This window comes from Cynocephalus volans, chromosome 6 (genome assembly GCF_027409185.1).
Source record: "Cynocephalus volans isolate mCynVol1 chromosome 6, mCynVol1.pri, whole genome shotgun sequence".
Taxonomy (NCBI): Eukaryota; Metazoa; Chordata; class Mammalia; order Dermoptera; family Cynocephalidae; genus Cynocephalus; species Cynocephalus volans.
The window spans coordinates 71,419,962-71,960,964 of record NC_084465.1 but is presented as its reverse complement, the minus strand read 5'-3'; the positions used below and the strand labels follow the sequence as shown (position 1 = coordinate 71,960,964).

The window sequence follows — 541,003 nt, the reverse complement described above, 5'->3', positions numbered from 1 at the left end:
GGAGCTGGCAGCCTTGGGAGCCCTCAGTTGTCAGTGGGCATGTAGGCTGGGCCCATTTATAGTGCATTCTACAATGGTGGGAGGGCCAGGGATGAGGCCCCTGCAGGTGGGCCACGTGAGGCCACCCAGCCACCTGGGTCAAGATGGCACCTGCCAGGCCTCTCTCACCATCTGCCTATGCTGCAGCTCCTGCAGCCAGCTAACTGAACCCCACACTTCTGTCTCTCAAGGAGACCTCTCCCCATGGGGACACCCCGGCAATGGCTCAGGGCTAAATATTAGGACTATTTGATTTTGCCAATATATCAAAGTTGCACCTGTCTTTGTGATCAATAGTGTCCTCCAGACAGGCTATGGCAGTTAATCCTCTGCCTTCATTTAAACCACCTTCCCAGTCCTCTGACTGGCACCACTCACAGTGCAGGGATGTGGGTCTCTCCAGATTTGTTGGAAAAGGACTTCAGGTTGGAGCCAACTCCACATGACTGGCAATGGCTGCCAAGAATTCTGCATTCAGAAGGATTCTGATAATTGAGCGATGTCTGTGATGGGTGTGGAGCAATGAGTGGCAGCAACCAATGCTGTATTAGACCTTGCCTTTCACGGTGCTTTTAGCATTAACTTTTTTTTCTTTTTCCATGAAAAGTAACTAGGATTCTGGAACCTTGAGAAAGGGGCATGTATGGAGGAGAAAAGCAAAAAGTTGAAAGAGCACATCATTACTGAAACCTAACCCAACTCAAACTGACTTCAACAACAACAGAAACACGGGTGTGAATCTATTTGCTCAGGTAACCGAAAAGTCGAAGTGTAGGCTTCGGGCACAACTGAGCTCCGTTGTCCTCAGCAACTATCCCCTCTTCAGCTCTCAGCTCTGGTCCCCTCTGTTGCTTCATTCCAACAGGCTTTTCTCACAAGGAGGCAAAATGGCCACCAGCATCTCCAGCCAAAGTCTCAGAATTGAGCCTGCTTCGGGTCCCGGATCCACTCTTCAATCACTGGGACCAAGGGGTGGGGTGGGGCGGGGTGGGAAATAGTCTGTTTGCCCAGCTTTTCGTGTGCTTATTCCTGGAATCTGACCCTCAGGGACTGAAAATAGAGTAAAGGATAGTTCCTCAAGGCAAAATTGGGCAAAAATGCTGTTCCTAGAGGAAGAAGGCAGGGATGCTGGGCAGGAAAATGCAACAGAGATACACTCAGTTTCCACTGGGATGACTTTGTGGAGACACTTGTCCACCACTCCCAGGCAGGCACTGGGGTGGGAAGCTTGGAGCTCTCGGTGGCCTGTTGAGGACGCCAACCTTGCAGACGACTTCAAGGAATCACAAAAGGGCTCGCAGAGCTTTTTGCATCAGGCCCGCTCATGCCCAGATGAGGAAACAGAAGGACCAAAGGGATGTCAAAAAACAAATTCACTGTTAATGGAAAACCCAGGCTGCCTGACTCCTGGGCCAAGGCTTCTTTTACATCAAGCCGTTGGCTAGAAATTGAGAGCCGTAGAAAAGAATTCAAAGCCAGGTGAAACTCCTTCTTATTCTTTTTTTAGAGGTCAGTTATTAAATATAACCTTAGGGGACAGAATCTAGGTGAGCTGTTTAAATCAGTAATTTAAAAAAAAACAAAAAGAGTTTGCTCTGAAGCCAGGCAAAGCTGTGGTCAAACCCAGGCTCCACCAGCTATAAGTCATATACCCTCTCTGATCTTCAGTTTTCTCATCCACAAAACAGGGATAGAAACATTCCCTGCCTCGTGGAGTTATTACAAGGATTAAGTGAGTTGATGCCCCAAAGACTTTAGCACTATACTTGCACACAGCAGAGCAAAAGCATAGCCACAAGTGTCACCGAAGTTTACTCTCTTGGTAAAACGCTATTGAAGTAGGAGGCAGAAGCTGCTGCTTCTCCCAATGACCTTCCATAAGACTCTCCAAGCCCCATTTTCTCTCCCCACCATTTACTAACTCACTCCTAAATACCATGGGAATGGGGTGGGGAAGAGGACAAGACTTGAAAGTCTAATGAACAAGTTGCCCCTGATTTTTCTATAAAGCTGAACAAGATTCTGTGCTGAGTCTGGGAGAAATGAAGTGGGTTCTCTGCCAGACAAAAGGGACACACTGCAAAACTCGCCAATGTTAAAGGTATTTTTAAAACATGTCACAAACCAGGACGTTGATCAAAAGAAATAAGGATACAGAGCAACTGGAACTCTCATATGTTGTTGATGGGAATGCAAAATGCAAATGTGGGTTAAATGTGTCCCTAAAAGTTCATGTACCGGAAACCTAATCTTCACTGTAAGTGTTAAGAGAGTAGGAAATCCAATTATGGTCATTGAAAGGTGGGACCTTTGAAAGGTGATTAGATTGTGAAGACCTTGCTCTAGTGAATGGATTGAGCCATTTATGGAGTAATGCAGTGATGGTTTAATGGGTGCTCATGGGTGTGGTTTTGATGACTTTAAAAGGAGAGAGAGCAAGCGAGGAGGTTAGGTCTCTTGCTCAGCCCATTCTTCCCATGTGAGGCCCTGCTCTGCAGCAGAAGGCCCTCATCAGATGCACCCCCTAGACTGTGGACTTCCAGCCTCCGTACTATAAGAAATACATTTCATTTTCTTATAAATTACCTAGTTTCAGATATTCTGTGGTAAGCAACAGAAACAGACTAATACAGCCGCTTCAGAAAACAGTTTGGCAGTTTCAAAGAAAGTTAAACACACACTTAACATACAACCCAGCAATCCCACACCTAGGATTTACCCTAGAGAAAAAAGAATTATGTTCACACAAAAACCTGTTTGTGAATGTGTGTAGCAGCGTTACTCATAATCTCCAAAAACTGTAAATCACCCAAATGTCCTTCAACTGATGAAAGGATAAAAATACTGTGGTACATGCATACAGTGGAATTTTATTTAGCAGTGAACATGAACTATTGATATACACAACAACATGTTAATTCACACTGGTAGCATGTGCCCCCTGATATTGGAAGGACACTTCACCTTTGTGGTATTCTTTCCCCAAACTTATAACCCAGTCTAGTCATAAGAACAATATCAAACAAACTTAAATTGAGGGGCAATTCTACAAAATACCTGACCAGTACCCTTCAAAAGTGTCAAGGTCATGAAAAACAAAAGGCCGAGAAACCATCACAGATGGGTGGAAAGTAAGGAGCCAGGGCAACTAAATGCCACATGGGATTCTGGATTGGATTCTGGAACACAAAAAGAACATTATCGGAAAAAGTGGTGAAATCCAAATAAAGTCTATGAGTTGTTTAGTTAACAGTATTATACCAGGGTTAATTTTGACAACTGTCCCATACCTATATGAGATGTTAACAATAGGGAAAGCTGGGTAAAGGGTACACTGAAAGTGTTCTAAAATAAAAGGTTGTTTGATGTTCTTTTTAAAAAGGCTTCACACTGTGTGATTCCATTTGTATGACATTTTGGGAAAGGCAAACCTATAAGGACAGATATCAGATCAGTGGTTGCCAGGGGCTGAATTGGAGAAGGGGTTGACTCTAAAGGGGCACAATTTTTGGAGGGTGATGGAACTCACCAATTTACAGAAAATTTATAGAACATTTAATTTACAATTTATACAAAAATTGGTGGTGGTTACATGACTATATGTGTTTGTCAAAACCCATAGAACTGTACACTAAAAAGGATGAGTGGTACTGTATGTAAATTGTGCCTCAATAATATGCCTCTAGAAAAAGAGAAAAGAAATCAGATTGTGGACCCTGCAGAACCGGATGCCAGCACTACGGGAAAGGAGAGCCCCTGAGATATCCCTGAAGCAGAGAGACAGCCTCAGTTGCAGATCAGGGTGTCTGATCGGCCTCAGGCTCCAGGGAAGATAACTCTGTTCAGAGTGTTTTTCTCCTGCGATGTCGACCAAAATCGGTCTGTGTAGGAGTCAGGACACGGCCGATTGTGCTTCAGCAACAATCACCACAGCATCCCAGTGGCTTAAAACAAAGAAGTTTGCTTCCTTTGAGAAGTTTTCTCATGCTCTATTTCCAAGGAGGGTCAGCAGGCTCTGCCCCACAAATCCTCAGGGGCTCATGCTGATGACGTGTCACCAGCCCACTGCTGATCACAGGAAGCCCGTGAGCTTCTCAGTCACTGCAGGAAGGAAAGGCAGAGCTGGAGGATCAGGCATTGGCTGTTTTAGGCTTTGTCCTAGGAGTGGCACACTCCTCCTCCCTCCATTACCCAGGAACGGTCACGTGGCCCTGCCTAACCCAAGGAGCTGGGAAATAGGACAGGGTAGCCAGAATATTTCATGAGCAATACTATCTTTTATAAATGTTCTTGGTCTTTAAAGTCGATTTTGAAAAGCTTGCAACAATAAAGTCTACTTTGTTCAAAGGTAAGAAGAAAATGTACATGTACTTCTTAAAGGATTTTGTGTTTTGTTTTTAGTAGACCATGGTCTTGTATTACACGAAGTTGTGTTTTCACAGGAGATTGGAAATTCTGTGTGAATGCACTGTTATTGACAAACATTCAGGATGCCCGCCACACCTGTATCCCCCCTTCTAAGCAATCCTAGCTCCCACTGGGCCAGGAGAGACACAGTCTTAGGGTAGGAAGTCATGCTCTCAGCCTTGGGACCTCCCGGTCTCAGCTGACTAGCTCAGGAAGCCAGTGTGGTAGGCCTCCTAGCAGAATAACTTTTCACCCAGAGAAGAGTCGGAGTTATCAGATTCTCCCTGCTGTGATTCTGAGCTGGTGATAACGTAAAATAATTTGTCAATTATAAAAGCAACAGACACCAAAATTCACAGAAACAATGCGCAGTTACTACAAAGCAATAAGAGCCTTGAGCAATCAGAAAAACACAAGCAAGCAGAGTACAGGGGTACAGAAAAGATTCCCAGTGGGGGGATGAGATGGCTGGCAGTGGCTGAGTCCCCACCAGGACTGAGTATCACCACACTCCTGCTGCTGATCCAAGCTTCTTTCATCAATTGCATCTCTTTGTATTCTCTCCTCTAAAAAGAGGATCTCTGGCCTTAACACAAAATAAACACCTATGTCCTCCTCTCTGATAATCAGTAAGAAACTGACCTGAGGGCCCTAATGTTCTCAGCATGCCCCAGTGCTTGCTCTAGAGTTCTCAAACATTTCACTCTAGTCATTGGACTAGTGTTCATTCTCCCTGAGCACATGATTAAACTCAAATTCTGGAGCCCTCCAGCTCTCTATGAACCTCTTCCTTCTTCCACCCTGCTCCTGTTGCCCAACTCTTGGAGCATTTCAGTAGAATGTCCAGGCCCACCAGGATGCCCCTTCCTCAGTTGCTGGGATACATCCCCAAGAACAATCTCAATGCTGGATAACTAATGGCCTCAGCCTTAGGGTGGGCAACTACTTCATGACTTCCTCTAGTAGACAGCTGATCAGCAGTGCTCAGGAAACCTCTGAAATTAGGTGGGGTCCTACACCCAAGTCCCCTCTGCCAGCCAGTGAGGAGGTGATTACTTTTAGAAATGCCACATCAGTAGAGGCTGGATTACGTATCAGCTCTCTGAGGCTTCATTCTCCAGCCACTTCTCAGGGAGCTGGTTTATTGACTTCGACCTGAAGTGTCTCTTGAACTGCGGAGCCCTGCAGGTCTATTCCACATTTAGAGAGCATCCTCCACTGTCTCCCATCCCCAGCACAAACAGAAGACATTCTTAGGACCAGCACAGCACTTCACAGATCACCCTTGCTTTCACTCTCTTCCGGTAATTCATTGCTACTTCTGATGGCTGGTTATCAAGTCTTTCTGCCCTCTTACAAACTACATTCTGACCCAGGGATTTACGGACTCTTGAGGGTTCTGTACATCCTCTGAAATCATGTCATTTTTTTGTGAAAATGCACCTATGTGGATTTTTAACCCAAGGAAATGGTCTAGAGCTTCCACAAATCCTCAAAGGGGTTGATGAACAATACGGGTCAGGAACATTCCTCCTCACTTTAGGCGCAGGCTGATGCAGAGGGCACCAGTGCTTGTTGCTTCCCGTGAGCACCGATAGCCACAGCACGCATGCGTCAGCAAGCTGGAGGTACCCAGCCCCCGTTCCTTGCAGGGAGGTCACGGCCACTCCGCACTCCTCTCTTCTTGCCCTTAATGGCTGAGTTGGTCAAGCATAGGCCTCAGCAGTCAAAATGAGGTGTGTTTCTATCTTGTCAATAGGAGCTACCATCCTGGTGAGCTGTGACTTGGGCTGGAAAGGAAGCAGTTAATAGGGAGAGAACAAATCCTGACACCACAGCAGCCTGAGCTCCAGCTGCCTACAGTCTGCCACCCATGTTACCTGCCCTCACAGCCAGCCCCAAGGAGAGCCCATGCTTCCTGATCTTGGACTTAGATGGTGAGCCTGTGGTGAGAAGCTCAAAGCTGAGCAGGCTAGTTTTTCTGCCCTATAAACCAGATCCATGGTTAAACAGAAAGCACCTTGAAAAGACAGAGGAGTGTACCCAGGCTGAAGCTGGAAGAGCCCTGGTCTCCTGGCCTTGCTTCCCGGGGCTGGGCGGTGAGGAGACGCAGCACACAGGATCCCGAGGAGCAGGCAAGACGTGGAAAAGGTCTGTTGGAGAATCACGTGAGCACATTCCGGCCTTTTCCACAGGCAGCCAAGCAGGGGCAGGGTGCCTGACCGCCCCCCCTACTGAAACTGAGGAAAGGTCCAAACCACAGACAGTAGAGAGCACAGGAGGAAGTCTGCCACCCACCTGTTGGGTGAATGCCCTTGAGCTATTAACCATGTTTATGTGTTTATTCCCTTTAGTCTTTCTGAGCCTCCATAGACTATGGAAAATAAAAACAGCTATTGTCCGTGGATTAGTTACTTTATGCCAGGCACCATGCTATGTGCACTCAAGCCCAATTCATCTTCTAAACTGTCCTATGGTGTAGGATTTTCTTGTATGCATTTTTTAAAAATTAAGATGTACTCCACATACCATAAAATTCACTATTTTACATGTATAATTCAGTGTTTTTTAGTGTGTTCACAAGGTCATGCAACCATCACCATTATATAATTCCAGAACATTTTTCAGTATCCCCAAAAGAAACTCTGTACCCATGGGTAGTGACTCTCTATTCCCCTCTACTCCAGACTCTGGCATCTACAGATCTACTTTCTGTTTCTATGGATTTTTCTGTAATGGACATTTTATATCAATGGGATTACACAGTATGTGGTCTTCTGTGACTGGCTTCTTTCACTTAGCGTAATGTGTTTAAGGTTCATCCATGTTGTGGCTTGTACTGGTACTTCATTCCTTTTTGATTCTGAATAATACTCAACTGTATGGATATGATGCATTTTATTTATGCAGTCACCAACTAAAGGACATTTGAATTGTTTACACTTTTTGGCTGTTACGAATAATACTAATATGAACAATTGTGTGTAAGTTTTTGTGTGGACATGTTTTAATTTCCTTGAGTATATACCTTGGAGTGAAAATGCTAGGTCATATGGTAACTCTGTGTTTAACCTTTTGAGGAACTGCCAGACTTTTCCAAAGGGATTACACCATTTTACATTCCCACCACCAGTGTGTGAAGCCTCCTATTTTCCCACATTCTCACCAACACTTGCAATTATCTGTCTTTTTGATTACAGTCATCCTAGTGGGTGTGAAGTGGTATCTCACTGAGGTTTTAATTTGCATTTCCCTATCAGAAGTAGGTATTTGCTGTGGACTGAATTATGTACTCCCAAAATTCGTATGTTGAAGTCCTAACCTCTAATGTGACTGTATTTGGAAATAGGGTCTTTGGGAAGAAATTACGGTAAAATGAGGTTATAAAGTTGGAGCCCTGATCCTATAGAATTAGTGTGTCCACATAAGAGAGACACCAGAGAGCTTCCTCATTCTCTCTCTTCATTATTATAATCGTGGGATGGAATTATCTCCATCTTACAAATAAAAGCTCCCAGGCTCACAGGAGCATCCCTCAAGGCATACACTGCTGACTGTACAATGTTGTTATTACCAATCTTCTCAAATACAAATTCTAGAGTAATAACCTTCATGACCAAAGGGTCAATGTCCATCTCACATGTACCCACTTCAGGCAATCTCTATAAAAGTAGATCAAACAACTCTCAACAAAAAGTGTACTTAGAAATATGAATCAGAGTCAAGAACATTATCTCAGCCACTTTCAGGCTTCTATAGCCTGCTTGGGGCAGGGGGTCCTTTTCAATTTTCTAGATGAGGCGGTTCAAGATGTATAAATGAGAGATCACATTTCTGGGCCCCTGGTGCCTACTTCACAAATCCATCTCAACTGAGTGGAAGGCTCTTGGTATGGGCCACACTTTGGAAAACTCTGGACTTCCACAAAGGCACTTTCAACACCATTCCAGGCTTAGATAATTTAATCTTGTCTACCTTAGACTGTGAGGGTGTTGAGACCATTTTTTCCTGGGAAAGGGGAGATAGCCTGAAACTATAGGTCATATTCGGATTCTCCAGCTAAGCCAAAATTCACTCTTCCAACCATTCTCTCAAGCTGCCTTGATTTTTAGAGATCTGCCACTCATTTCCATTAAAACTAAACTTTTTCCATTTAAACTAAACTTTTGCTACCATTTCTTTCCTTTCTCCCCTTTTTCCCTTCCTTGATACTCAGAAATTAACCTATTCTCCCAAATTATGAGGTTAATAGGTTCCACTAGAGAAAACTTAGAAAAACAGAAAAGCAAATGTTAAAGAATTATCCCCCCAAACTTAATTGCTATTACGTTTTTGTAAATTCTTCCTGTCTTTTTACTCATACACGCATTTTTACATAACAAAGGATCACACTGATCATGACCTGCTTTTTGCTACTTAGCATAAGTGCTGCCACACTTGTTCAGAAAGGATGTGCCAGTTTATAGACAGTGACCATATCCCTGCCCTCCTTTATTTAGCACTAAATATCATTTTTATTCTTTGCCGATTTAAAGGCAACGAATTGTTGTTTTAATTTGCATTGCTTTACTAGTGAATTTAAACATTTATTTTCATGTGATCACTTCCCTGAATTTCACCTTGCTTTTATATTAGGAATATGTAGAGCAATAAGCTAAGTCATACCCCACTTTTTGCTGCAAACTGGATGATGGATGGATGGTGAGAAGGTGGTGCAGGCAGAGGAGAGGACTGTCAACATTCTGCATAATGAAGGTCATGTTGCTTCTTTGTCTTTTCCCAAACATTAGAAAAAGAATACATATTCCATTGTAAGAAAAAAGAAAAAATCAAGTAATTCAAAAGGGCATGAGTATTATGAAAAAATCACTTCAACATTTTCCTCTCTCTGCTCACCAGATCCTATTTCTCAGATGTAACCATTTTTAGCCACCTCCTCCTACCTCCTCATTATCTTCCCACAGGACATGCGCATTGACCATGGATTTAGGTGAGCAATCAAGAGAAAAGTTTAGAGATTTGAAGAGGAATAGCTTCTCTATTCCAAATACAAATGCAATGCTCCTAGGGCTTGCTCCAGGGTGGTCATTGGGAAGGAAAGCAGGAGAGACAACATCAGGTGTTTGTAATCAAAGAGGCAGATGAATGGAGAGTAAGATAAGATTACTTTGTCTGCCTTGATACTAGTCCATATGAAAAATGACAGGCTGTTTATTGCAGCATATGAATAGTGTCCTTTGTTAACTCCTGACCCTTGAGTGTAACCCTTTTCCTTTACAGAGTGGAATAGAAAACCTAGGAAAAGGTTTGCCTTTCCAGCATGAACCCTTCTCCCCATTTGGCAGGTCCTTGGGTATTCCTACATCCACCTTTTATCCATCTTGCTTCGAGACAGTGGTTTGAAATAACATCCATTGCCCACAGGGCCATCCCCAATTCTGGCTAAAGAAATGTCATCAAAGTCATGCTTAAAACAGCTGCCAAGACTTGAGTAAAATTTGTAGTGTGAACGGAGTCCCATTTCTAGTTATCAGAAAATCTTTTGGAGGAAAAGTGATCTAATTGTTCAGATTCTTAGTGTTAAGAAAATGGTTGGTATGAATGAGAGAGACCATCACCAAACTGATCTGGAACCTTTGAAAAAATTTATTTTCACTTTGTGAGATGCAAATGCTTTGTGGAATGAAATAGGATATTTTAGAATCAGTGGGTCACCAGTATCCTGCTAACTGAAGGGAAAAAAGCAAAGACATTGAAGGTGGAAATAGTTTGTACTTTCTTTTTTTTTTTTTTAATTGGTTTTGAGTTTGCATTTTCTTGAGAAATTCTACCTTTTCTTTTCAGCTTTAAAAACTGATCAGCTAACTCACCCCTTCTTACATCATTTTCCAAAGAAAATCCTCTTCTCCAAGGGTTTTAGTCCCTTACACAATAGAGAATAAATATCAGGTAAGCTGTTCAAATAAAATTTTGTATGAGAAAGCTTTTTCTTGGATCCAGTCCAAAAGGGCTTTTTTCAAGAAGTATCCATTTTTAAAAAGTGGGCTTCATATTGTGCACCCAAAGAACAGCAAGACTCTAGGTGATGAAGGTGGTAATAATAGGTAAATGTGGGGGCAGGGGGCAACTGCTGTATTGTATTACTTCTCTAACTCTATGTTACAAATTACCCTAAAACTAGTACCTTAAAGAACGTTTATTATCTCACAGTTGCTGAGCATCAGGAACGCAGGAGAAGTGTAACTGGGTAGTTCTGGCTCAAGGTGTCTCACAAGGTTGCAGCCATCTCAAGGCTTGACTGGACTGGAGGATCTCCTTCCACATGGTTGTTGGCAGGAGGCCTCAGTTCCTCGCAAGCTGGTAGCCAGAGGCCTCCGCTACTCATCACTGGGTCTCTCCATAGACTTCCTAAGTATCTTCACAATATAGCTTCCCCCATAGTAAGTGATCTGATACTGCAAGTACACCCAAGACAAAGCCAGTCTTTATATAACCTAATCTCAGAAGTGACATCCCGTCACTCCTGCTGTATTCTATTCATAAGAAGCAAGTCCAGCCCACACTTGAGAGGAAAATTAAGCTCTACTATTTGAAGGGAGGAGTATCAAAGAATTTATGGACTTATTTATAAAACAACAACATGTATGATACAAGTAACCTACATCTAGTCTCTTGTGAGCTCTTTGGTCTACAGGAGAGATCACCAAATTTTTTTCTCTAAAGGACGAGATAGTAAATATTTTAGGCTTTGTTGGACAGACTCTCTCTGTTGCAACTATTTAACTCTCGTCATTGTACTGCAAAATAGCTATATATAGTACATAAATAAATGATTGTTCCAGTAAAGCTTTGCTTACAAAGATAAGCAGCAGGCTGGATTTGGCCTATGGGCAGTAGTTTGTTGACCCTTGGTGTATAGCTAAAGAAGTTACTGGAAATCTAGCATACTCAATGGTTTTGTTTCCTTGCTATCAGAATCTTATAAAAGAAATTCATCTAGATGGCATGGCTGTCTGGTCTGCCACCATCAGTTCTCTGAAGCTTGAAACTTAGTGGTGAGATGATAGGAAAACAGAAAGGCAAATCTGAGAAATTTAGGTGAAGAAATGTCAGGACACAGACAGCCCTTGTTTTCAAATATAGTGAGAATAAGAGTGTAAAAAAAAGACTATTAAAAAAAAGAGCTGGCTTGGGTACGACAGTGTTTTCATTCCATTTAATCACTGAGGTTGAGATGAGGCAAGAAGTCTGAGAGGAGATGCTCTTTAAACAACTGGAATCGTGGGGCTAGACTACAGCAGTGAGATTTTGAATCAAGGTGTAAATTAAGAGATCCATCTTCATAAAGCTTCTGCAGTTCCGAAGAACCCTGAGTTCACCAAAAGAGTGCACAGGGGGGAAACAAGACTGGTAAGTATCAAAGCGGGGATGGAAGGTAGAAGCTGCCCACAGAGCAGTAGGAAATAGGTAGGGAATAATGAAGCTTCAGATCTAGATGGGACCTCACATTATGGGATGGGAGGTGGACGGTGGGGGTAATCACCGAGTTCGTAATATTCATAAATTAACTTCAAGTGATTATTTTTAGTTAGTATAAGATTAGAATATAAAAGTTCTTAGGCCTAATTTCCCCCTCCTGTTCCTGAGGTTTGATTTTGCAAATACTGACTTGTTTCTCCGGGCTGTTTATATTAAGCTTATTATATGATCTGGTCAAACAGAGATGGGGCTGAGAATTTCGCTTTCCTTCACATTTGCTTGTGACGAAATTTTTTAATTGTTTAAGTTACGTAATTTTGTGCCTAAATTACATATTATCTTCAAGTAGATAGCTGATAAATTCGGCTGGTAAATATAAAGAAGTTATATTTTACTTTTCTCAGCCAAAAATACAGCTACTAAACAGTCATATTTAAGCCTAATTTAAAGGTCAAATCTTATCAATCTCCTTGATGAAATGAACTTTCAAAATGATCAACACTCTGCTGGTAAATTATTTCTCACAGTAGTTTTTGTTTTCATGCCACCATATGGCCTACCATGACCCTATCTGGACAACTGGGCATAACATCAACTCTCCTTTGTTTTATAAAGCTTTTCTTCCTCTTATTCTGAATCAACACAAATGAAAATGAGTAAAAAATTAAATTTTATTGCCACAGCTTCCTTTGCAAAAAATATGCAACTTCCTTTGAGATGATTTCAATAAATTTAAACTCATTTTCATAAATTCTTTAGGTATAAAATGTGGGAACAATGTTTTCTCTATTTAAGATGCTCATAGCTGGGAGCAGTACAAAAACTTGGAACTTTACACAACTAGTTGCTTTCCCTGTGATGGAAAGTGTATAAATTAAATGTCAAGAAGAAACCAGGTTGTAGAAATCTAATCCAGTTAGACACCCACAGCTCCAGAGATGCAGGTCAGGAACTCAATGAGCACCGAATACTGCCATTACCCTGAGCTGAATTCATCTCTGTCAGGTATTGTGCCAACAATCCCAGTTTTTCTAAAAACATATATGAACTATTCCAATTTTACTAATAACTTTATTTAAATAAGACACAGGAACTTCTATACTGAAAAAGTACAAAACAAAAGCCATACACTTCCTTGTATAAAGCCATATTGTATGGTAACTCAAATACTGTTCAGCGCCATGGCTAGAATCAAACAGTACAACTATATACAAAATTTAAACAATTTCTGACAAATTTCTATAGCTGGATGTAGGATACATTTGAGCTCAACAACTTCTGGGAAATTTACATGGCAAAGCATAAGCTTTAACACATTTGGTTCAAAACTTTAATATATGCTAAGAACAAATATACAACACAATATTTAATTTTTCATGAGAAAATAAAAGCACATGTCACTATAAATATCGTACATTAGACTTCATCACCAAAAAAGCATATTCAGTTCATCTTTCTGAAATTGAAATTGATTCTATTGCATCTTATTTGGACAAAAGCAGAGCATAAGATTAACACATTATGTAATGCTAAACCAGATATCAGAAGTTAAATGGAGCTCATATTTATCTTACGGAACTAGTAATTTTCTCCCTTTAACCATAATCTACAAAATATAGTATTTTCATCAAGGCCTGAGATTATTAGGGTTAAAGGTGTCTGCTGCTGAAAAAATTGTTTTAAAAGGTTCCCCTGTGAAAATGGCAAAAGTAAACTGAGTCCTTTTCTCCATGACAGTCTCCTACAATATAACACTGACTAATTTAAAGGAGCCAGAATGCACCTTTAAGAGAGAATATTACTGCAAACTTTGGTGGAAAGAAGAGAACTGTGATCATAACAAAACAATACACAGAATACACACATACATACACACACACTAACATATACATATATATAATTTCTTTAAAAAAAAATAAATGGTGTTGCTTTCTTCTTTATCATTTAATCCTTCTTTGACCTCCTTAGAAAATAAACAAAACAAAGAAAAACCCAGGAATGATTGAAGGGAACTGAAACGTTCCTTTAACCATAGGCACCTAACTGTTCCCCTAATCCTTAAGAAAATTGTGCCATACACTTTAGGTGCAGATGAAACAACTCTAGGCTTCACTGAACTGAAAGGAATGGAATAAAAATACAAAAGCTTTCCTTTGCTTGTGGATACTTTTTGTGCTGCAGAGAACAATGTCTGAAAATTGGGCTCTCCCACTGACCAATCAGGAATATCTAGGGCTCTGTTCACACTTTGTGGAGAACTTATATCAAGTTTGCAAGTTCAAGGCTATTTACCTGAATTTATGCTCTACTTCACACATCCAAAATCTTAAAACTATTCATGACAGTAATATGAGAGGTTTAAACGAGACAGCTTCAAACTACTGCTTTTGTAAGTCACTGAATAACCTGCTTACTTATGCTGCATCAATTCTGAGACCCATGTGTTCTCTCTACATGAATGCAACTTACACACCTAAACTACTTGAGTAAAACAATAACCAAGTATGTCACTTTTTAACCTGCAAATTAAAGAATTTCCAAAAGAGAAACTAAACACAACTATGCCTTTAGATAAAATGGTAGCATTTATGACCCTGATGGACAACTTAAAAAGAAAATCTCAATCATCCCCTGTGAAACTTCACTGTTTTGAAATTAAACCTAGACATTTTGTCTTTAAATTCATCACACATAATGTGGAATGTTTATGTAGTCTATTACTGAACATTTGCAACATTGTAACAGTCATGAACTGTTAAAAAAGCCACATTTACACATGTTGAAACAGTGAGTGCAACAGTTGTTTTACTTGTAACCACATGACAAAAGTGATGTCAAACACCATAGATTTGCTGGTTCTCCTCATGTTCACCCATGCCCAGGATTATCATTCTCCTAGGGTTGAATGCACTTCTTATTCTAAGAATGTGGAATGTAATGAGGAAAGGGAAATGCATAAAATAAGGAAAGGCAAAAGAGTGATGTTCCCTCTTTAGCTTTTAGCTGTGAAATATTTAATATCCCAGTATTATATACATTCCAAGTTACCTGAGTTTAGACTTCAACTGAAGTACCTGAATCTAGGCCATAGGGTGGGCACTGTGCAACTGTTGTGGCCATTTTTTTGTGGTTTTTTTGCATTGTATGTATTACAGAAGTTAGAAACAAACACCTGGATCAATTGTAAACATAATCCTGAAGTACAGTATTTTCCATAGGACAAAACACAGCAAGACATTTTCTATTTAGACAGGCAACTTTTTGATATAGAGCTTATTCATACTGAAGAATTTGGAACAAAACACAGCACACAGTACTAATCTGTCAAACATACTATGAAATGCATAGTCTCCACTTAAAATGCTGAATGATACACACATTTTGCAAGCATTACTGCTTTCTAGAAAAACTGAATAGGAGTTCCGTCCCTGCCAAGATCAGTGTTAAGAGATACTTATGATGCTGATAGCATTTTCTTGGTGGTGGTGGTGGTGGTGGTGGTGGTGGTGTTTGGAAAGTTTGTCACTCCATGCAGATAGATGTCTGAGATATCATTCCTAATCCATGGAACATAGGGTAGAGGCCAGCTCCCCCTTTGCTTTAGATGATTATAAAGTTCTGAGCAGAGATGTGTTCCTCACCCTGCAATTCCTGCACGAGCTGCTGCTGCTGGGATGGCTGTTGGACAGAGGCTTCTGTGGAGCCTGCTGTGCTGGTGTCATCAGAAAGAGATGTAAAGGAAACCCGAGATGAGAGCTGCTCAACGGTCAGAGTTGCCAGAGCTGAGCTCTGGCCAGAGTTAGGAGAATTCTTGAGCATCAGGTCAGAGGCAGGTAGGAGAGGGCCTAGAAGTTTTACAGGACAGAAAGCTGATCCGGTTGGGATGAAATTAACCTTGTTTTTGTCAGGACATGAAAAGAGAGGGGCCGAGATAGGCTGACGGGACCTAAAACCACAAAACAAAATTAGGTTTACAATCACTAAAAAGTTAAGCACTTTCTGAATTTGAGTTCTCTAAAACGGCTAAAATGTGAATGGCAGGGAATGGGGAAGTGTACACAGAGGGGTAAACATCTTCCATAGCACAAGTCAGCTACAAGACTATTCATGTACACAGCACTGAAGAAATATTTGACACAAAAGGATTTTCAAAAGAACAAATTTTTATAGAGATCATCAGTTTGCCTTTAGTCATTTAGGAACATGGAAACATCTCCTACATTATAGTTGAAGATTATGCAGGGTTAGAATAACTTTATCCCATCATGTATTTGGTTTTAAGCATTCCTCCTTTTTCTGTATCTCTAGACTTCTACTAGCTCGGATGGGGATGGGGGACGGGGCGCACGTTCAGTAGTTTCTTGAAGAGCCAGTCAGCCCAACAAAGCAGGATGCACAAACCCTTCCTCTCTTTCCTGTTCCGGGAAGCTAAGCCATCAATTCCCACCAGTCTCTGTCCCCTTCTAGGTTGCTAGAGTACAGCAGCCTCCACTAGGCACCTGCACTACAACAAAAGGATCAGTGAATCCACAGGTCAATCTTCTGAGAGATTCTGCCGAGTGTTTACAGCATGAACCTCATTTACTAACTTAATTTCTAAACTATACATATTGAAATTTCAAAAAGGAAAGAAATCTATAAACAAAATCTGAATTCATGATTAAACATGCTAGATGTGTCTATAGGGAAGGAGACTAATTTCCCTCCAGCTTGTGGAATACACTGTCTTTAGGCTAGTCACACATAGATGTTAACGTTGCTCCTAAATGTCTTTTTGTTAACCATCTATATTAACAGAGTTCTTGAAAGGAAAAGTGTTAAAGATTAAAAAAATAGACCTTTTAGGTAATCAGGATGAACTTCCAAGTTTCTTTGTATTGCCTTATATATTTTCAGCATACAGACTTCAATTCTCATTCAGTAAGATCTCTTTTGCCTATTCAATTCTCTTTTCATAATTTGCTTTTGAAACACATTATCAGCTGGATGGAGTAGTTGATTCATCTGTAATCAACTGGTCTCAATAAAAAGCTTTACAGCTTTGCAGATCCCAGCTGATAGAAAAGACATTACTTACGCCATTTCCTCAAAGACCTTCACTCGCTCACATCCCTCTGGGGGCTCCCGTTTGAACATGTAGCTGTTGTTTGGTTTGGGAGATGAAGCATACTTGGGTAACGGTGAGCTACTCCCACTGTCTGTAAATTTAAAGCAGTTATATTAACTAGTGATTGAAAGCTCTTTTAAATTAAATTTGATTTCCAAACAGCCTTTTGCACAATTTATCCACTATTGCCGTTTCTGCTTCCACCACAGAGCCTCCTTTATTGCAAAGCTACTTTTAACACCCTTATGTAGTACATTTCTTCTAAATAAAAACTTCAATGCAAAAGTGATCTGCCATACCTAGAACATAAAAGGAGAATATTTTAATCCAGAAAACTGCATTTTGAATAAAGCAGAGCTGTAATACTGAAAACAAATGTTATTTACTATGTATTTCAAAAATGTAAATGAATGTGGTAATTTGCACAAGTCATACAGAAAAATTACAACAGATTATAATAACACAAAGTTGTTTATATGTTTTCTCACTTTCCAACTAATTTAACTGAAAATTTTAGTATGTATAATGATCACATTACAAAAGTTCTTAGCAGAAATGTTACTTTTACTAAACACCATGAATAACATGTATGCAGGAAGGAAAAAAACAGGTTTATAACACACGTCTTTCTCCATCTGCCCACCATAAAAAAGGTAATTTGCTCAGAATTTTGCCTTTAAAATATCTATATAAAAGGGCTTTTTCATACTAGAAAAAGCAGTATTTTGTATTTTTGCTACTACAAGACATGAGAAATCCAAAAATATCTCAACCTAATATGTTTTCCTCATATTTTTGACCAAAAAAGAAAATGGTCTATTCATAAAAAGCCATAAAACCTATATGCAATTTCTTCCTTTCCTACCTGGCAAAGGATTTTGGAAATTCAAATCCACCAAAATGTGTCATTATCTTTGTAAGATGCCAAGTTGTAAAGTAAGTAACATATTTGTATAAATACAACAGTCCTATTTAAACAAATTCTGATTTAATGAAAACAATCCCCATTGCTAAAATACTAAGCACACGATCTATTGAGATGTATCATTTTCATCTATTTTGAAAGATGGCATTAGTGCCGTAATTGTTTGTCACAATTTTGATAAATTGTTTTAGTTTAAGATACAGAACACAGTCCAACATTCAGAAACTGAGTAATAGAAATGTTTTCAATCATCATTAATGAAGTATATAATACATGCTTAGAAAGCAGACCCTTGATGCACACTAACTTTATTTTGTAAATGATTCAAAGAGCATCTGTGTTAGTCTTGCAAATGTAGATCTGTGCTTATACTTGAATATAGCTGTATTTCTGGCTGGGAAATCATCTTCTGCAAAATAACAAGGCCACACTATTAGGAAAGCTAGAAAACCACATAGCTTCTCTATCACTATTATGCGTGTCCCTAGAATGGTCTCTTGGAAGGAATAAGTCTTAGAATGAAGTTTGATTTCCTCATACACCATTCAGACATGAGGATTTTCTTACATTCAACATTTATCCTGTATCTTTCTTATTAAACAAATGGGAAGAAGGGAAGACATACTTTTCTCTCTTAGGATAGTGCAAAACATTAATAGCCTGATTAGAGATCTGAATTTGCTGCTTTTTGAGCTAGGTTAGTCCACAATAAAAAAAAAAAAAAATGATGAAATGAGAATGGGGGGCTGGCCAGTTAGCCGAGTTGGTTAGAGCACAGCTTTGTAACACCAAGGTCAAGTGCTTGGTTCCCCTTACCAGGCAGCCACCAAAAAAAAAAAAAAAAAGAAAAAAAAATTGGTGAGAATGAGGCCTTGAACTCCATGTAATAACAAAAATACAGCTTGACCTCACTTTACTATCCAAACAACAACAAGACATGCAAAGAAAATACATGGAATAAAGAAAACAAGTAAGTAAATATGGCATGAGATGTCTCCACAGAGATTACTGCTGGGCACAACACAGCCCACATGGCATGCAGAATCAACCTAAAATGACAGGCTCAATTCCTTTAACAAGTCTTTTATGCCAACAGCAGGAGTGTGACCATGTCAGCAGTCAAATATCTACTCTATTATCATGTAAGAAAAGTCCTCTTGGCCATAGTTCAGTTTTCTATGTTCTATTTCTTACTACGTCATCAGACCTACCTCATTATTTCTCTCACATTTTCATTGATGGTTTCAAGGGACTTTCCCAGAGCTGAAAGCTAGATGTGAGTTGGATAACTTGCAAAACTCATTATCTTCCCATTAATAATCTAGAATTAATTAGATGGTTTTTCTTAAAATTTTTCTAATTTCAGAGGCCATAAATGTATGTTTTGGTTTTCTGTTGAATTTATATTTATATTTAATGTTTGGTGACCTAGAAAGACGAAGCTTGAAAGAAAAAGTTTTCAAACTATAAACAAATATTTGTTAAATCTTGAGTGCCTTCCTCATGTAAATATGCAATCTGATAGACTGGCAAGGAGGAAAAGGGAACAGAAACATCTAGTCTGTGACTTCAGCTCTTGTTGTACAGTTTTGTTACCTTGAACACATCTGCCCCCCTGGGTTTCTATATAATTAAAGGAACTGCCTCTCCTGAACTCTAAAATTCTGTGATTTTTTGTTGAGTTCTAAAATATAAAGAAGGAACACTGTACCAATATATTTTTTTCCTTTACAAAGTGGCATGTTTTAAATGCAACCCATATACGACCAATCTATCCTACCCATCCCAGACTTGAACGTGTACTGAATCACTTATTCATTTAAAACTGTGTTGAATAACCGCATTTCAATAACAGAACATTATAAATATGAGGTGAGCATGCCTGTCTAGGAGATGCAAGATGAAAAGTCTCATAGTAATCTTAATTAAATTCCTTTTGTTCACAAGTATGGAAAGTTTTCTCATTCTGTTATCCCACAGGGGAATAATGTAGGATCATAACTGGAAATATAGTTAAGGTTAAGTTAAATTTACTTTATGGTTTTATAACATCATGGCCAATGTCAATTAATAAAATGAAATGCAATGTATATAATAATTTACATATCTTTTGTACTCAGAATAGTCTCATCTACATCTATATTTACAACAGAATCACTCAACTTTGAGAATCAAGAGTATAGAAAATTTGATTGGCCATTTTATTGTAACAGATCACACTTATGCATGTATATCATATTTACCATTAAAATACAAGTAGCTTGTCAAATATTTTTAAGCACATAATGAATTGAAGCTTAGAAAAATTAGAGAAGTTATTAAAGTTTGGAATTCCATACAGAAACAGTTATTCATTAAACTATGTATACTTTTACAATCTTTGCCATAGTTCTAGTCTAGCTCTAAGTCTTCGGATGTGCTTTATCTCCTTCTATCAGATTACTTTACTAAATTAAGTAAAATTAAACAAGCAGTAATAATTATAGAGTAGTGGTTCTTAACCCTACTTTCACATTAGACTCATCATGAGATGTTTTAAAAATACCAGTGTCCAGACCTCATCCATAAAAGATATTGGCTTAGTCTGGGGAGGAGCCAGGCATTGCCTTCCCACACCCCACACTCCCTTTTTTTTTCTGGTAAAGTTACCAAGTGCATCTGAAGTGCAGCCAAATTTGAGTACCAGTAGCAAAAAGGTTAAGATCACTGGTTTGGAGTCAGGCTACCTGGCTTCCTCCTAGGCCTAGATGCACGATCTAGGGTAAGTCTGATCCCTCTGTTGTTTGATCTGTTAAATGGGAATAATTACTAGTATCGCAGCTGTGAAAAACGTGTGTAAAGGATTAAGATACTGCCTTAAACACAGTAAAGCTCTCAATAATATGATAATAGTAGAAAGAGCACATTATTTCCAATTTACAATTTCAGAAAGGTGAACCATTCAGAAATTAAGTACCTATCCCACCTTCTTGGAGAATTCAGAAAATTTTAATACTTTTGCACACTCTAACTCTATTCAGGTACATAAAGATGGCAGGGAAGCAGACACATTTGGAGTACTGGATTCTCCAGATTTGTGACTGCTTAGCATGAACTCTTGCCAGTTCATGATGATGACATCTTTTAGAGATCATTGTGAAATTAAAATCAATGCCTAAAGCACACAGATTCTATAGACTACTGTGTAAAGAAAATATTTTTAGAGCATATGCAGCAATAAACAGTAGAATGTAATTCTTATTCTTTTTTTCCCAGGTAGATATCTGACTGTGAAAGTGAATACAGCCTTCAACTAACACTATACCCAATGACATACTAAAAGCATAATTAAAGCACAAGCTAGCCAAGAGAGTTAGATTAAAAATATAATTGACTAAATAGGACCTAAATAGAGTTACTACTCTAGTGTTAAAATTACTTCTTTTGCTTCAGAAAATAAAATTATCAACTGTAGTGTTGTTTGATGGCCTAATGAAATCAGGAAAAACATAATTATATAGCATCTCTTGACAATAAACTTTCAGGACCAGGTCACATTACCAATTGTATTGAAAGCCTGAATTTTCTGTTAACTCCAAGACCAAACTGGAACCTTACAAGTAAAGAGAACATTTGGCTTTTACAAACAGCCTCTAAGGTTTCTCTAAAATTTCAAAGCTAACCCTTTAGCTAAAGAATTTTAATACAAGACATTAGCCATAGCTAAGATCTCCTTTAGATCAGCATTCAACAAAGGGTTAGGGAAAAATGACATCATAACCTTTTGCTACTTATATTTTTGAACTCTACTTCAAATCAGATTATTTTCTGAATCACTGGGACTGAACTTATATTCTAAATGTTAGGCCCATTAATTAAATAGTTGTCATATGTAGGAGGTATTTTATATTTTAATCACTTAATATTCCATAAGTATTAGCTGAATTGATAATCAAATTAAGCAAGCAAATTATAGTTGCTCCTTGTTTCTGTGTACTTACAGTAAATACAATGCCTCTTCTATAACATAATCTTGATGTGCAGAACAACACTGCTGATTGTCTCCAAATCTAACTTAGAGTCATTGATATGTTAACTACTCACTCTGAATCAGACATGATAGTTAAAAATGAAAGCAAATCACTTTATTGAAGACAGACCTCAAACCAATTTATAGATTAACACCATGCCTCATAAATATAAATCACAATGGTAAAACTAAACTGAAAATAAATTACAGATTACACAAAACATTTTATGTCTTTAAAAGTAACATATTTAAAGATCTCAGGAAAATCCCTGTGATATAATTTTAGTTTTTATAGTCTCAAGATTTTTAATGAAAAAATTTCCAGGAACATCAAAAACGGAAACACACTGTTCATATTAAACTTCTTCTAAAGTATCCTACAGGGAAAAAAAGAATACTTGAACTTCTAATAAGTTTCACTACAGTTTTAAGTGTTCACTTAAATATTTACTGTGTACTTACTGTGTGCAAAATAGAAGACAAAGCAAAATGCTATAAATGTTGTCTCAGTGCAACAATAGATAAAACACAATACTTTTTAAAAAAAATTCTTGCTAAAGGGAAATAGTATTATAACATCTTTAGGCAGAAACCAATGTGGAACCTTAAATTTACTATATTTCCCTTAAAGCCTGTTCCTTTTCCAATACGGACTACCTTACTAAGGGTGGTAATCATTTTCCACATCTCCCAGTCTAGAACTTTGTTAGAACTTTTATCGTTATCCTCACCACCTCCTCCTCCTTCACCTCATACATCTAATCAGCCACCAAATGCTGTTGATTTTTCTTCAGCCCCTTTTCTTCCAATTCCTCTGGTCTTGCTAACCCTCCTCATCTTTGCCCTACACCTGTGGTCTCCAAATCAAGGTGCACAAAGCAACCTGTTGACTTGCAGGAAGAAAATATTGGATCATCTATACATATTTACTTTTTATCTTTAAAAACAAGTAAACTTTACTTACATTTAATTTGTAGAATGAATTATACACATATATAACTTAGACAAATATAAACTTATATTAGGAGCACAGATTCAAAATTGCTGACAAGGGTGTGTAATAAAGTTTGAAAACCACAGGACTAGACTATTAAAATAGCATCTTATCTTGTCCTACTACTTTCTCTCCCCACTTTCATATTTCTACCTGTGTTATGGCTCTTAAATATTAAGCTTATCATATCCTTTTGCTGACAAAAGATCTTTGCTTGCTCTTCACTTCTCTTAGCAAGGCCTACAAGGCCCTTTATGAAATACTGGTCTTTCTCTCTCTCCACTCTCACTGCTTTCTACTTCCCACCATTCACCCCTATGCTCCAACCACACAATTTCTTTCTGTTCTCCACACACCAGGTCTTTTCACAGCTGAATGCCTATATAAAGACTATTTCTTCTGCAAAGGCAGCAAGATGTTGTATAAAGTTCCTACAGACGATGCTTGTTGGCATCTGAAATCCACAGAAGTTAGAAAAGTTATTTAATTTCTCTAACCCTCAGACTCCCCATCCTTTAAATAACAACAATGCCACCTACCCATAGGATTGTGGTAATATCACAGGAAGTAACAAAAGTAAAATCACCTCAGCAAATTTAATCATCATAGGAATCACCCGAGGCAACTATCTCCAATTTACAGGTGAGGACATTGAGATAGAGAAGTGGGGTAACTTGTCCAAGGACACATACTTAGTGGCAGAGCAGGGATTCAACCTGGCTGCCCCAGAGTCAGAGTTCATTACCGTTATGCTATCTGCTTCACTAAGTTTTGATCTATCTCAGCTCTAGGGTCTTCATTAGAGATATGGGGAGGTGACTAGATGATCAAGTTCCTTCCAATCTAACATTCTATGTTTCTAATTAAAGGCTTAGAGCTCAGGTAACAGCTTCATTGGGTCTGCCTTCTGTTAGTCTCACAAGGAAATAGAGTGTAAGAAGTATCCCCTATGAGTCTAAATTTCTTCTTAAAGGAACACAAAAAGATAATAGGGAAGAAAAATCCAATAGATTCCTTTTCCTCTAACCTAGTTGATACACTACTATTTTCTCCCCAAGCATAATCAGAGTTACCTTAAAGCATGACCAACTGAGAGAAGAGGAAGTTTTTAGCAAAGTTCCTCTCCTCTAATCTCAACAGGAAATTTGAACTTCATGGCTTCTTTCCCACCAAAAGCCTATCACTAAATTAGCACAATCTTAGTTTGCTACTCTTTATCGTTTTTTTGTTTTTGAAAAATGATTATATACATTTCTGGGGTAGAGCTGAATATCAATACCTGTGTACAATGTGTGATGATCAAATCAGGATAAGTAATATCTTTATCATTACAAAATGTCATCATTCCTTGTGTCCATTAACCAATTTCTTGCTATCTCCCCCTCCCTCACCTCTAGTAACCACAGTTCTGTTCTCTGTTTCTGAAAGTTCAACACATTATTTTGATTGTTCTCTCTTTCTCCTCTCTCTCTCTCTACTTCTTTTTAAGTTCCCACTTATGAGTGAGGACATGGAAGTATTTCTCTTTGTGTGCCTGGTTTGTTTCACTTAACATAATTTTCTCCAAGCTCATCCATGTTGCTGCGAATGGCAGATTTCCATTCTTTTCTACGGCAGAGTAGTAGTCCATTGTGTAAATATACCATATTTTCCTTATCCAGTCATCCATCAATGGACATTTAGGTTGATTCCATATCTTGGCTATTGTAAACAGAGCTGCGATAAACGCGGGAGTGCAGGCATGCCTTTGACCTGATGACTTCCATTCCTTTGGGTATGTATCCAGTAGTGGGATGGCTGGATTTTTTTTTTTTTTTTTTTTTTTTGGTGACTGGCTGGCACATGGACCTGAACCCTTGACCTTGGTATTATAACCATGTGAGCTAACCAGCCAGCCTCCTATTTTTTTTTTTCCTGAAGAGTATCACACTCTTCATGAACATTAAAAAGTTGAACACATAGTTTAACAACTTAAAAAGACACTAATGTTTGCAACATAGCTATAAAAGCTATAAAAAGACATCCTCTAAAAAAAAAAGGGACATACCATGAAGAAAGGTCTTAAAGGAATATTCAAAAAATCTCCACTAAGCACTATACCATACTAGGCACTACACTACTACGCTATACACTGAGGATAAAGCAATGAGCAAAATTAGGTTATCCACTCTTGCTGGAGCTTATATTCTGATAAACAGAGAAGAGGAGATTAAGTGAAATATATATGCAGGCATGCTAAAAAATTTTGGTTTGCTTATATTCAAGACTAAGCAGTAACAGAACTGAGTTGTACACTTATTAAGCATTTTTGAATTATGAAGATAATTCTCAGAGAGAGCTATCACAGTATCTGCCATTGGGGCAATTGTCAACATTTTCAGAAAGAGGGTAAAGAGGCATTTACTGGTTGCTTATTATGTGGTGTCAGACACTGTGAATGTATGTAACTTTAGATGTTGTCTTGAAAAAGTGAAATGGAAAATAACCTCAGGGACATAATCCTAGAATAGGTCAGTTTTAACCTATTTCCTTTGTGGAAACAATATCTTCACACTCTGTAATTTTACCACCAAGATGTTGTTCTACGATAATAAGCATCCTAGAACCATATAGAGAGAATCTTTTGATAAACAGATCCAGGTTCAAAAACCAGTGATTTTCAAGGTGTAGTGGCTAAAAGAAGTATATTCATCATATATGGTTTCACAATATAAACCACAAAAAGAAAAGCACTACAAAATCTTGGCTGATTAGGCTACCTAGAAGACAGAGTGTTAAAGTACAGTCAGGGCAAAGGTTAAAAAAAAAGATTAAGAAGTAAAGTCCTAGAGATAAATACAAGTAGAATTAAAATGTATGGAGAAAGAAATAGAAAGATACCAAAAACAGTCTATTTCAAAAGTTTGCCTAAGGTCAGCCCTAAACCCTGAAAAGACAAGATAATACTTTTTGCTTTCCTGGGACCAAGGGCTGCTCGATCCTAACACCCAAAGTCTAGCAGTGTTAACATTTAGGAGTTAAATCACAGTATGAGTTAAATAGGCTTATATGCTTTGGCTTGGGAAAACCATCCACATAGTAATCAATTTATAGATTCTTGGTATACAACTTTCAGTAGTTGACCTGGGTAAAATGGTTCCATTTACTTCATGATTACAACAACCAATGTTTCCACAACATCTTGCAAAATTGCAGAATTTTATAAAAACTGCCCCAGTGAATTGTACCAAAGATCAATGATAAGTGGCAGACTGAAGTCTAGATTTTGTGGCTTGCCCAGCACCAGTTTGGCTACCATCAAGGAACACTGGCAGAGCTCCTAAAAGAACTAATATTTTGATGCTGCAATCTGTATTATATAAATGACTATTCTTCTCCCTTTGCATTTTGGGCATGATAACATGAAAGGATTTAGGTTAACTCTTAGGGTATATTCTGATAATATCATGATGAGAGCTCTTATTCTAGATCCCTGAATTCTCCACACAGAACTGTAGGAACTATGGCTGTTTTCAGGTTAGTTAGCCTCGCAACACATGTGACCAGACTGCCTTCAGTCTTTAGATCCTTGAAAAAACCTAGCAAAAAATCAAAACCAAAATAATCCACCTGAAAAAAGTCTCTCAATAGCTAGAACTTCCTTAATAGCCACACTGTTTATGTCTCGGCATTGCAATCAATACAAAGTGTACTATTCAACTAAAATTATTTTATAGGTCTCAAATTATACATGATTCATGGAGAACGGGTGTTAGAAACATGCAGAAATACTCATAACGTTAGCAAAATCAGGAAAAGGATAAATAAAAGGGTACTTCAAAAAGTTAGTGGAAAGATAGCATTAAAACATAATACAAATTTTTCCATGAACTTTTTGAAGTACCTCATATAAAACAAATAAATACTAGAAAAATAATCTGCTCACCAGCACATCCCTCATTAGAGCATACTCATTTTGTTCACCACAGCTGTCCCTATCCCCTCTTGTGCATGTCTATCCAGGCTCCTAAGGATGTCTGAACTAGCTATTCTACCACAGAACAAATTTCTCTACAGCAATGACAGAATATACAGGTAATCCAGACCAATATTAGTTGACTACAAAATTATAGTATTCATTCTGTTTTCATTGTTAATGATGAAAACCGTTAAAAAGCTATATAAGCCTTTTTTTTTCATTATTGAAAATAAAGATAACTGAACAGAAGACCAGTGGGTTTATTGTGGGAAATGCAAATTATAAGACGGAATTAGCATCTAAAAAAAACAAAAACAAAAACCCAGAATTTGGACTTTACTTAGAAAAGTAATGACTCAGAGACTATTCTACAGTTTGAATGACATAACATATATAAGTTCCAGAAATCATAAAATTGATAACTTCCTCCTTTGTACTTTCAGTATTCTAAACATAGTTGTATAATAGTGGATTGTTTACATTCTTACTACTCCCTATTAGACTATAAATTCCTTAAAACAGGTATCACGTTTTATTCATCTTTATTTCTCCACTCTCTAGTACAGTACCTGACACACAGTAAATGCTCAAAAACGATAGGTATAAACTTACTTGAAAACATAAACCTCTACTCCCAATCCTAAACTACATATGCCTGTATACATGGATACATATATACATTCACAAAAGGGATAGATAATATGTTAATTTTCTCTTCACAAAGATGGCATTTGACTTGAGAACTAGAAACTTCACATAGTAATAGAAAGCCACACATTTTTCTAGGGAACAGTAACATCAACTTGTGGTAGATAAGTTAAGAAACTGATATCATGAGACCTTAATTCCCAAACTCAGGTGGTCTTGTAGAAAATAGAAAAATGTCTTAAATGATTATGCAATCCCTTCCACCTCCATAATTTCTAAAGAGATTTTTGAAAAATTACTATTAGCAACATCACCATTTAGTGAGTGTTTACTATGTACCAAGGGCTGTGCTAAGTACTCTGTTGCAATCTCACTTAACCTAGTAATGATATGAAATACATCACTGTATTTTTACTAAGAAATATTTTTTAAATATTAGGAAAAAAACAGTTGGCCGTAGAAATGATCTGGGCCAATATTCTCATTTTACATATTAAACAAACAAAACAAACAAGAAGAAGAGTAACAAGAAAAGAAATTAGTGTTATGCAGATGAATGTTTGCTATAGAAGAATAAAAGGACATAGAGGAAAACACAAACAAATGCAAAGTCTTAGGAAAAGGTCTAACCTATCTAAGAAATGGTCAGAATTCAGATTGTTAGATAACTTGCAGTAATTAGGCAAGACAGGGAGGTTTTGGATAAGCTGTGGAGGAAAAGTAAACAGTTTATTTTTCCTAAAGGCATTAGGGAAACTAACAGTGATAATAATGAGGATTTTTTTTTCTAAATAGCAGCAGCTATCACTTATTGAATCCTTGAGAATTAATGCAGGTTTTATGTCCAAAACTTCACAGGATTCAAATGCATTCCTGTGTTGTCCCAAAGATGGTCCTTCTCCTAACTTCTTGTCTCCTGCAAGAGACCCTGGCAGGAGAGTGACATAATTACACCTTCTCCTAATAAAACAGATTATAAATCTTCAGGAAAAAGTTATTAAAGAACATATACTGTTTGAAACTTATGATCTAAGTGAAGACCTCTTTTGAGCTGCAGAAATCACTTATTTATCTGCCTCACAGATATCCTCACTTGGAGGCCCTGAAGGCAATCTCACAACCAGTCAACCAAAATGGAACTCATCTATCATCTTCCTAATGTATTTCTTTTTTGTTTCAGCATCTCAATTATCTACAATACCAAACTGAAAAAGAAGAAAACAAAACTCCAGAATTAATTGCCTAGCCCTACTACTACCATTATTCTTACTTTTCATTTTACCCCAACTACAAGTGTTAATAAGTAGCAAAAGTGGCCAACTTGAACTGTACTTATCCTTTCTACAGATAAAACAAAAAATATGAGCTTTGGAGTCAATTAGACAGACCTGTTTCACCGTTTACCACCTGTGTGGCTTAAAACAAGAACTATTATTTAACATTTCCATCTGCCTTCAAAGCAAACACTCCTACTAAAAGCAAGGTGTTTTCTTCTTTATTTTACAATAAAACATCCACTGTAAAATGGTTATGAGGAATTGATTAAAGATGTGTGCTCTAGTAGGATGCCTCAGTGAAATGAAAGCTTCCTAGTCTGACATTCTAAGTGGACACTTCACACTTGAAGCAAAAAGATGCCTGAGGCACTACCTTCAATATATCCTTAATGGAGGAAGGGAGTCAGCAAGTCCTTCAATAATGAAAGAGTCAACAAGAAAGGGGAGATCCACCCATAAATGTGAAAGCAGAGGACAAAGACCAAAGTAGCTTCCATTTAACATCTCGGAAGAATTAGATATAATGATGAGTGAAAGAAATAAAACACAAAAGAATACATATACCATTCCTATGAAATTCAGTTACACAGAAAAACTAAATTACAATGATGAAACTCAGAATAGAGGGGAAGGATACTTACTACCTGGGAAAGGAACCTAGGAAGCCTCATGGGATGATAAAAATGTTCTATATCAATACTTTAATCTAGGTAATTAATATACCTTGATCTTTGTTTTATAAGTGCACACATATGTAAAAATTCACTGGGCTGAGCACTTAAGATATGGGCACTTTACATATAATACCACCTCAGAACAAAACATTATGGCTGGGGGTGACCCTGTGGCTCACTCGGGAGAGTGTGGCGCTGGGAGCGCCGAGGCTGCGGGTTCGGATCCTATGTAGGGATGGCCGGTGCGCTCACTGGCTGAGCGCAGTGCGGGCGACACCAAGCCAAGGGTTCTGATCCCCTTACCAGTCACACACACCAAAAAAAAAAACATTATGGCTGGGGGGGGGGGTGTCAAATCAGAACAAGGACCATTAAAATCCTGTAAGATTCGGTAAACTTTAACTCTTGTATGTTTTTAAATTTTTGTTGCCATTGATCTATTTCTCTATTGTCAGAAGCAGTAAATGTGTTATACAAATAAGTTCAGTGTTTCTTTGAAAGTAGCTAGGAAGGTGGAAGCTGAGCAGTCTATGTTGCTTTCTGTAGTTGGGTCTCAGGGGGACAGAAACGGAAAGAACCAAGTGGTGATAGACAAGTGCCAGACACAAGGACAAGAGAACATGGGAAGACAGTTTGGCCCTAATGGGCAGTAAGAAATCCCAGTAGTCCCTAATAGTTAATAATCCACCTATATACCATAATATCATCCCTGACGTCCTGAAGGTACTTACTGAACTTTATCTGCTTGGCTAAAAATACACTCATTCTTCCAACAGAATTTTTAGAAATTATTTCCCTCCAAATCAATCTGCTTATAAAATCTAACTTCGGGCATGAAAAATATAAACTCTACCATAACCATTATCAGCTCTAGACAATACCAAGGAAAAGACCTGTGTATTATTTGATGTGAAGTTGTACACATTCCATTTCATAGCTTTCATTAGTTGTCAGAACCATGCGCTGTGCTTCTCTGACATATTTATGGAAGATGTTTGTGAGAGTCACAAAGAAGGGGGTATGAGAAACCAATGAACAAACAAACCTAGATTAACCAATCTTTTACAGTCTCACCATTCAACAAAAGAAAAAAATGATGTAATGGTCTAAAACAAAGAGTATAATGAGCAAGGCCCTACAACAAACTCTCTAAGTGGATGATTCCTTCTCACCTTTATCACGATCATAGAGCAAATCTTCTGTTGAGCAAGGACTACCATCCTGGGATTCCGGGGCACAAAAGGGAGAGATGCAAGGTGAATGACTGCTGCAGCTACTGCTGCGCTCCTGGACAGAAGGAGTCTGAGTGTCAATGCTGCGAGTACTACTGCTCCGGTAGTGAGCAGGGAGTGGTGCTCGTCGACCATCTGGTATGTCCAAAGGCTGCAAGAGGAACACCATTAAACATGCAAACGACAATGCGTACATTCTACTCATATAGAAAGCATGTGGTATTTCCTTTGATTTCATATTCCATGACTATTACCACCATAATTTCTTCTTCAGAAACTAAAGATAACAAGCTTGTATCTTAAGTTAATTTCTGGGCGTGACACCTTTACTGAACTAAAAATTTTTTTCAAATGGCTCGCCTTAAAAATTCCACAGCTCCCTGAATATATTCATAGGCATAGGTTAGCACTTCTCACAACACTCCTGAAGGATAGCAGGAGTTTAACATTGCCCATAATACCTAGCACTGTGCTTGGCACATAGCATTCAATAAACATTTGCTGAATGAATTAACTAAATTGCTAAACAAAACATCACTTAGACCTACTAGTAAGAAAAGGTAAAATCTCATATTCACAGGTATAGATTTTTTTGTTTGTTCATTCTTTCATATTTTAATTTTTTAGAGGCCAGGAACACCACACTTTTCTCACTTCTTTTGCAAATTACCCAAAATTTCTAATAAAGAGATTTATTCTATTACTACTCAATAAAGGATATTAATATAGCTCAGAATAATTCTACTAATTTGGTACGCAACTAAGTAGGACTATCCATAATTTTGCTTAACTCTACTGCATTGTTCTTACTGGCAAAAAGAAGAAGTAAAAAGTATAATCATAGAATCATATATTTTAGACTAGAGGGCACCTTAGAGCTCATTAGTCTAATGTCTTGTTTTTACAAATAAGAAACCTGTAGCTCAGAGCTCCTGATGCAGTGGACTCTACTCTACTATTCTGCTTCTATTGTACAAATAAATCTTTATTTTCCTCATTTGTGTGCTAACAAACTAAGGTCGACAAATAAAACTACATATTAAATTCTTTCTTAAATAATTTTAAATATCTTTTGTTATAATACAGACAGAATTGCAATGCTAGGAAAAACAACAAATATACTGTTAATTTACTATTTATTTTCACTATTTCGTGTGTCTACTCTTATTCTGAGCTTTGTCATTGCAGAGATTTCAGAAACATTGTCAGGGGGGAAATGGAGGAACGTAAAGTTAGGCAACATTAGAAATGTATCAATATTTTCTATAACAAACAATTTAAGTGAAGGCCGAAACCTGTTAACAACTAAAACTTCATTTATCTATGCCACACTACTAAACCAAAACTGTACCAACTTGATAACCTGACAGTGACTACTTTACTATAAAGATAATTCTCAATTTTTAAAATATCAATTAATTTTGTAGACAAAAAAGTAAAACTTTCCAATTTAGTAATGAAACAAAGTAATGTTACTTGGTCAAACTCTGACTAAGAAAATGTTACTTTAACAATACTGGTAATCAGTAAAAGAATAATGTATTAATCTGTAGCTAAAAAAAATGAGTTGAAGAATGAGTTCTATTTCATTTATGTCCTATTTGATAAATACACAATCTCTGTATTTCCATTTCTTACTCTATAACTGGATAATATATATATATATATCAGTTTCCTTAAACAACTTTTGTTTTCCTGAAGTAGAAGAATTACAATAACAAAACAGATTTTAGGAATCTACATATTTACACAAAAGAACAATGGGAAATATGAAGGTTTGGAATACTGATATAGTTAACATGACAATTTTCTTTTTGTTAGCTATGGCAGATTCATGGTGACATTTTGATTAAAACTTTGAAGCACACTTAATCATAAATCTAAAATGTCTAAAAACTAATATTTTAGTTATAAGTTTATATTATCCCAGAATTCCAAGATGGCTACTATTAAAGTGTGACATTTAAAAGCAAAACTATTTTAGCAAATTTTATATTTTAGTATTGCTTTGCTTTGACAAAACTATTCTTAAGGAGTCAGCAAATATGTGAATGATTGTCCATCTCATCCTCCAAAAATCAGACCATCTTCACTTCCTTACATAACTGTACTTAATGTATAAACATTTTAATGGTAAGCAGAGGAGGCATGATTTCCAAAAGGTTCCTTTATGGGATGATATATAACATAAAAACAACATGAAATCCTAAAGAGAGTAAAATGGCATAATCTTTTGGAAGGGTAAATTTGGCAATATTCATCAAAATTTTAAATGTACAAACGCTTTGATCCAGCAACTTCACTGCCAGGAAATTATGTGCAAGAGTTCACAATGTTTTCTGAAGTACCGCCTGTGATGACAAAAACTGGAAACATGTTTATCAACAGGGGATTTATAAATTATAGTATATTCATACAATGATTCACTGTATACTAACATGCATGCACACACACACAAGAAGTATCAGGAAGGATATACAAGAATTTATAAATAATGCTCATATCTACTGAGCAATACTGAGAGTCGGAAGAAAGTTTTAATTTTTTTTTAATAAAAATAACCTAACTCTAAATCAGTTTTAAAAGCTACATATTTGAATGAACCAGATACACATTTGATATTTTTAAATCCTATTTTAGTTTTTAGAAAAATCAGAGATAACCAAGCCAAAGGTTACACTGTGGTTTTTTCAGCTGAGTATACCTTTAAAAATTTGGTCAAATATAGGTTCACATGCAGTTGTATCCAGATTTCTTTTCTGGGACTGAGATAATTTACAAAGTGTTTTTGATTAATTAAAAATGGATCAAAGACCTAAATGTAAGAGAGAGCTAAAACTGTAAAACTCACAGGAGTAAACCATTGTGATGCTGGGTTAGGCAATGTTTTCTTAGATATGACACCAAAAGTACAAGCAACTGGACTTCATCAAAATTAAAAAGAACATCAAAGTGAAAGACATCTGACAGAATGGGAGATATATTTTTAATCGATATTTCTAATAAGTAACTTGCATCTAGAAAATAAAGAACTTTTTAAAAGAACATTTACTATTAAATAATAAAAAGACAACCCAATTTTAAAATGGGGCAAAGATCAAAATAAACACTTCTCCAAAGATATATAAATGGCCAATAGCACATGAAAAGATGCTGAACGTCATTAGCTGTTAGGAAATGCAAACCATCACCACAATGAGGAACCACTTAACAACCACTATGGCCATAATAAAAACAGGCAGAAAATTAATTACAAGTGTTGGTGAAGATGTAGTGAAATAGGAACCCTCATGCATTGCTGCTGGGAATGTAAAATGGTGCAGACGCTTTGGAAAATAGTCTGGAAGTTCCTCAAAAGGTGAAACACAGTTACCATATTAGCAATTTCACTCCCAGGTATACACCCAAGAAAAATGAAAAAATGATATTCGCCTGAAAATTTCTATACAAATTCATAACAGCATTATTTATAATAGCCAAAATGTGGAAGCAAGCCAAATGTCCATCCATTGATGGCTGGATAAATAAAATCCATATGATTGTTATTTGGCAATAAAAAGGAAGTACTGATACATGCTACAACATGGGTGAACCTTAAACACATTATGCTAAGTGAAAAAGGATAGTTACCAAAAGCCACATATTGTATGATCCCACTTGATGAAATGTCTAGGATAGGAAAATCCATAGACTTAGAGCAGATTAGCAGTTTCCTAGGGCTGAGAGTGTTAAAGGGAAAGAAGGGATGACTGCTAAAGGGCACAAAGTTTTTTTTCATGGTGATGAAAATGGTACAAAATTGTTTGTTGTGATGGTTCCACAATTCTGAATATGCTGAAAACCACTGAATTGTATACTAAATTAGTAAACTTTACGGTATGTGAATTATATCTCAATAAAGCTGTTACCCAAAACAAGTACTTTTGAGACAGTTTGCAATATAAAGAATTCAAACATTCTATGTAACCTTACCTTGGATACTTCCTCCTTCCCATTATTTTCCTTAATGAATACCTTTTCTAATTCAGGACTTATTCCTTCTACATTGCAGGGAACACGTGAAACAGATGATTTTGGCACCGATATATTTGACAGTGGCATAGGGACTGATCTTGATCCAGTAGCCTGTGAGGCAGAGGATAAAGGGATGTCAAATTTTTTGCGGTCAAAGCAATCAAGAACTAAAGAACATGTTAAATCTTAAAATAGAAACTCAACAGAGTAATTTTTGACATTTCAAATACACAATGTAAGAATTCAAATATACAAACAGAAATTTAGTTTCTGAAGTAAGGAAGTAAAGTAAAAATTACATAGAGTCAAAATAATACTTGAAAATCTCTTTATGTAAGTGTAAAGATATGATTGTATAATGTATACACTTGTTCAGCAGAATGGTAGACAGAATATTCTACACCATTTAGTTTTTTTTCCTTTTTCTCTTTTGCTGGAAAAGCACAGTTGAAATCATGTAAATGTATCATTTGACTCCACTGTACAGTTCTGTGAATATGTTTAAAAGATTTGTCTGTTTCCTGTACAGTGACAATTACCTTCTAGTATTTTTCATTTCCATTTTGTCAACCATTTAAGAAAATCTACTGGATTATTAAATAATGTGGCAGTAATATAATGTTAAATTCAACAACACTCAACAACTTTAAGGTTGTTTTCTAAAGTCCTTTGCAGAAGCTCTCAAAAATTAACCACCTCTTTTTCTTTTTTTTTCATCAACAAGACAGCAGAATGGACAATCTCCAATCTCGCTCCCTCCTCAACAAATCAATCTACAACTATTAAAATGCAAAAACTTCCTTCCTGAAATCACTGGAGTTTGGGGAAAGAGGAGGAGAGACTCAGAGAGTTGGTGATTTTGTGAAAGGCCATGGTCAGATGAAGGACGTTACCACTCTGACCATTCCAAGCCCTGGCTGCTTCTGGGCCAACTGTGATAACAAGGCAAGTTGGCAGCACATGGAGCAGCTACCAGGAGATGGCAAAGCCTCAGCAGTGCCCTTTACATGAAGCTACATGGAGTCTGCAGGAGAGAAGGGTACCTCAAAGTACACCATTCCCAGGCCAGCAAAGCCACTAGCAAGCTTTCCCTGGACCCACATAGGAGTGAGGAGCCACAGCTGACAGGAGGAACCACCCAGAGGTTGGTAAGTCTTTGTGAGTGACTTGTACACAGCTTGCACCATGGGAAACATTTGGAATGCTTGGGGGGCGGCTGACCTACTAGGGGAACACCTTGTTACAGTGCATACAGTTGATCTACCTTTAGATCAGCACAGGCACCACAGTGAAGACCACTCAAGGTGAGGGAACTGTAGGGGGTGCAGTTTGTAGGAAAGACTCAGTCCTGGGCCAGAATTTCCACACAGCCAGTTGGGTCCATGGTGACCCCCCCAAGACCCAGAAGTGACTAAAAGGCTGACAATTAAAATCCAATCTGCACAAAAATCTTTCCCCAGTTTGAGAAAGAGCAGCAAAAGCATCAATCTAGCTTAGGCACAGAGCTCAAGTTCTGGTCCCACAGAAAGTTTTCCCCAATTTGGGAAGTAACCAGAGAACAGCATATCAGTTCCAGTACAGAGTTTAAGTAGTGGTGGTACCTACTGATCCACCACAGAACAGAAAAACAAACAAACAAACAAACAAAAACCCTACACAGATCAAAGACAAAGCTCTGATATTAAGAATTATAGGTCTAACACCATCAAATAACCCCTATAAAACCTGTAAGATGTAGCTGTTTCCTCAAATGCCAAGGCATCAGAAAAGACACAAAGATAAAGAACAGAGAAATATACCACCACCAAAGGAAACAAAGAAAGTGCCAGCAATGGACCCAGAAGAATGGCTGATTTATGAAATGTCTGACAGAATTCAGAATAACCCTATAAATGATGCTCAGGGAGCCACAAGAAAATACAGATAGAAAATTAAATAACTGGAAAATAATTTAGAAGACAAATGAGAAACATGACAAAGGAACAGAATCAACTAAAAAACAAAAATAGAAACTCTAGAAAAAAAGATTATTTGCACCAAAAAACTTGATAGAAAGCTCCAACAGCAGACTTAATCAAACACAGGAAAGAATTAGTGAGCTGTAAGACAGAACACATGAAATTATCCAATCAGAGGAGCAAAAAGAAAAAAGAATAAGAAAAACATGAAACAAATACAGCAATTATGGAACTCCCTCAGGCAAGATAATTTTTACTTAATTGGTGTATCTGAAGAAAACTACAAAGAAAGAGCCCTAAAAAGCATATCCCAGGAAATAACGACTAAAAATTTCCTAAGTATAGAGAAAATTGACAAAGCCCAGGTACAGAAAGCTCAGAGGTCACCAATCAAATTCAATACAAAGAGGAACACCCCAAGGCACATCATAATCAAATTATTAAAAATCTAAGACAAACCAAAAACAGCAAGAGAAAAGAATCACATAACATTCAATGGAACCACAATACATCTCTCAGCAGATTTTACAGTAGAAACTCTATTTGAAGTGCTGAAGGAAAAAAACTGTCAACCAAGAATTCTGTACCCAGCAAAATTAACCTTCAAATATGAAGGACAAATAAAGTCTCTCCCAGACAAACAAAAGCTAAGGGAATTCATCAATACGAGTCCTGCCTTACAAGGAAGGCTTAAGGGAGTTCTTCAGCCTGAAAGAAGATGATGCTGTAGAGTAGCAAGAAAACACTTGAGGACAGATAAATCACTAGTAAAGTAAGTACAAAGACAACCTCAGAATATACCAACACTGTAAGTAAGGGTGGTGAATACAACACTTATATCCTTAGTATAAAAACTAATGCACAAACCTAGTAAGAGAATAACAAATACAACAACCATATAAGAGATAGGCAATATTAAAAGATGTAACTCGAAACAACAAAATGTTAAAAGGGGGGGATGATGTCAAAGGGTAGAGTTGGCTTTGGTTTTTCTTTCTTTTTTCTTACTGATCAAAGTTGTTATCAGTTTAAAATAATCTGTTATAACTATAACATGTTTTTTGTAAGCCTCATGTTAACCATAACACAAAAACTCTTAAAAGACATACTAAAAAATATAGCAACTTAAAATACACTGCTAGAGAAAACCACTGAACCACAACGATAGTAAGAATGAAAAAAAATCCACAAAACAGAAAAAAAGCAACAAAATGGAAGTAACAACTCTCTATATATCAATAACTCTAAATGTAAATGGACTAAATTCCCCAATTAAAAGATACATAGTGGCTCAATGGATTATAAAACAAGAACCAACAACATGCTGCCTACGAGAAACTCATTTCACCTATGAAGACACACATCGACGGAAAATGAATGTTTTTGGTTTTTTCCTTTGACCAATTTGTTGTTTAGGAGCATGTTGTTTAATTTCCATGTACTTCTACAGTTTCTAGCATCCCGTTTGTTGTTGATTTCTAGTTTTATTCTGTTGTGGTCCGACAAGATCACTGATTTGATTTGCATTTTTAAAATATGAATGAAAAACATATTTCATGAAAATGAAAATGAAAAAAGAGCAGGAATAGCTATACTTATATTAGATAAAATAGGCTTCAAACCTTGGAAAGTAAAAAAAGATAAGGAAGGCCATTACATAATGATAAAGGGATTGATAGAACAAGAGGGTATATAACAATTCTAAATATATATGAACCCAACACCAGAGCACCCAATTTTATAAAGCAATTACTATTAGAGCTAATGGGAAAGAGAGACTCCAACACAGTAATAGTTGGTGACTTTAATATCCCGCTTTAAACAAAGGACAGATTATCCAGAGAGAAAATTAACCAAGAGTCATCAGAATAAATCTCTAGGCAGATTGGATCTAATAGACATTTACAGAACATTTCATCTAATACATGTAGAATACACATTCTTCTCAACAGCACATGGAACCTTCTCTAGAACAGACCACATGTTAGGTCAGAAAACAAGACTCAACAAAGTCAAAAAAAATGCAGATCATATCAACTATCTTGTTTGACCACAACAGAATAAGACCAGCAATCAAAAACAAAAGGGTCACTAGAAACTGTACAAATACATGGAAATTAAACAACATGCTCCTAAACAACGAATAGGTCAAAGAAGAAATCAAAAAGGAAATTAAAACATTCCTGGAGACAAATGAAAATGAAAACACAACATACCAGAACCTATGGGATACAGCAAAAACAGTTCTAAGAGGAAAGTTTATAGTAATAAATGCTTACATCAAAAAAGAAGAAAGACTTCAAATAAACAACCTAATGTTACACCTCAAGGAACTAGAAAAACAACAACAAACCAAACCCAAAATCAGTAGAAGGAGAGAAATAACAAAGATCACAGCAGAAATAAATGAATTAGAGTTTAGGGCCTGCCCCATGGCTCATTCGGGAGAGTGCAGTGCTGATAGTGCTGAGGCCGTGGGTTCGGATCCTATATAGGGATTGCTGGTGTGCTCACTGGCTGAGCGTGGTGTGGACCACACTGTGCCAAAGGTTACAATCCCCTTACCAGTCAAAAAAAAAAAGAATTAGAGGTTAAAAAAACAACAACAACAAAAGAGATCCATGAAACAAAGAGCTGGTTTTCAGAAGAGATAAAATCAATAAATCTTTAGCTAAACTAACACAAAAAAAGAGAAGACAAATAAATAAAATTAAAAATGAAAAAGTAAACATTACAACTGATACTTCAGAAATATAAAGGATCATAAGATACTACTACAAACAACTGTATGCAAACAAACTGGAAAACCTAGAAGAAATTGATAAATTCCTGGATACATACAACTTACCAAAGTTGAATCATGAAAAACTAGGAAAACTAAACAGACCAATAGCAAGTAATCATATTGAAGCAGTAATAAAGAGTCTTCCAACAAAGGAAATTCCAGGACCAGAGGGCTTCATTGATGAATTTTCCAAACAGTTAAGAAAAACTAATATTAATTCTTCTCAAACTCTTCCAAAAACTTGAAGAGGAGGAAATACTTCCAAACTCATTCTAAGAGGCCAGGCATTACCCTCATACCAAAACTGAAAGAAAACACAACCAAAAAAAGAAAACTACAGACTGATATTCCTAATGAACATAGATGCAAAGATCCTCAACAAAATACTAGGACACAGACTCCAACAATACATTAAAAAGATCATACACCATGATCAAGTAGGATTCATCACAGGGATGCAAGGATGGTCTGAAGTATGCAAATCTATAAACACGTTACATCACATCAAGAGAATAAAATAAAGCCATACAATCATTTCAACAGAAGCAGAAAAAGCATCTGATAAAATCCAAAACCCATTCATGATAAAACCATTCAAAAACTTAGGTGTAGAAGGAATGTACCTCAATACAATAAAGGCCATATATGACAAACCCATAGCTAATATCATACTGAACGGACAACAATTGGAAGCTTTTCCTCCAAGATCTGGACGGAGCAAGACAAGGATGCCCACTTTCCTCACTCATATTCAACATAGTACTAGAAGTTCTAGCCAGTGCAATAAGGCAAGAGAAAGCAATAAAGGATATTCAAATTGGAAAGGAGGAAGTCAAACTATACCTATTTGATGACATGATCATATATATGTATATAAAATTCTAAAGACTCCACCAAAAAATTACTAGACCTAATAAATGAATTTAGTATTGTGGCAGGATACAAAATCAACATACAAAAATCAATAGCTTTCCTATATGCCAATAATGAAATAACTGAAGAAGATATTAAAAAAAATCCTATTCACAATAGCTACCAAAAATTAAAATACCTAGGAGTAAATTTAACCAAGGAGGTCAAAGACCTCTACAATGAAAACTATAAAACATTAGTTGAAAAAAATTGAACAGGACACAAATAAATGGAAAGATATCCCATGTTCATGGGTTGGAAGAATTCATATCATCAAAATGTCCATATTACCCAAAGCAATCTACACATTCAATGCAATCCCTATCAAAATACCAATGACATTCCTAACAGAAATGGAAAAAATTATCTTAAAATTTGTATGGAACCTGAAAAGACTCCATATAGCCAAAGCTATCATGAACAAAAAGAACAAAGCTGGGGGCATCACACTTTCTGACTTCAAAGCTATAAAATTATAGTAACACAACAGCATAGTACTGGTATAAAAATAGGCAAATAGACCAATGGAACAGAGATAGAGAGCATCGAAATAAACCCACCCATTTACAGTCAACTAGTTTTCAACAAAGGTGCCAAAAATATACAATGGTGAAGGGACAGCCTCTTCAATAAATAGTGCTCGGAAAACTGGCTATCCATATGCAGAAGGTTAAAACTAGACATCTATCTCTCATCATCCACAATAATCAACTCAAAATGGATCAGACATCTAAATTTATGACCTGAAACTATGAAACTACTAGAAGAAAACATAGGAGAAATGCTACATGAAATGGGAATAGGCAGTGTTTTGAGTGAGACTACAAAGGCACAGGCAACTAAAATAAAAATACACAAATGGGACTACATCAAACTAAAAGCTTCACAGCAAGAGACACTACCAATAATGTGAAGAGACAACTTACAGAATGGGTGAAAGAGTTTGCAAAGTACACATCAGACAAAGGGCTAATATTGAGAATATATGAGGAACTCAAACAATCTAACAGCAAAAAATCAAATAACCCAATTTAAAAATGGGCAAAGGACCTGAAAAGACATTTTTCAAAAGAAGACATACATACAAATGGCCAATAGGCACATGAAATGCTCAACATCACCAATCATCAGGTAAATGCAAATTAAAACCACAATGAGATATCATATCACTCTTATCAACAAGACAAAAAATAACAAATGCTGGGTAGGACGCGGAAAAAAAAGGAAATCTCCTGCATTGCTGATGGGAATGTAAATTGGTACAGCCATTGTGGAAAACAGTATGGAAGTTCTTCAGACAACTAAAAATTGATCTACCTTATGACTCAGATATCCCAGTACCAGGTATAAAACCAAAGGAAATGAAATCAATATACAGAAAAGACACCTGTATCCCCATGTTTATTGCAGCACCGTTCACAATAGTAAAAAGATGGAATCGACCTAAATGCCCATCAAAGGATACATGGAAAAAACAAACTGTGGTATACATACACAATGGAATACCATTCAGCTATTTAAAAAAAAAAAAACAACAAACCTATCATCTACAGCAACATGGATGGAAATGTTAAGTGAAGTAAGCCAGGCACAGAAAGACAAATAACTCACTCATACGTGGCATCTGAAAAAAAAGGGGAGGAGGATTTCTGATAGAAGCAGAGAATAGAATAATGGGTATCAGAGGCCAGGAGGGGACGGAGGGCATGCAGGAAGGGGGAAAAGGAGAAACAATGGGTACAAAACTATGTTATCTATCCTAAGTGAATCATATACATGTATTGAAACAACCCACTGTATTCCACCAGTATGTACAAGTAAATGTTAACATAAAAAATTTATTTAAAAAACTAAAAAAAAAAAATTAACCATCTCTGAGAACTGTTGTGGGGGATACCAAGAAGTTTAAGACAAGCTTTTTGATGCTCAAGGGACTTGTACAACAATAAGAAAGAAATAAGAAAAAGAAGATTAGCACAGTAAAAATTAAAACAATATATGATATCTCTATCTTACACTAAATGATTAATGTTGATGTTTATGATTCATACTGAGGTGCACTGTTAATCATCAGTTAACACATTAATATTTCCATATTCAGTGCTGTGTTCCTGCCATCTGTGAATTGCTGCCCATTAATGTTGTCTCTTACTGATGCATGAACTTTTTCCATATGAAGTTTTAACTCTTTATCATACATTTGCTGTTTCTTAAGTATCAAATATTTTTCTTTCAGAACTTTTATGATTTTTCATATTTAATACTTTAACCTGTCATGATTTATTTTTCTCTACTGTGTAAGTAAGAGGTCTTAATATTGTTTTCCCACATAGTAATCCAACTGTCCCAACATTTCTGTATAGAGTCTATGTTTGATTTCTTTGAATTGCTATCTGATAATCCCTATATGGACCTGCACTTTAATTGCTGTAATTTTATAGTACATTTTGGTATGCTGTAGGAAAAGTCTTTTCGGACTTTCTTTTCTACTAATGGGACTTGCTTGTCCATATGTCCTTTGAAGACAACTTTTCAAGTAATAAAAACAATTCCTTTTAAATTTCCACTGAAACTCAAAACTCAAACAATTTGTACATGAATTTGGGGGTAAACTCTATTTGAAAAATATTGAGACTTCCTATCCATTAATGTGTTAAGACTTTCCATTTATGTCTCTATTTTATATTTCATATCCTCAGTAAAGATGTATAGTTTGCATATGGAAGTTTAATTCTAAGCATTTTATATTTTTCATTATATTTCCTAAAATAATTGCTAGTATGAGAAAAAACTACTGAATTTTTGTTTTTATTTTTTCTAATCATCTCATTAAATTTGTTTTTTTCCTTTTATTACAGAAAATTCCAACCATAAACATAATTAGACATAATAGAATAATGAACTCTCAGGTGCATCAGCCAAATTCAAGAATTACCAACATTTGCCAATTTATTTCATCTAAACTCCCATTATTTTTGTTCTTGGAGTATTTTAAAGCACATTTTAGACTTCATATTTCACCTACAAATATTTTGATATGTATAGCAAAAGATAATTATTTTTAAGCATAACTGCATGCCAAAAAATTCTATGTAAATTTGAACTGCATAAGTCTTTTTCTGTTAAGTCAAACCAATCGATCTAGTGTTAAGTGCATTGGACTCGTAGAGAAAGAGCACTTGAAACAAACAGAATAAGAATAATATATTAATTCCATCAGAATTCTTTTAAGAAGAAAAAGGAAGGCATATTTGAATTTGCACTTTTAATGTCTGAACCTTGCCAGTTTGTTTTACAGCTTTGATGAGGTATAATCAGCATACAATAAAATCCTCCCATGTTAAGTGTGCAGTTAGCTGAGCTTTGTTAAACATATACTACCATCCAATTATCAGTACAGTCACATTTAGAACCTTCTATCACCCGAAAAAATTCCCTAGGGCCTCTCCGCAGTCAATCCCCACCCTCAGTACTTTGTTTCTATAATTTTGCCTTTGCAAGAATTTAATATAATGAATCATACAGGATATAGCCTTTCACTCACTTCTTTCACTTAGCATGATGTTTCTGAGATTCAATCATGTTGTCATATGTATCAGTAGTTCCTTCCATTTTACTGCTGAATCGTATTACATTGAATATGACATGTTGTTTATCCATTCACCGGTTGGTGGATATTTGTTTCCCTTTTTTTACTCTTATGAATAATGCCTCCAAGAACACTCATGTACAAGTCTTTGTGTGGACAAATGCTTTTACTTCTTGTGGACAGATATAAAAAGGCAGAAATTCTGGGTTGAATGGTCAATGTATGTTTAACTTAAGAAAAAGACAAGCTGTTTGCCAAAATAGGTGTACCATTTTGTTTCCACTAGCAAAGTGAGGCTGTTCTAGTTGTTCCACATCCTCATCAACACTTGATATTGTCAGTAATTTTCATTCTAGTAATCCTATCATTAGCTTTAATGTCATATGCAAAGTGATAATTCTTTTTCTTACTGCTCTGTCTAGAACCTCTAAACTAATACAGCAAATAATGTCAATAATTACAGACATCTGTGACTTGATTTTTATTTTAACAGTAATGCTGATAATATTTGATTGTTAGGGTCTCACTACATTTGCAGTTAGTCGCATTAGGAAGTGTCCTATTTTTAGTTTAATAAGAGTCTTTTTTTCAATCACAAATAGTTTTTATCAGCTATTATTCAGCATCTAGAAAGGCAAATGGTTTTTTTTCCTGCTTTAACTTTCTGATGCAACAAACTAAATTAATATATTTCCTAATGTTGAATCATCCTTATCTTTGTGAAACAAACCTAGACTACTTGGGTTTCCTCTGCTATACTACATTTGATTTACTAATATTTACAGCAACATTTGTAAGGGAATTTGGTCTAGGGTAGCATTTCCCAAATTTTGTTCCATGGGATATATTGTACACTTTTCAGGTGGGAAAATAAAAACTCTAATCCTCATACATAAAATAGGAATAAAATACAGAGAGAAATACAGAGATAGATGTACTAAAGAACTATTAGGAAGACTAAATGAGATAATGCCCATATAGTTGCTCAATAAGTGAATGAGCTAGGATATTAGCCCAGACCAGTATCATCCTTGAGACCACTATACTCTGTTATGTCTGTTATTAAATGCAGATTAGATATAATGGTTTTAAAAAATCTTACAACAATTTAACAAACAGTAGTATTAGTAAAGCTAAAGATTTATGTGACTTTTTTTTAAATCTTAAAATGACGAATTCTCCCTTAGTAATGAACTAAAATGAAATATTCAAATAAAAACAAGAAGAAGTTAGCCTACCTGAGTGTGACTGATTGTTATATGGTTGCCATGGAGAGGTGACTGCCGATCTTTCTCCTTACTGTGACGACTACTCTGTTTACTGCGTTGTAGTTGCTGCCTCAGTTTGGCAATCTGCTTTGTAGGGAGGGAAGGAGAAGCAAGAAGAGAACAAAGTGAAAACCAAATTTTGTATTTATTTCTTCAGTTTTTGGATATTGATGACTTTTTTTCTCAAAGCTTTCAACAAGATATAGTATTTCACCACAATGATTTATTCTTCTAGGTTTTTTATGATTAAGACTACTGAAAATGAGAAATAAATATATATTACAAATGCTTCATTTCTACAAATTTAAATAGTGACATTGGCAACTAAGTAGACTAAATTTCCCCAGATTATTTCAGATTTTACCTATGTGACACCAGAAATATCTTCCTTTTATAAAGAAACTTTTGTAAGGAGAAAAAGATTTCAGATGCCTACTGATTAAAATCAAACCTGATCTCTTAATATAGGGATCACATTAGTTTCTAAGTTCCTGTCTTATATAAACAAAATGGATCTGGTTTATTAATTACTAAACACTTTAAAATTGTAAATCCCACTGTGGTAAGGAGATTCAGAGCTATTTAGTAATTTATTCATATTTAATATCTTACTATATATTACTCTTTAGTCATAAAACCTTTAAAAACAAATATAATTTAGGGTGTATTCTCCAAACAGGAAGGGTCACACACCCAAGTTTAATAGAAAAGTCATTTACTACAAGATGGCCTGGAATTAATTAAACTACTAACATATTTTAGGTGATTAATAATCTGCTTTAAGTATGATAGACAAGAAGTAAAACAAAATTCTGAGCACTTTAAAGGGAACCATTAGCAATTTGGGGGAAGTCATTTAATATTAGTATTATTTTCCTTGTAGAAAAGATGCAAACATTTATCAATCAATAATTATTTATTGAATACCTACAGTGAACCCAGTTTTATGTTATCTACTAGGTAAAATGCAATTACAAAGTACAGTCTGTGAAATATATTGATTTTCTCAGAGAGATATAACAAAAATATAATGTATTATAAAATTATCTAAATAGTCACCTTGAATAGTCATAGGAATAAAAAGCACAATAGACAATTACTATCAAAGACTATAAATGCTCAAGGAAAAAAGTACATACGTTGTTGGGAAATCTAATTTTTACCTATGGCAAACAGTAGAAGCAAAACAATATGGAAGGAAATAAAGCACCCTAACATAGGAATAATTTATTTCCTTTCCTTTATATTAAAGTCTTTAGATCCCTTTAGTATTTTAAAGCTCTTTGTAGCTTACGGATCCTCTCATATAATGTCCTTGGCAAAAGACGTACAAATAAGATTATGTTAATATTTGTGTTCTCTGCTCTGTTGCGATGACAATTTTCTAATATAGAACATTAATTTTCATGAGAAAAGGAATCAAAATTAGTAGGTAATCATCATAAATCAAGACAGAGTCCTTTCCATGATAAAAATACATAGTATTTCAAATTGTACAAGTCATTTAATTAGGATAGAGGTATAAAATTGTTTTCTGAATATTAATGATGTTTTAGTAGTGTTTCAAAACTGACAATAGATTGTACAGAAAAGCCCACAATGCCTAGAGATTAATCAAGGCAATCTGTACTTATTCATTTTTAAAATAATCTTTGAAAATAAACAAACAGAAACAACCTTAAAATTGATCCATCTTAATTTTTCAAGGACTCTGAGACATCAAAATAAGCCAGAAGTTTTATTCTAAGCAGGTTTAACAAACCCCTCAAACAAAAAGCTTACATCATGCTAGTATCCTACTTTGCTTGGAATACCAATTTAAACAATGCAACCTTATAGCTTTTCACAGAACACTTCATTCTTTGAAATATAAAAGTCATGCTCTTATTTACAATTCAGTAGGGATTAAGGTAAAAGGTAAGCCAACCTTCCTAAATATATATACACTGTACTCAGAACATTACAAATTCCAGAAGTATATGAAACAGAAGCAAGACTACTATGCCATAAAGTTCTCCTTTGCTTCGAAATACAGAAGGTTCCTGTGCTATTTACACCACATTCAAAGAGGGGCAGAGCTACATAAAAACAGGGCAACTGCAAATACTCTCACTTTCCACAGCCTTTGCTTAGAATTTCCCTTATCTTTTCCCTTTGATGCTAAAGAACCCCCATGGCTATCCCTAGCCACCTCTTCTCCCCAATCTCAGTACTAGTGGAGAGCAAACACAAAGGTGTCTCTTGGAGGAAGAGGCAGAAGAAAGGGGTAATTTGCCCCTGCCATCTGATCCATAGTTCTGAACCTCTGCCTAAAATAGCCTCTCTAAGCCAACATTCCATCATATCACACAGAAGCTCTCGGTCCTCACTTCAGCGGGCCTACCCACCTTCGTTACTATGATGAAATGTCCAACATAACCTTCTTTTAAAAAAAGAACATGAAATTATACTGACTGGATTTTTTTAAACTAAACTATACATGAAGCTTACTTTATGCTTTTAAATATTCATTAACTACTCTGTGGCCTTAAGAAAAAAATAAAGAGGGAAGGAGAGAGAAGTCTTCTTTAAACATGAAAGGAGTACCAAGTACACCATCTCCAAGGTTTAAAAAAGTTAGGGAGTAAGTGACCCTGGTTCACAAAGAAGAAAAAGCAATTGTAGAGAGAACACAATATAAAGAGTCACAAAGAAAAAACTAAAACATTTGTGGAATTAGATGAAGGAAAATCAGGAACTGGCCTCACAAAATATGAGAACCAGGAATACATTTTTTTGGAAACTTGATAATACCTTTGTTTATTTGCTATTTTTGTCATGTTTGTTTCCTCCACTACTGTTAATATCTGAAAACAAAATAAAACAAACCAAAACTCTTAGTGTCAATGGACTGACTGACCATTTTTGCTTCAGGGACTGAGGGGAGGGAAATATTTCTCAGAATGAATTCTATTCTACATTAGGCCAGGGAAATGAGAAATTCTAATTTAACAGGACTAAGTGGTAGCAGTGAGAAGCAAAGCAGGATCCTGGGGCTTTGGGAAGAGAAGAAAATAAAATAAAGAGAGCTAGTCTAAAACCAGGAAAAATTTAATAGGTTATTACTAGAAGAGACCTGGTATCCTCAGCTAATCCTTCTTACCAACAGACACCACTACACCAAGATGCAAGGACACCCATCAGAGGTAGCTGGGAGCTCCAGATGTTAGGACAAGATGGGAAGTACATTGTTGTTATCCTAAGACAGAACTCTGAACAGTATCTGCTACAGAAAGCCTGCTACACACAGTGGTTAGGGTTTATACCACTATTACAGGTTGGTTTAGAAGGGAGATTCCACAGAACATTTCAGCGGGAAAAATATATCCTGGGTGTCAGACATCTAACTTACAGCCAGACTTTTATTACATAATGCACTCAAAACTGGGCAATTAATTGTAGAGCTCAGTTCCCCCAACTTAACAAAAACAACATTCTGAAAAGAGAAAATGTGATGTATAACTAAAGTATATGATCTAGGCAACAAATCAACAAAGAAACCATTACTCTTTCAGAAGGAGAGAAGAAATCTAGGGTAATTAGAGGGGGGAGGAGGGAAGGGGATGGGGAGAGATTGGACAAGGGGCATAAAGAATAAGTACAATTTGCAACAGTATATATGCTAGCAATATTGATTTGATCAACATATGTCAACATTGAACCCCAAAGATATGTATAATCAATTATGATTCAATAAAAAAAAATTTTTTTTTTAAATCTAAATAATTTGTATTCAACAGTTAGAAACTTTGAATATTTAATGATAATCTGCCCTGCGCTGCCATTTTCAGTTGTACAGTTTGAGTACTGAGCAAGTATTAAGGCACCAGGCGGGGGGGGGGGGGGGGGGGGGGGGTTGGGGGGGCGGTGGTAAGTATGTACTAAAATGCAGGCCAGACCGAGCTCCACTCAGCAAGCTATAAGCCTTGGCAGAGTACTGTGACTTTCTAGAAGAAATCTTTTCCTTCATGGGCCGAGCCCGTGGCGCACTCAATAGAGTGCTGCGCTGGGAGCGCGGCGACGCTCCCGCCGCGGGTTAGGATACTATATAGGAATGACCGGTGCACTCACTGGCTGAGTGCCGGTCACGAAAAAACAACAAAAAAAAAAAGAAAGAAATCTTTTCCTTCATTAAAGGGCACTGTCCCTTTAAAAATCTTATACTAATGGGGCTGCATCCACTCAGAGGGGTTGCTTTTTTCTAATGCACACAATGATGCCCTATAGGGTAGTACCCATCTAGAGCATGGTGACTATAAGCTAAAATCCTATTTAAATAAGAATGAAAACTAATAGCTACAATTTTTTCCTTTTGTAAAAATAAAGTAGAGACACCATAAGAAAGTGAAAAGGCAGACCATACACTGGTAAAAGATACACACAATACATATATCCAACAAAGGACTCATATCCAGAATATGTAAAGAACTCCTACAAAGTAATAAGGGGGAAAAGAGCCAAACTATTTAAAGTGTATGCAAAAGACCTGAACAGGGACTTAGCCAAAGAATATCTAAATGGCCAGAAAGCAGAAGAAAAGGTGATCAACATTATTCTCATCAGGAAAATGTAAATTAACACCCATCAGAATAACTAAGCTTAGAAGATGTCAACACCAAATTCTAGCAAAAACATGAAACAACTAGAACTCTCCATACATTGCTAGAGAAAATGTTCTTTTATTTTAACACAGTAGCCTTGATTACAGATTTTCTGGAGGAATTGCTAATATCTTCAATACCAGGTCAGTGAAGGTAATAGCTTAAGAGTAGAAAGGCAGTGACCTGGTTCAAATGAGGCAAGAATTCTTAGTTCAGTTACCTGGATGGAGAGAAATGACATACCCAAAGCTGTTCTTAGGTTCTAAGGTGTGGTGGAAAACAGTGCTGAGTAAAGAGAGAATCCTACTGGTAAGTCAAGAGGGCTGGGGAGCTATGCTTCCAGTCTTGCACAGGGAAGAGGAATGAGCTACTGGAAAACAGAAGACCTCTGCAAATACACAACTATGATATCTATTTCTGTTAATGAGGTTTCCAACTGAGATATTAGAACAAACACTCTTAGTGTAAAGAGGTATTCCTGTAATGGAAATTTATCCTTTGACAAATGCAGGAAACACAATTTTAAACTAATTATAATTCAGCATGCAGAAAATACTCTAAAGATGTACATTCTGATTAGTAACATATTATTTCTAACAATTATTCAAAGAGTAACTTGTAGACCCGTTTGGTGACTCTGGCAACCACCAACAGAAAAGCATCATTGAAATTTGCCTAAGTAATAACTATATGTTGAGCACTAGAAACATAGAAGGCACACTGCCACTTGCTTTTATGTGAATTATCTCATTTGTTTTTCAACAAAAACATATGATATATATATTTTTATCCCCATTTTAGAAATGAGAAAATAGAGGTAGAAAAGTTAAAAGGCTTGCTTATAGTCACCAAGTTAAATGGTGAAACAAGCGTCTGAACTGAGGAAGTGGAATTCAGACTCTGCTCTCTCAACCATCATTCTATACTGCTTGAAGAATCAAGTTAATAACTCACCAGGAGATAAAAAAAAAAAATCTTACATGGAACAAAGACAGATCAAGATGGCGGAATAGACAGTCCTCAGTATCACTCTATCCCACATCTAATCAATTAACAACTATTAAAAAGCAAAGACTGCCAACCTGGGACAGCTGGAACTTGGGGAAAGAGGAGGAGAGACCCAGGGAATTCGTGAAGCAGGGAGAAGTTGTAGTGAGAGAAGGAAGGGACTGCTCTGACAAACTGGAGCCCTGGCTGCTCCAGGGCTGGCCCCAGTGAGCACACGAACAGGAGCCAGGAAAAGCTAAAGCTGAGCCCTTTGCATGAAGTTGCCTGGAATCCACAAGGGAAAAGAGGGCCTTCACACACACCATACCAGCCCCCAGGCCAGCAAGACCACTGACAGACTTCCCATAAACCCACATAGGAGTAAGGGGCAACAGCTGACCCAAAAAAAGGAACCACCCAGAGGCAGGTGAGTCATCGCAAGGGAATGGTGCATGGCCCACCGCATACGAAGCATTTGGAATGCAGGGGAGGGCTGGCTCAGCAGGGGAATACTGGGACAAAGAGCGGGCAGCTAATCTGCTTTCCAAATGACATGGGCCCACTCAATGGAGACTGGTAAGGGAGACAAAACTGCAAGGGGTGCAATTTGCTGGAAAAACTCAGTCCAGGCCAGAATTACCACACAGTCCAGGTGTACCTGACCTCATGAGACCTGGAAGTGATTAAAAGATCAACAATTAAAATCTGAGCTGCAAAAAAAGCCTCCCCCAGAGTATCAGCAGCAAAGCAGCAATTTAAATAAACCACAGTGCTCAAGTGCTGGTCCCCACATGAAGTTCCCCCATTTTGGAATTAACCAACAAATTAGTTTCAGTGCAGAGTTTAAGTGTTAGTGGTAGATAATAATCCAACATAGAACTAAAAGGAAAAAAAACAACCCACAGATTAGAGACAAAGCTCTGATATTAATGAGTAAAGGTCTAACACCACCAAAGAATACCTATAAAACCTAGAAGAGAGAGCAGTCTCTGCAAATGCGAGGCATCAACACAAAGACACAAAGATCAAGAAAGAACAGAGAAATGCAACACCATTAGAGGAAACAAACCAAGCAACAGCAATAAACCCAGAAAAATGGTGGATTTATGAAATGTATGACAGAGAATTCAGAATAACACCCTTAAGGATGTTCAGTGAATGACAAGAAAATAGAGATAGAAAATTAAATGATATAAAGTCCAGGAGCAGAATGAGAAACTTGACAGAGGAACTGAATCAATTAAAAAAAAAAAAAAGAAATTCTAGAAATAAAGAATACATTATCTGAACTGAAAAACTCGAAAGAAAGCTCCAACAGCAGGCTTAATCAAACAGAGGAAAGAATCAGTGACCTCAAATATAAAACATGAAATTATCAAATAAGAAGAGCAAAAGAAAAAGAATAAAAAATGAAACAGAAATACAGCAAATACAGGATTCCCTCAAGCGAAATAACCTACCCATAATTGGCAAACCCAAAGGGGGGAAAAAAAGGAAGAGGCATTGAAAGAATATTCAAGGAAATAACGTCTAAAAATTTCCCAAGTAAGGAGACAGATGACAGCACTCAGGTACAGGAAGCTCAGAGGTCACCAATCAAATACAATCCAAGGAGAAACACCCTAAGGCACATCATATTACAATTATCAAAAACCAAAGACAAAGAAAGGATACTAAAAGCAGCAAGAGAAAAAAAACATAACATTCAATGGTGCCCCAATACATCTCTCAGCAGATTTCTCAGTAGAAACCAAAAAGGCCAGAAGAGAATGGAATGATACATTCAGGGTGCTGAAGGAAAAAGACCTTCGGCCAAGAATTCTCTATCCAGCAAAACTAACTTCCAAATATGAAGGAGAAATAAAGTCTCTTCCAGACAAACAAAAGCTAAGGGAATTCATCAACAACAGACTGGCCTTACAAGAAATGCTAAAGGGAATTCTTCAATCTGAAAGATGATGATGCTAAGAAACAGCAAGAAAGCATTTGAAGGTACAAAACTCATTAGTAAAGTTAGTTCACAGACAACCTCACGATACTCCAGTGTCATAAGGAAGGTTAATAAACTGCTTAATCCTTAATATGGAGACTAAAATACAAACCTAAGAAGACACTAACATATACAACAACCATAGAAGAGACAGGCAATATTAAAAGATGTAACTTGAAACAACAAAATGTCAAAAAGTGGGGGGGTTGGGGATGATGTCAAAGCACAAAATTGGCTTTCATTCTTTCTTTATTCTTATATATCAAAATTTAGTTGTTATTAGTCTAAAATAATCTGTTGGAACTGTAACATGTTTTTTATAAGCCTCATGGTAACCATAACACAAAAACTTATAAGAGACACATTAAACATAAATAGTGAGAAATCAAAATACACTGCTAAAGAAAACCATCAATCACAAAGTGAGACAGTAAGACTAGAAAAAAGGATTTAAAAAAAGAAAAAAAAAAACAAAATGGCAAGAACAAGTCCCTACATATCATTAATAACTCAAAATGTAAATGGATTACATACCCCAATTAAAAGACACAGAGTGGCTCAATGGATTATAAAACAAGAACTAACAATAAGCTGCCTACAAGAAACTCACTTCACCTGTAAAGACACACAATGACTGAAAGTGAAGGGATAGAAAGATATTTCATGCAAATGGAAACCAAGAAAGAGCAGGAGTAGCTACTATATCAGATAAAAAAGACTTCAAGCCACAGAAAATTAAAAAAGATAAGGAAGGTCATTATATAGAGGGATCAATTCAACAAGAGGATATAACAAGTCTAAACAAATATGCATTGAACTCTGGAACACTCAATTATATAAAGCAATTACTGTTAGACCTAATGGGAGAAATAGACTCCAGTACAATAGTAGCTGGGGACTTCAACAGCCCACTTTCAGCAAAGGACAGATCATCCAGACAGAAAATTAGCCAGGAAACATCATAATTAATCTCTATTCTAGGCTGATTGGACCTAATGAACATATATAGAATATTACGTCTAACAGCTATAGAATCCACATTCTTTCTGTAGCACATGGAACATTCTCTAGAATAGACCATATATTAGGTCAGAAAATGAGACTCAAAAAAATTTTAAAAACTGAAATTATATCAACTACCTTTCCAACTACAAAGGAATAAAACTAGCCATCAACAACAAAAAGGACACTAGAAACTGTACAAATACATGGAAATTAAACAACATTCTCCTAAACAACAAATGGGTCAAAGAAGAAAGCAAAAGGAAATTCATTCCTGTAGACAAATGAAAATGAAAACACAACATACCAGAATGTATGGGGATATAGCAAAAGCAGTTCTAATAGAGAAGTTTATAGCAATAAATGCCGACATCAAAAAAGAAGAAAGACTTCAAATAATCATCCCAATGTTATACCTCAAGGAACTAGAAAAACAACAAACCAAACCCCAAATCAGTAGAAGGAGAGAAATAACAAAAATCACAGCAGAAATAAATGAATCAGAGATTGAAAAATAATACAAAAGATTGATGGACTGAAGAGTTGGTTTTTAGAAAATATAAACAAAATCAATATATCTTTAGCTAGACTAACGAAGAAAAAAGAAGACTCAAAGAAAATCAGAAATGAATAAAGTGACATTACAATGATACCACAGAAATACAAAGGATCCTAAGAGACCACTACAAAGAACTATATGTGAACAAACTGGGAAACCTAGAAGAAATGGATAACTACCTGCACACATACAGCTTATCAAGGTTGAATCATGAAACCTAAACAGACCAATAACAAGTAACGAGTCTGAAGCAGTAATAAAAAGTCTCCCAACAAAGGAAATTCCAGGAGTAGATGGCTTTACTGCTGAATTCTACCAAACAATTAAAAAAGAACTAATACCAACTCTTCTCAAACTCTTTCAATAAACTGAAGAGGAGGGAATACTTCCAAACTCATTCTACGAGGCCAGCATTATAACATCCTTATTTTATATGCCATAAACCCAACAAAACAGTGTTATAAACTCTTTCACCTTTACCCGCATACCTATTCCCTGCACTCTTCAATTCTTCCTGTGCATTGAAATTAATATCTGATGTCAGTTTCTTCCAGCCCAAAGGATTTCCTTTAGTATTTCTTGTAAAGCAATTGGTTAGCAAGATATTGTCTCAATCTTTGTCCGGGAACATCTTTTTTTCATTTTGGAAGACTAGTTTTGCTGGATATAGAATACTTGGTTGATGATTTTTTTTTTCTTTTAGCACTTTCAATATGTCATGCCTTATGGTCTTCATTGTTTCAAATGAAAAGTCAGCTGATTAACAGTATTATTAGTCTCCTATGTATGACGACTCATTTGATTCTTCCATCTTTCAAGATTTTAAGTATAACACGTCTCCCCGTGGCTCTCTGTATTTTTCTATTTGAGGTTAGTTGAGCTTGAATCCGTAGATCGTTTTATCACCAAATTTGGAAAGTTTTTTGCCATTATTTCTTCAATTTTTTTCTCTGCTCTGTCTCTTCTCTCCTGGGTCTCCCATTAAGTGTATGCGGCTGTACTTCTGTATGTTGTCTCACAGATCTCTGAGGCTCTTTTTTCTTTGTTCTTCAGGGAATATAAATTCCATTGACTTACCTTCAAATTCACTGATTGTTCTGCCATCTCAAATCTGCCATCAAACTCATCTAATGAATTTTTAATTTTAGTTACCATCCTTTTTAACCCTAGAATTGTTTGCATCTTTTTTAGAATGACTGTATCTTTGTGGACATTCTTTATTCATTGAGTCCCTATATTCCTACTTCCCTTCAATTCTTGGAACACACTTTCCTTTAGTTCTTTGAATATACTTTTAAGAGCTGCTTTGATATCTTTTCATGCTAAATAAAACATACGGACAGTGTTTCTACTGACTGCTTTTTCTCCCTGAGTATGTGCCATACTTTGTTTCTTTGCATATTTCTAAATTTTTTGTTGAATGCTAGACATTTTAAATAATCTATTGCAGCAACTCCAGATTCTGATTTTTCCCTCTGAGGGTGGCTGCTGTCTTGTTTGTCTGTTGTTCTAGTAACTTGATGGCCTGAAAATCTGTTCCCACACAATGTATGGCCACTGACATCTCTAAACCATTATTTTAATCTGAGCTTTTTAAGCCCTTTTTAAGCTGGTCTCCAGTATTCATCTTTGTATTCAGCCAAAGATTGATCAGAATTTTATTTTATTTTATTTTTTTTTTTAATTTTATTTTGTCGATATACATTGTAGCTGATTAATGCTCCCCATCACCAAAACCTCCCTCCCTTCTCCCTCCCCCCCTCCCCCCCAACCATGTCCTGTTTGTTTGTTGTATCAACTTCAAATAATTGTGGTTGTTATATCTTCTTCCCCCCCCCCCCCGGTTTGTGTGTGTATGTGTGTATGTGTGTGTGAATTTATATATTAATTTTTAGCTCCCTCCAATAAGTGAGAACATGTGGTATTTCTCTTTCTGTGCCTGACTTGTTTCACTTAATATAATTCTCTCGAGGTCCATCCATGTTGTTGCAAATGGCAGTATTTCATTCGTTTTTATAGCTGAGTAGTATTCCATTGTGTAGATGTACCACATTTTCCGTATCCACTCATCTGATGATGGGCATTTGGGCTGGTTCCAACTCTTGGCTATTGTAAAGAGTGCTGCGATGAACATTGGGGAACAGGTATACCTTCGACTTGATGATTTCCATTCCTCTGGGTATATTCCCAACAGTGGGATGGCTGAGTCGTATGGTAGATCTATTTGCAATTGTTTAAGGAACCTCCATACCATTTTCCATAGAGGCTGCACCATTTTGCAGTCCCACCAACAATGTATGAGAGTTCCTTTTTCTCCGCAGCCTCGCCAGCATTTATCGTTCATAGTCTTTTGGATTTTAGCCATCCTAACTGGGGTTAGATGGTATCTCAATGTGGTTTTGATTTGCATTTCCCGGATGCTGAGTGATGTTGAGCATTTTTTCATATGTCTGTTGGCCATTTGGATATCTTCCTTAGAGAAATGCCTACTTAGCTCTTTTGCCCATTTTTTAATTGGGTTGCTTGTTTTCTTCTTGTAAAGTTGTTTGAGTTCCTTATATATTCTGGATATTAATCCTTTGTCAGATGTATATTTTGCAAATATTTTCTCCCACCCTGTTGGTTGTCTTTTAACTCTTTTAATTGTTTCTTTTGCTGTGCAGAAGCTTTTTAGTTTGATATAATCCCATTTGTTTATTTTTCCTTTGGTTGCCCGTGCTTTTGGTTTTTGATCAGAATTTTAGCTCAAGTTAGTAAGGCTTCCACTCCCCACTGAAGGGATTTACATGTGAACACAGGAGGGCATTCGAAGTTCAGGTCTTTTAGAAGTTTGCCCCAGGTTTTACTACCACTGGCCCTCTTGAATCTCCTCTTCACCTATTCTTGGGTAGGGATGCATGGGTGGCTTGGGACCACTTTGTCCGCTGGTGTGCATGTCCACAGTCTCTAGTCAACCTGGGACATGTGGGGAATTTATCAAACCCACATGACTGTCTTACCTCCCAGAACTCTCTAGTAAATTTCATTAGTTCCCAAGTGTGTTCTTTGCCCCAAATTGGACTGCCTTCTCAGAATAGCACAATTGTTGATCCTCCCTGTTCACATGCCACCAAGACCTCTATTTTATCTTACAATGCTTCATATCAAGTGCTCTCTCTCCAGCAGGGGTAGCAAAGCTGCTCGTTTTAAAGGCCTGTCCCTTGCTGATTAAAATGCCACACCAACAGAGCTGGGGATGAGGAAGAGGAGGAGTAAACACTAGACAAAACACCACATACTTGTGCTATTCTTACCCTGTTAGTTTTCATGAACAAAGCTTCTCAATTTTTTCTTTCTTTCTTTTTTTTTTTTTTTTTTGGTTAATTTCCAGAGCAGTGAAACTGTTGTTTTGACAGTTTTTTTCCAGCTTTATGATTGGTTTCTGGGGAGAGAAATCAAATCTTCTCACTCAGTCATGTTAGTCATTCTTTTTTAATAGGGTATATCTTGTGTTGCTGTAGTGCAGTTAGAGTTCAACTATACCATATCTTGTCGGTGACTTTCAGATTGTATCTAACTCCGAGATAAAACTTCGTTTGCTTTTTTGTTATTCATATTCTATGCATAGATATGTAGCTATTTTAGACTATATATTAGACTCAGTCGCTTTTTTGTTGTTACTGGGAAAAACTGATTTTGTGCATATGTGTTTGTATGTAAAGTAGATAGAAGGAACTGAGGATTTCTCTACATTCATAACATAAAGAAGCTACTAAAAATGTAATAACATCATAGGCAAAATCATGCTAATAGAATTTATGCAGTCCAGATACCACAGTATATGAGAAACAGTGATAACCAATAGCATATGTAAATGATATTGAGAGGTCTGGAAACTATGGTATATAAGAAACATTTGAGAGAAATGTCGATGTTTACTCTGGAGAAAAAAATGACTAATTGTTAGCCTTTCAAATATTTAATAGACTTACTATATATCAATCCAGAAGGCAGAGAAGAAACTAAGTGGTTTAATTCTGAGTTATAATAAGAGAAGATATTTAACAACTTAAGTTTAAACAATTAAACTCGTTCTCTTATAAAGTAATGCGTTCTTCTCTGAGAATGATCAAAACAGATTAGATGACCACCTTTTTAAGGAGTGTTTGTGAAAGATGGACTAGATGACCTTTCAACTATAAGTTTCTGTAATTTTATAAAAACAAATAGATAAGAACTAAGATGGATAAAAGATAAAACTATCAGGAAAAATAATCCAAAATATACATAAAGATATTATACTTCATAAATAAGGGAATGAGTCATAGAAACTATTTCTAAAAGACATGCATTCCACTGTATTATTGGGTTCCAAAGCGCAACAATATGTTGGATATCATAAACAGGCTATTAGAAACAGAAAACACTATCCTATCATTGTGCAAAGATATGATCTATAGTTCTGGTTGCTATGACTTAAGACCAAGCATTCTGAAGGGGGAACAAAAGATAACTAAAGTGAACAAGATATAGAGATTATTATGTAAATTCAGACCTCATTCTGGAAAGGCTAAAGCTGATTGAGTACATAAAAATATTTAAAAAGGGCATGAAGGACACAAATAAGGTAAACTCAGACTTTACTGAAATGTAGACTGCAACCCTTAAACTCTGAAAGAAGTAAGGCTAGGACAAACAAAAGAAATACCATTATGTTCAGGAAATAGTGAGATAATCTGCTAGTACCAAATAGGTTATATACTAAAAACAGAAATAATTTACCTCTTTTAGTTGATCAGCACTCCCCCATGATGCAGAACGTTGGTGTGACCTCTTTTCTGCTCCCTCTTCTGCCCAACAGCTAGGTGTCTTTAAAAAAAAAAGAAAGAAAGAAAGAAAAGGGAATATAAAAAATAAGAAATTTTGTCTCTACTCCTTAATCTCAAGCAACTAAAACATATTTCAAATTCTTAGCACATGCCAGTTAGGGAGCTATACTAAAATTCTTTAAATGCTAAGATTTTTATGACCATGTGAAAGGTATAAAACATTGTCATATTCTGAATTAGACGTGATCTAAGTTGTCTCTGAGTCACCTACTTAAAACACTCACATCAACAATATTAATAACTGCAAGTTATCAAATTGAAAGAGAATTGTAAAGATTTGCATATTGGAACAGCCAAATAATATTTCTACTAAATACTATGGACAGAAGTAAGATGAATAGAACTAGCTCAGAAGCAGTGGTATTATACAGACGGCCAACATATCAAATATCTAGCTAGCTAGAGGGCTGATTGTACTACTCTTCCTATACTCAGGAAAGAGAATTAGCAATAGTATCTTTTATTGAAAAATATCAGGTATCTTCATATAAAAAATATAAAGTTATAAAATTGAAAAAGGAAAAGATTAAGTACAATATAAGCTAAATAAACTGACTGTAAACTGAAGTAATGCATCTTAAAAAAACAAAACTGAGCTACACGTCAGAAAATGAAACCTTTTTTGTTACTTAAAATATCATTTTCAGTTATTTGACCATTAATAGACACTACACCCAAACACATAATACACTAAAAATAATGCCATAAAGTTGTAAGACCATTTAATAGTTGTACTAAAAATCAAGCAATATTAAAATATCACCCCCAACACATGAAAAGACTCTTAGTGTAATGTAAATTAGGGAAAGTAAAAAAATACTATTTAAAGACAAAGGGTAACAATTATTACAATAAGTATATATGACTTTAAAGTTCTTTTTCATTATATATTGAAAAAAACAGCATTTATGTAAAGGCCACACTGTGAATCCATATAATATATAAGCTCTTATGAAGAAGTCATCGGTTCTACTTTATACAGCTCAAAATGCTTGTGGACAACTTTTTAAATAATTACCATCTCTTAGCAGCAATGATACTCCAAAATAAAACTAGTAACAATTGAATGCTAGCTGAATGAATATGGAAATAAATTGCCTGAACAGTTCACAACTAAAACAAAGCCATTTAGTCAATTGAGAGAGTAAATTATTTTATTCAATTTGCAAATGCAAGGATAAGAGGTATCAACATATTAAATAAGCTGCTTGCAAAAAAAAATCATTAAAATTTCCTATGTTCAATCCCAGATAAGACAAACTAATTTGAAAATAATTTAGCCCCCCAAATAATCATGTCTTTAATAATTTATTCTAAAATTATTTATGACAGTTTTTTAGTCAAACTTTTGAGAATTTATATGATTTACTGCTTTTATCTTTCTACCAAGTGAGCATTACTCTTGCCAAAAATCAAATGATTAAGGATCACACTCTTTATAACTCAAAAGTATAGGGCCAAGCCCGTGGCGCACTCGGGAGATTGTGGCGCTGGGAGCGCAACGACGCTCCCGCCGCGGGTTCGGATCCTACATAGGAATGGCCGGTGCACTCACTGGCTGAGTGCCAGTCACGAAAAAAAAAAAAAAAGAAAAGACAAAAGTATATTCACAGAAAATGAACAAAATTTTTGGCATGTTTCATAATTATTTAACAATAATAATTATTTTCATTTTGTACAGTTCTAACTTCTTCAAAGGACATTTAGATATACTGCATCTCCAACTTACAGATAAATCAATAGCCACAAATAATTTGCAACTGCTTTAATATCACCAAGCATACCAATGGGAAATGGAACTAAATCTGAGGTCTGTTATCTCATGGATTATCTTCTTTCTTCATATTAGCATTCTTTTCTTAAAAATGAATATGAAAACTAACTCGGTTATTTCAGAATGTAATTATTAGTTATAATAAGAAAAAAACCTAACTACAAAAGAATATTTATGTTCATGAAATCAAGCTAATAACATACGCATTTTTTTTTAAGTGAAAAACCACTGGAAGAGTTCCCTCAGTCATTTGGCTATAGAGTTACATGGACACAAATTAGTTAAGCATATTCATCATAGTCTCAGCTTTCCAAAAATACTCCCTAAAGAGTAATTTAATTTTAATCACATTAATTTAAAACAAATACTGTAGCATGAAAAATGGTCTGGTCTACAAATATATTGTAGAGTGCATTGTCCAACATAATAGCTAATAGCCACATGTAGCTATTTAAAGAAAATTAAATAAATTTAAAAATTCAGTTCCTCAGTTGTACTTGCACATTTTAAATGCTCGATATACCATACTTGTAGTTATTGGCTAGTAGGCACCATATAGGACAGCACAGATGTGGAACATTTCCATCACTGCCTGCAGAAAGTTCTATTGGAGAGTAGTGTTTTATACATTTGATCACTGATTTTTAACGGGTTACTTTAGCCAATGCAAAACCAGAAAATGGCTACTTTATTTATTACATCTATTTAAAGCTAATGCTTGAGAAATCATAGAAGGTGAACTAATTTGAATCCAATTTATTAAATCTGAGTACTTGAGAAATGTTTTACCATTTGAATTGGGAAAATAAACAACACAAACTTATTGTTAAAGTTCTTAAAGCAAAAGTTCTTTCCTTTCACATTAGCAAGTAGCCTCTTTCAACTGGCCTGTTACTCTGTCCACTAATCTAGACTGGAATTTTTAAAACAGTGCTACTTATAACATTGCTTCTGGTTGTTAGTAAGAATGTATGACAAAAGAGTTTCATGGTCAAATAAACTTGGGAAAACCTCTACCTAAGGTACTATGTAATCGACATTTCAAAAAAAAGTACACGTACACACTTTTTTCAAAACCTGCTTATCTTTCTCATACTTGTATGATCCCAGAACACTTATTTTATAAGTATGCTTATTAACATCCTGCAAAACACTTCTCCATAGACAGCTTAGGAAGAAATATAGTCCTCAATTATATGTATTGTATATAATAGCTTGCTCTTCAGCCACCACATTTTAGGGGATTCTTCCTTTCTAGCTGTTTTCACTTAGACTAACAGGGAAGAAAAATGAAACTTTTGTACACTTGAGCAATACAGAACTAAATAAAGCTTATCTATAAGACTGTTGACCAAAAGGTGTTGGCTTTAAAAAAAAAAAAAAAAAAATACTCTCTGTGTGAAAAGGAAACCTACAGGTAGAAGAGGCCATTTTTTATTCTTACTCCCCCAAATTCTCCAAAGTCTAGCCCATGACACTTTCTCTCCAACCCCTAAGTCTATCCTCCCAGCTCTAGTTTCCTGTGTGAGCACCACTTCTCTGAAATATACAGAGAATGATCCCACTGCACAGGCTTCAAAATGGATACATATTAGAAAAATTATTTTTAACTATGTCAAACAAGAAGCTAACATACAGGGTACTTTTGTTAATTATATTTTTATCTTTATTTACAAACTAGTAAGGGCAAATAAGTTTTTCCGCTTTTTCAAAACAGTTCAAACTAACTCTTAGCAAGAAAATATTCTCTTTCAATATGCAAAAGTCTAAAGCCACTTCCAAAAAACTCCAAAGTAGTCACTTCACAGAATTCTCTTAATCTTATTTAAAACTAATTTAAATCTTATTTAAAACTAATTTAAATCTTATTTAAAACTTTGAAATTTATTTTTTGTATGGTTTATCCTTGGCCTTGTAATTTACTAGAGTGTATAACTTATTATGGAAATATGATTATTGACTGCTAATTATTCTATAGTTATTATAGCACCGATAAAACTGGCATGAAATAAGATGGAATTAGTTGGAAATCAATGGTATTTAAATTAAGAATTAATTATGATTACAGACTGATCTTAAATTATAAAAAAAAATTTTTAAATACGCAATGACAAACTCTTCATCATTTCCAAATATATCCATTAGAGATTTGGTTTTCTTTTGACTAATCAACATTTTTAAACATTTTTTTATTTAAAAGATCATTTTGAAAAGTCCATCCTGATGAAGCATTACAAAGGAACACAAAAGAATAAAATTCTAATATAATAATTCTTTGCTTTTTTGGTAACAGAGGTAAATAGATATAAATAGTTATTTTGGTTAACAAAGAATGTAGAAAAAGGCAGGTTTCAGCTGGAAAAAAGACACTGAGAGGGTTAAAACTGCATTTTATGCATTCTTGGAGGGTTTTAAAAAGCTTTAATAATTAAACTGGCTGGCCGGTCAAGGGTTCAGATTCCCATAGCAGCTAGCTGCCAAAAAATGAAAAAAAAAAATGGAATTCAGTGATAGTAGCAGTTATATGCTTGATTTTTTTTTTTTTTTTAAATCAAGCTCAACTATATATCAAGTTATGTGTTCATTAAATTAGACCAGTTTCAAAGTGTATTCTCTGGATGAACAGCACCATCCTCAAAGGGGAACCTGTCCGAAATGCAAATTCACAGGCTTAATCCCAGACGTACTAGATCTGGAGCTCTTAGATAAGGCCCAACAATCTGTGGTGGTGTTTTTGGTTTCTGTTTTTTAATAAGTCTCCAGATGATTCTGATGAAAGCTTAAGTTTAAAAACCAGTGTTAGACTAAGGAAGTAAAAATGAATAAGATGTAAATTCTGCATTAAAGGTGTCATGCTGACCATATACCTACTCATTTTTCTCTCTAGCTTTTAAAATATTATTGTTTTGAAATCTCATATTAACAGAGAATCAGCAAGATAGGTGATAATACTAGATACTGAGAAAAATATTTTCATACCATTCTAAAAAAAACCTACTGAAATCATAAAAACTAATGGTGCTCAGATGATGGTGTAAATATCACCAATGTGTACCTAAGTAACAGGAGAGGGAGTAATTTTCATAATACAAATCCACTCTCCCGCACTTGGTCCTATAAATCTGATGTACCATTTCTTATTTGTAAGATTGCACAGTGGACACACAATAGCCACTTTTGACGGAATTGATTCTGACCTACCAAAAATCATTTATTGAATTCCAGAGCCCTCTCATGCTCTGTAGTTATATCATTTCTATGCTATTTCCTACCAGTCTAGACTTCATTATCATAATTGCACGATCAATTGTTAACACTAGTAATGATGACTTTTTCTGTCCACTTAATTCAATATTACATTTAAATATGCTAACAGCAAAATATAACATATTCTAATACAAAGGCAGCTAACATTTATCAGCATCTATTATGTCCTACATACTGCGCTAGAAGCATAATATGGATTATTTTATGCAACCCTCATTGCAAAAGGCACCTGAGTTATCCTCCAAAAGCTATGAGAATTTCAACAGCATAGAAAACTTTCCACTTGGTTTATACTATTTCCCAACAATATAATACCTCCTACATAATTCATTTATATAAGATAATTATTAATACTTTGAGCAGTATTCTGCTTTCTCATACTACACCCTAAACTACGACCTAATTCTAAACTATGATCTTAATTCTATGACCTTAATTCTTATAGTATAATGTCTCTAACATACAAATGTCTTTCTCAGTAAATGCTGTTTAATCCTATTACAGGATTTTCAACAGAAAATTGATAGGTTATAAGACATAAAATGTTGAGAACCAATGTAGTACCAGACAACAAAGGTCAGGAAACCAGAGTGAGAGGGTTATTCCAAATAAATATTATCTATTTCACAATTTTACCTAGAGCTAGCTTAGGGGCAAAGATATGGGAAAGTGATGAAGAAAAACAGGTTAATTCTGTTACCAGTTAAATGTTTCCAGTAAAGGGAGGGAAACTGAGTATGTGGGTAACAGGAGTACAGGTAAGGCCCTTCAATATGTAACTTTTACTTTTGACGAATGAACCCATTACCTATTAAAAACTAAGTAGAATTTTGAGTTTCTGGTAATTTTAGAGACAGTTATTTAAAACTGATGAATAAAATATTAAATAGTTTAGCCATGGATTAAATTTTTTCATCAACGCAGCTGAGTATATTCCTTTATCAACCAAAAACATTACTCCCTGAAACCAGGAACATGACTACTTTGTTGTGAACTGTTCAACTCCAGGATTCTACAACCCTCTGTCTCCTAATTAAATGATGGTTGAAAGAGAAAAAAAAAAGTAAAGGTGATCTTATATAGAAATTAATCCTTATGCATTTACTCAACAGCCAGTTAGGGACCAGCTCCATTAAAATAAGTATTTGTGAAAGGAAGTCTCCCTCACTTGGCATAGATTTTTTCTGGCCTCTGACACTCTAAATTGTGATAGTTAGATTAAACCTCCATGAAATTTTGGGATCCTTCAACATAGTATATCCATGCCTTGATGGTGACTTGATCATCAACTTCCTTTTCACACTTTGAGTGGCTGCCTTTAGCCATGACCAGCCTTTGAGAATTAGGGACAGAGGAGAAGTTTGCCATGATAAATGGTTGGATCTGGGCAGGCCAGCATTATGGGAGAAATAGTTTTCAGCTGTAGAACTCTGTTCTGTATAACTCTTTCCTTTTCTGGACAAGTAATTTAATGGAAGAGTCATTATGAAAGGATGATGAAGAAACTACCAATAATTATCCAGCAAGTCCAGAATTGATCAGCTTTCATGATTATCTGAAGGGCTTCTCAGAATAGAACTTTTGAGATTTTCTCTGGAATCATGTGGATGCCCTGGGTCAACAAACTCCTCTTTTAGTTTAAGAACTCCTCTTTCAGGCTCTTTAAAGCAAATTTCTCAAGGGTGATCTACAGCTGGTAATGTTGTACTTGTTCTAACATCAAGGGTGTCATTTACTTTCAACACAGACGTAACTCAGAGCTTCCCCTTCCTTGGGAATTTAGGTCAAAGTAGCTTGAATACTTAATTTCACAATCTGTGCAAGTCCAGCATCCTTCTCATGATTTCTGTGAATGTTTAATCCTACATCTTCATATATGCCTCTTTGATATTTAAAGACAGAAAGTACGTATTATTGGTCGCCTAGGGCTAGAGGTGAGGGGAGTTGTGAGGTGAAATGAGGACTGACTGCTAATGCAAATGAAGTTTCTTTAGAGGGTAATGAAAATGTTCTAAAATTGACTGTGGTGATGGTTACACAACTCTCTGAATTTACAAAAAAAATCACTGAATTGTATACTTTAAATGTGTGAATTGTATGGTATGTGAATTATATCTCAATAAAACTTTAAAAAAATACACACACAATTTGGGTCCTTAGAATGCAATCTAAGAGGCTAAAATAGGCAAACATTCACACTTGCTTCCATTTCATGAAGAATCCCCCATGTCCCAAAATGTTTCAGCAACTGCTGCTTCTTAAATTTCAACAGCAAACTCTTCAACAAGGGCACAGGAAACCTAAACAGCTGTATCAAGTGTGACTTTTGGTCAGGAAATGAGTTTCTGATCAGAGTGGTAAAACTGAAAGTTCTTTTTTATATCTACTACTATTTGAGGTACATCATCTATTTCTTTGATTAAAGTCCTCTCCAACCAAGCTTCTTTTAGGAACGGAGGGAAAAAGGTAGATATTTTAATATAATTTTGATATCAAAGAATTTATATATTTTAGGTCAGAGTTAGTTTGACTTTATCAGATGTTGGCTAAAGCCAGATGCTAAGTACTTATTCCAGATGTTTCTTAAAAAATAAATAAAAATTAACAGATTTCTAGGGAAAGATGCTGGCATAGAGATAGGATTATAAAACTCCCTACAAAAGCCTAATGAGAATAAGAAAAATAAATTACAATGCTATTTCTGGCATTTCCAATGTTTTACAGTTTAAATTATGAAAACTAATTTTAAACCAAATACCAAAAATAACATTACCTGGAGAAAGGGAAGCATAAGTATGAATATCATTTAAGATCTAACCATCTCATCTCTCAACCTTCAAAAACTACAAGTTTTGAAGTCTCTCTCTGACATCAACCAAAAGAGATCAAGAGCCATGAAAGAAATTGAGATTTTTTATTGAGCAACAATCGAAAAACATACTAGGTTAGTTAAGTTTCATAGGTAAAATTCTTTCAGACCCAAGTGACAGATAACTCAGATGCTCTTCCCATCATGCTAGAGCACAGAGGAAGGAAATCTTGCAGAAACCTTTTTATGAAGCAAGAATAACACTAACCTATGGATTACATCATGAAAAAGAAAAAATTTCAGACCTAGTTTCTGAACATTAAACAAATGTCATATGTTAACAAACACTTCATTTGCCACCATATATTTTTTAAAATCCTCCATAAATTAATACCATGCTATCCAGAAACATATGCACAGACCAAATATTAGGTAATCGATTAAAGAAATTCAATATATTATAGGATGAGTCAGAACAATATATTCAATGATGAAATAGCATTGAATCACTCCTGATTAAAAGAAGAAAAACTATTAGTAAAATAAGCATGTGTTCTTGATATATTCAAAGCACACATGCCTCATAGCAAAAGTCAGTATATCGTGTCCAGTGAGTAAACTAGATGCATTACCATTAGAGTCAAGGACAAGGGCACGGCATTCACTACCATAACCATTATGTTACATGGTCCTGGGAGCATTAACAAATGCAATTCCAAGAGAGGACTTTACAAGGAATATATGGAAAGGAGGCAGAATTGCTATTTGTATGATCATATATCTGCAAAACCAGAGAGAATTACCTGAAAAATTACTAGAAACAAGAAAATTCAAATTAAAAAGTCACATAAACAAATTAGAAAGTAAACAAAGATCCTAATCTCAACAGCAACCAAAAAAGACAAAATACTTAAGTATAAGTTTAACAAGAACTGTGTTGATCCTACAAGAAGAAAGCTTTAAAATGTAATGAAGGACAAAATAATTGAATAAATAAAAAGACATACCCTTTATTGAATAAGACTCAATATGGTAAAGTTGACAATTATACTTAAATTAATAATTATTGCAATATAAAACTTTCTAAGAGAAATCTGACAAAATGTTCTAAAGTTAACCAAGAAAATGAAATATGTAAGACTAGCCATACGAGCTATTAAAATGAATTACCAAGCAACAAAAATTAAAATCTTTCAGTGTTAAGCAGGCACAAAACGACATTAATGGCATGTAACACAGAGAGTCCAGAAAGAGACCCAAATAGGAATGGCGATTTATTATATGACGAGAGTGACATCTCAAATCAGTAGGGAAAAAATAAACTATTCATCAACTGGTTAGCCACTTGGAAACATAAGTAAATAAAGCTAGATCTCATATCTTTCCTTCCATCAAAATAAACTCCAGAAATAAAGATAAAAGTATAAAAAATTAAACATACAAATACTAGAAGAAAACATGGTTTAAAAAATTTTTTTAACTTTGAATGGGGAAAATTCTTCTCAATTACAGCATAATGCAAAAAGCCACAGATACAGACCAATGGAATAGAAAATAGAGAGCCCAGAAATAAACACTCACATATATGGTCAATTTTGATTTTTGACAAGGGTGCCAAAGGACATTCAGTGGAAAAGGACAGACTTTTCAACAAATGGTGCTGAGAAAACTGGATATCCACATCCAAAAGAATGAAGTTGAGCCCTTATCTTATACCATACACAAAAATTAACTCAAATGTATCAAAGACCTAAATTTAAAAGTTAAAACTACAAAAATTTTAGAAGAAATCGTCATGACATTGGACTCAGCAATGATTTCTTGAACATGCTACCAAAAGCACAGGCAATGAAAGGAAAAACAGATAAACTGAACTTTATCAAAATTAAAAACTAGGACACTATCAAAAGAGTGAAAAGACAACCCACAGAACAAAAGAAAATATTTGCAAATCATATATCTAATGAGATTAATATCCAGAAAATATAAAGAACTCCTAAAGCTCAACAACAACAACAACAAAACAACCCAATTCAAAAATGGGCAAAGGGCATAAACAGACCTTTCTCCAAAGAAGATATACAGGTGGCCAAAACATGAAAAGATGCTCAATATCACTAATCATTTAAGAAATGCAAATTGAAACCACATTAAGGTATTACTTCTCAACAATTAGGATGGCTATTATTTTTTTTAAAAGCAGAAAACAACAACTGTTGGCAAGGATGTAGAGAACTTGTTCATTGCTGATGGAAAGTAAAATAATACAGCCACTGGGGAAAACAGTATGGTGGTTCCTCTAAAATTTTAAACACAGAATTACCCTATGATCCAGCAGTTCTACTTTTGGGTATTTATCCAAAATTGGAATCAGCTTTAGTAGAGCAACACCATCAAGTTTTCTAGTTTAATCAACATTTCAGAAGTGGCAAATTATTGAGGCTGAGGTAGTAATAGCCTGTTCCAGGAGCTGCTTTGGATGGACTACTCACAGAGAAAATTCCTTCTAACTATACCAGACAAAAAGAGATTAAGTTCTGTAGAACTCAAAGAAAGTTGTAACAGGACTGTACTAGTCCATTTCTGTTGCTTATAACAAAATACCTGAAACAGGTAACTTATATTGAAACAATATTTACTGCTTACAGTTTCAAAGGCTGGGAAGTCCAAAGTCCAGGGAACACATCTGCTGAGGAACTAGTTGGTAGTGACTCTACACAGCAATGTAGTCTCACATGGTGGATGGCAGCTCTGAGAGACTAACCTCTTCACTGAATCTCCTTTTAAAGACATCAGAGCCATGCCCATGACCACTATTAAACCATCAATGGATTAATCCATCAATGGTCCTCACAATCTAATTACTTTTTCAAGGTCCCACCCTTTCAAATATCATAATAGGATTTCCCACCCTCAACAGTTTACAGTAGGGATTAAGCTTCAATGAGTTTGGGGGGACATTGAATAAATAGCAAGGACAATAAACTATTAAGACTTTGTTTTTAAAAAAGGTTCAATAAGCTTAAGAAAGAAAATTAAGCAAATGACAAAACTCTGGAGGAAAAACAAACTACTTAAAATATTCAGTTTTTTTCTTTCATTCTATTTTGATACGAATTCTATGTCCACATTGAATCTTTTGAAAGTTTTTAATTAAGAAAAATAATATACTATGCTCCAAAAAGCCAACAAAAATTTGTTAAAGTTTTGCATATTAATCAGTAGAGACTAGATTATGATAATAACCACTCAACCTCCCAATTCCAATGGCTTAAAACTACAAAGGTTAATTTCTTGCCCATATTACATGCATGAGTCAGTAAAAAGGATATGCTTGTCACTGTCACTCAGTGACCCAGATGGACAGTGTAGGAATGAACAATGTTACTTCCCCTTGTCAGAGGGAATGCACCATCTCTTTAAAGCTTCTTCCCAAAGAAAGTCTCATGGCCACACTTAACTTCAAGTCACAGAGAAATATAAACCTCACCATGTACCAAGAGAGAATGCCAGTATTTGTGAACAGACTTAATGGCTCCTATACCTAGGAGGTGGAAGGAAACACCTTTGGTTATAGCCATACATACTATTTTTACTGTCTGACCTCTTTACAAAGAATATGTATTACTTTTGCATTTAAAAACACACTCAAACACAGAATTCAGACTATGATACTACTGAGGAACTATAACTATCTGATACAGTAACCTTAACCACAAGGTCAATTTTAAGAGTAGGTAATAAATTTTTGTTTAAAAAAAGGTTTTATCTGCAAAGCTAAAGCAAGAAAGTAACATTAAATTCCACACACGTTTTTTAGTTTTTCTTTCTACTAAAATAAACAGATTAATTCTAATAAGCTGGCAATGATCCATTTCTTCAGTGGCCTTAAAAATGTGAAGCTATATCTTTTAATCCTCAAGATAAATGTGTGAATGTGTAAATTGGGTATTATTAGCTTCAATTTAGAGAAAAGGAAACTGAAGCCTGGGTCACACAGCAGTTAATTCAGTAGGCCATGACTTTTCTTTAACATTTTAAGGAAAATTTCAAATAAAACAGTTTTTAAAAAACTGCTCAGTGAATACCCATAAAGCCAAAGCTTAGATTCTATACATAACATTTTGCTATCCAAGGGTACTCCAAAGATAAAATAGAAAAATAGAATTAAAAGATAATATGAATCTTTCCACGGACTTTTTGAAGTACCCTTGTATTTGCTTTATCACAAATCTACCCATCAATCAATCTTACTTTTGATTCACTTCAGTGTAAGTTGCAGACAGCAGTATACTTCACCCCTAAACATCTCAAAGTTCAGTACCTGTTTTTTGTTTATATTCTGTATTTTTAAATTTAAAAGTTATAGAGTAAACTGCACAAGTGTACACTTGGATAAATTCTGATAAATGTACTCACCCACGTAAACCAAAACTCTCATCAAGCTATACAACATTTAACTCATAGAAATAGAGTAAACTGGACCAGAGGCTGGGGGGAGGGGATTTGGGGAGATGTTGATCAAAGAACACAAAATTTGTTAGACAGGAGGAATAGCTTCAGGGTATAGTACATCATTGTGATTATAGTTAATAATAACACAATGTATATTACGAAATTACTAAGAGAGTAGATTTTAAGTGTCCTCATCTCAAAAAAAATGATAGGTGAGGCAATATATATGCTAAATAGCTTGATTTAGTCATTTCACAATGTGTTCATACATCAAAACATGTTGTACACAATATATACAATTTTTGCTTGTCATTTAAAATTAATCAATTATTTTGAAAAGATACACAACATTTCTATCACCTCAGAAAGTTTCCTCATAGTGGGCCTTGATGTAAATACAAGATCTGTCTCCCAAGTCCACAATCTTTTCACAACGTATGCTACTTCTTTTCAAAGGCCCAAATACGAATATACTAAACAATATTAAAAAATTTATTTTTAGCCTTCAACACTTAAGGTAGTGGAAACATGGAAATACAAAAGGAAGAAGATACTAGAGACACCTTCCACCAAAGCTAGACAGCTCAGGTGTTTAATATCTGTAGCAAGCTCAGTATACCACTTCCCTTCCACCAACACTCACCAAATAAACAAAAACTACTTCTTCCCTCCTCAAGAGTTCAAGAGTTAATCCAGGAGGAATGGATGTGGCCATAAAAACCATCTCATACTGTACCTTTAGTTAAGCTAACAGATGTTTGGGGGCAAGACCAATTCTTATGCTTGTGAGACAAGCACTAGGTTAAGTGGTATGTGCACTGGTGGTTGCTGTGAGAGGCAGTAGGGAGCTGGAGAAAAAGCAAAAGCTTTGGAATCAGTCAGTTCTGGGTTCAAATTTCTTCATATTTAACTAGCTATGTTACCATGTATAAATCACTTAACTTCTCTAAGCCTCAGGTTCTAAGGCCTGGCCTATATTTTGCCTTCCTTTCAACGTTAACTTTCTCTGATAAACGACCTACATCCAGAACTAGACAGGACAAGTTCCTATCCTCAAGATTTAGGGGAAACTGCTCTGGCCCTCTTTCAGACATGCCACTCCACAAAGAGTGAAGAGACCTTGGGACAAAGGACATGCACACAATGAGCCCATGCCTTGCCACAGACTATGGTCTGGGTAATCCATAGCCAGGGATTCTCTGCCCTAACAACAGTAAGTCTAGCTTCCACGATCAACAAGGACCTATTCCCTGGGTCTCACTTCCTGAGGGGGTATGAATAGAACTTGAATGTGAGGACTGAGGAGTCCAAGCATACGTATAAAACCACCTCAAAGTAAAGGATAGAGTGTGGGGTAGAAAGAGAATGGTGTTGAGGCTCAGAATAAAGAATAAAGATGCTTTCAGATTTTTTTTCTGACATGCAAAGAAAAGCTTTTCAAATCAAAAGCTTGAGAATCCTTCCACAAATAGGGAAAGTATGAAAAACAGTATGTTTTCTATTTCTCTCTCAAGGTTTTTAGTATTGGCTTTAAACAGAAAAAAATAAATCCATCCTTCAACATAAATTTTTTTAGCCACATGTTATTACTTTATAAATTATTTTCAAGAAGTGTGCAAAGTTTCCTTCAAAAATATTTGTATTTTCTAATATGGTTACTAGTCATTGTTTTAATTTCTCCTGGAAAGCAATTCTTAAAACTACAACTAAGTCTCTAAAATCATGTAATATACACTGATGTGCTATTTATTAAGTATTAAATCATTTAAAAACCTCTACAACCAGATGACAAAAACCAATTATTACAGAGTTTATTTAAAGCAATGAATTTCTTCTTTGGTTGAATATATTTCATTTTTGGGAAAATCTGATTATATTACATTTTCTTTATTTATTAAAACAGAAGAACTGCAGGCTAATAAAGCTGATTTTGATTGCTTATTTTACCTGAGTAGCTTTATCTTTCATGCATGAAGGATAGTGAACATGAGGATCCCGTGGCCACTGTCCTGTGAGGTAAGGTCCTGTTATCGTATCCAAAGAGGAGGTTCGCCTTATCGTACTACAGGTTCGAATTTGCTGAGATTTTGGCCTGTCCACTATAAAAAGTGGGAAAAAAAAAATTTGTTAGCAAATAAAGCAATTTTTAAAAGATTTAAATTTCACAGTTTATATGATGTCATTCTTGTCAATTTTCCCTACAATACATATTTACCCTAATAGCCCTGTTTTATGATCTGATGAAATTTACAAACTCTCTCCCAAGGAAAATACATTCATATATTAAATCTTACACTTTCAGGGCTTTCACAAATCCTACGAAGCCCATCCATTTTAGGGACCTGTAATAAAATCTACATATCATTTCCACTGCCATGACTTAGGACTACATCATGTCTCACCTGAACTGCCAGTTTTCTAACTGTTCTCTCTGCACCCATATCAACTAAATCTTAGAACACCATCCCCCACCCCTGCTAAAAAATATTTCCATGGTTAGTCACTACCTTTAACTTACAGCCCACATTATTTAGTATGACATAAAAAGCTTTTACAATTTGGTTTCCATACACCTCAATACTTTATATCTTCCACTCCTCCATAAGCCCATGCTAAGTGTCACAAAAATAACTTGTATTTTTCAAAATATAAAATGCACCCTCTCTGCCTCTGCACATTCTGTTGTCTGACCCTAGAATGTTCTCCTTCCTTATTCACTTGTCAAACTCTTATTCATCTCGAGACCAGCTCAGATGTCACACTGCCTCTGTGAAAGCTTCCCTAGTGCCCTTCCCTCTCTTTCCTTTTCTAAGATCACCTCACCCTCCTCTGCTTTCTTAAGGTGCACCTTAAGCTTGTCCCCACCACAGCATAAGTTCAATACCTACAGACTGAAAATGAACTGATGTTCATTAAGTATTCAATTAAGAATACTGCACAAAAATAACATGTATAAAGAAATTTACATTTTAATTCAAGTTCTTCATTTATAGATGAAGAATCTGAAGCATAAAGGAATACAATTGAATTATACAATGAAATAAAGCTGCTAATAGGGGACAGAAATAAAAAGGAACCAAGATCTCCAAACATTCTACACAATTCAATCTACTTCTCCTCCCCATGTGGGTACAATAAATATCTCTACTGAAAATTAGAACTATCACACTGAACACCAAGCATATAAAGAAACTATAGTTGATCCTTGAACAATGCAGGGATTAGGGGTACCAACCCTCTGCACAGTCAAAAATCCACATATAACTCTTGATTACCCCAAAACTTAACTACTTAACTACTATACTACTTCAGCCTAATAGCTTACTAACAGCCTACTGTTAGGCAGACTACTTAACTGCTTGGTTAGGTATGTCATGCATTCATAACACACCTAAACAAAAATTTTCCAATATATTTACTAAAAAGTCCACCATATAAGTGGACCCACGCAGTTTAAACCCATGTTAAGGGTCAACTGCATAGAGGATTTTCCATATATCCAACCCAAATAATTTACTATTAAATGTACATTCTATAATAAAGTCCAGTGAATTACAAGTTCCCAACGCTCACAGTCTTAGAGTTATGTCTCACATCACAGTCCCTTGCACATTTTTCAGAGGGTCAAAAAACATTTGTTATTGAATGCCATCCTTTAACTAACTTCCTTAAACCAAAACACACATTTAGTTTATCAGAAAAACAAAAAGTGCAGTATATTCTAATGCTATCATATTACCTAGATAATATCTTACAACTGCAGTTTTGATCTCTTCTTTGACCAAAGAATTGTTAGAAAAGATTTGAAAATTATCAAACTTCCTCCTTATCTTTATTATTTAGCTCTTATTTTATTGCACTGAAGGCAAAGAATCTTAGTGTGACCTATTTCTACTCTCTGGAATTACCTGAAATTTTCTTTGCAACTAAAAAATACGGTAGATTTTTTTAAAGATTTCATGAGTCATGGAGAATATACATTTTTTTAAAGAATATATAGTTCCTTTCTCCTGTATATCAACTGAATTAAAATATAGAATACAGGGATAATATAATTATCAGCTTAATCTTCACAGACTTAGAATTCTAAAATCTCTAAACTTCTGAGTTCTAAAAATTCTCTTTATCTTTACAATTTCTTTACATTTATATTTTAGTTCTGTGTAATCTGGTACATATAGATTCTTGACATCACCATTATGGCTTGTATGCATCATCATTATAATCTGTCCTATTTATTACTTTTTACTTTTAAGCTGTTTCAAACTGAACATAACGCCCTTCTGCTTTCTTTCTCTTATAATTTGCCTAAGTATGCCTAACTTTTTGTTTTCAAGTTCTTTGAATCACTTTGTTTTAAGCACACCTCTTGTATACAGTATGTAATTATGCTTTTTGTAAAAAGCTTTGCAGCAAGTCTTGTAAAAGGTGAGTTTATACCACTTATATTTATTGTTATAATAAATTTGATTTAACTTGTGCAATTTTTTTTCCTACTTTGTAATGCTCCCTTGCTGCTTGTTTTCTGTTTCTCTATTTGTTTCTTCTCCTTTCTCCTTACCTTCTCAGCCCATCATAGGTAGTATGGAAGATAATTCTATTACTAGAAGTTGCTTCCATTAATTCTTTTAAATATTTTTCTTGGTTACAAAAGCAACACATATTAATTTTAGCAACTTTAGGAAATAGAAAATTAACACGTCCCTCATAATCTGATTTGTAATGATTTGTTTAAAATTTTAGAAAGTTACTTCACATTCCTTCCACTAAGAAAAAACAAAAGGCAAAAAAAAATTGTCACTTGAAAGACAGAGCCAACATTTATAGAAGATGACCATTACATAAAAGAAGGCTGCATAAAGGTTTACTATAACCAGAAAATGAAAAGCCATAATATGTGAAAAATTTGTGCCTATACTTAAACTCCAAACTATTTGAAAAGTTGAATGTAGACTACTTAGCCATTAAAATTCCTCTTAATTTGGTAAACAATAGAGACCATTTTTATGTTTTATAAAGAGTTAAATATATGAACAATCTGTAAATGAGCCCCTTGATCTGAAAAATATAATCTAAATTTACCAATTTTCTTTTTATTGCATTTTTAATCATTGTTCATTACTTTAAAACAATCACATGCTCTCCCCTTAGTGTCCACTCTCTATTCTTAGTTACTTTGTTAGAATATGGTCTTCAATTTATTTTGACTAAGTATTCCTATTACTTAGATAAATATGTAGGTATGCAGCAACATCTGAATTTATTTATTTATAAACTGGATATGTATGATATAACTAATGTTTTATATATTTATATATATATATAAATATATAAAATAAAACAGACACAATAAAAATTTATAAAAAAAAATTTAAATAGAGAAATTATATTTTCTTCCTGTACCTCAATGAGTGATCTTACTTCAATGTGAAGACCACTGGGATAAGGCACCTGAAATACAGCGCTAAATTCAATCTTCAGATTAGCCAGTTAGCTCCGTCTAACTCTGTGGCTATAATCCTACTCCCTAACTGCATAAGAATGTGAAGACAAGCACCACACATCACCAACAGGAATAAAACCTAAAATTTCTTAGAAAGAATAAGTTAGGACAGCACAGTGTTCATATCTTTGAATAAAATTCACTCTACCAGTCATTGTTAAAAAAAAAAAATTAAAGTAAGCAACGCAAATATGAGCATATACTTGAAACGCTATATTTCAAACATACTTAAAATTCTCACCATCTTCTTACATCAGGAAAATTTCAAAGATATGGAGTAGTAACCAACTTCCACGTAAATTATTTGAAGGGTAAAAATTCTGAGTAGGTTTAAAAGTTGACAATGATAGTACTCGTCCAAGATATAATTAGCCATAATAATCCTATTTATCAAATACCATGAGGGCCTGAGACTTATCAAAACATTTATCATAAATAGTGAATTCTATTTCTGCAAGTTGACTTGTTCATATTATCTAAACTGTCATGCCAATAAGTTAGGTTTTTGACTGCCTCAACACCTAAGCCTTGATGCCCCCATTTTATTTATTGGATTTGTGGTATTATCTCCCACCAATTCAGATTTTACAATTCAGTAGATAAGGAAAATCAACATGTTTTTGCATTATTTATACACACAATAAATTGTTTCTTGTTTTATTATTACAGATGTGGTTATAATATACATTTAGTTTTGAATTTAGCGAGCACAATATTTTTCTACTAATTAATACAAAATCACCTCAACTTAAGTAAATCAAACAAGAAGATTCCTTATGAACCAGAACATACATTTAGTGTAGTCAAACAATCTTTGGATTAAGTTATAATAGCTTGAATAACTTAATAAAATTGCTAAAATAAATGTTCAACCATATGTGTAAAGCATGAAAGCAAGTCAATTAAACAAACACCTATCATTACTTAAACTAAACATGGAGCAGGAAAATAGTACTTCGTAAGTGGCAAAATCAGTTAACTATCACTAAACAAAACTTGCTGAATGCCTACTGTATGAAAAGCACTGTTCTAGGCACCAAGGGGATCTGCAAAAGTTTCAGACTCTTCTGTCCACAAAGTGTTTACACTTTGGTTAGGGGAGATATGATATTGTATAATTAAACTATAAAGCACTATATGTATGGCACATACACGCCAATGAAGAATAGGAAGGCAACCAAGTGAAAAAATAAACTAGGCAACAGATAGTAAGAATGATGTTCTATAAATTCACCAAGGGAACGTCCAAGAAGTAGAAAGAGTCCTGCCATGTCACTTAACAGTCCTGTTGCTAACACCTCCCCCTCTTAAATATTTGAGGTAAAATACAGAAAACTATATAAATTCAGCAATAAAATACAATGGTTAAAAAAAAAAAATCACACCTATTATAAAACAGATGACCCTTTTTCACATCCCAGTACTATCATGACTGTCATTACCTGAAAACGACCATTCATAGCAGAGGTCTCTAAAAAGTGCAACCCATTACATTCACTTACAGGTTGTACTTTCCCTCCTCTCTTATCCCCAAATAGAGAGCCACGTGGCTGTAGCAGTTAGTAGCTCCAGGACTCCTCTGAGGTACCTACTGAGGACTATACAAAATAAGTCTTGCTCTCTAGCAGCCAACTGGAAATTCAACTTTAAAGTAATGATAGTAACATAGTTTGAAAAATAAGAAACCACATCAGATAACTCTGGATCTGAATAGTAAACCAGGCATTGTTCTAAACAGGAAAAAAAAAAAATGCTTAAAATCTAACTGCCAGAGCAATGTAATATGATATCAAGTTAATTAATTTGTTCCCAACAATTTTTACTTTAGTGGCAATTATTTCAGATTGATGAATTAGTGAGTCTGAAAATCTTAAAATGTTCATCTCCGGTAAAAAGTTAACCAAGTTAAGTGGAATTAGAGAAATTAAAAAGTTAAAAAATAAAGCTAAAAAATAAAGTTAGAGAATGTTAGAAACTTTAAGAGCTTTAGCTACAGAATAATACAATACAAACCACCACACCCTCCAAACTACATTTACCAAGTGGTCAAGAGGGTGTAATATTTTTGAGTACTATAATGTAAACCAACACATACAATAAAGTGCTCACATTCTTTTCTTGGACTTTGACTCACTCCAACCTTGTTATCCTTCATTCAATCTGCATAAGCAAATAAAAATTATCAGTTCTCTGTTTTTAGCTCTTAATCAATTTATGATTATTAAGCCAAAGCTTTCCATTAACATTAATTACACAAACAAATATTATCTAAACTTAGAGAAAGCATTCAAATAACAATTTATTTAAACCTTTGAAGTTCCTTCAACTACCATGTAAGGACTGTAACTCCATGTAGCTTAATTGTTATAACACCATGTAGCTTAATTGTTATAACACCACCAAAAATCAAATGCTTCTTACTTTACTCAAAATCCATCATTGAAAACAACTGTAAATAATCCTAATTGTGAAAAGCTGTACAGTTCTACAAAATGCTTAAGATAACTAAGTACTAAAACCATTTTTTCCAGTTCTTTACTATGCAGAATAAACTATCTTTTATACAAAAAAATCACATTAATAATACTGGCCAATAGTATCAAAGTAAACATATATAAAAACATTGTCTTGAATGAATTCATTCAATTGGACTGAACTTCTTAAAGTGTGTGAAAACGTTTTATCCCACAACAGTCAACACAGCAAATACACAAGGGTACTTCAAAAAGTTCGTGGAAAAAACAGTTAAAAGATAATATGAATCTTTTCCATGAACTTTTAAAAGTCCCTCGTATATGTGTACATAAGTATGTGTAAATTATCTATTATTGATAAGAAAAATGTTAAAGAATGTATTAAAAATTTGGCAATGCTTTTTAGCCACTACAATGTCAACGTCTAGGCATGTCTGAGGAGTAACAAAAACATCTTGTCTAATATTTCACCCAGAAACTAGACCTTGGGAGATCCTAGAACATAAATGCACAAGGCCCTCAGGCAACTAACAGGTGGACTAAGTAATGAATCTCAGGGATGGGATCCTGAGATGTGGTTTTCTGTATAAGGACCACCAGGCAGCTTGTTAAAAACGCACGGTGCTGGGCCTCCACTCCCAGAGATTCTGATTAAGTAGTTATAGGGTGGGACCAGGAATAAATAATTTTTTAAAGCAAACTAGACAGATTCAGATGCATCATCAGGTCTGGGAACCACTGAGGTTTTAAAGCAATGTCTCTCAAAGTGTGGAACACTTGTTAAAAATGCTGATTTATGGGCTGGCTGGTTAGCTCAGTTGGTTAGAGCATAGTGCTGATAACACAAAGATCTAGGGTTCAATCCCTGTACTGGTCAGCTGCTAAAAAAACTTTTTTAAAAGACGCTGATTTCTGGGCCCAATTTCAAACCAATGATGTGAGACTCTCAGGAGGTGAGACTAAGAAATGTGAATTTTTAATAAGCATCTCAGCTGACCCTAATGCTACTAAAAAAAATCTTAAGAACCAATGTCTGGAGGATTGGGACTAGGTGCTCAAAAAAAATTATTTTTGACAATAACTACTCCATTTAGAGGCACTGAAAGTTTGACTACACACTCTAGAAAACATCTTGTTGCAAAAAAAAAAAAATCAACCAATTCTTTGAAATCTGCAACTAGTAGCTAAACTTCTAGATTTAATAAATTTAAACATTTAGTCAGCTTCTTCAAAAGTTCACTTTCTAAAGTAAGTGCTGGCTATGGCAATAAGAACCTTAAAACCTAGATAATAAAGACAAAGTTCAGTATAGCTTCTTTTGAAAAAGACCCACCCACCCAAACAGGGTATTTTGCATGCAAATAAGTTACTTCCTGAAAAATATATGGAAGTCTGAAAAAATATATTAAGTAGGTTCGCTTATAAAATGAAAGTGTCAGGGCAAAATCAAATAAAAGCTGCTCTAATATACAAGCAAAGACAAATTTAGATTTTAGTAATTTAATTTAAAAATTTTAAGCTTGAGTCTGAAATTATTACAATATTCTATAGCTAGTTTATAATATAATCTTTATAGGCAGTGAGTTTTTCATGATGTTTAACAACTCATTCATATTATTATTTCAATCTTCATCAAAATCAAAATGAACTCATTGAGAAGAGAATGAATATAAGATACAGTTGCTTTTCTTCACCTTCAAAATATTCTCAAATGATACACACAGGTGAAGAATTCTCCTGCTATTGGTTCAATGAGGTTAAGCATAAATTTGCTAAAGCTCTATTTTGTTAATGGAGGTTTGCTTCAGTATTTCTGTAATGAGAGCTACTACCTTGAAAGCTACAGTTTAAAGCTACCAACTCCTTGCTCTACATTTATAGAGATTGATTTTCAAAATAAATTTCAAAAAAAAAAGTTATGAACTGGATAGCAGAGAATAAAAAATGTGGAAAGGAGACGCGTATGACTCTCTACCCAATCTAATGTACATTGATATTGTTCATCTAATGCAATTATTACTAGATTTAGTTTTCCAAAGTCAACATAATCTAGGCACTTAAACAGTCTTTACTGGTCTTTCTTCCCTGGCATATAAAATGATGAAAAGTTATCCAAACACATGATGCACATAAAATAAAATCACCAAATTCAAATGAACTTCAGATAAGAGACAGGAGGGACATTAGATCTGAATATGCTATCTGAAGTAAGGGCAAAAACTGAAGCCCTCTCAGTATGAGTAGATTCTGAAACACTAATCAACCAGACGTGCAATCCTGCCACAGAAGCAATCTAGAAAACATGCAGAAATGACCATATGGCTGCCCGGCAGAAATCTGGAAAGGAAACAATCAAGAAACTGACAAGAGAAACAAATATGCTTCTGACCAAATAAGGCCTGACACAGCCCTGTAACCCGAGGTCCATCAAGAAAAACAAAACAAAAATGTAAGTCAGGCAGCCATTTAGGCATGATTCTCTAGGTTACATACAGCTCACTCAATCAAACTTATGTCAAATGACACACAAGTGGAGATAAGACATTTGAAGAAAGGCCACAGTCTGTTTTCAAAGAAATCCCAAGAGAGTATCTTTGTATCAACATTGTAAAGAAAACTTCACATTAAGATGGCCATGAGAAGCCTGGTGACAAGTGCTGAAAGAATACACAACAAATTAAGATAGAGCTCTGATACTTGGAATACATCTACAAAAAATTATATATATGGCAGATGAGACACCAAAGATTTTTTTTAAGTGCATTTTTTTTTCCGGTGGCAGAATGACAGACCATCAAGGAACTTCAGTAAAGTAGTAATTAGTAGAAGGCGGTTCACTAGCTTTATAAATTTTCAATGAATTTTATTATTAGAAATTCCAAACATCTAAAATCCATTATAGCTAATGACCTCAAACAGTAAAGAAATAATCACAAAGTATTAGCAACCATAAATATAACCAAAATAATCCACAAAGTTGGAAAGCCATATTGTAAGCAAATATGCCTTAATCAGAAGACTGAACATTTCACAAAATTTTGTTTTCGAGCCCTTAACTTCTAGTTAAAACACTGGTAGAACTTGGAAATTTTTTGATCAAATAAGACAGACCCACTCTTATCTCCCAATTTAAAAAAACAAAACAAAACAAAAAAAAGGTACAATAATGGTTACAGAACAGGCTATATCTAGACCACAGTATGATCACCAATATTGGTCAAACTTCTTGATATTTAAAGTAGAGAATACTTTACCCAAGATCATTTATAGAAAAAGGGCCCAATTAAAAAATGGGCAAAGGAACTGAATAGACATTTTTCAAAGGAAGACATACAAATGGCCAATAGGTACGTGAAAAAATGCTCAACATCACCAGTCATCAGGGAAATGAAAATTAAAACCACAATGAGATACCACCTCACCCCAGTTAGACTGGCTATAATCAAAAAGATGGAGAACAACAAATGCTGGCAAGGGTGTGGAGAGAAGGGAATGCTCCTACACTGCTGGTGGAACTGTAAATTAGTACAACCACTACAGAAAACAGTATGGAGGTTTCTCAAACAACTACAGATAGATCTTCCATATGACCCAGCAATCCCACTTCTAGGTATATATACCCAGAGGAATGGAAGTCATCATATTGAAGGGATACCTGCACTCCAATGTTCATCACAGTTCTGTTTACAACAGTCAAGATATAGAACCAGCCTAAATGTCCATCGATGGATGACTGGATAAGGAAACTGTGGTATATACACACCATGGAACACTACTCTGCCATAAAAACTAATGAAATTCTCCCACTTGCAACAACATGGATGAGCTTGCAGAAACTTATGTTGAGCAGAATAAGCAAAGCACAGAGGGATAAATACTGCACATACTCACTCATAAGTGGGACCTAAGAGAGAAAGAAGGAAGGAAAGAAAGACCACAGTAGTGTGTTGGACTTGCAGAGGGAGAGAATATACCTAGGGATATAAAGTGGAGTAGCAGAAAGGGGGAGGGAGGTTGGGGATAATTGTGGGGATAATTGGGTGGAGGACACAGGGTACAATCAGAATTTGTGGTAATGGGCATGTTGCCAGTATAGATCTGGCCTTCACATCTTGGGCATGAGGGGTGACAATCAGCTTTGTATCTCATGAATATTCATAACCAATTTTTTAAAAAAGAATAAAAGAGATAAAAAGATTTCAAGAGAAAATGACTGATGTGTAATAAGCAAAGGTCCAATATATGCATAATAGGAGTCCCTGAAGAAGATGATCAAAACAACAAAACAAAAAATAGTAAAAACTATAATTTTAGAAACTTTCCTAAAAGAAAAGAAAAGTTGAAACTACATACTGAAAAACATGCATGTATCTGAGGAAAATAACCTATAGCAGCCTACATCAAACATTTTTTAATAAAGCTAAAGTGACCTTCAAGTATAAAGGCCAGAATAAAAACTACAATTTATATAGCAAGAACTCAGGTATAGTTTTTATAGCCAGAACTAGTTTATATAGCAAGAACTCAAGGAATATTGTTCCTATAAGTCTTTCCTGAAGAATCTACCAGAAACTAAACTTCAACAAAAAGCCTGCAAAAGAATTAACATCAGGACTGATGGAAGGAGTGAGCAATCAGCTAGTACCTTTGAAAGAAGAAGAGAGAAACAGCAACATGGTCAGTATCTCTAAGGCAAGTCTTCCATCACTAAATGAAAGAAATGACCAGAGTAGGACAGTAAAATGATATGCTTTTCCTCTCAGCACATTTGAATTTAAGGCTATGAATTTCCAGAATATCTGATAACTAAATGTTAGTTATTATTATAACTACATATATTTGGTTCTAGAAGGAATTTTATTTATATAGGACATAATTTACATATTTATGTGTGTGTATATAAATTCACTCCATTAATAGGATTGTTGCCTATTTCCTCCCACAAGTGCTCACAATCACAAAGTTAATTTCCAAAGTGCATCCTATAGCAAGAACCAGGAAAGGATCAAGGGACAGGAATTCCTAATATGGGGAAAGTAGTTTGCGATTGGAAATGGTGGGGCAATAGCTTAAGGGCCTTAAAGAGAGCGCCATGTGGAAAAGAAAAAATGGTAGAAACCTTGAGGAAGACCTTCTCCCTGCAATAGGGTAAACCTAGAAGGGCCTTTTAAAGGACAAAGAGAATAACCAGGCTCCTCCTCCACCACCCCTCCATCTACTGGACAAGTCAATAAATAAAGAGTCCCTAAAATTATTTTCAAGGCCAAGAAAAAATTTGATTATAATTATTAACATTATGGGATCTCTATAAAAGGACAATAAAATTATACCACGTAAAATGAGCTTAGATATCTGTATGACTGTAGTTCCTCTGATTCTGAAAAACAATCTGGAAAATGACACTCTTTCCTTGGAAAATTATCAGCTTTCTTATGTACTATTTAAATAAGAACAATGACTTAATATGACATAGAATACACAACAGTCTCCTAGACAAGTGAATAGATCTTCTCATGATAGCTGAACAAAATATTTGTAGAATTCTAAATCCAAATATATTTTAACAACATACAATTTATAAATGAAAGTAAGATTCAAGCACTTAAACTCTTTGCCTATGTAATAATAACTACAAATTAGCTCATAACAGCCTAATAACAGGGTGAACAGTAAATCTACAGTTAATAAGTATACACACAGGGCCGAGCACGTGGCGCACTTGGTAGAGTGCTGCGCTGGCAGCGCGGCGACGCTCCCGCCGCGGGTTCGGATCCTATATAGGACTGACCGGTGCACTCACTGGCTGAGTGCCGGTCACGAAAAAAACAACAACAACAACAAAAAAAAAGTATACACGACATTAAGAAGAAAGACTTAGGAAAAGAACAACTGCTTAACCTCAGTAAGATATGATTAACCAGTCAAGCTAATCTACTGGTACTAGGCAAATGATAAACAGAAATCTGTCCTGAAATATGTCTCAAAACCACTGATTTGCTAAATCCAAAATAATCTAGTACATTAAATCTAGACTACAGACTATATTTCCCCCCTCATTGTGTGCCCAAATCTAGCAATGGAGAACATATTGTTGACTGGGAAATACACAACTAACTATACTTCTCTAGAGTAAATACAATATAAATAGGCTCAAGAGAATAAAGACTGCAGAAATAAGGAAACACAGATGTTTATTCTAGCATTTACTTTTATAAATATTGACACCAAAGAATCAAATATTTGGCTGTGAAGCAGTAGTTTATCCAAAATTGAATGCTTCATTAAAGCTGGAAATGGCCAAAAGCTGCAGGAAACATCCCAAAGGAAAATATCTTATACAAATGACACCTTTGTAGAGGCCATGGAGTAAAACGGAACATGGTAAAACACCAGTCTGTGTTTACATACACAGAACACCTTCCACCTCAACAATTCTACAAATATTGAACATAAAAGATTGCCAGGAAGCATTGCCAAAGACTGAGAGCAACTTAAGAAATAAAATAAAACTACCAATGGCATGACTAAGTGTAGGGGAAAAGTGTCATGAAAATTTTAGAACAGCATCATACTTTATTCCTCTAGAATAGCCATAAAACCATCCAAAGATAATCTTAGTCAAAAATAGTCTATTGATACTATTGACTGAACTGTGTTTCAGTCAAAATGGCATAGCTCAGGGGATACAAATGGACTAAAGTAACAAAGTTCCAGAGTTTATTTGTCAGCATCTAAGTTAATTTTTTTTCCTTACCAAACAATGAAAGAACATTGCTAACCTAAGTGCCCAAGAAATGAGTGAATTAATCTCAGGCTATAGTTTTGGATACAGCTTGAGTCATTAACAGCAACCTAGATTAGTTGGGGCATTTGGAATAAAAAACTGAACACCTCCAGATGCACTGCAAAGACTCATATCAATGTGGGAAGAAAACAAAACCATACTAAACAAAGCTAATACTCACAAACAAATATGGCTCGATGGATTTTTCATCCCCTTTCTCACCCTCTTCACCTCTGATTAGATTTTTTAATTCTTTCTATGTAGTGCTGAGTCAGGACAAGAACTGATCAATATAGGCTCACAGCATTATAATGAAACTCACTTATTTTTCAAGGAAGCGTGCCATCACTCACTCGTTTCTGTCTCTCTTCCCACCTATATTTTAGTTATTTTACTTTCAGTCAAGAATGAGAGAGGAAAGGAAAAAAATATTGAGAAAACTAGTTTACCTTGCACTTATATGATTAATGCAAGACTTATCTACCAAGAGGGTAGGTTCCTTAAAAGCAAGGCTTTTGTCATATGTTTGTTTCCCTAACACCTGAGACATCTACTCAAGAAACATTTGCTGAACTTGTGGATATCATTTACCTATTCTCTTAGCCCTTATGAAATAAATATTCAAAAACTAAAAATCACCTGGCATATATTCTGGACCTTTTTACCAAAGCAGACTTTTGGGGAAACCCTCAAATAGAATAGTTCCCTATTTCTCTTTAGTCTTTATGTGGGGCTCATCTAAAATCATTGCAAATAAAGTACAAGATGGTAAAAAAAACTTGAATTCAGGTCCTACTGTCGTTCTATTTTTCTCATTTATATAAAAGGCTATGATTTCTATGCTCAAATATTTCACAAACTGGTAATTAGGATAGGTTCATATAATATAGAATTCTTCATACAGTGCATACCCAATAAACATAACATGTTTCTATAAAATAACAAGATCATTTAACAAATACACTAAACTTCTTGTCCTTACCAGGCACTTTGGGAGAACATGAACTTATTTCCAAAAGGCTGATATTGCTTAAAACATCTTTGAACTTTTTAAAAAATGGTCTTCTAAAATTTTAATCAAAAAGTGTTATAGGAGCTTTAGTTAGTGAGAATAGCTAATCATATCAAAATAAATACATTCCACCAAGATCCCACAATTGAACTTGATGGAATGTCTCTTTCATGCTGACAGAAGCACTGGCAACACACAATGAACAACACTTGCCAATATGACATCAGATGAAGAAAGGGTAGGATTCCCAAGGTGAATTTTCAAAGTGACTCCTCTAGCAGCTGGTGGTGGATCACCTTTCTTTAAACTGTAAGGTTGGTAATGCCAGTAGCTACACTTTTTAAAAATTAGTGGCTTATCACAATAAAAGTCCAGTGTGTATCTTCCCAGCTGACAGATAGCCTTCCACATGATCATTCAGGGATTCAGACTTCCTTCAATTTACAGCTTCACTATTTCCCTATGGCCTTGGTCAGAGTCCTCTGCAAAATTCTCTGCATCCAGCTGACAAATGAGGGAAAAGAAAGAATGAGGAGGATATAAAACTAGCATTTTTTATTGGACAAGGATGAAAATGTTGTATATAATTTAGCCTTATCTAACTTCAAGGAGGGCTAGGAGTTATAGTCTAGAAGTAGGCTCAAGAGGGAAAGAAAACAGGATTTGGTGAACACATCGAAGTCTCTACTATAGAAGGGCTTAACACCATTTGTTTGAATTACCTTTGGAGATAGTTTGAGCCAATTTTTAAAGTGAGTCTCTCACCACAAATAGGATAATCTAACTTAATCATTTACCTTACTCGCCCACATTATGCTCTTAATGACTTCTGGTTATTTTCACAAGTTATATCTACCCCTAAAAGAGAGGTTCACTCCCATTGAGAGTATTCTAAATGAAATGCTCTAGTTATAGAGACATTTCTAAGAAAAGACTTTTAAAAAGGCTGTAATACAGCTATAATACTCCAAGGTGATCTCTCTGATTAGGTTTGAAGACTAGTGTGCACTGTTTTTCTTGAGGGATTGGTCAGGACTCTCATTATTTACTGGAAAATTCTTACGGTTTGTTAAAGGTGGTATGTGATTTCAAAGTGATGATAAGTATACATCAATAACAATATACCTGATAGAAAATAAAAACCTCTGCTCATCAACATTAAAACAAATATACAATAAAGTCAAACTTTCTAAATCCTTTTAACACTAGATGTAACCATAGAAAACTTTTTGTAAACTGTAAATAAATTCTTGTCAACAGAGACTCCAGTGCTAGCCAGATTTATAGATTTCAGGATTAGGAACCATATGGATGAGGGGCTGTATTTTCATATTTCCATCATCAGGTCTTATTGAAAGACAGCACTTTCTCTCAAAAAAAGCATTTATGTCCATCTTTCCTTTCCCACCTTCAAGAAAATTCTCATTCTCTTGTTACTGCTATTTCTCAGCCAAATATCACAAGGAAAATAATCTAACTGAACTAATTTATACAAAAAGAGTGAGCTCAAGGATATCCTCTCAGTGAGATCCGCACTTAAAAAAAAAAAGATAACTGTCAACTCAAAATAAGCAAAATTCAGCAAAGTGATAAAGTGAAATCAAAACATTCAGGTAAAGAAATATATTTGGTAAGCAGTTAGATCCTAAACAGACAAGAATTCCCGCCCTGAAGAAGCTGACATTTTAGGTAAGAAGACATACCTTAAATAGCTATAATACAGGCAAAGGTACAAATATACTGCTTTGAATATTAAGAGAAAGTCACACCTGTCTCCACCTGGGAAAGTTAGAAATATTTTGAGCAGAGAAGCATTAGCTTTGTTTAGCATGGTTTTGTTTTCTTCCCACATTGAGATAAGTCTTTGCAGTGCATCTGGAGGTGTTCAGTTTTTTATCCCAAATGCCCCAACTAATCTAGGTGCTGTTAATGACTCAAGCTGTATCCAAAACTATAGCCTGAGATTAATTCACTCATTTTTTGGGCACTTAGGTTAGCAATGTTCTTTCACTGTTTGGTAAGGAAAAAAAATTAACTTAGATGCTGACAAATAAACTCTGGAACTTTGTTACTTTAGTCCATTTGTATCCCCTGAGCTATGCCATTTTGACTTAAGCACAGTTCAGTAAATAGTATCAATAGCTGTTTGCAAAGAACCATTAGGTATTTTCAGGCAAAGAAGCATTAGCAGCTTCTTAGGTTATTAGTTAATTTTGCTAAATGTCAGTAGTACATTTTGTTTAGCAATGAGAAATTATACTATTCGTTAATATGTTTTTACAACCTCAGATGAACCTCAACCTTGTGTAACTGACTTCCTAAAAAGTTTGTGTAAATAACTTTTTGATAAATTAAACCATTTTACTTGCACATAAGTTAGACATTCTGTAAAGCAAATAACCAAAATCTGCTTTACAGTTTAAATTTTTTACATTATGATGAAGTGCAAATTAATTTGTAATTCACATTGTCCTTACTTAGAGCTTAGTATAATCATGGTTCTTAAAAGGAACTATAAAAACATTTAAAATTTTCAATTGACAGAGCCCATCAAATTTGAGGCATGATGGTTTGAAGTTTCTCTGAGTAAAAGAGATTCAGAAGCTGATTCCATGGATTCTCACAAGATCAATATTCACTTCACAGAATTCTACATGTAAATTAGAAACACACTCTGTAGAAGCCTATATTCCATCTTTCAGTGTGTGGATTATCTTAATATCACCTATCTTTGTCCCACCTATCTTTACCAACAAGAGCACCCAGCTCCTATTTTACATGAAGGACTGAATAAGTGCTTTTCCAAGTGTAAACACCATCACTGAATGACAAGCCCGAACTGACGATAAAAGGCATTAGCTAACTAAACCATTAGGCATTTTAGAAAATGGGCAACACATTTAGAAAGTGGGCACAACGAATCTATCAATTTTAATTTTTGTCACATATTTATAGAACTGCATGTCCTAACAATCACCACTCAGTGATTTGAACCCAGCTACATATATAGCTAAAACAGAAATCTATATGTAAATCCTATGTAAAGATTTAACAAATATGTATTTACTGCAGGGCTTTCTAAGCACCAGAAACCATGCTAGATGCCAGCATGTTAAAAATGACATAGATGCTATCTAGTGAAACATATCCACCAAAATTACCTTGATTATGGAGTAATAGAAACATTAAGACAACTTAAGATAGATGAAAAAGTATAAACAAACTGTTAAAGTTTCCAGAATCACTACATTAATTATGGAATAATACAGTAGGTCAAATAAAGATTCAGCTACTCTACTATATATTAACTTTCTTCTATATTTTGAGCCATTTAATTCAAGAGTGAGATAATTTATAAAGATGAAAATGAATATGAATGATAGTTTATTTCATTAAAACTGTATCTTCCTATTTCCTAAAATTCTTACATGCAATTTTACTTATTTATTTATTTATTTACTTTTTGTGGAGACTGGCTGATACAAGGATCGAACCCTAGACCTTGGTGTTATCAGCACCATGTTCTAATCAACTGAGCTAATTGGCCAGATGTATGTAATTTTAGATGGTTTATTACATGATTATATTCAGGGGCCATAAGCTTTTCTTCAGTGTTCCATATGCAATGTAAATAAAAAAAAAAAAACCACAAAATATGATTTATCTAACATCTATTCATTTTACCATGAGGTTAAATGTAACACATTTCATTAAATAGGAATCATCTGTATAAAGATGTTATTTTTCAACCGCGTGGCTTATGGCTTAGTACAAAGTAAACCAGGACAACTGCCCTAAAGATTAACTAACATAACAAATAGTAATACTAAAGGCTATAATGTTAATCCTTCTTTTAAGTAAAAACTAAAAGTGGATAAAAATTGAAAATAGGTAAATTTTGAGTATAATTTTTAAAAAATAGGTCATTTTGCATTCCATCAAGATATCAAGTAAATGGTAATACAACACATGAAAAGCTTATCACTTTCCATTCTAGCTCAGTAACAGCAGATATTTAGTCAAAGCCAAGTCCTACTCATCTCAATAGCCTCACAGGACATCGCTGCCCAGGTATTACTACACAACTTTCTTACTACATATTACTCACTCCACCACTACGCAAGAAGCCACATCTAACAATACAATTCAGACTTCTTCGAGGATATGTGAGTATATATGTGTATAGAATAAGAAAGGGCTAGTGACATCATCCTAGGCCAAACTATAGTAGATTATTATTATGAGGGTACTTCAAAAAGTTCATGAAAAAATAGAATTAAAAGAAAATCGACTCTTTCCATGAGCTTTTTGAAGTACCTTGGTATAGGGCCGAGCCCGTGGCGCACTCGGGAGAGTGCGGCGCTGGGAGCGCGGCGACGCTCCCGCCGCGGGTTCGGATCCTATATAGGACTGGCTGGTGCACTCACTGGCTGAGTGCCGGTCACAAAAAAGACAAAAAAAAAAAAAAAAAATGAAGTACCTTGGTATACCTTGTTATACAGGCAGTGATATACATTAGATCAAAATATATCACAAAAACCATAGGGTAAAGCTATTCTAATCTTCATCTAATGAAAGAAAAATACACACAAACAGTGTGGCAACTTCAAAACAGAACACCAAAAAAGGCTAAGCTAACTTAGAAAGGTAGGTATAAGACCACAGTAATTCATCCAAAACTCAAAGAGAATAGCAGATGAAATTATTGGCAGATTCTAGATTAATTAACCCTGTTGAGAAATACAAACGTGAGTATACCAACTGCACCTAGAATACGTATTTTGTAAGGGTCAAATAGTTTCTCACACACAGTAGGTGTTTAATAAATATTTGTTGTGTGAAAAAGGAAGAAAAGTCCATTAGTTTTACTCTCCACTGTACAGCTAACTAGCACAATACTTAATACAGACATTTCCTGAATAAATTTATCACAGATATTACATTAAAGCTACACTAATCTTTACGTGTGTGTAACATATGGCCATATGTTACCCAAAAAGACAAAAAGTGGGCCAAGCCCGTGGCGCACTTGGCGCACTTGGCAGCGCTGGCAGCGCGGCGACGCTCCCGCCGCGGGTTCGGATCCTATATAGGACTGACCGGTGCACTCACTGGCTGAGTGCCGGTCACGAAAAAACGACAAAAAAAAAAAAAAAAAAAAGACAAAAAGTGAGTGCAATTGATTGAACCTGGTGTTTTTTAATAATGGGTCACCCTGCCATATAAAATACTGATACAAGTTTAAAATAAGTTTTTCTAAGCTACCTGATCAAAATATTGCAGGATATTGTAGGTTTTTCAAAAAACTAATTTATGAGCACAGTCTATAAATCCCCAGTTTTGCAATAGTAATGAAACTGCATTTAGCAATATTTGCTAACCCCTGTTTAGTAATTACTGGATGCTTAAATGATCTGTCTTAAAGCAGGAAAAGGGCAGTTGATTCTTTTTAGGGGTGATATGTCAGAGTAACCAAAAAATACCTTAGACGAAAATGACATTGTCACAGAACTTTCAAAGATATCATGAACATATTTTGTTTACAATCAGCTAATATATTTTAAAAGTCTATATTTTACTGTGATCTTTTTGTATCTTCATGAAATTATCACTTCGAAGTTTTACATGAGAATAGCAAAGTTTCTGTATGGCTAGACTTGACGTAACCCTGAGCAATTGAGCCCTACTAGTTTCTATTATCTTCTAAGATACAAATATTAACTTTAGTAATCAACTTATAAAATGATGTATTTAACTAGAAAAGTAAATATAATTACACAAAAAACATTATGAGAGACTTCATCACAAAGGCTCTATATAAAACTTTCAATCTCATAACAACAAAAATACAATTTCTAATGTCACTTATGAAATGACTCATTTCCACATTGACTATTAAGGAGAGCTTACAGTAAACACAAATGAAATCCAAATAAAAAATGCCCAAACACTCCAGAAGAAATTATTAAAATGGAGATTGAAATTTCTTTTCTACATCACATCAGTAAACCTAGAACAGTGAAAGAGCCAAGTAGATATAAATCATTTTTCAAGGTAGTGTGCCTTGCTTTGCCATGACACTGATATATAAAAGAATACTATTTAAAATTCTGCTAAAATATCAAAGCATGATAATAGTAAAGACTCATAATGTTGAGGATGAATGGAACCTTACAATAGTTTATTATAAATGGGCAGATTTTTAAAGCTTACATTGCCAAATATGAAAAAACAAAAGAAAGACATTATTCTTCTCAGATTTTGAGATTTCATGTGAAAGGAAGTTTTTAAAAATTAAAAGCTAAATTCCTGTGTTAAAGTAATAGGTCCTTTAAGGATCATGGGGAAGGCCCAATGATGGGATAACAAGATTTCAAAATGCTACAACATTCTTATATGCATACCTGGGGCCTGAATCATGAGGATATGTGCACCAATTTAAGTTCTGTGGACTCTAGAGTCTAGTTCCATTTAGCTTTCTCTTCACCCAACCCCTCCAAGCTATTCTCAGCCTTTCTATGATTTAAATGTATAAGCAGTAGGATAATCCACTGTGCATGCTCTCCTGCTCCCATAACTAACTGGGTTCCAAAATCAACTAACAGAAGTCAGGACGTAAGAGTGTTACAAGGGACCTCTGGGCCCTCTGTGCATGCTGTCTGACCTTGAGCAAATTACTTAACTACTCAGTACCTCACTTCTTCATCTGTGAAAAGAGGTTAATAAAAGTACTCTATATTAAATTATAGTGAAGATTAGGGGCCGGCATAAAAGTTCAATAAACAATAATTAATTTTAGTAAGAATCATCTAGTCTAATCAACTTTCTTTTCCTTTCAACAGTGGGATCCAACTAAAATCCTTACCTGGCTAAAAGCTTAAAAATCCCACCCCCTTCATTTATTTATTTTTTCAATTTTATTCATTTTTGAGGAGTACAGTGTGTTGTTTCAATACATGCGTATACTGCACAATGATTCACTTAGGATAGACAGTATAATATTGTACCTATTAGTCCAACCCTTCTCCTCTCCCCCAGCCCCCTCCCCTCCTGGTAACCATGATCATTTTTCTATTCTCTACTTCTGCGAGAACCACTTTTGTTTTTTGTTGTTGTCTTTTTTAGATTCCACATGAGTGAGGATAAAGAAAATAAGGTACAAAGAATTATTGACTTGTTTTAAGTCAAATATTAAAACTGAAAATAGAACCTAAGTCTCTTGACTCCAAACCTAATATTTCCCAGTATACCTTTCTGTCCTAAGACATTTTTATGGACCCATTTGGAAAATAATTACTGTGGCCTTTCATTTTATAATTAATTCTAGAGAAGAGAGCCAAGTTATACTATCAAGGAATAATGTAGGTACACATGCTTCATCCCACCTTCATCAGAAAAACAGCAAATAACCCCAAAAGCAAATTTATAGAATCACTTATAGCACAACTCTATATTGTGTGAGTCAATACTCATTCTACTTTATATTTGAAACCATCTATAGTAATCATTTTATTAGGCATATAATAGTTAGAATGCTAATTAAGCCACAAAGAGTTCATTTTATGTCTTGTTCACTCTGCTTAAGAAAACAATTAAGTGTATAATAACTTTAGAAAATGTTTCATTGGAACACCAAGGTCAAGGGTTTAGATTCCTGAATGGGCCAGCCACCAAAAAAAAAAAAAGAAAATGTTTCATCAGAAAGTTAACGTTAATTGTTTTGGTAATGTAAAAGTGAAAATTAACTATGTGGACTATTCACAAAAGTTCTCCCTATGGCTATAATGGATAAATAAGGGACTATTATTGTCAGTAGTTGATAGGTAATTGATCTTCAGTAACACTAGGCAGCAAATTATATAAGTTTTTGCCTTTTCATTATGAAACACATCTGAATTTTGGTAGATTGGGGGGAGGGGGCAGCTGGCTGATAAGGGACTCCAAACCCTTGATGGTGGTGTCATAACACCATGCTCTAGACAACTGAGTTAACTGGCCAGCCTTGATTTTTTTTTTTTAACTGAAACATAGTTGATTGTACGAATCAGTGTGGTACAGCATCAAATACCAATACATGTGTGCAATATGTGATGTTCAACTCAAGATAATTAGTATATTCAACTTCATATAATGTACTCGATTTCTTAACAATTCTAATAAGTAGGCAGACAATTTTGGACACTGACCTTGCCACATAACCATGCATTCCACTACTTTCTTTAACTTACCCTTATTTTTGGTGAGCCATCATTAAGGTACATCATGGTAGCACTTCACCAAGTTACATATAGAGAGAGCTCAAACCCACAAATTGCAGAGATAACTGTTGGCTTTTGGGAGAGCTGTATCAACCTAGCATCAGTTGCTGGGACAATCACTTGAGACCAGTCTCTGCTTAGCGATTCCTGGAGCATTAATCAGTTAACCACCATATATAACTAACTTAACATTTATGAAGGGAGAAAAACACTTCTGCTTACTATAATGTGATTCAAGGAGAGCAAAGATTCTGGTTACTTGTAAGAAGGGCCAGACACGATCAAGTTTACATCCCTAAGCCCTCAGAACAAGGCACACTCTCACACATACACACCAGCACACGTACACACACACATGCACACACTTTATGTAAGAAACAAATGGAGAAAAATGGCCATCCATATTCATACCTTTAGACATTCTGAAAATGTCAGAGCATATCCCAACATAGCATAATAGTGTCATAAAAACAAAAGAAAACCCGTTCTTTTGTCATTTTTTTAGCTCAGAAATCACAGCTAATCCTCGACGAGAATTTTTAGTTAGGAGCAACAGAATAGTCTTATGGAATGGACATTGGATCTGGAATCAGAAGATCTGCATTATAAATCTACTTGCGTACTAAATGAAAGCATGTACTGCTTGGTATATAGTTAACACTCAAATAAATGTTTTCTTCTTTTTTACCTGCAACTAGAGAGACAGCGGAATACAAGGGAAGTCACTGAGGTATTCACAAACTTGCCTCCTTCCGGTATTTGCCTCAATAACATTCACTAGGAATAAACAACACTGCTCGAAGGAATCTGCCATGTTTGTTCCTACTAAAATGAAATACTTTTCCATAATTTTTTATGATATAAGAAAATCCTTATATTTTTCAGAATTACTGCTAATCCACTGTAATGTGTTTTGCAGCATAAGCACAAATATTCTTCTAGAACTGCTGGATAATAAATGAAGTTATGATCACTTCCAGGAATCCAGATGAGTGGTAGGGGGCAAGACAGGTGGCTTCTGACTCTTTTATCAGTTCCCTCGGACTTCTATATCAAAAGATGAGTAGTGTTCTCTTATCTCCACTTACTTTTGGCAAACCAATTAGAGACCACAGTAAAGTCGATAAGCTCAACCTCTTCTTAAAATAATTAAAGAGTATATAGCACAGGAAGAGTGTCAGTGATTTGATTTCCTAGACATCTAATAATAGAACGAAATTATATAATGAAAACAAAAGACAGCAGCGTCAGGCACAGACCCAGGACAGGTGCTTCAGAGAAACCTGTCTTGGTGCTATCTCTGAATTTCAAGCTCTGGAGAAAAGAACGAACTAAAATTAAGAATAGCAAAGTTATCAGTATATACTCCTTAGCAGATTATCAGCTACATGTGAAAGTTTTAATAAAACAGGCTTTTAGAACTTTTTAAAATTTCAGAGTTAAGGAACTCTCTCCTATTAGCCATTTGCTGAACATTGTCATTTATTTCCATTTTATTCACTGCCATGGAGCCCAGTTATTCCTTTGTTTTCTTATTCACATGTAGTCCACATTATCACAAATAAAAGTCACAAGGATGCCATTATCCTTCAACATTTCTCTCAATATACAAATCCTAACTTGCATTCTTTGGAGAAATGTACACTGCAGTGGATGAAATGTCCTTCTATAAAAAGAACTATAAGTGATTTTCAGTTCAATATATATGCACAAAACTTTACAAGTTAAAAACTAAAGTGCTTTTATACACCTTAAGTATTCAATATTCAGCATGCTTAGAATAATAGCTGATATTCAATATGCTTAGAGCAATAGTTATTAGAGAAAAATATATCTTTAAGGGAGGACCTTAATTTCTAAGAATATCAGCCTAAGAATGAACTTTATAGGAAGACAATGTCTGAGTATCTCTAAAAAGTAAGAGAAAACAGTTCTTTAAAAAATTTGCATTCCACAAACTGAGCACAGCATATAAATGACTCAAAAAGAGAAATTTAATGAAAAAATAAAAACCAAAAGCAATGAATTGACTAAAACACACAGACATACACATATTGCATGCAGTCATTCCACATTATATAATGGCTGGCTTTGCATTATCTTTTAAAATAGAATCATAACTTCTTTATGTATAAAACAATGAGGCTCTCAAGATACTCATGAAAAATTCTAATCGAATTTCCCTATAGAGTTAGCAATTTGTTAGAGTATTAGGCCTAGATAAATCTGATATGTTAAATCAGAAACCAACACATGCTGTTTTTCACAGTAGTAGTTTTATAAATTACAAGCTCTTCCATGTTTTGGTTACTAGATTTGGTACACATAAAAATAAAGAGTATTCTCCATCAGAGTACTCTACTGCGACTGTTTTTACATCTTTTAGAACTTATAATTCATCCTAATGCTTAATCTTTAGGGCAAAAAAAAACCAAGAGGATTTGCATTTGCTACTTACTATCTCGCACAATAAAATTTAGTATTTGTTCTGTTTAAATCCATGGGTTTTGCTCTATGGGGTTACAGAAAGAAGCAATTTCATTATATTTTCTTTTGGTTATTACTAATTTTAGCTTAAAAATCATTAATTTTAACAATAATATCCTGCTATATTCTCATTTCAGTTGTTCTATTTATCACAAAGGTAGATTTTATGTATTACCATTACAAAAAATAACTATTTGCATAATACTTTATGATTTTACATCTATTACAAACACATCACAGGGAGTCTGACGATGCATTCAGCAGCTTGTCATTCACTACTTCAAGACCCTTCAGAACCAAACAAGGGGGAGGGTGACATTTCACTAATGGCAGAAGAACAGAAGTGAATATAAATAACAAACTTTGAAGTTTTAAAAATACAAAAGAAAGAAAAAAAAGACAAACAAAAAGAGGATGATCCATGAGCACAAACAAAACAGTTTCAATTTGTAAAACTCCATGTCCTCTATATAGAGCAAGGTGTTTGAAGATTTATGCATCTTCTGTTATGGTAATCATTTAAGTTATCCTAAACTATACTACAAAAATAAAGAAAATTGCCATCTTTTTTCTGGGTTTTATAAATTATTATCATAATATTAAAATTGATTGCTCCTATTTACAGACTACAGCTTTTCCCCAACCTTGCAAAATAATTTGAATATCAATTCTCTATTAGTCTAGCTTTAACCCTATAAATATGAATAGTAAGAATGTTTAAGGAGATAATAATGATGTGTTTAGAAATTATGTTGTTTCATCATTTCTTCTTGGTAAAAAGGATTACAAAGAAAAAAATTAAAGCTTCTATATTTTCTTCCTTAACCATCACTCCACATAAAAGGCGTAAAATACAGAATGCTCAGTTATGTCACCTCTAGTCCAAATGCCCATAGCACTTGAAGCCTTTTGTAAACAATATGCCTCTATACTAAGTACATATCTTTTGAGCCACCATCTACTTAATTTTAAATGTAGTTTCAAATGCAGTATACTACCACCATCTTCAAACACACACACACACACACACACACACACACACACACACACACACACACACACACACTGAGGTATGAAGAAAGGAAGGAGGTGGAGAGCAGAGGAAGAAATGGAGCACGCTGTTGTTTTTCATTCATGCAGTATAGTGATGTCAGTGTCTGCAGCAGCAGTGGCAGCGGCAGGAGCCTTGACCAGTGGAGACTAAAATCCACTGAAGTCAGAACCTTGCAAAATTCAAAAGAAACTGAGTAATTATTTGAAAACTACATCAACTGTTCATAGCATGAATTTTAAATGGCTAAGTAGAATAGATTAGTTGTATAGTTTTAATTTGGGTAGGGGAGAACAAGGCGGGATGTGGAGAAGTAACACAGGGGTAATATAATCACGGAACTAGGGGCACAAGAGCCTGCATTCAAAATTACTTCAATGTAAGAAACTGACAAAACCACCAGGTGTTAAAAACAGTAGAAAAACATCTGAAGCAGAGAGAGCCCTTCCATTCCCAGCACAAGCTCTCTGACACTGCAAATCCGTCTGCTGCTCAACCAGACTCAGAAGTATTTTCATCATGATTGCATTAAAATTGCATTAAACTAGAATGTGCCATACTACAACAAAGAGGATAGTTTAAACCTGATCACAAATTTCATTGAAACTACTTGATGATAGAGCATGCAATTCCTAAGCAATTAAGGCTTTTGAAGAATGCAGAAAAACAAGTTGTACTATTATCTGTTGTAAGATGTTAGTGTTTATCAACAAAAGGGGAGGAGGTACTAGATGGCCATTATATTGTTGCAGCAATTGCCTGAACTTCTCTTACTCTGCCCACAAAACCCTACGTACACAATCTGCAATGCTTATGTCTCTCACATTTGAGCCTAAAAGAAAATCCCAAAACTCAATTTATGCACTGTTGAAGCTAAATCACTAAAAAAATTAACGTAACTGCTGCCTTTTCATTCTGTTACCTCTCATTTCGTATGGCTCTAGAAAACGTGCAAAGGAGTTGCATATGGCATTAATCTGTTAGAAAATGGTGGCCTTTTCTGTAAAACACAGCCAAAGATGTGCGTTCAGTTGTGGTCATTATTAGGGCGATCACGTTGTTTTCATTCATTCATTCATTCAGGATTTGCTGGAGAATGTCAGTTTCTGCAGCAGCTGGCTTGACCTGGGGGAGGAGTGGGGGAGCAAATTCCTCCTGGTGCATACAGATTACAGGGTGTATTTCTTGGTGCTCATGTACTCATCCCACTGCACTACATCCTACACTGGTTTACCATCAAGTGGTCTGAAAGCAAGTGCCTTAGAAATATGCTAATTACAGGTCTGAAATATTAAAACAAAAACACCCAAACTTCAATCTATCATAACGCAATCGCTTTCTCCAACTCTAACACCTTCATCAAAAAAATCCATTAAAAACTTCCACATACCACATAAACACTGTAGAGCTTGACAGTGCTTCCCTTCCAAGCAGAGATTTTTCCACTCAATATGATCGGTTCCCTCCACAATGCAGCAGCAGCAGCGGCAGCCTCTGTAGCGCTAGGCTGGTATCTAATAATATTAGCTACTCCACTCTCCCTTATGAGTTTTTAGTCCCTGTTTTGGCTAATCTTTCTTTTCTCCCCCAGGACTCAACTAGATCATGCACCGTGTCGCTAGACATAAACAAAACCAAGCCATAACACAAAACATTAAGGGACACCCACAGCATCCACCAGCTCACCATTACCTTTGACACCTAACAAAAAAGAAACTTGAGATCCTTGAACAGCTCAACTGAACAGTTAAGTGTACTTAAAAATGGAAGAAGAAAGTGAACACACTCCACAGACAGGTTTTTAGAAATTTACCATGAAAATCTTGAACTAGGCATAAACTGTTTCTAGTGCAGTACTTCTCAGTGCATGACTATATAGAGAAGACTGAAAAAAAAAAAGCCGTATACATTTCAATTGCACATTCAAAACTGTCCCCATCACACATCCAGCAGATATTCTTACATCATAACTAACGCCACTAGCCCTGCAAAAAAAGGGAAAAAAATATGTATATATCCCAGTAGTTACAGGCACGTTAGGAACTTTGCAGGAAAGCACAAAGAGGCTGCAGAGATTACAACTACCACCTTATCCGCTGCTGGAGAGTTTGTGTGCGTGTTTAAATGTTTCGCCCAGCTCCTCCTTCCCCGGCTACAAACAGCAAGCACACGAGTGAGCTAATCGGCTCTTAAACTGAAACCTTTCGATGCAGGCGAGTGATGGAAGATAAAATCTGAGGGGCGGCATGAGGGTCAAATAAAAGTTGCTTTTCAGTTCGCTCCTCCAAGCCCCGCAGCGACCGCAGGGGGGCTGAGATTCCCAAGGCCACTTTCACACCTTCGATACTGCACTAGTAAAGAGAAGCCCGGAGAGGCTGAAGTTTCCACGGAGGGCACTGTCGGGGAGACGCAGCCCGGGAGAACGGGAGGGTTGGGCTCGCTACCTCTGCACACGGGCGAGCCGGGGCTCCGTCTCTCAGGTGAGCTGCTCCTCCGGTGGCTCTCAGGGGACCGTCTCGGGCGGCCCTTGGCCCGCGGCGCCTGTTCGGCCGGGGCTGCGGCCGCCGGCGGCGTCGGGCTGGGCGGGCTGGGGCCGCGGGCCGCGCCGGGCCCCGTGAGGCTGCCCAGCGAAGCGGCGGCGGCAGCGGCGGGCGGGCGTGTGGGACTGTGCTGGCTGCCCCGCAGGAGCTGGTAGGGCACCGTGGCGCGGATGGGCTGCAGCAGCCGGCCGGCTCCTGCAGCCGGGGCGCAGCCCACGCCGCCGCCGCCCGCACCGTTCCCGCTCCCGGCGGCGGCCGGCGGGGAGCCCGCGGCGCTGCGCCGCATCCTCTGCGGCGGGGGATGAGGGGTCTGAGAAGAACTGGAGGAGGAGGCGGCAGTGGACATGGTGGCTCCGCGGGCCCTGAACGCCGGCCGCCACTGAGGCGCGGAGCTGGAGGCGCGCGAGCGTGTGGGAGCCGGCGCGATAGTGCGTGCGAGTGTGTAAGGGGGAGGGGCGGGGGTATAGGGGAGGGGGAGGAGTCTCTGGGCTCCCCCTGCCCAACGCGCACCCCCGCCGCCTCGCGAGGGGGGAGGGGAAGGCTGCGAAAACAAACGTCCAACGGCCCCAACCGCTCGACTGGGCTCGGCGTGGCGGTCACGGCCGGCGCGGCGAGGAGCCCGAAGCCGCCGCCGCCCCGGGCATCGCGCTGACAGGGCAACTGCCCGGATCACGCAGCCTCGGGGGCCGCTCGCAGCCTTCTCCTCAGCGCTCGCGGGGTTTCACGCGCGGGAGAAGCCGCCAGCTGCACGGAGGGCCGGGACCCCTGCTTCTGGGAATCGGGGTGGGAGAAAAGGGCCCCGAGGTGCCTGGCGCTCCACGGAGCCCGCGCCACCGCAAACGACGCCGCCGCTGCCTGTACCCGCTCCTCACTGCGAATGGCAACTAATTCCCCCCCGGCACCGCCTCCCGGCGCTCGGGACCCGGCAGCTGCCGCAACGAGCATTTTCATTGGCTCTGCCGCTCACCACCAGGACTCGAGTGATTGGTTCTCGAAGAGGAGTGAGAGGAGCGCTCGCCAGTGACAGTGATGCATCCTACTTTGAGGGCGGGGCGTGAGGGGTGGAAGAGTGTGGAGGGGGCCGTGAGCGCAGGGAGGAGCGTAAGAGTTGACAGCCTTTGAGGTGAGAACGAGACTAGGAAAGCGGGTCCATGTGTGTCCTGCGCGTGCCCCAACACCCACAGACACGCATACGCCCCGGTAAACAGCTTGCAAGGGCTCCACCCTCCTGGGCCGTCTGTACAACTTGAGACTTAGAAGACACTTAAGGCAAACTTTACTTTGCAAGTACGCCTGCATCCGGTGGGATGTTACAGCGTTTTAGAACCAGAAGAATCACTTCCCCTCTAATTTTAGTAATTTGAGTTTTCGTGACCAGTAGACTTATGAGTTAAAAGAACTTCAGGTGATCAAGAGTAATGTCTGGAAGCTGGATTGAACAAAGGGCCCACACTTTTACAGCCTATTCTAACATTTGTAGTTATGCAAAGGGAAGAGGTAATCACATTCTGTGCTCCAAGACAATAACTCTGAATTGCAGGGGTCAACAAGGAATTTTACGTCATTACAACGTCAGTTAGATATATTAATGAAGGGCACCCCGTTGCCTTTCCCAAAGCAGATGGCCTCTTGGGAGAAATAAATACCAGATGTAATATAACAATCCTCTGTGGTAAATTTGTTTTTTACTCTGCAGTGAAACTGAGGAGGTATAAAGACTTTGGATGACTATCAAACACCTAAATTTACCCCACAGTATACCAAGGTTTTAAACCTTAAGCAGGAACAATTAATTTAAAAGTCTCCATCAGATACCTTCCATTAATTTCTTGAGGTTAGGAAAAGAGAAGTGGAATGTCAGATTGTCTTCTCCGGGTGTCTGTCCACACTGCAAGCTTCCTCTGATCTCAGGCTCTATGTGCAGGGGTCAGTTTCACTTAGAAGAGCCATTACTCTCTGTTTCCTTGTGTGTTCAGACCAGAAAACTTACTAGGTTCTGTAAAAAACTGATGAAACCCAATAAAAATACAAAAATTGCATTCAGCACTTTAGCCCATTAAGACTAGTGATAGTTCCTCACTTTATCACATATTAGAATAGCTAACATTTATAGAACATTCATCATGCACCAGCCACTGTACTAAGAACGATATGTGTTAACTCGTTCAGCCCTCATACAAATGTACTCCACAAGGTAGATACTATTACTCATATTATCCCCACTGTGTACTCCGCTGAGGCACAAAGAAGCTAAATGTCTTGCCTGAGATCACTCAGCTGGTAAGTGGGGAGCTAAGAATCTAACCCATCTAATCGTGATGGACTGGCTCGAGAGCCTAAGTAAGCCCTCCACTCTAGTGCCTCACAGCTTAAAGCTGTGGAATAAATGATCAGTAGAGTATTTACAATAGTACACAAATTTCATCTGTGAAACGAATTCCCATTAGTTCAAAAGGAATTTAAGTTAAGACCACTATTTCTTTTCACTTTCCAGAAAAACATTTTAATTGCAAATAGGGTAAAAACCTTACTCTTTCAAATTTGATATAGTTGACCTATTGTGTTACTTTTTTTTTCCGTCTTCATTAATTAAGAAATTGCATTCTTTTGCGAGTAAAAAGAATGATAAATGGATTCTTTCTGGTGACTTTTTTCAGAAAAGCAAGGACAAAAAATTTTACAGATTAAAAATACATAACGTTAAAAAATGCTGGTATATTTCTAAGTTGTTGATTTGATTAGAGCATGGTTTCATTATAGAAATGTCATCTCTGGCCACTCCTAAATATAAGTATGGAACAACCTCAACACATAAGACTATAATAATTCTAATCAACACATTAGATTATAATAATTCTAAATTTATACTAAGCCACGGCCACAATGATCAATACTTGATTTGGATCTAAAACAACATACCTAATCATATTTTAAAGGCTTTCTGTGTTTGTTCAAATTTACCATAGCCAACTTAAATCAGAGATCTAGCAAATCTAAATGGCCCACACAGAGAATTAGTATCATCTTAAAATATTATTTCCAGTGACTGTTAAGTCATTATGACCTGTTTGGAAGTTCAATCACCTCTTTGCTAAAGAAATCTTGGTTGTCGTTAAACCTTTGTTCTCATGAAATAAGTACTGATCTTCAAACAAATCAAAGGTGAGCTTAGATAAAATAAACTCAGTGCCTACTTTCAAATATCTATTTGTTGAGTTCTTGATAATATTTTATTCTTATTGAGGATGGTAGTAGGCTCCAGGGGTATGTAGAAGCTTTAGGAAAATGTTCTCTTCTGCGAATTGGAAACCTCCTAGAAGGGGGTGTGAATTGCTGAGCTGGAAGAGCATTGTTATGCTACTATGCTAGCTATGGGGTAGATAGGCCCAGTGCATATTTGTTGAATATAAGTGTAACAATCTCTGAAAATTCTATATAAGGCCTAATGTTAATAATGACTTCTTTACTATGTTGTCCTGACTGGAAGAAGACAAAACTGAAAGCATAATTCGGTGGCATGAGAAATACCTCTGTTCTTAGTAGTCCCAGACCTTGGTTGTCTATGGGACAAAAATCCACCATTAGCTAGTCTGAGGTAGAACTCTATTACACTTACTATTTAGTTCAAATATGGTAATGGACTATATTTTAGGTTAAATTAAAACTTGGAATCATTGGCTTCATATGATTAATATATAGCCCATGTGCAGAGATACTGAAATAAAGAACATGGGACCTACAGAGCTACCAAAATCTTCTTCTACTTCTGCCCTGGTTTGCCAGGCATAGCATCCATCCAAATCTAAGAAGCAGTCCAAGCTGTCAGTACTAGCAATGAGGTCATGGCTGGGACAGAACACTAAACAGATCTGCTCTGATGTTCATCTTAAGCTGATTAAACCCTCTTGTAGGTGGATTCCTAATAGCAACAGCAGAATAAGCCTTGCCTGAATTTTTATCCCTGGTAGATGCTGAAAGTAAAACTCCTCACTGCTTGTGACAGCCTACGTGCACCTTTGCAGTAGGTGTTCCCTTTCCCTGAAAGGTTCTTGCCCCAGACATCCACATGGCTTGCTCCCTCATTTACACCAGGTCTTTACTCAAATAACACCACCTTCATAATAAAAGCTTTCCTGAACACCTTTTTTTAAAAATTGCAATAACCCCCTAGCTTTCCCTACTCTCTATCTGACTGTTTTTTTCCAGAGTACCTATCACCATCCAATCTATTATATGTATAACGATTATTTTTTATTGTGTCTAGAAGAGTCATGAAGGCAAGACTTTTCATCAGTTTTACAACTGCTGAATCTCCACAACAGTGCTTGGTACAAGGTAATCAGTAAATATTTATTCAATGTTTTTGAAAGCAAATTTTAGACAGTGCTTGTCTCATGAACTAAAAAAATGTACCTTTCATCGGGAAAAAATAATATAAAAACAGGTGTATCTCTGCTGCGAAAGCATTGTCACAGAGTAGAAAAATATTCTATGTGCTGCTATAGTGCATATAGATATTTGCATTGGAGCTGGCACACAAAACAAAGCATACCTTGTATTATGGTCCTCACACAGACAAAGTGAAAAATATTAGTCTTAGTGACTCCTGGAGGCTCATTGGAGGTTAAAATGAAAAGTGGAAATGGTAATGGAAAAAATTCAGTTGAAATTCACAGAAAAAAAGGACAAGTGAAATTGACAGAAATAGACAATTGAGGAGGATCAGTTAAGGAGTGACATCTGCTGATTGGTAGGTAGTTCTAACAGCTATTCTCAAGAGGCCTGTGTACAGGAACTGAAAAATGAATGATATTTAATTAAGTACAAAGGCCATTATATATAAATAATGAAAAATTTGTTTCTAAAAGAAGTTCTGTAAAAGCAATAGAAGTTGGAGATATTTTATTTTTAACGGGTAATGTCACCAAAAGAATAAGTATCCTATAAGGAGCGAAAACAGTGATGAAGACCACCAGTTTTTCAGCTTTCACCTCTACAGCAACTCCAGTTGCCAACTATGATGCCAGTGGCACACCCCCTAAGCTGATACATAAATAGATTTTTATCATTTAAACTAAAAGACTATCATGTATAAATCCAGCATATTCACAAGTTAAGATGTCGGGACTAAAGAACTGTAAATATTCTCTTTCCATTCTGTTACATTCCATGTGTTAGTCCCTGCTATAGTTTGAATATCCCCCAAACTCATATTGGAGCTTAATCCCCAATATGGTATTTGAAAGGAGGAGCCTTTAAAAAATGATTGGATCATGAGGACTATGCCCTCATGAGTGGATTAATACATTCATGAAGTAATGGGTTAATGGTTTAATGGGGTTATCAGGGAGTAGACTGGTGGCTTTATAAAGAGAGCAAGTGAGCATGCAGAAACACTCTTGCCCTTTGCCATGTGATGTTCTATACTGCTTCTGGACTCTGCTTAGAGATTCCACCAAGAAGAAGGCCTTCACCAGATGTGCCTCCCTGGACTTTGGACATCCCAGCCTCTATCAGAAATAAATTCTGATTCTTCATACTTTACTCAGTTTTGGGTATTCTGTTTTCAGCAAGAAAAAACTAATATAGTCCCAAACATAGTGTTACAATAGATGAAAAGCAATAGTAGTCCTGTGAAGGAAATATGCTTGATTATCATAGTGAGTTTAAAGTGATTAAAGTGTGCCATAGGTTAATTTCTTCCTGTGTAGCTGAATCTACTTAGCACCATATGAGTATGTTGAGGGATTGTTTTAGGGTGCAATTAATTCATCAGCAGTGCTCAACTAGAGTGATTTCTTTTTATTAAACTTTTTATAGCACACAATTTTCAGTGTCCTACTCAGCATCTCATCGAAAAGGTCCATATTTATGCATCTAATAAGCCTCTATGAGGACATAGTAGCAACAATACTAGCATCAAGCCATAGTAATTCCTCATCAAGTTACTTATTAAATGTGTTAAAAATGTCAGACACTGTCTACACTCTGTAGGGCATACCTGTTCTCATACTTTGGTAAATAGGAGTAAAAAGATATGCCTACAAATTATAAGTTAAAAACCACGTCTAAACATATGCCTTCCATAAAAGAAATAAAATAATGTATTATATAAACGATGGCAAAGAAAGCTCACTTTTGAGGAAAGCTTTCAGGAAGAAGACTATGAAGAGGTCATTTAGAAACCTGGGCAATATTCTTGATTTTTCACTCTCCTTCTCTACCCACCTCCAACCCATCAGCGGGTCCTCTCATTTGTCCCTTATAAATAGATGTCCAATCCATCCACTTCTCTCCATTGCTTCTACTACTACATTAATCCAAGCTGCTGTCATGCTTACCTAAACTGTTGCTATAGCTGCCCAACTGGTCTCCCAGCTTCTACTCTTGCCTTCTTGAATCTAGTTTCTATTTACCACTCAGGGTAAACTTGGGAATATATTGGACAATGTTGTTTCCTACTTAAAACTGTTCAATGTCTTCCAATTTCTTTACAATGACATCCAAAGTCCATAAAATAGCTTAAAAGGCCTTGCCTGTTCAGACTCCTGCCTCCCTCCCCACCTAATCTTGCTCTGCTCTCCCCGTCACCCTCCTTTCACTTCCTCTGAAACTCTACTGCAGGACCTTCACACAGGTGTATCCTCAGCCTAAAACATGCCTTCCATCTCCCTACTTGTCAGTTCCCCTGAAAGGTTCCCTCACATTTTTCAGTTCTCAGCTTAAATGTCATGTCTTGTAGTGTTCATTCTGAGTCTTCACCAATTGCTAATAACCTATAGTAATATATCATTGTCAGGTTGTCTCAGCTATAGTGCTCATTACAAGTTGTAAATATACATTTGTTTACTCCCTTATAGTAAGCCTTCCCCACTAGATTGTAAAGTCTCTAAGGGCAGGGACCTTGTCTCTTCTGTTCACTCCTTTTTAAAAATTTTTTAAAATTTTGTCTTTTAATTGATATGTAACAATTGTACAAAGTATTTCAGTACATGTATAAATTGTGTGATAATCAAATCAGGCCCATTAGCGTATCCATCACCATAAACATCTATCATTTTTTAAATGTTCAAATGATGAGAACATTTGAACTCCCCTCTTTTAGCCATTTGAAAATATACAATAAATTACTAGCACTACTATAAAATACTAGGACTTATTCTTCCTATCTAGCTGTAATTCTGTATCCATTAACCAACCTCTCGCAATCCCTCCTCCCACCCTCCCCCTCCCCCTACCCTTTCCCAGCCTCTAGTAACTTTAATTCTACTCTATGAGCTCACTATTTTTTAGCTCCCACACATGAGTGAGATCTGTTCACTACTTGATCATTTAACACCTACTCAGTACTTAGAATATAGCAGGTGCTCAATAATTATTTGTTATAACTTTACCGGTTGTTAATGGCTTCCTAGTTCTTTATCCCAATCCTGTACAGCCGTACTACATTTTCTGTGGAAGAGTTTCCTGTGATCTTACATTAAAATCCCCCTTGTTTCAATTATTTGAGTAGGTTTCTGCTATTACATCAAATGATCACTAATTGATGAAGTCTTAAAAAGGAGGAGAAGGTGGGCAATGTCACATGCTGTTGAACAGGCAAGAAGGTTAAGAGCTCAGCAAAAGCCACCAGATCTCATGACTGGTAATCTTCAAGCCAACAGTGTCCATAAAATGTAGCCCCATGGAAGCCAGATTACAACTGCATTAATAAGGGTGAGAACGTGGATGCACCATGTAGAATGCTCTTTTTGAGAAGTTTGGCAGTAAAAATGAGGCATGAAGTAAAATGGAATCTTGGTGTTCAGCAGAATCAAAGAAAATATATGTTGGTATAGTTTAACAATTACAAAAATTCCTTGAACTTTTTAACTCAAGTGAACAGATATGATGTTCGGGGGAGGAGAGGGTGGAGAGGAACGGATAAAGGGGCATGAAAATCAACTACAATGTATATTAAGAAGTAAAAAAAAAAAAAAGAACAGGAAAGAAATGGCTATTGATATGCCCATAACCCAAAGAAGACAAAGGAGAAAAAATGAAAAAGGAAGTTTTGAATGGGGAGGAGGACTAATAGATTTAACTTCCATGAGTTAGTAGAGGATTTGGTCAAGAGCCTAAGGTTGACAAAAAGGTACAACTTGTTTCCCCTTCTACTCTAGGAAGGAAGGATGATAAGAGGGTGAAGATGAAGACAAAGTTCTGGATAGAGAAAAGAGAGGTTGAGCGTGGCCTCTTCAGGAGGTAGCAAAGTCATCTGCAAACTGGTCATCAGGGTGAAGATCAGAACCTCTCGCAAGACTTTTCCAAACCATACCTTCAGCCCTTCACTTCATCCCTCATGTCCCTGCCCAAGACTGTAGTTGATTTCTTCCCCCACTATTGCAGAGACCATTGCTTCAGAAGGCCATGGTGGTTGATGTGTGCCTTATTTTTAGGTGGTGCTATAGTTTAAATGTTTGTCCCCTCCAAAACTCATGTTGAAATTTAATTGCTGTTGTAACAGTATTAAGAGGTGGATAATTTAAGAGGTGTTTAGGTCATAATGGCTCCACCCTCAGGAATGGACTAATGCCATCATCACAGGAGTGGGGTCATTACTGTGTGAGTGGGTTCACCACCCCCCCTTTGCATGCATTCTTTTCTCTCTTTGCCATTCCTCCAGGTAATACCTTCCACCATGGGATGATGCAGCAGGAAGGCTTTTGACAGATGCCAGCACCTTGATCTTGGAATTCCCAGCCCCCAGAACTGTGAGCCAGTAAGTTTCTGTTCATTATAAATTACCCAGGATGTGGCATTTTGTTATAGCAGCACAAACGGACTAAGACAGGTGAGATGGAGCAGAAAACTGCAATCAGTGAGGAGTATAGTCAGAAGGAAATAGGAGGGTTGGAGAGCTCTGGCATCATGAGGAATATGACAAGGAAACAGAACTATATTTTCCAAACATGTCAGATCATCAAGCAACCTGGCAATCTTGCTAAAAATACAGATTTCAGTCCCCTTCCCTGGAGAGTCTAATTCAGCAGGTCAGGTAGTAGGAGGAGTAGAATTGTATAATTTTTAACAAGTTCCCCAGGTGATCTTTATGATCAGGCAAATTAGAAAAAACAGTGGATAAGAAATAAATAAAAGTTCACCAAGTATAATTGCAGGCCGAAAATATTATCTCTGTTTTTAGGCAAATAAAAAGAAACATTGATACCTGATATCAATTCATGGAAATTACCCAAACAATATAGCTTTCAAAATTCTACCTGGGTTAGTAAAAAATAATCTAAGAGGTCTATTCATTTTACATAATTGGTATCTAATTCTATGGTTCCAAATAATCTATAGTGATATTTAAAATGTAAAACTAGATTACAGATATTCCTTTATCTTAGAGAATTTCACTGAGGAAAAGGTAAATGAACCTGACTGGCTAACAGTTATTATTTATAACATAATAATGAGTCAGATATAAAATATCTTTAGAAAGTCTGCTCTGCTCCCAGTTTGCTTAGTGCTCAAATTAATATACTAAACATAATAAAATCTAAGAATGTAACCTGATGTTATCTATTCCTAACATTCTTAAATGAAATCTTTAGCACACTAGCAGTAGAGCCACTGAGAGTAGATTTAGGCCGTAGAAAAAAAGATTTCCAACCTCCTCAACAGTGATTTATATTAATATACAACAGTCACAGCCCAGACCACTTTCTGGGACCTCAGAGCCCCACTAATTTGTACCAGTTTCCCTCCATTCTAGTTGGCCCTGACCATCAGGTATAAATTAGTGCTAAATCAATATTAGCTGATACTTCCCCAGGTATGGGAAGTGAGGAAACCTGATCACATGAGCAAACACAGCCCTTCCTAGGTACATTTAAAATAAGGTGGTTATTATTATACTGTATGGGAAAAGACTTTTTCTGGTTTTTCAATAAACCTTATGGCACCTGAATTTGCATTAACTTGGTATACTGATATCAGTAGTCAGTCAGAATCAATTTTCAGTTATTATAGATTCTCTACACCCCTTCGCACTTTTTTCATTCTTTCATGGAGACTTCTCCTGTCCCTCCTATTTTTTCTCACCCCCAGCCATGCTATATGCCCCACATCCTTTTTCATTTCCAGTACTACTTATGGGGTTGAGTGTTGTTAGCCAAGGGGACTGAGTTTGCACACCTGCTTTAATTGCTCGCCTTGGGTGGAGCAGCCGCCTAAATAAACTTTAGTTTTGCCACAGCACCATTACTCAACAAAGTATTTATACAAGTGTCACTTAATAACACAAAAATAAACAAGGCACTTAAACTTGTTATTGAGGAAAGAAGCTTTAGCTGCCTACTTTCCTTACTCAAAGGCCGATCTTACTTCACTTGTTCTTAGAAAACTCTTAAGGAGTTTTTTTTAAAGAAAATCAAGCAGAGCACAAGTATTGTGAGCCAGGTCTAAGCTACCTTTACCTTTGAAACGATTAATTTTGTTAATTATCCAGGATGAGGAATCTTGTCATTTCTGTCAATACTTCCCAGACATAGTTATTCATAGTGTAGCTATGCATTCAATGCTTTTATAAACATCAAAAACATAGATGTTCAGGACTTACCGTAGATGGAAACAGAAACAAATGTTCAGAGTTTCAAGCGAATGGTGTGACTCTGTGATTTTTTTTTTACCTTCTATTTCCTGGGTTTTATAGAAACTTCATAGTGCTTTTAAAGTACTTTCATATCTCTGACCTTTTTGTGTCACCACAATAATCCTGTGAAGTGGTTAGAACATGTATATTATCTCCATTTTATGGATGGGGAAATGGAGGCCCACCACCTTGGTTGGGGTCCAGCACATGAGAGATTCAGAAGGAGAAACCAGATCTTCTGATTCCTAGCCCAGTATTTCTCCTATGTTATGAAAATTGCCTTTGTAGCAAGTGTCAGGGATGTGATCACTCTGTAATAGAGAGGCATGGATCTTTTCCACCCTGCTCTTTGATGGACCTGTGAGCTAATAGTGTATGTGAGAGAGGACACTTACTGCCTGAGAGATTGATTACCTACATTCACTGTAACCTGATGATGCACCCTGATAGGAGAAGGGTCTCTCTAAAGGTCCTAATTTGCTATAAGCATCCAGAGTTCCTGATAGGAAGGCAGGGTGTGGTAATTACATATCTCGCTTTTGGCTTATCTTCTCTATATCCTCACCCTCACAGATGTCTTTCAAACATTGGTAATGACAGCTTTCAGAGCCAAAGCCTACAAACACGTAATCCACACAGATGACATACTAAAATCTAATCAAACTTGTAAGTCTGAAGAAAATTTCAGCCCTACTGGACTCACATAAAAAGAAAACTGTTTTCAAAAGCGGTAGCCTTTATTTCTGGATCACAGCTCTTTGTACTCTCCTACATGATGTGTCATGGCTTCAAGTTGATCTGAGGAGGTGCGTATACACTCATGTGCCTCTAAATTTAATCAATAACTTAAAAAGTAAAGTACGTGTGTAGATAAGTTCATAGGATTAAAATCAAATAGTTTGACATTGGAAAACTGATGCAAATTAATGAAATTACCTCAAAACAACAGATGGAACTACTTCTGAACAAGATAAACAATTAGTATCTAGAAATCAGTCCAGTAGAAAAGCAACTGTCCTTATCATAGTAGCCTATACATGGAACCTGGGTTAATTACATCATAACTTCTTTTTGAGGATTCAGCAAGTTCTTGCTACAGTGGCATTAACATAACAATATAAAAGTGTAGTGGGATTTCCCATAATCTGTATTACCAGCTAGATCAGTCATCATATATCTTGTCTAATATGGGGTCCCACAATTTAGGAGGATCTGAGTGTTTAAAGAATTATGAAAGTAGACTTTTGAAAAAGTCAAATGAATTAGCTTCATTTAGTTTGGAGAAGCAGTTCAAAGAGGGCTTAGTAATGGCTGCTATGGGTTGAATGTGTCCCTCAAAATTTCATGTGTTAGAACTCTTTTCCCCATTATAATAGTTAAGAGGGTGGGAAATCCAACTACGGTGTTTGAAAGGTGGGCCCTTTAGAAGATGATTGGATCATGAGGACTATGCTCTTATGAGTGGATTAATCCATTTACGGAGTAATGGCTGTGGCGTGGTGGCTATATGAAGAGAGCACATGAAAGTGTTCTTCCCATTCTCACCATGCTATTGCCTATTTTGCCATGGGACTCAGTAGAGAGTTCCCACCAAGAAGAAGGCCCTCACCAGATGTGTTCCCTGGGCCTTGGAGTTCCCAGAGTTCAAAACTGTAAGAAACAAATTTTATTTTCTTATAAATTACCCAGTTTCATGTATTCTGTTATAAGCAACAGAAAATTGACTAATATAATGGCCTTCAAGTATATTTAGTGCCATAGATATTGGTGTTTGGTGATTTTTCATTGTAGAAGGAAAGCAGGGAAATGCTATAGATTTAAGAGGGACAGGGTAAATAAAAGGAATGTTCAGCACCTACACTGTATTAGGCACTCTATGTACATTAGCTCATGAAATTCTTATAGAAACCCTGCAAGAAAGATAGAAACCAAAAATGAGAGAGGATAGCAAAGTCAAGGTCACAAAGGTTAAAGTCTTTTTACCTGGTATTTGGTCCTATCGTCTTTTTACTTCTCTTTAAAGCCTATGCTATGACACCATGTCACTGTAATACTACATTGGGCAGGGTTATGGAAATCTTCTTCCTTCATTAAATTCAAGGATAGTTTCTAGAGACATGTATATATGTGACAGACACACATATATACATACAGATATATATCTATTTATATGTCTATATCTATGTATATGTCATATATCTCATATATATGACATGTATGATATATATACATATATCATATCATATATATATATGATAGTGATATATTCCTATCTGGAAATAGGAAAATGGGCTACATTCTTCTGAGGTTGCCTTCAGTTCTGTAATTTTAGATTAAACTTCAGATCAATAAAGATTTAGTGTAAGGATTTTACTGGGCACACTTTCTTTTTTTAATCATTGAGTATCTGCAGCCCATACCATGAGTAAAACTTTAGGTGTTTAAAGTTTCCTCCATCTACTTAAATACCCGACAATAAGAAATTAGTACAATAAATTACAGTATATCCATACAATGGAATTCTGTGTTATTGTTAGAATTATATGGAAGTAATTTTAATTACATAAGAAAATATTTATATTCTCAAGTGAATTGAAAAAAAACAAACTATAAAGTATGTTTCAAATTGAATTTAAATATATATTTAAAAATTTATAAATACATATTTATACATGCATACATATCAAAGATATATGCATGTATAAAAACAACTGAAAGCATACATACCAAAATATTAACAGTGGTTCTCTGTGGGTATTGGGATAATGTGTGACTTTCATTTTCATCTCTGGGCTTCTCTACATTTTTCTAAAATGAACATGTCCTATGTATACTACTAGAAAAAGTGCTTTACTTATACCACACACACATAAAACAATTTTCTGCAAAAATTTAGAAATAGAATAACAATGTATTATGAATGCAATTATGTATAGGATGAGAGAAATTTATTAAATAGCATAGAGTCCACTGTTGTCAACAAACTGTCACTCTTCCCAACACTGGAAATATAATTGCTCCTTCATGTAATTTCTTATTATGCTAAAATTATCCAATATAACTATCAGAGTTCTTTTAGTTCCTGCCTAAACCCCCCTACTCCGAAGACACACAGAAAATACACTGCTAAGCATATGGTACTGTGTGTGTAAAATGGAGATAAAAATCATACCTAGCTCATGGGATTCTCAAAAGATGTAAATAAAATACTTCTAAAGTGCCTAGCACGGTGCCTGGAACATAGTAAGTACTCAATAAATGTTAACTATCTTGGTAGTTACATTCTTACTGATAAGCTAAAGAACAGAAAAACTCTACAGAAAAAGACGGTTTTTGATCTAAGAAGTCCTATAAGCCATGTGGCACATATACTTCATTTTAAAGTAGCCTTACGATTAATGTAGGTGGTGTGTCTAAAGGAATCTTTGGCACATTGTAATTATATTGTTCGTTTCATTCTCCATACTTATCAAGGTTTTGTTGAGTAATGAAAAACAGGAAATGAAGCTATGATATAATTCAATTTTTCTCTAATTATTTTTCTTAGGTTTATATCACCAAAAGTGATTGAAATATAAAGAAAATGTTAGGACTTTATATTATACTATCTGAATATTTTTATTTTTGTTTGTGATTAAAAACAGCTTTGAATTTAAATGTCCTTTACTATAATACAAACACAAAGCACATCTAAGATGATTCGTTGAAAATATTATTGTCCATTTGAAGACATACACACTTATTTAAATGTATTTTAATCATCTACATTTGGTAAAATTGGAACGGTTAAATATCCCACATTCCTTAAAGGAAATCATTTTAGTAGGGGTCACATATGAAGGCACATTAATCCAGTGATTTCAAAGAATATGGTTTGGGATTGGCATCACATTTCAGGATGAGCAATAAAAGCCTCAGTTACCTGGTAAGTGAAAGATGCTACAATTATAACTGATTAGAAGATGGTTTAGAAATCTGAGTGGGATTTTCAACATTTAAACTTAGACTTGTTTCCCACTCTGATTGAGAGCAGAAGAATTTGTTTGGGGGAGCAAAAAAAATCCAGGTGACTTTATGGCAAATGTTTTTGTTAGTTGGAAAATATGGATGTCTTCTGCCAAAAGTAGCCATTTCAAAAATGCTATGACATATCAGCCCTTCTCCTTTCTATCTCATTCTCTGACCACGTTCTCAGAAGCCTTTGTATATTTCCCTCCAGAACCATTGCTAATTATTGCCTTCTGGGGTCCCCTATCCTTATAGCTATTCAGGCTTTTTCTGCCTTTTCAGGAAGAAGTTTATCAGCCTTGCCCAGTCTCATCTAGCTTATGTTCCAACTAACAGGTTTATTTTTGGCCCCAAGAGGCAGAATAAGGGGGAGAAGGGGAGGGGCCTAGAGATGGCTCAGTGTACGATCACCACTCAGTATACCATCACCACTCAGTACATTACTGGGTAAACTGATTCCCCCACATATGACAGGTTTCTGTATTTCCTTGCACATCCTCATAGTGATTTTTTTAACTTCATCAAAATTTTACATTTTAAACATTTATTTTTATGTTTCCTTCTGTTTCTATCACATGCTTTTAAGATAATTTTAAAGCACAAAAACAAGAGAATTCAAGGTAAAATTCAAAGGGGAAAGGATGGGAACCTAGGAAAAGTTCCCTTACTCTCTCCCATTTGTAGCTAATCTATATTTGACTGAGTAGTGGTTCTATGTTTATATTCCAAGTAGCAGATTACTCTTGTGGATAAATTGGGGATATCCCTTTCTCTTCCCTAGGGCAAAACACGTGACTCTACAAGGTTTGGAAACCAGACAGTATCTGCCAATGTGGAACAGAATAGATAAAAAAGAGGATGGATTTTCATTTCAGAAGATTTGGAAGAGAACATATTTCTCAGGCAACTGAGAGAACATATTTGATTAAACATATAAGATTAAAGAAGTCTTCAGGAGGATTGCACTTTGTGTTGGACAGACATCCTTGAACAGGAAAAAATCCCTTCTGAGTGATGAAGGACAAATCAGTTAACTGGTCTGTTTCACTTTCTTATCTGTAAAATCCCGTGATTAAACTGGCCCAGCAAAAGATTTAATACACATACACTGGAATGAATTTGCATTTTCCAGGCCCGATGAATTTTTTAAAACTAAATTGAGTGACTAACTGGAAGCTTGAAGATGAAAGGAAAAAGCCCAGTCATGCTTCTTGAGGTAAAAGGGGAATGTGAGAATTCTGTTGTCTCAGGACAAATTACAAGGAGATAAAGACACTCAGTATCACATGGATGGCTTCTGCTCCTACTCTGAGACTGCAATGTAAGATGTGGAAAAGGAATATTTTCTATGGAAACATAAATGTTAAATATGAGCATTTTGCTTTTATTTTAATTCAAAAATAAATGAATTAAATGTCAAAGATGTCCACTCTAATTTGAACTTCTGTAAACATAATCTAATATGTAATGGGGGCTAAAAATCTGTTCATGGTATATGACTGAATATTTTCTATGCAACATATAGGTGTTAAATAAAAGCCATAGTTTATTTATTATAAAATACTTTTTCACATTTTAACACCTCTGAAATGTGGATAAAATTTAAAATGAATGGCATGTCATACTTTAATTGGCAGCATCTTTTTTCTTAGCACCGCTCAAAATAATGGTAAAATTTATGATGATATTTTAGATTTGATGAAGTATTTCATCAAACGATTAAGTCTTTGATTAACTGTATTAAACACAGTTTAAAAATAAAAACTCTGTCTAGAGTCCTAAGGAACTCATAGATGTTTTAGCATTTGTGGTTTATCTTAAGAGTAAGCTGCAAAATGCTAAAGAAATGCTCCCAGGAGGATCTGGTCTTAGGAGCAAAGATGATAAGAATTGTCAGGAGCATGTTGGTGAATAAAGACAATAAGTCTAATGATGTCATCAGTGACGAGTCTGGTGTCAAACTCCATTAGGTCTCTTCTGCCTCACTCTCTAAGCTCCTAAATCTGGGTCTAGTCCATTTCAGTCCCTTCGCATTACGTTGGAGGTCACGGATACACTGCAACCCCTGGGAAATATTCATTTACTTTACTAATGACCAGAATAAGTGGGTATAATGTATTTTCTAGGTATTATAATTATCCAAGGTAGAAGCTGTCTTGTACTTTTAAAAGATCTAGAACTTTGCCACAATGTATATCGACAAAATAAAACTTAAAAAAAATAAAATAAAAAATAAAAGATCTAGAACTTCATAAGACTCATATAATGTGTTTTTTAAAAATTTTTAATTAAAGCATTTTGTCATCCTATTTCTATCAGCCCCAAAACAGCGTCAGTTCTTCAATAAGGACTTCGGAGATCTTAAAGGAACAAAGTTGCCTATTGGTCAGTATTATGGAAGATTGAAATCAACAACTTCTTGTTTTAAAAAGATGAATGTATACACACGTGTCATTTATAGATATGTAGATAAGACGTGAAAGGATGTGTCAAAAGTAATTACTTCTGAATGAAAACTATCAGTTTGTTATTTCCTCATCTGTATTTCTAAACTTTACCCCAGTAAACATGTATTGCATTTGCAGTAATTAAAAAAAGCTATAAGAGTTTTTCTTTTTTACATTTTAACAGTGGGTACTATAAAGCACAGCTGGCATCTTTAAGATGCATCTTCACAGATGCATTTGCTTACTAATTTCATCCTACAAAGTTACAGGCACCATCTAGTGCAGCAACAAAGTCCAATATCAAGTTAGCCACACGTGAGACAGCAGGGGCCCACACACAAGCTGATGTAAAAGGAATCATTCTGCCCTCCACGCTGATAGAGATGGAGACAGTACATGTGTGCATGTGCAATCTGCTTTCTCTGGCTAGGCCACAGAAGGGAGCAATTCACTTAAAAGCATAATTTTCTTGATCTGGATTTTGCTCAAAATGCTGGAGCTGAAGAGCCTGTTATTTTTAGATGTTACTTCAATCCTTTAAAGCATCAAACCCCTTTAGTACAGGCCTTTCTCCTACTGTAACCACATTTGTTCCAAATTAAAAATATTGATAAGCACTATTTGAAAATAAGCGATGCCAGAAATAAAATGTCCTCATTTGCTTAGCTGTTAGCACAATTTGGGGATGCTGTGTCTCCTTCACCATGTTTTGGGTAGAAAATTATATTTCAGCTTTTTATATGACTCAAAAGTCAATATTTTTCAGGTTCTTTGTTTCCTCAAATCATGTTATTAATATTTATTGAAATATAGCTCTTTCCTCTCTTATCTTTGGTGTATATAATCTCATCAACTTTTCAGGAAAAGCAGATACCCTTGGGGTCTGAATTGGTATTTGAAGAGATAAGCTCACTTTTAGTCCATGCCTAATAATATTACATTATCGTTTAGAAAAAGATAGCAGGCTATGTCTTATAAATTTTTATATACTCTTTCTGTCATCGAATAACAACTAAATTACCCTACTGATAAACAATAGAACTCATCTCAAACTGTAGATGTCTAGTTACTCTACCTTTGTCAACTAGGAGCACTGAAAAACATTATGCCATGGCCAGCATATCAGTGACTTTAGAAACCTATATGCAGTTAGCACCTCTTCATATCTCGCTCAGGAAGCATTTTTTCCCAATGATTTCAGAGGAAGAACAAGAGGGACTCAAAAGGAGAATTTACTGGATGTTTGTGAAATTGTGCAACAGAACCTCTCTAAGCCTCAGTTTCCTCCCTAGTAACATAAAGATGATCATTTCTTCCTCACAGGGTCATTATAACTATCAAGTGGGATGATGTAGTTAGATGAAAACACTTTGTAAAGCACTATGTTGGTATGATAATTAATGCATAAATATGAACACTGAGCACAGTAGATCAGACCTTACTAAATTCAGAGCTTTCAACAGGGCTTTGGCACTCAGGGTAGCCAGAAGATTGCCTCTGGAGAGGGGTGCAGAGGGGACAGGCTGAACACTGTTGACCCTGGCATCACAAAACCTACTGCAGAATTTCCTTGTTTGCAGTGCCATTCATGCTCATTCAAGGTAAAAGGGCACATTCTCCCTCTCTCATAGCGAAGAAACTCCCTCTCCGGCAAAGGTGTCTGATGCTGATGTCATACAGTTTAACATCATTAAACATGGGAGTGTTAATGGAAAGAAGGAGGTTAGCATTCTCTTCAGGGAGTTCTGGGGGGCTTTTCCAACTGGGAATTGAGATGAGCAGAGAAATGATTTAAACAGCTGACGGGCATTAACTAACTATGCCACAACAAAGGCTGGCCACATGAAATACAGATCAACTATTCCTGTCTCCACATGCACACCTAACTCCTGTTAACACAGCAATTCCACAGCCCAAGGAAGAGAGTTAAAGATAACTGACTAGATGACGCCATCGTCCTGGGGTAAGATGATGCATGGTGGCTGGAGAGTTCTGCTGTTTTCCATAAGCACGATTCTACTACCATCATCTTACTTTGCAGTAAAGGAGACAAACAAAGGGGATTTTCCTGAGCAGTGTGAGTGACAAAGAAATGCGGCAAATTACTGAGAAACTGATGGGCATTCATTGAAGAGCAGCAAATATGATTTATAAGTCTGAAGGGACTGCCTTCAGAGGGAAGATGAAAGAGACAAGTCTCCCAGCATGACCACCCGGCTCTAACTAACGGGACTGACTCATTGGCCACACATACTGGAAGAGTGTAAATACCAGGGATGGAGAGAAATTATTTACTGTGGTCCAAGGGGACAGCAGGAGGAGTGATGGAAATGAAAGTCAAAACAAAGACGATTTAGGCGGCTGGGCAAGTCACATGCCCTAATGAAGAGATCAATTATAGACTGTGCAGCCCATCTCCCTGGAGGGGTGGAAGTCCCATCACTTGAACCATTTACAACTGGAAAAGGCACTAAAAAGTAGATCAGCATACTGGAGAGGGAAAAACCCACCACATACTCTCAGAGAATCAGCAGGATGACTAAGTACATCTTTTCCATCTCAAATTACTGTGATTTGACTTGTGTGCATGCGGACCTGAGTAGCTACAATAATTTTTTCACCATCGTGTTTCTTTACTGTTACTACAAGGTCTCAGCAAAGAAATGATAATAGTTAATAGGAAGCAGTTTCTGCATTTTAAATAGAAGCTTACCGTGTACTGATGCTTTAGTATTAAGGGAGAACTGACTATGAGATGTTTCATATTGTGATATCAGTGTAAGTAAATACATATACCAACTAAGACCCAAAACAACATACAGATATTGATTGAGACCCAAAACAAAGGAAAAGAAGCTTTGCCACATTTGAATGGTAGCTGCATAAATGAAAGTTCAAGTAGTTTGCTCTCTAATCTAGAAAAATAAATGTCCAAGTACTTAAAGCCTATCTTTAAAAAAAAAAATTTAAAAATGGTCTTAAAGCTATCAAGAAACATTTACTGTGTAGGAACTTCAGGAGCCACGTGTTGAATGTGTTTATACTGTATTTCTGTCCCAGCTGCAGTTGTAATTAGCCATTGACATTCTGAATCCTGTGGTGGCCTGGAAGGGCACACGTGGGTACGAGGCAGTGCCAACCTGAGGCAACAACTGCAACTGAAAGGAACGGGCACAGCTTGGTCAGATGGAAACTGGGGCAGGCAGTGAAGGGCTGGTGTTACTGTGATTGCTAGAAGGAACACAGCTGTGACCATCACAACACCTCTCAGCTAGAGGATGACACAGAAGCAGGGGACAAAAATGATAAGAGGGTGACAGGAGGGAGAGGCAGCGAGAAAGAATGCAAAAGAATCTAGAGGGAGAAACCCACAACTGTAAGCTCTTTGCAGGTGGAAGATATCACGGTTTCTGATAAAAATATTGTATGTGGTTAGGCGTAAGTTAAACTTGGCGTTCTGGAAGACTGAAGTTTGCTACAAACAAATTCAGGGTTTGACCTACACTCAACAGATATAGGTCAACCCTCATCCTGCTGCTCTCAGCAGCTGTAGCCAATGGGAGATGGAGCTGCCCAGCACACGGGTTTAAGCTGCTGCTAATAGATGAATATCAACCCAACCCCATTTCCTGCCTCTCTGCTGTCCTCACTTGTCTATTCATGGCCAATTTAGGCCCAGGCTGAGCTGCCAGCTTACTGTAACTGCTGGAAGACTGATGAGTGGAATCTGTTGCTGGCATGTATATTCCCATCTCATCTAGGTGAAAGATGTTTTTAAGCCTTTAAATGAAAGACCATGTAAAATACAATACTTCCTCATTAGCCTAAGTGCTATCCTAAATTCATAGAACCAGAAGAGACTTTGCTTATCCTTTACTTCTACAAAACTTTAGAGATGTTTAGGCAGAGGGGAATCCATGACAGAGGCCTGTTTTCAGAAAGGAAACAGCAGAGGTTAAATGATTTATCCCAGGTTACTCAGAGAGTTGCTGGTTAAGGCAGAACTGAGGGAGTGGTCTGAGAATAAAAGAGCAAATTATGAAATCAAATCTGAAGAAAGAACATCATCACCAAATTACACTGAGTTAACCATCCATTGGAAATCCCAGTTCAGTAAACACATTCCTTAACCCTAGGTGTTCAGACTAGTCTTAAAATGAGTTCAGATATTTTCCTATGCTGATATTTTTTTAAAATGTCCAACCCATTCTCCCCAGTAAACGTAATATCACATCAAGCTGAGTCTGGTCATATGGTCTTAATTCTCTGTTCACTAGGGCCAGCAGACAAGGACCTATTGAGTTGAACTAGGGCTTGAATTAGATGAACAAGCAATAAAATGCTAAAAGTTCTATTGTAACTACATATCTTTCTGTTCGATTTTATGCCTTGTATCTTTTTTTCCTTAAATTCCAGACCAATCAGGCTAAACTAGAACCCCAGAAGCAGAGTGTTCTGTAACGCAGAATCTTCGATTCATATATTTTCTTTTCATCACCTTAAGAGAGCAAATGAATCCCCCAACTACTTTTCCCATTACTCAACCTTCTCAAGGATATTCTTGACTAGAAGTTGTGCATATTCTGAAATAATGGGTTACTTCACATTCTTTGTGTTTAAATAAACATAATTAGGCCTGTTAAAAATTTGGAAAATATTGAAAAGAAAATATTGAAAATCACCTATAATCAGTGATAACCACATGAACATTTTTTTGTTTCCCTCTTATTTCTACACACACATATAGTTTCTAAAATCTGTTACAAATGTTTTAAAGGTTTTTCGTATATTGCTAAATTGCTCTTCAGAAAGGTTAAATCAATTTACAATCCATTTTCAGTGAGCAGTATAATATTTAAAAAGAAAACTTTCAATTTGACAGTTGAAAACGATGCTTCCCTGCTGTCTTTATTTTCTTGTATTTTTCTCACTCCTAACGTTGACCATTTCCTCTCTAAAGTTATGACCAATTGGAGTGGACATTGTATGTGACTCCTCAACAACAGTGCGGTTTCTCGACTTGTCCCAGCTCTAGTAATGGGTCCTGGTTAATATAAACCAAGCATGGTAACCCAATCTCTCTTGCTAGTGAATGGTTCAAAATCAGAACGTGGCATTCGTCTGACTGGGAAGGTGATCCAGGTTGCTCCTAAATTGAGTCAATAAGGCTGAGAAGTACATGTATTTCGCTGCTGGGAAAGAGACTCCGCCTCTCCTCTGACAGACATAAACAAGAAAGTATGTTGCCCTCAGTTGCTGCTGGGCGCCGTCTTGTGATCCTGAGGGAAGCCAACCTGGCTTTCTGGTTACATGAGAGAATATATTTACTTAGTGTTTAGGTCAGTTTGATTTGGAGTTCCAATTTTTACAGTGAGAAGTTGTCATAACCCTTTTTGTTCTATGGGACTTTTTTTTTTTTTTTGTCTTGTTTTTGCCAATACCTATTGGGCATTAGTATTTTTATTGTTGATGTGGCAAGAACTCTATTGAGGATATAAGCTTATTTGTCTTTACATTATGAATGTGTCTCCAAGTTTATCCCATGTTTATCATTTACTCTTACTCTTATTTAACGTAGAGAAGATTGTAATCTTAGTCGAATTGAATCTATCAGTATTTTTCTTTGTGATATATTCCACTGCTTTTACTCTTATTCATTCACTAAAGAGTGTGTGTCTCTGTGTGTGCGTAGCAACTACAAGGTGCCAGGCACTAAGAATACATAACTGAGCCAAAAAAGACACAGTCTCTGTCCTCATGGAATTTCTATCCTAGTGGGGAATTGAGGATATATCGGGCAGACACTAACTGGAAAGCCACACAAATGTGTGAGAACTGCTCGTGGATTGATACTACGCGATATATGAGAGCTTTTCTGGGAGAATTAGACCTTATTAGGGAAGTTAGGTGAAACTTCCCTGGGCAAATAGTGATTGAACTTGTGAATAATAAAAAAGAATTAGGTAGCAGGGTAAGCACACTACAGGCAGTGGAAACAGCAGGTGCAAAGGTCTTGCTGAGAAGCAAGCACAAGAAATATTAAGTACCGAAAGAATGTAAATGTAGCCCAGATCCTGAGAGGGGCTTGGATAAGATGAAGCTGCAAAGGCTGGGAGGTGAGGGGATGCAGGTGGGGGATGCTGACCATGCAGGGCCAGTAAGTCCTTGTTAAAGAGTTGTGTCACCTTCCTAAAAACTATGGGAAACCACTAAAGGTGTCATCATTGCCAACCACATCCAAACAAATACTAACTCGTATCAATTTTGCTTTCTAAATATCTCTTTAACTTGTCTACTTCAATCCATCCACTTTCCTCCATCTTTACCAACACTGCCTTAGTTCACTCTATCATCATTTCTGCCTGGACTAATGAAACAGCTTTCTGCATAATGTATTTGTACCTACTCCTGCCCTACTCCAATCCATTCCTACATTGGTTATGAGAATACAGACATGACACTGACACCATTTGATGGCAAAGAAAACACTGAAAGATTTAATGTACAGCCTGAAGGCTATACTAAATAATATTATACTGTACTTGAGATTTTTGCTAAAAGAGTAGATTTTACGTGCTCTCGACACACAAAAAAATAGGCAATCATGTGAGATGATGGATATGTAAATTTGCTTGATTATAGTAACCTTTTTGCTATCTATATGTATATCAAAACATCATGTTGAACACCTTAAATATATACTATAAAATTGTTTTACAAAGAAATTCAAGAAAATAAATTTGTGTTGTTTAAAAAAGAAAGAGAATTATGCGTCAATTAAGAAAAAATAAAAAGAGATAAAAAGAAAGAAATAGTAGAATAGTGGTTACCCGGAGGCAGGGAAAGGGAAGGGGGGTGCAGAGGAAAGGTTGGTAGAAGGGTACAAATTTACAAGGTTACAGTTAGATAGGAATAATAAGTTGTGGTGCCCTAGGGTGACAATAGATAATAGAATAGAATTGTATATGTCAAGATAGCCAGAAAAGAGGATCTTAAATGCTATAATGACAAAGAAATGATATTTAGGTGATAGATATACTAACCATTCTGATGAGATCATTGTACAATATATGTATGTATTGAAACAGCAAACTGTACCCCATAATCATGTACAATGAAAAAAAATTAAAATGAAAGAAAAAAAGAAAACACTGAAAGAAGACCAGTTTGATTTTTGTTAGTTCTTTTTTTTTTTTTTTTTTTTTTTTTTTTCAGAAGAGAGGGTATACAGTGGACAGTTTAGGAATTCAATTTTGGACCTGTTGAGTTTGAAATGCCCTTGGGATGTCCTAGAGAAGGATCCAAGTAGGAGGCCAATGCTAGGTAGATATTTTCTGCTTGCCTGTCTATAGCCACTCTCCGACCTTCTGTATTCTGCTGTGTTCAGAGAGACTGACATATATGGAATGAATCAACAGCCCATGTATCCCCACATCTGGCTCCCATGTCCTCTGGCTTCTATAAGTTCAGCCAATGGGAGGTACAAGCAAAAGACTGAAGGAAGAGACTGGTGAGCGAGTATTTCTTTCTTATTATCTTCATACTACATTCTCTTTTCGCTTCTCTCCTGTTCCCCTTCCCCACCGCCTCCTCTTTCCACCTGTCCTCCTTCAAACCTTCCTCCATTGCCTCCTCCTTCACATGCACTTTTTCCCCCCACCTCCTTCTCTCCCCCCCGCTCTCATCCAGTAATCATTTCCACCTCCTTACTCCTCTAGGCCTAAGGCAGCAATGGTTCCCTGAGATACTGTACCATTATCCTTTGTTGCTTTCCCTAAATCCTTTGAAATTGATGTCTTAACTAAAATCTCCTTAATTACCCATTTTGAGTGTGCCACCTCTTTCCTGCATGGATCCTGATGAATCCTGATAAGTTAGAAATGGCTGGGCTGTAGTTAAATTTTTGAGTCACCTGAGTAGAGATGGTAATTGGAGCCATGGGTATGAATGAGAATACCTTGGGAGAGAGTGTAGAGAAGGAATGGGCCCTGAGGAACTGAAAGATAACAATGGCCTCCAGAGGAGCATAATCCTGCAAAGACACCAGAGAAGTACTTGTCAAAGAAGTAGGAGAAAAATCAGGGGAGTGTATTATGAAAGCCAAAGGAAGCAAAGGCAAGAAAAAGAGGGTGGGTGGTCAAGGCTATCAACTGATTCTACAGAGTCACTGGCTTAAGTGGCTTACACCATCCTGAATCTGTTACGTATTCTCTGTGTTCCCTTCCAGTTTATAATCCTTTTAATTTTTTTACATTTCTTTAACTTATCTATAACTTATTTTGGAATATAGTTTAAGATTAAAAATTACCCTTCTTTAGCCATTATTGCGATACCATTTATTAAATGATTCATCACTTTCTCTATTATAGTTATTTCATCATATACTGTTTTTAAAAGTACAAAGAGATATTTAAGTACTTTCTATTACATGCTAAAGAGCTTCCTATTTGACTGTGTCATAGTGGTCAATGGTTGTTGCTTATCATACACTTTAATATCCATTATAGAAAGTCTAAACTCTTAATTCTTAATTTTCAGAATTCTATTATCTTTTTTTTTAGTTTAATATAATTATTTATTTATTTATTTATTTAATTTATTTATTTTTTTAAATTTTATTTTGTCGATATACAATGTGGTTGATTATTGTGGCCCATCCGAAACCTCCCTCCCCCCTCCCTCTCCCCCCCTCCCACCCAACAATGTCCTTTCTGTTTGCTTGTCATGTCAACTTCAAGGAATTGTAATTGTTGTGTCTTCCCCCCGGTTTGTGTGTGTGTGTGTGTGTGTGTGTGAATTTATTTATTTATTTTTATCTCCCACCAATAAGTGAGAACATGTGGTATTTCTCTTTCTGTGCCTGACTTGTTTCACTTAATATAATTCTCTCAAGGTCCATCCATGTTGTTGCAAATGGCAGTATTTCATTCGTTTTTATAGCTGAGTAGTATTCCATTGTGTAGATGTACCACATTTTCCGTATCCACTCATCTGATGATGGACATTTGGGCTGGTTCCAACTCTTGGCTATTGTAAAGAGTGCTGCGATGAACATTGGGGAACAGGTATACCTTCGACTCAATAATTCTATTATCAATAGCCCCATTCATTCTCCCAGACAAGCCTGAGAAGCATGTTCTCAGTTTTTTAAAAATCCATTAGTATTTTATTTGGGATTGTTTTAATTCTGTAAGTTAAATAGGGAAGAATTTAACTTTATTATATTTAGTCTTTTTAGCCAGAAACTTGATACACACACACGCACACATTCACATATCTTCAAATCTTATTTTGTAGCTCAAAGAAGAATATAGTCATTTTCTTCAAATAACAAGTATATTTTGTGAAGTTCATTTCTATTTTATATTTATATTCTTTCTGATTGTTTTAGATGTGCTTTATAATTTTTTTTTTTTTTTTTTTGTCTTTTGGTGTAAGAGTAATACACGTTTGTGGAAGAAAAAATAGGAGAAATTAGGAAGAAAAAACCAATTCATATATAATCCTAACAGACAACAGCCAGATACCAACACTGTTAACTTTTTGGTGTACCTACTAAACGCTTTTTATGTTCTTACATATGTGTATTTTTATTTGTTCCTTATACTAATGAGATACCATATTATTCTGTACCTTTCTTCCTTCACCTACTATACAAGGAACCACTTCTCATATCAGTACATGCATGCTGTTTTGTTGTATAGATGTACCTTAATTTATTTAACCAGTCTCTCAAGGGACCTTTGCTGTTTCCAACTTTCCAGCATGAAATAATGCTGTGGTGAACCTCATTCACCTCCTCAACTCTAAAGAGCTTTGGCATTTTATTTTTATTAAATACTGAATACATACAAAACAATATTTACAAAATAAATGTTTGAGTATTAAAAATAACAATACAATGATTGCTTATGAACCCATTATTCTGTTTAAGGAATAAAAGATTTAAGCCCCTGTGTGTCCTTCTCCAATCCCTTCCTTCTTTCCTCATCATTCCCTTTATTCTGTTTCCATTTTACCACATGCACATATATGCACAAACAAACATAACATGTAATTTTGCATGTTTTTGAACTTCATATCATTGGAATTTTATTGTATGGATCTGTGACTTGCTTTCTCCATTTAATATGTTCCTGAGATTTATCCATGTTGTGAATAAGTACAATTTACTCATTTTTACTGCTGTAAAGTATTCAATTATATAAATATATCATAATTTGTAATCCTTTCTACAGTTGATGAACAGTTCTTGCTATTACAAATAGTGCTATTATGAACATCCTTGTACCTGTGTCATAGTACATGTGTACAGGAGTTTCTCAAGGCCAAATATCAAAAAGTAGAATTGCTGGGTCAAAGGACATGCACATTTTGACCTAATAGAAAATGCTAAATTATTATCCAAAATGGTAGAAATAATTTACCCTCCTACCAACAGTGTATAAGAATTCAGTGGCTCTACATCTTTTCTAATTCGTGTTATTTCACATTTAAAAATTTTTGTCAAACTCATGAGAGATTGAAATAATATGCCACTGTGGTTTTAATTTGCATTTCTTTGATTATGAATGGAGTTGTGCATATTTTCACATGTTTTGAATGGTGAATCTATTCGTGCTCTCTCTTCATTGAAGTGCCCATTTAAAATAAATTTGGTTTCTTTTTCTTATGGGCTTACAGTTTTTATGTAATCTGGATATTAATTCTTTGTCATGTAGGTACTGCAAATACCCTCTCCCAGCTTATGACTGATCTTTTTCATCTTTTTATAATATCTCTTGATGGACAGAAGTTCTTAATTTTAATGTAGTTGACTTTAATAATATTTTACTTTACTGTCTGTGCTTTTCTGTCTAGCTTCAGAAACGCTCCTCTTCCTTTAATTGAAAAGGGCTGTCTGATATTATCTTCCAAAAGTTTTAAAGCTCTAACTAATATTATGTCTTTACCTAATTGATTTGGGCCATGTGGTGAGAGAAAAGGATTCAAATTCATTTTTTCTATATGAATAACCAGTTGTCTCAGCATATTTATTTAAAGCTCATACTTTCCCAACTAATTGTCAACGCCTGCTCTGATAGATACACTTAAAAATCAACCTGCCAGATTTCACCATCTACTCGTCAACCCCTCCTCCTGAAAAAATATCATCTGTAAATGGTGACTCCCTAGTTTCCGCCCCTTAATCCTTGTAAATTGTATATAAATTTTGCACCATCTGATATTTCCAATACCTGACTCAAATTTTTGTGTGCGATATTCAGTTGCTCGTTATTTGTGTTGGGTGTCGCTCACAGAGCTTTTGTTTTTTTAACTGTGGATTCATATTTCTATGGGAATTCTTTGAAGCCTAGACTGAAGGGAGTTCATTTAAAGAGGATTTGCATTTGTTTTTGCCAGATGCCCATGGGTACTACTAAAGGAGGGCCACTTTAAACTAAATTCTCAGATTGAAGTTTTTCCAGACCACCCAGGTAGTGAAACTCAGGCCGCAAAACTTACACATAAGGGCTGGCTTGTACTTAACAAACTTTCAGGGAAGATTTTTCTTCCCCTTTACCCAGTGCCAAATTTTAAGATAAGCAGAAGTCCTTGTTGTCTGCATTGGGGGCAATTTTATTTCTACTACACTCTTTAAAGCTTTATATAGGATGCTGTCTTTTCGACTGCCTTCTTTGGGTGACCTGGGCTTTGTGACCTATTGTCCATATCTCACAAGGCTGTGAAAACTGGAGCTCAAGATCCCATGGATCTGTCAAAAGTCATCAGTACAGAAGCCAGCATCAGTCCCCGATCATCTTCCTAGGGCCTTGCTTTGAATTACTTTATTACAAGTTCATTGATGCATTTGAAAATATATTTCTATATTTTATCCATCATTTTCAATTATTTTTCAATGAGAGGATCGGTAAGGGTAACTAGTTTGCCATTGGTCTTTCACCCACCCCATTTCAGCTACATGTTCATATTATCATAGTCTAGAACTTTTCATTTCAAATATGTTTCACTTCCTAAATCTCAATTTCAAAAATATAGGCTATGGCCATCAACTTTTCTCTTTGAGCACCTCTACATTATCAGTTCCACTTTAACAATTCTTTGACCTCATTAGGACTGCCAATTTTATCATCCCCCAATGTTTACCATCCATCTTCCCAAATTCAACCTTATTCAGATTAGAATCTATGCAGAGTCACTGTGTTGTGAAAGACCATGTAAATAGTGCCTTCCGGAATTGTGCCATGCTGCGGTGCTGATTCTGTGTTCCATCATCACAATCACCCCCTGACACACACCCTCTATGTCCTTATTCCTCTACCCTTCTAATATCTAACCTGGCAAGAGTTATTGATTAAGCCCAAATCTATCTGCTTACTCTGTACCTAGTTCTGGAGGCAAACAAGCAACTATGCTGCCTAGTTTCCTTTAAAATTTATGTGGCTTCCATATGCTCAGCAATCCTACTCTATTTCTCTAGTCAGTTCACTCTTCCACCCTTCAAAGCAACTGACTCACCCCTTCTACTCTCTGCACATCCCCAGTCGTCCCTGGCTCTCTCCTTTCTCAGCTGATGGATTCCCTTATTTCACCAAAACAATAGACTCCAACACTAGAGAGCTTCCTCATCCACCCACCACCATATCCAACAAACTCCCTAAATTTGTGGTATATTCTCAGCTTTCCCTCTGGTGACTTCAGGTGAACTGTCCACTTGTGCATGGATCCCACCCCTTTCCTTCCCCTCTTTCCATCACTATAAATCATTCTCTGTCATCTGCTCCTCTTCCTGCTCTGAGGATGTGCACATGCTGTCAGAATTTTTTTTCTACTTAAAACAGCAGACTTCTGCTTCTGGGAAGATGGAGTAGACATACTTTTCCCTATTCCTCGAGCTAAGTAAAACAAAATCCTCTGGACATTACTTATAAAAGAAACATAAGAAGACTGAAAGATGGAGAGACAAAGGCAGACTAACTAGGGCCTTTGGGACCTGAGGAACAACACAATGGTTAGTTCCCTGTGCTTTTTATTTGTTTGTTTCTTTGTTTGTTTGCCTCATATTTCCCAGACTTTGAGATGAATAAGCTGACAACCCACAAACACCAGCAAGCACAGACAAAAAAAAAACCAAAAAAACCCTCAACAGAAGCCTGCTCTGTCTAGCCAAAGAACCAGGAAAAGAGTCAGTCTAGCAAAATAGAAAACTTTTAGACAATAACCACTCTCCTCCAGCCGAAAATCACAGGGGAAAAAACCAATTGTGTCCTCACTCCCACCCACACCAGCAAAGTCCTAGTAGGGAGCCTAGACTTCAGTCTTCCACTAAGCTGTACCAAGGTGCCCCAACACACCTGAAAAGGTGGTGTGCCAGAATACTGAGCAGGGAGCCAGGATTTTCAGTACCACCAGGGAGTAATGATGCACACTCCCCTCCCACCTCCTCCTCTCCAATGTCAGAGGCCACCACCTAGGGAGCCCGGATGTCCACCCCCACCTGGCAGTGAAGAAGCGCCTCTTCCCTCTCTGCTGGAGTACATCAGAGGAGGCCCATGGAGCTTCAGGGCTTTCACCATGACCCAGAGGTAAGGAGGCCACCTCCCCATCCCCATATCAGTGGAGGCCATATGTGGAGCAGCAATGAGGCACTTCTAGCTTTCCTTGCCAGGAAGGTCTCAGTGGAGGACTAGTGGGGAGCAGGAATGCCCATTCCTGTCCAGCAGTAGTGAGGAGCTGTAAGGGAACATGGACTTTGCCTGCTGAGGTCGCTGTTGTAACCCTAGTGCCGGGAACATTGCTTGGCATGTGACAGGGGCTAGCTATATGATCTGCAAATCACTCATCTCATCTGTGCCTCAATTTCCTCCTCAGTAAAATGAGAATGAACATAATAGTATCTACCCATCATAGGCTGTTGTGAGGATTAAATGAATCAATACATGTGAAGCTCCTAGACCAGTGCCTGACACATGAAGGGTCAGCCATTGCTGCTGCTGGTGGTGGTGTCATTACTCATTCCTTATTGATTTATATGACTCTTAAATACAGCTTTAGCCATATGCCATGACTTTTGATTTGTAGTGTTTTCAATATTCTTATTTTCTACATATTCGGTAATTGCAATCATCTTTCCCTCTTTATGCCCAAGAGATATGTGGAAAAGTATTTTTATATTTTCAACTGGGTGGGAAATTTTTGTTTAAATGTTTGTTCCTAATTTTGTAGTTTTATTATTCTGTGGTCAGAGAATATGTCTGTGCACTTTGTGCTTTCAGAGATTTATTGTTTTCTTTATAGTCTACACATGATCTATTTAAAAAATAATTTCTTCAATTAAAATAATTTCTCCCTTTTTTCTCATTGTGAAGGCTTTTATGCTAGGAATATATGCTATAAACATACTTTCCAATACACCAAACTAGACAGTTAAATGAAATAAAAGCTTCAATCATGTTGAGTTAAAATGCTTTATTCCTGTTCAATTTGCAGTAAGCACAGATTGCAAAGATCCCCAGAGGGAGAGAAATGTGAGCCGCACACTCAGGCTTCAGGTGTGATTTGTTAGTTGTTCTGCTGCTGCCTCTTTTCGCCTTCCAGCTCTTTTTTCTTGCAAAGAATGCCTTTAATTCTAACTGTAGCAGATTGTAATTTCCAAAAGTGGTCACAGCAATATTTCTGATCCCATATGCTCTTCCAGGACCTTGCTACATCAAGAGGTGAAGTCTATTCCCCTCCCCTTGAACTGGGGTGGACCTTTATGACTGACTCATCAAAAAAAGACTAGGATGGAAGTCATGTTGTATAACTTCCAAGATGGGTCATAAAAGGCAATATGGCCTCAGTCTGGCTCTCTCTCTTGTGATGCTCACTCTTGGAAGCCAGTCACCATGCTATGAGGAAGCTCGGGCTATGTGGAGAGGCTACTTGTAGGTTTCTGGCCTACAGACCCAGTTGAGGTCCCAGCAATAGCCACCATCAATCAGCAGACATGCGTGAGTGAGGCTTCAATGATCCCAGCCCCCAGCCTTGGAGTGAAGACCAGAGCCCAGCCATCCCTCTCATGCCTGCTTGAGTCTGTGGCACACAGACTCAGGGAGCATAAGAAATGGTTGTTTTACATCACTGAGTTACGGGGTTTAAATTAATTCTCAGCTACAATAACAAGATCGCTAAGGATGGATCATAAAATTATCATAAGATTTATGATAAACTTATCATAAAATTCCAACTTATCATAAAATCCCGTGTTGAAGGAGGGTGTTACAATGAGAAAAACATTAGACTGGGACCTGTGAGACTTGTGTTGTAAGCTGGATTGGCTCGTAACTGGCCTTGGGTCATCGAACAAATCAGGGAACATTTCTGGGTCTTAATATTCACATCTGCCAAAGAAGGCATTTGGACCTTTCAGGCCCCTTCAACTTCTATCATTAATGTCTCAAAGTAGAATATTTACTATAAAAGTTTTCATATTGGAAATATTGTCTTTTTTCTTGAGATACTGCATATTTATTTTTAATCGATGATATTCTGGATTTTACAGTTAACTCTCACGGGGATATTTTGTTTCCCTCATTTCCAAGCTATTGGAAATAACTTTCCAAAATATAGACAGTAGGGAATAGGGTCATTTTTATTTTTATTTTTTGGCAGCTGGCCAGCATGGGGAACCAAACCTTTGACCTTGGTGTTATAAGGCCACACTCTAACCAACTGAGCTAACCAGCCAGCCAGGAACAGGATCATTTTTATCAGCCCAATTTTAGCATAAAATAAGTTAGAAAGCTAGGCATCTGCTGTAGAACAGAGGGCTCTCCAGTCTCTTTTCACAGAAATATATTAACCACTGCCTTGATTCCTGACTTTTATATTGTTCAGTGATCTTTGCCTGCTATTTTGGGTGTTCTTTGTTAGTTACCAAGTGACATGCTGTCAGAATAAGCTTACTGAGATTTTACTGTTTCTGTCTAGATCCAGCAGTTTGAGAATTTTAAGTATGCCTTATAAAGCTAAATCTGTTATGGCCGTATACGTAAGGCCAGTTTCTCATCAGTTGCAATTCTCTGAAAGTTGCGTTGTTAGAAAAAAACATCTATTATTCCACATACTACATTCCAGAAGAAGCTAAAGCAAGCACTTAATACATGCTTTCCAAGACACAATATTTTAGGGTCCCTCAAGTGGGATGGCTTGGGACAGCTGCCCCAAGTCAATATTCAGGGGACCCAGCCACGCTGGCAGCTTGTCAGCAACTCAAGGAGCACCAGCTGGGGCCCATAACATGCTTGTACCACCCTCGTCGAAACATATTCTTAACCTGCCTCCCCTTCCCAGACTCACCAGTATTGTATCCCCCCGTATCGTAATGCTCCCACACACAGAACACAATTAGTATCTTACTCTCTGATACGAATTTTATGCTCCCTGAGAAGCAGTTGTTATTTCCTAAATCTGTTTATGACAGTTTTATTTTGTTTTTTATAATGATGTGATTTCATTAAATATTACATAAGTAGAGGAAATATGAAGACAAAGAAAAGAACTATTTCTATGAAGACAAGTTGAAAGCAGCGCAAAGTGTGATATAGCTGCAAAAAGTTGTGGGGAAAAAAATCTAGAAGGATTCTGTGCTCAGACTGCTTCCCATTTATTAGTAAGTTCTCATTGTCCTTTAAAGAATCCACACTTTAAATCTTGGTTAATATGTTCAAGGTGTGCTTTATTCAAGAGAGATGTTTTGTGCTCAAAGAAAAGAGACTGCCCTTATGCCAAAAATTGGTCAATTGATATATACTTATTTGTTTTCAATTAAAATGTTTGTGGAAAATACCATTTTTTGATTTGTTGCTTTAACCTACTTTTAAACAGACCAACTCTTGGTCCTGCTCCTGAGGGATAAGTTGGCTTGGGCTGTACATAAATTCAGTTCATCTACACTTTCTGTTTCATCACAACAAATGAAGAGCTGTTGGGATGTCCCTTCCTGCTGCCAAGCTACAAACTACCTCTTTGTGACTTCGTTTTCACATCAAGGATACCTTTGATGTGAGCGTTAGCCCCATCTCCCCAACTTGTCCCCCCTCACCTCTCAAATTAATTCTGGAGGAACGCTATTTATTCCAGGCTCCACAAATGTCACTGGGATGGTTCCATATAAGCTCATTTACCCAGGGAATCCTCTGCTATCTGCCCATATCCAAAAAAGATCCCCTATCTCTTTTGCCCCAGGCGATTCTCTAGTCCAGCACCTGGTTCCTTTCCTTCCTTGCTTCAACCAATATGTATTGGATACCTGTCATGTGTCAAGCTCCGTACCAGGAACTGGGTATGTAGGGTGAATAAAATGTGCTTATTTGTATTGTCAACAACAGACATACATTATCAGCAGAAGAGCAATAGCTAAGTCTTTTTGTCTTTTTTCCTAATAAATTGTTAAACTGACGAGAGAATTTCCATAGCATTTTTGCCTCGGGAAATAGATTCATTTGTTTGGTTTACGTATTTGTGGATGTATTTATGTATGTATGTATGTATGTATGTATTTGGGTTCTTGGGGAAATTGAGTGGTCTAGGGCATATGATACTTTAGCTTAATCCAGGAGACAGCAAACTTCTATAAAGGGCAAGACAGTAAATATTTTTGTGTGGGAGCCATAGGTCTTTGTCACTACTTCTCAACTACAAAGGCAGCCATAGATGATACATAAATGAAGGGGAGTAGTTATGCTCCAATACCATTTAATTTACAAAAACAGGTAGGAGCCCTAGTTTGCTGGCCCCTGAAATCTTACCTGCTCCCCCACTTGCAATTAAACTTGCTCAACTCCCTTCCCTAAAAAAAAAAAAAAAAAAAAAAAAAAAAAAAATCAAAGAAGTCCTGCATCATTGCAAAAGCTGTCTGTATTCACCAGCTCCCTCTCTTCACTTCTCATTTACCTTTGGTGCTAGACAATCTGACCTCTGCGCTCACCTCCCACTAAAATTGCCCTTATCAAGGTCACTAGCAATCTCCATGTTGCTAAATCCCTTAAAGATTCCAGTTCTCTTTTTCTTGCTCAATCTTTCCACAGCTTTCAACACAGCCAACCACTCCCTCCTCCTTCTGGAAACACTCTCCACTTCCGGTTTTCTCCTGCAGCAGCAGCTACTCCTGCTGTCATCAAAGCCTTCTCTTCTTTGCAAACTCTAAATGTTGGACTTGCTCAGAGCTCTGTCCTGGTTCTACTGCTTCTCTCCCTACTGTTTCCCTAGAGAACCTCCTCTATTCTGTAGCTTTGAATAACATCTTTATGCTGAAAACTCCCAAATTAATTTCTTCAGCTCATCTTTTCCCCAGTTCCTTATTCATATATGCAATTGCTCATTTGACATTTCAAGTCTCTCAGGTGTTTTAAACTTAAAGTGCTGAGTAAATATGATTGAATAAATAAAGTTTATTGAGTTGCCCAAGCAGAAACCAGAGCCTAATCACTAACTCCTCCCTTTCATTCCTTTTGCATCACCAAACTGTAAGGCTTCTGTTTCCTAATTATCTCCTGAATCTTTCCCTGGCTTTCTGTATCTAATTCGCAGGCTGGTACATCTGTACCTGTTGCTAAAATATTGAAATACTTCCGTACTGGTTGTAAAGAGCTGCTGGCCTAAGCCTGTGTCTGCTGGCTCCATCTCTGGGATCCACCTGCCCCATCCAGCCTGGCCCTGCAGAGGCCTGCAGACTGCTCTAGTGGTGAGGCTAGCATCCATTCTGATGGGTCAATGCTCATGCCAAAATGGTTGTTAAGTATTTTAATATGATAGCTGCCTAATATCACTTACTAAGATAGTCTAGCACTAGGTAATTCTCTCTCACCTGGATTACAGGAAAAGCCATCCAACTGGTCTCCCTACCTCCTGCCTTATTCATCTCCAGACTCTGCATAGCAGCCAGAGTGATTTGTCTAAAAGACAAGCTGATTGCATCTCTCCCCTGCTTAAAACCTTTAAGCATAGATAACCCTCAAAATAAAGCCCCAGCTCCCTAACGAGGTTCACCTAGCCTTTGTGATTTGACCCCTTCTCATTCTTCAGATCTCACCTCCTCAGAGATGTCATTATGAACCCATTTGAAGTAGATTGTTCCTGTCATTCTCTCCTAGCACCTTGTTTGTTTTCTCCATCACATTGACCACTATTTGACATTAATATGTTGATAATTTTTGTCTGTTTCTCCTACTAAGCTATAAGCTGAAGGCAGAAACCATGACTATCCTGTACGCCAATATATCCCTAGCCCTTGAATATTTAAGTGAATAAATCTGGGCCCCTGAATACCTTCTAGCTTCATATCTTGCTATATTTTTTCTTGGAATCTATGGTTCAGCTGTACACATTCAGCATCTATTCAGTAACTATTTGATAGTGAACTCTTCTCAGTTCCTTAAACATTCCACATAAACTACTACCCTTTGCCTGGAATACTTTGTCTGCACCATTGTGCCCTTTCATCTGGCGAACTCCAGCTTAACTTCCAGGTATCAACACCGTCATTACATCAGGAAGCCTTGCCTGCTAGTTCCTCCATGACAGACCTCTTTATACCATCATTTAAATGTCTGTTTCCTTTTCTGCTCTCCTTACTAGATGGTAAGCCCTACAAAGGCAAGGACAGTGTTTGTCATTTTTCACAGTTGCACCCAAAGCACCTTGCTCCGTGCCTGACACTCAACTAATATTTAGCAGACGAATTCAGTCCTAAAACAAACATCCCAATGTCCTGAGAGGGAACCGGTGAACTCACATCCATTTGGATAGTAAGATTTTTTATTTGTAAGTGGCTACAAAAACACAAAACAAAACAGTGTTTTTTGTTTTTTCCCCTAAGAATAAGTTTTCCCTTAGCTATGTGCTTCTGTGATATGCAATAACCACCTGCAACTCATTGTTTGGCTTTAAGGACAGAAACTGGTTCATAAATTGCTAAATTTACTTACAGCCTAAGTGGGAAGCGTGACGTGTAAATTACTAAAAAAATCTATAATGAAACTGGGTTTTGTAATGTCCTAAGAAGACATAGCAGGATAGCAGTATCCCTTCCTTGAAGTGATTTTTTTGTACATATTCATCAGGAATTCATATTATTTAGTTAAAAACAGAACCTCTTTCCACTACTAGCTAATGGCAGTTTTATGATTTAATTCTGCTGGGCACATAAATATGTTATAATATAAACAAGCCAAATGGTGTAATGAGTCATTTCAGTCTTATTGTGGGTATGGTTTTACTACAAATCTTGGGGAAAAAAGCTATTCATGCTCTGCATTTTAAAATTATGCTAGTGTGATTAGTCATTATGGTCCTACTTACTTTTTATGTTGGATGCAAGATGTTTAAGCCTCTGATAGTACTCATGAGGGGCCTGATTAGTGCTTGAGATCCAATCAAGAAGTTGTTGATGAAGTTCAGATAACACATTAAAAAGTTATGTATGACAGAAGAGTTGATCATTGCTCATAGGACATTAATAAACTAATAAAATAAGTGTAAATTGTATTCATGTACATTTTTATTCTTCCATGAAAATTTTAGCTGCTACCATAACCTTGGAATGTATTTTGCCAGGATCTGTCCAGGACACTATTTTTGCAATGAAAGTGTAAAAATGACAGAGTAAGCTGCTATTAATGTTAATTATGAAAATTCACACACGTCTACATTAGTAAACAGGTGTTTTCAAAACACAGACTTCAAAACAATTCGCCCATTCTTGCATTTTGATGTTGTTGTGATCAAACAAAATGAAAAACAGAAGAGACACGTTTTGGTGGATTATCACGCTGACAAATCAGATTGTCCCTGTTACTGCCTTGCACAAATCCCAAGGTCAGAGAGAGATGTGGGGAACAGGGAGAAGAATATGGATGTGTGTGAAGAAAGCAAAAGAATAGTTTAGAATTTTAAATGAGTCTAATAATTTAAAAACTTGATTAGCAATCTAAGAAATAAAATTCAGGAGAAATAAATGTAGTATAATATACTTTACACTCAGTGTTTTAAAAACTTTTTTAGAAGTAGGGCCCTCTTTTCCGAAAAAATCTTCAGAATCACAATCCATGTAATGTGGGATATATAAAATAAATAATAATGCTTACAGTAAACATTTTGTTAATTCAAATTTATCACATTTATGCAAATTCAATGAGTTGGAAAAGTATGGTTATTTTGATGAACATCAAAAGTTAAAATTAAACTTAAGGGCTTAGATGACGTGTGCTACCTTATGTGAGCCTCAGCAGCCAATTTATTTCTGCAATTTCCCATTGGTTGCAAGGTATCAAGAGCTTCTTGATTATAAAGATAAGTTGTTGAAAATGGTAAAAAGTAAGAGTTTTAAAACAAGTTTCCTTGTAATCTCAGAATACTCTCCCATTTATAAGTAATGAGAGGGAGCTTCATTTGTCCTGAGGGCTTCGCTCAGAGAGTTCACCTGGTAAGACAAGTTCGTGTGTTGTTGGTCTCTATCATATTAACATTTGATATATGACACACTTGCCTGTGCTTCTCTTTCTAATAGAGTTCTGTAATAGTTAAAAATTCAGGAAAATTCTAATTGAATGTTTTTCGACCCCTCGAGTCTTCTCACAAACACAATGGCAGGGGGTGGCTTCTGTTCTAAGACACAGATTTGGTCGGTCCATTGCCTCATTTTCACGCTGGTAACATTCCCTTTCACTTCACTGATGAAAGCCAAACCCTCAGCAAGTGCAGAAGGCCCTCACGGTCTGACCTGGCCATCCTCCAGCCTCACCTCCTGCTGACTCCCCAAACCCACGCACCCTGAATTCATCACACTGTACGCACCTTAATCTTTGTGCCTGGAGAACTCTTATTCATCCTTCAAGACCCACCTCAAACACTACATTCTTTTCAAAGTATTTCTTGATTTTCTAGGAAAAGTGAGTTGCGGCTCTTCAGCTTCCCTTGTATTTCACATCCTGTAGCATCTGCTCCAGTGTTTTACTGTGATCTTTTGCTCGTGTGTCTCTCTTTTCTCCAAAATACTATAAACACTTAGACAGCAGGGATTGTATACAATACGATTGGATACAATCTCATCCATCTTTTTAATTCCAAGCACCTACCATCATGCTTGAAACAGAGTACACACTCAAGTGCATATTTTTGAACTTATGATAGCATTTCATGTCGAGTTTGTTCTTGATTCTTTACAGTGATACACAAACAGGATGCCACAATGGCATCCTGTGGACTCCCTGTTACAAAGAGCACACAGCTAATTGTCAGTTTCTTTTCTCCTTACTTCAGTTTCTCCATGCCGTTGAGGACCTAAATCTTTTATCTTCCTCGGAGTGCATTAACATATGTTTCAGAATTGAATTTCAAATCATCTCTTCTTTATGGTGTTTTCTTTCCCAAATTTACTTTACCCTGTCCCCTGCCAGGTTATATGATACTTCCCTAGTGTTTGGAACCTCAAACAGAACTAATTTCTCCCTCTGATTTCAGAAGGTCAGATTTTGGGGAATGTGTTCACTTATCCTGATTGAAGATGGAGCTTCCCTTTCATTTTCTTCTTACATTTTATAATCCACCCCAAGAAATTTCATATTCAAGTCATTTGCAAATCTCAACTCCTCTGCCCACATAGTCCTTGAAACCTGAAGACGCTAAAGTGAAGGTGGAATCTTGTTCTGTGTATTAATGTGTACATGCTATATCTATTATATTCTCTTCCTACTCATTTTTATAATTTATGATATTCCATGAATTATATCCCATAATATCATTACTTCTTTACAAACTCAGTTGTTTATTATTCCTGGTCATTTGGATATCTTACAGATTTTATCATCTTTTATTTGCTTCATGATTTTACTTGAAGAGAATTTAATAACACTTACTAGGATGGTTATTCTTCCTCATCCACTCAACTGTTCCCATCCCTTTTCAAGGCATAACATTTCCTATTTCCAATCCTCACTGGGTTTGGAAAAAAATAGCTTGGCAATGGTTCACTAAGAATGGTAATTTTATCCTTTGGAATAACAGGCTTTTCATCTGTGCTCCCTGCAATGATCCGACGATCTGCCACACAATCAGTTCCTTAGAAAAAAACCAATGCAACTTAAAAGAAAACATAGTGGTGGCAACATGGTCAAGAATATGAGGCCTTTTGTAAAATTTGTAAATATAAGTTAACCTTGATAGTAAACAGCATCAAAATATGAATTATTGCTCCTTTTCAAAAGAAGAATCAGGACATTTTTGGCAGCAAATGCAAATGAACCTGAATGAGTGTCTGTGCTTTTGATCCGGACTGTGTAAACACAGGCTCATAACTAGGTAGTTTCGTGTTTATATTGGTGGAGTCTCTAAGTTATGCTCACAGACCCAGGAACAATGCAACATTCAAGAAAGCTCAAACAGAACCTTAATTCTTACCTCCCATGGCCCTTGACCTCAGGAGTGTTTGTCCAAGTTCTTTGGTGTCCCTTTACTTTATGGAGCAGGTTATTGTAAAAAATTTACAGATACAGTTCTATATGTCTATAATGCTACGTACATATTTATTTAAATGGGATTCATCTATTATGAAATGTCCTCCTTTTGAGACAAGTATAGGCCATCAACAATCTGCATAGTAATTTATCACCTCGTTTTCAGTCATTATCACTGTTAGTCACCCACGTGTTCCACAGCCTCAGCATCACAGAGAGTTCACTGGGATTAGTTAGGGGTTTTAAGATTCATTATCATCATCATTATTACTATGAATCTCACCATTTATTTAGCACTAACAATCTGCGTAAGGAAGCAGGTTGGCACAATTTAACGTAAAAGAAATAGGCCCCCACGCATAAGAGGAATGATGGGAGTGAGCCTGAGGCAAGGATGATGAGGAAAGACAATTTAGTGGACTTTTAGGAAAGGTTAAGAAGGTTATATATTTTCATACCTGAAGTGCAGTCTCCTGGAAGGACAAATACTTTGCAAAAATCCTTTTATTTCTCCCAGCGGCCTGATCAATACAGAGTAAAGAGAGTTGACCAGAAGACATATTTAAGATGAAAGGATTTGGAAAAACTGCCCATATGTATGGCATAAAATGATTTTTTTTTTAACAAAGTCCATTGAGTCTAGAACCCTCTAGAGTGTCTGATCCTAAAGTCGGCATAGGAGTTCACTGTCTCAGAGATCCCCATTCCACCAGCACAGGCTGCTGATGTAACCTCCAGAGGACTGGTTCATCCCGTTAGCTCTAGCAGGGTAGGGAGGTGTTGGCAGTCTGAGTTTAGCCAACAGAATACTATATAATATGAAAAGATGCCTTTTCTTCTCAACCAAGTATTATGGAAAGCAATTGGACACTCTACTATGCCTTATTTGGAGTCTAAAGGAAACCAATACTAATATTCCTTCCCCACCCCCCCATAAAATGTAAACACTAAAAGTTGAGTGACCCGAAATGTGATTATAAGTTTTTTTTTAAAAAAGCAGAGGAAGTTTTTCTTTGGTCTTTCATAGAATTACACAAAATTTTGAACAAAGCTTAAGAATGAAAGGAGTCATTTGGATAAAATGTTTGTGTTCCTTCTTTATATTTTTATTTAATTATTTTGAAAATTTGGAGTAAAGCAATAATTCACATCAATAAACGTTTAAATTATTTTATATGTGTTGAGAAACAATAAGTTCAAAATCATCTTATATTGGTGGTGAGTGAAATCTAAATAATTAATGAATTCTTAGTTTGGGTGAAAATCACACTTTTTTATATGAGGTGTGATATTATTTTTCACATTTTAAAAGAACTGTAAGGATAAATTCTCAATTATTATTAGGGTCTGACTTGCACATAGGATAAGAATTTGATCTTTATACATCCTTAGGACTTCTGGTTACAATAAATTCAAATTAAGGCTAAAGACTCTCCACATTTTAACAAGCCCAGATATTCTATAATGTCTAAAAGTTCATGTACCTTTGTTTTATCCCACTTAGCATTTGTGCACATAAATGTAACTGAGGAAAAAAGAAAAATTTTTTCCACCTGAGTATTTCAGTTTGGTCTTCTTGGTTTGAGACAAGGGCATTTTATAGAAAATGGCTGCAGGAGAAAAAAGTAATGCTTGAGAATATATGGAGTCCAATAATTCTTAAGTATCTGGGAAGATTTTAAAAGTAAATATAAAAAAGGAATTTGATGGGCTTTTTCAGAAAGCAAAGTGAGCCAATACATTTCATTACTTATTTATGGCTTTGGAAAAAGTTTTTTTCTATAAACTTATACCAGCTAGAAAAATAATTGCCAACCCTTCCCACAATGATTGGTGCCATTTGTGAGGTTGCTACCGGTAGGAAGAAGACTTTCAGATGACTGAAAAAAATAATCAAGTACAAATATTGTGGTTTTCTATTGGCTTTATGAAAAATTAATTTTTTCAGACCTTGGACCTAGGGGGTAATCTACATGGCTGATGATGAGAGCTCTCACGGAACGATTGCACACCTGCGTTTGGTGAAACAAAGAAAAACTCTCTTGTTCAGTAATGCACCAAATGCAAATTGGGGGATCAGAGGAGCACAACAGCTGGCATGCAAAGAATATTTTACAGATTCTTAGGGAGCTCTAGTCTAGAGGCATTGAGAACCTCCATGAGGCTGGCAAAATTGCACTGTGCAACTTGGGTAACCTCAACTCCAGGATGAAAGAAAACGGCTTTGGGAGAAACAGATAAATGTTATGGCCAAAGTCCAAAACACTGGCATTGATAACTGGGCACTGAGAAAAGTGGGAAGAGCCATTAACAAATCCATTAATTAAGGACTTCTTTATATTCCTGCCATTAACTGAAAACATATGTTTAATCTGCATTGTGCTTATTTTATTTCAATCTTTATTGCTAGAAAAGGTAGACTGCTTGAATTCCACAAAGATATATCAGTGGCACACTTCTTGTATTTTCAGGTGAAGGTAGACACATCTTCAGTCAACATTTATATTATGTGACATTGCCTTCAAAGGCCCAGATTTACTTGAACAAAGTGCTTACTTATTCATGACAAATGGACTGCAAACAGGATCTTAGAGGCAGTGTTGTCTATGAAAAGAGCATCAACTTGCTCATCTGTTAAATGGGGCTAATAACACCTGCATTGCCCACTTAACACTTGTGAACGTCGAACCAAGTCATAACAGGTGAAAGCACTTTGTAATCTATAAGATCCCATATAAATGCAAAGAACTATTATTAATGAACGAATTCACTAATAGTTATTCTTGACTTATAAATATTAGAGAAGTCCCAAATCCACAGAGTTTAATGCGATTATAATTCTTTTACCCTTATATTTATTTTGATTTATACTCACATGCATCTCTTATTTAGGCAAGAAAGCTGAATTTCTTCTTCAGGCCACCCTTCTGTCTGTATTCAAGCATGCTTTTTATGTGTTTGCAAAACTCACTGAGCTCAGCCAAGACTTCAACAAGGAAGTCCCAATGTTGATTAAAAAGGAATATTTGGGCACTTATGTCCTAAAACTAATCACCAAAGACAAGACAAAACAAAACAAAAAAAAAAAAACAGTGTCCCATTCCATGCAATCTCCAAACCCTGAGCTACTCTAATTCTTGGTCCACGGACCAAAAAACTACCATTTTAGGCAAGAATTACACAGACCATCACTCTTCTATATAAGCTTTATAATAACACATTCATAATACATTAGGAAGCATCATCAAAAATAATCAAGCTTTAATTGAGCTTACAGAGCACAATTTATTGTTGCAGTTTTTATTTTTCTCTTTCTAGAGAAATTTACAATTGGGTGTCTGGTCACAGGATTCTCAGAAGCCCTTAACCTCGCAAGGAAGCTTTGAGGATTAGAACTGGATAAGCCCTTGAACGGAACTGCTTTGCCTCAGCTTTACATGCTTATCATGTAACTAATTTTTCTTGCCCTTTTCTTTTTTTTTTTTTCTTACATATGTTGCCTCTTTCTTTGAAGGAGGAGAGGCCTAGTATGTTTTGCAAAGACTTGGTGGCCTTTTTAACAATAAACCTGAGTAATAATAATGACCATGCACAATGCCATCTCTCTCCCCCCTTCTCTGGCACTGGCCTCTAGACAAAGTCCTGGGAGTCCGTGACCCCCCTCATGTGCTGTCTTCAGGTCACTGGGCTTTCTCAGTTTATAAGCTTAAGGCAAAAGACCCAGCTGGGCCACTATGGGGCCAGTTTTTTCATTTGTAAAATAAGCACCTTTGAGTTAAGTATCTCAAGGCTCCTTTCAGCTTTGAAACACTGATGACTTGTTGAGCTACATCTCCAAAGATGATCCAATTGACTCAATGTACGAGCCTGATAAACACACTCACAAAACCTAAGACCTACTCCCAACATCTGTTACAAAGACTTCCTATCTCCTTCATTGACTTGGGTTTTCATTTATATTTTGTAACAAAAGCCACAACTAAAATAATGTTTTTGCAAAAGACCATTCAAGTCAATCTTATTGGAACCACTTGTCTACTCCATGGGAATGTATATGCATAGTAGTTGACTGTGACCAATTACATTTTGAATGACAAACATTTACTGAAATGATCACTGGGATATCTATTGGTATCAGAGCAGAAACACTAATTATTAGCTAGCTGTTTTAGCAGGCTAACATCTAATCTAAGCTCTGTCATTAACTGTCCAAGTGGCCTAGAATAAACTTCAGTTTCTTTATCTGTAGAGCGAAAATTGGGCCACCGACCCAGCTCTTGAAAAGCACTTGTTATCACCCCAAGTCTCAGAGAGCAAATGACCACCTGGGACCATCTGAGACTCTTTGGGGGATGCATTTACTCGTTGGGGCCATTGGGGAACCATTTCGTACTGTAGCAATGATTTACTAATGCTGCCCCAATGGCCCCAAAGAGTCAATGCGCTTTCCATATACCTCCTGCCTTCTCTGTGTAAATCAGCTAATCTATCAGATAGTGCTTTTGACAAATCAATTTGCTTGACACAGGTGGGCATTTTATTCTCAGATTGTACTCGCCTCTTTTTGGATCATAAAAGACTCAGGGGCCAAACCCCAAGAGGCACATACACAGCACTCTGCATCACAGAGTTGTTTGGGATTATTTATGACACATGGAGTCAACTGCTGTAACCTCCCACTGCCATTATTGTAGTCTCTGATCTTTAGAAGAACAATGCTGAATGGCGGTGTTGGAGTTACTCGGTAGAGTCTCGATTTTAACATTTCATTATTAGTAATAGCTATAGGGTGTGAACATCTATCCACCACCTATCCTTCCCTCCTCCTGTCTGGACTTTCTTTTTAAAGACAGATTTTTAAAAAGATGAATCCTGCTTATGTTCTGAATCCCATCTTATCTGCTTGTCCCCTCAAGCAGCATTTTGATTGAATATTCCTACTCTTTCCTGAATCGTCAACCTTTTTTTCCCTACCTTTTCCTTTCAGTTCACGTGAATAGCTCTTATCTTAAATAAATCATATGCTCCCTGGATGTTATGACCCTCTTTGCCTCTCTCCCTGTCTTTCCCTTCTTTTCTGGTTATTTTGCAAAAGAGAAGTCCACACTTACTGTTTTTGTTTCATCTCTCATTTACCCCATAACCCACTGCAGCTTTCTCTGCATGTGGTCACTATTGAGAAGAGTCTAGGTCCTCTGGATTTTAAAGAACCTACAAAATGTTTGATATCTAAAGAAAAATCAATTAGCTTAAATACAAAAAAAAAGCAAGAAAATTTTAATTAGTAATAATTTCAAAGGGAAAAATTTTAATCTCCTAAATTTTTATTTCCACAAATTTAATGTTGAATTTGTGAATTTGATGCATTTTAATGTTTGCTGTATTATGGGGTAGAATCGCCAGAAACCAGCACGTTCAGGATCTAGGAGAATTTTAGATGACCCTGATCAGAGATCTCCTAAAACCTAAATTTAGAGATCCACTAAATCCAGTGGACCATTTTCAGTCCTTATTAAAAAATGAAGCAGCATTTGACAATATCGACCTCCTTTCTCTTCCTTCCTCCTCCTTCGGTTTCTATGACATCACCATCTCCTTGTCTTTAACCAACTTCTTTGGCCACTCCTGCTCAGTCTTCTCCAGGTTCCTCTTCTACCCCCAGAGTTCCTTCTTGGTTGTCTTCTCACTTTTACACACCTTCCTTGGCGATCTCATCCATGCCAGGTACCACACTCATTTATATTCCGAGCTCCATTGCCGTCCATGTCGGCACCTCAACTTCACTGCTCTCATCGTTGCCTCTCAAAGTCTGCTCTTTCTCTTGTCATCTTATCTGAGAAAATGACACACTATCCATTCAGTGATTCAATCTAGAAATCTGGGAGACATCTTACACTGTTCTTTGTCTCACAGCTTATAGCCAGTCACCAATTCCTGTCAGTTCACCTCCTGTAATCTCTTGGATCTGACCACATCTCCCCATCTTTTAAAAACAAAACCCTGATTTTGTCTTTCCCATGCATAATTCCTTCAGTGGTTCCAACTGACCTTGAGACAAAGTCCCAAATCTTACAGTGACTCACATGACCCTCCATGAGCTGGCTTCTCCCTCCTCTCCAGCCTCAGTTCCACCCACTCTCCTACTAGACAGGCCTTCCTTGAATCTCCGAATCTTGTCAGCTGCCGACCACCATCGGCCACCACTACAATTTCATTGCACTCTGGGCCTCACCTTCTGTAACTGTCCATCACACTTTTAATTACTTGTTCAATGAATGTTTTCCCCAATAATAAGTGTGCCTAATATTTATTGAGAACTTCCTGTGTGCCCAGCAGTTTTACATAGATTATCTCATTTTAATCATCACATGACTGATTCACAATGAAGTTGGCTCTATCATTACTCCAGCATTACAGGTCAGGAAACTGAAGCACTGAGAAACCGAAGACCGCACAGCTAGTGGGGAGTAAATAAAAACTGGAACCCAGGCAGTCTGCATTCAGAGCCCGTGCTGTATCCAGATTAATATGGCTTTAGTAAAACAGTAAGCTCCACAAGGGAAGGAGCTGAATCTTGCTCTATCTCTAGAGCCCAGTACAGAACTGGCACATAGTAGGGCTCAACATGGAATTGCTGAAATAATTAATAATATAAAATTCCTAGGGTAGTATACAGGGTCCTCCTGACCATAATCTTACCTGACCTACCTCTCCAGCCTCATCTCCCAGTATGTCTGTCCCTTCTTCCCCTTGCCCTGTCTTCTAGCCATATAAGCAGTTCCCTGAACAGACCGTAGTGGTTCACACCTCTGCCTTTCTATGTTCATTAACTCACTCACTCACTCACCCATTCATTTACCCACTCATCATTCATTCATTTACGGAATACCTACTGAAGGCCAGGTAGAGAGAAGTCCTGTGATAGATATGTGCTACAGGTACACAGAAGAGGGATATCCAAATAAGACTAAGGGGTCAGGAAAATGTCCCAAGAAGAGAAACACTGAAGTTAAGTTTTCAATTCCCTGGAATGTGCATTTTTGCATGGCAAGCCCCTATTTATCTTCCAAGGCTTGGCTCAAATGTCTCTTCCAGTGCCCTCTCCATGGCAGAGCTTGCAGACATTGTACTACATGTCTTTAGATGATGAACTCCTCCATCAGACTGAGAGATCCTCCTAGTCTCTTTGTGTCTATCACTCTCACACAGTGGGTTCCTGGCACACAGGAGATACCCAATAAAGGGCTGATGAATGAAAAAATAAAATAATGATCTTTTTGGTGAAAATATTCCTTTTCAATTAATTATAAAACTCTGTGCACTTATCTGAAACCACAGAATGTGGGTTCCTGTCCATTTACAGAATAGATATATTTTCCTTAACATGCAAATAAGATATTGAGGGACACCTAGCATTATTGTGTCATTTTATTTAGATGCAGATATATAAATTACGTAAAAACACTAACATAAATATGCATACATATACACTCACTCATATGCTTTTGTCAACTTGGTGAATCTAATAATTTGAAAAATAAGAATCCATACAACCATGCACGTTCTCCTGAAAGCTCTGGACATTCTGGAGAATGCTACGTAACAGAATGTTAGCATATCTTCTGAAAGTCAAGATGAACCTAATGATTCTCTCATCAATGAAAAATGGCTTTTTCATTATTAAAAACAAGCTGCAAATGTTAGGCTGCTAATGTGCTTTACACATGTGTGAAAAAAATGCCATATATACATGTGGACTAACATCAGAGCATGCTTCTGCCTCACTACTGTTCTTTTTGGTTTTGTCATTTGCAGGGGCTCTTCAAAAGTTGTCATGAGATGCAAACTTATCCCAATGTCTCTTTCTCTACTAATACATGAAGAGCAGCTCTGACCCTTTCTCAGGGTTATGCTGGCACTTTGTAATGCTGTTTCTGTGTGAATGTGTAAACCTGAGCTACCTCTTTCTCTCTCGGGACAGGTTTCTCACTTGCCAAGTGAGTAGGTTGGACTAGAGCAGGAGTCAGCAAACTTTTTTGGTAAAGAGTGAGATAGTAAATATTTTCAGCTTTGAACCATATGGTCCGTGTTGCAACTGCTTAACTCTGCCATTACAGTGTGAAAGCAGCCACCCAGAACATGTAAACAAACAGGCACGGCTGTTTTCCAATAAAAACGAAAATAAAATAAAATTTTATTTACAAAAACAGGCAGTGGGCCAGATTTGGCCAGTGGGTCATAGTTACAGACTCCCAGACTAGAAGAATTCTAGGATCCCTGTTAGCTTTTCTCTGCTGTGGCATTCAGTTTCAATGATTCTGTGAGAGTTCACAATTGGGGGACAGCTGGGAAAAAAAAGAGGAGTACATTTTTAAAATCATTGGCTGGATGAAATTATTATATTTGACTCATCTTTTCACTTGGAATCTTTTAACTTTGTAGTATAATGCCCCTATTATATTTAGCAATTAGAGTGCTATCACAAAGTAAAATGTTAAGCCATTATTCCTTGAAAAGAGAAAAGGCTTGTGGTATGAAATGATGCATGCAAGGAGTGTGGGTGACAATTTACTCATATAATCATTTCTATTTCAGTTCTATGGCAAGTATTTCTGGAGATGGCTCACACGGCAAGGAGATCTTTAAGATGTGCATGCCATAATTAACATTTTTATATACTCTGATAGAAATGTCAATAGTCTTTCCTCCTTTACCAGTTTCAACTTTACTTATGGTCTATGAAAATGATTTGAATTAAAGAATGACAATTATAAGAATGAAGCCTTTATACCTTGGGTCTAAAACATGTATATTCTTCCTGTTATTTTATTTTATGGCTAGGTTCTAGACACTGAACATCTTCATTTCTTTTTTCCCCTGGCACAGACGATTAGACACCCAGTAGGGCTCCTGTAGTGTCTAGGTCAGCGATTCACAAGGTGTGGTCCCTGGGCAAGCAGCATCAGTCTGAGCTTCAGCATCACCCACAAACTTGTTAGAAATGCAAAGTCTCCAGCCCCACCACACACCTATAAATAAGAAACTCCGGGGGTGGGCCCTTAGTCTGGTTTAATAAGCCCTCCAGGTGATTCTAATGCCAGCTAAACTTTGAGAACCGCTGGTATAAATGATTACTTTATAAAACACAAAGACCCTGCCTCATGCAAATGCCCCTAGAGTTTGCACATTTAGAAGATGCAGAATAAAGGCAATATGCTTCTAATTATGTTATAAGAAGAAAAAAGGCTGAGAAAGAAAAATATAGAAGAGGAGAGACATAGAACTTCAATGAGTTGGAGGAACTAGAAAACCCCAGAGTTTTCATTTACAGCTGTAGCTAAGCTCATAGCCACACGTCCAGTATCAAAGACATTCATTCAACAATCTTCCATGATGGATGGACGAGGACTATGCTAGGCAACAGGGACACAGAAATGATGAAGCTTTTGTTTCCATCTGCAAAGTGTTCACAGTCTTGTCGTGAAAGAAGAAAAGAAAAGCCTCCCTGGAAAATTTACAATGTACCTAATAGTTAAAGTTAAAACTTTTAATTCTTCCAATTGCTCAGTGGCAAGCTCTGCTTCGATTTGGAGATACAAATCCCTGACAGTTCTTTATTCCCTCAGTGCTCCACTGGATAGAACCACAGGGGAACTGCAACCTTTCCTTTCCTTATGATACATACAGCTGGCAAAAGGCAAAAGTAACTCAGAAACATAGACCATTAAGCTATGTACAGGGTCAGTGCTATAGACTGAATGTTTGTGACACCCCTCCCCCCACCCATTCATATGTTGAAATCCTAACCCCCCTCTCCATGTGATGGTATTAGGAGGTGTGGCCTTTGGGAGGTGATTATGTCATAAGGGTGAAACCCGCATGAATAGGATTAGTGTCCTTACAAAAGAGGCCCCAGAGAGTTGATTCCCTTGCCCCTTCTGTCATGTGAGGACACAAGGAAAAGACAGCCATCTATAATCCAGGAAGTGGCCCTCACCAGACACTGAGTCTGCTGGTGCCTCAGTCTTGTACTTCCCAGCCTCAAGACGTTGAGAAATAAATTTCTGTTGTTTACAAGCCAGCTAGTTTATAGTATTCTGTTACAGCAGCCTGAATGAACTTAGACAGTCAGGAACAACATATTGTTATACTAACACGACCTGGTCATTTTTCTAGTACTATGGCATAGTTTTAATCTTGGAGCCTCATTATAAAATCATCATTGGGTCCATAAGGACAGTGCTATAGGTGAGACCATACTAGTAAAAACTAACATCAACTCAAACATCGTAGTGTTTTAGAGTCTGGATAATTTTTAGAAGTCCCTCGTCAAATAGCCTCAACTGTTTTAAAGAATGACTTCATTGTTTTAGTAAAATGATATGTTCATTATTTTTCTTAAAAAATTCAAGCAATACTGAACAGTACAAAGAAAGAAGTAAATAATTTCCCAAAGTACAGATTACTGACATTTGGTGAACAGAATGCATAAATACAGAGAGAAGGAGAGATTTAGAAGCGGTTTCAGAAACTGGGCTCATATGGGACATGCTATTTTTTAAAAACAAAGTTTTAATTTTGGAATAATTTTAGACTTTCAGAAACATTGCAAAGATAATACAAAGTGTTTTTATATACTCCTCACTGAGCTTCCTCTATTTTTAACATATTATACATATAATTAAAAAAATACACATAATGTAAAAAGTATGTATATAATATGAAGAGATTTATTATAAGGAACTGGCTAACAAGATTATGAAGGCTGAGAAGTCCCAAAAACTGTAGTCAGCAGGCTGGAGACCCAAGAAAAGCTGATGTTTCAGTTCAAGTCCAAAAGCCAGGGAAAAAACTTTGTCCTCGCTCAAAGCAGTCAGGCAAGCGGAGTTCTCCCTTAACTCAGCCTTTTTGTTCTACTCTTGCCTTCCATTGATTGGATGAGGCCCACCCATATTCGGGAGGGCAATCTGCTTTACTCAGTCTATTCGTTCAAACATTAACCTCATCAAGAAACACCCTCACACAAACACCCAGGACAATGTTTGATCAAATGTCCGAGCACACCCCGTGACCTAGTCAAGTTGACATGTAAAATTAATTTTCACAGGTATACATGCTATTTTTAATCCACTAATTTAATGTAATATCTGGCTTTCCAGATCATTTTGTGAGTGGCAGCCTTCACTTGAAATGCTCACAGCCAGCAGGCAGCTCTCTAGATGCCCTCATACTTATGTTCTGTCAGTTCAGCTGGATGCTTTCCATGAATCAGCCGTGTTTGAACCCAAACTTTTTAAAAAATCATATAACTTAACTGAATGTATAAAAACTGATAAAATACAAACGCAAAAAAACACATTTTTGTGTTTTTTAAAAACTAGGTTGAGAATGTTATAAAGTCTTGATAAATGCAGGTTATTCAACGTTTGCTTTCAAAATAGGTATGACCTTGACAATAGTAAAATATTGGGAGGTAGGAGGGGAATCTGAGAAGAGTGTGCACTCAGATTTCTTCCCAAGCATCTTTCAGTTCTTGTTTCATTTTAAATGAATTGAAACTGAAAATCTAGAGAGTGCATTATTGGTGTAGTTCATGCAAAAAAGATGGCCAGGGGGAATTACAATCAGGTGATCACTCTCAAAGAAAAAATCTTGGCCCCAAATTACAAGATTGGCAAACAGCAAATGACCGTATTCATATATATGGCTTATGCTAAAATAAATAAAATATGTGGTTGGGGAAGACGAAAAAGTTCTGGAGGTGCAAAATGGTGGTGGTTGCACAGCAATGTGAATGAAATTAAAGCCACAGAACTGTATACTGAAAAATGGTTAAAATGGTAAATTTTATATTATGTATATATTATCACAATAAAAAATATGCAAAGTAACTATATATTTTTTTTCAGATTCCCTGTTTCGATAAATATTTTTAGTAATACAAATGGTTGCATCAGATAAGAGAGCTTATTCTGTATTAAATTTATTTTTATTTTAGTTTAATAGAAGATAAACTATTTCACCAACATGAAACTGAATGAATTTCAGGTAAATGATTCCTTTTTGAGATTTTTTAAATCAAGAGACTTTAATTCTCTAACATTGCTCTACATTCAAGAACAAAGATATGAAAAACGTTAAGAGGTTAGGACAGTGGTTCTCAACCCAAGGCAGTGCCAATCCCCTAGGGTACATTTAGAAAAGTATGGACATGATTTTGGTCTTCACAATTACAGGGATCCTGGCATTCTCCAGAGATGATAAACCTCTTAGAATGCACATAACAGAACTCAACATAAGTAACATACCCTAATTGTCATGAACTCCCCCCATCCAGTGGAAAACATTGAGGAAGAGTCAATATTTATTTTTTATTTTTCTAATAAAATCCAATTTGGAACAATAAATACACAGTTTGTAATAAAAATACATGTACAGTATCCAACATTAAAATCATGTTGCACCACATGTAAGTTTTTCTTCATTAGTTTTTTTAATGCTTTTAAAGTCTATGGTTTACGTATTTTGCATATCTGTAACCAAATCTTGAATTACCAAAAATGCAATATATCTATTATATATTGAACATCAAAATTTAGGAGTGGGAATTAATAGTTATATCCTATTGCAATAAATATTTCTGTAAAATTTTGGAAAGAGAGGAAAAAGATTAAACGAATTCACTTGAAATGAAAAATGTGGAACATTTCACAAACGTGTGTGTCATCCTTGCACAGGAGCGATGTTAATCTTCTCTGTATCATTTCAATTTTAGTACACGAGCTGCCGAAGCAAGCAGTCAACATATTTTTAAGTTATGTTTCAGTTTTGCCTAGTATCTATCGACTTCTTTAAGAAATTTGAGAAAAAAGACACCGTTTTATTTTCTTTCACCTCTCTCCCCCATCCTACCCCATTTTTTGTCAGTTATATTATTCTTCATAATGACTGGGTTTTTAACATTTACAACTTGTTCTGAAAGCATAATTTGAACAGTTGTTTACTCTTGATTCTATTTTAAATGATTTTGTGCTTACCATCAGAACTTTTCATGCCCTGGCTTCTCCATTTCTGAACTCTTCATTTACTTGGTTGCTTCGATTTTGTCATATAATAGTTTTAAATTTACTTATTTTTATTCCAAGAAAAGTTCATAGATTTTGATTTCTTTACTTTCTTTCATGCTTACTATCTATCTGTTGCATATAACCCTGGAGGATAATTTGACTGGGCTGAAAAATTTCAATTCATTCACTGCAGATCTTCGTAGACGTTGCTGCACTGTCTTTGGCTTTGAGGCTGGTGTGGGGAGGTCTGGGGTTAATCTTATTTCCTCTTTCATAAGTGACTTGCTTTGTGCTGGTATACCCACATCTTCTTATGATTTCAAGAGTATTTTTCTTTTATTGCCTTTTTAAATGTAATATTTGATACATATAAAGGGTTAAATATAAAATATGTAAATGTTAATCAAAATAGAATTTAAACTTTTAAATAATCACTCAACTCAAGAACTAAATCAACAATACCATTGCATCTACCTATGGGTTCCTCTCCTGTTCTATGTCCCTTTCTTTACCCTGAGGTAGCAACTCTCCTATATGTTTATTCTTCCCTTGCAATATTCAAATAGTTTCATCATGAATGTATGTATCCCTAAACAATATATTATTTCATTTTGCTTAGTTTTGGGTTATGTAGAAATGTAAGCTATTATACTTTTGGAACTTCCTTTTTTCATTCTGCCTAATATTTTAAAAGATTCATTCATGTTGCATTGTGTTATTACAGAGCACTCATTTTTGAGTAGCATTACTGATGTATAACTTACATACTGTAAATTTCACCTGTCTAAAGTACAGGTTCAATGGCTTTCAGCATATTTGTGGAGTTGTGCAACCATTGCTGTCTTTTAATTTTAGAGTACTTTCATCACCTCAAAAAGAGACCTTGTATCGATTAGCATTCACTCCCAATCCCCCTCTCCCTTGTTTCCCCTTCCGCTAGCTTGACTTTCTGTCTCTATAGATTTGCCTATTCTCTGCATTTCATATAAATGGAATCATAAAATATGTGGTTTCTTGTGACCGGCTTCTTTCACTTGGCACAACATTTTTGAGGTTCATCCATGTGTCAGTACTTCATCACTTTTTATTGGTGAACAGTATGTCATTGTATGGCTATACCACATTTTGTTTATTCATTCATCAGGAACATTCATTTTTACTACTATATAATATTCCACCAAGTCAATATACTACAATTTATTTATTTGGTCTCCTATCAAAGGATGGATATTTCAGTCATAACCAGCTTTTGCTACTGTGAATTGTGCTGCTCTAAATAAGTCTAACCACGAGCAACCATGAGTAACACTTTCTCTACAATATATACCTAAGGCTAAAGTGTGCACATACTCAGATTTATTGGATAATGCTACATTTTTTTCGAAAGTAGTTTTGTATAAGTTTATATTTCCAACAAGGGTATATGAAACATCTTGTTGACCCACTTTTTCCTAATATTTGACACTGCCTGATTTCTTAATTTTTGCCAATTCAGTGTGTATAAAATGGTGCTTCAATTCAGTTTTAATGTGTAGGAGGGTACTTCAAAAAGTTCATGGACAGATTTGTATTATCTTTCAATTCTATTTTCCCATGAATTTTTTGAAGTATCCTCCTATTTCCCTTATTACTGATGAGAACTAGCACCCTTTCATATACTGTCCATTCACTTTTCCCCTTCTGTGATATGCCTATTACTGTCTTTTGTTCATTTTCTATTGGTTTTTGTCATTTGATGTGTAGACGTTCTTTGCATATTCTGGAATCTAATGCTTTGTCAGTTACATGTATTGCAAGTATCTTCTCCCAGTTTGTGGCTTGTCTCTTCACGTTCTTAAGTGGTTTCTTTTGTTGAACAGAAGTTTGGTTGCTATGTAGTCAAAATTAGCACTCTTTTCTTTGCTGCCTTTGTTTCTTGTTTAAGACATCCTTCCCTCCTTTGAAATCATAAAGATATTTATTTTCTTCTACAAGTTGCTTTATTTAAAAAAAAAGTTTGACTTCACATTTAGTTTCTCAATCCAGCTAAAATTGACTTTGTTTTGTTTTTGCCCCATACGATCTCACCACTACTGATCTGCAATCTCACCTCTATTGTTTATCAAGTTTTCACATATATTTGGGTCCATTCTCTATTCCATTCTGTCACTCTCCATTTGTCAATTTTTCTAACTCTCTGTCAAAATTACACTGTCTTAATTACTACAGAATGATAAAAAGTCTTCATACCTGGTATAACTTGTCATACTCAATCTTGAAGGAGACATAATTTTTCTTAAACCTTTGCTCTTCCACACAAATTTTAAAATTAACTTGCCTGCTCCATAAAAAACCCTGCTGTGATTTTAAATCAATAGATCAATTTGAAAGAACTGACATCTTTACAATATAAAATATTGCTATCCATAAACATGGTACATCTTTTTAAGTCTTTAATAACTTTCAATCAAGTTTTATTATTTTTCTCTACACAGATTTTACATACCTTTTGTTAGATTTATTCCAAGATACCTTGTGTTTTTGTTGAAACTACAAATTGTACCTTTCTTATACTACATTTTAAAATTGTTTATGACCACTGTTTAGAAAGGCAATTGATTTCTGTGCATTGGTTTTACAGCCAGCCACGAACTCTCTTATCACCAAGTCGTTCTTAGAGTCTTTGTAGTTTTCCATGTATATAATCATATTATCTGCATCATATTATTCATGGGTGGGTTTGTTTTTTTCTAATCTTCATGACTTTATTTTTCTCATCTTACTGTCTGGCTGAAAACTGTAGTTTTAATGGCAATTAAAAACATGATGGTGGGCAAACTTATGCTGTTTGTGATTTAAAATGGGATGTTTCTAACTGTTCATTATTAAAAATGATGTTTACTGAGGTTTGGTAGATACCTTAATTCATGTAAAGAGAATTCTCTATTCATAGTTAGCTAAGAGTTTCTTTAAAAAACTTATTTATTAATATTATTATTTTTTTACATTCTAAGATGTTGTTGCAGAGCAGTTGGAGGGTAGGGGAAGAAGGAAAGGGGGATGGAAATAGAGTGGGAGGAGGAGTAAGGAGGGGGTGTGTGTTCGAGGCCCATGGCACCCCTCTCATTCCAGCAGGGGAGACAGGGGGCTCCCAGTGGCAGCTTGGTAGTTGCTGGGGTGGATGCAGATGTCGGGGGTGTGTGGCTGAAGCTCTTGGCCCCCCACCACCTCAGTTTGGGAGCCTGGGGCACTTTCTGTGGTGGTTCAGTGGTTGTCACTGAGCTGGTTGCAGATGTCAGGAGGACATGGATGAGGCCCTTGCCTCCCTACCACCATGGCTCAGGAGCCCAGTGAGCTTCTGGAAGCAGCTTGGTGGTTGTTGCTGTGCTGGTTGCGGATGTTGCGGGGGAATGGCTAAGGCCCTTGGCCCCCCCACCACCCTGGCTTGGCAGCCCAGAGTGTTTCCTGTGGCAACTTGGTGGTCATTGCTGGGCTGGGTGTTGTCATCAGTGGGGCGTGGCTGAGGCCCCTGGCCCTCCCCCACTCCCATGCTTGGGATCTCAGGGGCTTCCCGTCCTTGTAGGTTTTATAGGTATTCTTTGGTGGTGTTAGACCCTTGCTGGTTAATATCAGAACTTTGTCTCTGATCTGTGGGTGTTTTGAGTTTTCTTTCAGTTCTGTGTTGGATTATTAGCTACCCCCATCACTTAAACTCTACACTAGAACTAATTTGTTGCCCTTTGTTTACTTCTAATAGGGGGGAACTTCCTGTGAGGAATAGTCCTTGATCCCTGTGGTTGAGCTAAATTGCTGCTTTGCTGCTGATTCTCTGGGAAAGGCTTTTTGTGCAGCTTGGGTTTTAATTATTGACGTTGTAATCACTTCCAGGTCTTGTGAGGTCTGGTACACCTGGGTTATTTGGATACTCTGGTCTCGTTCTGAGACTCTTCAGCAAACTGCCACCCCCACAGTTCTTTATTCCTGACCAATCTCCACTGAGTAGGCCTATGCTGATTAGAGGCCAGATCGGCTATTCTTGCTGTACTCCAGTGTTGCCCCACTGGACTGTCTCCCCCACCTCCTGCACTCCACACACTTCCCATGGGATGGGCTATGTGCCGGTCCCTTTCAAAGACTCACTGGCCTCTGAATGGCTCTTCTTTTCAGTTGTCTGTGGCTCTTTGCTACTATATGGGTCCACAGGAACCCTGTTAGTGGTCTTGCTGGCCTGGGGGCCACCAAGGCCCTCTTCTTCTCTCCAAGCAAGTTCAGGTTTTTGCCAGCTTTTGCTCCATGTGCTAACCATGGCCAGCCTTAAAGAGGCCAAGACTTGAAATGATAGGAGTAGTCCTTTCTTTCTCTCAACATGGCTTCTCCTGCCTTCATGAACTCTGTGGCCCCTGAGCTCTAGTGGCCCCAGCTTGGCTGTCATTGCTTTTTAATAGTTATAAATTGACTTGTGGGAGAGCATGACACCAGGGACTTTTTATTCCACCACCTTGACTGGAAGCACAGTGCTAAGACTTTTTATGTTGAATCAATGTTTAACTTTATCCAAAGCTATTTCTGCATCTATTGAAATTATATGTAGTTTTTCCCTTTTAATCTACTATGGTGGATCACAATTCCAGATTTTCTAATGTTAGATTACCCTTGCATTCCTGGAATAAACCTGACTTGGTTAAGACAAATAAACTATTTTTCTTAACTCCTCTGGATTCCATTTGGTAATAGTTTGTTTAGATTCTTGAATGAATTTAGGCCTATAATTTCTTTTCTCAAATTGTGCTTGACTATTTTTGGTGCTCAGGTTATGCAGAATGATTTAGGGGGTATTTCTTCATTTTCTAATTGCTGTAAAATTATATGGGCTTGATCTTTCCTGTAGGAAGATTTTAAACTACTGATTCAATTGCATTAATAGTTAGTTATAGGATTATTCAAATTTTCTAATTCTTAAGTCAGTTTTGGTAAGATATATTTTTCTAAGAATTACTTCATTTCATCTAGGTTTTCAAATTTATTGGCATAAAACTACTCACAGTATTCTTTTTTTAATCTGTGCTATATGTATATTTATGTTCCCATTTTAGTCCTTACATTATTTCACTCTTTTTTCTTAATCAGACTTACCAAAGAATTATTTATATTATTAGTTTTTTCAGAAAGCTAACTTTTACCTTTTTTTAATCTTTCTGTTGTAGTTTTGTTTTCAGTTTATGAAATTCTGCTATTTTCATTGTTTCTCTCCTATTTTTTGTTTTACTTATTCTTTTCTAAATAGTTAAGATGTGTGCTCAGTTAATATTCAGACTTTTCTAATGTAAGCATTAGCATGGATGACATATTTCCCTCAAAACTATTGGTTTTGACATATGTGAGGAAAATAGAATAGTTTAGTCAGGCCCCCTTGCCACAGGTCTGGTTGGGGGTGGTGCAGCACATTGTTTGTAAACCAGTTGTGTGTGAGTGGAGTTAGTGCGCATGTGCACCCATGTATCTTTTTAGTTTGTTGCTATTCTTGTGTGTTCTTGAGTTTGTGAAGCAGCAGCTGGCCAGCAGAGAGCTTGCCACTAAAAATACGACATGTTTACTTTGCTGGCAGCTGCTTGGTTTGTCTTTGTACTTTGCTGGTAGCAGTTGAGTTGCAGAGTTTCTCTTTGGACTGCTTAGCTCTTAAATGTGTGTGTGCTGAATAAAGACTACTCTTCCTTCAACCAAGGCTCCAAGGACCTTTTTCCTGTTACCCGGCTCGTAGAGCTGCATGTGAGGTGTTTGTGACCCAGTCTGGACAACAGGCTTGAGGGGTCTGTGAGCTCCAGACCTAGCCCTAGCTCTGCAACATATTATATTTTCATTATAATTTAAGCATCTAAAAAATTCATTATGATTTCTTAATTGATGTACGAATGACGAAGAACTCTCTTTCCAAAGATGCAAGAATTTTTAAAATATCTTTTTGCTATTGATTCTGATTTTAATTGAAATGTCATCAAAGAATACCATCTTTCTAAGGAGTAAGTTTTATTTTTTTATTTTATTTATTTATTTATTTATTTTTATTATTTTTTTTTTTATTATGTTTTTTTGTTTTTTTCTTTTCTTTTTTTTTTTTTAATTTTATTTTGTCGATATACATTGTAGCTGATTAATGCTCCCCATCACCAAAACCTCCCTCCCTTCTCCCTCCCCCCTTCCCCCCAACAATGTCCTTTCTGTTTGTTTGTTGTATCAACTTCAAATAATTGTGGTTGTTATATCTTCTTCCCCCCCCCGTTTGTGTGTGTGTGTGTGTGTGTGTGTGTGTATGTGTGTGTGTGAATTTATATATTAATTTTTAGCTCCCACCAATAAGTGAGAACATGTGGTATTTCTCTTTCTGTGCCTGACTTGTTTCACTTAATATAATTCTCTCAAGGTCCATCCATGTTGTTGCAAATGGCAGTATTTCATTCGTTTTTATAGCTGAGTAGTATTCCATTGTGTAGATGTACCACATTTTCCGTATCCACTCATCTGATGATGGGCATTTGGGCTGGTTCCAACTCTTGGCTATTGTAAAGAGTGCTGCGATGAACATTGGGGAACAGGTATACCTTCGACTTGATGATTTCCATTCCTCTGGGTATATTCCCAACAGTGGGATGGCTGGGTCGTATGGTAGATCTATCTGCAATTGTTTGAGGAACCTCCATACCATTTTCCATAGAGGCTGCACCATTTTGCAGTCCCACCAACAATGTATGAGAGTTAAGGAGTAAGTTTTAGATTCAACATTCTTATAGTGGGAATCTATTGATGATAAACTCAGTTTTTGTTTAACTGAAAAATGTCTTTCTTTCCCTCTCATGCTTGATAAACAGTAGCTATTTGCTCTCAACACCTTAAATATGCTATTTTGTTGCCTTCTGTTTTCTGTTATCACTGTTGTGCAGACTGCTGTTCACGAAATGATCATTTCTTTGTAAATGATGTTTTTCCTCTCTGGCTGCTTTAAAAACTTTTTTTGTCTTTGTTGCTCTACAGAGCCACTACTGTGTAATAGCTAGGCATTTGTTTTGTTTTTATTCATCCTGGTTGGGAATTTGTGCTTTCTAAAACTGTGGATTCATAGCTTTTGCATTTCTGAAAAATTTTCAGCTATTATCACTCCTTGATTAACTTTATTCTCTCCTTCTGATACTCTGATTTGATATATGTTAGACCTTCTTATTTTATGCTCGATATTTTAAATTATTCTAATATTTCCCAGCCCTTTTTTTTCTGGATTATATTTTGGTGAACTTATTTACTTCAGTCCTCAAGCTCATTAATTCTCTTTCATATGTGACTAATCTGCTTTTTAATGATTTGATTTTTCTTTCAACATTTACATATTTTGTATGTGGACATTCCATTTAGATATTTTTAATAACTGCCTGACCATTCCTGATAGTTTTCTCTTGCTTGCTCATTTTTTTGATTCTATATTTTACTTCTTTAAGTGCTTCATAAACAGCAACACTATATCTGACAGTTCTAATACAGAGATGGCTTACTTCCTCATGTGTTAGTAGTCTTTGATTGTGAACTAATATTTGCCTGATTATACACTGTGGAAATCTGATGGGATATCCTATAAGATGCTTTCCTATGGAGAGTTTGTTTCTGCCAGGAGTTGGGAGGACTACCAACCTGGGCCCACTATGGCTCCCTTTGAGAGTCCTGGCTTAATGTTAAATCATGTTCAGCTCCTTTTCCTTGCTGTTGACCCATGCTCAGTATCCAAATTGCAATTTACAGTACTCCTACCAGCATTTTCCCTCAGCATAACACAGTTTCTCTCCTTTGCTTCTTACTCAGCACATTTATCTGCTCACAGCTCCAAGCTTCAACACTGACTCAGCTTGCTCCTTTTTATTTTGGGGGTGGGGGGGTTGGACTTGGAGATTATTTTACCCACTTCCAGGGAGTCTAGTAACAAGCTAAAATGTTTTATTTAGAATCTAATTGGTTTCCAGCAGAGTGTCTTGTCTGCCATTGCTGCTGGAAGTGGAAGTCCTAATCTGTGAAGTTCAATAAATAAAATGCACATGCTGACCATTCTGCCTCAGTTTTCCCAGCACATAGTGCCCTTCCATGATTTAAAGGTTCAAGTATCTGTAATTATTTTCAATTTCTATGTATTTTCAATTTACAAATAGGTAAACTGGGGCTCAAAAAGGCTAAATGACTTACCCAATTCATGTCAACGGGGGACTAGACACCATATTTTATATCCAGTCTAGTAATTTTTTCAAAAAATCCTTCCAATACTCTTTAGATCTGATTTTAAAAGACATGTCATGTTAAATACCACCTGTGATTGTTTATGTATGACAAGGTCTACAATTTTATTTTTATGTCTATACATACCCAAACAGATACATATATCCATATATAATCACATACACATATAAATAAATCCAAGCCTATATAGAAACTGTTATAAATATATAATATATAGATAAACATGACTATAAGAAAGATACCTTGAGACCACTAAGGGGAACTACAGAATCCTAATCTTGCCTTTCTCTAATAAGCATGGTTTTTAAGATCAAAATAATTCTTAATTTGTTTTTACTAATAACAAGAGCAAATAACTTCTGGTAAAGATTATAATGACCTAGATTGGATTAGCTATATACTATGTCTCTAGTAGACTTTAAAATAATCTCTCCATTGAACTAACTTATAGATTAAAATTATAAATTACATGAATAGGCCAATGAGGAGAAAAAGTGAGATTCTTTGTGGGCAGTATTCATCAACAGTCCTCTAGGAAATCTGTCAACATGCACAGTCACTAACATAGCACAAAATTAATAATACAGTCCAAGGAGAGTAAGGGGGAAAATGAGAGGCAATCAGAAAAGCAGTCAATTCAACTTAGGGAATCAGAGAACCTGAGAAAAGGACTGCAAACATATCCTCTGGTATGCCAGCATTCCATAAAGTTATGAATAGCTGCTAGTAGCCACCTTGGGTTTTCTTAAGTACTGCCTGATAGTTTCTATTTTATTAGTTTTGTTTAAGACCTGTGTTTATTTATTTATTTTAATTGACAAAACTGTATATATTTACCATGTAAACATGTTTTGAAATATATATACATTGTGGAATGGCCAAACCTAGCTAATTAACATACACATGACCTCACATAAGGACTTATCATTTTTTTGTGGTGAGAACTCTTAAAATTTACACTTTAAATCTAGGAGACGTGTTTTTAAAGTTAAAGTAATTAGGTTAATGTCCTAAACTTCATTTTAATATTTTGAGGCTGGGTTAGAGAGAGATGCTCCTCAAGTTCTTCTTAGGTGTCTTGCCATAGATGTTCCTTTTGAAACATTTTCATGGATTTTCTTTTCCCCTCAGATTCCCCATTTTACTGTCTTTAATTTTTATTTCCATGTTAACATGCAAGAGAAGATAATGTACTTACTTTTTTTCCCTCTGATTTGCTCTCCCATTCAGTTTTTGATTACCCACTCTCTTCTTTCTAACCCCTACTTCCAAAAAACCTCCAGCATGCAGCTCTACTTTTCACAAGCAGGTATTATAGTTTTAGTCCAATGTGACACTAGTTTGAATATAGTTGTGCTTAGGCATTTTCTATTGGGAGGAACTGTGAACATTTTAAAAAAATCTGTATTGCTAAGATTGTTTACAGCATGGTCCACATATGCAACTACTCTTGAAAACCACTAACAGATGAGGATATTTAGGAATTCTATAGGTGAAGATTGAGGTTTGGAGCTTGGAGTTGCAGAGCCTGTATCACCCTTTAAAGGAAAACAATAAGAGAAGTCAATTTGGGTGGAAGGGGACATGGAAGAAGGTGATTTCAACAAGCCAGATCTGTAAAATGTCATTCTCTTAGTCAACTTCCAAGTTTTCAGTAAACGATTAGCCATTTTAGGGATTGCTGAGGACCTTTGTCTGTTCTTTTCAACTTCTAGCTTTTATATAATAATGTGGAACGTGATAGAAGATGAATTTAAATTATTGATATTACACATACTTTCAAATTTGCTATGAAGAATGAAATTATTGATATACTTCATTGTCCCGGGATGAGCTCTGAAATTTCCAACAAACCCATCCCCTGGGAGATGGGTCTCTGTATCTGAGTGTGAACGGGTGCTTACTCCATCATATTTACTGCCCCCAGAGGGTTGTAAAACATGGCAGTATCAACTTAAACATCCTCTGCATTCCTAATTGCCATGCAGTATTATTATTATTTTAATAGCAATGGCAGGTTCACTTATTAGAGAAATTGGCTAATTCCGAGTGACTTAACAATGGGAGAAGTTGGTGTCCAATAACACAATCAGCTATTTCTAATTGCTTGAAAAAATGCTCTTCTTAAAATTCTCCTGACACAGAGTCAAGTTAGGGGCAGGGAGAGAGGCTTGTTACACCGGAGCCCAGTGGAGACAGTGGTGTTTTCTCAGGGGAGCCAGTTTACTCATTATTTTAGTGTTTGTGCTAGTGAATGCCTTCAAAGTGAAAATTAATTTCCCTTTTGGGTTGCTTAGGACATTATTTTTAATGCTGAAGTTTTCCACATCATACTTGAACACATTTTTTTTTCCAGAATGAGTAAAAAAAAATTCACATGATTGTTTCCAACAGCATATAAAAATAGACTTTGAGAGATTTTATTTCCCATGATTTTCTTGTAGACATTCTTAATGGCAATCTTTCCTTAAAGGAAGAGAAAGAAAGAGACAAAAGCATTTAGTTTTATGTATTAAAATGAAAGCTGAGTGTTTTTTTTTTTTTTTTTTTTGGGGGGGGGGGAAGCTCTCCTTAAAACATCCAAAGAATGAAATCCCATCTACTTCTGTCTAAAAATTCTAAACAATTAAAACATGAAGCTTGCTAACCAAGAATAAGCTTCAGGATATTAAGACCATTCTGGACCTGTCTGAAGTCATGCCTGTCCATTTTGCATCTGTCACCCCAAATATGGTCTGTTAAGAGAATGGCAGGGACAAAAGGCCTTTCTTAATCTACCCAGCTGCCTTCCACCCTTGCCAGAGCATATCTGGGCTGTGCCTAGAGTACAAGAGGCAGGCCAGAGGAGCATGAAATCAACCACAGATTCTGCTTCCTCTTCTCAATGCTTGGCCCCTCCACCGATCCCATCCATTAAGACCTCCAATTCTGAGTGGCTGGAGAAGCTTCTAATGCCTGTCCATGTCCCTCTCTGCTAACTGAATATGGGACAGCCTCTAGAAAGTAGCAAATTCCAAATTGAGAAATATTCAATGTCAGCTTCCTTAGCACTAAACTTTTAGGTGACTTTGCAAGCAGGCAATATTTGGGGGAATTTTGCTGTCACTTCTCTTGGAAGGGCTTACTGGGATAGGTTTTAACGGCCTTACTAGGAGCTGTATTTAAGATTATAGTAACATTATTAAATTACTCTGGTAGATAAAATGCACCAAAAGCATGGCAGTACACAGTGAAAAAAATTCTCACATTTCTACTTTAATACTATGTAATGCTGCTTATGTGTGAGTTTTTGGTTTGTTTTAACTAGGTTCTGAGAAAGAGATGAATCTTAATTATAAGGCAGACTGAATCTAGAGCAGATACAGGGAAGTTGTAGGGATTTAAGAAGTGGCAGTAAAATTCTTTTTTTGATTAGGTTTAGTGGTATCATCCTTTTTTGACTTTTTCTGTATGTTTTAGGTTAGATGAGAGAAGACAGCAAATGTTTCTTTATTCTTGGAATGGCAAATAGGCTTCTTCTCCCTTTCAAATCAAAGTCTAGCAGGCAAAGATCATTGTTACTAGAGAGAAATGAAAGGCTCACTAGAAACATCCTCAAAGAGCTTCAACTGGACAAGCCCTAGAAGGCAATTAACTACACCTACATACACGAATTTCTTTAGCCCTAGCTCTACATTATGTCTCTTACTTAAACAAAATGTTCCTTTACATTTATACTTATGTGCTTCAATAAAATTCTATTTTATAGGAGAAGATAATAATTGCTCTTTGGCTCAGTTGATAACATGCCTATAGGAAGTTCTAACCAGAATGATAACCACCTAGACACTGGCATCCATCATGAAGAACCCAAATTGCATGGTTGTGTCAAATAATATAAGACATGGGAATAAAATAAACACTTTAAGGAGCATTTAGTATTACATTCACCTAAGAGACATATACTGAACATCTCGATTTATTCTACTGGATCCCAAAGGCCAGTATCAAGGATGTAAGAATTCTTTACATAGCCACAAAATGAAAAGGGATGGATAAATTGAGACAGAGTTTCATCCCTGGATCTAAAGAAAACTATTTTAAATCCTAGAGAATTTCAGTTTGGAACTAAGTTTTTCTGTTTTACCTCCTCAATATATACCATCTCCAACCTCACTCTGCCTTAGAATAAAGGGAATAAGGTAGAAAGAAAAAAATGAACCAGACATCCCAAAGTGAAAGAAACACTTGAACACAATGTTGTAAAAGCCAGCAAACCAAAAATTAATGTTTTCCTACAAAAGATGGAGGACCACCAGCTGGGCTTTTACATGAGTACTAGGGTATGCAGAAAAGGCCATAAGGGAGTTTTATTGTTGTTAGAAGAGACTTAGCTTAGCATTTCATGACTTTTGTGCTTTTAACTTTATAGTCAATTTCAATCCTACAGTTAAAAAAAAAAAAAGCCAACATAATAAAATTAATACTACAAAGGATTAGGGAAAGAGATGAATTTAGTTGATTTGAAGAAAAATGATGTTTTGGAATAAATGAATATACATATTCAATTACATTTTCAGAGGATGGCTAAAAGGTAGTAAGATTTCCAAGTCAAATAGTTGGGACCAGCAGCAATTTCAAGTTAAATGTTGCAAGCCTCCATAACAGCCACATCTAAGCAAGGAGGAATTCTTTATGGAATTTGGTACCGTGTTAGAGAAGACAAAATCCAATGCTTAGCTATAAACATTTTGTAAAATTATCCTGTGACTGTTCATGTATTTGAATTAATAACAGTTCCCTAGGCCAAAATTTAGTCTAGAATATGTGCCTTCCTAGCAAAGAAAGTAGTTGTTAGTAGTTGTTATAGTGATTTTAAACCAGAGCCATCAATATAAAAGTGACTGCTATATTCCATGAGCCATTTGCTTCACAGCCAGATGAAGTCATAAATATAAAATAAAAGCTATAGACCATTTTCTTGTATCTTCTTAACGTTAATATCTCACAAATATTTTAAGAACTGGAAAAAGTGTCAAAAAGATAGGGTCCAGAAAGAATTATTATCCCTTCTCCCAACCCCCAACTACAGCTTTAGTAACTCAAAGAAATCTTAAGTAAACAGTAAAGTCACTTTCAGATAAAAGACTTAAAAAACAGAAACAACAGTTTCAAAAGTGATCTAGTGTCCATGTCTACCTGATCCAATATAAAAAGCAAGTATTCTCTGAACACTTTCTGACCCAAAATCAATAGGCAACTGAATTGTGTACCCAGGAGTAAAGATAGTTCTTAATCCAAACTACTCACTTCAGATACCCAGGCAACAATGGATATTCACTTTCCTAAGGTCATAAATGAGTGTTACATTTAAAGTGCATTTTAAATTGACATATTTTGGAGAACAGCCAAAAAAATAAAAAATAAAACCCAAATAATTGTTATTTTTCAAGTTAAGCATAAGCAAATGATTTTAAATAAATAAGAAATGCCAGAATATAATCTCTGTGTGAGTAGGGACTGTGTCTTATTCCACTTTGCACAGAAAAGGTATAAATATATGGATTTGAGATCTTGAAAAATGATCTCATGAGGTGGGAAAGAAATGATCTCACGCTCCTAATTTGTTAAAGTAGGATGTTGATAAACAGATGTTAAGTGATTTGACAAAAGAGGTGGACAGCGTCAGCTCTAGGGAGGAATATCAGGGAGGCAGACAAGGTCCAGTGTTGTTTGTCTCCTAGATGGACTTAAGCATCTTGTCTTTGTGCTGGAAAGAACCATCATGGTTTGGTTCAGAATGGGTACAGTAATCCTGCCCTTCTCTTCCAAGCCAACCACGAATTAAAGAGAGACCTTTCAGATCACTTTGATTTGGGCCAGTCCGTTCTCACAATACTGGTTCTAGATCAGAAAAAGATTGCTTTACTAAATATTGTTTACAGACACAATTGCCAGTAGCTGCCACATATTGGTCACTAAGTGCTAGGCTCTCTGTTAAGCAGTTGACATATAATAATTCTCATCTCAACACTATAAAGTAAACATTACCCCATTTCAAAGAGTAGAAAACTGATGCCCAATGAGTTTACATAACTTGTCCAAATTCTAGAAATTAAACTTAACTCTATTGAATTTTATGGCTCCTAAACTTGCCTCACTATAATTATTTATTCTTCTATGATGTGAGTAATCAGTTGATAATGCAAGGATATTTTAATACTGAGTGTATTTCTAGGCAAATTTTATTTCTTAAAGAAAACATTAGGCTGGCCAGTTAGCGCAGACGGTTAGAGTGCAGAGATATAAAAACAAGGTCAAGGGTTGGATCCCCATACTGGCCAGCTGCCAAAAAACAAAACCAAAACCCAAAACAACCAAAAACATTAAAGAGCATGCCTCTTTGAATAATAAAGATATGAAAAAGGACAGGTGAATTCCCTTCTTGGATGGTATATTCCAAAGAAACTAATGTGATGACAAAAAGAGACAGTTAAAAAAATTTATTACATTCATAAATAGAGAGAATAAAAGTGAATTAACTGGAATAACTAGTGACTGGAATAATAGCTAAAGGGATGAATCTAATGAAAACTCCCAGCAGGACTCTAAAAATTCATTTACCACTCATATTCCAGAGATCCCACATCAACTCATTTTAGGAAATAGTATTTTTTACCTTCTCTGGAATACACTCCTTGCTCCACCTAGTTCCTTAGGCTACAGCAGTGTTTCTCAGTGAATCTAAGTTTTTTGTTTGTTTTTATTATTGCTCTATCAAAGTGGAAAAAAAGTTAATTTAAATACTCTCTTATGAGACAAATTAAATACTAAGAGATAAGATTTGTTGGGTAGGGGTGAGTTTTGGAGGGCCACAAACCATTTAACATTTAAGATATTTTTGCTCTCCCAAGAACTAATGTTCCCCATTGAGAATGCTTGGGTTACAGCTACTTAATCCCCGCTCTTCCATCATATACTCTCTACTCCTTATAAACTGTAAGGGGTTATGGCTAAATAATAAGCACTCAGGAGAAGCATATGGATAGTCAGCATAGTATATCATGGGTACCTCACTAACTCAGTCAACAGCAAGTTAGTTCAGTTGATCTGTGGCTCCTGCTTGCTTAAAGGCCATTTGTTTGACTGCACAGTCTGATCAGAGAATGGCTAAGAGGAGAGGTTCTAAAGTCAGATGTCCTGGGTTCAAACTGCAGCTTCACCACTTACCAGCAGTGAGACTTCAGCTAATCATCTAACCCAGTGGTTCTCATTTGGGGGCGATTCCCCCTCTCTCCTCCCACACATTTGACAACGTCTGTAGACATTTTTGATTGTCACACTGGGGAAGTGGAAGTTTACTGGCATCTAGTACATAGAGGCCAGAGATGCTGCTAAACATCCTACAATGCACAAGACAGCCCCTCATGATAAAGAATCGTCCAGCCCCAAATGTCAACTCTCAGGCTGAGAAACTCTGATTTAATCTCTCTGTTCCCCTTTTTTGTCACTGTGCAAGATGGTGTTCAATCCTTATCAGACATTTCCAACCCATTTCCTTGCTGCCTCCACTGTAGAGAATAGAAAAGCTAAATACACATTGCCAGTCTCCCTTGCCTTACAGCTTGGGGTAGCCCTGCTCAGTGGAAATGTATTAAAGGCTTGAGGAATGTGTGTGTGTGTGTGTGTGTGTGTGTGTGTGTGTGTGTGTGTGTGTGTGTGTGTGTGTGTGTGTGTGTGTTAGAGATAAAGATTTGACTGGTGTCATCCCTTCTTCTCCTCTTCCTACCTTGAACATGGATGCAGTATGTAGAGCTATAGCAGTCATCTTGCTGTCACCAGGGAAAGCCAGGAAGTTCAGGGAGAGGATGACCCTGAACCAATGCCACAGCACCTCCTAGACTCCTCTTCAAGTTAGAATATATAACTTCTATTTGCTTAAACATTCCAGATATACCCAAACTTAAAATTAGGTTAATAGGATGCTTTTACTCTTTTTTTTATTGTAAAATATATATAACTTAAAGTTTGCCATTTTAACCGTTTTTAAGAGTATAACTTAGTGGCATTAATCACATTCACAATGATGTACAATTACCATGATACAGTTGCAAAATTTTTCATCAACCCAAACAGAAACTCTGTCCCCATTAAGCAATAACTGCCACCGCCACCCCCTACTCAAATCTCTGGTAACATCTAATCTACTTGCCATCTCTATGAATTTGCCTATTCTAGATATTTCTTATAAGAGGAATGCAATATTTGTCCATTTATTTCTGGCTTATTTCACTTAGTACAATGGTTTTAAAATTCATCCATATTGTAGCATGTATCAGAACTTTACTCCTTTTTGTGGTTGAATAATATTCCATTGATGTATCTTCTACATTTGGTTTATACATTCATCAGTTGATGGACACAAGTTGTTTCCACTTTTTGGTAATAATAGGGTTTAAAATGATAAATTAAATATTATATGTAAAGCACGTAGAATGGTGTTTGATACCTAGGAAGAAGTAAGCAAATATAAGCTAAAATTATTACTGCTGAGAGGCAGGGCAGCATGGTGAACTAGAGGTGCCCAAAACATGATACTCCCATAGAAAGGGACCAGAGCAAGGAAAGGACAACTAAGTATGGGGTACAGCATTGGTAGGAGAGTGTGGGAGGGCAGCAGGAACCTGGCAGGGACCCTGTGGAGCTTGAAAAACAATCAGAGGAGAAAGGCATGTGGCTTCGGCCACCGTCATGCCTCCAATAACCAGGATCAGCCAGGAGGAATTCTCCCATGCAGCGGAAAGAATCTGCTTGGCTATGAGCATTTTTCAGAGGTAACTCTCCTCCTGCTTCTGCTCCAGCCTGCCCCCACCACCATCTTGGTTGCCCGTGACACTGTCTAATCCCAGAGCCATGGCCCTTCTCCCCACACAGGAGTTCATCCTGCACAGCTGGGTGCCTACACAGCTCCAGCCTTCCAGCCCCCTGCATGGGCCTGGCCGCCCACGTGATCCCAACCACCCAGTGGCCAGCATGGCCCCACCTGCCTGCCTGGGTCTGGCTGTTCAGCTGCCCATGTGGCCCCACCCACCTGCCTGGGCCTAGCCATTCAGCTGCCTGTGCAGCCCCACCTGCCATGTGGGCCCTGTCATCCAGCTGCCTGTGTGGCACCATCCATCCACATGGGCCCAGCCATCAAACTATTCATGCAGTTCCAACCATCCTGGCTACCCACAGGCCCCAGACATCCAGCCACCTGTGTGGCCCCACCTGGACACACGGGCCCAGCCTTCCAGCTGCCCTGGCTGCCTACCTGGCCCCCACCCATCCATATGGGCCCAGCTATGTGCACAGCCCCAGCCACAGACACAGCTGCTAGCATCTCCTGGAAATACTGTGTCTACCCAGCACTACTGAGTCTACCCAGAACAAATGAGTCTACCTGAAACTACTGAAACTATTAAATCTACCTGGAACCCAAACTAGAAAACCCCACCTAATGGGCAAAATCTACAGAGGGGATTCTCTTTCCTTAAAAGCCACCCCAGAGTAGTAGAAGAAGCAACCACCAGATGACTAGGCATCAATGTAGGGATACTAGAAATATGAAAAAACAAGAAAATATGACACCACCAAAGGAACACCATAATTCTTAAATACAGACCCCACACAACAGGAAACCCTTGATATGTCTGAAAGGGAATTCTGAGTAACAATCTTAAAGAAACTCAGTGAGATACAAGAAGATTCAGACAACACAATGAAATGAGAAAATCAATCCAGGACATGAAGGAGGAAATTTACAAAGAGATAAATATCATGAAAAAGAATGCAGTAGAACTCCTAGAACTGAAAAACAAATTCATTGAAATAAAAACTACAATTAAGAGCATAAGCAGCAGGCTACAGCAAGCAGAAGAAAGAATTTCTGATGTTGGAGAAAGTCTTTTTGAAATAGCTCAAGCAGACAAAAAGAAAAAAAGAATTTTAAAAATGAAGAAAATCTAAGAGTTGGCAGACCACCTAAGTGCCAAATATCCAAATCATGGGTGTTCCAGAAGGGGAGGAGAAAGGAAAAGGCATTGAAAACATATTCAATGAAATAATCGCAGAAAACTTCCCAGATATTGGTAGAGATATGAACTTCCAGATCCAATGGGGTCAAAGATTCACAGATTCAAACCAAAATGGTCCTCTCCAAGACACATTGTAGTCAAACTGTCAAAAGTCAAAGACAAAGAGAGAATCCTAAAAACAGAAAGAGAAAAGTGTAAAGTCACCTTTAAGGGAGTTCCCATCAACTAACAGCAGACTTCTCAGCAGAAATGCTACAGGCCAGAAGAGAATGGGATGATATATTCAAAGTACTAAAAGACAACCCTGCCAGCCAAGAATACTATAGCCATCAAGGCTATCCTTCAGAAAGAGGAAATAGTGTACTTCCCAAACAAAAGCTGCAGGAGTTCACCACTACACGACCAGCTCTACAAGAAATCAGTAAGGGAGTCCTGCACCTGGACTCTAAAAACCAATATTCACCACCATGAATACACGGGAAAGAACAAACACCACTGGTAGAGCAGATATGCAAATGAGAAAGAAAAAGAAACTATACCATACCACGTCAAAAAAAGCAATGAACACCAAAGACAAACAGTAAAAGGGAAAGAAAGTAACAAAAGATATGTAAATCAACCATAAAAAAAGCAATTTAATGTCAGAAATAAAACAACACCATTCAATAACAACCATAAATGTAAACAGATCAAATTCCCCATTCAAAAGACACAGATTGACTGATTGGAAAAAAATATACCACACAAATGGAAAGCAAAAATGAGCAGGAGAAGCTATTCTTATATCAGATAAAATAGACTTTACACCAAAAACCATAAAACGAGGCAAAGAAGGCAATTATATAATAATAAAGGGATCTACCCAGCAAGAAACCATGATAATCATAAATATATATGCACACAACACTGCAGTACTCAGATATATAAAGAAAACAATATTAGACCTAAAGAGAGAGATAGACCCTAATATGATAATAGTTGGGGACCTGAACACACATCTCTCAACACTGGACAGATCATCTAGGCAACAAAGCAACAAAGAAACACATGATTTAAATTACACTTTAAACCAATTGGACTTGGCAGATATCTGTAGAACTTTTCATCCAATGACTACAGAATATACACTCTTCTCATCAGTACATGGAACATTCTCCAGGATAGACCACATGCCAGGTCACAAATCACGTCTCAGCAAATTTGAAAAAACTGAAATCATTTCAAGTTTCTTTTCAGACCACAATGGATTAAAAGTGGAAATCAATAACAAGCAAAATTCTGGAAACCATACAAACACATGGAAATTAAACAACATGCTCCTTAACAACCTATGGGTCCAAGAAGAAATAAAACAGAAAATCAAAAAATGAACTGAAAGTAATGAAAATAAATACAAGTCATACTAAAACCTGTAGGATACAGCAAAAGCAGTACTAAGAGGGAAGTCTGTTGCAATGAATGCTTACATCAAAAGAACAGAAAAATTTCAAACGACTTAACACTACAGCTGAAAGAACTATAAAAACAAGAACAATCCAATCCCCAAATTAGTAGATGGAAAGAAATAATTAAGATCAGAGAAGAACTAAATGAAATAGAGATCCCCCAAATGACACAAAAGGTCAACGAAACAAAAAGTTGGTTTTGGAGAAGATAAACAAAATAAGTAAACCATTAGTTAGGCTAACAAAAGAAGAAGAGAGAAGACCCGAATAATGGATATGGATAAGCTTGGAGGAAATGGATAAATTTCTGGACACATACAAACCAAGACTAAACCAAAAAGAAATAGAAAATCTGAACAGACCAATAATAAACAATGAGATGGAAGCAGTAATCAGCAGTGTCCCCAAAACGAAAAGCCCAGGACCAGACGGATTTACTGCTAAATTCTACCAATACTTTAAAGAGGAATTAATACCAATTTTCTTCAAACTATCCCAAAACATTGAAACAGAGGCCATCCCCCGAAACTCATTCTATGAGACCAGCATCAACCTGATACCCAAACCAGACAAAGAAACAACAAAGAAAGAAAACCACAGGCCAACATTTTTGATGCACATAGATGCAAAAGTCCTCAAATAGAAGTCTAGCAAATAGAATACAGCAATACACAAAAAGATTATACAGCATGATCAAGTGGGATTCATCCCAGGAATGCAAGGACAGTTTGACATACAGAAGTCGATAAATGTGATACACCACATCAACAAAATCAAGGACAAAAACCATATGATTATCTCAGCAGAAGCAGAAAAATCATTTGACAAAATCCAGCATCACTCTGTGATAAAGAATCTCAGTAAATTAAGTACATAAGCAAAGTTTCTCAACACAATAAAACTGAATATGACAAGCCCACTGCCAATATCATCTAGAATGGGGAAAAGCTGAAAGTTTCCCATCAAGAATGGCAATGAGAAAAGGATGCTCACTCTCAGCACTCCTATTTAACAGTATTGGAAGTATTAGCCAGAGCAATCGGGCAAGAGAAAGAAATAAAGGGTATCCAGATTGGAAAAGATGAAGTCAAACTGTCTCTGTTTGCAAATAACACGATCCTACATATAAAAAAATCTAAAGATGCTACCAAAAAACTCTTATAGCTCAGAAATGATTCCAGAAAAGTTGCATGATACAAAATCAACACACAAATATCGGTAGCACTTTTATACTCCAACAATGAACTAGCAGAAAAAGAAATCAAGAAAGCAAGCCCATTTACAATAGTCATCAAAAAAATAAAATACCTAGGAATCAATTTAACCAAGGAGGTGAAAGATCGCTACAATGAGAACTAAATCACTGATGAAAGAAATTAAAGAAGGCACAAAAGATGGAAAGATATTCCATGCTCTTGTATTGGAAGTATCAACTGCTGGAGACCAGCTCCAGTCGAGTTGTGGGTCTTTGAAAGAGGGATGGAAAGGCGGCAAAAATAAAAAACACAGGTAGAGACCTTGGTTCCTTTGAAGCACGTTCTCACCCTGCAGGCTGTCAGCGCTGTAGCAGCCAAAGCAGCTAAAGCAGCTGAAGCAGCCTTTAGACTGAAAACAGCATTTTTATTTGTTACACAACACGAGGGGGTTAATATGGGCATTTTAACTACATAAACCTTTAAAATTATTAAACCAATAGTTAAATGGAAATTTTTCTTAAAATTACGTCAGTTCTCATAAAATTAATAATCTACAAAGTTAAATAAAACTCGGTGGTCAGCCAATTCTTTCTGGTGATTGTATCTGTTGTGTGGTCGATTAGTCCGTGACTCGCTGTTCTTGACGTTTTTCACCATTGTGTTTTTTTCTTCTTGTCCTTGTATTAACCTTAAACTTATTACTACCAGCAAGCATAAATTAGTTAAACAAACCTTATATATATTTTTAACTTTTAAATACTATAAAAAAAATTTTAACAATTATATTTAAAACTTATAAATCTAACAATTAAACTTATAATCAACTAAAAATTTAATGATTCTCATATTTCTATAGGCATGAACCTATTGTTTATTAGGAAAAAGAATAAAGGATATTTGAACAGCTTTATCATGCATGTACTTAATATAGCAAGCTGTGTGGCCTAATGTAAAGTGTCAAAGTGCACAGCACCATCCCTCACAAAACCAGGTGCATTCTAAATTCCATCTATAATCTTTATTTTTAGGAGGGAAAGTTGTGCATCATATGTTTTTGTCCCAATATCTTACTAAGATGTTTTTATTTAACTTAGGACACCAATGAGTAACAGGGTTTCTATGCATTTTTTCTCAGAAACTTAATTCTTTTTATAGTATCTTTTTCCATTAATTCCAACCATTCTCTTACCATTAATATAATCCCCTGTAAATGACGTTTGCCAACTTAAGTCATATTTAGAACATCCCCTAGGAGGGTGCCAAATTTTTCCTTTTCCCATTTTATAACCCATATAATTATTTACCCAGATGGTGGGAAGAGGATGGGGATTTCTATTGTTTATTAATTTTTTCGGTAAAAACAATTGTTCATGGCTATTCATAAGGTGTTTTTAAAACATCCATTGGTGTAATAAATGGACTCAAAAGGGACAATTTGGAATTGTTCAATCTTCCCAGATCTTTCGTGGGATAATCTAATTTTATGACAACAACTGTTTGTGTGTCATTTTCTGCATCTTTTGGAAACTCAGGAAACTGCCACGCTGACCAAAACATCAAAAGAGAAAGCAAAAGCCGCACCACTATGCCAAGGCAGAGATCTTTAAGTGAAAGCAAGTGCTGGTAGCTGTGGCCCTGCCAGCAGCTCTCCCTCCGGGGCCTTGCCAACTCAGAAAGGGCAGCCCAAGTTATTCTTTTCAAGACCCTGCCATGGCGTGGACCGCACCAATCAACATTGTGAAAATGTCCACACTACCGAAAGCAATCTACAGATTCACTGCAATACCCATCAAAATACCAATGAAATTCTTCACAGAATTTTTTTAAAAAATCCTAACATTCATATGGAACAACAAAAGACCCTGAATAGCCAAAACAATCCTGAGCAAAAAAATAAAGTCAGAGGCATTACACTACCTGACTTCAAATTATACTACAAAGCTATAGTAACCAAGACGGCATGGTACTGGCAAAACGACACTCAGACCAATGGAACAGAATACAGAACGCAAAAATCAATCCACATACATACAGCCAACTGATCTCTGACAAAGGCACCAAGAACATACCATGGGGAAAAGACTGCTTCTTCAATAAATGGTGCTGAAAAAACTGGACATCCATAAATAGAAGAATGAAACTAGACCTGCACCTTTTACCTTATACCAAAACCAACTCAAAATGAATTAAAGACTTAAATATAAGACCTGAACTATAAAACTCCTAAAAGAAAACATAAGGGAAACACTTCAGGGAGTAGGACTGGGCATAGGCTTTATGAATAAGACCCCAAAAACACAGGCAAAAAAAGAGAATAAACAAATGCGATTACATCAAACTAAAGAGCTTCTGCACAGCAAAAGAAACAATTAACAGAGTGAAAAGACAACTTACCGAATGAGAAATTATTTGTAAACCATGCATCTGACAAGGGATTAATATTCAGAATATACAAGGAACTCAAACAACTTAAACAGTAAAAAAACAAGTAAGCCAATTTAAAAAATGGACAAAGGAGCTGAATAGGTATTTCTCAAAGAAGATAAAGAAATGACCAACAGACACATGAAAAAATGCTCAACATCACTAATCATCAGGTAAATGAAAGCCAAAACCACATTGAGATATCATCTCACCACAGTTACACTAGCTATTATCAAAAAGACAGAGAATAACAATGCAGGCAAGGATATGGAGAAAGAAGAACCTCCTACACTGATGGTGGGATTGTAAATTAGTGCAGCCATTATGGAAAACAGTATGGAAGTTCCTCAAACAACTATAGATAGAAGTGTCATATGATCCAGCAATCCCACTGTGGGTATATACACAAATGAGTGGAAATCATCATGTTAAAGGGATACCTGCACTCTCATGTTTATCACAGCTCTGTTCACAATAGCCAAGAGTTAGAACCAACCTAAATGTCCATACACAGATGACTGGTCAAGGAAAATGTGGTATTTATACACATTGGAATACTACTCTGCTATAAAAAAGAATGAAATTCTGCCATTCACAGCAACATGGACAAACTTAGAGAAAATTATGTTAAGTGAAATGAGGCAAGCACAGAAAGAGAAATAATGCGTTGTCCTCACTCTTAGTGAGAGCTAAAAAAATTTTAAAATTTAAAAAAGAAAAAGAGAAAGATACAACAATCACAGTAGTACATGGACCTCTCAAAAAGAGAGAACAGAACTGAGGCTACCAGAGGTGGAAACGCGGGGTGGTGGGGTTAGCGAGAAATTGGTAAAGGGCTACAAAAAATGATTACATTGTGTAATGCTGAATATACTAATTATCCTGATTTGAGCAGGCCATATTGCACACATGTATTGATATTCAACATGGCACCCCACAGATATGTACAATTAATCATCTTTCAAAAAATAAATAAATAAAATAATTACTGCTATTGCTAAATACCAACCCACCACATCCACTTCATCAATTATCTCTCATACCAAGGGGAAATGAAATAGTACCTGGGTGCACTGGCTTAAAAGTCTCATCAGAACCTCCTGCATAATTCAAAGTTAACAATACTCTAATGGGTCTATAGCCATCTGCAGGTATAATGGACACAACCCCACTTTCATTTATCCATCCATTCAGAATTTATAAAGCACCTTCTATGGGAAAAATACTATGCGTCAAACCTAAGCTAAAGTGACACATGATTAAATTGTTGAAAATAAAAAAGAAGAAAAGGGGGGCACGGCACTTAATAAACATTTCCAATGGCGATGAAACAGTTCTATAATCAGGCACGAGCTTCAAAAATTTTTCTAGGACTGGGCTATGCTATTTCTACAAAGTTATCAAGAAACCAAGCACCTGCTTTATGAACTCATGCTGCTAAGTACTTTTAAATTCATACATAACTGTTGTTGACTTTTGTCCCTTGCACCTGTTTGATTCACAAGGGTATAAAACAAAAGCTCTGTATACTGACAGTCATGTCTGGTACCAAGAGTGCCATTTTTTAAGTGAGAAAAACAAAATTCTACTTCCCAGTAAAAAGGATAGCAAAGAGTAGAGGGAAAATGTCTGTCCATAGTAGAGAAGCACAGTAGGTCAACTTTTTAGCGGGCAGGAGGTATATCTTTGGAAGAGGATCAGATGTGGGAAAGGGAGCATATATTAAAGAACACATTGAAATGGGGAGTGGGAACGAAGTGGAGAGGCAGAAAGGTCATTACCCTCTGATGACAGTGGTGATAACAAACCTTACTTTGGCAGTAAAGACCTTTTAAACTAATGTGGATGGTCAGTCATTTGAGAGCCAATAATTGGAATAATGTTTGGACGTTGGGTATTCCTTGAATGCCTGCTGTGTGCAATGTGTTTTATAATCTAAAAAAATTATCAGCTTGCCCTTAAGTGTCTTACAATTTATTTAGAGACTTAAGATTCATCACACAATATTGTCAGAAAATAAGTGGAAGAAGCAGTGAGAAAATCCAAATGCCATAAGGGTTCTGAGGTGATATGTGAACGCCATTCCCAGAGAACATTCATGAGGGTGCTAGAACTCAGCTGCACTGAGCAGTGGGTAGGATGTGCATAGGCAGAACAGGAGACCAAAAGAGGGAGAAACACCGTCAGTGGAGGAATGACATGGCACCAGAAAGGAGGTGGGGGCTGAGCAGGCAGGAAAGAGATGGGTCTGACTGGGGCCCGTGGGAAATAAGCTTCCACAGGGAGAGTGGTGCCAAAAAGGAGACCAATCCTAAGTAGGTCATTATTTCCAGGGTAGCCACAAGAGAATGTGGCTCCATTTCTAGGTGTTGTAGCTTTTCATTCTGTTCCCCCACCACCCCTGCCCATTCTTTTCATATCTTGTTGCATTTCAAATCACACACTCTAGTCAAGGAGACTTTTTTTCCAAAAAAATAAACTAGCCTAGCGAATTTTCTCTGTTCTCTGAATAACTACAGTTTGACCTCCAAATCACTTCCTTACAAGAATTTCATTTAAATTGGCTCACTTACCTGGCATTTCATGATGATCAAACATGTCTTTGGTGGTCAAGCTGATACTGTTACTGCTACCTGCAATTTTATACTCTGGAATGAAAAGTGCTAAGGAATAGAGACCTCTCCTTTTGTGTTTTATGTTTTGTCAATCGCAGGGTACATTTCTGGCACTTTGTACCTAACAAGCATAACAAAGCACACCCAAGCTGAAGGATATCACATCTGCTGTCCTTCCACACAACAAAAGCAGCAAGCCCAGTGGTCTCCGACCTCTAGGGTGGTTACAGATTACAGCGGGAAATGAGGACCTTATCACAATCCACATGAAAAGAGAAATAGTGCCTCAAGTGTATCTCCACAAACACTAGAAAAGTCTGAATGGAAGTAACCTGCACCCAGAAGACAATCACTTTGCTTAAAAAGAGTTTTATTCCTATAGTCAATCTTTGATAGCTGTATATCACCAAGTGTAGAAACTCGGAGTCACTTAAAATTACTAGAGTGGTAAACCTAAGATGGGTAGAGATAGTTTCAGCAGATAGTCTTTCAATTAGAAATAAAAGAAAGTATTGACCCGATACTCATTTAACATAATGTTTTAATCAAGAGTAGGAAGGTAATAAAGATTAAGAACTTGCTTTTAAGTTTATTTCTGGAGAATATTTTTGTTGCAAATCTTGTCTAATGAAAGATTTTATGACTTCTTGATATTATAGAGCATCTGCAAACTGTTATTTAGATAGCAGAAATGAGAATTTTGTTAACCAATGCAGCAGGGTTTTTTCTTTTTTCTTTTTAATAGACACAATGAAAGTTTAAGAGATTGGCTACTATTGTTTTCTCCATTTGTTGAAAATGATGTGTATTTGTATCTTTGCATCTATGTGGAAGAGAGGAACCATGAAAATGGGTAACCACAATGGTTAGAAATTCAATTGACTACTATTTAATAAAATCATTATAAACCATTACAGAAATCAAAAAGTTGAATTCATTCAATAAACTGGCTACCAAATGAATAGGCCAGTTAAAGAATATTTTAGAACCTGCTTTGATTGCATGAAAAATCAAAATGATCATCTTCCTTCCTCAGATAATTACTTGTATTTCCTCAAAAGTAAATTTAGTTTATCCTTTAAGAATGTGAACCACCATCAAAAGGTTAATTTTTCCAAATCCTTTGGTAAGGTTAGATTACATAGAAACAAAATGCCAAAGCCCATTAAAACATCAGGCACTCCATTTTATGGTCTGTATGTAAATCTACACAAATCCATGATTTAAAAAGAGCCATATAATTTAATTAGCATCAATCAATGTGGATTTAATAGAAGGCAGAAGAAAGTTCCTTCCAGGTGGACATTAAAGAAAACCCAAAAAATAAAACCCAAGTTATAATACATAGATTCCTAGTTGCTTACATCCAAAAAATTTAACCTAAAGAGTTAACACTATCTGAAAGGCTATAATAAATATAAAACATTTTTATTGTGTTCGTGCTGCTACAGGTAACCAAACTAAAGGTAAATTTCTACTTTAAAAAAATTTAAGATGCTAAAATATTTAGGATACAAGATAAATTTGAGAGCACTAAGGAAATGTAGCATGTTCTAGTGTGGACATCTAAAAGCTTGTCTAAAGTCTTCTAATGCAGACTCTAGGGCAAATTCTAATGTAGATGGGATATGAACCTCATACATTTCCTTGAATCAATAGTGATTCAATCCCTTGCCTATTCAACAAACTTTTACTGAGCACACACTATATGTCAGGCATCATGTTAAGTATGGAAGTGTATGTTAGAATCCATTCAGAGTTATGAAGCAGACAAGTAAACAAACAATTACAATATGGTGATCAAGAATGTTAAAAGAGGAGAGCACAGGACAGTATAGAAACATGGAAAGACATCCTACCCAGCTTAGGAGGAATAAGGGAAGGCTTCCCAGAGGAGGTGATACTTGAAAAAATCTTGTAATAGGAGTTAGCCAGGTGAAGAAAGGAAGGCCAGAGCAATCCAGGCAGAGGGAATAAAATTTAAGGACGGTGAGAAAAATATGGCAGATTAAACAGTGCAGTGCATCACTCAATAGGGAAAGAACACAGAATATGAGAGTAGGAATATTATGTGGTGAGGCTGGAGAGGCAGGTGGGGAATCCCTGTTTGCCTTAAGATGATTCAGTTCTCCAGAGATGCCACAAAGCCCTTGAGTGATTTAATCCATATTTTTTAGTAAGTTCCATCTGACTTTAGTGTGGAGGACGAATGGGATGGAGGCTTAACTGGATGTTAAGAAGATCAGTTAGGACAAATGACTAAGGCCTGAAGTAGTGGCAGTGGGTCTGTAGTACACATTTGAGAGACAGAACTTTAAGATGTATAATTAACAAAAGTTTATCATCAATTGATTAGGGAGGTAAGAAGAAAGAATGCATAGATTCATAGATTTCTTGCTTGGGTAACCAGGGCCTCAAATAATATGGTCAGGACTTTAAAACGTGAATGGGAAAATGGCTATCAGCAATAACCCACCAAAAGAGAGGTTTCTTTCTCCTAAAAATCTATGTTATCAATTGATGGAGGTATGCTGATCGGACCAGGCCAGGTTATGTGTCTGTCACCTTGAGGTACAGGAATGATAACAAGTTCCCACCAGGACTACATAAAGTAGGGAAAGAATTCCTCAACAACAACAACAAAAAAGTGAAGCCAAGGAAAAGAGATGAAAAAGAGTGTTGAGCAAATAAAAATAGCAGCTACCATGGTCTGCTATAGAAGTTGAAAGTTGGGAGTCAAGAGAGAGATTTGATAGCAAATTATGGTTATGGAACAAGAGAATTCTGAGCTGGATTTCGATGATTTGGTTTGGACGTCAATAGTGGCAGATAAAGCATGAATATGATTTTGCAGGGAGAAGACAGAAAAGGGTAGAGAGCCAAAGATGGAATTCTGGGGAACACCCACATATTAAAGGTGGAGTGAGGTAAAGAAGTACTCAAAGGTCTAAGGAATGGTTACAGAGATGGAAGGAAAAGCAGAAAAACAGTGTTATAAACATCAAAGGTCGAAGACAATTTCAAGAGAGTGGGATTAATCAATAGTGATAACAGCCTCAAAGTAACAGAGTAGCTCTTCAGTTCAGTTCAGTGGAGTTCATGTATCTATGAACTAGGGATGGGAAAGCAGATGGCAGAGGTTGATGAGTGAATTGAAAGTAAGGAAGTGGAGACACAAATATAGACCTCTCTCTCTCAAGACTCTAAAGAGAAGGAAAAAGTATATAATTGGAGTTGGATGGGATAGATCTAAACGTATTTATAAGATGAAGAAATAGAATTGGTTGAGTAGGAAATTCAAAACCAAGATATAGAAGAGTACTAAAAGAAAGGTACACTACTGTTCCCAGAAAACTTTTTCTAAAACAAGGTCATTTGAAATACCTGAATGTGCTTGGAGGAAAGCATATGAAAAAAGAAAACATTTTTCAAGGATGGATCAGATAGGATTAATAAATTCTGAGACAGGAATACATGCAAACATAACCAAGAACACACAAGGGAAACTTGGAAGCTAGAAGAAATCTCAAGTGAGTTAATTCACAGCAGCAATATATATTGTATTATCTAGAATCAGCTCTTACTCCTCATGAGGACATACACAGTTATTATGAGCAGAGAAACACAACCTGAAAACATGGAAAACACCCAAAATAGACAAAAGACACAATTTGTAGAGTCTTGGTAAACTAAGCATTATTTTCAGCTGCGCAAACACAGCTCTCATTGAGACCAGAGAAACTACAAAAGTTTTGAAATTCCATTCCTTTGTTTTTGGGAAATCTCATTTACAGAGAACTTAATGATTTATTTCATTGGTTCTCTCATTAATTCGACAAATTCTGACTGAGGATTTATTATGCGCTAAGCACAAACCCAATAGAACATCAATGAGAGCCCATAGATGCTTAAATGAAATGGGGAATGGGGGTAATGCTTCAAAAAAGCATGTTCAATTTACCTATTATCTCTGTAACAGAAAATACAGAATAAAATCTGTCAATAGTTCTCTTGGCCAGTGAGATATATGGAAGATATAGTGAAAATCATTGTAGGATACATTGGTTTTAAGAGAGGGAGAGACATTGTCCTAAGGGCTCAAGCATTTCTCTTTAGAAGAGATTCAAAATGAAGATGAAATGTGAAGATTCCTTCCTCTTCCATTAAATTCAATTTTTAATTTCAGGCTATAGGGTAGGCAAAACAAGTATATTTAATTATGAAGGTATAGACATATATTCTTTTTTAATCCTACTACTGGTTCTTTACAATTCTTACCAGTGTCATTCCCTTCTCTTGATCACCTTTATTTCTTCTACTGCTGCCTACATCTTTAGGGTTAGGAAACTCAAATACCTACCTGAAGTAGAAACTTCCAGATTTTCCTCAGAAACAGGAGCTAAGTTTCCTGAGAGAGGGAGAAGAGATTTTAGTGTTCCTGTTTTAAGCTGTGTTAATTGATGGCTACAGCTGGTATGGTATGAGATAGAAGAATACACACAGTCTGTTTCAGGCTCAAAAATATGTATGCATAAACAAAAATTCTCCTGAACCTCCAAAACAGGGATGGGGATGGGAAGACTGTAGGGAGAGAAGGAGTATCTAAGCTTTATCTTAGACCGATTGCCTGTTTGCTTTGTGGCATCCACTTATTTCTTTTTCTGTCCCAAGAAAGTCTAGTCAAATGACTAAGCTAACAATGTCACACACAGCATGTTAGTGTACATTGTACCCTGCAGGTTTAAGAACTCAGCTTTGTTTTGCCCTTTTTTTTGAACAAAAGCTTCTTTGCTAGCCTCCCAAATGTTCCTAGCCATTATGTAGAAAAACATTACTGTTAAAACAAAATAAATAATGTACCTTTTGAAAACCAAAATTAAAAGAAAAACCAGACACATAAACACACATACACACAATGATTGAAATTACACTGTTACTTCTTCCATGCACTTCAGTTATAGTCAACACCTGTGGCTACACAAAGGGCAGACTTGCCAGCTGCACAACCCAGATGTCAGACATTGGATTGTACATCCCTGGCAGCAGTCCTAAATTGGAGCCTGTCTGCTTAACTGACCTCTGCAACGGTCTATTCTCTGACTCCTTTTCTGGCCTGGGTAGTTAACTAACAAGCTGTCTGTCGGGGCTGGTTCACCATTAGTCTACTTACGGGTTTTCTGGATGTAATTATCCTTTGCTTTACCTTTGATTGTAAGGAATCTATTTCTTCTGTGAGGGTGAAAATTGGGACTGGACAAATTCTTGACAAAGAACTATATTCAGGTTTCTTCCAAGGACAAAATAAGATGCTTTTTGCTTTGATTGATTTTTTTGTTTCCCAAATGAAATTGGATGAGATCAGCTTTATGTTTTAGTACACAGTGAGTTTTCATTAATTGGAAGTAAAATTAAGAGCTTCTTGGGCACCTCCCACCTCCAAAAGAAGACTGAGTTTCCTTTTACTGCTTCTTAAAGCAACTATTTTTTTTTTTTTTTTTTTTGGTGGCTGGCCGGTATGCGGATCAAAACTCTTGACCCTGGTGTTATAACACTGCACTCTTACCAACTGAGCTAACTAGCCAGCCCTTAAACAACTTCTTACAGGTTGAAAATGAAATCCATCTTTCCTTAGAAAATTAAGGAGTTAATTTTTTGCATTTTTTGGTATTACTAAAAAAATGCCTTATCTATTATAGAGATGAGCTCTTTATATCATGAGTTTTCTTGGTTCTTTAAAGAGGAAAATGATGACACTATAATCTCATTTCCACACCATTTGCTGAAGAATGACATGTGTAAGATGCAACCGTCGTGGGAATGAGATAGGAAAAGGCCAAGTATCTAACGGGGCTCCACTTGCAATGCAACACTCGCAGCCCTACAAGGAAGGTCTACTGTGCATACAGTTATAGTCAGAGCAAGTAAGGAGAAACATACTTGATGTTTACAGGAAGGTGCATTCTGAGGAAAATATAAAATATATTATCATATCTAAGATCAAATGGTATTTATTTGTACCATGTAAAATGTACTGATTTTTCTTTATTAACTTTTATGAAAATGTAAATACATCTCATGGCTCCCACTTATTTGGACATGGCAAAGAGACTGAATATTCATGCATTCATACTAATATGAATAAGTAACTGATAAATAAATAAATTGGGGAGAAGAGATAAATCTATCATGCAGAAGAATTCCAAATAATTTATGTGATACTTGCCCTTCAAGGATGTGGAGTGTAATCCCCCATCCCGAGTATGGGCAGTGCTTTGTGATTTAATACGAAAGAGTAGAGTATAAAAAGGCTGAGAAGAATAACTTCACATTGGAGAAACCTGGCAAATATTACCTTGGCCAGGTGGTCAAAGTTAACACCAGCAGTATGTCATGTTTAGAACGTGTACTCTTAATATGATATGATCTCACCAAAGAGCACTTCACACTTACAATATTCCTCCAAGAACCCATAACCCCAGTCTAACCATGTGAAAACATCAGATAAACTCCACTTGAGGTACATTCTACAAAGTACCTGACCAGTACTCCCCACAACTGTTAAGGTCATCAAAAACAAGAAAAGTCCGTGAGAAACCATCGAAGTCAAGAGGAGCCTAAGGAAATAAGATGACTAAATGTAATGTGGTATACTGAAAGGAATGCTAGAAGAGAAACAGAACATTAAAGAAAAACTATGAAATCTGTATAGAGTGTGGAGTTTAGTTAATACTAATGTACCAATTTTGGTTCCTTAGTTGTGACAAATGTAGCATGGTAATGTAAGATGTCAACAAGAAGGGAAACTGGGTGAGAGGTATATGGGAACTCTCTGTACTATCTTCTTAACTTTTCTGTGAATCTAAAACTATTCTAAAATAAAAATTTTATTTAAATAAAAAAAGATTAACACATTGCTATATTGATTGTAACAGAGTCCCTATGCGTCAATCAATATATCTCTTTCTTTCTCACACACACCTATCCACCAAACCACATGGCATAAAGAGTCTCTTTCCTGAAACATAAGACTACTTCATCTTTCAAGCCAAAGTAGTATGAATGGAGTCAGACTTATACTGAGAATTTTAGATTTCCCAATAATATTTAGGTCACGCCCTCAGAACATCTTTCAATCATCTAGCCACTACATTTCTATTCCATGTGACTGTTACTAATGACACAATTAATAAGACAATGCATCAATCTCTGAAAGTAACATATTCTTTGCAAAATTACTGAGGACAGTGTTCATTTATTGTTCAGTTGCTATCCTGGGAAGTAAGTGGGTAAAGTCCAATTTACCACTGTTTCAGAACATTAATGAGATTATTTCTTTGCTATTCCTCACTTGTCCTTTAGAATTATAAAAAATGAAGTCTTTTTTTAAATACTGTTTTCAATTTATCACTTACTTTTAAAAAGTGAAAAAAATGTTGGTGTCAATGAATGTTTACCTAAAAAAACTATTGTGGGTTTCTAGAATTGTTAATAGGAATTATGCCTTTGTTAACATTTTAATGGTATAATTTCAAAAGTTCAATTAATCAAAATTTAATTAACCAGAATAATAAATTACTCAGAATTGCCTAATTCTATTTTTAGGAAAGGATGCAAATGCTTTTAAAGAAAGCTAGAAAAAAATTACATGCAACTTCCTGAATGTATTTTAGGGCTAAAAATAAGATTCAGTAAAATTACTTGCACATTCTATACCTACAGTGCTTTACAATAATATATTAGGGAAAGGACCATCCTTGATAATAAGGGGGGGGGAAAGGTTCGCTGTGGAATTCTTAGTTAAGGCAGAAGAGTCAACAAACATACTTTAGGACACAGTGAGGTATTTAGTATGTTAAAAATACTGGGTGGAGAGGATCTACAATTATTAAGGTTGCAATTTTTTATATTATTCTTTAAGTAGTTCAATTAACATGTATTTTGCACTTCATTAGATTATTGTGTGTGTGGTTAGTAATGAGAATTATAACAATCCCTTTCCCATAACACCAATGATGTATCAGGCTTTAGGCTGCCAGGCATTTGACATATTCCACTTATAACCTAACAAAACTCTGCAAGGTACGGACAATCACTATGGAGCAATCAAGGGAACTGAGGACACCAGAAGTCAGAGGACTGATTCAAAGCCCCATAGCTTGTAAGTGAGGAAGCCACCACAAACTCTGTCTGGCTGCCCCGAATGCCTGAACTCCTTCCCACCATTTCATACCGCTTTGTTATAATTTATAATTATTAACACTATTAAAGTAAACATTTATTTATCACTACTAGGTGATTTAAGTCATTTAACCTTTCTAGGCTTCCTTTTCTCCTGAAAAAATGGAGTTGGCTCGTTGATTTATAATGTTTTTCTCGGTTTGAAAATAGTAACATTGATTTATATACAAGATAAGAAAATTTAAATGGCCATTTTCACAATATTTTTGTTAAAAATAGGTAATTAAAAATGGCCCTTACAAAATTTTGTGATGATGGGATCTATTTGGAGATGTTCATGTCATTTCTCTCAAATCCCTCTGTTCCTATCTTAAGCTAGGACTAGTGATCTTACCATTTTCAATGTTATTCCTTAAAACTTACATATAAGAAGAAATTGCATACTTTTCTCCGACTGCACAAACTAGATATTAAATCTTTGCCTTCTAAAGAATCAGTAACTTGTGTTCAGATATGAATAATGCAAAGAAAACCATTTTTCTGGATCTGAAAACAATCAAAATATTTGTTTATTTTTAATTCATATTTATTTAAATATAACAATTTTTATAGACAAATGAAAGTATTTATAAGCATATTTATAACATGGTAGACATAAATATAAATGAAATGTGTATTTTAGACAAAATTTAACAAATATACGAGTGTTAGACAAATTGACTACGTACTTACATTTAGTTTTATGGGTATATTAACATGGAAAAACGATGTGCTTTCACAAAACCTACTACAAAGTGTTCACATTTGCATCAGTAATAAGTCATATTTCCTAGACTGATGTTTCACGAAAACTATGTAAAGATCTAATTTAAACATTAACCTCACATGGTAACATTACTTGTAAATGAAGCATATTTTTATCAATATAAATGTTTAACTTTTAAATAATATAGCATTTTTATCAAGACCATGCCACATTTATTAAACAAACATGCATAATACAGTAAAACTTGAATAATTTATGTACCTTTACACATGGTATTTAGTTTTTCTATGGCACTCTATCTCTGTGAAAAAATATACTTAAAATTTGGCACAGAATTAATAAATCATATTGCTACCAATCAAAACAAATGTCATTTAAATTTTCCATGGCATAGAAAATTCTTTATCACAATTTACCTCTTCCCTTTACAGTTTATTGAGCAATGGCAGTTCTCTTCTGTTTTAGTTGGAAAAAATAATGGATATTCAAGAACTAAAAGTTGTATCTAGGTGCTTTGCCTACACTCTAATGAGTTGATTTCAGTTGTTCTAACAGGAAAACTTTTCCATCTGTATTGGGGCCAACAAGTTTCTAAATAAGGGTGTTATCAGCAATAATATGTATCACCATGAGATGTTTTTCTTAGGAGGCAGAGAGGTTGAAAGGGAAATAGTGGAGCTCCTCATAAACTGGGAACATATGTGGTAAGGAGAGCAAATGCCAACAGAGGCAGAAGCAGCGCAAGTTCTGTAGAAAGGTGGTCGGAGAGCACACTCCGAAATAGCAAAAAGGCAGAGAACAAAGGTTGGAAAGCAGGAATCACTCAAGGTGGAAAGGACTGCCACAGGTTTAATAAAAAGGACACGTACCACTCAAGAAGCTGCATGCCCAGCAGTAAGAGCATACTAGTATCAGCAAACTACCACTGCCATTTAGGAAAAGTTAGAAATTTCCACACCAATATATATCTACATTGAGACTGAAGAAATTAAGTTAACTGGCAACTTTTTTTTTTCTGAATTCATTCAAAACATTGTGGAAGAAGAAAGGGAATAACGTTCATTCAAGCTTCCTCTGAAGGACTTCAGAGTTGTGGTTACTAAGAAAAATGCCACGGTTCTTTTTCACAGTTCTTCTAAGATAAATTTGAGGTGTTACATTTTGAGAGACTGGCTGAAGGAATCTACTCCTTTCATAAGACCTTCATAACCTAATGTTTATGTCTACTATTTGAAGAAAGGAAGTAGAACTTAAGTTCCATTTTTATACAAATATACTTTATTCTAAAAAACAGAAGGATGACCATAATGCTATTTTCTTTGCTTTATGATCCTTGCTTTGCTGAGGGCCTTTAAACAGTGAAATGGCAGAGAACATCAAACACGTTAAATAAAATAGGCAAACTTTTTTTTTAAAGCTGTTACGGTGCAAACACACATAAAGATTATGAATCACAGAGCACTGAATTTTCAAGAGTGAAATCATACCAAAACCGGGATAAGTTTTCGTTGACATCATAGGAGAGTAAGTGGTCAGGAAGGTCGCTGATGGTGCCCTGCACTGCCAGCACATGAGGGGCCAAGGTGAAGGGCACGTCGCTCAGGAGCTCGGTCATTAATGAGCTGTTCTCCAGAGTGTGGCCTGCCTTATTTTCCGTCTCAGGGCCTGCTACATTCACACTGGATGAGTTTTCTTTGCCAGTCTAAAAATACATATATATTTAAAACATTTAGACCTTATGAACTTGGAGATTTAGTAACGGTAAATGTGGCATTAATACATCAAAGTGACTGAGAAATGTGGAATATATACATATTCCCAGATTTGAATGCAGCTCTTTACCTCACTTGAGAAATATATCCACCTAAATCTCTGCTGGGCATTAAAATGAATCCTAAACCTACTCTTACTCAAATTGGCCACCCACGGCCCCCTTAAATACAAACTGGCCTTCTTGCTATTTCCCTAGCCCAGATAATATCTACAAAGTCCATCTTTGCTTTTCCAAATCCTATGTATGCTTTCAGGCTCTATCACTAGAGTCAAAGTGATCTTGCCTACTTCAGAATGCTCATGGGGCAAATTGCCTAGGACATTACCTGGCGTCTCCTATGTGTATTCTTGCCACTTGCTGTTCCATATGCATATATCTTATCTCCAACTAAACTCTAGGGACCTTGAGGGAAAGCAATCAATTTGACATATTTTTGTATTCCCCACCTTGCATATTTTACTGCATTTACTTACCCTAATATATTTGAGAATTTACCTCTAATGTGTACTATGAGTATTGATTGCCTGACTCTCTGAAACTAACATGCTATATCACAAAAGTTATTCAAATAAGAAAAATCTCATTCGATTTTTTAAAAATTGGTATCACTTGCAAACACTAGTTTACCAAAAGACATGCACTATGATGTCCACAGCTGCCCCCATCGTAAGCCCCACCCATACTGGGAACTCTAATATGCATCAATAGTAGAAAGGATAATAAACTGAAGTCTATTTGCAGCAATGAAAATGAATGACCTGCCACTACAAGTAGCTGAAATCTAACTCAAACCAACTTAGGCAAAAACATGACTCCCTCTCCACACCCCAATTTCATGCAGAATAAAACTCCCAGTCTTTACAGAGCCCCTACACAATCTGGTCCTGGGTAGGTCTCTGACCTTATCCCTAACTAGTCTGCCCTTGCTCACTCCTCTCCAGTCCTCCTGTCTCATGGCTGTGACTGGTACACACCCAACCTGATTCAGCCCCAGGCCCTTTGCTCCCCACATCCTCTGCCCAGACATACACAGGGCTCCTTCCCTTGCCTCCTTCCAGTGTTGGCCCAGACACCACCTTCTCAGTGAGGCCTCTCCTGACCACCTTATTGAAAACCATATACTGCCCCCTTGCCGCCTCCATGCCACACTCCTTATCTCCCTTTCCTGCTTTCTGCCTCTCCATGGCCTTTAGCACCTTACTATAATGCTACATAATTTATTCTGATTATCGTCTCTCAGAAGTTTATGGAGATTTTATCTGTCATGTTCACTGCTGTTATCCCATATATGCCTAGATCAGGGCCTAGTGCTCAGTAAATATTTGTTGACTGAATGAAAGCAGACAAGATTTTTGCCTACATGGAACTTTTATTCTAAGTGTTATAAATGCTGACAGATTCTTTGTCTCTAAGACTCCAAGAGAATGATTTCCTGTGTGAGAAATAACAATTCTGTAAAACTTTTCACTGAAGTCTAAAATACATACAAAAAAGGGTATGTCATAAGTGTATAAACTCCTAAATTTTCACAAACTGAACACACAAGAGCAAACAGCATCCAGATGAAGAAACAGAAAAGACCACCCCCCAGAAGCCCTCCTAGTGTTCTCTTCCAGTCACAATCAACTCCCTGCCCCCTCAATCACCACCCTGACTTCTAACAGCATAGATTGGTTTTACCTGTTTTTATATTTTAATCATACAGTATGAACTCTTTTGTTTCTGCTTTCTTTCACTCAACATTATGTGTATGAGATTTATCCACATCATTGCATGTTGAATGAAAACATATTGTTGAAGAACATATTGTTGCAGAAGAGATATATTCTGGCTGATGTCTTAAAAGAATCACTCTGGTTGCTGGGTGGACAGTAGACAGTGGGGGTTGGGTGCCCAGTGAAGAAAGCAGGAAGATAGCTGGGATGATTGTAATGTGGATTAGGGTTGTGATTGCAAAGGTGAGATGAAATGATTGGATTTTGGATAGACTTTGAAGGTAAAACCAACAGGATATGCTGATGGAATGGATGATGGGACATGAGAACACGAGCACGGCCAAGGATGAAGCCAAAGTTCTTGGCCTGAACAATGAGAAGGTTGGAGTCACCATTTATAAGATGGGAGTGTGCTGGGGAGCAGGCTTGGGCAGGAAGATCAAGAGTTCAGTTTTGGACATTTGAAGTGTCTAACAGAGATCGAGTGGAGCTGTTAACAGGCAGGGGGATATCATTTGAATCTGGAGCCAAATGAGATCTGGAGGAGAATGTGGAGACAAACATGAGAACAAATTTTTCTAGGCAGTATGCTGTAAATGGGAAAAGAGATGCAGGCCCATAGCTGAAAAGGGATGTGGAGTCAAGAGATATTTCTTTTGATTTTAGGTTTGAGTTGGGAGAAATAATGACAGTTTACAAGCTAATGAGAAAAAGCTCATAAGAAAGGAAAAATCCATGAAGAATTTGTAGAGAAGGAACTAATTCTTCACAAAGCCTTCCCAACACCTAGAACAGGGACCCTCAGGAAATTTTGTTTAGTGAATGTCCTCAAATTAATAAATTTAGCAAGCACACACCTATCAAGAGTGGTCTTATAATTTCATGTGAAAATAACACCAGAGTACTTTCTTAGGACTGCCACTAAAAAAATGTAATCATACCCTGTTGTGACAAAGTTTATCATAAAGATCCATATCTGTAGTGGACAAATCCCATCTCCTGAAATCTAACTGGGACTTACAATGCTAAGTGCCCTAGTGTCAACCAAGAATGTAGGTATCAGTGAGTAAGGACGCTACCATTCCAGCCTCTTTAGATGGCTTCACTAGACACTGGTTTGTACAGAAAAATTGAAAAGGAAGCAACATTTTGGGTGCACCATAAAACCTCAAGATTACTTATGCACAGGGGCTATGATTACCCATGAGCAACACAGCATAGAGGTTAACAGCACAGATTCTAGAACCACATCTCTTGGGTACAAATCCCAGATCTCTTGTTTACTAATAAGCAAATGGCCTTGGGCAAATTATTTAACCTCTCTGTGTCTCAGTTTCCTTAGCTATATTATGAGATCAATAATAGTACCTAATTCATAGCATTATTATGAGGATAAATGAAGTGAGGTTTGTAAGTAAGAACAGTGTTTGGCACGTGTTAAATAAAGTGAATAAATAAAAACTTTAGGAATGTCAGGTCCCATGTGTCTTTATAAGTCTAGAATCACTCATCCCTTTTGTTTTTGACATTCACTGGTAGTTCAAATAATCTTACCTTCCCCTCTCCTTTTATCTCTTGTCTTCTCTTTTAATCTCATATGCAAATGCTCCCTAGATCTATTAGTCTCATCCCACACTCAAACTTTCTTCTCTTTTTTGCTTGTGTACAGAATGTTCTCCAGTTTCATTAGCCAAATCATCTCCTTTCTTAAACAAAAGCATTCCTGAAATCGTACCTCTTCCACTAAAGAGGAGGTATATTACCCATAGCACTTTGCTTTCTAAACACTCCTAAGGCTTAACTCTCAGACAACAATATTTATTCTTTCGTGCTTTTATTAATCCTCTTTCCTTTCCTTTACAAACCATTCTTATCTGTCAGAGCATAATTCCTTGAGGACAAGACTATACCAAACTATATCTAGTACAATAAAGAAATTGAGAAATGTTCTCTTGTTCAAGTTCTCCTGATAGAACTACCATCTGATCTGAAGGAGGCTGCTTCACCCATCTGGGCTTCAGCCCTCTATTTTGTAAAATAAGTGGTGAGGGATAAAAGATGATGATGATGATGGTGGTGGTGGTAGTGGTGGTGGTGGTGGTTGTGGTGATGATGATTGATGATGATTGATGATGGTGATGATGGTGATGATGTTGACAGCAAAGACAGAAACTAGGATATACTGGAAACTTACTTTGTACCAGGCTCTATCTAAGCTGTTTAAATGTATCCACTCATTTAAGTCTTATAACAGCTCTGTGGTATGTGTACTATTACAGTCCCATGTTAAAGACAAGAGGACAGTGAAGCACAGAATGGTTAAAAAAGTTGTCCCAGGTTATACAGCTAGTCAGTGATGAAACTGAGAATCAAACCCAATGATCTTTAAAACTCTATATACTAAGATCCTGTACATTTCAGACATGCTTTGGTTGACTGAATGAATGAATGAACAAAGCCTTAAAAATTTAGGGTAGAGGATTAGAAAATATGGTAGTTACTAACGTAGCATATCTTGGCCTGATCTAGAAGGAAAAAAGACTCTAATATCTTTTACCTTTAGGAAGAAAAGACTGAAAAAATCATTAAGGTGACAGATCTTACAGACAGACTGAAGAAGGATGGAATAGTAACTGTAATGTAAGATATATTTATCCCTGAAAATGAATCTACCAGCAGTCTGGATAAAACCATGGGAAAAACACCATGGACAGTGAAACAAGATTTTCTATGAGTTGATAATTGTTGAAACAGATAGGAAGGTATATGAGAAAGCTCTATAATATTCTCTTTACTGTTACCCGAGCTTAAAATTTTTTCACAATTGGAAGTTTAGAAAAATTAATTTAGTTTAAAAAAAATACCACGGACAAATTGTTCCACCAAATGCCTCCAAGGATGATGTGAATTTCAGCTGTGTTGTATGTATTACTCCAGCATCTATCTCTTAACAGTTGGCTAAAGTGCAACATTACAGTCTCCAAGGAGGCTGTCTGCCCTCTTGGCAGCAGGGTGAGTGCCATGATGCTGCTGCTGTTGGCATGCTGAGTGCTAGAAGGGGAGAAATTATAAGGCAAACAAGAGTAAGTCACAAAGAAAATGTGAATCAAAATTCAAGGACCCCACACCCGCTAACCCTGATCACTAAGTCTATAGCTTGGCAGCCAATAGAAGTGGAGGTGGGGGCAGAGGGCCTTAACAGGTGCATAGTTCCACTGCAAAAGGCAGCTCTCTCCCTTAGACACAAAGTCCTGTAAATTTTTTTTTTTCATTTGTATAATAAAATGGGTCTTTAATGGGGAAGAATTAGTATGTTAACCACAATGGAGCAAGAAGAAAAGAATCAATTAACCTCTTGGTTAACAGCCAAACTTTTTAAAAAATTACTTCAAATATTGTGTTCATAAGGCATATTCATTATTTCTGTGATTAAGCCTGTTCACAGAAATGCTGCTATGATAATGTTTTTGAGTATAAGTTCTTTCATATAATCTAACATTAATACTTCTTTTTCAAATTAGTGTTTGCCCTTACATGATTTAAATATCATGTCAAAATTTTTTTTAATCTTAAGGAGAAAATAAATTTTCTTACCTATATCATTACAACAAATAAAGTTTACGATAAGCTGTTTTCATATGTTTGTGTAAAATTATTTCTTGTTCATCAGCTAACCTGTTAAAAAATAGACTGGCCAAATTTATTTTGAGTTCCTTACATTCTATTATATTTCTTTCAAATAATTCAAAAAGATTTATAGGCACTATTCCTCTCTTTCTTGCAAAGGGGCTGTAAAGATTCATGAGGTTAACCTGTAAAATCTTCTAAGAGCTTAGGAAAAAACACACTCCAAGAATACAAGGCATATAACACTTTTCAATAAAGGCTGAGAAAAATGAAGTCACTTCCCCAGAGAAACAGAAGGTTAGTGGCATCCTTGTGAAACTCACTCCTGGGTGTCTGAAAGCAAGGAAATTCAGGTTTAAGAACAGACAACTACATTCTTCCTGGCACAAAAGCCCAGTAACCACCATGGAATCTATTAGGAGGCGCCAACTTTGCAAACCTGCTAGCAACTGGAGACCTCATCTACTTGGCCATACCTGACTAAATTATGAAAATTTTATTAATATGAAAACCACCTCTATTTGGCATCTTATAAAACCACCTGCTTTATTTCTGCAACCCATGCCTCAGTTAAATAGAGATAAAATACTGTCCTGTAAAAGCAAAATATTGATGCATTAAAATCTAGAAACCAGCCTTAACCAAAACAGCAACAGAATCTACTAAAAGAACATGAAACCAGGTATAAAACACCCATCTAGCACATTCAATTTATATGCAAAGAAGGTAGCTTTATCAAGTATGTATCTAGGAAATGAGTTATAGAACGAAGAGGTAATATCAAACTCTGGCTGTCTATGCCTTTAAATTGTAATGTCTATAAATAAAAGACATGCTTCTTTGAATAATAGCCTGAACAAGCAATACTGTCACTTTATCTCCCCAGATAACTATCCATTCTATTTTGGCTTCAGCTGGTATCTGCTTGCATTACATCAGCTTCTTGATGGGGGGTGAGGTGAAGGGGTAAATCTGAGTTGGAAGCATCAGGGAACAGAGGTTAGGAGAAGGTGATACAAGCTACGGCATACTTAAGCTTTTTATTTTTTCAAAGAAACTGGTTGTTAATAAATGTCTGGCTTGCTGTTAAAAGCCAGAGGATTAGTCTCTTGCACCTATGTAAGTCCTAAGCAATAGTCTCCTTTTACTTGGGAGAAATTATGTAGCAAAGGCACAGACTCTTTTCTATTTTTCTCCAATTTCCCAGTACCCAGAACAGTACCTACACATACTAAGTGCTCATTAAATATTTTTGAATGGCACTGAATCTGGTCTCCTTGTTTCTCAGATACTCTAGACACCCAGACTTGATTTTAAAATTGAGGGGTTAGGCCAAAGAAATAAACAAAAGCCCAGAACACTTTGTCACTGATACAGATAAATTAGGAAGGAGAAGCTTAATTTCACAGAAGACCTCTGTTTTCCATGTGTCCTGGGTGTTACTTTCCCCTAAGAGTGAGGACTTCTAGTTCAAGGATGCTATATTTGAGTAACAAATGAAGAGACAAGGTTAGAAACTAGATATTTTCTTTACTTCTTTTCCTTTTCTAGTCTCTGACATCATTTCAGTTTACATTCTGGCTCATTATTTTTTTTCCTCAGTATTTGTGTTTGTTCCCTTTTCTCTTCTTTCTTTTTCCTTCAGTATTTCCACCTGCTTGTGCTTCCTACTTCTCCTATCTTTTTACAAAAAAAAAAAAAAAAAAAAGTTCTCCTGACTTCCTCTTTTCAAAACTCCAGCTGAATGTATACCAGTGAAGAAGAGGAAGTAAGCAGGCTGTCACTTGCTTCTATAATCTGTTCCATATATTCTTGGAAAAGTGCCTTGTCTGAAGCTGGAAAATCTGTACCAGCCAATTAAAACGGGGTGCAGTGGAAAGAGGAAAGAGATGCATTGCAGGAAAGAAACCAGGCAAGAAACAATGTGTTCAGTGTGGGATCTTGTTTAACACTGGTTTTGAAAATACAAAAGGCTGTTCCAATGATTTTTTTTTTTAAGTTTTGAAGTTAATTTGTAGAAGTTCCTGATCTCTAACCTGAAGCTGTCCAGACATCTATTTTTCCAGTAGGGCTTCCCCCTCATTCTTCACAGCATATATGTCACTTTTCTTTTCTCTTCTCTAGCTCTATATCACCACCTTCCTCCTCAATGCAGGCAGGGCCAGCCTCCTTCACAGAGAAAATAGGAACCATCAGGTGAGATCTGTATTTGTACCCGTGCCCCTACCCAAAGCTCACTGGTGCTGCACATACATCTTGTCTTCACTCTTTAAGGACATGTCTTCATTAAAGGTGTCTCCTAATTGCTAATCTCCTGTATGCAATTAACCATTTAAAATAATCCTCTTCAGGTCTATATTGTCCACTGGCAAGCATATCACCTATGTAACTTCCTATCTTGCTGGGGTTTTTTCACAGCCAGGCTGGGACCACTGTTGACACTCGCTGTCTGCCATTCAACCCTCACCCACTGCAATCTGCCTTCTATTGCTGCCTCTCTACTGACTCTGCTTTCACAGAGGTTACTAATATTCACTCTCTTGCTAAACTTGGAATATGTTTGGAAGTGCTAATCTTATACGACCTCTTTGTTGCACTTAACTCTAGGAACTCCCTCGCTGAGTTTTTATTTCTTAGCTTCTGTGCCACTTCTTAGTTTTGCGTTCTGCCTGTATAGCTGCCTTTTTTTTTTTTTTTTTTTTTGGTCTATTTCTGAAACGATGGTATACTCTGGGGTTTCATTTCTATCCCTTCACTCTTCTTAATCTCAACACTCTTCTTTGGATGACCTTATCCATATCCATGGTGCCTACTGTCCTACTCCTCCACTCCCCAAAAAGTAGATATGTATGTAGATTCGTGCATGCCTGTACACACACACACACACACACACACACACACACACACACACACACACACACACACACACACACACACACACACACACCAATCTTGAACTCAGATTTCTAGAGTTTCTGACCTATATGTTTAACTCCTATTATATACTTCCTCTTGAATATTCTAGAAGCCATCATAAAACTAACACCTAAATTTGGCTTACTCCTTCCCTACATTCAACCCCACCCCAAACTTAATGCTCTTCCAATATTTTCTGTATCGGTGGAGAGTACCTACATAGTTGCCCAACAAGGAAACTTTGACTTTTCCCTGTCTCTCACTTCCTCCATCCAGGAAATCACCAATTCCCATTGATTTTGATGTTTTTAATATCTCCTCCAATCCATCTGTTTCTCATCAGGCCCACTGACATTCTCTTAATTCGGGCCACTATAGTCTTCAGCCTTGAGCACTGCCAGAGTTTCCTGCATGCATCCTTACTCCCCACATACTATTTTCTCCTCATCTAAAACACATTCGCTTCCTCACTTAAAACTCCTCAATGCCTTTGGAGAAAAGACCAAACTCCTTACCATGTCATATAAGGTACAGTCTGGCCTTCCTTACTCCTCCAATTTCTTTTATTACCATTCCCTAAACCCTTTACTGCATTCACACCAAGCTATTTTTTTGTTGTCCAACATGCCAGGCTCTCTTTAGCTCTGAGTCTTGGCTCATTCAATTACTTTAGCTTAAGTTAAGACTTCCTTCTGTCCTACTCTCCTTCATCTTCCCTATTTCAACTTGTCCTTCAGGTGGCTAACTCCCCAAACCTGTGACAAGGGCCTGTCCATGTGTTCCCGTAACAGCCTGTGCATACCTCTCTCACAGTACATACCACACTGGACTAGAATTATCTGTCTTTCACCCCCACAAAAGCATGGGAAGCTCCAAGCCAGGGACCATAGCTTTCATCTCCATTTCCCTAGCAATCAGCACAACGCACGGCTCATAACAGGCGTTTAACACATGTTTATTGAATGACTGAATAATCTAAATATCTTCATAAACTTTATATGAAAATTCATTCAGAATAAGCTAAGAATTATGCTGGGCATTGATTTCTGCATTTTTTTTCTAAAAAGATTTTACCAAATCTGTTTTTCATATTATCAACAACATGGTGAACTATGGATGCTATTAAATGTAGGTATAACTTAAATTGTTTTGAGACCCTAGCCACATCTATTTCCTGAAGAATGAGATAGGTTGTTCTTTGACTTGCGAAATGAACAACTTCACAAATATGTCCCCCAAAGGAAGTTTAATGAGGTCCTGCTGCAATGCAGATGAAACCGTTCAGGAAACAAACCCAACTTCTCACTGAGAGAGGGGAACAAGCTGGTGGCATCTAATCCAAATTCCCTTTAACCAACCTGCATTACCTAGATCCTCTCTCCCAGGAACCAGTGTTTCTCCCATCTATGTGGTACAGTCTTGAAGGGCTGCAGTGTAGCCTAGGCTTGGGAGAAGGAGTACAGGAGACAGGACCAGCAACAGGGTTCCAGGACTGGTGACCATTTGAAGGGAAGGAAAGCCTCAGAGATGAGAGCTATATGAGAGGGCAGGCAAGGAGATGGGTGGGTAAACCATTTTTTCAATTCCTATTCAACTCTGTTATAGGGAAAAGCCCCTTTTCTACTTTTCTGGTTTCCATAAAAGGGAATTTTTCTATAAGCATCTCTGGTATCTTGCTCCACCCCTTATTCTACCTCAAGGAGGTAGACTGAGTTACCTGGTTGGTGAGTCTGCATTGTTTTTATTCACAACACTTCTGGCACCAAATATGTGCATTTTTTCCTCTTACCAATCAATTCTGAAACTCTCTGGACAGGAACTGGATGCCCCATAATTCAATTAAATTCTGACACTAACTATCTGGACTTAGTGCAGACCCCACAGTTTCAGGGCTCAGTACCACAAGATTATGCAGATGCCAATCACAAGTCTAGGACACCCATACTTCTGACCAACCAGCTATAAAGTTGGAGTCCCCACAGCCCCCTCCTCAGGTTCAATAATTTGCTAGAAAAGCCCACAAAACCCAACCCAGGAAAGTGCTTGGCTTAATATTACCAGTTTATTATAAAGAACATAAATCATAACAGCTAAATAGAAAAGATGCATAGGGCAAAGTCTGGGAAAGGGGTGCAGAGCTTCCATGCCCTCTCCAAGAGCATTACGCTCTCAGCACCTCCATGTGTTCTTCAACCAGGAAGCTTTTCAGACCTTCTCATTTAGGGGTTTTTACAGAGGTTTCCTTATGAATGAAATCACTGGCCATTGGTGATTAATTCAACCTGCAGCTCCTCTCCCTTTTCCAGAGGTCCAGGGGTGAAGCCGAAAGTTCCAAACCTCTAACCACATGACTGGTTCCTCTGGCAAATGGCCCCCCATCCTGAAGCCATCTAGGAGCCCACCAAGTCACCTTATTAGTATAAATTCAGCAATGGTTGAAAAGGACTTGTTATGAAAAACAGAAGATGCTACTCTCGCCCCTATCGCTTAAGAAATTTCAAGTTTTTTAGAAGCTCTGTGTCAAGACCAAATACAGGGACAAAGACCAAATATATATTTCTTATTATCATAGTGGGTGACAGCCACAGATAGGTCCAGGTTTCCAGATGGGGGAAGCTAAGCAATCCACGGCCCTGAGGCCCAAGGAAAGTCTCTTTCTCCTTCTCTCTCTCCTTGGACTAGGAAAGACAAGTGACGGGGGGAAGAATTCCTGCTGTTTTAACTTAAACTTTTCCTACAGATCTAGACATGGGGCACTGGGAATGTATAAGTCCATTTTAGCTACTACATTAAGCTGCCTCCTTCAGCTGAGGCAGTGATCTGTCAAAAGGGGGCTATCTTGTTTCTCTGTGGGCCGGCCATTTGGTCTTATTTCTCCACTGGCTCAGGAGGCAGGGGAGCAAGAAGGGGTACCCTTTATTAGTACCTGAGACCCCACCAATTTCTACTTCCCACAGCAACTCCATTTACACCAAAAAAGGAGGCATATTAACCACACCAAAACAAAACAAAAAACAACATCATGCAGATGTTAAATGATCTGGAAATTAAAAATACAACAAAAGAAAAGCTTTTTAAAACTTACATGCCCTGTAATACTCTATGGAACAACTTATTGGTATGGTTTTATCAAAGTTTCATGATAATTCAGTTAAGTCTGAGGGATCAGAAAAGTTCTAATCTGAACCTTGGAAAAATGACACCTCACATTTGCATAGTGCTTATACAGTTTTCAAGGAATTTTCACATAAATTATTTCACTTGAGCTTCAACCCACTAAATTAGCTACTGTTTCTATTTTCATCTTCTGAGGCTCAAAAGTTTGGTGACTATTTAAGGTTGCACCATTACTAACCGGCAAAGACTTATATTTTGAGTCTCCTGATTTACAATCCAATGTTCTCCTTCCCATGATCTGCATTAGTGACAGCCACATATAGAAAACAAGTATGTATCCCTTGTGTCCAGACTGTAACGATGTCAACTCAACCTACCTAAGCAATCTATAACAATATCAATCTTAAATGACTGCTAATGGGTATGAGATTTCTTTTGGGGGTAGTGAAAATGTTTTGGAATTAGTGGTGATGATTGCACAGCTCTGTGAATATACTACAACCACTGAATTGTATACTTCAAAAGGGTAAAATTATGTTATGTGAATTATATCTCAACAAAAAAAGGCGAGGGGGGGAAAAGAACAATATCAATCTACCTTGGCCAGTGCAACAATTTTTTTTGAATCAGCCATATTTCAATTTTTGCATTATAGTACAATTACACAAAAAAATATTTTACTGATGTTTAACTAGAAATTATGATAATTTTCTTTATGAGCCTAAGTGAGCAGAATTGATTTTTAAAAAAAGTCTTCCAGAAAAGACTATCATCAAAGGAAATAATTTTAAAGGTTACTTGTCCGGTTTTCTTTTAAAGGACTTAAGTTAACAATTTCTCTATGGACAAGTGTTATCTGGGGTGGAGGATGAAGGTCCAAAAATACAGACTGCCACCGTAGAAACAGAATTTAAAGTAACAGTTCAACTAAGTAAGCATTTATTACTAGGTTAAATAGATCAAGCTGGCTACAAAATGTAATAGCTTGGAAAACTACAGCATCTGATCACAATCAAGGTCACAAAACAGCTTAGGCTTTTGTGCATGAATTCTTCAAGCTTATTATGTACACCACAGGTCTGAAGAATTTGATATCCCTTATTAGTCACACTGGATTGTACTTAACTTCCCATTTATATAGCCTTATTAATTTTAAATATCTATTCAGCTTCTTTAGAATGTAATGCAACAAGATCATATTTTTTCCAGATAATTTCAAAAGAAAACAATGAAAAATTATCTTGCCTGTCTCCTCAGTGTGCTGAATATTAATTTCACTCAAATGATATCATTTTGTAAAAAAATTAAGTACTTCAATTGTCTACATATACAATAAGACAGAAAATGGAATTCTTTCTATTTTTAAAGCTGGTCAGAAAATATAAATATTTATCTTATACTAATTTGTTTCTATACAGTTAAACAGACATCACTTATATAACATTGATTGAAGGGAAATAAATAGCATAGGATATAGTTGGAAATACAAAAAGAAAGTAAATTGAAAAATATTAAGTAATAGCTACATAGTTGGTTTTTTGATCTGTGCTTTGATAGAATGAACATTAGACATTCTCATAACCTAAGGATAATATATATTTTCAAGAACAAACACCTAAATGTTTCAACAGAAAGCAATGAGTGTAATTATTTCATGCTAAGGCTATTGTTTGGGACAAAAAAGCTAATTCTGTTTTGCTGCTCTTAATTTATACTGAAAGGTTTACACTTTGTCATTGTTTTTACCATTATCATGCAAAAACATAAATATATAATTTTTAGTATGTAGTTAGAATCGTCATGTCCATAGCCAGAATTCAAAGAATTATCAGTAGGATCTCATGTTCACTCTGCATATAAACATCTCTCTTATCTCAGAAAACAAATAATTCTTCAAAAAATGACAAAATATTGGAGAACAAAAACCTAATTTTCTTTGTAATTTGAATTTGATATGTGGAATCATCCACACACTTGGAAATACTACAGTTGGTGAATACACAACTGCATTTTCATATACAGATGAAAGTGAAAGGAAATAAGTCATACCAAATTGAGTGCAGAAATTATGAAGGTACTAATTAATTAAATTCCACTCAGAGAGCATATGAGTGATAGTATTACCCACACTTGCTGCACCTAACCCAGAACTCCACTAGAAAAACAATGTTTGGCAAATTGAAGAGGTGAGCAGAAAGCTTTGTCACTCGACCTTGGCTCTCATTTGCAAAGAGGTTATATTTCAAAATAGAAGATGGGGTTGGAAAAGTAAACACAGCTGTGTTTTCTCCTCCCCAGTATGAGAATGAAGGGGCCATTCAGAATAGCAGGAGGCTGAGTCCCTTCCTGGTGTACTCTCAGAGACCAAAAGAGTGTGCTATTATTTCATTTCATGGATAGCTCAGAACAGCATTTTCTTTTATTGTGGTAAAATATACATAACATAAAATTTACCATCTTCACCATTTTTAAGTGTATAATTCAGTGGCATAAGTACAATCACAGTGTTGTGCAACCATCACCACCAGCCAACTCCAGAACTTTTTCATCATCTCAAACAGACTCTCTGTACCCATTAAACAACAACTCCCTTTTCCTCCTTTCTCTAAGCCCCTGGTAATCTTTTTAATACTTTTTTTCTCTATCAATTTGCCCATTCTAGGTAAGTAGCATGTACTAGAATTTTATTACTTTTGAAGACCGAATAGTATTCTATTGTATATACATATACACACAACACATTTTGTTTATCCATTCATCAGTTAATGGACGTTTGGGTTGTTTCCAATTTTTGGCTATTGTAGGACAATATTTTTAAGCTAGAGTAAAATCAACCAGGTAGAAAAGCTGGGAAACAATTCTAATAAGATTGCCAAGAATCAATGACAATAAAGTATGTGGAGGACAGTTAGCAAGTGCCTGAAGTAAGAGGAACACAAACTATGGTTCCTGGTTATTTTGAATTATAAATTTATTTAGGCATAATAAATTTATTTGTAGACTTTTACAATAAACTCTTTCTTTGACTTTAAAAATGAGAATTAAATTGTCAATTTAATATTTTATGAATTAAAATCTGAGTATAATTGATACTATTTTAAAATTTTTCAAACAGCTTCATAATCCCTAAGACCTTCCACCCACACTGGACCTCTACATCAGAATTCTTTTGTATGTTGTTATAAGGGTACAAGATGTCATTACCTGCTCTTGAGGAAAATCTACCCACTAAAATAGTAAATAATGCTAAGAAATGATTAAAAATAAGAAGACACAACCGTGTCCAAAAAATGAGAGGAAAATTTAAAGTTTAATAAATTTTAAAAATTATAATGCCTCAACAGAGTAACAAACTTTATGTAAGTAACCTGGAATTTCTCTAAGGAAAATACACAGCATAGTGGAAAAACGATTTCAGATCAACAACAGAAAAGTTGATTAATATATATCGTATAATCAATTCTTAGGGTCATCCATCCTTTTCTAGGATTGAATTTGCAGTTTTTAGGGAGAAAGAAGGTAATTATAAGAATATATATTGTTACCTGTACATTGAGTTGAAAATTAATCTGCAAGACTTAGTAGAAAGGGCACTAGACCCAAGTCCCAATGACCCCTGCCTCCACCTAAATTGTGTGACCTTAAGCAAATCATTTAACTTTTCTGGTTTTTGATATACTCCTCTGAAACATGAGATCATTGGACCAGATGATCCAGCTCTAAAGTGCCATGATTCCAAGTAAATTTAGACCCCAAATCTTCTGTACTAATAAAATTCTTAAGGACATAGCACTTAAGTCAATGTAAATGATAATTATAGAAAGAAAGTAACGACTGAGAGGTATATATCTTGAGAAGATATTCATAACTCAAAAAGATACTCCAAAGGTTATGAACAGGATTGATACAATGAAAGAATACCTTACTTCACACTGCTCTTGATTACAATAACAAACAAAAACTCAGGAGTCAAGTCAGAAAAATACAGGTAGGTGCCAATCTTCTCACAAGTTATGGCCTAAAAGTCACCTTTATAATTATTAAGAACTCAGTGTATTTTCTCAGGCTACTGAGTCCTCAACAGAGATGAAAATTATATATCTGCAATAAATAAATGTAGAAAAATTATTATAATATTAGAATTACACTCAGAGTAACAATAAATTAGATTAAATAGATTAAAATTATCTTGAATTCCAGTGCTTGAAAATAGCAAATTTAGTCTGGAGCAGCTGAACTTTGGTAGAGAATCTGAAAGGAACTTAGAAGTACTTTCAAGATTGCTAGCCTCGATTCATTGTGGGTATTCCCATTAGAAATACCTCTATGAAATCTTGAGAGTTGTGTTCTTTAAGATTTTTTTGTTCTATTCCCATAAATAGCAAGGTAATAAAGTAGAATTTCCCTGAGGTTAGTGACAAACTCTGGAGAGAGAAGGGGAGTAAGCAAAATGCATGTGTGTGAAAGAAAGCAATTGGCTAAAGGAGGAAATGCAGGGTTATGAGAAGTGAGGGTGTGAGCACAGTCCATCCCCTAACTGACAGAGACGGAAGATGGGATGTGATAGGGAAGAGCCTCACGCATATACTTTCTGGCCACCAGGTGACAGCTCAGTTTTCATAATGGCCAAACCAGGGAACAGAGAGGCCTCAAGAAGGGTGGGGTAAGAAGTAGCATCACACAACTCTCTAGGACCCAGATGTTTACCTGGCAGTTTTTGGTAAACCTGAAAGCTAGTTTTTAAAGCTCTGGTATTTCACCAAAGTTTTTAGGTAGTAGATTTTCAGAACTCAGCACAGATTTTCCTTTAGCCTTCTAGAAATAATTGCTATGGTTTCAACTGCCAATGTCACCTAAAAGTGAACACCTGTAATTTTCAAAAGTGTTCTTAAATGTATGGAAACTACACTTAAAGAGTCCAACAGAGCTGTTTTTCCCTGCCTACCCTCTTTTCAGGTGAGTTGATAATAAGAATTCTCTAAAGAAATGAAATAATATATGGTCCACCCATGAGGGTGGAAATAAGGTGGTTCAGAAAATAAACCCTGATACATATTAATAAGTAAATTAAGTTAGCTGTTACTGATTCTACTTTCATTAACTTCAGTTTGAATCAGTCTTAAGGTTCCAATAGTGTGCCTATTTCTGCTACCACAGATATCAGTTCACATTGAATGAGCACTTTTTTGCCAGTCACTGTTCTAAGCTCTTTACCTGTATTACCTCATTTAATTTTTCCTTTATTATGTAGGTATAATATTAATCTCCGTTTAACACATGGGGAATACTGAAGTACAGAGAAGTTACACAGTTTAACTCTGGAATCTTAAGCTTAACCACTATTCTATGCTTCTTCCCAAAACGGACACAGTCTAAGGAATCTTCACCTCAAAATGCAGTGCAATTATTTCTAAAGACCAAAGTTATCTTCTTTTTCAGAAAGAGTTGTAGAATACTTTTGTAATGATCAAACTCTCTTTTTTTTCTCAAACAAACAAAGCACATGGCATGCAGGGATACCAATTTTGGGGGGAAAAAACTTTGGATGCTGTATTATGTGTCATTTTTATATCCAGTTGGATATGCTAATTCTATGCAGATCTTAGAAACCCTGAAATTACAGACTTTTTAGACTATTTCAATCCCTAAAAGCACTGTTGTGATCCCAGAATAATATATTTTAAAAATAACTGTTTTACCTTAACCACATATATTCCAGCTAAATTTAAAAACTTAAAGTAACACACTGTCCTTTGTTCATGAGGAAAACACTTCCTGAGACTAGCACTCTGTGGCCAATTGTCCAGTAACAGGGACTGACTGCATTCAACTGCCCACATTCTCTAGCTCATAGCACGTGGTAAGCAATGGTAAGAAGGTGCCAGATGGCTGGGACCTAGGTTGCAATCTGTTCTCAGGAAACAAAAAGATACCTTGTCTTTAATGGGATCAAACACATGATCTGGCCCACTTATGATTCCTGAACTAACTATGCTAAGAGATTATATCAGAGGCTAGGAAAGAGAATGAGAACATTTCCGGGACTCAATATAGTTGCAAACTTCTGGGTGGACCCTTAAATGTGGAAAAAAAGAGGAAGTACATCATCACTATTTATGCCCTTAGTAGCACAAATGAAAGTGGTACTTTCATGCTCAAAGAGTACAGAGTTGATTTTTTAAAAGACCCATGAGTACATTTTACTTCCTATTCAATTGCTTTCAACTAAAACCTAAATAAAAACTGATTAAAGTGATATAGTTCAAAATAGAAATTTCATGGTGTTTGCTTGAAAAAACATAAAAAGTATCTAGGAAAATCAACTAGAAGAAGTAAAGCAAATCGCAAATTAAAAACAATTTTAAAATTCTGCGTAGACAATCACTGAGAGGAAAACACAAAAAATATTTTCACTTTTGGTACAATTGTACCCAAATGATACTATTCCTTCAGTTTTCCTTTTCATAATCCATAAGTCAATTCGTTTTTGAAAAGAGATCTGTATGGACAATATATATAAAGTACATTTTTTTTTTTTTGTAGCATGAGCTTTGTATTGTCCACTAGCATGGTTACATAAGGTTAGGGAAATCAACTCATGTAATATATCACATCAATAGAATAAGAAATAAAAACCACATGATCATTTCAAATGATCATCTCAGGTTCAGAAAGAAACATTTGAAAAAATAAAATACCCTTTCATGATAAAAACACTCAGCAAACTAGGAATAGAAGAAAACTTTCTGAGCCTGATAAAATGCTCTATAGAAAACCTAAGCTGGGCCAAGCCCGTGGCGCACTCGGTAGAGTGTGAAGCTGGGAGCGCGGCGACACTCCCACCGCGGGTTCGGATCCTATATAGGAATGACTGGTGCACTCACTGGCTGAGTGCCGGTCATGAAAACGACAAAAAAAAAAAAAAAGAAAAAGAAAACCTAAGCTAACAACATACTTAATGGTGAAAGACTAGATGCTTTCCCCACAAGATCAGGAATAATACAAGGATATTTACTCTTGCCACTTCCATTCAACACCGTACTAGAGGTTTTAGTGAGAGCAATTAGGCAAAAAATAAAATAATAAAATGAAAGCAATCCACATTGGAAAGGAAGAAGTAAAATTATCTCTACATGTCAATGACATGACTTTCTGTATAGAAAATCCTAATGAATCCATAAAAATACTATTATATTAGAACTAGTAAGTTCAGCAAGACTGAAGTATACAAAATCAATATATAAAAACCAGTTGTATTTTTATACAGTTGAAATGAATAATCCAAAAATGAAATTAAGATAACAATCCCATTTACAATAGCATCAAAAAGAATAAAATATTTAGGAATAAATTTAATGAAAGAAGCACAAAACTCGTACTCTGAAAACAACAAAGGGTTACTGAAAGAAATTAAAGAAGATCTAAATAAATGGAAAAATATCCCATGTTTACGGTCAGAAGACAATATTGTTAAGATGGCAATCAATACTCCTCAAATTGAGCTACAGAATCAATGCAATCCCTATCAGCATTCTAGCTGACTTCTTGGTAGAAACTGACAAGCTGATTCTAAAATTCATATGGAATTGTCAAGGACCCAGAATTGCCAAATTAATATTGAGAAAGAAGAACAAAGTTGGAGGACTCACTTTCTGATTTCAAAACTTACTACAAAGCAATAGTAATTAGAGTGTGGTGTTGATATGAGGACAGATATACAGATCAATGGAATAGAATTGAAAGTACAGAAATAAACCCACATGTCCATGGTCAACTGATTTTTGACAAGGATGCCAAAACCATCCAATGGGGAAAGAACAGCCTTTTCAACAAACAGTGCTGAGAGAAATGGCTAGTCATATGCAAAATAATTAAATTGGAGCCTTATATCACAATATACAAAAATTAACTCATAATGGATCAAAAGCCTATAAGAGCTAAACTAAAGAACTCTTAGAAGAAAACTTGGATTCTTAGATATGACAGCACAAAACATAAGCAACAAAAGAAGAAATTGGTTAAGCGTCATCAAAATTATAAACTTCTGGGCCGACCCAGTGGCTCACTCGGGAGAGTGCGGCGCTGGGAGTGCAGTGGCGCTCCCACCGCGGGTTCGGATCCTATATGGGGATGGCAGGTGTGCTCACTGGCTGAACGCAACACCAAGCCAAGGGTTGCGATCCCCTTACCAGTCACAAAAATGAAAAAAAAAAAAAAAATATATATATATATATATATATATATATATATATATAAACTTCTACGCTTCAAAGGACACTATCAAGAAAGTAAAAAGGCAATGCACAGAAAGAAAATGTTTGTAAATCATATATTTGATAAAGGACTTGCATCTACAATATACAAAAAAAAGTCATAACTTAATAATAAAAAGACAACCCATTTAAATTACAGGCAAAGGATATGAGTAGACATTTCTGCAAATCATCTAGATATACAGAAGGCCAATAAGCACATGAAAAGATGCCTGACATCACTAGTCATCAAGGAAATGCAAATCAAAACCACAATGAGATGACACTTCACAGCCAATAGGATGGCTACAATCAAAAAGTCAGATAATAACAACTGCTGGCCAGGATGTGAAGAAATTAGGAACCCTTACTGCCCCTCCCCCATGCCACTGCTGTGGGAATGTAAATGGTGCAGTCACTTTGGTAGTTTCTTAAACAGTTAAACAGAGAGTTATAGAAGACCCAGCAATTCTATTTCTAGGTATATATGCAAAAGAATTGAAAACAGCTATTCAAACAAATGCTTGTACACAAACGTTCACAGCAATATTATTCACAATAGGCAAAAGGTGAAAACAATCTTTCATCACTGATCCATTCATCAGGATCCATCAACTGATGAATGGATAAACAAAATGTGGTATATCCACACAATGGAATATTATACAGCAATAAAAGAAATGAAAAGGAATGAAATATTGCTTCAGCATGGATAATCCTTGAAAACATTATACTAAGTGAAAGAAGCCAGACACAAGAGTACATACTACATGATTACATTTATACAAATATTTAGAATAGGTAAATCTATAGAGACAGAAAGCAGATTAGTTGTGAAAATTTCACTTTTACTTCCAACAGATTAAAGCTACACATTCAAGTAAAAGGAATACATATTGGTTGTAAGTGTTTTATATTTTCTTGAATACTTAATCAAACTCATAAAAGAAACATTTCCATTTTTTTGCCAAAATATTTTTGAATATTATAAATCTACATTCATTCTTTAATCTATCTATAAACTTTAGATGAACTTAAAAGGAATGTTATAGATTCTACTATATATAATGAACTTAATCACTAATACACCTTTGTAAGCCCCCTCCTATCCTATAATTATTAGTAACTCAATTCCTTCTCTTCGTTTTATTGTTAGGTTCATTCTAGTAATAATCATTCTCAGATACATAAACTAACTGAAAAAAAAAAAAAACCAAGCTCCGCCATCATATTGACATGCTCTTCTAAAAAAATTACTTTTCATGTTTAATAATTAATAATTCTTAATAATAAGAATTTGGGATATATTTATATGGTTTTGATTGATTATATACTAATAATTAAAATAATAATTCAGAAGAAATTTTCTAATTCTTAGTCTTATGGTCATGGTAAATATATTTTTTGAAACAACTAATTTATACCAATTTTTTTGTTGTCAAGAAATATGATACGTTGATCAATAAAAGACTTTCAAGATAAAGGATAAAATTCTTTGGGGGAAAGTGGATGGAAATCTGAGCTCAAGCAAAAAAAGGAATGATATCAAATTTCTGATAAAGAGCATGTTCTTGTATTTTTTATATGGATGATGTCATGCATCAAATTGCTATGAAATCTCAATTTCATTGGATATATTTGAAAGAATGATGTAAAAGTTTCATGTTTATTTACAATATGTGGAAAATACCATCCTTTGCAACTATTAAACTTATGGAAAATTTTTATGATACCTTAAAAATGTGTAAGGGAGTACATAATTTTTAAGACTTTTAAGAATAATTGCTCTAGGATTTATATACAAAATTGTATCTTTACATTTACTAGATATTGCCAAATTGCTCTCTAGAATAGCTCTTTCAATTTATACTGGGCATGAGCATTTTCTTTTCCCTACAACACCACCAAAACTTGGTGTCTCTAGGCTTTTTAATCTTTGCAAATCTGAATGTGAAAAGGTATCATATTTTAATTTGCCTTTGCGCCATAATTTAATCTAACACTCCTTGCTTCACTCTGGGCATATACTCCTAACTCTTTAAGTCTCAGCTTAAACGCCACTCAGAGACGCCTGCTCTGTCCATGGCATCTTAAAGTAGATCCTCCCCATTCCATGCACTGTTCTCCAGCTCACTCTATAGGTTATTTCCTTTGCTCTGCTTACTATGGTCTGATGTAATTTTACGTGTTTGCCTATTTTCATTTGAGTTTAGTTTTTGGTCCATCTCTCCCACTAAAAGGTAAGCTCCACGAGGCAAGGTCCCTGCCCAGTCCATTATATGTGCAATATACAGAATATCTTGCACACAGTAGAAACTCAGTAAATACTGTTGAATGAATGACTGTTGCAGGGTTGGGTCATTGTGTGGTGTCAGCCTTTACCCTTCATTCAGAAGACCTCCCATTATTCACTCAGACCATGGTACCTTGTAGTCTTCCTCTTGGTATGCCCCTTAACTTTATTCTGGGTAAGGCTCTATGAGCACACACCCCCACCCCAAATACTTTTGCAATGAACTGTGTTAAACTGTAGGAAAGACAACATAAACATACTGGTTAAAGGCTCTTCAGCTGTGTGACTGTAGAAAAGCTGCCTTATGTTTCTGTACTTTTGTTACTTGATCCTCATATGCTTCTGTTTCCTCATCTGTAAAATGAGTATAAATGAACCTTTTTTGTAAGATGTTGTGAGGACTGAATGAGATAATGCTGGTAAAGCTCCCTAATGCAATTTCTGGAATACAGTAAGTACTCAATAAATGTTAGTTATTATTTCCTTGCCATCTATAATGAAATTTGAAAATGTCAGTCAAGTCCACCATGCTAAGCATTATCACAAATTTCAACATAAAGGAAATATTTCATTCTAATAATTCCAAGTAATATAAAATCTAATCATAACTTAAATACAAGTAAACTAATATTGTTGTAAGAATCTGGGATACAGAGTTTTTTAAAGAACAAGAGAAATTATTTTATTATCCTTGTAAATTGAGAAAGTAGTTTAAACAAAGCTGGCAGTAAAATATGACAGAATTGCCAGAGTATATATAGCTTTTTAAAAAAATCCTTTCCTTCAAAAATACTGATAATTGACCCAATAATACTGAAAGCACACTTGACTTTCTACTTGTCTTTTCCTTTAAGTTTGATGACTGAATAGTAAAAGAGCCCATTACAATTTTTATAATGATTTCCTGGATTCCAAACCCAGGTGGTATGGATCAAAGCAGCATTCCAGGCAAGATTTCACAAATCTCTCCCTTTCTCTTCCTTTAACAATACTCAGAAAAATAACTTTTCCTAACAAGCATTTCACTAATAGTAAGCTTTATTCAGCAAATCCTCTATTGTCATTTTTGAGGGCACCAGAAGTATCATTTGACTCTGCCCTCCATGATGGATGTACTATATTTGATATTAAGCATAATTTTCTTAAGGTTATAGAAAAAATATTTTTTATTTTAATTTATCAATATACAATGTATTCGATTTTCGTGTCCCTTTACCAATTCCTCCTTTTCCTCCCTCCCTCTCTCTGCTCTCCCTTCCCCCTATTAACATCATATCTGTTCACTTGTCTTAACAAGTTCGAGGAATTGTGATTGTTATGTCTTCTTCCTCCCCAACTCATTTGTTTGTATATTTATTTATTTTTATTAGCTCCCACAAATAAGAACATGCAGTATTTCTCTTTCTATGCATGGCTTATTTCACTTAATATAATTTTCTCTAAGTCCACCCATGTTGATATTAAGCATAATTTTAACCAAGCTGTTAATAATACCTTGGACACTACGCCGACTGTTGATATAGGAACTGGAGACTATCTGCATGAAACCACACACTTGTGTAACTTCGACCCAATTACCAATTTCACTGCAATGTATTAAAAACTGCTAAAATGTGTTCACTTTTTGAAAATAATTATATGTCATTTTATTTTGAGACGGCAAACTAAAACAAGTATCGGTTATAATGTGTATCTTGATACACTGAATATCATAACAGATTCTTTAAAAAGCAGTTATTGTGAAAAAAAAAGACTATCAAGTTGAAGTAGGCTATACAATTTAGTCAATAATAATGGTAACAAATGCTAACAATTATCACTTTTTAAATGTTATACCAGATAATACACATCACTGGTTAAAAAGTGCTTCTACAGGTATATGAAACTTTCAACAATTCCTTTCTTTCTTTAGTAATAAATTTTAAAATTCCTCATTGGCTTAAATCATATTGGCTCAAATACATCAAAACATGATTGTTAACAGAAAACATCTTAAGGATTTTGTAACTACATGTAAAGAAACTAAACGGCATTAAAAAATTTGGCCAAATGGGTATAAATAAAGACCTTTATTTCTGCAGTTAAAAAATGTGCATCCTAGTAATAAAATAGAGGACATATAGTGCAGAGGAAAGAAATGAATTAGGAATCAGAAGATCAACTGCATTCATCTATTCAAAAAATATTTGAGTCCCTATAATGTGCCTGGCACCAGACAGAGGGGGAATAAACAGTCAAGGTGCTGGATTATAGTTCAGTGTGGGAGCTGGAAAAAACACAATGAAACCAACTGTGGGAAGTGTTATGAGGAAGGAGCAGCACTCGGTGGCAGTGGGAGTGGCAGGGGAGCAAGACAACTAATGTAGACTGTACATTCAGAGAACGCCTCACTGGGAAGGTGAGGTTTCAACTGAGATCAGGAGGAAAGGAGACTGTGCCATAAAAAATGGGACCTGAAGCTAACTGTGTGACCCAGGTAACTGTGCATGTGGCCTCACCAATGAAATGGCAATGACAGTACTGTCATTCCTATCTCACAGTGGTGCAGTAAGAGCAGATACATAAAAAATGTTCTGTAAGCTGTGAAGCATCAGCTGGAGTGAAAACCATCTTAGTTTGCTCAGAAATTGAATTGTTCCCTGGAACACAGAACTTTCAGTGCTAAAATCGGACAGTCCCAGGCAAACCAGAATGATTAGTCACCCTAAATTGTATCACTTTAAAGCAATTATTATCATGAAATATACTTTTAAGATAAAATAAAAAACCTTTTAAGTAAACTTACGTGATTCAATTTCTATACCGTTAAAAAATTTGAAATCTTAGAGCTATTATTATTGAAAAATATTTGTTTTAATAATCAACTCTCAATATACATCATTTTAAAATCCAGTTCAATGTTATAACAACAATATTTGGAATAGTTATCAAAGCATATCAAAATTTACCTGGATTTTGAAAAGCCAATTTAAAAAAGTACTACTATTCAGAAGACTTTTCTAACATAGTATCATCTATTTATATTTTATAAATGTGATATTTTATAGTTTATATTTGTAATGAGAGTATCTCTAGCTATTACTGTTATATGCATTGTGATATCTCCCTCATCTAATAATTAAGAAAATTTATATATCTATGGAAAATAAAATTTACTTATAACCAGATTTGACCAAGAACTCTTAGTTCAATGGTAGAGCATTTCTCAGGGAGAAAAGAAGGCTAAAAGCATTTTAAAGAGAAGAACAAACACTGGCTCTTTAATTTTTGATGTAGTAAGATAAATTGGATACTATGAGATAGTATGGAAATTATGCCATACACATATACTTTACATATGTGTCATTTAAATATGAACAACTATGCTACAGGTAAGTAGTATTATCCCCAATTTACAGATAAGGAAAGTGAGGCACAGAGATATTACATAACTGGCCCAAGTCATAGTTCATATACCACAGAGCACTACTATATATTACTCTTAAAAACTGAACTCTGGATTACTTTTCTATGTGTAAGTGATTCCGTAGCTCAAATATAGGGTGTTCTCACAATACTAACACAGGGAGTGTTAAAGGTTAGCAAGAGAAAATAACTAGGTGCCTAGTAATTTACCAAGGATATATATAGCCTGGAGGTCTCACTCTTACTAGCATCATTTCCCAGTTGTATGCTTACATGATAGCTGTTACTGGAACATACTCAATAAAAATTTGCAGTTTGACATATTTGTATTAAACGAATGCAAAGAGATCTGAAAAGTCTACTATGGTGTTCACTGGACCTATTTTTACAATATTTCTGCCACCATAAGGGTTCTGTGTGCAAGGTTTTCATAGGGAAAAAAACACCATTTTAAGAAATTTTAAATTTGTATAACAAACTAAAAGGAATGTTTACTTACAGAGAAAATCTTTGCTTTAAAGAGTTCAGTAATGAAGTGCTTCTCTTATAGGTAGCAAAAAAAAAGTTCAGTGAAGAATTCTGAAGAACAAACATTTACTCTTATAATAAAACTAGTATCATTGAAAAGGACACTGGTCTTAAAATCTGAGAGAAATTTCTAGTCTGAAGCTTTACTACTATACTATAATCCTATATAACCTATAGTAAGTCACCTAAATTCTCCACATTCCATTTGGTTTCCTTAACTCTAAAATGAAGGGGTTGGATTAGAGATTCTTTAACCATATATAGAGCAGTCCTGTTAAACAATGTAATGAGAGCCACACACAAGGGGACTTCAAAGAGTTCATATAAAAATGGAATTAAAAGATAAAAATGAAAAATATATTTTATTTCACAACATAAGCTCCATCAAGTTCAAGACACTTTTGTAAGCAATGATACCAGCCATTTAGTCCATCTGTAAAGCAGTGAGGGTCCTAGGAATTTAACCATGTCAATGCAGTTTTTTTTACCTTATTAACTGAAGAAAAGTGGGTGCCCTTTAAAGATATTTTTTAAGGTTAGGAAACAAAAACAAATAAGAAGGAGCCAAATAAGGACTGTAAGGTGGATACCTGATGACTTCCCACAGAAACTCTCTCAAAATTGTCCTTATTTGATGAGAGAAATGGGCAGGAGCATTGTCATGGTGGAGAAGGACTCCAGTGAAGCATTCCTGGACATTTTTCTGCTAAAGCTTTGGCTAAGTTTCTCAAAACAGTCTCAGAATAAGCAAATGTTATTGTTCTTTGGCCCTCTAAAAAGTCAACATGCAAAATGCCTTCAGAATTCCAAAAAACTGTTGCCACAATCTTTGCTCTTGACTGGACAGCTTCCACCTCTTGGTAGCCATTGCTTTGATTGTGCTTTGTCTTTAGGATCATACTGGTAAAGCCATGTTTTATATACTGTTACAAATACTTCAGGATCTTCATCCTACTTGTTGAAAATTTCCATTGAAAGGTCTGCCCTTGTCGGCAGCTGATATGGACACATCGGCTTTAGCAACTGAGTGGAAAGTTTGCTCAACTGTAATTTTTCAGTCAGAATTGTGTAAACTAAACCAATTGAGATGTCTGTGGTGTTGGCTATTATTTCTGCTGTGAATCATGGCTCCTTTTCAATTAGGGCATGAACAAGATTAATTTTCCTAGCAAACTGATGAGGACAGTCTGCCACTGTGGGCTTCACCTTCAACATGGTCTTGTCCATTCCTAAAACGAGTTATTCGTTTGTAAACTGCTGATTTCTTTGGGGCATTGTTCCCATAAACTTTCTGTAAAGGATCAGTGATTTTACCATTCTTCCACCGAAGCTTCACCATAAATATGATGTTTCTTCTTGTGTAAATTTTAGCAGAATTTATGTTGCTCTGATAGGGGCTTTTTCACACTAATGTATTATCCTTCTTAGTGCCTCAAATTAGATCCTGTTTAGATATGTTATAACAAGTTAGCATGAGTTTATTTTAGTGCCAAAAAATTGTGCAATCTATGCATAGTTTTTTCATAATATGCACTTTCCATGAACTTTTTTTGTGTGTGTGACCGGAAGGGGATCGTAACCCTTGGCTTGGTGTTGCCCACACCGCGCTCAGCCAGTGAGCGCACCGGCCATCCCTATATAGGATCCAAACCTGCGGCCTCAGTGCTCCCAGCGCTGCACTCTCCCGAGTGAGCCACGGGTTTGGCCCTTCCATGAACTTTTTGAAGACTCCTTGTATGTAATTTAAAATTTTCCATTAGCCACAGTAAAAAAAGAAAAAGAAAACAGCTGAAATTAATTTTTAGTAATATATTTAATTTAACCCAATACATCTAAAATGTCAGTTCAACAGGTAATCAATAAAAAAAAATTACTAATGAAATATTTTGGATTCCTTTTTTCATACTAAGTCTTTGAAATCCAGTATGTATTTTATACTCACAGTATGTTTCAATTCAGACTACAACATTTCACGTGTTCAGCAGACAGGTGTGTGTGGTGGCTACTATAAATTAAGGGGCCCCTAATACTTGATGTGGGTATGTTTGAGTTCATCATATTACTTGGATCACTAGCATCTTACATGGCATTGGAGGGTAAGGATCAGAAACCTCTGGACGGTAGATAGCTAAAAAATTTTTACCTACTTAGTGATTCAACCTTGCATTCTTAAAGTCTAACTTTGAACTAAAACGAAGGGCTGCCATTCTGACCTCAACATCAGTTAATGCCAGGTGCAACAGACTGATGTCAGGGAAGTAATTACCACCGCCAGTCACTGTTGTAAAATGCACCTAGGCTCCTCTAAGAGGAGGTATTAATAAAAATAAAATAAAGTTATTAGCAGAAGTATAATTAGGCATACATTTGAAAACAATCAGGTCCTATATGATAGATGAAATTCAAACTGCTGGCTGCACCTTGAAAGGTGAAACAGTAAGACTGTGGCATGGAGCTTGTTAAAAGCAAAAATGAAATTCTGCACTGTGTAATTTGTACCCTCTTGTCAACCAGTTACCACTTTGAGATACAGATGAAGGTTCTGCAGTAATCACACCTGCAAGTGACCACGTAATGGATATGTGAGAAGGGCTGTGCCAACCTCTTATTAAGAGAAAGGAGGATGACCTTTATTTCTCTCTCTTGCCTAACTGCTCTGGCTAGAACTTCCAGTACTATGTTAAATAGAAGTAGTGAGAGTGGGCATCCTTGTCTTGTTCCTGTTCACAGAGGAACAGCTTTTAACTTTTCCCCAATCAAGATGATGTTAACTGTGAGTTTGAGATATATGGCCTTTATTGTGCTGAGATACTTTCCTTTTATACCTAATTTGTTAAATTTGTTGAGAATTTTCATCATGAAGGGATGTTGAACTTTATCAAATGCTTTTTCTGCATCTATTAGGATGATCATTTTTTTTGTCTGTTTTGTTAATGTGGTTTATCACATTTACTGAGTTGCATATTATGAACCATCCTTGCATCCCTGATATGAATTCCACTTGATCATGGTGTATAATCTTTTTGATGCGCTGTTGAATTTGGTTTGCTATAGAATTTTGTATCTGTTTTCATTAGAGATATTGACCTGTAGGTTTTCTGTTGTTGTTGTGTCCTTGTCTGATTTTGGTATCAGGGTAATGTTGGCCTCATAAAACTCTCTGCTTTGATTTTTTGGAATAGTTTGAGAGAATTGGTATTAATTTTTTTAAAAGTTTGGCAGAATTCAGCAGTTAAGCCATCCAGTCCTGTACTTTTCTTTGTTGAGAGACTGCTGATTACCGATTCAATCTCATGACTACTGGTCTGCTCAGGTTTTCTGTTTCTTCTTGGCTCAGTTTCAGTAGGTTGTATGTGACCAGAAATTCATCCATTTCCTCCAGATTTTCCAATTTGTTGATGTATAGTTGTTTACAGTAGTCCGTAACTAATGATTCTTTGTATTTCTGTGGTATCAATTGTAATGTCTCCTTTTTCATTTCTCCTTTTTGTTACTTGGGTCTTTTTTTTTCTTAGTTACTCTAGCTAATGGTTTGTCAATTTTGTTTGTCTCCTCAAAAACCCAACTTTTTGTTTCACTGATCTTTTATATTGTTTTTATGTTTTCTATTTCAGTTAGTTCTGCTCTGATCTTTATTATTTCTTTTTGTCTACTAATTTTGGGGCTGAGTTGTTCTTGCTTTTCTAGTTTCTTAAGGTACAACATTAGGTTATTTGAAATCTTTCTATTTTTTTAATGTAAGCAGTTATTGCAATAAACTTTTCTCTTAGTATGGCTTTTGCAGTATCCCATAGGTTTTGGTATGACATGCTTCTATTTTTATTTGATTAAAGAAAATTTTTAATTTTCTGCTTAATTTCTTCTTTGAGCCATTGGCCATTCAGGAGCATGTTGTTTAATTTCCATATATTTGTACAGTTTCCAAAATTTTGCTTGTTATTGACTTCTAGTTTTATTCCATTGTGGTCTAAAAAGACATCTGACATGAGTTCAATCTTTTAAAAATTTGTTGAGACTTGATTTGTGGCCTAACATGTGGTCTATCGTGGAGAATGATCCGTATGCTCATGAGAAAAATGTATATTCTGCAACTGCTGGATGAATATTCTGTAAATGTCTGTCAAGTCCATTTGGTGCAGTTTACATCCAATGGTTCTTTGTTGATTTTTTGTCTAGAGTATCTGTCCAATGCTGAAAGAGGGGTGTTATGTCTCCAAATATTACTGTATTGGGGTTTATCTCTCCCTTTAGATCCAATAGTGTTTGCTTTATATATCTGGGTACTCTGATGGTGGTGCATATATATTTACAATTGTTATATCCTCTTGCTGAACTGATCCCTCTATCACTATATAATATACTTCTTTGTCTCTTTTTACAGTTTTCGGTTTAAAGTCTATTTTATCTGAGATAAGCATAGCTACTCCTGCTCCTCTTTGGTTTCCATTTGCACTGAGTACCTTTTCCCATCCTTTCACTATTAGTCTATATGTGTCTTTACAGATGAAGTGAGTTTCTTGTAGGCAGCATATAGTTAGGTATTGTTTTTTCATCCATTCAGGCAGCCTATATGTTTTAAATGGAGAATTTAATACATTTCCATTCAAGGTTGTTATTGAAAGGTATTGACTTACTCCTGGTATTTTATTAAGTTTTTATGGTTGTTTTTATATATTTTGTTCCTTTCCTTTTCTTGTATTATTTGTCTTTGTTGTTTGGTGATACAGTTTCCTTCTATTTCCCTGCACTACCAGTGAGTTTTATTCTCTCGCATGTTATCATGATGTTAATTATCATTCTTTTGCTTCCAGATGTAAGACTCCCTTAAGGATTTCTTGTAGGGCCAGTCCTGTGGTGGTGAATTTGCAGTTTTTGTCAGAGAAAGACACTATTTCTCCTTCATTTATGAAGGATAACTTTGCTGGGTATAGTATTCTTAGCTGGCAAGATTTTTTTTTTAGCACTTTGAATATATCATCCTAATCCCTCCTGGCTGGTAAGGTCTCTATTGAAAAATCTGCTGTTAATCTAATGAGGATTCCCTCTGGGGGAATCTTTAGCTATCCCTCCCAGTCATGGCTGTGCATCACCTCCCTGGCAGTGAGCAGAAGTGGCACTTTGCCCCCTGGAGAATTGCTGTCTTGGCTGAGAAGCTGCCTGGCAAAGAAGCTACTCCACTGAGCTAAGCAACAGTGCATCCCAGGGCTGAACTAACGTGGCATCTCGTGTCCCAGGGAAACACAGCACTGGCTGAGCTGAGACACCCTGCCCTAGGGGCTGAACAACTCTAGTACTTTGCTTCCCTGGAGCTGAACTAATCCCCTAGTGACTGAGCTGCTGAGACACCCCTCCCTCAGGGAGCAAAGTCAGCACTGTGTGGCTCCCTGCCCCTTAAAGCCCAAATGACAGCTACGCCCTGCCATTCTGGGTTCTTGATGCTGCACCTGGCCCCACAGAGACTGAGATATTTCCAGGTCCCACCATTCCAGGGACTAGAGTCACCACTACAAAGTGCCTCACCCCCTGGGATCTAAATGACAACCCATTAACTCTGGTTCCCAAATTGTAGCTGTACTTTGTTTCCCAGGCCCAAACCTCCACAGTACCTCTTTTCCCCCAGAGTCAGGCCAGGGCTGTGCTCAGCCCCTCAGGGTCAGAGTCACAGCTATAAACCAGCCAGCAGAGCCCATGCTGCCAGGGTTGAGGGGTGCTCAGAGCCAAAGATCCTGACACTATGGGCCTTCGACATCGAACCCTGCTTCAGAGAGTAAACCTGCATCCCAAGACCTACAAGCCACAACAGGTTTGTGAGACACTGAGACCAGGATCCTGCCTCCACAGCCACTCCAAGCACCTGAACTGGAACCCAGCACCACAAAGAAAGAAAACTACAGGCCAATATCCCTGATGAACATTGATGCAAAAATTCTCAACAAAATACTAGTAAACCAAATTTAGCAGCATATTAAAAAATAATTATTTGCAAAGATCAAGTGGATTTATCCCAGGGATGCAAGGTTGGTTCAACATAGCAAAATCAATAAATGTGACATGTTCTGTCAAGAGAATAAAGGACAAAACAATATGATCATCTCAACTGACATATAAAAAGCATTTGATACATTTCAACACCCGTTCATGATAAAAATCCTCAACAAATTAGGCATAGAAGAAACATACTTCAACACAATGAAGGCCATATATGACATACCAACTGCTAATATCATACTGAATGAGGAAAAGCCAAAAACTCTTCCCTCTAAGAACTGTAACAAGACAACAATGCCTCCTCCTTCCACTCCTATTCAACATAGTACTGAAGTCCTAGCCAGAGCAATTCAGCAAAAGAAAGAAGTAAATGACATCCACATTGGGAAAGAAGGAAGTCAAATTGTCCCTGTCAATGTAACATAATCATATTTTTGTGTGGTTACTAGAGGCTGGGAATGGGAGGGGCAAATGGGGGGATAGTGAGAAGTTGGTAAATGAACACAAAATTACAGCTAGATAGGAAAAAATAAGTTCTAGGGGTGTACAGTAGTACTAAAGGCATCTATAATTAACAGGAATTTATTGTATGTTCTCAAACGGCTAGAAGACAGGAGCTTAAATGTTCTCATCATAAAAAAATGATAAATTTTTACAGTAATGAATTTGCTAACTACCCTGATTTGTTCACTACACATTGTACACATGTACTGAAACATAACTCTGTACCCCATAAATATGTGCCATCAATACATTTCAATTAAAAAATAAATTTAAAAATTTTATTTTATTTTAATTTCTCAATATACATTGTAGTTGATTTTTGTGACCCTTTACTCGCTCCTCTTTCCCTCCTCCCTCTCCCCCCCCATCATATCTGTTCACTTTTCTTAACAAATTCAAGGAATTGTTGTGATTGTTATGTCTTCTTCCCAAAATCAAATAAAAACTTTTTTAAAAAGAGGAAGGAGAGGGGACAAGAGTGGTTTCCAAGTCAACTTCAGCCATATGTTTGTATTTAACATTTAATTCCTTCTCACTGGCAAGCCAGAAAGGAACACTTTGTCATAAACCAAGAATTAGTATCTCACTCAGTTTACCCTTGCAAACAAACCTCAATTTTAAACGTATAAAACTTTGTGTGGGGGGTAGGGGGGTAAAAGAATTCATGCTAGTTTTTGAGATTGGTGGTAAGAATGATTTGGGGGAATTATAGAATTGGCATTTCTGGGCCTGGGGCATGTTATCTGCTCTGTTAATTTGGTAAATCGTAAAAGTAGGATTGTAACCTAGGTCAGTCTGGCTCCAAAGCTAGAACTTTTTTTCTTGGATGGAAAGGTTTTACCTGAGAACCACAAAGTGGTAAGGAATTTCCACTGCAGAAAACATGGTATACTTTTCATTAAGCCTTCTCCTCTACAGGCTCTTAAGTTTATCTCCAGCCTCCTTGTCCCATATTCATGAACAGGATTGAACTCAATCCAAATATATAGCAAAATAAAATGTTAGAAAATGTTAAATACCACAACTATAAATAGTTTACTTGATCTCCTTTCACGTATTTTCTGCATGTAAGAACAGGAATACCATTCATCATTGCCAATCCACACAGGGTCTGGTTCAAATAAATAGGGATGTATATAAAGCTCCAGAAGCAAAAAGAACAGTCCTCTAAGTTCTGAGGATCTTTCACTTTAAAACATGGTTTACTCTTCTTCACAAGAGAATTTACCAGCCCTTTTTTTTTTTTTTTTTTTTTTTTTGTCTTTTTCATGACTGGTACTCAGCCAGTGAGTGCACTGGCCATTCCTATATAGGATCTGAACCTGCGGCGGGAGCGTCACTGCACTCCCAGCGCCGCAGTCTCCCAAGTGCGCCACGGGCTCAGCCCGAATTTACCAGTCTTTAGCAATCATTTTACTTCTAAAACCACACAATGAGCAACTGATTAAGCCACAACAGAGGTTTGTCTTGGCAGTGAATCTCAGAATAGAGAAGCGTGGGCTCTGGAAGGGACACCTACGTGCCAAAGCAATTGACCTTTTACACACTTTGCAGTCATGTGCTCAACTCTATAAAGCAGTGGGTTTAAAAAGGCATCTTGTGTTTTTCTTTCTTAAAGTGGCAGGGAGACTTTATTTAGTTTCTGCAAAATTGATTCACTAAATAGATTCCTAAATTTGTGTGTCCAGAATTCTGTTTGAAGGGCTGGGAATAGGGAATGGGCCATTTCAAACAGAATCATATTTAAGAAATGGTGAAATTCTCCACTTGGCCCACGGCATCCCCTTTCAATGTCACAGGATAGACTACTGGGTTTGTGTAACTATTTTTATCCCCTACAGACTGAGAGCTCTAAGAGGGCATGTACAGTGTCCACCTTTTCATAACTATATTCTATCTTCATCCCTAAGCACCATGCCTTGCATATCACAGGTAATTAGTAAATATTTGTTGAATGGGGAGTAAAAGAATTTTCACAGGAGAGGCTAAAAGAAACAAGGATGAACCAATAGCAATCAAGATTCTGAAGAATATACACTGAGTAAGGAATGTACTTTTTATTTTCCCCCTTGAGTAATAACAGCTTTCTTTAGATAATGAACTTTCTCCTTGGTGAAATATATGTAGAATAGCAGACCAAAAAAGGGGGGGAAACAATTTGCCTTGCCATATTTTACTCAATACCATCAGGAAACTACCCACAGGTTATGTTATCAGAAAATACAATTTTTCTTTTAGGCCTTAATAAATCATTCTAAATTTTTTTATGGATCACAATAACAAGTTTTAAATGTCCAAAGTCCTTATGCTCCATACTGGTAATGCCAAATCAGGTTTTAAACCTATCTAGGTCCTGGTAGTCCACCTTTAAAATTAGAAATATAGCAATGACAACAAAATAAACGTTGACAATGACAAAAACCATTATGTGTAGCAATTTCTAATTTACAAAGTATTTCTACATCCATAACCTCATTTGCTTTTAATAACACCCCTGTGAAGAATGAAAAGAAAGTTAATTCCACAGAGGCAGAACTGGAGCTCACAGAGCTAAGTCACTCAGTGTCATGCAATTTGTAAATGAATAGTTGAGAATTTCAAGTATAAAATGAGGGTAAAGACACAGCTGAAGGCATTTTAAAAATGACTAGTTTATAAAAATATAAACTTTAATTTACTGTTTTTGCTTATCTAACATACACAACAGAGACACTATACAGAAATTACATTCTTTACTGTTAAGTATCATTATCTATTCTTGTCATCATTATTTTCATTTCATACAGAGCCATGGAAAAAAGTGTATGCCATCTTATATCAGATGATAGATTTTTAAATTAGCTCTTTTATTCATTTATAATACAAGTTGACAAGAACTATTATGGAGGGCAGAAAGGATTGGGAATAAAACATAGGAGGTTACATCATTTTTCAGAAAACTAAAATCTGCTTAAATATATATAGAGAGAGATGTATCTCATTCCTCTTCAACTTAGAATAGAACTATTCTGGAATGTACCAGATGGGAATGTTTCCTAATTCTTTCTTTGACACTGTCTTTTCTAAGCTCCTTGCCTGCCAAGTGATACAGCTTTCCAGCTTTTCCAGTAATTCAGTGAACCTATATAAAAATATATTTTTGTATGCAATGACACAAAAATAAGATTATGTTACATTGAGAGTTTGTACCATGTAGAATTCCTTGCATTCTGGTGAGACTATATCTCTAGGAGTCACTAAACTACCTCCAAGTACACATTAGCTTTAAATAGTACTGTTCACCGTAACACTCCTCCTTTGGTATGGGGTGGGAGACGGTGGCTGGGGGAGAAGGGAGCAACAGTGTATAAATGCACACAAAGTAATTTGGGAATGTAAAATAAAGTATTAGAATGTTATATGTTTAATGTCAGTCTCCTCTCCCCACTCCTGACCCCATCACAGGTACACTGAAACATAACTAAAAGCTTCTTAGTTTCTTCTTAGTGGGAAAATATCCATCAGCTGTCTTAGCCTTTAGGTTTTGACAAGAGAAGAGAAAGTCTGTTAGGCAACTATTGGGCTCCCAAAGGCAAGTAGTTGCATCCAACTTCACACCTGCTAGCTTCTGATGTCTGTAGACTGCCAAACCAGGATATGACAGGATGGAGCTTTCTCCCTGCTTTAGAACTACTCTGGAAGGTCAGTTAAGAGTACTGCCACTTTCTAGTTTTTTACCAAACTGTTGGGAACCCTCCTTGATGATCATCTAAAATTAGTGGTTTTTAGCCTTCTGTAAGGATCCCTTGATAAAGGATCTGCACTCTTTTCCCAGGATAATGCTGAAGCTGTTGCCACTGTCAATAATAATGATAATGATGACAATAATAATAAAATAAAAACAGCTACCATTTATTGAGTGCATACATTATATGCAATGAATTGTGTGTGCATTCAAAGAGTCACTGATCCTCTGAATCATTCCTCCTTCCTCCCATATTCCCCTAGCTCACCATAGTTTTCTCCACCACTTCTCCTTTTATCATTCTTAGCAATACCAACAAATATGCAGACCCATAGTTCTCAGCCTGAATGCATATTACAATCATATGGGGAGCTTGTAAAAAATATCAATTCCGGGCTGGCCCCGTGACTCACTCAGGAGAGTGCGGTGCTGATAGTGCCGAGGCCGTGGGTTTGGATCCTATATAGGGATGGCCAGTGCACTCACTGGCTGAGCGTGGTGCAGACCACACCAAGCCAAGGGTTGCGATCCTCTTACCAGTCAAAGAAAAAAAAACATCAATTCCCTAGAAACCACACACAGAGATCCTGATTTAATTGTTCTGGGGTAGGGCCTGGGATTATTTCTCAGATTATTCTGATATGCAGCCAGGGCTGAAAATCACAAGAATATAGAACCCATCAAACACTCTGTCCTGTCAGTTCCAGGTCATACAAAATCCTTTTCTTTCAACCCACAACGGCTCTGTCCCTGCATGGCCATTTTAGACCTTGACATTAATAACTCTACTAACCCCAGAGCTCTATGTACCTAACAGTCTACCTCACACACTCCAAAAGCAACACTCTGGCAATTCTGTGACTCCCACAAAGATGGCCAATCATTGTCCAGGACACCATAATAACTTTTCTTTCTTTATCTAACTTTAATTTTGTATTTCATCATTATAATTACTTCATCACATACACTTCCAATACCATTGCCTTGTTTGCTCCTACTTCGTTTTCTGCTAGCAAAACCTCAAGCCCACTCAAACCCGATTTTCTGCAAACTCCAAACCTGCACGCACTTGAGTAGCTAAACGTGAATTGGGTGAAACCACAGAATCATGACGACTAGTTTCATTTTAAACTTGTGGCCATAAATCTTTAGAGATAGTCTTCTTCTCACAAACAAATCTACTAACCTTCCTACAACTATACCATATATTCTCCCCCAACTCCCACTAAATTGGACAAACTGTCCCTAAGGCCAAACCATTCATTTGTACTCTGCACTGCTTCTCAAGAACTTTGTTCTAGAAACTACTCCTTCTTTCTCCTCATTATGACTTTCCTCCTTTCTACCAGATCATTCCTACGAGCACTAAAACATGTTATAGCATCTCCTATTTAAAGAAAAAAAATCTTTTTATTCATATCTCCCTCCTCCCACTGCTCTACTGTTCTGTTCTTCTGTATAGTAAAAGGCCTCAAAAATGTGTCCATTCTTGCTGTTTCCAAACCTCCTTACCCCATCCCCATTGTGTATTTTATTTCATTTATTAAGCAATAAAGAGATAATACAATAAAATACGTGTAAGGCATAAAATACAATGAACGCCTGTGTTTTACCACCCAATTTATGGAATAGAACATAATCAGGAACTCTGAAGTCTACTCTCTGTCCACATACCCCCACCCCATTGATTCCCTTCCCTTCCCTCCTCTACTAGAAAGTAAATGTTATTCTACATTTTTTATCTATCCTTGCTTTGCTTTTCTTTACAGCTGCATCACAAATAAATATATATGTGTGTATATATGTATATCCCTAAACAATATATTGTATAGCTTTGCATATTCTGAATGTCACAATTGTATTTACTCTTCTGTGGCTTGCTTTATTCTCTTAACACTATGTTAAGATTCATCCATACAGCCTTGTGAAGCAGTTTTAAATCCATTTTCACTTCCTTAGAGTATTCCATTTGTGAACAAGCACTATTTATTTATTCATTCTGTAGATGATGGATATTTGTGTTGTTTCTAGTTCTTACTATCACAAATAGTGCTACTGTGATTATTCTCATACAAGTCTACTGGTACATTCAAGTTTTTCTAGGAGTGGAATTGTTAGGTCATAAAGAAATCACATGTTCAATGAAGAAATGCCAAATTATTGTTAAAAGCACTTTTTATTAATTTTATTAGTTGACTGAATAATGTTGATTGATCAGAAGATAACAATCTTTTAAATTTATTGATATTTACTCTATGGTCCAGTATGGGACTTTTTTTGTAAATGTTCCTCACATTCTTGAGAAGAATGTCTCTTCTACATACGTATATGGTCAATATCAACCTTGATAATTCTGTTGCTAAAATCATTTATGCCCTCCCTGATTTTTACTATCTATTTCAGAGGTCAGCAAACTACAGTCCATTGGCTAAACTGGCCCAAAGCCTGTTGCTGTATGGCCCAGTAAACATGGTACTAAGAGGAATATGTGACAGAGGCCTTGAGGTTATTGTCAAACACTCTGGCTTCTACTTGAAGTCATCTACCTTATGTTGAAAAGAATCACTATGTCCTTTGTGTAGTTGAGAATAGACTACTGAAAGGCAAGGATGGGAGGAGAAAGTTAGACACTACTGTAGTAATCCAGGCAAGATATAATGATGGCTTGAGGACCTGGTGGCAGTGAAGGGGGCAAGAAGTGATGGAATTTGGATGAATCTGAAGGTGTAGCCTGAAGAATTTCTGATGGATTGGAGAGGTAGAGAGGAGTCAGCATAATTCTAAAGGTATTGGCCTGAACAACTACAAGTATAAAGTTTTGTTGTTTGCATTTTTCAAAAAAGGTAACTAGGTATTATTCCAAAGATCACAGTCTTTCCATAATGCCTCATTACCTTAGGGAAAGGGCAACCAAAATTATATGCATATGGCATCTATCATATGGATGATAGACTCTTCATTCTACAAATGAAGGTTAAGATGACGTTTTCTTTTAATAAGTGGTAAAACCTCATTCAATTATGAGATTTATTGTCTACTATGGACTGAATTGTGTCTCTCTCCCTACCACAACCCCAAAAATTCGTATGTTGAAGTCCTAACTCCCAATGTGAGGGTATTTGGAGATGAGGCCTTTGAGAGGTAATTGGGGTTAGATGAGGTCATAAGGATGGGGCCCTCAGGAGGAGATTAGTGGTTTTATAAGAAGAGGTAGTAAGATGCTCACTCTCTGGCAGGTGAGGACACAGGAAGAACACAGGCAAACACTGGAAGCCAGAAAGATGGCCCTCACCAGGAACCAAATTAGCCACCACTTTGATCTTGGACTTCCCAGCCTCCAGAACCGTGAGAAAAAAATGTCTGTTGCTTAAGCCACCCAGTCTGTTATTTTGTTACAGCAGCTCAGGCAGACTAAGACACTGTACGATGACATGATGCAGCCTGAAAATATAAAAAGGCTGGAAAGAGTATAGGACATTTATGGATGACAGAATCATATCAGGTTACCTAGAAATGTTAGAGATACTTGTGTTATCTCCACATTCTTGAGGCTGATGGCATGATAAAGTATCTACAGAATTGCCTTGGAAACCAGTGTCTGAAGGAATGAGATAGAGAACAGACTTTGGTAAGATTAAGTATGAGGATACCATTTTGCTCTGACCTCTTCATTTCAGATGTTTCAAACAGAAACTTCAGAAAGTAACCACCATGTTCTAGCTGTTATTTAGTGACTAAAGAAAGATATTTTTAAGAGTATACACTGTGCTTCTGTATAGCTAAATGTATGTATAGTTTTCCAATTAGTTTCTCATAGCATAAAAGTTAATAGGCTCCAAGAAATGTAATTTTCTATACTATCTTTGTCTGTTTGTGTGAGTGTGCCATAGCATGGTAATTCCCAAGGGCTAGTTCTCTTAAATCTGCCCCCTTCCTGACATTTCTATTTCTTCCCAGTCATCTTCACCCAGCTCCATCCTGTCCTTCATCTCTGTCAGGATAGTTCCCAATATTAAGAAATACTAACTCCACAGTATGCCTCATGTGTGTAATAACTCTTTGTCATTCCCAACACTAACAGTCCAGAGATGACTCTGGTCTTAATTTTGGTAACATTTCTGAATGCATGTCCTCTCCTGTAATCTGTCCCACTGCAGTTCATCTGGCATGCTGGGGCCTGCTTAATTTCACAGCATGGCTCTGGTCACACCACTCTCTATCAAAACCATACAGTAGCTCCACACTGATAGCTGAATTAAGTATATATTTTTTCTACCTAAATTTCAGGGCCCTCCATATTTTGGCCCCCAGCTGCCTTTTCAGTCTAATCTACCACTTCCTTTACAAGGTAACTACAACTCTAGCAAAACCAATCACTCTTCTCTGAACCTGCCTACATTTTAGTTGTTTTGAACATTTGCTCACAAAAAAACCTTTCCCTCTTTTCTATCAAACTTTCCCTCTTATCTCTCTAAAGTTGACCTATCCTTTAGGGACTATCTCAAATGTTATTTCTTCTAAGAAGGTTCTCACTACCTCCATTGACCCCCTCCAGCACTGTGAATAGTACTTACTGCAGTTGCAGACAAAGGTGCCTTTCTTACCGTCAGCACTTTATTCTAAGCTCCTAGAAGGTAACAACTGTACTTTGCTCATCTCTGAATCCCCCTTGGTGGTAGGTAGCACCAAGTACACAAAGTAGAGCTCAATGATTATCAGTGAAGAGAACTGTTAAAGAGCAGACATCTTAAAAGAGGCTGTTACTAAACTTACCATTAAAAGTCACAACTTTCACTTAGGATATCACCAGAGACAAATGGCTACAACACCTTCCTGGTCTCTATTTTTCTTTCCACTCTTCTATACAAGTAGAAGTTACATTATAGTGATATAGTCCCCTGTAATAAATGGTGGTGTCACCAGGCATATCTGGGAAGAGAGGATCAGTACTAATTTGTTCCTTACTCTCTCTTTAGTGAGTAAGGGGAATATGAGATGACATGTTTGAATTAGAGATAGAAAGGAAATGGAGTTTGCAAGGGAGAAATAAATTTTTTAAAAAGCCTGTTTCACAAAATGCAGTCTGTGGAAAATCTTTCAGCTGAATGTCAAGATTAAGAAAAATCAATAAAACCTTTGCAAATAGAACCATGTGAAAGGCCTTTTAGGCTTGACAGCAAAATATAAAGTTATAGTTTCAAGAACTTAAAATCTTTCTTGAGTAACCACAAAAGCAATTCTTCAATATTCAGGAGCCTCCATGGCCTCAAAATATGCTTAGCACAAATTGCTTATTACACAGATAGGGACTCTCAAGATTCAAAGGGCTAGTGCTTTCAAAAGGACTTTTACCAAGGCTGTACTTAGTTGTTCAGGCAAACTGCGTACACGTCCAGTTGCATGAACAATTGGCTAATTGTATCTTCAAAATAAAGGGTAATGGGTTAATTGTATCCACATCTGTCCACAAAGAAAGAGCCTTGTCTTTTGAAAATATGACACTACACTTGAAGAAAATTTGCATTAAACAACCATCCCTATTACTAGTAATAATTATACCACATGCTTACAAATTAATACCTTTCACCATGATCCTGAAAACACTTTACAAACATTAATTAATCTCACAATACTCCTATACTCCTATAAGGTAGGAAAGGCTATTATCCTAACGGTGTCAATGAGAAAATATAGCAAAGTTAGGTAGTTGTCAAAAAGCCACAAAGGGAATCAGAGCTCCCAGCCCCCGGCTCTCAACACGGCTCAGTTCACCAGGGAGGTTCAACTGGGAGCTTGGTTCACATAATCAGCAAAAATGAGCCTAAAAACAACACAAAGCTAAGTAAACCAATTTCAGAATAGTGAAAACCGGCCTGTGATTCAGAGACCACTTTGACTGCTTTTATTCAAAGGCACACAGACAAACAGCATCAAGAACGGAGTAGCTGGCCAGTTAGCTCAGGTGGTTAGTGTGTGGTGCTGATGACACAAAGGTCCGGGATTCAATCCCTATGCTGGCCAGCCAAAAATAAAAGAATGGAGCTAACAAGTAGAAGTACTTTGTTCCTTACTTTGATTTTATAATCAAATATTTCAGATAATAAAAAAAAGTACAAAGAATTATATGATGCATCACCAATGAATGACAGTTTCAAAAATATGTAAGAATAAGTTTTGTAAAAGATTGATACTTTCAACGTTCTTCCTACAACACCTCTGAGGTGAGTACATGCTGGATATAAAGATATGAGGTGAGGGACTAAAAAAGAGTAAAACTAATGTTACCTTAATTCTAATTGTTATGGGTTTACATCAAATGACTAGTCAGGAACATCCAATTTCTCCTAGCCAAAAATATCTAACTTAATACAAAGAATTTTCTTTATAAATGCATAAGTATATTGTCAGCATTTGGTGTACACTTAATATCTTCTTTAAGAATCAGATATGAGGGTTGATTTTTAACAACAAAATACACATTTTAAGGATTTATTTTTTATAATTTAAAAGAATATTCTGGTAGCCACATCAGTAAATATTTGGGTGATTTGCTTATTGATCAGAACTAATGATAAATTCTCTGCAGATACTTGTAAAGATGTAGAGTTATAAACATGCTTCAATCCAATTCAATTCAGTTCTCTAGTGAAGACATAGGACTGGAAGGTAAAAGATGAGGATGGAATTTACTGTCTATGTATTTATTTACATCACTCAAGCCCTATTGTATCTCTTCCTACAAAGGTTTTGGAGGCAATATCTGACAGAAAAATAGAGAGAACATTGAAATAGAAAGTCAGGGACAAGGAAAACAGAAACAAAACATGCTGAAGATAAAAATAAATATGACTGTGATTTCTATGCTTCAAAGCTGGCTCAAAGTTACTGGGCACCCAGAGCAAAAAAAAAGACATACGTTAAAAGAAGAAAAGAAAAAGAAAAAAATGGAAAGAAAAAGAGAGACACTAGAACATATAATAGAATTTTTTTAAATGTCTAACAGAGGTAAAAATCAATATAGTATGGGATTGCTTAAAACAGAGAACTGACTTCTGATGGGAAGAACCTGGGGAAAACAGTCACATTCTGGGCTGGGCTTGAAGGCCCCGGCTGACCGCTACAGAGGCTGCTGAAGTGGTATTCCACACTCAATAGGCAGCAAGCAAAGGCAGAGAGCTGTGCAAGTCTAAGACATCCTTAGGAAATGGTGAGTACATTCTAGCACAGTGTACCAGGCAGAATGCAGGCCTACAGGGGTCTGGCAAGAGCTGCAGGCCCATTTGCAAATGTCTGTTAAGTAGTGCTTAACACTGTAGATTTCTGAGGGAGTGGGGATGAGGTAATGCAACTTTTTCCCCTTTTCATTTTAAAGTAGAAAACTCTAGCACCGTATAAAGAATAGACCAGAAAGGCAAAAGTCAGGAGGAAGAAGGATCATTCAGGAGGCTCTGCAATAAATCAGATGAGAAATGATAAGGGCCTGATCTCTGGTCCTGGCACAGCAGAGGTAAAGGAGAGGACAAATAAGAGACTCTGACAGGACCTAGTGAATAATTAAATGTGAGGAAAAGGATGAGTCGCACATGATTCGAGGGTGCCTCACCTCTAAATCCTGCATGACCAAGGAGATCCAGAAGGCTGATACTACATGGTTTTTCTAATGCTTTACTGGATCTAGCATCAAGAAAATTAACATATACCTTTGTATCATAAAGATTTTCCATCAATGAAAAGTACACAAAATTATTTCTTTAAATTCTCATGCATTGTGTTTAAAATTGTATCAGAATCAGAAAAATATCTTTCTTTAAAACAAAAACAAAATGTGCTATTTCAGACAGCTCCATGATCTGAGACTTAAAGCACTAGATTATAGTTCTATCTCAGGTTTCAGCACTTTCTTTTTGCTGTTCAGTGACATGTACAAAAAGGAAAATGAGCTTTAATTGTCTTCTCAGAGAGATTCAAGTGATTTGCGTTCACTAAGTGTCTTATATCTCCCTCCCGCATTGCCAGAGATAACACAAAACTATGATCAAAGTAGATGCTGAAAAATTACTTAATGAATAAATTCGAAAATTAAAGTCATACAGAAATAATCTGTTCCCCAAACCTGTAGACAGTTATTGCTGTTTTCTTGGGACTATCTGTTGAATGCAGGGGTGCAAGTGCTGCTGGTTCATACAACAATTTAAAATGTTGATCAGGAAAGATCTATTTCCTAAATAATTTACCCTTATCATAAAATTTGTTATTATGAAAAATTGCTAGATGCCCTGTCTAAGGCCAAACTCTTATTAATGGTAGATCTAATAAATGCTAGAGAAATAGTAGTGACCAAAAAATACTTGGGAAATAGTGCAATGCACTTACATTTCCTTAGAAAGTGAGATAACTATATGGTCAATATTATATAATTAAACATTTTACCCCTATTATAATAGTGTTCCATCTTTGTGTTTTGAAGAAAAACCACTGATTTCTATCTACCCTAATTTAAAGGTAACATTATTGTCACTGACCTCCTAATCACATATGAAATAGGGTTCAAACTTTTAAATCTTCCATTCAAAGCCCTACATAATCTGGGCCAAATGATTTTGTAGTCATAATTCCCTCTAATCTCCTGGTTGGTGATTCCCAAGAAGTAGAGGGAGTAACATTGGCTATGCAAACAAGGAGAAGGAGGAGCAGGAGGAGGAGCAGCAGCAGCAGCAGAAGGAGCAGCAGGAGCAGGAGGAACAGCAGCACCAGGGAGCCAGAGTTAAGGAGGGCTTCACGGGCAAAAACAAGGGGAAGGAAAAAAGAAAGGAAAGAAGGATGGGGGGCAAGACAGGTCAGGGGCTATCTCTTTTCTTTTTCTGGATCAAAGCCTTTAGTGGCAACCCCTTAGCCCCTGCACATGGGAACATGTGTGCGTACACACAGAGGTCAGCAAGGATGGGGTCCCTAAAGACTGACCTAGCGGCAGGAAGCCCAGGACCAAGGGCCTTGAGAAGCCTGAGGCAAAGCTGTATTCCCCAATTCTGATTCAGTGAGTTGGCAGTTAAGTTTTTGGTTGAGGTCAATAGCCCTGAATTCGAGTTTCAGCAACATACTAGGTATGTGACCTGGGCAATCATTTCATTTTTCTGAGTGTCAGTTTCCTCAACTGTAAAATGGGAGAACTAAGTAATATACATGCATACACTACAATCAGCATAGTACCTAACCATAGTAGAAGATCAATAAATACCTTTTATTATTATTACTGAATGCCAGATCCAGAACACCAGAGATTCTAACTTCATTCACCCATTCATACAGCCAACAAAAATACCTTTGCTTTGGAAAACATTGGGCTGTAAACGCAAATTAATTCAGTGAAAATATTTGAACTTGATGAAAGGTTTTCATAAGTATTTTCTCAAATAAGATGGCAGTGGTAAACGGCAAGTATCTCTTATTTCTACAACTTTTCGACATTATTCAAAAATCTGACATATTCAAAAGAAGAAAAAAGACTCTGAAAATGGCCCTAAAGTGGCTTTTTGAACACAGTTTTGCCAAACAAAAGTCATCTACACCATGTTAAAAACTGATTCTATTGCCCATTTTTTAATTGGGTTGCTTGTTTTCTTCTTGTAAAGTTGTTTGAGTTCCTTATATATTCTGGATATTAATCCTTTGTCAGATGTATATTTTGCAAATATTTTCTCCCACTCTGTTGGTTGTCTTTTAACTCTTTTAATTGTTTCTTTTGCTGTGCAGAAGCTTTTGAAAAAATGCTCAACATCACTCAGCATCCAGGAAATGCAAATCAAAACCACATTGAGATACCATCTAACCCCAGTTAGGATGGCTAAAATCCAAAAGACTCTGAACGATAAATGCTGGCGAGGCTGCGGAGAAAAAGGAACTCTCATACATTGTTGGTGGGACTGCAAAATGGTGCAGCCTCTATGGAAAATGGTATGGAGGTTCCTTAAACAATTGCAAATAGATCTACCATACGACCCAGCCATCCCACTGTTGGGAATATACCCAGAGGAATGGAAATCATCAAGTCGAAGGTATACCTGTTCCCCAATGTTCATCGCAGCACTCTTTACAATAGCCAAGAGTTGGAACCAGCCCAAATGCCCATCATCAGATGAGTGGATACGGAAAATGTGGTACATCTACACAATGGAATACTACTCAGCTATAAAAACAAATGAAATACTGCCATTTGCAACAACATGGATGGACCTCGAGAGAATTATATTAAGTGAAACAAGTCAGGCACAGAAAGAGAAATACCACATGTTCTCACTTATTGGTGGGAGCTAAAAATTAATATATAAATTCACACACACACATACACACATACACACACAAACCGGGGGGGGGGGGGAAGAAGATATAACAACCACAATTATTTGAAGTTGATACAACAAGCAAACAGAAAGGACATTGTTGGGGGGGAGGGGGGGAGGGAGAAGGGAGGGAGGTTTTGGTGATGGGGAGCATTAATCAGCTACAATGTATATCAACAAAATAAAATTTAAAAAAAAAAAAAAAAAAAAAAAAAAAAAACTGATTCTACAAACAACCTACAAGAGAAGGTGTTAAAACTCTTCAAAAAGGTCTTCAAAAAGTTCATGGAAAATGCATATTATGAAAAACCTATGCATGAATTACAAAATGTTTATGAACCAACATAAACTCGTACTAACTTGCTTTAACATGTCTGGAACAGGGTATAGTTTGAGACACTAAGAAGAATACGATATAAGTTTGAAAAGAGCACCTATCTGAGCAACATGAGTTCTGCTAAAATTGAAGCAGGAACAAATATATTTACGGTGAGGGTTGGGTGGAAGAATGGTGAAATCACTAATACTTTTTGAAAAGTTTATGGGAACAATGCCCCAAAGAAATCAGCAGTTTATAACTTATTTTAAGAAGAGATGAGATGATGTTGAAGATAAAGCCTGCTGTGGCAGACCATCCACATCAATTTGTGAGGAAAAAAATGGATGTTTATGCTCTAATTAAAGAGGACCAGTGATTAACAGCAGAAACAATAGCCAACACCACAGATCTTTCAACTGGTTCAGCTTACACAATTCTGACTGATAAATTACAGTTGAGCAAAGTTCCCACTTGATGGGTGCCAAAAGTGTTGCTCTCAGATCAGCTGCATATGAGAGCAGAGATTGCAATGGAAATTTTCAACAATTGGGATCAAGATCCTGAAGCATTTCTTCAAAGACTTGTAACAAAAGATAAAACATCTTTACCAGGATGATCCTAAAGACAAAGCACAATCAAAACAATGGTTACCAGGAGGCAGAAGTGGTCTGGTTAAAGCAAAAGCAGACCAGTAGAGAGCAAAGGTCATGCCAACAGTTTTGGGAGATGCTCAAAGCATTCTACATGTGGAAGCATTCTAGAAGGCCAAAGAATGATAACATCTGCTTATTATGAGAGTCCTTTGAGAAAGTTAGCTAAAACTTCAGCAGGAAATCACCCAGAAAACCTTCACCAGAGAGTCCCTCTCCAGCATGACAATGTTCCCACTTATTCCTTTTTTTAAATAAAGGCAATTTTGCAAGAGTTTCAATGGGAAATCACTCGGCATCCATCTTACAGTTCTTATTTGGCTCCTTCTGACTTATTTTTCTTTCCTAACCTTAAAAAAATCTTTAAAGGGTAACCACTTTTCTTCAGTTAATAATGTACAAAAGACTGCATTGACATGGTTAAATTCCCAGGACACTCAGTTCTTTAGGGATGGACTAAAAGGCTGGTATCATTGCTTGCAAAATTGTCTTGAACTTGATGGAGATTATGTTGAGAAAGAAAGTTTATATTTTTTATCTTTTATTTCCATTTTTCCACAAACTTTTTGAAGTCCCCTCATACATGTGAATTTTTGATGCTGGTTAACATTAATATTAAAAGCCATAATTGTCTTATTGAATGTAGAACCTCATCTTTGTCTTAAACAACATGCTATTGAGCCATATATCCCGTCACTACTGACTAACCACAAAGTGTTCTATTTTCCTCACTAAAGGATTTAATTTGGTTTAAGTTTACTATTGCTTCTAGTTCATTATTCATTTAACAATTTTGGGGCTGGCCAGTTAGTTCAGTTGCTTAGAGCACAGCCTTCTAACACCAAGGTTACAGGTTCAGTTCTCCATACCGGCCGGCCACCAAAAAAATTTTAAAAATAAACATTTTCATATTACTGTATTTTTTTAAAAGTCACCTTTTAGTTGGCAAGCAAAGTCAGTTTTACATGCTTAATAATGCCATGAAATTTTATCTTAAAATATATGTATTAAATTAAAACAAATATATTTAAATATTATAAATATATCAATATAAATATTCTAAAATAACAGGTGATATAAGTCCAGTGTGGGGACTGCCCTCTGCTATTCTTGTTTGCCTGTCAAATCTATTAATCACCTGCTTTTTGCAGAAGATCTTCGTTGGCTACTGCAACCACAGCATCACTGTCTATATTCTGAACTTCTCCTATAGAATTTATTCTGTACTGTATAGTTTTTATAATATGGTAAACACATAATTATATGCTATAATATTCCATCATTTAAACTTTCATGTGTATGTATCCTAACTATTAGACTGATAAAACACTCGAGGGTAAAAAGAATTCCTCCATTTACTTTGGCACTGAGCATAGCACTATACAAACAACAGGCATGCTATAAAAGTTTTGATTAGTCTTATAATTCCTTATAACTCATTAAAATAAACGCATCTTAAGGAACATTCTGTTAAGCTATATTAAAATAAGCTAAATTTTTGTTCAAATATTTTTTAATTGAATGATTCCATAAAGACAAAAGATAACAGATTATTTGCCATAATTGGAATTGTCATAAGATTACTAGTTGAATATTAGTGGGCTTTTTCCCTTCTTCCTTAATTACAGATAAGTATCGTTGTGGGGTGGCAACGTGCTTACCTAACAACACTTCCCAGTCTTCCTTGCTGAGAGACATAGCCAATAAGATATAAATGAAAGCTGTTGAATGCAGCTTTCAGAAATATTACTTAAAGAGGGATGACTTTTGCCCCAATCCCCTCCTGCTATGGCTGGAGATGCAGTGGCCATCTTGAACATCTAGGACATTGATAGTATCATGGAGTCATTATATTGGCCCTCAACTGGCTAACTTGGGACATTTTTAGGTGAAGAAAAATAAACCTCTGATCTGTTTACGCCACTAGTTCGGAAGTATCCATCAGTCACAGTCAAACGCAATTCCTGATTCATCCATATACATGCACATTACAGGCAGCACCTAGGTTACTGTTTGAGGGGTTTTTAAAAGGTCCTCAGCTTTTTCAAAAGCACTTTTTCCTAACGGGGGTGGGGGGTAGAAAGCACAACAATCACAACAATCCCTTGAAATTGTTAAGACAAATAAACAGCTATGATGTTGATGCAGCGGGAGGGGGGAGAGAGAGGGAAGAAAGGAGGAATTGGTAAAGGGACACAAAAATCAACTATATTGAATACTGATAAAATAAAAAAATAAAGTTAGTTGTACTGAAAAAAACAAAAACAAAAACACCTTTTTCTTGGCAATATAGAGTATATGCTTCCTATAAAGCACATCATGCCCATATTATTCATTCTTTGGAGATAGGGACTGAAAGCTTCTGTTAAAATGCAAATGTAGGAGAAGAGTTACAATTTCAGCTACCAATATAACTGAATATCTCCTTGTGAATTAATTTATTAATTAACTTGAATGACTGGGTAGGCCCTGAGGGGATGGAACACAAGACAGATTATACGCCCCCATCCCATCCATACTCCATTCCTATCCCAAAGAGACTGATGGGCAGTCTTAGGGGTGGAGGGTACAAAAAATGAAAGGAGAGATATAGGACCCAAAGGGAAAAGGTGCCAAAGCAAACTTACATCTCTTTATTATATAATGCTACCCACAACCACCCCTTTACTTACAAAAAATTTCCAGTTAACTAGTAACAGCACTGATAGGTTAACTATTCAGTTGAAAATTAAGAGTCATTTTTCTATTCACCAACTGATATGAAAGAAAAGACAAACCACGGTAGTGAGCAGCTAAAGCACAGGACCAGATTAACAGGATTAAATTTACCCAAAGTTTTACCAAGTGGACAGTTGATCCATTCAGGCACTCAACATTTCTCAAGTGCTTGTTATTTGTGAGACATTGTGCTAAATAATAGAGACTGGAAATGATAATGATGATAATGTCCTATCTTCAAAAATCTTCCAGACTTCTAGAGGAGACAGATATGTAAATAAACCATGACAATAAATTGTGTTATACGTGATACCACAACAGTATACAAAAGCTGAAACAGGACAGCAGAATCAACTCTAAGGATAATGAAGGGTGGTCAGGAAAAGCCTCACAGAAGAAATGATTTTCAAGGGAGAATAGGATTTTGCTAGGGAGATGAAAGGGATGTGCATTCCAGTCAGAGGGAACTATGTACAAAAAGCTGAAGATATGGATGTTTGAGGTACTACACAAATATCTGTTACTGCTGTAGCATCAAGCATTGAGAAAGAAGTAAAAGAAGACAGAATTAAGTAGAACCCTTATTAGGAAGGGCACTGAATGCCATGCTAATCAGCTCGAACTTTATCTAATAATAGTTACTGAAGGTAAGCTAGCGGTATGGTAAGATTTATGTTTTACGAAAATCACTGCTGGCTGTAGATTTGGAAGGGAGTGAGGCTGGTGGAAGGACTGTCACCTGGGAAACCTTAGTAATAATGTGGATGTGGATGTGCAAGTTACAAGTGGTTCTTCTTCGGTTCTGTGGATTCAAAGAAGAGGGATGAGGGGAAGGAGAGGGAAGGGAAGTTAAAATCTTTTACCTGGACTGCAGTTTTTTGAATGAGTCACTTTTTACCACCTTGCCCTCAATATTGTTCATAAAGCACACAAGAAATGCATGCTCTCTCTGAACTCACTCTTTTATAGTGATTTTATTTAGGAATTTCATACTAAATGAACCCAAAACAAAGACAGGTGAGAGGGAGAAAAAGAAGCTTTTTATTGTAAGCTTTTAGCTTTAAGAATCAGTTTCTCATATAATAAAAAAGCATTTTCTTCTTCTTTAAAAATAAAAAGTAGGCAAGATGAGAATAGAATCTGCTCCTTCCTATCTCCCAAAAAATATGTGGACAAATGAGAAGGCATACTTGAAGCACTTTGAGCTTCAAAGAATTGTACCTGTATTATGCTATTATCTCTAAGCATTGGATTGGGACAGGGTGAGCAGACAGCAGTGTGCAAGAGGGCCAAGTAGAAAAATTGCCAGACTCAGGAGTTCTTTGAGTTAATGAGAGAGCTAAGTTACAGCTAGGGGTGCCAGATCAAATATAGATTTTTGTGGGGGAGGGTATGATTATAACCTATATTAATCTGTTTTTGTGTTGCTATAAGAGAACACTTGAGACTGGGTAATTTATAAAGAAAAGACGTTTATTTGGCTCGTGATTCTGGGACAGCTGCATCTGGCCTCAGGCTGCTTCTATTCATGGTGGAAACTGGCAGGCAGCCAGCAGTAGCAAAGAGATCACAGGGCAAGAGGAAGTGGGAAGGGAGGGAGAGGGGAAGAGGGAGAGAGAGAAGGAGAGAGAGGGAGAGGGAAGGAGATTGACAGGAAGACAGAGGAAGAGAGAGGGAGAGAAGAAGAGAGGGAGAAAGAGGGAATGGAGGTGCCAGACTCCTTCTAACAACCAACTCCTGCAGGAACTAACAGAGGACACTCACTCCCCCCCCCCCCCGCCCCCCGCATTTATCTATTCATGAGAGATCTGTCCTATGACCCAACACCTCTCAACACTGCTACAATGGGGATCTGATTTCAACATGAGCTGTGGGGGGACAAACATATTCAAACTATACATATCATGACCCAAATATTGCATGGGACAAACTTACACTAAAAAATTATCACTCATTTATCTGAAATCCAAATTTAACCGGGCATCTAGTATTTTTACTTGCTAAATCTGGCAATACTAGTTATGGTGGTAACTTAAGGAGAAAAAGTTAATCACCTATTTATCTTCTTCTGTGGCATTTTGGCTTCCTTTATGCAATAGGAAATGTTATTAGCTACACTGAGAGGAAATTATGAAAAAACAATAACATTAAAAGGTGAGCTTAGATGACTAGTAAGTTATAAAAACTTTCCCAACAATATTGGGATCTCATCTTTTAAACACTGTGCCCTATTTAAAACATCAAGGAAAGGGGGGCCAATCCTAATTAATAAAACACATTACTAACACTTTAAAGAAAGAATCATGTTAATTGACATAAATGCTACAAACTCAGAGGCAAATATTTCCAAAAAGCAAACAGACCACAGGAATATAGAGGCATAAAAACTTTTCAAAAGATATTCCACTTAAAAAAACTTTTTTAATAAAGCAAAGTTTCATGATAAATGACAGAAAAGATAACCAAAAAACAGTTTTTCATGTTCACGGAGGTTTTACTAATATGTCCTCAATTGATTGCCAGTAAAAGAGGGTAACGGGCATCTTTGGAATCCAGGGCAAGGTGGAAAGCCCAATTGTCCAAATCTGGGAATTTTGCTGCATTTACACTAAAGCATTGTGGCCAATTTTTGTGCACTTTAAGCTTACTTTTATTACCTCCACAACCCTTTCCTCATTAAGGCATGGACATAAACTGTGAGCTACTTATGGGGTAGATACCAAATAGTCTGTCTGCTGGTGGAATACAGACCTCAAGCTTGCATGCATATCAGCTGAAGAAAAAAGAGCCTTTATTCATCAAATTTAAAAAGCTCTCTCTCATTTCATGCTAATTGTATGGCCCTTTGCATGATATACAAAAGATTGCATAAGATGAAAGGCATTAAAAAGAAAACTACCAGTCTCGGGTGGTTTTGTGGTGGTGGGGGGGCACGACAAGATTAACTTTATTACTTTGTTAGAGAAAATAGATGACTAATTCAAGTATTACATTTATTTTCATGGAATGACCTCTAAACATTTCATTATCAGCAACCCAACTGCCTCTCTCAGCCTAACATAATGTGACTTCATTCTACTAATCTCAGTGCTCCAAAACCTTTTAAGTTGGTGTCAAACAATTCATAAATTAAAGAATTTAAAATTAAGTACACACAGATTTTATCTAATTTTTTTTCACAAAGGAAACAGTTAAACCCAACTGGAAAAGAGGGGCTGATTATTAAAAATACTTGCTTCCCAGTTCCTACAATATGTATGTTTTGTTTTGGTGGATATCTTATAAAAGCACAATATCAAAAACTCATTTTTGGTTATTGATATTATTATCAGTAATAATGTATAATAATATAAGTGACAGATTATTCAAGGATTGTAAATAAGATGATAAACCATGAATATTTATGACATATCATAACTTACGATACGTGGTAACATTTGAGTTGGGTCTCTAAAAAGCTGTTTTAATTTATATTTATGTTACCATAAACGTCAACTGAATATTCACAACCACATAAAAGCCATCAGAAGAAGAGGTAGGAAATAGAGAAATAGGGACAGTTCATTCATTCAGCTGCACAACAACCAAACGGCACATAACTATCTATTGGTTGCTATCAGTCAACTGAACCAGGGCTGGCAATTCCAAAGGACAGCTGCTTCAACCTGGAGCCCTTGAAGAGAGCAAAAGAATAATTGAGCTTTTCAGACTTCCAAAAGAATTGATTGTTCAAAAGGTTAAAAACTGAATCAAAGATGCTGTTAATATTTAATATTTACTATACATACTAAGAATATTTTAATCTATTAGACTGGCATTGTGAATAAAACTATAAGGCATGTAATTTTAAATTTTCCAGTAAGAACATTAAAAAAAACAGGTGTCATTAATTTTAATACTTTTTTTTTCTTTTTACCAAATCTATCAAAAATATTATCATGGAAAAATGTAATTAATGTAAAATACTGAGAAATTTTACAACTATTTTTCATAACAAGTTTTGAAACATAGTACATATTTAACATTTAAATTCAGACTAATCACATTTCAAGTGCTCAACAGCCACATGTGGCAAGAGGCCACTGAATTAGGCAGCTTAGTTAAAATTTCACAAACTAAAAAAAAGCCGTTTTAATCACTACCTAATGTTTTCCTGTGAGTCAGATCTCAAGATACTACTGAGGTTACTTGTTCTTTCATGTTAATGAACACTGCAGGATACAAAACACAAAAAAGCTATACCACTAAAAATAGGGATTGAATCCTAAAATGGTCATGCTTAATCTTCATTAATAACAAGTATTTATATATTAAACTACTTGTTTTCCCTAGCCACTTTTCTGATTTTGCCAAATTTCAGGAGTTTTAGTTTTTCTCTGAGGATCTAATATCATGCACATCACCCAACATTCAGTGAAATATTCACATCATTACCATTTGCTATTTGAATAAAACAATTTTTCAACGTAGTAAATTATTTAATTCCTAAATCCAAACTGGTTTATAACTAATTGGTAAGCATTGTGGATTTTCCTCATGAAAAAAAGTTTGAAAAAAATCCATAAAAAAGTAACTAAAAACAAATGAGTACCAAAATACAGGCTAACAAGCTGTTTGGCCCTCATGAAACTACAAAAGACAGCTTAAGGGCTTGCCTGCTAAACTGAGACCCAACAGGCCATTTTGAACAGCTGAAGCAGAGATGATCATTAGTAGAAAAATAAGTGACAAAGAGATGCCAGTATTTAATCTTCAAATATAAATATTCAAAATGTAAAAGACATAACGTTTTTTAAAACATAAATGTTAGTTCATTTTTTTCCTTCTCATTATTATTAGAAAATTGTAATTTCAAGTTTGGATTTTAACTGACTGACATTTCCAGGCAATATATTAGAAACCAAAACAATAGTGGAAGTATACATTCCATAATCAACTCTTAAAAAGATCTTGAGATACAAACAGGATATTCATCTTAATCACTTATAATGAGATTAAGTAATATAGTTAAATATGTCAGAAAAACTAAACATTCCCCTATTATGCTTTACTTTATAATTTATCTATTATTTAATCTATAATCCTGATAAGATAGCATCCTCATGCCTCACACCATCCTGTACTATCATCTTTCTGCATTAGTAACTTCTTAACACTTAACTTGATTGCAGAAAGCATTTGGTATGGTTAACTGATTCATTTGGTTAATTTATGGTTAGCCCTATGATGCCCTCAAATTTGCCTGAGTGACAATTACTTCTAAAAGACATAGTTACAGACTTCAATCCTGGATTTCAGTTATAATCAATTGTCTTGCTTGATCTTCATATGGTTTGCTTTTAGAAGCATAATGCCATTTTTTTTAACCACAAATCTTTTGGCAGAGTAATAACACAGAAAGTTTCAGATATGGAGAACAATGTTTAACAGAGCCTTGTACAAAGCAGGTGTTTGAGAAATATTTGTTGAAATAAATGTAACAGTCTAATATTTCAAAGATGTACTTCGATGAGAAGCTAGAAAACTATAATTTATTAACCAAGCTAAACAGGTTGTAGTTAGGCAATGATAAAAATGCAAATGTAAATTACCCATTGGATCTTCTTGTGACAAAATAACCTTATATCAGAATCTGAACCCATTTTACTATCAGAGCTAAACTATAGGTATTTAAGTAGAAAGCACAGAACACTGGTTTTGGTTCTGAAGGGCAACAGGCATGGATAAACAAACAAATAACAAACATAGAGATTTATCCAACTAAAAATGGCCCTCCTCTTTCTGATCTGATTCAGTGGCCCTTTTAAGTGTGATTTCTGCAGGATCCCAACACTTGCACCCCATACCTAGAAAGACTCTACAGAAATCACACTTAATGCAGCTCTCAAGAATCTTACATTCTTCGAGTAATTATCTGTAACTTGTATGATATAGCATTAATATAAACAACTGTTGACTGTAAATATTATTTAATTAAAAATTAAAAATTGGGGGTTAAAAATCTGAGAAGCAGCAATAAATTCACATATGAAGAAAATCTTCAGATGCTTATCATTTACTTATTTTGTCAACATCTTAATTTCTGTGCAAGGAAGTCCTGTACTATGGGGGAGGGGGGGCAAGGCACATACAAGAAGACCCTTAGGAATCACTGCTTAAAACTAAGAGAAAAAAATTTTTGAATCATTTAAAAAATACAATTTAAAATGTGTCTTCAGTCAGAAATGAATGCCAAAACTGTCAACAAACAAACAAAATCTAAAATATATCTCAGTTTTGAGGAAAGTCATAATACATAATGAATATAAAGTCAATGTGGCAGATTAAATTGGACAAGAGAGGCAAGAGTCACTTTAGGATTTGGGAATTAGAATCGTTATTCAGCTGGGATAATGGAAATGGTTAAAGATAAAACTTGTGAAGAATCTGGTGAGAATAATTCAGTTCAGAGAGATGGAGCAATTTTACAAATATACTCCCATTACTTTAGCACTGAAAAGTAAGGAACTTGTCCAAAGTTATAGTTTTTCAGTGCTAGGAGTTATGAACTAGACAACAAATTATTCTGTCTTTGGTCTAATCTAAGTGTTCCTGAACAGTGACACAGAATAGATCTGGATGTCTATACAGAGGGGCAGGACCAGATCATAAAGGGCCACGCACATTAGACAAAACTTAACTGGATTTTATCCTACAGGCAGCTGAAGAGCCTCTGATGTTATCAAGTAAGACAGCTATATGGTCAGATCTATGGTCAAATGGACTGAATAAAGGTGAGACTGGGGATCAGGAGCCAGTATGAAACGCTTTGCAATAGGGCATGTGAACAATAATAATGTCTGACCTACTGTAGTTGCAGTGGGAGGCGTAGGGTAAGGACAGATAAGTAAGGCAGGCAAAGGAGATAGGAACAGTGACTTGGTGATTAAGCGGGTTGAGAGTGGAGGAAGAGGAAGTAAAGGATAATTCCCCGGCTTCTGACTTGAGAGGATATGTCTCCATGCCAAGTCATTCCATCAGCCTTCAGTTTTTGATTTTGGCTCCCTGAGATTGGTCACTGTTGCTTGGCCACATTCCCTTTGTCTTAAAGAATGTCCCTGATTGCTCCTGACTCTGGAGGCAGAAATCCCAAGGCAGCCCATGTCAGAGTGGTGGTGATGAGAGAGAAGCACCACTTGTGCCTCTCCCAACCTTGTCTCTACAGCCTTCAGCAACCAATAGCAGCAATCTTCTATGTAATGCTTACTTTAATTCTGCACACAAATCACTGAAGTTAAAATGTAATTATTATGATCTCAGTAGTACAAGGTACTATGGAAAACAGAAGCAAAGTGCAATAGCAGGTTTCTGCAGGATTTTTTATTCAGTGGAGGCAGGAAAGTAGTACCTTGCAAAGCAAAGATTTTGTCGTCAGTCATGCGCAAGTCTGAATTCTGGCTCCATTAGTGTTGCTGGTTTTGCAACCTTGGGAAATTGATATTCTTGAGCCTTGGCTTCCTCCTCTACAAAATATATAGATAATATCGCCTACCTCATCTGTGAAAATTAATGAGATAATATATGTAAAAGTCCTACCAGCACCACACCTAGCTTATTGAACAATTTTTAAAAATAAATGTCTTTATTTCCCATCCCCCTTTCACTACTCAAAGACTTCCTGCCTCCAAATAGAATCTAATCATCACTAATAGATGCTTCTCTCTACTTGCCCTCCCACCCCCACTGATGTCTATTGTTGGAAAAATGAAGATTCAAAAAGAAAATATCTGTATCAGACATCTATATCAGAGACTGCTTGTAGTCTCCCTTTTGTCCTTATTAGTAGGACCTTGATTTTGCTAGGGGTAGCAAAGTATTGAGCTAAAAAATATTTCCTGGGCTCCCTTGCCTTCCTTTACAAAATGAATCTGAAGCAGCTAACAAGATTCACAATAAATTTTTTAAAATCATGTCCAGGAAAAATAAAGACCAGGAACATCAGGTAAGAGAAAAATAAAGTATGCAGATGCATGTCTCATAAGGTTCTAAATAATTACTAAAACTCAGCTGTAAGTTTAGGTCTGAGCTTCCTCCTAGCCAAAAAAAAAAAAAAGAAGAAAAAATGATTATGTACAAAATTCTCAATGGCCTGAGAAAAAGAGACTATTACCACCTCAAGAGAAACCAAATATTTTCAGTTAGTATAAAAGCAATAAGAAATCAGAAGACATAAGTGGGACTTCACACGGGAGAAACTATGTAATGCGGTAGACAACATCTTAGTAATATCTCCATAATAAATGTCAAAGTGTATTTCATACAACAGTTTCTCACAGAGTTATTCAATCAAGCTGAAAACCAGTTCAGGGCAGGCAATCTGTGCAGGGCTAAGGAAATGAGGTAGAAACAGACAGCTCTCTGATGGGCCAGCGTAAGCTAGTGATAAATCCCAGAATATCTAGATGAACAAATAAATAGCATGTTCTTCAAATTATTCTCCAAGAGAAATCAACGTAAGAAGTAGGGTTATGCAACCTTCTACTGACTCTTCCAGTTAAGAAGTTCTGAGAGAGTTTTCATAGGCTTTTTATTATGTAAATGGTAATTCAGTCCATTATTACTGTGCTCTTATATCTAGTATACGCCAGTCTTTTCTCCATCTCCAAGTAGCATAAAAAAGCAGAGAAAAATGTGGGTTGCCATTAATTAAAAAAAAAAATAAACATATATATATATATGGCTTTTAACTTTTATATTAGGAGGTTCTAGTACACACATCCATAACATAACTGGTGTCAGAGAAAATTTATGAATCACACACAATGATTTAACTAATTTAAAAGGTGATGTGTGAAAGCTATGTTCCTAAGAATATGACATCCCAATAGTAGACATTAAATAGTTCTTGTATGGGTAAAAATTAATCTCAATTATTGAACAGAGTAGGTAGAACACAAAAGCTCATAAACAAACAAAAACTGGGCACAAAGTAAGGAATAGGGCATGTTAGGTGTGGAAAAAAAGGTTAAATCTATGTAAACTTAGCTGAGCTTAACTAAAGTATAATAGTTTTCCTATATATTCATGCTGGTGTACTCATAGCATATTCACAGAAAAAATCTTCAGTAAGTTACCAAGTGGAATAGTCAGATAACATCAATTAGACCAGGTACATACCTGCATGCTACTTCTCCACTGCCTGAAGATTCAGATGAAATTTATCCTTTAAAGAGGAATCTCTAGTTGTGTGAAGATACCATAAACATGCTTGCACTTTAATTTAAACTCTCTACATAGTCTCAAGCAGTTACCACTGTCACATGAACCAGAGGAGGACAAAATAAGGACCATTTGCTACTAATTAAAAAACAGGGGATTAGAAAAAATATGGCTGTGGGAAATAGAGAACAGTTGTTCTCCCAACATGGACCTCTCACCCTGCTGATTATGTGGTTTTTAAACCTACAAAAGTGAAAACTGAAAACAACAACAATCTGACTACCAAAATATAAACAGAATATTGTATATCATTTAAAAAAATAATTTCTAAATTGAAGATAGAAAACTAGATTTGGTAAGCAAAAAACTAGCATTTCCATATTTTGGTTCCTCTTTTTAAACATATATAACTAACACATATATTGGATCTAATGTAGCTCCATGCAATGCAGTTTCCAGTTCTTTGACTCTAATTGCAATCATTTGCAATCAATCAACAGATAAGACAGGCAGGTAAAGTTATATAATTTTAACATACTAAGATTGCTAAAGTTAAACAAATATCATTGTGGTCATTTTAAGGTATTTAGCTTCATCAAGCAGAGTTCCAAAAGAAGCAGGTTAGCTGGTTCCTGGCAGGGAATAATTTGTGCTGATCAACAGACTGTGTACATGAGCAGAAACACTGCGTAAAACTCACATTACTGGCTTACCCACACCATATGTGCATTTTGGATGGAAACAGGGGCAGCTCTCATACACCTCACATGGTTTGGCCTCACTAGCTAGGACGAATGAACATTATGTTTCAGTGTGCTGGTTAACCCTAATGGAAGCCAGAAGAAAGCACCAGAATTATGACCTTTCAATTATAATTTTTTCCAGCAAAACTGAAATTAGGACACAGATGCAGTGGCTAACAAAAATGTACAAATTTGAAGTTACAGAAAAGACCCTTACAAACTTTGATAAGCAGGTCTTATGTAAATTCATCTTGGCAGTGTCTTGGGCAAACAACCTATGCTAATCTGATTGTCAAATATAAAAGTCAAGAGTCTACAGACTTAAATAATAACAAAGTGGGTGTTTTAAATTGTTCCTTACCAGTGGCTGAAGTTACTTCCCAAAACAGACTTTGTTAACGAGAACAAGGATCTTTGAAGTGATTTTCTCAGTCTGACAATTTACCTGCAAGGACTGTTGAACTATTCCTTCCTAACAAGCACAAAGCTTGATTAACCAATGCCTAAAATCTCTTCATTATGCAACAGACCTCCATCAAAGCAGCAGTATAAAGGTTGGCATTTGATGGCAAGACCCCAATTCACTTTCCAAAGAGGTAAAGAGCCATGACTTCTGGAGAGAAAGAGATCTCAGACACTGCATCTAATCCACCTACTTCACAGACTAAGAACTAAAGTTTAAGGGATGCTTAGCAACATGTCCTAAATCATACTTAGTGAGCAGAGGAGTCCAGCATAAGTGTACTTTCTACCCTATTGTACAGCCCAGCAATTCAGATGAAAATAAAGATTGGAGAAATGCATTCTACAAAATCTTCTTCCCAAAAGATATCTTGCATAAGAGGATAAACACATCAAAGAATTAAATTTACTGTTACAGTACAATAATCTGTGCTTCACCTCCTGAAGATATTAGAAGTTTGAAAAGGTTTTATATTAGGAGAAACAAAGAAGGAACAAAGATCCTGGCATTTCTCTGATAAAATTATATTCTCATAAACTAATTATTAGAAAGGCAGAAATTAAAATCTTCAAATTAAAGAGTCTCAGCATCATAGATTTAAAGGAAGAAGTAAGATTTTTAAACAAATACATGTTCAAAACAGTAGCTCACAAATTTTGGGGGGGGGGGGGGAATATGCCTTTTTAAGTGTTACAATGACACTGACAATCAGGTTAATTAATGAGAAAAGTTTGGACCATGTGATTTCATTGAGATATAAAGAATAACCTCCAAGTTACCTCACTCTTCTTCCTGCTGGACAGGTCCCTGGGTGACAGGCGACAGATGCTTTGACAAATAGTGATTAGATGTGTGCTCTGTGATCAACTACTTAAGATATCTTAAATCTAAATAAGCCAAATAAGTGCCAATATATCTCCTTAAAGATTATCCTCAATAGATTGATTGTTCCACTGTTTTATTATCATACAAAATAGTTCTTCTATTAAGGAAAGACTGTCTGAGTGAATACATTGTTCCCTCACCACCAACAGTATATCATTTAAAATATAAGACACACTCATTATAGACAAATTGGAAGATGAGAACACTGGAAAGGATGATTTAACCTATACATCTATCATCCCAAATGCAAATACTCATAACATTTTTATGTATTACATCATCTTTTTCTGAAAAGTATATTGTATATACAATTTTGTATATCATATTTAACCAAGTATCTTTGTATTTTATTGAAACTCATCATCAATGTCATTTACGAAAACTAAAAAATATTCCACTGAGTGAATATGCCATCTTTTTTGCATACAAAACTTGTGGATTTAAATTTTCTTAGAATAGAATCCTAAAAGTAGAATTACTGTCAAAGTATATTAACATCTTTACGACTCTTAATACTTATTGCCAAAATGCTTTCCAAAAATGGTTGTGCCAATTTAAACTGGCTTCAATATCAATATCCGTTATATCTGTATTTGGACTACAAATATTTTGTGAGAATAACAGTTTCATAATCATTTTTGTACCCCAAGCACGTTAAATGCATATACTTATATACCATGTTATACTAAAAAGAATTCTTAAAACTGAAATCCTGACACCCAGTATATTAATGTTTGTTACATTTGAAGTTTCTGTTGAGAGTCACCCTCTCTAGTCTCCTTTTTCCTATACCACGCAACCCCAATTCTTTTCCACACAGAACCCAGTTTTTAGTGGACTAATCTTATTCCCCCTTTTACAGAGTGATAACCAAAGTCCACATCATATGGAATTCACGAAGCTCATGGATATTTTCATTGACTTTAATAACTATCAGAAATAAAAGCAACAAGGAACTTAGTCCCTACAGAGTATAAGGCTCCTACAGCTCTGTGAAAATATGAAGTATGAAAAGGGAAGGATGAAACCACATCAGAAGAAAAGTGAACATGTTTCATTAATATGTGAATTCCATATCTTTTTCAAAAAATCAAATTTTAGGTGGGGGAGGGGGAGAACGGGGAAAGTGAAGATGTCGATCAAAGGGTACAGTTTCAGTTAGAAAGGAGGAATAAGCTTTAGTGATCTACTGCACAGAATGGAGACTATAAGAAACAATAATGCATTGTATATTTCAAAATTGCTAAAAGAGTAGATTTTATATGTTTCCATGACAAAAAATGATACGTATGTGAGGCAACAGATTTGTTAATTAGCCTGATTTAATCATTCCACATTATAAACATATATCAAAACATCACATTGTACCCCATAAATATATACGATTTTTATTTATCAATTAAAAATAAAATTTAAGAAGAGAATTGAGCAAAAAATATCAAATTTTGTTCCTTAAACTACTGAACTATAAATTCCACATGTAACTGAACTATTTACAAATACACAATGCAGTTTTCATACCTAGTTAAAAGAACTCATCATCTTGTTGACAATTTGTATTTGAAAGTGACCACTGTGTGCTAGATTGAAAAGCATACTTAAAATGACCTGAATAAACAGAGAAAAATCCCCCATATCCTTACTTTACCTTCCAGGGAATTTAGTGTCATGCACTTAACATTTTAGTAGAACAGTTTTTGTTTTTGCTACTACCTTAATTACTGTTTTTGCAACTACTGTCTATTAAATTTCCTAGTACAAATTGTCCATAAGATTACTTTAGGTTTTTATTAAGAATTTATATTAAATATGCAATAAGCTACATTGGTTAACAGAAGTTAAGGGGGATATTAGTGCCATAGTTTATTATTATAAATAATTTTGTGTTTTCTGTCAGTATAACCACTGGAGTATCTCAGTGCCACCAGCTGATAATAATCTTCATAAATCCTACTTTGCAGCTACACCATCTGTTATTATTTTATATGTGTCTCCATATGCATATGTGAATTAGTTATCACTGAAGACACACAAATGGAATTATAGTTTTGTGGGGAGTTTTTTACTGGCTTTTTTTTTTTTGTATTTTAATGTCTTTAGTCAAGTAGGTAAATAAAAATAAGTAAGTAAATAAAAATATTCCTCAGTCTTGAAAATTCAAAAATAAGTACAAATTTTTAAAATTTTTGCAATTAAAAATATAAGAAATTTAAGTTCAATTAAACACTGAAACAATTTTAAAATATCTGCTAAAACTATGTTAAAATTCAGTCACCAAAACTGGATATAGCTATATTAAAAAAACTGAAATTTACATATTCACAGCTCCCAAAATATACCTACAAAAACAAAAAGAACAGGTCCACTAGTAAACTAGCAGCTAACATGGTTCCAGTTTTCACTATATAAAATACTTTCCAAGACTGGAAATTAGAAAAATATGATTACTTGCTTACTTGTAATGTTTATTCTCTTAAGAGATGGGTCATTATGGCAAAGACTCAAAACTGGGACTCCTATGAATCTGTGGGTTTATCCCCAAGCTGTAACAGGCTCCTAGCAGAATGCAATAAGTAGCTGCAATGTTATTTCAACAATATTAAATTATACCTAGAAGAGCAACAAGAAAAAAAGAAGAAACAGAAGAATGTGGATAATCCTCTAAGTGTATAATTAGTTCAAACTTTAACTTTTTCTCCAAGTACTATATAGTCTAATGACTTTAATTTTAATAAGCCCAAATATGGGTTTATAGGAACTCAGAGTCTACATACCAAAAACGTGGTGAGTTCTGTTAAAAGTTACCAATGGCTTTTAAAACATGGACTAAAGCACAACTTCAGAAAAATCACATCTTGAGGACTAGATAGGTCAACACTGTTTCCTTAAGTTACACTGTTTTAGGTGATGATGCCTTTGGATCATATATAGGGAACTAACTATAAGGCAGAAACAGTATTAACTAATTAAGTCACCACTGAGAGAAATCCAAACTATGTGAAGAGAGGGACTGAAGAAGATACTAATCCTTCAGGAACTACTGAGAAATTGTAATTTTCTAGAATAATGAGTGCTATATTACTCTCAGTTTCACAAAATACAAAGTCCCTCTAATTACTTACTGCAAATAAATATGCTTTCATAGACAGTATTTTATGTAAATGTATTAAAATATCTCATAATCCAACTCCGTAAAAATTAATTTATCTGATGCTCAAATCAGATTTTCTTTTTCAAATTCTATTCTGTCTAGATGTTAGAGTTTTTATGATGTTGAGAAAGGTACTTGGATAAGGAATACAGTTTTGAAATATACTTGGGCTATAAAGTGTAAGGAAAAATATCACAGACTACTACTTAACAAAATATTTTAACTGCCATTAAAACTACACTGTAGCATAGGCCAAGTTACAATTATTTCATTTTTTTTATTCATTTCATTTTTTAACCCTTTATTATCTATCATTGAGATTCATGTGTATAAGTAGTTTCATACTCTAATTTGCTTCTGTATTTCTTTCTTGACTCCCCCTAATGATATTTCTTCCTCCATTGAAATCTCATAGCAGTATTTGTAGTTATGGAACTTAAGGAACTTATTTTATTCTACTTAACATTATAGTGACTTGTTGAATTTTCTTATTTTCTACAAATAGAATGAGAATTCCTGCATCTATAAGTCAGAGTCACTGAGACCTCCATATCTTTATATCCTCCCCACCTCCTTGTCTAACACGATTCCTTGAAAATACTAGGCTGTCTGTATGTTTATCTGAATTCACCAAAAATCCTATTTTGATATACTAAAAGCCACTTTCTCCAAAGGTCCTTAGAAAAATGAGTTATATTTTGGCAAATACAAATGTTATTTTTAAGCTTCACAGAACCCATACTAATTTACTATGTTCTCATTACAAATAATACTTCAACATTTCGTGTATAGTTATTAAAAATTAAAATGACACTCTTTCCTGCTAGTACAATAGTTATGATTTCTTAGTCGAACATGTATATATATTTAAAACTAACAGAAATCATTAAAGTTTTTCTTGTTAATGTAGTAAGAGTGCCAAAAATAATGTAAATTAACATATTTTTTATGGGTAACTCCCAAGAAATGTAAGAAAAACTTCTTTTACAGTAAGAAAAGATATAACTGTGTATTTATAATGCAAAGTGGAAGACAGAATTTAATGAAGAGATTTATTCATAAGAGGATCATTTATTTTATTCATTATCCACCCAGAAATCATTGACAGGGCATTTGTGCCACACCACATGTGTCTAACAGGATGATAGCTGCTAAGGCCATAAAGCTAATTAAGGAGTAGTTTCTGCCTTCTAGGAACTCATACTACAGTGAAGTTATAAAAGACAATGTAAGTAGTAAGAGGACACTGGGGTTATCTCTGGCTAGGGGAGCAGAGAAAAGAGTTCACAAAGGAGGTGACATTTGAATAGGGTTTGGGGCTTAAGATGTAGGTTTCAAGGCATCTTTTGGATGTGGAGAAACAAAACCTACTGTTCTTTTTTAGAAAGGGATTTGGGAAAGAAACTGCTTGTCTAATGTATAACAAACAGGTGAGGACCAAGTTGGGGTAGGAGAAACCAGATTTGGAAGATATTTGGTAGGTAGAATCAAGAGGACTTGATGATAGATCTAATAAGGGGATAAGAAGAACTAGTCAAAATGACATAGGACTTCAACTTGGCAGATGGATGATGACATTAAACGTTATCAATTAACAAGTATTTATTGAGTACCTTCTATGTACCAGACACTATTCTAGGCAAAGTCTGTTTTCATTCTAGTCAGGAGAGGCAGACAGCAAACAAATGAATAATCTGAGATAGTGATAAGTGTGATGAAGAAAATAAAACAGGGTTCTGTGATAGTGATTGGGGAAAGGAGGGTTTAGCTAAGCTAGTCATGAAAAGTGATATTTGAATGATAAGGAGGGAGTCCAGTGAAGCTCTGGTAAAAAAAAAAAAAAAAAAGTGATAGCAATTACAAAGGGTGAGATGGGAAAGACCTTAACATCATCAAGGGACAGAAAGGCAGCTGGTGGGTGGAAATGGGGATTGGGCGTATGGAGAGAAATGAGTCTGGAGAGACCATGGAGTTCCTGGTAGCCCACTGTAAGGAGCTTAGCAATTATTCCAGTTACAGCAGGTAGTCACAGATTTTAAGCCAAGGAGTGATGTGATCTGATTTACATTTCTGTCTGCTATGTGGAGAATGGGCATAAGGGGGAAGAATAGAGGCAGAGTCCTGGTAAAAGCAGTGGCTTAGATTGTTCTAACAGTGATGATGTTGAGAAGCAGTGAGATTCTGGATACACAGGTCAAGATGAAAGGCCTTGCTGATGGACTGGATGTGGAGGGTGAGGGAAAGAGAGGAGCCAAAAGTATCTCAGGGATTTTGGTTGTAATCCATCACATAGAGGATGATGATATTAAAGAGAAATGATGAAAATATGTGCAGAGAGAAGTTTCAGGGTGGTGGGGTCAGGAATCCATAATCCTTCTATGATCAAGTAAAGCTGAACTGTCTTGGAAACTTGTAAGTGAAATGTCATGTAGGCAGTCAGACATTAATTTTAGAACTCAGGGAGAGTATACTTTGGGAGTGATCAGACTACACAGAATTTAAAGGCATGAGACTGGATAAGACTCATCTTGACTGCATCAGCGTAGGGTATGGGGGTAGGGAGTGTGCAGCAAAATGTTTTTGTTTTGGTTTTTAAAGGACAGGAATAATGAATTCTATTTTAGATCCTTAAGGATGAGGTAAACATTCATTTCACTTTTCTGTGGTAAAACATATATAGCCTCTAAAAGTATTTTATTATCCTCTTGCACTGTAATTTAACTCTGTGGTCTCAGTTACAGTCTCCCTGATTCTTTTTTCCTACATCAGTGAGCTCTCTGATAGCAAACACTGTCCTCCCACTGGCTGGCAGCTAGTCAGATAGAAGGCACTTTTGAAATATCTGTTATAGCATGAGTATATACATTCAGCCTTAAGGATTAACAATTGATCATATTTATGGAGAGACCATAAAGTAACACAATAATGAGCAAGTTTCATTATTTCAATTCTCTGAGGGTTGTAATCATATAAGTTTCTTTCCTTAAGAATTAATCTTGGAACTGAAAAATAATCAAGTTCAGCAGACATGTCCAATAAATCATATAACTAAGTGCTATGGTCTGAATGTTTGTGTCCCCCCAAAATTCACATATTGAAACCTAATCCCCAAGGTGATAGTCTTAGGAGGTGGGGCCTCTGGGAGGTGGTTAGGTCATGAGAGCGGAGCCCTCATGAATGGAATTAGTGCCTGTATAAGGGGCTTAAGAGACCAGAGTTATCCTTTTACCATATGAGGACACGGTGAGAAGGTGCCATCTATGAACCAAAAAGCAGGCCTCACCAACTACCAAATCTGCCAGCAGCTCAATATTGGGCTTTCCAGCTTCCAGAACTGTGAGAGATAAATATATGCTGTTTATAAGCCACTTAGTTTGTTTATAGCAGCCCAAACTCAAGACACTATGGAATTAAACTCAAGTAATAATGGATGATTTTAGAACCATCCTGGATGTTATTTCCTAAATCCTATATACATCAACCTTTATTTCCCATCAAAGATGCTACTCATAATCAGCACTCACTAAATGTTTGAATAAATGAAAGAGATCAGGTTGCTTCGGTGTATGAGCTGGACATTTTTCTTTGTCGTTATATGTTTCTTTCACTGATACATACTCACCTCCTTGCACCGTGCCTTGAGTATATCATAGCTTAATAAATACTTGTTGCATGCATGAACAAAAGAATGAATACACAGTTTTATGGGAAAGATGATTCTTTTCTTCTTCATGAATTTACTCCCTATATCATATCTTTAAAGAAGTTTTCCCTTGATTATAAAGTATTTGCTCACTGTAAAAAACATGAATATATAAAATAAAAATCTGTCTTCTTAAACATTACTCTCTACTTATAACTCATGCTTGTATTAATTTATTCATTTAACAAATCTTTTGACTGCCAACTCGGTGCTAGGCACAGGGAATACTGTGGTGAATCAAACATGACCTCTCTCTAGTCATATGCAGCAATACCCACAACATGCCACAAGTAGAACATAAGTAGAAGTGTGTCACCGTGGAGAAGGCTTCCAAATTCATGGATATCTCTTCTACCCTCATAGTTAACATTCTACTTAAGTCTTAAAGATGATTATTTCAGTGACTAAATAATGTTAGCATATTCCTACAAAGTATACATAAGTATCCTAACTACATTTTCAAGTACCTTCAAGGAGCAAATTGTTTTCTCATGTAAAAAAGAACTAATACTCTAGTCTTTCTACAGGACACTTTCAAGAGGGTAGTTCTGAATAGGTTATTTTCAAAACTTTCTCTACAGGTTCATATACTATTTATTCAAATGTATTAGAAAATAATCACCCAATTAAAAATAGTTCAAATGTTTTAACTTAAGGGCAGTATTCCTCTTTTTTTTCCTTTTTTTTTTTTTTTTAACATAAAGTTTCCATTTCCAGCACTAGGAAAAGCTCAGCACTTAGGAAGTCACTCCCTGTACTGCTGTCCACTGACTTTCTGCAGATCACCTGTTTCCTGGTATCTAGGCACCTGTCTGCACAGCAAGAGCAGAAGTTACTATTTATCCTCAAAGGTATATGTAACTACAGTGACTTGTTCAGTTTCAACCCTAAAGGACTCATCATATTTCACTTACCTCCAAAGGTTGGTTGCCTTCTACTCCTGAGGTTTTAACTCTTGCCGCCATTCTTTGCTCATCTGCTGTATCCTCTATGAAGCAAAAGAAAATTAAAAAACTGAACTTGACTATACTATTGAAGACAACTATTCATCTATTTGTTTAAAATGTCTATTGCTATTATGTTTCACATCCTAGAAACAACCCCTATTTCTTTTGTTACAAAGTAAACAAGTTAATTTTTAAGAATTGTAATTTTATAGTTTTCATAAATCATCTGTAAATACATACACATGCAACCTAATCCAGAAATGTATCCTGTTTTATACAGCTTTACCCTGGAAAAATCAAATGAATTTGCACTCTGTAAATCAAGTCATATCTCAAATAAAATAAGAAAGTGTATGACTTAAGGTTAATTATTTTGAAATAAAAACTCTTTATGATATAAATTAGTTTTTCAAAAGGTTTACTCTTTATAAGTATTTATTTATGTCTCTGTGGATTTGCCTTAGAGTAGATATAGATGTTTGTATATAATGATTAACCAAATGCTGGACAATCTTTACACCAGGAAAGAACAATGAACAAATGCATAAATTAGTCTTCAGTAAATATTTTGATTCCTACAGCTGGTGCCTGGGTGGGTTATACTGCTAAATGAAGTTGGTGACTAGACTGACTCAAAGGACATAGGACTGACACAAACATAGTTGGGTAAGTATAAGTGTAATTTAATTTATTAATGGCCTATTTTAATTTATTATCACTAATGGTCTATGATTAACACATAATAGGTAGAGATTGCCAAGTAGCCTACTTCTTTGAAGCATAACCAGAGGTTAATTTAGCAGTTTGTAAATTGTTCTTCACATAACATTAAGCCATTTTAGAAATGTCCACAACAGAGAAGATTACCATATTCATGAATGACGGCTTGGCTGACACTAAAGGTTAGGAATTTATTAACATAAGGAAAGTCATGAATCTTGATTGGAGATAAAGTATGAAAATCTTGGCTGAGCTTAACTTTTCCATATGCAACACAAAAGTTTAGCTTACCAAAGGCTACAATCAAGGAAGAGTCTCATGAAAATTTTTAAAGGATTAAATGCAATGCTGTTAAATTCTAAAATCATGAAGCAAGAACTAAATTGGTAATTTATTTACTTAAGATAAATTAACTATCCAAAATGTTTATAATTCAAGGACATCAATGCATATTTCTATCAGCTTTGCTCTCCGTTGTGTGCAACCTTATTATTGTTGGGCAGGGCCCAATAAGCATTCAATACTTATTAGTTGAATAAATTTGTAAACTTCTCTTTGTAGTTTCTCATCTATAAAACTGTGAGAAAATAAGACATAATGGTATTTAATAAAAACTGTATTTGAGCATACAGTAGTATCTTTCTTGTAAAGCATCTATGAAACTTAAAAGGCAAATTTTAAATACCACTTTGATAAATTGTTACTAGTAATCCATAATTGTGGCATAATTTATTAGATTTTAAAAAGAAACTGATTTTTTAAAAAAATCATACCGAAACAAAAGCATTGGGAAGTTTGGGGTTATATCTATAGGACAATAAAGTTAATCAATGTTAAGTGAAAAATTAAATCAACCTATTTTTATGACCTAGGATGTCAAACAACTATTTTGATTAATTTTTTTAAGTGATTGTTTACATTGACCATTTACTGGCACATCAAGAAGAGCCTTATTTTCAGAAACCCCCTTTTCTCTCTGAAAGTTAGGGATGAGGTAATCAACCCCAATTTACCAACAGAGAAACCAATGAACATCGAGTTTAGTTTGCTTAGTTATAGGCATGAGATGACAGCAACATGAGTAGCCCAGGTAATACATACAAATCTCTGTATAATGAGGTCATGGCTATGTTTAATAACACACATGTATGATGTTTATAAGAAAATATGCATAACCCACTATGAAAAGTCATTTACTCCAAGAAAGATTATTTATCTTTTAAAATGATTCTGCCCATCCATGGCCACGTGAACACTGTATTTGGCTAAAATCATCCAGCACAGTCTGTGCTTCCTTTGCCATTTTCTGATTTAAAGGTGTGTATCTATAGAAAACTTTCTTCATTTCTCCCTACTGCTTAAAAAACCAGAAAGGTTATCAGCCACTGTTCCTGACATCACACAATACATTTGCCTAGAAGCAAGTGTAGAACCACTATTTACTGAAATGCCACGTCTGGCGATGACTCAGAGAGGACAATAACTGATTACAAGGAAAATTCTCATCTGCAAGATTATTTTTCTATAAACAAAGGCACGAAATGAAAGCCAAACAAACTACAAACAGAAAAAAACAGGCCACAGTGAAATATCATTTTGAAGTTTTTTCTCTCCCATTGAAGAATTATCCTATCATGGTAAAAATTCAGTTATTTTCTATAATCCATATAAAAGTTAGATACTTTAACAATAAATAAATTGGATGTTAGAAATGTGAAATAAGCCATTTTAGTTTCCAAATACCAGTTAACTCTAACTTACATGTTGGACAGATTCAACAATTTCATTTGCAAGTCAGCCATTCAAAAAAAAAGAACAAAAACAATTGGTATTTTTACAGTACTTTACCTTTCATAAAGCATTTTTAAAACATCACATTTGATTATTGCTGAGAAAAAACACAGTAAGATAATCTCCCCTATCCCCTCTAGTTTACAGTGAATGAACCCGAAGGGGCAGAGTCACTTAGTGACCTGCCCAAGGTCTCCCAAGTAGAAGGCAGTCACAGTGGGAGCAGAACTGGTCTCCTGATATCTTTGGTGACTCTGTGGTCTGGTAGAAGGTTCCAACAGATGGGGACTGAGTTGAGAGGACTCAAGTTTCTGAGTTAAGGAATAGGGTGTGAAGAGAAGAGCCAAGAGTTCCAAAGGGGAGCTCTGAAGCCAGGATCCCATGCTGGTCCAAGCCCTGGGCCCCCAGATACTTCTCTCTACTCCTTTTTGCTTCCGTAGGCTCCACAGATTATCTGTTTCTTCCCTTTCCAATGGTGATATCAAATACTTCGGAGTAGAGCAAGCTTCTGTCATTCCTCTGATCCTTTAAAGCAAACACTCAATCCCCTTGATATTTTTCTAGAAGCTTGTAAGGCTAGAAAAAATTTCACGATAGGCAAAAATTCCTCTTATACCACAACCATGCAATTTTCTTTGTTTAAATGCTGTTTTTGGGTCTGCCCCGTGGCTCACTCGGGAGTGTGCGGTGCTGGTAGTGCCGAGGCCGCGGGTTTGGATCCTATATAGGTATGGGCTGGTGCATGCTCTGGCTGAGCGTGGTGCGGACGACACCAAGCCAAGGGTTGCGATCCCCTTACCAGTCAAAAAATAAAAAAATAAATAAAATAAATAAATAAAATGTAGTTTTTATTTAGAGTGAGTAAATGATAAAGGCTACATACATATACTAATGAAGCTCTTTCAGAACTTAAAGGACTGAATTGGAAATTCATTTACATTTTAAATTGGGGTTGGCAAAATTTTTTCTGTAAAAGGCCAGATAGTAAACATTTCAGGCTTTGCAAGCCATATGGTCTCTGTCACAACTTTGCAACTCTACCAGTGTAGCCCAGGGTAGCCATAGACAATATGTAAACTAATAAGTAAAGCTGTGTTCCAATAAAATTTTATTTACAACAGGTGGCAGGCCGTTTTTCCAATCCCTGTTTGTCCCAGTCCCTGTTTTAAAGGAATGTATGTACTCCACCTTTTGTGGAATAACAAGTTAAATGATGTTTGAGCTATATAAGGAGATGAGAAAGGAATGGTCATTAGAGTAGGATCATGACTCCATTCTACTGGGTGAAATGGGTCAAGGGAGAGGGGAAATGGTGATGATGAGTGAGCACTAGATATAAGGAAAGGTGGATGGTACAGAAATTTCCAGGATGCGAGGGGAACCCAAATGCCCAGTTGGGTCACCCAGAGGAGGCTTATCTGGAGAGGTTGGTAAGTGGGTGGGTGAAGGAACAGATACTTGGCTCCCACTCCTTATACTTCCTCCAATGTGGAGAAAGCTCCATTAACATTCACCCAGGCCCCTCTCCACTCTCCTGTCTGTGGATGGTGAGTTTGGGAAGAGTTGGCTGCATGTGGTTCTGCCCCTTCTGCTTCCCCTTCTCTTGAGAATGGAAGGACCACAGACAGCATGTTGCTCTGTCTGCTGTCATCCTCTGCAAGGATGTCCATCCACTTGAAGAAGGCTGCCCCAGCGCAGCACATTCTGTAACTAAATGGAATTCAATCAAATTCTGGGATTCAGATTAGATGTGTCCCGATATAAGCAACATTCTTCAACACCAGGTTTATAGGCCATAAAGATGAGAATCTGGACACCATTTGTTCCTTTTTTTCCACCCTCAATTGGCCAGATCTCATCCAGAGAAGAGAGCTGTTATTACTGGCACACCCTTGAGCCCAACAGGACTGGGAATGGGCTGGTGTGAACTGGGTTAGAGCCTGCCTACATACAAAAAACTGTGAACACAGAAAACTATTTTCTTTTTCATTTCTTCAATTAGACAGGATTATCTAGAACTCCATATCTAAGAAGGCAATCTACAAAATACTGATTCCAAGGGGTACACATAAAAAAAATATTTCTATGGTCAAAAGTTTAAGAAAAACTTGCAGAGTAAGAGTTCTCTTCTGGTTGATTTACAATGCATTTTAGCACCTGAGAAATTCTGCAGTGAAGAAAGTTTTAAAATTGTTTCACAATGTATTTGACTGTGGAGCCATTTTATTCACCTGATACCTATTAAACATCTTGCAGAGGTCCATTAATACAATCTGAGAAATGCTGATATAACATTTCTGAAGTTAAAACTGATTATAAAATATATTATTTTTACCTGACTCTTCAGAAGACCTTCAATATGGTCAAATTTATTCACTTTTGAATATTCATTTTACACAATGTTAACCAATACTATTTTCCTTTTAATGATTTTTTTCATTATTCCCTATTCACTCAATTGCATTTGGGGCAGAGTAGCAGTATGTGATAACTGCATTCTCTACGTATTTCTGATTCCAGAATTGTTGATAATCCCCAGAAGAGAAAAGGATAGCCAGGCACCTTGAAGACGAAGGAGAAAGTCCCAGGTCTCAAAAGTATCTCCCCCACAAATTTCACCAATTAGAGATTCATTGGGGTTAGTTAGCTCCTCTTTTAAAATGCAAATACCCTCAGGGAGTGTTTGCCTGTTAGTCCTGTTCACCAAGTGAAGTAGTGGAGTGGAATGGCCATGCCATTACCTCCTTTTCTTTCTTCTGACACACTCATTACATAAGGCAGCCTGGTACTATGGAAAGAGAATGCCTTCAAAATCTGAAAGACCTCAACCCAAATCCTTTATCAAATCTATGACCTTTATAAAATTTTCTCATCTGAAAAATGGGAATAATGTTACATAATAAAGCTGTTATAGAGATTAGTGAAAAACTTGTTTTTTTTCTTTTTTTTAAATTTTATTTTGTCGATATACATTGTAGCTGATTAATGCTCCCCATCACCAAAACCTCCCTCCCTTCTCCCTCCCCCCCTCCCCCCCAACAATGTCCTTTCTGTTTGTTTGTTGTATCAACTTCAAATAATTGTGGTTGTTATATCTTCTTCCCCCCCCCCCGGTTTGTGTGTGTGTGTGTGTATGTGTGTGTGTGAATTTATATATTAATTTTTAGCTCCCTCCAATAAGTGAGAACATGTGGTATTTCTCTTTCTGTGCCTGACTTGTTTCACTTAATATAATTCTCTCAAGGTCCATCCATGTTGTTGCAAATGGCAGTATTTCATTTGTTTTTATAGCTGAGTAGTATTCCATTGTGTAGATGTACCACATTTTCCGTATCCACTCATCTGATGATGGGCATTTGGGCTGGTTCCAACTCTTGGCTATTGTAAAGAGTGCTGCGATGAACATTGGGGAACAGGTATACCTTCGACTTGATGATTTCCATTCCTCTGGGTATATTCCCAACAGTGGGATGGCTGGGTCGTATGCTAGATCTATTTGCAATTGTTTAAGGAACCTCCATACCATTTTCCATAGAGGCTGCACCATTTTGCAGTCCCACCAACAATGTATGAGAGTTCCTTTTTCTCCGCAGCCTCGCCAGCATTTATCGTTCATAGTCTTTTGGATTTTAGCCATCCTAACTGGGGTTAGATGGTATCTCAATGTGGTTTTGATTTGCATTTCCCGGATGCTGAGTGATGTTGAGCATTTTTTCATATGTCTGTTGGCCATTTGGATATCTTCCTTAGAGAAATGCCTACTTAGCTCTTTTGCCCATTTTTTAATTGGGTTGCTTGTTTTCTTCTTGTAAAGTTGTTTGAGTTCCTTATATATTCTGGATATTAATCCTTTGTCAGATGTATATTTTGCAAATATTTTCTCCCACTCTGTTGGTTGTCTTTTAACTCTTTTAATTGTTTCTTTTGCTGTGCAGAAGCTTTTTAGTTTGATATAATCCCATTTGTTTATTTTTCCTTTGGTTGCCCGTGCTTTTGGGGTCGTATTCATGAAGTCTGTGCCCAGTCCTATTTCCTGAAGTGTTTCCCCTATGTTTTCTTTAAGAAGTTTTATTGTCTCAGGGTGTATATTTAAATCCTTAATCCATTTTGAGTTGATTTTAGTATACGGTGAGAGGTATGGATCTAGTTTCATTCTCCTGCATATCGATATCCAGTTATCCCAGCACCACTTGCTGAAGAGGCAATCCCTTCCCCAGTGAATAGGCTTGGTGCCTTTGTCAAAGATCAGATGGCAGTAAGTGTGTGCATTGATTTCTGGATTCTCTATTCTATTCCATTGGTCAGTGTGTCTGTTTTTATGCCAGTACCATACTGTTTTGGTTATTATAGCTTTGTAGTATAGCTTAAAGTCAGGTAGTGTTATGCCTCCAGCTTTATTTTTTTTGCTGAGCATTGCTTTGGCTATGCGTGGTCTTTTATTGTTCCATATAAATGTCTGAATAGTTTTTTCCATTTCTGAGAAAAATGTCTTTGGAATTTGAAAAACTTGTTAAACACTAATTGCAGAGAAGGGAAGGCAGTTAGGGCAAGATAAATGTTTTGTCACATGTCTTGGTGTCAACCACTGTTCTGTCTTTATCATGTAGTTAGTTGTTGCCATATCTTTGGCACCAGAGAATTTACAGATTGAATGTTTGTGTACCCCCAAAATTCACATGTTAAAACCTAATCCCAATGTGATGATATTAGGAGGTAGGGCCTTTGGGAAGTGATTAGGTCATGAGCATGGAGCCCTCATGAGTGGGATTAGTGCCCTTATAAGGGGCTGAAGAGACCAGAGTTGTCTCCTTTTGCCATGTGAGAATGCAGCAAGAAGACGACTTCTATGAACCATTAGTGCCCTTATAAGGGGCTGAAGAGACCAGAGTTGTCTCCTTTTGCCATGTGAGAATGCAGCAAGAAGATGACTTCTATGAACCAGGAAGTGAGCCCTCACCAAACTCCAAACCTGTTGGCACCCTGATCTTCAACTTAGCCTACAGAAATGTGAGAAATAAATTTCAGCTGTTGATAAGCCATCCAGTTTATGGTATTTTGTTATAGCAGCCTGCACAAACTAAGACAGAGAAGCTAAAGGAGAGGCCCTTACATGTATAGTAGTCCCCCCTCCATCTGCAGGAATATATTCCAAGACTCCCAGTGGACACCTGAAACTGTGGATAGTACAGAGCCCTGTATATACTGTTTTTTCCTACACATACATACATACATACGTTAAAGTTTAATTTATAATTTAGACACAGTAAAAGATTAACAATAACTAATAATAAAACAGAACACTTATAACAATATACTATAATAAAACTTTTGTTTGGTTCAAATGTGGTGTTATAATATCAAGGTCAAGGGTTCAGATCCCTATACTGGCCAGCCACAAAAAAATAAATAAATAAAAATAAAATTTACATGAATGTGGGGGGTTCCAGTCAAGATGGCAGAATAGATGGTCCCCAGCATCACTCTCTTCCACAAATCAACCAATTTACAACTATAAAAATGTAAAAATAGCTAAGCTGGGGCCACTGGAGCTCAGAGGAAGAAGAGGAGAAATCTATGGAGTTCATGAAGGCGTAGAAGCCAGGATGAGAGAAAGAAAACCTGCTCAGAGCATTTGGGGCCCTGGCCACTTTAAGGCTGGAGCTGCTGAGTGCACAGAGCAGAAGCCAGCAGAAACTGCAGCTGTGCCCTTCCAATGGAGTTGCTTGGAGGTGGCAGGGGAGAAGAGGGCCTTGGTGGCCCCCAGGACAGCAAGACCACTAATAGGGTTCCTGTGGACCCACACAGGAGTGAGGAGCCAGAACAGCTGAAAAAGGGGAGCCACTCAGAAGCCAGTGAATCATTGCAAGGGACCAGCACAGGGCCCGTCCCATGGGAAGTGTTTGGAGCATGGGCAGTGGAGGAGATGGGCCCACTGGGAGAACACTGGGGCACATCAAGTACAGCCCATCTGCCCCCCAATCAGTACAGGACGACTCAAAGGAGACTGGTCAGGAATACAGAATTGCATGGGGTGCAGTTTGAAGAAAAAACTCAGGCCCAGATCAGAGTTTCTAGACAACCCAGGTGCACCTGGTCTCTGGAGAGTTGGAAGTACCTTTAAGGTCAGCCATTAAACCCTGAGCTGCACAAAAAGCCTTCCCTAGGGAAACAGCAGCAAAGCAGCGATTTAGCTCAACCACACAGCTCAAGTACTGGTTCCCACAGGAAGTGGGATGCTCAATTAAGAGAGGGACAGTAAGAAAGATAATTCTACATACATATTCACTAAGGGCTTCTAAAAAGAATTATCCACAGTTGCTAAAATATGAAGAAAATTTTAAACTGAGTGTTTAACAGAACACACAATCTACTTTAAAGGATATCCATGTGAATTTTAATTTCAATACATATTTCTACACAACTTTTAAGCATCATGTTAGATTTTAACTTTGTGACTACTATTAAAATCATACAGCTAAAACCTTGCTTACGACTTTAAAAGCTTAGGGTCGCACTGGATACTTAAAGGCACTTACTCTGGGAAGTGAGAATACTAGCAAATCTGAGGTCAGACCCATTGATCAATCCTATATGCCTGCTCTTAATTAACTTGTCCTGGGATTCCACAGTTGTCATTAGATCTGAGTATTGATACTTTGTAACTCTGGGGCAATAATTTTTCTGAAAGATCTTTAAGCAACCCGCAAACATCAATTAAGCCATTTAACACTATGTTAAAAAACAGTTAAGCCTAGGCATTCCTACTTTTGGGCTGGAGGACTAAAACTGAAGAGCCCAAATTAACTTTGTACATGTACATTTGCACAATATTGTATCATACTGTACAAATCTGCCTTGAAAGGTCTGTTGTTGCTATTAATATCTTTCCTAAATCAGAGTAAATTTAAACCCAGAGAGTACATTGGTCTGACTATTCCTGAGCCTGGTCCCCAAAATGCTGCTAACAGAGAGCTCCTCAAGGGGCTGTGCTGAGCAGTCCACTGATAATAGACCCTAGAGGCTCTGCTGAGAACACACAGAAATGACACACACACACACACAAGATTTTTTTAGAAAAAGGCTCACTCATCTCTACCAGGTTCTCTGCTGCCCATACTGGGCAAAGAGATATACTGAGCCACCACCAGTAATGCAAATTCAAGTTGGAGCTACACTGGCATCATGTCACTCACACTCAAAGACTGTTCAGTCATCTTCTTTCCAACCAAGAGAATAAACTTGGGAAATTATGGGTTGATGTCAGGAGTTCTGCTCAGAGTAATCAAAAATAATAGAAAAATAAGATATCCATGAGATCAAATGTGCGTTTCAAACTTTTTTTTTGCAGCATCAATTGGTCCAATCAGAGATATTAATTAGGTGAACTTCTTGATCTCTTAAAACTGAGTTCTTAGATGGATAAAAGAGTTGCACTATAACAAAATTACAGAAAAATTTTCAGCAGAAATAATAAAAACAGTATATGAAACATATTATGATCAGGTTAAATTTCATTCATTCAAATATTTATTGAACACTTTCTATGTCCCATGTACCATGCTGCGCACCATGTGAACAAGAGTGACACCATCCCTGCCCTCACAGAGCTTACATTCCAGAGGAGATTTCAACCAAGCAAACGGGAAATCAGAGAAAGTGGTTCTAAAAATGAGCCAAAAACTGAAAATTATGAGAGTATCAAATAGGTTAAGGAATGAAAATTTATATGGAACACACTATGAAAAAAAGTAGCCGGCCATAATAAGAACAAGCTTCCGTATTAGGCCCCCTGCCCCAACTCCTATCATTAAAAAATAAAGAATATATATCATTAATCAGTATCATTACTTTTAATGAAAGTCAAATATTAAATGTGCATCTGTATCACATGAAAGTTAGAAGAGAATATTTTCTGAAAATATACCAACACTGAAGAAAAGTTGATATGAAAAAAAGTCATTTGCAAATCACAGATGAGTCAGAAGCAAACCATACATGTTAGATATGAGATGGCATGATGTGATAACTAGATGAAGAGAGAGAGTTCAATTTCGAAATACAAAAGAAGCTGGCTGGTTTTAGTAAAGATGTTACACTTGTCATTCATTTATACAATATGAATGTGTGAAATTACCATCCAGAGGATCACAATATGTTAGGTCAGACTTAAAGTGTTCATGTAAGGAAAGAGATTTGGTCCCTTAGGAACTCTGGTAAGCCTAAACACCACAGGCCTGAAGGAGGAAGTTGTAACCTGTTCACTTGCCCACTGACTAGAAGCAGACAGCAACACTGAATCCCCAACTAGCAGCCTGAGGAAGAAGGACCTGAATAGGTTCAGATCAAGGTTTAGGGTTACAGACGCAGGCCTGCCCTCCTTGGCTATATTTATGGGACTTTTAGTTGGACTTTATATGCAGGCAAGGCGGAAAAGAGAGTGAAAGTCATCAGCTAGTCTGGGATGGATTTTCCCCCAAAGGAAAGCAAGGAGCTGAAAGTAGCAGGGAGCAGGGCTTTCACGTGCATAAACAGAGGGAAATCCTAAGATGTGACAGTCGGGTAGCGCATCTCACACTTCAGTAAACCATAAGAGTCACTTGGGGTGCAAACTACTGAGTCTCACAAGAGATTTTGACTTGAGAAGTCTGGTGAAGGGCTTATGAATCTGAATTTTCAATGAGCATTCCAGGAGATTTTAATACAGGTGGTTCATGGATGATACTTTGAGAAACATTGAAGCAGACTGATATATCCATAAATAGCTGACAAATATCATCTGTCTAATTTTTAGAGTGACTGTCCCCTCCCTCCCTCCATTGCTCCCTTCCTCATTTTTCAAATATTTAGAGTACTAAGGTTGGGGCTCAATAAGGTAAGTGTTCCTCAAGGAATTTAAAGCAGGGTCTCAAAGAGATATTTGCACACTCATGTTCACAGAAGCACTATTCACAATAGCCAAATGGTAGGAGCAACCCTAGTGTCCATAAACAAAAGAATAAACAAAATGTGGTATACACATACAATGGAATATTTGTTGGCTGTAAAAGGAAATTCTGACACATGCTACAACAAGGATGAATCTTGAAGACATCAGAGAAATACTGTATGACTCCACTTATATGAGACAGCTATAGTAGTCAGATTTATAGAGACAGAGAGTAGGATGGTGGTTGCCAGTGGTTGGGGGGAAGGGAAGCATGGGGAATTTTTTGTTTAATGGATACAGAGTTTAAGTTTTGCAAGATGAAAAAACTGTAGAGATCTGTCACGCAACAATGTGAGTATACTTAACACTACTAAACTATACACTTAAAAATGGTTTAAGATGGTAAACCTGGCATTATGTATATTTTACTACATGTAAACATAAAAATTTAAAAAGTGTTTTCCTCTACTTAAATGGTCAAAGTTAAGTCTACTACTAGTCAATACTTGTATTTTCCAATTTACTTAAGTTTTATTTTAATAATGGTTTACATAGAGATGTTATAATTAGTCTATTCCATATTCATATTTCATTTTTTTTAAAATTTTTTTTTAAAATTTTTATTTTGTCGATATACATTGTGGCTGATTATTGCTCCCCATCACCAAAACCTCCCTCCCTCCCCCCCTCCCCCCCAACAATGTCTTTTCTGTTTGCTTGTCATATCAACTTCAAGTAATTGTGGTTGTTATATCTTCTCCCCCCCCCCCCCCGGTTTTTGTGTGTGTGTGTGTGTGTGTGGATTTATATATTAATTTTTAGCTCCCACCAATAAGTGAGAACATGTGGTATTTCTCTTTCTGTGCCTGACTCGTTTCACTAAATATAATTCTCTCAAGGTCCATCCATGTTGTTGCAAATGGCAGTATTTCATTCGTTTTTATAGCTGAGTAGTATTCCATTGTGTAGATGTACCACATATTCCATATCCACTCATCTGATGATGGACATTTGGGCTGGTTCCAACTCTTGGCTATTGTAAAGAGTGCTGCGATGGACATTGGGGAACAGGTATACCTTCGACTTGATGATTTCCATTCCTCTGGGTATATTCCCAACAGTGGGATGGCTGGGTCGTATGGTAGATCTATCTGCAATTGTTTGAGGAACCTCCATACCATTTTCCATAGAGGCTGCACCATTTTGCAGTCCCACCAACAATGTATGAGAGTTCCTTTTTCTCCGCAACCTCGCCAGCATTTATCGTTCAGAGTCTTTTGGATTTTAGCCATCCTAACTGGAGTGAGATGGTATCTCAGTGTGGTTTTGATTTGCATTTCCCGGATGCTGAGTGATGTTGAGCATTTTTTCATATGTCTATTGGCCATTTGTATATCTTCCTTAGAGAAATGCCTACTTAGCTCTTTTGCCCATTTTTTAATTGGGTTGCTTGTTTTCTTCTTGTAAAGTTGTTTGAGTTCCTTATATATTCTGGATATTAATCCTTTGTCAGATGTATATTTTGAAAATATTTTCTCCCACTCTGTTGGTTGTCTTTTAGCTCTGTTAATTGTTTCTTTTGCTGTGCAGAAGCTTTTTAGTTTGATATAATCCCATTTGTTTATTTTTCCTTTGGTTGCCCGTGCTTTTGGGGTCGTATTCATGAAGTCTGTGTCCAGTCCTATTTCCTGAAGTGTTTCTCCTATGTTTTCTTTAAGAAGTTTTATTGTTTCAGGGTGTATATTTAAATCCTTAATCCATTTTGAGTTGATTTTAGTATATGGTGAGACGTATGGATCTAGTTTCATTCTCCTGCATATGGATATCCAATTATCCCAGCACCATTTGCTGAAGAGGCAGTCCCTTCCCCAGTGAATAGGCTTGGTGCCTTTGTCAAAGATCAGATGGCAGTAAGTGTGTGGGTTGATTTCTGGATTCTCTATTCTATTCCATTGATCAGTGTGTCTGATTTTATGCCAGTACCATACTCTTGGTTATTATAGCTTTGTAGTACAGCTTAAAGTCAGGTAGTGTTATGCCTCCAGCTTTATTTTTTTTGCTCAGCATTGCTTTGGCTATGCGTGGTCTTTTATTGTTCCATATAAATGTCTTGATAGTTCTTTCCATTTCTGAGAAAAATGTCTTTGGAATTTTGATGGGGATTGCATTGAATTTGTATATCACTTTGGGTAGTATGGACATTTTCACTATGTTGATTCTTCCAATCCAAGAGCATGGGATATCTTTCCATCTTCTTGTATCCTCTCTAATTTCTCTCAGCAGTGGTTTGTAGTTCTCATTATAGAGATTTTTCACCTCCTTGGTTAATTCAATTCTTAAGTATTTTATTTTTTTGGTGGCTATTGTAAATGGGCAGGCTTTCTTGATTTCTCGTTCTGCATGTTCACTGTTTGAGAAAAGAAATGCTACTGATTTTTGTGTGTTGATTTTGTATCCTGCTACTGTGCTGAAATCATTTATCAATTCCAAGAGTTTTTTTGTAGAGGTTTTAGGCTGTTCGATATATAGGATCATGTCATCTGCAAACAGGGACAGTTTGACTTCATCTTTTCCAATCTGGATGCCCTTTATTTCCTTCTCTTCTCTGATTGCTCTGGCTAGTACTTCCAACACTATGTTGAATAGGAGTGGTGAGAGTGGGCATCCTTGTCTAGTGCCTGTTCTTAAAGGAAAAGCTTTCAGCTTTTCCCCATTCAGGATGATATTGGCTGTGGGTTTGGCATATATGGCTTTAATTATGTTGAGATACTTTCCCTCTATACCTAACTTATAGAGGGTCTTTGTCATGAATGAGTGCTGAACTTTATCAAATGCTTTTTCAGCATCTATAGAGATGATCATATGGTCCTTGTGTTTGAGTTTATTAATATGGTGTATCACATTTATTGATTTGCGTATGTTGAACCAACCTTGCATCCCTGGGATGAATCCCACTTGATCATGGTGAATAATTTTACATATGTGTTGCTGTATTCTGTTTGCTAGTATTTTAGTGAGGATTTTTGCATCTATATTCATCAAGGATATCGGCCTGTAGTTTTCTTCTTTGGTTATATCTTTACCTGGTTTTGGTATCAGGATGATGTTTGCTTCATAGAATGAGTTTGGGAGATTTGCGTCCATTTCAATCTTTTGGAATAGTTTGTAAAGAATCGGTGTCAATTCCTCTTTGAATGTTTGGTAAAATTCTGCTGTGAATCCATCTGGTCCTGGGCTTTTCTTTGTTGGGAGCCTTCTGATAACAGCTTCAATCTCCTTTATTGTTATTGGTCTGTTCAAATTTTCTACGTCTTCATGGTTCAGTTTTGGGAGCTTGTGTGTGTCCAGAAATTTATCCATTTCCTCCAGATTTTCAAATTTGTTGGCGTATAGTTGTTTATACTAGTCTCGAATGATTTCTTGTATTTCAGATGAATCAGTTGTAATATCGCCTTTTTCATTTCTAATTTTGGTTATTTGAGTCTTCTCTCTTCTTTTTTTTTTTGTTAGCCATGCTAATGGTTTGTCAATTTTATTTATATTTTCAAAAAACCAACCTTTTGATTCATTGATCTTTTGAATTGTTTTTTGGATTTCAATTTCATTCAGTTCTGCTCTGATCTTAATGATTTCTTTCCGTCTGCTAACTTTAGGTTTGGATTATTCTTGTTTTTCTAGTTCTTTAAGGTGAAGTGTTAGGTTGTTCATTTGCCATCTTTCCATTCTTCTGAAGTGAGCATTTAATGCAATAAATTTCCCCCTTAATACTGCTTTTGCAGTATCCCACAGGTTTTGGTATGATGTATCATTGTTTTCATTAGTTTCAATAAATTTTTTGATTTCCTGCTTGATTTCTTCTTGGACCCATATGTCATTAAGTAGAATACTCTTTTATTTCCATGTGTTTGTATAGTTTCTAGAGTTTTGTTTGTTATTGATTTCTAGTTTTAATCCATTGTGGTCTGAGAAAATACATGGGATAATTCCAATTTTTTTGAATTTATTGAGACTTGATTTGTGACCTAATATGTGATCTATTCTGGAGAATGATCCATGTGCTGATGAGAAGAATGAATATTCTCAGGTTGTTGGATGGCATGTTCTGTAGATATCTGCCAATTCCAATTGGTCTAGAGTCTTGTTTAGATCTTGTGTTTCTCTACTGATTCTTTGCCTAGATGATCTGTCTAATATTGACAGTGGGGTGTTCAGGTCCCCTGCTATTATGGTATTAGTGTCTATTTCCTTCTTTAGGTCTAATAGAGTTTGTTTTATAAATCTGGCTGCTCCAACATTGGGTATGTACATTTTTATGATTGTTATGTCTTCTTGATGGATCAGTCCTTTTATCATTAAGTAGTGTCCCTCATTGTCTCTTTTTATGGTTTTTAGTTTAAAGTCTATTTTGTCAGATATAAGAATAGCTACTCCAGCTCGTTTTTCTTTTCTGTTTGCATGGTAAATCTTTTTCCATCCTTTCACTCTTAGTCTATGTGAATCTTTATGGGTGAGGTGGGTCTCTTGTAGGCAGCATATAGTTGGGTCCTCCTTTTTGATCCAGTCAGCCAGTCTGTGTCTTTTGATTGGGGAATTTAAGCCTTTTACATTAAGAGTTGTTATTGAAAGGTGTTGATTTATTCCTAGCATTTTATTGGTTGTTTGGTTGTCTTAGGACTTTGTTCCTTGCTTTCTGATTTACTGTTTGGTTTCTGTGTTTGTTGGTTCCTTAGGTTGTAGATAGCGTTTTTGTTTGCTTGTTTTCTCTTCATGAATGCCATTTTTATTATACTAGTGGGTTTTGATTTTTCTTGGGTTTTTATGGCAGTGGTAGTTATTTTTCAGGAACCAAGCCCAGTACTCCCTTGAGGATTTCTTGTAAGGGTGGTCATGTGGTAGTGAACTCCCGCAGTTTTTGTTTGTCTGAGAAATATACTATTTGCCCCTCATTTCGGAAGGATAGCCTTGCAGGGTAGAGTATTCTTGGCTGGCAATCTTTGTCTTTTAGTATTTTGAATATATCATCCCATTCCTTTCTAGCTTTTAGGGTTTGTGATGAAAAGTCTGATGTTAGCCTGATTGGGGCTCCCTTATAGGTGATTTGACGCTTCTCTCTTGCAGCTTTTAAGATTCTCTCTTTGTCTCTGAGTTTTGCCAATTTGACTATGACATGTCTTGGAGAAGGCCTTTTTGGGTTGAATTTGTTTGGAGATCGTTGAACTTCCTGGATCTGAAGATCTGTGATTTTTCCTATACCTGGGAAGTTTTCTGCCACTATTTTGTTGAATATATTTTCAATGGAATGTCCATTTTCCTCCCCTTCTGGAATACCCATGACTCGGATATTTGAGCATTTAAGGTTGTCTGATATCTCTCTCAGATTTTCTTCAATGTCTTTGATTCTTTTTTCTTTCTTTTTGTCTGCTTGTGTTATTTCAAATAGCCCATCTTCAAGTTCGGAGGTTCTCTCTTCAACTTCGACAAGCCTGCTGGTTAAACTCTCCGTTGTGTTTTTTATTTCACTGAATAACTTCTTCAGTTCAGCAAGTTCTGCTACATTTTTTTTTCCAGGACATTGATTTCCTTGTACATTTCCTCTTTCAGATCCTGTATACTTTTCCTCACTTCATCATGATGTCTAGCTGAGTTTTCTTGTATCTCATTCAGTTTCCTTAGAATTATCACTCAAAATTCCTTGTCAGTCATTTCAAGGGCTTCTTGTTCTATAGGATCTAGAGTTTGAGATTTATTAACTTTTGGTGGTGTACTTTCTTGATTTTTTTGTATTTCTCATATCTTTTTTTTTATGTTTATTCATTGTGGCAGGGGGTTTCACAGTCCACCAGTTTGAGACTATTGACTAACTAAGATGTTGCTGTGGTTGCCAATTTCGTATGGCTACCTCCGTGACTGCTCAGTTGGCCTCTAGTGCCTTGTGTGTATGGTTTCCTCGGGTCTTGGGCCTCTCTGGAGAGCCACCTTTCTGGTCAGCTTGGACTCTGCTGGGCTGCTGGATCACGTACCACAGGGTGTGTGATCTCTGTTGAGCTTTCACTTCTCGTGCAGGACTTCTCCCTGTTCCGTGTGCTCTGGCCCAGGCTGTTGGGTCGTGCAGTGGCGACCCCACAGGGTGTGTGGTTTCTGTCGAGTCTCCACCTCCTTGGCCGCACATCTCCCCACTCTGTGCACACTGGGCTGGGCTGGGACGTGTCTTCTGCAACCCTTGTCTATCAGCTGGGCCTTCAAGACCCTACTCGGCACCGCCTCGCCCAGGAAGTCTACCAGGTTTCTGGTAGCACAGACAACCGGTCACTCTGGGTGCCTTTGTAGCACTGTGTAGATCTTTCTCGGGACTTGTTCACCTTTGTATCCCCCCAGTATGGACCGAGTCTAGCGCCCGCCTGCAGCCAGCTCTCCGGCAGGTTCAAGTGGACTTGGGAACTCTCCTACCAAACTGTTCCCAACCAGAAATTGGTTAGGCGTTTTTCCGAACAGGTGGCCGCAGAGATGGTATCTGCCTCCCAGTAACAGGGAGTTTACCGGGGCCGGAGTCCAGGGTGTGGTGGAGTGACAGTCGGGCCCGCCCGTACTTCCTTGCCCTCCCAACACTGGCCGGGACGCCCCACGCAACCAGCCCCACCAGAGAGCCGCGGAGGGAGTGGGAGATGGGGCCAGCTCGCAGGCCCCGGGAAGCCCCGCGCCGGGCCAAGCAAGTGGGAAAGCTCAGTGAGGAACCGAGCGGAGCCGGGCCGGAGCTGCCAGCACCTGGGAAAATGGACATATTTTATTTTAAGAAAGATCTTTCCAGAGAAAAGGAAAAGTCAAGTGAAGGGAAATATTTTTTCTTTCTCTCTGCTACAGAATTGGTTCTCACTCAATAAGGGGACTTACCAGCCGGCTACAAGAAATAGTTTGACCAGCTGCCCAACTACTATGCATTGTAGTTAAAAAATAATAACCAATATCAGGGGAGTATACTTTGACCACTCTATATTAGTACATTAATGTTTCTGTTGATATATATCTACCTGCAAGCTTGTTTGTATTAACACTGCCAGTAACAACACAGTATTAGTGATACTGAACATCAATACGATGTACTTAAAAAATTTTTTTCAGTTACTGGTTACAAAAATGGAAATGTTTTAGTAACTTAAACCAAGAAATCTAAAATGTAAGATATTGGATATACAGATGAAGCATGATGATAGATTATGCAAAACTCCAGAGCTAATACGCACATCCTTTAATGATCTAAAGCAAAATACCTGAATTTCCTCTGAAGAAGAGACATTTTTCAATCATTTTAAGTCTTGATGTCACTCGGATGGGGAGGATAGGTTGCTGACAAGGAAATTCAAGTGTTTGAGGAGAGGGGTTCAATATTAGCAAATATTCAAATGTTCTAAGGTCCCCACTGCTGGCTTGTACTTCTTCCCTGCAGAAATCACAGAAAATCTGAGTGGAAGGAAAGAAAAGAGAGGAGAGTAACAGGGTAGGAGGCAATGGGCAAATTAGACTTGAGAGCCTGCTACTGATGGATTCTAATCTAACAACTTGGAAATTTTGACCTCGCAAGCTCCAAAATAGGTTGATAGCACAAAATCAGCATTATGGAAAGGCAAAATCTTGTTAAGAAGAAAGAAGCACCTTGGCAAGAGTGAGCAGGTGATATGACAAAATAGTATGAGAATTTGTTTGATTACAGAATGAAAAGTGATAGTGGACAGAGCAAGGACCACTCTTAGCAGAAAATGTTCCTTACTGCAGATTTCAACCAGCTAATACATGTCATGTCTCAATCTGCATGTCTCAGTTTCAACACCACTGCCTCAAGATTCCCCCAACAGAATCCAGGCTCCCTTTATATGTTCCTGTACATTGTCATTCTTTTCCAAAGCACTTCAAATATTTGCAGTCATTTAATTATATGCACTTACTTAATAGCTGTTGTTCCCACTACATTATCAGTTCAATAAGGACAATGACATGTTTACTTTATTTGCACAATATGCCCAGCATCTGGTACAGTGGCCGGCACCAAGTAGGACATGGTAGGCCCTTACTAAATGGCTATCGTCTAAATGATGCATTGCAGCAAATGTGGCATGGTCAAGAGGAGGGTGGCAGATAGTCTCAGAAAAATAAAAGTTCATGATGAAACCCTGGGTTTAAATGAAGGAAGCTGAAGAGGATACACTATGATTGGTAAACGGAAATAAGTTTATTAATAGCACTTTGAACTGGCTGAAAGGCAGAGACTGAACAAAAGGCTTAAGGAGAGATCAATAAACACAACTCTAATGTAAAGTTTGGACAGGATTTCTGCAATAAGGAAGGACAGGGCAGCCCAGGTGTAAAGATACTAGGAAACACTTGCCAGCAGTTTGTAAGGCTGGAAGAAAAAGGTCAAGGAATCAATAGTGACTTTGAAATTGCATTAAGAAAATTGATAGGTCTCTAAAAATGTGAGAGAAATGAGACAGAGAAGAGATTTTACTGGGTTCTACGTAGTTATAGGGAGCTTAAGATAATTACATGAAATACAAAAGGTGACAGACGCCAAAAGAATTCTGATAAAGGTTTTTTTTTTAGCATTTTAAAATTTATTTATTTATGTATTTATTTATTTATGGCCACAAAACAAGTCTTAATATATTTTAAAAGACTCAGATCATAGAAAATATGTTCTCTGACTACGACAACAGAAGGAAATTTAGAAAATTCATAAATGTGTAGAAATTAAACAACACTCTCCTAAACAAACAAAGGGTAAAAATAAAAGTTATTGGGATATTAGAAAGTACTTTGAGATAAAAGTCAAAACTGACAAAGCATTTTCATGTACCTTATTGTATTCAGAGCTTAAGTGTACTGATATGTATTTGACTAATTTAAAAATCCCCCTTTTTGGGAGGTGGGGGTGGACTGCTGGCCAGTACAAGGATCTGAACTCTTTACCTTGGTGTTACAAGGCAGTATTATAACCAACTGAGCTAACCAGCCAGCCCCCAAATACCCATTTTTAAAAAAACATGGTACTACATTTGGAATACATGAAAACAAATTTGTGATACTTTTTAAATTCTTCTAAAAATAATTGTACTGTTCAAAAAAAATCTACAGTTATTTCAGTTTGTAAAGAAGGAATTGCTGATTCCAAGACTGGTTAAACAGTAAAAACATTTACTATTTTAAAGTTATAAAAATCATATATGTTTTCCGTACTTTAAACTCATATTTTTAATTTACTACCACCAAATTTTACAGTATTGCTTGGTTTCATAAATTATACATTCTTGAATTTAGACTTCTTTTATTAAATTCCCATTATATATTTATATCATCATAACTTAGCGATTTCAAATGAATTCAGCAGTTTTTTAGGGGGCAGGTTTAGCGGTTAGAATTCAACTGGCCATGTGCCTAAGTGCAAAACAAAAAAATTCCAATCTCCAATAACTTTTTTTTAAGGCTTAGAGGGCTAGGATAGAAAAAGAGAAATATATTAACCAACCAGCTCTGTTATGCAAAGTTGTCTAAGAGCAGCTGCTTCAGTCAAATCAACTTGGCTCAGTCAAATTTGTTCTCTTCTCCCACTCACACAATTTAACCACATCTAGCAAACCTCTCTCCAATGGCTGTCATGTTCTCTTTCTTCACCCTATGAGAAAGTACATCAACCCTAGTTGAGAGCAAGGAACCTGGAAACTAGAGTACAATGGAAACAAAGAAATCTTCCCAATCTAAAAAAAAGTATTTCTCCCAGTAAGGCTTCCAGAGGCGGAAATACTGAATGTTTATTTCTCTGTACAGAGTTACTTCTCTGTAACTGATATGTAACAATGCATCTACCTACCCATCTCATAGCAAAAGAAATTGGGAGGAAAAGGATAAAGAATATGGTTCCTTGTTAAGCCTCTAATTCTAAGATTATAGCAAACAGTGTGAACAGTAAAAAATTTCTCAGATTGAGAGACAGTACATAGCAGTAGTGGGATTAAGAGCTGGGGAACTTAGGTGGGGTTGGGCTCTGAGTTCTCAGAACAGTAAATGAACCTAAAATTAAATGTCAATAGAAAACAAAAACATTCCAAAAATTCAAATAAACAAATTATTTGGGGCTTATCCATTATTTCTGATTATTCAAATATGTGTTTCCCTTTAAGACAGAAGAGCTAGTCTTTATTTCCTAATTTCCGTGGGCAGAAAACTAAAAAAAAAAAAAAAAAAAGGTCTGTCTATCTATGATGTCCTTTGTCCTCCCTCCTTCACTCTCTTCCTCAATAATTCAGTCCCAGCAAGGCAGGCAGTGGCAGGATGTTGGAGCCTGAGTGGAGAGAAGAGGGTATGAAGGAGGCAGTGGCAGCAATAGGCTGGTCCAGGCTTAAAAATGGGCCTGTATCATTTCATTGTGCCAGAAAGTGCTCAAAGAATGAGGCGGGTAGTTTGAAGGGGCTCCCACTGGCCAAACCTGGAACACTTTAAGCATCAAAATAAATGAGAGTAACAGAGTATAATCCATTAAAAATAGAAATCCATCCACCATACTGCTATAAATAAAAGAATGAATAAATAAGTGAGAAGAGAAGGAAACTTTTCCTTGTAGTGGAATACCAACTAATGAATGGAGAAAGAATGAAAAGATTAGAAAATCACCATCTGGCAACTACATAGTAATAATTAATTCAGCCAAGAAACATAACTAGATGCTAGAACTAGTGGGTGAGAGGTTAATGAGAAAGAATATCATATGCCCAGATCTGTATTTAAGAAAGAGCAGGAAAATGAACTGAAGGAAAGAGAACAAGACTAGAGGAAGGAAGACTAATTGTGTTGCCAATTGTGGGAATCACAGCAGGAGGTGATGGCAGTCTGAACTTGAGAAGGGTCATTGGCAATGGAAAGCTGAAAGCACCATCCCCCAAATACTGATCATAAAAAAGAGAATGGATAATTTTACAGTGCAGAGATCTGATAGATATGACCTTACGTAGTGATCATGGCTAACATCTCTGATAGTGTAACAAACAGGAGTTGTGCACCACCTGATAGGATGCAATGAAAAGAACATATCGTTTCTGTGATATTCCCAACAAAAATTCCTGAATCATAATCTAAATCTAATTGCAAGAACATGTCAAACAAACCCAACTTGAGGGACATTTTGCAAAATAATTGGCCTGTAATCTTCAAAAATGTCTAAATATTGAAGGTCAACAAAACACTGAGGAACTGTTCCAGATGGAAGGAGTTAAAGAGACATGACAAATAAATGCAACACGTGATTCTGAACTGGATCCTTTTGCTATAAAGAACATCACTGGGACAAAACATAAATGGGGTCCATGGCTTTGATGATTAATTTCCTGATTTTGATGGTTGATGTAAGAGATGTCCTTGCTTTTAGGAAATACACACTAAAGTAATTGGAAGTAATGACATATCATATTACTAATTTTGAACAATTCTGGAAAAACAAAAAGCTCTTTGTACTGTTTTTGCAACATTTCTTAAAGTTCAAAATTATTTCAAAATAAACAAAAATGAATAAATGAGAGGAATAATTAGTATGGCTAGAACATATATGTATGATATAGATATAGATAGGTATAGTGAAGATATATTGATAGATATAGATATATCTCATGGGGTCCTTTAACTCACCAACCAAAACTGAACTAGTCTTTTACCTCCTTCACCTCCTAGGTGCTCTAGGAAAGAAAAGTACCACCAAACTTTTCTGTTCCCTCGTACCTCTTCCTCCCTCACTCCCAATATCTGGACAGCCAGCTAGCCAGTCATTTTGTGTCCTGGCCTCCATTTTCAGCTTTTCAGTGCCACGTACCCTACTCAAGTTCAGCCACCATCATCTCTTGCTATAATTTCTATAATTAACCATAGAATCACTCTCCCTTCCTCTAGTCCTGTCTCTTTTCTTCAGTCCATTCCCTGCTGTTTCTTAACACAAAGTAAGAATTTTCCCCACCCCCAACTATTTTATAGCCCCAGTTGTGCTTAGGATAAAAGGCAAATTCCTTTACGTAGCTTACAAGTCTAGGATGATCTGCCCCCTGATTAACTCATCCCTTTTCACCCCTTCCTCTCCAACTCCACATTCCAGCCATAAAACAACTTTAAGATCCTCAAATGTTCTGTCTCTCAGGTGTGCTAGTCTCTCTACCTTGCATACTTTCCCCCATTCCATCTCACCCCCTTCAACGGAACAAACAATAAATGCTCAAGAAATATTCAACAATGAGTGAATGAGTAAATGAATTTTTTTATTGAAACATAATTGATTTTACATATATGTGAGCTATAGCGTTGAATATCAATACCTGTGTGCAATATGTGATGCTCAAATCAGGATAATTACTATATTTATCATTGTACAATGTAATCATTTTTTGTGGCCCTTTACCCATTTCTTGCTAACCCCCCGCCCCCTCCTCTGGTAGCCTCAGTTCGTTTTCTCCTTTTGAAAGTTCAACGAATTACTGTGATTGTAGTATCTTTCTTTCTTTTCTTTTTATTTATTTACTTACTTATTTTTAGCTCCCACTGATGAGTGAGGACATGTATTTCTCTTTCTGTGCCTGGCTTACTCATTTAACATAATTTTCTCTAAGTGGATCCATGTTGCTGCGAATGGCAGAATTTCATTCTTTTTAATGGCAGAGTAGTATTCCATTATGTATATAAACCACATTGTGATTAAATGAGTTCTTAAAAGTCTTTATTGCATTCCCCAAACCATTGCTCAAAAATTTGTAATTCTATCTACCACAACTTTGTACCATACCTGGATTCAATTCTTATTTAAATATTACGACTACTTGATTCTTTAGGATCTTTCTTTCCTCTTTACCTACTGAAACCTGAAGGACTGATATCAGATTCTTCAGACACTTGTAAATAACTGTACAGGAAATTAGCAGCCTCAGTTTCCCAAGGATGTTTCACAATCAACAGAAACTCCAACACAGTTCAGATAATTAGAGAATATTTCTGAGAAGGGCAGAAACTAATTAAAAATGTATTCAGATGATATGATAATGAGTAACCAGGATGGTCTTGTTTATTTTCTATTATAGGACCTTTCCTCAAAAGATTTTAAGCAAATATTTTTTTCTACTTTTCAAGGAAATTGCGACAATTTCATGAAAGGGAACGAGTTCCTTACAACAATCTACTTATAACAACTTTATGAACATTTTGTTCATTTAACAATTTTATGTTCATTTTGCTTAACATCTGAAGAAAATAATGAGAGAGGTTTAAAAAGTTCCAAGCATCACAAAATTCCTAAGTGGTAGAGCCATATTCAAACTAAAACCTGTCGGAGTTCAAGACCGATGGTCTTTCCAACATAATTATAAAAGGAAACAGTTCACTTAGAATTCTCTTCATAAACAATATTCACCTTCAGAATGGCATACTGTCATAAGCAAACTGAATTCATTTATCATCTTAAATTTCTTTTTTATTCCACCTCTTTTTTGTGAATGTTTACTTTAGAGCAGGCAGTGTACAGTGTCTACTTCTAGTTTCATTTCACTTGACCAGAAGTACATTGATCAGTTTTTAACACTGCAAAACAAATGGAATTGCTACATGTAACAGGACACCCGTTGAAGCAGTTTTATTGTTAGTTTTTAAGTATGCTCTTGTAATTATTTCCAGCTCTGGTGTTTCATTTCTATTTTACTTTAAGGACCTGGAATCATTTTTACATTTCTCTAATATAAAAATGACTTTACCTCTACAGTCAACAATATAGTTTGTTCTTAAGCTAATAATCTTAATAGTTAAGACCAGAAGCAACCTTTGAACTTATCTTGGCTACTGTCCCTCATGTCCACTTCCAAACACGTTTTATAAGTGAGATCTGGAACACAGTGTCCTAACTGTCCATTTTGATTCTCACCTCCCAGCCCCAAAGCTCAACAAATACCCACAGAAACAAACCCTTGCATCTGGCTTCTTAAAAATATATATAAGTATCTTCTATTCTACAAAAGATAGGATTCTTTGGTTATCATACTCCAATTCTAGTGTCACTAGAGACAGTGAATTATTTTTATTTTGACTTTGAAAAATGTATTTTAACAACCATCAGCCATAGCTTCCAGACCACTTAGAGCAAGTTACAACTATTTGTAATTGATCTGACCTAGTTTCATTTTACAAATTAGACAAGAAGGGTGCAACCAGCCTGTCTCTTACAAGGATTAAATGAGACCCTAGATAGTCTCTTCCTAAAAATCAGCAAAACTACCATCTCAAAAGAGGATAATTAATCTCTGGATAAGACTTTGTGAGTGAGTATGTGGGTCCACACAAGAGATTATACACTAGACATTCTGCTATTGTTGTTGCAGTAGGCACAGAAGGTCAATAATATGGATTAAGTAGGATTAAAGTATTACTTTCTGATGACATTTGTGGTTCAAGTTTCTAGGTACTTAAACCTATCCTTAGGATTAAACAAAAAACCTACCATTTAAATTGAATAAAACAGAAATTAATAAATCAAATTTAAAAGTGTTGCATTAGTATTAAAAAATTTCTTTCCAAACTACTGTATTCCTGAAAAACAGAGAGAGAGAGAGAGAGAGAGAGAGAGAGAGAGAGAGAGAGAGAAGCAAAATAAAGAACAGATAAGAAAGAGGAAGTTTAAAAAATGAGAGAATGGAAAAAAATAAATTTAGAATAACGTAAATGATAAATGATGTGGTTATCATAACTACTTTGCCTAATATAATGATAGATTATTTCCACATTTTAAAATTTGACCATTAATTTTACATTTAACTTTGTGACTTGCTTCTTCATTCAAAATGTAAGGATAGAAAAAATAGGTGGTATTTGACAAAGTTGAGTACACCTCAATGCATAAAAAAAATGAAGTTTTGCAAATGATCAGAATTCTGTACTTTTATTTTTAATATTTTCAAGTTAGTTTTTCTATTTATTCCAGATATCAATGTCTCTCTTTCTGAACTTTGAAATTAAACAGTCCCAACCCCAAAGCATTATGGGGAAAAAGAGCCTGTTAACATTAATAAGAGCTCAGTAAGGAGGATTAATACAAAATTAATATATAAAACTCAATAGCTTTCATAAAGCTCATTTTAAAATATAATGGAAATTATCCAACTCCCCACAAAATATAAAAATTCAGAAGTAAAATTTTTAAAAATACAAGTCCTATGTAATAAACCAATAAAACCGTACTTAGTGGCATTTAATAAAAATATTTGAATAAATAGGGAATAATTTCTGGATAGGATTATAAACATATAAATGTCAATTCTTCCCACGTTAATGTACAGAAATGCCAGTAATGAAAGTCCAAAAATACCCAGTGACTATTTTTCAGAATGTAGCAATGAATTTTAAAGTTCTACCAGAAAAAAAAAAAAAATAGAAAAAGCAAGAACAACCAAATAATTTTGAAAAAGAATAAAGGGGAGGAAGCTGTGCCCTATACACTATTAAATTTTTTAAATCAAAATTAATTAAAACAATAATAACTGGAAAATAGAAGATCAATGACACAGAAAACTCAGAAATGGTTTCTAGAATATAAAAGAATTGAGTACATCTAGTTCATGTCAATAAAATTTTACTGAACACTTATGTGTCAGGTACTGTACTAGCAGGAAAGCAAACTAGCATAAGCTTTCTAGAAAGCAATTTGGCAATATGTATCAAGAACTTTTGAATACTTGATAACCTTTTAGCCAATAAATCCACTTCTTGAATTTATTCTAAGAAACAGTCAATCAGAAATTTAAGTATTTACACAAAGATGTTCATTACAGGATTATTATATAGCCATTAACATTATGTTTAAAAATGAATGTACACTCACAAAATACAATATTATTTAACAATGAGAATAATGAACTATAACTGCATGGAACAATATGGAGAAATCTCACAAACCACAATTTTTAGTAAAAGAAGCCAGACACAAAAAAGTACACACTGTATGATCTATTTACATAATTTCATACACATAAAACAATCTATGCTGTTAGAAATCAGAAAGTTGGATGAAGGGGGCTAAAAGGACTGGGTTGGGAAGATATTCTAGGATTCTGTACTTTCGGTTTCTTGATTTAGATGCTAATGACATTTTGTGAAGAGTGAACTTATTTGTGCATACTTCTGTATGGACGATTTTCATCAATAAAAATGTTAAAAAATTAATGACATAAAAAAAGTCCTTAAAATTAAAGTAGAAAAAATCAAATTATAAAATTGTACATAAAATAAAGTCCCAATTTTGTAAGTAGAAGAATAGCATAGAAAAATTGCAAGAAGGAAAACAGGTAGTTGGGGGCATTTGTTGGGGGATGGGTGAGAGGATTAGAGGAGTTAGTGGGAGATGAAGAAAATACCCCTATGCTTTCTTATAAGAGTCATTTGTTAGGAAAGCTTCATTTCAAGAAGAGAGATGGAAGTGGCTAGAGGGGATGTGGAGCAATGGTTATAAGATGAAAATTTGAATCTGTTTTAAGTTCTAATGGAAAAGAGTCAACAAAGAGGGAAAGATACAGGAAATATACAGAAAATGAGCAATAATGCCCCTTAGCAAGGTGGTAAGTGTATAAAAAAGAAGCAAACTGAGGAAAGGGACAGGCAAGTTTTGACTACTAATGTTAACAAAGCAGTTCTCCTTCCTAGAGCTGTGCAAATTCATGTGTCAAGAAACTTGTCAATTTTCTCTTCCATTTATATCAATTTGTACTCTTTCATGAGGCCTTCAAATTATCATAATACCTGGATTAGGTTAATTGTCTTAAAAGTTTAAGCCAGAAGATAACCTGTCACTTCAAAATACTTCAGGCCAAAATAAAGACCAGGTCAAATGAAGCCTAGGTGAAGTACGATGATAGTTCTGGTGACAAACTTATGTTAGCTGTGTGATTTTAGGCAAGTTATTTAACCTTGCTGTGCTTGAGTGGTCCCATCTGAAAAGTGATGAAGATAATAACAGGTTGATAAAAGTCTTAAATGAGATCACCCATATAAAATGCCTAACTTGCGGCACACAGGAAACCCTTAATAAGTGTAAACTGCTATCACAATTTATTATTTTTATCTGGGGGCAGAGTTTCTAAGATGCCTTCAGACCTAAAAACATCAAAACAAAAAACAAGAACATAATAGGTAATGAGGCAGCAGCCCCAAATTAAATAATATCAGCAAAGAATATGTTTTCTCTCAACTTATTTAGAAAAAATTTTTAACCTAAAGAAAATTTGAAAGAATAGTACAATGAACACCCTAGATTGTTCACCTAAACATAATATATTCACAATTGTTAAAATTTTGTCATATTCTCTCTCTCTCTCTCTCTCTCTCTCTCTCTCTCTCACACACACACACACACACACACACACACACGTGTGACCAGTGAGGCAAAAACAAGGGTTGGTTGACTCTGTGTAGAATGAGCCAACCAACCTACTTATCATGTGTACAAAAAGTCAGCCTTTTCAATGAATCTAATTTTGCATGAGACATACAATCTTGTAACATTAAAGCTGCAATAACTGTGAGGCCCAATGTAGTATAACACTGATAGTAGATAAGACATTTTTTGCAATGTCTCCCTCAGGAAAGATAAAGGGTCTCAGAGCTCTATTTTTAGGTCTTTTAATAAGGAGAAAGCAAAGGCTTTCATTAACAGGCAAGGAAGCTTCACAGCTGGATCAGGGTTAGACTGTTACTGAACGAAGTTACTAGCAAAGGTTTTTTAAAAAAGAAACTTATTTTGAGATGATTATAGATTCATCAGTTATATATTGTATAGATGCAAAAATAGTACTGAAAATTCCCCTGTACCCTTCAACTAGCTTTCCTCATGGTTAACATCCCTAACCCTGGCAATTACTAATCTGTTCTCTATCTCTATAACTTAGTCATCTGAGAATATTATATAAATGAAATCACACAGTATATAATACTTTGAAATTGGATTTTAATAATTCTTTTTTGCAACCTAAATCCCCATATTTCATTTTCCCATATGCTTTTTTAAAAAAGTCAGGTTTACTGAGGGATAATTTACTTAATTGTGAAATATATCCTTTTCAGTGTGCAGTTCTATAAATTGTTTATAGTTTTATTGTGGTACAATTAATGTATAATAAAATGCACATTTTCAAGTATCAGATTCAATCAGTTTTTATACATTTGTAAAGGCATCATCACAACCAACAGAAGGAATATATCTATAACCCCCAAGAGTTTCTTTGTGTTACTTTGCAATCCATTCGTCCTACCCCACAGTCATCCCCAAGTAACCACTTTGCTTTCCATCAGGACAGTTCTTGCATTCTCCAGATTTTTATAAATATGGAATCATTCAGCACATTCTTTCATTTCTCCTGGGTAAATACCTAGGAGTGGAAAGGATGAATCATATGGTAGGTATACGTTTACCATTTTTAAAAACTGCCAAACTTCCAAAATGGCTGCACCATTTTATATTCCAATCAGTAATATATGAAAATTCCAGACTAATGATTCCCAGGGGTTAAGGAGAGGGTGAGGGTGGTAGGGATGTGGGGGTAACCATAACAGGGCAACATAAGGGAGCCTCACGGTGATGGAAATATTCTGTATCTTGACTGTATCAACATTAACATCCTCATTGTGATATGGTACTACAGTCTTGTGAGATGTTACCATTGGGGGACTGGATAAAGGGTACATGGGATTTTACTATATTATTTCTTAAAACTGCAAGCAAATCTATAAGCTAATCTGTAACTATCTCAAAATTAAAAGTGTAATTAAAAATAACAAAATATATATGCACACATATATTTAGCACATTCTCACTAACATTTGGTATGGTCAGTCTCTCTGTAATTTTAGCCATTCTACAGGATATGGTAGTTTTGCATTATGGGATTAATTTACATTTACCTAGTAACTAATGAAGTTGAGCATCTTTTCATGTGCTTATTTGCCATCTTTATATCTTCTTTGATTAAAGTGTCTATTCAAATCTTTTGTCCTTTTTTAAAAACTGGCCTGTTTTCTTATTATTGAGGTTTGAGAGTTCTTTATATTCTGGATACAAGTCATTTTATCAGATACATTTTTATACAGATAACATTTTGCAAACATTTTCTCCCAATCTGAGGCTTTTTTCATTTTCTTAAGAATGTCTAAGAATAAATTTTTAATTTTGATAAAGTCCAACTTATCAATTTTTTCTTTTATGGCTCATGCTTTTTATGGTGCATCTAAGAAATCTTTGTGTACTACAAAGCCGCAGAGATTTTCTTCTATGTTTTTATTTATCAGTTTTATAGATTTAGATTTTATACTTAGGTGTATTACCCAATTTGAGTTAAATTTTGTATACTATGTGAGCCTTGGACCGAATCCTAAGGAACATCTACTCTCAGGGGCTAAGGGAAGGAGAAGTTAGGGACAGAGCTGGAAGAGAACAAACAATCTACTGACACACAGATGCCAAGAGGGAGAGGGTTTTGACTAGGGGAGCTTTTAGACTGTCAGTGTGTGCATGGAGACCAATGGAAGCAAGAACACAGCAATAGTCACTTGGTTTGACAACGAGGCCAGTGGTAGCCTTTGAGACGGGAATTTCAATAAAATGAAACAGACAGAAGCCAGATTGAAATGGATCAAAAGAAAACATGGAAGGTGAAGAAAGAGAGAGCTCAAAGCACTCGTTAGAGAATTTTGTCAATGAAAATGAAAGAAACACATATTACAGTGAACTCAAAGAGGGCTTCTCGCCTATGCAGAAGGAACAAGTAGAGGAGATTCAAAGAATGACAGAAAGACATGAAATAATTGATGAAACAAGATTGGAGATGAGGTAAGATGAGAACGTGTCAAGAACACACTTCACCTTTCGCAAGGAGGAGACAGAAAGTGAGAAGGAAACTGGGTGAAGAAAGACATTTTGAGAAGGTAGCCAGGTCTTTCTCAACCTTCCTGTCAAAGTTGGTGAGGAGTTTTTCTACTGAGACGAAGAAAGAGAAACTGGGGCTGGGGCATGAGAAGGGTGAAAGGGTTTGGAATTGGTGGTATAGGAAAGTGGTGGGCTGGGAATCAAATATAGATAAATAATGGGATTATGAAGGAGTTTTGAGAGCACTCATAGACAAAGAATCTATGCTTGTAAAATTTAATATTTGTTGCATTTGTTCCTTGGCTGCCAAGAGTTCTAAAAAAAAGACACAAATGGGCCAAGTGGTTCCATAACTACACAGTAGGTTCCGTAACTATACCACCTACCTCACAAAACTTTTATATTCTCACTCTCTCTTTCTGTTGTTTTTAAGACTCAAAACCTGTTGAGTATGTAGAACAGGTTCCACACTATACATGAAGAAACAGAAGCTGAGAGACTTTCCCAGAATGCTTGGCTAGCTGGGACTTGAATCCAGATCTTTCAATTCTAATTCTAGCAGTAATTAAAATTTCCAGTAATTCCCTCATTGAACCATGCTGCTGTCTTCAATGTTCTTCATTGCTGTTCTTACCTTAAAACCTGGCCTGTTTCTTAGCTGCTATTTTTCCTTTCCAATCCACCCCATAAGCTGCTCCATTTGCCTTTCTAAACAACCTTGCTCATGCTGTACAGATGCAGGAGTCTGTGGAGAAGTCACAGAACTGCAGCTAAGTCTGCAGAGCTCCTCGGAGAAATGGGAAGATTTTGACATGAAGGCTTAGTCTGCAAACAGAAAAAGAACCAACTATCAAGCCGCAGCCGTAAATTGCCATTTAATATAAACTAAGGTCTGAGAATCAGTGTTTTTTGGGGGGTCTGTGATGAGGAAACTCAAAAGGAATAAGATGGAGAGAGGAGCCACCAGAGAACCAGAGGGAAATGGCAGCCAGTGTTTCTCTCTAAAACATCAAATCCAATGTACAGTCCTCCTCCCATAATACCTCCCACAGGCAAGGGCTGCAAGACTGGAAACAGCCAGAGAATTTGGGCTGCAACTCCCCAGTCATCTCCCTTCATCCAGCTTTCAAATTCCCCTAACTTAAATATAAGCCTAAGAGTCTCCTCTAGAAAATCATCAACACATGATAAAGTCTTAAAGCAAAATTGAAGCTGGTATCTTAATTATGCCTTGGATGAAAATTCTGTTTTTTATTGTATTGGGCAATCAGTATAAACACTTACAATGGATGAGTGTCTAGTGTGAATCTTGGTTATTTGTGAACCCAACAGTTTTTCGATTTTTGCTTTTAATTCAGCTCCCTCTGACATTGAAACAGTTATTTCACTACTGTAGACTGTGGTGCAAATTAAGGCATTTCTGTTCTTATATCAAAGTCTCCTGCATAAAATAAGTGTATGCTTTTCAAAGTCAATTGACAGCCTACTGTTGTACATTTAACTACAACAAATCAATAGTTTCCCAGCTTATTTCATTATTATTTAACTAGTTGATCTAAAACTTCATCAAGAAAAATGTAATTTTTACCTCTCATAGTTTCTGGTATTAAAAAAAAAGATAATACCCTAACACTTAAGTTCCCCTAAAGTTGCAACTTGTGCACAAAGTGGGTCTAAAAAGCAGCCTCACAAATTTTTTTCAATAAAAGCATACCACTAACTTTTTTAATGCACTAAGGTTAACATAAATATAACTGTGCAATTCCTTATTTTAAACATTATTTTGAAAGCCGATCTCTCACAAGCTAAATCATCTTAAAACCTGTACTTTTCGGTTTGTACTTGTTACAAAAACAAGCAATTATTCTGTAGTAGGCCATCTCATGTTTCTTAGAGCTAAATGATATTGTGAAACAGCAAAATCATGCAGATCAGAATTATAACAAGCAATATTTCTGCTTTTAAGCATTAAAGAAAAAAATGAATACGTTTAAGGTGAGAACCCCCCCCCCTTTTTTTTAAGGCTTCTTCTGTTATATTTAATCCACTTTCACACAGTTTTTCTTAATTACTCTACAGCTGTCTGGTAAGGCACAAACTGACCATTTCCATCATGAAAACAAACTGTACCCAACCATCTAAAGTTTTCGATTAAAAAGCAAATGTTTTTGTGAGCCCAGAGAAAACCGGTGCAGCTGCTCCATTTCACAAGGCAGGCACCTCTCCTCCATTCAGCTGTGAAGAATGGCAATGACTGTAAATTGTTCTTCCTGATCAGTTCCACAATAAAAACAAACCACACTACTTACAATTTTTCAAAGCCAATTTTTTTAAGCCTCCAGTACACTGGAAACAAGAGTTGTGTTCTTCTGATTCATGGCCTTTGATTTCTACATAAACGTCCCTGTATGCATGTAAAAACAGGTCCCTGCAGGATACTCAAAGACTGTATATATTAACTTACCAGATGTACCAGAAGAGAGAAACGCCATCAGCCTACCTTTTAAAGCAAGATACTATTTAAGAGCTTAAACTGCCTGTGACTAAAGGATGACTGCAAGGAGCATACCGTATGTGGAGAAGCATTAGGTAGTTCATGAGAAAACTGCAACATGTTCACAAAAAGTTCAACAAATGGTTTTGAACTTGTGTTTTAACACTCTCCGTTAAAATCTAAAGTAAGGAATTAAGGTCAAGTCAAAGATCTGCATTTTGCAACTAAAACACTTGAAATCTGATAATAGCTAAAATGATTGGCACCATTTTTTTTAAGAAACTTCTAAATGTGCCCAATTTACCTACAACACTCAAAAGGTAAATACGATTTAAACCTGAGGTCTCCAAAGTATTTTTTTAATCAAACACACACTTACCAATTTAAAAATGTTAGAACATGTCTCCACCATATTTATATAAATCATATATAATTTACTTATTTACAAACATGGAAGCACTGTACTAATATCTAGTGCACATTTAAAAACATATACAAAAATAGTGAAGGATGGGATAAAAATAATTTATAAATAGAAGTTCAACACTTTCTTTGCACACTTCCCATGAATACTCACTCTTGCACAGCTCCTGGGGCGCCACCCTCCTCCACGCCTACCCCTCCACTCCCGCTCATGGAGACCCTAAGTGAGCATGGCTAATGTGAAACCAAGCTACGTCCTTAGTGGCTTTGGATGAATTATTTGATTGTTGTAAATTTCTAACCCTGGCCTCAAGATTTTTTGTGTGTGTGGATATAGTCTAGCTCAGAATGCCTTTTAATTCTAATTCATGACTGGAGTGTTGCAATGGAACTTAAATGCAATCAAATATTATGGAGATAAAAAAAAAAAAATGTTCAGATCTGTGAACCCACCACTTCAGTGGCAAAATTGCTGGCATGAAGCTACCAATGACTCTTCTCACACAAGACAGCAATCAAAATTACCTAAACTGGCAAACAGGTTTCTATTGAAAATAGCATCCTGCAGTGACTATGCCCCCTAACCACGCTGGTCAACCAGCCTTTCCATCTGTCTCCTATAGATACTTTACCTTTCCAAACTCTTATTTACAAACCCATTCTTTCCAGAAAGCCTAGTTATATGTAATTTCAGGCAAAGGAAGCCTCATCAAGTGATGCCTCTCTGTTTTAATTGAACCCTGTCAATAATGCAATGTAAATAGATATCTATTGAGCATATACAATTTTGCCAGGTTTTGCTAGAGGCTTGGCAATACAACTATCCTTGTCCTCAAGGAGCTTAAAAAGAAAGAAAGAAACTAACAAAAACTACACACACACACACACACACACATACTCACAAGTATACCTCTTATTTGCCTGCTTTCTCTCTGGTCTTTTGTCCTCAGGCTCCTTCACAGATTCCTCCTCTTCTATCTCCTATGTTTATTTCCCAGGGATATTCTCTTCTCACTACATCTCTAGGGGATCTTATCCAAGACTATAACTCAAGATATACCAAGATGTCTTTGACTGCCAGAGCTGTTCCTAAGGAACAAATATTTTTCTTGAGCTATGGACCACACATCCCATACTCCCAACTGCCTACCTGATTTCTCCAACTGGACGTCCCAAGAGCAGTTCACCTCAACACTTCCATAAAACTTGTTCCTCTTTCTGTAGTCACTCTCTCAATTCATGGGAATGATCATGGATTTCTCCCTCTCCCTCAACTCTCATATCCATTCAATTGCAAAGTCTGGTCAATTTTAACTCCTTGTTGACTCTCACACTTCTCAGCTCCTTTCCATTGCCACCACCCCAATTAAACATCCTCCTAACTGGCCTTTCTCCTTTAATTTCTGCCTTCTCTGACTTCCACCTTAAGATCATAGCCAAGGTAATCATTCTAAGTACTTAGACCACCTCTCTCACTTAAATAAGGAGAAACAGGAAATAATCTCAAGGAAAAAGAAAGGTCAAAGAGTGGAGCTTTTAGACTGGGGGAGATTTGAAAATGTTCATAAGCTGAAAGGAAAAAGTCTGTGGTAAGGAAGAAATAAAGAGTAGATGATAAATAGAGCGAGGTCCCAGAGCATAAGGCAGGCTCTAGAGCCCTGGAGGAGAGGTCAGCTCTCGTAAAGATACACACTTCTCTCTGGAGCAGAAAGACTGTAAGGATGGATGGAAATGAAGGTAAGTTTGGATGTGATGGGGAGGCAAGGTGAGGGAGAATATGCCACATATTATCTATTTCCTTGGAAAAATAACAAGGGAGATAGATTATTACTTTAAAACGAGGGGGTCAGGGGGGTTGAGTTCCTGAAAATGGTTCCAGTTGGGAACAGTCACCACGCATAATGAAAAAAGCAGCTGATTAGGAATAAGTCTGGAAAAAAAATTTTTAAAGGAGGGAGGAAAGTTATCCTACACATTGAACTAAGGCTAGAAATCATAAATCTGTATCAGAGTCAATCAGCACAGTAAGATGAAAGTTGATTGCAATAGTGTTGGGTAGGAGAAGGGGGAAGAGTGTGATTATGGTGCTAATGGGTTTTAAATAACCAATGGCTCTCAATACCCACCTTTGTCCATTTAGCTCGGTTTCCCCCAGGAAATTGCAATTTAGTTCCTACTGCTCTCCTGGAATCTATGTTCCAACTATAATGAACATGCTGTACAATTTCCAGAACATACCATGCTGTCAGGACTCTGTCTTAGGATATACTGTTTCCTCTACATAAATGCGCTTCCCTCTCTCCCTCTACTTCCCTTTACCTTACTCCACTCTATGGAATACTTCAAAAAGAAACACTCCAAAATAAATTTGATTGGCCTGGGTTAGCAGGCCACCACGTCAGTAAGCTGGGTACACAGTAGGCACTCTACATGCTTTTGCTTGGGGAAGGAATCATATGACATGTAGCAAAAACCCATCCTGCGAGTGAAGGAGGTTCTCTAAGGCATATGAAGAGGAGGGAATACTGGGAATCTTCAAGTATCCCTCGCCCCCAGTGTGTAATAAAGTCATACAATTATTCCAGAGGTCCTGGTTTCCATAACCAATTCAATCTAGAAATATGATCCTCTAAAGTTCGCTATGACTTAAAAACAAACAAACAAAAATATTAAACGGCACTTGTTTTTTATATTTTCATGGAAGTTAAAGCCGATTCAGTCTCCCCAAGAGACAGAAGCAGATTTACGGAGTTTTCACGAAGGAGCCTATCTCTAGAACTACTTCCCTTACCGTGTGACCTTAGAGAAATGCGTACCTGGTATTCAGTCTGAGTGGTATGCCCAAATGTGCAAATTACAGACACACAAAAACACAACTTCAGGACAGATGAATGAGAGGGGACATCTTGTCTTGGTGTTTCTGCTCTTCCTTTCTTAACTCAGAGTTCAGAAATTCACAATGCACTTGTAGGCACTACTCATTCTCGCCCACTCCTTTTAATTATCTCCATCCAGTACCACAGATATGTAAAGGTATTAATTAGTCATTCGTTCATTAATTCAATAAACATTTACTGATTACCTAATATGTTATAGACATTGAGGGAAAAACAAAGATGAATAAGTGAGAAACTTACAGTCTGGGTAAGGAGAAAAACATGTATGAAATTATTAAATACAATACAGGAAGTGCTATAATATAGGTATGTACTAGGGTACTTCAAAAAGTTCATGGAAAAATAGAATTGAAAGATAACATCAATCTTTCCACGAACTTTTTGAAGACCACTCATATACCTGGCATTGTTTTGGATGCTGAGGATTTAGCAGTGAAAGAAAAAGGAGAAAGAAACTCCAAAACTTGTCCTCCAGGAGTTGAATTAATAAACAAACAAGCAAACAAAATGAAGTAGGCACCATGAAGGCAGCAACTTCTCCAGTCCAGCAGCTCCCAAGCCTGGTCAGAGAAGCTGACATCAGTTCAACCTTGGGGGATGAACAAAAATACCCAGGCAGCAGGGCAGCAGGGTCCAGGAATGTGGTACAGGAAGCAAACAGCATAGCCGTGTGAGAGCACAGCATGTGCAGTTCAGAAACACCGCTCTAGCACGAAGCCCAATGAGAGGGAAGCAAGCCAAAATATCCTTCTCTTTGATTGCAGTGAGAAAAGAGGAAACCCTCTCAAAATGTGAGCTTGGTGAAATTGTGCTCATTCTCTTTATGGCTGCTTTTCTCTTTCCATTATTTTTCAGAGGTACAGAAAAATAAAATGTTTAAGCAATGAGTTTTGGTCAAATTTTTACTTTAAATTTGATAAATCTGCCAGGGTACAAGGTATACAGAAAAAATAAAAATATTAATTAACAAACAAGTAAGCAAACAAAATTAAGAACCAAAACAAATAAATTTCCAGGTTATTAAGTGCTGGAATTACAATTTAAAAAAAAAGCCTTTCTAAGATAGGATAGTTATGAATAAGGAAAAAAATCATAATAAAAAAGCCAGCATGTTCACTTTCACAGAATACCACATGTATGCTACACAAATTAATATTTACATAGCTGACAGCAAATTACTAGAACATGACAAAACAAGAAAGCATACGAGCGTACTTCAAAAAGTTTATGGAAAAACAGATTTAAAAGATATGAATCTTTCCATGAACTTTTTAAAGTACCCTCATATATTTGAGTATGAGAGGTGGTAGAGCATAGAGGCTGAATGCCAAATAGCGTGGGATCTCATCTTGGCCTTGCCTCTTACTAGCTTTGTAACCTTGGGCAAGTTACTTAGTCTCAGCTCCTTTGTCTGTCATACAGAGGTATTAAAATAGTATCCATCTCAAAGAATTATTTTGAGGATCAAACTAGTAAATACACGTAAATCTCTTAAAAGCAGTACTTGACCCCTAAGTATAAACTGTTATCATTGTGAGGTGGTAGTGGTTAGTGTTGCTATTATGATCTGGAGCTGAGTACTGTACTGTAGAATCCGTATTAGCCACTGATGATCTCCTGGAAAAATGTTTATCCTCTTATTAAACTGTATGAAAATGCTGCCTTCCAGCTACTACTACTTTAGAGTTGAAACCTAAAATAAGCATGCTTAGCAATGTAGATTGTTTAATCCTACTTTTGGTTAAGAGCTTAATTTCTTGGATTGTTCACTATTCACAATAAGTAGTAATGATCATCTTTGAAGCAACATATTCGTGCCATCTTTTTCAAGTGAAAGGATTTTTAAGAGATAGAACTCGAAACATTTGCCTAGATTTCATCACTCTGGAGGTTCTATGAAAGTAGAATAGGCAAGAATACCTATAAAATCCACCAGAATACAAATTCCACTAAACCATAAGCTTCCATGAAGGCAAGGACTTTTGTTGTGTTCACCAATGGTCACCAATATCTAGACCTGTGCCTAGAACATGGCAGGATCTTCGTATTTTTAAACTAATAAAAAATATGGTTTGAATAATCTTAGATAAATGATCAAATACACATTTATAAGAAATCACACATATATTTAAGTAATAAAAAATACTAAGTAAGTTTTTAAAGCAATCACATCTTTGAGCTCTAAATGAAGTGATGAGTTTATCCTCAACACTAACCAGCTCACAATATAAGAAAGGAAAAAATTAAGCATATTGGAGAACCTGTAGATTGCCTAAAAGAACTGCATGTTTTAAACCCAAACAACACCTGTACCATTTAGATGAATAAATTCAACAAGAAGCAGTCATGAATATATAAATTATAAGGCTTTAGGGGTTCTTTTATTATGTGAGTAACAGCAAGTATTTTCTGGACTTGCAGCTGAAGTGCTGTTTCTAAACTACATGAGGACCTATTTTATTCACAGGTTTCAAACCTGAGGCAATATCAGTTTATTAATCAGATGACCTTTAATGTTAAACAGTAAAAGCTTTACTTCCTAATATAAATTGTTGGCCTGCAGATATTTGTAACAAATAGTATGTCATTGGGCATGCTTGGTAGATAAGCAATAACTTGTAGTAAAATATATTTTTCAAAATTGATTGAATTAACCACATACGTACCTGGGAGAAAAACAGACAAGTAAATTTTACTACTTATTGGCAAAGCTGCTCTATTATAATCTTTTTTTTTCCCCCCAGTCTTTAGGATTTCATATGCACAGGTAAGGAAATCAGTTTAAAAATTTAGTCTGATAAAGTATGATCATTAGACTGACTCCATTTAGCCAGGCAGAGAATATGGACGTCTGAATAAGAACAGTGTTCAAAAAGTTCATGGAAAATGCATATTATAAAAAAGCTGTGCATGGATTTCAAAAATTCTTTGCACCAAAATAAACTCATACTAACTTGTTATAACATGTATGAACAGGTTCTAGTTTGAGGCATTCAACTAGATTTGGAAAAAGTTCAAACTAAAGCAACATGAATTCTGCTACAATTGAGGCTAAAACAGACCTCAAATTTATGGTGAAGCTTGGGTGGAAGAATCATGAAATCTTTAATGCTTAATGAAAAGTTTATGGGAACAAAGCCCTAAAAAAAATCACAGTTTACAGATGGATAACTTGTTTTAAGAAGGGATGAGATGAAGTTGAAGATGAAGCCTACAGGGCAGAAGCCTATAGGGCAGATCATCCACATCAATTTGCAAGGAAAAAATTAATTTTGTTTGTACCCTAATTGAAGAGGACGGACAATTAACAGCAGAAACAATAGCCAACACCACAGATATCTCAATTGGTTCAGCTTACACAATACTGACTGAAAAATTACAGTTGAGCAAACTTTCTCCTCCATGGGTGCCAAAATTATTGTGCCCAGCTCAGCTGCACACAAGAGCAAAGTTTTCAATGGCCATTTTAAGCAAGTGGGATCAAGATCCTGAAGCATTTCTTTGAAGAATTGTAACAGGAGATGGAATATGGCTTCACCAGTACCATCCTGAAGACAAACCACAATCAAAGCAATGGCTATCAAGAGGCAGAAGTGGTCCAGTCAAAGCAAAGCAGATCAGTCAAAAGCAAAGGTCATGACAACAGTCTTTTCGGATGCTCAATGCATTTTGTTTGCTGACTTTCTGAAGGGCCAAAGAACAGTAACATCTGCTTATTATGAGAATTTTTTTTGAGAAAGTTAGCTAAAGCTTCAGCAGAAAAATGCCGAGAAAGCTTCATGAGAGAATCGTTCTCCACCACGATAATGCTCCTGCTCATTCCTCTCATCAAACAAGGGCAATTTTGTAAGGATTTTGATGGAAAATCATTAGGTATCCACCTTATAGTCCTGATTTGGCTAATTCTGACTTCATGTTTCCTAATGTTAAAGAATCTTTAAGAGAACCCCCCCTTTTTTTTTAGTTAATAATATAAAAAAGACTGCATTGATATGGTTAACTTTCCAAAAATCTCAATTCTCTGAGGGTAGACTAACTGGCTGGTATCATCACTTGCAAAAGTGCCTTGAACTTGATGGAGATTATGTTGAGAAATAAAGTTTAAATTTTTTATCTTTTAATTCCATTATTCCACAAACTTTCTGAAGTCCCCTCATACAGTTTATTATGATTACTTCAAGTAGAAATCCTCCATCTAAATCCTAGTCACATTTTATGAGGACAGGCTCTTTAAGATCCTTAAGACCTTCTGGACTGACCTGTTTTTGAAAACATAAGCAGGTACAGGTAGGAACTGTAGCCAACAATGTATTGCAGGACAACTGATGTAAATTTTTGTGGAATCTTTCTTGTGCAGTTGTACATGGACAAAGGCCAGTCATCCTAAATAACACTGATAACACCTTACACTTGAGAAGGCTGAGACTGCTGCAGGACTGGAGGCTGTTAGGTCTGCCTTGGAGCTCATGCTGAGCTAGTCAGTACCAGACTCCTTCCACTTCTCATTTTGCTGTGTTTCCATCTACGTTTCCAAGGTATAAAAGCAATTTGTTTAGTTGTGCTGTTTTCTTAAAATGCTCTCTAACCATAATTTATTTATTAGAAAACTGAAAGACTACTTTAGTGTTTCTGATTATATTTTGTTTTGTTTTAAAGACAAAAGAACAAGATATTTTTCACAGAAGTATACTTGAGCACATTTTACCTGAAGCAATGTTTTGTTACTTCATTATGAACCTGAAAAGCTTTCTAAGACCTTTCCTAGGAGAATTTGATACTCCAGAAGCAATCTGGACCAGTGAAATTAATAATTAGTTGATTGCATATTTTTTGTTGGTTTTGGTTTTTTTTTTATGATTTTAAAAATTGAAACATAATTGATTATAAATATTTGCAGGGTACAGAGTTGAATATCCATACCTATGTACAATATGTGATAAAGTCAGAGTAATTAATATATTCATCATTACAAAACATAATCATTCTATGAAACCCTTTACCAATATCTCACTAGTCCCCTCTCCCTCCCCTTTTCCCACCTCTAGTAACCACAGTTGTTTTCTCCTTTTGAAAGTTCAACATATTATTGTGATTGTTGTATCTTTTTCTTTTTTTTTGTTTGAGGAACCTCCATACTGTTTTCCATAATGGCTGTACAAATTTACAATCCCACTAACAGTGTAGGAGGGTTTTCCTATCCCCCACATCCTTGCCACCATTTATCATTTTCTGTCTTTTTGATACTTGCCAGTCTAACTAAGGTTAGATGATATTTCAGTGTGGTTTTGATTTGCATTTCCCCTGATGCTTAGTGATGTTGAGCATTTTTTCCTGTGTCTGTTGGCCATTTGTATATCTTCCTTTGAGAAATGCCTATTCAGCTCTTCTGACATTTTTAAATCAGGTTACTTGTTTTTTCAGTATTAAGTTGTTTGAATTCCTTGTTTATTTTGGATATTTATCCCTTGTCAGACGCATAGTTTGCAAATATATTCTCCCATTCTATAGGTTGCCTTTACACTCCACTGATTGCTTCCTTTGCTGTGCAGAAGCTTTTTAATTTGATATAATCCCATTTGTATTTTTCTTTTGTTGTCTGTGCTTTTGGGGTCTTATTCATAAAGTCTTTGCCCAGTCTTACTCCCTTAAGTGTTTCCCCTATGTTTTCTTTCTGGAGTTTCATAGTTTCAGGTCTTATATTTAAGTCTTTAATCTACTTAGGGTTGATTTTGGCATATGGTGAAAGGTACAGGTCTAGTTTCATTCTTCTACACATGGATGTCCAGTTTCCCCAGCACTATTTATTGAAGAGGCTGTCCTTTCCCCAACGTATGTTCTTGGTGCATTTGTTGAAGATCAGTTGGCTCTAAGTATGTGGGTTGATTTCTGTGTTCTCTATTCTGTTCTATTGGTCAGTGTGTTTGTTTTTATGCCAGTACCATGCTGTTTCAGTTACTATAGCTTTGTAATACAATTTGAAATCAGGTAGTGTAATGCCTCTGGATTTATTTTTTTTTGCTCAGGATTGCTTTGGCTATTCAGGGTTTTTTGTTGTTCCACATGAAATGCTCAAACAAATGCAGGATGCGATTGAACCTCTCTGTGGGAAGGTGGGCAACCATCCTGGGTCCAGGCAATGGCACCGGCCATTGGGACAGTGGTAGCAATAGCCTGCTCTGTTATTCTGTGGGAGGAACATGCTAGTCTGCCATCCTCCCACGATTCCCCTCTATTATAATTTTATGCCCTTGCGTAATCACTGTCACAATTTTATTAAAATAACAAAATTTCTACATTTGGGTTCTAACTGTCATATTTGGATTCTAACATAAAAGTCTATCCCAAACATATAACTAGAAGGCTAAATCTGATTAAAAATTATTATTCCATTATTAGAATGACATGGAACTGAGGAGAACCATTCTACCATTTATAATATATAGGAAAACTACATCCTTGGCCAAGAATTTAACACATATTCAGAAAAATATAGCAAAGATACTTAATGGGGTGGGAGTAACTATTTCTAAAATTTCAAGAAGGATATTTTATTTCTAAAACTTCATATACATATGTGCTTATTAAATAAGCATGTAAGAATCCCACATTCTCCTCTAGCTACCAGCCCCATTCTCTCTTCTTCTTATCAGTCAAACTTGCTATTCCCTGACCAAATCTACAGTAAATTTACACCAACCTTTTTCTCTTCTACAAGTACCCTATGCTCTGCAGCACTCTTCCCCAATGTCACTCCTGACTACCATCTTCTCCTGGTTCCCACTCACTCTTCTGTTAAGTGCCCCGGAGTGTATACCATCTCTGGACTTCCACTGTATTAACTGCTAACCATCAGTCTCCTCAGCTGACTGAAAGCCATGTGGGCAGGGTTCTTATCTTTCTTGCTTATCATTCTGTATCCCCAGATTCCAGCACAGTACTAAGCACAGAGTCAGAGCTCAATCCATATTTATCGAACATCCAAATGATTTCTTAATAAATCAAAATTATTGCCCATAACAAGAATGTGAGGTTCTTAAAGCCAAAGACTACTCCTCTTTCTTTATCCTCAGTGCAAGCCTAGCTCAATCCCTGACACAGCCATAAACTCAAGAAATGGGTCAATAAAAGTAAAAAAATTCAATAACCTAAACAGTTTTAAATTTTTTATTTTTTTGTTTTGGCAGCTAACGAGTACAGGGATCCGAACCCTTGACTTTGCTGTTCTTACACCAAGCTCTAACAGTTTTCAGTTTTAAAAGGCAAATTTTAGCTACAAAAATTATTGAATTTGCTTAATATAATTACTTTCATTTTTGTAAGATTTTAAATAAGAAAGTTAGTAGCATAAAATAGAAATTTAATCTAGATTAGAACTTTTTGTAAGTCACCAGTAGCTTCTGAGAAAATGGTATGATGTTATTAAATATTATTATCAAGCACTAGAGTATTAGAAACAAAAGGAATATTTTGAGAGGAAGAGCTCAAGACCAGATTAAGAATTTGGTTACAAGAAAAAAAGGAACAGACACAGAAGGGACAGAGATAAAAAATGAAATGGTGAGAGATGGGATTTAAGTGAGGGCTAAAAGGAATTCAGGCTTTTTTGATCAGTGAGATGTTAGTCCCCAGTGGCCTAAGTGGAAAGCTGTGTATTTGCTGAATTTGAGAAGAACAGACTAGGAACAGAATTACAATAATTTAAGTGTGAGAAGCCAAGACAACATCTAATTAGATCTGTCCTTATTAAAAAAAAAAAAAAAAAAGAATGATATTAAGAATTAGAGCAGTCATCAGTAGTAGGCAATGACAGCTCAAGTACAAATATGAACAGAGGTAAGACAGGATAGTAGGTATATAAAAGAAAGACGTGCTTTCAAAAAGATAGCAGGCCAGTTGCAGAGAAAAAAGGTACAGCAGTCAAAGAAATTCTAGAAGTCAAGACCAAAAAGGTTGCTAAGAGAAAGGGCAGGGAATCGTGGCAAAGACATCTGAATAGTTCTTAAGCATATGCACTGAACCACAGATTGTAAACAATGAGGTAGAGTAATCTGACCAGTATAGACAACAGTAGAAATATGACCTCATTGTTAAAACGTGCTGTTTCTAATCAATTCTGGCACTGTTACCTAATGGAGTTCTTCATGAAGTCCAAACTTACCTCAACTGATCCAGCTCCCATCACTGCCTAAAGATGCTGTATCACAATCTGCATAATTGGCTTACGTACTGAGAATTGCCTGGAAAGAGTGCACACTATGCCCACCTTCCACTGTCTCAAGTTAATCTAAATAAATTTGTCTTCCAACAAGTTGTTTATATCTGCTACAAAACTTCATATTGTGTTATTACTTAACAAAAGAGACGTTTTATTTTTTTTAAATCTTTTTTATTAGGTCAATTTTTCCCTATTCTAAACACTACAATTTCTATTTTCCAAATTACTCAAAATATTGATAGTTACTGTTTTGGAAGTTCTTCAGTTGGTATAAGACATATGTGGTCTTAATAACTACAATTTGTAAGCAATTTCTGCTTTTCTACTTTATTGTAATGAGTTTGCAGGATGAATCCCCCAGTAGCAATGGCTCTTTGTGAATACAATATCCCATTGCAACCTCATATCTACTTTATATCCTTGCTTGTTTATTTAATATTACTGTAGTTTTCTCTACTTTCTTTAATAGTGCCATCTTGAAAGCATTTTAAAATCAAACTTGCTAAAATCAATGTTATTCAACATATTTTAAATTAGATTCTACTAAATCGTTGTTATACATAGTATGCTTTTTACTCAAGAAGCCTTTAAAGAAAACACATTCTAATCAAACCTGAGAAAGGTAAGAGTTAAACATTTGCAATTTAGGAAAGAAATATGGCAAATCCACATATGTGGCTCAGTCTTAGAATGATGTTTATACCGGGAATCCTGTCTTTGTCTGCACTATATTATGGCCCTTGTCATCCCCTGCCCTGCAGCAGTTACATATGTGTCTACTTCTTCCACTAAACACATCTCTCCTGAAGGGCAAAAGCAAACTGAAATCTTTGTATCTTCCATGAGGCTTCCCATAGCACTCTACACAAAGCAGCTATACAATAAATGTTTGTCAAATTATCAGAGGAGCAAAGTTCTTGAGTCAATCTTGATACACAAGCTCCAAGAAAAATGAAAGGAAAAGTAACTTACATGAATGGGTAAGAATGTTAGCAAGTAACCTAAAATGAAAATATTTAAATGTAATAGGACTTAACCAGTCACTCATGTACTTGAACAAGAGTCAAAATCTTTTTTTTTAAAGTAACGTTTCATTATTCCCAAGTGGAGGCTGGGAAAGCTTCATTATTTTGTTTGAAAGTATTTTCTAAATAAGACACACCCATATGGCATAGCCAATGTAAATAATTTATTCTCCTGGTGTTGCTATTGCTGAACAATGCTGAACAGATCAACAGTACAGGAATTCCCCAACAGAGTGACCCATTGTGTAGAAAATATATCTGAACACAAGAAACTGTATTTAGTATAGGTTTCTACTTTCTGAATCCTGGCACACCCTTAGTCTCTAACTGCCTATGTGTCAGTCTCCTAGAAAACCTGAAACTGATCTTTGAAATGCAATGTAATTCGACAAACATTTATTGAGTACCCATTGTATACAAAAGCACAAGAATAGAAACCTGAGGGAAAAAAAGCCTGCAAAGGATACTGAAAAGAAGCAATGTTCAAAGAAGGAAAAGATATGGGAGAGAGGGGTGTACAGAACACACAAAAAAAGAGGGATTGGTCAACACTCTCAGGTGTCACAAGGGGTGGAAAGCTGAGATTTTAGAAAAAAAGATAACAAAAGCCTTACTGAGTACATGCAAACCACTGGGATCAACCAAATTATGAACTTCTTGAATTTTCCATGTTTATAAGTTTAGAGTAATTCTGTTTTGTGAATCTATTCCCTAAGAATAGGTTCCAGTTCTGTTAATGTTGCTACCAACTTCCCTACCACTTGAAATTTCTTCCTTTTCCCTCCGATAACAAATGTGATCAGTTACCATGTCTTATCACTCACACCTTATAATCACGGTCACATGGTAGTGAGAGCTGTATACTGCACAAGGGTGCCACATCTGAGGGAAAGGGCATTCACACCATAGATATGTGTATATTTATCTTAACAATTTTCCAGCAGATGGCATTCAAGTGTCTTATTGTAATAAAATAAACATATTACAACAATTCTCTGACAGATGGAAGTAAAATATCTTGAAGAAAGGCAACTTTTTAAATTCACAGAATGCACTGAGTGGGTTTAGTGGTAGTCCTGCCCACAGCATTTCCCACCTATTTTCTAGTCTTCATTCTGACTATAGCCACCACAAATCAGACTCATATAACATCTTGCAATAGCTTCCAAACTGACCTGCTAATTTCTCCCCACATCAGTCTATCCCACAAACATCTGAAAATAAATTTCCTGAAGAGTTCTACTAGTATAAATTCCCTTTTCAAAAACTCTTCATTGGTTCTATGTTGTACAATTTCTTCAACCTCACATGCAAGCTCCTTCATACCATGTCTTTAACCTTCTCTTTTAGTGTAATCTTTCAGTCTTCCCCAAGAGGTGTCCTACTCCAAGTCAAACCTAATTATTCTCTGCCTTACATATACCTTGTCCTTTCCTACCTTGCTATCTTTGTTCATGCCATTTCCTCTGCCTAGAATTCTCTTCAAACTGAGTCTTCCTGCAAGATATTCTAAATTACATTCAGTAGTACATTCTGAGGAAAAGTTTTAGATGACTGAATACAGACTTCAGCAAGCATGGGTGGGGGGGAATCCCCCTTATGGCTTTGGTTGGTGTTTCAGTTATATATATTGATATATAACAAACGACTTCAAACTTACTTATAACTTAAAATAATGACTATTTTTATTAAACCTCACAAATTTGTGGGTCAGAAATTCAGGCAGAGCCAAGCTCTTCTGTTCTGTATAGTGATGTTAGAGATCTCTCTGAAGTATTAGTTTTCAGCTAACATATGGGCTTGTCTGAAGCATCTAAGACAACACCACTCATCTTGGTAGAGTGACTGAAAGGTTGGGCTCAGCTGGGACTGTGAACCAGATCATCTACACACATGGCCTCTAGAATATGATGGCCTCAAGCTGGTTGGACCTCTTAAGTGGTGGCTCTGGGCTCCAAGAGCAAGTGTTCCAGAAAAAGAGCAGGAGCTGCACAGCCTTTAATAGACTAAAGGCTGACACTGTTGTAACCCACACTGTCTCTTCTGCCATGCTCTATTGGCTGAAGCAGTCATAAGCCTCTCCAGATTCAACAGGAGGGAACATAGACCACTTTTCAATGGGAGAGCATCAAAGAATATGCAGCCATGTTTTAGCACTGACACAGTTAGGATATAAAAAGTGGAAAGGGGAGAGTATGGGAAACTTTCACCCAGAAAGGTCTGAGCCACTTCTCTTACTCACTGTTCCCTGAGTATGTCACTGTCTTACACTTTTTCCACTCCTGTATCTTTGTGCAATCTGTTTACTCTGCATGGAAAGCCTCCCATTCCTCCTTCTTCCCCACAAGCTTTAATTCCTCTTCCTCCAAGAATCCTTTCTAGGTCCTTCCAGTCAGGTCTAATCTCTCAGTGCTTCAGGTTCCCTAATACTTTTTTCTTCATTACAGCATTTCTCCTATTCATAATCTTATATTAAGTTTGCTTTTATGTAAGAAGCAAAAGAGAGAGAAAGGCAAAGGGAACAAGAGAATGCTGTGAGCCTATGACCTTGTACATTCTCATTCGAGTTTAAAGAAGACACAATATGCTCAATGTGACTGGAACTCTCATGGAATCAAGCAAACGGACTGAGTTCTGTGTCCAGAGTGATGCTCAGTGAAGCTGATCCAGCACACGTACACAGTTTAAATACGTATATAATCATGTTGATTCTAAATTATTGGCATTTATAATTACTACAGATTCCAGGAAAGATAAACAAAATTGGGAGAGGAAGAAAGTTTAGTGTCTTGTGTCATGCTTAATGATTATTTCTAATCTTACACATACTTTTGTCCTCAAAAATGTTCAAAATGGAACTTTCCCTTGCAAGAGTAAAATCTATATCCTACATAACGTTCTGAAGAGACACACTAATGAGACTGTGAAGTTATACTAACAAAATCCAATAATTCAAACTATCCAGTTTAAAAACCATATAAGAAGTGTAAATAAGTGTAATTTTGAGCTAGAAAAGATCTAGTTCAATCTTATTATGATGAAAAAACTGAGCCCCAAAGAATGTAACTAGTCCAAAAAGAATTCATTTCCCACATAAAAACAAACAAAAAAAACCTCAAAGCTACAAAGATCTGTGAAGCAAGACTTACGCAAAAACATGTGTGGCAGTACTGTGTGTAATATCAAGAGAGAGAGACCAAGACTGTAAATGCCCACTAACAGGAGAAGGGATAAACAAATTGTGGTATCTTCATGCAAAGAAATACACACTAGTTAAAATTAACGAAACAGAGCTACAAATACCAGCATGGATGAATCTGAAAACTGCAAAGAAAGCAAACTGCAACAAATTCAAAGAAAATGACAGCACATATAAAATGAAAACAAGCAAAACAATATTGTATATAGCTTGGAATTACACACCATATGTGGTAAAAGTGTAAGAAAATGGCTTGGGAATGAGTGGCTACTTGTATGGGGGTGGAAAGGGTACACAGGCAGTTTCACAGTACCCATCCATTATGTTTTATTTCTAAAGTTAGGTGGTAGGCACCTGGATGCTTGTTGCAGTATACTTTGTAACTTTTGTAAAGCTTAATTATTGTATAATAAAGTTTCAAGATAAAAAAAAGATCTACAAAACAGCTTTTACACTTTTGTCTTTTGAGATTCACTATGAAAATTCAGAATTAACAGAGAGAAATAAAGATTAGACAGTCACTAGGGAATGGTTCTAGACGACTGGGATAGGCTTTGAGAGTGAGAGGAAGCAAAGAAGCCTCTGGTTCTCAAAGTCAGGTAACAAAAACAAACAAAAAACCCAGTGAAGCAAACATTTTTTAAAAAGTTAAATGAATCAAATCTCAGATCCATCTCTCAACTTCTGCATTTCTATTTTATGGGTGCTCCCTCTCTGCCCCTCTGCCCCCACCCACCCACCCCCGCCAAAGCCCCTACACTAGATGGACCATAAGGAGATCAAATACCACACAGAACTCTGCTGCAGCTTCTGGAATGGCGGCAGCATTTAAATCAACAGCATAGCTAAGATTTAGTGAACACATACTGTGTACCACGCATTGATAGCATTGAGCTTTATCTACATTCTCTACTTAATCTACACAACATCCCCAGGAGATGGGAATTGCTATCATGGTCATTTCAGAGATGCTAAAGGACTTGCAAAGGCCACACAACTAGCAAGTAGTGGAACCAAGATTCTAGCCAGAGCCAGACATGTAATCAATGTTATCCTGTCTTTCTGGCTATCCAAAAGTAGAATTACCAAATATCTGTAGATTAACTTATCTTTTAGAAAGTTGCCTCATTTACATCTGGCTCTAAAACGTATTTAATTAGCTTAAAGCAGCTTTAAGTATTTCCCCTTCTGCAACACAGCACCAAAAACCTTATAGATCTCTCTCTTAAAAAACCACCTGTACTATGGTCATGTGGTTGTCAGGGTTTAAAAACAAATACAAATAAGAACAGAAGCAATTCATGGGGAATTTTTCTTTTGAGGGAGAATATTAAATGGAAACATTCTAAAAAATGAAAAAAAGGAATACCATCTGGAATAATTTTATTTTCTCACATCTTGGCTACCTCACAGGGCTCAACAATATGAACAGTAAAAAATCAGATAGTCCTGAAGTTGAAGGGTCTCAAGATTTCAGAATCCAAGATGACACCTTAAACACATAATATAATCGATAGTTACTTATGAATAGTTACCATCTCTGGATTTTTCTCCTTTTACTAACCACTAACATCATTCATCTCTTAACAAAAGTAGTAACTCATCTCCCAAAGAAAAGCAAAATCCCATTCATTTAAAACAAAGAAGCTGCATAATAGTTTACCGCAAAACAGATCGACGTGCAGGTATGCTGTCAACCTGGTCATTTCCTCTGGGGTGAGCAAGTACATGTACTGTGGCAGTACCCAAAAATCTCAGGAAAATTTCCAGCATCATCAAGGCCAGAGGTCCTCAACCCTAACTACATGGTAAAATAACTCAGAAACGTTAAATGAATTCCTAGCAGACTGTAACTCTAAATGTGATTTGTAAAACAGTAAAATGTCTAGAAGATTATACATAAGGGAATGTTTTCTTGATCTTGGTGCTGGCAAAGACTACTTGCACAGAACCCAGAAAGTGCTATCCAAAAGGGAAAAAGATGGATAAATTCAACATTAAAATAAAAAACCTTTCTATCAATAGACTTTCCTTTCCCAAGTAGAGGGGGAACCCAGTGTGGGAGACAATAGTGACCAATACGTATGTCAAAAAACAGTCATTAACAGGCTTGGAGCTGCTGCAGCCATCCTGTCACCAGAAGTGGGCTGCTGGTGTGAAGATGAGGTCTACACACAAAGTAGAAAAGAAGTGCAGACAAAATGATCATGGGCCACCTCTAGAACTTAATTCAGGGCACACCTAAAGTCAGCCCAACACATGGACTGTTTGGTTATATGAGCCAATAGATGCCCCAGGATATGTTAGATTTCCTGTCACTTTCTTCATAAATTAGTGTTTACTGCTACTCTAACATGACTTCATCTTCCTTTCTTTCTGCTTAATCCTTCATTATTTCTTTAGTCCCCTGCTCCCAGGGGACAAAGTCTAATAAACACGACTTACTGAAAGCAACATGGTTTGCTTGTTTATTCATTTGTTCATCCAATTCATTTATTCAGTGATAAATATGTGCCAATCCACATATTTATAACTATCACCACATCTTGCATAATAATCCCTCTAGCTTTCAAATAATCATAACTCTTCTAAAATTCCACATTCTTCAATTTTAAAAATTTAAATAGATCACAGAGAGTCTGCCTTACACTAGTGGCAATGGGACAAAAACATTACATACACACTTAGTCAACATGTTTTTAGTTGTCATTGTTTACTTTTAAAAATAGTTTCTTACCTTGTACAACCCCAATTTTTTAAAAAAGTTCTTAAATTTTTCTGCAAAACTTTCCTTTACTTTTAATATGTTTGGAAACCATTTTGGAGTTTCTTTGCCAATGCAAAAGCCTTCTCCTTATGCCTGGCATAGTGGGCTCATCTGTAGAGAGGCATGAAGAGGAGGTGGACAGATTTTTCTCCTTTTTGCACACTGATTTTTAAAAAGTGCCACCAGATGTGAAAGGGAAAATTTAGACTCTGAATTCTGAAATTCAATCTAGCAATAAAGAAGCACCAAATTCTTTAGACACTATACAGTTCAGCTATCTGCCATAACACTATTTCCTCCTTTAAATGTCCTCTTGACTAGAGAGGGCCTGCATCATTTTTCACTCTGGTTAACAAGGCTTATATAACTTCACTGAGTGCTATTTATGAGGGAAAATAGGATGTCTTTACTTAAAATAAGCTAGCGGTGGTCAGATAAATGAGAAACTAAACAAGACTTTAAATTTTATAAATGGTAAACCAGGAATATTTCCGACAGATTATTTTAAAAAGAATGAAGTACCTGTGTCTAATCCTCACATTGTAGCTCAATAGATGCCCACTGTACCCTGAACTGAGCAGAACAGCAGTGACAGATTAGATTATGTAAGGCCTTAGATGCATACTGAAGTCTTGGGATTTGATTTTGAGATACATTTAGAGCTACTGGAGGATTTTGAACACAACAGATATATGATCTCACCTATGCTTTAAAAGAAAAATCACTCTGGCAGCTGTGTGAAAAAAAGGATTGCACAAATAGAACACAAAATTATGCAGCTGATAAATTAATGAGATAAATCTATAAGTTGCTGTGGAAAGATGTGCAAAATATACAGTTAAGAGCTAAGATACAGAACAGTATATGCAGAGTATGATCTTATTTGTGGAAAAAATGTGTATAGACATACATACAAATGAACACACAGACACAGACACACACACCCTTGTCCTTTGGATTCACAAAATTTACAGCTAGCAAAGTAAATTCACATACACCGAAGCTGTTTTAAACACACTTACAAGTTTTCTCATTATGAATTGAGTATTTTAAATTTAAATGATATTTAAGTAAAATTAAAAACTCGGTACCTTAGTCACTTTTCAAGTTCTCCAGAGCTGCGTGTGGTTAGTGCCCACCTTACTGGACAAAGCAGATATAAACAATTATAGAAAATACATAAGAAAGGTTGTTTTCTTCTGAGGCTTAGAAATGAGGGTGAAGGAAGAGTCTTCTACTTCTTGCTTTATGCCTTCTGGACTATGTATACCATATTTTTTCACATTAAGAACTATTAACTACATAATAATGTATTGCATATTTTAAAACAGCTAGAAAACAGGATCTTGAACAGTATCACCACAAAGAAGTGATAAATGTTTAGCTGATGAATATGCTAACTACCCAGAGGGGACCATTATACAATATATACATGTATTGAAATAACACACTGTACTCCATAAACATATACAATTAAAATAAATTTTTAAAATTTAAAAATAAAAACTTAACTACAGACAAAGACTGTAGGGGATCTGAAGCCTATGCGACTTTTTGAGACCATTTAAAGGAAAATAATATAAAATTATTACTATAAAACTAGTCAAGAAAATGAAAATATATTTAGGATAAGAAAAATTACCAAAATTTACAAATTTTAAACAGCTGAAATACTATAAACATCATGAAATCCAGAAAAATACCATCCTATTTTTATTAATCTGGCAAACCTCTATAATATTTTTTCCTAATGTTGATTATGCATATTTTGACAAATGACAACTTTACTATATAATTTTCCGTAAATAAAATTGAAGAACAATTTGGTGTTTCTTCTAATTATGGTATAGACAAAATTTTTAGAAATATATGTTTAGGAAAGCTTCTTTTGACTTCACAACTCATGTCAGATCAATTTTTAGGATCATTGTCAAATTTGGAAAACTTCCATAAAGTTTTTTTCATATATGAGCTGTAAAATTTCAGAGCACTTCCAAAGTTTCTTATGTGGAAACTAATTCTAAATACTCTTTAAATTAAAGATACTTGTTAATTATAAAGCTCAGTATAGTTACATACCATGAAGTTTCGTTATGTTTCTCCATGTTAGTATTTTGTTGGCCAAACCAGCAAGAAACATAAATCTTTTCCCAATGTATGCATATGATTCACTCCTCTTTATTAACTAGATTTTCAAGCAATCCATTGAGCCTATTTATTAATTCTATTCAAAATTTACCTCTTCTTTTCAATTATTACTGCTTTTGGTATAATCTGATTTTCTTTTACAATATACTCTTTGATGTCAGGATAATTTATATTTATTTTATCACTCATCTTTATGGCATTAGTTTTAAGTTCCATTATCTGAGTTCTCTCCGCTCTTCAGTAAATAAATGCAAAGGTAAGAAAAGAATTAACCCTTTATTTATACCTAAATTAGGAATCTGTAATTTCTCACTTGTCTTATTGAAACATTCCAAAATATCTTTCAAACTGCTATTAAAGTTATGTATTCCCAACTTAACTTCCATTTAGCCAGATCTGAAAAATACCTCTGATCACTCCGAAGCAATCATTTGTGAGGAAATATGATGGAAGGAGGGTCAGAGTAGAAAAGAGACAGTAGTCTTATTAACTAATTGTGCTTTAAATGTCGAAATTCTTCAAATTTTGTGAAACCATATGACCATGTGAACATGTTGCTAGACGTCCTCCCAGGGCTTTGGAGGGGGCCTGTGCAAGTCAGGGGCCCTGAAACCTAAATCCCAGTAAATTAGTTCCTGGTAAACTTGCCTCTGATTACAGGTAAACAGAATAGTTACAAGATCCAGCTTAAGCCAAAGTACTTAGCCCAAACCCCAAAGGAGTAGGGTGTTTCTCCCCACCTGTCCCTCCACCCCCATGTAGAATATTCAATTTCAGGTTGAAGTACACTTACAGGAAGTGTTATTGCAAAGTCTAATTTACTTTCCCTGACTTACCCACATTGCGGGGCTGGAATTGCTTAAACTCAGTTTTTGCCAAAACTGAGATTCACACAAGTTGAAATAATAATTAACCAAAAATTTCTGACTTTTCAGAAACTTCTTCAGTTTCAGTTCAATCAATCCATTGTTTTGATTGGCACTTCCAACCTCTCTCTCTCTGAAGTTCTGTAAACTTCAGCCCTGTTTTGACCTAACAACTCTAAAAGTCTCCTCATTTGCCCCACACATCTATAAAAAATAATATCGCTCATTTATATCATGTGGACTAAAAACAATGCATATAATCGGGGACAGAAATATTCATCACAGAGCTCAATACTTCATAAGTTGAAGTAAAATGAGTAGTGGTGCAACATAGGAAACAATAATGATGACATGATATTCACATTGCTCAGCTGTATACACAAAGAGAAGTGTGCATAACATCAAACAGATCTATAAAGTAGGAATCTCAACTAGCTTTTAACACAGTTAAAGCTGGTTTTCAGTTTCTCTTTTACAATTCATCTTGTAATTTTAACATAGAGAATTTCAAGGTCTTTTGGAGGGTTATTACTTCTCAGAAAACATTTTGTTGACACTATATTTACTATCTCCATTTACCCTTCACACTTGTAAGTCCAACAACAGCATTAGAATAATAATTGCTTTCACTACATTGTGTAAAATCTGAAAAATACAGTTAAGAGCACAAACTCTGGAATCACACTGATGGGGTTCATATCCCAGCTCGGCCACATTCTAGCTGTAGGATCTTGAGCAAATCACTTAACTTCTCTTGCTTCAGTTATTTTATTTATAAAATGGGAATAAAATTATACCTACCTCACAGGGATACTGTGAGGATTAAATGAATTCGTTTGTAAATAGTTAGAGCAAGCAGTGCCTGATACACAGTAGGACTACATATATTTTTGTTAAATATAAGAAAAATATGTATCCATGTGCAATATCAAATAGGGAGCAATCGGATGAACTATAATCAAGAAATAAGGTATTCATACCAATTTGAGTGAAGTTTTATTATTTTCTGTCAAGTGTTACAAAGTCCAAATTGACAAAGACAGTTAATTCGAATTAAAAAGCACAAACACATCTCTAAGCCAAATAAACAATTTATACATTATCATTATCTCTGATCATGAGGTAGCCAAACACTGACAGTTTGGTCTAGTGGAGTCTGATGTATGCAAAACGGACTCTAGCTGGGCAGCTTTAGGCAAGTCATTCAATTTCTCGGAAACTGAGTTTCCAGATATGGACAAATGGGTATAATACTATCTGAACTTTTTAAGATTTTTGCTAAAATAACTTTATATAAAACATACATGAATAGCTAGTATGTCAATTAACAGTAGTTACTCATAATTGTAATTGACTATTATCATTCTATTCTGTTAGTATTCCTCTTTATGTATTATACAATATATTATAGACTGCTGCCCCTTACCATTCTAGCAGTGTAATTAAGAACATTTATCTTCCCTATTCACTTTTGTTAACACTGCCAAATATAATCAATGTCTGACCTTGTCCTGGACTAAGATTAAATAACACTGGTAAAAAAGATTCTTCATGGATATTTATGAATGCAAATGGGACACAAAAGGTCTTTTCATTAATACTTACATTATAAAATTTTTTATAGGACTTAGATAAACTATCATGGAAAGAACAATTTTATCTTAGACGTTTTTTGCATAATCACAGTTTTAGCTTACAGCACCTTTTGTGAGAATTTTCAGAAATCTCAATATATATTACTTTATAAATCTTTTCATCATATCTGCATATTAGATCACAGCAAATATCAATGCCCAGTTTTATTTTAGAAAAATATGAAACTAAAGATTTATGACTTGCCCTCCTAAGCATGCCAAGATGGGAATTCACATAATTTCTCACTTTTCTGGAGGAAGCCTTTGCCACAAGTACTGAGAATGCTATAAAATTAAGTATTAGAAGCTAAAATTGCTAAATATTCTATAAGCTATGGAAAAAAAAAAAACTTACCCACTCCCATTCCTGGAAAATACATTAACTAATGTCCCTCAAATATTTTCCTTGGATTAGGTGGAAACAGTTCAAAACCAGAGAAGACACATAGCTTTAACTTGGAATGTTGGCTACTAGAGTGTGCACTGCTGGAAACCACACTGTATACTCACTTAGGTGAGATTATGAAAACCCAGAAAGAGTCCTTCAAGGAAAAAGTGTCAAAAACATTTAAATTAATTAAGCACATTAAATTTAACTGTATTTATTCTGGAATTGTTGCAGTTATTATGACTTTAAAAATAAGTACCTGATAAATTTAATTCATCTTGGAATCCACACAATTTTTCTTAAAATCTGTTATAAAATACCAATACCACGTATGGAAAGGTCACAGGCTAGGATTTTGAAAATACTATCGAGAGATATCTTTGAAAAAAAGAAATAAAAAAGCAAATGCGGAAATCAATGCAGTCACAATGAGATAGGTGAAGAAGAGCCCAGGGCAGAAGACGATCATGTGTAATGAGATGTCTCTAACACTGCAATAAAAGGCAATAAAAGGGGGCATTAAGAGTGTGGGAAGTTTGGTAGTTCTTAAGTGTTACTGATGACCATGCCTGGTTCGAGGCTGACAGAGCTAAATCCCAAAATATTCTGACAATTGTTACACTCTTTTCCTCAAGTTTTTCCTTCTTAAAAAAACAAAAAAAATTTAACATATATATTTATTTGTACATAAAATATACTTCTCAAAAAAGCAACATGACATACAGTATTTTAATAGATATGAAAGGTAATAGGTATTTCACAGCATTTGGTAACTTGGTGAATTAGCATTACGATGATAATTAATATTCCACCACAGAAAAATGTTGATTACCTTGCTGTAAATGTAAATCCAAAATAACTATAAGTCCTCCCTCATCTATTCCTCCCCAAAATTACAGCAGCTCTAACAATAAAATTGATTATTTTATATTCCAGTTCCTGGTAATGGTTATCTAGTTCTGCAGCAGCAGCAATTTTAAAATATCATTGTTAGTCTGTTTATGTTTCCATAAATATTTACTTAAAATGAATACTGAATTTACAATATATTCTAATCCATGGAATAGAATTTGGTTTAAGAAATTATTGTGTCGTATAACTTTATGGCATAATATATAATAAAACATAAATAATAAAGTATAAAATTTTATATATAAAATAAAACATATAATTTTATCTATAAAATAAAGCATAATGCATATATAATATATAATGCTTTATTAGATTATTACCCATTGTTTCCCTATTTTCTGGCCCAGAAATGGCATATTCTCTAATAATTTAACTGTTCAGATTTAATTTCTATACTTTCCTCCAAAAACATAGGCAAACCTTTCTTTACCTTTAAGGAAAATTATTTGTTAAACCGAGAATGATAAAGGCTAAATTTTCTGTTATATGGAGAAATAGGGTAATTTCACAAGCAACAATGAAGATTTCCCACTTCCTGAAACCTTGACGTAGCGGGCTCAGCTTTATGATGAAAGGACTAAAAACCTCCATCTCTGTTCTGTTTAGAGTTACTACTCTGGCAGCCTTTCTGGCAGTTTCAATTGGTTAACAGGTTTGTTATTTCTTGGCAAAAATATATTTCACAGTTGCTAAGTGTAACAATAACCTAAGACTTGAAGCTTTCTGAGTGGCACTGTAGTGGAAAGAGAACCATCCCCTCCTTTACTATCCCGTAATCTTGGCCAAGTCACTGCATATCTTTGAGCTTCAGTCTTCCTTATCCATGAACCAGGATAAAACATTTGTCTACAAAGCAGATAAAATAGAATGCATGGAATGCTCTATAATACAGAAAGTATTGTGCAAATGGAGTGCTATTAATAGTAGCAAAAACAATAGCTATTATCATTTATTTTATTTATTATAATTATATTTAAATATAATAAATATATAGTTATATTTATTATATGACTGTTACAGTGATAGTAAATATTTATCACTATATTTATTATATTATTATAGTGATAAATGTCACTGTATTTATTATAGTGATAGTGATTATCGTTTATTGTGATTATTTCATTTCATTAAAAAATGAATCAAAAAATCCCAATAGTGATTATTAATGAAATGAAATATATTAAACTATAATTGGGCCTTCTAGGACTCTGATTTTAAGAATTTTAAGATTTGTAAAGGAAAAAAGGTGTGTTCTGTAAAAGGTAACTTAACATCCAAAAAACACCAATACTTCTGAGCAAAACTGGGCCAGAGTTCCCTGTCATAGGATAGATATCAAAATATCACCACATAATGTGGTCTATTCTTCTGTGGCAACTCCAAAACAATACTAGGACTGATCGATCCGTTCCCTCTCTCTTATTTAGAAAAAAGTCCTCATGGTTTAATGACTAATTAAAGTATCTCATTACTATTTCTCACCATGCACTTGAAGACCACTTTGCCTACTCAACAATCAGTATTATTTCTAATTAGATATATGAAGTACCTAATATAAACATGGCAATAATTTTCAATAACAATTTATACACACACACAAACACACACTCCACTTAAAAGGAATATAAACATTAAAAAAACTCTTTTAAATCTACAGGACCTTAATATCTTAAGATAGCAATAAGAAAGGAGATGTGTAAATTGTACCGAATAATGAGATTTCCAAATTGTGTTTGAAATTCTTTAAACTAGTTGGCCTTTTTAGCGAGGTGAGATAACGGTGTAAAACCTTTTGGGGAGCAGACATTTGGTTGGCATTCTGCCACTTTCTACACTGTCGGGCCTTAAAAACTAATGCCACCTTAAGTGACATTACAAGCAGTGCCATTATGGGCCCACAAGGGCATATTAACGTGGCAGCCTAAGACAGCACCAGGAGCAAGTAGGGTGGGAGTGTCTGCGGGAACCTTGCCTTAGCCCTTATTGGCCATCGCACTCGTGAACACTGCATGATTGCAATAGCTAGGCATTGAGACAGGATGTATGCCCTTGACGTTTAAGATGATAGGATTATGTTAAAACCTCCCTTCCCCATCTGCCTATAAAAGCAAGCGCTTGTGTGATAATAAATGGAACTGCTTGACAGAACCCCTGCCGCATCTGAGTGTCCTTCAAACCGGGCTGGTTGGGGCCAGTGGTGTGCTCACCTCTCTTCACGGCTCTCTTCCCCCGTCTCCTTCCAAAGGGGACATGAGGGAAAGAGGAATCCCGGGCCATTTGCTCGCCCACCAAAAGGAACGCGGCTAGGGCTGTTCGGGTTGGCCAGCAGCGGACCCGACAGAGTGGTGCCCCGTGTGAGGCGTTTTTAAAACTCGTGGGTGAAAGGCAAGCGAGTGAGGCCCCTGGCTGCTCAGTCCTGAAAGAAGGTTGACGAAGGGTGATCAACCAGCGGAGTGGCCCCCACAACCGCAGTAGTTGCCGTGAAGTAATCCGCCTGCATGTCAGGGTGAGTACCATAACAGGGGGAAGTCCCTGCACTTCTCTGCCCTGTTGCTCCCTTTGTCCCTTCCTCGCAGGGCAACACGGGAGGCGTGTGTGGAAAGAGTGATGAGACAGCCTGCAAAGCTCTGAAGTACATTTTTAAAAGCAGAGGCCTAGAAATATCTGACTCCACAGCCACCAATGCCTGGCGTCATGTAGTGAAGGTGGCCCCTTGGGTACCTTCGTCCTACTTGTTCTCGTATGAGACTTGGAACCGGGTTCAGACCCTGGCCAGAAAGAACGAGATTAGTCATGGGCTAGACCCCCCCTTAGGGTTCTACCTAACCATCTCTGTCCTAAAGCTTTGCTTCCGTCCCAAGCATCAGGAAGGGGCAGAAAGGGATTGGGCGCAGTTTGATGAGGAAAGAAAAAAGGAAACGAAGCTTTCAATGCAAGGCCCTGAGCCATTGAGTGATACCTATGCCCCTACCCTGTACCCTCCTCTCCCGGCATACTCACCCCGCCAAAGTTTAGCCGAAGGAGAGAAAGTGGCACCTGAAGAAGTGGAGGAGGCTAGTCCACCTTTAAAAACATCCCCGGCAGAGCTGCAGGCTTTTCCTGTCATGGCTAGCTGGGAACCCCCAGCTGTCCACAGCCCGTGGGGGGAAGCGGCCCCTCAGGCCTATCCGGTCAACGTTGTAAAATAACTAAAAAAGGCTGTTGCTGAGGCCAGGACTTTATCCTCAGCCTTGACACAAAACTCAGGCTCAGACACAAAACTTAACTGAAGCCTTCAAGGCGTTTACCGCCCTGATCCCCTCAGGAAACAATACTTACCCACCCTTCAAGGGACAATGTTTTCGTTGCGGAAGACAAGGTCATTTTAAAAGCCAATGTCCCAAGGCTAAAGGCAAAAAACCCCCTACCACACCTTGCCCCCCCCATGTAAAAAAGGATTACATTGGAAAAAGGACAGTAGGTCCAAATTTGACAAAGCTCCTGGTGGAAATAGGCCGGCCACTTGGTACCCTTGGGAAGCTCATGACCTTAAAGAGCTGAAAAGGGCTGTGGCAGAGGATGGGCCCAATTCCCCATGGGCAGAAACCATCCTCCAGGGTTTAGCGCACCAACCCTGCACGACCCAAGATTGGAAAATGCTCTGTAAAACTGTCCTCCCCTCCAGATTTGTTTATCAAATTCTGCGCCTTCTTTAGGGAAGAGTGCCATGTGCAGGCAGAGAGAAATCAAGCAGCCAACCCAACCATCCCTATCAGCTTCGGCATGCTGTCTGGAACAGCAGATCAATTTAGTACTGGAAGCCAACAGGCTGCTATCCCAGCCCCCTACCAGGACCAGGTTAAGGCAACAGCGTTAGCTGCATGGAAAAAGTTGGCTGAAGGGCCCAGTGAGCCCGCAATGGCCGGGGTCACCCAGCGACCCTCCGAGGACCTTCCCTCTTTCATAGTTCGAGTGGAACAGAGCATACAGAGAAAGTTTCCCCCAGGTCCTCTCCGGGACCACTTTGTAAAAATGCTAGTGTGGGATGGCATGACTGCCAACCACAAGCTTGCCTGTGCCGGGCTCAAAGATCGTTCTATGGAAAAGTGGGTCATTGCCAGTAGAGACATTGGGAGCTACCAACAACAAACGAGGGCCTTAACTTCCACTCTACAAGCTCAAGCGAAAACCCAGGCTCTTAGTGTCAGGATCCCTAAGGAGAGCCCCAGCCAACCCTCCCATAGGGGTCAATGTTATGGCTGTGGGGAACAAGGTCATTTCAAAAGGGACTGTCCCAACCGGAAAAATAAAAACCTTCCCTCTACGCCGTGCCCTAGGTGCGGTAAGGGGCTTCATTGGAAGCATGAGTGCTGGTCTAAGTTTGAGAAGGGCGGAAAGCCTTTAAACTAGAGGAGGGGCAATCCCCAGCCCCGTCACCCCAAGGGGATACCAAGCCAGCGCCTCCATGCCCTACCAGGTGGCCAGTACCCCAGGCTCATTGGACTATACCTATAGTCCCTGGTTTAATACCAAAAATGAATCTTAAAATTCAAGGCAAAGAGTTCCGATGCCTTGTTGACATGGGGGCGGATCAAACAGTCCTTAGACGGGAAGAAGTCCCTTCAAGCTGGAAGTTAGTTCCAGGCCCCCAAATTTTGGGGGTAGGGGGAAAAACCCCAACGGGGGAAACCCATGAAATCCTTCACTGGGAAGACGCTGATGGCACAAAAGGGGAAGTAAAACCTCTCATTGCTGCCGGATTGGCGACCAACCTGTTAGGCCAAGATGTTCTAGGCCAAGCAGATGCTTTCATTACCACTGACCATAAGGCCCTTTATGAAGATATCCTAGATGAGGAGGAGTATCAGCAACAGTTTAATCTCCCCTGTTTTCCAAACTATAGGGGGGAACCCCACTTTTCGGGACCTAAGAAACCATCTGTCTCTCCCCAGGGTAAAGTTCCCAGACACTCCTCATAAACAGATGGCTGGTCACCCCCAATACTAGAGGCCACTGCTCCCCTGGTGCCCCCCATCCATTGGGTAAATGGGCCCCCAGTTTGGGTAGAGCAGTGGCCACTTCCTGATAATAAATTGCAGGCCCTACAACAAAATTGTCGATGAGCAGCTCCAAGCAGGGCATATTCGCCCATCCACTAGCCCCTGGAATACTCCAGTATTTGTAATTAAGAAGGCCTCTGGAAAGTGGAGAATGCTACAAGACCTTAGAGAGGTCAATAAAAGAATGATCCTTCAGGGTACGCCACAGAGAGGACTGCCATGGAACCCCACTATACCAAGCAACTTATACCTAGTAACTCCATTCCACTGCACCCGAATGATTGTGAAAAGTTTGCCTTTTCTATCCCCTCCGTAAACTTTCAGTGTCCCGATCGGCAGTTTGAGTGGGTGGTGCTTCCCCAAGGCATGGCTAATAGTCCCTCATTTTGCCAAATGTTTGTCTCTCAGTTGCTTAATCCTGTAAAATAGCTGCCATATGTAGTTCTTTATCTCTACATGGATGACATAATTCTTGGGGCACCAACGCCCACGGACTTATCTTATGCGCTCAGCCTAACTCTCTCCTGCTTAACTAAATGGGGGTTACAGGTGTCAGCAGATAAGGTCCAGACCATACCCCCATTTAAAATTCTGGGCACACTTTTAACTTTAGAAAAGGCTAGGCCATTAAAGCCTCAGCTAACCATCTCAAACTCGTATACTCTCCCTCAATTACAAAAGCTTCTAGGCGAAATAAATTGGCTATGCTCATGGGTCCCCCTTTCCACCGGCCAGCTCGTTCCCATTTGCCCTGTTGCATGCCTCTGACCCCAGCACCCCCTTCATGCTCCCACCTGAGTGCCGTCAGTTTTTAAAGTCAGTCCAAGATCTCCTAAACAGCACCCAGTTGAAACGCTATGACCCTGAGTCCCCTATAGAGTTATGGCTCATAGCCACTAACACCACATACATGGCTGCCCTAACCCAAAAGAGGGAGCCACTCCAATGGGTACACTTATCCCTAGGAGGGGGCCCCCCGGGTGTACACCACTCTGAACCAAGCCGCTGACCTAATAATGAAAGGAATGGAATGCTCACTAAGATGTTTCGCAAAGGAACCACAAAAAATTGTCATCCCCTTCTGCTTGGCAGATTTTACATGGATAGCTCAATATCAAAACAGGCTGGCACTGGCTCTAGAAGGGTATCTCAGGGTTGTTGATTGCCACTATGGCAACAATAAATGGGTCTCCACCTTCAAAGAGCTGTCATGGACTAACCCACAGCTTTTTGTCGTTAAACCCCTGGTAGATGCCTACAATGTCTTCACAGACAGTGGCAAATCAGGGGCTGCTGTAATTATTTACAAACCCCCACGCACCACATCACAGGCGGCCCCTGCTACTCATTTACACCCCTGTGATGGGTCAGCACAATACAAAGAGCTGCTCGCTATACTCTTTGCCCTGCAAAAGGTGCCAGACCCCATTAACCTTTTTACAGACAGCTTCTATGCAACCAATCTTTTCCCTGGGCTTCCAGGAGCCCACATTTGCTTAGATTGTAAACCCATCTCCTCCCTTATGATACAAGTAAGGAGTACCTTACAAGGCCGCAATAACCATATTTTTGTTCAACACCTTCGGGGTCATCAAGTGATGCCAGGATTTCTAGCCACTGGAAATGCCCAGACAGACACTCTTGCCTCTCAGGGCCCTAAAATATATACAATAGATAGTGCCAGCCAACTGCACACTTTAACTCAAGTAACCTGGTGAGGTCTACATGCCAGGTTTCCAAATATACCTATTTCACAGCTAAAAAGGATTGTACACACATGCAAGTCATGCCTTCCTTATCTGCAAGTACCCCCCTTACAACCGCCAGGGGTCAATCCTAGGGGACTCAAGCCTAATGTGCTGTGGCAAACTGATGTAACTCACTTCTCGCCTTTTGGGAAACTCAAATATGTTTTTGTTTCCGTTGACACCTATTCACATGCGTGTTGGGCCACAGCACACGCAGGTGAAGCTGCCAAGCATGCAAAAAAATCACCTGCTGCAGTGTTTTGCCACCTTAGGGCTGCCAGCACAAATTAAAACAGATAATGTGCCTTGTTTTTCTAGCAAAGCCTTACAAGAATTCTTAATACAATGGAACATTAAACATACTACAGGAATTCCCTATAACCCCCAAGGACAAGCCATTGTTGAATGGCATCACCAATGCCTAAAAAATCAATTATTAAAACCGAAAGGGGGAGATGTTAGTTTTTAAGGGGCCTTAAAAACTAACGCCACCTTAAGTGACATTACAAGCAGTGCCACTATGGGCCCACAAGGGCATATTAACGTGGCAGACTAAGACAGCACCAGGAGCAAGTAGGGTGGGAGTGTCTACGGGAACCTTGCCTTAGTCCTTATTGGCCATCGCGCTCGTGAACACTGCGTGATTGCAATAGCTAGGCATTGAGACAGAATGCATGCCCTTGACCTTTAAGATGATAGGATTATGTTAAAACCTCCCTTCTCCATCTGCCTATAAAAGCAAGTGCTTGTGTGATAATAAATGGAACTACTCGACAGAACCCCTGCCGCGTCTGAGTGTCCTTTAAACCGGGCTGGTTGGGGCCAGTGGTGTGCTCACCTCTCTTCACGGCTCTCTTCCCCCGTCTCCTTCCAAAGGGGATAGGAGGGAAAGAGTAATTCGGGCCATTTGCTCACCCACCGAAAGGAGCGAGGCTAGGGCTGTTCGGGTTGGCTGGCGGCGGACCCGACACTACACCAGATAATTTCAGTGGCTGCTGTTTGTCTCATACATTTTTTATTCTCCCTCAAGGGAAGTCAAAGCCTTTTCACTTACAGGAAAATTTTACTGTAGCTCTGGTAACTACATTACAATGTGATAAGCATTCACAAGAGGCTTTTATTAGGCCTGTAGCTAAAGCAAAAACTGCATGCACATATTTAGGCAACATGTGTAAAATGAAAAACTATAAACCTATATAAGATGCAAGTTAGCATACTAAAACTGCACATCTCATCACAAAGTTGGGGGTAAAAGGAAGGAACATTTTAAATCACCTAAAATGAAATCATAAATTTGTATATTTTCTTTGCCTTCAATTCAATATATCAGCTTATTTAATCAACTATATCAATTCCTGCTTCTGTTAACCCAATGTTCTGATTTTGCCCAGAGTATGTTTCCCTCTACCGCTTTTCCAACCGATTTTGCACAGTGAGAAGAGAATACCTTGCTTTTATCATATTTCTTTTGGTCAGTTCCACAAGTAATGTCCCAAAGAAGTAAACAGTCCGAACTCTATGGTACATACAAACTATACAGGCAACTAAGCATTCAAATATGAAACTATTAGTTAAAAGATAATTAAGGTTCAATAGTGCTATACTACTTGGAGGGAAAAAAAGATAATCAGTTATCAGAAAGGCACCAATCATGAGGTACATTATAAGGTAGGTCTTGGTGCCAGACAGACTTGGGTAAGTGGAGAAAAGAAACAGCCCAGGAAATTATAAGAAAAACAACCCAACATAAGCTTCCAAGGCCCAGGGAGACTAAGCAAAGAGGTCTGATGAGGGGCAGTGAAAAATGTGGGAAAACAGACCATTTGTCACTGTACCAGACTAGTTTTTACAGACCACGAAGTGAAATATACTCAGTGATACTCAAGTCTCCTTCAATTACTTGCAAGTTTATATCATAAACTGAAAAAAATAAACTCTCCTTGTTTGTAAAGATACAGAGCTTTTCCAGACAACTCAACTTTTTCTGACCTGTCCATTAGACTGTAAGCTTACTGAGAATGAGTTCCATTTTATATCCCAGAAGTTGGTCACAGCGTGTAGCACATTAGCAGGTACCAAAATAAATGCTTAGCAGAGATGTTTCTCAGTTTCTCACTGATAGGCACATTGCATTACGAAGTTCAGAGTTTTCCAAAGTAAAGTCATGATTTAATTAGAAATCAGACAGAAGAAGCAGTAGAATCTCAAAAAGAAAGTATTGTGAAAAAACAGCCTACAGTATGGTAAAATAAAAACTTGCAAATCATATATTTGATAAGACATTTGTATCTAGAATACCTCTATATAAAGAATTCTTACAAATCAACAATAAAAAAAACAAATAACCCAACTAAAAAATAAGCAAAATATCTGAACATACATTTATCCAGTTTAAACATAGAAATGGCCAATAAGCACATGAAAAGATGCTCAACATCATTAGCCATCAGGTAAATGCAAATCAAAACCACAATGAGATACCACTTTACACCCACTAGGATGGCTACAATCAAAAAGATAGTTAGCAACTAGTGTTGGACAGGATGTGGAGAAATTGGAACTCTCTTTCACTGCTGGTGGAATTATAAAATGGGGCAGTCCCTTTGCAAAACAGTCTGGCAATTCCTCCAATGGTTAAACACAGAATTACCATATAACCCAGCAATTCTACTCCTAGGTATACACTCAAGAGAAATAAAAATATATGTCTACACAAATACCTATATACAAATGTTTACAACAGCACTATTCATAATAGCCAAATAGTAAAAACAAGCTAAATGTCCTTCAACTGATAAACAGATACATGAAACGTGGTATAGCCATACAATGAAATTTATCAGCAATAAAAAGGAAAGGAGTAATGATACACACTCCAACGTGGATAAATCTTGAAAACATAAAAAAAAGCCAGCTGCAAAAGACCACATATTGTAAGATTTCATTTATATGAAATATCCAGAATAGGCAAATCTATAGAGACAAAAAGTAGGTTAGTGGGTGGTTAGGGTTGGGGGAAGGAGGATTTGGGGAAAATAGTAAGTGATTGCAAAAGGGCACAAGGGTTTCTTCTTAGGTGATGAAAATGTTCTAAAATTCACTACAGTAATGATGGCACAATTACGTAACTATATTAAAAGACACTGAATTGTACAATGTTATGGCAATTGTACAATGTTAGCTTAATGTTATGGTATGTGAATTATATTTCAATAAAGATTTTATTTAAAAAATAGTTTCTGTGTGGTGTAACAAAAAAGTTTTATAAATAGTGGTGATGATTTCACAACACTGTAAATATAATTAATATCACTAAACTGTACGCTTAAAAATAGTTAAAATGGAAAATTTTATGTTATATATATTTTAACACAACTAAAAAAATTTTTAAAAGTGCAGAATGGAAAAAAATAATATCCCAGCTTTAATTATGAGTACATTCTTTCTCCAATAGACTCATTTTGTCCTAAGCAGGAAAATCCCACATCAAAAAGATTTTATGAGGTCATTCATATGCAAGGGTACTGCAAAAAGTTCATGAAAAGATTCGTATTATCTTTCAATTCTATTTTTCCACAAACTTTTTGAAGTACCCTCATATAGGGAGTAAGTATTAACATGATTTTGGAAAGTTTGTTAAAATAAATCAGTTTAACAAAAAAAAAAAAATCTATAAGGTATATCAAAATCAAATACTACTGAACATTCTGTTTTCAACTGTATAATTTATAAACTTCATATCAGTGTTTCTCTAGCCTGCCTTAATACTGTTTTGTTTTGTTTTTTCCCTAGCTGGTATGGAGACCCGAACCCTTGGCCTTGGTGTTACGAAGCTGAGCTCTACCCACCTGAGCCAACAAGCCAGCCCTAACACTGTTTTTGACAGATGATGTTTGTTAACTGCTTTTCTATTTCCTGTTGTGAGGAAATTGTCACAATTCAGGTTTTAACAAACAGCATTTCTACTATCCTTTGCTAATTATGCTGTGCCCAGATTTTGCATAACACTTCACACTACATTTAATTTTTGACTTTAATTTTAAAGCAACTTATTTGTAAGAATGTGAATTGGTATACATTTCATCTTGACCCACCAGACCAAATCTGCTTATGTTGTTTCTAAACCAATTCTACACAAATACTTAAACAGAAATGCACATTGATGTGAATAAACTAAAAATAAGATATTTAAAAATATACTACCTCTTTCAGGTTTCAACAGGACTATAAATACATATACACAAATAAACCAAACAAAAACAACCTAGTGCATGGTGTGTAAAACCCATGTGCTCTACAATAAATATTTCTCTACAAATCTTTCCTAACACACTGAAAATTACTACCTTACATAATTATATTTTGAATGTATAGCACTTTGATGGATTTAGTTTAAAGCAAGTCTATTATGACAGAAAGAATAGTAAATATTCCACCACAGTGCCATTTTACACAAAATAAAGCATCAACATCAGAAACTAGAAAAATTAAAATGTCAAACAATAGTAACTTTCTCATGAATAAAGTTTATTTTAGAGAAATGAATACAGAATTTCAAATCTGTGATTATTCATATTTATTTTCTCTTTAATTGACAATCATGAAAAATCATTTTCCTGAAAATGTTGGTTCTAAGTGTGAGGTTGATTAATAAACAGAATTAATCTAAGAAGTACTTCTAACTACATCTAAGAAGCAGTTATCCCTACTCAGGTCACCACCGTCTTTCACCTGGATTACTTATATTGCTTTAGGCCACTTCCTACTCATTCTTCTCTCCAACTACCAGTGAGGTCTTTTAAAAAGTAACATATCCTCTGCTTTAAAATCCTTCAATAATTTCCTACTGAACTTTAGAACTAAATTCTAACTACCAGGCTTGTATGTTCTGACCTGTCCATTCCTCTCCATCTTCAACTCATGTTCTTTGCTCCTGAATCTACTTCACTGACACTAATCTTCTTTCAGGTCTTCTAGTATGTCAAAATTTTTACTGCCTCAAGGCTTTTACACATGCCCATTCCTCCACCTGTAACAATTTCCTACACTACTTACCTAGCTACTCTTACTCACTCTTCAAGTGAAAATCCCCCTGCTCCACCAATACCTCATTCCCAGGCCTTGGAAGCCAGCTTCATTTTTTATCTTCCCAGATATGAAAACGTATGTTTAAAAGGAAAAGAACTCAAACATGAACATCTTTTAGTGTATTTTTCTAGTATAAATTTTTACTTTTGAATTAAATCTAATAAAAAATAGTTTCAGATAGGTACATAGACAGAAGTAACAGAAGGACCTTGATAATGATTAAAATATAGTAAAAGCTATTGAAAATTTGACTAGAAAAGTAAATGTTACACAGAAAAGAAGTCATTACTATGTAAACCTTGAACATACCAACTAGCATTTACTAAGCATCAACTATGTACCAGGACCTGTGCTGTACAATGGAGGTGGTTCACATCAGTGCTAGTTTAAAAAGAGCATTTATGATTAAGAGGCAGTTGGTAAGAAAGATTTCTTCAACACTGTAATTATAAAATGGTTAATTTTAGTACATTAAAAAATAAAAATTATTTAAGAGTAGAAAAATTATTTTGTCATTGTACAAAGATGTTGAATTTTTAATAAGTTGGTTTAAAATCTTATACTTAGTCACATTTTAGGAAGAGGAAGAAATGCAGGTTTTTCTCTGCCCTTATGTTAATTGTAGTTAGCTGAAATGCCCATAGCTGTTTTCAGCAAGCCAATGGTTTCAAGTTTGTTCAAGTTAATGTTGGTTCAATAAGCAGAGAGGACCTCAACTGTCATTCTAATACTGTTTCAATTCATTGCACTAAAGCTTATTTTTTTTAAAAAGGCCACTTTTTTTTCCCCTTGCACTTGAAAGGAATTCAAAGTTCTACTAAATTCAAGACCTTGAGAGACTCCATGAAGTGCTATTCCTTGAGTTACTGCTTCTTCATACAGAATAGGAGTTTTATAAAGCTGAAGAAATTAATGTAACATGCACAACTGCTCAGGAACTCACACTGGCACTGGGAAATGCCGCCATGCTATTAGTTTAATCAATGTTTTCATCAAACGAATGGAGTGGAAGAAAAATGTCTAAAAGTCAAGGCTTACAGGATTTAGAGAAATAATGAATTCTCAATTTCAACATTAACTGAAGAAGACTTTAAACTTATTCCCACTCTCAAACTGTCTTTAATTCTGGTAGCCACATGTCAAAGACATAAATGGGTGCTGGATAAGGTCCAAAGAAACTAAAATAAAATGATTATGGAATCTGTTGATTGCTGTATGTAGTAAACTATAACAGAGGATTATGACTCTTCAGTATGGACAGGGTTAATGCAAAAGGCAGATTAAAAGAGTGTATGGTGTTGTGAACTGTTATTATGATAGGAATGTCCTACTTATTCACCAAATTTCAAAATTCTAGAATTTCAGAATTCTAGAACAAAGGCAATTAATTATCGGTTTAAATGTGAAATAATTTAGGACAGATAAAGTACTATTTTAAGCAGTGGATAGAAAATTTATCAATCCTGGGCCGACCCTGTGGCTCACTCGGGAGAATGCAGCGCTGGGAGCGCAGCGGCCCTGGGAGCGTCAAGGCTGCGGGTTCAGATCCTATATAGGGATGGCCGGTGCGCTCACTGGCTGAGCGCGGTGCGAACGACACCAAGCCAAGGGTTACGATCCCCTTACCGGTCACAAAAAAAAAAAAGAAAAGAAAAGAAAATTTATCAATCCTATCATTAAAAGTAACATAAAGCTAAAATTATAATAGTTTGAAGAAGGATCTGGGTGATTTCTATGGATTTATGGACTTAAAATCATCTTACAAGTATTTTGGATAGGGAGAAAGAACTGCTAACTTCATTAAGGTTGTTATTACAGAGGATAGTCATGAATTCTCATAATACATCCTTTGAGGTGGTTGCAAAAAAATATAGGTTTGAGCCCAAATACTGGAATTCTTTTGCTCCTATTAAAATTTGCTACTGATAAAATAGATTTTGATTTAAAAAGAAAGGAAAGAAGAAAGAAAAAACAAAAAGCCAGCTTTCAAACACAAGTGATAGCCTATTGCTCAGAATTTCAAATCTGTCTCATGCCTTGAAAGTAGTAGCAATTCCACGGTTTCAAGAACTCAACAATTATGTTCCTATTAGAGGGGGAAGAAAGGGTTCACTGTATAGTAATCAGATGCTTAACAGTCTTGACTTATTTAAGCTGCCTTCCTGTTTTCCCCATTGACACAGGTAGCTATGAAGCTGACTCAGATTTCTCTTCAGGCCTGCCCTGGTTAACCTTCTTGTGCTCTCCTTTGTATACACAATTAAGTAGAATCTGAATGTCTTTACAAGTTTCTCTAACCATTCAATAAAAAGCTGAGCCATTTGTTCTACTCTTCATGAATCTGTCATCTTTCCAAAGTGGAAATTCAAAAATCCTATCATTTCTCTGCAGACCGTGAAATAATTTGATTAGTATAAACTTAGTTTCCATTTTTTTCACATGTTTCAAAAAAAACACTGTTTTTTACCCGAATATAAATATCCAGATTTTCTAGTTATTGCTTGGTTGACTTGCTATATTACTAGGAACACCAATCAGTTTCCTTGAGAAAAATAGATATTTAAAAATCTATTTTAAGTTTTGAAAATAGTTCTGCTATTCTCACAATATGACCATTTTTAGACAGCAAAGGTGCTGAGGTTAAACCATATTGCACAACAACATATAATCAATTACTTCAAAAAACCACTTGTTGAGCTTCCTACAAAGAACTACTTATTTTGTTGATCTCTGCGTGAAAAGGGCAGGTGTTAGGAATGGGGGAAAAGACCAAATCTCACCTGAGGTTACAGCAATTTACTGAAAATATGATAAATTTCACAGGAACCAGGCAGGGTAATGACAGTGAGATATAAAATTGACTGCATGATTAAACCTCAAATGCCTGCTGATGCAGCAGTTCATTACTAAGTATTTATATGTCCTCATCTGTGCTTTGTCAAGTTAAATATTTGATTTAACAAACTATGCTAATTTCCTACTTTAAAATGCATTAATCTAAACTTCGTGAGATATACTTATATAACAATTAAGCAATATCTGACATACTTTATTTTAAAAGTTTATATATTGTTCAGATGTTGTGCCTGAATAAAGACACTGAGAACTGAAAATAAATTCTCAGACCCTTTTACCTGAAATTTCTGCCTGTTCTTTCAGGAATCCAAACAACAGGATTTCATTCCTTATATCCAGTCTCCTTTTTGTTTCCTCTTCCCATTTTCAGTCTCACCCGGAAACTTAGAATATCCACCCTACAGCCAGTGGCTTAACCATCTCTAGCTATCATCTAAATACCAAATGCAGCCATGTAAAGGCATCTGCACATGGCAGCTGTAAAAGAAACACCAGCATTTTACTGATGAGGGTGAAGACAGTGCCATTTTGGAGCATCAGCACCATGCCAGAGAGGATGACAGCTGGGGATTCTGTCCTACAGAAAGGAAGGAAGCTGGAGAAAAACAATGAAATGCCTACATGTGACGTTGCTAGGTAGTCACAGCCCTGAAAGCATCACAGAAAAAAGGGTAAACTAGTGGTAAAGCTAACGCAAGAAAATTTTCCTGATGCACAGCATTTGGTTACAAGGAAAAATGAAGTTCATTTACATTCACTGCTTAATGGAAGAGCTTTTTTACAACCATATTATTTTGCAATACTTTAATATTGATGCAACAGCCCAGTGTCAATTGACCTTGAACAATAAGCAGATCCTGCTTGAACTAGTGGTTAGTGTCAAATACCACAGGCGAGGTATCCAACTCAAATAGAGATGATTTAAATTTTATGACTTAATGAATATAGCAGTAATTTATTTTTTGGCACTATGGGCATGGGAAGAACAAGCCTGTTTTCTTTGTTTCGTTTTCAGGTTCAGCAAGTCAGGTCCCATACAGAAAAAAAAAAAATTTTTTTTTTCTGACCCGTAAGGGGATCGCAACCCTCAGCACAGTGTTGTCTGCACCATGCTCAGCCAGCAAGCGAACCGGCCATCCCTATATAGGATCCGAACCCGAGGCCTTGGCGCTGCCAGCGCCACACTCTCCCGAGTGAGCCACGGGGCCGGCCCGAGAAAAAATTTTATAAAGTACACTAAATTCTACCAATGCCTACACTAGTCCTTGGTCATATTAAACATCCTTAAGAGACTGGATTAAGTCTTTCAATAACTAACCACTGTTTAACATTCTATAGACCTTTTTATCAATTCAAAATAATTATAGACCTGTATGTATCAAAATGATAATTTTTCTATTAGCTTTAGAATCCACTTTCTCAACTGGTAACATGAAGAACTGGGTTATGTTGTTGCTTTGTTTCAAGGTGACTAGTAAGAGAAATTTTTTAGTAACACTGAATTTTCACCTCATAATAATGGCTAATATTTAGTGACTTAGCCTATGCAAGTGCAGGGCTAACTTTGACATGTATTACCAAATCTAATCTTTCCAACAATCTGATAAATTAGGAATTATATTATTATTCCATTTCACAGATGGGGAATCGGAAACATAAAGATAGTAAATGACTTGCCCAAGGCCCCAGAGCTAATTACTGCCATGGGAATCAGACTTGAACTCTGGGGTCTAATGAGCTCCAAAGGCCAAGCCCCTGGCCAGTAGGGTGGGTGGCTCTAAATGGACTCTCCCAACATAGTTCATCACAGATAACTTGCAGGAAATGATTTGGTACAATTAGCCAAGAGGATTACTCAGGCAAGCCCCCTATTAAGCAGGCTGCACCATTCAGTGTAGAAAGCCTAGGTTAAACTCCAAGATGGGTTCTGTAAATCAAATCTATAGATGTTCATTAGGAGCATGCAAAAAAAGATAACAGGCAAAGCCAGGGAAACATACTTCACTTCAAGAAAAAGAAAATATTCAGGGTTACCTGAAAAGGAGCAAAGGTACCAACCTTATGGTGTTTTTACATTTTATCTCAAAATTTAACTACTGTTAGTTATGCTAGTCGCCCACATTCCAAACTCTTTCTTATGAGTATGCCCAACTTCGAGGAGACAAATTTAGCAAAAACTAATGGGAGAATAAAACAAAAACAACCATTTCCTGACAGATGAAAATATAAGGGTAAATAAAACTTTATAAATCCCAATGTACACATTAAATACAACCACTGCTGTATCACCAGAAAAATATATAAAACTGTTGTAAGTGAAATGAATCAAATAATGCTGTTAATCCTACTGATTTAGTTCTTTACCCATACTGTGGTGGTAGTTAGTTTTCTCCAGGCATAACATGACTAAACATTATTGTTCTGGAAATTAAACAATGCACAAAACAAAACAAAATCGTAATTTAAGAACTGGTGGTAGACTTGGGCAGAAAGCTCGGCTTTCTGACAGAGGAGAAAGAGCTGTTGACTGTGCCCATCCCTGGGCTGAGTATTTTCCATAAGTTATCAGATCTAAACATCACAGCAGCCCTACTGAGACTATGTCATCATCCTTGTTTCACAGCAGAGGAAACTGAAGCCCAGAGAGGTTAATTATCTCACCAAAGTCCCAGCTGACAAGTTGCAGAGCTGAGACTCAGAGATCCAGATGTCTGACTAGTAGATAATGGGTTTGCTCCCAAAATTAATATGTAAAACGTATGTAATTTTGTAAGCTTAACTCCTTTCTCCAAAAGACAACAGGATTCTCAAAATGTAGCTTTAAAGATCTTGGTGCACAGGGGAGTGGCCGAAGCCAAGGAGGAGAAACCTCTCATGGAGCGAGGCAGCTAGGGCGGGTGGAGAAGCAGCAGGGTCTTAGAGGAAACCAAAGTCCCAGTGACCTCTGACTACCAGGCTTGTTTTCAGATTATTTTCTACCACTAGAGAATGGAAAGTGGCCAGCTCTGCGGACAGCCATGGAAGTCAGGCGCCAGATGTCATGGATGTACTGGTAAAAGATGACACGTGTCTTCTGAATTGTGGAAAAGCTCAGAGGAGAGGTACAGTGATTCCCATCTCAACACACTGACAACGAGCTTGTTGCTTTATATTTTGCCCTGTTCTTGTATTGAAGACATTTAAGAAATGACTTTAGGATTCAAAGAGAGAGTTTTTTCTTAAAGAAAAGAATAATATATATATATATTTTTTGTGACCGGCCGCTCCACGCTCAGCCAGTGAGCGCACCCGGCCATCCCTATATAGGATCCGAACCCACGGCGGGATTGCTGCTGCGCTCCCAGCGCCGCACTCTCCCGAGTGCGCCGCGGGGTCGGCCAGAAAAGAATAATATTTTTGGAAGAAACATTTATGGGAACTCAATAAGATAAAGAAAAACATATTCTGTGAGAAAAAAACCCAGTAAATAAGGGCTATCATGCACACCAGTAGGCCTGTATTCATAGAGATAATATGTAGAGGACACTGGAATAAAATGAATAAAAACAAATGGATCTTTGAAAGTACTAAGTGAACATGTAAGACTGGCCTGAAAGCACGAATCTTACTTGTTGGGAAGGCTCATCTCGCAAAGACCAGGAGACAGAGATCGCTGCAATCAAGCAAGAGGTTTTTTATTTCCAGCATGCTGGGGTCGCTCTGTCTTCAGGACAGAAACGGCCCCGAGCTCTTAACTCAAGCATCTTTTATACAGTTTGGTAGGCAGACTTTGGTAACAGGATGGGTTGTACACCATTTATTGGCCACTTTAAGCAATTTTTAAAACCACTGGGCTTTTAGCTTTTGGCAGGCAAAGGAAGGACTGAGGTATTGACCAACGGTCTACTCCTCCCTTCCCCCTTCTTTCCTCCCTTGGTGTCCAAAGATAAGGAACTGGTCATGCTGTTCCTGGAATCAGGTGAGCAAACTCCCTTCCTGGAACTGGGTTTACTTTGGGCGGTTTGGGAAGTCCCACCTGCAGGGGCTTGTAAAACCTTGCACAAGCTAATTACAGAAGCAGAAAAGCTAGTCAGTTAATATTCAAGGGTGGGGGAAGGGGTTCAGGTCCACAAACAGATGCAATCTCAATAAGTAGAACTCCCCTCTAAGCACAAAGGTAGAAACTCAGTAGGTGAAGAGGCATTTAAATCCACCTTCATCAAATTGGGAGGTGGAAAATTGAGCTATGACCTGAAGATCCATGGTCTAGAACAAGAGTTGGAACTTGTGAAAAAGAAATGTAGCAATTTCAAAAGAGAGCTGCAAAGATCCAAAGAGATTAGTCTCAGGAAGAGAATCTGACCAGCAGACATCTCCAAAGATGAAGTCATAATATGCAACATTCATACTGGGAAATGAAGAGATAAAGGACTTAATGGCAGCCTAAACTACTACGAAAACTGAAAATCTCAACTGCAACAAGGAAAGCAGTTCTGTTTGTCTCAAGAGAATGTGTTGAAGACACTGGAAGAACAGCACAAAATTGCATTTGGTGCATTTTACTACAACATTCAAAATACAACCCTCAACTATTTCAGAGTCGAAATTAACTGAGGAGGAACAATGTTCAAGGACCGGGATAGTCCTCCTGCGAATTTCATGTGCCTGTGTCTGGAGCGTAATTACCATCCACCTCACAGAAATTCGTTGGATATCCTTACTGCAAAACCCTCTTTCTACAGCGGCATTGGAGGACATGCTTGAAGAGCCTCTGGTGCACACCACTTTTGAATCTCATCCTGCAGTTGCCACCCTGGAGGTATACACCACCAATCTGACAGGAGCTATATCCTCCATGCAGCCCTGCTATCAAAAGTTCTGCCAACATCTTTCATGAGGCAAGGAACTGATGGGAAAGCCAAAGAATCCGAGAGGATCCTAAGATGGCGGTGGCTGCGGTGGTTGGTGCAGAGTAGCTGAGGTGGGAAAGGTGGCCACTGGGCCTTAGGCAGCTGGGAAACTTGTGGACCTTCCTCTTGCCATCTCGTAAGGGAGGAACACTGTTGGTGGCCGGTCGTGGGGGCTGACCACCACTTTGCCCTTGGCAGGAGAGGCTGCGTCATTTACAGGCAACAGCTTTGAAGTATGGAGCAGGAAAAGAACTGTTTCTTAGCTGCAAAAGCAAGTCTCTAAACAGGGAACATGGCACCGGGCTGCTGTTGATGCAGCCAGGATCCCGGAGGCCGGGGCTGCGCTGAAGGCGGCCAGCTGCCCTATTCAGTATTTGAGGTTTCAGGCCAGCATAAAAGAAGATTCCTGGGAGCGCCCGAGCCATGCTGCGGGACTGACTGTGCAGCCCAAGGTGGTGGCGGCCGAGAACGGGGACGATGACAAAGGAGAGGCAGAGAAGGAGCCGCCTGACCCGGCACAACCCTGTGAGTGACGCCCAGCCTGGCCCTGCTTGGGGGGCATATGCCCACCTGGCTTCTGCCTGCCCCACCGGGCCACTCACCGCCCCTGGGGCTGCCTCCATTTTCTCAGGTGATGGCAGCTCCGGCCCAATTTGGCCAAGCCTGTCCTCCTCACCTGGCTCAGCTCCTCACTGAGCCTTCCCAATTGCTTGCTCCGGCGTGGGACTTCCTGGGGCCTGCAGGCCAGCCTCCCCTCCCACTCACTCCGCAGTTCTCTGGCGGGACTGGTGGCGTGGGGCGTCCCCGGCCAGCATCAGGAGGGCAAGGAAGTAGGGGCTGGGCCGACTGTCACTCCACCACACCCTGGGCTCCGGCCCCCGGTAAACTTCCTGTTACTGGGAGGCAGATACCATCTCTGCGGCCACCAGTTCAGAAAAACGCCTAACCGATTTCTGGTTAGGAATAGAGTGGTTAGAGAGTTCTCAAGTTCGCTTGAACCTGCCGGACAGCTGACTGCGGGCGGGCACCGGACTCGGTCCGCGCCAGGGGGATTCAAAGGTGAACCGTGTGCTGTGGGCTCCTCCCTCGAGGAGCTCACGCTCTGGTGTGGGAGATAAACCAAGTACACAAATAACCGCAATACCAGGAGGAAAGTGATAAGTCCCGAGAAAGATCTACACAGTGCTACATAGGCACCCAGAGCGACTGGTCGTCTGCACTGAGCAGAAACCTGGTAGACTTCCTGGGCAAGGTGGTGCCGAACAGGGTCTTCAAGGCCCAGCTGATAGACGAGGGTTGCAGAAGACACATCCCAGCCCAACCCAGTGCGCACAGAGTGGGGAGACGTCCGGCTAGGGAGGCAGACTCGACAGAAACCACACACCCTGTGGGGTCGCCACTGCATGTTCCAACAGCCCGGGCCAGACCGTATGGAACAGGGAGAAGTCCTGCACGGGAAGGAGAAGCTCAGCAGAGACCACACACCCTGCGGTACCACCCCGTGATCCAGCAGCCCAGCAGAGTCCAAGCTGACCAGAGAGGTGGCTCCCCGGAGAGGACCAAGACCCGAGGCAACCACACACACAAGGCACTAGAGGCCAACTGAGCAGTCACGGAGGTAGCCATACCAAATTGGCAACCACAGCAACATCTTAGGCAGTCAATAGTTTCAAACCGGTGGACTGTGAAACCCCCTGTCACAATGAATAAACGTCAAAAAAAAGATACGAGAAATACAAAAAATCAAGAAAGTACACCACCAAAAGTTAATAAATCTCAAACTCTAGATCCTATAGAACAAGAAGCCCTTGAAATGACTGACAAGGAATTTCAAGTGATAATTCTAAGGAAACTGAATGAGATACAAGATAACTCAGCTAGACATCATGATGAAATGAGGAAAAGTATACAAGACCTGAAAGAGGATATGTACAAGGAAATCAATGTCCTGAAAAAAAATGTAGCAGAACTTGCTGAACTGAAGAAGATATTCAGCGGAATAAAAAACACAACGGAGAGTTTAACCAGCAGGCTTGTCGAAGTTGAAGAGAGAACCTCTGAACTTGAAGATGGGCTGTTTGAAATAACACAAGCAGACAAAAAGAAAGAAAAAAGAATCAAAGACATTGAAGAAAATCTGAGAGAGATATCAGACAACCATAAGCGATCAAATATCCGAGTCATGGGTATTCCAGAAGTGGGGGGAAAAGGAGATAGCATTGAAAACATATTCAACAAAATAGTGGCAGAAAACTTCCCAGGTATAGGAAAAATCACAGATCGTCAGATCCAGGAAGCTCAACGATCTCCAAACGTATTCAACCCAAAAAGGCCTTCTCCAAGACATATTATAGTCAAACTGGCAAAACTCAGAGACAAAGAGAGAATCTTAAAAGCTGCAAGAGAGAAGCGTCAAACCACCTATAAGGGAGCCCCAATCAGGCTAAAATCAGACTTTTCATCACAAACCCTAAAAGCTAGAAAGGAATGGGATGATATATTCAAAATACTAAAAGACAAAGATTGCCAGCCAAGAATACTCTACCCTGCAAGGCTATCCTTCCGAAATGAAGGGCAAATAGTATATTTCTCAGACAAACAAAAACTGCGGGAGTTCACTACCACATGACCACCCTTACAAGAAATCCTCAAGGGAGTATTGGCTTGGTTCCTGAAAAATAACTACCACTGCCATAAAAACCCAAGAAAAATCAAAACTCACTAGTATAATAAAAATGGTGTTCATGAAGAGAAAACAAACAAACAAAAACGCTATCTACAACCTAAGGAACCAACAAACACAGAAACCAAACAGTAAATCAGAAAGCAAGGAACAAAAGACACCTAAGACAAAAAAACAACCAATAAAATGCTAGGAATAAATCAACACCTTTCAATAACAACTCTTAATGTAAAAGGCTTAAATTCCCCAATCAAAAGGCACAGAATGGCTAACTGGATTAAAAAGGAGGACCCAATTATATGATGCCTACAAGAGACCCACCTCACCCATAAAGATTCACATAGACTAAGAGTGAAAGGATGGAAAAAGATTTACCATGCAAACAGAAAAGAAAAACAAGCTGGAGTAGCTATTCTTATATCTGACAAAATAGACTTTAAACTAAAAACCATAAAAAGAGACAATGAGGGACACTACTTAATGATAAAAGGACTGATCCATCAAGAAGACATAACAAACATAAAAATGTACGCACCCAATGTTGGAGCAGCCAGATTTATAAAACAAACTCTATTAGACCTAAAGAAGGAAATAGACACTAATACCATAATAGCAAGGGACCTGAACACCCCACTGTCAATATTAGACAGATCATCTAGGCAAAGAATCAGTAGAGAAACTCAAGATCTAAACAAGACGCTAGACCAATTGGAATTGGCAGATATCTACAGAACATTCCATCTAACAACCTCAGAATATTCATTCTTCTCATCAGCACATGGATCATTCTCCAGGATACATCACATATTAGGTCACAAATCAAGTCTCAATAAATTCAAAAAAATTGGAATTATCCCATGTATTTTCTCAGAACACAATGGATTAAAACCAGAAATTAATAACAAACGAAACTCTGGAAACTATACAAACACATGGAAATTAAACCGCATTCTACTTAATGACATATGGGTCCAAGAAGAAATCAAGCAGGAAATCAAAAAATTTCTTGATATTAATGAAAATAATGATACATCATACCAAAACCTGTGGGATACTGCAAAAGCAGTATTAAGGGGGAAATTTATTGCATTGAATGCTCACCTCAGAAGAATGGAAAGATGGCAAGTGAACAACCTAACACTTCACCTTAAAGAACTAGAAAAACAAGAACAATCCAAACCTAAAGTTCGCAGATGGAAAGAAATCATTAAGATCAGAGCTGAACTGAATGAAATTGAAACCCAAAAAACAATACAACAGATCAATGAATCAAACAGTTGGTTTCTTGAAAAGATAAATAAAATTGACAAACCATTAGCATGGCTAACAAAAAAAAAGAAGAGAGAAGACTCAAATAACCAAAATTAGAAATGAAAAAGGCGATATTACAACTGATTCATCTGAAATACAAGGAATCATTCGAGACTACTATAAACAACTATACGCCAACAAATTTGAAAATCTGGAGGAAATGGATAAATTTCTGGACACACACAAGCTCCCAAAACTGAACCGTGAAGACGTAGAAAATTTGAACAGACCAATAACAATAAAGGAGATTGAAGCTGTTATCAGAAGGCTCCCAACAAAGAAAAGCCCAGGACCAGATGGATTCACAGCAGAATTTTACCAAACATTCAAAGAGGAATTGACACCGATTCTTTACAAACTATTCCAAAAGACTGAAAAAGACGCAAATCTCCCAAACTCATTCTATGAAGCAAACATCATCCTGATACCAAAACCAGGTAAAGATATAACCAGAAAAGAAAACTACAGGCTGATATCCTTGATGAATATAGATGCAAAAATCCTCACTAAAATACTAGCAAACAGAATACAGCAACACATACGTAAAATTATTCACCATGATCAAGTGGGATTCATCCCAGGGATGCAAGGTTGGTTCAACATACGCAAATCAATAAATGTGATACACCATATTAATAAACTCAAACACAAGGACCATATGATCATCTCTATAGATGCTGAAAAAGCATTTGATAAAGTTCAGCACTCATTCATGACAAAGACCCTCTATAAGTTAGGTATAGAGGGAAAGTATCTCAACATAATTAAAGCCATATATGCCAAACCCACTGCCAATATCATCCTGAATGGGGAAAAGCTGAAAGCTTTTCCTTTAAGAACAGGAACTAGACAAGGATGCCCACTCTCACCACTCCTATTCAACATAGTCTTGGAAGTACTAGCCAGAGCAATCAGAGAAGAGAAGGACATAAAGGGCATCCAGTTTGGAAAAGATGAAGTCAAACTGTCCCTGTTTGCAAATGACATGATCCTATATATCGAACAGCCTAAAACCTCTACAAAAAAACTCTCGGAATTGATAAGTGATTTCAGCACAGTAGCAGGATACAAAATCAACACACAAAAATCAGTAGCATTTCTTTTCTGCAACAGTGAACATGCAGGACGAGAAATCAAGAAAGCCTGCCCATTTACAATAGCCACCAAAAAAATAAAATACTTAGGAATTGAGTTAACCAAGGAGGTGAAAAATCTCTATAATGAGAACTACAAACCACTGCTGAGAGAAATTAGAGAGGATACAAGAAGATGGAAAGATATCCCATGCTCTTGGATTGGAAGAATCAACATAGTGAAAATGTCCATACTCCCCAAAGTGATATACAAATTCAATGCAATCCCCATCAAAATTCCAAAGACATTTTTCTCAGAAATGGAAAATACTATCCAGACAATTATATGGAACAATAAAAGACCATGCATAGCCAAAGCAATGCTCAGCAAAAAAATAAAGCTGGAGGCATAACACTACCTGACTTTAAGCTATACTACAAAGCTATAATAACCAAAACAGTATGGTACTGGCATAAAAACAGACACACTGATCAATGGAATAGAATAGAGAATCCAGAAATCAACCCACACACTTACTGCCATCTGATCTTTCACAAGGGCACCAAGCCTATTCACTGGGGAAGGGACTGCCTCTTCAGCAAATGGTGCTGGGATAACTGGATATCCATATGCAGGAGAATGAAACTAGATCCATACCTCTTACCGTATACTAAAATCAACTCAAAATCGATTAAGGATTTAAATATACACCCTGAAACAATAAAACTTCTTAAAGAAAACATAGGAGAAACACTTCAGGAAATAGGACTGGGCACAGACTTCATGAATACGACCCCAAAAGCACGGGCAACCAAAGGAAAAATAAACAAATGGGATTATATCAAACTAAAAAGCTTCTTCACAGCAAAAGAAACAATTAACAGAGTTAAAAGACAACCAACAGAGTGGGAGAAAATATCTGCAAAATATACATCTGACAAAGGATTAATATCCAGAATATATAAGGAACTCAAACAACTTTACAAGAAGAAAACAAGCAACCCAATTAAAAAATGGGCAAAAGAGCTAAGTAGGCATTTCTCTAAGGAAGATATACAAATGGCCAACAGACATATGAAAAAATGCTCAACATCACTCAGCATCCGGGAAATGCAAATCAAAACCACATTGAGATACCATCTAACCCCAGTTAGGATGGCTAAAATCCAAAAGACTCTGAACGATAAATGCTGGCGAGGTTGCGGAGAAAAAGGAACTCTCCTACATTGTTGGTGGGACTGCAAAATGGTGCAGCCTCTATGGAAAATGGTATGGAGGTTCCTCAAACAATTGCAGATAGATCTACCATATGACCCAGCTATCCCACTGCTGGGAATATACCCAGAGGAATGGAAATCATCAAGTCGAAGGTATACCTGTTCCCCAATGTTCATCGCAGCACTCTTTACAATAGCCAAGAGTTGGAACCAGCCCAAATGTCCATCATCGGATGAGTGGATATGGAAAATGTGGTACATCTACACAATGGAATACTACTCAGCTCTAAAAACGAGTGAAATACTGCCATTTGCAACAACATGGGTGGACCTTGAGAGAATTATATTAAGTGAAACGAGTCAGGCACAGAAAGAGAAATACCACATTTTCTCACTTATTGGTGGGAGCTAAAAATTAATATATAAATTCACACACACACACAAAAACTGGGGGGGGGGGATATATAACAACCACAATTATTTGAAGTTGATACGACAAGCAAACAGAAAGGACATTGTTGGGGGGGGAGGGAGAAGGGAGGAAGGTTTTGGTGATGGGGAGCAATAATCAGCCACAATGTATATCGACAAAATAAAATTAAAAAAACAAACAAACAAAAAAAAAAAACAAAGAGACTAAGGGAATGCCAGACCTAGTACAAAGAAAGGGATCTACTTTGGATGCCTGTACAAATCTCTTTACACTAATATTGTCTATTAATACATTGAAATGAGGCTAAGTCACCCTTAGATGACATTATCATACAAATGAAGGGAAATGAACATTTGCAAAATAAATGCTATTGGCCAAAAAAAAACAGATTGGAAAAGATGAAGTCAAACTGTCCCTGTTTGCAGATGACATGATCCTATATATCGAACAGCCTAAAACCTCTACAAAAAAACTCTTGGAATTGATAAATGATTTCAGCACAGTAGCAGGATACAAAATCAACACACAAAAATCAGTAGCATTTCTTTTCTCCAATAGTGAACATGCAGAACGAGAAATCAAGAAAGCCTGCCCATTTACAATAGCCACCAAAAAAATAAAATACTTAGGAATTGAGTTAACCAAGGACGTGAAAAATCTCTATAATGAGAACTACAAACCACTGCTGAGAGAAATTAGAGAGGATACAAGAAGATGGAAAGATATCCCATGCTCTTGGATTGGAAGAATCAACATAGTGAAAATGTCCATACTACCCAAAGTGATATACAAATTCAATGCAATCCCCATCAAAATTCCAAAGACATTTTTCTCAGAAATGGAAAGAACTATCCAGACATTTATATGGAACAATAAAAGACCACGCATAGCCAAAGCAATGCTGAGCAAAAAAAATAAAGCTGGAGGCATAACACTACCTGACTTTAAGCTGTACTACAAAGCTATAATAACCAAGAGTATGGTACTGGCATAAAATCAGACACACTGATCAATGGAATAGAATAGAGAATCCAGAAATCAACCCACACACTTACTGCCATCTGATCTTTGACAAAGGCACCAAGCCTATTCACTGGGGAAGGGACTGCCTCTTCAGCAAATGGTGCTGGGATAACTGCATATCCATATGCAGGAGAATGAAACTAGACCCATACCTCTCACCGTATACTAAAATCAACTCAAAATCGATTAAGGATTTAAATATACACCCTGAAACAATAAAACTTCTTAAAGAAAACATAGGAGAAACACTTCAGGAAATAGGACTGGACACAGACTTCATGAATATGACCCCAAAAGCATGGGCAACCAAAGGAAAAATAAACAAATGAGATTATATCTAACTAAGCTTCTGCACAGCAAAAGAAACAATTAACAGAGTTAAAAGACAACCAACAGAGTGGGAGAAAATATCTGCAAAATATACATCTGACAAAGGATTAATATCCAGAATATATAAGGAACTCAAACAACTTTACAAGAAAAAAACAAGCAACCCAATTAAAAAATGGGCAAAAGAGCTAAGTAGGCATTTCTCTAAGGAAGATATACAAATGGCCAACAGACATATGAAAAAATGCTCAACATCACTCAGCATCCGGGAAATGCAAATCAAAACCACACTGAGATACCATCTAACCCCAGTTAGGACGGCTAAAACCCAAAAGACTCTGAACGATAAATGCTGGTGAGGTTGTGGAGAAAAAGGAACTCTCATACATTGTTGGTGGGACTGCAAAATGGTGCAGCCTCTATGGAAAATGGTATGGAGGTTCCTCAAACAATTGCAGATAGATCTACCATACGACCCAGCTATCCCACTGTTGGGAATATACCCAGAGGAATGGAAATCATCAAGTCGAAGGTATACCTGTTCCCCAATGTCCATCGCAGCACTCTTTACAATAGCCAAGAGTTGGAACCAGCCCAAATGTCCATCGTCAGATGAGTGGATATGGAAAATGTGGTACATCTACACAATGGAATACTACTCAGCTATAAAAACGAATGAAATACTGCCATTTGTAACAACATGGATGGACCTTGAGAGAATTATATTAAGTGAAACGAGTCAGGCACAGAAAGAGAAATACCACATGTTCTCACTTATTCGTGGGAGCTAAAAATTAATAGATAAATTCACACACACACACACACACACACACACACACACACACACACACACACACAGAGAAAAAAACCGGGGGGGGGGGGAAGAAGATATAACAACCACAATTACTTGAAGTTGATATGACAAGCAAACAGAGGGGACATTGGTGGGGGGGACGGGGGGAGGGAGGAGGGAGGGAGATTTTGGTGATGGGCAACAATAATCAGCCACAATGTATATCGACAAAAAAAAAAAAAAAAGACAACCCTCTCTCTCACAAAATGGCAAAATTCTTCATAAGAAATATCACAGCTTCCCCTTTACCAGGAGATGTAAAAATTTTACCAAAAAAGCAATTCTCCAGTCATGGACAGACAATGAGATATCCATTCCTAACAATGGCATAAACCTTCAGGAATACAACTCGTATGGCAAAAATTCTATGGAAGATAATTTGTGGGTGTTCCCAAATCCTTCTAAATTGAGTGAGGCAGCCTTTGGGAAAACTAAGAGTAAAACTATTCAGTCAACATAATCAAATTGCCTTTATAAGAATAAATTCTGAAGAGATTCATATTTAGAATAAGAATGTGGGATTTCCCCCAGTGGTTCTCCAAGAAACCCGTATAACTAACTAAAAGTGGACATGAAATAAAAGTTTGCAGAAGTCATCAATGTGTGTGTGTGCATTTGTACATTTTGTACCTTAAAAAATTACCTTTAAATTATACTATCTTTCTTTCTAATGATCCTATGATATGTTACTTCTAGATATAATATTCATGTCCTCAAGAGTGGTATGCTAACAATCACCCAACACCAACTTTTCTCTTTGACTGACCTTGCAATAGTATTCATTTAAGGCTTAATCACTCTTCATGGACAAATCATTGTCTATCAAGCAGTAATTTATTTGATGTGTTCCTGGAAATTTTTTTACACCATTAGTTTTGTGAGACCCAAGTGTTGCATAACAGAAACTACTAAAATAATACCTTGTTCACAATATATTCATTAAGCACACTTTTAGGAGTATAAGTAAAACACTTTATAATCTTTTATTTACTATATAAAGATACAAATAAAATTGAATAAAATGCTTTTGGTATAGTAGTCTTAGATCTTAAATATTTCCTGAGCATTGTGGGAAATTTTTAGTTAATGCATTTGGGGTTAAAAACATTGCTTTATGAATGAAAAAATAAGGTTAGCTAGCATACCACTTTGCTTTAAAGAACAAAAGATATATCATAAGGTGGTTAATGCAAATTAATGTAAATGACAGTTAACTATTTCATTTTAAGGGAAGAATAGAAAACAAGACAGATCATAAAAACCTTTTAGGCTAGGCATTTAGTTTCAGCATGTTGTGGTGAAGGGCTTACTTTAACAATATTCTTTATGGTCTTGAATATTTATGATAAAACTTCAAATGTACAGTAATGTTTACATACTTTTCCATTTAATGGAAAATAACAAATCTTTCAAATTTACTTGGGCAAAAGCTGAATAGAGAGAGATATTTAACTAAAAACATCAAAATATAGCTTTTTTAGAAGATAATTTCAAAAGTACAAGCTTCCTACATTCATAAACTTTTTAAGGGTTCAAATCTAATTGCCATAATTAAAATTAAAAATCTTAACCATAATAAATAGAGGTTAGCTACAACCCCAAGGTACAGGAACCAGAGAATTTCTGGGAACTAAGAGAAGACTCACATCTGCACTGGAGCAAATCTAACAGTTTAATCTGACCTAGCAGGCCTGAAATCATTCTACAGGAGACTCAAAGCTCAGACTCATGAACTAACAGTCTCTCCAGAATTACAGAACGAGGAACAATATGCAAAATGAATTTAAGACTATAGCCCTATAGTAACTTTATAATAATATTGGTCAAAGTTATCAAAAGTTTTAAAAAAGGGGGGGAGAATAGACCAATACTTTGGTATTAAAGCATACACTACTAATTCTTAACTATAACAAGAACATGAAAAAGGAGATTACATTCCTTTGAAAATGTGTATTAGTCTGTTCTTGTTTTGCTATAACAGAATATCTGAGACTGGCTTATAAAGAAAAGAGGTTGATTTGACTCATGATTCTGGGGCAGCTGCATCTGGAGAGGGTCTCAGGCTGCTTCTACTCATGGTGGAAAGAGAAAGGGCCGCCATGGTGAGAGAGGAAGCAAGAAAGAGGAAGTGGAGATGCCAGGCTCTTTGTAACAACCTGCCTTTCTAGGGAACTTACCCATTCCTCACCCTCTCACTCCCTCCCCAGGGAGGGCTTTAATCTATTCATGAGGGATCCACCCTCACGACCCCAAAATCTCCCATTTGGCCCCTCCTTCCAACACTGCCACACTGGGGATCAGATTTTAACATGAATTTTGGAGGGCCACACATATCCAAACTGTAGCAAAATGCAATAAAATCAAAAGTTCAGAATTATCTAAAAGAACCAGAAATTACACTCATATCTTCTTCTCTAAGGAGAGACATTCATCAAGGATTATATAAATCTATAATTAATTTTATAAATATGTGGAAAATTTGTCTTGGCATGCACTAGCTAGATTCAAGATAGTTCTAAGCTTGGTTGGAGCGCAGTGTTACAATACCAAAGTCAAGGATTCGGATCCCTACACTCACCAGCTGCAAAAAACAAAAACAGCTCCAAGCTACTAATACAAATAGAGTATGTTAAACATAAAATATGTAAGTATAAATAACTCATATATTATTATGAACATTTAAAGAAAAGTTCAGTGACAGAACTGAAAATCAGTAAGGTATTTTAGCAGAATATCTAACTTCAATTATCATGACTGGCTAATATTAAAAACTGCTCTGAGATTAATTCTGCACAATGTCTGGCGACACACCAGCCTGTACAGTCATAACTATCACATATTGCTAAAGTTTTCTGTGTATCATTAATTTCATGTAATCATATTAATTTCAAACGTGAGCAGTATCTATTCTAACAAGGGAACAACAATTCTAATTTAGGGATATGAAGTTTATATTGTTTTGCCTTGTTTTCTAGGATGACGATTATCATGACTATATGAAAGATACTCACTAAAAAAAATAAAATAAGCAAAGGAAATGCATCAGTGAAGCACCGAAAATGTCAGCCTTCGGTGCATACTTATAGCCTAGAACTATATACCAAGACCACTGATATCTTTCTGAGGTTTAACTTGGCATTCAGCTATTACCCAGAGATTCTGGAGTTTCCTGCCAAATAAAGGACAAACATGTCAACTGGGTATGGTATGCTACTTGCTGCTGTTTTAAAAAACAATGCCACATTACAGTACTCTTTGTCCACAAAAATGCCTGACATTTCATTGGCTTCAAACCTTTCAGGCCTAATAAATAACTCCATTTCTTATGACAGAGATTTCTTTCATTGATAGGTTTATTAAACAAATAAGTAGTTCATCAGTTTACAAAATGTGTTATTTCACACAATTTAATATGAAAGAACTAGCAGGTGGTACTATTAAGAATCATCAGTAGTAGGAATTGTTTCATAGATGACCAACTTAATCTACCTCTGGAACACTGCCATCCTTTATAAGGTTTTTCCATATAACACACTGGAAGTTTTAGTACCCATCTACTCGGGGTGTTTATGAAATCCTTCTGCAACTTTAAACTTGACCTATCCCACTGAACTATATTTTATGGGACTGTGTTAAAACTGTTGTGTATTCATCCAGACCACATTCTTTAAAGGAACTTTGAGCCAGGATCATGAATGCAATTTATGAAATCACTCGGCAGCAGCTGGAGAATGTTTTCAATGAGGTGGAAAATCAGACTGAATGTTGGATCACCAAAAAATGGTGGTTATGTTGAAGTCTATAAATTTCAAGTGCAATGTTAAAGTCCTATGCACACAGATTTAAGTCTTTTTTAATTTTGTTCTGTCACAAATACAACAAAGATTAAGGTCTAAAGTTAACAAGGAAATTTTAAAAACACCCAAAATGGCTATGATGTTATATATACTACTAGAAACTTTATTTTTCCCATGTTAGAAGACTAATAGCAACTCATTAGAAAATGTTTTACAGCATCCTAAAAAAGGCTAAAATGTATTTTAGAGATCACTGATGCTCCAACTGACTTGGACCATATTTTTAACTTCTTACTATTTATAAAGATGTATATTTGAAAGCAAATCATTTCCTAATGGGTTGAGCAAGATGGAGAAGAATTATCTGCATGAGAGAGATTGGTTAACATGTTAAAATACAACCTGGCTAGATGCAATGTAGTATCCTAGATTGGATCCTGGAATAGAAAAAGAATATCAGAGAAAAACTGGCAAAATCCAAATAATGTCTGTGGTTTATTAATAGTATTGTACCAATGTTAATTTCTTAGTACTCACAAATCTGTCTTGGCTATGTAAGATTTTAGCATCAGGGGAAGCTAGATGAAGAACAGAAAGAAATGATCTGCACTAAAATTGCAACTTTTCTGCAAATCTAAAACTATTCCAAAATAAAATGTCTATTAATTTTTTAATGTGATGAAAATATTGGTGTCTTCTCTACCTTTCCTGTACTCACTGATTGTGACAATTTTATTTTCTAAAATTGGCCACAACAGTATCTCCTATCACACATGCTCTTTGGCAATATTTCTCCATTAAAAGCTAGTATTTATTTCTCTATACCCTTGAACTTGGGAATACCCTGAGGCTACTTTCACCAGTGGAACATGGTAGAACTGATGGGACCAGCTCTTACATGGCCTGGAAGCTCCTACTTCCTGCCTCTCCTAATGCTCACTCTTAGAACTCAGCCACCACTTTATGAGAAACCCAAGCAACATGGAAAGGCTGTGTGTGGTACTGTATTCTTATTCACAGCCTTAGATTGGCCAGCATCAACTGGCAGTCACAAGAGTAAGCCAACTTGGACATCAAGCCCAGCAGAGTTTTGTGATGACAGCAACCCAAGCAGACACTTGATTACAACCACATGAAAGAGCTCCAGCAATAACTGCCCAGTTAAGCCCAGTCAACCCACTGACATATGAGATAATAAGTAATTGTTTTATGCCACTAAATTTGGGGTAGTTTCTTACACAAGATAACTGGGACACCAGTAATCAATACAACAGAAGCGACTGCCCAGAAGTATTCATGGAAGAGCTGGAAATAGAAGGTGTGGAAAATAGAAAATCTGGGAAAAATAATTGTTTCCCATTTCTTTACTGTTCTGCCTATTTGTTTCTCTTCACAGAACTTACAGATTATAACAGTTAAGAACAATGAGTAAAGTAAATTTCAGGAAAAAACACTCAACTGGAACTTCATGGGATCATCAACTTTTTTATATTTACCAAGTCAAACATATCAGTTGACTAATACTCAGTCAATAAATATTTTGTTAAAAGGGACACGAATTACTCATTGCATTTGCTTACTACATAACAAGAATATTTTAGGGAATCTCAATGGCTACAGCAAGTAATCCAAGCAGAAGCTGAAAGAATATTTATCTAAAATAGACTATATAACACAAAATAATAATTGCTCATATTTATCTCTAGTATTCCTCACAGTCCTACAGAGTGGACTCTCTTACTATCTCAATTTTACAGATAAGGAAAATGAAGCCTAGCAATGTTAAGCAACTTGCTCAAGATCACCAGGTTAGCTAGAGTAGGAGATGAGTTCAAATCCAGGGTATACAGTCCAAACACTTCTGACTCTGGTATTTTTATACTTAAACCTTCTTGTATACATTTTAGTGGAGTGTTATAAACATTTTGAATCACTAATAAAATATCATATTTCAAATTTGCTCTAACATTGTGCTCCATAGAAAAAATTTATATTCTTTCAAAAAATTTTTTCTGAAAACTCTGAGTCTTTTCGGTTACTTAATTACTATGAGCAAATAACTTAAAAGACCTATGAGTCTGATATAATTCTCTAGAATGCAATATGACCAAATCCTCTTGATTCTACCTCTAAAATACCTCTAGAAGCTGGTTTTTTCCTCTTTCATCCCCATGACACTACCCTAGTCCAGGACTTTATCATTTCTTCTTGCTTAGGCCATGGCAAATGGCTACCACATGTTCATGCCCTACACTGCTACCATAGTTCTGTCCTTAAAACACGTATGTGATCATTTTACTCCTTCCACCCAGGAGAAAAGAACTTTCAACATATTTACAAATCAAAGTTCAACAGTTTTAGTATAACATTACAATCCCACCACCACCACCACTCCTATGACTGCCCCTATCCAGCCCCAACCATCTTCTAGGTATCACACCAACTATATTTCATCAAATAGTATTTGCTTTGAAAATCATCACCCTTCTGTTTAACATTGCTTAAAGTCAGGTTTGGTGGTGTGGGGCTTTTTCCCCCAGGTTTTTTGTTTGTTTTGTTTTTTAAGAGAAAATGTATGATTATCAGTACATGCCTATTTTTAAACCTAGCCACTCAGATCACCTGGCTCAGAACAAGAGTGGAGGAGGTAAGAGAGATTGACACCCAGTGCAACTTTGAAGGAGTGAACCATGAAGATGTAGACATTTTTTTCTCTAAAAAAAAAGAATGAACTAAGCAAGTATGAATGCAATTACAGGTAGATTTAAAGGTAGAAAAAGGAAGAGAAGCTGGATGAGACAAGATCATCTGCTCACAATTAGGGCTAATAGAAAGCTGAAGAAGAGGCAAACATACCCATCAGCCTCTGTGGGCACATTAGCACAGTGGTTCTCAACTTTGGCTGCACATTAGAATCATTTAGGAAACATCTAAAAGTCCCTTCCATGTGTTTTCTAGGCCAATTACATCAGAATCTCTAGGGTTAAAATCCAGGCATTGGTAGTTTTTTAGAGCACCCCCTGTGATTCCAATGTACAGCCAAGGTTGAAATCCACCCTGTTAAGACAAAGCTGATGAGACAGGACTAAAGAGATCTGGCAACTCAGATAACTGGAAAGCAACAAGTAACTGTAAGCACAGTTATGATTTCCTTCAGGAATTCTTAGCAGCCTGGGAGCAGTGATAGGTAAAGGGAAAGGGTGGGTTTATTCAGAATTTAAAACTGGCAGGGATCAAAATAATAAAGACCTGATTTCACTACACTGCAAAGACTGACGACAGGCCCTAGACTGGCTAAGAAATCAGGGAGTGATGAGAGATTGAGCAAATAGCTTCAGTGAATTAGGTGAACAAATGGGAACAGTGGCAGGAAAGAGAGACAACTTGACATCAGAGAGCAGGATTTCTGAGTTTAATATTTAAGATTTCTGAGGTGGGACCATTCTGAGTGACTATATATTCTAAAGCAAGGCCACAGCAGGGAACTATTGGAGTAGAAAAGGTGGAAGTCACTGACAAAAGAAAGTCTTTGGAGAACAAAAGATTGAGGGTCAGTGTTAGCTGGGGGCATCATAATGGACTTAGTTGCCCAGGTTGGCTACAGGATCTAGGAAGGGGAAGAAACCAAGTCAAAGGGCCCTGTGAAGTTGGGGGTACAACCCAGAGTGAACAGAGAACAGCAGTGGGCAAAGTCAGGTGGTACCAAGTTCAAAAGATGGTGGCCATATTAATAAGGTAAAAGAGAAATGGATTTCAGTGCAGAGTGGCTGCAAGAGACTGACAGCCCTAATCACAGAAGCCATGTCCCAAAGTGTGTGAGAGAATGAGCAGCATCTGTATGAGAGGGCTGAGTCCTCTCAAATACAGGAAGAAAATGGAGCATCTTTTCAAACCCATATGTTCATCATTGGCTTCCACTGCTCAAGATATACTTTTCAAGATAAAGACATTAGCAGAGCCCACAAGGTCTAGACTTGGGTCTACCTAACTCCCCAGCCTTATCCTGTTCCATGCTCCCTCATGGTTCTCTGCACAACAGCCTGAGGGCCTTTTTCCAACTCACCAAACTTGCTACTTCCCTCCCACCAAAACTCCATTACCCATTGCTATTCCTTTAGTCTCAAACTCTCTTATTCCCCTCCCCTTTCTACCCAGTTAACGCATTCATGTTTCCATTTTCAGTTCAAATACTACTTACTAAGAGAAGACTTCCTCAACATTCCATATTTGGTCATCTGCTCTCATAGCACTCATCAATGTTGTAGTTTTACAAATATTTGGGTGATCATATAATTAATTTCTATCTCTCCAACTGGACTGTCAGTTCCATGAGGGCACAGACTGTATCTATCATATTCACCATTTATTCCTAATGCCTAGCAAAATGACTGACATATGGTAGGACAGCTATAAATGCTGCTGAATGAATGAATGAATACATGATTGAATACATGAATGAATGAGAAGGAATATAGTGAAAAGGCTATCAGAATCTTGATACTATTCACATAGCAACCAGAGATAACCATTTCTTGAGGGCTTCCTATGTGCCAGATACGGCTATTCATTTAATCCGTGCATCAACCTCTGACATGGGTTTTATAAATGAGGAAATTGACGCTCAAAGAGATTAAGTGACTTGCCTACTTTTCCCCAGCTGAGAAGTGTCATGGCCAGGATTTTCCCGAGTAGAGGTAACCTATTGTCATGTAGAGCTGGCTGTAGGGATATCTACAGTAAGGGCCAAATCACCCTACCACAGAATGGAGGTCCTAAGGGTTGGGAACTGGGTCAGTGAAGGAGAATAGGTATAGATGGGGAGGTCAATAAAATCACAGGGAGGACATGTAGCCAAAATCCTCCTGGGTGGTCACAAAAGATCAGGAGAAGGAAGAGGCAGCACAAATGGCTGATTCATTGACTCGGTGAAGATCTTCCCTGGTGTGAAAGAGAGTTTTCATTCCACTGGGAGATCATGGAAGGTGACCAGTTCTTGCTGATGACAAAAGTCTTTTCCATGTTCTATAAAAAACTCTGACATCACCATTTAGTACTGGTTCAAATGCATGAGCTTCTCTTTAAGGAAAAGCTGGGTCCCAGTGGCAGGAACCCCTACAGCTGGAAATCATGCAGAGGTACAGTGGTTTTCAGGTAGTAACAATACCAGACAGGTGCCTTGACACTTTAAATAGAATTTGAATTTGACAGTGGCAGGTCCAATGCACATAAACCTCTATATACATGTACAATATGTGAGAAAAGAAACTTCAATGTTTTTCTTATCTAGCTTCAGTCAAAAAATCCAAGTGAGAGAAGAAACATTCACATGCTATAGTAGTTTCCTGAGGCTGGTATAACGAAATAGCACAAACTTGGTGGCTTAAAACAAACGAAATTTGCTCTCTCACAGTTTGGAGACTAAAAGTCGGAAATCAAGGTGTCAGCAGGGCTATGCTCCCTGAAGGCTCTAGGGGAGGATCGTTCCTTGCCTCTTCCTAGCTTCTGTTGGTAGCCTGCAATCCTTGGTGTTCCCTGGCTTGTAGCTGTGTCACTCCAATCTCTGCCTCTGTTGTCACATGCCCTTTTCCTCTGTGTGTGGTCTCTGTGTCCAAAACTCCCTCTTATAAAGACATCAGTCACTAAATGAGGGCCCAATACTGATCAATTAGTATGACATCTTAACTTGATTACATCTGCAAAGACTCTATTTCCAAATGAGGTCACATTCACAGGTACTGAGGTTAAGACTTAAACTTATCTTTTTGAGGGTGACAATTCAACCCACAAACATGCTAACCACCCATTCCTCCAGGTATTCTGAATGCTACTTTTCTAAAAATTCAGATTACCAGAAGGCAGTACACCTGCACTCAATTCACTTAGCTTTCACTGAAGGCTTTTAGTTCTTGAGTAAAATACTTCTTATTTTTATTAAAAGTTTAAATAAAAATACCTGAAAGAACATATTGGCTTCTTCTACAAAATCACTATTGAAGACAATAACTACTATGTTTTTTCAAAAAGTCTTTATAATTATCATGAACAGTTTATTTCTCCTGATGAAAATGAAAAATTTTCTTTTGTCTGGTTATTAGGAAGTTTAGTAGTCTAGACTATAGTTCTATACTTACACTTAGTAGTCTATACTACCAAAATACTATAGTAGTCTGGGTAAGTGTTTCTCAAATGTTGGCATGTATCAAAATCACGGAGGGGAGTAGTTAGAGAAGGAAATAATTAAAAACACAGGTGCCTGGGACCCACTCCAAATCTACAAAATCAGAAGGGATCAGGATGAGGCCCAGGCTTCTTCACTTCTGACACACATCCAAAGTCATTCTGCTGTACCCCAAGTTTGAGTACCACCAGGCTAGGGCTTTTTAGACCTTATTAGCCCCTTTACTCTCAAAGAGGTATAATTTACAAGTTTTGTAATTTAATGGTCTTGTGGAGTTCATGTCCTTTATTGAAAGCTATATCATATATTTTTTGGATATTTACAATTAAGATTAACAAGCAATTTCTAAGTATTCTATTTCTAAACTAACCATTTGTAGCACTTTTTTCCCCAAAGATGACATACATTCTCAAACAGACGGCTTTATTCATCCTCACCATGTCCCTTTGTGGTACACTGGAAGAAGAAACTATTATTCCCTTCAAAGATGAAAAATAAAGGCTCAAGTCCAAATCAAACTAAGTATTTATTAAACACCTTTAATGTTCAAGACACTGTTAAATATCACCTCATCAGGACACATAATAGCTAGGGAGGTGCATCTCTGAATATGAAAAGGTTAGTGTACCATTTAAACACTTCACAGCCCACTAATTTACCATCTCCTGTTTGTACAGAATTAAACAGTCTGGACAGTTTAATTATTTTAATTGATCAGTATAAGTAGTTGTGAACAATTCTGAATAAGAGCTCCCAGTACATGTACCTTCTTCTTTCCATGTTATTTTTCTCATTTTCATTTCACATGTGAAAATGAATTAAGCCTCCCAAACTTGAGATTATAAGGCACTGCAAAGTACTACAGTCACTAAGATGAAAAAAAATAGTTTCCATGGCCTTCCACAGTTGAAGCTATCTGAAAAAACATATACTCGGTTTGAAGTCTTTTGTGAAATCCCTTGTGAGACTCAACTGTTGACTGTGGTTAGAATACATTCAAAAGTATAATCAGATTGCATCATCACCATCACCTGCTCAGAGGCGAGTCAAAGAAACATGTGCTCGTGAGGCAGAAGCTGGCTTATTGTACAGCACTCTCATGTGGGCTTGCCAGAGAGATTAGTCACCATTTTGCAGCTGGTTTCAAATTCAGTTGCTGTGATACAAGTGCAGATGCAATAGCTTACCCTAATTATATTGCTCCAGTTTAATCTTTCCATTTGTAGCATACTATATACTGGCTCAAATTCAAGACTCTGGATTGGGGACTGGTTTCAAATAGAAGAGACTTCAAAATCACACATTTGTGGACCTCCCCTCTACGGCTTGCTGATCATATTTCATCACTGATCTTTTGGAACTTCTGAATTCAGCCAAAGGTGTTTTAGCTCTCTAAGCCTTCACTGAATCTTGTTAATTAACAAAACGGGAGGAAAACTGTTCCTAAAAATTTTTTTCAATAAAATAAAAGAGAAATTATGCCGTCTCCAAAAATACTTTTCCATATTTTTTTTTTAAAAATGCCCATTTTCTCCTACTTGGAATTAAACATGCTAGCAAATTCTAAGGAAATGAATTGTAATCAGTGGTTTCTAAACTTGACTGATGATCAAAATCACTTGGGAAGCTTTAAAATACATGCAGATTTCCCCGGCTTTACCCTAGATCTATTGAGTCATAATTTAAAGAGGTTCTTTTAAAATTAATCTTGAAGGTAAATACAGCTTATACTGGTACTGCTTCTGAGAATCAGAAACAAAAAAGAAAAAAAAGAACATATTTTTGCCTAAGGCAGATCTTTTTACTGCCTGTTATTGTCCATATTTAATAAATGCTGTGTGTCAAAAATGATGTCTATACAAAGAGATGAGGTAATTAGAATTTTAAAACAAAAGAAAAAATAAAATTCAAGCATCCTCAGATCCACAGAAGTTAATCAGACAAGAAGCTCCAAGAGGAGATTTCTGGATGTAAACAATAATGACAAGGAGTTCAACACACATTTACAAATACCTGTAGTCTTAAATTTTTGGTATGTTTCAAATTGTTGGATGCATATAGTTGTTTCCTCAAAATACCTTAAAAGTATGATTTTGAAGGTGCATATTTTAAAATTTAAATTATACATTTCTACTCTCTTGTTTCTTAATAATTCAATCATTCCATGCTAGTGCGGGGAATACAGTGACAAACAAGAACAGACAACCCATGACCTCACTATGCATACAGTATCATGCATAGCATTATAAAAAAATTAAAATATTAAAATAGTTCTATGATTACAACAAAGTGTATTACAAGAAATTCATATTAATATCCTTCAAAATATCTTGGAGATAAAGATAACATATTCAAGTTATAGCTGACACATTATTTGGAAAAATCACTCAAGTTCTCTATTTCTCCATCCCAAATGAATGATGGCAGTTTTACTTTATCTGATCTAAACTTTACAATTTATTTATCATACAAAATTTTGAAGTTAATAAATGAAAGTTATACAACAGGTTATTCAACACACTGCTAAAATAATGAATCCCTGTGTCAATTCTAAAAATTGGATTTCCCTAAAGTAAACTCTGAAAGCCACACAACTATGACAAATAGAATCTATAGTACTTTGTCACTCTGCTTAATATTCTAAAATAACCATTAAACATCAAATTTAATAGGGAAGTTTTCTAAACAGACTTCCATATGATGGAAGATGTTAATTGGACCATTATTTATGGCCAACTATAAACTTTTATATACATAACAGTGGTGAGGTCTAAACAAAATCTTGAGGTTAAAATTTCAAATTCACTCTCTCATCCGGGCCACAGTTCCTGAACCACATGATTACAAACTAATTTCTTTATTTAAACTGTATTTTATTTTTTTAAGTTATTTTACAAACACTCCATATTGTTGATGACCTAAATGAGAAAAATGGATGAATTAAATAAGTAGAGGCCATATTAGCCTATGATTGGAACTATTTCTTCATTTAATAAAAACTCAGTTAAAGTAGGAAATCATAAAACATAGTATAAGCATAACTTAAACATTTCATTTTAACTCAAAACAAATACATTATATTCATTTAATAAAGAGAATACTTTGAAGTTATTTAGAAAAAATCCAATTTTTCTCAGCATTGTTCCTTCCCATGTTATAATATTACTGAATCCTGATTTAGGCTGTTATTCAATACAATGTAAAATTTTCTAGGACATCTGTAACTATGACATGAGTGATTTTTGCATCTGGATTGCACTTATCTCCTCCTCCTCTTCATATTTAGATTCATCATTTTCTGTCACAACTTGTATGGTTTCTGCATCATCCATAATTTCACTCTAATAAAAAACCAAAAAACTGTCCATTACATTAGTTTCTTTTTAATTAATAAAAATCTTCAATCTGTCTGATATAATTAAATATGAATACTTAACAGAGACAAATAATCTTTTTAACTATCTCCTTGTAATTCAGGATATTCTTAAGTCATTATTTTCACCAAAGTTTAGTAAACGCTTAAATGAAAATTTTGCTCTATACTATCACTATACTACTTTTTAAATGTTAGATAAATGTTATCTATTTTATGACTGCTACTTCTGTCTTGTATTTTTTTTCCAAATTAAAACTCAAAAACAAATTTTTCTATTTCCTCTTTAAATATTCTAGAATCCTCTGATTCACAGTTTAGAGCAATAACACTACATTCAACTATGGCTTTTAGGTCACTTTTTTTTTTCCTGAAAACTTGTGGATCTTTATTTTCATTTTAAAAATCATTGCTACTGAAAAACGCCAACCTTAATTGAATGAAAACAGAGATCTTGTCTGCATTGTTCATCATTGTTTACCCAACACTCATCACAGCACCTGGCACATAGAAAGTATTCAGATATTGTTTGAATGCATGAATGACTACATGATTTCATGGAAGCAGTCACTATCGAAATAAGAGTGAACTTTTCTAAGTTACTTATCAAGGAACTAGCTTTGGTTGTCAATAGCTTTGAGTTTCATATTTAAGAGAAAATTCATTAAGTCAGCTATTCTAACAGCTATAAGGTTTAGGCCAACTCTTCTGCTTCCATCACTCACCAAAATCACCAATGAAACTTCATTGATAAATCTAGTGAAAACTTTTCAGTTCTTATTTTATTTGTAGGTCACTTTGTCTAAAGTCCCCAGAAGGGGAATGTGAAGAAACTTAAGGAGCAGAGCAGTTTGGGGTATGTTTATTTTCTTCAGCCGTTTCTATGCCAAAGGTACATATTAATAGCGAAATATTTTATAAATAATTCAGAGTCTATATAGTAAAAAACTAAAAATGTATAACGTATATTTTTTTAAAGTGCTAAGATTTGTGAATCTGACTATAACAAGAAGCTGTAGTTCACTAGTTCTAGTTGCACTGCTGTCTATGGCAACTGTAATTCCTTTAGATGTTTTGTTTACTCTATTGCCACAAGCTCTGCTTTTATGTGTCATCATCTGAAGAACTGTTCAAACTACATGATAAAACAGACCTACAACTATCACTATCAATAAAAAAGACAAATCATTTGTAATTTTTTTTTTTTTTTTGTCTTTTTTTTGTGACCGGTAAGGGATCGCTACCCTTGGCTTGGTGTCACCTACACTGCACTCAGCCAGTGAGTGCACCAGCCATTCCTATATAGGATCCGAACCCGCGGCGGGAGCGCCCCTGTGCTCTTAAGTGCTGCACTCTCCCGAGTGCGCCACGGGGGCCGGCCATTTGTAAATTTTTGAACAGGTTGAACAAGAAACAATTACTTTCTACAACTTCCCGATACCTGACTTTTTCACCAACTTCCAACACATCTGTTACTTGCTTAACCTTCCTATACACGGCAGATTTTTTAACACCTTTATTTCCAGTTAGTGATGACTGATGAGAGTTCTGAGCCTTTTTTATGTTGGTCCAACATATACGTTGCACACCATCTCCAATTGCTTTTAAATAAATAAGAACTTAAAGACATTGCAAATCAGTCTACTACAGATTCCTAGATTCTTTTCTAAGTCATTTCAACCACACCTAAGTTGACAGCTCCTTTTTTAATTTTAGCCAACTGTATAGTTTACTTACAAAGCATTTAACTAAATTTTCCTAGAAATAAGTACTCCCTCTTTATATTCATATTTTTAATTAAATTATGCAATCACAGTGACAAGCACACACATTTAGGGGCAAACAGCTTGACATGGAAAGGAAACCACTCTGATGGAGGAGGCAAAGCATATCTGCTCACCAGGGAACAGCCTAGATGCTGCCAACATCCAGGGCTTTATACAAAAGTTGAAGAATACCAACCAACCTGCCAAGTCACATAAGTGGAGGTCAGTTAAAGATTTCTCTTATACACTTTTCTTTGAGAAAGATGGGGCACTTATCCAAAGAAACAGATAAGAGCTACTATAAAGGATGTAAAGGTATTTGGAGAATATTAAAAAAAATTCTGACTTTCCAAATCTTTGTCAAGGACCAATCCTATATTTCTAATTCTTATTCCATATATATACAAATACCACTATATTTTTAAATAATGCTTTCCAAAGAAATTTCATTGGTGTGTATACATATTAAATAATAAATGCTAATTTAATTTTTTCACATATTTTAGTTTTTACTTAGTAAAACAAAACTAACTTTTCAAATAAGACATTAAATGAATGATAGTTTTCCCATCTTGATGCAGATAATACTGTATTTTCATTGAAAATGAAATCTGACAATCAGAACTCTACCAGTCAAACTAAAATCGTTAATGTTGACCTTCCACAAACCTGCAAGCAGCACAGGAGAACCTGAAAATGCTAATATGCACAGGAAAAAAATCTTTTTTTTTTTTTTGCTGGGGGGGAAATCTCTCTTAAACAAAAAGCAAAGACAGCTTCATCTAATGTATTACTACAATGAATCAATAATGAAGATGAAAAGAATTTCAGCAATGAAAAGTTTAAAATTCCTGAATGGAATTACTAGCAGCGTTTACAGAACAGACACATTTCACTTGAGGCTTTAATGATTTCAGTAATGACTCAATCATGTAAAACTTTTTAATTAAAGATCTCAAAACTTTAGTAGTTCCAGGATCTTCTGAAATTTTTAATAACTTTCTGAAACTTATTCTAAGTAATACTTTAATAAGTGTGGGTTCAGTAAAAGATTCAGTTGTGCAAGATCCTCCATGAAAAAGGGCATTTTAAGCCAGTTTGGAAAATGCTACTACTATAAACCCAAATTAGATAGTTTCAAAACTAAGTAATATATTAAATACTAAAAAGTTCTTGTAAAACTTCTTTAAAACATTTTAAACCAAGCATTTCTCAAACTTGATTTAAACATGATTCTCCTTTTTTTTTTTTTTTTTTTTAGCAACTATTAACAGCCATAAACTACTAGCAGGTGTTAATGTCTTCAATTTAACTCATTACTAAATCCTCTTAGTCTGTCCTATAGAAAACATTTTAGAACAATTTTACATTTTTTTGACCTACTACTTTTTGTTGTCTATGTCACACACAACATGCTTTCACCACTAATTCTAGGTAAAATTGTATTAAGGTACATGGTGAACAAACAGCAATGGAGTCACCTAAAACCCAATTAAACAAATATAGGAAGATAATACTCAAGTACATGAAAGAAATAAAAATCAAATGTGTCAATAGAATTCATACAAATATCAGCTTTCTTACAAAAACGATATTTATGATCTGTCATGTCAAACAGAAGGTTATGAAACTGAGTTAGTACAATACTGATTTACACTGCCTTTGTTTTAAAAAATAATAATTTTGATCTTGAGGTAGGAATATAGAAGTCCACAGACAGACTGACTTTGGCCAGGCTTATAAAGCTTAAGGTTTTCCAAACCTACCTTTCCAAGTAGCAGATTTTTCTTCCAGACCAACTCATACCCCAAAGTACTAAGAAAGTAAATCAGACATAAATCTCCAACAAAATAGAATTTATCCTCAAAAAACTAAAAAACTATTCCTTCCCCCCAAAATAGACTATAACTGCCATGTACCTGGCTATGAATCAAATGTCAACACATTTAAAGAATGTCTACCATTTGAGCCACATTCACTGACCACAGCACATTAAATTAAAAATCTTCACCAAAAAGATAACTAAAACAAAAAAGGTCTGACATTTCTGAAAATCTTAAAACATTTTAAAATAACTCAGCAAGGAAGTAAATAAATTGAAAACTATGTAAAACTGCTAAGTAATAGAAATAATACAAATTAAAACTTGGAAGCTGCTAAATAGCATTAAAAGGGAAACTATAGGGTATTTCTAATAAATATATTGCAGTACAAAAAAGCTAAAAATTGATAAGCCAAGGGTAAGCAACCAACTTAAGAAGTTAGAACGAGACTAACAAACCCCAAAGAAAATAAAAAAGAAAAAAATAATTAAGACAGGAACAAGAAATGATGACATAAAAAAATAAAAGTACAACAGGAAGGAACAATAAATCCTAAAGCTGATCTTTTGAAAAGACTAAGGAAAAAAATAGCAAAGAAATAAGCAAACAATATTGGGGGGTGGGGGGATGGAACATAAGAAAAATTCCAGAGATTAACAGAAGGTAAGAAGATATTAAGAAAAACTCTCTGCCTACTAATTTAGATTTTTTAAAAAAATATGAGCTATCTCCTAGAAAAATATAACTTACCAAATTGACTCAATAAGCTAGTGTATAATTATTAATAAATTCATTCCTTAGATAAAAAGCTATCCTAAACAAACACCAAGTCCAGGTAATTTTAACAAGTGAATTCTATTAAATCAAATCTTACACAAATCTCTCCAGCAATTTTTTTTAAAAACAAGAAATACTTCCTATTTCACTTAATGAGTCTAATATAATCCTGAAACAAACCTTTCAAGGATAGCACAAGAATGGAAAATTATAAATCTCACTCAAAATGTGTAGAAATCTCAAAACAAATATACGCTAAGGAATCCAGTAATTTATTTTTAAAACATCAATTGTAAAAGACACTGTGACTTTTCTCTAGAAATGCAAAGTTGTGTAAACATTAAGAAGCCATTAATTCACAATGTTAATAGATAAAAGACAAAAAATTACTTGATCAAGAGATCTAAAAAGGGCATTTAATAACACCACTGCCTATTTATATTTTTTTAAAAAACTTTTAGCAAATTAGGGGCTGGCCAGTTAGTTCAACTGGTTAGAGTGCAGCCTTGTAACATCAAGGTCAAGGGTTCGGTTCCCTGTACAGTCCACTAGCCCAAAAAAAAAAAAAAAAAGAAAGAAAACTTTTAGCAAATTATAAGTAATCCAATAAGCAACATATAGTATATTTAGCAGTTAAACAATGCAAACATTATAAGCATTTTCTTTACAATAAAAACTGGGAAAAAGATGCCTTCTTTGACACATCTATTGAATATACGAGCCTTTTTAGATAATGTAATACAAAAAAAAAATTCTTTAAATTTTTTAAAGTCATAAGGTTGGGAAAGAAACAAAACTCATTATTAACAGAGTTTACTGTTATCTAGTTAGAAAATCTAAAAAAATCAAAACATGAATTATTAGAAGTAAAAAAAACTTTATCAAGATGGTTGCTAAAAATATCAGCTACATGTTTCTATACCAGCAACAAAGAGAAAATGTGATTTTTATTTATTTATTTTTAGTGGCTGGCTGGTATGGAGATCCGAATCCTTGATCTTGGTGTGACCAACACTGTGCTCTAACCAACTGAGCGACCGGCCAGCCCAGAAAATGCAATTTTTAAAAAGAAAACATCTACTATAAAAATAACAACCAAAAAACACTCTAAGAATAAATCTGACAAAGGGGGAAATATGACCTTTATATGGAAGCTTAGCAATTTTATAAAAAGGTATTAAAGAAACCTAACTAAATAGACAAATATCTTTATGGAGAAGACTAAATACTGTAAATATATCAATCCTCCCTAAATTAATCTATATGTTCAATAAAGTTTCAACAAAAATCACATCAGAGTGAGTGGATTATTTACTTTTATTTATTATGGATAAGATGAACTGACTCTAAGATTTACTGCATATAAAAAAGGAAGGGCCAAGAAAGGTCAAGATGGTGATGAAGAACAGTAATACAGAATTAAGTATTATAGTCAGATTTATGAAATCGGCTCGGAGAGATAAAAATAGGCTGATAAAGTAGAATAGAGAACGAAAAATATAAAATGTAAACACACAAGCACGTGCACACACACACAAATACTTCAAAAAGTTCATGGGAAAACAGAAGTAAAAGATAATACAAATCTTTCCATGAAATTTTTAAGTGTGTGTATGTGTGTTTGTGAAAGAGGGAGATATCGAGAGCGAGCATGCAAACAAGCGAGCGAGCACGCAAACAAGCGAGCGAGCTTGGAAGATAACTGAGGAAAAGAAGATAAATTAGTCCAAAATGGTGCTGAGAAAATTGGTTAGCTATACAAAAAAAAATTAAAATTGGATCCCTACATCACACTATATATAACCAAAGCTAACCATAAAACTTTTAAAAGAGGTTATAAGAGGATACCTTTGTAATCTCAGCAGAAAAAGGGAACTTCTAAACTAGACTGAAAAATGCGTCATTAAGAAAAAGGTTTATACATCTAAAAACTGTAACATTGGGCTGGCCCCGTGGCTCATTTGGGAGAGTGCAGTGCTGGTAGTGCCGAGGCCATGGGTTCGGATCCTATACAGGGATGGCTGGTGCACTCACTGGCTGAGCATAGTGCAGACAACACCCGGCCGAGAGTTGTGATCCCCTTATCGGTCAAAAAAAAAAAAATCTAACATTAAAGCTTCTCTTCAATAGACACAATTTAAAAAAAGAAACATAAGCCATTAACTGGGTTATTGTAAAATATAAAATACAACATAATTCACAAAGGATCCATATCCAGACCCCCTTAGAATCAATAAGAAAATGGTAACACAACAATACAGAAAAGAGATGTATAGTGATTTTACTGAAGAAAAAAACGACTACTAAACAAGAATTAAAATGCCCAATTTCACTATAATCAGAAAAATGTAAATTAAAAACACAAGACACCATTGTAGTATACCCATCAGACTAATAAAAATTTAAGTCTCACAATATTGTTTAGAAGGACATACCGCATAGTACAACTAGAATTTTCATACACCACTTGGGAAAACAATCTACCATTATTTACTAAAATTAACATGTGCATACCCTGCAATTTCTCCTAGAAATAAAATCTAGGAAAAGCTCACACATGTGCACCAAGAAATATGTTCAAGAAGGTTCATAACAACATTGTTTTGTCTTTCAGTTGAATTTTTGGGATAACTGTAGATTCACCTGCAGGTAGAGCAATAGTATAGAAAGATCCCACATATGTACTCTGTACCCAGTTTCCCACAATTGTGACATCTTGCAAAACTGTAGTACTATATCGTAACCAGGATATTGACATTAATTCAGTCCAGATACAGAACATTTCCATCACCCCCAGAATCCCTTGTGTTGCCCTTTTATAGTCACTCTCACTTCCCTCTCGCTGCCACCCCCTCCTTAACCACTGGCAAACACTAATCTTTTCTCAGTTTTGTCATTTCAAGAATATTATATTGATGGAGTCATAAAATATGTTACCTTTAGGGATTAACTATTTTCACTAAGCATAATTCTCTGGTGATTCATCTAGTTCTTGTATGTATCAATAGTTTGTTGCTTTTTAATGCAGAGTATTATTCCACGGGATGGACGTACTGCTGGTTGTTTTCACCATTCACCTGTTGAAAGATATTTGGGTTTTGTCCAGTTTGGGGCTATTATGAATAAATCTGCTGTAAAAAGTTGTGTGCAAGTTTTTGTGTGAACATAGATCTTCAGTTGTTCTAGGATAAATGCCCAAAAGCACATTTGCTGAGTCATATGGTAACTTTATGTTCATGTTTTTAAGAAACTGCCAAACTATTTTCCAGAATGATGGTAACATTTTACATTCCCCAAAATAACGAGTAATCCAGTTTCTTTTCATCTTTACCAGCATTTGGTGTTATCACTATTTTTTACTTTAGCTATTCTGATAGGTGTGTAGGGATACCTCACGGTTTTAATTTGCATTTGCCTAATGGCACTGAACAATTTTCATGCACGTATTTGTCATCTGTATATTCTCTTCAGTGAAATTTCTCTTCATGTCTGTTGCCCATTTTCTAATTGTTTTTTTAAACTGTTGAGTTTTGAGAGTTCTTCATATATTCCTATCTAGGTACTAGTCCTTTCACAAATGTGGTTTGCAAATATTGTTTCGCACTTTATAGTTTGTTTTTTCATCCTCTTAGAGTTGTTCATAGAGCAGAAGTTTTTAGTTAGATGAAATCTAATTTATCAGTATTTCCTTTTATGGGCTGTATTTTTGACGCAAAGTCTAGGAACTTTTTGCCTTGTCTCAGATCCCAGAATTTTTTTCCCCCTAAGAACTGTAGTTTTATACAAGGGTAGTACTTCAGAAAGTTTGTGGAAAAATGGAATTAAAAAATAATACAAATCTTCCCATGAACTTTTTGAAGACCTCTTGTATTTAAACACATGGTCCATTTTGAGTAATTTTTATATAGGGTGTGAGATACATACATTAAGGTTCATTTTTTTGCCTATGAATGTCAAATAATAGCATTGTCTTTAATAGTAAAACAAAACACCAAATCTTCATCATCAGAACTGATACATAAATTGTGGTATATTCATAAATGAAATGTCAAATAAAAATGAAAGATCTAAAGATACATTCAGGAGAACAGGTAAATCCCAGATATTATGTTGAATGAGACAGGCAAATTGCTGAAGAATATTAGATATACATTGTGATTGTGATTCCATTTATATATGGTTCTAAAACATATATACAAAACTAGAGATATAAACAAATATGCTAACACTATTTAAACAGAGAATAAGAAACATAATTTAGAGAGTGGAATTTACCTCAGAGATGGGAATAAGGAGGAACAAGACTGAGGTACTTCAAGGTTAACAATAAATTATATTTCTTAAACTGAATGGTAGGCACATAGGTGTTCACTACGTTGCCATCCTGAATAACTTCTCATTATTTAAAAAAAAAAAAAAAAAAAAACTTTAAACTGTCATTTTTTCAATTGAGATTTGAATAAACAAGAGCTAAAAATAATACCTGGTAAGATCTGTCGCTTTAAGGACATTACCCCCAGCTGGTTACAAATCAACATTACAAAATATAATACAGGGACACAATAAACAGAAATTTGTTTGGGAAAGATGATTCCAGAGCAAACCTTACTCATCCCATCAGCCTCACATTGTCCTTGCAGACTCAGCATCTGTTTTTTTTCTCAACTTCAAGTCTTCCAATGGTTCGCCTTCTCTCCAAACAGTTCCTTCTGCTTGGTTTCACAGCATTCTGCCCTTTTTGGATGGTACTGCTTTAAATGAACACCAACATCTAACTTCTCCAGCTTATCCACAAGACTTGTCTTCATAAGATATGGTAAGAAGACAAAGGATGGGTTTTCCTGACCCTACTTGATGAGGATCCACAATTGAACAAGTTTCTAATGTTCGTATCTACAAAAATTATAGTCTAGAATCCCACTCACCAAATCCTTATTGGAAGTAACCCCATGCATTATGTAATTATTCACACATATATAATTCAGATAAATTTGAAAATATGGAAGGAAAAACAAAGAAATGAAAGTTCATTTCAAACAACTAGGAAATGAAATTCCTTAACCATGACACAATTCCTTAACCATTCAGAAATTTGCAAAATATGTAAGATATTATAATGCAAAGCACTGAAAGACTGGGTATTGTTCATTAGTATTTTTAATGGTTAGGACCCTCTTTTCCCCGACTCCCCCCCTCCTCTCTCTCGCTCTCACACACACACACACACACACACACACACACACACACACACGCACACTCTGATGGTTAAGAAATTCTTTAAAGTGATCCATACAATATAATTCTTCATATTTGTATATACAAATGTGTATTTGGTATCTTGTAACAACTTTCCTTTAAATCACATATTAATGACAAAAGGGTCCTAATTTATTTGTGCCTATTGTACCTGTTGAAAACCTGTCTCATTTCAGTCAAATCAGCTTAGAGTTATAAAATATAATTTTAATACAGATCATAAAATATAATTTTAAGATGGCTAAAACAAAGTAGTTAGAAAGTAAATTACTGTTTTAATCATAGAACCTGCTTCTATTTTTGAGGTCGGTCCTACAAAGGACAAATATATTGACTCATTATAAAAGGTTTCCATTTAAATGTTTCAGGCACTGCTGCTTTTGTGAAAAGATCCTATTAATTTCTTAATAGAGCGTTAAACCCGATCCCATTATATCCAAAATAGTAAATGCTGTCTAATAAATACATGGGTGATTGAATCAGGGTCACTGTCTAACTGTTTAATACAGAAAGAATTTATAATATATATATATATTTCTACAAAACTAAAGCTGAGCAATCAATAATTTTGTCTTCCTTGTCTATAAGTACCTTATTCAACATTAACTAGTACACCAAGGGTGAAAAGTGAGGGCTGTAAATCACAAAGAAAAGATTCATTTTATTCTTAATTCCCACTTTATGTAAAATGTTAAGTTACAGACTGTTGTTTTTGAATATGTAATTGCTATTTAGATGATAATGGCATGGATGTCACAATAGAACCATGATCCAAATTTGAATAAGGTCTTAATGAAGGAGCCCAAGAGAAGAATGAGGAATGAAACACGACAGTGTCAGCAACAGACCTTAATGAAGCAAATTACTTTCAGTACCTTTGTAATTCAGGAGGAGCTGCATAAAAAAAAGTGACAAGTGAACGATCAAAAGCAGGACCTTTGCAAACTAAACATGCTTAAAACATGACATCACTGTCTGGGCAACAAGGCATTGTGGAAAGCAGCCTTAATGTTTGGGTTTTACAGCTCACATCGCAAAATAACTACATTAAAAGTTAGGGCTAGGCAAACCGGTTTCCTTAGAAAGCATCTTTATATTTCAAGTTAATGACATTTCTGAGTAGCAAAGAAATTTAAATGCTCAAAGATATCTTCACTGATTTCAAAAAAGCATTAGGTATAAACGCTAAGAATAACTTTAAGGCAAAATTAAGCTGGATTTTTGATCATAGAAAATAAGAGGTCTTTCTTTTTTAAGTTCTAAAATGTCATGTATTCTTTTATTATTTGTCAGATTTATGAAGCATACAATGCAAACTACTTAATAAGTGATGAAATTACTTTACATATTCATATCTCAAAATCAATTTCACTTTTACAAAATCGCACTGAAGCAATTTGAGAGCATATGGCATTCCCATTGCCAAATGGAACATACGTTTAAATGATTTACCCAAGGTAATGATGCTGCTGCTAGAAACCGAAAACAAGTCTTCTGGCTTCCAAGGAAGTCACTCAAGGCAAGCAAAAAGTGCCATAGTTACAAATTTAACTTGATACCCATAAGGATATTTTCTCAAGTCTTCTAAGTTACAATAATTTGTTGATAACATTCATTCCATATTAATATTGTAGGCAGGACAACAAGTTTACCACCACAGCAGATATCTTTGCTATGCAGACCAGTACAAAGGGCTGTAGAAACTGATTTTGCCTTTTTATCTCAACTCCTCAAAGATGTGCACAAACAGCAATCCTACTAATCAAGGAATGCTAGTGCAATAGTTATGTATTTATAATTAGAAAATGACTCCTCAATACTAATTTGTGCCTTGACACAGTCACGTTATTGTTTCTAGGGACTGAGAGAAAATGTTTTGACTTCAAAGATATGAAGGGTACAAGAATATAAGCCTGACATTAAGAAAAGTTCGCTGTCATCTCCCTGGGCCACTGTTAAGATCTTAGCCACCACCACAAATGTGTATACTGTATTGGATTTTATTTTAAATCTAAGTCAAAACAGTCTATCCAAAAATAATAGGTAAGATGTAGAACATACCGGTTAAGAGCACAGAATCAGGCAATCTAGCTTAAAATCCCAGCTCTGTCTCTTATTAACTATGCAGTCTTAGGCCACTTATTAACTTCCTTGACACTTAATTTCTCTATCTGTGAGTTGGGGATAATAGTACTAAGTTCTTAGAACTGCTGTGTAAATGAGTTACTATCAGTTATCTTCCTTACTATTTTTACCTACTAGTGTATGTCCTCAGATGGATTACTTAAGCTTTGCATACCTCATTTTCTCCAAGTCTAAAAAATAACAATACCTAACATTTTCAGGCATAATTTAAATAAGGCTTTGGAAACTGCCTAAAAAGACCAAAAATATTGTCAGCATTGTTAGTTTTTTTCTTTTTAGAATCCCTGAATTTAGTGTAATTACCATGTTCTGCTGCTATCTCCTGAAATTGTCCCTCTCTCCTCCAATCCTACATACTCAAAACTAAGCTAGAGTGATAACATCATCAGCCTCCACCTCTTCTAGACTTTCCTAAACTCTGCACCAATAACTTGTTAGACTTTTTTTTTTCCTTCTCAAAAGACAGTTATCCATTTTGTTCTAATTCAACATGGATTTCACATATCTTCACTGGTCTCTACTCTTTTTTTCCCCCTCAAATCAGCCAACACACAAACAGTATGGAGGATCATCTACTTTCCTTGTAGCACCCAGACTCCACAATAACTTTGAATGGTGACTTCCATAGTTTATTCTAGGAATCAGTGATTTAATGTATGTTTTTCTCCATGTAAAAATAGCAACAAAGATTTCTAATAGATTATATATACTACATATACTTTTTTAATAGACTTTAATTTTTAGAGCAGTTTTAGATTCACAGCAATATTGAACCGAAGGTACAGAGACTTCTCATATACTCCCAGCCCATTCCCCCACCCCCACATGCATCCCCACCAAAATGGTACATTTGTTACAAATTGATGAACCTACACTGACATATATCTTTATCACCCAAAGTCCATACTTCACATTAGGATTCACTCTTGGTGGTGTACATTCTGTGGGTTTAGACAAACTTATAATGACATGTATCCACCATTATAGTATAATAAGAGTAGTTTCACTGCCCTAAAAATCTTACAAAGTTTTTTGTTTATAAATAAGTTCAATAGTTTCATCTTGAATTCTAAGTCATTGCCGTTATAATGGAAATACTCATATGATCATGAAAATAATGAATTAGGTAAGTATAGTACTTAGAGCCAGATGACTAAATATGTATTCAGCATTTTGTCATAACACACTGAATATGAACACTGGGCGCAGGTTGTACAGAGCAGTGACCAAACCCAACTATATTTACTTAAACCTAGCTATTTTATAATGCTTACATCATGACTTAGAACATGTAAAATTACTTTTTAAACTTCAAAGTGCTCTAATAATGTGGGCGGTTATTATGATTATTAAAAACCATGAAGATCTTTTTTACAAGTCAATTATTTTCACAAAACACAATCTTAATGATAAAAACTAAATCGCAGTGCATCGATTATACAAACTTCATTACAATCATCTCGGAAGTTCATATGCCCACTCCCTAATTTGTGGTTCAGTAAGAGCAAGTCAAAGTTGAGATCTCTACTCATCGTTGCATTAAAAGTTTAAAAAACAAAGACTGGTTTAAAACGCATGAGAACAGAAGCTCCCTTCAATTCAGAACAACAGCGTCAGAAAGAACAATGTCAGCAGTCCTGCGTTGTGGATGCCAAGGAGCACCGTGGTCCACAGTGAGCTGTGTCCCTCTTCTGTGTCTATAGCTGCATGCTGAGTTAATCCAGAATCTTTTTCTCATTCAGATAACGAATACTATTTAGGACCTGCCCCATCTTCCCCCACTATTTTACTTCTATCCAAATAAAACACACCACTTTTTTAACTGATGACCCTTTTATGACTAAAAACAATCTATAAGTTAAACTGGCATTTTGGTACAGAAGCAATTCTCTAAGGCAGCAGTTATTAAACGCTGTGATCTCAAGACCTCTTTACCCTCTCAAAAATTACTGACAACCCCAAGGATTTTATTCATATATGTATTGATATTTTTCATATTAGAAATCAAAACTGAGACACTCAAAATATATTTATTCATTTAAAATGGTTTTACATGTTAACATAAATAGCATGTTTTTATGAAAAATAATATATTTTCCAAAACAAAAGAAAGCAGTGGAAAGAGTGGCATATTTTTTGCAAATCTCCTTAATTTCTGGTGTAACAGAAGATAGCTGTTTCTCTTATCTGCTTCTGCATGCGGGCTATTGTGATATGTTGTTTGGTTGAAGTATATTAAAGAAAACCCACCCTCACACAGAGATATGTAGTTGGAAAAGGGAAGACTTCTCAGACCCCGTGAAAGTATCTCCTTGAGTACTGCTGCCCTAAAGTATGTCTCTTTCACAGTTAAAACATCTTACTGGTCAAAGAAGGGACTGAATCTCAGCCCCTGAGCTGATTAGGACAAATTGTTGGCAACACTTGTGTTTTAGGTACCTATATTTTGAGGTTAAAACCTGAGTCAGGACCTCTGGGATTTGATATAGGATAGAAAAGATTGTTTTAAATTAATAGGATATTTCTTGCTACATGTGCTGTTTCATACATACAATGGACTAAGTTTTTGATACCTCACACTAAAAAATTTTATATTCTATAGGTAAAATAAATTGGATAATTTCTTCTTCAGTCTAAATTTTGATAAAAGATCAATTTAAATAATAACTTTAAATGAGAACACACAAATTCAATACTGTGAGGAACTATATGATTTTTATCGTAGAAGCCTCATATTAAGCACATTTTCAAAATCTCAGCAAAAAGAATTACAAGCATCCAGTGGATTTTAACCACCATTTTAGTGGGCAACAGTAATTATTTTTGGTAAATAAAATAAACTACAGCTGTACTCAATTATATGAAGAGTCACTCAGTGAAGGTTTGGCAAGGAAAAATTTTAAAAGCAGGCAGTAAATTCAGTGTAGTGCTAACTAGAAGACTGGCGGATGGCATTCTCCTGAAATTCTGCTGTGGCTACTCTCATGGCTTCAAGGAACACATAATAAATTTATATTACAACAGGACTAAAGAATGATGCAAGTAAAATTCAAGTGCTTTTCCCCTGTAGCTAGGACAATGAAGTTGTACAGCGGGGTGTAGCAGTAACTTCATCAACACACAGACTAGTTGGCTTGCAGCTCAGAAACTTTTTTTTTTTTTTTTAACCAAAAAGAAATTGGGGTACTCATGGTCAGGTAGAGTGGACTGTCTGACAGCTTGACTCAGGATCAAATTTTACTCACAGCAACATGTTCAGAAATTATAGATGTCAGTGGAAAAATAAGATTTGATTTAAGGAAAATCATTTAAAATAATTTATATAAAAGTATTTGTTTAATACATTAAGAAACATCTGCCTTTTAATTTCATTCTTGAGGGCTATCTATTTGGAAATGAAAAAAATGCTAAATCACATCAGGAAAAAAACAGGGAATAAAATTTAAATGCAATAGCTATTTCAGGTATTAGAGAAAAAGAATACCAGAATTTTACATAAAAGTTATTCAAGTGTGTTTGAAACCGAGGTATCATGCCTTCCAGACCAGAATTCTCCCATTATATTCCATAGTTTCCCCCCTAAAATATCAATTTAAAAAATAAGATCTAATAAAATATATAACATTAAAACTGTACTGAACATAATTTTATCTTTCTTTGAAAGTCAGTTTAGGAAACAAAGGAACTCCAGGCCCTGAAGAAGAATATCAATAATTATATTACTAACTTGTGAAGTGGCTAGTTGATATGTAGAGTTTTAAAATGTGAAATAGCCTATTATTGTCCTGATATTATCAGATGCTATATTTTTAAAGCCAACCTATAAATAAATTTATCCTATAAAATCTAACTTTCAATCACAAAAATAACGGAATAGAGTAGTGATTAGATGTCTACACAGTAATCACTTCCCTACCTTGAGATCCTTTACATAAAATTCAATATGTAAATAAATTTCTGTACACCTTTTCTGTCTGAATTTCAATATGAATTTCAGTTCTTTTTATCAAATCATGACCCCCTCTTGTTGGGAAAATTCATAAAAGAAGATAAGAGAAGTCAGAAATAGAAAAGGGAGGTAGAGCGAATGTCAAAGAAATAGTAGAGATGGTTTCAGTAAAAAATTAGGAAAGATAAAGGGAGACAGAAGAAAGTAAACACACCCAGGTAACCTCAGATAACAGGCAGTGAAACGTGAGTAAAAGAGCTTCTCAAGAAATAACCATGGGAAGACCTAAAACTGCAGAAACCTGGATACAGTGAAGAGGAGCTGATAAACAGATAGGAAGGTAAACACCCTATTGCTTTTCCATTCACCATCCTAATCAGCCTCCTAATCATACTTCTATAAGACCACAACCAGGCAGGACCTGTAAGGCAAAAGATGAAGGTCAAGTCTGATCAGAAAAGCAGAGAGATGCGGAGCATTTAAATAAAGGGGAGACTCAGGAAAATACTACCTCGCAAATATTTCATCTTCAATAAAACAGCACAAATTTACAAGCATGGGAGAGTAAGATCTGGTAAAATCTCTGCAAAAAGAAATGCAAATGAAACAGATCAGTACAGTTTCCACTATCACTAATTTAAGATGTGTAAATTGTTACATACTAAAATGTCTCTAGTGTGCTCTGTTTTCTTTCAGCAAATGCAAAAGCTGTGGCACACACACCTCCAATTTAAAGCCCCCTAACCTTAGTTTCCCTTTAAGATGTTAAGTGCCTCAGCCACAAATTCATCTTTGAGTTTTCAGGGCCCTAAGCCCCACAGTTAGGGAGGAAACTATATGGTTCGTTCCTTTAAAACTATATGTGTATATTAAATAGGCGTGATAGATTCCATTCTACCACACACATTTTTCTCTAGGAAGATACAGAACATGTTTATTAAATGTGTGATACACAACTGACATATTAACCAAATCTCTGTAGAGATCCAAGTGTGAATTATACTTGTATGACTTCATACTATAAATTTTTGAGTTCAAGTGTTTTTTTCCCCCACAACAGACTGAATATTTGTGTCTCCCCTCCAAAATCCTAACTCCCATGGTAATACTAGGTGGTATTAGGAGGCCTTTGGGAGATAACTAAGTACTGAGGGTGGAGCCCTCCTGAATGAGATTAGTGCCCTTATAAGAGGCCCAAGAATGCTGTCTTGTTCTTTTCACCATGTGAGGAAGGTAGCCTTTATGAATCAGGAAGGCCTCACCAGCCTCCCAATTTGCCAGCATTTTCATCTTGGACTTCCCAGCCTCCAGAACTCTGAGAAATAAATTTCTGTTGTTTATGAGCCACCTAGTCTATTGGATGTTATTAAAAGAGCCCAAACTAAGACACTCTCCAAGGAAGTAGTCACTTGAATGATCATCTCTAAATATTTAAATGACAACGGGGTACAATATCACCACACTTCATGAGAAAAAAATACTTCATTTGTTTTTACTTTCACTTTACTTCAGGATTTTATTTTTAAGTGTAGTTTTCTGATATAAGCCAACTACAAATAAAAAAAACCCTTATTTCCACTTATATTAATGGTAATATTTATAACTCAGAGCTCAGTTTAGAGTTCTTACCATGCAAATTCATCCACTCATTCTCTCAAATATTTACTGAACACCTAATATTTATAAGGCATTATATGAGCACTAAGATTACAGAGCCTTACAAGTTGTGATTCCCAGTTCTGGAATTTAAAAATATATCTGTCCTTACTCAATATAGCTTTGGGGCTAAATGTGAGAAGCCTGGAAGAAGGAAGTAATCTTTTCTGGTCCTAAACACAGAATTAAGTCCATATCCAAGATGACCTTACAGACTGGAACATCACATCCACAGACCACCCCAGGGATTCGTTTCTCTAGCAGAGTTTCTAAAAGTGAAACTTTCCAGTGCTCCTGTTTAGTTAAGTCTGGTGCCACTATTTTTTAACATTTTCATGATTTTCCTATTTTAATGCAAGTAAAAACTAAACAAATCTGTACTTTCAATTCATAATTTTTTTAATTCTAAGGAACTAGTGATATTAAAATTTTAACTTGAGGCCCAAGTTTATGAATGGTTACAGCACAAATATCTTTAACTTTTTAAATCATCAGTTGGAAAAAGAATCTGAGACAAAAAACTAATGCTATTATCTTAGAAAAATTAGTCTGATAAGGAAAAACACAAATCCATTCTAAAAAAGGTCTGGCATACCCATAATCAGTGAAGTCAGTGTCCCTTGAGAGTTGAGGGAACCCATGTATACAGAACTCATCATTTATGAGTACAGGCTGCAAGAAAAGTCAGGGTCTAGTTGTGGGCTCCAAATAGCTTTGAGATGAACTCATTTTAAGACAAGATTCCTATTTGCCTTACCATTAAATAATCACTAAGCAAATGAAGTAGGTAATAATGAGGAGATCTGGAGAAGGAAGGTTGAAAGGGTGCTCCAAACAAAACTTGAGAAGCTGAAGCTATAGCACCCACAGTACAACTGGGCTACTTGACAGGCAAAAGCTTGGAGTGAACTGCCCAAACAGGTTCTCCAGTTATATGGCATACCACACAAAAAAATATTCACACACAATAAAGTCTACAATAACTTTCTATTTTTTGTTAAATTAGGTGGGTCTGGTTCAAAAAGAGATTTTTAAGGAAAACCACTGAAAGTCAACTTAAAGCCATTTTTCACTTAATCAAAACTTCTAATTTGTCTGAAATTGATAGCAGAGAATGGAGGAAATGCACTATCACATAATATTTATAAAAATAAAAAACTAGAGAAATCATTTTCTATAGTTACCTAAAGAATGAGAATTGCTATATTTTGCCATCTTCTCACAGAAATAAGTTTGTCTTATCTATATCTTCATTTCATCAGGAAAAAACCTGAAGTGTACAGCAATTCATAATAAATAAAATATCAGAAATAGAGGTATCTGTTTATTCTAAGTGCCTGTCAGCATGGTCTCTAACTCATGGGCCCTTAATAATTATTTTAGTAGGCACTTGATAAATATTTATTGAATAAATGGTTAACTTACTGGAAATCCATGAATGGTTTATAGGGATTCTATGAATCTCCTGAAATTATAAGCAAAATACTAGACCTATGCATACAAGGGAATTTTTCATCAGATTCTCATACAGTCCATATCCAAGAAAGGATAAGACTTATTTTGAGTAACAGATGAATTATTTATCTTTCAGGCAGTCCACTATTAGTATTGCTTGTTACTCAAATTTTGATAAGAACTTGGCAAAAAAAAGATTTAAGTAACATAGTGTCTAGCTAGAACCTAAAGTGCAGAAATTCTCTTTTCTAATTAAAAGCGGAATTGTACACTCAATGAAAGGAGCAGAAGGCCAACCTAATAACGAATCCAGTCCAGGCAAATGCCCCCCTAAAAGAGACCTTTTAACAGCCCTCATGAAGGTGAGCTAAAGGAATATTAAAATTTTGCTCCAAAAACACTTCTGCTCTCATTAAACACAAAGTCCTCTATGCAACTGAAGAACTCTAATTTATACTTCTCATACTGGAAGATGGATACCCACAGGAAGTACATGCAGCATGTGAGAAGACACATAATGACAAAGGAAAAACAGCAAATCTCCTATCATCTAATTTACTGTTTAATGCTACATAATTTCAAGCATTTAACGTTAAAATAACCACTGCTATATTACGCACTGAGTGCAAAATCCATATAGATAACACTAGCTAAAAAAAAAAACACAACTTTTCCTTGAAGCTAGAGGCCCACCCCAGGGGTCTATTGGATACATATTCATGCTCCTTCATCATTGAGATATTTTGGAAGAAAATTGTGAGATTGCCACAGGGCCACAATAATTTTTCAAATTGAATTTTACATTAGACACTTTTTAAAATCTCTAATAGGTACATATACAATATCAGTTTTAAGCAAATAAGTTTAAGGAAATCCTTCAAAATGAAATAAGTTATCTGTTTCACAGGTCTTTCAGAAATAAGCAAACTAAATCTTACAACTTTTCTGGCAAAATAGATGATTCTGATGTTGAAGGAACAAACATTAAGCAGTTCTTGGAAAATAATTAGATAGCAGAAGTACTGGAAAATGAGGGACCTGCCAAAAAAAACCTACACAATCTGCATTGTTGCAGAAGACGTTAATCTCTCCCTCAGTACATCAAAGAGTCAGTTACACAGTTCACTGAGAAATGGTATATGCTTATCAAGATTTTAAAGGATAAAAAAATAAAAATTTTCAAAAATAAAGAGCAAAACAATATGATTTACTATCAGTCAAAATTATCTGATCACAAGATCATTCCCATTGACTCTGCTTGGAATGTGTACTAAGATAGAAATTATATAGACCTTGGAGCAAAGAGAGAGTGTTTACTGAGCTTGCTAAGCTTAGGTCATAGCTGGTTCCACTTCACATAGTCAAATGCCCAGGAAAAATCAATAAATCTGTGACTAGTCTTATGTTGTTCTTAACAGATTTCAGATGGAATGTCTGAAAAGGGCAGTCTTTTTTTTTTTTTTTTTTTTAAAGAAGGGGGGAGTTTCTACATCTAAGTCCACTCTGACAGGGCCCTACCCATGGAGTTAATAAGGGTAAACCAGTTGGCAAAGATCAGTGCCCACTATTCAGATCAGTGCCCACTATTCAGAACTGACTTTCAGCAGTTCTAGAGGCAGAAAATCTTTACACAGTGCTTTATTTAGCTTGAGTGTGTGAGTCATTTGTTCTGTATGAGGGAGAGCTACTGGCAACAAATAAGGAAGAGCCTTGAGATCAATAAATTTCAGACACTTGACATTGGTTAATAGCTGCGGGAAATACACTTTCCCGTGATCAAGTGGGATCTGAATTTCTACAATTTTACTTACCAAATTCATACAACAGATTATACTATTCCAAATCAGGCCTTATGGCCAGTTCCAGTGGCTAACTAAGTTCAGATCTAAGTATTTTTTTTCAAGAAAATTAGAAATTTATACAAAGACACATCTAATAAGATTCCATGTAGCTTTTATACAAATTTGTCCTTATTGTATACTTTACAAATCAGACATTTTGGGGTTTTGGGGTTTTTTTAAATCTACCTAATAATTCTCAATTTTGGCTCTCAAAGAGTGAGTCTCATATGAGCTCAAGCAGAAAATATACTGGCAAGAGTTTATCAGAAACACATGGAGATATACATAGTAGGGTTTAAGAGAGCCTCAACAGATAAAGGTCAACAATCCATCTCACTCGTTCACACCCTTGCCCTACTAAATCCCACCATGAGTGTATAAAATGTAATGGGCATAGTACTGCTGACTTTATAATCAACATTTATGGTCACAGAAGACAGACGTGGAAAAATAGAGAACCTAAAGGTGACACACTGACAGATCATTTCCAACATACATATATAAAAGATGCTTGGTCTACTTAGAATAAAATATTTTGAGGGTGCTTGCTGAGGTACACATGCTCAGAAGCAATGTTTCTTCACTCAGGGCCATGGTACAGGGGTTCAGATTCTGTCAGTAGAAACTCCGCTGCCAGAAATTCAATGTGTTGCAGCCGCTAATGCCAAAGAACATGAAAAGCTTGAGTGTTCTTGCTCTGAGACTAAACATTTAGGAAGTTGTATGCCTAAAAGGAACAAGGAAAGAGCATGTTTGAGAACCATGTAACGAAAATTATGTGGACAGAATCAGAGTAAAAATCAATTTATTAGGGTTAGAAAAAGAGGGATACGGTTGGCAGATTTTTATCTTTCCACACCCTTTCTTATCGAACAGAAAATCATCATTCTGTGTTACAAATCAAATCCAAAAAGTTGGCTGAGCTTGAGAATTCTATATGAGATAAACTGTGGAAGGGAAAATGTTGAGGGCAGGTAAACTATTGCATGCTCACATAGTGGGAAGCAATGGTGCTTTTCTGTGCTTGGAAAACAATATGCTGAATTCCTTCTTCAGAATGTTCAAATATGCCTCTTACAGATAAATTTCCAACTACTAAATAGTACTTCTCTATAGGTATGAAGAAAAACCAAAAGTATTGCTTTTTTTAAAATTAAATTTTAATAAATTATTTAAAGTTTCTGTCATATTTCTTACAAGTCTCTAATGACTCAGTTAAAAAACTCAGTTGCCTTCGATCAAAATTAACAGACATTGCAGATCAACTGACAAAAATGACAATAAAAAAAGATCTCATTCTTCAGACAGAAGGATCTTTTCAATAATTGCCATTTAAAAATAAAATGTGATTTTAACTTTATTAGCTAAACAATCAATACAAAAACCTACCATAAAGGAAAAATTATTACATATACTCATAGCAACTTGTGCTAATATGATTAGAGTTTGGAAGTTTAAACTTAAAATTTCAGAGAAACATCTTGCAAAATAACTTAAGAGGAATATAAAATTTCACAATCCTATTAAAATTGCTAAATTAATAAAACTGTAATAAATTACAAAATAAACAGGATATAAATTCATGATTTCCATTAAAAGTGATACAATTTAAGTAAATTTTTAAAATACAGTAAAATTTCACCTTAAAATTGACCTTAATCGTTTAAAGGATGCTTCCTGATAACATTGGAATTTCTAGTTTTATGAAGGTACTTCAGAAATAAAAGAATTGCCAACATCCAGAAAAACATAAGAGAAAAACCCAAATAAAAAGTAGGTTAACTTCTTTCCTCAAGATATTTTTTCCCTTTGGAAGTACTATAAATTATTAACTTATTGCAGAATTAATGAAAACTTTGAGATTGTGCTATATCACATTCTAGCCTTAAATCTACCAAAATAATATTTATAAGTACTGATATAAATATTTTAAGAGAAACTAACAGTATTTATATTTACTTAGCAAATGTTTGGTGAACTGAACTATATACTGGAAATAAGAAGCACAATGCAATTTCAGTACTAGCAGTAAAATGCACTTCTGCTTTTAGGAGAACTACAGCTTTCATGAGAGAATCAAGGATTCAGGGGCATATATCTTTGGGGCTCCTTTGATTTGGGGGTTATACAAATAACACACATTCATTACAGTATTATTAAGTAAACACAAATAATCATAAGGAAGGAAAAATTAAATCACCTGTAATTATAAAGTCCATAGGTAAATAAATGTTCTGCCATTCAGAGATATTTTAGGCACACAAAATACATATAACAGATTCACATTAAATACACTACCTTGTAAACTTCATTCATTTGTTTATATTTTGACGATATATTACTGAAAGTACCATTCTAAGGCAAAAGGAATCTACTTTGTTAAAGCTTCTGAAACATATGGCCAACTCATTTTTCAGAAATATAAATTCTCACCAGCTGGAGGCAGGCAGTTGTGCCCAACATTCCATCTATTTGCCCGTTTGTCCTAGGCTTTCGCTCAGTGTAACTCTTCTCTTTCACAATTTTTTTTTCCTTCTTATTTCTACTTCCTGGTCTTCAGGAATACAAGAAACTAGTTAAAATTGCCATCATCGCTGTTACCAATTTTATCTCTATTCCCGCCCCCACTTTTTTCCTGGTGGGGACTAGACTATACCTCCCCCTTTGCCCTCCCTCCATCACTACCACTCCCTTCTCTACTTGCTAATTAGGTGCTTTCCAGAAAGAGAAAGAGGGTGATGTGTGTGAGGGAGGTACAAGAACAGGGAACAACGTACTCTGCTTCACGGAACAGAACCCCAGGGGTAGAGAGAAATAACTGCAAAGTTCTATGTTTTTAAGATGTAGATCTCAACATATTGTACCATGTTTATATGCTTAGCTAGTTCTTTTTTCAATCTAATTCCACCCCAGATTCTAGCATTAAACGGTCACCCTTGAGTTTTTGGTATGTTTATAAAATTTTCCCCTCTATGTTTTCATGAGTAGTTTAATAAAAGATTAGTCCAGTCTAAATTGGGGCAACTAGCCAGATAAAATTTTAAGTAAAAAAAAAAAAAATCTTCACACTGACTTTTGTTTGGCAGCTGGTAGACCAATTCTCGCTCTCCTGAAAATTAACTCAATGTATCATAAAACATTTCAGTACCTTCGATTTATTATCATAGATGAGGATAAATTGAGGGATTTGTCAGTCCACTTAAATACGCAGAACAAAAAAGTATCACTAAAATGCAAGCTATAAAAAAAAAATTAGAAATAAAAGTCCAATTTATTCCCTCATTCACGAGATGAGGAATTTGTGCCCCAGTAAAATGGTCTAAAGTGCATAAGATGAAAAAGAAAATAAGCAGCACAACTCCCATCTTCGAAAAATTCTATCTTCACACAGTGAATGTCATGAAGTGCCTGGAAGTCAAAATGCTCTTTGCAGAACATTATAAAATACTTCTATTTAAATTCTATCATACAAACTATCATTTTAGACAAAATTACATAGTTATTCAAAGTTTAAATTGCTATTAATGTTCAATTTATTTTAACTTATAGGTTATAAAAGAGACTATAAAATCATGACTATGATTACAAATGTCTGAAGAAAACAACTATGAAAGTAAATATTATTGTCTATTTGGCAAATTTTTTCCTTTAATTACCATTTGTCCTTATTCATACATTTTATCAGCCTAATATCTGCTTGTAAAATTAATGTTGACTCTCTAGAATTTAAGGAAAATGTGAGAATGAAAAACCTGAAATTCCATCAGCTTTTTTCCCCCCTACAAACTGTGAAAAGACCATCATTATTCAATTTTGGCAGGATAATACCTTTGCCCAGTTTTAAGAAGGTGCACATGGAGCACAACTTGACAAATACAGGTTTGCACCACACTGAGCTCTACGTGCTTCAAGGTCCTGTAACCTCGGAGACCTAAAAGGAGCTGAAAGAAACTACACTCCTTTAGAGGATGGAAAATGTTTAAATATACCTGAACTGAAAATATTAAAATATATTTGGATGAAGTAGTATATTTTCATAACAGGTATAAATCCTAATTGAATTCTGTGGTGATAAATTTAACCCAACTTTAGCAATAAAAAGATGCCTACAGGCTAGTCAGGCTTTATATTTCACTCTAAAGGGAATGTTTTTAGTATAATTGGTTCATACCATAATTTGGCATTTCATATAAAGTAGCTCTACGTTGTATTTACCTTCCTTTCTCTCCTTAGCAAACAAAATAATTTACATACTTTAAAGTATTCTGAATACATAACTATCAAACAGAAATATTTACCTATGGGGCTAAGAATTATCCCTAAGATCTCATTTTAGCCCTAAAAATTAGATACTGCATCACCCCTACCTTTTAATGGCACAATGTTATAAACTGTAGCTCCACTTATAATTTAAAAATAAACACTTAAAAATAAGATTAACAAAGCGTTTATCATCACCTTTAAAAACTCTTCTTCAAAATTTGACATACTAGGCACAATTAATGTGCAATTTAAGTAAAAACATAATATATAATTGGTTTTAAACTTTAAAAAACGACTTTAGAACTATAAATTTGGGATAAAAGGAACCATATACACTGCCGTTTTTCTCCCAAATTTCCATGTTTAAAAAAGAATTATGATTTTATTTATTGCCTTCAGCATTTTTGGAAATGGTATATTTCTAAATATACAATGCATTAAGATAGATATGTGAAGGATATAGGTGAGTTGCTAGTTTAAGACTACATTATCACTGTCAGGATTGCTGACCTAATAAAATATCTAGTCCAGACTAGTACAGGAATCTCCTGCTTAACATCAGTAAACCATTCCTGAAAATCAGACCTGTGTGGGAAAACACAATGGCAGATTTTAGATGGAAAAAATTACGATGTGCTGCACATCAATCTAAAATCGCCAGTTTCTTAAAACATAACTAAACACAGTAAAAATACTTATAAGTATGTAGCAAACTATTATGTTAGCATGTTAAACTTGTTTCCTGATCACCAAACAATATGGTTGTTCATTACCAGTTGCTTTATAGCAGTAACATGGTCTCCCCTGGCACCAGCAATGTCCAAGATACACATCCTTTTTGATAACATTGGGCATACCTTTCAAAATGTTTACACATGACTCTAACAATCTTAATTTCACTTAAAATGAAACGCAATTATTTCCATACGATGTTTTGAGTTTAGGGGGACATAAATAAAAATTTTCCCCATATAGACATTAACTGAAGAACTATACTGAGATATACATGCATTCTATGAAGTTTGGACATTAAAAACTAAAAGGGGCTCTACATCCAGGGAGATGTAGCATTACAAACATCTGTCAAATATCAGTCCAGACATTTTCAGCTGCAAGTAATAAAAACCTAACTAAAAGTGGCTTAAACTTTAATCACAGAATTTACTCACTCAACTAATAAGAAGTGCAGAAGTAGACAGCTCCCAGACTAGTTAATACATCAGTTCAACAATGTCATCATGGACCATGTCACTTCCTCATTTCATTCTGCTACCTTCAACGTTTTACTTCTATCTTGGGCTAGCTCCCCTAAGCGAAGATGGCAACAATAGATACAATACTATCAGGCATTCCACCAGATAAAATAACTGCCAGGGGAAAGAGGTGGCTGTCTCTTCTGTATCTTCCAGTGAGTCCCTCAGCCAAACATCCTTCATGTCCAATTAGTCAGAACTGACAGGTGCCCATTCTTACACCAATCAATGGCATAGTGGAATAGGCCACCATGATTGGCTTAGACAAATCGGCACTGACCTCTTGGGGCTGGGAATAAAGTCGGCTCTCCTAAAACACATGGTCACACAGAGGTAGGCAAATTCTTTGAAGTGTGTAGGAAAGGGGAATGAATTTTGGGTAGGCGGGTTTAAATTGAATGATTATGAGTTTGCATTAATATGATAACTACAAATAAGTAAAGATAAGTGATGTAAGTTAAACAAAGACTTATTTTCACTGGTAAAATACTTTAAGATAAAACCAAGTTTTCAACAAAATATTAAATAATTTAGAAATCAGTCATTACAAAACCTGTCAACAATAAACGGATTGAAGATCTACTTTTTGAAAGTCATTGTTCTTACAATTATGTAAAATACATAGCAGATGAGATGTCCTTTAGGTGGTTACAACGTAAGTGGCAAGACATACAAAAATAAAAGTTTAAATAACATTATAAAACAATAATCTTGGCGCAGCTACAAAATACTATGTGATGAAGAAGCAAATAAATGATAGGAGAAAACGTACACTATGGGTCAAAGAGCTATCTAAAAACTGAAGAGGCCTAGAGAAAGGATTTCACCTGGGATCTTTAGACTGAACAGGATATGGACAAAATGAAACAGTCTGGGCATTCTGCACAAGGAAATGCTGGGATGAGGGCCTGAGAGCAGAAAAACACCTTGGATTATAATTGTCAGTGGAAAAGCAAATGAAAAGCAAATTATCATTAATTATAGTTTTTCTTTTTTATACAAAGAAGTTCTACAATCACAGTTTGGGATCTATACATTTCCATTATCATTTGCCTACTTTCATCCCCTAATTTGTACGTAGCTTCTGGAAAGTCACTCTATTTTCTGAAGCCCAATTAGTGAAAGCAGCCAATGAATATACCCACCTTTGACAATAACTGTCCCACCTTTGACATTAAAATAACCTAAGATACCACAGCCCAAGTGGCTAGTAAATCAATGCAACATCTAGAAGAGTAGTTCTTAATCTTTTTAGGGTCACAGACCTTTGAGAAACTGATGTAATGCAGAGGCAATTATCCCCCCAAAAAATATATATCTAAATTTTTACATACAACATCAGGTTTCCAGACCCCTCCACTCAGCCTTTCCAACTTATTACAGGTTAAGAACCCCTATGGTAGCAACAGGGACAATAGCTGCTTGTCACAGGAGGAGGGGGAGAGAGGGAGGGAGGGGGAGGGAGAGGAGGGAGGGAGGGAGGGGGAGAGGAAGGGGGAGAGGGAGAGGGAAGTTTTAGTGAAGTAGGTGGGTGGACGTCTGCCTCGGCATCCGCCCGGCACAGCCATGCTTTCCAACCTATGGCTTCCAAGGAGCTTTTGGCCAGTTACCCACGTAGCTCACAGACCTGCATGAAGGGGTCTGGTGACCCAGCCTGGCGTATGAAGGGTTTGTGACCCAGTTTGTGAATGGGCTTGAGGGGTCTCGGAGCTCCAGACCCAGCTCTAGCTCAACAATCAGCCCAGTCAGCAGGATTACCAGCAGGTAAAAGAGCCGGACAACTGGAGTGGTCGTGGAGCTAGACAATCGGCCTCACGAACAGGATGTAGACTGCTACAATTGGCGATGTTCACAGGATTCCAGACATTAGCCACCGCCGTAGTGCAACACTATGTCAAATAATTTTGTGTAAAGTCAATCTAGATGTACTATAGCTAAAGACAAAGAGTCAGAGGCAAATTAATTATACAGATGTGAATTCCAAGTTAACAAAATGCTTTCCAATTGTTCCACTAATTTTTAAAAAACATCTAAGTTTCCAAATAGATTACTCATAGAAACATTTTTTTTTAGTATTGTATTAAGCATTCTGCTCTTTACCTATTTAACGTATTGGGGGAAGCATAATTATTTGCTTTTTGTTTATTTGTTTATGGCTCAACTAAAGTGGAAAAGAAACTGAACTTTGCATTCTTTGAAATCTTTTTCAAAGAGTCTTAACACATTATTTGTTGATATACAATAAGTAAATTACAGAGAGTTAACTATAGTGCTTCTCAGCCCTGTGTACACTCTAGAATCACCTAGAGAACTCTTGGGAACACACACACACACACACACACACACACACACACACACACACACAGACACACACACACACAGACACACACACACACACACACACACACACACACACACACACACACACACACACACACACACACACACACACACACAAAAATGTCTGGGCCAAATCCCAGGCCAGTCTAATTAGAATCTAAGAAGGAGCCCCATCACCGGTATATTTTCAAAGTACCCCCAAATGCACAGGAGGGTTTAGAACCATGGAGTTAGGGAAACCGATCCCTAATTTACATTTGAGTCATCTAAGTCCACTGGGCATAAGAATGAACAACTTTTCCACGATTAACTGGTGAAATACAGGGCTCAGTTCTGCCTCTCAATACAGTTGCACCTCTCCCCTGTCCCATGCAATTCATTCTCACTGTATATCCAGCGAAGTAAGGGAGAGTAGTACACCCTACACAGGGACAAGCCTTACCTAATGTTTTCACCTCTAACAACCTAAACTGCTGCTACACTAATAGGTAAAGCAGAATTAGGTAACAATGAATGTGAAAATTCTGTCAATTCTGTTAGACACACAACTCCACATTTCTTAATGGGAAAACAACTATATGACAAAGTTAGTTGAAAAATCCTGGAACACTTCCTTTACAACTTAAAGGTCATAACACCAAGGTCAAGGGTTTGGATCCCCATACTGGTCAGCCACCAAAAAATAAAAATAAAAAATTTAAAGGTCAAGAATAAAAACACAAAGTAAATTAAATGTACTTTGAGTTTTTCTGGATATCACAATACATGGATAAGGATATAGTAATAGGATTAAGCTGCTTTTTTAATCCATAAACACTTTAAAAAAAAAAATTCGGTATAATTCTTTTGTAAGAACAGGAAGTAAAAATAGAAAGCACATATTGAAAACCTATTTAGTTTTTTTCATTGTTTTAATTAAAGCTTTCAGCCCTACACAGAATCAAAGTGACAGAATCAAAATGACCTCATTCCTTGGAATGTAATTTTTATTATATGCAGCTAAGTTTCCACTTTTAAATAAAGGAAACAAAACAGAATATAAAGAGATTATGATAGGGCCGGCCCCGTGGCTCACTCAGGAGAGCGGCACTGGTAGCACTGAGGCTGCAGGTTCGGATCCTGTATAGGGATGGCCGGTGTGCTCACTGGCTGAGCGTGGTGCAGACCACACCGTGCCGAGGGTTGTGATCCCCTTACCGGTCAAAAAACAAAAAATAAAAAATAAAATAAAAATTAAAAAAAAAAAAAGATTATGATAAAAAGTTCCATATAAAAATGGAATAGTTTAATTGAAATATGTATAAATTGTTTGACTAATTCCCAGAATGAGAAATTCAGTAGGAGACGATCTTAAAAATAACCTACTACTTTTCAAAATCTGATTTATCATTTAAACTGAAAAGAGAATGTGAGACTAAATCACATATTTCAATATCACTACTTAAAAAATGAAATCCACGGTGCTGTGAATTAGTAAACTCTGGTTCTAAATTCAATAGGTTTTACAAAATAATTAGCTTAATGGAAACTAGAAGTTCTTATGCCCTATTAGAAGTTCTTATGACCTACTTTAAGAACCACCTGCATATCTTGAAAACATAATGAATTTCAGTTGTACTGTAACCCAATTCCTTTAATCTCTGTGACAGTGCTTGCCCAATTTCATTCTACAGGCTCTGAAGTTATATTCCACATTAGGTCAACTGTGTTAGTGAACAGAACAACAGTAAATTATTCCTTTTCTTTTTATATCCTATGATTTTTGTTGCTGTTATTTTCCCTTCTTTCTGCTATAACACAACAAGCTAATTCATGCCTTTGTCTTAGTTTTGGAAGGAATTATATGCCAACATCTAGGCGATACCCTTTTTCCTAATTTAAAATAACTATGAGGTTGCACACAACACTAAGTAAATTTGTAATCAACTTAAAGATAATGTCTTAAAAGTACAATTAAACATGTCATAACAGAAGAAAACCCTGGTAATTACAAATAGTGCCGTGCTTCCTGGGTTTTTAAACAGTAGTATATAAGACTATGAAAAATCGCCACCCAGTGATGCAAATGAAAACTGCAATTTGTTTTTGTGTGAAATGAGTACCCTGGAGGATTACTTCAACTTCATTACTGAATGAACGAATAGCTATTACATTCTTATGTGAATAGGAACTGGTTACAAGGGAAAGGATGTTTTCCCACTAGGTTTTTTTGCCCTTTATTCTTATTCAGCACTCTCGACATTTAAACCTTAACAGGGAGAAAGACTTTCGGTCCAAATGTGAGTTAATTGTATACAAACAGCCCAGATATTCCTATTTTCAACAAAAGTGCCTAGGCTCTGCTTGGACCTCAATTTCAACTCATGATGTGCTGACTACATCACCTCAGCAATGCCATCCAATATTGTGACCTAAAACCTATTTGTGTTAAGCAGGAACCTTTACCCAGGAAGAAAAATATTCTCTAGTGGAAAACAGACAATTTATAGCTTTAACAACATAATTTATTCTGACCTTTTTAGAAACTGGTTATAAAAGCCACATAAGATATTCTAATTCTGCAGAGTTCATGTTGATAAACTGTTGCTACAAATATAATCATGTTTCTAAATCTTTACTTAGTTGTATCATTTAGAAGTCAATAGATAAATATACACAAAACCAATAATATATATTTATTTTCCTATGATGTACCTATTGCACATGAGGCCAAAAAAAAAGTTATGTAGATATATGCTAACCAAAACACATAAGTACAAGTATAGGGCCATGTTAATAAAAGTATTAAAAGGATTTCATAGGTACTATTTGACCTACTTGACATTTCCAAAAATATTTTTAAACAGTATTCTCTGAGACTAATAGTAGCCATGTAGGTCGGTATAGAACCATATCATAAAAAGAGCAACTTAGCAGAACAAACCAATTTTTAAAAATAGGATGGTAAACTCTTCTTTAAAGATAATTAACTATATTCCCAGTAATATGTCAGAACCTTTATCAGTCAATTGAGTCCCATCCTTAACTGCTGAAGAATTTTTAACAATGTATACTATTTTTTAAGCTCAACTTCATCTAGATTAGTTTTCTGCAATATTTTAAAATATTTAAAAGTTATTTAAAATATTAGATAGTAAAAATAGTAAAATGTTTGCATTGCCAAAATAAAGGCCAAACTTTATGAGTAGTAATACAACTAACCCTCTTGTATTAGTCAATTTCTGTTGCTTATAACAAAATACTTGAAACTGGGTGATATATAAAGAAAACGAAATTTATTCCTTACAGTTTCTGAGGCTGGTAAGTCCAAAGTCCAGGGAACACAACTGGTGAGGGTCTTGCTGGAGAAACAAGGACCCAGAAGTCACATGGCAGAAAATGGAGGAGAGAGACTAACCTGTCATGTGCTCTTCTTTTATAGGCCTCAGAACCACGCCCCGACCACCATTTTTAATCCATTCCCTAGGCATGGTTCTCACAATCTAATCCTCTCTTCAAGGCCCCACCTTTCAATTACCCTATGAGGATTTCCCACTATCTTTACACTATCATAGTGGCGAGTAAGTTTGGGGGGGACATTCAGCCCAAGGCCTTCCACCCCTGGCCCCACAAAACTCATGTCCTTTTCACATATGAATACATTCATTTCATCCCCAAAGCCTTAAGTTGTTTCAACCCAGAAGTCCAAAGTCTCATTTGTGAAATCAAAACCAGGTTATCTACTTCCAAGATAAAATGGTGGGACAAACATAGGGCACATATTCCTTTTCAAAAAGGGAGAAATAGACCAAAAGAAAGGAGTAACAGGTCCCAAACAAGTCCAAAACCCAGCAAGGTAGGCATTAAATCTCAAAGCTGGCAAATCAGGTTCCTTGACTCTGTTCAATGTCCTGGTACAGTGGTTGGGTCCCCAAGTCCTCAGGCAGCTCTGCTCAGCTCCTGCAGCTTTCCTAGTCTCAGATGATGCTTTAGCTCTCACAGGCTGGCATTGCATGCTGGTAGGTCTACAATTCTGGAGTCTGCATGGCAGTCCCACTCTTACAAATGCACTAGGTATGGCGCTGAGGGGGGTTCTCTACTGCAACTCCAACCCCACATTTCCACTCGGCATTGCTGTAGCAGAGGCTCTATGTGGTAAATCCTCCCCTGTGGCAGATCTCTTCCTGGGCCCAGACTTTCACATACATCCTTTGAAATCTGGGTGGAATCTCCCAAGCCTCCACAGCTCTGGCATTCTGCGAGCTGCAAACTTACCACCACAGAGATGCCGCTAAGAATTCCAGCTTGTATTTTCCAAAGCTGCAGGTCCAACCACACCTGGGGCTAATTTAGCCACTGCTGGAGCAGCCAGAGCAGTTAGTGTAACCCAGGGGTCTGACAATGCAATTAGTGGAAGCAAAGAGAGACAAAAGCAGATTCCCAAGGTGGCCCTGGACAGCAAGCCCATGGAAGGTGCCTCAGGCCTAGTCCCCAAAACCATTTTGTCTCCCTAGGCCTCTGGGCATGCAATGGAAGATGCAGCCTCCAAGATCTCTGAAATGCTTTCAAGGTCCTTATTCCTTTTGTTGCTAATCCTTTTCTTCTGTACTAATCTCCTTAGCAAACAGTTTCTGGGCTGCACCACCGAATTGTTCTCCTGAAAATGCTCTCTGCTTCTCTACCACATGACCAGTCTGCAAATTTTCTATATCTTTACACTCTTCTTCCCTTCTCATTATACATTCTGGCTTTACGTCATGCCTTTTCTGCCATAACTCAGTGTAGGCTGCTGAAAGTAGCCATGCAGCTTCCTTATGCTTCACTGCTCAGAAATTTCTTCCACCAAATACCCTAGGTCAGCACCCTCAAGTTCCACATTCCATAAGGCTTTTGGACACAAACAGAATGAGCTAAGTTCCTTGCCAGTTCATAGCAAGGTTGATCTTTGCCCCTATTTCCAGTAAAATTTTATTAAAAACAAAACAAAACAGCTCTTTCAACCAGTAGGGAATGTAATTTTTTTTTTTAAGAGCCTAAAACAGCACTAATGTCTTAGAATTAAAACTGATGATATGACACTTAAGATGGAAAGTTTAGTGGTTAAAGAACAGGCTCTGAAGTCAGACTGGGCAATTCCAGATCTGCTACATGCTCACTTTAGGAACTAGGAAATCTTAAGTCCTCGCTTGTATACATTATAATAGTACCACCTCACTCACAGGGTTATTCTAAGCATTTTACAGACATTTACTCACTTAAACCCGTCAACGACCCCATGGAGTGAAAACCGGTATCATATTCATTTTCTAGATCAGCTAAGTGATACCTGGGGGTGTTAAGGATGCCTAACCCAAGGGGTTTGGTTCCAGAGTCAGCACTCTTAACTGTACTTCACCTCTGAGAAGCTCCTGTGGAAGAAGGGAGCCAGTGAAATTGATAGAAAGAGAAAGAAGTGAGAGCCAAGAGGTGATGCTGACTGATGCCATCAAAATTTCAGGAGAGTAATTAAGCCCATAGAACACTAGGTCTGCAAGGATTTTTCATGGAAAAAGGTAAAGGAGTAGGTGTTTTCTCCTGGGGGGGAAACGAGGCTAAACAGAGACAGGCATCAGCAGATACAGGAGCCGGGGATTAGGAGGATTCAGACAACATCTGAGGGACCTGTCTTGCTTGGATAATTTTAACGAGATATAGCACTAGCTGCACTGCAAATTAAATTGCTATCCTGGAACTACCATGGAAGTGATTCTTCACCATGACTGTCCAACTGCTAGATACATGGTGCTGGGGACAATACCAATCCTGCTCAGGCCAAGATCATCCTGGGAAAACTCCCTTAAAATACAGCATGTCAGCCTTTGGGAAAATGTACCACTAGAGCTTCGCTGTGTCAGATGGAGCAGCTGGTACCTACAGCTTACCAGACAGAGTACAGTCATGCGTCACTTAACAACAGGGATACATTCTAAGAAATACATCTTTGTGCGATTTCATCATTGTGTGAACATTACACAGTGTAGTTACACAAACCTAGTTGGTACAGCCTACTACACACCTAGGCTATATGGTATAGCCTACTGCTGCTAGGCTACTGTATTAGTCCATTTCTGTTGCTTTTAACAAAATACATTGAATTGGGTGCTTTATAAAGAAAACAAAATGTAATGCTTATGGTTTCTGAGGCTGGGAAATCTAAAGTCCATCTAGTGGTGGCGGCAACAGTGACCCAGGGGTCTCACACCGCAAGATGGTTGAAGTAGGGAGAGCAAAGAGAGATAGACTCTCCTCTTCTTTTAAAGCCCTCAAAACCATGCCCATGACCATCATTTTTAATCCATTCACTACAGCATGGTCCTACAATACAATCACCTCTTCAAGGCTCCACCTTTCAATTACCATAATAGGATTTCCCACCCTCTTAACAGTCACAGTAGGTACCAAGTTTCTAATACATAAAACATGGGGGACACAATTCAAGCTTCAGTGAGTTCTGGGGGGACATAATTCACCCACTACAGCTACAACCTGTACAGCACGTTACTGTACTGAACACTGGAGGCAACTGTAACACAATGGTAAGTATTTGGGTATCTAAACATATCTAAACCTAGAAAAGGTTAGGTAAAAATACAGTATTGTAATCTTATGGAACAACAGTTATTGACCAAAACATTATTATGCAGTGTATGACTGTGGTTAAGTCCTGGAAATTCCCTCATGAAATAGCAAATTTAGACGTTTGTGTCTTCTGAGGCTCACTTAAAGACGAGTTCTTAAGCTACTGCCTTTCCTGGAAAAGGAAAGGTCCACAACAGATAAGCTTCACTGGCTGAGGCAAAATGCCCTGGAAATTGGGCCCCTGCTGGGGTGGCTTTAAGACATGCAAGGGAATGTCTGGTCAAGGCCACATGCTACCAGAAATTGGAGACTGTAGAAAGAGCAACACCAGGGGCCATTTCAGCTGTGGTTAAAACTGGTCTCTGAAATGCTACAAATTGCCAGGCAACAAAGGTAGATGTTAAAAAGACATATAAAGGGCCGAGCCCGTGGCGCACTCAGGAGAGTGCGGCACTGGGAGCGCGGCGACACTCCCGCTGCGGGTTCGGATCCTACATGGGAATGGCCGGTGCACTCACTGGCTGAGTGCCGGTCACGAAAAAGACAAAAAAAAAAAAAAAAAAAAAAGACATATAAAAAGTTTTCGAGGTCAGCATTAGCAACTGTATGTGCTCTCAAAGATGCCAGGGCAATTCACATCCTTTACATGGCTATTTGATAACAAAAAGAATAACATATATTTCTAATCATGGAACAACAGAAAAGAGCAAAGTTCTCTGCATATGTGTTAAGACTACAGAGGTGTTTTTAAATGAAGAATACAGAACAGAATTTGAATATCCAGGCTTTACTGGGACAAATTCCTAAAAGTATTGTGAAACTCCTAAAGAAGCAGAAACTTCACTGGAGACCTGAGGCACCCCTGAAGTTTTTCTGTTAGGGAGGCTAATTCAGGAGGTCAGAGGAAAGCAACACCAGCAGCTTTGAAAGAACTAAAGTTGGGGTTGACAGAGCCAGTTCTGACTTGGAAGCCAAGGCACCAATTCCTGACATAGTAAGAAGGAGGAATCAGATACGCAGCCATGTACATGGCACCCCACCTTATCACAGTCAGAAGGCTCTCAGGAAAAACCAGTGGCCCTGGTCAAAGACTAAGCCCCATTATTTTGCCTCAGGTGTACGGAATAACGTCTGAAAGAAAACAACTTTGACTATCCTAGCTACTGCCCCCAGCCCAGGCCATATAATACAGATTCAGAAAAACACACAGGCCTGGCAGAACATGGCTGTGGAAAGGATTAAACAGTCTTTAGTAAAGTTTATCCACTAGAAAAACTCTAATCTTGTCTCCCAGAGATTAAGGGCAAGAAATGGAAGAGGGCCAGAGAGGTAACACTCGTGTCTTCTATGTAATCAAGTGGACCCTAAAGAGAAGGACTGATGAGGCAGAGACCCACCCAACCATAGTTCTTCTGAATGTGCAGAGGTCTGAGGCATGGGATGAGCCCTGGCTCTGAGAGGGAAGGAAGTTATGACGAGGGCCTAAGCTGAAAATACAAGATCACCCTTAAATCTTAAAACGACCATCCCTCACTTCTCAGTACATACAGAGCATTTGCTGATGCTAGCAGACCCCTCCCTGACTGGGCCAAGATAAAGGAAGTAAGAAGTAGGAAACCAGCATCTGGAAAGGGAGACGCTGAGAAACATCCCAGGGACCGAACACCACAGGAATTAATGCAAATTTCAGACAAGGAGCCGGAATTTGGTGGGAGCAGGTCCAGAGTGGAACATATGAATACCACAAGGGGACACTGGATTTTGGCTACTCCACACCACCCTCGAGGGAGAATTTCTGGGAAGAACATAAAGACTGCGAATTTCTTCCTTGGGGGAGAAAAGGGGGTATTTTATTTTTCAGAATTCTCCCTGTGAAGAGCACTATATTTGGTCAAAAGAAATATTTTTAAGGCCACTAAAATCTTTTAAATTAGCAGGTATCAATTTTGTAATAGAAAGTAGTCTAAGCAAACATTTAGGAGACACTAACATATTTAGATTTAAAACTCTTCTCCATTCAGCAAATATTTATTGGATGCCTAATTTCAGATGTTAATTTAAGAAGGTTGGTACTATTTATAAGAAAGGACCTGAATTTAGCAAGAATTCTTCAAGACACTTGGTTTTCCACAGTTAAAAAGTTTCACTAGTTTATCAGATGAATAAAAAGGGATGATTTCATAAATTTAATTTGGAGTACACAGCCAAACCAATATGTAAGAAGAATCTGACCTGACCATATTCCAAGGGACTTATGACGTCTATCTTTAGAGATTTCTTTTGCAATTATACACATAAATTAACTCTCAAGTTAATAGTAAATAATTTAAGAATCAATCATATAATTATATAGTAACTTTTTTGAGGAAAAATAATTCATCTAATTATGATTTGTTTCTTAAAAAGACTCACCAGAAAGGACAAATCCATCTGCTTCTGTGTCTGGTACTGAGGGCTTCTTAGATTCCAGAGGCTTTCTGAAGAAGTGAAACATTGCTCCTGCCGCCACTGCTATCTGAAATCGATACACAATATAATGTTAAATTCAAATGGAACTACAAAGTTCTTACCCTTTTTAGGAAAAAGCCAAAGATAAAGATATCAGAATAACTACTTTTAGGTACTCTATTGCCAGACTTTTTAAAACCCTGAGCCTTTTCTAGGTACCAAAATACGAGGCTAGAAGTTAAGGTACCTGGATTTCCAGTTTAAAATCCTGTGCGCCTTGAAGTCTACAATGCAGTCTCTCTCAATTTCTGAAGTTTCAGAAAATAACCCAAGAAAATACTACATGTAAAACTAAAATCAACACCAGATAACAACGGAACTTTGAACGATCTCATTAATCATAAAGCAGAAACAGATGCTGGTTTGAGGGAAAACAAAAAACAAAAAACCTGTCCAGGTTTCCTGTCTATGCCATAACTAGCTTAAATAAACCTTATAAAACTAAGGCCACCTGAAAAAAGAAAGGAAGGCACTTCACACATCCTCTACTGTTGGTTACCTGATTCAGACACTCAAGGACTGACCCATTATAAAATTGCAGCCAACTTAAATTCCCATCAGTATAGATCTTTGTGTTGGTGTGTAAAGTAAGGCAAATCATAACTAAAGACAAAATGTTTCATTATTTTAGTTATCATTTTAGTTATACTAAGTTTCCATTTATATTGTCAGAGCTAGGGCTCAGACCCTCCAAACCCACTGTACAGACTGGGTCACCAGACCCCTCACACGCAGGTCCATGCTAGGTAATTAAGATTCCAGGAGCTGTTGACAGATGATATGAGCTCAGTCCTCAGCTTCCTCAGTGGCAGCATCTTACAGGTCCAGTAGCTTACATGCCCAGCAGTGGCAGTGGCCTTGCAGAGGGTCCAGGGGGCATTAGCAGCAGCAGCCTCCAGCAGCAGTGGTGACCTCCCCATGCCGCTCCCACCCCCCACGGGGGAGGCAGCCTAGGAATAGGAGGCACCTTGGATCAGAGTCACTCATCCTTTTACTTAAGTCATAACCCAGAACACCTGGGTGCACATGCAAAATTGCACTAGACGATAACCAAGGAACACCTGAGCGCATATGCCTGTTTACATCAAATGCTTGGCAAGATTCTGAACATCTGCGGGGCCCTGACCATTTTTCCTATATTTTCCCAATGTTCTGAGATTATTGTGCACGGTCTCCAGCAGACACACACACCATCTCCTCCTACTAGTCCCATCTTTGTACACTCAAGCAGGGCAACAATTTCTAGAAAACAACTGGGAAGAAAAGGTACCTGCCAGGATACATTACATTCTGAGGACAGAACCTCATAAGCCAAAAAATGTACGAGAAAGCAAAGAAAGGAAGAATTCTGGTAGCAGCAAGTGCTCCAAATTTTAGTTTTCACACGTCCCACCTGTAAATCAAGCAGGGACAGTAGGTAAAGCCTTCTAGAAACTGAGAATTGTGCTGGGATTTGTGTAGTTTGCCCTGATTTGAGCTGTAGATCCAAGAACGGTATTAACCCCAACATGCGTAGATGGTCAAAGGAACCGATTTGTGGATACAAAACATATCTAGCAGTTTTCACTTTAAAACAGAATAAAAAAAGAAAAACACAAGCTATGTGAAAGTGAAAACACTCCAGTAAAGGAAAAGGAACAGCCTCTGAAATTCTCAAAGGAAGAGCTTGCTGGATATAGTGATGAACCCAGAATAAAATTCTGAAAATAGTTTGGCACCCTCTATAGAGGACAAGGGGTCATGATCTCCATAAAACTGGTGGAAAAATAAGATTAGATAAAAAAGCAAAAGCTGTCGGGTCTGCCGCCGGCCGACCCAAACAGCCCTAGCCTCGTTCCTTTTGGTGGGCAAGCAATTGGCCCGGGATTCCTCTTTCCCTCCTGTCCCCTTTGGAAGGAGACGGGGTAAGAGAGCCGTGAAGAGAGGTGAGTACACCACCGGCCCCAAACCAGCCCGGTCAAAGGACACTCAGACGCGGCCGGGGGGGGGGGGGGGGGGGGGGGGGGGGTCTGTCGAGCAGTTCCGTTTATTATCACACAAGCACTTGCTTTTAAAGGCAAATGGGGAAGGGAGGTTTTTTACTTAATCTTATCAGCTTAAAGGTCAAGAGACCATGCATCCTGTCTCAATGCCTAGCTATTGCAACCTCGAGCGCGGAAGCGCGTATTTGGCCAATAAGGGCTAATGCAAGGTTCCTGCAGACACTCCCACCCTACTTCCTCCTGGCGCCGTCTTAGACTGCCACATTAATACACCCTTGTGGGCCCATAATGGCACTGCTTGTAATGTCACTTAAGGTGGCGTTAGTTTTTAAAGGCCCGACATATTCCCCCTTTTTGTTTTAATAAGGCAGCTGGAGGCGGCTAACCTTCCCAGCCTCGCCTCCATTCCCTCTGGTGGCTGTGCCTGTCTTAGGTTGTTTCCCTCTGGAAATCTTACCCGTCATTGACTATCCAGCCAAGCAGGGGTGGGGCAGAGCCTTACAGATTGGCGTTGATTTTTTAAAGGGCCATATTGACCCAAGGGCTGTCAGGGCTTTCATTATGGGCCACCTCCTCTACCACCTGGGTGAGCATTACGAGAGAACTGGTGTTGCGCCTTATAAGGGACACAACCTGGCGAATGGCGTAAGGCCCCAAGATGCTAGGGGGCCTGCCAGGGAGGACAGCAGGTTGGTGAGCCATGGGGAACTTGAAAGCCAGCTTTGGAACCAATTACAATGGGCTTCACGTTCTTTTTTTCGCTTTTCTAATCCTTCTCTAAGCTTAGCTAGGGAATCTTTGACCACTCCAGAGTGGTCGGCATAGAAGCAGCACTCTTCTTTGAGGGCAGCGTATAATCCTCCTTGCTGTAAGAACAACTGGTCTAGTCCACGTCGATTCTGTAAAACAGCTTCAAAAAGTGATGTTAGTGATTTTTTTTTTTAATGTGATACAGACACCTCCAAGCAGCTTGTATGACCTCCCAGGTTTGGTTGGCTGGCTCCTGGGGACCTTTCCCGGTGGCAGAGGCCCTTGTCCTTGTTGACCCGAGGAGGGCGGCCACTTGGAGCATCCACATGGGGTTCATAATGCAGTCTGAAACATACACACAATAAACTCCTCAGGGTCCTCAGTACCCTGGGTGTCTGGTAAGAACTTAAGATTTTTGGCTGGGACCCATATAGGGGTTGACTCACTGAGGGGGAAGACACAACCAAACCCTCGACCCATAGTTAGCAACGGGTCAGGGCCCCTCCACTGGCCTGTTAAGGGGTCTTTCCACTGCATTTGGACTTCCGGGCGTGGTGGTTGACCTGACCAGTATTTCTGGAAGGCAGACAGGGGTTCATTATTGGAAAAATTTAGGATGTTTAAAGTTAGGAGTGCCTGTCCCAACTGCTGATGAGGGCTGGTGACTCCCCCTTTTTGTTTTAATAATTGATTTTTTAGGCATTTGTGATAGCATTCAACAATGGCTTGTCCTTGGGGGGTTATAGAGAATTCCTGTAGTATGTTTAATGTTCCATTGTATTAAGAATTCTTGTAAGGCTTTGCTAGAAAAACAAGGCACATTATCTGTTTTAATTTGTGCTGGCAGCCCTAAGGTGACAAAACACTGCAGCAGGTGATTTTTTGCATGCTTGGCAGCTTCACCTGCGTGTGCTGTGGCCCAACACGTGTCTGAATAGGTGTCAACGGACACAAAAACATATCTGAGTTTCCCAAAAGGCGGGAAGTGAGTTACATCAGTTTGACACAGCACATTAGGCTTGAGTCCCCTAGGATTGACCCCTGGCGGTTGTAAGGGGGTTACTTGCAGAAAAGGAAGGCCTGACTTGCATGTGTATACAATCCTTTTTAGCTGTGAAATAGGTATATTTGGAAACCTGGCATGTAGACCTCGCCAGTTTACATGAGTTAAAGTGTGCAGTTGGCTGGCACTATCTATTGTATATATTTCAAGGCCCTGAGAGGCAAGAATGTCTGCCTGGACATTTCCAGTGGCTAGAAATCCTTGCATCCCTTGACTTTATCAGCACTGTGTTCTAACCAACGGAACTGACCAGCCAGTCCCTTTTGAAATGACCTTGTTCCCCACAGCCATAACATTGACCCCTATGGGAGGGTTGGCTGGGGCTCTCCTTAGGGATCCTGACACTAAGAGCCTGGGTCATAGCACCTGCAAGGGTTTCCGCTTGAGCTTGTAGAGCGGAAGTTAAGGCCCTCGTTTGTTGTTGGTAGCTTCCAACGTCTCTATTGGCAATGACCCACTTTTCCATAGAACGATCTTTGAGCCCGGCACAGGCAAGCTTGTGGTCAGCAGTCATGCTGTCCCACACTAGCATTTTTACAAAGTGGTCCCAGAGAGGACCTGGGGGAAACTTTCTCTGTATGCTCTGTTCCACCCGAACTATGAAAGAGGGAAGGTCCTCGGAGGGTCGCTGGGTGACCCCGGCCATTGCGGGCTCACTGGGCCCTTCAGCTAACTTTTTCCGTGCGACTAACGCTGTTGCCCTAACCTGGTCCTGGTAGGGGGCTGGGATAGCAGCCTGTTGGATTCCAGTACTAAATTGATCTGCTGTTCCAGACAGCATGCTGATGCTGACAGGGATGGGTGGGTTGGCTGCTTGATTTCTCTCTGCCTGCACATGGCACTCTTCCCTAAAGAAGGCGCAGAATTTGATAAACAAATCTGGAGGGGAGGACAGTCTTACAGAGCATTTTCCAATCTTGGGTCGTGCAGGGTTGGTGCGCTAAACCCTGGAGGATGGTTTCTGCCCATGGGGAATTGGGCCCATCCTCTGCCACAGCCCTTTTCAGCTCTTTAAGGTCATGAGCTTCCCAAGGGTACCAAGCGGCCGGCCTATTTCCACCGGGGGAAACGTTGACCAGATAGGCCTGAGGGGCTGATTTCCCCCATGGGCTATAGAAGGCTGGGGGTTCCCAGCGAGCCATGACAGGAAAAGCCTGCAGCTCTGCCAGGGATGTTTTTAAAGGTGGACTAGCCTCCTCCACTTCTTCAGGTGCTGCTTTTTCTCCTTCGGCTAAACTTTGGTCGGGTGAGTATGCCAGGAGAGGAAGGTACAGGATAGGGGCATAGGTATCACTCAGTGGCTCAGGGCTTTGCATTGGCAGCTTTGTTTCCTTTTTTCTCTCCTCATCAAACTGCGCCTAATCCCTTTCTGCCCCTTCCTGATGCTCGGGACAGAAGCAAAGCTTTAGGACAGAGATGGAGTACCCTAAGGGGGGGGTCTAGCCCATGATTAATCTCGTTCTTTCTGGCCAGGGTCTGAACCCAGTCCCAAGTCTCATATGAGAACAAGTTGGACAAAGGTGCCCAAGGGGCCACCTTCACCACATGACGCCAGGAACTGGTGGCTGTCTCGTCAAATATTTCTAGGCCTCTGCTTTTTAACATGTACTTTAGAGCCTTGCAGGCTGTCTCGTCACTCTTTCCACACACACACCTCCCATGTTGCCCCGCGAGGAAGGGACAAAGGGAGCTACAGGGCAGACAAGTGTAGGGACTTCCCCCTGTTATGGTACTCACCCTGACACGCAGGCGGATTACTTCACAGCAACTACCACGGTTGCGGGGGCCACTCCTCTGGTTGATTACCCTTCGTTGACCTTCTTTCAGGACGGAGCAGCCGGGGGCCTCACTTGCTCGCCTTTCACCCAGGAGTTTTAAAAAACGCCTCACATGGGGCACCACTCTGTCGGGTCTGCCGCCGGCCAACCCGAACAGCCCTAGCCTCGTTCCTTTTGGTGCACAAGCAAATGGCCCGGGATTCCTCTTTCCCTCCTGTCCCCTTTGGAAGGAGATGGGGTAAGAGAGCCGTGAAGAGGTGAGCACACCACCGGCCCCAACCAGCCCAGTCAAAGGACACTCAGAGGCGGGGGGGTGGGGGGGGGGGGGGGGGTCTGTCGAGCAGTTCCGTTTATTATCACACAAGCACTTGCTTTTAAAGGCAAATGGGGAAGGGAGGTTTTTTACATAATCTTATCAGCTTAAAGGTCAAGAGACCATGCATCCTGTCTCAATGCCTAGCTATTGCAACCTCGAGCCCGGAAGCGCGTATTTGGCCAATAAGAGCTAAGGCAAGGTTCCCGCAGACACCCCCACCCTACTGCCTCCTGTCGCAGGTCTTAGGCTGCCACATTAATACGCCCTTGTGGGCCCATAATGGCGCCGCTTGTAATATCACTTAAGGTGGCGTTAGTTTTTAAAGGCCCGACAAAAAGGAAATCATGAAAAGACAAGGAATCAGATGAAAAAGGCAACTCAATAATAAATGAATAAGATAAAGAGAAACCCATGAGGAAAGAACTAGGATCAGAAAAGAACTAGTTGATTTGAGAGCAGTAACGTAAGAAAATAGAGTTCAAATTCAAAGACAAAAGATTGTAAGAGGCAACTAGTTCTCAATCCCAAACATTTCATTTTTTAAAAATAAAACCAAGAAGGCCTTTGAAGGAACAACAGCTGATTAATATCGACGCTTAGGTAAGGTTCAAATCAAGGGTAAAATCATCACACCTGATACTAAAACCTTGCCGTAGGACTAATGTAGCATTCAGTAAATTCTTTCACTAGTGATAAAATGGTTCACGAAAAAGAGACTGTGGGTGTAAGTCTCCAAATGAAGCCTGACAGAGCCAAGACACCCTCAAATGAATAAGGGGAAGGGGGTACACACAAATGTGGAAAAAGATGAGAAATACAGGAAATCTAAGAATTATATCTAGCAAAAAATGTAGGTCTGAGTACTGACACATGAAGCTGGCTTAAGTCACATAGATAAGCCAACAAAACTTTGACAGTTGCACTGTGGAGATAACTACCAGTCTAGATTAAGAAAGGACTAGTGACTATTGAATATTTAAAATAACCATTGGGCACTAATTTTCTATGGACATGAAGCTGAAAGAGAAAACTGCTCAGCCCCCGAGGAGGGCCTATTTTCCAGTGCCCACTTCAGTAGTAGCCAAGGAAATTACTGGAAAAAGAAGAAACTCCAGAGGGTGGAGCCAATGGGCATGGAGAATAATGGACTCCTCTCCCAAGAGGCAGGCATAATTAAGGACTATTTTATGACCCAAGATAGGGGTCCCCCAACATGCCTGTTCAGTGCAGAAATGCTCCTGTGACTACTGTGACTCTGTGACTGCTGTATATCTCCCATTTCTCCCCTTTCTTTTTTTTTTTTCAGTATTCCATTTTTTTTTCTTTAAATTTTTATTCTGTCGATATACGATGTGGTTGATTATTGTGGCCCTTTACCGAAACCTCCCTCCCTCCTCCCTCCCACCCAACAATGTCCTTTCTGTTTGCTTGTCGTATCAACTTCAAGTAATTGTGGTTGTTATATCGTCACCCCCCCACGCGGTTTTTTTTGGTGTGTGTGTGTGTGTGAATTTATATATTAATTTTTAGCTCCCACCAATAAGTGAGAACATGTGGTATTTCTCTTTCTGTGCCTGACTTGTTTCACTTAATATAATTCTCTCAAGGTCCATCCATGTTGTTGCAAATGGCAGTATTTCATTCGTTTTTATAGCTGAGTAGTATTCCATTGTGTAGATGTACCACATTTTCCGTATCCACTCATCTGATGATGGGCATTTGGGCTGGTTCCAACTCTTGGCTATTGTAAAGAGTGCTGCGATGAACATTGGGGAACAGGTATACCTTCGACTTGATGATTTCCATTCCTCTGGGTATATTCCCAGCAGTGGGATAGCTGGGTCGTATGGTAGATCTATCTGCAATTGTTTGAGGAAACGCCATACCATTTTCCATAGAGGCTGCACCATTTTGCAGTCCCACCAACAATGTATGAGAGTTCCTTTTTCTCCGCAACCTCACCAGCATTTATCGTTCAGAGTCTTTTGGGTTTTAGCCATCCTAACTGGGGTTAGATGGTATCTCAGTGTGGTTTTGATGTGCATTTCCTGGATGCTGAGTGATGTTGAGCATTTTTTCATATGTCTGTTGGCCATTTGGATATCTTCCTTACAGAAATGCCTACTTAGCTCTTTTGCCCATTTTTTAATTGGGTTGCTTGTTTTCTTCTTGTAAAGTTGTTTGAGTTCCTTATATATTCTGGATATTAATCCTTTGTCAGATGTATATTTTGCAAATATTTTCTCCCACTCTGTTGGTTGTCTTTTAACTCTTTTAATTGTTTCTTTTGCTGTGCAGAAGCTTTTTAGTTTGATATAATCCCATTTGTTTATTTTTCCTTTGGTTGCCCGTGCTTTTGGGGTCGTATTCATGAAGTCTGTGCCCAGTCCTATTTCCTGAAGTGTTTCTCCTATGTTTTCTTTAAGAAGTTTTATTGTTTCAGGGTGTATATTTAAATCCTTAATCCATTTTGAGTTGATTTTAGTATACGGTGACAGGTATGGATCTAGTTTCATTCTCCTGCATATGGATATCCAGTTATCCCAGCACCACTTGCTGAAGAGGCAGTCCCTTCCCCAGTGAATAGGCTTGGTGCCTTTGTCAAAGATCAGATGGAAGTAAGTGTGTGGGTTGATTTCTGGATTCTCTATTCTATTCCATTGGTCAGTGTGTCTGTTTTTATGCCAGTACCATACTGTTTTGGTTATTATAGCTTTGTAGTATAGCTTAAAGTCAGGTAGTGTTATGCCTCCAGCTTTATTTTTTTTGCTCAGCATTGCTTTGGCTATGCGTGGTCTTTTATTGTTCCATATAAATGTCTGGAGAGTTTTTTCCATTTCTGAGAAAAATGTCTTTGGAATTTTGATGGGGATTGCATTGAATTTGTATATCACTTTGGGGAGTATGGACATTTTCACTATGTTGATTCTTCCAATCCAAGAGCATGGGATATCTTTCCATCTTCTTGTATCCTCTCTAATTTCTCTCAGCAGTGGTTTGTAGTTCTCATTATAGAGATTTTTCACATCCTTGGTTAACTCAATTCCTCAGTATTTTATTTTATTGGTGGCTATTGTAAATGGGCAGGCTTTCTTGATTTCTCATTCTGCATGTTCACTGTTGGAGAAAAGATATACTACTAATTTGTGTGTGTTGATTTTGAATCCTGCTACTGTGCTGAAATCATTTATCAATTCCAACAGTTTGTTTGTAGAGGTTTTAGGCTGTTCGATATATAGGATCATGTCATCTCCAAACAGGGACAGTTTGACTTCATCTTTTCCAATCTGGATGCCCTTTATTTCCTTCTCTTCTCTGATTGCTCTGGCTAGTACTTCCAACACTATGTTGAATAGGAGTGGTGAGAGTGGGCATCCTTGTCTAGTTCCTGTTCTTAAAGGAAAAGCTTTCAGCTTTTCCCCATTCAGGATGATATTGGCTGTGGGTTTGGCATATATGGCTTTAATTATGTTGAGATACTTTCCCTCTATACCTAACTTATAGAGGGTCTTTGTCATGAATGAGTGCTGAACTTTATCAAATGCTTTTTCAGCATCTATAGAGATGATCATATGGTCCTTGTGTTTGAGTTTATTAATATGGTGTATCACATTTATTGATTTGCGTATGTTGAACCAACCTTGCATCCCTGGGATGAATCCCACTTGATCGTGGTGAATAATTTTACGTATGTGTTCCTGTATTCTGTTTGCTAGTATTTTAGTGAGGATTTTTGCATCTATATTCATCAAGGATATCGGCCTGTAGTTTTCCTTTCTGGTTATATCTTTACCTGGTTTTGGTATCAGGATGATGTTTGCTTCATAGAATGAGTTTGGGAGATTTGCGTCCGTTTCAATCTTTTGGAATAGTTTGTAAAGAATCGGTGTCAATTCCTCTTTGAATGTTTGGTAAAATTCTGCTGTGGATCCATCTGGTCCTGGGCTTTTCTTTGTTGGGAGCCTTCTGATAACAGCTTCAATCTCCTTTATTGTTATTGGTCTGTTCAAATTTTCTACGTCTTCACGGTTCAGTTTTGGGAGCTTGTGTGTGTCCAGAAATTTATCCATTTCCTCCAGATTTTCAAATTTGTTGGCGTATAGTTGTTTATAGTAGTCTCGAATGATTCCTTGTATTTCAGATGAATCAGTTGTAATATCGCCTTTTTCATTTCTAATTTTGGTTATTTGAATCTTCTCTCTTCTTTTTTTTGTTAGCCATGCTAATGGTTTGTCAATTTTATTTATCTTTTCAAAAAACCAACTTTTGGTTCATTGATCTTTTGGGTTTGTTTTTTGGGTTTCAATTTCATTCAGTTCTGCTCTGATCTTAATGATTTCTTTCCGTATGCTAACTTTAGGTTTGGATTGTTCTTGTTTTTCTAGTTCTTTAAGGTGAAGTGTTAGGTTGTTCACTTGCCATCTTTCCATTCTTCTGAGGTGAGCATTTAATGCAATAAATTTCCCCCTTAATACTGCCTTTGTAGTATCCCACAGGTTTTGTATGATGGATCATTATTTTCATTAGTTTCAATAAATTTTTTGATTTCCTGCTTGATTTCTTCTTGGACCCATATGTCATTAAGTAGAATGCTGTTTAATTTCCCTGTGTTTGTATATTTTCCAGAGTTTCGTTTGTTATTGATTTCTAGTTTTAATCCATTGTGGTCTGAGAAAATACAAGGGATAATTCCAATTTTTTTGAATTTGTTGAGACTTGATTTGTGACCTAATATGTGATCTATTCTGGAGAATGATCCATGTGCTGATGAGAAGAATGAATATTCTGAGTTTGTTGGATGGACTGTTCTGTAGATATCTGCCAAGTCCAATTGGTCTAGAGTATTGTTTAGATCTTGTGTTTCTCTGCCGATTCTTTGCCTAGATGATCTGTCCAATATTGATTGTGGGGTGTTCAGGTCCCCTGCTATTATGGTATTAGTGTCTATTTCCTTCTTTAGGTCTAATAGAGTTTGTTTTATAAATCTGGCTGCTCCAACATTGGGTGCATACGTATTTATGATTGTTATGTCTTCTTGATGGATCAGTCCTTTTATCATTACGTAGTTTCCCTCATTGTCTCTTTTGATGGTTTTTAGTTTAAAGTCTATTTTGTCAGATATAAGAATAGCTACTCCAGCTCGTTTTTCTTTTCTGTTTGCGTGGTAGATCTTTTTCCATCCTTTCACTCTTAGTCTATGTGAGTCTTTATGGGTGAGGTGTGTCTCTTGTAGGCAACATATAGTTGGGTCCTCCTTTTTAATCCAGTCTGCCAGTCTGTGTCTTTTGATTGGGGAATTTAAGCCTTTTACATTAAGAGTTGTTATTGAAAGGTGTTGATTTATTCCTAGCATTTTATTGGTTGTTTGGTTGTCTTAGGTGTCTTTTGTTCCTTGCTTACTGATTTGCTCTTTGTTTTGTGTTTGTTGGTTCCTTGGGTTGTAGATAGCATTTTTCTTTGTTTTCTCCTCATGATTGCCATTTTTATTATACTAGTGAGTTTTGATTTTTCTTGCGTTTTTATGGCAGTGGTAGTTATTTTACAGGAACCAAACCCAGTACTCCCTTGAGAATTTCTTGTAAGGGTGGTCGTGTGGTGGTGAACTCCCGCAGTTTTTGTTTGTCTGAGAAATATACTATTTACACCCTTCATTTTGGAAGGATAGCCTTGCAGGATAGAGTATTCTTGGCTGGCAATCTTTGTCTTTTAGTATTTTCAATATATCATCCCATTCCTTTCTAGTTTTTAGGGTTTGTAATGAAAAGTCTGATCTTAGCCTGATTGGGTCTCCCTTATAGGTGATCTGACGCTTCTCTCTTGCAGCTTTTAAGATTCTCTTTGTGTCTGAGTTTTGCCAATTTGACTATAACATGTCTTTGAGAAGATCTTTTTGGGTTGAATACGTTTGGAGATCGTTGAGCTTCCTGGATCTGAAGATCTGTGATTTTTCCTATACCTGGGAATTTTTCTGCCACTATTTTGTTGAATATGTTTTCAACGCTATCTCCTTTTTCCTCCCCTTCTGGAATACCCATGACTCAGATATTTGAGCGCTTAAGGTTGTCTGATATCTCTCTCAGATTTTCTTCAATGTCTTTGATTCTTTTTTCTTTTTTCTTGTCTGCCTGTGTTATTTCAAACAGCCCATCTTCAAGTTCAGAGGTTCTCTCTTCAACTTCCGCAAGCCTGCTGTTTAAACTCTCCATTGTGTTTTTTATTTCACTGATTAACTTCTTCAGTTCGGTAAGTTCTGCTACATTTTTTTTCAGGACATTGATTTCCTTGTACATTTCCTCTTTCAGGTCCTGTATACTTTTCCTCATTTCATCATGATGTCTAGCTGAGTTTTCTTGTATCTCATTCAGTTTCCTTAGAATTATCACTCGAAATTCCTTGTCAGTCATTTCAAGGGCTTCTTGTTCTATGGGATCTAGAGTTTGAGATTTATTAACTTTTGGTGGTGTACTTTCTTGAATTTTTTGTATTTCTCGTATCTTTTTTTTGATGTTTATTCATTGTGGCAGGGGGTTTCACAGTCCACAGGTTTGACCCTATTGACTAAGGTTTTGCTGTGTTTGCCAATTTGGTATGGCTACCTCCATGACTGCTCAGTTGGCCTCTAGTGTCTTGTTTGTGTGGTTGCCTCGGGTCTTCGGCCTCTCCGGGGTGCCACCTCTCTGGTCAGCTTGGACTCTGCTGGGCTGCTGGATCACAGGGCGGTACCGGAGGGTGTGTGGTCTCTGCTGAGCTTCCACTTTCTGTGCAGGACTTCTCCCTGTTCCATGCGCTCCAGCCCGGGCTGTTGGATCTTGCAGTGGCGGCCCCACAGGGTGTGTGGTTTCTGCCGAGTCTCCGCCTCCCTAGCCATATGCCTCCCCACTCTGTGTGCACTAGGCTGGGCTGCTGGATCTCGCAGTGGCGGCCCTGCCCGGTGTGTGTTTTCTGCCGAGACACTGCCTCCCTAGCCGGATGTCTCCCTGCTCTGTGCGCACTGGGCTGGGCTGGGATGTGTCTTCTGCAACCCTCGTCTCTCAGCTGGGCCTTCTAGACCCTGTTCGGCCCCGCCTCGCCCAGGAAGTCTTCCAGGTTTCTGCTAGGCACAGATGACCGTTCACTCTGAGTGCCTTTGTAGCACTGTGTAGATCTTTCTCAGGACTTATCACCTTCCTCCTGGTACCGCGGTTATTTGTGTACTTGTCTTATCTCCCACACCAAAGCATGAGCTCCTCGGGGAGGAGCCCGCAGCACACAGTTCACCTTTGAATCCCCCCGGCGCGGGCCGACTCCGGCACCCGCCCACAGTCAGCCCTCTGGCAGGTTCAAACAAACTTGGGAACGCTCCGACTGCAATATTCCTAACCAGAAATCGTTTATGCGTTTTTCCGAACTGGTGGCCACAGAGATGGTATTTGCGTCCCGGTAACAGGAAGTTTCCCGGGGGCCGGAGCCCAGGGTGCAGTGGAGTGACAGTCGGCCCAGCCCGCACTTCGCTGCCCTCCCAACGCTGGCCGGGGACGCCCCACGCCACCAGCCCCGCCAGAGAACCGTGGAGCGAGTGGGAGGGGAGGCCAGCCCGCAGGCCCCGGGAAGCCCCGCATTAGGGCAAGCAAGTGGGAAGGCTCAGTGTGGAGCCGAGCCTGGCAAGAAGGACAGGCCCAGCAGAGCCGGGCCAGAACCGCCACCATCCGAGAAAACGGAGGCAGTCCCAGGGCCAGTGACTGGCCCGGTGTGGCAGGCAGAAGCCAGGCAGGCCTCTGCCCCGCGAGCAGGGTCGGGCCAGGGGTTACTCACGGGGCTGGGCCAGGCCAGGAGGCTCCCTCTCTGCCTCCACGTTGTCGCCGTCCCCGTCCTTGTCCGCCGCCGCCTAGGGCAGAACGATGGTGGGCCGCTCGCACCGCTCCCTCCGAGGGCTGGATGTCTTCTAACTACTCTGCCGGCCACTGAGGTCGCTGTCCACAGACCACCGTGTGCTCCCGCCGGCCCGACCGGAGCCAGATGGCGCACAAAGTCAGTCCTTATAACCTTATGGGAAGGTCTCTGTGCCACACGATGCTCTTCAGCCCCTGCTCAGTCACCAGCGGTGCCATCTTGGATCCAGTTTTCCCATTTCTCCCCTTTCTAAATCGTAGTGTCTGGGGCAATTATCCTTCCCAGTTCCACAACAGTGTAAGGAGAAGGGAGGGACAGATTACTTGTCTTTTTAGTTCATGAAATTTCCAGACGAAGAGGTGCTACATCTGGACGTGATGAAGAGATTCTTGTACATCACTGAAAGACACTCAACCTTCAGTGTGATGCTATGACTGACCGGCGCAATTTGAACAATTGCCCTTAGTGTGGTGAGTTATTTTGCCTATATTAGGGAGAGAGATCTGAATATATAGTGAACACAAATGAGAACCACAGAATCATTAGGGCTGTTCACAGGCTCTGTTTTACAGAGACATAATAGGATAGTTTTCTACCCCTCCCTGGAGTTGGGTGTGGCCATGTAACTTGCTTTGTTCACTGTGTCATGTGCCATTAGATTGCTATAACAAGGAGTTTTGTGGACACAGAGAAGGAGAGGCCCTTTAAAAAGTGGCTCCTCTTCTAACATATAAAAAACAGCTCTTTATACAAGGACTCAAATTTTCAATACCTTTTCAGGCCTGGCCACAAAACAGAAATGTAACAAACATGGAAATCACAAAAGTGATTCTGATAAGTCATTCTCAAGCCCCCAAAGTTTAGATATGTTGTTACAAAAGCCAGAACAAACTCAGATCTAGTTCAAGAAAAGAATCTCTTTTTATTCCAAGTATTTTGTATAGAATTTGTAATTTAAGAACTTAAGTGAAGCATTTAGGTTTTTCATGACCTAAAACATTAAATTTAAACAATATGCAGGCTGCAGCAGTTTGTTAGATAGTATGACTTACTGGCAAAGCATTGCATTACACCCTGTCACTTCAGAACATTAGAACATTAACAAAATCCCAAACATATTAGAGAAAGAGGGATAATTCGGGTTCCAAGAGTAAAGAAACTTCCAGGCACGGGAGAAACAGGTTGGCAATAAGACAAAAGGAATAGAGACAGTATAAAACAACCAGAATGGCAGCGAAGATTAGTTTACTACAATATCCATCAGAAATACCTCTGAAAGTATTACAAACGTACCAATCACCCTCACACCCATCACTCTACCAACCTCACCACCATCTTAACTATTTCCTCAACTACAGTCTACCTCAAGATGTTTTTAGGTGGGAACATAGTTGCAATTTTACTATACAAGTCTTTGGATTCCCTTGTATGACCCATACTCCTGCTGATATTAATGATTCATTCCACTAGGTACCTAAAGTCAGTCTAACCATGTATCTTTAGAGTAATCTCCCCATGCATAAAAAGACTATGTGCTAGCTAAGACACTAAAATATGCAATCAAATTATCTTAATGCCATGATATTCTTTTCATATCATTAAAAAACAGTGGTGTAAAAATTTACCCTGGTAGGGCTGGCAAATAACATTCTAAGATCTGCCCTCTATGAGCTACTCCCACAGTGGGAAAGTTGCATGGCTAAGTCACCACTCCAGCAGTCAGATTTAGTTACCCTGCCTAAGACTAGTAACTGGAGAGGAGAAGAGAAGTAACTACAAATGCTACTAACATTTGCTGAGTTCCTACAATGTCAGCCACTATACCAGAATGCCTTACATACTCTACCTCCTATAATCCTTACTATAACCTCAAGAGGTACACACAATTATTCACACTGAGTAAGTGAAAGAATTGAAGTAAAAGTAGGTTAAGTATTGGTCCAAGTTTACATGGCTAATAAACAGTAGAGCTGCAATTTTTAAAAGTTTTTTTTAAGTTTTTTATTGAAACATAATTGATTATACATATTTGTGGGGTACAGAGTTGAGTATCAATACCTGTATACAATATGTGTCAAATCAGGATAATCAGTACATTTATTCATCATTTCAAAACATAATCATTGTTTGTGACCCTTAACCAAATTCTAGCTAATTTCCCTCCTGCCCGCCTTTTCCCACCTCTAGTAACCACAGTTCTGTTAAAGAATAGAGGTTTTTTGTTTTTGTTTTTTTTTGGGCGGGGGCAGCTGGCTAGTATGGGGATCCAAATTCCTGACCATGGTGTTATAAGGCCACAATCTAACCAACTGAGCTAACTGGCCAGCCCAGGCTGGAATTTTAAACCAAGTCCTTTTGACATCATAACTGAAATCTTTTCATCAATAAAGCACCAGAAACAAAGAGCCCTTAATACTTATGACATTCGTGTTGGACTTTCTTTACTATAATATTTCTCAATATCAGTCAAATACATTTGATTAATTCCGTTTCTGTCAATCCCTACTTTCCTACTTTCTCAAGCTTTGATCAGCTCTCTGTTTTGAAGACATTTACTTATTCCACAACATCTATTTTCGAGATCTTCACTTACTTTATATTTACATTTTATAAACCTTTATTAAGCACTTAGGCCAGATACTGCAGATGCGGCACTGAATTTATACAAACTGCAACCTCAGCCCACCAGATTTCTGAGGCAATCCTTAGCAAAACGAAGAGCAATCTAAGAGCACCATCCTCAACTGGAGGAGGCCTGTAATAGTGCTGCTGCCCCAAGCCTAGTACATGTTGCGAAAGTTGGTTATACAAATTGAGTCATTTTTGACATACCCAAAACCAAACCAGAGTTGAGGGGCCAGGGGAAAAAAGCTTAGAGCATATAGTACCTGCTCCAAGAATTGCCCGCAAGCCTAGCTGCTAAAACAGCCTGTTCTAACTGTAAGACCAGTTTTACTCAGTAGCTGCTGAGACAAACTACTGTGACTCTAAAACTAGTTTTACCTACCACCATCATGCACCAGAACTTGCCAAAAAACTTTGCTAGTGCCAATGAGCTCTCTTTCAAAACAATACGTAACATTTCTCTTTGTAATAAAACTCCCAAACTTTCTTTGTTCTCCGGACATACTGAAGACCACCTCAGCATGTGTGTATGTCCCAAATGGCAATTCTGTGATTCCCAAATAAAATGTTCAGTTTAAAGATTCATCATTATATTTTATTTGACTTTGATAATGGTAAACTCCAAGCACCCTTGCTTCTGATGTACATGGCCTTAACAGTTGGACGACTTCTCCCTGGAGTTCCCAAGCATACTCCAATCTCATTTCCCTCTTTATAATTTTCTGTATTTTTTTAATTGTCTACAATGAGCAAATTTTACATTTATAAACAGGAAAAATGCCAAAATTTATTCTTAAAAATCCACTATAAGTTAGCAGCAACACTCTTGCCTGGATGAACTAGGACCCAAACCAGAATGTCTCCTAATAGTCAAATTCAGAGATCCTGGAGCTACCTTGATATAGATAGGATAAGGAATTCACCTGCCCAACCCACAGGCTGGGAGAAAATACCTGTCAATCGCATATTTAATAAAGAAAGCTTATCTAGAATATATATAAAACCCTAAAAACTCAATAATGGGAAAACAATTCAATAAAAACTGCACAAAAGATATGAACAGCCACTTCACCAAAGAAGATATATGGATGGCAAACAACCACATGGAAAGATGCTCAACATCATTAGTCAATAAGGAAATGCAAATTAAAATCTCAATGACTAATAACATGAAAAAAAGAGAAAGTAGAAAAAACTAAAAAAACAACAAAAACAAAAAATAAAAATAAAATCTCAATTAGACACCACTACATACCTATTGTAATACTTACAAAGACTGCCCATGTCAAGTGTTGTCAACAATGTGCAGCAACTGCAATTCTTGCACACAGGTGGTAGGAGCATAATAATATAGTACAGTCACTCTGAACAACAGTTTGGAAGTTTCTTAAAAACATACACCAACTGTGTGACTTAGCCCTTCTACTTCCAAGTATTTAACCAAGAAAAAAGAAAGCATATGTACACGCTTGTACATAAATGTCATAACAGTTTTTCTTTGTAATAACCAAAAACTGGAAACAACCAAAATGTCCAACTACATGTAAATGAATAAATAAACTGTGAAACACCCATAATACTATTCAGCAACAAAAAGGAATGAAGTATTCATATATGCCACAACATGTATGAATCTCAAAAAAATTTAGCTGAGTGAAAGAAGCCAGACAAAATCAGAGTTCATACTATATGATTCCATTTATATAAACTTTTAGAAAATGCGAACTAACGTATAGTAACAGAAAGCAGATCAGTGGTTGCCCTGGGGTGGGGAAGAGGTACAGGGAGCAAGGAAAGCTGAAGGGAATTACAAAGGATCACAAGGAAATTTGTGAGGTGATGGATGTTTATTATCTTGATTGTGATGATGGTTTCAGCAATATAAACTTTATGACAAAACTCATCAAATTGTACACTTCTAATATGTGTAATTTACTGATAATACCTCAATAAAACTAAAAATTCGTTAGCACAATATTAGAATGTCATAAAAATTTTGTTCACAATTATTCAGAAAATTGTCTCAAATCTCAACCGCTTTCTGTGTATTACAGATACAGTCTTTGTAAAAAAAAAATGCTTCTTTTGAAGAGAAAAAGAGGCCAGGAAGAACTAAAGAATGAACTAAAATGAATGAGTCCATGTTTGAACTTTGAGTGTCTTGTTCCTCAGGGCCTAAGAAACTGACCTCTTACTTGAATTTACAACACCAGGAAACCCACTGCTTAGACAAAGGTAAGTATAATCATTTGACTTGGTACTGTCAATACAATTAACTTTGTTCTATAGATCAGAACTGTCCTGGAAACCTGATGTAATCACTCACCTATTATGTTTTAAAACAATATTTGGAATCTTATTTATTGCTCATACTTTCCTGTGCTTTTATTATAAAAACATGTTGCTTTTCACCTCAGATGGGCCGACTTTCCCCTCATCTTGAGAGGTAGTCTTCCTCAGTTTGCAAACGTAATAAACACTTCCTTAAAATTTCCTTACAAACAAGTGTTTTGCTTCTATGCTTTCTCTATGCATTTACACAAGACTGAAAAATAAAATGGCAACGTATTCAGTTAATGATAGAAGCAGGCTACATATAAAAGGGCTTGCCTGACTCCTGGGCAGGGCAGATCCTATTGCTCTGAAGCGGGGGAGGGCAGGGCAAGTAATATAGTTCTTTTTTCCCATTGCTCCAAGGCTTCTCTTTTAAGTAATGTTACCCATGACAAAAGGATTAAAGCAACTTGAGTTTCTCAATACGATTATCTTCTTTAAGTTTCAACAGACTACTAGTTAATGTAAACATATCATATACACTAAAATTCCTGTGTGACTGATAAACAGTAACCACTTACTACAATGAGAATATATGTATATGTATCCCCATACACTTTCTCTTCGTTTGTGTCAAAATGCAATAAACATGTAAATTTCATATTGCTAAAACATTAAAATCCTGAACAACGTTTAATATTCCTCCTCTTATGTATGGTGGGCTGTGGAATACATGATTATGAAAATATAATACAAATTTAGATAAGTTTACTAATTTTTCCTTAGAGATACCAAAATGGTATAATAGTGGTCCATGTTTTGGGGAGCTTTAATCTTGAGAGACAAAAATACATTACCTAAAACAGCACTAAACAGTATAAAACATTCTAGAAAGATCAGTAAGAGTTAGAGGAACCCTGGTAGGCTTCACAGAATAGGTAGCCTTGAGTTTAACTTCATCTGATAGGTAGAGAGAAGATACAAAGAAGAGAAGGAAGGCCTTTCCTATAAGAAGTATCCATATGAACAAAGAGCATAGTGTGTTTAGAGGACAGCAAAGGGATTAACCTCCCTAGTGGAAAGGAACCATGTAGATAAGTAGCAGAAATCAAAACTTTGCAAAATAAAGGTAGAGAAACTATTGAAGAAACAGAAAAGTCAGGAAAGTATCAGAATCTTCACAGTAGCATCCCAGCATTTGTTGAATATTATTGTGCAATCTAGGCTCTTCCTCAAAGAAGTGCTTAAGAAAGATAAAATGTAAAATAATATGTTGAAGAGATCTGCTGAGGAAGGGCCTGGAGTCAAGAAGTTAGAAAGTTGTAGTGAAAAAGGATTGAATTAAGATGGAAGAAGTTTGAATGAAAAAAGAAGCAACGTACAGAAACGATATGGAATAGGGCCTAGTGACTGTCAAACCTACAAAATACAAATGAAAAAGAATTAGTAAATGATGACTGAAACTTCAAGCCTGGGGGCCAAAGAAAGTGTATTATGAATACAAAAAGGAGAGTGGGAAAGGGAAGTTTATTTTGAGAAGAAAAAAATAATAAATTCCATTTCAATATAATTTTTCAAGACAAACTGGAAATCCAACTATTATATAAAAATCTAGTTTTTAGATCATACCAACAAATTCAAAACTTTTTAAAATACTGTGCATATTGAACAAAAACCCTCTACAAACTGGACATGGCCTTCAGGTGGCAAAGTTTTAGACCTAGGACAGGAATTATTTAATAGCCTAAATCTAATCAGTATGTGGAAAAATCATGAACGACTTTGGAATTTAGTGGATATCCTAACTAGCTCACCCATCCAGGTTATCTCCACCTTTGCTTGTTTTGACCAGGCTATTTTATAACTCTGTAGAGATAGACGAAAACTTATAGAAAACTGATAGTCAGGCAAATAGTTCCTGTCCATAAAAACACTTCTATTAGGATGAATTAATTATTGCCCTGGGGATAATGAGCAATTTTGCATCCGCTTATAAATTCAATATTCCTTATTTGACCATAAATGTATGATGGTGCTTTGTTCTCTTTTGAACCAGTTGTAAAATCTTACTAGTTTCCTCCTTAAGTAGTGAGTTTCGTAAATTGACAGATTATATATTTGTATGAAAGACATGATTGTATCCTCTTTTAAAACTGATCCTTTAGCATCAATCAGACTACCAATCAGGATTACCCAAAGACTCTCCCCCTGCTTTTCCATCCCACCTAGGTTCTTATTTTTGTAGGTTTTTGATATTGGTGTAATGGGAAAAAGGTACAGATGTCTGAGAAGATAAGCAAGGAAAGACATTTAAACTGATGTCACAAATGAACTCCCCAGAACAGTTTGGAAACCAATTAATTAAATTAAAGCATTAGCATAAATTTTATTTCTACCTTATGCTCAGAACAAAAATAACCAAAAAATCATGAAACAAAAACAAACAACTGAATCTCAGGGGCCAGCCCGTGGCTCACTCGGGAGAGTGTGGTGCTGATAACACCAAGGCCACGGGTTCGGATCCCATATAGGGATGGCCAGTTTGCTCACTGGCTGAGCGTGGTGCTGACAACACCAAGTCAAGGGTTAAAATCCCCTTACCGGTCATCTTTGACAAAAAAAAAAAAACACTGAATCTCAGATCTAGTGGTTTTTCAAAATGCAGGTCCCAACTTTTCAGTGGAAGTAAATTCAATTTAGTGGGTCAAGACTAACTTTTTGGAATGAAATAGGAAAGATCAAAAAAAAAAAAAGGGGACAGGGAAGAGAAAGCAAAAAGATTACCTGAGAGCATCAAATATGATAAGCAATGTTTTGTAAACTTTTGTTTTTGAGTGAGTGTGCTGGGACATGATATGAAATATATTTCTTAGTGGGGGTTGCAGGCAAAAAAGTCTCAAAGCCACTGATCATAGCTGGGCACTGACACACATCCCATAAAATTTTTTGAAAAATTATGTACCCCCTTGCACTGCTTAGGTTGACATCTAAAACTTTCCATTGAAAATTATAAATAATGTAGTTTCTAGCATATTATATTTATACATTGAAATAAAACCGTTTTATCATTCTTTTAGATGTATCCAGAAAATCTAAAAACCCTAATATTTTTTAATACCCTCCATAAGCCATTTTAAAAATACATGAATAAATTGTCTCCTAACAGTAGGAAATTTGACATTGTTCTTTTTTCTCCTTGAACTCATATTTCCACTACACTTCCACTGGTCTGGAGTAGCTCGAAGATATCATCAGAATATACCAGTGCAGTTTTTATAATATACACAAATGAATACAAAGTAGGTGGGGGCAACCTCATTCTTAAGAAAGCCTGTCCTCTCCTAACCTTTGTTTAAAACTCCTAATGTTTCACTGGTCCCCTAAACGGAAAGTGACATCACGCATATATATATCAACAATTAAAAATTGAAGTTATATGATTTAATAAAAATCACTTCCCTAATATGACTTTGTAGATGCTTTTAGCAAACTGAGAATTTAAACACGTTATCATTTTTAGTCAAAACAGAGCATATAAATATTCAGAACGTTGGAAAATGGTGAACTACATATTGATTATAGAGCATCAAGCAAGGGAGGATACTGGAAGACTGCAAAGGAACTCCAGAGAACCTCATAGTGTAAATTTCAACAGGGGCCAAGGTGGAACTTTGTTCTTGATCTTAACAGTTTTGGTTTTTTTCCTTGACCCTCAGAGTTTAAACTATTTTCTTATTTTACTTTACAGTAAATTAAAGGCAAGAAAAGCTTTTCAGAAATGAGACACGTGGATTTCAAACACAAAATTCTTAAACACAATACAGGAAATCCTTGGTTAAAAGAGTACTGGAGGAAGGGGACAGTCTAGTTTATTGCCACTACTGGATGACTTTTAACAGTTGGCTTTATCTACCATGGAGGGCAGCTCAGAAACTTCATTTGATAATCTCAACTGCCAGCTCCTCATCATTACAAGGTAAGATATCTACCACCAGGAACTGGAATCATTGCTGTCACTATCATAATAAATCCTGCTAACATGGAAAGCATTACATAATTTAGAATTACTAATTTTCTGGAATACCATCTCTAGCAGAGTTGCTTCCTATAGCCATATAATAAAGTCATCTTGAAAAGTCACTAGTTAGCCCAAGAAAATTTTAGAACAGAAACTTCCTTCCTCTAGGATACTATTTCCATCACTGAATACAGATGCTCTCACTTGAATACAGATGGTCTCACTAAGATAAAACAGACATCAAACAATTTTACTCTCCGCTCCATTACTTTGTAAATAAAATATGACCCTCAAAGTATCTACTAGAGAATCATCAGGGAAATTTTTATTTTAGTTTTATTTTTGCTAATGGATTTGGAGCCTTCTGTTTGTTTGTTTTCTTTTTAATTAACTGCCTCATTATTTTCAGAATCAAAAATGGTAGCCAGGCAGTGATAAGAAATTACACTTTTTTTTATCTACTGAACCTTACTCATAATATGAAAAACAGAACATAATAATGAAGTCTCCCCTGGTTCTACTAACTTAGGGAGGAAAAATCTCCCATTACATTAGACCAAGGTTTCTAAGTCTCTTCACTCTTAGCATAATTCTTTGCCGTGGGGGGCTGTCCTGTGCACTGTATGATGTTTAGCAGCATACCTGGCCTCAACCCACTAAATACCTTCCTCTCCCCTAGCTGTGACAACCAAAAATGTCTCCAGACACAGCCAAATGTCCCCTGGGGGTTAAAACTGACCCTGGCTGAGAGCCAAGACATTAGAGGAAAATGACTCCTTTTTTAACATTAACCACTCAGCAGTACTCTCTAGGTAAAGAAATTCCTCTAGGCCATCAGAGTTCACCTGAAGACTCTCAGAACACTGCCCTTTTCTTCTGTGTGAAAGATGACAATGAGTAATAAAAATGTGTTGTAACCTACTCCTCTGTGGATGCGTGTGATCACCTAGTATGTAATGCACTGCAGTTAGAAACATCTTAATTTCAAGATGAAATGTGAAAACCATGGGGTTTTTTTCTAAAGAAGGATGCTAAATAGCATGGGGAGATATAGAAATTTAGAAGATAAAGCTGCTGCCTTCTTAGAGCTCATAAACAAAGCACACATACAATTTACCATTTGGGTCTCAATCACTGACCAAAAAGTAATTTACAGCCTTTGGTGTTTCTGACTTCTAAATTAATGATACAATGATACTTTTTGATGTTTTAGAAAATTTACAAACATAATTCTACATAAGTGCCACAAACAAACCATTTTGGTTTTGGCATAAATACTATTGACTACCAACAATACTAATCTCTACCAACTTCATTCAGTGTTGCAACTCTGAAATAAAAAACACCCTGAGAAAGACTCCAGACAACTCTAACAAAAAGCATCACTCCACGTAAAACAAATTATCTCAGGTGAGATAAACACATTTAAATAATGTCCTAAGGGAGAATGAAATCATCTGATGTGAGGTCATACCTCTTTACAACTCTCTATTGCACAGGAGAACTTGGAACGGAAAAAGAAAAAATAATATTCAGTGTGGGTCTTCAAATTGCTCTCTATTTACTCATGTTAAAACTTTTAAGACAACAGGAACCATTACATTCAACTACCAAAAAATTCACTCCCAAAAGTGCCCACTAAAATCTGCATTATTTAAAAAAAAAAAAAAAAATTGCATTATTTGGCTTTCAGTACAACCTAATTTCATCATCAAAAGTTTTCACTTCCTCCACAAATAAGAGCAAACTTCTAACACACAGTCATTTGTTTGTTTGTTCACTTTTTAATTCATTCAGCCAACATTTTTTGAGGGACAAATATTGGCCAGGTACTGTGCTAGGCCCTAGAGAAATAAAACCAGACAAGGCACTTTCTCCAAATTCAATTAATTAACTAATCTCCTTGCTGCCTCTTATCCTACTTCTCCAAAACCTCTCACAATGTCACTGGGCACAAAGCAAGATGTTAAGTCCTGTACAAAATCTGCGCCAGCCAATGCAAGTGGCTAACAACTTGCTAACAGTCTAGCCTAGTCAAGAAGTATTGCTCTCCAATGACTTGCTTCGGATTCATCAGTTAACAAGACCAGCACTGTTTTACCTCCTCCCAATTTTTCATCAAAATACACATAAAGAAACACAAGAAAAAAACCTGGCAATAGTTTTCTCAACTAAAAATAAGAGACTATATGCCAAAGTCTGAGTCAAATTTCCAACAACTGCACGATCAATGGGGACTGACCAAGAAGTACAACTTAGCTTTCTATACTCTACCACATGCTACATCTGAAATCCTACCCAATGAATGAATGAATAAATGACTAAGTGAGCAAACAAACTAGAGCAGGAGCATGAACCACAAAGATGGGGAAAAGCATTTCATCCATCCCCCCTGCCTGAGCTTAATTCTAAAATACAGGATCTGTGCCTACCATAAAAATAGGCTGCCAGACATCCCACTGCATGGAAATTCTTTACAAAGTCAGGCAGTACTAGATTTCCTCTCCTCCTCCTAACCCTCCCCCACAGACCTTCTTCCACCTCCATTCAGAGACCATGGCTTTGGGTCTCAGAAGAGCGAGGAGGGCAATGGTTGGTAACTGCCCAAAGAAGACTTTGTAAAACAGGGTCTAAGACAGGGAAATCTCTGCGAGCAGAGCACAGAAAGGAGGTCTACTCTGAAGTTCAAAAAACTGCACACTGCTCCTAATTCTCCAACTCATTCCGAGACCTTTTACAGTACGAGCCACAGAAGAACAAATCTCGGCCCAGCAGATTCACACATAATGAGTGCCTGTTAGCCACTGGGAACTGAGCAGACCAAAGAATGCGTGCACATCCATCTTACTCCTAGGACTTGACACCAAAACAAGAAGCAGCCAGCAATAAAAAGTTAACTGAGGGAGACTAAAGTAATCTCATCCACTCAATCTTTCCTTCAGCAAGAATCACCAGAATGAGATCAACACAAGGAAGGGAAAATATGGACCCCAAAACTACAAGGAAGAATATTCTCTCTGATGATAATTTTCCACAAGAAACAGTTGAAAGTGTAGAAAATATCTTGGTAAACATCAAGTGGTCATAAGAGAATATGATCTTTTATATACAGGCTGCTGAGCAGAAATGGGCAAAATATAACATCACCCAGATGGATTCAAGATCAATGTCAGACAAGCCCACAACAGTTCTTCCTTAAGGGGAAGCAGCCCAGGATTTTCTTTCACCATTCACTAGCTCACTATTCATCATCATCAAGATGTCCCACAGATACCTAAGGTCAATCTGGCTATCATGATAATGATAGTGGTAAGTTATAATTTATTTTTTAAAAACTTAGTGTAACAAGGTACGGCGCTTAGTGCTTTACATACATGATCTTATTTTATTTAATGCTTACAACAACCCAATGAAGCTTTATTATTCCCCATGTTAATAGAGAAATTGCACATCTGAAAAGCTGAATAATTTGAAGCAGACACTTAAGTGGAAAGTAGCAGTATTTAATGCAGGTCTGTCTACTCCAAAGCCTATGTTCTTCACTCTGTGCTACACTCCCTCAGTGTCCAAGCCTGAATCATCTTCCCCCACACACATGGTCCTCCTCTATTCTCTATCTCAGGAAAATGCATGATGGCTCAACCAGCTGCTAGAGACAGAACCACAAGCTTTACCTTGATTTCACCTTCTCCCTTTTACCCAACGTCCACCAACCATTAAGTCATGCAACTTCATGATATCTCAGGAAACTTTTGGCTTCTCTCTATTACTACTGCCACTGATTGAGTTCAGCTCACGGGCATCTCCAGCAGAGACTACTGCAACCCCACTGGGTATCTTCCCAACATAGTGAACTCCCAGTAGCTATGTTTACAACCAATCCTCCCCAAATCCTCTTTCACACCATCAGAAGAAGTATGGTCAAGTGACTAATAAGATTAAATTAATGGCAAATTAGATTCTCCCAAAAGCTGGTCACAAAGCCTGAGATAACCATGTAGGTCTACATAAACAACAAAGCAACAAATGTTTGGCTATGAAGAAAGTAATCTCACAAAGCGTCAAGAAGACAGCTTAGATCTGAAAACTTTCCCATTCATGGTTCCAGTCCCTCTAAAGTCAATAAACCTTGGGCTAGTCAGGCCAATTCAGAGTGTATCTAATTCATTTCCTTTTGACTAAACAGTTTAAGCAGGAAAGGGGAAGCAACCCAAAACATCCATCAACAAAAAAATGGATAGATAAAATGCGGAATAGCCATATGACAGAGTATTTTATTATTCAGTCTTAAAAAGGAATGAAATTCTGATATATGCTACAACATGGATAAACCTTGTAGACATTATTCTAGGTGAAATAAGCCAGCCTCAAAAGGACAAATATTGTATGATTTAATTTATATGATCTACCTAGAGTAGTCAAATTCATACAGACAGAAAGTGAAATGATGTTTATCACAGGCTGGGGGGAGGGAAGAATCTGGAGTTATTGTTTAATGGGCACAAAGTTTGAATTCTGAAAGATAAAGAATTCTGAAGGTGGACAGTGATGATGGTCGCACAACAATATGACCATACCTAATGCCACTGAACTGTACACTTAAAAATGGTTTAAATGATAAATTTTGTTATGTATATTTTGCCATAATTAATAAATAAAACAAAGTTTATGCTGATTTAAAGTGGTCATATTAACTATAGCAAAAGCACCTTGGTATTAAGTCCAAACTCCATGGAATGGCATATAAAAAAGATATTCCAGGATGTGGTCTCTATTTATCTTTACCCTTAGTGTTTGCCACTCCCCAACACTCTACTATATCTTTACCGAGGTCTTGGTTAATGTATAATTGGGTTTATTATTCTCAGAACTAACAAAATCCCCACATCAGCTATTTAAAATAACATTTGTGGTACAAAAAGCCAGGTGTATGCCCCTTGAGCCACCCTAACAAAATAGTAAGCTAAAAACAGTACTAGAATATGTTTTTCTGATATGTCAAAAGAGATGCTCAGAGAAATCACCCCCAGTACAGTCTGTCTAAAAATGCTGAATTAAATACTTCTAAATGTCTTCTTTTTTTAATGTATGGTTAAGCCAATAATAGATAAAGAAATTCACAGAAGCCAGAAAGAACAAGGATCTACAAATCCAGAGGGGTATATGCAAGTACTAGAACGAACGATTTCCCTTTGGCCACTGGTGATTTCTAATGATAAAAGCCTGGGTTTTAATGACCAATTTCCCACAGAGAACAGGCACAAAGCCTGGGGCCCAAACACCTTGGGAAGAAGGAAACACAAATCTTCTCTGAAACATACCCTCAAGCCAAACTTCAAGGAAATCAACAAAAAAAGTTCCAAGCAGCATGAATTCATACTCAAAAATTACTATACAAATGCAAAAACAAGCCACAGCAAGGAAGAGTAAGCAGAATCAAAAACGTTACAAAATCAGACCTATAAAGACTGTGGGTATGAAAAATAAAATATAAACAGACTAACTTTATATTCTTAATATATGAAGAAATAGAGACCTGAAACTTTGGCAAAAGAATGACAGCCTAGCAATAACTAATAAAATTTGTAAAAATAACCAAACAGAACTTCTAGAAACAAACAAATAATAGTATTGAAATTAAAAAGACTAAATGAGACAACTGTATTAAGAATTAGTAAACTGGAAGATAGGAAAAAATTATCCAGAATTCAGCACATAGAATCAAAAACATTTGGAACTATAAAACAGAAGTCAAGAACAAGTGAGAAGGTCCTTCTTAAATCTAATCAGAGTTCCAGAAGGAGTTAGACAGAATGGGAGAGAGGCAATATTCAAAGGGATAATGGCTGAAAATGTCCCAGTACTGAAAAAGACAATTATCAGATTAACAAAACACAACTTATTCACCAGCAAGCTAAACAAGAGAAATCCACAGAGGGATATATTATACAATGGAACTGCAGAACACCAAAGACAAACTGAGGATCAAGCAGATAGAGAGACATGAAAGCTTACAATGGAATCACAATTTAAAAGAAAGCAGACATTATAATAGTAAAATATTATCATTACAGTAATTGTGAGAGAAATTAACTGTCCATTTAGAATTCTATACCACAGAAAGATAGTAAAACTATATTTTGGGAGCCAGAACGAAATAAACATATTCAGACAAACACAAACTGATGAAGTTTACTTACAAAGATTCTCACTAAAAAAACTTCTAAAGAAGGTACCTCAAAAAGAAGAAAAGTAATCCCAGAAGGAAAGTTGAGATGTAAAAATAAACAGTAAGTAAAGAAAATCATAAATATATGGGTAATTCCAAGCAATTATTAACTTCATAAATAATAATAACGTCTAATTTGTGGGGTTACAAGAAATCAAGATAGAATTAAATCTCTAAACACCAGCAAAAAAAATTGGGAAAAGGTAAATGGAGTTACAAGTTCCTGTCTTGACCCACAGTAGAGTTATAGACTTTTAAGTTTAATGTGCATGTGTCTTAGTCTGTGCTGCTATAACAAAATACCATAAATTGGGTAGCTTATAAACAACAGAAATTTATTTCTCACAGTCCTGGAAGCTAGAAAGTCCTAGATCAAAGCTCCAGTAGATTCAGTGTCTGGTGAGGGCTCACTTCCAGCTATCTTCTCACTAATACCTCATATGGTGGAAGGGTTAGGGGTCTGTCTCTGGACTCTTATAAGGGCACTAATCCCACTCATGAGGGCTTTGCCCCCTTAACCTAAACACCTCCCAAAGGCTTCACCTCCTAATACCATTACTTGGGGGTTAGGATTTCAACATAGATATGAATTTGGGAGAGGGGGTGAGAGGGGTGGGAGATACAGACATTCAGGTCGTAACATGTTAAAATTTGTAGGGTGATCCTCCCCTCAAAAAAAACCAAAACAAAAATAGAATCTGTAACATTCAAACTAATACAAAAGGATAAAATGGAATTAAAGAAAAAAACGTAACAAAAAAGTCAATGAAAAAGAAGGCAAGAATGGAGAAAAAAATAAACAAAAAGCAGAATATACAGGAAGCACAAAATGACTGTAGAAATGAATCAAAACACATCAATGCAAATGGACAAAAGATAAAAAAACAAAACAAAACCTCCAGCTACATGCACTATATACATACAAGAGAGACACTCCTAAAATATAAGGACATAGAAAAGTTGAAAGTTGTCAGGCCAACACAGACGAATACCACAAGGGCCACAGTATAAATATCAAGTAAGGCTTGTTTGCTGCTCCACCATTTTGCCATGTAAGACCCCTCCACCTCTGTCACCACCAAGGTCTTCACCAGATGTGTTCCCTGGATTTTGGACTTCCCAGCCTCCAAAACTCTGACAGTGACACCATTCTGAAAGGCCTCCTTTCCAGGAGAAGGAGATGGCAGATTCAGTGCACACCTGGCAGAACCATGGCTACTTAGCAACCTACATAAACAGAAATGGCAGCTTTGCCAATTTGAGAATTTACCCACATGGATTGGTGTTGCTGGACCTTCAGATTTACAACAGTGATGCACAGGGCAAAGAAGAAACTGACAGCCTTTTGAGCAAAGTAGAAGAAAGAATGAAAGAACTGAATCAGGACAGTAACTAAGGGGGTGAAGCAATTACCACCCATGGCTCAAGGACGGTCCATGGACAGACATTGGCCCACTGCTGACAGGCGCCTGGTTGAGTATGACATAGATGAAGTGGTGTATAATGAAGATTCACTTTTCAGAACATTAAAGTTCTGGACTCAAAGCAATTTGTAAATATTCTTATCCTTAGTGGAGATGTTAATTTGGCAGAGAGTGTTTTGGCATATACCCGGGCCGTTATGGACAGTGGCAAAGAAGATTACTCTGGCAAGGATGTACTGATTCTAAGAGGCAGAGATGGGGGCATAGTTTGTGAAACAGTCAAACTGAAACCAGAGACGGTAACTATGGTAGAGATTGACCAAATGTTAATTGATGGATGTAAAAATATATGCAAAAAACATGTGGTGATGTCTTAGACAATCTTAAAGGAGACTGCTATCAGGTTCTTATAGAAAACTGTATACCAGTACTGAAGAGGTACACCAAAAACGGGAGAGAGTTTGATTATGTAATTAACAATTTGACAGCTGTTCCAATCTCCACGTCTCCAGAAGAAGATTCATTTTTTTTCTTTTTAATTTTTATTTTAATTTTTATTTTTTTAATTCATTTTATTTATTGAATCAAAATTGATTATACATATTTTGGTGGTTGAACATTGAGATATGTTGATTAAATCAATATTACTGGCATTTATATTGTTACAAATCATAATTATTCTCTATGCCCTTGTCCAATCGTTCCCCATCCCCCATTCCCTCCCCCTCCCCCCTTTAATTGCCCTAGATTTCTTCTCTCCTTCTGAAAGAATAATGGTTGCTCTGTTAATTTGTTGCCTAGATGATCTGTCCAGTGCTGAGAGATGTGATCAGGTCCCCCAATATTATCATAGAGCAGATGCTTCTTCTGTCACTCTGAAATGGGTTTTGTGGAAAGAGATATCCTCTTCTTTTCTTTGTCTCTGCTGGTGACTCTTCTTGTGTGAATGCATTCCAGTGGCTGGCGGACCATCTGCGTGGTGGTTGTGGCATCTAGCCACTTTTGCAGCAGCCATGGTTATTGTGGTGGCTGTGGTGGGCCACCCACATGGAGGTGCTGTTTTCAGTATGCTCCTTGGCACTGGTGGTATGCCTGGTTGTGAGGTGTGTCTGGTCCCCTTCTCCATGCCTCTGGTCCCTGGGCAGGCCCCAAGGTGCTGGTGCCATGTGCCTTATTGTGGGAGGGGTGGCCAGTCCCTTTCTCCATCCCTCAGGTCACTGGGCAAGACCCAAGGAGCTGGCTTGGTGTGCCTGGTTGTGGGAGAGGGGTCCAGTCCCCTTCTCCATGCCCCAGGTCCCTGGGTGTGCCCTGAGGTGCTGGCACGGTGTGCCTGGTTGAGGGAGGGCAGTCTGGTCCCCTTCTCCATGCCCCAGGTCTCTGGGCAGGACCCAAGGCACTGGCGCCATGTGCCTGGTTATGGAAGGAGGGTCCAGTACCCTTCTACACACCTCTGGACCAAGCAGGCCCCAAGGTGCTGGCATGGTATGCCTGGTTGTAGGAGAGAGGTCCAGTCCTCTTCTCCATGCCTCAGGTACCCAGGTGGGCCCCAAGGTGCTGGCATTTTGTGCCTGGTGTAGAAGGACTGTCCGATCTCCAGCTCCACACCTCAGGTCACTGGGTGGGACTTGGGGCACTGGCTTGGTATACCTGGTTGTGGTAGAGAGGTCTGGTCCTCTTCTCCATGCCTTGGGTCCCCAGGTGGGCCCCGAGGCGCTGGCACGATGTGCCTGGTTGTGGGAGACAGGTCCAGTCCCCTTCTGTGTGCCTCTGGGCCAAGCAGGCCCTAAGGTGCTGGTGCAGTGTACCTGGTTGTGGGAGAGAGGTCCGGTCCCCTCCTCCATACCTCAGGTACCCAGGTGGGCCCCAAGGTGCTGGCATTTTGTGCCTCGTGTGGGAGGGTTGTCCAGTCCCCTTATCCATGCCCCGGGTCCCTGGGTGGGTCCCGAGGTGTTGACTTCATGTGCCTGGTTGTGGGAGACAGGTCTGGTCCCCTTCTCCATGCCTCAGGTCCCCAGGTGGGCCCCAAGGCGCGGGCATGGTGTGCCTCATTGTGGGAGGAGGGTCCAGTTCCTGGTTCCATGCCTTGGGTCACTGGGCGGGACCCAAGGTGCTGGCTTGGTGTGCCTGGTTATGGGAGAGAGGTCTGGTCCCCTTCTCCATACCCCAGGTCCCTGGGTGGGCTCCGAGGTGCTGGCATGTTGTGACTGGTTGTAGGAGAGAGGTCCAGTCCCTTGCTCCATGCCCCGGGTCCCTGGATGGGCTCCGAGGTGCTGGCATGTTGTGCCTGGTTGTGGGAGGGTGGTCCGGTCCCCTACTCCATACTCCAGATCCCTAGGTGGGCTCCAAGGTGCTGGTTCTGTGCCTGGGCCAGAACTAATTTTTTTGTCCTTTGCTTCTAACACAGGGGGACTTCCTGTGGGAACCAGTACTTGAGCTGTGTGGTTGTTTAAATAGCTACTCTGCTACTGTTTCCCTAGGGAAGGCTTTTTGTGCAGCTCAGGGTTTAAAGGTTGATCTTATAGGTACTTCCGGCTCTCCAGAGACCCGGTGGATCTGTGTTCTGTAGAATCTCTGATCTGGGCCTGAGTTTTTTCTTCAAACTGCACCCCATGCAATTCTGCATTCCTGGCCAGTCTCTTCTAAGTCATCCTGTACTGACTGGGGGTCAGATGGGCTGTACTTGATGTGCCCCAGTGTTCTCCCAGTGGGCCATCTCCCCCACTGCCCATGCTCCAAACACTTCCCATGGGACAGGCCCTGTGCCGGTCCCTTGCAATGACTCACTGGCCTCTGAGTGGCTCCCCTTTTTCAGCTGTTCTGGGTCCTCACTCCTGTGTGGGTCCACAGGAACCCTATTAGTGGTCTTGCTGTCCTGGGGGCCACCAAGGCCCTCTTCTCCCCTGCCGCCTCCAAGCAACTCCATTGGAAGGGCACAGCTGCAGTTTCTGCTGCCTTCTGCTCTGTGTGCTCAGCAGCTCCAGCCTTAAAGTAGCCAGGGCCCAAAATGCTCTGAGGTTTTCTTTCTCTCATTGTGGCTTCTATGCCTTCATGAACTTCATAGGTTTCTCCTCTTCTTCCTCTGAGCTCCAGTGGCCCCAGCTTGGCTGTTGTTACATTTTTATAGTTGTAAATTGTTGGATTTGTGGGAGAGACTGACGCTGGGGACCATCTATTCTGCCATCTTGACCAGAACCCCCCACACTCATGTAAATTTATTTTTATTTATTTATTTTTTGTGGCTGGCCAGTATCGGGATCTGAACGCTTGACCTTGACATTATAACACCACATTCTAACCAAACAAAAATTTTATTTATATTGTTGTAATTGTTCTGTTTTATTATTAGTTATTGTTAATCTCTTACTATGTCTAATTTATAAATTAAACTTCAACGTATGTATGTATGTGTAGGAAAAAACCAGTATATACAGGGCTCTGTACTATCTGCAGTTTCAGGCGTCCACTGGGGGTCTTGGAATGTATTCCCTGCAGATATGGGGGGACTACTATGATGTTACATTTTTATAGTTGTAAATTTGGTGGATTTGTGGGAGGAGTGACACTGGGAACTGTCTATTCTGCCATCTTGACCAGAACCCATACATATTACTCCAGAAGAAGATTCCACGTGGGAGTTTCTCAAACTGATTCTTGACGTCTCAATGAAAGTATTGAAACAGGATGGGAAATATTTTACACAAGGGAAATGTGTCAATTTGACAGCCCTGTCACTCTATGAAGAACAGCTCCGGTACCTGTACTGTCCTGTGGAATTTTCGAAGGAGATCATCTGTATCCCTTCATACCTGGAATTGTGGGTATTTTACACTGTTTGGAAGAAAGTGAAACCTTGAAGATGAATATCCCCTAATCAAGTGTGCTGCAAATAGCCTTGCTCACCTTCATATGCTGTACATGCCATCAACATGAGTTAGGCAATTGACCGTGAATTCCTCAAAGTTTTCTTTTCTTAATCATTATTTTTAATTTAAAAAAGTGAATGGAAAATGTATATTTTGATGAGCTAGGGTGTTATTTTTTTGAAAGTCAGCTGAAGGAGGATTAGACAGCACAGCGCAGACTGCTAAAAGCACTGACCCCCCTAGAATGTTATATTTGTTACTGTTTATTTCTGTGTGGGCTATTTTGGTTTTGGTTTAGACCTTCAATTTGGATGTTTAGAGGAATGAAGATCATTGTTTTGTTCCAGGGGGACGTTCCTGATGGTGTTTCTTTCTCCCAACTTGATTTAGATATTAAAATTAGGTGCTTATAAGAGAGAGTTAAAAAAATGAATAGCAATTGATTTAGATTTTAAAAGTTAGTGCTTATAAGAGGGAGTTAAAAAATGATTAGCAATGCTTCAATTAAAGTTACAAAAGAGAAATATTGGATAGAGGCTTTTCAAGATGGCGGCGGCTGCGGCGGCTGGCGCGGAGTAGCTGAGGTGGAAAAGGCGGCCACTGGGCCTCAGGCAGCCGGGAATCTTGTGGACCTTCATCTCGCCATCTCTTAAGGGAGGACCGCAGCTGCTGGCCAGTCGTGGGGGGTGACCGCCACTTTGCCCCCGGCAGGAGAGGCTGCCTCATTTACAGACAACAGCTTTGAAGTGTGGAGCAGGAAAAGAACTGTTTCTTAGCTGCAAAAGCGAGTCTCGAAACAGGGAACACGGCGCCAGGGCTGCTGTGGATGCAGCCAGGATCCCGGAGGCCGGGGCCGCGCTGAAGGCGGCCAGCTGCCCTATTCAGGATTCGAGGTTTCAGACCGGCATTAAAGAAGATTCCTGGGAGCGCCCAAGCCGTGCCGCGACTGAACAGCCCGAGGCGGCAGCGGCCGAGAACTGGGAAAGGCGGCAAACCAGAGACAGAGAGCGAGCACCCGACCTGGCACAGCACTGTGAGTGATCCCTGGCACAGCTCTGTTCGGGGGGTGGATGCCCACGCGGCTCCCGCCTGCACCACCAGGCCACTCACCGCCCGGTGCTGCCTCCATTTTCCCAGGTGCGGGCAGCTCCGCCCTGCTCGGCCATCACTGAGCCCTCCCACTTGCTTGGCCTGGCACGGGGGCCTCCGCTCCCACTCCCTCCGCGGTTCTCTGGCGGGGCTGGTGGAGGGGGTGTCCCGGGCCAGTGTCGGGACGGCAAGGAAGTACGGGCGGGCCGACTGTCACTCCACCATACCCTGGACTCCGGCCCCAGGTAAACTCCCTGTTACTGGGAGGCAGATATCACCTCTGCGGCCACCAGTTTGGAAAAAAGCCTAACGAATGTCTGGTTGGGAATAGTGTGGTAGGAGAGTTCCCAGGTCCGCTTGAACCTGCCGGAGAGCAGGCTGCAGGTGGGCGCTAGACTCGGGTTATACTGGGGGGATACAAAGATGAACAAGACCCGAGAAAGATCTACATAGTGCTACAAAGGAACCCAGAGAGACCAGTAGTCAGTGCCCAGCAGAAACCTGGTAGACTTCCTGGGCGAGGCGGTGCCGAGCAGGGTCTTGAAGGCCCAGCTGATAGACGAAGGGTGCAGAAGACAGGCCCCAGCCCAGGACAGTGCGCACAGAGTGGGGAGACGTGCGGCCAGGGAGGGGGAGACTCGACAGAAACCACACACCCGGTGGGGTCACCACTGCACGATCTAACAGCCTGGGCCAGAGCACACGGAACAGGGAGAAGTCCTGCACAGGAAGTGAAAGCTCAACAGAGATCACACACCCTGTGGTACGTGATCCACCAGCCCAGCAGAGTCCAAGCTGACCAGAAAGGTGGATCCTCGGAGAAGCCCAAGACCCAAGACAACCACACACACAAGGCACTAGAGGTCAACTGAGCAGTCACGGAGGGAGCCATACGAAATTGGCAACCACAGCAACATCCTAGTTAGTCATTAGTCTCAAACCGGTGAACTGTGAAACCCCCGGCCACAATGAATAAACACCAAAAAAAAGATACCAGAAAAACAAAAAATCAAGAAAGTACACCACCAAAAGTTAATAAATCTCAAACTCTAGATCCTATAGAACAAGAAGCCCTTGAAATGACTGACAAGGAATTTCGAGTGATAATTCTAAGGAAACTGAATGAGATACAAGATAACTCAGCTAGACATCATGATGAAATGAGGAAAAGTATACAGGATCTGAAAGAGGAAATGTACAAGGAAATCAATGTCCTGAAAAAAGATGTAGCAGAACTTGCTGAACTGAAGAAGTTATTCAACGAAATAAAAAACACAACAGAGAGTTTAACCAGCAGGCTTGTCGAAGTTGAAGAGAGAACCTCTGAACTTGAAGATGGGCTGTTTGAAATAACACAAGCAGACAAAAAGAAAGAAAAAAGAATCAAGGACATTGAAGAAAATCTGAGAGAGATATCAGACAACCATAAGCGATCAAATATCCGAGTCATGGGTATTCCAGAAGGGGAGGAAAATGGAGATTCCATTGAAAACATATTCAACAAAATAGTGGCAGAAAACTTCCCAGGTATAGGAAAAATCACAGATCTTCAGATCCAGGAAGCTCAACGATCTCCAAATGTATTCAACCCAAAAAGAAGTTCTCCAAGACATGTCATAGTCAAATTGGCAAAACTCACAGATAAAGAGAGAATCTTAAAAGCTGCAAGAGAGAAGCGTCAAATCACCTATAAGGGAGCCCCAATCAGGTTAACATCAGACTATTCATCACAAACCCTAAAAGCTAGAAAGGAATGGGATGATATTTTCAAAATACTAAAAGACAAAGATTGCCAGCCAAGAATACTCTACCCTGCAAGGCTATCCTTCCGAAATGAGGGGCAAATAGTATATTTCTCAGACAAACAAAAACTGCGGGAGTTCACTACCACAAGACCACCCTTACAAGAAATCCTCAAGGGAGTACTGGGTTTGGTTCCTGAAAAATAACTACCACTGCCATAAAAACCCAAGAAAAATCTAAACCCGCTAGTATAATAAAAATGGCATTCATGAAGAGAAAACAAGCTAACAAAAACACTATCTACAACCTAAGGAACCAACAAACACAGAAAACAAACAGTAAATCAGAAAGCAAGGAACAAAGTCCTAAGACAACCAAACAACCAATAAAATGCTAGGAATAAATCAACACCTTTCAATAACAACTCTTAATGTAAAAGGCTTAAATTCCCCAATCAAAAGACACAGACTGGCTGACTGGATCAAAAAGGAGGACCCAACTACATGCTGCCTACAAGAGACCCACCTCACCCATAAAGATTCACATAGACTAAGAGTGAAAGGATGGAAAAAGATTTACCATGCAAACAGAAAAGAAAAACGAGCTGGAGTAGCTATTCTTATATCTGACAAAATAGACTTTAAACTAAAAACCATAAAAAGAGACAATGAGGGACACTACTTAATGATAAAAGGACTGATCCATCAAGAAGACATAACAATCATAAAAATGTACATACCCAATGTTGGAGCAGCCAGATTTATAAAACAAACTCTATTAGACCTAAAGAAGGAAATAGACACTAATACCATAATAGCAGGGGACCTGAACACCCCACTGTCAATATTAGACAGATCATCTAGGCAAAGAATCAGTAGAGAAACACAAGATCTAAACAAGACTCTAGACCAATTGGAATTGGCAGATATCTACAGAACATGCCATCCAACAACCTGAGAATATTCATTCTTCTCATCAGCACATGGATCATTCTCCAGAATAGATCACATATTAGGTCACAAATCAAGTCTCAATAAATTCAAAAAAATTGGAATTATCCCATGTATTTTCTCAGACCACAATGGATTAAAACTAGAAATCAATAACAAACAAAACTCTAGAAACTATACAAACACATGGAAATAAAAGAGTATTCTACTTAATGACATATGGGTCCAAGAAGAAATCAAGCAGGAAATCAAAAAATTTATTGAAACTAATGAAAACAATGATACATCATACCAAAACCTGTGGGATACTGCAAAAGCAGTATTAAGGGGGAAATTTATTGCATTAAATGCTCACTTCAGAAGAATGGAAAGATGGCAAATGAACAACCTAACACTTCACCTTAAAGAACTAGAAAAACAAGAATAATCCAAACCTAAAGTTAGCAGACGGAAAGAAATCATTAAGATCAGAGCAGAACTGAATGAAATTGAGAACCAAAAAACAATTCAAAAGATCAATGAATCAAAAAGTTGGTTTTTTGAAAAGATAAATAAAATTGACAAACCATTAGCATGGCTAACAAAAAAAAGAAGAGAGAAGACTCAAATAACAAAAATTAGAAATGAAAAAGGCGATATTACAACTGATTCATCTGAAATACAAGGAATCATTCGAGACTACTATAAACAACTATACGCCAACAAATTTGAAAATCTGGAGGAAATGGATAAATTTCTGGACACACACAAGCTCCCAAAACTGAACCGTGAAGACGTAGAAAATTTGAACAGACCAATAACAATAAAGGAGATTGAAGCTGTTATCAGAAGGCTCCCAACAAAGAAAAGCCCAGGACCAGATGGATTCACAGCAGAATTTTACCAAACATTCAAAGAGGAATTGACACCGATTCTTTACAAACTATTCCAAAAGATTGAAACGGACGCAAATCTCCCAAACTCATTCTATGAAGCAAACATCATCCTGATACCAAAACCAGGTAAAGATATAACCAAAAAAGAAAACTACAGGCCGATATCCTTGATGAATATAGATGCAAAAATCCTCACTAAAATACTAGCAAACAGAATACAGCAACACATACGAAAAATTATTCATCACGATCAAGTGGGATTCATCCCAGGGATGCAAGGTTGGTTCAACATACGCAAATCAATAAATGTGATACACCATATTAATAAACTCAAACACAAGGACCATATGATCATCTCTATAGACGCTGAAAAAGCATTTGATAAAGTTCAGCACTCATTCATGACAAAGACCCTCTATAAGTTAGGTATAGAGGGAAAGTATCTCAACATAATTAAAGCCATATATGCCAAACCCACTGCCAATATCATCCTGAATGGGGAAAAGCTGAAAGCTTTTCCTTTAAGAACAGGCACTAGACAAGGATGCCCACTCTCACCACTTCTATTCAACATAGTGTTGGAAGTACTAGCCAGAGCAATCAGAGAAGAGAAGGAAATAAAGGGCATCCAGATTGGAAAAGATGAAGTCAAACTGTCCCTGTTTGCAGATGACATGATCCTATATATCGGACAGCCTAAAACCTCTACAAAAAAACTGTTGGAATTGATAAATGATTTCAGCACAGTAGCAGGATACAAAATCAACACACAAAAATCAGTAGCATTTCTTTTCTCCAATAGTGAACATGCAGAAGGAGAAATCAAGAAAGCCTGCCCATTTACAATAGCCACCAAAAAAATAAAATACTTAGGAATTGAGTTAACCAAGGATGTGAAAAATCTCTATAATGAGAACTACAAACCACTGCTGAGAGAAATTAGAGAGGATACAAGAAGATGGAAAGATATTCCATGCTCTTGGATTGGAAGAATCAACATAGTGAAAATGTCCATACTACCCAAAGTGATATACAAATTCAATGCAATCCCCATCAAAATTCCAAAGACATTTTTCTCAGAAATGGAAAAAACTATTCAGACATTTATATGGAACAATAAAAGACCACGAATAGCCAAAGCAATGCTCAGCAAAAAAAATAAAGCTGGAGGCATAACACTACCTGACTTTAAGCTATACTACAAAGCTATAATAACCAAAACAGTATGGTACTGGCATAAAAACAGACACACTGACCAATGGAATAGAATAGAGAATCCAGAAATCAACCCACACACTTACTGCCATCTGATCTTTGACAAAGGCACCAAGCCTATTCAGTGGCGAAGGGACTGCCTCTTCAGCAAGTGGTGCTGGGATAACTGGATATCGATATGCAGGAGAATGAAACTAGATCCATACCTCTCACCGTATACTAAAATCAACTCAAAATGGATTAAGGATTTAAATATACACCCTGAGACAATAAAACTTCTTAAAGAAAACATAGGAGAAACACTTCAGGAAATAGGACTGGGCACAGACTTCATGAATACGACCCCAAAAGCACGGGCAACCAAAGGAAAAATAAACAAATGGGATTATATCAAACTAAAAAGCTTCTGCACAGCAAAAGAAACAATTAAAAGAGTTAAAAGACAACCAACAGAGTGGGAGAAAATATTTGCAAAATATACATCTGACAAAGGATTAATATCCAGAATATATAAGGAACTCAAACAACTTTACAAGAAGAAAACAAACAACCCAATTAAAAAATGGGCAAAAGAGCTAAGTAGGCATTTCTCTAAGGAAGATATCCAAATGGCCAACAGACATATGAAAAAATGCTCAACATCACTCAGCATCCGGGAAATGCAAATCAAAACCACATTGAGATACCATCTAACCCCAGTTAGGATGGCTAAAATCCAAAAGACTGTGAACGATAAATGCTGGCGAGGCTGCGGAGAAAAAGGAACTCTCATACATTGTTGGTGGGACTGCAAAATGGTGCAGCCTCTATGGAAAATGGTATGGAGGTTCCTTAAACAATTGCAAATAGATCTACCATACGACCCAGCCATCCCACTGTTGGGAATATACCCAGAGGAATGGAAATCATCAAGTCGAAGGTATACCTGTTCCCCAATGTTCATCGCAGCACTCTTTACAATAGCCAAGAGTTGGAACCAGCCCAAATGCCCATCATCAGATGAGTGGATACGGAAAATGTGGTACATCTACACAATGGAATACTACTCAGCTATAAAAACGAATGAAATACTGCCATTTGCAACAACATGGATGGACCTTGAGAGAATTATATTAAGTGAAACAAGTCAGGCACAGAAAGAGAAATACCACATGTTCTCACTTATTGGAGGGAGCTAAAAATTAATATATAAATTCACACACACACATACACACACACACACAAACCGGGGGGGGGGAAGAAGATATAACAACCACAATTATTTGAAGTTGATACAACAAGCAAACAGAAAGGACATTGTCGGGGGGGAGGGGGGGAGGGAGAAGGGAGGGAGGTTTTGGTGATGGGAAGCAATAATCAGCTACAATGTATATCGACAAAATAAAATTTAAAAAAAAAAAAAAAAAAAAAAAAAAAAAAAAAAAAAAGATAAGCTGAATCTTTCTAAGTATTCAGTTAAAATCTCAAGTCCTTTATGTCAGATTCCTTTAAGTGCCTCTCTTTAAAAAGCAGACGGCACAAATACAGATTAACAAAAATATTACAAATCATTACTACCCTTGCACTAAATGCAAAAGTATTAATACAAAGCATATGTTTCATTTCCTTGACATTTCCATCATATGTCATCATTTGTCATATCATCAAGTGTCAAAATTGTTTGCCACATAAGCAAAATTACCATCTCAAACGGGCTGTCTGGTTAAAGATTAAGTTTACAGATTATAGAATTAGGACCTTAATATGTTTAAAGGTTTGGATTATTAGCCAGATCTGAGACTAAAACACAGGAACGTGGGTGATTATTGGGATGGGATCTTTTTCACAATATGATCTGCTGCTGTGTCAACTGATTTTTTGGAAAGAAATGGTTTCTCACAGCTTAACCCATTGGCATCCCTTAATTGTCATCCTCACTCATTTTCTTTTTAACATCTCAGATACAGCTTTTTTACCACAGCCACCTCCTTAAATTTTGCCATCTGATTTTTCCTAATGGAACTGATGCAGATAAAATACAATGTACTTAACGTAGTTTCAGTTATCATTGGATATCCGGAGATACCTTGATTCTATATAGCTCGTTTGATTGTCTCATTTTGAGTAATATTATAACGTCATGGCTTTTGTCAGGATTATTATGTTCTTTTTAGATGTTCCTATTGTCACAACCTTTGGAGGCATTTTTTCCCCTTTATAGTACTGCTCCCAGACATCTTTGAAAGCATTCTCACTTCCTGGTAATAACTACGTATTTCAAATGCAACTTTATTTTCCCTACCCCATGACAGGGAACTAACTACTCTTCAAGGCATCCTGGCTTTTTACGGAATATAGATGCCAAAATCTGGTCACCAGGGGTGCACGTCAGACTGTTACTCATGAGAACTAAAGATAGACACGGTGACATTTTTCTGGGCTACTTAATAACAGAACTAGGAAAGAAATTTTTTGAAATTCATGTGAACTTCACGAAGTTCATTTTAAATTCAATTTTATTAAGGTCTGCTAAAGTTTTTGTGTTCTAATATTAAAGGTCTTATCTCATTTATTTCCCTTTCAGATTACCATTCTTTCTCCACTCTGAATATGCCATTTTATAAGTTGTCATATCAAATTATATGATTAAACTGTGAGAATGTCTAACCTTTATATAATTAGATGTGATTTGCTTAGATCCTGCATTCATCTCAGCTGCAACTGAGTCTTCTCTTTCTTTGCATTAATCATGATTTTACATTCATTTTTTGGATAAACATGCTTTCACAATCTAAATGTTATGCTATGTGACTATTAGAGATAATGCTGTAAATAAATATTCTTGTATAAAAAAAAAAAAAAAAAAAAAAAAAAGAAAGCAAGGAACAAAAGACACCTAAGACAACCAAACAACCAATAAAATGCTAGGAATAAATCAACACCTTTCAATAACAACTCTTAATGTAAAAGGCTTAAATTCCCCAATTAAAAGACACAGACTGGCCGACTGGATCAAAAAGCAGGACCCAACTATATGCTGCCTACAAGAGACCCACCTCACCCATAAAGATTCACATAGACTAAGAGTGAAAGGATGGAAAAAGATTTACCAAGCAAACAGAAAAGAAAAACGAGCTGGAGTAGCTATTCTTATATCTGACAAAATAGACTTTAAACTAAAAACCATAAAAAGAGACAATGAGGGACACTACTTAATGATAAAAGGACTGATCCATCAAGAAGACATAACAATCATAAATATGTATGCACCCAATGTTGGAGCAGCCAGATTTATAAAACAAACTCTATTAGACCTAAAGAAGGAAATAGACACTAATACCATAATAGCAGGGGACCTGAACACCCCACAATCAATATTGGACAGATCATCTAGGCAAAGAATCAGTAGAGAAACACAAGATCTAAACAATACTCTAGACCAATTGGAATTGGCAGATATCTGCAGAACATTCCACCCAACAACCTCAGAATATTCATTCTTCTCAGCAGCACATGGATCATTCTCCAGGATAGATCACATATTAGGTCACAAATCAAGTCTCAATAAATTCAAAAAAATTGCAATTATCCCATGTATCTTCTCAGACCACAATGGATTAAAACGAGAAATTAATAAAAAACGAAACTCTGGAAACTATACAAACACATGGAAATTAAACAGCATTCTACTTAATGACATATGGGTCCAAGAAGAAATCAAGCAGGAAATCAAAAAATTTATTGAAACTAATGAAAACAGTGATACATCATACCAAAACCTGTGGGATACTGCAAAAGCAGTATTGAGGGGGAAATTTATTGCATTAAACGCTCACTTCAGAAGAATGGAAAGATGGCAAGTGAACAACCTAACACTTCGCCTTAAAGAACTAGAAAACCAAGAACAATCCAAACCTAAAGTTAGCAGACGGAAAGAAATCATTAAGATCAGAGCAGAACTGAATGAAATTGAAAACCAAAAAACAATTCAAAAGATCAACGAATCAAAAAGTTGGTTTTTTGAAAAGATAAATAAAATTGACAAACCATTAGCATGGCTAACAAAAAAAAGAAGAGAGAAGACTCAAATAACAAAAATTAGAAATGAAAAAGGTGATATTACAACTGATTCATCTGAAATACAAGGAATCATTCGAGACTACTATAAACAACTATACGCCAACAAATTTGAAAATCTGGAGGAAATGGATAAATTTCTGGACACACACAAGCTCCCAAAACTGAACCGTGAAGACGTAGAAAATTTGAACAGACCAATAACAATAAAGGAGATTGAAGCTGTTATCAGAAGGCTCCCAACAAAGAAAAGCCCAGGACCAGATGGATTCACAGCAGAATTTTACCAAACATTCAAAGAGGAATTGACACCGATTCTTTACAAACTATTCCAAAAGATTGAAACGGACGCAAATCTCCCAAACTCATTCTATGAAGCAAATATCATCCTGATACCAAAACCAGGTAAAGATATAACCAAAAAAGAAAACTACAGGCCGATATCCTTGATGAATATAGATGCAAAAATCCTCACTAAATTACTAGCAAACAGAATACAGCAACACATACGTAAAATTATTCATCACGATCAAGTGGGATTCATCCCAGGGATGCAAGGTTGGTTCAACATATGCAAATCAATAAATGTGATACACCATATTAATAAACTCAGACACAAGGACCATATGATCATCTCTATAGATGCTGAAAAAGCATTTGATAAAGTTCAACACTCATTCATGACAAAGACCCTCTATAAGTTAGGTATAGAGGGAAAGTATCTCAACATAATTAAAGCCATATATGCCAAACCCACAGCCAATATCATCCTGAATGGGGAAAAGCTGAAAGCTTTTCCTTTAAGAACAGGAACTAGACAAGGATGCCCACTCTCACCACTCCTATTCAACATAGTGTTGGAAGTACTAGCCAGAGCAATCAGAGAAGAGAAGGAAATAAAGGGCATCCAGATTGGAAAAGATGAAGTCAAACTGTCCCTGTTTGCAGATGACATGATCCTATATATCGAACACCCTAAAACCTCTACAAAAAACCTGCTGGAATTGATAAATGATTTCAGCACAGTAGCAGGATACAAAATCAACACACAAAAATCAGTAGCATTTCTTTTCTCCAATAGTGAACATGCAGAAAGAGAAATCAAGAAAGCCTGCCCATTTACAATAGCCACCAAAAAAATAAAATACTTAGGAATTGAGTTAACCAAGGATGTGAAAAATCTCTATAATGAGAACTACAAACCACTGCTGAGAGAAATTAGAGAGGATACAAGAAGATGGAAAGATATTCCATGCTCTTGGATTGGAAGAATCAACATAGTGAAAATGTCCATACTACCCAAAGTGATATACAAATTCAATGCAATCCCCATCAAAATTCCAAAGACATTTTTCTCAGAAATGGAAAAAACTATTCAGACATTTATATGGAACAATAAAAGACCACGAATAGCCAAAGCAATGCTCAGCAAAAAAAATAAAGCTGGAGGCATAACACTACCTGACTTTAAGCTATACTACAAAGCTATAATAACCAAAACAGTATGGTACTGGCATAAAAACAGACACACTGACCAATGGAATAGAATAGAGAATCCAGAAATCAACCCACACACTTACTGCCATCTGATCTTTGACAAAGGCACCAAGCCTATTCAGTGGCGAAGGGACTGCCTCTTCAGCAAGTGGTGCTGGGATAACTGGATATCGATATGCAGGAGAATGAAACTAGATCCATACCTCTCACCGTATACTAAAATCAACTCAAAATGGATTAAGGATTTAAATATACACCCTGAGACAATAAAACTTCTTAAAGAAAACATAGGAGAAACACTTCAGGAAATAGGACTGGGCACAGACTTCATGAATACGACCCCAAAAGCACGGGCAACCAAAGGAAAAATAAACAAATGGGATTATATCAAACTAAAAAGCTTCTGCACAGCAAAAGAAACAATTAAAAGAGTTAAAAGACAACCAACAGAGTGGGAGAAAATATTTGCAAAATATACATCTGACAAAGGATTAATATCCAGAATATATAAGGAACTCAAACAACTTTACAAGAAGAAAACAAACAACCCAATTAAAAAATGGGCAAAAGAGCTAAGTAGGCATTTCTCTAAGGAAGATATCCAAATGGCCAACAGACATATGAAAAAATGCTCAACATCACTCAGCATCCGGGAAATGCAAATCAAAACCACATTGAGATACCATCTAACCCCAGTTAGGATGGCTAAAATCCAAAAGACTGTGAACGATAAATGCTGGCGAGGCTGCGGAGAAAAAGGAACTCTCATACATTGTTGGTGGGACTGCAAAATGGTGCAGCCTCTATGGAAAATGGTATGGAGGTTCCTTAAACAATTGCAAATAGATCTACCATACGACCCAGCCATCCCACTGTTGGGAATATACCCAGAGGAATGGAAATCATCAAGTCGAAGGTATACCTGTTCCCCAATGTTCATCGCAGCACTCTTTACAATAGCCAAGAGTTGGAACCAGCCCAAATGCCCATCATCAGATGAGTGGATACGGAAAATGTGGTACATCTACACAATGGAATACTACTCAGCTATAAAAACGAATGAAATACTGCCATTTGCAACAACATGGATGGACCTTGAGAGAATTATATTAAGTGAAACAAGTCAGGCACAGAAAGAGAAATACCACATGTTCTCACTTATTGGAGGGAGCTAAAAATTAATATATAAATTCACACACACACATACACACACACACACAAACCGGGGGGGGGGAAGAAGATATAACAACCACAATTATTTGAAGTTGATACAACAAGCAAACAGAAAGGACATTGTCGGGGGGGAGGGGGGGAGGGAGAAGGGAGGGAGGTTTTGGTGATGGGAAGCAATAATCAGCTACAATGTATATCGACAAAATAAAATTTAAAAAAAAAAAAAAAAAAAAAAAAAAAAAAAAAAAGATAAGCTGAATCTTTCTAAGTATTCAGTTAAAATCTCAAGTCCTTTATGTCAGATTCCTTTAAGTGCCTCTCTTTAAAAAGCAGACGGCACAAATACAGATTAACAAAAATATTACAAATCATTACTACCCTTGCACTAAATGCAAAAGTATTAATACAAAGCATATGTTTCATTTCCTTGACATTTCCATCATATGTCATCATTTGTCATATCATCAAGTGTCAAAATTGTTTGCCACATAAGCAAAATTACCATCTCAAACGGGCTGTCTGGTTAAAGATTAAGTTTACAGATTATAGAATTAGGACCTTAATATGTTTAAAGGTTTGGATTATTAGCCAGATCTGAGACTAAAACACAGGAACGTGGGTGATTATTGGGATGGGATCTTTTTCACAATATGATCTGCTGCTGTGTCAACTGATTTTTTGGAAAGAAATGGTTTCTCACAGCTTAACCCATTGGCATCCCTTAATTGTCATCCTCACTCATTTTCTTTTTAACATCTCAGATACAGCTTTTTTACCACAGCCACCTCCTTAAATTTTGCCATCTGATTTTTCCTAATGGAACTGATGCAGATAAAATACAATGTACTTAACGTAGTTTCAGTTATCATTGGATATCCGGAGATACCTTGATTCTATATAGCTCGTTTGATTGTCTCATTTTGAGTAATATTATAACGTCATGGCTTTTGTCAGGATTATTATGTTCTTTTTAGATGTTCCTATTGTCACAACCTTTGGAGGCATTTTTTCCCCTTTATAGTACTGCTCCCAGACATCTTTGAAAGCATTCTCACTTCCTGGTAATAACTACGTATTTCAAATGCAACTTTATTTTCCCTACCCCATGACAGGGAACTAACTACTCTTCAAGGCATCCTGGCTTTTTACGGAATATAGATGCCAAAATCTGGTCACCAGGGGTGCACGTCAGACTGTTACTCATGAGAACTAAAGATAGACACGGTGACATTTTTCTGGGCTACTTAATAACAGAACTAGGAAAGAAATTTTTTGAAATTCATGTGAACTTCACGAAGTTCATTTTAAATTCAATTTTATTAAGGTCTGCTAAAGTTTTTGTGTTCTAATATTAAAGGTCTTATCTCATTTATTTCCCTTTCAGATTACCATTCTTTCTCCACTCTGAATATGCCATTTTATAAGTTGTCATATCAAATTATATGATTAAACTGTGAGAATGTCTAACCTTTATATAATTAGATGTGATTTGCTTAGATCCTGCATTCATCTCAGCTGCAACTGAGTCTTCTCTTTCTTTGCATTAATCATGATTTTACATTCATTTTTTGGATAAACATGCTTTCACAATCTAAATGTTATGCTATGTGACTATTAGAGATAATGCTGTAAATAAATATTCTTGTATAAAAAAAAAAAAAAAAAAAAAAAAAAGAAAGCAAGGAACAAAAGACACCTAAGACAACCAAACAACCAATAAAATGCTAGGAATAAATCAACACCTTTCAATAACAACTCTTAATGTAAAAGGCTTAAATTCCCCAATTAAAAGACACAGACTGGCCGACTGGATCAAAAAGCAGGACCCAACTATATGCTGCCTACAAGAGACCCACCTCACCCATAAAGATTCACATAGACTAAGAGTGAAAGGATGGAAAAAGATTTACCAAGCAAACAGAAAAGAAAAACGAGCTGGAGTAGCTATTCTTATATCTGACAAAATAGACTTTAAACTAAAAACCATAAAAAGAGACAATGAGGGACACTACTTAATGATAAAAGGACTGATCCATCAAGAAGACATAACAATCATAAATATGTATGCACCCAATGTTGGAGCAGCCAGATTTATAAAACAAACTCTATTAGACCTAAAGAAGGAAATAGACACTAATACCATAATAGCAGGGGACCTGAACACCCCACAATCAATATTGGACAGATCATCTAGGCAAAGAATCAGTAGAGAAACACAAGATCTAAACAATACTCTAGACCAATTGGAATTGGCAGATATCTGCAGAACATTCCACCCAACAACCTCAGAATATTCATTCTTCTCAGCAGCACATGGATCATTCTCCAGGATAGATCACATATTAGGTCACAAATCAAGTCTCAATAAATTCAAAAAAATTGCAATTATCCCATGTATCTTCTCAGACCACAATGGATTAAAACGAGAAATTAATAAAAAACGAAACTCTGGAAACTATACAAACACATGGAAATTAAACAGCATTCTACTTAATGACATATGGGTCCAAGAAGAAATCAAGCAGGAAATCAAAAAATTTATTGAAACTAATGAAAACAGTGATACATCATACCAAAACCTGTGGGATACTGCAAAAGCAGTATTGAGGGGGAAATTTATTGCATTAAACGCTCACTTCAGAAGAATGGAAAGATGGCAAGTGAACAACCTAACACTTCGCCTTAAAGAACTAGAAAACCAAGAACAATCCAAACCTAAAGTTAGCAGACGGAAAGAAATCATTAAGATCAGAGCAGAACTGAATGAAATTGAAAACCAAAAAACAATTCAAAAGATCAACGAATCAAAAAGTTGGTTTTTTGAAAAGATAAATAAAATTGACAAACCATTAGCATGGCTAACAAAAAAAAGAAGAGAGAAGACTCAAATAACAAAAATTAGAAATGAAAAAGGTGATATTACAACTGATTCATCTGAAATACAAGGAATCATTCGAGACTACTATAAACAACTATACGCCAACAAATTTGAAAATCTGGAGGAAATGGATAAATTTCTGGACACACACAAGCTCCCAAAACTGAACCGTGAAGACGTAGAAAATTTGAACAGACCAATAACAATAAAGGAGATTGAAGCTGTTATCAGAAGGCTCCCAACAAAGAAAAGCCCAGGACCAGATGGATTCACAGCAGAATTTTACCAAACATTCAAAGAGGAATTGACACCGATTCTTTACAAACTATTCCAAAAGATTGAAACGGACGCAAATCTCCCAAACTCATTCTATGAAGCAAATATCATCCTGATACCAAAACCAGGTAAAGATATAACCAAAAAAGAAAACTACAGGCCGATATCCTTGATGAATATAGATGCAAAAATCCTCACTAAATTACTAGCAAACAGAATACAGCAACACATACGTAAAATTATTCATCACGATCAAGTGGGATTCATCCCAGGGATGCAAGGTTGGTTCAACATATGCAAATCAATAAATGTGATACACCATATTAATAAACTCAGACACAAGGACCATATGATCATCTCTATAGATGCTGAAAAAGCATTTGATAAAGTTCAACACTCATTCATGACAAAGACCCTCTATAAGTTAGGTATAGAGGGAAAGTATCTCAACATAATTAAAGCCATATATGCCAAACCCACAGCCAATATCATCCTGAATGGGGAAAAGCTGAAAGCTTTTCCTTTAAGAACAGGAACTAGACAAGGATGCCCACTCTCACCACTCCTATTCAACATAGTGTTGGAAGTACTAGCCAGAGCAATCAGAGAAGAGAAGGAAATAAAGGGCATCCAGATTGGAAAAGATGAAGTCAAACTGTCCCTGTTTGCAGATGACATGATCCTATATATCGAACACCCTAAAACCTCTACAAAAAACCTGCTGGAATTGATAAATGATTTCAGCACAGTAGCAGGATACAAAATCAACACACAAAAATCAGTAGCATTTCTTTTCTCCAATAGTGAACATGCAGAAAGAGAAATCAAGAAAGCCTGCCCATTTACAATAGCCACCAAAAAAATAAAATACTTAGGAATTGAGTTAACCAAGGAGGTGAAAAATCTCTATAATGAGAACTACAAACCACTGCTGAGAGAAATTAGAGAGGATACAAGAAGATGGAAAGATATCCCATGCTCTTGGATTGGAAGAATCAACATAGTGAAAATGTCCATACTCCCCAAAGTGATATACAAATTCAATGCAATCCCCATCAAAATTCCAAAGACATTTTTCTCAGAAATGGAAAAAACTATCCAGACATTTATATGGAACAATAAAAGATCACGCATAGCCAAAGCAATGCTGAGCAAAAAAAATAAAGCTGGAGGCATAACACTACCTGACTTTAAGCTATACTACAAAGCTATAATAACCAAAACAGTATGGTACTGGCATAAAAACAGACACACTGACCAATGGAATAGAATAGAGAATCCAGAAATCAACCCACACACTTACTGTCAGCTGATCTTTGACAAAGGCACCAAGCCTATTCAGTGGCGAAGGGACTGCCTCTTCAGCAAATGGTGCTGGGATAACTGGATATCCATATGCAGGAGAATGAAACTAGATCCATACCTCTCGCCGTATACTAAAATCAACTCAAAATGGATTAAGGATTTAAATATACACCCTGTAACAATAAAACTTCTTAAAGAAAACATAGGAGAAACACTTCAGGAAATAGGACTGGGCACAGACTTCATGAATATGACCCCAAAAGCACGGGCAACCAAAGGAAAAATAAACAAATGGGATTATATCAAACTAAAAAGCTTCTGCACAGCAAAAGAAACAATTAAAAGAGTTAAAAGACAACCAACAGAGTGGGAGAAAATATTTGCAAAATATATATCTGACAAAGGATTAATATCCAGAATATATAAGGAACTCAAACAACTGTAGAAGAAGAAAACAAGCAACCCAATTAAAAAATGGGCAAAAGAGCTAAATAGGCATTTCTCTAAGGAAGATATACAAATGGCTAACAGACATATGAAAAAGTGCTCAACATCACTCAGCATCCGGGAAATGCAAATCAAAACCACATTGAGATACCATCTAACCCCAGTTAGGATGGCTAAAATCCAAAAGACTATGAACGATAAATGCTGGCGAGGCTGTGGAGAAAAAGGAACTCTCATACATTGTTGGTGGGACTGCAAAATGGTGCAGCCTCTATGGAAAATGGTATGGAGGTTCCTCAAACAATTGCAGATAGATCTACCATACGACCCAGCTATCCCACTGTTGGGAATATACCCAGAGGAATGGAAATCATCAAGTCGAAGGTATACCTGTTTCCCAATGTTCATCGCAGCACTCTTTACAATAGCCAAGAGTTGGAACTAGCCCAAATGCCCATCATCGGATGAGTGGATACGGAAAATGTGGTACATCTACACAATGGAATACTACTCAGCTATAAAAACGAATGAAATACTGCCATTTGCAACAACATGGATGGACCTTGAGAGAATTATATTAAGTGAAACAAGTCAGGCACAGAAAGAGAAATACCACATGTTCTCACTTATTGGTGGGAGCTAAAAATTAATATATAAATTCACACACACACACACACACAGACACACACACACACACACACACGCACACAAACCGGGGGGGGGGGGGGAAGAAGATATAACAACCACAATTATTTGAAGTTGATATGACAAGCAAACAGAAAGGACATTGTTGGGGGGGAAGGGGGGAGGGAGAAGGGAGGGAGGTTTTGGTGATGGGGAGCAATAATCAGCCACAATGTATATCGACAAAATAAAATTTAAAAAAAAAATAATAATAATAATACACATATTTAGGAAGCGAAATCTACCACAAATGAACTCTGCCAAAGAACATGATTTTTTTTTTTTTGTCATTTTTGTGACTGGCCGCACCACGCTCAGCCAGTGAGCACACCGGCCATCCTTATATAGGATCTGAACCCGGGGCAGGAGCACTGCTGCGCTCCCAGCACTGCACTCTCCCAAGTGCGCCACGGGGTCGGCCCAGAAAATGTTATTTAATACCAGTCTTCTTTCTATAGCAATAAAAAAGTATATATTTAAAAAATAAAAATAAAAATAAAATAAATAAACAAAGAAACCAGGTATAATAGCAACAAAAACAAGGTACCTAGAAATAAATCTAACCTAGAAGTCAAAACTTTTATGTAGAAAATTATGAAACTTTTCAGAAAGATTTTAAGAGGACCAAAATAGTTCAAAGATAGTAACAGCTGTCATTAAGATGTTACTTCTCCTAAAATAGATCTAAGGGTTCAATGCAATTTTGATCAAAATCCCAACACCGTTTTTCATGGAACTTGACAAGCTAAATTTTATATGGAACATCAAAGAAACAAAAATAACCAAGACATTCCTGAGGAATACTGCCCCAGACATCAAAAGTTATCACAAGGCTACACTATTGAAGAAAATGGGCAGTGGTACAGGGACAATGTTGCAGGGAACCCTGAGCATTTTCTAATTGTTAAACCTCTCCCTTTTTTTCACTCAAGAAACCATTTTAGAAATTTTATGCTTGGCTGTCTTAATAGCAAACTCTGGCTCCTATAACTTAGCTTGCCTGCTTCCTGCACTTTCCTGTATCCATGTGCTAATAGGAGACAACAACAGTCTCACACTGCCCTAAGGTCTGTATACAAATTAGGCTCCAGAGCTGACCAATGGACTGTGTCCCATAATCAGCCAATACAAATTAACAGGACTGCATCCCTCATTTACATTAGAGGACCTAAATGGGAACTTGGGCGGGAAGTTAGGGTGGGAATTTTGGCTAAGACTGCCTCTTTCCTTTGTTCGGAAAGACACTAGTCTAGGAGTCTTCACTCCCCAGCGCTCTCCTTGCTTGCAAGCAAAAAGGTGCTGTAACACTGAACAAAGAGCTGTAACACCAAATAAAGGGCTGTAAAACTGCATCACTGATGCTGGCCTTGGATTCCTCTGTGTGATATCCCCCACAACAGAAGACTAGACCAACAGAATGGAATTGAGAGCCCAGAAACACACTCCACACATATCCGTAAACTTAAGGTGACACTGAAGGCCAGTGGCAAAAATGTGATAATAGTCAATAAATGATACTAGGACACTGAAATGAAAACAAAACAAAGAAACCAAACCCCTACCTGACAACATACATAAAAACTTCATTCTAGATGATGGCATATTAAACATAAAAGTCAAAACTATAAAAATTTTAGGAAAAAAATACAGAATACCTTTAAGATCTTGATGTATGAAAAGATTCTTAAATAAGACTTTTTAAAACTTTTTCAACTACATTAAATTTAAGAAAAAAATTTCTAATTATATCAAAAGATCTTTTCTAATGAAAATAGAAATTAAAGAAGAAAATGCAAAGGCCAAAAATTGAGAAAATACTTTGTAGCATTACTATCCACACTAATATAAAAAGCTCTCAAAAATCAATAAGGAAAAGAAAATTATTTGAAAAGATGTTCAACCTTATCAGTGTCCAGGGAATGCAAATTAATATCACAACAAGAAACCATTTCATATCCATCAGATCAGGGAGAGAAAACTTCAAGTGTTGCCAAGGTGGGTCAACTGGAACTCTCCTATATTCCTAATAAGAGGATAATTGGTACCACCCTACAGGGAAATCATTTTATTTTATTAGTAAAGCTGAAGATCCACACCCTATGCTCCAGCAATTCTATTGATATACATTTGCACAAGTGCACCAAGAAATAGGTACAAGAATATTCATAGCAGCTTCTGTAAGCAACAGAAAACTGCAAACAATCAAAATGTCAGTCAATGGCTACTACCAAAAAGACAGAGAATAACAAATGCTGGCCAGGATGTGGAGAAAGGGGAACTCTTCTATGCTGTTGGTGGGACTGTAAATTAGTACAACTACTATGGAAAATAGTATGGAGGTTTTTCAGACAACTACAGATAGAACTACCATAGGATCCAGCAATCCCATTTCTGGGTATATACCCAAAGGAATGGAAATCATCATGTCCAAGGGATGCCTGCACTCCCATGTTCACCGCAGCTCTATATACAACAGCCAAGATATGGAACCAACCTAAATGTCCATCGATGGACAACTGGATAAGGAAAATGTGGTATATATACACAATGGGATTACTCAGCCATAAAAAAGAATGAAATTCTGCTATTTGCAGCAACATGGGTGAGCTTGGAGAAAATTATGTTAAGTGAAATAAACCAGGCACTGAAAGAGAAATACCGCATGTCTTCACTCATAAGTGGGAAGCAAGAAAGAAAGAAAAAAGAGAGAGAAAGACAGACTGCACAATAATATGCTGAAAGTTCAGAAGGATAGAACAGATACATGGTTACTAGATTTGGGAAAGGGGGAGGGGGAGGAGAGCTAAGGAGAAATTGGGTAAGGGACACCAAGAATAATTACAATTTGTAATGCTGAACATGACAATAATATTAATTCGATCATCACATATTGTACACAAATACTGAGTCAACTCTGTATCCCATAACTCTGTATCCCATAAATATGTATAACCAATTATGTTTCATTTAAAAAAAGAAAAAAGATGCAAAAGAAAAAATAAAATAAAATTGATTTGTAGTTAAAAATATGTCAGTCAATAACAAGAGTGATACAGTATGGTGAAAAGAATGAATTCCACCTACATTCATCAACATGGATTAATCTCAAAAAAAAAAAAATTTCAGAAGTATATATGATTCCACTAAAATAAAGATCAAATATCGGCAAAACTAAAAACAACATACCATTTAGAAATGCCTGCATGAGTAATAAGACTACCTAGAAAAACTTAGGAAGCTTAACAAAAATTTCAACATAATGTTTATTTCTGGCTGGTAAGGAAGGAGGACTTAATTGGGGAAGTGTAAACTACTAACTGGTAAAATTCCATTTCTTAAGCTGAATGACACACTCACAACGGTTCATTTCACTTCTCTCCAAACTATACATATCAGCTATATATATTCTGTGCATTATATACTTCATAATAAATTTTAAGTGACTCAAAAAATATACAAAAGGCTGTTTTAAATTATCTTCTTGCTCATCTCCCTGTTTAAAAAAAAAAATGCCTTTGCTTAAAAGTGGTTTTTTAACTGTAGTAAAACATGATATTAGCATCTGGTACTTTAAGGGCTGCTCTTTTTAAGAAAATGCTATTACATTAAAGACATTCTTGCATACCCTACCCTATACAATGGCACATCAACTTGCTTTCCAAAGCAATGCTAAAGTGCAAAAGATCTTAAGGCTTTATGTAGAAATATAAAATAGACTTTATTGACTTGCACCAATACAACCACCACTCTTTTATACACAAACGGAGCGGCACCCTACATCTGTTTAAACTTTTAAACTTGTCTTAGTGACAGCAAAATTAAGACAAACATATTAAGTGCTAAGTAAACACCGAGGGAGACTAATTATCATTTAACATACAGCACACAGATTTTAATCTTAAATTGCTACGTGAAGTCTCAAAACGGATCTCTTTCGCTTAAGGCAACTGCGGACTAAATTGGAGACTCCAGCTATGTACTTGAATTTGTGGCTTTGGGCAAATTCACAGATTCAGTTTTCACGAAATTATAATACCCAATGAAAAAAATTTTTCCAATTTCTGCCTCACCGTTTGAAGGTATTTTTATGTGCACTCACTGTGGAATATCCCTGGCAAAACGGCTACCAATCCTGGCAGGTAAAAACCCCGAGAATCAACAGCCACCGGCTTTGGGCCACACGATGAGGCAGCGAGATTCGATATTCCCCCCAAATCTCCAGAACTCCCCTCCAGAGTCCCAGGATGTGGAGGCAATGGTGGAAAGACTGATGGGGGACTAAGAAGAGCCGTTAATCATAAGGCCAAGAGTCAGTGGGGACCTTCTGAATCATTTAGTCTAATCCCCTCATTTGCGCATGGGAACAGTAGGCCTCAGGAAGAAAAGAACTAGCTTAGGGGTCTAACGACTACTTAAGTTTGTCTCCTCCGGTCTTGCCCAGGGGTCCTCCCCCCACCCTCAAATGCTCTATTCGCTGCTAACACTGAAGGCGGACAGAACCGCACCTCCGCAATGTGGCCAGACCGCCAGGACTCAAAAGGGCTGTAGAGGTACTCGGGTCAACCCTTTCTTACAGGTGGGAAAACTGAGGCTGTGAAGTGACGCGGCTTGGGGGGATAAACCAACCCTCTGCCACCGAGCAATAGCCTGAAGAAAGTGATAAAACTCACTGAGGACCCCGCTTCTGGTCTCCAGGACGGTGTGCATCAAAAAACCACCGAACCCTAGGTTTCATTTAGCAAGAATCCCGCGTCCCCGACGCAGAACCGGGAAGAGGGGAAGCGGATAACCTTAACAGCCGGTGCGCCGCACCGAGAGCGCCCTTGCGGGAGCTGGCGCCCCACTGTCGCCTCGCTCTTTAGATACAGTCCGCGGGGAGAAGGGAAACAGTGAGGCTGCGGCGCCTCCCGCGAGAAGAGATACCTGAGGCTCGCGCCGCAGTCCCCCGCCACACTGGCACCGGAGCCCGACACCCCACTTCCGGGGTCATGCTGCCGCCGGGAGGCCCTAGAGCGCGGGAGGGAAGCCTGGGGGCCCCGGGCCCCGCCCCCACCAAGCCTCACCTCCACAGCGCAGCCGAGGACCCGGGCAACTTCCCGGACGCCGCGCGTCACCAAGAAGCTGATTCCCACTTCCGGACTGATTCCTCCCCTTTCCCAGGCCTATCCGGGACAGCTCGAAGGCGTTGGAGGTTTCCGCGCATTTGATTGGCGGAGCCGGCGGGCTAGTCTTCGCTGATTGGGGCTGGGGAAATCTGGCCCATAGACACCCGCGGGGCGCTCAGTTTCAGTTGTTCGTCTGTTTACCGCTTGTCGCCAGTTCTGTGCTGTAATCATGGCCGACGTGATGGAGATGCCCAGGTCGCGCATCAATGCCAGCATGCTAACTCAGTACATCGACCGGCCCGTCTGCTTCGTAGGGAGGCTGGAAAAGGTGCGCGGGCCCTCTGTCCCGGGCTCCCTGGTAGCCAGAGGGAGGGACTCAGTGACCGCCGTGGTGGCGGACTCAGGGTGGGTAACGGAGGATGAAGGACGACAGAAAGCCTCAGAGCATCACTGCACTCCCAATTGCTTTATCCTGCATAAGGAGACTTTTTGCACACTTTTTAAAGCCATTGCAGCCCCATCTTGGCGCCTCTTTTATGGCATGGAAACGAGGTGTTTTCGTAAGCGCTACGTTCTAAAGTTCAGCGCCCCTCACCTCCGTTTTCTCTATTTACGTAAAGGAAATTATAGGCCTGACTCCCACGTCTACCTAATGACTTTTAAGTTTACCCGGACTTGACTGACGCCAACTAGACTAATCTGCTTGCTTTCTTCTTTTCTCCAATTGTCTCTGTTCCCAGTGTTTCTTATAATTATGAGGAAAACAATTTTATTATTAATTTGATGTTTTGGTCTTGAGTCTCAGTCTCCATAAAACATTCCTTAATTGTCCCTTCCAGATCCTATGGCACCCTGTTATCTTACCCGAGTTAGAGTGCAGCCCCCTCATCCTATAGGGAAAACAGGCCCAAAGTCTCAGAATCAGTGACCTGAGAGAGCTGAAGGAAAGAAAACTGTTACATAAAGGCTTAGTTAGTAGCTCATTTCATCCACACATCCTCTTCGTGAAATGGATGTTATTTCGACTTCACAGGTAGGGAAACTGTAGGAGTGGTGGGTGGTTAACTAAAATGCCCAGGACCACAGCAATAGGCAAAGCTAGCATTCAAACCTGACTGTGCTGTTTGCATTCGCCTCCCAGGAGTAGAACCCAGATCTTCTGGCAATCAGTTCTTCTTTTATTTCATCATGCCTAATTTTTAAAGTATACCCTCCGTGAGATATGTACTATATAAGTCATGACTGCCAGCAGATCTCACTTTTTTTTTTTTTTTTTGGTCGTTTTTTCGTGACCGGCACTCAGCCAGTGAGTGCACCGGTCAGTCCTATATAGGATCCGCCGCGCTCCCAGCGCAGCACTCTACCGAGTGCGCCACGGGCTCGGCCCCAGATCTCACTTTTAAATAGTATGAGCCTCCTTTAATTTGTTCTTAGTGTAGGGTTGCCGGATTTAGCAAATAAAAATGCAGAACCGACTAATACTAAAAAAGTATTGGTTGGTTGTTTATCTGACATTCAAAATTAACTAGGGATCCCATGACCAGATCTGGTAACAAGATTATAATTTGAACCAAGTAAACTGCTCAAAAAACAATTGCTTCATGGTCAACCAAGTAAATAAGGCAATCTGCTCATCTTTTGTCAAACTTTAAAAAATTTTTTTTTTTTTTTTTTTTTTTAAAAGATGACCGGTAAGGGGATCTTAACCCTTGACTTGGTGTTGTCAGCACCACGCTCACCCAATGAGCAAACCGGCCATCCCTATATGGGATACGAACCCGGGGCCTTGGTGTTATCAGCACCGCACTCTCCCGAGTGAGCCACAGGCCGGCCCTTTTAAAAAATTTTTAATGAGATTTTAAAGGTTTTGTTTATGTGTTGTGTTCTGGTTTTTTTAATTTTATGCTTCTGTTTTAGATTCATCCCACTGGAAAAATGTTTATTCTTTCAGATGGAGAAGGAAAAAATGGAACCATTGAGTTGATGGAGCCTGTATGTTTAAGTATTAATTCTATATGTATTATAGTTAATTCTTCATCTTGGTTTCGTTTGTTGCTGATGTTTCTGATTTTTCGAGTGATGCATAAAGGATGAACTTATAAAACTACGCTGGCTCTAAAATTAAATTCTTGTCTTCTACGATTATATTTCCCTTTTTACATATCTAACCAATGATTCTTTGGACTCCATGATTTTTTCATATATCCCTTAAACACTGGATAACAATTCTCATTTCTTATGGAAAACCATAAAATCACATGAGAACAATCTTCCATTTAAATTGCTTTTTCCTTCCTCAAGAATTTTAAATTTTTAAAATTTATATTCTATTTTTGTTTATATATATTTTCAGTTTTCATTTATTTTTGTATTGTATGTTTAATGTGCTTAAAAATATTTTCCTCATCTTTTATGAATACAAATCTATGTGCTGTTTGGTTAATATATACCAAACATACTTTATAAAATATAGATTATAGAATGTTCCTCTCAATGGATCCTTTTATACAAATTACTGCTTATAGAAATGCTGAACATTCTCAGTATGTTTAAGTGATTTTGTCTTCAACTTAAAACATTTAACTGTATCTTTGGACCTGAAGCTACTACCTGAAGCATTTACTAAAGGTAATATGACAGTTAAGTACTCAAACATTTTTGAACAAGTTACAGTTTAATTTTTGCATTTGTAAATTTTAAAATTACTTTGTTACATGAAAGGAAAGATTAGTAAACTTTATAACAGTTTCCAAATTAATTATCAACTGAAAATGTGATAACACCAAGCTGACATTTTGTTCTATGTCTTAGCTTGATGAAGAAATCTCTGGAATTGTGGAAGTAGTTGGAAGAGTAACGGCCAAGGCAACCATCATGTGTGCATCTTATATCCAGTTTAAAGAAGATAACAATCCTTTTGGTAAATAAAGCATTCTAGTAGTTAGTGGTTTCTTATAATTATGAGGAAAACAATTTTATTCTTAGTTTGATGTGTTGGTCTTGAGTCTCAGTCTTGCCATATTTCCAATTTCTATAGAATTTTCTGATCTCAAAGGAAAATGGAAGGACATTTTGGCCTGCTTCTAAGTAATGCTTGCATGAGGAAACTCAGTAAAGATTAATTAATATTTGTGGAAAGAGAAAGTTTTAAAATATGGCAAACAAAAATAACATTAATTTGTTTTGTTATGTTTTAATATATGAATTGAAGGCATGGAACAATGAGTAACACCTAAAACATGACCAGGAGGAAGCTGCCTGTATAATGGACATCAAAATAGATGATCTCCTGTCTCCCATATCTTTTCTTTTTTGGAGCCACAGTTAAATAAATTCAATGATCCATATCTCAGTTTCAGAAACTGGATTGTGAAAATAAGTTGACCTCTCAAAGGGAGAGAAAAAAGAAATAGGTAGAAATATTTTGGATGATAATTGATGCTATAATTTCCCACTATAAATTAAATGTTTGCTTAAATGTTTCTTTCAGATCTTGGACTTTACAATGAAGCTGTGAAAATTATCCATGAATTCCCTCAGTTTTTTCCTTTAGGGATTGTGCAGTATGATTAATCTTAATGTATTTTTTCTTATGATTGTAAATGAGGAGACTACATTGGAGACTATATAAAAGGATCTTCATGTTTCAGAGAGAGATTCCTCTGATTTATAATATTTAATTTGCTCTTTTCTGAATTTTATTTACCTAACTTTAAATATTTCAATCTGCAGTTTTTGATGGAATTGTTATATTGACAGTTGTCATCTAAGTTATTTTACAAAGAATTGCTTCTCTGGTATATCGTCACATTAGATGTAAGAACAAAGCAATTGTCTGAGTTTAGGTTTCTACTTTATTAATAAAAATTAAAATGGTATGTACTATTGGTCATTCCATTTTTATTCTTTTAGTCATGTATTCAAGCACAAATTTGGAATTGTATAGCTTGTAAGTTCAGGACTTAGACCTGGACCAACTGTGTTAAAGATTTACTCACCATTCTCATAGACTATATTATGTTAATTATTTCCTTGAAACTCTACTGAGAAAGTGATTTTGAGAAATTCAAAGAGCAAACAGAACCCTGTATCTTCTGTAATGTGTAAAGTATCTCTTTTTCTGGATTTTAAAACAGATCATTTACTAGTGCCAAAAAGGGATACATGACCTTTGAAAAAATTGGTGGAATCATTTTTTTTTTTTTTTCTTCCTTCTGCCATTATTATCCTTAGTAGGAATTCCTATCTACCACCAAGTAATGTTGGGGGTGGTCAGGGAGGGGTGTGGCAGGTGTGGGATAGGGGCAATGCAGAATAACTGTGATGACCTATGTGGCCAGTTAGGTTTTAGGACTTGACCCATTCTCTTCAGTGAGGAAATAAAGTAACGTCAAATCCACTTAGATTGTAAATTATGCCAAATATGTTTATTCTAAATTGATAAAGTCTTAAGTTTCAACTTTTTTTTTTCTCATTTCTATTTTAATTTCAGCTTTTATTATTCCCAAACACATTGCAGCAGATTACTTGGGGGACATTGCCATGTATGGTAAAACATTTTATTTTATGAAGTAAAGACATTTATAGTTGAAAGTGAGGCAAGACGTCAGCCAGTCTCCATAACACAGTGTTGTCTCTATTACCAGTGAAGGGAGTCAATTCTCAATTATGTGTTAACCCTAGAAAACTCAGTGCTATTAAGTGTTCAGGGTATCATGCTGGGAACCTTCCCTTGAGGTAACATGTTTAGTAATTTGGACTAGATGAATTGAGTACCTTGCTTTCTGTTGAATGAATTCTTTATGGTAATGATTCATGGGGCCGTATCTCTAGTCCCAACCTCATTTTTGAGCTACTCGACATCTACACCTGAGTGTCCCATCAGCACTTCAATTTGAATGAATGTAGTTTGAGCAAATATAGTTCTCCTGCCATGTGTTCCAAATTTTGTTTGTAATAATTTTATTTAGATATAATACTATATCATAACAATTCACCTATTTCAAAGATATAATTCAGTGGCTTTTAGTGTATTCAAAGTTGTACAACCATCACCATAATCAACTTTAGAACATTTTCATCACCCCAAAAGGAAACCCCGTACCATTTACCTAGTTACCATTTAGCCCATTTCCTTCACAATCACCACCTACTTCCCCTAAGCAACAACCAATCTACTTTCTATCTCTAGATTTGTTTCCATTCTGGACATTCCATATAAATAGAATTATGTAATACATGGTCTTTTCTGATAGCCTTCTTTCACTTAGCATAGTGTTTTCAAGGTGCAGCTACATTGTAGCATGTATCAGCACTTCACCCTTTTTATTGCTGAATGATTTCTCATGATGTAGATACACCACATTTTATTTATCCATTCATCAGCTGATGGATGTTTGGGTGGTTTCTGCTATTTTGTTATAATGAATAATGTTATTATGAACATTCATATATATGTTCCTGTGTGTATAAATGCTTTCATCTCTTGTGGGTATATTACACCTTGGAGTGGAATTGCTGCTTCAAATGTAAATATGTTAAATTTTTTGTGGAACTGCCAGACTGTTTTCCAAAGTGGCTGCACATTCCCACCAACAGCGTATGGATTCTAATTTCTTCGCATCCTCACCACTTGTTATTATCTGACATTTTTATTAAAACCATCCTAATGGGTGTGAAGTGGTTTTGATTTGTCCTGTTTCTTTCAAAGCTACCATAAGTCACCCAGTTGCCAGAAACACTTGAGTACCTCCAATCCTTTTCTGGTGATTGTCATGTCTCACTTGAATTATTGTAACAACCGTAGCTGTATAACTGGCCTTCCTGTTTCCACCCTCTTCCTATCACCCTACCAAGAGAATTGCATTTACATATAATAATATGTGGTAAAGCTTAAAAGCCTGAGAAGTATAAAAACAGGGAAACTTCCTGGGAAGCTTATAATGGAGAAGTGATCTAGGTTAATATCAGTGATATCATGTGGATATCATGTGACCTCTAACATGATGTGATAAGAAGGGCACTTCACCTTTGTGGTATTTTTTCCAAAACCCTTAACTACAATCTAATCAAGAGAAAACATCAGACAAACCCAGACTGAGGGACAGTCTGCAGACTTTCTGATCAGCACCCCTTAAAACTGTCAAGGTCATGAAAAACAAGGAAAGACTGAGAAACACAAAGCAGAGGAGATGAAGGAGACCATGACAAAGAAGTGTAATATGGGATACTGAATTGGCTCCTGGACCAGAAAAGAGATTAATTGAAAAACTGTTGAAATCTGAATAAAGACTAGAGTTTAGGTAAGCGTATTTTTAAAAAACAACCTCCAAGCCCGGCCAGTTAGCTCAGTTGGTTAGAGCACTGCCTTGTAACAGCAAGGTCAAGGGTTCAGTTCTCCATGTTGGCCATCTGCCAAAAGAAAATCCAGAGACTCCCCACTGACTAGATCAGGTGCATATTTCCAACTAGTAGTTGAGGCCCTTCACGGACTGACTACATCTCACTGCAGTCTCAAATTCTGCTTTCCCCTTGAAGCTACCCTCCAGCACCTGATCTGCCACTCCCAGAACACACTATATATACTCTTTAAGAACAGGGTACCATTGAACCTGCTGTTGGCTCTGATTAGAATATCTGTTTCTGTGCCCAAAGGAAAACATTAAGAACATTAAATTAAAAACATTAAGATTTTCCTAATTTAAGCAGAGTTTAATCCCTTTATGTTAAATTCCTATTTCATACCTATAATCACATTTAACTTCCTGATATCCATTTTGTTTAATTAGAACACACACACACACACACACACACATACGTGTGTGTGTGTGTGTGTGTATATATATATATTTTTTTTTTAAGCACTAAAAAAAAATTAGAAAAAGTCGTCTCCTCAAAAACACTGCTATGGTTTGGTGTATAGATTTCCATATCTTTCTCTAAACAGATAAGCCATCTGTCTATAGGAACTCAATACACTCTTCTGCCACATGCATTTCTCCTTAATATGTCTTGGCAATTGACATACAGAGCTATGCCATCCTCTGTAATGGTTGCAAAATAGTCTATTATACCTAATGTTTGCTAATTTATTTAACCAGTGCTTTAATTAGTCTTTCCCTCTAAGAGGACCTTGTAGATGAGGAACCTGAAGTTAAGAAACCTGCCTATTGGTATTTACCAGTGTCTAACATAGTGCATGAATGAATTAATGGATCCATCCTAATTTGAGGAGCCACAAAGCCAGTAGAAGTAATGAAGGCCTAAGCTGTAATAGGCAAGGATAGATGGCAGGGAGAGGTGGCAAGGTCTCCAGCCATACCAGCCTGAACACGCCCGATCTCATCTGCTCTCGAAAGGATAGGCAGCAAGGAGTTCACAATATATTATAGTGTACTCGATAGGATTCAGTTATGATGCTGGGAGCTAAACACATTAAGAACCATGAAAGGTCAGTGGCTTAGGAGGCAATAAATTTGGTTTATTACAAATTAAAGGAGTTGATAAGTCCCTTAGTGAAGACGTCCAGAAGGTATTTGGAAATGTGGGACCAGACAGATTTGAGAAACAATCTACCTAAAATATTTTTTAGAGTAAAGAAAGTTTAAGAGGTCTACCATCCCTTATCTGCAATTTCAAAATCTAAAATGGTTTGAAAACCACAATCGTTTTCCTAAGTTTAGGTCAAAACTCATTTGGCAGCAAAAGCTGATAAGAATTTTAGCGAAGCTATTTATAGTCTTTATCTCATATTTCACTGCAGAAATATCAATGTATTTGATTACAGTATGTTGCCCCTCTCTCTGTGGAGAGTGTTATATAACATATGGTAGATATATCCTATGATGTTGCTAAAAATTTAAAAATTCTGAATTCTGAAGCATACCAAGAGTTTCATGTAAGGGATTGTGTTCCTAAATCAAGGGACAGAATACAGAGCAAGAAAATCATAGAACCAATGACCCAATCTTGGTGGATCTGTGCCATTTATGGGGCAGAAGAGGGAAAGAGTGAATAAGATGAGGAAGAGTAATCATTGAATCAGGAGAAGAATCACAACAGTACCTGACACCTAGTCAGTACTCAATAATTAATTGTTGCCTAAAAGAATATTATCAAAGGTAAGGAAGGAGACTTTCAAGGAGTGTTCAACAATGTTTTCTGAAACTTCAAAGAACAATTGAAGATAAGGGTTAATGATGAAACACTGACATTATTAATTTGTAATACATAGCACACATTTCTAAAAGGGACTAGGCTATGAAAATATAAAGGGAAACATTGAAAAAAGAAGATAACTGCAAAAACACCCAAACTAATACTGAAAATATAATGAGGCATTAAATTTAGGTCTAGGTCTTCCTGGGAAGCAAGGAAAAGGGAGGAACAATAGGCTATAGAATTCTAATACCCTAAGTCACTAGGACGACCAAGCTGTTTTCTAATACTGAGGAAGGAATATCACACAGAATCTAATGTAGGGAATGATGAATTGCAAAATGATTGTCTTCAGTAGTAATTTTACAAATGTTCTTCAAATGTTCATTTTCATCTGACAACAACAAAATGAAACAACTCTGGAAGCATCTTTTCATAGGGTGAGTAAAATGCTCTGAGTGATAAACTGGTATTATTACTAAATTCATAGAATTTTGAGGTTGTTTTTTAAGGTATTAATTTCATATGCAATGTCATTCAACAAACATTTTGTGTCAAGTCCTGGGATAATTTCTGGAGATACATGTAAACAAGGCCTGAAATCTGTCCTCTGAAATCTTAATCTATAGTAGCCTAGCATAATCTCTAATGATGTATGAACTCCTACTAGCTGTTTAATATCTAACTGGTCTAAGGTTTCAAAGAAATCCACCATGATTAAGAACAACTAAATTCTGTAGGTTCTATTTAGTGAAACTCCAATTTGGTTTCTTCCCTTGTTTAATTTACATGGAATTTGATTCGGATCTGTTGCTGAAAGAAAATTAATAATTCTGGTACTACAGGTTATTTTTCATAAGAAGATGATGCTAAATCTAGAGTACTAATAAAGCACGTATTTTAAGTTACTTTCTAATTGTGATGTTGGTTTGAAGTAAGCCATTTATGTTCTTTATGACCCCATTTGACCTACACACAGCATGGGGTTTTGAGATGGCTAATTAAGACCAGAGGTGTAGACCATGAACAATTTATCATGTCATACATTCATTTGATTGTAAGGATCAAAATTGTAGTTAACATGCTATTGCTTCTTCTTTATATATTACAGAATGTCGGCAACAGGGCACTATATTCTGTAGTATTTCCTCATCTTTTTTAAAAGTTCAGACAGAAATATAATGGCTTTTGCATACAAAATATGGTATTTCAACATGATTGTTTCTTTGGGTGGGCATAAAAGAAGAACAGTTCGATATTCAAGATGCAAAATTCAGAAAACTTCAAGACAGGTATCAAAAAATAGAGAATACCATAAGTTGAAAGAAGGGAAAATATATGAGCAGAGTAATAGTTTGGGGCAATGCCATAGATGACATTATGACTTAGCCCCCTTTTCCAAGCAACTATTCATTTTTCACAAGAATTTGAAATATCACCCAGGAAAATAAGCTAATTATTTTGGCTATAAGAATCTCACACCATGGAATGTTAAGGTAATAAAGTTTATTTAGTAATAGGTTTAAATGAATGGTTTTATTGAAAGATCTGGGTGAAAGATCTTGCACCTGAATCTTGAAAGATAATCAGCAAGAAGAAATGAAGAAATTCTTCTGTTGAATAATTACTAATTCATGTACTGGCCAGCCAGCAAAAAATAAATAAATAAATAAATAAAAGAGAAGAATCTAAAAGCTAGATAAATTTATATATTTTTTACCTTAGATACTTATTTAGGAAATCATTATTATTTAGTTTTTAGGATTAATTTTTATTAATTTAATTCCACTTAACATGCCATGATCATTTAAAGCCAAATCACGTCACGTAAATTTAGCATAACCTTATAAAAAATCAGCAACAATGCCACACTTCACTGAAATATTTTAATATTTTTCTTTAGCTTTTGAGAAAATTTAAGTATTACAAATATTGGAGCTGGTGAGAAAATAAACTTTTCTTTTTAAGATTTGCATCTATTCTTTTTAGTGATCAGGGTCCCATTTAGTCCATTATTTCTTCCATATGGCTCAGAAATGTTATGTCTTTATTGGTCATGTATTTGACCTTTTGTGAGAGGCAGACGGTGGACCAGGGGTTGCCTCATTTTGGAATCTCCTTAAAAATGACTAAATGCTTTCCAGATGAATATACTGTGACTGAGGGAGGAGCTCAGAATTGGAAATCATTGCCTCCAAACCAGGGGAATTTGTAGACTTCCTTTTCTATTGGCACCTGGTGACCTAAAGGAATTGACCCACTGGGCAATTTCCTTCACTCTCAAACAGTATGATTAAGTCATGAAAACAACTCAGGATGAGATATGATATTTATTTATTTATACCCCACTTGCTTCCAAAAAAGAATTTAAGTCAGCTGCACAAGTTTCTATCCTTTCCCTGTTCTCTCATCATAAATTCATAAAAAGTGACTTTTCCAAATGTAAACTTCAGTTACCAGAAAAGGTAGAATGGGGCAATCGATTTATTACTGACCTTTGTCACAAGACAACCTGTCTGCTAAAACTGCCACTAATGTCCTACTTTATCCCTTTTTAAGGAAAATAACAATACCATTTCAAGACAAATAAAATATGCTCAGTGTTGCTTTTCTTCCTTTATCTTCTATCTTATAACCTAAACCTATTTGAGATACAAATTTAAGAAAACATTCTAAGCAGTACACAGAAAATACATGATGAATATATATGAAATCTAAAACTTTACCTAAGATAACATATTTAAACAAATATAATGTTTCCCTGTTTAATCTCTGATTTAGGTTGAATGTTTTGGTACTTTTTAAAAGGAAAACTAGAGCAAAAAAGGAGGCCAAGAAACATTTATAAATTTTATCTAAAATAATTGGTAAAAGATTACACACCTAATATTCCTTAATCAAAGGAGTGGAAAGGATTGTTAGGCACCACATGCTTCTAGGCACAAATCCCTAAACAATCTGGAACACATGAGTTTGGCTTCTATAATTTTTTAAAATAGGATCTAGAGATAGATAAATCATCTATAAATTATCTCACTGGAAATGAGGTTAGGAAATTGCAGGGATTTAGAGAAATAAAATAATGCATAAAGGCAACCATTTGCAACAACAGAACATTTGAAGGGATTTATCTAAAGTACATTTCAGAAATGGATAATTTAGATTGATGCACTTGAGCTTTTAAATTTTTTGAGTTAAAATCATTAAGTCAATGATATTTAGATATAGTACTGCTGCCTTCTGTGTTCTCACCAGATTCTAAATTCAGCTACATGTGTCTTGTGATCACAAGATATGGTTACAAATAGCAATAATTGTTGCAAAGCAAATTACATGGTGGCACAGGAAAACATTCTCCCTCCAGCCGGAGGGGGGAGTAGATTACCTCACTCATATATCCTGTGGGTTATATAATGAAGATAGCCAACTTTAAAATGAAAAGAGAACATATGCTAAAATAGAAAAATGATTTCATGAAAAATAGAGATTCCTTTGTCCAGGGAAAAACATCTAAAGTATTGATGAAAAACTTTAGGCTCAAATATTTAAATATTTATGGGCTCTAGAAACTTTCTAAGAAACTAATTTATTCATTTCTATAACTATTCATAGGGTTACAGTCATGCAAATAAGTTTTATTTATATAGGATTTGAAAATTTTATAATTATATTGCACAGCAATATTGTACAACAAAGGTACATTTATACAATATTATGAACAATATATTACATTTATATGTTGTGTATATATAATTGTAACGATATATTACAATTATATATAATACATTACAACTTGGAGATGGGTAATTTCTACATAGCTGGATTCAGTGTCCAGATAAAAGTATTACTGGTACTTTTCACCTACACATTTTAGTAAGTGGCCAGAGCATAACACATTCAAATTACTTTAGAATACATTTTCATGTAAGTAACCTCCAAGAAGTTGCCACAAATAGAGATCCCAAGAAGATATGCAATAGAGATCCCAAGAAGATATGCAATAGAGATCCCAAGAAGCAGGACAATGACCCATTTTCTTTCATCTAGGGCAGTTTATTCCTTTAACTCAGTGTTTTTCAATCTTTTTAAACTTCTCTTTGATAAATATTAAAATCTTATGACTGAAACTTTCCAGACCAAGATTCTGAAACCCCCTCCTCCTGGAACCCTGAAACTCCACCAAGAATCACTGATAATGAGAAGACTGAGTGTACTATTGCACTTTATTAAAATTTCTTGCTTGTCTACTTTTCAGTATACTGTAAACTCTGTGACAGTAGGGTTGGGAAACTGGAAGATAGTGGATGGGGATGGAAAGAAAATTTTCACTTTGTTTTTCTTTTATATGTTCTTGACTCTCAAACCATGTTCTGATGTCTCAACTTGACTGGGCTAAGGGATACCCAGATAGCCGGTAAAACATTATTTCTGGGTATGTCTGTGAAGATGTTTATGGAAGAGATTAGCATTTGAATCAGTAGATTGAGTAAAAGAAAATCCACCCTCACCAATGTGGGTGAACATCATGCAACCCTTTGAATGCCCAATCAAAACAAAAAAGTGAAAGAAGGACACTCTCTCTTCTTAAGCTGAGGCAGCCATCTCCTGCCTTCAAACATCAGAACTCCTGGTTCTTAGGCCTTTGGACTTGGACTAAATTGCTCCACCGGCTTTCCTGGTTTTCCAGCTTGCAAATGGCATATCATTGGATTTCCTGGCCTCCATAATCATGTGAGCCAATTCCCGTAATAAATCCCTCTTATATATCTGTATGTATCTTATTAGTTCTGTTTCTCTGGAAAACCCTAATACATATACGAATAAATTTCCTATTCAAAAATTTAACTACAAAGTCTTCATGAAAAAGATTTGTTCCTGTATAGCTAACCCTCAGGTAAATGGGGTTCATTTTTAAATAGGATTCATTCTAACTAAATCAGCCACGATTGTTCACTTCAGCCTGTCAGTCTATGAAGGTATTCGCAGTACAAGGAAACAGACACTATGTTTTCCCTAGAAACATGATTCTATCTATAGTGGAAATGACTGTAAAACAAGATGAATACTAAGGACCCATAATAAATGGCAAGAAGATGATAAAAGTACAATATGCTAAGCAATGTTATGACAAAGATTATCACTGAACCAAGACCACCAGAGACTTTGGCAGTACTATTAGTCCTCTTCACCCTAATTCCTATCACTGTCTCATGAATCCAAGAGACTTGTGTAGAGAATCTGGCTGAACATTGAAAGAGAAATAATCATCTAAAAGAAGCAGACACTGAAATCTGGAAAATGACCCTATGGCGATTATATTACTTCAAACGAAGTGAATTATACAGAATACATTACAGCTTCCAAATTACTTAACAGCAATGACAACAGATTCCATTTTGAAGCCTTCTTGTGAGCTATGTTTGTCCTTTATCATATTTAACATATCACCACCACCCCTTCTTAGGTAAGAAAATCAAAGCTGGGAGATATTATCTAATATGGCTAATTTAGCTTATCACATAGCTACTTACATGATATTCAAAACAATGGCTGCTTGATTTCAAAGATATGATTTTCTCTATTGTGACATACTGCATTCCTTGATAAAAGTTTAATTTAGACAGCTGTTTTCATGTAATTAATACTGAAATCTTCCCAACTGAAACAAGATATAAAGTAGGGAAGGTTTAGTTTTTCTCTTTAAGGTGGGGGGCATAAGGGACTGATCTATGTGGAGGAAGACTGATTTTCACTTTTAAAAAAACATTGAAACCCTGACAATGAAGAAATGGATCAAAGATAATTTTCAAATTTAGTAGAAAAGGTGGATAAATAGAAAATTACATCTAATTAGGGTTTTCTTGCATTGTTTTTTTTTTTTTTTCCTCAAAAGTGAACACCATTAAGATTGAGCATGAAAATGAATAGGCAGTGTTCTGTAAATAAATACTGCTACTGTTTAGTGGATAGTCATTCAAAATTCATGCTTACCTAACTTAGAATTGAATATATGTAAATTAAAGTAGATATTTTTAAGATTTTCATTTACCAGATGGCTATACTGTAATTAGAAATTTTGGAATGTCCAATGTTGAAGATGTTGTAGAAAACAAGCACTTTCCTATACCATATAGTTTATAGGGAAATCATTGGTTCAAACGTTGGAGAGCTATTTGGCAAAATCTATCAAAATGTAAAATACACATAACTTTTGGCTCACAATGCCACCTCTATAATTTATCTGACAGATATTCTTACTCAAATGGAAATACCCTAAATTTCTATGAATGGGAGATATATCCATATAAATCACACACCGTTCAGTTGTTTCTTTTTGTTTTGTTTTATTTTGTTTTTTTAAAGTAGTTGTATATAGGCCAATAAGAAAAACTCTACAAGATATATATTTTAGGTAAAAAAAAAAAAAAAAAAAGGCAATTAGAGGAGAATTTATACAGTATGATCTTATCCATGCAAATAAAGGCAAAGACTGACACAGAAACAGATAGATATGGTATGTACAGAACATTTCTGTCCATGTATACAAACTTGAAAACAGTTTACCCTGGGAAATGAAAGCTGGAATTTGGGGAGGTGGAGCATAGAACATGAGGATAATGGGCCAAAGGGCTAAGAAGACATTTACTTTCACTTTATACTTTTTGTAATTTTAAAATTTTTTTCTGATTTTTGGTAAGATACATATAACATGAAGTTTATCATCCTAACCATTTTTAAGAGTACAGTTCAGAGATATTAAATACATTCATAATGTGCAGCCATCACCACCATCTATCTCCAAAACTCTTTTCATCTTGTAAAACTGAAACTCTATACCCATTAAACAATAACTCCCCAAGCCCTCCCCTCCAGCCCCTGGTAACCACCTTTCTACTTTCTGTTTCTATGATTTTCCCTATTCTGAGTACCTTGTACATGGAATCATAAGGTATCTGTCTTTTTGTGACTGGATTATTTAGCTTAGCACAATGTCCTCAAGGTTATGTTGCAGCATATGTCAGAATTTCCTTCCCTTTTAAGGCTGAATAATATTCTTTTATGTATATCACATTTTGCTTATTCATTCATACATCCTGGACACTTGAGTTGCTTCCACATTTTAGATATTGTGAGTAGTGCTGCTGTGAACTTTGTTACACAAATATGTCTTCAAGACCTGGCCTTCAATTCTTTTAAATATATATCCAGAAGTGGAATTGCTGGATCATGTTGTAATTCTACTTTTGATTTTTTTTTTTTTTTAAAGAACTGCCATACCGCTTTCCACAGTGGCTATACCGTGAGCCTACATTATTTTTATAATAAAACAAGCTTTAAAAATCATAGGAAGCTCATATAATGTACATCATATTAACAATGAAGAATTCATCTGGTCCAGTTCATCAGTCAAGAGACCTGAGATCTAACTCTAACCGTACCACCCAGTTAGAGCACCTTCCTGATTGATACTCCAGCTTCCTTCCAGTTTAACAATTTATGATTTTAGATATCTTATTAGTCATTTTCCAAATCAGTGATTAAGCTAAAAATAGCAAACAGGTGAAAGTTGACAAGTTGGCAGTTGCTGCCTGGAATTCTATGTTGACAGGGGTTCTGAGGGAAAGTGGGTGATTGATAAGCCACCTGTGTCAAGGATAAAAAAGAAGGGTGGGGTCATTCACTCACCACCAGATCAAGCACAGTTTGTCCTAACCTGTTCATCTCATGGTGACTGAAAGAGTTGTTATATTTGTTATTGGAGAATTTTAACATATAGTAAAAGTTTGCTATTGGTCCACGTGTAGAAATCTTGTTCTCATGTATTTTTCTTATTACGCCTTCCTTTTCACTATTACCATTTTCTGCCCATTTCCCAGCTCAGCTATCTACAATAATCAATGTTGTGTAAAAATATTCTCTATTTTGCATTCCTCAAAGCAGCCCTTTCTAGCTTCTTTAGAGGAAGGAAGGAAGGAAGGAAGAAAAGAAACCTCAAGATACCGCCACCAACAGCCTAACTACTAGACTCCAGAAAGAATTTGAATAAAGTATAGGGCAGAAGCAGCTGGACTGAAAAATCTGTAATGGCTCCATTTCATTGTATTGTCAGTCACAGCTCTGAAGAAAATGCACCTGCACTTCAATTGGGTGAGCAGTATAATATGGTTCAGGTAGTTCTCTTAATTCAGAGGTAGGTGAAATAGTTTATCTAATGAAATTCAGAGAAGGGCACAGAGAGGAAACAATGAGGAAAGAAAAGGGAAATGTACTAAATAGTGTCATGCTGGGAAATGAAAGTAGATGAAGAGTTAGTTTAAATTCAGTAATATCGAGAACTTGAGGACAGGAATCCCAGGAGTAGAGAGAGATGCTAAAATAGTTCTAAGTTCCATTCATTTTCCTTGGATGTAGCACTTTACTAAAACTACAATCTGTCACTTTTTTTGTAGGCCTATGCAGAGTCACATTGTCTGCCATCTGTTTTAGAAATACAGCTCACATCACCCAGACATCTAAATGATGATGTTCTTATTCCCTCTTTCTCCCATCTGCTTACTGAAATATAAAAAAAGTTTCATTTCACTGTATCTGAGTATCACTTGTCAATCTAGTTCTAACTTCCTTCCTTTCTGGATAAATGCTGGCCTTTCAGAAGTGTCTAGCTCTATTCTTTTACGTTTTTTCTAAAGGAAAAAATTTGGCAACTTCATTGCTCACCATTGCATGCAGGTTGCATGCAGCATTTCATAAATTTACATCTCACAGAACATGATAGTGATTAATAAAAAGAATAGGAAGTATGGAAATCTTAGGCGGGTTGTTCTTGAAACAAGAACAGTTGTTCCATACTTCCTTCCTCAATCTAAGGTTTTGTAATGCTGGCTGGTGAGCTAAGAAAATAAAACCACCTTTACGAGGTGTGACAGAGTGACTCAGAAGGGATTATTTTGTGTTATTTTTAATGCCATAACTTAATTCTTTTATTTAAATGCTAATCGATTGTCCTAGCACAACCCTCTAATGGCAGAATCAATTTCAGGAATGATACTGATGGCTGCAATATGATCAACGGAAGCCTCCACCACTTGGTACAAAAGGAGTGGGAATGATAGGCAGCTCATTAATCATTTATCCCAGAGATGAATGTGTTCACTTGCTGATAGGGGGCTGTAGGTGAATGCTGCCAAAATGAGAAATGTCAATTGTCAGGCCTCATGCATAATAACTGTGGAGCTATTTTTAAGCTTCTTTGAAGATTAAAGATATGCCCTTTTTCCCTACAGTTCTGTCACATATGCTTGGCAATTTTGTTCTATGAGAATTCATTTTCACTCTGCTCAGATGTCTCTGCTTGAGAAAATATATACAGCTCAAAGTCTAGCATAAGATATTTGAAAAGTTATTAGACATCTACAGAGTTTCACATACTGGGAGTGGACTCATAATGAATAAAGAAGTAAAAGAGGCATATTGAATAACTTTCTGGCTAATTTTTTACCACAGGGTATGTTTTATCAGCAAGGGTGATACACGTTTTTAATTTCTCAGGTCCCCGTAAGGAACAGGCATGTTCTATAATTCATATAAAATTTTCTGAAGATAGAAATAACAGAATTCAATAAAGTACACTTAAAAAATTATTGTTCACCAAATTAGATGAACAATGTTTCCAAAAGAGTAGCTGCCCTGAATAACCTTAACTCCAATTTGTATATGATTCTTCCAGTGAAAATAATGTTCCCTGCCCTGGATGAGTATTCCCTTTTGGAAGCCAGCAGTATCTTAGCATTCACTGAAAAATTTATATTCAATTTTTCAAAAAGAATTTAATGTATTTCAGAAAGATGTCTATCTTAAAAGATGCTAATTTGTCCTAAGAATCACAACTGACCCAACATCCCATTTTGAGGAATTGAAGGAAAAGATCAGAAGATTTAAGATGATAAAATGTATTATTTTTGCAAGAGACACCTCTCCCACATTTATCAAGTTGCCGAATATTTTTGCTCCATAAATTATACATCTTCATTTATTCTGGAGAACATTTATGTACCATAAAGATACACAACTATAGTTGTACAAATATTAAGTATACCTACTTAATGCGTAATACAAATTTCCAAATTGGGGAAAATAATTTTTAACATAATTAATATAGTAGCAAAGGAATTTTGTGCCTTTCAAATTTTTGCCACAAAATAATCTGTTATATTATTTGCTGCTAAAAAGCATACTTCGTTTTACCATATTTTTTGACAGTGGCAACTTCTTATTTAACTGTCATCACCCAAATATGGGCTGCAATGTATATAAATCTGGATAAGCATGAATTTTGACATTTGCTATTTCAAACTTCAGGCTTTCTTACATATACATGTATGTATGTACAAGTGGAGCTAATATTCTTTAAATAAAAAGATGTAAGACCACAATTTGCATGAATTCGTACATAAATGCCTATTTCAAGTTTGAGACATTAATCCTTTCAAATGCTCTTCCAGACTATGTCTTTGTGACTTTCTATTTTAAGAGCCCATCTAATTAGATTCCTGTATCTGAATTTCCAGTTAAGAAATTATGTTAAGGCAATATGCTTTTCATAAATTAAATGATGAAAGACTATATGCACTACATTATTATTTTGCTATTTCTAACATTACATAAATTATCCTTTAATCCAAAAGTTGCCTTTTTAACAAAGCATTTTAAAATATTGTACTATGAATATAGTAGATCAGTAAGAAAATTACATTTAAAAAAATGGTATGGACAACCTCTATTCCTTCAAATTATCTCTAATTAGTAAATAATTTTTTAATAGTCCAAAATTTAAAAATTAAATAAAATTAAAGACTTGTTTTGGCTTTCAGAAAGAGACAAGATGCTAAAATGATACTCACTTTATACAAGTGATATAGTAATTATAAATATTAATATGAATGGATTTTAGTCTGCTGAAAACTATGCTTATGTCTACCCCTTCCATTAGACATACAGCTCCTCTCAGGTAACCATGGTGCCATCAATCCTTTAACATCATAGCCTTTAACACAGTGCCCAGCACACCTATGCATGCAAATGCTTGGTGATTTATTGGAAGTATGGACATACAGGCATGTTCAGAATTAATCACTTAAACATAAATAACTTATTATTGGAAATGAATGGAATAAAATGCACCCTCGATTGGACTGGACAATGATCAAATAAATTCTATACATAGAGCTTAGGTTTTTTGCCACAGGCCCAGAGTCAAAACAGAGGAGTCAGGAAATCTCATGAGGAAGATCTAAGAGAGAGGAGATTGAAATAAAGTTTTACGTACCACTAACCTCAAGAAAATCAATTATTTTATGCGCTCATCTCCCAATGTGTTAAGTGGAGAACAAAATGCACTATCTATTTCCCAATATAATGGAGATGATTAAGAGAGAGGACCACATCTTTTTGTTATACCTGTATACTACTACTGTAGAATATAAAACGTAGGAAAATACTTTCTGAAGAATTAGACCTCAATGCTAATTTTCATAATACCTTGCAGCATGTTTCTTCACCTCAGAAAAAATCCTAATATTTGATTTTCATTATTGTAACCAGATACCAGGTGATGGATAACTTTTAGAAAAGCCAGTAACATATACATGTGTGTGTGACATGATTATATAGTTACTTACACATTCATCATTATTCTAAAAAAAATCAGATGCAGTTATCAAGAAGAAAAATGCTATTGAAAATCCCACACTTTAAAGATGACCACTGTTAAAGATTCTATATTCTTCAAGTTTCCCATGCAAATATATTTATTTACTATATATATATTATCCTATAACTTGTCTTTCTCTTCACTTGCCAATAAATCATGAATCTTCTTTGTTAACAAAAATATCCATACTATTTGATTTCTTAGTATCCCACTATATGTATTGCAATTTACTCTCTTCTTTTATTAGACATTTAGGTTTTCAAGTTTTTATTATAAACAATGCTGTGAAGAGCCATATCATAGAAACATATATCTTTGTGCACTTACCCAATCAATCCCTCAAAAAATATTCCTAGTATGTCAAAGGGTATGAACCTTTTTAAGGCTTTTGATTCATGTTGTTCATCTGGTCTTAAGAACACTTGTATTGACTTGAACTCTAACAAGCTGTTATTTCAGAATATTCCCTTCCCATCTATGAAAATGTGTATTACTCTTTTTAATCTATGCAGATGTGTGAAACTGTACCCTACTGTCTTTTTAATCAGCATATTACTGATTTAACATTTCTTTCTATTTTTTAGCTATTCTTTTTTTTTTGCCTGTTTAAGTCTTTGATTGATACCATCTATTGGTTGTGTCTTTTCCTTATGGATTTGAGAATGTTATTTTAAAAAAGAATATTAAGTTTGTCATATATATTGTAGCTTATCAGTTTGCCTTATAACTGGTATTTTTACCATACCAAATTTTAATGACTTGGAAAAGCAGCATGATGTGCCTCCTACCACTTTCCTCTTGTGCATTGCTATGTGTAGAACCAGTGACAACAGCATCTTTATCCTTATTCCTGACTATAATGAGGATTCTAGTATTTCTCCACTAGGCAAGATGTGTGAGATAGTAAAATAAGAGGGGAAAAATGGAGGAAAAATATTTTCTTGGCATGATTAAAAACTAACCTGAAACAAAAATAGGAATTAATTTCTGAAGTTTATCAAGTGATCTTTACATCCAAAGAGCTATTGACATGGTTTTTCTCTTCTGATATATTAATATCAAACTTAATTAAAATATTTCCTAGTAGTGAATTCTTGTAATAAACCCTTGTCATAGTGAATTACTCTCTTATATACACAGCCCATAAAATAGTACACAGAATTATAAAATATTAAAAGTGATTAGGAAGTTAGACTATTGGAATCTAATAAATCTTTGGTCTATTTGCTAGTCACATTACCTCGGATATTAAGCGACCTAATATCCCTCTGCCTAAATTGCCTCTTGTACAGAATGAGAATAGTATACCTGCTTCACAGGGTTACTGTGGGAATTAAATAGGATAATGTGCATGGTACCTGGCACATAAAAGGCACAAACAGTAACTATTATTCTCATTAATATACTGTTGGATTTAATACTAATTTCACTTTTGACTTTATCATGTATAATTTCTATGTGAAATCAGTTCTTTGTTTTGGCAATCTGTGTTAATTTGATATCTGGGTTAAGTTAGCATTTAAAAACATTAGGGAAGCTTTCTGTCTGTACTCTGGGAAAAGTAATATTTTACAAAGATTAATATTTTTGTAAAGTGCTGCTTTTTATAATTGGCAAAGTAACCTACAAAATTTTCAGACAGGAGAGAAAATAGGCAGATTATGCAATGTAAGGAGTACAGGATAGGGGAATTGCTATCCAGCTAGTGCCACCTTTGCCAGCAATTCCTGGGTCAAGACTCAATACAAGGATGGTGAACTAACATCAAACATGTTTCTCCCTCTTCTCTGACGCTTCTGAGATGTTACACATTATGAACTAGTTGCTGCCCACTTGTTTTAATTATGGCTGTTCTTAAGGATAGAAAAATCTCAAGAGTGTATTTCCTTTTTTATTATCATTACTACCTTGTATTAGTCTGTTTCTGTTCCTCATAACAAAATACCTGGAATTGTGTGATTTGTAAGGAAACACAATTTCCTGCTTACAGTTTTGGAGGCTGTGAAGTCTGTAGTCCACGGAATACATCTAGTGAGGTGTCTCTACAGCTGTGTAGGGTGTCACATGGCAAGAACGGCAGAGAGTAATCTCCTCAGTCACTCCCTTTTAAAACTAATAGAACCACTCCCATTATTCCAAGAATGAATCAATCCATTCATGAGGGTACAGTCCTCACAATCCAATCACCTCTTCAAGTCCCCACCTTTCAATTACAATAGGATATCCCAGCCTCTTAACAGTCAGTGGGGAATCAAGCTTTTAATACATAAAACTTGGGGGACACAATTCAATCCATATCACACCTCTACATTTTAATTTAAATGAACATCAAGTATAATAGAATAGCAGAAAAGGAAGAATTACAGTGATAATCCTGTATACTTTCTCCTGTGAAGATCAGGGAGTTAAACTTAAATAGTTAAGAGTTGAATACTGATACAAAAACTTCAAGTTTTAAAGAGTCACTGGTCAGTTGTCCAGGTTGCCATAATTTTTTTTCATCTCTGGGTTCACTCCTATATCACACTGAACTCCTAGGAGGTCATTTGAAGGATTTTTGCATAAAGCAAAACAGTAATATTCCAAGTTTACCCAAGTTATGGCATTTTTCTTTTGAGACAGAATTTAGCTACTTTTGTTTACCCTATATTTGAAATATTAGCCCTTGGAAAATTTTCATTCCTGAGACAAATGTAGATTTTTCAAACTATACTGTATTCACTTATAAAGTTCTGATACAAGATTAACAATGACTGTTAATCATTACCACTTATAAAACCCTTACTGTGTGACAAAGATATGGCACTGCACATTTACTGTATCAACCTTCCAATCAGTAGGTATTTCTGTTCCTTTCTTTTAACATATGAGGAAACTGAAGCTCAAAAGGACCACATCAGTTACTCAAGATACTGAGGCTAGGATTATAACTTCAGTTTCAAAGCCCACACTTTTACTATTTGCAGTCAAATGTGTAACTGAAATGAAATCACTCAGTTAAATGCAGAACTATATTCTTCCTAATACTTACTGTGTAAAATTGACAATGAAAAGCTACTTTTAAAATATACCATTTTAAAGTATAATAACCATTTTGGAAATTGTATTAAACTGAAAAACAGAGCCTAAAAGAATTGTTACTTAGATTAAGTGTCAAATCTGCCATCAAAATAAGTACTATTACTTGATGTGAATTATTTGTAGAGGAGTCACAGATAAATTTCCAGATTAGATATGCTGACTTCAACCCAGATTTATTCAATCTTTTAAAAATAATAAAAAACATTTTTATTAAACACTTCTATTGCACATATTAGGTAAAATATGTTGAGTTTATAAATATCAGTGACCTAGTAATAAAAATGGGAAAATAATCTGAATCTATTTTCATGGTCCACACACACTGAAATGCAAAACAAACATAATAGAAATCTTATACACTGCTTCACAGAAAATATAAGGAGGTCGATAGGCACAATCAGTCTTAAATATGTCACCCTATATTTATGATTACAAATAGGCATATCTCTTACATAAAAGACTTTATATTCATGTCTTAGGCTGTATTTCCAAAAATTATAAATATTTCAGATAAATTCAATAATTTTATATTTTATTTTAGTTAAGGAGAAATAAAAATGTATAAGAGTATGACATTACTTAAAGCTGACTTTTCATATTTAGGACACAGTACATTTGAAAGGAACACTTCAACTGAAGCAGTATTAAAGGTGAAGGGTATGTCTTAATAAAACAAAATCAGTAAGACTTACTTAAAAGAACTCTGGAAAAAGTCCCCTTAATAACAAATTTTTTTTTTTTAAATTAACTATTACCAACTGAAGATTGTCATCTAGGTGAGACATTAAGAGTTGCTATGCATAACTTCCAATGTTTTCCTAGATAAGGGTCTTTTGTATCAGATCTCAAAATAAAAAACAAATATAATGCTCTTTTGTTCAGTATTTAGGTCACACCTCAAACTAATCTAATTGATCTTAGTTTTTATCAGGTAAAACTGCTAACACGAAAGCTCTTAAAATTTTCCAATTTTATTTCTTTCTCCAAAATCTATAAAGTAAAATTTTAAGTGTACTTTTTATTTATGAACACTACTACAAAATTCAGTTCAGTCCTCTGCATATGGCAGATGACAGAAAAGTATGCTACAAACCCTTTGTATTTCTCTTGTAACTATCTACCTATGAAAAGGGAAAAAATACATTTTAAAATAAAGTTAACCCACATACTTACTTTTAGAAACTTACATTTAAAGTAGTCTCTGAAGTGACCCTGTTTCCCCCAATACCTCCTAGTTTACCTTGTAAAAAACAGTATTCTAAAACAGGATGGAATTTGACAGTAGCACACTGACACAGATTACACTGAATGGCTGGCTGGTCACATATAATCTTGCATAGACTTTGTGTTCAGTAAAATGCTTTCAGATGAGGATAAGGTAACAAATTAATATGGAGAGAAATCTTTGAAGACAAATCAGGACATTGGAAAGCAAAAGGTTAAAACTGAAAATTTTTTGTAACATATTCCCCTGAAATGGTACATATTTTTCTCTTTTGAAGAGAAAAAGTTAAGATATATTCTAGGCTTTTCTAGGAAGACAATGATGGTCTGTGCCAAAAGATTTCTTATCTTAAAATGAAAGCGTATGAGGGAAAAAGTTTCTTAAAAAATACAAATTAAATATACACTGATAAAATTTATTCTCCACTGTGGGGTAGAAAATCTCTAATTCTAGAAATCCACAATTTTACTTTTATCTTAAAAGAACCTAAGCATGGATGAGCTTACACTATCACCTGAATCACTGAAATGGTCATTTTATGTTAAAAGAGCACAGATTTTATTGAAAGATATCCAATTTCAGCTTTGAAGATAGGATGGTACTTCAAAAAATTTGTGGAAAATAAAAGGAAAAGATAATACAAATCTTTCCACAAACTTTTTGAAGTACTCTCATGTAGGTTCAAGGCCTGTTCTTGGTTATTCCAGAAACTCTTCTTGTACAATGTTCATAATTTCAACAAAACCTTAGAAAGTTCTTCCAACATGAACTTTTTCAACCTAATGAACAGAATTCATGCCTACACTCTGATGTTCCGTTCAGAAGCATCTGTCTCTGTGAAACATATCAAAATCACTCAAACATCAAATTGCTGATCTGATAGAATGATTTATTTTCCCATTACAGGAAAGTCATGAGTGACTTGTTCTGAGGTATGTTTTTGAGCTATGAAGGACATCTATTAGAAAGCTCCATACTTGAAGGTTTCTCTTTAGGTGATAACATTTTATGGCTGAACAGTCTCTGCAGGTACCAGATTCCCGGTTGTATCCAACTGCATACATTTACATGTGCATGCAGACACGGGACATTCTGCATGGTCCCTAAAAAAAATAGGTCAAATTACAGTTAAAAATCCAAATTATACATACATACATGTGTACATTTATTTATCTATATCATATATCTGACTATAATATAGCTTTCCAAAATGGTATTTGAAAAAGTAAAGAATTAAAACCCAGAGGAAAAGGCATTAAAATCATCAACTGGAGGGCCGAGCCCGTGGCGCACTCGGGAGAGTGCGGTGCTGGGAGCGCAGCAACGCTCCCGCCGCGGGTTCGGATCCTATATAGGAATGGCCGGTGCACTCACTGGCTGAGTGCCGGTCACGAAAAAGACAAAAAAAAAAAAAAAAAAAATCATCAAACTGGAAATGATTGTCAAGCTAGACTTGAGGGAGAAAGTTACTGAAAAATGAGTAGCTTTACTTTCTACCTATATAGCAAGATGTCTCATTTACAGTTATGAAGGTGACAGGGATATGCTCAGAGTTTAAATTAAAGACAACTAGACAAATTAGGTGTAAATGTTATTGCAATGAGGAGCATGGGGCCACTGGCATTCTTCAAACTAAATTAAGTATGGTCTTGAGAGTCTCCATTGAATGAGGCGCTTACCTACTACATAACAAGATTACTTAGAAAAGAACTGATAAGAGTAGTTTGATAAGTATTCTATCATTTCAATTTATTATCTAATTATATGATAAATTATAGTATATTCAGTTTTTTTACAGTTGTAAACAAACTGTAAATATATCCTCTTCCCAAATAAAGTTAAATAATGTTACTCAAACATTTAACCCATACAAAGTATTTAAACTATTTCTCCTCATGTAAGTATTAATTTTATAGATTAAGATTACATAGGATCTCTAATGATGGAAATGTGGACAAAACCTCTGTTAAGTGACAGTAAAAAAGAAATTCATCCTTTGGCTATACATTAATAGATAAAACTGAACTACTTAAAAGGCCATCTGCTTTATCTCCTATTAACTCTAAGACTATTAAGGAAGGAATGTGCTATTTGATTACCTGAACCAACTCAGCATATGTCCAGCGTGCCCACCATGCCTGCAATTGTGACACCAGGTAAACCAGTTGTTAAATTGAGCTAATTTTTTGTCCTTGCTCAAGTCTACTTTTTCATCTGATTTGGATCCTCCTATAGGAAAAGAAAATGATCTTCCTTAACTATATCACAACATTTTATTTAAAGTTTTTAAAAAGTATTTCTAAAACTATGTTCAAAATATAAATCACATCACATTGAAATAGCAATTTTGATGCTAGGATTTAATTTAGATTGAATGAATACTGAATGACAGGAGACTACCTGCATTTTTAATTGCCCCCCCCAAAAGGAAAAATATAAATTATTAAAACCCACCATGAAACAACCTGAATTAAAAACCTTAGAGACTCAGATCTTCGTATTGGTCAGCAACCCAAAAAACAAAAAAAACAAAAAAACAATTTGACAGAAATCTGAATCAGTAGTTTAAAATCTTTACACAAAGAAAACACCAGGCCCATTTTACCAGTTTTACCAAACATTGAAGGAACAAGTAATTCTCATCTGCACAAACTCGTTCAAAGAATAGAAAAAGGAGAAACTTCCAAATGTACTTCATGAGGCTGTTATAATTTTGCTAAGAAAACCAGACAAAGATAACATGAGAAAGGAAAATATAGGCCAATCTCCCTCCTTAACAGTAAAACATGAGCAAACTATAACTTGCAATGTCATAACCCTATGTTCAGTGATTCTACTTTTAGCTAAATACACTAGAGAAACTTTTGCACATGTCAAAAGAAAAGATACACAATAATATTCCCAGCAACATTATTCATAATAGTAAAAATCTAGGAACATCCAAAGTGTTCATCAATAGTAAAGTACAAAAACTTTGCTATTATAGTCATGAACGGAACACTAAATAGCAAAAAGTGAATAAACAACAGCTACATTAATCAGCATGACTGAAACCACCCCCCCCAAATCTAATGTTGAACAAAAAACGCCAAGTCAAACAATACATTCCATATGATTCATTAATATAGAATTCAAAGCACACGCAAAACTAAACACATGATAAAACTACACAAACTAGCAAGAGACTGATTAACACGTAATTTAAGATGGTGGTTACCTCTGTGGAGGAGGAAAGAGGTGTGACTAGGTAGGGAGGAATGACCAAAGGTACTGGTATAGACAATGTTTGATTTATCATCGCACATGATATATATACTTCTATCTATGTTATAGCTGACAAGAACTTAAAGAAAATGTGTTATTATATATGCATGTGTTTATACATGAACATCACACATCTTTATGTAATTTTTCTCAAAAAAATGTTCATTCTTTAATTTTGACTACCTCAATATGTTCTTTTTTGTTCTAAAAACAATAAATCAAATAAAAATATTTTCGGATCTATTTAATTAGAGACAAGAATGAAAAAACAAATAAGTAAAAATAGTAACTCTAATTAAGCAATTGTTACCTATTAAGACATGCTGCATAAATAACCACAGTATATTCAAAATTGCACTTGGATGATTGCTGGTCCCGCTTTAATGACCACAGGGATAGTCTTGCAGTCAGGGATAGTTTTAAAAAATATCCATCTATTTTTGCTAATGACATGAAGGTAAAAGGATGTGTAAGTAATTCAAGGATTTAAGATGTAAAAACACTGAAATTGTTCCTGAAAGCTTCACCAACAATTAACAATGAGAGGGAAAAAAGGAAAGGGAGAAAAGAAAAAGAAAATATAGATCTTACAGAGACACTATTTTATACCTTTGTGTAAAGCTTTCATTAGTGATTTTCACTTTGTTTTTTTTAACTTTTATTTTGTCGATATACATTGTGGTTGATTATTGTTGCCCCTTACCAAAACCTCCCTCCCTCCTTCCTCTCCTCCCTCCCCCCCAACAATGTCCTTTCTGTTTGCTTGTCGTATCAACTTCAAGAAATTGTGGTTGTTATATCTTCTTCCCCCACCCCCCGGTTTTTTTTTTTGTGTGTGTGTGTGTGTGTGTGTGAATTTATATATTAATTTTTAGCTCCCTCCAATAAGTGAGAACATGTGGTATTTCTCTTTCTGTGCCTGACTCGTTTCACTTAATATAATTCTCTCAAGGTCCATCCATGTTGTTGCAAATGGCAGTATTTCACTCGGTTTTAGAGCTGAGTAGTATTCCATTGTGTAGATGTACCACATTTTCCATATCCACTCATCCGATGATGGACATTTGGGCTGGTTCCAACTCTTGGCTATTGTAAAGAGTGCTGCGATGAACATTGGGGAACAGGTATACCTTCGACTTGATGATTTCCATTCCTCTGGGTATATTCCCAGCACTGGGATAGCTGGGTCATATGGTAGATCTATCTGCAATTGTTTGAGGAACCTCAATACCATTTTCCACAGAGGCTGCACCATTTTGCAGTCCCACCAACAACGTATGAGAGTTCCTTTTTCTCTGCAACCTCGCCAGCATTTATCGTTCAGAGTCTTTTGGGTTTTAGCCATCCTAACTGGGGTTAGATGGTATCTCAGTGTGGTTTTGATTTGCATTTCCCGGATGCTGAGTGATGTTGAGCATTTTTTCATATGTCTGTTGGCCATTTGGATATCTTCCTTAGAGAAATGCCTACTTAGCTCTTTTGCCCATTTTTTAATTGGGTTGCTTGTTTTCTTCTTGTAAAGTTGTTTGAGTTCCTTATATATTCTGGATATTAATCCTTTGTCAGATGTATATTTTGCAAATATTTTCTCCCACTCTGCTGGTTGTCTTTTAACTCTGTTAATTGTTTCTTTTGCTGTGCAGAAGCTTTTTAGTTTGATATAATCCCATTTGTTTATTTTTCCTTTGGTTGCCCGTGCTTTTGGGGTCGTATTCATGAAGTCTGTGTCCAGTCCTATTTCCTGAAGTGTTTCTCCTATGTTTTCTTTAAGAAGTTTATTGTTTCAGGGTGTATATTTAAATCCTTAATCCACTTTGAGTCGATTTTAGTATATGGTGAGAGGTATGGGTCTAGTACTTCACTTTGTTTTTGTAACTTAAAACATACACAGAAAACAGACTGAATCCAGAACAGGCTAATCCTTAAGTTTTTCTAATGAAGTTGGAAATATTAAGGCCTACCTAACTGCCAAGTAAGAAGGTTTTTTTTTTTAAGATCAAATGACTTTAAATTTCAAAAAGATTTATACTGAATTAAGAAGATAAGTGCTACGGAATATTTGAGGGAAACTAGTTTCACTTATGCATTAATAACATAAGAAGAGTAAGAACAAAACCAGTATATAATCTAACTTTTAAAAAATGTGTCACCCTCTAGAAGTTAAGCTCTATAAGGGCAGGGACTTTGCTTTGTTCACTGTCACATCTCTAGCACTTGGAACAGTAGGTACTAAATAAACATTGAATAAATAATGTCTCTAATTTGTAACATTTATAATGACATTAATTAGAACTGTTTCAACAGAATTCTAATCTTCAAAACACAACTGAGTACAAAAATATGTAACTCTCAGTTAAATAAGCTTATGGAAATCCTGTTTACTTGGATCACGAAGCACGATGGATGTATGGATGGATGCAATCTCTAACTGCAGGCAAACACCAGGGAAGTTTAGGCATCCGAACCTTTAAACTGTCATAAGCCAGCATTTAATTTCTATGAGATACTGTTTTATCTTTGAAATAGGATTCTTCTGATTTCATACCAAAAAAGAATACGCTTAATATTCTCTAATTAACTTAACTCAGCAATGCCTTTAAAGATCATATTAAATAAGGTTCCCTCTCATAGTCCTATACTATTTCCTATCAGTCAAATTTCTAGTTTCTTGTCACACTGATGCACTCACTACTTCCAATACACTTTTTCTACTTATCATACTTACTAATCTCTTTACTCTAGTTCATGTTTTTTCCTCTTGTCTATGAGTACAACCTGGAAAAGCTTCTCTGAAATCTTCACATATTTAGATCTACCAAACTTTAAAGGACCAGCTTAAATGGTATCTTTTTCCTGAAGCTTTCCAGGGATCCTTCAGATAGAAGTAATGTTTCCCTCTTTCAAAATTCCTAACACTATCCTTATATAATTTCTCTTATTCATCCTGGGGGGCTAACTGTGTTTCAGAACTCAGAATGTTTTGGGATTTTAAGAAAAATAATGAGTGAATATATATTATATATATTCACCCTCCAGGGACGTCCGAGGCAGCACTCTGTAATCAAACACATTAGTATTTCTGCAGTGAAACATATGAATAGTTACAAATAAACTAGAGAAATAAAGACCTTCATAGCTTCATGTCAATTGTGAACAGATTTTGTTGCTAAATGAGATTACTGTAAATTCGTTTTTTAAACATTTTGGATTTTCAGATTCTTGTAGAGATTTTGGAATGACAAGTAAAGGATTGTAAACCAGTATTTATTTTCTAAAATATATTCACTTCTTATTTTCTATTAGTTATTCATGCTGATTGCATACCATAAGCTTCATGAGGCTCACTGATTCATCTTAACACATCAGCCTTAATGTATAATAAAATATTAATTACTAATAATAGTAATTTAAAAAGTGCTCAGATATGTATTATATAAGAAATTTCTGAAGCAAACCTGGAAAAAACTTCTGATACAAATATGGAAAAATGTTGTGATTTGATATACCTGAATGTTGAATATTCATTATATCAGTCTCCATAAAAGAGTTTGAAATATTTTATAACTTTTCCTCAAATTCTAGAATATTATTGTTATCTTTTCTTACCTGTTTCAAAAATAGAAAAGACTGACAAGCTAATATCTACCAAAAATGAAAGCGTCCTGGTGCCATTAGAAGCCAAATAATCCTTACAACTTCCTGAGACTTATGATCCAAAAGATGTATTAAATTTAACTATTTCTGTGTATCTCAGTTCACATAGATACATGACTTATTTCTACTATATTTTACCTTCTTGTTCTTTCATTATAGTAGATATTCCAAATTGTTATTTTCTATTAAGATCAGAGCCATATAAAAAAATGATCAGCATGCAACACATAAAATGAGAACCCTTGATTAAAATTTAAATCAAAACTACGTCATTTAAAAACATTACATAATAGCTTCATTTGTTTAAAAAAAGCATCTAGATAAAAAAATAATTACTTAGCCAGTGATACCAGCAAGTCTTTCAGATGTTAATGTAACAATAAAGCAGACTACTTACATGAATAAACTGAACAGAATTATAAAATGTCAGAACTAGAAGGGATCTTCAGTCTAACACCTTATATTAAAGAGGGCTAAAGAAACTCTCAATGTCACATTCTCAATTGTCACAGAGCTAGAACTGAAACAGATATTCTGACACTCTATTCAGGTCTTTATTCATTACACTAGTGTGCCAAATATCCAAAATGTTTTGAATTAGAATTTTTGTCACAGTATCATTTTCAAGTTATGTAAATAGCTAGATATTCCCAGCCACTGAGCACATTATATTCCATTATCTATTATTCTCAAAAAATTTTTGCATATGTTTACTATAAATTATAAAAAATAATCTTAATATTTCTAACCATTAAAAAGATACACGTGTGTGTGTGTGTGTGTGTGTATACATATTTACTAGGTAACTGATAAACATAGCAGCAGCAGCACCAAAACTTAAATATCAAGGGACCTGACTTCTAGGTTAATGCTTTCTCTATGCACTTCACAGGTAGGCTTTGAAGGCGAAATAAGAGGAAATGTCAAAGTGTGTTGGACTATCAAAAGCTCCCTAGGAATACAAGGTATTTGTTAATAGATGTGGGCACAATGACTTTTAAATATCAAATTTGAAAGGACTCCTCTTAGCTGAAACAGTGGTAAGAAAATGGTGTAAGATGACTTCATATTTAAGCTTTTCTTACAAACTTTAAATTGGTCAGCATTTGTGAGATTACCTGAGGTATCTCAGATATAGATTTTACTTTTTACGTACAGATTTTTATAAATTACAGAGAACACAAAAGGCTTGAAGCCAGTAAACTGCCCTTTCTTAGAAATAATACAAACTCAAGGTAATATGTATTTTATTTGCATCATAAAATCAATTATGTAGAAACAATTTCAGCTCAGAAAAGTATTTTGTAAAATTATGTCATACCAGGACAGCTAGAAACAGGTGTTCCCATATTAATGAGGCAAAGTGCACATCGAGGAAGGGGTTTTCGACAGCCGGGGCAACTTGTGACTTTAGATTTCGTTGGCGAGCCACTCACACCATACTGACTAAAACCTCTGCCCTGATGAGGCACAGCTGAACAGCTATAAGAGATTGACTTGCCACAGAAATTGCAACTCACAAACACCTACAAAACAAATGAAAGGCAGAATAAATGTAATGCAAACCAAATAAAATGATAAATACTTTAAAGTTTGATCCTAACAAATTATTTTAAAGTAATTTTTAAAACTTTATTTTATATCTTAAAATAACTTATCTGTTAAGTTGACTAGCTCGCATTTGAAATCTCCACTTAGCAGTTACATTATTTGGCTACTTCCTTTCTGTTACCTTTGTGTAGTTATATTTTTCCTCATACTATTGATATTGATGGAAAAACTTGGGAACTTTAGGCCCCAACATTATGAAAATAACACGGACTTTAGGGCCATTATGAAATACCCCAATATGACTTCAAAACGAAAGTACAATGATGAAATTTTCTGAACACAGTTCTCTTGTAAAGAAAACACTTTACACTTTCTTGTAAAGGAGTTAAAGATCTTATAATGGTAAATAGAATTTTAGAATAATAGTAATAGAAGGTGTTCATTTTACTTTTATAGTAAAATCCTAGGCTCTTTCTTAATCACTTATCATATACATTAGTAACATATACTATTAAGTAATACTATTTTACCAATACTTTGGTGGTTTTAATATAAGCAGTAATTTCTCAATTTCTTAAAATAAGAAAATAGCACCATCCAGTGCTCACATTGAGGATCAAACATTAAACTATGATATGGTGATCTCAAGTCATGTGCTTTGTGATAATTAATCTCATATTTTTTAAACTAATGCTATAAGGAAAAAAAATTCCTTGTGTAATTTGACATATAGATACATGTAGACACTGTTAAATAAATAAAAAAACCCATCCAAATCCTGCCTTACTACACATAAATAGTACAGAAAAACTTAATACACAAATGGAATTTATAAGATCATATAATAGTTTAGATTCTGAAAGGGCATGAAATATACTGGAATACTTCAGACAGCCCTAGGATTAATTTAGATTTGCCTAAGATCCCTTGGGCTTGCTGTGGTTTTTTTCTACCTCAGTCTAAAGCTCAAGCCACTGAAATGATTGTTTGGAAGTGGCAGAACCAAAGAACAGAAAGATCAATGACAAAGTGCAGTCTGGGATGATGATATCAAACGGAACTCAATATAAGCAAAAGAATGAGCTAACAATAATTTATTAAATTGAACTCTAACATATTGTAATTTGATTCTCTTCAAAACCATGTACTTACCTGTGCTAAAGGCTTGGAACTGGGATCCAATTTACTCCTGTGAATATCAAATTCAGCTCGTTTGTGCCAAAACCTCCAGGCATCTAACAAATTTCTATAATTCTCAATCCAGTACTGAACCCTCTCATCTTTAAGAACATCTAAAGGTGAACCCTAAAAAGAAAGCATGAATTATTTCAATTGTTTAAAATTTCCTGGCTAAACCAGAGGATTCTTTGTAACGTGTGAATATGAGTAATATAGAATAGGCCTCCTTTTTGCCAAAAGCTGGCCCCTAATGAGGATATAGATAAATTAATGGAGCTTCTATCAGTCATTTTATCTTAAGCTGGACTCCATTAATGACATAAATGTGTGCTGTATATATCATACCTGGCTAGGGAAGTGTAATTTTCTATCTTTTAGGTGAGTTTAAGAATCCAGAAGCAAACTATTCACCTTCCTGGTTGCATACAGTAAAAGAGATATGAATACCCTTTTGTTCCAACAATTAAAACCTCTGGGTTCACAAACTCTGTTTACTGTCTAATCCAAATGAACATCAAAATTGTTCAATCACGTTTAAACTGATACTGAGCCTGGTCCTTCATATCTAGCAATGCACTGTGAACTGAGATGCTGCTTTTGTATACCTATTTATCTGTAAGTTAAACTTGTTTATTTCCTCTCTTCCCTTCCATTAAAACATGTGAGGGGTCTTCAAAAAGTTCATGGAAATATCTGTATTATCTTTTAATTTTTAATTTTACCTTTTAATTTTTTCCATGAACTTTGTAAAATACCTCATACATTTACTGCCTTCAAAAATTTTTTTCTTAGTTTTTTTTTTGCTCCTGTTAGACCACAGCAAAAAGCGACCATTTGTTTTACTTATATCTACTTTAGAGTTCTTATCATTACTAACTTCAATTTCTTACCAGTAAGAATCTTCCTAAAGCTATATTTTCCCTGGCAGCTATAACATTCCACATTTCATCTATGCTTGCTTTGGGTTTTCACAGAAGGCTTTTAGACCTGTACAGAATATCTTCCTTAACTTTACATGATGGAGAAAATAGAGAAATGACACCCTAGGCATCAATTTGAAGTCCAGTTTTCTCAGTCCTACTTGAGGACTAGATAGAAAAGCAAAATGTTAAAGAAAACTTAGCAAACATCTTACTTATGGAAAAAGAACAGAAACTTGTAACAGTTAATACAGGGAATCTAGATATTCAATCACAAACAGAAGTATATCTTTCATCTATTTAATTAGGTGTTACTTTCAACTACCAGAGTTAAATTTAGCTAAAAAACATGTGAAAAACTCTTAGTTGACAACTTCATTTCTTAAAAAAGTAGAGATCTACTCTACTCCTAATTATGACCAACTGGGCAGAACTAAGTACTGAAGTAGCATATAATCCCCTGGTTTTAAAACAAAATTCACAGAAAAATAAGATATTTTTATTCCTCATTCTTTCCCCTTCCATGGCAGTAAGGATAAACTAAGAAAGAATTTGGTCAATACATATTTGGTAAGTCTTCTCTAGATCTCTCCCATTAAAGCTTAAAATCCCTGACATGTTCTGCAGAGGAAACACTTCAGAGATAGAGTGTGACAGAATTAGATGGGCTTGGGATATTACTTGGGCTTCTCACAGACTCACAGTAACAAACTGTAAGACCAAATATGATCAGCAAGTAACTGAACTTTCAAAAGCAATAACCAATACTCTTTAGAAAAAGGTAAAAGAAGCCAGATCTCTATTATGTACTATACACAATGCCCAATATTCAATCAAAAAAATCACTAGACATATTAAGAAATAGGTAAATGTGATTCAAAGTCAAAGAAAAAGGTGGTCAATAGAATCTAAACCTAAAATAGCCCAGATATTAGAGTTAGCAAATGAAGACTTCAATGCAGCTATTAGAAATATGTTCGTGAAGTGGACTGTGTGATGTCTCCCTCAGTCTAAAACGGGAGATCAGCAGCTATGTAAAAACTTTTTCTTAAGGGTAAGGGAAGAAGCAAGAGACTTGGGAGGCTGTGAAGTGCTGTTCAAATGTGTCTTAAATTCACATTTACCCAATTAAAAATAGAAGCTCCATCAAAACATCCTTCCCTCCTGGGAAGCAGTTCAGAAATCTCATCCTTGGCAGGCCTACCTGGCAACCTTGCCCATGGCCCAAGAAACGGCTCAGCACTCCTGCTCTTGGCAGACCCATTCTTGAATTGCCAAGGGAAGCACAACCTCACGCCTGGCCCCAAGAAGTGGCTCAGTGGAACAGTCCCTGGCTGACCTTCACCCACCTAGCCAAGCCAAAATGTGTCCACACCCTTGGCTCAGAAAAAGCCCAGCTGTCACACCACTGGCAGACCCACCCCTGAGTCTTTTGAGTCACTGCATGCTGACACGTCTGAATGAGAAACAGACTGGCTGATGTGCCCCTGGTGGGACTGTCCCTGGTCAGGGAATTAGCAGTGACCCTGCCACTGGTGTATCAGCCCCAAAGATCCTGATGTGACACATGCCCACACCCCCAGCAACTCCATTTACAGTAAGCCAACTCCTGAGATGTCTGACACAGTGTGCATGTGCATAATATCTCCGGCCTGCCCATCCCTGGCAAAGCATCCCGTCACAAATCTCCCAAGGCTAGGCCACTGAGGCACTCACAGACATAGTGAACATGGATTACAGCTGAAGAAATTACACAGGTGAAAGTCTTTCCCCACTCAAGCCACTCTACAAAACTCAAAGAGGTGCCTATTCGACCAGATGCAACAGATATCAACAAAAAGAAACATGAAAAGAACAAGGAAATATGACATCATAAAAGAAACACAATAATACTCCAGTAAGTGATCCCAAAGAATTGGAAATTGCTGCCTTGTTAGAAAAGGAATTCAGATTAATAATCTTAAGGAAACTCACTGAGATATAAGAGAGTACAGACAAATAATCCAATGAAATCAGAAAAACAATCCATGATCTGAATGAGAAATTTAACAGAGACAGATATTAAAAAAAAAAAAAAAAATCAAACAGAAATCCTGGAATTGAAGAATTCATTGAATGAAATGAACAATACATCCAAATTTCAACAACAAACTAGATTAAGCAGAAGAAAGAATTTGGGATCTTAAAGACAGTTGTTTTGAAATAACCCAGAAAGAGGAGAAAAAAAAAAAAAAAAAAAAAAAAGTAAGAAGAAAAAGATACCATTAAGTGAGCAAATATTCAAATTATGGGTATTCCAGAAGAAAAGGGGAAAAAGGTATAGAAAACCTTAATAAAATAATAGCTGAAAACTTCCCTAGCCTTGGGAGAGATATGTACATGCAAATATAGGAAGCTCCAAGGTGCCCAAGTAGATTCAACCCAAAAAGGTCTTCTCCAAGGCACATTGTAATTAAACTGTAAAGTTATTAAGATAAACAGAATTCTAAAAACAGCAAGAGAAGAGTGTGAGGTCACCTACAAGGGAGTCTGTATTAGACTAACAGCATACTACTCAGCAGAAAACACACTGGCCAGCAGAGAATGAGATAATACATTCAAAGTACTGAAAGAAAAAAACTGCCAGCCAAGAATATCACACCCAGCAAAGCTATCCTTCAGAAATGAAGGAGAAATAAAGTCTTTCTCAGACAAGCAAAAATTAAAGGAATTCATTACCACCAGACTGGCCTTATGAGAAATGCTTAGGGAAGTCCTACATACAGAAGAGAAAAACAATAAAAACCATCATGAAAACACCTGAAAAAATAAAATTTACTGGCACAGCAGATATACCAATTAGAAAGAAAAAGGAGTCAAACCATATCAATACAGAAAATTACCAAACCTCAAAGATAAGTAATAAGAGAGGAAGAAAGGAACAAAGGATATAGAAACCAATCAGAAAACAACCAACAAAATGACAGGAGTAAGACCTCACATATCAATAATAACCTTGAATGTAAATAAACTAAATACCCTAATTCAAAGACACAGACTGAGTAAATGAATAAAAAAAATGACTGATCCATACGATACATACAAAAAACACATTAAAGACACACAGACTGAAAGTGAAGGGACAGAAAAAGATATTTCACACAACTGGAAAACAAAAGTGAGTAGTAGTAGTTATATTTATATCACACAGAACAGACTTTCAATTGAAATCTGTACTAAGAGATGAAGAAGGGCATTATATAATGATAAAGGAATCAGTACAGCAAGAGGATATAATAACTGTAAGTATATATGCACCCAAACCTGGAGTACCCAGATATGTAAAGCAAATATTATCAGATCTAAAGGGAGAGATAGACATCAACACAATAACAGTTGGGAACTTTAACACCCAACTTTCAGCACTGGACAGAGCATTGAGACAGAAAATCCATGAAGAAACATTGGATTTAAATGATACCAAAAACCAGATGAACTTAACAGACATAGAACATTTCACCCAGCAGCTCCAGAATACACATTCTTTTTTTTTCCATCAGCACATGGAACATTCTCCAGGACTGACCCATATGTTAGGGCACAAAACAAGAGTCAACAAGTTAAAAAGAAAATAAAAATCATATCAAGTATTTTTTCTGACCAAAATGGAATAAAACTAGAAATCAACAGCAAGCAAAACTTTGGAAACTACACAAATACATGGAAATTAAACAATGGGTTCAAAGAAGAGATTAAGACAGAAATAAAATTTCCTGAAACAAATAAGACAGAAGCACAACATATCAAAACCTATGGGTTACAGCAAAGGCAGTATTAAGAAGTAAGTTTATAGCAACAAAAGCCTAAGGAAAAAAAAAAGATTATAAACAGACTATGCAACTAAAGAACTAGAAAAGAAGGAACAAACCAAACCCAAAATAAGTAGCAGAAAAGTAACAAAAATTAGAGCACAGAAATAAATGAAATTGAGACTAAAAATACAATAAAAAAGATCAACCAAATGAAAAGTTGTTTTTCTGAAAAGATAAACAAAACTGACAAACTGTTAACTAGATTAACCAAAAAAAAAAAAAAAGAGAGAAAAGGCCCATATAAATCAGACATTCAAATGGAGACAACTGATACCACCAAAATACAAAGGATCATTACAGAATATTACAAACAACAATATACCAATAAATTTGAAAACCTAGAGGAAATGGATAAATTCCTATAAACATATGACCAACCAAGAAGAAATAGAATATCTGAACAGACCAATAACAATGAGATTGCATCAGTAATAAAATGTCTTCCAACAAAGAAAGCCCAGGACCAGTTGGCTTTATGCTGAATTCTACCAAACATTTAAAGAAGAACTAATACCACTACTTCTCAAACTATTTCAACAAATTGAAGTGGACAGAATTCTTCTAAACTCATGCTACAAGGCTGGCATTACCCTGATACCAAAATTAGGCAAGGACATGACAAAAAAAGAAAACTGGAGGGCAACATCCCTGATAAATGTATATGCAAAAATTGTCAATAAAATACTAGCAAATTAAATTCAACAGCACATCAAAAAGACTATATGCCATGATCAAGTGGGATTTATCCCAAGGATACAAGGATGGCTCAGTGTATGCAATCAATGAACTACCTGATACATCACATCAAAAGAATGAAAAAAAACCCCATATGATCATCTCAATAGATGTGGAAAAATCATTTGATAAAATTCAACATCCCTTCATGATAAAAACTCTCAACAAATTTGGTATAAAAGGAAAGTATACACAATAAAGGGTACATATGACAAACTCACACCTAACATCATACTGAAAAGCTTTCAGTTTTTCCCCTAAAAACTGGAACAAGACAAAGATGTCCACTCTCACCACTTTTATTCAACATAGTACTGGAAGTCACAGCCAGAGCAATTAGGCAAGAGAAAGAAATAAAGGGGATCCAAACTGGAAAGGAGGAAGTCAAATTGTCCCTGTTCACAGATACATGATTTTATACAGAGAGAAACCTAAAGCATATACCAAAAACTCCTAGATTTGACAAACAAATTCAGTAAAGTTGCAGGATACAAAATCAATATATGAAAATCAGTAGTATTTCTACATTGAAAATGAACTGGCAGAAAAAGAAATCAAGATAGCAATCCCATTTACCATAGTAACAACAACAACAACAACAAAAAAATAGGAATAAATTTAACCAAGGAGGTGAAAGATCTCTATAAGGAAAACTAGAAAACACTGATTAAAGAAATTAAAGACAACATAAGAAAATGGAAAGATAGTCCATGTTCAATGACTGGAAGAATCAATATTGTCAAAATGACCACACTACCCCAAGCTCTCTACAGATTCAATGCAATCCCCAGTAAACTACCAATGACATACTTCACAGAAAGAAAAACCAATCCAAATATTTATATGCAACAAAAGACCCCAAATAGGCAAAGCAGTCCCAAACAACAAAAAAAGCAAACCCAAAAAACAAAACAAAGCAGGAGGCATCATCACATTCCCTGACTTCAAAATATACTAGAAAGCTATAGTAACCCAAACAGCATGGTACGGGTGTAAAAATAAGACACATACATCAATGGAACAGAATAGAGAATCCGGAAATAAATCCACATACCTACAGCCAACTGATTTTTAACAAAGGAGCCAAGAACATAGATTGGGGAAAGGAGAGTCTCTTTAATAAATGATGCTGGGAAAATTGGAGATCCATATGCAGAAGAATGAAACTAGACCCTTATCTTTCACCATATGCCAAAATCAACTCAAACTAAAGACCTAAATGTAAGAACTGAAAATACAAAACTATTAGGCAAAAACACAGGAAAAATGCTTCAGGACATAGGACTGGGCAAAGATTTTATGAATAAGACCTCAAAAGCAGAGGCAACAAAAGCAAAACTAAACAAATGGCATTACATAAAACTAAAAAACTTCTGCACAGCAAAGGTAACAGTCAACAGAACAACAAGACAACCTGTAGAATGACAGAAAATATTTGCAAAGTATTCATTCAACAAGGGATTAATATCTACAACATACAAGTAACTCAAACAAATTCAATAGTAAAACAACTATTTCTCAAACAACTACCTATAGACTATCAATGATCCAGTAATCCCATTACTAGGTATACATCCAAAGGAAGGGAAATCGACATGTTGAAGGGATATCTGCACTCCCATGTTTATCAAGGCTCTATTCACAATAGCCAAGATATGGAACTAACTTAAATGTCCATCAACTAATAAATGGATAAAGAAAATGTTGTATATATACACAATAGAAAAATACTCAGCCATAACAAAGAATGAAATCTGCATTTGCAGCAACATGGATGAGCTTGGAGAAAATTACATTAAGTGAAATAAGCCAGAAACAGAAAGAGAAATACCTCATGTTCTCACTCATAAGTGAAAGCTAAAAAAGTTGATCTCATGGAAGTAGACAGCAGAATAGTGGTTATTAGAGACTGGCAAGAGGAGGAGGGGATAGGGAAAGGGTGGTCAATGGATACGAAATTGTAGTGAGATAGGAAGAATAAGGTCTAGTGTTCTATAGCATTGTAGGAAGACTACAGTCTACAACAAATTACAATATATAACTAGTAGAGAGTATATCAAATGTTCCCAACATAAAGATGTAACAAATGTTGGAGGTGATAGATATTCTAATTATCTTGACATGATCACAGCACACTGTATAAATATACCCAAATATCACACTGTACTCGATAAATATACAGTTAAGAAAAACCCCAAAACATCCTACCCATAAGTTGAGAGAATGTAAAGTTTAAAAATTTTAAAATTTAACCTTGTATTCTATTTGAGCTTTCAATGAAAAAAGAAATATGTTCAAAAAAATGTGGTCAAAGACTTAGAAGAAAAAATAGGGTTTTAATTAGTGAACACATAGAGAATTTGAGCTGAAAAATGTAAACTATAACAAAGTTGATAATCTACAACTGAAAAGTACAATAACTGAAATTAGAAATTCCCTAAAAAGTTTAATAGCAGACAGGAGGTGACAGACGAGTCAATGAACAAATCAACAGAAATTATCCAATATGAAGAACTGAGGGAAAAAAAGACAGAAGGAAAATGAACAGAGCCTCAGGCATCTATGGACAACATCAAATGGTTTAATATGTGTGCAATAAGAGTCCACAGAGAAATAGCATGAGATTGGGGCAGAAAAAAAAAAATAAAAAAATAAAAAATGCCCCCAAACTTCCACAAATCTGACCAAAAAAAATACTGATGCACAGATCCACAAAGCTCAGTGAATCACAAGCAGGATAAAAAGAACCACAAATTAGGTTCATACAGCTGAAAAATCAAAGAAAAAGAGATAATACTGAATGAAACCAAAGAAAAAAATGAAACATCACATACAGGGAACCAAGGGTAAGAAAAGCTGACTTCCTCGTCAGAAACGATGAAGGCCAGAAGACTAAAAACTGCATCTTTAAGGTGCTAAAGAAAAAACAACGGTGAAATAGACATTTTCAGTTAAAATTAAAAAGCTGAAACTGTCATCTGTACTACAAGAAATGCTAAAGAGAAAGACCAAAGGGAAATGATACTAGATGCAACTCAGGTCTATAGGAAGAAATAAAGAATGCCAGGAATGGTAAATAAGTGAATAAATATAAAAGCCCATGCTTTCTTTCTTTTTCATGATTTACTTCAAAAACAAATGACTGTTCAAAGCAAAAATAGTAACACTCTAAATTGAAGCTTATAATGTACATAGAAATAAAATTTATGACAACAGGACAAAAGAGTGGGTAAGACGGTAATTACACTGTTTTAACATTTGTGAAGAGTGAAATAGGAAGTATAAAGCAAAACTTGGAAAGTGTCAGTTGTGAAGTAATAAAAGGAAAGGGTAAAGTAGGAAGCATGATGTGTCAGGTGTGAAATGTTAAGTATGAGGAGGTAAAACGTTGACTTCGTGAAGTTAAGGATGCACGTTGTTGGACCTAGGGCAACCACTTCAAAAAAGAAAATAAAAGGATAATGAAAAGGACTATAGTTAAAAAGACAATAGAGAAAATAAAGTGTAACGTGAAAATATTAAATTAACCCAAAATAAGGTAGAAAAGAAACAGAGGAACAAAAGGAAAAAGGAAAAACAAAACAGAAAACAAATAGTAAGATGGTAGACTTACCATGACCGTAACAAATGTAAATGGAGGAAACAACCCAATTAAAAGGCAGCAATTATCAGACTGGATTTTTAAAAAAGCAAGATCCAATTATATACTGTCTGCATTTTAAATATATTTTGTAAATCTTGATAAAAGGTTACTAACCCATTTGTACTCTGTAGCCATATATCTACAGTTTAATTTAAAACATATAATCTCATTTCAGTATGAAACAAATGTTATAGAAGGATACCTTTTCTTCCATGGGCAGAGGCTTTATACTTTAGGTAAGTTTACTTTGTGGTCTGTAAGCCACAATCTGTGTGAAAATACTTCAAAAAGTTTGTGGAAAAACAGAATCAAAAGATAACATGAATCTTTCCATTAACTTTTTGAAGTACTTTCCTATATGTTCATAAGAAGGTAGAGTGGGGAAGGGGACATTTTACTATGTTTATTCAGTATACAGCACGCTATCATCTTGTGTAAAAGGATGAGGATAGGAATAAGGAACGTACTGACACCATGTGCTATGGGTTGAATGTCCCCCACAAATTCATGCACTGGAAATGTGATCCCCATTGTAAAAGTGTTAAGAGGATGGGAAATCCTATTATGGTATTTGATAGGTGGGACCTTGAAAAAGTGACTGGATCATGAGGGCCCTGCCCTCATGAATGGGTTAATCCATTAATGGATTTATGGTTTAGTGGATTGTCACGAGCACTCATGTCATGAGCACTCATGGCTTTATAAAGAAAACAAGTGAGCTTTCTTGCCATCCTTGTCATGTGATTGCCTGCATCACCATGGGACCCTGTAGAAAGTCACCACCACGAAGAAGTCCCTTACCAGATGCACCCCTGGAGCATGGACTTCCTAGCCTCTGAAACAGTAAGAAATAAATTTCATTTCTTTATAAATTACTCAGTTCCAGGTATTCTGTTATAAGTGACAGAAAATGGACTAATATGCTATGAAAAGATAAGATCAGCTGGAGGGTTATAGGAAATCACAGGGAAATATTCTAAATTTTCACTATATTTCCAACAAAAAAAACCAAGAAGGCAACCTTTGCCAAGACTATGTTTTTAACCACTGGACAGTAATAACAGAAAAAAACAGATGAACTGGTTATCCTAAATCACACCCATTGATAATAAAGAGGAAAAAGGAGAGTTGAGAGAGCTGTGGCATAACTTGCCTTCTACATTTTGAGTAAAATGTAGTTCAGATCAGGGAAAGTGAATCTCTTTGGGAAAAGGCATAGTTCTGTCAAAAACTGGAGAAATTGAAGAGAGGTTTCTCTGTTCCTTTTGAGCTATATATAAATTCAGATGTAGTCAAAACTGGCAATTCCCAAAGTGAAAAGAAAAACTGGGTAACTTAGAGAGGAGACTTAGGGACAGTAAGATAAAGCACAAGTTCTCAGTAGATCAACTGATTAGGTAAAAGCTAAATGCCTTCTAAAACCCCTAAGCAAGCAAAAGTGTGCACCCGCTTTCAACTGAAGAAAAAAACAGTGTGTGGTTAAGCTTTTTTTTTAAAAAAAGCTGCTGTCAAACTGCACTGACCTGTAACATGCAGTAACTTGCTGTTTGGACATCTCCAGTTCTATCGACATAACTCTCCATTAAGTCCACTCCATCTTTGGTAAGGCCTGTAAGCAAAATTCCTTCCAAATTTCCAGCCTCTTTCATTTCATTGGTCAACTTTTCGATGTATCTATTTAACTAGAAAATTCAAAGTGATTTTTCTAAAGCAATCTCTTTCACTACATATGTTGTACTTTAAAATTACTACATTGGGAACAATTTCATTCCTAATGGAAAACATTCTAAAACAAAATCCCTTGCTAAAATCTAGGTATGTATTCTCTAAGAAGTCTGCATCTATTACAAATTTCAATGCAGTATCCAAAATCATTTGAAATATTAAAAAAAATTAAAAATATTAAAAAACATTTACTATGTTTTGATAATTATTCTATAAAAGAACTGTAGATGGTTTACTATTGTAAAGAGAATTATCCTCATTTTTCTGCAAAGTTCTTGTCTATCATAGCAGTTATAGAATCACAGCATATAAGTTGAAAGGGAACTTCAAGATCATCAAGAAAAATCACTTCTGTTAGGTCTTTCTTGACTTTATCCACTCCAAACTCAAGCCAAGATTCCTCTATATTCCCCCAGCACTTACTCCTTATTATAGCACTTAGCACACTGTATTACTAGTGGTTTATGTACATTTCTCCCTCACTATATCATAACATAGTCATTCAGCAACCACTTATTGTATTGAAAATGAAGAAATTCTTTTTTTTCTTCTTTTTTTTTGTCTTTTTCGTGACCGGCACTCAGCCAGTGAGTGCACCGGCTATTCCTATATAGGATCCGAACCCGCGGTGGGAGCGTCGCTGTGCTCCCCGCGCCTCACTCTCCTGAGTGCGCCACTGGCTCGGCCCGAAAATGAAGAAATTCTTTTGTAGCATCATTAAGAGCTGAGTTTAACATCTTTACCTACTAATCTTACTTCCAAAAGAAGAAATAAACTAAAATATTAGGTGAGCATTCTAAAGAAGTAAATTTAGTTATGATAGATATGTCTGTAATATCTTGATCTAAGAAAGAAATTAACTTTTTAGAAGAACTTACATGTAAATCTCTCACATACGTAATTATACATAAAGGTTAGTTTCTTAGAATAATCAAGTAACAATAAGTATTAAGCCCTTCAAATATGGAATTAAGTCAGTTCTTCTCACCTGAGTATCACTGAGGAATTTACAAGCAAATGCCACTCTGTCACGTACTGCAACTTTGTTTTCATACTGGAAATAAGAGACAAAGCAAGGAGTTACTTATAAGTGCTAGGAGTTTTAAATTTTTGCAGAAACTAAGTATTTTATATACCCAATATGTAATTCTATTTTCAAATGTATTAATAAATTATTGTATATATCTTGGCTGAGACATTTATTGCCTAAGATGCTTTTCCTGATGTAACTCTCAGGAAACTCAAATTTTCTGACCAAATTCAGTTAAAAAAAAAATTCAGTTCAGTCTCATATAACTCCAACATAAAATATAAGCAATAACATATAGTGTAACAAATGTAACATGCCATGTAATCCTTCCATCAAACAGAAATTAATCTGGGGAAGACTAAGGAAATCTTTCCTTGGCTGCTAAATTAATCAACAAGTCTAGGAAATCTGTGAATTGACTATATACCGTTACAGAATTTAGAAAGAATACCAATACATGTTTTTAAATACAAAGTGACAAGTTTGAAAACTTATAAATAGGTACACTTTTGTGATGAAAGTAGAATATTGTTCTATAGGTGGTTTGTGACAAAATTTTCAGAGCCATTACAACTTAAATTTTTGTATACTTGTCATTACTGTAAAACTCTATTTTGAAAAATATTTACTATAAATGTAGAAAGTACAATTAATTTTGTGATCAGGAAAAAATAATTTAAAGGTGGGAAAAAGATCCAATTTCAATTGAAGCCATTTATGTTACAGTTTTTCTCCTTCTTTAAATACAAGATCACTTCAGTTGATACTCATCTTAGTGTGTTTTCTCAATTATAAAATATGGTTCTGCCCTACAGAGGGACCATGTTTGGTATAAGCTAGATTTAACTTAGATTCAGTTGCATTTGTTACAATTTTGATCTGGAAGAAATTATAAATATTATCTGTCCCATTTTATAGCTGAGAAAACCAAAACCCCAAAAAGTTAACTGAATGGCTAAGGTACGTGGGGCAGAGCAAGGACTCAGCCCTTTATCTTCTGACTTACCAATTAAGTACTTTTCACTATCTTACTGCAACTTAATTTTTTTTTAAAAAAGAGCAAGATTAATTATAATTATTCATACATAAAGTATAATTAAATACATTCTTGAAATGGCTTGGAAATCTGAACTTCTTACTCACATATCCCTTAGTAATAACTCAAATTTAGCTATAAGAAAAGAACAGTACTTACTACAGGTCATTTAACTTAAAATACAGAAATTTAATATTTAAGCAATACACTTCTCTATCAATTAAAAAGTTAAACAATCCACTTCTTTTTCTAGTCTCCATCATTCTCTATCACTTCCTGAAAGTATCATCTTATCTCTTCAAGATGCAACATTTAAACTCTAGTCAATAAAAAAAATAATAATAACAGTTAAAAAAAATTCTTGGATATTAATTTGAAGTGGATAGAATAGTTCAATAGTAATTTATTAAAAGTAATGGACAAAACACTAAACTGTGGACACTGCCAAATTGGACACTAATATTTATTAAAAATTTCATTAAGATACATCTTTTCATTAAAAGACATGTTTTTGCAAATTCTTAGGGACTGTCATTTAAATCAATTATTCAAGCAATGTCTATCTTATAAAAAATGATATAACAGCAAACATGGTCAGTTTCAATGCAGAAAGCTCTTCTCATTGCTAGAAAGAAGCCCAACAGTACAAAGAAAGTTGTGGTACTAATGTGAAACTTAAATCCCAACAACTGAAACTGATAAGCAAATCTCACTTCGTTCTTTCCCTACTTTGTGATAAAGAACCTATCTAGTGATGTGGTCACAGGTGGCTAAAGCAAGAGAGAAAAAAACAACAAAATAACCAAATAATGAAAAGATTAAATAGTCCACTTTAAGAACTGTGATTATATAATTTATCTTCCAAACAGAAACATGTCTGAGAATGACAAATGCTAAGTCAGACAAGATGATGAGTTGGTTTATTTAGCTGAACACACACACACACACACACACACACACACTCACACACACACAAGATATACTATATTTAAATAGCAAATAAATTTTATGTTTATATAGTTGTAGATTTCTAAAGCTCAGTTCTTAAGCTAAAGGATAAAGTTTTATTCCTTCTATATCTGTAAATTATATTATTAAAACTAAGCTGGCTAGTTAGCTCATTTGGTTAGAACACACTGTTATAACACCAAGGTCAAAGGTTCAGATCCCCACACTGGCCAGCCACAAAAAAAAACACAAAACCAACAAACAAAAAACTACAAAATCAAATCCAGCTTGATATCAGTTAACTAACTCTAGGCTGAGAATCACAGTCAAGAAGAGATGCTCGAAAAAAGTTTAAGATGCTTTATTTTAAAACATGCATCAAAATACATTATGCAACAGACATTTGAAAATTTTAACAAAGCTGCATAAAAACTGCTATCTTAATTCAAAGGAGGATCTTGTGAAACAAATTAGCTTACCAAAACTCCATCATAAGATCCTGTTTCGCTTGTCAAAAACGCAAACATGACACACAGGTATGGGTTGTTTAGCTGTAATCGTAGAGTGCTGCACATTTCTCTCCAAAGGGAGTTCTTCTCATCTGTATAACCCGATAAAGCCATTGCTACCACATTGAGATTCAGATCTCCTGCACGTTAAAACAGATAGCTAATCAAAGTGATCAAAAGCTTAATATTCCCTTTTTCCACATTTCTTAAGCTATAAACAGAGATCGAAGGAGACTTTTAGCACATTAAAATGAACCCACAAGAATAAGGGTTTTGATTCAGTTTGGAAAATTTGGCAAGATCTGAAAGCAAAACAATTCCACTCTTATAAAAAAAACTCATGCCCATGTTTGCAAACCCTCTGCAGGACAAAGTACATCTTTTAATTTTCAAGTTCTCATTTTAGGCAGGTTTCTATAACAGTATATCATTGCTTAGCACCTAAATGAAGAAAGGGAAGACATCCTACCAGAATCACTGCCAACTTTATCAACAAGTTCATTTCAAAGCACTGATAGTAAATATTTCTGCATCTCAGGACTGTAATTTTCAAAATCATTTTATTTTCCTATTCCTAAATATATAATGCACATACTTATGTATATAAGCATCAACTGCAAAGTGCAGAAAGCCAATATTTCAGCATTCTTATTACAATATCATACTTTTAATTTTTCTAGGACAAAATGAACTATGAGAATTATCACAGAATTGGACTTAGACACATTTGCAACAAAGCACTTGTTACCAATAGTCTTTTAAACATTTATTCTAAGTAGTTTATATGGCTGACGGTAACCTGCTAGTCTTCTAACATAAGTTTAGCCTCAAAAGAAAAAAATTTACCTTTAGGTATTTTCTACATTTATTATAGAAGTTTTCTTATTCTCTGTTTCTTCATTTAAGTGATTTTTTTCCTTTTGCAAATAAAACAGTGTTTCCCACTTTATGTTCTTAACAGCCTTATTCTTCATTTCTGTAAACATTTTTCCCCAAGTTACTTTGTGCTTGCTTCCTCTGCCTATTCTAATAAACAGATAAAAAGTCTTCTCAAAAAATTAGAAAAAAAAAAAAAAAAGGAATATCTTTGGATTTTGCATAGAACAATTTATTTCTCAATGGAAGGGAACATTAGGGAAGACTTTTCTTTGGTCCTTATCCAAGTTATTAAAATCAATGGAAAGACATATTTTCCCTATTATTAATACGGCTGTTTAAATCTACCAGCAAATTTTCCAGGTACACATGACAGGAACACATCATAACAAAATTATAATTAGAAATTCTTTCTTCCATCACCACATATCTGCTATTGCACTCTCAAATGAGGAAGATTTTCATTAGAGCAAAGGTGAAGGGAAAGATGCCAATCTGAGCAAAAAAAAATTAACTTTTAGATGGCACGTAAACATACCACAGTTAATTTCATGTTTTCCTCCATGGTGCAACAAAAATATAATGCTTTCAAAATGGACCAGCAAATAAGAATTCAATGTTCGGAATACTCAGAAATAATTTGCTAGGTGTATTAAAAATCAATAGCTATAAACATCTCAGGTATTTTTAAGTGAAATATTCCTGATAATAAAAAAACCTGAAGTTTTGGATTAGTATTTGCTTATTAGTTTAAATAAAAGTGTCATTCAGTTTCTTAAAGGTCAACCAACAGCCATCCAAAAGAGAAAGTATAAACTAAAATACACTCAAATGTGTACCATAAAAATGCTTGCAAACCAAAGTAGTCCTAATCTTTAAGAAAACAAAAATTTTTAAATGTATGTGAACTATCTTTAAAAGACAAAATACTGAAAATGAACACATTTGAACACTCCTTATATTATTATTAAAATGACATTTAAATCATATCTTTGTTTGTACAGACCTAAAGCAAGGCTTAAATAACAAGGATGGCCTAATACTTACTGTCATGAATATAGTACTGTACTATTTTCTCCTTCAACAAAAATTTACATATCAAAAATATTAATTGATTAGATACCTTAAAGTTATCAGCATCCTTTCTTTAAATGATTCTATGAACGCCCAGTATCTTCCAAATACCTTTTTCTGAAGATGCCCCTTCGTTCAGGATTTGGATTGCTCGTCGAATATCCAAGTTGAACAATGCCACAGCAGCAGCTCTCTCCCATTCCTCTTCTTGTACAAGGGAGTTCAAAAATGGCCCCACGTCTACATCCGTTCCTTTCTTAATCCACCCACAAAGCTGTAAAGCTAAGATTCTCTCTTCATTTAAATTTTGAATATCAGTTTGCTTATCCAACCCAATCCAATTATGTCTGCTGCTTTCCACCATTCCTAAAAACAGAAAACATTTTTATATTATTTTGTTTATTGTTATTTTGAAATATAGTCTTTGGACAATAAGCCAGTTTTATGGAGAAATATTTCAACAACATATTTAGGATATTCATCTTCTCAGCCACAAGTTTATGATAGCATAAACATAAAATATACCACAAATAACACTTATTTTGTTTGCGTGTTTCTAAGTACAACAGCTTTTTGAGTTACAAAAGAAGAGTTACTGGGATAAGAGCGAATGCTCAGATGGACTAAGCTGATTTACTGCTTCAGAGAAATCTCCCTGATCATCTAATCTAAACTAGTAGAGCTGTTATTATCTAATTCACCACCCATTGTTTCCTCTATTTCATTTAGCACTTAACATAAGCTCTGAGAGTAGAGTACAGGTAGCTTATCTGTTTTATTTGCAAGGCATCCCTAACTGCCTGAGATCCAGTAGGAGTGCTCTCTCTCTCTTTCTCCCTTCTCCCTCCTTCTCTCTCTCTTTCTCTCTGTATATATACATGAAAAAATGAGATCAAAGACTTCAAAGTACTTTGAAAGTTTAAGGTAAGTACTAAAGTTAAAATACAGTGGGAATGGTATGAAGGTATTTTTTTTTTCCCCTTATTAAGTCATGAAACTTCATATTCTCCTTTTCTTCCCCCCCAAACAAAGCTTTACTATTCTTGTAGCATGATTTATACTGCAATCAAAACAGGTGATCCTAATGGCAGGGTAATTTCACTTAGTATATGTGCTGCCGAAGCGAGCACAGGGTAATTTCACTTAGGATGGTACTTGGTGCCAAGTAACGACAAAACGAATAAAGATAAAACTTAAGGACTATTAATTACAATTTAAATTCTTAAATGTTCTTGAAAATATTAACATCAAAATTGTCATTATGTAATCACGCTGTTATTTTAACATACAGGATTTTCAGAATAAACTGAATCATGAATTAGGCAACATGAATGTCCAATGTAACCAGCTTCTTTTATTATTCTCATAGTAAGTTACATTTGTAATTTACAGTAATTACACATTTATATAATTATATATAATACCATAATTATACATGTGTAAATAACTAGATTAACAGAAAATAGACAGGTTTTTAGAATTCTTAATTCAATTTGTTGGTTGTAGGCAGAATTATAAAAAAGGTTCCATGATTCCTACACTCTGGTAATCACATCCTTGTATAATCCCTTGCCTTTGAGTACAGGCGGAATCTGTGACTTGCTTCTCAACAACAGAATATAGCAGAGGTGAAAGCATTTTGCAGATGTAATTAAGGACCTTACTTAGGTGACTATGAGTGAACCAAAGGAAGAGTATTCTGTGTGGGTCTGACCTAATCAGGTGAGCCCTTTAAAAGAGGGTCTAAAGGTAAAAGAGAAGCATCAGGAGAAAGATCTCCTGGTGGTCTTGAAAAAGTAAAAGCTGCCTTGTTGTGGGAATATCCGTGAGAAGACCATGTGGCAAAGAACTATGAGCAGTGTGTAGGAGCTTAGGGCTGTCCCTGGCCACTAGCCAGCAGAAAACCCAGATATCTCAGTCCTACAACTGCAAGGAACTGAATCCTGCCAATAACCACATGAGCTTGGAAGACTATTCTGACCTCCAGAAAGGAATACAGCTTGGTCAACACCTTCACTTTAGCCTTGTGAGACTGAGCAGAGTACACAGCTATGCTGTGCTCAGACTCCTGACCCATAGAAATGAGATAATAAACTCATGTTGTACAAAACTAATACACTGTCCAAAGTTGACTTTAGCTATGTTCAAGTATGGTCAAGGCTTTAAAGAGATAAACACAAACAAAACTTAGAAAATATTAAAAACCTATCAATTATCCTTTGCAAGATAAGTTATAAGAAAATATTTTTAAAAAACCATTTAGTTCAAATACTTGGAAAGAGTAAACATAGTATATAGCAAACATCTAAACTCTCCATCATACCCAATTCATACTTTTAAATAACTTGTGTGATTATCTGACGTTAGGCTGTGGCAAGTCTAAAATCTTATCCATGTTAGTACTTATTTTAACCTATACCTGACTGCTTTAGGAAAAAGTTTCAAGATGAGTTATTTGTAAAACTTTGGAAATTCAAACAGTTAAAGAATGACACTTGTTAAATAATGACTTATTTTTAACCTGACTATTGGACACTGTTGCCAATTCAGGCCATTCTGAAACTTCTTACTTTGAGAGGACTTCTTACCCACTGAAAAAAGGGAGCAAGCTTCTCTGTTTGCAAACATGAGGGAAGTCAGTCTATCATTTTCAGCTTATGAAAGTGAAATTTTAAGAACTATAATGAGAAAACTTTGAATGATTAATGATCAAGTTAATAAAACTTATTTTAAAAATTAAACAAAAAATTAGTTCTGAATAACAAATTCAAATTGTTTAGGTGGGATGTAGTCATTAAATTTCAGGTAGTTCCAGATGTATAACGATAAGGTGTTTATTTTTATACCTTACCTATAAATTTTGGATTCAAAGTTTATATTATTTAATGATAAAAATAACAATTTAAAACAGGTGAGCAAAAAGCAATTTATTTTTCAAATGATTTCTTACAGTTTAATAATATTCCAATTTCTTGAGTTTTTACTTGTATTTTATAGAAATTGTGTCATGGAACAGAATGGTGATCAATACCTATGAATCCAAAGAATTCATTGCTAGGAAGTAGAAATATATCCTGTAAGTCAAGTACATGGATACTGTATGATGTATTTTGGCTGCTGATTTGAGACTTGTTTCAAATCAGCAATCAGACACTATGCTATTCGTAAGTACTAATTTGTTGCATTTTATATCTATATAATAGTAACAAAGCAATAAAATTGCCCACTGTTTATAAGAACATTTTGGTGTTATAAACACTAAAATCATAGCTATTTTGCCCCTTAAAGTAATTTTGAATAGATAAGCTCTCTAGATCAGAGTTTATTCTTTAAGTATGAAAAATATTTTCATTCAGTTGGATGTAAAGCTGGCAAACATTTATTATACAACTTTCTGCCATCTTCAAAGGAAGGAATTATATCTATTGAAAATACTGTGAACATCGCTATACAGAACTGTACAAGATTCCCACAAGGCATACATTCTCCTAATCCTGGTTGATTTTAACATTTAGCCCATCCAATAAACCAGCCTTTCAGTTCTTTGCTTCCTTATCTCCAGTGGTCTACACCTCCAAGGCTTTAGCTACTCCTTTCATGGACGCACTATAAATTGTTTCTCCTCCAAATGAACCATTTTCCAGCTGTAACTGCATAGCCTTCCAGAAATCTCACTTCCTCTGTATTCTTCAACTTCACAATCTCTTCACCACTAGTATTTTTACTTAGTCTTATCCTTTAATTAGATCCCAAGGGCCAAATGTGAATCATCCTTTTGCCAATATCCTTAATTCTATTACTCCATTGACCTTTCTTCTACCTTCTGGTAAAACAATGTTGCCCTGCAGTTCTCCCATGTTTTGTCTCAAGACAGCTCTTTCCCCTCTTGTCCATACCTTCCCCCAACAACCTCCCTGCGTTTTCAACAATGGGAGGCATCAAATGGAAAACCCCTTAGCCGATCATTGAACCTTAAATATTCTGCATACCGCACCCTTTCCCCCTGGCTAATATGGATGAGGTGTGCACCCTCCTATCTAAAGCTAAACCTGTACTCTGGATTCCATCCCTAGGAATTTTGCTCCATTCCCTTCTTTCTGCATCTTCAACCTCCTTATATGGGCTTCCTCCTATCAGCATTTAAACATGATCAAATCAATTCCATGTTGAAAACAAAATAAAGTGACAAAAAAATTCCTCCCCTTACTCCAGATTTGCCTTCTGCTCTACTGAGTATCTTTTTATCCTCCTTTATGTAGTCAAATTTCTAGAAATAATTATTTATAATTGATGACTTCAATCCCTCAATCCACTTTAAATGTCTGATCCAACTTCAATTTGCTGTCCATGCCACCACTGAAGCTCTCTATCCTATTCCTAATCCAATAACTACTTTTTAGTTCTTGTCTTTATTTGACTGGATTTGAAGCATGAAGCACTTGAAAACTGACTCTTCTGGTCTTTCTCCCACTTCTGAGTCTCCTTTCAAGTACGTCTTTCTGTTCTTACTCTGAACAATTTCATCTGCTTCATCACATATCATTTATTTCTAACATATTTCTCTCTAGTTATATTCCTCTTCTGAGGTTTGGACTGTTCTCAGTGCCCACTGGACATTTATACCTATCTTGATTTCTTGCTCCAAAACAAACTTTTTCTTCTCAAACCCACTCTTCCTGTATTATTCCTATCTAATGAACTGGTCCCAGAATTAACTACTTTCCTGAGCTAAATATACGTGTGCTATCTTTGACTTTTCCATCTTCTCCAACTCCTTTATCCAATTAATTACTAAATTTTGTCCCACACTCAAATTTGTCCACATTTCTCTAGCTCCTTTGCCATTAACCTTGGTAAGGACACCATCACTTCTTGCCTGATTACTGTAGGCTTCTACCTAATATCCCTACTATCAATCCTGATCCCCCTTCCAATTCATTCCACACACAGAGTAACAGTTCTAAAACACAAATCTTACTCTGTCACTACCTTTTGAAATCCTTCCTTGGTTTCCCTTGCTATAGGATGGTAATCCCCCTAAATCCTTAACATGATTTCTAAGTACTTCTTGGGTTAGCCTATTGCTTATCTTTCTTTACCTTCATTCTAGCCTCACTTCCTCTCTCATGATCTGTTCCAGCCACACTGAAAGTGCTATGCTCTCTTCCCTCTGGGCTCATTGCATATGCTACTCTCTGTCTGTACCTTGTCTTTGCCTTTACCTCCTCCAGGAAGCCTCTAATCCTTACAACCAGATTAGGAATACTTCCTATATAATCATTTATTTTTCCTCATGTTATAATTGCCTGTTTACTTGTCCATATTCTGAATTAGAATGTAAACTCCCCAAGAGCAGAGATGATATTGATCTTGCTCAATCTCCATCTATCTTGTTGATAGTTGTGTCTTTAGTTCCTAGGATAATTCCTGGCATAGTGAGCACGTAATAAATACTTGCTGAATGAATGAACTTACCTTATTCTGTAGTTGTAAAAATTAAAGTAACATGAGGAAAGCAAGTAGCATGATGTCTAATTCATAGTAAGCACTCATATTATCTGTCACTAAAATTAAAATTTAGCTGTGTGTACTAATAAACTTGTGCATTGGACTACTGTGGGCAAGATGTGTGTTGAATTATTAGAGATATAATTAGAGAAAGATGATTGCCACATAAAATAGAAGACTGAAATCTAAGAGTGCCATCTTTGTCAGTAATTTCTCTACTTTTTACTTTTGGGCAGTAGGAACAAAAATATCTGTACCAAACAAAACAAAAAACTGAAAATCTAGCAATGAGAGAATGTGGAAACCTTTCCAACAGTACTCTTTCTTTACTCTGACTCAAGGTTGGAATATTTATTTTATCTCTACTGCAACAGAAACATAAAGATATTTCACTCTTCTCCTCTGTTTTTCCTCTAAGGTAGTTTGTTGGCTTTCCCCTAAGATATATCAAATAAAAGAAACACATTAATCAATCTCAGAATAACTGAAAATGCAATGGGGCCTGACCTACTATACAGCTAAAATACTACAAATTCTATAAACTTGGTGTTTAATTCGTTGCAGCAGTGGGTCTAAAATCACGAGCCATGGTATTCTGGTTCGTTTATGGGGGTAATACAGTATATCTGCCCTTTTACATATGTTAATAAAAACAGTAGTTTCTAACTAAACTCAATCATTTTACTACTTATAATAAAGGTTAAAGGGCTAATGAGAGAACACCAAAATGAAACAGACCAGGTAAGTGGTCTACTGTATCTATGAGCAATACAGACCAAAGTAATGTGAAAGTCTTTAAAAAAAAAAAAAAAAAAAAAAAAAAACTATAAAAAATCTATAAAAAATCTAACAGTTTAATTGAAATGCTTAATCTACTCTTGCTACTTTCTACTACTGCTCTTTGACCAAACAACGTGACCTACTTTTCTAGCAGCTTTATTTGGGCCCATTTTTGAGTACCAAAGCTAGAGACTGAATCCTAGGTTGGGGAGATAATTCAATTCTGATAAAAAGAATAAAAAAAACTGTTAAAGCATTCAGTGAAAAAATAAGTTTTTTGTCACTTTTATTTTATTCTTAAGTAGTTTATCAATTTCAATCCTACATTAATTTATACATTAATTAATTAATTCACTAATTCATCAAGGTCTATTTCAGGTATGGCTCCTTCAGGTTAGGCCACGCTTCATGTCTTAGTTATAGTCCTTGCCATTAGATGGCTAAATGAAAGTATTCGGGCAGCAAAATAAAAAGGAGTCTCCTTCAATAAGCGATCTTTTAATTTAGTTTTTAAAAAGCAAAATGCTATGATAAAATTGGAACTAACAATCAGCATCCTATAAATCATGTAGTGTAAAATCTCTTAAAGGGGCTATTTAAAAAATAACATTGAATAAATGAATGAATAGATTTAAGAAAGTCAACGTCACTTCAAAGAATCAAGACTTCCTCCTAAAAGTATTTTAAAAATAAATACGATTATGCATTTAACTCAAGAATTCACTAAAATATCTAATAAGAAAACCAAAAAAGAAAAAGATACTTATGTACATGATTTTGAAATTACTAGACAATTTCTATTAAATGATGAAACAGAAGTACTTTATCAAAAGAAGAGTACAGAAGTTATAAACGTACTGGAGAAAATAAAATGGAATTTTCTTACCCAAGGATGATTTTACAATTGATTTAATTCCTGCATAAACCAATGATCCTTTGTTGCCTGGTGATTTCTGATCCATATCTTCTGTATACTGCTTCATAAGTATTTAAATGCATAGGAAATACCAGTGATGAGGCATAATAAAATATTACAAAGCTAAATTTACTTTGAGCTGGAGCTGATTCATAATAGGCATCAGAGCAAATAAGCTGGTTCTATTCTACTGGAGAGATACACGTTTCTTCCTCCTACACAATCTACAAAGGAGTATTTCAAGTTCAAGAGTTGTGAACAATTTTACTTCATAATTTTAGTATTATGTAATGTGTATTTGCATATAAAACATAAGCTAACCTTTCAGCAAACTTCAAGAACATTTCTACCTCATTAACTTAACCAAATTCACAATGCAAAGGATATAGTGCAGAGTATACCAGAGTGACTTGAGCTGTGGATCTTCATTTCCAGCTAAAATGTGATTTCTCCACAACTGCTCTGTATCAAGTCCGTACCTCGACAAAGCCCGAAGGCGCATCTTTGTTGCTATGTCTTTTTCTAAAGAATTATCATTTTCTTCTTCTGCACATTCATACAAATGACGACCACAAGCCCACATTAAAGATGTAATTGGGCTCCAGGCAAGAGATATCCTTTCGAAAACAGTGAAGTCAGACATTGTTCTGTTGGGAGTTACAACTATCATTCGATTTTGACTTGTTGGATGCCATGCAAAGGAAGCAATATAATTGTCACAAGGTTGCACACTTCTTTCAATTATTGTGGGTTCAGTTTCATCCCCAATGGGAGTGGGTGTATGCTGCATATCATACAATCTAATAATATTACTATCCCTCGTTAAAGTGGCAAGCAGACCAGTCCTAGTTGGGCACCATGCTACTTTTGTTAAGGGCTTTGGTTGCTCAGTCAAAGTCAAAACTGGCTTCTCAAATTTTCTAAGATCCCATATTGCAACCTGACCTTCATAGAAGGAAGCAACACGATCATGGAAGTATGGGTCTACTGTTACGCCCTGAACAGCTTTCGTATTTACAAACATCTTTTGGCTGGTATTCCGAAGATCGAATATGGCTAGGTTACGATGCATACCAGCAAGGAGAAGTTTCTGGTCTCGTGGAAGCCAACAAAGAGAGAGACAAGCATCATTCTGTCCTAATTCATAAAGTGGTTTTGTTACTAGTAATGTTGTTTCAGTTTCACCTGCTGAAAGTTTCACTTTTTCCATGGGAACTATATCAGGAGTATATTTGCTGCAGATATCCCATATTAGCACTGAAAAGTCAGCTCTGTGTTTATCTAGACCAGCAGCAAGCCAGTTACTATCCAATGGATTCCATGCAAGGGTATTGCATTGTCGTGCATGTTTTGGAACAAATTCTTTTCCTATCAAATCTCTGAACTTTGAGTTATGATCTTGACCAAGACTTGTAAGTACAACTCGACCATTTGCTTGTCCAACTGCTAGGAGACATTCAGGATCATAATTGAGATACCAGGCAACGCATTTCATATAGGGTGTATCTGAATTTATTGATAGCAATGTAGCTGCAGAGTCTTCAGATAAACGTAGAGATCCAGCTTTGAGTTCTGAATTCACAGTAGATTCCACATGATAAAGGCTCAGTTCTGAGTCACATACAACAAATCTATCAACCTGGTGTGGTGCCCACAAAATATCAGGTTTGGTACCGCTCATGTTTATTGATGTGCTCAAAGAGTCCAGTCAGGTCCATTCACTGAAAATGTTTAAAAATAAAAAGTTTTAAAGTATTAACAAAATATAATTCTTACGTTGAATAAACTGTTCAGAAACTGAGGAAATTCTCTATACAAGTACCCTCTTTCTCAATATATTTGTATTTCTTCTCTCCATCTGCTATAAATTCAAGGCAATATTTACTGATAAAAAGGGAGAAAAAGGAGTAACCACTTCCTCCAATAAAATGAGTTGATAGGAATCTGAGAACCTCAACCTGGCTTTCCCACGATCAATTATCTTAATTACACTGTTACTAATACCCTTCAATTTAATTTTGGGGTTATAATAACTTCAGTGTGGTGAGCAAATTAATAAGTATCATCTCTTTGAAGGGGGGAAAACTTAAAAGCATGATGAATCATGTTCCTAAGCAACAGTTTAGAATAGCACTGTCCAACAGATCTTTCTGCAATGATAGAAAAGTTCTATATCTGTGCTGTTCAATATGGTAGCCACTAGCCACATGTGGCTACTGAGTACTAGAAATGTGACTTTTTTAATTCAGTTTTAACTAATTTTAATACAAATAGCCACATGTGGCCACCATTCTGAATAATGCAGATTTAACACACAATACCTTACTAAGACAGACTTAGCAGATTTCTTCTTTAACTTTCAACAATAAGAAGCAACCTTATACGGCAGAATAAACACTGGAATGTATTGAGCAAATATGAATTCTAATCCTAGCTTTGCTGTATATTAGTATATTAGTTATATGCCTTGGAAAGGGCATGGGTGGGTGGCGGGGCCCTTTGTTTGTTCATCTATACAATTTAAGAGTTGCTTTAGATTAGTATTTCCCAAACTTCAGTCATTCGTGTACCACCTGTGCCATATTTAACATTTTTCTTTAAACCGACTCATTTTTAAAATCTGAAAATCAATTTTAATCTCACCATAAGGTCCATGAATTATGGGTATGATATGCTAATTATATTTTTTCTAACACACACTAAAATAAATATATGACTATTAAAAATGCTTGATTGTCAGTTTCATAAACTGAGTCCCTGGAAGCTAGGTGATCACTGTGTGGCCAAGGAGGGTATGAGATATAATGTCCTTACCTTTCACCTCTACTTTAGTCAATTTTATAAATTTGAATTCTGAACACATTTTCCTTTGAATAAACTTTCTACATCTCCAAAAAAATAAAAATAAATAAAATAAAAATAAACAAACAAAAATGCTTGATTGTGTTTTATCTGAAATCATCCCATTTATGACCAGTGGTACACACACACCACACTTTGGGAAACTAAATTAAGTGATCAGTAGAGACTCTTTCAGTTTTCTTTTACCTTTTTTAATTTTAACACTTACTTGTACGTATTTGCGAGGTCAGTTTTCTATAACCTTTGAATATGTATTCAAATGAAATTTTGATAAGATAAATATTTTAGCAGTTTAAGAACAAACTAAAAATAGTTACAGTTAAAAATAATTTTTTATTAATAAAGGCTGCCTACAAAAATTTAAATGTCTGTTTCTGAAGCTGGCGAGAAATAATAGTCTGGATTCAAAATGGATGCACATATAGTCTTCATTGCAATTGGTATCTGTACAACCAGGATGTCAGTTCTCAGAGGGTGAAGCTATGGTTCATTAATCTGTCTGTCCCTAGTACCAGATATAGACACTGGCACAGACTCCTAATAAAGATGTACTAAATAATTCAACTCAAATATAATTGGCTTAGTTTTTGACCTTGCAAAAGTTTCATTCAGTAATTAACAGTCTAGAATTTCGTAGACTACGTAATTTACATGATTAGAAAAATACATAAGAATTCTTATACTGGCTTTATTTCCTTCTTTAACATTTCTGAAGCCCAGGATCAAACTGGACTAGGTTATCTAACTCCTGTTTAAAGCCCTCTACTGGTTTCCAACTGCTCTTATATAGAGTTTCAAATCTTCAATATAACCTACAAAATTCTAAATGCCTTTGGCCTCTACTTACTACTCTGGCCTCATGGCACACCGTTCTTCTCATTTTTAACTATGTTCTAGGTACTCTGTACTTCTTTTCAGTTCCTGGAATATACAGCCCCCATTCCCCCGGGCCAATACCTTTGCTCCAGCCAGAGGGAACAAGTGATGTTGGAGCACTTTCTTCTCTTCTTGGCCAGGTTAACACCTGCTTAACCTTCACATCCATCACTCTATCCCCTCCCTAGTCTAGGTTCGGATACTTAGACATACACTCAGTGAACAATATCTTTCCCTTTAAATCACCCACCTCTGTCTCTTCTACTAGATTATAAGCTCCATAAGAGCAGGTGAAATATCCATTGTTTTCCGTTGTGCCTCTAATACCCAGCACAGTGCTAGGCACTTAGTAGATAGTTAATAAATATTTGTTACAAGAATACACATACTGACTCTTCTCGACAACTGCTATCTCTACTAAGTTTTACCAAATTCCTCATGCTTCCACTCTCTATCTTTCCTTGCAAAGGCTGGCTCCAGCCAAAGCAAAGTGCCTGCTGTCGTAACTGGTTCCAATGATGGGAAAGACTTCAAAGTGAGCCATCCTAAGAGAGGATTACTCTAATACACTGTATTTCATTTATGCTGTAACTATTATTTGGGTACCTTCTATGTTCTAGGCACTGCTCTAAATGCTGGGAACACAGCAGTGAGCAAAGAGAGATAAGGTCCCTGGGTCTAATAAAGCCTGCATTCTAGTGATGAAGTTAAGTTCAATCTTAAAGAGAGTTTAAAAATTTAAGAATGAGGAGGAAAAGAGATACCTCACGTTTATAGGAAGTAGCTAAGATAGCACAGAGAAAAACCATATACTGTCAGGTAAGGGTTCATAGACCTTAAAAATAGAGGAAACCTCTTAATTGGAGATATTCTGAGCTCTGGCCCATATTTCTATTTCACTGAAAGATAGCTTGATAAGCACACTTTTTATCTAGGCTTCCAATCTAAAACACTACTCTTTACAAAAACTGTCTACGGTAAGAAATCTACGGTAAGAAAACTTGATGCCAAATGGGAACATCCATGACACAGAATGGAAAAAACACAGAGAAAGTGTTACTGTAATTTGAAAAACTCTTTGATTTATATGACTTTCAATGGAGAATCTTCAGCATTTCTTCTGATGTTATGCACTTAAAATATTTATATTACCATCCAAGGTCTCTCAGCTTAAATCTTAGACTATTACACAGAGAAAGGATCAGCTACGTGATTTGTGGGGGTCCAGTTAAAAATGAAAATGCCCCCTTATTAAAAAATTATTTAAAATTTCAAGACGGTGACAGCAGAGCATTAAACCAGTGTCAGCCATTCTAAATGATAGGCCCTGTGCAACTGCACATTACAAAGCTGGCCCTGTATAGAGACATGCATCTATAACCACACTCTTAAGAAATGTAATTCTTCACAATCTTATAATACATAATATAGGTGGATCCTTGCTCATGAACACATATCACTATGAATCTAGCGTAGAGCAAAGAAAACAACCTGGATGCAGAAACTCTCCAGCCACTCACTAGTGTAGATCCTAACAAGTCTCTTATTGTTCCAAGACCATAAAACTGAAATAGAACTTATTCTATTTCCATCTTACAAAGTTGTGACAATCAAATGAAATAAGCTCTTCACATCACACAGATGTTAGTATCACTACCACTCTCTTAAACAGCCCTGAAAGTTAATGTTTTCAAATGTTGGAGACACTAAAAAATTGAGTGTAGAGGGAGCAGGGTTTGCAATAATTATAACTTATAGTTAGAGTCTCACCTTCAAGTTTAACAAGTGCTCACTTCCAATCAATGGTTTCTCAGCAAAGGAAAATCATGTTGATTCTGTGCTCATCACCAAAACACCTATAACAGCACTGTCCAACAGAAATATAATGTAACTCATATGATTTACAATTCTCAAGTAGCCACATTTAAAAAGCAAAAAGAAATACATGGAATTAGATTTAAAAATATATTTTATTTAACCCAACATACTAAAAATGTTATCCTTTCAACATGTAATCAAAGCAAAATTATTAGTGAGAAACTTTACATTTTTTTGTACCAAGTCTTGGAAATCCGATGTGTATTTTACACTTAACAGCACATCTCAATCTCCTGTGGCTATTGGACAGGGAAGTCCAATACACTACAATAATGGTAAGTATACAAAACGTCCAATCACATGCTTTTTTTTGTTGTTGTCTTCTACATTTCTTACCATAGTATGTTACAACTATAGTAGTTTCAAGAAATTCCCACCATCTTCAAAGAGATACATTGCACATATCCAAATTTCCCTTAAAATACAGTTGTACAAAAGGCTTGCCAAAGCAGTCATTTGCGAAGCAATTTAGCAAAGTCCATGGCATATCTGAGAAGCTTTATTCATCCTCTTCAGGAATTTTCATTACTCGCACTTGGAGAACAGAGTTCACCGGGTGATAGGCCCTGAAGAAGTATTTAATAGGGTACAACCGGAAAAGGACAGTTGCTATTCCGGGTAAATCAGGTATCTGAGGGCAACTTCCACGCCCCAGACACCTGGCCGAGCCTCTCGTCAAAGGCGGGGACGCGGCTCGCACAAACCTGCCGCGACTCTCCAGGGCCCGGAGGAGGTCCCCGCGCGCCTTCGGGCTCCCGCCCAGGCCCAGCCGCCCGCCAGCACGGTTATCATCCCACAGCGCGGAGCGCGACTCCCCGCCGAGGCTGCGAGCAGGCTCCCAAGCCCGCCCCAGGCCTCTCCCCTAGGCTATCCCAGGCCTCTCCCCTAGGCTATCCCGGGCCCCTCGCTGCGGCCGCGAGCCCGCGACCCACCGGGAGAGCGAAGACGCGGGCCGGGCCGCACTCACTGACCTGAGGTGGCAGCGTGACCGCCGCACAGCCGCTTCCGGCCTGGACACCACCCCTCCCGCCGCGGGAGCCGGGACGTGGACAAGATGGCGGCCGGCGCGGCCCGTGACTTGGGCCACCACGCCGGGGCCCACGAACCCACTACCACGCCTCGGGGCCGCGCGGCCGAGCCTCGGCCTCGTAAAGGGAGTTCCCCGTTCCCGAGCTCCGCCCTTCCCTCGCCGGGAGGCCCCTCCCCGGGGCGTGGCCACTGTCCAGGAGGCCCCGCCCCTGGGGCCCGCCCGCCAGACTCCGGGACTCGCAGGCTTGGGCTGTTTCTCACAAACCTGGTGTCATTTTCAAGCACGCTCACACACGTTAGCCCATTTGACCAATTTTAGTTTCTATGTAAAGTTTATTGCGGGCAATATAGTAGGAAATCCAAGGTATTTGGTTCACGATTTATTCACTCGTTAACTCGTTCCACAAACTTGTCTCGAGCACCTATTATGTACCAAGCACAGTGCAGGAATGCTGGGGATACAGTGAAGTAAAAAGACACTATCTCAGCTGAAAACAGGCAATTAGAGGGATGCCTTGTTAGGGCTAATACGGTACACTGCTGCACAGGAGGGACGCCCGATCAGTTTGTAGTGGGTTAGAAATCTTGATTCTCCTTTGATCTTAGAATAGGATTTTTAGGTAATGCATGAACAAGCCAAAAGGTTCTTAAATAGGGGACAAAAGTCCACAGATAAGGTTGGCAAGAGCCATCTAATCATTCTAATCACTGTTTAGGGATGGAATTATGTGCTTTGACTGTTTTAGGTTGCTGGTTTGATTCCGGCTTGAATGACTATTGACTATTTAACCTAATGATTGTTCTTGAGATATGTTTAGGAAACTGCTTGAACGCTGTTTAAATATGGTAAGGAAATTGCTGTAGGAAGTATGTGGAAAAGAAAATGTTTACTAAGGACAAGCTCTGTTGGTGAATTAACCTAGCTTTTTACAAATTACATTCTAGAATGTCATTGTTAATTTACTGCTGTTACTAGCTTTACACTGCCTGTCTTTATGTCCTTCTTTGATGATTGAATCAACTGATTTTTCTTGTGAAACTTCCTTGTCTTGTCAATAAAATGAAAGGCTGATTTCGGATCGGGGCTGCTCCCCTGATGGGTGGCAGTCCCTCCAGGCCTAATTGATTGTATTTTGAGCGAATTCTTTCTTTCTCTTTTCTCCATCTCGGTTACACAGAGGAAAGTGTGACACACTGTAGGGGACTGGCGTGGGGGCAGTCAACAAAGCTTCCCTGAGGACTGCTAGGCCGAGACAAGAAGGATGAGTGTGGGATTAACCAGGAAAGGGAACAGGGCAGAGGGGGTTTTGCTGAGGATGAGCAAATGCTGGAACAAGAGGGAGATCATAGCAGTGCAGAAACAGTAGGGTAAGGATGAGTGAGCAGAGGAAGTAAAGAGAGATTAAGACACTGTATCAGAAAGGCATTGGAAACCAGCTTAGTGAGTTTGGATGGACTTTTTCCTAAAAGCAGTGGTGGAATCATTGAAGGTTTTTAACTAGGCCAGTAGTATGATCAGTTTCTCAGCAGAGAGCTGGAGTGATTGGGTATCGGAATGAGAGATGGTAGAAACCCAATTTACCCGTGGTATGGAGAGTGGGGATGGAGAGAAGTGAGTGGTCTGGGGAATGTTTCTAAACAGGGCTTGATGATTTACTAATTGAGTGACAGAGAAAGAGGATTATAGGTTCCTGACTCCCATAACTGAGTGGTTCTGCCTCAAGTAGTACAAGTCTGACACAGAAGTTCTCAGATGTCTGACAGTCTGCTTGTCTGTTCAACTTAAAACTGAGTGGTCTTGGGCTTGTGGTCGTGATTGGTATAAACAGCATAATATCAATGCTGTTCAAGAGCTTAGTCCTGATGATCTTCAAGGCAAATCATTTTAGTAAGAGGATGAGTTTGGGGAGAGGATTGCCTGTGGAGGTATGAGGCTTCTTTCACTCCTGTCTTTGGAAGAGTGAGAACTGACGAAAGTGCTGTATTACTGGGGGGAGACACCATAGGACTCATCACTTCAAATGCTATCTTGCCAATTTTATCATTAGTTTTGGCCCTGGCCCCCAATCCTTACACAAGATCTCAGATGCAGGCACACATGTTCTCCTGAGTGCTCTCCCCCGCCCTGCTATCATATAAGCCCATCTGTGTCCTGCCCTGCTGTAACAGCTAAACGGACCAGAATTTTTCCCTCCTAAATGGAAGTTATAACCATATAAGGTCATCCCTTTACCCTAATGTAAAAACCAGGAAGTATAACAACATGGAAGAGGCAGCCCTTTCGTGTTTGGGGCTCAGCCTTTCTGATACGAGTCCCCTGAGCTGCTACTGGCATCGGTAAACTATGCTTCCTGTTGCGAGCCTTGGTGTCCTGCCTCTCTTTGAGAGTTTGCTATAACATGGATGTAACATGCTGTAACAAGATCAATACAAGTGTCTTTCTTATCCACTCCTACCATACATACATAGCTGAGGAAACCTTACCCCTCAAGCTCAGGAGATGACTTTGCCTCCTACTTCAGAAAGTAAATTAAAACTATTAGGTAGGAATTCCCACAGCCTCCTACTACTTCTTCTTTCCTTCCTTCAACAACTTTTCACTCCCATGCTTATTTTCTTCTAGCTGACATAAAGGAAGAGAAGGGACCTTGTATGTTTCTCCTCTTCTGAGACCCTATACCATCAATTTTCTGCTCTTCCATGTATCTTCAATCTCAGTTTCCACTGGTTCTTTAACACATGCTCAAGTCACTCCCATTTCTTCTTGAAAGAGAGAACCATACTTGCACTCTCTAATCCTACTTCCTCCTGTCTCTTCTGAATTCCCTGCACTCGGTCCTTCATTCCCACCACACCACCAAAACTGCCACTTGTCAAGGTCACCAGGGACCTCCACTGTCTTAGTTCATTTAGTGTTGTTGTAACAGAATACTGGAGGTTGGGTAATTTATAAAGAAAAGAATTTATTTGGCTCATGTTTCTGGTGGCTGGAAAGTTCAAGATTGGGCAGTTGCATCTGGTGAGGACCTCATGCAGCTTCAACTATGGCAGAGAGCAGAAGTGAGCAGACATGTGCAAAGAGATCACTTGGCAAGAGAGGATGCGAGAGAGAGAAACCAAGGAAGCTGGATTCTTTTTAATAACCAGCACTCTTGGGAACAAATCTATTCCTGAGAGAGGAAGGATTCACTCACTCCCTGGAGCAAGGCAATAATCTATTCATGAAGGATCTGCCCCCATGACCCAAACATCTCCTGCTAGGCCCCGCCTTCCAACTCTTCCAGATCAAATTTCAACATGAGTTTTACCCTTACATGGAGGTTGAATAGACATGCAGCTGAAATTAAGGTCCTGTAAGCATATGACATGGCATAGGTAGTCTTTCCACAAAGATTGAGGATGAGAAGATTTGAAAATCTATATCACTGTGTTTTAAGTGAGTGGTCTTTGAAAAGTTTTCTAGTATACCCACAAATAAATTTTTTATATTAATTCATTTCATTCATTCATTTTTGGGATTTCATATAACATCGTCATAAAAAATTTACATAGTTGCTAAGGATATGTTTCGTAATAAATTTTAAATATTTAGATTGTAAATAAATCTACTATACCACAGTTTAAATGTATCCAAAGGAACTTAAATAGATCAGTGAGAGATCCTCACTATCATTCATTTAAAAATTTTATGAATGAGCTATTAAACTGTAGGAAATTTTACATTATTCTATTTTTTTCTCTTTGAACTTTTATTTTCATTCTGCTTTCTCCCACTGGATTATTTAATTGTTTGTAACAAACGATTATACAGCATCTACTATGTGCCAGATATTTTACAATATAGACTCATTTCACATACTATCTCAGGTTGAGTTTCCTGGGAATCTTATTCCAAGATAGAGACTAGGATGTAGGATATTCATTAGGGAGTGTTCAGTACCTGTGGATGGGAGGAAGAAGAAGCATGATTGGGCAGAGGAAGAAATTGAGCTATGATGCGATACCAACAAAGGCCTCTGCCAACCCTTAGGAAACTCTGGAACTGGACTGGTCCTTCAGAGTTTTCTTTCTTTTTCTCAGGGTCTCTGTTTCATTTGTGGGTAACCTGGCTCATCCTCTTTGATGAGCACTGAAGCACTAAAGCAGCAACCTTCAAAATTACTATCATATTGTTAACTTCAGTTAAACCATAGCCATCTTACTGACTGGTCTCTGCTCCTCATCAGACAGAATTTGAATAAATCACATTTGGGATTTTGAAACAGATGATATGGCTGCCTTCTGCCAATTTCTACTCCCATAGTTATTTCCCTGATTTAGGTCTCTTAATTATTCCTCACTCAGATAGTAGTCTCCCCAGTTGGCCTCTAGCTCCCCTGTTTCTGCCAGTTTACTCTAATCCATCTCCTCTGTGTGGCCAGATTGATCTTCCTGAAGCACATCTCAAGTGACCTTTACTTAGAACTCTTCATTGGTTCGTGCTCCCTATGGACCAGCATCCAAACTCCTCAGCCTGGACTTAAGATGTCAACATTGTAAGTCATAATGGTTGATCAGAAAGAAAATTCTCATTTTCAATGAATCAAATTAACTTTAGAATTACCAAAACTAGGTGAAGCCCAAAGCAGTCTTCTGTTGGTAGTAAAAATGACAAAAAAATTCCCAGAACCAGCACTGGAAGGTAGATGTATATCAGACTATGAAGATAATGAATTCAGAACCAGTATCATCTTAAGGAAAAGATCAGGTTCCAGAAAAATCCAAACATATTTGGTTGGACTTAATAATTTGGATGGTTTCTGATGTAATATGCAATATGTAACTAGAAAATCTTCAAATAGATAATGGAATTGACCAACATGTTCCAAATCTTGGATCATTAGAAGCTCATTTGAGAAGCTAAGCCTGACTTTCTTGGTTAAGTATAATCTTAACCCAGCGAAGACATGGAAGAGGTAGGAAATCAGAAGCATAAAGAGATTCAGAATTAGAATCACAACAGTAATGATGAAAAAACAAATTTACTTTCAAAGTGTTAGCATTTTTGTAACTTTTGTACCAGTCGTTTTATAATTATTTCTGGGTTGAGTGTATTTTGTCTTCTTTTGAAAAACATTTAAAAGAATCTGCTACTTTAAATTTGAGAAGAGATTTAGTTTGCAGCACTGTTTAAGAGTTTGCAGAAATCTAATTTATTAAATTAATAGATTTTCAATGTGTTATAAATGGGGTAAATATATATTAATTATTTAAAATTTAATAAATTACATATAATGGTGAATATTCCTCTCCCTGTAACATGCGCAAAAGCTTCCAGAGTATTAAAGAAAAGTTATCAACATGAGGTTGTAGCCATCCCCATTCTGGCCCAACATATTTTTTTATACTTGATCTCTTAATCCCTATACTAGCTCCAGCCCACTGAATTTTCCCAATTAGTTTTCCATAGCACTTTCCCTATAATATGCCTTTGTTTCACTTTTTTTCCTGGAATGTCCTTCTCCAAAACTTAAATTCTATCCATTCCTCAAGATACTCCAGCCCCTCCTTAAAGTCTCCTGCAGCTAGAAGTAATACCTACCTGTCTGGGCTCCTTACTACTTTGCTACACCTTCCTCAGACTCTTAATCGCTTTACAAACACACACACCATTATAATACTATTACCTATTATGTTACAATATACTATTATAGTTCTACTGTGAATTCCTTGAGGGTGGGATACATGTTACAGTCATCACTGTTCCTCTCATTATGTGTTTAATCAAAACAATGAATGCATGTTAAAAGATTATATAGGGCCGAGCCCGTGGCGCACTTGGTAGAGTGCTGCGCTGGCAGCGCGGCGACGCTCCCGTGGCGGGTTCGGATCCTATATAGGACTGACTGGTGCACTCACTGGCTGAGTGCCGGTCATGAAAAAACGACAAAAAAAAAAAAAAAAAAAAAAAAAAGATTATATAAACACATGAATGCTTCCAGTCCAGCTGGAAATTAAAAAAATATTATTGTTAAAACAATGTTGAAGAACATGTCTTAAAATTGAGGTATTTATACCATGCACAATTGTTTTCATTTCTCTTTGTCTCTTTCAGGATTTATCCATGCTCGTACAGCATATTTGTTTGTGTAATAGGACGTTAAAATAGGATTTATATCTGTAGTTTGGCTAAAGATTCACTGCACTGGAACAGAACAATAAGTGGAGAACACGCTCACATTCCAAAGTGAGATGCTGTCACCTAGGCAGAGCTGGAAAAGATTTTGCAATCTGAAGACCCAAACCCTCCTGAAGGATATAAAGGTCTTGGAACTGAAGAGTTTGGGAGAGATTTCTTTGGAGAAATTAATTTCCTGTGAGTCTCACTCCTAATCCCCTAGGAAAGGTCTAGGGGGTTCTGTTTTCCACGGAGAGCTTGATCTGTGCATCTTGGAACAGCGAGGAGGACAGGGAACAGAGGGGCTGCTGTTGGAACCATGCCTCAACACTCCAGAGGGAAAGACACTGGGGCTGACTGGTTCTGAAGGCCAAGAAGTGAGAGCCTTGTCAGGGTGGAGGATGCTTAAGCATGCCCTGTGGACCTGACATTGGCCACGAGGGTGAGAGAGTCAGCCCTGTGAACTCAATAGGACTTTCTGGTGGGAGTAAGGTGACCTCAGCAGAGAGACCTTGGAGGTGTTCCACTGGGAACAAGATGGGGTGAGGTGGAGACTGTATTTGACACCGGCCAGAGAAAAGACCCAACCCTAAGGGACCCCACCCTCATGAAGCAGAATCTCCAAAGAACACACAAGAACTCCACAGTGAGAAAAAGATTACTTGAATGCCTTTCAAAATCAGAGCGAGGCAGTAACCAGCTAAGTAGATCTTTCCTGTTCTTCTACCTGGAAGGGCCTGAAAATGCTCTTGGTGACTTTGGAGAAGGCGGAGAGGCACATAGTGGGAAAATGGTGAAGTTGGCTACACCCCTTGCCCCCAGCAGGCTTCCAGCATGAAGCAAGCCCGAGCTGGGGAGAGGAGGAACTTCAAGCTCAGAGTCCTGCCTGTTACATGGGGTAAACACTTTCATTTTTAGAATGAGATAGTTTTTATGACTAAATGTGAAAGATGACTTTTTATATCAAAGACTGACCCAAAGATTTATGTCCCTAACTTGCGATTTCATCCAAGTGGCAAGGAAAATCTTGTTCCCCCTATCACCTCCCACTCCCCGAATAGAGCAGTGGGAGGAAAATAAAGTTGTTTTAAGATGCATCCTGTGGAGTCCTGCTCTTTATGGAATGGTAACATTCAACTGTAGCCAGGACGAGCAAATTTATGCAAATAAAATCTTAAATCTTTAATAAATATAATACAAATTACGAAATGTAGTAATAAATATGTAAAATATTTTTTTCAACTCTACACAAAGTTGTTAATTGCATAAACAGCGTGATGCTACACAGGGCTGATGCCTCTGGTTCTGCAGGTTGAATATCAAATGCCTCCAGAGAGGCCAACTACATCGTAGTTATTCTGACAGTTGTCAGGCAGCAAGTCTTGAGGAAGAGGCACTTTTCTAACATGGGGTAGTAAAGGGAATGATGCTGTGTATAATGAGGAGCATTCACAAATGTTCAGATTCTTAACAGTATTATTATGTGATGATGGATGTTTATACAGTGGATTCAAAAATAATCTTCTCTCCAGAAAGCAGCTTAGTTTTTATTAATTTGAAAAAAAAGAGCATTTCTGTAATTGTTTATTTAATGTTTTAAAAGTTAAAATTTCAATCTATATATTTGTTTCTTAACATGTCAGCCAAGGAAATACATATCTATCATATTTGCTTCTTCAGAAGTATGCCAAAAATAAGTGTATTCTGTATAAATTGAAGAGCCCCAAGAGATTGAATTTAATTGGAAGAGACTATTTTAGACAGAAAGACACTCAATTATCTTCTGTGAGCAAGTTTAAGCTTTCTTTTTTCCCCTCCTTATTCTATTGTTTGGAACAAGCTAAGTTCATATTTAGAAAATAAAGTTAGTTTTTTGGTACATGCTTTTTGGTACATGGTATGTGAATTTTGATGTTCCCACTTCTTTATTCCAAAATACATGTAAATTCTACATCTCTGATTGAGGATATAAGGCATTCTCTTTTTACATAGAAATAATTCCTGGGGCCGGCCCTGTGGCTCACTCCAGGGAGTGCGGCGCTAGTAGTGCCGAGGCCGCGGGTTTGGATTCTATACAGGGATGGCCGGTGTGCTCACTGGCTGAGTGTGGTGTGGACGACACCATGCTGAGGGTTGTGATCCCCTTACCAGTCAAAAAAAAAAAAAAGAAAGAATTCCTCATATTAATAACTACAAATGTTAAATTATACTTATTAAATGCATGTCTTATTGCTGGAGAGTTTTTCTTTCTTGTAACTTTAATATCAATAAATGTCTGGGAAATAAGACTCCTATTTAATAGCCTATAAAGGATGTTGATGTATCAGCAACTGCTTTGACATTATTGGATATAAGTAAGACTCACCCTGACTATTAAATAGAATTGGATAAGATTACTCATTCTAATAAAAGCATTAACTCCATGAGTTTTTCTTGTGGTTGAAATTGATATTGGTATTTCTGCCAGCTATTTAAAATTTTAATTACTGAAAATTATTTATTTTAACCTAAATTTTTTGTCCTTTGCATTTATTTTATAAGGTAAAGGTTGGCAAGTAGAAAGTACATAAAGAATGAAATAAAATGTAGTCACTTTTAACTATGCCCACATATACACAGAGGGAGATAGGAGTTAAGGGTGATAATTACAGTGTTCTTCCTCTGGGTTTGGAATTAATTGAGAAATATACATAGCAGTCAGAGACATGGGGATTAAAACATTGGCATTATTATCAGTAAAGATGATCGTGGCTTGGACCTGCAACCCTAACCAAGCTTCTTGGTACCTGTGCCCCCGTCTAGACTTTGGGCTTTCACACCAGAGTATTACAGCTGCAAAGGGTGTTGCCCAGTGCCACCCATACTCAGATCCCGAATAGTGAGTATGGAGAAGATGAAGTCACACATGCAAAGGACTTTTAATACATTAACTCCACCAGTTCAAGAAACATGAACGAATGGCTGTTAGACTATCACTCCATCATTCAGGATAAATCTAACTCCTCCTCCTATGTGGAGGAGTGAATTAGAGGGTATAGAGATGCCAAAAATTATACACTAACTTAAGTATCATAGAAATATGAAGGCAGAGGATAGGGTTCCCATGACATACTTTGGGGAATTTTGCAAGTTTAAGTCATCAAAATCTTTGTATATCACAGAATGCTACAATAATTTTAAATAGTTATTCATGCTACAGCTATTATTGATGAGTGATTGTATGTACATCACTATGGGTGTTATAAAAGAAGTAAAAAGACCCTCACTAAAGTTCTGCCCTTAACTTATTGAGAGAGGTAATATTTGAGTATCATTATATAATATAAAATATTTACACCTCAATAAAAAACATAATAAATATTATTAGATGAATGATACCATACATAACTCTGGAAAAATCAGAGTGGAAAGACTACACACCAGTTAAGAAGCATTGGGTTTAAGCAAATTCAATCTGGTTTAAACAAAAAAAGGGAGAATTTGGCCTATGAGTCCAGAGATAGTATGAGTTTCAAGTTTGCTTTGATTTGGGGGTTCAGTGATATAAATAAGGACCAGATTTCTTTTTTTCTTTTCTCCTGCTCTGATTAGCCTCATCAAAAGACTGACTTTCACCTTATTATAAGATGGCTACCTTTAACTGCACAGATTTCTTTTTGTGAAAGGTCTTTTCTGAAAGCTCTTTCTAAAGAGCAAGAAAGAGTCTTTCCCAGAAACCACCAGCAAACATCTCTATAGTCTCATTAGCCTAAATTGGGCTATGTGTCTACCTCTAAATTATTATGGCTAGGGCATGGAATCATGTTGATCAGTTTAGTCTGAACCACATGCATATGGATCAAAAGTATAGCAGCTACATGGCAGACGTGTTAATACCTGCAGAAATATCCTGGTAATAAGAGAGGGGTCAGTGTTTTAGCATAATAAATTACAGGCCACCAAGTTAAATTTGAATTTCAGGTAAGCAATGAGTATTTTTTTTTTTTTTTTTTTGAGTATAAGTGTGATCCAAGTATTGTATGGGACAAACTTACACTAAAACACTATTCATTGTTTATTTGAAATCCAGAATCAACTGATGTCTATATTTTATCTGGCAAACTTATGCAGGGTGAAAGACTGTTAGGAAAGCAAACACAATGTTCACTTCAGCTAGAAAAGCTGGGGAAGGCATCATGAAGATGGCACATATATGGCCTTAAAGGGTAGGTAAGATATAGGCAGGAAGAAAGGACTGAGGGAATGTTTAGGAGGGGAGCACGGTGTAAGTGAGGTTGGGTTCTGGTGTGGTAGAAATGGAGAGAAGTGTGTCTGACTAGGGCAGGATCCATTGTCACTGCAGGGATGGTCAAATTTAGAGAATGGTAGACTAACCTCTATTTACAGATTGTCAGTAGTTTTGAATGTCAGGCTAAACAGTTTGAACATTATCTTGCAGATCAGGAGTGGCAACCTTTTCCTGTAAAGAGACAGATAGTAAATATTTTAGACTTTGGGGACTATACGATCTCTGTTGCAATTCCTCAATTCTGTGTTGTAGCTAGAAAGCAGCCAACAACATGAGTGGTCATAGTTGAGTTCAAATAAACTTTTATTCAACAAGTAGCGAGGAGGCAGATTTGGCCTGTCTGGTGTAGTTTACTGACACCGGTTGTGGATAATGGGGATGTCTACATTGTTGACCCCTAATATAGATAATGTTTTTGTCTGAAAAACATTTGTCCTGGTTTTTGTGCTGACCAAATTGGTTAAGCCCTAGATTCAGTTATTCAGAGCTTTATTTGTCCTGGGATCAGTAGCATTGACATTAACTGTGAACTTGTTAGACATGCAGAATCTCAGGCCACATCTCAGTCTTTCCCAATCAGAATCTGCATTTTAACAAGATTTTGTGGTTTTCTTGCTTTTTTTTTTTTTTGCTGAAACTAGTTTGAGTTGGATTTCTGTTACTAAAAGTTGAAAGAGTCTTGGCTACAGCATAATACCTTTTAAAAAAAATTAGCATATTCATTGTTATAAATTGTACTTATTCTTTATGCCCCTTATCCAATCTCTCCCCTCTTCCCTTTTTCTCCTCCTTTCTCCTCCCCTTCCCCCTACCTTCCTTTTCCCTCCTCTTCTCCCCTCTAATTACCATAGATTTGTTCTCTCCATCTGATACATTAACTGTTCCTCTGTTGGTTTGTTGCCTAGATGATTTGTCCAATGCTGAGACAGATGTGATCAAGTCCTCCCCTATTATCATAAATCAGATGCTTCTTCTATTACTCGGGAGTGTGCTTTGTGGAGAGAAAGGACCTCTTTTTTTTTTTTTTGGTCTCTGCTGGTGCCTCTCCTTGTGTCATACAGCATAATATCTTCAAAGCTATATGTTGGGAAAGTGGCTTGATGAAAGTTGTGCTTTAGTTAGATGTATTTGGTGTTCAGGACAGATTGTGGAGGGTTTGGGGTGAGGTAAGACAGGGGACAAGAAATCCAGTTAGGAAGTGTGAAGTCCCAGCTGGAGTCTAGAATCTAAACTGTGTTTTTTGCTGAGATTTCTCTGTGTTTGGGCATATCTAGTGATATAGTTGGTTGGGTGGTCCTGACAGAAGTCTGTGCACTTCTATTCAGCTATTCCACAAATATCCATTAATATTTTATCAACTATGTATGAGCTACCCACCATTTTGGGTGACAATGATCTAGAGCAGACGTTAACAAACTATGGCCCTTGGACCAACTCCATCCTGCTGCCTGTTTTTGTAAATAAAGTTTTGGGACACAACCATGCTCATTTGTTTGCATATTGTCTATGGCTGATTTTGTGCGACAATGATAGAGTTGAGTAGTTGCAATGGAGACCATATGACTTGCAAAGTCTAATATATTTACTGGCCCTTTAACTAAAAAGTTTGCCTATCCCTGAACTACACTGATAAGATTCCTGTTTCCTAGAAGATACATTCTAGTGGGAGAACACAAAAAATAAACAGTTAAACAAATGAAATTACTTCAGTTAGTGATATAAGGCAAAGTGATAAAAAAATAATTGGCAGAGTGGAATGTCAACAGACAAGGAAGACTCTTGAGGAAATGAGATCTGAGTGATAAGGAGCCAGCCATGCAAAGATTTGCAGGCCAAGCATTCTGAGCAGAGGAAACTGTAAGAGCAAAGGCCCTGAGGTGGGAATAGGCTTTTTGGGTTTAGAAACAGAAATATCAAAGTGGGCTTGAGAGTAGAGAGCAAAAGAGTGAATGGTAGAAGAAAAATTTGAAGAAATGCTAGATCATATGGGGCCTTGTACACCATAGTTGGGGAATTTGCATTTTAAGTATATAGGGAGCCAGGAAATAACTCACCTTAAGAGAAGAGAGGGCCAAGATCAAGGAGCTTGACTTGGGAGAATGACTTTCAGCAGAGCTGAGGTTGGGCACTTGGATTTCCCATGGATGAAGGTTTGAGTCCTAAAAAGACAGGATGTGAAGGGTGAGGATGTCTGATCATCTGGTATAGCAATTCCTTCTTCTACTACTCCCGAGTGAACTTTGAGGAGTGAGACATCCTCTTCTTTTTACCATCTCCACTGGTGACTCTCCTTGTGTCAACACAATTGAGTGTCCAGCAGGCCACCTGCACAGTAGCTGAGGCTACTGCTATGGCATTGAGCCACTTTTGTGGCAGCCAAGGCTGTGGTGGGGGCTTTGGTGGGCTACTTGCACAGAAGTGGTGTTTTTGGCATGCTCTCTTGCCTGCTTCCAAGTGGGGGATGTTGCCCTCAGCTCCTGCCTAAGACCCCAGGCATGTTCTCTTATCTGCTTTCAGGCAGAGTGGGCTACCCTTGGCTTCTGCCTAAGACCCCGGGTATGCTGTCTTGCCTGCTTCCAGGCCCTAAATTATATATATTTGGTCCATTCATTCTGTTTGCTCCATATTTAATTTTATCATTTAATGAATACTAAATTATGCTAATTTGTAAGCTGCATGAAGTCTGGAATTTTGTCTATTTTAGTTCATTGTTACAGCCTCTGTGCCTAGAACAAAGTAGGTAATAAGATGTATTTACTGAATAAAAGAATGAATTTAGTTATGCCCCAAATTATTTATCCAGCTTACTGATAAATATTTACTTTGTTTCCACCATTTTCCTGTAATAAGCATTCTCATGTTTGTCTTTTGAACAAATGTGCTAGAATTTCTCTTTGATATATTATGAGAAGTGAAATGGGTACTGCCATTTTTAGTGAATACTGCCAAGTTGCTTTCCAATTGTGGTTTTGCCAGATCACACTCCCACTATTAGTGTCCCATTTTATGACACCTTGTTAACCCTCCTTACTCTTTAAAACTTGCCAGTCTAATGAGAGAAATATGATATCTCAGCATTGTTTAGTTTGCATTTTCATGATTGTTAATGAGGGTGAACACCTTTTCCTATGTTTATTGACTATTCCGTTTTCTCTTCTATAATTGCCTTTTATGTCCTATTTCCACCACTGTCACGCTCTTTTACCTGCCTGTAATCCTGCACCGACTAGGCCAATTGTAAAGCTCAGGCTAGGCTAATGTCGGAATCCTGCTGACGTTGCCAATTGTCGAGCTAGGGCTGGGTCTGGAGCTCACAGACCCCTCAAGCTCTTTCACAGACTGGGTCACAAACCCTCACATGCCAGACTGGGTCACCAGACCCCTTACACACAAGTCTGTGAGCTAGGTAACAGGCAAACAGGTCCTTGGAAGCCATAGGTTGGAAAGCATGGCTGCGTGGGAAACCACAGCGCCACGCATGCGCACCAACCCCCACCACAATTTGTTTACATAGAACTCGCTGAACCACCCCCAACTGGCCCTGAGGCGAGGGGAGCCTGATTAAATTATTCTATTTTCCCAACAACCACCCGCTTTTTCTTTTTTCTTTTTTCTTTTTGTTTTTTCTTAGTAGGCATTATTTATGTATGCTGGATACTGATTCTATATGTTATAAATTTCTTCTAGTGTCACTTATCGTTTAAGTTGTTTTAGGTATTATGGAACATTTATGGATTTTTATCACTTACACAGCTCTTGATACTCACCACACCACCGTGAGAGAGGTGTTATTTTTGCTGTTCTTGCTGCTATCATTATTTTTATTAGGCTCTTCCTCATAACCTTCTCTTTGTGGATGTGGAAACTGAGGTTTTAATATGTTGCATTTCTAGGGTTAAAAAGCAAGTAAGTTGCAGAACCAATTCTCAGACCTGTGTGGTGTGCTCTTTTAAGAGGCAAAAGAGCACCACGTGGCCTGGAAATTAGGTATAGTCACTAGAGTGTTGAAGACGGCATGTGACACCTGTGGGAGCCAATTGTCAAATTTTCAAGAATTTTGTGAGCTGGCCATTAAACATAGATGTTATTAAATATTACATATTTAAACTCATAATTAAACGTCATATTAAAAACAACAGTAATAAGTACTTAAAACTCATCACCTCCTGATTATTGTACCAAATATTTTACTGTTGTTTATGTTCTTGAAGTTGTTGGCATCCATCACATCTGTAGATGGAAATTCTATATAATGATGTGCTGCTATATATATTGCCATATAATGGTACACTGTCATAGTGGAAGTATTCACACACAGAAATCTGCTACAAATTAGGACTTGAATTATTGTTTTGTCAATTGTCTAGACTAAAGAAAAGAATAAGAAAACTTAAGGCAGGTTAAACTAAAAAGTGAATTGTATCTGCAATAATTGAATAACAAAAAAGTTGAGGAAATATTTTAGTATTTGAAAATCATTATCTTATTCAGCTACGAAGTTGCTTATACCATTGACAAAAAAATGAAGTTTCAACACACATACATCTTTTGTTTCTTGTTTTGCTTTGACTTACTTGTTAAAGGAAGGAAAAATCAACACTCCTGTTGGAACTACACATCATTCATCAATTGCAAGCATAGATTGGATAAAGATACAAGAATCTGGCTAAAAATCAATGAAAGCATTTTGTGAGAACAATTTGCTCTATTAATTTGACAATAAAATATTGTATATCTTGTTATTATTTATAAATCCTGTACCACAATCCTTTATAGCAGTAACCTTATAATAAACTTATGAGCAAACTTGTGTACACACATACCTTCCCCCTCCTCTCCCCGGGAACCAGTTGTTACTTTTTAGCAAACCACTGGATATCATCTTTATTTACACTTTCCTAGGCTAATTAGGTACTGAGCTCTTTGATTCTGCTCCCTAAATATTTCTCAGAATTATTTACTTCTTTCCATTCCCACGGCTGGTACTTGGGAGCCTTACCTCTCATTGGTGTTATAATAACAGTTTCCTAATAGGTCTCTAAGTCTCCAGACTTGCTTTCCTGCAATTAATTCTTCACACAGCCACGAGAGTGATTTTCCTAAGATGAAAATGTTATCATTTCACTCCCCTTCTTGAAATTGTTCAGTGCCTCCCCATTGCATTCAAGAGAAAGTTTAAAACCTTTAACATGGCACAAAAGAACCTCTACTTATTTATCCTCTGCTCTTGCACTTCCAATCTCTGTGTCACGGTTTTGGCTGGGTGCCCCCTTTGCAAGTCTCTTTTATAAATATTTTCACACTGTACTGCCATTGCCTTTTTTTGTGTGTTTGTAACATTTTGTTATGAAACTTTCAAACACAGAAAAGTTGACAGAATTATACAGCAGACCCACTACACATCACCTAGATTCCACAACTGACATTTGATGTACGCTCAACATATTTGCTCTATTGCCTGTCTATCCATCTACCCATACCTCTATCAACCTTTTTTTTTAACGATATGTTTCAAAGTAAGTTGCAAACACCAGTACATTTTGCTCTGAAACACTTCTGCATGGTATTGGTAACTAGAGTTAATCTGATTACTTACAAAATTTTTTGGAGGTAAAATTTGCCATTTCCTTTTACTTGCCTAGCCCCTGCACTGGGTTGAAGTGACGGTGTCTTATTTGTTTTCAAGCCAATATCTCACATATTGTAGGAACCAAACTAAAGTTTGTTAAGTAAATGAATTTTAGATTCCATCATATGTTACTTAGGGAACTTCTTGATTCATATAAAAATGTAGTTTTATCACCCCTTTGATAAAAATCACTCATTCCTATACCCAGAAAATTTGAAGAAAGCAACTTACATCCCACTTGTTCCACATCATAGGCTATGAAGAATTTTAATCTGTTAACGATAGTAGACAAGCTAACTCTCGTACAGTGTCTTTCTACAAAGCTCCACAAGGGGGTGCCCAAATATCTTTTTTCAAACTATAGTCCCTCAAGACCCACGGTCAGTCCTAATTTGTATTAGTATTTGGCATTTCTGAATTTGGTCAATTAGCATAATAGAAATTATATATAGAAATTACATAATTAAGGAAAAGTTACTTACATTAAATAAAATTATGCATGTGCAATTTTAGAATCTATAGTTCTGGATATAATGAATAATGATTATAATAGTTACCTTATATTTGTGCAGAGTTTAATATTATTAAAAGTTTTTTCATATCCCCAAATACTGACGAATTAATTCACCTTAAATCCCTTTCACTGAAAACTGTCCATGAATAATTTACACTTAGTACAGAATCTAAAAGGACAGAAGTAGAAATAACCTACAAAAAAGGAGGAGCTATATGATTTAGGCGTAATTCAAAAATAGATAACTCTATTACCTTAATTAGAAACAAATGTTGTGTAAATCAGCATTGAAATGGGTTGACATAAGTGGGATAATAAGTTAACTTAATGTTCTTAGAACACTTTTCTTCCATGAATTTGATAGAGTTATTAGAAACTTTCTTTGTTGGATATTCTTATTAAATCCCAAATACACTGACCAGGAAACTCAAGTGAACATCAAGTTTCTGCAACTTATTATTTGCACAAATAATAATATTTACTTATATTACTTTTGTATTTCAATGAGGTATCAAAACATGGACCATGGGTCACTAAAATCAGTGTAACAATCCCTAGCTACTCGGGTAAACCTGCCCAAACCTGGAGGAAAAAGTTCTTCAACTCACTGAGGGTTCTAAGAAGGGGTGTTCATTGCCTTTGATGGCTCAGGCATTAAGAATTACACACACACATTGTGAGACTTACACCGTGCTGGAAATTAGCCCATGAAGATTTATCCTGAGCCGTTTGCCACAAAAGTTAAATACCTGTTTTCCAAACATAAATTGTTGGGCATACTGCCTCCTTTTTCTTCTGCTCTGGCACAAGCCTGGTAGGTGCAAAGGCCTAGAAACTTCCTGGGGTATTTAGGGATAATGAAAGATGGCCAGTTGACACACAGAGATCTAAACTTTATTCCCTTTGACTTTTCAGTGGATCTCAACACCTGCCCTCTATTTTATCAACTGTGAAATGGAAGAATTAAATGAAAGTGGTCTCTAAGTTTTCTCCCAATTCTGAGATCTGATGCTATTGTTTCTCTCCAATACAAGTTCAAATAGCAACTAGTGGGTAATTGAAGAATTCAACTGTTGAAGATATAGTACAACACTAAAATGTAAAATAAACTAAATGAAAAATAGAAAATACTTCCCGCATTAAAAGCAGGGTTTGGTCAAGGTGTAAATAAACAGATCTGATCTTTCTCTTTTGGAGGGCTCTGCATGAAAAGGTTAAGACTGCTATATCCACTGACTGAAGGGAATGATTAAAGAAAAAAAAAATTGAACATTCAAATCTGTGATAGAACTGGACCAATCCATTTTCAGATATTTCTCAGAAAGGAAAATTGTAAATTTTTTCAGATAGCACCCTGATTTTTATAATTGCTTTTAGTTAGGAATAAACAACATGGAAAGAGAAAATATCAATATTAAAGGAACATTTTAGAGAAAGGTTGTAATAGCCATAAGATTGGTACAATGGAAGTTTATGCTGTCACTGTGGTCTAGGAGGCACAGTGTGTTGCGTATGTGACACAATTACTCAAGCTGGGGACCAAATGACAAATAATGAAGCAAGATATATCAGGGTGTAAACAATATAAAAAATAATTGTCAAATGTTGTTGTAAACCTAAAACTACATTTAAAAATAATGTTACTAAAGTTACTGTTATTATTAAATAATAAGAATAAAAAAAGAGTAGAGGGAATATAGAAGGTCAACTCATTCAGAATTTGGTGATGGTGGTGATGGGAGGACTGGAGTCACACTGTTCCATACTTAAGCGATGCCACATTTTTCACATTTTTCAAATAATAATATCAGAGTTTATTTTTTTATATAGTTTTTTATTGATTATACATATTCATGGGGTACAAAGCTGACTGTCACCACCTGTGCCCAAGATGTGATGGTCATATCAACACTATCAGCATGCACATTACCACAAATGCAATTATCCCTGTATCACCCACCCAATTAATCCCCGACCTCCCTTCCCTTGCCCCCTGTAACCCTAGATATGACCAATGCACCACTGTCCCATGTTTTATTACCAATGATAATTTTCATTTCTTTATTGTCTTTGAATGCTTTTAATCTTTCCCTTTGTTGATAAATAGGACCAATGCCATTTGGTGTTTCTCTAGTTTGCTGATGAAGGACTGAGAGAATGTGCAAGTCATAATCTTGGAGTCAAGAGGATAATGAATCCCAGAAATTCCAGAGATCTGAGGCAAGTGTTAGAAATTCTACTATATCAAGCTTTTATACTGGAAAAAAATAATAGAAGGGGACCTCTAACAACAAATTTCCCCAAACTGGGTGAGAAGATCATGGATTTCTCCCTATTCAGTTGGTAATGTTCTTTTCTACTTCAGGTCAGTAGTGTGGGAGGCAGTTGAAACTGGGAGAAGCTTTTGAAATCTTACACAGTACCTTAGTCTTGGTCCAGAGGCATAACTTTGATACAAGTTTGATCTTATTTGTTACCAACTGTTTTTTGTGTTTCTATGACTTCATGCAGATAAAATTTTCTGAGATATATGTCATAACAGACTTTGGCCCCTTTAAATGATGCTAGGAACCCAAAATACCATCATTATTGAAATTATGATCATGAATGGAGATCGTGGCACTGGTACCAAAACTAATAAAACCAATATAGATTCTACAATGGTAGAATATTTTTAAAAATTTGAAAAGCTATTTTCTATCTAGCAGGGCTCTGGAGGACATCAATCTGTTGTATCATAGTCATCAGGTGATAGATGAAAACTAAAAAATAATCATTCATTCAACAAATGTTTATTGAGTGCTTACTCTGAACCATCTATAGTAGTAATAATAAAAATAATGTGCTACCTTTCTTTATAAAGACTTGACTACAGAACAATTGTCAGAAGGGCATGGGCTCCAAGTTGCCTTTTTCTAGGCATCATGGTTATCCATGCTGTCTTATTGGGTCTGGTGTATGTCCAGTAGCACATTAATTCAAGACCATCGGTTATGATTAAGATCACAGTCCTCAGCCATGGTGCATTGTTTTTCTGGGTGCAAAGCCAATGACCTTATGTAAATTGACAGAACTCAAGATTTTCTTGAGTCCTCTACCCAGTCAACCTAGTGCTGATTGCTACACCTGGGAATGAGAGGTAGAAAACCTTGGGTTTGGATTACCCTATTCGATGTTGAGGGATGGATGGGAATGGATGAGTAGGCAGGACTCCGACCCCCCACCAACTTTAATCAGAACAGTTCCAAAGCAGTAGGGCTTTAGTCCACTTCTCTTGTCCAGGAATCACCTATTTGCTTCTTAGAGGCATTATTATTCTCATGCTGTTAATCGGCCCCAGCAGATCAATTTACACTTAGTACAGAATCTAAAAGGACAGAAGTAGACCTAAAAAAATGCTACTTCCTTGTTCCATGATTCTCATTTCACAAAAGTGAAAAACGTGGGTAACATCTACAGGCTGTTAGGTGCATATATGGTGGCTCCCTGGGAAATTCCACTGTTACTTCTGCAGTATACCCACTGTTCCTTCTTTCTCTTACCAATGCCGCACAGATCTTCCTCTGTTCCTTAAAAACCACCTTGTGGTGAGGAGACTTTGAAAACGTTCACATTCACATGAATACTTAATTTAATGATGCAATGGTTGTTGTAAGTGAGGCTCAAGGGTCAAATAGACCTGAGTTAAAAACCACATTCCACCATTCTCTAGCTTTAATATGACAGTAGACAAGTTAAACCCTCCCCTCCACGTCTGAAAAATGTGAATTCTTATAGCACCCGCTATAAATAAGTAGTTGTGCTTAGA

General features: G+C 36.7%; 4 protein-coding genes, 1 non-coding gene and 2 pseudogenes across 8 annotated transcripts; 3 read left to right on the top strand and 4 right to left on the bottom strand.

Moving 5' to 3' along the window:
• Positions 1 to 15,525: 15,525 nt before the first annotated feature.
• GLCCI1 (glucocorticoid induced 1) lies at positions 15,526 to 102,081 on the bottom strand. Its single transcript, XM_063101183.1, has 8 exons — positions 101,640 to 102,081; positions 73,574 to 73,725; positions 59,215 to 59,301; positions 45,246 to 45,362; positions 34,722 to 34,874; positions 30,690 to 30,900; positions 17,003 to 17,123; positions 15,526 to 15,871 (listed from the first exon to the last, which is right to left on the bottom strand). Exons 1-8 carry the CDS (start codon positions 102,079 to 102,081, stop codon positions 15,526 to 15,528), a joined length of 1,629 nt encoding a protein of 542 aa, XP_062957253.1.
• A 52,932-nt stretch (positions 102,082 to 155,013) lies between these two features.
• On the bottom strand, positions 155,014 to 155,122 carry LOC134381357 (U6 spliceosomal RNA). Its single transcript, XR_010023956.1, has one exon. It is a non-coding gene; the product is annotated as a U6 spliceosomal RNA (small nuclear RNA).
• Positions 155,123 to 190,492: 35,370 nt separating this feature from the next.
• Positions 190,493 to 456,631, bottom strand: UMAD1 (UBAP1-MVB12-associated (UMA) domain containing 1). 4 transcript variants are annotated; one of them, XM_063100097.1, is made up of 4 exons: positions 456,549 to 456,631; positions 399,011 to 399,113; positions 261,239 to 261,312; positions 190,493 to 192,016 (listed from the first exon to the last, which is right to left on the bottom strand). In XM_063100097.1, exons 2-4 carry the CDS (start codon positions 399,090 to 399,092, stop codon positions 191,759 to 191,761), a joined length of 414 nt encoding a protein of 137 aa, XP_062956167.1. In that variant the 5' UTR covers positions 399,093 to 399,113; positions 456,549 to 456,631; the 3' UTR covers positions 190,493 to 191,758. The 4 variants fall into 4 exon arrangements, with proteins under 4 accessions (XP_062956167.1, XP_062956166.1, XP_062956168.1 ...); XM_063100096.1 differs by lacking the exon at positions 456,549 to 456,631 and adding an exon at positions 456,409 to 456,531; XM_063100098.1 differs by lacking the exon at positions 456,549 to 456,631 and adding an exon at positions 456,156 to 456,236.
• LOC134380067 (5-azacytidine-induced protein 2-like) lies at positions 292,397 to 348,589 on the top strand (annotated as a pseudogene).
• LOC134381207 (spermine synthase-like) lies at positions 429,150 to 433,288 on the top strand (annotated as a pseudogene).
• Positions 456,632 to 456,764: 133 nt separating the features above from the next.
• RPA3 (replication protein A3) lies at positions 456,765 to 460,430 on the top strand. Its single transcript, XM_063101294.1, has 4 exons — positions 456,765 to 456,918; positions 458,508 to 458,582; positions 459,402 to 459,510; positions 460,081 to 460,430. Exons 1-4 carry the CDS (start codon positions 456,820 to 456,822, stop codon positions 460,161 to 460,163), a joined length of 366 nt encoding a protein of 121 aa, XP_062957364.1. The 5' UTR covers positions 456,765 to 456,819; the 3' UTR covers positions 460,164 to 460,430.
• A 19,659-nt stretch (positions 460,431 to 480,089) lies between these two features.
• On the bottom strand, positions 480,090 to 520,773 carry MIOS (meiosis regulator for oocyte development). The gene is made up of 12 exons (XM_063100596.1): positions 520,550 to 520,773; positions 519,471 to 519,567; positions 514,350 to 515,683; positions 513,933 to 514,031; positions 506,870 to 507,124; positions 504,779 to 504,948; positions 502,274 to 502,339; positions 501,084 to 501,242; positions 490,385 to 490,537; positions 489,003 to 489,207; positions 482,863 to 482,992; positions 480,090 to 481,866 (listed from the first exon to the last, which is right to left on the bottom strand). The coding sequence occupies exons 3-12, from the start codon at positions 515,641 to 515,643 to the stop codon at positions 481,770 to 481,772; spliced, it is 2,628 nt and encodes an 875-aa protein (XP_062956666.1). The 5' UTR covers positions 515,644 to 515,683; positions 519,471 to 519,567; positions 520,550 to 520,773; the 3' UTR covers positions 480,090 to 481,769.
• Positions 520,774 to 541,003: the final 20,230 nt, after the last annotated feature.

Excerpts from the sequence above, each read along its gene's own strand:
- MIOS (XM_063100596.1), bottom strand. The coding sequence starts at position 515,643 with ATGAGCGGTACCAAACCTGATATTTTGTGGGCACCACACCAGGTTGAT. Across the intron at positions 514,032-514,349 it reads ACTCTGGTATACTCTGCACT|TTATGAAGCAGTATACAGAA; the intron begins ATATCCTTTGCA and ends GCATTTAAATAC. Across the intron at positions 481,867-482,862 it reads CATATGCTGAGTTGGTTCAG|GGACCATGCAGAATGTCCCG; the intron begins GTAATCAAATAG and ends TATTTTTTTTAG.
- UMAD1 (XM_063100097.1), bottom strand. The coding sequence starts at position 399,092 with ATGTTTCACTTCTTCAGAAAGCCTCTGGAATCTAAGAAGCCCTCAGTA. Across the intron at positions 261,313-399,010 it reads AGATGGATTTGTCCTTTCTG|AGGATACAGCAGATGAGCAA; the intron begins GTGAGTCTTTTT and ends TTTGCTTCATAG. Across the intron at positions 192,017-261,238 it reads AAGGCAACCAACCTTTGGAG|ACTGGCAAAGAAAACTCATC; the intron begins GTAAGTGAAATA and ends ATGTATTTTTAG.
- GLCCI1 (XM_063101183.1), bottom strand. The coding sequence starts at position 102,081 with ATGTCCACTGCCGCCTCCTCCTCCAGTTCTTCTCAGACCCCTCATCCC. Across the intron at positions 59,302-73,573 it reads TGAAAGATAAAGCTACTCAG|ACACCTAGCTGTTGGGCAGA; the intron begins GTAAAATAAGCA and ends TTTTTTTTAAAG. Across the intron at positions 15,872-17,002 it reads AAGGTCTTTGAGGAAATGGC|GTCCCGTCAGCCTATCTCGG; the intron begins GTAAGTAATGTC and ends TTGTGGTTTTAG.
- RPA3 (XM_063101294.1), top strand. The coding sequence starts at position 456,820 with ATGGCCGACGTGATGGAGATGCCCAGGTCGCGCATCAATGCCAGCATG. Across the intron at positions 456,919-458,507 it reads TCGTAGGGAGGCTGGAAAAG|ATTCATCCCACTGGAAAAAT; the intron begins GTGCGCGGGCCC and ends CTTCTGTTTTAG. Across the intron at positions 458,583-459,401 it reads CCATTGAGTTGATGGAGCCT|CTTGATGAAGAAATCTCTGG; the intron begins GTATGTTTAAGT and ends TCTATGTCTTAG.